This window comes from Capra hircus, chromosome 13 (genome assembly GCF_001704415.2).
Source record: "Capra hircus breed San Clemente chromosome 13, ASM170441v1, whole genome shotgun sequence".
Lineage (NCBI taxonomy): Eukaryota > Metazoa > Chordata > Mammalia > Artiodactyla > Bovidae > Capra > Capra hircus.
In genome coordinates this window covers 75,422,104-75,998,819 of record NC_030820.1, presented here as the reverse complement: position 1 = coordinate 75,998,819, position 576,716 = coordinate 75,422,104, and the positions used below count along the sequence as shown (strand labels likewise).

The following is a 576,716-nucleotide window of genomic DNA, read 5'->3' as shown; positions in this document are numbered from 1 at the left end:
TGAGTGCTGAAGAATTGATGCTTTTGAACTGTGGTGTTGGAGAAGACTCTTGAGAGTCCCTTGGACTGCAAAGAGATCCAACCAGTCTATTCTAAAGAAGATCAGCCCTGGGTGTTCTTTGGAAGGAATGATGCTAAAGCTGAAACTCCAGTACTTTGGCCACCTCATGCAAAGAGTTGACTCATTGGAAAAGACTCTGATGCTGGGAGGGATTGGGGGCAGGAGGAGAAGGGGACGACAGAGGATGAGATGGCTGGATGGCATCACTGACTCAATGCACATGAGTCTTGGTAAACTCCGGGAGTTGCTGATGGACAGAGAGACCTGGTGTGCTGCGATTCATGGGGTCACAAAGAGTCGGACACAGCTGAGAGACTGAACTGAACTGACTAGACAGACCTTTGTTGGCAAAGTAATGTCTCTGCTTTTGAATATACTATCTAGGTTGGTCATTACTTTCCTTCCAAGGAGCAAGTGTCTTTTAATTTCATGGCTGCAATCACCATCTGCAGTGATTTTGGAGCCCCCCAAAATAAAGTCTAACACTGTTTCCACTGTTTCCCCATCTATTTCCCACGAAGTGATGGGACCAGATGCCATGATCTTCATTTTCTGAATATTGAACTTTAAGCCAACTTTTTCATTTTCCTCTTTCACTTTCATCAAGAGGCTTTTTAGTTCCTCTTCACTTTCTGCCATAAGGGTGGTGTCATCTGCATATCTGAGGTGATTGATATTTCTCCTGGCAATCTTGATTCCAGCTTGTACTTCATCCAGCCCAGCGTTTCTCATGATGTACTCTGCTTATAAGTTAAATAAGCAGGGTGACAATATACAGCCTTGACGTACTCCTTTTTCTATTTGGAACCAGTCTGTTGTTCCATGTCCAGTTCTAACTGTTGCTTCCTGACCTGCATATAGGTTTCTCAAGAGGCAGGTCTGGTGGTCTGGTATTCCCATCTCTTTCAGAATTTTCCACAGTTTATTGTGATCCACACAGTCAAGGCTTTGGCATAGTCAATTAAGCAGAAATAGATGTTTTTCTGGAACTCTCTTGCTTTTTTGATGACCTAGCGGATGTTGGCGATTTGATCTCTGGTTCCTCTGCCTTTTCTAAAACCAGCTTGAACATCTGGAATTTCACAGTTCACGTATTTTTATACAAAATAGGTTATGAGAACAAAGATTCTATGTAGCCAATGGAAAAGAAGAAATGCCACAGTACGTTTGCTAAGTGAAGTGAAGCGAAGTCGCGAAGTCGTGTCTGACTCTTTGCGACCCCATGGACTGTAGCCTACCAGGTTCCACCATCCATGGGGTTTTCCAGGCAAGGATACCTGGAGTGGGTTGCCATTTCCTTCTCCAGGAGATCTTCCAGCCCCAGGAATTGAACCCGGGTCTCCCACATGGTAGGCATTGTAGGCAGACGCTTTACCATCTGAGCCACCTGGGAAGATCAACATTTGCTAAGTCAGACACAAATACTACTAGTATTTCTCTGGCAATAAACCTATAACTTTGGGGTTATCTTTAGTACTTTCAGAAAAGTATTGTACTTTACAATTTTTCTGCATGTTAATCTCTAACTTTCCAGGGTTGTCTGGGCCCTTCCTGATATTAACAGGAAGTCAGGCAAAGTCTCATCTCCTTGGAAAGTCAGCCGTCCTGTCCATGGGCTTTATACACTGTCCTCCACCCTGACCCTGCAAGGTCTCACAATCATCTTTATACTTTGCTTCCAAGTTTTGGATATTTTTTTCTTAAAGCATATGACGTTTTCTCCTGTATCTCAAAGATGATGGTTTGACCATGGGTTTTGCCCCTTGAACACACGTACCCAATCATTCATCCATTCCATGAACATTTGTTGGGCTTCCATTCTGTTCTGCTCAGCTGGCTATCAAGGAAACAAATAAATTAGACACCAATTTGACTTAAAGAAGCAGGAACATGAAATCAGCTCTAACAAAGTACTTTAATTGGATTAAGAGAAATAACCACCAGGTGCTGTGGGGTGGATGGGGAAAGGAGCAATTCTGCCTCTATGTTCAGTGGAGGGGGGCGGTTGGTGGCACAGGAAGTAAGTTGGGTAAGTTCCACACTTAGTGAAGACCTACTAAGCACCAGGCCCATCCCAGGCTGCAGAAATCTCAAGATGGGTAACCTGTGGAAACTGGCTGGGGTAGGCTTCCAGTACATGGGGCTTTTCTGCACCTGGGACCTCCGTTTCCCTTTAAGGATTCCATGCCCACTTTCTTGCCATCCTGGTGAATGGACGATCAAGGTGCTCTGGTCAGAGGGTGGCCATGAGGCTCAAGCTCAGACTTCTGGGGAATTCTCTCTTGAAATGAGTAACATAAGAAACAAAAATGATGGGTCATCACCCCAAAACATAAGCCCTAAAGAGGTTGTCCAGTAGTTCCTGGTCCCTAAGCCCCATAGCTGACCCTAGTCTTATCCTTCCAGAGCCTGGTCCCCCACCCTTCCTTTTGTCCCCAGAGTACACCCTACATCCTTCCACAGATTCCTGTTCCAAAGCAACCCAAGGATCCTAGCTGATGGTTACAGCCACCAATGGAATGTGCCAAGGAGGACATGTAGGAGGGTTTGCAGCAGATCCAAGCCTGGCAGCCCCAGCCGCAGCCCCTTTCCCGGTGCATTCACTGTCCTTACCCTGGGGATGGCACCATGGCATGGATCTTCTGAGAGATGGACCAATCCCAGCTAGAAGAACTCACCTTCTTAGACACAGAGCCACCTTTTCCAGCCCCTTCCGAAAGCCAGGAACCATGCTAGGAAGTGAATGATGCAATCCCCACCCTAGGAGAGCTTCTAGGAAATGAGTCAGCTAAACTCCCAGGGGAACTAGAGTCCATCAACATTAGCTCAATTGAGGAAATCCTCCCTTCATGCGCATTTCACACAGGAAGGGAGGAGATATCTGAAAAGTAACTCTATCCTGTGGAGGCTTGTGGGAGACCCGGCTTCCTCTAGGTGTTCTCATGCCCAGGACCCTGACTTCGCTGGGAGAAGAAACATCCCTCTTGTAAGGCAGGCATCAGAACTCCTATAAACACAACTTGACTGAGTCCAGCATTAGATTTCCTGTAAACATGGCTTGACTGGGTCCCGCACTGGAGATATTAGAAGCATTAATGTCATCAGTGTACGAGACATAGGCCACGGGTCAGTGACCTCAAATATGTCTTTCCAGCACCAAAGGATGATTATCTTGGGGGAGATCACTGTGCTTACCTTTATTGTGAGCATTCATGGAGCATTTGCTGCCATGAAGTGTATCATATTTCACATGAGAGACTGCAGCAAGAAAACCTACCATTTGTTTCTCAATATTTATTCATTCAACAGATACTTCAGTTCAGTTTAGTCACTCAGTCGTGTCCAACCCTTTGTGACCCCATGAATCGCAGCACACCAGGCCTCCCTGTCCATCACCAACTCCCGGAGTTCACTCGGACTCACGTCCATCAAGTCAGTGATGCCATCCAGCCATCTCATCCTCTGTCGTCCCCTTCTCCTCCTGCCCCCAATCCCTCCCAGCATCAGAGTCTTTTCCAATGAGTCAACTCTTCACATGAGGCGGCCAACATACTGGAGTTTCAGCTTTAGCATCATTTCTTCCAAAGAACACCCAGGGCTGATCTCCTTTAGAATGGACTGGTTGGATCTCCTTGCAGTCTTCTCCTTGCAAGAGTCTTCTCCAACACCACAGTACAAAAGCATCGATTCTTCGGCACTCAGCTTTCTTCACAGTCCAACTCTCACATCCATACATGACCACTGGAAAAACCATAGCCTTGACTAGACGGACCTTTGTTGGCAAAGTAATGTCTCTGCTTTTGAATATGCTATCTAGGTTGATCGTAACTTTCCTTCCAAGGAGTAAGCGTGTTTTAATTTCATGGCTGCGGTCACCATCTGCAGTGATTTTCGAGCCCCCCAAAATAAAGTCTGACACTGTTTCCACTGTTTCCCCATCTATTTCCCATGAAGTGATGGGACCAGATGCCCTGATCTTCGTTTTCTGAATGTTGAGCTTTAAGCCAACTTTTTCACTCTCCTCTTTCACTTTCATCAGGAGGCTTTTTAGTTCCTCTTCACTTTTGGAGCTCCTATTATGAACAGGTACTGTTCTTGATACTTGAAATACAGCATTGGACAAAATGGACAAAAATCTTCACCTCAAAAGGACTCATATGTGAGGGGCAATAATTTTAGAAAACTGTAGCTTCCCAGGTCCAATTGATATGATGTGCAGATGTTACTATACCAAACTTAGGTCTGCTTAACCATGTGCGGTAAAGTCAATCAACTGGCACTGGGGTGTGAAGGAAAGTACAGCATTTATTTTATTTTATTTTTAAATAAATTTATTTATTTTAATCAGAGGTTCATTATTGAAGGGCATGAAGCTAGGAGGCCAGGGCAACTATCACTCAAAACACCCAAACTCCCAAAAAGTATTTTTAAAGGCAAGGTGAAGTAGGGGCATCCCAGGGTAGGTGATAAGCTCACACACAATTCTCTGACTGGTTGATGGTGAGGTAGCAGGGCGGTGTCATGGGGTAACCTTATCAGTCCTTAGACCCCAGTGGGTCTGGGGGCTTCATACTCATGGTCATCAAGTAGTTAATTTCTTCCATTTTAGTGAGGGTTTTAGCATCTGTAAGACAACTCAGGAAGTGTACAGCAGATGCTATTATCTAGGTACTTCAGATAGGAGCTAGAACAGAGGGTATGGAAAGGGGTCTGTCCGCGGAAGGTCTTATAGGGTCCTGCTCCGTCACACAGGAGAGGCACCCCAGATTCAGGAGGCAGTAACTCTGATCCAAGTTAAACCTGAACAGCACTAGCATGGTTGCCCTGGCAACAGGAATTCATTTCCAGTAGGCACATGAACCAAACTGATCCAATCAGAGTTCATCTCAGCCTTTTGCAAAAGCTGCGGGAAGACTGGTGACCTTAGCCCAGTGTTTGAGGACCTCAGTAAAATGGGGCCATTTTACAACCATCTTGTCCCCAAGAGTTAAGCCAAGACCTACACATACTGATGATGACTGCATTTTATATCTGAATTTAGCTGGTCCTGCATGCATGCCTGCTAAGATTGCTCAGTCGTGTCCGACTCTTTGTGACCCTATGAACTGTAGCCCGCCAGGCTCCTCTTTCCATGGGATTCTCCAGGCAGGAATACTGGAGTGGGACACCAGGCCCTCCTCCAGGGGATCTTCCTGACTCAGGGATTGAACCCATGTCTCCTGTGCCTCCTGCATTGCAGGAAGATTCTTTACTGCTGAGCCCCCCGGGAAGCAAGTGGTCCTGACTTGGACCTAAGATGACCATGTAACTTACTGTCCAGCCCAGGACACGTGTGAGAGTGAAATCCCTCTTCACTATTACACCAGAACAACAGGCATAAATGAGGACCATACTGGTCAAACTGGACTTAGGGCCCCCCACCCCACCTACAAATGATTGGTTTATCACACAGGCAAGAAGTAACCTCTCCATAAAGGCACTCTATATCTTACAAGGAATTTCCCCTGCTTAAGTTATCTAGACAGCCTTTCTGAGGCTTAGAGAAAAGTAAGGTTGGAAGAGGCTGCTATTAATAAACAAAGGAGGCAAACAGAGCTCACGGAGACCACTCAGATCAGGACATATGCTCACTCCTCTCAGGACTGAGCATCCTGCATGCTGGCCCCAGGCTGGACACGGAGGATTCCAGGATGATCAGGCCAGGTGGCACAGGGCCACGCGCTCTGCCGTGGAGACAGAAGCACCTGATACCACAGTGGCAGCGGCCGATGCTGCGGGAGGGACCTCAGGCGAAACCTGTCAGCCCAGCTGCCCGCTTTGAATTGTGAGCACGTTTTCTGTGTTTGCTTTTGTTCAGTAAAACCTGGCGATGACGGATTGCTGAGCACAACTGACTTGACCTCTTCCCTTCCTCCGGCATTTCCTGAAAAATTCCAGCACTTCAAGGAAAAACAGCAGGCCATCTGTGGTTTGATATTTGAGCTACTCTCTGTCCCTCAATGATGAGAATTTCAGTCCAAGAGGCTTAGAGATGGAGAGCCCCCATCTTAGGGTCAAGAAGAGACAGCGGGGATGGAACAAAGAGAAGGCTCAGCCTCCCCCTCCACCCCTCCCACTGAAAGCTCCCAAGAGTGAGGGATGTGGAGAGGGGATGGTGGGGGAGACGGGGGTGGGAGCAGAAAATACAGGGAGAGGCTTCAGGCAATACCCACTCTTGATAAGACCTGCTCGTGATGTGGAGTGGATCACCAGGGTGCATTCTCAGCAACTTTCATCTTCAAACAGGAGCATCGTTTAGCAAAAAGGAGGAAGATACCATTTCTCTGCCCAGGAACATGTCCTAGTCCTGGGGGGAGGAGAGGCCCTGGGCACTGGAGCCCAGCAGCCTGGCACTGGCGACATTTCTCTGTCTTCTGTATTTGGGGAAATACAGACCATTACACTGAACGGCCACACATGCTGTGGTCAACACACCGACTGGCATCTCCTCTGTAACACACCACGAGGGAGAGCAGAGATACAATTTCTCTTGTTTTCCTGAGCTGTACAAGCCATGTGTCAAGTTAACGAGCGGATTTGATGAAGTGTAAGACAGCTTGTCATCCAACAGTTAAGTGGCCTTGTTTCCTTTCCCTGGGATAATATTGGATTTCATACCGATAACATCAACAAGAGAAAGGCGCATAGCTAACAGCTAATTTCTGAAGAACATATGTTTCTGCTCAATTTTTGCACCTTTATTGCTCCATGTGACACTGTAATACTTTCTGCTACAGAACAGCCTGATTCCCCTCATCTGTCTTCCATCTAATTCAAGTCAAAACCAGTAAAAGCAGGCCAATTCCTGCCGATTTGTAACTCCTCCACAAATTATTGTCACTGATTCCCCTGCGCTACAATTTTTTTTTTTTTTTTCAGGAACCAGTAACTGAAAAAAAAAAAAAAAACTGATAAAGTTGAAGAAGATCTCATTTTCCTATGTTGTTTTCTTGAAAGACAAAAATATGGAATCTCACAAAATGATACAAAGGAACTTATTTACAAACAGAAACAGACCCACAGACGTAGAAAACAAATTTATGGTTACCAAATGAGAAGAGGGTTGGGGAGGGATAAGTGAGGGGTTTGGGATTAGCAGATACACACTACTATGTATGAAATAGGTAAATGACAAGGTCCTGCTACACAGAACAGGGAACTAGATGCGTTATCATGTAATAAATCATCATGGAAAAGAATAGAAACGTGAATCACGTTGCTGTACACCAGAAACCAACACTGGAAACCAACTATACGTCAACAAAAAATAAAAATAAAAAGCAAAATATGCAAGTGGCAACATGGGACCCCGATGAGACAAGTTTCACCTGCATAGATAATTGTTGTTTTTATGAAGAAACCTCAAATCAGGACAATGTGTCTATGATTAATTCCGCAAACTCAAAATTACCTCTTTGGAAACCTGTGCATTACTTGATAAGCCATCCCAGCTCAAAATTCAAGTTGCTCTGACCAGCAAAGTCAGAGCCATCCTGGAGACCTGAGCCAAGGCTTTGTCTTTCACATTCAATCCATTTTACGAAAACATCCTGTTTTACAACCATTTCAACCAGCCTTCAGTCATTTCTGCTACCCCGCCCTCACCCCCGGCTCGCACCTTGGCCGAAGGCCTATTAAAACTGTGTCCTCTCTGCCCTCCTGGCGTCTGCTCTTGCCCTCTGCCCTAGCCCTTCCCCCAGGCTACTCTTAACACAACAGCAGAGTGATCCTTCACTACAAGTCAAACCATCACAGGCAGGCTTCCAGGATGGCCCCAAGATTCCTGCTCCCTGGTGTGTAATCCTTTCTGCTAGAGCATGGGCAGAAACTGGAAATACCATAGGATTTCACCTGCTTGATCTGGTGACTCATCAGTCTATTTTAAATGGATCAAAACTGAAGGTATGTGGATGGGCCTGACCTAATCAGGTGAATCCTCAAAGGGAACTAGGATCTTCCTAAAGGAGTCATGGAGGTAGCTGCATGGCCCAGGACCTGAGAGAGGCCTCTAGGAGCTAAGAACAGTGTCTAGCTGACAGCTAGCAAGACAACAAGGACCTCAGTCCTTCAGCCACAAGGAACTTAATTCTGTCAACAATCTAAAGGGGGTTGGAAATGGATCTTTTCCTAAGGCAGCCTCTGGATGGGCCTCAGGCAGCCAATATCTTGATTTCAGCCTATGAATCCTTGAGCAGAGTGCCCAGCTTAAATGGGCATGACTGCTGGCCCTCAGAAATTATGAGATAATGAATTTGTGTTGTTTTAAGCTGATAAGCTTGTGGTCATTTGTAACACAGTCATAGAAGATGAAAACCTTCTCCTCCTTTCAAAAGTCTCTTAAGTACTTCCACCTCATACAAATAAAGCCTAGATCATCACAATAGCTCCTTGAGGTCTGGTCTCCCCATCTCTCTGGCCTTTTCTCTCTGCCTGCTCACCTCCCTTCACTCTGCTCTGGCCACACTGTTCACACCCTGCTGATCAAGCATGAGAGGTAGGCTCCTGCCTCAGGGCCTATGCATTTGCTGTGTCCTCTGCTTAGAATACACTCTCCCGCCAGATATTAGCCTGTGTCCCTACTTCATGGATTTCAGGTCACTGTTTCATGTCAGTGTCCTCTGAGGAGCCCCCTTTCACCTCAACCCCACCATTCCCTGCCTCACTTTTCTTCTTAGCACTTGTTACCTCATGGTTCATTCCAGATACATTTTCTCTTGTTATTGATCATCCCTGACCAGAAGTGGGCCCCGTAGTGTCAGGAGTCTCATTGAGCCCCCGCTTCATACTTCACGCCCAGAACAGTACCTGGCATATCACTGACGCTCAGTAACTTCTTGAATGAATGAATGAATGAGGGATCCAGGATTTCACTGGAAAAAAACAGAGCAATCATGGAAGCCCCGAATGCCAAGTGAAATAGGCTGCATGAACTTTAAAAATGCCCATAAAACAGAAAAAGTCAAAACCGCAGAGTTCTATGAAACCCTTTTTTTTTTTTTTTCTTTTTAAGTACCTCCCAATCTTTATGTTTTGGGGAAGAAACCAAGTTAATACACTTTCCTCAGCCTTGAATTTTATTTTTTTTAAATAAGCATTTCTTTGCCTGACCAGCAGTCACTGGAGCTCCTAGGTCCCCCAGAGGCCTCTCTGGCTGTGGGGTCGTTTACAGTTTGGAGAAAATGAGGCTAGTGTGAGAAGTCACTGCCTTTGTCAGTCAAGGCCAAGATCCACAGCGCCAAATGTCAGCCAAAGTCGGACTCTGTAATAAGCGCTGCTCTGCTGGAACATTTTGCATAATTGGAAGGAGAGGTTAAGAGCAATAAGGAAAACTAAATGTGGACGTCCAGCAGTTTATGAAACAGATGCTGGAAAATAGAGCAGAGGGCTTCCAACCAGCTCGGCCTGATGCCGTTATTTACTTATTAATTTCAGAGCGAAAGATCAGCATGGGTGGGAGCGGGAAAGACTCGGGTTTGGGAAAATTCATGGCGGAGTCGGTCAGGCTCCGTCCAGCTGCTCTCTCTCCAGCTGTGTAACCTCTGACCTCTCCCCACACTGTAAAAGCAGAACAGCATTGATGAGAGCCTTGAGCTCCACCACCACCAGCCTGTCTGCTTCTATGGGAATTAGTCTTATCATAACTCTTATCATCAGTGGCTGAGGTCTGAGATGTGAGCTGTGGCCATTCCCTGAGCCTTGCATACAGGGCTGGAAAGGTTGTTGCCCCAGCAGCTCAGAGAGGCTAGGAAGACTGGTTAACCCGGACAGGCCCACCCAGAGGCAGGCCGGATGGAAACACTATGGGCCCAGCTCAGCCAAAGCACAGCCTCCACTGCTGAAGGACGGCCACAGCGAGGGGCCATTGTCCCAGCCTGAGTCAGGGACCAGGTCACATGACACAGACTACGTGTGATGGTGGAGAAGGAATTCTCCGCAAGTCCTGAGATGTGCACTTTTCCCAAGATCCCGAATGCTGGAGAGGAAGGGGGTGCGGCCAGGGGAGGAAGCACTTATTTCTTTTGAAAGAGGAAGACACCATTTCTATTTGTTGTTTCTCCAGAGTTATGAAATTATAGAAACTCTTAACAGTAAGCTTTTCTTAAAAGGATCTTACAAGGATACCAGAGCTTAACAGAGTTTGACATTTTCAATATTTCTTTTATTATTATTATTATGAACTGCTACTGCTAAGTCACTTCAGTCATGTCTGACTCTGTGCAGCCCCATAGAGGGCAGCCCACCAGGCTTCACCATCCCTGGGATTCTCCAGGCAAGAACACTGGAGTGGGTTGCCATTTCCTTCTCCAATGCATGAAAGTGAAAAGTGAAAGTGAAATCACTCAGTCATGTCCGACTCTTAGTGACCCCATGGACTGCAGCCTACCAGGCTCCTCCATCCATGGGATTTTCCAGGCAAGAGTACTGGAGTGGGGTGCCATTGCCTTCTCCATTATTATGAACTATAAAGTTTAAATCATACTTCAAGAATTTTACAAAGATAAATAGCAAATGACAAAAAAGAGAAAAATATTTGCAGAATAAATGGTTTTTAATAAAGAATATACTTATCACATATCCAACTCTTATAAATCAAAAGGCCAGTAAATATTACAATGCTAAAATTAAACCAAGAAATGCAGATTAAAATAGTAAGAAACTTTTGGTAATTCAGTTGGCAAATATTGAAAGAAAGGTAACACCAGTGTTTTCTGTGGTAAAGGGAACTCTTAGCCACTGCTAATAGGCATATTAATTTGTACACTATTTCTGAAGGCAATTTGGCAATAAATATCAATTTGGGTTTTTTTGGAGGAAACTTTTTTATTCATTTATTTTTAACTTTTAATTTTATATTGGAGTATAGCCAATTAACAATGTTGTGATAGTTTCAGGTGGACAGCAAAGCAACTCAGCCCCACATGTACAAGTATCCAGTCTCTCCCAAACTCCCCTCCCATCCAGGCTGCCATGTAACATTGAGCAGAGTCCCCTGCACTATACAATAGGTCCTTGTTGGTTATGCATTTTAAATATAGCAGTGTTCTTTCAGCATTTCTTAATCAGCCTGTTTTTGTTTAACTCTTTAACACATTGCTGAGTTTATTTTTATCTGTTCATATTGCAAAATTTTAAACATTTAAAAAAGGTAATGACTTAGGGACTATTCCTCCAAGTATTGTCTGCTCTTCCACTGTGGATTTTTGTTTACTGAGGTACAGTTGACATACAATGTTATGTTTCAGGTATATAACAGTGATTCACAATTTTCAAAGTTTATATCCTATTTAGAGTTAGTATAAAATATTGACTATATTCTTTGTGTTGTACAATATATTCCTGCAGGTTATTTATTTTCTGTAGCAGTTTGGACCTCTGAAATCCCTATGCTATCTTGCCCCTCCCCGCTTCCCTCACGCTGCTGGTGACCACTATAGTGTTTGTTCTCTTTATCTGCTGGGTTTTTTTTTGTTGTTGTTGTTATAGTCACTAATTCGTTTTATTTTTTAGGTTCCACATCTAAGTGCTATCATACAGTATTTGTCTTTCTGGGTCTGACTTATTTCATTTAGCATAATACTCTCCAAGTCTGTCCAAATCCCAGGGGCTTAAATGGTGAAGGCTGACTCCCTTACACTGCATGTCCCTCTCAGGCAGGCTGGGGGTCTGCTCTATATAATCTCTGCTCAGGGACGTGGGTGAGGGCGGCCCTTTCTCGTGCTCCGGTGATAGCTGGATTTGCTTGTTTCTGCAGCAGCATCTTGTCTCTCCTGACAGATGCAAATTCCTCTCTGCTCAACGGAACAGGCCCCCAGAGCTGTTCACCCCTAACCCCTGTAATACCCACAAATAATACAGTCCTAACCACTTAGGAATGTGCTACCTTACCTGGCAAAAGGCTCTTTGCAGACGTCATCATGTCAAGGTTTCTGAGACAGGAAGATTAATCTGGATTACTCAGATATTATTATATGGGCTCAGTATAATCTCAAGGGTTCTTCTAAATGGGAGGAAGGAGGGTCAGGGTCATAACCGGTGATGTGACCACAGAGGTCGATGGAGGTTAGAATAGGCTACACTTTCAGGTATGAAGATTGGGGGTAGGCTGTGAACCAAGGAAGGCAAGTGGTTTCTGGAAGCCAGAAAAGGCAAAGAAATAGATTCTCTCATCAAGCGAACCCATTTTAGATTTTAGACATCCGATCCCACAGTTGTAAGAGAATGAATTTGTATTTAAGACATTAAGTTTGGGGTAATTTCTTACAACAATAATAGGTAACTGATGCATCTCCTGATGCTTTTTGTAAAACAAACAAGGCTTCAACCAGCCTCTTTCTCCACATCTCTGATGTGTGTGGGTGGTTTTCAAATTTAGATTTTTAAACACAGGATGCCTCCTACAAGATCATTTTCTTTTTAAAGTAGTGAAAATGAACTGCTAAAGAAAATGTCATTGAAAAGTTCTGAAATGTCTTAAGATTAAATACACGATACCACTCACTAATCCATCCCTCCCAGTTTAATGCAAGAGCCCCAGGTAACTGCCATCCACTCTCCCCATGGAGAGAGTGGGCCACAGGCTGTGTTACAGACATTTTTGCTGAATCCAGCCCAGGATGGGGAGTCCTCAGACCTGGTCTGAAGGAGCTCACAGAGACAAGCCCTCCTTACTGAGAAGAGATAAGCCCGAGCTTCCCTCACCCCACCCCGTATTTGCCCAGATGGCAGACTTGCCTTCTCCCTTGCATCTAGATCTGCAGCCACAGGAAATGGCAGGACAGTCACCTTGCAGGTGTCAGAGCCCCAATGTCACTTTGCATTTTGCTCCCCTGCAATTAACCCAGGAGGGGGTTAGGGAAAGTCACAAACCACCGGCACAATGAACAGTGCCCAACCTTTGTCCAGCATGTCTGCACATTCCCTGCGTTGGTGACTAAATCCTTTCCCTCTCTATTTCCTCCCCAGGAACCCAAGACGGAGCAGGCCTGTGGACCAGGCAGGATTCTTATGGCTGCTTTGATTGGTCAGGTCTGAGCGGGTCTCTCATATCGGTCACAAAGGTTACCTACTTCCAGAAACAATCAATGGATCACTAATATATGCAGGCCTTAGTCCATGCATCACTCCTTCTCAGGCTACCGGATGTGTTATAGACAGACTGCCAAGTCACTTAAAAGCCATGAACATTCTAATCACTTACATAGCCAAGCTCATGCTGGAACATACTAATTTCAAGCCTTTGTGTCCCTCTGATTCTTCATAAGCTGCTAATAGGTATGTAGAGAGTGTAAACCAAGATTGGATGTCTTCCATTTAGGACCACAGAAATAGAATGTCCAATAGAAGATGAGATATCCTCACCTTCACAAGGACACCTACCTCTAGGGAGGCTCTGTGGGGACATGGGCTGGAAGTGAGATCTTTAAAGACACCTGTGGCTTTAGTGGGCATTCAGCTTAGCCAACAACGCTGGTCTAGACCTGAGCTCCCTGAATTCTCACCTAGAAGACAATCATTTCCAAAGGGGCAACTGGCACAGGTGGGAGGATTGAGAACAAGGGAAACACAGATGGAAAGGGAAAGAGCTCGTTATCAAGTCCTTTTCACCATTCATCTAGAGAGGATGAGAGGATGGAAAGTTTAGCCAAAGTTCAGCATTCACCAGAAATTCACTCTCAGAACTGATACCATACATGTTTATTACACATTATACAATGTTTACTATACATTTATGTAACTTCTCAGTGTAAATTTCCCATTTTGAGTTTCCAGCACACCCACTCCCATCTTCTAGTAACGGTACCCTGATATATAAACAATCATGTTCCACTCTCCATCCATGGGATTCAGAATGTGTACCGTGTCTGAGTGGAGCATGTGACCTGGCCTGGCCAATCAGATGGCAGACCCTCCACACCGGGAAGTGGTTCAGGATGAGCACAGGACAAGAGTTGGTCCAAGTAGAGTGACTCCTGTCCCTGGAAGGGGAGTGAGCAGCAGAGATGTTCTCTAGAGCAGGCACTGCTGGAAGTCCACCCAGTAGCTCCCCCACTCCTTATTCCAGCCAGCAAAGCCTAGCTTTTCTCTAGAGGCAGAGAATGTGTTACTTGCTTTCCCATCCTCCTGTGCAGCAAGTTGTGGGCACAGGACCCCCGGGTTGTGCAGTGATAGAGAAACTGTCTGCCAGCGCAGGAGATGCAAGGGATGCGGGGTCAATCCCTGCATCAGGAAGATCCCTGAAAGCAGGAAATGACCACCCACTACAGTGGCTCTTGTCTAGAAAATTCCATGGACAGAGGAGTCTGGTGAGTCCATGGTCCATGGAGTCACAAAGAGTGAGGCGTGAGTGAGTACACACATATGTACACAGACCAAGTCCTAGCCACTGATCCAAGGGAGCATCTATTGTGGGATGTTGGTGGGGAGGTAGAAAGGGTCCTGGAAAAGATTTGGCCCTTCTGGAAAAACAGAGATGTCCTTGACAACACATTGCCTTACCTGCTTTCATCGGCTGCTGCTCTTGAATAAACATACTTAGAGACAGCAGCTGTTGGGAGACTGTATCGGAAAGACAGAGAAAATCACACAAAAAATATACCCAGAACCTTCGATCCTGAGTTAGTCACTTGGAACTAACTTTAGTCTTCTTGTTCGGTATGTGGGTGGAGTTGGGTGGGGGGAGGGAACTAGTTAGTATTTAAGCCACTTTCTAGATAGGGGTTTTATTAGTCTAGTCAAATTATTTTAAGTGTATTAAAAGTATGAATGATTCCAGAGCTACCACCCCAGAGAGCCCAAGAATGACACTCTCACAAACAGAGCTGAAATAAATGAAATATCAATAACATTGCTTAAGCCCCTGAATGCATTCATACCTGAAGCTCTACCTGAGTTGTTCAGTTACATGAATCAAAACACTTTACTTTTGCTTAAATCCATTAGAGTTAAGTTTGTCTTGCCATTTACTACATTGTTTTAAAATTATTGCATAACAAAGATAACATTATAAATTTAAAGATATATGCTCTCTAAAGATAAATGTTCTCTACAGTGTTATGTATAGCAGCAAAAGTAAATGAATGAATCAATACACAAAGAAATGGGAAATATCCACATAACTACAATGCAGTCAAGTCAAATGTGGCCTATCCATTCTGTATACGATTACACCATCATTTAAAAGAAGAAGATAGGTCAGTATGTACTTGCAGAGAATTATATCCAAGACATCTATTTTGTGAAAAATTAAGTAAATAGTAACATTTATACGTATGCATGTCTTACATACACCCATGTATATATTTGCATGCAAATATTTATAGAGGAACATGCATAGGAATCAGTCTAGAAGAATTCATATGGAAATAATCATAGCGTTTCGTATGAGAAGGGGGGCAGGAATTGTGGGAAAGGAGAATATTTTTACCCTGTAAACTTCCAAACTGTTTCAAGTTCAATAAGAATGTGTTTTTGTATAACTTGTGAAATTAAAACTAAAACTTGAAAAAAAGAAGTCTAAAATATCCACATCGCTGGAAGTCGGCTTTCCTTAACACAAAACATTCCCTAACAAAGAAAGAAAACGGAAAGGCAGGAAGCATGTGGGGCCTTTGGACGTGCAGCCAGAAGCTGAAAAATTCTGCTTGGCTTTCTGTCTTCTGTCTGCAGTCTCCATGCCTGGAGCTTGAAACCCACTAAGAAGGCTGGTCCAGACAGCCTGTCGGGAGGCCCCCTGGTCCTCAGCCTCCCTGTCTCTGCTCCCTGCCAGCCGAGACCCCGCACCTAAAGCAGGCGAACCTGCCCGTCTGGGAGCATCGTCAAGGCCCTCTCAGCCGCACACCGCTCCATCCAGCCTAGACTGACTTCTCCAAGGCTGTCTTTAACGGAGTCGAGTCCACCCTCATTTCACCAGTCCGGTGACCAAGGGGAGTCATTTTGTGTTTCCCTACCCCTGGGGAGACAAGAAGTTATTGTAACCTGCTTCCTGGATATAAAGATGCCAGTCAAAACAGTATGATAATTCAGTATCAAACTCCAAACAAGCCAGGGACATCCCACCTGCTCCCTGTTGGAGAATACCAACGTTGGCAGTGACTGTGATAGCAGGGACTGCACGCCCCTGGTGGCTGAGAAGAATGTTCCGCTCTGAGCCTCAGCCGTTCTGTGTCTGAGGGGCAACTCCTCTCGTGTTCTGGTCGATAGAGTGTCTCTCTTTGTCTCTCTTCGTCACTAGCCTGGCACCGGACTCCAAGACAGGTAGAGAATGCGAGAGGAAGAATATTCTACAGGGCCTTGCAGCCCCCTGGCTTGTGGTCAGCTTGGGCTGCTGGGACAAAGCCCCAAGGGCAAATGGCTTACAAACAATAGACACTTCTTTCTCACAGTTCTGTCAGCTGGAAGTCCGAGGTCAGGGAAGCAGCTTGGGCGAGTTCTGCCGCGAGCCCTCTTCTGGGTGTCAGACTACTGACCTCTCTCTGTATCCTCACCTGGAGGGGGCCTGGGGGGACCCAAGCTCAGGACTCCAGGAGGACACAGCTCCCATTCGTGAGGGCCCTGCTCTCATCACCTCCCCTAAGCCTAATCGCCTCCCAGAGATGACATTTGTTAGGGATAGGGGTTCAACTTATGGACTTGGGGGCACACAAGCCTTCAGTCCATAACTGCTTGCAATATCGTAGCCTTTTACCCTGAGGAGATGGAAAGCCATTAGCCACTCTGAGCTAGGAGTGGAGAGAGATGACTCAGCTGTGGGGCCCAGTGAGGCACAGTCTGTAGGTAGCCAGGGAGGAATTAGGTGAGAAGGAAGGAATTAGGGAGAAGGCATCTACAAGAACACAGCGGAGGCAGGGATGGTCAGGACCACTGCGGTGCTGACAAGCAGACAGATTCTGGATCTTTCTGAAGGGGGAGGCTGTGCGATTTTCTGCCAGATTGGGGTTGGGGAGGGACCAAGAGAGAGCAGGGAGAGATGAGTGGCTCAGAGGCTCCCGGACGGAGCTTCTGGAAGGAAGACAGTTCAAGATGAAGATGTCCTGAGGAGAAGGCCAGCCGGTCACTGAGACGTGTGAGCCCACAGCTCTTCCTCTTTCCCCACGGCCCTCTCTGCCCTGTATTTTGAGCATCCCTTCATGCATCTCTTTCCCAGCTCTGGGCTCTCGAGACAGGGCTTGGACCCTCCGTCACCATGTGGTGTCACAGCCAGGGCCTGGAGAATCGAGCAGTCACTCCGTGTTTGTGGGAGAAATTGAGGGCACAGAGAGGCTGAGCAGACACATGGTGGATGCGATCAACCAGAAAATTCTCAGCTTAAAAAAACAAGGTAGAAAAGAAAAGAAAATCAACCTTGAGTCAGATACATTATTTTTTTTTTTTAAAACCTGCTGTTATTATGGCTGTTTTGGACTAGTGCTTGGCAATTTGGCATTATCCATTAAAACTAAGAAGCCATGGACTTCCATCGAGGTCCAGTGGCTGACTCCATGCTCCCAGTGCAGGGGGCAAGGTTCAATCCCTGGTCAAGGAACTAGATCGCGATGAAGATGGAAGGTCCCGAGTGCCGCAACTAACACCTGGCACAGCCAAATAAATAAATACTAAAAAACAAAACAAACTAAGAAGCTAATCCCTCTGACCCAGCAAAGGCAGTCTGAGGAATCTAACTTGGGGAACACACACAGGAAGATGCTTGTAGCAGACTCGCCCGTAGCAGGGAAAACTTGAGGACAACCCCCATGCCTATTATCAAACCAGGCAGCAGTAACATTACAAAGGAATACTGCGCAGCGAACAGAAGTTTAAAACTGTTTCTAACTTGAATCTCGACAACATATCATTGAGTAAGAAAGAAACGGGGAAAATGGTGACGCATTTCTTTATATGTGAAACTCAGGGTTCAGTCTGTTACACCTGCCTTCACTAAACAAGGTCATTTTAAACCTTGCTTGTCCTCCAAGCTGCCTGTAACCTAACTACGGTGTTTGCTCAAGATGTTTTCCAGGAACTTGGAGCCAGCTGTGCCTAGTCCGCACTGAGCTGGTTGAGGCTGGACGGGACCGCCGGCCTTCCAGCTGGGCAAGCGCTGGTGTCTGTGCCCCATGCCCTCTGGCCACGCAGAGGCCTCTGGCCTCGTTCCACCTGCGCAGAGCAGCGGTGGCTGCACCTTTTTCTCATTTTCAATCACCTCGCCCCACGCTCCCCGTGCTCAGCTCGCCCTGCTGCTTTATTCCTTATCCCATAAATACCCCAGCTCTTTGCCTCTGGGTGTCCTCGCTTGGCTGCCTTGCAAGAACCTTCCCTCTATTTATTTTATGCTATTTTGCTACTAGACCTTGATGACTCAGTGTTTTGGCTTGCTGCACGCCAAGTGAAATAAATGAACTTGGTTTGGTAACAGATGTAAAATCTACTCAAAAAATACCTTTTTTTTAAGTTATATTTTTTAAATCAAAGCTGTAGAGGGTTAGAGGCTGATAAAGAAAAACTGTAGATCCCTGCCCAGCCCCTCACCTGATTTCTACTCTCCAGGAACAACAGTTTTCAGCAATTTTAGTGTTTCTGTGAGTGTTTACCTCTATCTTTTAAAGTATAGTGCTTACCCTCTCACTTGTTCTTTGTTCATCACCTTCCTACTAGGAAACAAAATTATGAAGGGGCAAAAGCGGGGGTTGGGATTGACGTATAGACACTACTCTGTATAAAAGAGATAACTAATGAGAAGCTACTGTATAGCACTGGGAACTCAAGTGCTCTGCGGTGACCTAAGTGGGATATATATTTACATATAGCTGACTGACTCTGCTGTACAGCAGAAATTAACAACTCTGTAAAGCAACTGTACTCAAAAAAAATTTTAAACGCAAAAATCCTAAAGCGAAAAGAAAAATGTTCAGGATTTCATTCTTAGACCAGCCCTACTCACACTTCACTCTCTCCCATCAACCTGGTAGAATCATATCATAAACCTCATAGTACATTTTAAAAAATCCCAGATGAGCTGTGTGATGAGAAATTTAACTGCCTCTCTTCAAAATTTTTGGGTTTTTTTTTCCCACTCTATAATGAGTAATTACCTTGATCTTCTCCCGCTTCCTTAGCTTTCTATGTGCCAGTCACTAATCTATCCCTAAATTCTCTGCCCTGCCTAAACCCACCTCTCAGAATGGTCACACCATCATGCAGGGGGCGATTTATGGTTTTCTTGGCCACATCCCTCTGGGAACGGTTGCCCTCAAGACCTGCTTCAGAGCCATGACTCTGAATTTCCTCTGTGCCCCGAATCCATCCCGGGGCCTCTGCCCTCTCCCTTGGGAAGGATCTCACACATCCTGGTCGAGGTGTCCCATGGCATCCGCTTTCTTGCCCCACCCCTTGCTGGTGAAGCACATCCTCCTCCCATAACTTCCTGAGAAAGGGCTCAGATAAGAGGTCTGTGACCCTGCAGGTCCAAAAGGTCTTTATTCTGCCCTATGCCGTGTACCTGGAGAATCCCAGGGACGGGAGCCTGGTAGGCTGCCGTCTATGGGGTCGCACAGAGTTGGACACGACTGAAGCGACTTAGTAGCAGCAGCAGCATGCTGTGAACACTGCCTGTCATTCACCCTCCCTGTTGGGAGTAAGCCTCCCAAGCTTAAAGGTGCTCCTTCATTCCAGGGAGGTGCTCTGAGTCCCTGGTCTTGAGCTTGAGATCAGCTCCCTCCCTCTGGAGGCTTCTAGAGTTTTACTCTTTCTCCTGGACTTTTGTGAATTCACAATGACGTTCCCAGTGCCGCCAGTTTTTTGTTTTGTTTTTTAAAATTGTTCTAATTGCCTATCTCTAAAATTGTGAAAGCAGAAGTTGCTCAGTTTCATCCGACTCTTTGCAACCCAACGGGCTACGTAGCCTGCCAGGCTCCTCTGTCCATGGAATTCTCCAGGCCAGAGTACTGGAGTGGGTAGCTGTGCCTTTCTCCTGGGGATATTCCCAACCCAGGGATCAAGCCCAGGTCTTCCACACCGCAGGCAGATTCTTTACCATCTGAGCCACTAGGGAAGCCCTCTAAGCACTGTGGGGGTCTAGAAAGTACAATAGAGATTAATTTCAAAGTTCTGAAAAAGGCAAAAGATTTTGAAAAACATTTGGGTATAGTTTCTTACAAAACTAAACACACTCCCAACATACGATCCAGCAGTTGTACTCCTTGCATTTACCCAAAAAGAGCTGAAAACTTCAGTGCACATGAATGTTTATAGCTTTGTTCATAACTGGCAAACCTTGGAAGCAAGCAAAGATACCGTTTAATAGTGAATGGATAAAAACTGTGGTACAGTCAGACAATGGAATATTATCAAACCACGCAAAGCCATGGAGAAACATTAAAAAATAAGTGAAAAACAATCGGAAAAGACTACATACTGTATGATCCCAACTATATGACATCCTGGAAAAGATAAAAGCTGTGGAGAGTGTAGATCTGAAGATCAATGGCCGCCAGGGTTTGGGGAGAGGGAGTGATGAATAGGCAGAGCTCAGTGGATTTTTAGGGCAGTGAAACTATAATATTCTGTATGATACTGCAAGTGGATAATGCTATTTTATGACTGTGAAAACCCATAGAATATACAACACAAAAAATGAACCGAATGTCAGCTATGGACCTCAGTGAACAATAACGTGCCAATATTGGCCCATCAGCTGTAACACGTTCCACACTAATGTCATGGTTAATAGCAAGGAAAAGCAGAGGGAGGAGGGGATAAAGGGAGCTCTCTGTAATTTTTGCTCAATTTTTTTTATAAAGCTAAAACTGCTAAAAAAAAAAGTTAACGTAAAAATGGAAAAAGATAAAAGGGGAAAGTTACTACTTGTATCCTTTCTTTTTCTTTTATCTTTTCTGGTACAATAAGCAATGTTAGAGTGGCCAGACTCCCTGCCACCACCACCTCCTGGGCTCAGTTCTGGGACTCTGGGCCACAATGCTGATGGGGAACTCTGAAGCTGCCCCTCCAACACCACAGGGCTTGTCAGGAGACCCTCACAGCCATAGGCATGTCCCCCAGGCAGCCCAAGGCAGGATAGGTCTTCAATCACCCCCTGCGTGGCCTTCATGACCCCTTTCAGGTCCCCCTTTGTAACTCCAGAGAACACAGCCAGCACAGAACTGGCAGGACCCTTCCTGCTCCAGGAAAAACTCCCCATTTCACCTTCACTTGACCAGGGCCGGGACTCTTGGGGAGACCAGGAGTCAGTGAACAGGCCAGCTGCTGTTGGCCTTGAAACCACAGCGCCTCCCTCATCTGTGATCCGCGTCCAGGAGGGCCTTGGCCCAGCACACAGACAGCCCAGGGGAGCCGGTGTCCTGGACCAGATGCAGCCAGCCTGGTGTAACTCTCTTTACTAGAGCTAGGCCTGAAAGTAAATATCCGAGCATGTGAATGGACACTTGCTTGCTTTGGATCCTACCTGCAACTGGTCTGTGCAGAGCAGCTGAGACTGGAATGATTAAAATGAGGGCAGACCTCTGACTCTGGGCTATCTGCACGAGGGCAAAGGTCCTCACTGAGACGGTCACTTTGTAGGCGCTTCATCACGTGTACTGGGTGTGCTCCAAGAACTAAACTACGTGCTGTCAGTTTGTCCTCATTCGTGCATCACATTCTACACAACAGGTTATTTCTCTCAAAGACAAGTCTGCGAGCATGCTAAGTCACTCCACTCGTGTCTGACTCTTTGTGACCCTGTGGACAGTAGCCCATTGGGCTCCACTGTCCATTGGATTCTCCAGGCAAGAATACTGGCATGGGTTGCTGGTGCCCTCCTCCAGGGCATCTTCCTGACCCAGGGATCAAACCCTCATCTCTTACATCTCCTGCACTGGCATGCAGGTTCTTTGCCACTAGCACCACCTGGAAAGCCCCAAAGACAGTCTAGGGGCTTAATAAAAATGCACCTTCTCAAATCTCACCCCTAAATATTGATATCGGTCACAGGGCATCAGACATTTCCACAAGCTCCTCGAGTGACTTAAAAGCACATCTAACTAACTTTGACACAGTTCACAAAGCTGAGAATTATTCGTGTTTCTCTGCAGATGAGAATAAGACTGGTCCTTCTCTTTGGGAATGTAATTCATTTATTTAATGTAATCTTATGATTTAAATCTACTTTCTTACTATTTGTTTTCTATGTGTATCACTCTTTCTTCTCCTTTCCTGCCTCCTTTCATAATGTTACTATTCTGTTTAGTAAATTTCAATTCAGTCATTCATTTTGATGCCTTCACTATTGTTTTAATGCATATATTAGGGAATAGGACATAGATCCTTAACTCATGATAGTCTGATGTTAGAACCTTATCACTTCCCAAAGAATGAAGACCTTTAGAATACAGTAATTCCACTTAACATCCCTCTGGGTATTTATGTCATCACTGTCATGTAATTTGGGGGGCTTCCCAGGTGGCTCAGTGGTGAAGAATCCACCTACCAATGCAGGAGATGTGGGTTGGATCCCTGGGTCAGGAAGACCCCCTGGAGGAGGAAATGACAACCCACTCCAATACTATTGCCTGGAAAATCCCATGAACAGAGGAACCTGGTAGGCTACAATCCATGGGGTCCCAAAGAGGCAGACACAACTTGTCACATCATGTAATTTAATTCTGCATATATCATAAACCCAGCAGGACATTGTTATTATTACTCATTTGTGTACTCAATAAATCTGCCCACAGAGGACCATTTCTATTGCTCTTCATTCTTTCGTGCATTTCTGCTCTTTCATTTAGAATCATTTTCCCTCTGTCTAAACTCCCTTCAGGGTTTATTTTACAGCAGATTTGCTGGTAAAAGAATTCTGTTTTTGCTTCTCTGAAAATGCCTCTATATCAGTTTCACTTTCAAAGTATATTTTTGATGGTTATAAAACTGTGAATTGGTAGTTGATTTCTTTCTGCTCTTTATTGCATTGCCGTCTGACCCTATGGTTCTCCATAGAGAAGCAGTACTTACTGTTTCTCCTTTGAGGAGATGTGTGGTTGTCCTCTGGCTATGTTTAAGATTTCCCCTTTTGCTTTTAGCAAGTGGCAGTTTCATTACAATGTAATTAAGTGTATTATTTCCTTGTTTTTATTATGCTGGGAGTTCTTGAATCTGCATCTTGATGTATTTTATCATCTTTGGGGGAAAAAACTTCAGCATCTCTTCATATTCTGCAATATATTCCCTTTCCTCTCTTTTAAAAACGTTGATTATACATATTTTAGACCTTTTCACCATATTCCATATTTTCTATTTTTTCCCCCATATTATGAATTTTTCCCCCATGCTTCAGGATGAAGATTTTCAACAAATCTGTTTTCTTCCTTGTCTAAATTGCTGTCATACCAATCTCTGTTTTTAATCTTGCCTCTTATTTTTCAATTTTAGACTGTTCATCTGATTCTCTATATAAATTGTATTTCTCTGATAAACTTCAATTGTACATCTTTCTAATTAATATATTAATAATAATTATTTCAAAGTTTATCTCCAGTCACATCAAACCTAGTTTCTTCAGGTCTTTCCCTGTCATCTGTTTTTTCAGGGCTTGGTTTTTGGTCATTTCCTGTTTAGTCTGGCACCTTTGTATGAAAGTCAGATATCTAATTTGAAACTTTTACTGTCTCTTGTTGTTATCTTTGGCCACCTCATGCGAAGAGCTGACTCATTGGAAGAGACTGATGCTGGGAGGGATTGGGGGCAGGAGGAGAAGGGGACCACAGAGGATGAGATGGCTGGATGGCATCACGGACTCGATGGACGTGAGTCTGAGTGAACTCTGGGAGATGGTGATGGACAGGGAGGCCTGGCGTGCTGCGGTTCATGGGGTGGCAAAGAGTCGGACACTACTGACTGAACTGAACTTTGCCAGAAAGAAACGCTGGACTGGAAGAAACACAAGCTGGAATCAAGATTGCCAGGAGAAATATCAATAACCTCAGATATGCAGATGACACCACCCTTATGGCAGAAAGTGAAGAGGAACTAAAAAACCTCTTGATTAAAGTGAAAGAGGAGAGTGAAAAAGTTGGCTTAAAGCTCAACATTCAGAAAATGAAGATCATGGCATCTGGTCCCATCACTTCATGGGAAATAGATGGGGAAACAGTAGAAACAGTGTCAGACTTTATTTCTGGGGGCTCCAAAATCACTGCAGATGGTGACTGCAGCCATGAAATTAAAAGACGCTTACTCCTTGGAAGGAAAGTTATGACCAACCTAGATAGCATATTCAAAAGCAGAGACATTCCTTTGCTGACTAAGGTCCGTCTAGTCAGGGCTATGGTTTTTCCTGTGGTCATGTATGGATGTGAGAGTTGGACTGTGAAGAAGGCTGAGCACTGAAGAATTGATACTTTTGAACTGTGGTGTTGGAGAAGACTCTTGCAAGTCCCTTGGGCTGCAAGGAGATCCAAACAGTCCATTCTGAAGGAGATCAGCCCTGGGATTTCTTTGGAAGGAATGATGCTAAAGCTGAAACTCCAATACTTTGGCCACCTCATGCGAAGAGTTGACTCATTGGAAAAGACTCTGATGCTGGGAGAGATTGGGGGCAGGGGAGAAGGGGACGACAGAGGATGAGATGGCTGGATGGCATCACGGACTCAATGGACGTGAATCTGAGTGAACTCCGGGAGTTGGTGATGGACAGGGAGGCCTGGTGTGCTGCGATTCATGGGGTTGCAAAGAGTTAGACACGACTGAGTGACTGAACTGAACTGAACTGATGTTATCTTTTCCTAAAGAGTACATTCTTCCACCAGCCACTGTGGGAGGGCCAGATTTCTGTAATCAAATCCAGGATTAAGGTCATTTCCAGTCTTAATTAGGTCTGGCTTATTTTGGTTTGAACTTACTCCCAAAGTCATTTGAGAGTCTCAGCTGAAAGACTTGTACATTTTCCAGGATCCCTACTTTTTGAGCCTTGACCTCTAATATCTGCTGTTAATGACAACATGACGCTGGGGAACACTGCTTATTTAGCTTCTCTGCAGCCCACCTCCTGCTTGGTTTCTGAGCATCTCATTCAGTGCAGCTTAGGAATCGGCAAATACCTTAAGAGGAAAAAATACTTTATGTAAAAATACATAATTGTAAAATTCTGAAAATTACTTTAACGCTGTGCTTCCAAAAATGGCTTGGGCTTCCCAAATGGTACTAGTGATAAGGAACCTGCTTGCCAATTCAGGAGACATAAGAGACTTGGGTTCTATACCTGGGTCAGGAAGATCCCCTGGAGGAGGGCATAGCAACACACTCCAGTATTCTTGCCTGGAGAAACCCATGGACAGAGGAGCATGGTGGGCTACAGTGCAGAGTCTCAAAGAGTCAGACATGACTGAAATGATTTAGCACTTTCCAAAAATGATAATTATAACAATAGCAGTTTGGCACCGACGTATAGTGTTTAGAGATAAGCTCTACAGCCAGAACATCTGGGTTCAAATCCTGCCTTTGTCCTGAACAGTTGACCTCAGTTCAGTTCAGTCACTCAGTCATGTCCGACTCTCTGCGACCCCATGAACCGCAGCACGCCAGGCCTCCCTGTGCATCACCATCTCCTGGAGTTCACTCAGACTCTTCCATCGAGTCCGTGATGCCATCCAGCCATCTCATCCTCGGTCGTCCCCTTCTCCTCCTGCCCCCAATCCCTCCCAGAATCAGAGTCTTTTCCAATGAGTCAACTCTTCGCATGAGGTGGCCAAAGTATTGGAGTTTCAGCTTCAGCATCATTCCTTCCAAAGAAATCCCAGGGCTGATCTCCTTCAGAATGGACTGGTTGGATCTCCTTGCAGTCCAAGGGACTCTCAAGAGTCTTCTCCAACACCACAGTTCAAAAACATCAATTCTTTGGCACTCAGCCTTCTTCATAGTCCAACTCTCACATCCATACATGACCGCTGGAAAAACCATAGCCTTGACTAGATGGACCTTAGTCACCAAAGTAATGTCTCTGCTTTTGAATATGCTATCTAGGTTGGTCATAACTTTCCTTCCAAGGAGTAAGCGTCTTTTAATTTCATGGCTGCAGGCACCATCTGCAGTGATTTTGGAGCCCCCAGAAATAAAGATTGACACTGTTTCCACTGTTTCCCCATCTATTTCCCATGAAGTGATGGGACCGGATGCCGTGATCTTCGCTTTCTGAATATTGAGCTTTAGGCCAACTTTTTTACTCTCCTCTTTCACTTTCATCAAGAGGCTTTTGAGTTCCTCTTCACTTTCTGCCATAAGGGTGGTGTCATCTGCATATCTGAGGTGATTGATATTTCTCCCAGCAATCTTGATTCCAGCTTGTGTTTCTTCCAGTCCAGCGTTTCTCATGATGTACTCTGCATAGAGGTTAAATAAGCAGGGAGACAATATACAGCCTTGACGTACTCCTTTTCCTATTTGGAACCAGTCTGTTGTTCCATGTCCAGTTCTAAGTGTTGCTTCCTGACCTGCATACAGATTTCTCAAGAGGCAGGTTAGGTGGTCTGGTATTCCCATTTCTTTCAGAATTTTCCACAGTTTACTGTGATCCACACAGTCAAAGGCTTGGCATAGTCAATAAAGCAGAAATAATGTTTTTCTGGAACTCTCTTGCTTTCTCTATGATCCAGCGGATGTTGACAATTTGATCTCTGGTTCCTCTGCCTTTTCTAAAACCAACTTGAACATCAGGAAGTTCACAGTTCACGTATTGCTGGAGTCTGGCTTGGAGAATTTTGAGCATTACTTTACTAACATGTGGGATGAGTGCAATTGTGTGGTAGTTTGAGCATTCTTTGGCATTGCCTTTCTTTGGGATTGGAATGAAAACTGATCTTTTCCAGTCCAGTGGCCACTGCTGAGTTTTCCAAATTTGCTGGCATATTGAGTGCAGCACTTTCACAGCATCATCTTTCAGGATTTGAAAGAGCTCAACTGGAATTCCATCACCTCCACTAGCTTTGTTCGTAGTGATGCTTTCTAAGGCCCACTTGACTTCACATTCCAAGATGTTCAGATATTCCAAGATATTAAGAGGTGGCAAGAATACACAGAAGAACTGTACAAAAAAGATCTTCATAACCCAGATAATCATGATGATGTGAACAGTTGACCTAGGGTAAGTCATTTAACCCCTTGTTGTCAGAGTTGTCCTGTCTATAAAGTGAAATTGATAAGAGTATCAATCCCATGGCATGGAAGGGAGAATTAGACATATTAATAAACATGAAACACTTGGAACCCAAGATCATATGTCTAGGAAAGTGTTCATTAATCAAATAAACAAAACAGTGTGTTGGACAGATTGACTCTCTAAACTGATTTCAGCCTACAGGCACCATTTTGAAGCATCTGCCCTGGTCTAATCTTTCTCTGCAGATGGGGGCATTTTGGGCACAGAAAGTGAAGGGGCCCTGCAAACATAGAGCTGGTTACTCCTAAGACTGGGTCCAGGGCTGGAATTTCCTCTTGAGCATGTTATCGATTAAATCTGTGCCCTGGACGCCAAGCAGCTAATTTCCGTAGAAGGCAGAGGTGTCAAAGCCCTCTCAAACTGTGGATAAATCTCTAATTGCCACGTCTGCTCCGACTTGGTTGTGATCATTAGCAGAGCCCCTCGTGCTCTGGCTGAGAGAGGAGAGGGAGGCCAGACGTATCACCGCTCATCTAAATTTTTAATAATGCTCCAATCTTCAGATCATCGGGTAATCAAACCCAAATTAGCCTGATACTCAGAGCCAAGAATAACAAGGGGAGGGAAAAAGAAAAATGTTTCTTTAATGAAATTTTCATCAATGCAGATTCCTCATTGCATATTAAGGTCTTGGCTTGAAGACAGCATCAGAGCCGACTGCTGTGACATTGACCTTTGTCCCTTAGGGGAGACACAGGGCAGAGTCTCGCTGCACCAGCTCCCCGATGACACAGGTGGCCGTCCTTGCAGCTCAAACGGAGGAGGCTCTGGAGCCGGGGCCGGTCGGCCCAGGCCCCTCAGTCCTTTCCAGAAGGTTTCTCTGCACCTCAGCCCCTCCTGGACCCCACCCACCCCCCAAGACCCCCGCACCTGACTCAGCAGCACCTCTGTTCGCCCAGCTGCTGGGGACAGATCCTTGGAGGTGACCTCAGTTCATTTGTTTTCCTCTCACCTGCCCTGTCCCTCCAGCAGCACATCCGCCAGCCCGACCTTCACAGGTAAACCCCGAGGCTGGACCATGGTCACCCAGCCCCAGCGTGGCCTCCTCACGATCAAGCTGCCCTGCCCTTGGCCCGAGGATCTGTGTAAACCACACTCAGAACACAGCCCTCCTCCACTCAGACTCGCCAGTGTTCGGGTCACACACACAGTGAAGCCAGCGTCCCTTTAGGGGTCTGCAAGGCAAACACAGACCTGGCTCGTCTCCTCCCTGACCTCAGGCCCACCACCCCAACCCCGGTCACCTCCCCGCAGCCACCCTGGCCCCACTGCCCCTCACATCCGCAGGTCCTGCCCCGGCCGTGCCCCTACCCTGGAGGCCCCCTCCCCAGGATCTACGAGCCTGGGGCATGTCTCCAGTACCCCTGTCCCGTGTGATCGTCTCGGCAGGTCTCCCCTGCAGCCTTTCTGGCTCCTGTCCCTCCCACCCCCGCGGCTCATCCTGCTGCGCTCTCCTCTCTGCGGCGGTCACCCCCAGGCCGCACATCCCGGCCGTTCTCAGGCTCGGCGTCTCCCGGCTGATGGGGGAGCTCCGGGAACAGGGACCGGGCTTGCTGTCCTTCCCGCTGCCCAGGGGAGAGCTGAGCGCAGGGAGGCGTCCCGCACGACTGGCTGGGTGAATGCACACACGAAGGGCAGGGTCTGTCATGCTTTCTAGATCAAGTTCACAGTGTTAACGGAGCACCTGCCAAGCACGGGGCTGGGTCAGTCCCTGGGATGCCCCAGAGAACAAGAGAGAAAGGGCCCTGCTCTGCCCTCCAGCATCTGGACGGACACGGAACAAGCCAGCATGTGGGGACCAGGCAGGGCAACAGAGCCCCTGGGCACGTGCTTTCTTTGAAGGGCCATCTGAGCTGAGCTCCAGAAAAGGAGAAAAACCCTTCACAGGACAAACACTTCCTGGAGCCTCCAAAAGGAGCCAAGCCGCCCACACCTTGATTCCAGCCTTCTGGCTCCTGAACTGGGAGGAACCAGTTCCCCTTGTTAGAAGCCACCCAGTTTGTGGTAATTCATTAAGACCGCCCTGAGAAACCCTTCTCAGCAGGGAGCACCTGGTCTGATGAGCATGTTTAAAGGCTGCCTTCTGGCTGTGACAGGCAGGTAGTAAAGTTTCTGTCCCTGAGCTCAATTCCTGAGGGATCTGCCTCTCCCAGTTCCTGCTTCAGGTCCTGCCAAGAGGTGACGGCAAATTTGGGGCTCACCTGCTCTTTAGGTCAGGAAGCAACAGTTAGAACTGGACATGGAACAACAGACTGGTTCCAAATAGGAAAAGGAGTATGTCAAGGCTGTATATTGTCTCCCTGCTTATTTAACCTCTATGCAGAGTACATCATGAGAAACGCTGGACTGGAAGAAACACAAGCTGGAATCAAGATTGCAGGGAGAAATATCAATAACCTCAGATACGCAGATGACACCACCCTTATGGCAGAAAGTGAAGAGGAACTCAAAAGCCTCTTGATGAAAGTGAAAGAGGAGAGTGAAAAAGTTGGCTTAAAGCTCAACATTCAGAAAATGAAGATCATGGCATCTGGTCCCATCACTTCATGGGAAATAGATGGGGAAACAGTAGAAACAGTGTCAGACTTTATTTCTGGGGGCTCCAAAATCACTGCAGATGGTGACTGCAGCCATGAAATTAAAAGACGCTTACTCCTTGGAAGAAAAGTTATGATCAACCTAGATAGTATATTCAAAAGCAAAGACATTGCTTTGGCGACTAAGGTCTGTCTAGTCAAGGCTATGGTTTTTCCTGTGGTCATGTATGGATGTGAGAGTTGGACTATGAAGAAGGCTGAGTGCCAAAGAATTGATGCGTTTGAACTGTAGCGTTGGAGAAGACTCTTGAGAGTCCCTTGGACTGCAAGGAGATCCAACCAGTCCATTCTGAAGGAGATCAGCCCTGGGATTTCTTTGGAAGGAATGATGCTAAAGCTGAAGCTCCAGTACTTTGGCCACCTCATGCGAAGAGCTGACTCATTGGAAAAGACTCTGATGCTGGAAGAGATTGGGGGCAGGAGGAGAAGGGGACGACCGAGGATGAGATGGCTGGATGGTATCACAGACTTGATGGACGTGAGTCTGAGGGAACTCCGGGAGTTGGTGATGGACAGGGAGGCCTGGCGTGCTGCGATTCATGGGGTCGCAAAGAATCGGACATGACTGAGCGACTGAACTGAACTGCTCTTCACACCCAGACCTCCCCACCCTCAGGGGAGCCTTTCCAGGTCCCTGCTGGTTCCATCGCTATCTCTGTCCCCTCTCACTGCAACTCTGAGCCCCTTAGCCTCTGGTATATCCCTGCCTTCTGTCCCTGTTTTCCTCAGTGATGTCTCAAAGGGTGGGAGGAGTCCCCACAGCCACCCATCACCCCAAAACAGACCACACTGAGTTCCTCCTAACACAGCAGGAGCCTCTGCCTCAGATGGGAGCAAACTCCTCTTTCCTCCTGAGTCTCTGCTCACCAATCTGCAAAATAAACAGGTTTGACTCAGTAATCTCCAAGGTCTGACTCGAACATTCCCCGACTTAGATATTTAGCTTAGAACTCCTAAGATTCCATTCTTGGAGTCTTCCCACTTATCCAATTATGCACCAAATGTACTTCAAGCACTTACTGTGCGGTTGGCGCTGTTCTTGGAGCAGGAATCTAATAGCAAACAATGTCCCTTCTCTCCTGCAGGTGACATTCCTGTGGGTGCAAATGACTATAGAAGGTATAAAATGAGTAAATCAACTTCAGATGGTGACGAGTTCTGTGCAGGGCGAGGGATGGGCAGGGACGTATCACAGGGATGCGGAGCCTTCTTTAGAGGATGCTCAGGGTTGTTTCCTGAGCAGATGACATATAAGTCGAGAATGGAAGGTCATGGGCAGGAGCATGGGGGCAGAGCAGCATATGTGCAAAGGCCCTGAGGCAGGAGGGCTCCAGGTACTGGAGGAAGAGCCAGAGGCCAGTGGGGCTGGAATGGAGGGTGTGAAGGGGGTGGGAGGTTCGGGGGACCCTGCAGGAATCAGGCTGGGCCTGGTGGGATGCAGAGAGGGGTGGGGTTCCCTTTCTCCTAGGTGCAAATGGGAAGTCACTGCAACGTGTCCTCAGGGGTGACAGGGTCTTCTTTGTGTTTACTGAGCTCAAGCTCCCTCTGGGTGCCGGCAGAGGGTAGATTTCTGGGTGGGGAGAGGAAGGGGCAGGAGGACTGGGGGTGGCAGGGGGCAGCTGCAGTGACCGTAGTGGGAGGGAGCTGCCGACTCCGCTGAGGGCAGGGCAGGGCAGGGCAGGGCAGGGCAGGGCAGGGCGAGGGGCGGACAGGCTGGAGTGTGTTTGAATTTAGTGCATTTGCTATAGCTGGAAGAATACTGCAACCCCAGGACTCATGGGTGGGTCACGGGCCAGCGTGACTGGCTTTTGGAGGCAGCATTTACTGAGAAGGGGGCACTGAGTCATCTGAGCTTTGCTGAGAATTTGCCAGATCTGAGAGCCTCAGAGGCTCTTCCTCCCAAGAATCTGGGAGGCCCCTCAAGGCCATCTGGGGGCTGCAGGGTGATGAGTGCACAGGAACATGCATGCTGGTCATGCATGCAGTGACTTCAGCCTGAGGATGGGCCCGGCCTAGGTGTGGGGGCCGCAAGAAGCCTGACACCCAGGGCCACCTGGACAGAGCCCAGCCCAGACCAGACCAGACTCACAGAGGGAACTGCAAGGGGCCCTGAGATCCTTCTAAGAGCTTCACCTCCATCCCCTCCAAGACCCCCAACCACCACAGGAGGGATCCTCGTGGTCAGTCCTAACAGAATGCTTCATGGCTGCCACTGGACTTGCATGAGGTGTTTTTTCAGCCGGCCTCCTCCAGGGGCCTGGGCTACAAAAGGGGATCTTTAATGCAGGACGATGTCACGGTTTCAGATGCTCAGCTGCATCAAGCACACTCTTCCCGTTAGTCCAGCTGCTTTCTGCTCCGAAGAGGTAGGGTCTTCATTTCATACCATGAGGCTTGTTCTCAGGGCCTGAAAGAAAGGAAGAGAAAATGAGGGAGGGTGGGAGGAGAGAAGGAAGAAGAGAGGGAGGAGAGAAGCATGAGAAGGGAGGAAGAAGACCTTCAGCACGGGAATCAGAGCTCCTCAGGTCTGTTCAGATGCTCCGCTGACCGGACACTCACCATCCAGCTAGTTTTGCTTGTTACGTTTTTGAGACATTAGTGTTGGTGTCGGGTGTTAGGCACACAAACATCCTCCTATGAACCCAGCCTTCGCCAGCCTTTCCCTTTTTGACGCATTGGTAATGTTTTCAAATCAGCAGCAGAAACTCCCTTCCGGCTGTAATAATCGCCAGCATGACAACCCATCAGGCTGTGGCCCTGATCCATGGCGTCTGTGATGTTGCGTCCCCATCACTGGGGCAGCCCCTCCAGGACCCATGATGGAGATCCTGCCCTCGGCCCCGCTCCCAGGGAAGGAAAGTCCAGCCATGGGGGACTTTCCCGGGCGACAGTGGCCTGGGCGACGGGATGCAAGCCCAGCACCTCATTGTCTACCAGCCCCATTCTCCCTAAAGAGGCAGCCTGATGGATTGAGCTGTCTCATGATCTGGACAAATACACAATTCGTTCCAGGTTGGCCTTGGCCTTCAGATGACTTGACCTGGAAGTATTGATATAGAGGGTCTGCAAGGAGGGTGGGACTGACTTTCCTTGCTGAGTCCAGTTTCTGGACAGAGCTAGAGCAGGAACCTGGCCCACTGCACTCCACCTGGCCCTGCAGGTGAGACCTGCGCTGCCCACCGCCCCTCAGGCAGTTGCCCGCCCTGCAGCCTCGGGGTCAGAACTGCAGGGGATGGACCCGCTCACTCACGGTGGTGCCTCTTTCCTCACAGACACAGGCAGTTGGTCCTCAAGGTGCATCTCAACAGCATCCAGGAGCCAAAGCCAGCCTGTGTCTAAGAACCTCAGGCCTCCTTGCTGTGGAGTCATCGCACGTGTTCCCTGGCAAAAAAAAAAAAAAAAGGATTATGACCAAAAAAGTGCATTATGGACAGTGCTATAAGGTTTCCTTGATTATTACACAGACACTTATTCAAAGCTCTGAGCCATCATTGTTCACTTTGAGCAGAGCCCCAGCTTCAGCGAAGAAGTGATTTTGCATTCTCTGCCAAGATCCTGCCTTATCTTTCTCTCAAGACAATCCTAGTCCTTGTGACTTCAGCTTGTGAAAACCACAGGTTGGAAAGACATGGATGTTTGAAGTTCTTTTTTTCCCCCTAAGATGCACACATTGTGATAGGTATTGCAAAGGTTCATTTGTGTGCCTCTGGATAAAAGCAGGTTTCAGACACTAACAGCAGATACATCAGTGGATGGCAAAAACTTATTTAGGGGCCGTTGGGGAAGTGGATATGAATTATTCTTTCTTTTATGCAAAACTTTTGTGTTGTGACAGCAAATTCTGAGGCAAAAAAGAAAGGGCATGAGCATAGCTCAAAGAAGGAAAAATGACTGTTTTTTAAAGAAATATGTAAACAGAAAGTAAGAGAACGCATAAAAAATTGTGTTTATGGCTACCAAATCTTGCCAAAAGTAAAACGATTTTTAAGGAAATGCTTAAAACGTAACCAGTGACGTTGAGGGTATCCTGTTCAGATGTCTTTAGTGAGGAGTTCCGTGGCAGTCCAGGGGTTAAGACCACAGGCTTCCACTGCGGGGGGCGCAGGTTCAATACCTGGTCCAGGAACTAAGAGCCCACTGGCCACACAGTGAACCAAAACAAAGTTTTCAGTGGCTTCCACAATGAGACCACCCAGAAATTAAAGCAAGTATTTAAGAAGCAATTAAGAAGGAATGGAGAAAGAACTGCCAACCCACTCCAGTATTCTTGCCTGGAGAATCCCATCAACAGAGGAGCCTGGCGGGCTACAGTCCATGGGATCGCAAAGAGTAGGATGCAAATGAATCGACTTAACACACACTCACAGTGGCCAAGGCACTGTTCATAGCTTCAGCCTCAAAAAAAAAAAAAAAAGTTGGCTTATCGGATGTGATTAGGTTTAGCTAGAAATAAATTCTAAATTGGCCCACTTCAGTTGGAATTTGTGATGATCTCCGGGAGCAAAGGAAATTCACCCGAGGATATATTCCCATATAATCTCACACCCTGGACTGCTCTCTTTAGTAGGACTATTTGGGCCATCCAGTTTTATTTCTCTCTCTTGGCAGCTCTCTGCTTTCCCTGGATAGCATGATGCACCAGAGAGCTTTATAATAATTTTTAAATTCTCTATCTTATGAAGAGAAAGAACAGTGATGAACACACGGGTACTAACAGAGATGAAGAGCGTACTCACTTCTGAGTTGGCTTTATACACCCTGCAACAACATGCAGGATTTGAGTTGACTCAAAATGTGTGACATGTGAGTGGCCCCATTAAAAAAAAAAAAAACTTCCTCTGGGAATTTTTGTTTTCTCTGCAAGTGATTCACTTCATTACCTGAAAACTGGGTTCGCCTCTTGGTGTAGGCATCAAGCCAAAAGATACAATCAAGCCAAATAGTGGGAGAAGGAAGGGTTTATTACTTGGAGCAAGTAAGGAGAACACTGAGGATCTTTCTCAAAGTAGGGTCTCCCCAGCAGCAAAATTGGGGAAGCTTTAAGCTAAGGGTCCATGCATATTCCTGAAGGGGCAAGAGTGTGTGCATATTCATGGTGGGGCTTAAGCAGAGAAAAATTCTGCATAGACTCAGGGCAAAGGTGTACAGAGTCCAGGCTCTCACTGACTAGAGTAACGAGGGTCAGGAAAGATCACCATCATCACTCCTTAGGCCCCAGTTATCCACTGGTTGAGCACTCAGAGTGGGATTTGGATCCTGTAAAACAGCTCAAGAATGTGTTTCAGGCTTATCTTTACCTTCAAAACAGAACTGAGAGTCTCTATAACTGATAGTCTCCAATATGGTCAGGTTTTCTCCCTGGGCTGGTAAGAGAGGTTTGTTTTTACATTCTTTTGTCCCCTTAAAATCATTAACTACAGAGACCTGTTTTTCTTCAAGGGCAAACACAGTGGCCAAACTTAGATCACAAAACAGCTTAGGTCCAAGATGGCCTTACTTATGTCAAGAAAACCAAGCCTCATTCCCTTTCCCTGGGAATCCCCTACTCTACCCAGGTTAAACATAGTGCCAACTCATTTTAAAGTGTTTGCCATTAACTAGGGCCATTGCCAGACCTCATGTTCCTGTACTTTCCTTTAAGCAGCCGGTAGCATTTTTATAACAGAGAAATTACAGATCTTCACTAATTGAGAAACTATTTCTAAGAAATCCACTGGTTGATCTGTTACCAGGATTTTTTTTTTTCTCATTTGAAGACTGCTTTACAGAAGCATTCCCTACATCCTCCAACTCAGAGTAATAGTAGTTCGTTCAGACTGTGGCTGAAATGATGATGATGGTGGCAATGGTGGCGATGAATAAGATGGTGACTTTGATGATTGTGGTGGTGCCAGTTCCCCACACATTGGGAAACACTGGTTAAAGATGGAAGGCAGTTTTTAGCTATAGATGGTTTAATATAAAATATTCCTTTCACATTTTAACTCCCTGGTGCACCTGGTTACAATTTTAGCCTCATTAAGGTATTTATAGGTAATCATATAAGAACCTAATTTGAGAACCTTAATGAGTCAGAAACACATGAACCCAGATGGGTCCTACCGACCCATGAAAGTCAGGTTACTGAGTCAAGGTGGCTTGAATGGCATTCCGTAAGTGGCTGCCATGGAGGACATGTCATGTCTCAGAGAAGCATCACCTCAGCCCAAAAGGGATTATTAGGAATTTCTGAGTTGGGTCAACTGTGGAGCTTTCGGAGAGAGAAGTCTGCCTAAAGACACACCATGTAGGTGAATCCCCTTCTTTAAAAAATAAGCTCTTCTTTATCTGCTATCAGTGGAAATTAAATTCTACCGTGTTCATCACACCATGACTAGACATCAGCCTTCCCAGGAGCATCTCAAGATGGGCTCACCAGGTGGAGGCTTGCTCTTGCCTTCTGTGGCAGGGACCACACAGTCTCTTGGACTGTAAGACTTATATCATAAAGCTTGTCAACCAAGTTCACAAGCCATCTCAATGAGCCAGACCAGTATCCATTGACCTGTGTCTACATGGATGACCAGGAGGAAGACACAGAGGAAGAGTCAGCTAACCTGGGAGCCACTGAACCTTATTTCCCTTTTCTTTTTCTTCCAAAATATATAAATAACTCATGCAACATTTTCACCCATCATCTAAGACAAGAATGAGATGAGTAGAGAAATGAATATATTAATCAGGCCCCACTCACAGACCTGCTCCCTTCTTTCCTTAGTGACTGTAATTTGGGTGCTGCGATTTTCAAAGTCAGTAAAATACTAAATAGAGGCATGTCAGCTGGTATCAAATGGAGCCCCAAAATAACATTGCTGGGAATGGAGCACTTGATAAAATATTCCTAAAGAGTGTCAAGCTACATAATGAGGTTTTTTTTAACAACTTGGCAGAATTTCCTCCAGTTTTTAGCTTTCCAAGTATGATTTTTATTCCAAAAATGCTTTTATGGTTGCAAAGTGAGCTTACCACTTACCTTCCCCCTCTGCTGAATTGTCCCTTTTTACATTTTGCAGCTGATTTTAAATATGAGATTGATGACTTTTTTAGTGCTGAGTTACTAGAACAGTAGTGGTCAAATTTACAATTAATGTGGGCAAAACTCCCATGTAGGAGTCTGGATCTAGCAAACAGGCAAAATTCAGCATCTTCCTTAAGAGACTAGAAACAACAAATGCTGTTGAGCAAAAGAATGTCTGTCCTCCCCAGGAATAGTCATTCTCTTGTAGGTTTATTCTGGCAATGGGCAAAGGGAGTGGGGCCGGGTGTGGGGGGCGGTGGAGGCGGGGTGTTCAGTTCTCAGGTGGATCAAATGTGCTGTGAATCAGAATCAATATCTGGTTCTTAAGGTCTTAGCACCATCCATTATCCTTGAACCTGAGAACAAGTCTTCAATAGATTCTTTCTGAGAGGAGATTAATGACCCTAAGAATCAGGAGAGGACAGATCTGGGTGTAGGCTGGGATGGCTGAACAGGAAGGAAAGTGTTACTTTGGTGGAAAAAAAAAAATAGCTGTTACGGGCTGGACTGTGTCCCCTCAACTCCCTCAAAAGATCTTATGTTGAAATCCTAACCTCTAGTACCTCAAAATGCATGTGCGCTTAGTCCTCAGTCGTGTCTCTCTGTGACTCCACGGACTGTAGCCCACCAGGTTCCTCTGTCTGTGGGGTTCTCCAGGCAAGAATACTGGAGTGGGTCGCCATGCCCTCCTCCAGGGGATCTTCCCCACCCAGGGATCGAACCCAGGTCTCCTGCATTGCAGGTGGATTTTCTTTTTACTACTTGAGCCGCCAGAGAAGACTCAGTACCTCAGAATAGGACTGTATTTAAAGACAGCGTCTTTATAACTCATGTTAAGCGAGGCCATTTGGATGGGTCCTAACCTAACATGTGCTTCCCTGGTAGCTCAGCTGGTAAAGAATCCGCCACGCAGGAGACCCTGGTTCAATTCCTGGGTCGGGAAGATCCACTGAAGAAGGGAATGGCCACCCATCCCAGTATTCTGACCTGGAGAATCCTACGGACTGTATAGTCCATGGGGTCACAGAGTCGGACAGGACTGAGTCGGACACACTTTGCACTGAAACCCAGTGTGACTGTGTCCTTGTAAGAGATTAAGACACGCACAAAGGGAAGATCATGTAAATAAAGACGGGCAGTCTACAAGCCAAAAAAGAGGCCTTCGAAGAAACTTGCCTGCTGACACCTTGGTCTTGAACTTCTAGCCTCCAGGAATGTGAGACTATACATTTCTGCCATTTAAGCCCCCCAGTCTGTGCCACTTTGTTACGGCCTCCCAAGCAAATGAACATGATAGATACCTTGCCTTTAACTGGGGTTCTAGTCTCTGACAGCTGACATTCCTTATAGGTATGCAGCCCATGGGGGAAATATGACCTGGTTTTATGTCAAAGTCAAGAATAAGAGCCATTTGGATTTGAGTGTAAATGTTCCATTTGCACCTGGTCAGATAGTACTTCTGTAAAATGCATTGCCCCCAAAGAGTTCCAAATGATTCATAATCTTCAAGAATTGAAAACAAGAAAGTGACTGTCTTTTACTAGTATTTGAAATACCCCTACCCCAACTCCCACTCAAGGGGCAGAAGCCTAAGCGGGTTGTGATCACGCTCCAATGTTATCATCGAATCCTGTCAAAACTGAAAGTGATTGAAAATTTGGGGGCATCTGGGCAAATGCCTCAGCCAGTGGATATTTCCTCAAATCAGGGCTCCAGTCAGAGGGGAAACCACCGGCCACCTCTCTCTCCATCTTCTCCCTCTTGATTGGATTATGAAGAGATGACTGTGGGGAGGAGAGGAGTGGGCAGGGGCCCAGAAGTCAGCCTGTTCAAAAACACATTAGTCACTCAAGTCCTGGAGGTGATGGGTATTGATTTCTCCTCCGGCTGATGTGCTGGGACTCAGAGCTCTGACTCCAGAGGGCTTAACCCGAGCCACCCCGAGTTCCCTGGCGAGGCTCTGACTGCTCGCAACCTGCCTTCCCACAGTTTTTGTTCTAGAAGTAAATAGTGGAGGCTCAGTGGTAAAATCCGCCTGCCAGTGCAAGAGATGTGGGTTCCATTCCTGGTTTGGGAAGATCCCCTGGAGAAGGGAATGGCAAACCCACTCCAGTATTCTTGCCTGGGAAATCCCATGGACAGAGGAGTCTGGTGGGCTACAGTCGAAAAAGGGCCGACTTTGCGACTAAACAGCAACACAAGTAAAGAGAGGCATGGATGAGGAATAAACTAACTTTGAGAGTTTTGGTGTCTCTGTCCCTAAAGCCACTCTGTCTCTAAATTCAAACTTCCCTCTACGAAGAGAATTACTAAGCTCTGTAACTAAGGGCTTTTCCAGCTCCAACGCAGCTCACCCTCACAGCTGCCAGTGAACTTGAGGATGGTGTGAGAACACGGCCGATGCCAGGTGCAGAATGAGATGATGACAAAGACTGGCCTAAGATGACCGACGACCCCGGCACAGGGGTGAGACGGCAGAGGACGGACTTTCCCGGCTTGATGTTCAGTCCACTTCCAAGGCACTTCTCTGTGCTCCTGTGAAGTGATTTGCAGCCACAACTGCAGCTATTAATCCTCTCACTCCCTGCCTGGAGGGTGATGTGATGTATTTGCACTCCCAGCAGGAGAGGTGACCCCTTGCAAAGAAATCTCAGCTCCAGGGACTAAGCACTGGTCTGAGCTCTGAAAGTCACCGCAGGCTCTGCCATGAACAGCCTCCGTAGCGCCCCAGTGGGGAACGTGCCTGCAACTCTCCTGGCCCTAAACCTTCCTCTTCCTTCAGGCGCTGGGGGCAGATTCTTCCAGCATTTCCCCCTTGCCAGTCTCAGAGCCAGGAATTGATTCTACCCCTGGAGCCTGAGCGCAGCCATGGATGAGATCTGTGCCGTCAGGGAGACGGGTCAGTGAGCCCCTGCCTGCACAGAGCTGCTGACCTTCGACTCCTTTAGAGAGGCTCCCGGTCTGACCACTCCTGCCTCAAGGGCATGTTTCAGAATGCTTTCTCGAAAGTCTTTTGATCCCCCTATTAATACCACTCACGTCCACGTAATACTTCAAAAAGATCGTAGCTGCAAAGGTACTCTTTGGAGAGCCTGCCCAGCATGAAAGAATCTCCAGCTTCTCTTCACCCTGCCTCTCAGCTGCCGTCCCCTCTGGACCTGGCAGCCCTGTCGGGGGCGGGGGCCCCAGCTGAATACCCAAGGAGCACACCCTGATGAACCCCAAAGGGTATCTTAGAAGCAGGATCGTGCGGAAATCGGGAGGACTACTGTCTTACTCTCTGAGGGCTGAAGACAGTTTTCCTCCTTGTCCCACAACACCCGGGGAGCTAACAGAGCTGCCAGTTGTCAGGAAATACGTGGCCCCTCCGGACCGGGAACTCGGCACTCGCCAAGCTCAGCGCCATTCATCACGGCGAGAGTGTCTCTCGAGTGTCACAGCCAAGTCGGCCGCTCAGCTTGCCGCTCCTCGGTTATCTCCCAGAAACAAATTTCCTTAAATTGACTCTGCAGAATCTCATTCCACAACTTGCCATCATTTCTAATGAATGTAAATTTCCATACGAATTTTTTAAATTGGCCACCAGCATCACAGTTTTACAGCTTCCGTGGTATAAATTTTACAAGTTTTCCAACCTGCATATATCAAAACTGAAAAGACCTGAGCTTAAAAGCAGAAGAACTGAATCATCCTGTTCTCCAGCGCGCAGAAAAGCATTTAATTGGAGTAATCAACACATGGTCGTTAAAGTGCTTCTATCATCACTTTAGAATATTCACTCGGAAGGATGCTCAGTTGAAGACCTATTGATGGATCAAACATTTAACCACTTGACAAGTATTTTTTTGAACAACTACCCTGTGCAAAACACTGCTAGGTGTGATGAAGTGTGCAAAGAAGGATAATGAGATTCCATTAAATGAGGCAAATAATGACAAGTTCCTGACATGCATTGAGAATCCTGCTAGACTCTGAGATGCACATGGATCTGATCAATGCAGGGATGATGGAGCAAAGCACTCCATCCTCTAAGCAACCCTAATGTAATACAGGCTTCATGTAAAGGAGGAGACGAGGTCACGCTGGATGCAGGTGAAGGTGGGAAGTGCCTTCATTTCTGCAAGCTGGCTCAAGGGGACTGCGGTCAGGGTGTGAGCGTCGTGGGTGAGCACAGGCCTTGGTTCAGAGCCCTCGGGACAAAGCCAGCTCTGCCCACGTGAACAGGACATAGAAACGCTCTGTCCCTCGGGTGCCCAGTCTCCGAGAACTGGGCCCTCGGACCTCGCGCTGAGACAGTGCAAGTCCAGAGATGCTGAGAGCTGTGCCTGGAGCACAGAGGGGGGGTGTGGCTGTCACTCCTGCAGGGTCACAGCAGGTGTCCACCAAGCAGGACCCCCTCCTGGTGAGAGGGTCCTCCAGGAGGCCCGGTGTCTATGGCTGAGGCCCCATCTGTGACCAGGAGGTGGAAATCGAGGGCCGGGCTGGGAAGCGGGTCCTGGGCCCTGACAAGCCTGGGCTGCCCAGAGGGCCGCCAGGCCCCTCCTGCGTCCAAACCCCTGACCTGGGACCAGCAGCCCCTGGTCAGCACCGCTCCCGAGGCTGGGTCTTCATTTCCTGCCCCTGATGTCCCCGGCTCATCACTACTTGTCCCTCAGGTCTCAGCTCGGATGCCGCATCCTCAGGGACCCCTTCCGAGGTTCCTGAAGGTGAGGGACTCTGTCCTGGGGCCTTCTCACCATCACCCTGGGTCATGACAAGCCCAGGGGACAGGAAGGGGGGACCCCTTCCCCACTGTGTCCCCCATGCCCAGAACAAGGCAGGGCTCAGGGAGCCGGAGCTGGGGGAACAAGGATGGAGCAGGGACACAACGGGGCCAGGGCAGTGGTGACCGCGGCCCCACAGGACGCACCTGGGCTCCACCCTCGCCGCTATCCTCAGCCCCAGGCGGGTGGGGACTTGAATTCCGCTGCTTTTCCAAGTTTCTGCAACTAAAAAGGTCTAATCAGGCCCTTGTACCCTCTGTCCCTAGCCCACTTTCCTGCCTCCCAGAGCACCAGGCCTTCCGCCCGGAAAACACTTCCCACTTGAGAAGCCCTGAAAGAAGATCCCAGGACAAGCAAGTATGCAGCACCCACCTGATCATTTTCCATCCTTCTTCCAGGTGACCCCTGGCCCCTCCTGCAGTTCAGCCCTTACTGCCTCGATCTGCTGGGGGGAGACTAGAAACAGGGGTCCAGCACTACTTGGGTTTCTCAGGCCCTAGCAGGACTCTGGACCCACTGGTGGTGGTTGTTCAGTTGCTCAGTCGTGTCCCACTCTTTGCAACCCATGGGACTACAGCACTCCAGGCTTCTCAGTCGTGTCTGACTCTTTGCTCCTCCATGGATTGCAGAACACCAGGCCGCCCTGTCCATCACAACTCCTGGAGCTTGATCAAACTCATGTTTATTGAGTCGGTGATGCCATCCAACCATCTCATCCTCTGTCGTCCTCTTCTCCTCCTGCTTTCAATCTTTCCCAGCATCAGGGTCTTTTCCAATGAGTTGACTCTGCATCAGGCGGCCAAATTATTGGAGTTTCAGCTTCAGCATCAGTCCCTGCAATAAATATTCAGGATTGATTTCTTTTAGGACTGACTGGTTTGATCTCCTTTAAATCCAAGGGACTCTCAAGAGTCTTCTCCAACACCACAGTTCAAAAGCATTGATTCTTTGGTGCTCAGGCTTATTTATGGTCCAACTCTCACATCCATACATGACTACTGGAAAAACCATAGCTTTGACTATGTTCGACTGAGTTTTTAAAACTCAGATGCTAGACCCAGCTCAGAGGTTCTGATTGAGTGGGTCTGGGGTGACAGGTGAAAACTGACAATTCTAACAGGGTCCCAGGAGGCTGATGCTATTGACTTTGGAATGACACCCTGAGAACCATGCTCTCCACTAAGCCTGTCCACCTGAGATGATGACCATTGGGTCAAGACTCACCTTCTCTCTGTCTCACTTGGGACCCCTCCTGTTTGCAGGGCCCTGCAGGGTGGGGTAACTTGGTGCCCAGGCTCTGCCGCCCTCAGGCACCCCCCTTTACTCCTCCAGCTGCTCAGCCTCCTTGCTGCTCCTCACCAATCAGAGTCTCTCCTGCCTCAGGCCCTTTGCACCTGCTCTTCCTTCTGCTTGGGGTACTCTTCCCAGGGCTCGTTCACCTCCTCCGAGAGGCCATCCCTGCTCACTTATTTGAGCTTGTCCATCAGCTCTGTTTCCTGTCTAGCGGCTATCACCTCCCTACATGCCTTACAACAGTTGATTCAATGACTATTGCTTGTCCTTCAGAGTAGACAGTGATCTCCGTGAAAGTGGGGACTTTGCTCGTTTCCCTGCCCCGTCCCAGCACCCAGAGCAGTGCAGCAGGGATGGATGCTCAGTACACAGCCATTACTCAGTGACTCAGAGGAGGAGCCCTTCTCTTGTTGGTTTTGAATGGGGTTTCCTGTATCACCACTTTCCTTGTTGATTCTTAGATCATAAAGTCTCAGAGAACTGCTGGGCAAAGAAACACACGGTTTCATAAGGAAACTAGGAGGTGGCTTCCCTGTGTGGGAACGAGTAAGACCGACCCCTCCCCCTCCCGAGAAGGGGCGCCAACCCATGGGGTTCAGGCTCCATGCAGGGCCCTGCAGTGTCTGCTCTCGTTCATTTATTTTTCCCTTTTCTGGTTCTGCAAGGCGGCAGCTCTCTCCTGGCTCTCACTCCATCCATTTAGATGGAGAAAAATTAAAAAGAAATGAAACGCACTTAAGAGAATGCCTTGAGGAGTTGCCAGGCCATGTGGGTATAGTGAATGGGCTCCTTTTGGGGTCTTGGTGATTATCAATTATTTATTGAAGCCTGATTATGTTCCTGGCGCCACCAAGGCAAAAAAGAGACAAGGTCCCTTTCCTGGGAGCTTCCCAGGAGAGGAAAGGACAGTTTTGGCAGCTAAAAAAGGATTCCATCTGAAAATACAGTGACATGTCACAGCTCAGGGCTGCTCTATGCCTTTATTATATTTTTATTTTCAATGGTGTTCATTTATTTTCTTATCCAAAAGTAACAAAGTTTATAAAATATTCCTACAAGATAGAGAAAAAATAAAACTCAACTCCATATTTTACCACACATTTTAAAAGTCTACTTGGCTTATAAAATTATGATTCAATGGAAAGACGCAGCATTCAGAGCCTCCTTGACTGTTGCTTCACAGTATATTGTACATTTCTCAGTACCACAAAGTTGTCTTCAGAAACATAAATGCTAACAGCTATGAGATTTCCATCCTACAGATGTACAAATGTACAGATGTATAGATGTAACCCTAACCCTCTACTGTTGGACCATAAGACTGTCTTCTCATCTTTCTCCTTTGTCTTGGTTAGTACAAAAAATACTGCCATGAACATCCTTAATTAGAAATCTTTAGTCACTCTTGTGGTGATTTAAGTTCCAAATGGGGAAGAAGGAAAACCCAAGCCCACATTGGACATAAATTGCATGGAAGTGACAGTAAAGCTCTTTGAACAGAGCCAAGAAGGTGCTGGCACCTGCCGCCTGGAACGTGAGCCGACAGAAGACGACAGTCAGGGATGCGCATCCAATATGAAGATGCTCAGGGGCAGTGGGACGTGTGGTGTGTGGTGGGGGAAAGACGGGCTGTTTCTCTGGTGCTGAGAGCAGGTGGTGTGGATGCTCCAAGGGCTGCAGTGTGTTGGCTCACTGGGGTGTGTATCTGTTAGCTATTGTTCCAATCAAGCTGCGTAACAAACCAGTCCACAACTCAGTTTCAAAAAGCAATAAGCATTTTCTTTCTCCATCTCTTATCTACATGTCTGCTGGGGTTCACATCTAGGCTGGGCCTGACTTTGCTGGGCTTCAGGCTAAGGCGTGAGCCCAGGTCTGCTCTCGAATACCTCATCTTTCCAGGACTGATGGCCACCAGCGGCAGGTCCTTCTCATAGAGAAAGCAGGAGCACAAGAGGTCAGGGCCAGCTGTGTAGGCACCTTCAGGCCTCCGCCCACATCCCACCGGCCAAAGAAAATTGCATAACCGGATCCAACCTCGGGGAGACAAGAGGCTCCACACCTAGAGGAGAAAACTACCAAGTCAAGTGACAAAGGGCAAGGATGCAGGGGAGGAGGCTGAAGAATCAGGACAGTGATGCCCAACAGTGGGGCCTCCCACAGGTGTCAAAATCCCCACTCTGGGCATACTTCCTAGGAAAGAGACCCCTGACCCAGGGCGTGGGAGCAGGTGATTCCTTCGCTCCCTGATGAAGTCTCCCCGCCCGTGAAACAGGAGCAGTGATGTCATATCAAGTCATATCACGTACGTTTGTTTAAAGTTTAAACAGTGAATCCCAGAAACATGCTTAAAACAGAGCCGGGCACAGCGGGGCAGATGGTAGTATTAGCTATTAGCATTTCTGTTGATGCTCAAAGTGGTAGAAATCCCTTGAACATCTCATTAGAGAATCGCCCCCTTGACAATTTACATTTCCTCTTCTTGAATGTGAGGAATCACTAATTGTCACAGGCTGGATGCTCCCTCTGAGGAGTGTGTAGAAGGGGGCGGGGCCCTGTGGACCACACAGTCCTGGGTTGCAGTCCCATCCCTGCCCCGAGCAGCGAGGATCTTAAGCAGGTCATCAGCCCCTCAGAGCTCACTTCCTCATCTGTAGAATGGGTATAATCTCGGGCTCCTGTGTCTGGGTGAAGTGCGCTGAGGTTGACATGCTGAGGGCGGGCCTGGCCTGTGACGAGTGATGCCTGCGGCAGAGAGAGTGCTGAGGGAGGGGTTGGAGCTGGGACCTCATGCCCCGGCGCTGCGACCCATCCCATCGCCCAGGGTGGGGGGGCGCAGAGGAGGCCCTCTGCCCTCTGAGCCTCTCCTGCCCTACATACAAGGAGGTGCGCCAGTCGGATGACCCTGAATCTCTCCTGTGGCCTCTTATCCCATCATCTGGGCACCGCTTGCCGTGGTGTTCAGTGCAGGACAGATGCTGGAACGGGGCCAGGCTCCCCCTGTCACCCCCCCACCCCCACCCCCACCCCTAACCCGGGGCAGCTGCATTTAGCTCCGGTCGGGGTCACATTTCTGCAACAAAGGCTGAGATTCACAGACAAGATTTCCAGGGGTTTTCTTTCTTCACTGAGGCCTCCCTCTCTCTGCTGGAGGCCAGTGTTAAGACCTCTGCCTGCAGGGGCCTCTCAGAGAACAAAACAGGGGGATCAACGCTCAGCTGTGGTGAGGCCTCTGTCCTGCGGCCTGGGGCTGCCCTCCCTGAGGGACGTCCCCTCAGGGACCCTGCACCCCACCCAGGGGGAGAGAGGAGCCAGCCAGGCAGTAGCGGTGAGCTCGCCTGCCCCAGTGACAGCCCCGCTGCCCTGGGTCTCAGGCTCCCCAGTGAGGACTGCCTCCATAATACACCTCTGCTCCCAGACCCTCTAGCCACACTGTGAAAACCACTCACGCACTCATCCACACTCAAACTGATCACGCAAGCAACACTTGGAAGATGGAGCTAGGAATCACATTTAACTTTAAAATACGCGTGCCGGGGTCTGTGGCCGATAACGCATCCCGTGCTTCCCGCATTCCTGGCCCAGAACTTGGAGAGAGATGAGAGGGTTACCTGGGGGCACAAGGACCCAGGAGGCTGCTTTGCACAAGACAGCTTGACCTTGGGCCCCGATGGACTTCCTCCAGCGACCTCCAGGAACGAAATTCTCTCTGCAAAACCGGACAGAGGAGAATTTGAAAGGTGATCGACCAAGACTGTGGGCCTGGCTTTGAGCTCTAATCCACAGCAGAGAAAGAACTTTCTTGTCTCCCAGCCTCAAGTTTAGAGGTTTCGAGTTGAGAAGCACACAAATTTGGGCCTCGGCCTGCCCCACCGCCGACCCCCCTGCCAACACCTATGTGTGAACCCTCTCCCAGGGCACAACTCACTCCTGTGCAAGTGTGAACATGGAGACCTGAAGCGCCAGTGTTGCTCCTGCAGAACCGGCATCTAACTCAGGGCCTGGGGCCCCTGCCATCCCCGCTCCAGGCTCTGGAATTGCAGGATGAGTGTTTAAGCCATAATTATTGCAGGAACAAGTGATTTTAATTAAACGAACCACATGCCTGACACCTCATCCATTAATACCTCCCTCTAGGGCACATGACATTGAGACGCTCCAAAATCTGAAAGGGTTATCAAGTTGCTCTCTGAAAATGAACTTACAGACTTACAGAGCTGCTGCTGCCAAGTCGCTTCAGTTGTATCCGACTCTGTGCAACCCCATAGATGGAAGCCCACCAGGCTCCCCCGTCCCTGGGATTCTCCAGGCAAGAACACTGGAGTGGGTTGCCATTTCCTTCTCCAATGCATGAGCGTGGAAAGTGAGAATTGAAAGGGAAGTCATGGACGTCAGTCATGTCTGACTCTTAGCGACCCCATGGACTGCAGCCTACCAGGCTCCTCCATCCATGGGATTTTCCAGGCAAGAGGACTGGAGTGGGGTGCCATTGCCTTCTCTGAACTTAGAGACAGAGCAACAAATGAGGGACAATGCTGATGATGCCCGGATTTCATCCCCTCTCAGAGTTCCTCCTGTGCCCCGGGGCAGTCGGGTCTCGGGGGTGTTCCTGACCTGGGGAAGAGACTGGGGGAGCAGGATCCTGACACATGGAGGGGACCAAAGCTGGACTCCAGCCCAGGGACCCAGCCCCAGGCTGACAGAGGAAATGTGGCATCGCTGTTTGGGTCTGGCTGAGAGGCTGTTCTCAGGAGAAAACAAGCATCCCTGAGCCCCTGCTACCCTGCGTCCTGATATTTTTCCGCCACCCCCGCTTGTCTGCTCTGGATCAGCCCTCCTGCCGGCCTGTGATATTGAAATCCCAGTCATTAGAGCGGATGACTGGCCCCTCCGGCTGGAGTTTCCACGCAGACTCGCAGCCCGGTTTGAAGAGATGTGGCTGCCCGGCTGCTCTCCCCTCATCTGCTTGTTGGGGGGACCGACCTGCTCTGAACCCAGTGATGGTCAGCACCGCTCTAAGGCGCTCCCGCCTCCTTAGGAGGGAATTTCTAGGTCGACTTGAGACTCATAGCTGTGACTTTGATTTCAACTCAGTGAGAGACACATGTTGGCCCGTTAACCGTCTCAGTGGCATCTCTAGCCACCGTTTCCCACGGACCTCGTCTCTGGTGTTCATGCTGAAACAGTACAGCAATGTGTCCCCAAGTGATGGTAAATGGCCCATTTTAATAATAGCTTCATAAGCCCCAGATTATGTTTATTACAATTTGCTAGTGAGTCTATTAAGAGGTAGTCAGTTCTGGGGCATCAGTGATTTTGGTTTTTAATAACTTTATAATAACTCAGAGGAGGCAGAGATCAGTCCTCAGGAGTGTGAGTCAGAGGAGAGTTGGCCTGGAACAGGCTCTAACCAGCTGGTTTGCACGCGTCCCCGGGGCGTCCCCCACCAAGGTGGTAAATGACAGGCTTCTGCTCATGACACCTGCTACGGCTTCTGGAGGATGCGATGGACCAATTCAGGCTCCACCTGATGCATCGTCAGTAGGCAGTGATGCTCCCCGGAATCATGGGCACAGGTGGGGTCCAGACACTTGGAGCAAAGATTCCAGCCTGGGGTGAATTTGCCTCCAGAGCATGTTTGGTCATTTCTGGAAACATGCTTGGTTGTCACAACCAAAGGAGGGAGGGAGGCTACTGGTCTCTCATGGGTAGAGGTCAGGGGTGCTGCTAAACATCCCATAATGCTCAGGACAGTCCCCACAACAAAGACCAGTCCCGCCCAGAATGTCAAGCTTGCCCAGAGTGAGACACTTTGATTTACAGCCACAGTGAACATTTCATTCCATCGTCTGGATGTCGCCAGAAATGATACATGGCTGGAGGCCTGGCTTTTCATCTGGGTATTGCCGGCTTCGCGCAGAACCAAAACCATGCATAAATCAATTCTCCTATTTGCTCTCTGGCTTCTTCCTATTGTAATTTTCTCCTTCCCACATTTATTTTTCTGTTGCTAGAGAAAAGGTGAAAAAAAAATCAAATAGGCTGGAGAGTCACTAAAAATTTTCTTTTCCTCAGTTAAAAAGAAATAAATTGGAATTGACTCACGGAAAGCAAAGAACAAATGAAAAAGAACACATGGGGTTCATCAGTTAATCATTCCAGAAGAGGAGCAGAGGAAAATATCCAGATGAGAGCTATTCAGATACACGAGAGAGGAGCTGGGGGCCGGGTGGGGGTGGGGGTGGGGGTGGGGGCGGGGGAGGCTGCTGGGAAGACCAGGTCTGAGCCGGGCTAGTGCAGAGCTCCCAAAGGATAGGTCAAGCTACCTTAGTGAGGCCTGATATCAATTCTGTGAGTCTCAATCAGCATTTAAAAATGTGAAATAACAGAATTGAGTGGAAACTATCAAAAGGTATCAATGAAAATTTGTAAAAATTTTAGCTTCATGTTTTCTGGGTGTGTGTGTGTGTGTGTGTGTGTGTGTGTGCAAGCCAGGCCTTATTGTAAAATATATTTCTTATGATGAGTTGTGGTCAAAACAGCCTGGAAAACACTGGACTGGATGAAATGATGGCAGAATTACAGAGAATGATGTATCTGTAATCAATTTTGCAAGTAAAAAGAACAAGGAAACTATTAACTCTGAGAAAACAAAAGATGCCTAAGAAAGAAAATGCAACCATGTTGCAAAAATGGGCTCTGCATCGAATATCATGTACCTGGTCACGTGACATCCATGATGATTATGACATAATTATCATCCTGATTTGCCCTCAGAGGACAGTGCGAGGTGTGGTGCAGGTGGAGGAGGGGAGCTGACCCCTCATCAAGGGTGCAGACATTTGGAAGAAACCAGGCCAGCTTGAAAGCTCCATGACTAACTCAAATCTAGAAGAAACTTGCAGACACGGCTGAAGGAATAGAATAGATGTCTCTGGAAAGAGATGGGCAAGGGACAGATTCAGCAGTGTTTTATTTGGTGATCATGCATCTATTTATTTAAAAGAGGGACACACACACAGGGGAACAGGACCAGTGAAGACACAGTGGGGTCTCTGAAGAGAGACTGGGGACCCACGTGGCTTTTGGCGCCATCATTTACAGCTGTGTCTCCTCAAACATGTCCCCTCCCAGCTTTCTGACTCCTGGTGACCCATCTCTAAAACACAGGTGGGGCCAAATCATACTGACCTCTCGTTCAGCCCTGTGTCTGCAGCTTGCTGTGAAGAGTCCAGGACACCGAGCATGCCTCACCTGCTCTCTGGGTCAAGTAACGTGGGCACCATGAGCACGAGGCACAGGGCAGGCATCAGGAAATGTGTTGGGTTTCTGCCGGTGCTGGAGGAACCTCAGGCAGCCTCCACTCCCCAGGCTGAGGGAGGTCCCGGGGTTGCTCACCTCCACCCCCAGAGCAGCATCAGGAGGCTCTCCTCAAAGGCTCATTCTCGCCACCTGCGGGGTGCATGCCCTGGTGGAGAGGAGATGATCTCAGGGGCCCACAGAAGGGGCAGAGGCTGCTGGCTGTCCCCCGTGTCCACCACCTCCTTCCTGGAATGCTAGAATTCCCGTGTTCAGCTGAGCACGCGGCCTCCCGGGCTGTAGCTGAACCTCCCATCCCACCTTGCAGTGCATCTTCCCGGGGCCCCCGCAGATGATGGGTGCGCCCCGCCCTTCTCCCCTCCCCTCCTGCCTGATGGGACCTGCGCCCCCTTAAGTCAGGTGGATGACAAGAGCGTCCAAAGGTGAGGAAGCAGTGGGACAGAAGAAAGTCAAGGTCAACCCCGTGTAGCTGCTCGCCCAGCTCTGGGCCTCCACACTGAGGCCATGACTCCCATGAGAGGCAGACTTCTGCCTCGTTGAAGCCGCCGGGAAGCTCAGTGCATGTTGGTGAGCTAGCACACCAGTAGGTGAGGAAGTAGACTTTTACTCTAACAGTTACTTAATCACTTTAATGGGATTCACGGGGAAATTCCAGTTTGTTTCTCAAATCAGGGATTCCATTAAGATGGGGGATGTGGTTAAAGTAAGTGGCACCAAAATGAATGGATTCATTTAAGAAAGCTTGGAATCCATCTGACTGAAAGGTGAATGTTGAATAAGATAATAGCAAGGGCATTACAAGGCCAGTGACCATGCATGTGGCCCCCGAGGGACCCAAGCTCGGGAAATGCTGTGCCCGTCAGCTCCTGACTTCTGCTCAGTGGCTCCATGGATGGCCTCTCCCTGGGATCCACGTCCGCCTGGGAAAGGTGACGTGAGGGGCCTGGGAGCCGCAGGTCACCGGGTGAGGGGTCAGGGCACAGATGCCCTCTCAGGACCGCACGAGTGAACCTACAGCCCAGGAAACACTGAGGGCCTCATGTGCACCATCTCAGCTCCTGACACCTTCAGGGACGCGGGGGCTGTGGCACGAATGCCCCTGATGCCAGGCTGGCCCGACTCCTGGACCAGCACCGCTGGCCACCCACCACACTAGGGAGGTGCTGTTGCAGCGCCCGCTTTGCTGCACTGGGGCCCAGCCTCCCAGGGCCCCTCTCCGAACTGCTCTCAGGCCTTTGCTGCAGGCCCTGCAGGGAAGCCTTGTCATACACCTCCCACCCCGCTGGTCCTCCATTCACTGCATCCGCACAAAAGCTTCATTGTCCGCTAGCGCCTGACTCAGAGGCACACTGGCCTTTGGTTTCACAAATGCCCACCTCTGACCTTGGGTGAGAGGTCATCCTAAGCATCCACTGCGTCTGAGGTGGCGGGTGTGCTCCAACGATCCCAAACTGTGTGACCAGCAGCCCCAGGAAGCCCGGGCCCCATGGAACCGGAGAGAGCCCAGAAGTGGGCCAGAGGCTCCGCAGGTGGGGGACGGTGGGGCATCTCAGAACAGCGGTGGCGGGGGGGGGGAGGTGGGGGGGTGAGCTGGTCCTTTTCACTCCATCTCAGTCCCTCCCCAAGCCTCAGGGGACACGGGGCCTTTAGTGACTATGTCTGACACTCTCCCGGGGGCAAAGGAACACTCCCCAAGAACAGAGATCTCCACCCTCGCTCCGGCTGGAGATCTGAAACCCCTTCAGGCACGTCCTCGAATCCACAGGCGCCGAGGTGTGTGTCACACTGGGCTCCCCGTGACCTGGGCGGTCCCACGCTCACATCCATCACCTGTGAAGCAGGGGCAGCGGGAAGCCGGGAACCACTGCCCTGGGGGCCGGGCTGGATCCCCCTAAAGAGGCTGGTGTTCCAGCAGCAGCGTGGGGTGAGCTGATGGTGAGGAAGGGAAGCGAGTTCTCAGGGGCCCTGGGGAAGCCCCCCCTGGTGCCTAGAGTGCTCTCCTGGGGGCAGGGGCACAGCCCGCCCACCTTCCCGCCCCTGGTGAAAGCCCCGGTCACAGTCCACATCCAGTGAGTCCAGAGAGTGGATGTCCAGGAGCCCTGGCCTTTCTCCTGAAGCCCTGGGCACAGCTCCCTCCCCCAGTCTGCCTGCCCCTCGTCTCAGGGATGGACTGTGGGCTGGTTTCCATGGTTTCCTGGTGTCACAGGGAGAAACACGTTCACCGGGAGCCACACAGCTCGGGGTGAAGGGAGACGCCCCGAGTTCCCGCCTGTGAGGACGGCACAGCATGACTTCAGTGGATGAAATTAGCAGCCTCAGCGATGCGAACGCGCTTCTCCCAGGGACTGTGACGTTTGGTAAAAGGGATCATTAGATGTGTGCAAACACCCCACGTGCTGTGGAAGGGCTTCGGGCTCTGACAAGTGATAAATGAGAAAATTAGAGGCTTCAGGGAAATGCAAATATCATCCTTTGTAAATCTGTCCCTCGGCCGGAAAAAAAGCTGCTTCCCCAAAGCGCTGCGGCCCCCTTCTATTCTTTTCCCACCAGGGCAGTGCCGGGGCTGTTTCACATACTTGGGCACGTCTGGGTTTGTCTTCTGCGTTCCTATCAGGGTCTTGGCAAAATGTGGGAGGAAAAGGCTGCAGTGTCCACTGATTTTCCTCTAATTCAGTGTTTCTCAAACTCTATTTCATGATCACTCCCTAAGGAGTCATTTCAGACATTTCTTTTCTCAATTACCCCTCATGAAAATTTAATCCCACGGAAATACCAGACGATGGTTTATGTTCTGTAGATACTTCTGTGTTTTAAATAAAGAGAGTAATACCTTTCCAAGCCCCAAACCTGGGAACGGTATGGCCCCAGCGAGAATGCATGGTCTCATTCATTGATTCATTCTCTCTTCCATTCATTCACCCAAATAAACTATATATAAACACACACACACACACACATATGTACATGCTTATGTTTTAAAATCCACGTTTCTATGACCTATACACATCTAGGTAAAAACAGTTTCCAAAAGCTTTTAGCGTCCACCTGTCAGCCTAGAGCTCTACCTGGAACCTGGCCCCTCTCACTGCTCCCTAATCCCCCCAACACCTCTTACCTTCTCGTCCTCTGCTCCCGGAGAGGCAGCCTGTTCCAGCCCACGTCTCTGCTCCTGCCTTCCCCTCTGCTGAATCTGTCCTCCCCCAGGTACTCTCATGACCCCTCCCTCTGCTCAGATGCCACCTCCTCCCAGAGGCCTTTCGTGATCATCCCCCCTCCATTTCTTTATCCTTTCTCTTTATCCGTTTGTTCATTTTCTGCCTCATCCACGTACTCTCCGTGGATGTTGTACTTGGCACAGGGCAGAATAAGTGCCTTCAATAAGTGTTTGTTGAAGAAATGAATATTTACATATTTTATCTGGGTGTCCATATGGACAACTGCCTAGAAAAAGTCCCTGCAAGTGTGTTCATAACACTGACAATGGTGGCTAACATGTGAGTGGTTACATGCCAGAAAGTCAGTAGGGATTTTTGCTTTAATATTTTTATTTTCTTACAGAGGGCATATACTTGTATACTGGTTATGTAATGAAAATTAATTTTCATTATAAATCAGTTTCATGCAATATCAATTTTATAAGACAGAAACAGAATTTTCAGCATCCTTGACTGAGAGATCTGATATCAAGTGTTCTATCATCCTGAACCAGTTTCACAGTAAACAAACAAATTTTGGTGCATTAATAAAAGTAACAGTAATAACCAGGACGTATGCTCCTCCTACTAAGTTATACCGGGCTTTTCTGACTCCAAAGGACTTTCCTTCTGTGACCTCTTAGGATTATTTGACAACTTCAGTAGAAGATTGTCATTATCGTTATCCCTGTTCTGCTGAAGGAGGAACTCCTGTGACTTTGCCGTGGGCAACTGCCAAGCAATTACAGGCAACTTTTCACCATCCTCGTCCTCTTCTTCTTCTTCTTCTTTTTTTTTTTGAAGTGGACCATTCTTGAAGTCTTTATTGAATTTATTACAATTTTTCTTCTGTTTTATGTTTTGGGTTTTTTGGCCTCAAGGCATGTGGGATCGCAGCTTCTAACCAGGGATCGAACCGGCACCCCTTGCGTTAGAAGGCAAAGTCTTAAACACTGGACCACCAGGGAAGTCCCTGTGACCTACTTCTTCACATGAGCCTTAGTCACCCAACCCAATAGCCCTGTGGGCCCCAGATCTAGGAGTGGGCAGTGATTGGTCCAACCAGTAAGCGCATCACATTCCCCTACCTTGATTGGCTCAAAAGTAGGCACCTGACCAGGTGGGCAGTGGGCTGAGTCCATATTTGCCTGGACTCCTTGGCTCTTCTGAGGTTCTCTCTGGAACAAGAGGGATGTGGACACAGCTCTCAGAACCACAGCAGCCTTCCCTTGCTGGGGGATAGCAGTTTGAGATCAATGTTGACCCTCGAGAGAAGGAAGAACCAAGGGAACCTCAGGGAAACTGAATGATCCTGACCCAATCATTGTGGAATCTTTTTATCTCTGGGATTTTTTTAAGGCTTGAGCCCATAAATCCCTTTATTGTTCAAGCCTGTTTACATTGAATCTTCTGTTCCTTGCAGTCCCAAGCCATCTGTCTATTTGCTCAGAGTCATACAATAGTAAGCAGTAGATGATTAAACCAGGGCCTTCCCTTGCCAAGTCTAGGTGTGCAATGCACACCTCCTCAAAACCAGCCTGGTTCTTGAAGTTAAAATGTTGGAGTTAAGGTCTCTAAAGGCAACTCGAACAGCCTGGTGGGCAAAGGCAGGCCAGAAGACTTGACCTGTCCAGATTAGAAGGGAGGGCGTGATGGGGCTAGACCCTCTGCCACTGCTGCTTGTGTTCCTAGGTGAGCACAGTACAAAAGACCACCTGAGACCTGACAGCCTGGACTCCATCTATCAGGGTGAAATTCGTGTCTGCACTCCCAAAATGAAGTGGCAAATGTCTGCAATCCTGGCCCATTTAGCAAGAAACACTCCTCTGCTCCACCTACCTGACAGTCCCAATTATAAATTGCAGGGTGACTCTAGTGTTTGTCTACCCGGTATTTTTTCTTTTCTCTGATAAATCAGATGAGTTGATCTTTTTTTATTGGCTACAGTGGGTTACTTGGATGGAGATTTGCAAGGTCTTCCTAAGCGAGTGTTCTAACACACACATATGCAAATATTAAAAGGGGACATAAATAGAGAATAGGTTATTGACATGCATTTTATTCTCTCCTCACCCCCATTCAGACTCTGATTGAGGGTTTGTTTCTGTTGCTGTTCTCTATTTATCTTGGTAATCGCATCTCTCCTGATTTCTTCTAAGACAAGGCACATGGACTGTACTCTTTTAATGACTGTGAGAGGCTGACTCCAAATTGGATCCTGCTGGGTGTGGTCAGTGTGCAGCACTTGAGGGCGAAGAAGCCAGGAACCAAGGAAAGGCTGCTGCTTTGCTGAGGTCTGTGTCTCATCCCGGCGAGAATTCTCTCTCTCATTCAGGGTCTCACCTGGCTGAAAATGCGCATCACGGTAACAGCAGCCCCTTCAAGTTTGCGTGTCTCCGAAGTATAGACTCTATGTTGAACTTTTACGGTAAGAAATGGCTGCAGTTTAGGGTATTGTAAATGCCTTTTAGTTTCTGCTGAGCTATTGACAGGAAGAACTTAGGTGATAGATGTTCAGCATTTACCCTCCTTCCAAAGCCGCTTGGACCTTCCCCCACCTCTGAATCCAATCAGAACAGCTTAGATCAGTTCAGTCACTCAGTCCTGTCTGACTCTTTGCAATCCCATGGACTGCAGCAGACAAGGCCTCCCTGTCCATCACCAACTCCTGAAGTTACTCAAACTCATGTCCATTTTTTAAAAATATAAATTTATTTATTTTAATTGGAGGTTAATTACTTTACAATATTGTATTGGTTTTGCCACACATCAACATGAATCCACCATGGGTGTACACATATTCCCCATCCTGAGCCCCCATCCCACCTCCCTCCCCGTACCATCCCTCTGTGTCATCCCAGTGCACCAGCCCCAAGCATCCTGTATCTGCATCGAACCTGGACTGGCGATTCATTTCATATATGATATTATACATGTTTCAATGCCATTCTCCCAAATCATCCCACCCTCTCCCCCTCCCACAGAGTCCAACAGACTGTTCTATACATCTGTGTTTCTTTTGCTATCTTGCATACAGGGTTATCATTACCATATTTCTAAATTCCATATATGTGCGTTAATATACTGTATTGGTGGTTTTCTTTCTGGCTTACCTCACTCTGTATAATAGGCTCCAGTTTCATCCACCTCATTAGAACTGATTCAAATGTATTCTTTTTAATGGCTGAGTAATACTCCATTGTGTACATGTACCACAGCTTTCTTATCCATTCATCTGCTGATAGACATCTAGGTTGCTTCCATGTCCTGGCTATTATAAACAGTGCTGCGATGAACATTGGGGTACATGTGTCTCTTTCAATTCTGGCTTCCTCGGTGTGTATGCCCAGTAGTGGGATCGCTGAGTCCCACTTCTACTTCCAGTTCTTTAAGGAATCTGCACACTGTTCTCCATAGTGGCTGTACTAGTTTGCATTCCCACCAACAGTGTAGGAGGGTTCCCTTTCTCCATACCCTCTCAAGCATTTATTGCTTGTAGACTTTTGGATCGCAGCCATTCTGAGTGGCGTGAAATGGTACCTCATTGTGGTTTTGATTTTCATTTCTCTGATAATGAGTGATGTTGAGCATCTTTTCATGCGTTTGTTAGCTGTCTGTATGTCTTCTTTGGAGACATGTCTGTTTAGTTCTTTGGCCCATTTTTTAATTGGGTCATTTATTTTTCTGGAATTGAGCTGCAGGAGCTGCTTGTATATTTTTTAGATTAGTTGTTTGTCAGTTGCTTCATTTGCTATTATTTTCTCCCATTCAGAAGGCTGTCTTTTCACCTTGCTTAGAGTTTCCTTTGTTGTGCAGAAGCTTTTAATTTTAATTAGGTCCTATTCGTTTATTTTTGCTTTTATTTCCAATATTCTGGGAGGTGGGTCATAGAGGATCCTGCTATGATTTATGTCGGAGAGTGTTTTGCCTATGTTTGCCTCTAGGAGTTTTATATTTTCTGGTCTTATGTTTAGATCTTTAAGCCATTTTGAGTTTATTTTTGTGTATGGTGTTAGAAAGTGTTCTAGTTTCATTCTTTTACAAGTGGTTGACCAGTTTTCCCAGCACCATTTGTTCAAGAGATTGTCTTTAACCCATTGTATATTCTTGCCTCCTTTGTCAAAGATAAGGTGTCCATAGGTGCATGGATTTATATCTGGGCTTTCTATTTTGTTCCATTGATCTATATTTCTGTCTTTGTGCCAGTACCACACTGTCTTGATGACTGTGGCTTTGTAGTAGAGCCTGAAGTCAGGCAGGTTGATTCCTCCAGTTCCATTCTTCTTTCTCAAGATTGCTTTGGCTATTCCAGGTTTTTTTGTACTTCCATGCAAATTGTGAAATTATTTGTTCTAGCTCTGTGAAAAATACCGTTGGTAGCTTGATAGGGATTGCATTGAATCTATAGATTGCTTTGGGTACTATACTCATTTTCACTATATTGAGTCTTCCCATCCATGAACATTGTATATTTCTCCATCTATTAGCGTCCTCTTTGATTTCTTTCACCAGTGTTTTATAGTTTTCTATATATAGGTCTTTAGTTTCTTTAGGTAGATACATTCCTAAGTATTTTATTCTTTTCATTGCAATGGTGAATGGAATTGTTTCCTTAATTTCTCTTTCTATTTTCTCATTATTAGTGTATAGGAATGCAAGGGATTTCTGTGTGTTGATTTTATATCCTGCAACTTTTACTATATTCATTGATTAGCTCTAGTAATTTTCTGGTGAAATCTTTAGGGTATTCTATGTAGAGGATCATGTCATCTGCAAACAGTGAGAGTTTCACTTCTTTTCCAATTTGGATTCCGTTTATTTCTTTTTCTGCTCTGATTGCTGTGGCCAAAACTTCCAAAACTATGTTGAATAGTAGTGGTGAAAGTGGGAACCCTGTCTTGTTCCTGACATTAGGGGAAATGCTTTCAATTTTTCACCATTGAGGATAATGTTTGCTGTGGGTTTGTCATATATAATTTATTATATTGAGGTATGTTCCTTCTATTCCTGCTTTCTGGAGAGTTTTTATCATAAATGGATGCTGAATTTTGTCAAAGGTTTTCTCTACATCTATTGAGATAATCATATGGTTTTTATTTTTCAATTTGTTAATGTGGTGTATTACACTGATTGATTTGTGGATATTGAAGAATCCTTGCATCCCTGGGATAAAGCCCACTTGGTCATGGTGTATGATCTTTTTAATGTGTTTTTGGATTCTGATTGCTAGAATTTTGTTAGGGATTTTTGCATCTATGTTCATCAGTAATATTGGCCTGTAGTTTTCTTTTTCTGTGGCATCTTTGTCAGGTTTGGGTATTAGGGTGATGGTGGCCTCATAGCATGAGTTTGGAAGTTTACCTTCCTCTGCAATTTTCTGAAAGACAAACTCATGTCCATTGAGTCGGTGATGCCATCCAACCATCTCATCCTCTGTCGTCCCCTTCTCCTCCTGCCTTCAATCTTTCCCAGCATCAGGGTCTTTTCCAATGAGTCAGTTCTTCACATCAGGTAGCCAAAATATTGGAGCCACAGCATCAGTCCTTCCAATAAATATTAAAAGCTGATTTCCTTTAGGATTTACTGGTTTGATTTCCTTACAGTCCAAGGGACTCTCAAGAGTCTTCTCCAACACCACAGTTCAAAAGCATCAATTCTTTGCCACTCAGCTTTCTTTATAGTCCAATTCTCACATCCATACACGACTACTGGAAAAACCATAGCTTTGACTAGACAGACTTCGTTGGCAAAGTAATGTCTCTGCTTTTGAATATGCTGTCTAGTTTGGTCATAGCCTTTCTTCCAAGAAGCAAGTGTCTTAATCATGGCTATAGTCACCATCTGCAGTGATTTTAGAGCCCAAAAAAATAAAGTCTGCCACTGTTTCCATTGCTTTCCCATCTATTTGCCATGAAGTGATGGGACCAGATGCCATGATCTTCGTTTTCTGAGTGTTGAGTTTTAAGCCAACTTTTTCACTCTCCTCTTTCACTTTCATCAAGAGGCTCTCTAGTTCTTCTTCACCTTCTGCCATAAGGGTGGTGTCGTCTGCATATCTAAAGTTATTGATATTTCTCCCAGCAATCTTGATTCCAGCTGTGTTTCTTCCAGTCCAGCGTTTCTCATGATGTACTCTGCATATAAGTTAAATAAGCAGGGTGACAATATACAGCCTTGACGTACTCCTTTTCCTATTTGGAACCAGTCTGTTGTTCCATGTCCAGTTCTAACTGTTGCTTCTTGACCTACTTACAGATTTCTCAGGAGGTAGGTCAGATGGTCTGGTATTCCCATCTCTTGAAGACTTTTCCACAGTTTGTTGTGATCCACACAGTCAAAGGCTTTGGTGTACTCAATAAAGCAGAAGTAGATGTTTTTCTAGAACTCTCTTGCTTTTTTGATGATGCAATAGATGTTGGCAATTTGATCTCTAGCTCCTCTGCCTTTTCTAAATCCAGCTTGGACATCTGGTAGTTCACGGTTCACGTACTGTTAAAGCCTGGCTTGGAGAATTTTGAGCATTACTTTGTTAGCATGTGAGATTAATGCAATTGTATGGTAGTTTGAACATGCTTTGGCACTGCCTTTCTTTGGGATTGGAATGAAAACTGACCTTTTCGAGTCCCGTGGCCACTGCTGAGTTTTCCACATTTGCTGGCATATTGAGTACAACACTTTCACAGCAGCATCTTTTAGAATTTGAAATAACTCAACTGGAATTCCATCACCTCCACTAACTGTGTTTGTAGTGATGCTTGCTAAGCCCCACTTGACTTCACATTCCAGGATGTCTGGCTTTAGCTGAGTGATCACACCATTGTGATTATCTGGGTCATGAATAACTTTTTTGACCAGTTCTTCTGTGTATTCTTGCCACCTCTTCTTAATATCTTCTGCTTCTGTTAGGTCCATACCATTTCTGTCCTTTATTGTGCCCATCTTTGCATGAAATATTCCCTTGGTATCTCTAATTTTCTTGAAGAGATCTCTAGTCTTTCCCGTTCTATTGTTTTCCTCAATTTCTTTGCATTGATCACTGAGGAAGGCTTTCTTATCTCTCCTTGTTATTCTTTGGAACTCTGTATTCAAATGGGTACATCTCTCCTTTTCTCCTTTGTCTTTCACTTTTATTCTTTTCACAGCTATTTGTAAGGCCTCCTCAGACAACCATTTTGCCTTTTTGAATTTCTTTTTCTTGGGGATGGTCTTGATCCCTGCCTCCTGTACACTGTCATGAACCTCTATCCATAGCTCTTCAGGCACTCTGTCTATCAGATCTAGTCCCTTAAATCTATTTCTTACTTCCACTGTATAATCGTAAGGGATTTGATTTAGGTCATACCTGAATGGTCTAGTGGTTTTCCCTACTTTATTCAATTTAAGCCTGAATTTGGCAATAAGGATTTCATGACATGACCCACAGTCAGCTCCCAGTCTTGTTTTTGCTGACTGTATAGAGCTTCTCCACCTTTGCCTGCAAAGAATATGCTGCTGCTACGTCACTTCAGTCGTGTCCGACTCTGTGCGACCCCATAGATGGCAGCCCACTAGGCTCCCCCGTCCCTGGGATTCTCCAGGCAAGAGTACTGGAGTGGGTTGCCATTTCCTTCTCCAATGCATTAAAGTGAAAAGTGAAAGTGAAAGTGAAGTCGTGTCCAACTCTTAGCGACCCCATGGACTGCAGCCTGCCAGGCTCCTCCATCCATGGGATTTTCCAGGCAAGAATACTGGAGTGGGGTGCCATTGCCTTCTCCATGCAAAGAATATAATCAGTCTGATTTTGGTGTTGATCATCTGGTGAAGTCCATGCATAGAGTCTTCTCTTGTGTTGTTGGAAGAGCTTAAAATGGGAGCAATTTTCATAGTCAAGTCCTTGGGGGAGGGGAAGTCATCTTATAACCAATTTTTAATTAATAAGATAATGATGGAAAATAGATTTTAAGGAAAAATTAAAAATCATCCACATAGTTACAGTCACAAGACAGCAGCATTAAGACTGGGGGCTTTGGAATCAGGGAGATGGGTATTCAAATCCTGGCTCCATCACACACCTGCCTTGTGACCCTGGAGAGGACACTACATAAGGATGTCACTTACCTGACCATTTCATTCACCTGAGAGGTCACTTCCCTTCTTTGAGCCAGTTTCTCTCAGTTCAAGGATTGTTATGAAGGTTTGAAGTCAAAATGTATGGAGGTCTTGCTTCTCCAAGTGTGGCCTGCAGGCCAGCAGCATCTTTATCACATGGAAGCTAAAAATTCAGGCTTTCAGGTCCCATCCGAGCCCCACCGAGTCAGAGTCCAAATGCCACAGAGACTCCAGGTGGCATGTCCTAGAACTCAAACAAGTAAATGAGTAAGATACCAAGTGTGCACAGGGGTGAGCTTGGGGGTGAGGAGGGGGGCAGGGCTGCAGGTGGAGGGTCAGGGGTCAGGGGATAGGAAGGAGAAATGAAGGGGGGGCGGCCAGAAGGTTCGGGGGTGGGGTGGGGTGGGGAGGGGCAGGGGGCAGGGAGAGTGGGGGCATTGTCACTGGCCACTGGGGGCAGGTGAAGTCAGGATGAGGCCTTGGGCCCTGGGTTTCCTCTGAAGATTGACGGGAACAGGGACAAAGCGGGAATGAGAACAGCCTGCTGGTCTCCAAGGAGGTGACGACAGAGCAGCATTAGAGCTCAGGGAGGGAGCTGAGGGTCTTGTCCGGGGCTCCCTCCCTTCTGCCCATCTGGAGGCGGGCTGCTCTATGAAATATCCTGGGATGCTGCCACATCCGTGGAGTCTGAAGATGCCCCAGAGGCCAAAACATCTCCCTTAACCTCTTCCCTGACTCAGCGGGGGGAGGACCCGGTCCCACCCCCTTCTGGGACTTTCCCTCCAGACGCAGCTGCAGGTGGATTCTTGTTTCATCTGAGACAGCATCCCTCAGAGCTCCCAGAAAGGCCATTGATTAAACGCCACCAGGGGCAGCTTAGCCACAGCAGGGCCGGCAGGATTTATGGCCCCAAGTCTTTCACAAACACCGCGCAGCCTGGCTCCCTGACCTGGGGCAAGCCACTATGGAGCTTAAGAGTAATTAAGAGGAGTGTTCCCTTTTCAAAACCAGCTCCCCTTTCTCTCGGGTGCTGAGGTGGTTCTGCGATAAAAACATCATGAAAACGATGCAAGGTCACGAGACAAAGCAACGGGTGAATCCAGCTTCAGAGAAGGGACACCTGGCGTGAAGCAGGAAGAAAAGCCCGCCTTTGTCTGCCTCCAAATGCAGGGGCGGGAGGAAAAGGAACCACCTCCCAGGCCCCGGCTCCCCTGCAACTCCTTCTGAGTGATGAAAGCCACGGTCAGTGTCCCCAGGACTTAATGAGTCCCAAGCACGCACCTTCCGCGGGCAGGGGACAAGGAAGGTCCTGAGATGGAGAGTGGAAAAACAAGACAGCATTTCTCCATGGCCCCTTGGAATTTAACAGAGGAAAGAACAGGGACTTCCCTAGTGGTACAGTGGATAAGAATCCACCTGCCAATACAGGAGACACAGGATCAACCCCTGGTCTGGCAAGATCCCACATGCCTCGGAGCAACTACAGCCATGTGCCACAACTACTGAATCTGTGCTGTAAGGCCTGTGAACCACAACTACCAAAGCCCGCACGCCTAGGACCCACGCTCTGCAACAAGAGAAGCCACTGCAATGAGAAGCCTGGGCAACTAGACAGCAGCCCCCACTCGCTGCAACTAGAGAAAGACAGAGTGCAGCAACAAAGACCCAGCACAGCCAAAAATAAATAATTTACAAAACAAACAGCCAAGGGGCCAGGTGCCCCACCAGGGTCAGGAAGTGGACCATCATGCTCTCAACATGGGGGCAAGGTCCTGCCTCTTATAACACGGACCGCTGCCCCACCGAGCGGATCAGAACCAGAGACCATCTAGGAGATGACACTTTCCAGTTAAATCCTCACGTCCGATTCCCCTTTTCCATATAGAATGAAGTACCCATATACCCCAGCTTCCCGGGGGCAGACATCCTCTTTCCTGTCTTTTTTTTTTTTTTTTCCCTTAGTAATATGACTTCTTGAGAAAGATCATTTACACTTACTGTGAATTTTATTCATTTATTTGGACCTGTTTTATTCATTGATCCACTGTTTTCTGACTAAATATTTATTGATAACCTTCCCTGAGCAGTAGGAATGGAGAGAGAGAATGGCAGAGCTGACCTTTGCCCTCAGGAGGCTGCTTTCTAGTAAAGGAGACACACTCACAAGTAAGTAAAATAACAAGATTGACATAGGATGAAACTGCTATGGGCAATAAGCTGAGAGTTGGAGAAGAAGGGAATAGAGGCCAAACTACACAGGGAGGTTGGGGACAGCCACTCTGGAAAGGTGACGTCTGAGCTGAGAGGAACACGGAAGGTTCTGGCAAGCAGAAGCCATCAGGAGATCATTCCAGGTGAGGAGCGCAGCAGGAGGCAGGACTGGGCTGGACAGTGCAAGGAGCAGAGAAGAGGCCAAGGACTGGACTGAATACCGAGGGGCAATTGGAGGAGTTTACTTTGCCAGCAAAGGTCCATCTAGTCAAAGTTGTGGTTTTTCCAGTAGTCATGTATGGATGTGAGAGTCAGACCATAAAGAAGGATGAGTGCCAAAGAACTGATGCTTTTAAACTGTGGTGTTGGAGAAGACTCTTGAGAGTCCCTGGGACAACAAGGAGATCCAACCAGTCCATCCTAAAGGAAATCAGTCCTGAATATTCACTGGAAGGACTGATACTAAAGCTGAAACTCCAGTACTTTAGCCACCTGATGCAAAGAGCCAACTCATTAGAAAAGACCCTGATGCTGGGAAAGATTGAAGGCAGGAGGAGAAGGGGACGACAGAGGATGAGATTTTTGGATGGCATCACTGACTAGATGGACATGCATTTGAGCAAGTTCTGGGAGTTGGTGAAGGACAGGGAAGCCTGGCATGCTACAGTCCTTGGAGTCGCAGAGTCGTACACGACTGAGCGACCGAACAACCACATGGAGTGACATGTTACAGCTGATTTCATTACTGAACCGCCATTGACTGGCTGCTGGGTGGAAACCGTGGTGAGGCGATGGGGTCTCCAGAGTGATCGTCGGGTCTCTAAGACGCATGATCTTGAGCAAATTTATCTTCCCTGAGCCTCAGTATCTTCATCTATGGAATAAAATGATCAAAATCCAGGATTTTATAAGATGCGGCCCATGGTATAACCCAGACCAGAGCATCTGTGTCCTGTAACTATTTAACAAGTGGACTCGAACCTTCCCAGACTCATGCCCACGACCCAGGAGATGAGGCCGGATAACACGCCCTTGGGTGGGCCAAGTCCACAAGCTTGTGTTACACAGTCCCTTTCACCAGTTCTTCATTTCATCACAACTGATTGCAATACCTCCCAGGCATGCCTGAGCACAACGCCATGGCCCTAGGACTTGAGTGCTAATCCACGGCTCACCCAGGAAAGCCAGGCAGCTGATGCATGTGACTCACCTGGAAACAGAGCTGCTATCAAATGAGGCAGTGATGCTGGGAGCAAACACTTATTTTATTAGTTCAACAGTAATCCAGGAAATGTTCTTAAAGCACTCACATTCACTTTCTAAAGCAATTGCTGGAAGCTGGCTCCAATGGTCCCACACCCCAGACTGGGTTATTTGAAACCTGACCCCCCACCCCAAGCTTGCCCAGTGACAGCCATTTATCCTTCCAGGTGGAGGTGACCCATGAGTCAGTAGACAGACAAATCCAGGGAGGGGGGCACCCAGGGAGCCTCTGACCCCAGAACCAGCAACTCAGAGGCATGAAAAGTGAACTGAAGGGAGAGGTCATGTGAACCGAGAGACTTTATAGGCTTAACCACATGCCTGGCAGCCCTTGTTTGAATCCTGATTCTGGAAAGGCAATAAGAAAACAGCGTCTGTGAGACTTGAATTTTAGAAGTGATAAAGGTTGTTGCAGGTATGTTAGAAAACACCCACATGAGGTCTGGGATTTGCTTTAAATACCTTGGCAGAAAGAGGGAAGCGAGCTGGAGAGGGCGAGACAGGGCCTGGTAATTGTTGAATCTGGAGATGGGTAGACGGCGTTTCGTCATACTCTGGTTGAAATACTTGTAACTGTCTAATTGTACTCAGTTTACTATTTGATCACTGTTTACTTGGAAAAGAATTGCATGATATTGCAAAACCAGGAATCTCCTGGCTGCAGACCAGGAACCTCCATTGTCATTTTGGCTCATCCCCACGATAATCCAGGGGGAACAGGGCATTTCCTACGGACCTGAGCCCTGACTGTACATGTTCCCACTGCTTTTGCAGACAGAACTTTCAAATCATGGGCTAAGCCTCACATGCTATGATAGGATTTTATTTACCATCTGAAGCTAGCAGCTTGCTCATTACAGAAGTTCACTGGCTGCCAGCGATTTTATGCAGACCTGAGCACAACAGGCAGGGCCTGTCACCCTATCTCTCAAGTGAAGATCCAGGGGTATTTTCAAGCAGAAATAATGGACTGCAGAAATATGATTTATCTCTGGGATGGCATCCAGGCCAGAGCTACAGGCAGACAACCCCAGTCTCCGTGGCCAGCGGCCTGTCTTCAGAGGGGGGCCAGCGAGGCTTTGCCCGGAGTTGGGGCGACCTGTACCAGGCACAGAAACACACCTTCACGGAGAGTGCAGATATGGGAAATTCTGTTGAATTTGAACCACATGCTGGCGAACTGGGAGACTTAGTCCAGGTGGAATGTTTGCAGGATCATGTGGTTTGGGGTCCTTCATTACTCTAGGGCAGAAATCCGTGTTTGCAAAGATGCGAACCATGTACCTTTGATTGAAAACAGCTGCACAAAAATGCAAGCCTTTTTCGCCAGTTAATCGGACTGTGACAGGCACTCCCAGGTGTCCACCCAGGGCTCTTCTTTCTCGCTAACAGGACCCTGATGGTCCCATGCTCCCTCAGTCTTGTTCAGCCCTCACCCACTGTGCCTGTGACCCCCTTCTAGCTCCGAGGCGGAGGCAGGCGGCTGCAGGGAGAGAGCCTGGCTATTTCTTTTTCCACCTTTTCCTCCTCTTGCTGCCTCCTGCCCTCCTGGCTGGGGGCAGACAGCAGGCTGAGGCGCAATAGCGTCTGTAGCAGCAAAGGCACAAGCCAAGGATGGAGATGGATGTGAAAGGAGCCAGCCCTTGGTGTATCGTGCAGCCTTGCTCCAGCCCTGGACCACCTAAGCCCTGCCCAGTTACTCAGAAAGAGGCATAGCCACACAGGGCCAAGCCAGGACCAGTGTCTGTGGATTCAAGCTGAGTGCAGTCCTGGCTGTAAAGTGGCCACAGCCAGCCCTCAAGAACATGCCTTGAGGTCTGCTCCCTATGAACTGTGTTCACAGCAGTTGGAGGCAGGGTTGGGGTGGGGGTCCCCAAACTCCCTTGTCTCAGGATGGAGACAGCGTACAGCAGTCACCTGACACCCAGCAGCCACCTTCCCAGCCATGAATTCTCAGGTCGGCTGAAGGTTTCAGAAATAAACCCAGAATTACGGAAACTACTTCTGCGCCCACCATCTGAATCCTTCACGACTCTCTGGAAATGTGATCACGGTCCCTTCGTGGAGAGAACGTCTCCTGTGCATCCCTCAGCATCCACTTCCATTTCCTGAATGAACAGAACCTGATCATCATTTGAAAATTTGCTTTCCCACCTCCATCCCTGTGTTTGGGGTGGGCTGACACAGGAACCCAGGCCCACGAGCCAGGTCTGGCCAGCAATGGGCCAGGTGAAGGCACCTAAGCTGGCCGGGCAGTGACTTGGGGCTCTCATGACTCACCAGGGCACCCGATTTTGTCCCTGGATGTGACCCTGAGCCCGTGTGAGTCAGGAGCTGTGTTGGAGCTGTGCAGGGCAGGTGCAGCCCCCTGGCCCAAGTGGAGCCTGGGGGTTAGGCAGAGCCACGGTTGCGGGGGCAACACTCAGCCGAGTCCAGGGGGTGGCGTCTGACACGCAGACCCAGCTCTGCCTGAAGACCAAGCACCACATACCTGTCTATCGATGCCCTCAGCCTGAGCCACCCGTCAGGCCCCCAGCCCTTGTCACTGACAGCATCCTGCAGGAAAAGATTCTGTTGGGGGCAGAGACTTCCCTGGCCCTTTGGAAAGCCTCCAAACTGCCCAGAAACCAGGAGAAGACATTGACACCTGCTGAGTTTTGCAGGTAGGACTTGCTCACTGCCAACGTGGGGCCATCTGCTTGGCTGAATTATGTGAACTGTCAGGGAACTGTAACTGGAGTTGCCTATGCCCATTTCCTGCCAGGAGAACACACTTGGATTCATTTTCAAACCTAAATAATAATATGCCCTGTGTGTGTGCGAATGGAAGGTTTTTGCTTGCAGAGGGATTTGCAGGCACCTTGATTTCTGAGGCTTTGAAAAGGAAGCAAGCAAGTCTGCCCCAGAGCCCCTTGCCGGGAGGTCAGACTCTTATAGCAGCTGCTCCAGAGGCCCCTTCCCACCTCCCAGCATCCAGAGCCCACCCGCATCCCATCCCGGGCCTCTCAGCTCCACCGGTACCCCCACCGAACACTCTGTTCTGGGGATTAAAAAGGCAGCGATGACGGGGCAGCTGTGTTGGCAGAGCTCTGAGGAGTAGGGGTCTCAGGTGACTTTTTGCTAAACTGAAGCCGCAGCCTCCTTGCAGGGACGAAACAAGCTGAGAGCCAGAGACAGTCGCCGAGGCGCCAGCAGGAGAGACACAAACGCCCCCGGGACTCGCCTCAAGGACCAGCCAGCACCAACCGCAAGGGTCAGGTCCTGGAGAGTCTGGGGGGGGGAGTTGCTCCTAACAGCCCCGTTTCTGTTCACAGAATAACTTCCAGTGACAGTGCCAGGCCACTTCTACAGTTGCTGTTTCTCTGCTTTCTGGGGGCCCCTTGTCCACTTGATGCCTTGGTGTGAGGGCCACGTTCTAATTCTAGAACTCATGGCTTCACGGGCACCAGCGCTGCCAGGCTGGGAGAGCAAGACGCTCCCTAGAGCATCAAGCTCCTGCCCTTTGGGTGACCTCAACGTGTTCTGCCAGTCCACATTGCCCCCTTCACCTGCACCCGAAATCTCCGGATCCCTCATCCTCTCACACCCTCCCCTCCCCACTCTTTCCGGGCACTCTAGAAAAAGCCACCCTTTCTTTGGTTCTCTCTTCTTCCTCCCTGAAATGAGTTGGGTGGGACTTGAGAAATAATATTTAGAATAACTGTAATATGGGGGTGAAGGAATCAGGGTGGGGAGCATAAGACTGGTTGTGTGTGTTTCTGTACACGCGTGTATGTGCACCCACACACAGGGAAAGGGAGGAGTCTGATCTCGGTCAATGTGCTGTAATATTTTTTTCTTATCTTGTGTGAGACGATAACAGAAATGTCTTCAGCAATTACAATGTGGTCACGCATGGAGATTTCATTTGTGGCTTAGAAATAAAATGTAGAGAGAGTCTGTTTGCATCTTCCAGCGCCTAAATTCTCTGCTGGAGCCCAAAGAACAAAGGCCGCTAGCGGTGGGGCATCATCAACAAAGCTCAAAACATGATTTTACACTAGAGTCCAATTGTGGGAAGGGGGGCACCCTAACAAGGACACAGGCCTGGGTGACCCCTCCCTTGGAGTCTGGGATGCGAGCATCTATGGTGAGGAATCCATCTCCTTGAATTAGAATATTGTTCCAGCTGCAGCTTCCTTCTCTCTCACGGAATCTTCTGAGAGTAAGCAGCTCAGGACTGGCATGGCAGTTCTGCAGTGTGGAGGTCCTGGCTGTTCAGCATCCCATCCCCCTGGGAAGGACTTAGTCACATGACCACAGCCAGCTGCAAGGGAGCCTGGGAAATGTAGGCTTGATTCTGAATGACTCTGTCCCCAGTCCCCAAAGCCAGATTCTGTTCCTCTTAAAGAAGGGGGAATAGATATTGGGGAACAGCCAGCAGTCTTTGGAACAGAAGCTTCTGACGGGTTGAGCTACAGGAAGCCTGGCCTTGTCCGCATGAGGGGAAAATGAAGTAAATGTCACCCTGCGGAGGGGTTAGCCTTTCCCAGTGGAGTCCAGCTGGGCTCCCCTCCCATGCAGAACATCATTCTGGAACACTCCAAGTGTCCCGTTTCATAGGCAGTGACATCTTTCTCCATCATACCATTATTCACTGCAAAGTCAAAGGATTTCCCCCCGGAGCAATGACGTGGTTTTACAAAGACGACTTTCACAGATTTTATGGCAGGCCAGAGACACCCAGCATCTGTGGATGAACACGAGGGTGAAGTGTGTTCCTCCACCTGGTTTGCACGGAGGTGCAGTCTGCTCCACCCAGAGCCCTGTTGGGGGAGGAAGAACAACATGTAGAGAAGACACAGAATAGAAAGGGAGGAATGCGGCTCTGGGGCCAGGTACCTGGCTTCAGACCCCAGCCCCTCCACCTGCCTGCCTCCTGACATCAGGCGGGTCATCCAGCCTTCCTGTGTCTCACTTTCCTTCTCTGCCAACTGCTCCAGGTGGTAGCTGCCCTGGGCTCTGCCCAAGCCCGTGTCCTATCTCCTATCAGGTGTGAGCAGCCATCGTGACCTGTGGCTTCACTCTTGCAGCTCCCTGAGTCGTAAAGCACTTTGCACATCTCTCTGTCTCTGAGCCTCCCCACAAGTTGTGAGAGATGAGTATTCTGGCACGAGCCCCATCTCACAGAGGAGGGAACCCTGACCCAGAGAGCAGGCATCCCTGTCTCACAGTCAGATTGCCAGTAAACAGCCAGGATGGGATGTGAGCCCAGGACCTCGGATGTCAGGCTCCCCTGCTGGGTTGTCCCCAGTCACGTGTCAGGGGCAGCTAGAGAAGCTGGGCCTGTGGGGCTTAGGACAGGCAAGTCCCTGCCTCCTTGGAGCTCAAGTGGGGATGGAGAGAGAGATGAAACCCAGGAAACGTGTCCTCAAGGTTCTTTCAGATGGTGGTGGGTGGTACCCAGAAGAGAAAACACGGTACCGTGCTAGGAAATGCCTGGATGGAGGGGGAAGCTGTGGGCAGCACGGTCAGGAGGGGCTCTAGACGAGGTGATGCTGCCAAAACCCAGAAGGTGAAATGGGACAGCCGTGAAGAGCTGGGGGAGAGCATTCCAGCAGGATGAGTGGCCAGGACAAGGGCCCTGGGTGGGGATGAACCTGGTGTGTGTGCCCCTGAGGGAAGGTCAGTGAGTCCAGGAGGACGGGTGGACAGGCCCCTACTCGACCCCAGGGCCTGCACTTCGGGAAGCATCTCTGTGTCTCCAGGCATCTTTTCAGGGCAGGGAGCCCTCCCAAGTGGGGCAGGAAGGGCTCACTGTGTGACGGGGAGAGAGTGAGGAAGGTTGTGGACAATGCATCTCTGATGAACCTGGGGGAAGCCCAGGGCTGCCTAAGCCGCCTGCCTCAGCCCAGGCTGGTTTTCCTCACCAGGCCTCTGCTGTCTGGTTGGGGCATCTCAGAATGCAGAGCCAGAAGTGTGACTGTCACTTCAAACACCTGACCCAGGTGTCACTCAACCTGTGACGGGCTTCCCTGGACCAGGGCAGCAACATTGACGAGGGGATCCTCCCCTTCAGTCTCCTCTCAGTTCGGCCCTTGCGAAATGAGGCTGTCGGAGACTCCTGTTCTGTTTGGCTTTTATACTTTAAACAAGACACAACGTCAGAACATATACATATGCATAATTATGACACGTGGATTTGTTTAACTTTATCCCTGCAATTTCTCAAGTGTTCTTGCAATTAAAGAGCATCATTGTGTAATAAGACACACTTTGGGGAAAACAATATAACTACTCCTTACAAGAAGGAAAGGCATCTTTAACTCAGCTGTTCACGTGCCTGAGTGTCATGCTGCGTCTCTGCGTACTAATCATGTCTTTCTTTTCTGCATCCTGACGCCTTAATATCTTGGAACCTGGTTGTGCCAGTGGGTGGGGGGGAGGGCCTTTCTCTCTCAGAAGTAGCCAATTCAAAAGAAAAAAAAAAAAAAACCTCACCCATGTGTGTGTTTTCTCATGTAAACCAATCAATCCAACCACCCCCTTCATCAGGCTTTCTCACTCCAGGCCACTATCCACCTGCCCTAACCACCCCAAGGCCACCTACCAGACAGCTAGGAAGAGCCCGTCTGCCCCAGGGCCCACTGAAACTGTTAACACTTAACCAGCCCTAAGCCTGCTTCCCCCGCCTTGCCTGTTTCTTCCACAGGAACCGCAATACTCTGTCACGTTCTGCCCCCTCGCTCTGCCTCCTGACTGACCCTGGTGCTTCCCCACGGGGTCCTGCAGGGCAGGCCATGCCTGCTCTTTCTGCGGATCTGAGTCTTCTTTTGTGACAGTCATTTCTGTATCTACCTGATTAAAATAAATCCCAGCCACCTGGCAGTAAAGTCTCTGTACTTCCCATGGGTGGGCACACCCGTAACAGCACCGCCAGGCTCACTGGTCCCCTTGTATGTTTAGACAACATGTCACTTTGCATCACAAAGATGTCCAGTGATGTCAGAGGCGCCCAGATCACAGTGCAGGCACTGGGCCTGGTATCCAAGAGCCCTTGGCTGCTGCTAAGACACCACTCCCGCTGTGAGAACTGGTGGCCGTATTGGAGCCTCCAGCTGAAGGGAACTAAATTACATCTAGAATGACCCACATTGTGCTGCAGCCAATGACCCAGTTAACCTCTGGTTCATTTGCTGCTTCTCGGTGTCCTGGGAACGGGTGGTGTTTACTCGGGTCAAGACAAACCTTCATTACCCAGTGTTACCCGGCCAGCACGCTGGCTGTCCTGGGCCCAGGGCTTTAATAGAACCGGCGATGGGCCAGGGCCCCACGGAAGCTGCAGAATAAGAATGAGTCCTTTTCTTTACTCTCTCTCCTCTGCCCTGATTTACAAGACTAAGCTTTTTTGCCTTTTTTAAAAATGTGTTTATTTGTTTCTTGATTGCTGTTCTGTCTCCTATGAAAGAAAGAATTTGTTAACCAGGCGGTGCTGTAAATCTGGCACAAGCTCAGGTGTGCACCTCTCGCCAAGAAGAGCCAGGCAGCCCTGCCCTGATCAGTAGGTACCATGTCAGGAGTGTTTACATGGCCCAGGGATGTGGGGTAAAAATTACACTGGTCTCCAGAGAATTCATTTAAGAGTGGGTGTCGATCCTTGCAAAGGATGGGTAGATGAGAGAGAACCCCTTCATTATAAAATTTGACACAAGCTAACGAATAGCTCAAAACCATTTCTAATTGAGGCTGCAGTTTCCCTGGGGAAAGAGAAGACATTGTTGATTCTGTTCAGACGTGTGGTTCCCAACTGGATCAGAGCCACGGCCTGATTTTTAAAACAAATGTTTTATAATTTCCCCTTTTTCTCAACTCGGAATGAGATTCACAGATAATATAACCTACCTACATGCATATATTTTCATCAATGTTAGATCCCTACTATAATATAAAGGGAAAAGGAAAGAAATTCACAGTAAAATAAAACATTTTGGCATGTAAATGTTCTGGCATAACTCAGCTAGAAGATGTAATAAAGTCATCAGCTGCTTGGGCCTGGATATAGAATCCCAGTGAATGAAGCTACAAACACAGAGCCGGGACAGCTGGTCTGTTTGTGGCGATTCAGGTGCCAAGAGAGGCTTGGCCATGAGCATCTCGAGTTTCAAACCAGTGACCAACCCTCTGTGAGCCCTAAATGAAACAAATATTGAATGCCAGAGTCTTCCCTTACTTAACACCACGGCTTCATTCCTGAAAAACTCAGTATACTTCAAATTTTTAAAAAAATACTTTTCTGTGTCTATCAAATGGGATTTGATTCAGATCAGGTCCTTTGAAGGAGACTCTTAACCTACATGAACATTCAGTGGGGCTTCTAAAGTCAGTGCCAATGCATGAAGAACCAGTAGAGGTGGGCAGAGGGGATGGTCCCAGAATGAGTCCCTAAGGCAAGCATCTGTCTCTCACTTTCAGGCCAGGAAATGAATCCAGAAAGGAGGAAAAACTCATCCAAGTTCTCACAGCCAGAGAAGGGCAAGATGAGGCCTTAAATGGAATGCTATTAGAATAGATGGCTAATTCTACTACCTCCAGCGTAAGCTCCTGTCTTTTCAGTCACACCCCTTGCCCCAAACTGCAGCAGCCCAGCAAACCCTGCAACCCCCGGCAGGATACTGACAGACCCCCTCTCTGCCTCTTATCTGAATCTGAAGAGGGGGGCCGGACAGACTGCCTTTGCTGATCAGGGTTCTTGGCCTTCCCCAGTCAACCTGAAAATATCACAATCTGAAAATCTCATCTATCCATTTGTTATCTCTTGCCATCTTGTCCTCTTGCCATGAGGACAGGAGCCTCATCTGTCCCGTCCAGTGCTTTATCCCCACCAGCAAGCACAGTGCCTGGTATTGTTGGATCCTAGCAGATGTTTCTTGAACGACTAAGGGAAAGTGAGTGTGATCTGTTGCGGGCAGCCTGCCTTGTTTACCTGGTTTCCAGGTGCCCACTCCAAAGCACATCCCTTATTAACCATCTGCCTTTCTGGCCCTTGGGCACCTCTGTACCATGTATGAGTCAGGGCAGTTCATTGAAAAGAACTCACAACAGTACATTTAAGCTGAAAAGGAATTTACTAAAACTTAGTGGGTGACTAGAAGATTTCCTAGAAGGGACAGATAATCAGACTGAGAGGCTCCATGGAACATAGAACTTGGCCTAAAATCCTCCCTCAGAGCTCTTCACAGGAAGATACCTCTGGTACCCTAGGCACAGACTCCTTGGCTACCATTATTCAAAGCCCTAATATAAGCTCCTCCCACTCTGGGCCATCCCCAGAATTGCCTTCACAAGGTTTCGATTTCTTAAGGTGACATGACTCCAATTCAAAATGTACATAAATCTTTGAGATTAGTTGTTTGTCAGTTGCTTCATTTGCTATTATTTTCTCCCATTCAGAAGGCTGTCTTTTCACCTTGCTTATATTTTCCTTTGTTGTGCAGAAGCTTTTAATTTTAATTAGATCCCATTTGTTTATTTTTGCTTTTATTTCCAGAATTCTGGGAGGTGGATCATAGAGGATCCTGCTGTGATTTATGTCAGAGAGTGTTTTGCCTGTGTTCTCCTCTAGGAGTTTTATAGTTTCTGGTCTTAAGTTTAGATCTTTAATCCATGTTGAGTTTATTTTTGTGTGTGGTGTTAGAAAGTGATCTAGTTTCATTCTTTTACAAGTGGTTGACCAGTTTCCCAGCACCACTTGTTAAAGAGATTGTCTTTACTCCATTGTATATTCTTGCCTCCTTTGTCGAAGATAAGGTGTCCATATGTGTGTGGATTTATCTCTGGGCTTTCTATTTTGTTCCATTGATCTATATTTCTGTCTTTGTGCCAGTACCATACTGTCTTGATGACTGTGGCTTTGTAGTAGAGCCTAAAGTCAGGCAAGTTTGATTCCTCCAGTTCCATTCTTCTTTCTCAAGATTGCTTTGGCTATTCGAGGTTTTTTTGTATTTCCATACAAATCTTGAAAAATATACAAGCAACTTATGCAGCTCAAGTCCAGAAAAATAAACAACCCAATCAAAAAATGGGCCAAAGAACTAAACAGACATTTCTCCAAAGAAGACATACGGATGGCTAACAAACACATGAAAAGATGCTCAACATCACTCATTATTAGAGAAATGCAAATCAAGATCACAATGAGGTACCACTTCACACCAGTCAGAATGGCTGCAATCCAAAAGTCTACAAGCAATAAACGCTGGAGAGGGTGTGGAGAAAAGGGAACCCTCTTACACTGTTGGTGGAAATGCAAACTAGTACAGCCACTATGGAGAACAGTGTGGAGATTCCTTAAAAAATTGCAAATAGAACTGCCTTATGACCCAGCAATCCCACAGCTGGGCATACACACCGAGGAAACCAGAATAGAAAGAGACACATGTACCCCAATGTTCATTGCAGCACTGTTTATAATAGCCAGGAGATGGAAACAACCTAGATGTCTATCAGCAGATGAATGGATAAGAAAGCTGTGGTACATATACACAATGGAGTATTACTCAGCCATTACAAAGAATACATTTGAATCAGCTCTAATGAGATGGATGAAACTGGAGCCGATTATACAGAGTGAAGTAAGCCAGAAAGAAAAACACCAATACAGTATACTAACACATATATATGGAATTTAGAAAGATGGTAATGATGACCCTGTATGCGAGACAGCAAAAGAGACACAGATGTGTAGAGCAGACTTTCGGACTCTGAGGGAGAGGGTGAGATGATTTGGGAGAATGGCATTGAAACATGTGCACTATCATGTAAGAAACAAATCACCAGTCCATGTTTGATGCAGGATACAGGATGCTTGGGGCTGGTACACGGGGATGATCCAGAGAGATGATATGAGGTGGGAGATGGGAGGGGGGTTCATGTTTGGGAACTCATGTACACCTGTGATGGATTCATGTTAATGTATGGCAAAACCAATGCAGTATTGTAAAGTAAAATAAAGTAAAAATAAAAATTTTTAAAAACAAAATGTACATAAAGCAATGCAGATGACGAGTGCATCAGCATTGCCCTCACCCTAGCTGCAAGGGAGTCTGGATAGCTGTGTAATTGGAGTCACAATAAGAGGCAGCAATTTATAAGGGGTACAGTTTGTCAAACACAGGAAAGTTGCTCACAGGTTCTATGTGTCAGAACAAAGTACAAATACCCATTAAATTCCAGGCAGGTGGCCATGGCCGAGCCATTTTCCCCTTTAAGTGGCTGGCTCTTACCAAGCCAGAAGGTTGCAATAAATCATCCTCTGCTTATCTATCTCTTCTGCGGTGATAGACTGTGCTGTAACCACTTCCCCCAAAGCCCCGTGTCTCTTTAGCCTCTTTTCTTTGAGGTAATGAGGAGAAAGTCAAATTGCTGTCAGCATAGCTCTGATCACTCCTTAGGCTTGCTCAGCTGGAAGCCAACCTCAGGGTCAGTGTGGTTGTGCCTGAAAGTTTTATATGCTGAACATCAGGCATAGACACACAGCCTGGGATCATGGGGTCCACTCTAGTTCGTACATATAAAAGGGGAAAAACGGGCAGAGAAAGAGCTGCCCTAGTGTCTCCATGAAACTTTCAATCCCTTCCTTTCTTCCTTCTATAACAAATCATTTCTGAGTGTCTGTCATGTGCCCAGCATCTTGCTAGAAGTTGGACATACGCTGCTGAGGAAAAAAATAGCATGGTCCCTATTTGGGGCATGTCATCTGAGGTCGAGGTAGGGAGGGTGGATATTAACGAAGCAGCCATGCAAACAAGCATAACCTGTTTGCTTATGTTTAAGCTAAGACAAGCAAACCCTTTTAAAGTCAGGAAAATCATGTTACTCGCCTGCTTGGAGGAGCCTTCTGACATCTACCTATGTAGGGAGAGCCTAGGGGAGCATGGAACCTTGACTTTCGTAGTCCAGCACATCATCTGCTTTATTCTGCCAGTGCTGGGCTTCTCGCTTCCCGCATGGCTCAATGGTAAGCCATCCTTCCTTCACCTCCTCACAGTGCAGAAGACTCAAGAGACACAGGTCTGATCCCTGAGTCAGGAAGATCCCCTAGAGGAGGAAATGGCAGCCCACTCCAGTATTCTTGCCTGGGAAATCTCATGGACAGAAGAGCCTGGCAAGCTGCAGTCTGTGGGTCTCCGAGAGTCAGACACGACTCAGCTAGGAAGCACGTGCACTGGGCTTTCCAGCTTCAACATGTGCGGTAAACAGGCTGCAAGTAGATCCAGGCCCCTTCTCTTACCAGCTTGGTGACAAACAGCAGAACACTTCACCATTCTGGGCCTCAGTGTCCTCATCTGCAAAATGGGGCTGAAACCATCCTCCCCGCCAAGGGCTATTGTGAGAATTAAACGAGATGACACCTATGGGTGCCGAGAGCCAGACCTGGCACACAGTAGGTGCTCGACACCTGCCGGCTGATATAATGATTGCCCCAAGCCTAAGCAGACCCCTCCTGACTCCCCTGCTGCCCTCCTTGAAGGAGAGTCACGCTGGTGTCATTGTTTCACAGCATCCTGGCTCCAAGGGCCCTGTGAACCATCACAGCTGGAGACTTGCCAGCCTTGGTCTCACTGCTTTGGGCTGACGTGACCCAACATCTCAGGATTTGATTCTTTCCTTTGCCTGTTCCTTTCCTGTGAGGATCAACAGTAAGATAACAGCTGCACCTGGATCTTGTGTTTTCCTGATTTTAATAACGCACAGGATATTGGGTGGCTTAGGGACGCGGCATCAGAGGGCGAGCTGTCACCGTGTGGACAGACCAGGTGGAAGACAGAAGGTCAAGGGCAGGAAAGAGAAGAACCCTCCGGGATGGGAACAGGATAACTTGATAGGCTCCAAGGGCCCAAATTAAATTAAATTCTGCGAGTGCTTTCTCCTTGTCAGCAGTTCCTAGTAAGAGGAGGCACGGGCACCTCCCAGCAGTGATTTTTTTTTTTTAATTTTAAAATCTTTAATTCTTACATGCGTTCCCAAACATGAACCCCCCTCCCACCTCCCTCCCCACAACATCTCTCTGGGTCATCCCCATGCACCAGCCCCAAGCATGCTGCACCCTACTTCAGACATGGACTGGCGATTCAATTCTTACATGACAGTATACATGTTAGAATTCCCATTCTCCCAAATCATCCCACCCTCTCCCTCTCCCTCTGAGTCCAAAAGTCTGGTATACACATCTGTGTCTTTTTTCCTGTCTTGCATACAGGGTCTTCATTGCCATCTTCCTAAATTCCATATATATGTGTTAGTATACTGTATTGGTGTTTTTCTTTCTGGCTTACTTCACTCTGTATAATTGGCTCCAGTTTCACCCATCTCATCAGAACTGATTCAAATGAATTCTTTTTAACGGCTGAGTAATACTCCATTGTGTATATGTACCACAGCTTTCTTATCCATTCATCTGCTGATGGACATCTAGGTTGTTTCCATGTCCTGGCTATTATAAACAGTGCTGCGATGAACATTGGGGTACATGTGTCTCTTTCAATTCTGGTTTCCTCGGTGTGTATGCCCAGCTGTGGGATTGCTGGGTCATAAGGTAGTTCTATTTGCAATTTTTTAAGGAATCTCCACACTGTTCTCCATAGTGGCTGTACTAGTTTGCATTCCCACCAACAGTGTAAGAGGGTTCCCTTTTCTCCACACCCTCTCCAGCATTTATTGCTTGTAGACTTTTGGATTGCAGCCATTCTGACTGGTGTGAAGTGGTACCTCATTGTGGTTTTGATTTGCCTTTCTCTAATAATGAGTGATGTTGAGCATCTTTTCATGTGTTTGTTAGCCATCCGTATGTCTTCTTTGGAGAAATGTCTATTTAGTTCTTTGGCCCATTTTTTGATTGGGTCGTTTATTTTTCTGGAATTGAGCTGCAGAAGTTGCTTGTATATTTTTGAGATTAGTTGTTTGTCAGTTGTTTCATTTGCTATTATTTTCTCCCATTCAGAAGGCTGTCTTTTCACCTTGCTTATATTTTCCTTTGTTGTACAGAAGCTTTTAATTTTAATTAGATCCCATTTGTTTATTTTTGCTTTTATTTCCAGAATTCTGGGAGGTGGATCATAGAGGATCCCCAGCAGTGATTTAGAAACAAAGGATTCGGCCCCTTGTTTTCCCTTTGGGGACAGAGTGTCTCCCCATGGGGGCTGCGAGCCTGACCCGGCCCCACCGCCTCCCAGCCTGACTCTGCATCTATTCCTCGAGACGCACCCGGGGAACATCCCCTCCCCAGACTCTGTCCTTGCTACCCGCCCGGCCCCATCTCCACGTGCCAGCCTTTGCCTCCACTCCAGGCCTCAGCCGTCACAGTGGGTCAGAGGGACACAGTGTCCTCAGGGCCTCACATTGCTGCCCCCACCCTCTGCTGGTTCACCAACCTGTTGCCTTTCCTCGAAGCCCTGTCACCAGCTGGAAAGGTCTTACTCATCTGTTCACCATATTTGGGGTGAATATGCTATAAGTTCATGAAAGCAAGGACCTCATATTTCCTGTTCACCTCCCTCCCAGATAACTAAACTGTGCCAGGGACATAATGCAAGTGGTCAGCAGATCTTTGTTGGGTGGCTGAGTGAACGAATGAATGACCTGATCACTGTCTAAAGAGGTTTGGTCTTTCCTTAAGTGAGTCAGGCAAAAATCCACAGCCTGGGTGCTCAGTGATCATCTCGTGACCCCCTGAACACAAGTCAGACCTTTGGCTCTTGCCTCCTTTCCATGCCTGCCTCCCTTCCCGGCTAGACTTGGAGCTCCATAAGGGCTGGGGTGTGCTTTGTGCTTCTCTGCATCCTCCCCAATGCTTTGCACCTGGCCAGCTCTTGAAAGATGCCTCACAATTGGACTGAACTGGGTTGGAGAGGAACATGGGAAGTTGAGGCATCATTTAAAAAGCCTGGCCACCTTCCCAGATGTCATACTGGTTCATCAGTAGTGGCTCTGTGGTCTCCGTAGACATGGCATGGACTCTTTCCTCCGCCCAAATGCTGTTCCGTCTCAGCCCCGCCTCTCCTGGTGAATTCCTCCTCATCCCTCTGCGTTTGTCAGTTCTTCCGTGATGCCTTCTCGGATTTCTTCCTCCTTGTTCTTCAGCCCCAAAGTTAATGCCTCCACCTCTGTCATAGCACACATCCCAGTTTATTGCAATTTTCATTGCCGTGTCCACCTTCACCACTTCAGTACGCAGTATGCTGTTAGTCCATGAGTCCTTTAAAATTAATTCTGATCATCTGTCCATGTTTTTTTGGGGGGGGTGGGGTGGGGTGGCGGGGAGCTTCCCAGGTGGTGTAGTGGTAAAGAATCTGCCCATCGATACAGAAGACGCATGAGACATAGGTTCAATTCCTAGGTCAGGAAGATCCCCTGGAGTAAGAAATGGCGACCCTTTCCAGTATTTTTGCCTGGAAGATTCCACAGACAGAGGAGCCCATGGGGTTGCAAAGAGTCAGACATGACTGAGCACGCATGCGCACACACACACACATTCATTTCTTAGTGCCTAACTCCGTCTCTGTCAAATGGTGAGCCCCTCCCCGACAAAAATTGATTTTTTTTTAATCAAATAATTGAGGTAACCAGAAGATGTGGTAGGAGGACATCTAAGAACTAGACAGAGAGATACATGTACCATGTTTAATCCCCATGCCCCTTCTGGAAGATGGCAGCTCCATGACACAGGGCTTCTGTCGTCTTCCCTGATCTGGTCCCCTGGCTCAGTGTAAAACCTCATACCCAGAGGCTGAAAAAGCATGTGTGGGCTGCACGAAGGCAATGAGGCTGCTGGGGAAAGAGGGACTGACTCATGACCATCCCAAAAGGCTCAAAGAGGATATGAATCTAAGGCTGGTGATTTAAAGAAAAAAGTAGACTCGTGTTAAAATAAACACTAGCTGAGGACCATGTGCCAAGGTCTATCCTAGGCGCTGGAGCTACAGCAGTGAATAAGAGAAAATTCCTGCTCTTTGGACCTGACCTATGGGCAGGAAGAATGACAAGAACCAATTAAAAAAAAAGAAAGAAATAGAAATGCAATATAATGTCAAGAAGTGAAAAATGTTATGGGGGAAATAAAGTGGAATAAGAAGATGGAGAGGGATGGAGACATTGTTTTTCAATGGGTGGCCAGTCTCACAAGGGAGAGGATGTTAGAGAAGAGACCGAATGAATGAGGAGGCAGGGCATGTGGCTGAGGGGCGAGAAGGAGCAGGGAGGGGAAGCAGGTGAAGCCTGAGGTGTGTCAGGGGCAGAGACAGGCGCACATACACAATATATGGGAATTAACGCCTCGGTCACACACTCTTCTGCCTTCAGATTACACTTTGGGTTTTGGTATTTTTTAGTGTCTGAATCTTTGACAGCAATTATTACTATTCTAGTATCATAAAGCCCTCCAGAAAAGTGCTTTAGAGAGACACTATTCTCTGTATTGGAAGTAGGTCCCGCATTAATGAGGGCCTAAAGATTTTAAGGAGATCTCACCCTGACCTCCTGATCTGTTGGCACAACCCTAATTCATCAGGGTGGCGCTAGTGGTAAAGAACCTGCCTGCCCATGCAGGAGGCATAAGAGACCTAGCTTCGATCCCCCACTCAGGAAGATCCCCTGGAAGAGGGCATGGCAACCCACTCCAATATTCTTGCCTGGAGAATCCCACAGACAGAAGAGCCCGGTGGGCTATAGTCCACAGGGTCAACAAAGAGTCGGACACGACTAAAGCGAGTTAGCATGCATGCATGCAGTTTGTCAGGATGCTGATTTTAAAGAGCAGAGCACAGACGTGTCCATGCTGGGGACACAGTCCAGAAGTGTATCCTGGATGAACCTTCCCCTGTCCACTCTTCACCTTGGGTGATGATTTTCTGCCTCTTCCTCTTAAAAGGGCCAGGGCTATAAAAATGAGCACTGAGAACATCAAAGGGAGGGTTCCTTCCAATCCAAGTAACCCGACCAGATTACCTGGAAAATAGGAGACTCTCCTTGTCCCCTGCGGTCCACGTGGAAGGAATCAGGGTTACAAAGGGACCCGCAGAAGCACGCCAGTAAGACCATGGTCTTTTCTGCATATGAGCTTAACTCTGTCAGGCCCTGGCGGGTTTGGTTTTGTTTGAGGTTTAACAAGATTTCAGACTTTGGGGGTGGTCTCTTTGGATTTTCTCCTTCTTTTTCCTTTTGATGCTTAAAAATACCCCATGACACCAAAGAAACAACCGTGGCTGAGAAGATTGGAATTACACAGGATGTAATTCCCTTTCACATACATAGTGGCTCATCTCAGGAGTTGTGATTTTCTTCACATAAGAAGCAAAGAGCTGAGGGTTTGGCGTGCTGCGATTCATGGGGTCGCAAAGAGTCGGACACGACTGAGCGACTGAACGGAACTGAACTGAACTGAAAAATGGCTCTGAATATAGTGTGATCTCAAGGACACCACCTTGAGGTTGGGGTTTCAGATCCAAAACGCCCAAAGTGGGACATTCGTAAAGTGGGGCCCACATAGTGTTCAGACAACTAACACACCACAAGGCCGCAAGGGAGAGCTGAGAGAAAACGGGCTAAGACTCTTTAGGGGTGTGTGTGTGTGTGTGTGTGTGTGTGTGTGTGAGTGAGAATGTGAATGCAGTAACTCACAACGCATATAGTATGAGGAGTTTGAAAGTTAAGTTAATCTTTAGTTGCACAATGATTGGGATTGTTAAAGAATATTTTAAAAAAATAGGTAAAATCATAAATGTCCTACAACACGAAGTGAATATGTCAGAGTTTTCATTTAACTCCGGTAAAAGGGAACCAGAAATGTTTCAAAACCAGTTCAAAGGAAAAGCCAAAATGTAGACACATTTCTAGTCTATTGTTGTTACGAACGCTGAAATGAAGCTGATGAACGGATGCAAAGCTGGCTTCTTCCGTAACAGGGGACGGGAGTCTGTAAACCCCCACTGGACATAATGTGTGTTTCTATGGAATTGCTTGCATTATTATCAATTTGCTATAGGTTAACTAGTATCTTTACAGGATCATAAAACAGCCTAGTCAAAGCCAATGGAAGGCAAAAACAACATGGGCTGATGAGGTAGTCAAGAGAATCTCTAAATTTCAAAATCTTTTCCAACTTTTTCTTACAGAGGACACTGACATTTAATGAAAAGGAGTCCAGGGATGCTTCAAGACCTGACACAAGCAAGACAGTCCCACTGTGTCCCCCATGACTTTTAAATGTCCCTCTGGATATTTCTGCAAGTAAAAGCTCTGCAAATAATTATTGGTGACTCAAACCCAGCTCCATAGGACGCAAAGTATTTGTTGCCTCTGTTAACATACATTGAACAGTTTTGACTCCAGTGTCCACCCCACATCTGTTGTTTCATTTCCCTTACTTCTTGTACAGTTTGGCTTGTAATCATCTCATTGATTTTAAACCCAGACTTACTCTTCAACAGCAGAAACAAACATCCCACTGATTCGTAGGGGAGCTGTTCCTAAGCACGTATTTATTATCCTTGAATTTTGTGTAAGTCTATTTTGTTATTTTTACTGTAAGCAATATTCTACAAGTTAGTTTTCTTTTCTCCTTGATGTTACAGCTAGGACAATATTCTGATTTTTTTTAGATATGTGTGTGTTATTCATCAATTTCATTTCAGGAGTATAAGGCAACAGGCATGTGGCTCAGTCACTAAGACCTGTCCGTCTCTTTGAGACCCCATAGGCAGCAGTCCACCAGGCTCCTCTGTCCATGGGCTTATCCTGGCAAGAACACTGGAGTGGGTTGCCATTACCTTCTCCAGGGGATCTTCCGACTCAGGGATCAAACCTGTATCTCCTGTGACTTCTGCTTGACAAGCAGATTCTTTACCACTGAACCCCATATGTAAGGCAACATTAGACAATATTGGTCATAAAAGGAGGGTGCTGAGTTAGTTGGTTGGGTTGAGAACCACTGTTTTCCAGGGAATATTGCCATGGGATTTCCCTTTCTCAGATAGCAATTCTCTACAGGGGAACAAAGCCTTCTCCACTGTATAGAGTCTAGAGGACCAGCCCATCAGGGAGGGATAGGCACTGACCCCTGGACAATCTGCCATCTCTTCTCAGAAGCCATGTTTGGAAACCAAGTCTCAAGCAGTGTAACCACAACATCCAAAGCACTTGGAACAGGCTTACCCTGGCAATGAGAGTCGGTTCCTATTTTCTTGGGCTCCAAAATCACTACAGATAGTGACTGCAGCCATGAAATTAGAAGACGCTTGCTCCTTGGAAGAAAACCTGTGACCAACATAGACAGCATATTAAAAAGCAGAGACATTACTTTACCAACAAAGGCCCATCAAGTCAAAGCTATGGTTTTTCCAGTATCATGTGTGGATGTGAGGGCTGGACCATAAAGAAGGCTGAGCACCTGAAGAATTGGTGCTTTTGAACTGTGGCGTTGAAAACTCTTAAGAGTCCCTGGAACAGCAAGGAGATCAAACCAGTCAATCCTAAAGGAAATCAATCCTGAATATACTAGAAGGACTGATGTTGAAGCTGAAGCTCCAATACTTCGGCCACCTGATACAAAGAACGGACTCATTTGACCCTGATGCTGGGAAAGATTGAGGGCAGGAGGAGAAGGGGACGACAGAGGATGAGATGGCTGGAAGGCATCACCGACTTGATGGACATGAGTCTGAGTAGACTCCGGGGGTTGGTGATGGCCAGGGAGGCCTGCGTGCTGCAGTCATGGGGTTACAAAGGCTGATGGCAGCACCTTTCAAGGGGCACACATAACCTGTGGGTGTCAGGGGTGGCTTCATTCCCAAGGTAATTCTCCTGTGAGATGCCCCCAACTTGTCCCTCCCAGGAATGAGCATCTCCGTCAAGCCTCTCCTGGGACAGAGTCACCAAGTCCTGGTCACTTAGACGAGTAATGTCCTCGGTTTTAGACTGAGTTGTTCACATCTATATACTTGATCTCCATCTCCTCCAAACTGGACTCAAACTTTCCAAGCTGAACTTGAGTCAGCGGAGTTTTCGGTTCCTCAACCAAATTTTGACTGAGGGTTCATGGGCAGAGAGAGGAAAGAGACCCTTTAAATGTTAGTAAATTAAACTGTACATGATTTTTCAAATTACCAAAAGTACAACTGTCCTTGGAGCCACCTCCTGACTTTCAATCGGCATCCAGGATCAACCACTTTGGATGGTTTCTGAACTTCGATACTTCTGAAAGCAACACATCTCATTAACAATGTGGCCCTTATCCGCATTGTCCCATGCATCAGTAGTAGGTCGCTTTTTATACCTGAGCAGCATTTCATTGCAGGAATATTCTGCCCTTTGTTTACTCATTCACCTGCTAATGGACACTTGGGGTGTTTCCCTTGGGGGCTGTTATGAATCCAGCTGCCATGATCGTTCTTGTTCACGTCTTTCTGTGCTTTCATTTCCCTTGTACCATACGTGGGAGTGGAATTACTGTGTCAGGGAACAGATATATGTATAATTTTTTTTAAAACTTCCAAAGAGCTCATCAAAGGGGTTGTACCATTTTACACCCCTGCCAGCAGTGTCTGAGAGTGCCTTCTGCTTCACATCCTCGTTTTGTCAGCCTTGGACATCGATGCCAGCCTCCTGCTCAACATCGGAAGGACAGAGCACTCAGCACCCCCACCCCACCACCAGCAGCAGAGTTTTCTCTTCTTCTGTAGAAGTAGGAAAGATGGAGTTTGAGAGGAAACTGCATGGATTTGAAGCTCAGCTCTACTCCTTACTAGCTATGGGCACTTGGATAAGTTATTGCATTTCTCTGTGTCTCTGTTTCTGCTATAAATGGGATAATAAGAGTACTTATGCCATAACATTGTTGAGAGCACCAATTTCAAGAACGTCTTATACGCAGTAAACAATACATGTGAGCTATTGTTTTCCTGTTGGGGCTTATCTTTTTCATTTTTAGCAATACTTGAACATCTTTATTTCTTTGTCCAGCTGGGAAAAATGTCTCATGACTCCTCACTTTGTAAGACAGTGCTTGTAGAAAATACATAAATGCCTTCTATTTGCTGAGCAGTGTTTGGGAAGCACCATATACAAGCTGAGTCGATGATGGTGACGTCATCAACTCAATGGACATGAGTCGGAGCTAACTCTGTGAGATGGTGAAGGACAGGGAAGCCTGACGTGTTGCAGTCCATGGGGTTGCAAAGAGTCAGACACGACTGAGCAACAGCAATATAAAATTTATCACAATCTTCACATCAAATTTCTGAATCAGGTATTATTAACTATGCCCAGGTTGCTGCTGCTGCTGCTAAGTCACTTCAGTCGTGTCCGACTCTGTGCGACCCCATAGATGGCACCCCATCAGGCTCCTCCATCCCTGGGATTCTCCAGGCAAGAACACTGGAGTGGGTTGCCATTTCCTTCTCCAATGCATGAAAGTTTAAAGTGAAAGGGAAGTCGCTCTGTCGTGTCCAACTCTTAGCGACCCCATGGACTGCAGCCCGCAAGGCTCCTCCATCCGTGGGATTTTCCAGGCAAGAGGACTGGAGTGGGGTGCCAGTGCCTTCTTATGCTCAGGTTAGAGATGGGTAAACTGAGGAGCAGAGAAATAAGATAACCCACCCAAGGTCCACAGCCCAGGGGTGGCAGAGTCGGGGTTAGGACATGAGCATGTGGGTACCAGGTCCATGCGCCACTGACCCCCTCGCCCTGCCCCGGACCCTGCTCTTCCCACAGGCTCTCATTGCCCTCATGCACTCCCCAGAGCTTTGGCATCCATCCTTGTCTCAGAACACGAGGCACATACTGTCAACATTTAAGGGAAACTGAAATTATTTTGGAATTTAAGACACCATCCAGAGGGAAGAAGGGGTATTTGAAGGTGTTCTCCCTGGTTTGTTCAAACAGATATTCTTCGACCCCGGTTTCTGACACAGAGTTCCTAAATCCCTTGGAATTTCCTGATTCCAAGGTGATACAAGTGTCTTTTGTTCTAACAAGGTGATTCTTGGTGGCTGCTACAAAGTTCCTGAAGGGGGGACCTCAGTTCAGTTCAGTCACTCAGTCATGTCCGACTCTTTGCGACCCCATGAATCGCAGCACGCCGGGCCTCCCTGTCCATCACCATCTCCCGGAGTTCACTCAGACTCACGTCCATCAAGTCTGTGATGCCATCCAGCCATCTCATCCTCTGTCGTCCCCTCCTCCTCCTGCCCACAATCTCTCCCAGCATCAGAGTCTTTTCCAATGAGTCAATTCTTCGCATGAGGTGGCCAAAGTATTGGAGCTTCAGCTTTAGCATCATTCCTTCCAAAGAAATCCCAGGGTTGATCTCCTTCAGAATGGACTGGTTGGATCTCCTTGAAGTCCAAGGGACTCGCAAGAGTCTTCTCCAACACCACAGTTCAAAAGCATCAATTCTTCGGTGCTCAGCCTTCTTCACAGTCCAACTCTCACATCCATACATGACCACAAGAAAAACCATAGCCTTGACTAGACGGACCTTAGTTGGCAAAGTAATGTCTCTGTTTTGAATATACTATCTAGGTTGACCATAACTTTTCTTCCAGAGTAAGCATCTTTTCATTTCATGGCTGCAGTCACCATCTGCAGTGATTTTGGAGCCCCAAAAAATAAAGTCTAACACTGTTTCCACTGTTTCCCCATCTATCTCCCATGAAGTGATGGGACCGGATGCTGTGATCTTCGTTTTCTGAGTGTTGAGCTTTAAGCCAACTTTTTCACTCTCCTCTTTCACTTTCATCAAGAGGCTTTTTAGCTCCTCTTCACTTTCTGCCATAAGGGTGGTGTCATCTGCATATCTGAGGTGATTGATATTTCTCACAGCAATCTTAATTCCAGCTTGTGTTTCTTCCAGTCCAGCATTTCTCATGATGTATAGAAAACTCAGCAGTGGCCACAGGACTGGAAAAGGTCAGTTTTCATTCCAATTCCAAAGAAAGGCAATGCCAAAGAATGCTCAAACTACTGCACAATTGCACTCATCTTCTATGCTACTCTGCATAGAAGTTAAATAAGCAGGGTAACAATATACAGCCTTGATGTACTCCTTTTCCTATTTGGAACCAGTCTGTTGTTCCATGTCCAGTTCTAACTGTTGCTTCCTGACCTGCATACAGATTTCTCAAGAGGCAGGTTAGGTGGTCTGGTATTCCCATCTCTTTCAGAATTTTCCACAGTTTATTGTGATCCACACAGTCAAAGGCTTTGGCATAGTCAATAAAGCAGAAATAGATGTTTTTCTGGAACTTTCTTGCTTTCTCCATGATCCAGCGGATGTTGACAATTTGTTCTCTGGTTCCTCTGCCTTTTCTAAAACCAGCTTGAACATCAGGAAGTTCATGGTTCACGTATTGCTGAAGTCTGGCTTGGAGAATTTTGAGCATTACTTTACTAGCATGTGAGATGAGTGCAATTGTGCGGTAGTTTGAGCATTCTTTGGCATTGCCTTTCTTTGGGATTGGAATGAAAACTGACCTTTTCCAGTCCTGTGGCCACTGCTGAGTTTTCCACATTTGCTGGCATATTGAGAGCAGCACTTTGACAGCATCATCTCTCAGGATTTGAAACAGCTCAACTGGAATTCCATCACCTCCACTAGCTTTGTTCATAGTGATGCTTTCTAAGGCCCACTTGACTTCACATTCCAAGATGTCTGGCTCTAGATTAGTGATCACATCATCATGATTACCTGGGTCATGAAGATCTTTTCTATACAGTTCTTCTGTGTATTCTTGCCACCTCTTCTTAATATCTTCTGCTTCTGTTAGGTCCATACCATTTCTGTCGTTTATCAAGCCCATCTTTGCATGAAATGTTCCCTTGGCATCTCTAATTTTCTTGAAGAGATCTCTAGTCTTTCCCATTCTGTTGTTTTCCTCTATTTCTTTGCGCTGATTGCTGAAGAAAGCTTTCTTATCTCTCCTTGCTATTCTTTGGAACTCTGCATTCAGATGCTTCTATCTTTCCTTTCCTCCTTTGCTTTTCACCTCTCTTCTTTTCACAGCTATTTGTAAGGCCTCCCCAGACAGCCATTTTGCTTTTTTGCATTTCTTTTCCATGGGGATGGTCTTGATCCCTGTCTCCTGTGCAATGTCACGAACCTCATTCCATAGTTCATCAGGCACTCTATCTATCAGATCTAGGCCCTTAAATCTATTTCTCACTTCCACTGTATAATCATAAGGGATTTGATTTAGGTCATACCTGAATGGTCTAGCAGTTTTCCCTGTTTTCTTCAATTTGAGTCTGAATTTGGTAATAAGGAGTTCATGATCTGAGCCACAGTCAGCTCCTGGTCTTGTTTTTGTTGACTGTATAGAGCTTCTCCATCTTTGGCTGCAAAGGATATAATCAGTCTGATTTTGGTGTTGACCATCTGGTGATGTCCATGTGTAGAGTCTTCTCTTGTGTTGTTGGAAGAGGGTGTGTGCTATGACCAGTGCATTTTCCTGGCAAAACTCTATTAGTCTTTGCCCTGCTTCATTCCGCATTCCAAGGCCAAATTTGCCTGTTACTCCAGGTGTTTCTTGACTTCCTACTTTTGCATTCCAGTCCTCTATAATGAAAAGGACATCTTTTGGGGGTGTTAGTTCTAAAAGGTCTTGTAGGTCTTCATAAAACCGTTCAACTTCAGTTTCTTCAGCGTTACTGGTTGGGGCATAGACTTGGATAACTGTGATATTGAATGGTTTGCCTTGGAGATGAACACAGATCATTCTGTCATTTTTGAGATTGCATCCAAGTACTGCATTTCAGACTCTTTTGTTGACCATGATAGCTACTCCATTTCTTCTGAGGGATTCCTGCCCGCAGTAGTAGATATAATGGTCATCTGAGTTAAATTCACCCATTCCAGTCCATTTTAGTTCACTGATTCCTAGAATGTCAACATTCACCCTTGCCATCTCTTGTTTGACCACTTCCAATTTGCCTTGATTCATGGACCTGACATTCCAGGTTCCTATACAATATTGCTCTTTACAGCATCGGACCTTGCTTCTATCACCAGTCACATCCACAGCTGGGTGTTGTTTTTGCTCTGGCTCCATCCCTTCATTCTTTCTGGAGTTATTTCTCCACTGATCTGCAGTAGCATATTGGGCACCTAATCACCTGGGGAGTTCCTCTTTCAGTATCCTATCATTTTGCCTTTTCATACTGTTCATGGGGTTCTCAAGGCAAGAATACTGAAGTGGCTTGCCATTTCCTTCTCCAGTGGACCACATTCTGTCAGACCTCTCCACCATGACCCACCCGTCTTGGGTTGCCCCGCAGGCATGGCTTGGTTTCACTGAGTTAGACAAGGCTGTGGTCCTAGTGTGATTAGATTGACTAGTTTTTTGTGAGTATGGTTTCAGTGTGTCTGCCCTCTGATGGCCCTCTTGCAACACCTACCATCTTACTTGGGTTTCTCTTACCTTGAGCATGGGATATCTCTTCACGACTGCTCTAGCAAAGCACAGCCGCTGCTCCTTACCTTGGACAAGGGGTATCTCCTTACCACTGCTGTTCCTGACCTTCAACGTGGGATAGCTCCTCTAGGCCCTCCTGCTCAGCCACCTGAGAAGGGGACCTGGTTACCAGAAAGATCAAGTATGATTAGAAGTTTGGAACTTTCAGCACCATCCACCCCTCATCCTCGGGGAAAAGAAGAAAGATTGGAGATGGAGTTAACATTTGATCATACCTGCATAATGAAGCCTCAATAAAAATCCCTCAATGGTGGGGTCCAGAGAGCTTCTGGGTCAGTGAACACATCCATACACAGGGAGGGTAGTGTACCCCAACCCCACAACTCCGCAGGGACAAACTCCTGCACTCAGGACCCTTCTAGACCTCCCTTCCTGTATCTCTTCATCTGACTGTTCATCTGTGTCCTTTAGTGTGCCCTGTATGTGTTTGCAAAGTCCCTCGGTCATGTCTGACTCTTTGCAGCCCCATGGATTGCAGCCAGTCTGTAGCCAGGCTCCTCTGTCCACGGGATTCTCCAGGCAAGGATGCTGGAGTGGGTTGCCCATCTCCTCCTCCAGGGGATCTTCCCAACCCAGGGATCAAACTGCGTCTCTTGCAACGGCAGGCAGTTTCTTTAACCACTAGCGTCACCAGGGAAGCCCAGTGTATCCTTTATAATAAACCAGCAAACCAAAGTAGGAATCCCCCTGAATTCTGTGAGCCATGCTAGCCAGTTAGCAAACCTGAGGAAAGGATTGTAGGTAGGAGCCCCAAATTATAGCCTTTGGGCCAGAAGTACGGGTGGCAGCCTGGGACTTGGCGCCTGACACCTCAAGTGGGGGCAGTCATGGGCCTGAGTCCTTAACCTGTGGGTTCTGACCTTTATGCCAGACAGGTGGTACCAGAACTGAACTGAATTGTACAACAATCTGCTGGTGTCGAAACACTGGTCAGTGTGGGGAAAAGAGAGCACACATCTAGTTACAGAAGTGTCTATGAGTAGTGAGTGGGCGGGGGGAGCAGAGCTTTCCTTCAGTTCTTCCTAGACAGTAGTGGACATTGCGGACACCCACCAGCAAGTACAACCCAGACTCACAAGACAAGTGCCTTGATCTCAGGAACCCCGGGTCCCCTGCCAACCCATGGGATGCAGAGAAGCCAGCCCCGCCCCACCCCAGCTAGGTCTGAGGGTGACTCCACCCATTTCCCTTGACAACGCCTTGGTCAGGAGCAGACCTGTCGTATGACTGGGGGCAAGAAATTCAAGACGCTGGTACTTACTAGGAAAGGTCCTGCCTGCTCTTCTGAGAAACTTCCAAAGCTGTTTTTGACCTGATTTCTGGACACCAAAGGCCTCCCATACCCAGGAGGATTTCCAGCCTCAGGCTGAAGTCAACCCCAAAAACAGTGAAGAGAAGGAAAGGATCTGATCTTTTAAGACATCATCAGGATGTCCCTGGTGGTCCAGTGGTGAAGAATTTGCCTCCCAATACAGGGGACATGGGTTCGATCCCTAATCTGGGAAGATCCCACATGCCAAGGAACAACTCAGCCCGCATACAACTACTGAGCCTCTGCTCCCCAGAGCTTATACTCTGCAACAGGAGAAGCCGCTGCAACCAGAGAGTGTCAGTGCATAGCAACGGAGACCCAGCACAACCAAAAATAAATTAAAATTTTTTATTATAAAAAGACATCTTCAGGTGGCTGCTTAACCTTTCGACTGATGGGAAACACCATATTTTGTAATTGTTTAAGCCAGTTTGAGTGTAAGTTTCTGTTATTAATTTCAAAGGCATCCTGATCTATAGTTGATTTACAGTGTGTGAAGAGCTCTTATCTTATCTCAAATTTTCCATGTGTGGGCTAAGTTGTGTGCGCTAAGTCGCTTCAGTAGTCCAACTCTTTGCTACCCTATGGACTGTAGCCCACCAAGCTCTTCTGTCCATGGGATTTTCCAGGCAAGAATGCTGGACTGGGTTGCCATTTCCTTCTCCAGGGGAGCTTCCTGACCCAGGGGTCAAACCTGTGTCTCTTACATCTCCTGTGTTGGCATTGGCAGGCAGGTTCTTTACCAAACAGTGTGCAAAGTTCAAACCAGGTTTGGGAGACGCCAAACACTTACCATCCCCAAGAAGGCTGTGAAAGAGAGAATTTTTCATCTGAAAGGGAACTGATTTCTTAATAGCTGATGTTGGGTTTTATTTAGAAAATATAACATGCCCAAAAGTTAATAAAACAGTCCATGAAAGCAGCTCTTTGCAGGAAACCACCCTCAGCAAGAAGCATTTATCACTTTAACAAAACTATATTGTCACCAACTTTTAGGAGAAGAGGGCAGCAGAGGATGAGATGGTTAGATAGCATCATCAACATGTGAGTTTGAGAAAACTTCAGGAGATAGTGAAGGACAGGGAAGCCAGGTGCACTGCAGCTCACAGGTTTGAAAAGAGTGAGACATGACTTAGAGACTTGAATAAACACAGCAACAGCAAACTAACTTTTAAGCCAGGCACTCTTGTGTTCTACTCATCTCCAGCCCAAGCACACCTTTTGGATCTTTGAGTCTCACAATACTCTGCCTAACTTGTCGGTTCTCTCCGCAGATCAAAGCAGTAGAAATGAAGACTAGGTCATTTACACGTGAGCAGGCCTCTTCCCTGGCCTCCCCTTTAGTAATCTCCTGAACAAATTGTGTGAACAAGATAACACCCAGAGGAAGACCAAGAGGAGCTGACAAGACTGCACACAGTGGGGGATCAAAGCAGCTCTGCCCCCATCTCAGGGACTGAGATTACTTTCTGTTTCTCTTTAAAAGCTTTCATGGCCGAGCATAACCTTCAGAGGTGGTTTTGGAGGAGTGGGGTGGGGAGGGGGACTCTGATTGAGTCATCCGTTGTCTCAGACCTGAAACCCAGACTCAGAAGTCCTTGTTGCCCTGGGAGATATTTTAAGGTTTAACACTTTTTAACCACATTCCTATTTTCTATACATTTTCCCAACTTTTCTGCTGAATGAAATCTGTCTGGATGAGGTCTTTTTTTTCCTTTAAAAAAAAAACAACTTTTTATCTTGTATTGGGTGGTTGTTGTTCAGTCACTAAATTGTGTCTGACTCTTTGCAACCCCATGGACTGCAGCACGCCAGGCTTCCCTGTCCATTACCAACTCCCAGAGCTTACTCAAACTCATGTCCATTGAGTCAGTGATGCCATCCAACCATCTCATCCTCTGTCGTCCCCTTCTCCTCCTGCCTTCAATCTTTCCCAGCATCAGGGTCTTTTCAAATGAGTCAGTTCTTCACATCAGGTGGCCAAAGTATTGGAGCTTCACCTTCAGCATCAATCCTTCCAATGAATATTCAGGGTTGATTTTCTTCAGGATTGACTGGTTTGATCTCCTTGCTGTCCCAGGGACTCTCTAGCACCATGGTTCAGAAGCATCAATTCTTCAGGGCTCAGCCTTCTTTATGGCCCAACTCTCACGTTCATATATGACTACTGGAAAAACCATAGCTTTGACTATATAGATAGTTTCAGGGGAACAGTGAAGGGTCTCAGCCATATATATGCATGTATACATTCTCCCCCAAACTCCCCTCCCATCCAGGCTGCCACATAACATTGAGCAGAATTCCAACAGTAGGTCCTTGTTTGTTATCCACTTTAAATATAGCAGTGTGTACATATCCATCCCAAACTCCCTAACTGCCCTTTCCCCGCATTCCATCTCCACCCCACCTCGGCCCCTTGCATTCTCTAAGTCCATGAGTCTCTTTCTGATTTGTAAATTCATTTGTATCATTTCTTTTTAGATTCCCCCTCTAAGGGCTGTCATATGATATTTCTCCTTCTCTATCTGACTTACTTCATTCAGGATGACAGTCTCTAAGTCTGGATAGGTTTTTTCTTAATAGAGTGAATAGGAGTTCCGTGAGAATGCTGGTCCGGTAGGGGATCCCCACCACCCTCCACCCGCCTGCACTCAGCACTAGTCTTGCTCTGTAGGAAGGAGAGAGGCTGCGTTCAATATAAATGCAAAACACCCCAGACACTCAGGATTATCTGTGCTTTGCATGAATCACGACAGCAGCTTGCAAGTGGGCAGGACTTGGCGGAGCAGCCCCGTTGCAAATCCACCAACACACTCCTCGGAAGTGCCTGTGAAATCTGCCTTCAGTCGCTAATTTCACACTCCAGGGGCAGAGCTGCGAGCAGCCCCGGGCACAGAATTCCCGTTTTTCAGAACAATTTCCTTACCCTCAGACCCCCTTGGATGGCATCTCCTCCACCTTTTAAAAAATTTAAACGCTCGATTTTTTTTTAGGTCAAATTTCAGGGGTTTTGTTGTTTTGTTTTTTGGGTTTTTGGGGTTTTTTTCTTCATTGTCTATCTCTTTAGTGCCTTGACTTTGCTGACAGCAGAGATTTCATTTTGGCTTCAGATCTTTTGTGAAGCTCTCTCTGGCTGTGTTGCATTTTTGAAAAATCAAAATGAATCGCTCGGATATTCTGCATTTATTATTCCCCCTCCTGCAGCTTTCTAAATAATGTAGGAACTGTAGATGCTTCTGTGATGAACGTGAATGCATTTGAAATGCACTGTTAAGATATGCCTTTCACCTCCGTTCAGATCAGAAAATGAGTTTTCTTCCTGGGTTTCCGCAAACCTGAGAAGCACTCCTCACTTCTGAAATGTGTCAGAAGATACGGGGAGGGTCCTTTGGGCTGAAGGAAGTGAGGATCCTGAGTTGACTGCAAGAATTTTGGTGGTTAGATTTATAAACCATAAAAGATTGCAATTGGGATTAAGGTTTGATTATTTTGATTGTTCTTGTTGTCAACGAACTCTATTGGGCATTTTCATCAATTCAGACATAATATCTATTCAACTCATAAAATATTGTGAAAATCTGGTTCATTTTCTGGGAAAGAAATCACAGGTTTGTTTCTGATATAAATTGGATTCTGAAGATTTTTTGCTTGTTTGTTTAAGAAGCTACAGTTCTCATTCTAATACTTAAAAATAAGATTAGTTGAGCAACCAGGAAATTTAAGGCAGACATCTCAAATTTTAATGCCTAGTAAAACAACAGATCCAGTCTTTATTTTAAAATTTGATGTTTTGTTTCTTAAGGATTTGAGGGACATCGATTTTTATTTCTTAATATTGCATTAAAATCATATTTATCTTGACTACCCCAGCTTTTTGTGCTTCATCTGCTTTACCACCATCCCAGCCCTGAATTCATTTCAAGATCAAGGAAGCAGTGAGTGTAGGAGTTCCCGGCGAAGGACAGAAGTTTTGGGGTCTCAACCTTGCCCTCAGCAAAGATGGTGGCAAATTGGGGTCTCCCCTAGAAAAGAGGGAGATTTGAGTCTAAGGCGGGCCCTAGGCTCAGGTCTCCTGGTCCTTCCTAAACAGCAGAGATTAAATCTCGAAGGAACTGCTACCTCAGTGCCTCACCTGCCCACCTCTTGCATTTCTTGCCTTTTCTTCTCTCTGTCTCTTTGTTCTCTTGACCTGAGATGGGACCAGCATCACACTGCCAGCTTCTTTCCAATTTAAACCAATAGGGTGCCAGAATGGTCCTTGGGTTAGGGTCTCTCAGTTGAAACATTGGCCAGGGGGAGAAAGGGAAGGATTTCCAGGCAAGACAGGCCTCCAAAATGCCAAATGTTTAGATATTTGGAAGAATCTACTTGCATCAGTGACTTTCCCCCCATTTATTTCTACAGACAATTGAAGGGTCTGTACATGTTTGGGACTGGTTATTATAGTGGCAAAACAGTCTTTTAATCACCCAACAGACATTACCTTTCTGTAACAGCTGCAGGGGAGCTTGACACGATGGCACCCGGGGGGGCTCACATGCCTCAAAGTCAAGGCTGGAAGGGCAGTTCATCTCAGACTTGGCAGAGTGCCTTATGACACTCCTGGAACATGAGAGGCTGGGAGGCTGCGGGAGGTGCCCCTAGGTCTCCGGCCCCCACCGCCTCCTTCTCTCCCTGGGAGGCTGTCGTGGGACATTTTCTCGTCACCAGCAGGCTGAAGTCTGAGGCTCTCTCTCACCCCCTGGGAGTAGAGCTGCGGACTAGAACACTGCTCAGCTCAGTCTAGAACCGGCTTCTTGGCAACAGGTATCCCATCATTCATTGCCACCACCCAGCCCCTTTTATTAAATGTCCCCTTGCATCCTAGGGGTCAAGCTTTCCTTTGAGCTGAAAGCCCCTTGGAGACAAGCAGAAACACTGAAGGAATTAGCATAAAAGGACATTTATTGACCCACATAACTTACAGGCAATCGAAGGCAGTGATTCTTAACACAGGTAATCTGTCCCCTGCTCCGGGGATACTTGGCAATGTATGGAGACATTTTTGGCTGTCATTGGAGGGAGAGGAAGTGGGGTCCTATCGGCACCTGCTGTTAAACATCCCATAATGTACAGGAAAACCCCTCACAACAAGAAGTATCTAACCCCAAACTGTCTACAGTTCTGAGGTTGAGAAAACCTGCTCTAAGAGGAATGGCTTCAGACACGGCTGCAGCCAGGAGCTCAAGTCTTTAAGACTCCCTTTCTCTCCAAGGTTTGGCTGTTTCCCTCTGTACTGACCTCACACACAAGCAGGATCTCTCTGTCCTGTAGCCTGGTTCAGATTCTCATAGAAACCAATCCTGAGAAAAGAGAGGTGGTCTTTCCAGTAAATCAAACCAAGTCTGGCATGGAGATTCACTTGCCATCCAGGAGTCACTTTGACCAAAGGAAGCGGGGGTAGGGTAGGGGGGAGAAGGAGAATGCACCGCTTGTCGAGGCTGGCAGGTCAAGCTGGAGGCAAGCTGGAGGCTAGCAAGGCTAGCTGGAGGCTGGCACATGAATTGAAGAGAGGAAGGAGTGTTCACCCAAAATAAAATCAGCGCAGTGCCACCAGAAGAACAAAGGTCATGGACACCCGCCGCCACACTGATGAATGAAAGGTGCAGGAGAATCCATGGAGAGACTTAAACACACTATGGAGAAAGAAACAGATGAAACATGAGACAAGGAAAGAATAGAAATATGAGTTAAATTGTGCTTTCCAGAAAATATGCCCAACTGAGGATTGGCAGGCATTTTCTTTGTTGTTGTTGTTGCTGTTTTGATTAGGAAAAGAATTATCAACACGTGTGACATGTGCATACCTTCCACACATTTCAATGAGCTCACATAAACTTGTGCAGGAGAAAATATTTTTGCAAAGTGTAATGTATGATACAAACAAAAGGGAATGTGGAAATTATTGCCCCAGATGCTGGAGCTGTAAAACATGTATTTCCCTCGGGGTCCTGTTTCCATAGAGAAATCAAGTTCTATCTACTTGTTTTTAAAGATGAAAGTACGGTGCCTACATTCCTTAACAATGAGAAAGAATGCATATGTTAAGGTAATGATGATTAGTCAGCAGCCCCATTGGACTCAACACTCTGGTTCTTCGATCAAGAGAGGACGTATGTTAATAAACCTGCAATAGCCCATGATCAACAGAGAAGTCACAACCATACAGACAACTTGCTGAAGCTGATGGAGATTTAAGGGAGAAGGTGAGCCCTCCTGGAAAGCCGGGATTGTGTCTGGTGCACCAGGCTGGACTCAAAGGGGATAGAGAGTTAATAGAAAAAAACCCGCCTCTGTCATTGCAGTGGTAACAACTCTGTTCTTCTTGCTGTTGGTAAAGTCCTTCCATGTCCCCATCACCCACCACTCTCCCTCTTCCTTATGCCTCATACACACTGGCCTCATTTCTGGCCACTCAATGCTCCGGGCCTGTTCCCTCCTCTGGGCCTTCATACTTGCTGTCCCCTCTGCCTGGCACACTGGAGACCACGACCGTAGCCTCTCTCCCGGAGTCCTGGTGGATGAGTTTCATACTTAAAAGGGTTGTAACGTGGTGGCATATGGCACCCAGGATATATTCGTGATTATTATTACTATCCATTCACCCAATGGGATTCCCGGGTGACCCAGGGGTAAAGAATCCACCTGCCTGTGCACAAGACGTAGGAGATGCTGGTTCAGTCCTTGAGTCAGAAAGAGCCCCTGGAGGAGAAAATGACAACCCGCTCCAGTACTCTTGCCTCAAAACCCCATGGACAGAGGAGCCTGGTGGGCTGCAGTCCATGACGTTGCAAAGAGTTGGACGTGACTGAGCGACTGATCACATATTCACCAAATAGTGACTAAACCTGTTAATGCTGCAATTGTGAATGAGGCAGGCATGGTCTCTGTCTTCAGGGACTTGACATCCTATTGGGGTGACAGATGTGACAATGACAGGTAGTCGTCATGCTATGGAAACCGTGGGTAGTCATCACTTCAGTCCATCACATCCAGAACTTGTTTTCGATAATCAAGACCATTTTAATTGTTGCTACAGAAGACCACCATGTCCTCCAAGCTGCATGTAGCCGAAAGAATGAAGTATTTGCTCAAGGTGTTTGCCAGGAACTTGGAGTCAGCCGCATCTAGTTCTAGCTGAGCTAGGGAAGCCTGATCAGGATTCCTGACCCTCCAGCTGGGCACGCGTGAGTGTCCGCTTGGTGACCTTTTGACATCAGAGAGCTGGAAACTCCATCCTCAGATGGTGCTAAGTGCCTGTTCCTGAACACATGTCCCGTGAAGAGATCTGTAGCTTAGTTACGCCTGCGCAGAACTACAATGAACGTCTGTTTTTTTTAATGCCAATCACCTTTTCCCATGCTCCCCACACCTAGGACCTCCCAGCTCTATTATTGCATACATACCCTGAGCCCCAGCCTTTGGGGGTGGGTCTGACACTTGCTCTCCCATCTCCTTCCCGGGCAGCCTTATGAATAAACCCTTTCTGCGCCGCAAATCCCAGCATCTCAGCACTTTGGCTTCCCAGGCATCGTGCAAATGAACCTAGTTTGGTAACACTATGAGGAGAATAAGATGGGTGTGGTGGGCTGCACAATCGAGACGGAGATGGAGACCTCTGCAGATGAGGGAGTCAAAGAAGGCTTCATGGAGGAGGTGTATTTTTAGCTGAGACCCGAAAAATGAGTAGGAGCTTGAACCAGGGAAGTAGCATTTCAGATGGGGACAGCACAGCAAAAGCCCTGAGTCGGGAGGGGCTCGAGTGTCCAAGAAAGAATGAGGCCTTGTGTGGCCCGAGTAGAGAAATCTTCCAGAGGCACGGAGAGACCAGAGTGAATTTCTACATACATGTCAGAAGAGCAATTCGAGCAGCAGAAAAACATTGTGTGATTTGCTCTCTTCCAAGGCTTCCCTGGTGGCTCAATGGTAAAGAGTCCGCCTGCCAGGGCAGAAGAAGCAGGTCTAATCCCTGGGTGGAGAAGATCCCCTGGAGGAGGAAATGGCAACCCACTCCAGTATTCTTGCCTGGGAAATCCCATGGACAGAAGAGTCTGGTGGGCTACAGACCGTGGGGTCACAAAAGAGTCAGACACAACTTGGCGACTAAGCCACCACCCCCTGGCTACTGAGTGCCCCCAGAGTAGAAACAGGGATACCAGCAAGGCAGCCAAGAGGCAAGGGTGACTGGTGATGGGGAGAGGCCAGGAGATAAAGCAAAGTGAAGCCACGTGAGGTGCCTTCCAGAGGCCACGCCATGGAGATGGCCGAGCTGCTGGACTGGATGTGGGGAAAGAGGAGAAGGAGGGCGACCAAGGGGGCTGGCAGGAGCCACTGGGCGCATGATGTTCGATTGAGTGAGGACCCTTGGTGGCAAGCAGAAGGATGTTTTTCATCCCCGAGTTCCCAGGGAGATGCTCTCAGAAAGCCCTGAGCCCCAGCACATGTGTGTGGGGAGGCAGGACGTACTCCTTGTGGCCGGGGAGCAACTGGGAAGGCCTCTGGGGTTTGAACACAACAGGTTTACTCAAAGGAGCGTGGCTCCCTCTCCCTACAGTAATTAGAGCCCCCGGCGAGTTCCATCCACCAGAACTGGGAGCTTGGAGCTGTTGGGACTTTTGGCTCCTGCAGCCTCACCTGGCTATTCCAGGACTAGAGTCTTCTCTACAAGGTCCCCCACCTCCGCCCCCCACCCCGGGGACCAGCCTCCCTGTCTGTAAGGTTTATTGACTGATTATTTGGAAAGAAGGAAAGTTTATGGGGGATGAACACTAATCACGCTTCCTATTTCTAATCTGGTCTTGGTCAGAGTGTCTCAACAGGGGACGTTTTTGGCACTTTGTACAGGGCGATTCATTGTAAGGGACTGTCCCAGGCACGGAAGGATCTTGATCTCTACCCTACACATTGTAACAACTGAAAACTCCCAATTCATTTCCAATCACTGGGTTTGCATGCACACCTAGCTCTTAAAATGTCTTAGAATGTCTGAGAAGGGCAAGGGGGAACCACCGCACCTCCGTGGCACCATCTGACAAGCGTGGCAAACGGGTTAGTTCCGAGCTAGGCTGCCTGCAAATATTCCATTACTGATGGCGACATGTGCAAAGAAAGTGGAGGTTACTTAGTGAGCGTGCAACCCTGCAAAAATAGGCAGTTACAACTAAATGTGAGAATTGGAAAAAAGGGACCCACCATCAAGCCCCACATAGTTCTGGGCCCTGGGGAGGCAGCGTGACCCCAGACCTGCCCCTGCAGACCTTGCCCTCAAGACAGGAGACAGACAATGAGCAAGAAATCAAAGCAGCACTGGAGACAATTCCAGAGAACAGGATGTGTACTGGAAAGAAGTTTAACCAGCCGAAGTGACAGAGCGGCAGGCAGGGGGTGGACCTGAACAGGAACTCAGGGAAGGAGGAGGGGACACCGGACCTGAGTCCTGGAGGAGGAGAAGGAGCGGATTGTAGGAGGGACGGGGCCCGGGCAGAGACAGTCACAGCCCCCCGCCATCCCAGCGGGCCCAGTAGGACCCATGGAGACCCGGCCTCGACCTGCCCCCGCACAAAGTCCCTGCACTTGCAGCCTGGCGGTCGTCAGGAGCCCCTGGAACGAGTGATTGAGAGCATAGACTCTGGTGCCAGGCTGCCTGGGTCCAAATCCCAGCTCCGCCACTTCCTAGCTGGGTGAGATCTCTCTACGCCCGTCTCCTTATCTACAGGAGATTATCACGCACCCATCTCATGGGGCTGCTGTAAGGATGAAGTGGGTTTCCGCCCTCGGCACAGCGCCTGACCCCAAGTCCCTGCTATCCACCGTTACCGCTGCTGTAGGAAAGTCCAGCCTGTTCCATGAGATTCCAAAAAAGCAATGTTAACAGAGCGGGGTGTCCAACATGATGGGCCAAGGGCGGACATGAAAGACAAACACAGTCAGCACCAGGACATCTGTTTCCCTAGAACCTGTGCCTACATTTTTACAGCGAAGAACTGAACAGCAGCCCGGCAACACTTCACGGAAAATTAATTACCCCTGTGCTTGCCCCGCCCCTATTCTCCCCATTTAACCTGCACTCTGCCACCTCCGCCCAGCCCTACAGGGTCCCCAAACTGCAGATTACATGCAGAAAGGGGGTGGGGGTCCCTGGGGCTTCAGACACTGAGACGGGGCAAGGGGAAGCGGGCCGGGCAGAGTGCCCCACTGCGTGTCCTGCACACCCGAGCCCCCTTTGCGCCCATGTGCAGCCTCAGACAGGCACCCCTCGCCCCTCACCCCTCGCCCCTCGCCCCTCAGGATGGGGAGAGCCGGAACACCGCCTATGGAAATGGTGCTTGAATTGCTCCATCACACCTGACACCCGGGCTCTGGGAGACACAGGAAAAGAAGACGCCAAAGCCTCCTCCCGCCCAGAACCATCTTCCATCAGGGGACAAGAAGCAGAAAAGGAGGCGCCGGCAGATCCCAGCAGAGGCCACAGTTTCCAGAGCATCACCCCCTGCAGATGAGCACTCTGCCCTCGGGCGCCTGGAAGCAGCAGATAATAGACACCCCTGAACTTGCAGAGTCCTGCCCAGATTTCGGTCTGAAGGAGTAATTTGCAAGAAATAATTTGCTGGATTCAGCAGCTGCCAGGAATCTGGGCTGATTGGCATTCTCTCTTGGCCTCTGTTCTGGACTCTGGAGACAGGGCTGGGGCTGGGGGCTCCCCCTTGGCCTCGGTGGCGGGGGGGGGGTGGTGCCTCGCAGGCTGCAGTGAGCAACAGAGTGCACGGGCCGACTTAATGGACGTGTATGCACCCTGTAGGAGGCCACAGCTTAGCGTGTCCCCTCCTGATTAAAGCACAGGCGTCAGTTGTCCCCATCAGAGCTGACAAAAGAGGATAGTTTTGGTCCCAGGGAGCTTAGGGAGCTCCTCAGATGCCAAAACCTGGCACCTGCCCCCAGCGTTCTTAAGGTGACCCTTTCAGGAGAGGGGAGGTGGTTCCGTGGGGCCCGCATCCAGCCTCTGGGGAGAGGGCAGAAGGACAATGTCCTGAACCTGACCCTGCCCTGGCCTGAGGGGAAGGGTGGTGGTCTGCCTGGAGGCGGAGCTACAGAGGCAAGTGCCCACAGGCCTAGGGGTCCAGGGACTCCCGCAGAGGCTGGGGGAGGCATGGGGCCCACAGGATGACGTCTCCCCAGCACAGAGGCCACGTGGAAACACAGGCCCAGCCTGATCCGGCCTTCCAGACGCCAGGGCAACCCAGGGAAAGCGGATGTCCCGGCGTTTCTGTAACCCTGGGCCCCACCCATCCCCTGCAGAAAGCCCCCCTTGGCCACCCCCAGGGGGATGGAGCAGACGCCCCTCCGAGCAGCATCAGCTTGCTGGGCAGTGCCCCCTGAACACCACTCAGTCTTAGGGGAAAAGCCCTCATGTCACACCACCCAGCCCAGCACCAACAGGCCCTGATTCTCACAACTTTCCAGAATGATTTTCCGTGAGTCAGAGTTTACACCATGGACCAAAACCAGCCAGGAAGGTGTCTAGTTCATCCCTCCTGTGTTTTGGGGAAAAAGTGAATCTACTGTCAACATGCGAAAACCTTGAGATTTCCCCTGGGAATCTGATTCTCTTAAGGTCTCAGGAGAGGGGCCACCCGGGCCCAGACCCTCCCCTGGCAGCACGTAGCGGCCCCAAGTCCAGGCCCCAGACAGGCTCGTGCTCCGCAGCTTGCCCCAGTCCCCACCCCTCCCTCTCGCCCCCACATGGAGACCCGGGACCTGCCCCCTAGACCCCTGAGCTGCTCTGTCCACATGCCCCTTGCTGGCTGTGTGTCCTGCAGTCTCCTCCCTCCCTGGGTATCCCCCTCCACAGGGAAGCTGTAACAGCACCCACCCTGCAGGGCGGGGGGATTGGCTGAGTCAATATCCGCAACCTGTTTGGAACGTGTCTGGCAAGTGGGATCCCTTTGGAAGTGCTGGCTGCTGGCCGACTGGGTCAAGCCCTCATCACTCCTGTGTCACCTGCGGGACATCGGGTTGAGACCTGCTGTAGACAGAGGACCCACACGTGGCCATTTCTCTCCAGCTTTCTCCATCGCCACCACTTTCTCCCCAGCCCCACCTCCCACCCTGTCCCACACCCAGAGGGCGAGGACACAGACCTCGAGTTCCGCCACGTGGGTCCCAGGTTCTCCACCACCCTGATCCCCACCTGCACTGCCGACCTCTTTGGACTTGGTGGGATTTTCTCCCACATCTCATACCTGAATGTGAATCCCCCCACCAGTGATTTCAGGACCACAGGGGAGATCTGATCAGATTTGCAACGGTGTTCTTTCTTCTGACAGCCCACATTCTATCAGTGAGACCTTCCAGTAGTCACCAGATGTAATATTAATACACCACGGTAAGTACTTTGAAAGCAATCAACCACCATAATCCAATTACTACTGGCTGTATTTTTCATGGTATTTTGCCCTCAAACCCTCATCCTAACTGTGCACCAGACTCACCTCCCCTCACACACACACACACACACCTATACACACACACACCCGTACACACACACACAGCCTCACACACACACAGATGCCAATTCTGCGCCCTGCTGCCTCACTTAACAGTGGGAGCTCTGACTAGTGAAGAGCTGATCTGCATGAATTAACATGAGAGCGCCTGTAAGCCTGGAGCTTTTAAACTTGCAAACAGGTAGCTGGGTTGCCATGGAGAGCCGTGGCCGATGCCAGGGCTCACCCTCTGGACCCGCGGTCTCCTCTGATCGGCGGGGTCACACAGGCTCTGCGAGGAGGTGGAGGCAGGGCCTCGCATCTTAATGACCTGACTTGCTGTGTCTGAGTGGCCAGTGTGTGGAGGTGAGAGAAGGCATGTATGTACGAGTGTGCGGGCAGGTGTGTAAGTCTGCACGCACGTGTGCCCAGGCCCCACACAAATGGAATGAAAACTGAATGGCCCTGAGGATCTGCTGGCCGCCTGTCCTGTTCTAACAGAGACCGAGAGCCCAGAGGGGTCCCTGCATGGACGGCTCGTGTTTCTGAGCCAAGGCAGCTGCTGACCCACTGCTGAGGAAGCTGCCCCTCCCCTGTCATCCTCCCTGTCTCCCCACTCCCCTCCGTCCACCCTCCTCCCCTCCCGCTGCCCTCTTCATTTTGTCCTGCAGGCCCCCTTCCCCCGCCCCATTATGGATGATGAGATGAGAACCACATCCTTGCCGCCCGCCTTATAAATCCCTTGACACTGGTTTGTACCCACTTTTTTTGTCTTGTAAATCCACCTCAATTCAGGGAAGATATTCACATCCATATGTATACATATGCCATACCCTCAGAATGCAAACAGGCCAGAAGCAGGGCCTCCACCCTATGGGTCAGTTTTGGTTTCGCCAGCAGCCGACCCTGAGACAAGGCTTCGAGTCCAAGAGTTTTATCTGGGGGGCGACCACAAACAATACCGGTCAGGGGTGCGGGGCAGAGAGACTGGGAAGGATGGAGGCGATGCGTACTCTGCCTGTTTCTCTGGAAATAGCCGAGGGCCTGTCTGCACCCTTGGAGCCTGGCTCCAGAGCTCGGTCAGAAGGTGGGCTGAGATTCTCAGGACAGGGCACATGCCCACCTCCAGCAAGTCACCTGCCTGGACGAACAGAGCCCAGCCCAGAAGCACAAACAGGCAGGGCAGCTGGGAGGGTGGGGTGTGGTCCCATCAGGCCGGGGACCCCCAAGGCGTCAGCTCCCAGCACCTCTAGTTTCAGGGGCTCCCCCAGAGCCTAGCCTAGCTGCCGGGACCCTCAAGGGTGACACAAGGGCCACAGCAGGAACCCGGGCAGGGGGCACCCTGTGGGTGCAGCCAGGGGACTCAGGGACTTTCAGAAGAGGAGCCCATCCTGCTGGGAGGCTCTCTGGGGCTTACCCCTGCGCCACAGACCACCCCACCCTAGACATCTTCACGACAGGTAAGGGGATTCCCAGCCCTCAGAGCACCCCTACTGTGCACTGGGCTCACACTGGGGTGCATGGGGGAACCGGGACCCGACTCCAGGGCAGCCGACAGAAGAGAAACAAGAGCCGAAAACACCGCAGTGACATCTGACCTGACGGGTGTTGGGAAGAGCAGAAAGCGGGGACACGGGCTGTGGAGTAGTGACCACAGGGTGGGGCAGCTTAGCCTGGGAGGGAAGGGCAGGACTCACCGCTGCACCAGCCCTGGTGCCATCTCCATGGCCCATTCTTCACCACCTGCATCTCCCAAGCTTTATAGTCTCCTCCCAGATTCAACAGAGCCCAGACCCCCTGGGCCCCAGGGATGACTTACCTGTTATGTGACCCTAAGGCTGTGAGCGTTGGTCAGGCACATTTTAATAACAACTGACGGTGAGAAACACATTCCCACGGTGCCCCCCCAACACACCCCTGTCCATGTGACAAGAGAGTAGTTTCCCCTCAGCCTCCCCTCGCTGCAGACCACGCCCCCTGCTATCTCCGCATCTTGTCTGCTCCGCTCCACTGTGGACTTCAAGCCCGGGGCTCCACCCTCTGAACTGATCTCAAGACCCACTAATGCGTCACAACCTGCAGTTCGATCAGTTCAGCACCAGACACATCCGGTTGTGGGTGTGTTGGACCAGAAGCCATTTGTCCTACAGTGTGTGGGAAGGCGGGGCGGGGGGGGTGTTCAGCCTTTTTCTCCTTCTGCAGTCGGGCGCTGGGGCAGGAGGGCTGCGCCCACTGGACCCTGAGAGGTCACTGCTCCAGGGTTTGCTCAGCAGATGACAAGGTGGGGCCTGGGGTTAGGGGCACAGACCAGAAGGCAGAACCCCGGCCTGCCCTGAGCCCCCCAGGAGCAGCCCCAAGACAGAGATGGGGGACGGGCCCCCAAGGGAGGCCTGAGCTGGGCCCGGGCTCCTCTTCCCAAGAACCTGGGAACCATCCCCTGACCTACACTCAGGACCAGGCTCGCAGGAGCAGGCAGACAACCCCTCGCCCAGAGGAGCAGACAGTTACCGGCTGTGACGTCCTCAGCAAGAACCACTTTGACCCCGCCACACAGGTGCCATCAGCTGACTTTGCCGCGGCAGGTGCCCCGGGCCCCACGTGCGTGCCCTTGCTTCCTGCCCGCAATGGCCCTCGGAGGCAGAGGCAGTGGCTTCTCTCCCGGCACAGGTAGGCGGCAGGTGTGATGATCGCAGGCTGCTCCTGACATTCCCGAGCCCCTGCCCGCTCACCAGCCTGGTGCCAGGGGTGCGCTACATCCTCACTAGCCTGAGTCCAGGCACAGGTAGCATCTGTGTGACCCCAGGTAAATGACTTAACCCCTCTGTGCCTCTGTTTTCACTGCTGTAAATGAGGGTAATGAAGTCCTTGTCCCTTAAAGATGCATACCTAGGGCCTCCCACCATCAGGCAGTTGATATAAGTTAATATTAGCCCCACCTGACAGCTGGAGAAACTGAGGCTCGTGGTCACTGGCCTGGCAGGAAGTGGGACACACAGCCCAGTCTGTCCGATGCTGAGCTCTTTGGCTTCCCTCCCTTATGGCCACCTTCAGAGGGACAGGGCAGGGGCCCATCACCCCCTCAAAGGGGCTGAGCCTCTGAGGACCCCACCATCTGGCCAAGACTCCCCCACAGCTCCCAGGGACCATGAGTCACCCCCATGAGCCAGGCATTCCAGCCTCAAACCACACACTACCCTCCGTGGGGGCGTCTCCTCATCCCAGGCCGGTTCTCTATGGGATGACATGTCTGCTGGGGGCAGGCCTGTCCCCCTTCCATCCCCCATGACGGTCCCTCCTCTCATTCCTCTGGACAGACGCCATCTCTCTCTCCACCATTTCCACTCGGCTGACAGCGACAGCCTCCCTAACTGTGCTTGTGACACGGCCTTTTGGTTTCTGATAGGCTAATTTACAGCCAGATTTCACCTGATTCCAGCTACAAGGGCAGGTTTTCCTTCTTGAATGGTCTTGTGCTTGGAGGCCTTGGGACTGGGCTTCAGGCTTGGAGGACTGGGGGTGGGGAAGCAAAGAATACAGCCCCCAGCCCAGGGAGGGGGGTGACGGAGCTGGTTCCACCCTGGCCACCTGGGGACAGCCAGCACTCTAGGCCACCACAGGCCTCCCACCTGATCTGGGTGTTCTTGGCCCCGTGACCTCTGAGTCCTGCTCCATCCTCTTGCCTCGCAGAGAAACTTCTAAATTATTCCCAGGAAGACATTCTCAAGTCTTTTTGAGGCCTAGGAGGTGGCAGGGCAAACTAGGGGAAAACATGAGCTCTGGAGTCACCTCGCTGGTTCAAATCCCCCTCTGTCACTTCCTGCTGTGTGACCTTGGGTGAGTTGCTTACTCTCTCTGTGCCTCTGTTTGCTCATCTGAAGTGCATTCTAGTATTAGGACAGAGGATAAAAGTCTCTGCTCCCCTGCCAACAGATATTTAGACTGTTATACTTCTCTCCTCTTACAGAAATCTTTAGGGATCCAACTGTGCATATTTTTCTTATTATTTCATTGGGATAAATTCCTATAAATGGACCTTGGGGCCTAAAGTTATGCATTTTTTGTTGCAGTTGCTACGTGATGCCAAACTGCCCTCCAGAAAGATTGTACCAGTGAACTCACCCAAGAGGTGTGGTTCTATTTAATGAAAACTTTCTCCACCCCACATTTCCTATTATTAGGCTTACACATCTCTTCAAAATCCTTGTTTCCTTGATCATAATCTTAGAACTTAATACATGTTCTTCTTTCGGGTTATTATTAATAGAAGATTTATCAGACTGTGCAAGAGCTCAGCCAGAGCCTTAGGGAAAGAGGTGTTCCCTTCAGAGCTGCAGATAATAAAAATCACTAAACCACAGAGATTTGGAAACCAAAGTGATCAGGGAGGAGTAGAAAGAATTACCCTTGTTATGTTAAAAGCATGGCTGGAATTTTCGCTCTGCTCCTGGCATGTAGTGTTTAGAAGAGCAGCTCATACGTGAGACAGGCACCCAGTAATCCTTTCTGAGTGGAAGAAGTTGTGGAAAGCGTGTTCCAGGAAGCAGTAACAGCATATGCAAAGGCCCTGAGGCCTTTCGGGCCCGTTTGAGGAGAAGAAAGAAGCCGGTGAGGACAAGTTCTCTGGTTTCCTGTGAGTATCCCTGATTCAGCACTGCAAGTCCTGGGTCCAAGGAAACACTTCAGACATTTCAGTCCTGAGCAAAGCAGGACAGCTGGTCACCCCAGGCCGGAGCAACATGAGCCAACTGGGATACAGTCTCCCATGTCCACTGTCCCCGCCCAGTAACAGCCTTTTTCTGGGCACACAGCCAGGCAGAATGGAGACTGCACTTCCCAGCCTCCCTTGCAGTCAGGGGTGGTCATGTGACTGGCTTGTGGCCAATGGGGAAGAGAGCTGTGTGCCCAGGTGCTGGGCCCCACCCTTAAAGGAAAGCAAAGGCTTGTGCCCATCCATCCTCTCTTCCCCTCCCTGCTGGCTGGCCATGGGGACAGGATCCACCCTGTGCGAAAAGCCACACCCCGAGGATGACACAGCAGCAAGGTGGAAGGAGCCTGACCCTGAACACTACAGAGAAGAACCACCCTAAAGGCTTGGATTTCATGCAAAAAAGAAAGAAACTGATGGAAGCCACCATGATTTGGGGTCCCTGTCATGCTCACTGTGGCTGTAACCTACTTGGTAGAAAGCTGAGGTTGGAGAGGCAGGCAGGAGCCAAGAGGCCCAGTGAGGGAAGAAACAGGCAAGGAAGAATTCCAAGGCACACCTGCTCCAGGTGAGGGTCCTGGTGGGTGTCCTTCACCCTGTGGAGTAACAGCACTTTCCCCACTTTCCCTTTAGGACTTTGCAAGACACACAGCCCAGTCTCTGGTGCTTATCTCCTGAGATATCCTTTAAGATTATTTAGATCATCTTCCATTTTATGCACAGGGAAACTGAGGCTCATAGAGGAAATAGCCTGCCCCTGTCCTGAGGAAAGAGCCAGTTCTCTTGAATATTCTCCTTAGTCAAGTGGCCATAATTTGCTCCGCGTCTACTGAAAATCAGACCCGCTAGTCATTTATTCATTCACACATCTATTCGTGAAATACTTCTGGTAAAACGAGATGGTCACGTGAGCCTCAGTTGTAGAAAGAGGAAGGTCCTTCCTAGTCAATACCTTCAAACTCCAGGGGTTGGTGAACTACAGGGAAGGCTGGTGTGCGGCAGTCTGTGGGGTCAAAAAGAGTCCAACACGATTCAGTGACTGAACAACAACAACGCCCAGTGAGATATTTCTAACCCAGCGCCACAGCGGAGGAGGTGACAAGGCCGAGCATCCCTTAGGGCCCTGCCTGCCGCCCCCTCCCCACCTGCCCTTTCCCCACCCACCCCGCAGTGCTCCCTCCACCCCCTTGCTGAGTTGCCACGGTTCCTGACTTCACAGCCTCCGCCCTCTCCAGCCTCCGACTTGCCTTTCCCCTCCCGGTGGCCGGAAGAGCTGGGCACCAGCGCAATGAACCCCGAGACCAGCCCTTACCCTGCCCTCCCGGGGCTTCCGGGCCCGCTGGCGGAAGCCTCCAGAACCGCCTCTCCACACGCAGAGCTCCCCTGGGGGAGCGGGCGGAGGAGCGGGGTGGTCTGACCCCCCTCGCCTGGGAGCCGCCTCTGCGAAGCGCGTGCGGCTCACGCGGCCTGCGGGTTCCAGCCTCGAGACACCCCGCGGCCGCCTTGGCTGCCTGGTGCTCAGACCAGGTACCTGTGAGGAGACACGCCTCCCGTTTCCACTTAACTGAAAACTCCACATCATCACGGAGGCGGAGATGCGCAGCGGCCCTTTGTTCCCTCGCCAGTGACCATTAACCTTTCAAAAGATGCTTCCTGAGCCGTTGGCGGAGCCTCGTTCTCCGCGCGCGGTGTCATGAGGCCCTGACACCGGCCAGACTGGGGAGCGGACGGACGTGAGAAATGCCGCGAACGCGAGGCCGGGCAGAGGGGGCCCCGGGCCAGCAGCCCCCGGGCCTGGAGCGGGCGGCCAGCAGCCCGGCCTGGGACCCGGGACCGCGGAGGCCCGTCGTGTCCAAGACGCGCGTGCTGCTGAGGCTCCGGAGGAGAAACGCAGAGCCAGGCGCTGCCACCCTCTGCTCTAGACCCTCGGCCGCTCCACCCACAGAGGAGAAGCCACGTCCTGCCCTTGACGCGGGCCCTTCCGACCCGGCCCCTCCTCACGGCTCTGGTTCCCCGGACCCGGAGCCCGTCCTCTCTCCTCTCTGGTGACGCTGAAACCCAGCTCCACGCCCGCCCCGGGGTCTTCGCATGAAACTCCTCCCCAGAGAGTCTCGAGGCTGCTCCCTCTCTGTCGCTTTCTCAGAGGGCCTCCCTCACCTCACTTCAAAATAACACCCCTCCCACACACCCCCCCCCATCAGAAAACTAATATCATGGCATCCGGTCCCATCACTTCATGGCAAACAGATGGGGAAACAATGGAAACAGTGACAGACTTTATTTGGCGGGGGGGGGGGCTCCAAAATCACTGCAGATGGTGACTGCAGCCATGAAATTAAAAGACCTTTGCTCCTTGGAAGGAAAGTTATGACCAACCTAGACAGCATATTAAAAAGCAGAGACATTACTTTGCTGACAAAGGTCTGTCTAGTCAAAGCTATGGTTTTTCCAGTAGTCATGTATGGATGTGAGACTTGGATCATAAAGAAAGCTGAGCACAAAGAATTGATGCTTTTGAACTGTGGTGTTGGAGAAAACTCTTGAGAGTCCCTTGGACTGCAAGGAGATCCAACCAGTCAATCCTAAAGGGAATCAGTCCTGAATTTTCACTGGAGGGACTGATATTGAAGCTGAAACTCCAATACTTAGGCCACCTGATATGAAGAACCGAGTCATTGGAAAAGACCCTGATGCTGGGAAAGATTGAAGGCGAGAGGAGAAGGGGACAACAGAGGGATGAGATGGTTGGATGGCATCACTGACACAATGGACATGAGTTTGAGTAAACTCTGGGAGTTGGTGATGGACAGGGAGGCCTGGCGTGCTGCGGTTCATGGGGTCGCAAGGGGTCGGACACAACTGAGTGACTGAACTGAGCTGAACTGAACCACATCCCACACCTTCAGTCACCTCCCTGCTGTATTTCTCACCAAAGCACCAAGCAGCCCCCGTCACACTGTTTCTTTTACCGATTGACGTCAGCCTTCGTCTCTGTGTTACGGTGGATGCTCCTCCCGGAGGGACTTTTCTGTTTTGTTTATGGCTTTGTTCCCAGTGCTTAGAGCTGGTCATACATGCAGCAGACACTCCATCGACACCCGTGGAATGAATGAGTGAGTGAGCCAGCGAGTGAATGCACTCATGAATAAAAGCATACCTGAACGACAAAGCCCAGAGACCGGGAGGAATCTCTTGATTAAAGGGGTGAAGTTCTAGAATCAACATCCCTCCGTTTGCTGAAGGGAGAGACTGAGAAATTACTGAGTGGGATGGTCTTGTGCCCGGGGCCTGAGTTGGCAGCAGACTGGCCACCACAGTGATGCCTTCTGTGCACAGATGCATAGACATGGGCAGGAAAAGCGGGGACCTCTGAGTGGCTGCTGCTCTCCCACAATCACGTGCTGCTGGGTTAGAGATTTTGGGGGCATCTTACGTTTCCACTCTGCCTGAGTCCTCCCCCTTCTCCCAGGTTCTGCCCTTCCCAACAGCCTTTAGGTCCCTCAGTATTTTCTGGCAAGCTTTCTTCCGGTTGATCCTGGTGCATTCGAACCAATATTTTCCATACACACGTCACCAGGATTAATATCCAGAATATATGAAGAAGCACCTCAAAAATGAAAAAGACAAAAATTCCAACAACCCAATAGAAAATAGGCAAAGACTTGATCTAGCTCTTGGCTGAAGAGGAAATGGGAATGAATGGCCAAGGGAAGTATGGACAGATTCTCAGGACTTCCCTGGTGGCCCAATGGTTAAGACTCCAAGTTTCCAGTGCAGGGGGCCTGGGCTGATCCCTGGTTGGGGAACTAAGATCCCACATGCTGTGTGGCACAGCAAAGAAATACATTTGATGACAAGTTTTTTAAATAAATTTTTTAAAGTATGAAAAGATTCTCTACCTTCATGGTACTCGGAAATGTAAATTGAACCATAATGAGAGAGCATGTAAAACCCACCAGGTTGGCAAAACTCTCACAATCCAATGAATTCAAGTGTTGGGGAAATTATAGACCCAATAAGTTCAAGTGTTGGGAATATTGTAGAGAAAGGAGAACTGTCACCATGGCTGGTGGGAGAGATGTTGTCACAACTGTTTTCAGAGAAACATTGGCTTTTTCTAATTACGTTGGTGCTATGCACACCTAATGATCTGGCAATTCCAATCCTGAGTATATAACCAAGGGTGTGGTTTCCATCAGTGAATCTTGAGAATGCCAGCATTTCTAAGTGAAATAAAATAGATCACAGCACAGTCACACATTATAAAGGTAAAAATATTGTGAAATTTATTTGTCACACATGCATGTGAAAGTCTGGGTACATGTGTGTTGTAGGTTGTGATGCAAATTATATTTCTTATCAGTGGTGAAATACAAAAAATTGAAAACTTCTTGCTAGAAGAAAGTTGCACTTGTAGATGGAATAAATATATAAAAATGGTCATAATAGCAACATCTTTGATGGCCCCAAATGCTCATCAATAGGAGGACAGATACCCATATCCTCATATAATGAAAAACTAGACTGCAATGAAAATGAACAAACCACAGACAACTAGGTCAACATGGATGGGGCTCAGGAAGAGAACTGTGAGCCAAAATAGACATCCAGTAAATGTACATAGCAAGTATAAGCCCAGAAGCATCTCCAAAGTAGAATTCCTAACATCAAAGTTATAAAACTAACTTTTGTCTTCATCCATTGAAGCTGCTGTAAGAAATACTATAGAATAAGTGGCTTAATCAACAAACCCTTATTTCTCACAATTCTGGAAGCTGAATAGTCCATGAGCAAGGCACTGGTAGGTTAAGTATCTGGTGAAAACCCAGTTCCTGGTTCTTGTTGCTGTCCTTACCTGGCAGGAAGAGCCCTTTTTGAGGGCACTAATCCCATTCATGAGGGCTCCACCCTCACAACCTCATCCCCCAAAGGCCCCACCTCCTAATGCAATCACACTGGGGGTTAAGAGTTAGGATTTCAACTTATGAATTTCAGGGACACCTTTATAACAGCTGTGCTACATACCTATATGAGATATATACATCTATGTGATATATACATCTATGGTGATATATACATATATACACATGTATACACGTGTATATAGATATATACATAGATAAATACGTCTATGGTGAAACCATGAAGAAAAGCACAGGAATTACAAAGACAAAATCAGGGAAGTGGTCCCCTTAATAGGCAAAGAGAAGTGGCTGGGGTTCAAGGGTGGGCCCCCAGGAGCATCAAATCTATTTCATCAAATTCTTTGTCTTCAATGAGATGGAGATCACATATGTCCTATGAATTAGTGTTTCTACACCTTACCCATATGGTGGGCTTCCCCAGTGGTTCAGAGGTAAAGAACCCTCCTGCCAGTGCAAGAGATGTGGGTTCTACCACTAGGTTGGGAAGATGCCCTAGAGATCTGGTAGGGGATGGTAGGAAATGGTAACCCACTTCAGTATTCTTGCCTGGAAAATCCCATGGACAGAGTAGCCTGGCAAGCTATAATCCATAGGGTCACAAAAGAGTCAGACACAACTTAGTGACTAAACAACAACCCATGTTGTATAAAAGCTCTTTTTTTCCCAGTCAATATTCAGTACAACAATTACAAATACATGAAATAATATTTGGTTCACATGACATAGTGAACCTCAGGAAAGCCACAGATGTTCTTCCTGCGCAAGGACAGGCCTCCTCCAAGGTGCAATTGTTTCTCGGGACCCCCAACCAGTCACAGCAGAGGCAGGACCTGCCCTGACTTCACACCAGGCTGTGCACGATAGCTCGACCCCTGAGAAACCATTCCATAGCTCAACGGGGCAAGCAACCCAGTAAATTCTACATTTCCCCTCTAACGGCCATCCTTACATCCATCTCTGTCATCCATTTCTTCCTGTGAAATAACTTTCAATAGTTTTGCCTGGGTCTATTTTTCCATTTTTATTTTATTTTAGTATCAGAATGAAGAGATAATCATAATTACAGATAATTTTCTCTGTCAGTCATGCTAATCATGGTTTAGTTCCTATTATTACTATCATCTAGTTTTTTTAAACTTTCCAAATCCTAGGGATATGAATCAGGGTCTTTGGTTTCGGAAATCATGAGACAGAAGTCAAGTACGAATGATTTCAGAAAGGAAGAAACGCATCGGCCACCACAGCTGAGAAGTTCATAGGTTTATCTTGTGAGAACTGAAACCTCAAGTGGCTTCCTTGTGATTGCCTCTCCCCCTCTTTCTCAGCTCTGCCTTCCTCGATGTTGACTTCACTCTCAGGGAGCTCCGCACGTGAGGTGAAAAGATGGCACCAGCAGCTTTACAACTTGGTGTCCCAGCTCAGCGACTCCAGCAGAAAGGACGGCCCTCTGTCTTTTAACAGAAAAGTCCCAGCTCTCTCTCCCGTTGGCCATGGATGATGGAGCATCTCCAAGTTACATGGACCCTGAAGCCCTCCAGAAGCATCAAGAGCTTCAAGAGGGACCCCCAAGGGAGACCACCGTGGAGACCTCAGGGGCTGGGGGACAGGCCAGGCGGGGGCACTGCTCAGGGCTCAGCTTGTTGATCCAGGCCCTGGCTTCCGGTCCCCTCCCCAGAGTCTCGCACCAGGAGACCAGCCCCCCCCGCTCTCCCACTCACATCCTGCGTCACCTGTTTGACCTGAGGGTGGCCAGGCGTCCTCACCGCCCTCCACGAGGAGCAGGAGGATTCGGGAAGGAGCAGGGCCAGCGATCTGCATGTAAACATGGGTGTGAGCAAGGTCAGGAGCTTGAAGACGTCTGAGGCTAAAACTGCTCTGGAATAAGGGTCCCTCTGAACATTTAATTGGACATTTATTAGATGTGTTTCCACGGGGCCCCGCATTCAGGGGGACTGAACCCCGTCACTCACTGTGGGTGTCACTTCACACATCAGTCACAGGAAAGGATCAGACACCCTCTGCTCCCCTTCCCTTCCAGCCCCCGACCCCTGACCAGAGGTCCCCTTGGGCCCGGCCACTCAACTTCTGTTGGGGCCCAAGGCAGAGCTTTATGGAGTCTGGGTAGTTTCATCAGAATACAAATTAAAAATGACCCAGGAACCAGGCCACGCTGATGCCGTGGTGACCGAGTCCCTTGGGAATTAAATCATTTAACAGGTGAAATGGAAGCATCCTCCTCGTTTTCCTCTTGAATGAGCCGTGAAATAGGCTCTGGGACCAGCCTCCAGGGTGAAGCAGTCAGTGAGGCCTGGCGCCCAGGGGTGTTGAGAGATGGGGCACCAGTGGCACACGGTGCTCGGGAGACCCTGGCACCGTCCGCAGTCGATGAACCGGCGTCCAGGGCACCCCTGCCTCGAGAGGATGGAGGGCGAGTCTCGGGTTCCGAGGGGTGAACACTGACCACGTGCTAACCAGCGGCCCCTCCCTGGGTGACCAAGCCCCACAGCTGAACTCCTCGGCCTCCCACCAGGGAGCGGGTTTGGATTCAGGTCAGAGAAGCTCCGTCTGCACCCTGGGTCACTGACGCGGTCTCCTCCCAGTGCAGGGCTGCTGGGCACAGATGACTCTCGGTCGGGCGGGGACTTGGTTTCTTCATTGTCTCGAAGGTGGGTTCCTATCTGACCCTGAGAAGGTGGGACCCAGGACTAGCCGGTCCCTGCAGTGAATTCCCTGCAAATTAAAAGAACAACACAAGCACACTCTCGAATGGGACTTGCACAAACGCTTTGCAACACATGCTACACTGAGCCTTGAGGACCCTCTCCAGTGGGGACTCTCGGTGTCAGGGTCCCCCAAAACCATTTGGCAGCCATATCAAGTGCTTTTAAAAAAGCGCTGACTCCCATGCATTCATTGTACACAGAAGACTTTACCTTCAGGAGAGATTCATAAATGTGAACCAAAGTTATATAGTAAGATGTGTACTAAAACATAAATTTTAACAGCAAAAATTGGAACCAATACAAGCATCCAGCAATGTAAGAATGGAGAAGCTTGCACAAATTGTCTAAACAAGGGAATGTTGAAGGATAATATTATAATATGTTTACAAGAAGCTATTAATAGCATAGAAAATGCTCATGATATCATGCAAAGTGGGAAAAAAGCAGACTATATGAAACTACCTGTGTTAAGCTCTTGCCGTATACACCCATATTCAAAGAAAAAACTTAAGAGATAAACCAAGATGCTGAAAGTGGCAACATATGAGCAGTATAATTGTAATTGGTTTTCATTTTCTTCTTTAGAGTAATTTTCCAGATTTTCTAAAATGAGCAAATCTTTTAATATCAGAAGGAAAAAAATGTTATTTAATGTTGCCAACAGCCACAAGGTAAAAAAGCATAATATTACCAGTAGTTTCTGCAAAATATAAGACCTTTCATAAAATATACAGGTCTTTTAATAATTGATACTTCACTTTCAATTAAAATTCTGATATCAAAGCTTATAAAATGATTTGAAGGAAAAAATGTTCAAAGCATTCATTAACATTCTCTATTTCTGTTTGAGAAAGAAACCCAGCAGTCAAATTCCTATGGAAGGTATAAAAATTGGTGGTTTGGTTTCAAATTGGTACTTCTATCATATTCATGCCATTCGGTAAACTTTTCTGCTGTCTGTCAGCTTTAAAATGTATAATTATCATGAATTTGAGAAATAAATCTATCATTTTGAATAACCTTTATAAGATAGGGTTGAGTACTTTTTACACAATTTTAATCCCTCAGTTGTAAAACAGTCTGATTTGTCTCTGCAAATACAAATAACCCTTTTACTTAAATTTGCTAAGAGTCCCAGAATACACAGCATCCCCAAATGTTACTCCTGTCTGTAAAATCCTTTAACACTTTCCCGTTGACTCCGCACGTCCCCACTCCCGACTGGCTTACTGTGCCCAGGGTGACCCAGCCCCGCCTTCTCCTCCTGTGGTCCACTCGCCTTGTCACAACTCCTCAAACAGAACAGATTCATCCCAATTCAGGAACTTCGCATTTGCTGTGCTCTTCAAAGATCCCCATCATTCAGAAGGCAAGAAAATGAAATAAGAGGTATGCAAATTGGAAGGAAGAAATAAAACTGTTCTTGCTTGTGAAACAACATGACCATCTACTTAGATAATCGGAGAGAATCACCCCACAGCTCCGCATGTGCTGACTGGTCAGCCCCGCCATGGCACACAGACAGGAGTGTGAGCAGAACTGTCGTGACCGCTCTCAGCCTTGGGGGTGGGATTGGCCCAAAGAGAGTGTCTGAGATGCTCTGGAAGCTTGACAGGGACCTCACGGCACCTCCAACATCTTTTCACGCAGAACCCAGATCAACCCCTGACAGCTCAGACACGGAGTTCGCAGGTCCCGAGAAGGGGGTGCAGGGGGTGTGGGCGGGGGGAGGTACACACCTGGGTCCACAATGGTCGGTGTGGAGCTGCCGTCTCCAGCCCCAAGGCCAACCTATGCAGGCATCCCAAGATGCAGCGGTAAAGCAGCATCGCCAGCCCAACAGGGAAGTGGAGGGGAGGAAATTGAAATATTTTTTGAAACTTCTCATGTTATTGAGGGTTAGCCAGACACACTGCTTAGGCAAGGTCTTGCTCAAAACCATATAATTTGATAGGCTTCTGAAAGAGGAACTCTTCTGGAGCTTGTCCCACAAAAGCAAAATTAATGGTTTATGATGAATGTTACCAATCAGTCCTTAATCTCTAAGAGGAAGAGGCTTTTGCTATGAGAGCCAGAGATCATCTCTCTCTTAAACACTTTCCAAAGAGACCATTTACTAAAAAACAATTTTGTAGATTCTGCTGATGGGGGGAGGTTAATCCATTCAACCAATCGGCAAGGGAGGTCTGTGTGTTGATGACTCACATATCATCCCCAAGATCTCAGAGTTTCAAAGGCAGGGTCCTAGTAAGAGCTGGCACCAGGACCTTATCTTTTCTCCGGGCAGCAGCAGGGGGCGGGTGGCGAGGGTGATCTCACCTGAGTGGCCAGATGGACCACCAGGGTAATTAGGGTTCTTGGCTGCAAACTGAAAAGACCCACATGGGTGATGAGAGGACAGTGGGCTCTCCCTGCAGGATCTTGAGCCCCACAGAAAAAAAAAAAAAAAAACGGGGAGGACCAGGCAGGGACCACAAGACTCCATGGGGCCAAGAAAGAGCATCTCAGAGTGACACTGCCTGGGAGAAGGGACCTCCCTTTAATTCCTCTTCTTTCCTTCAGTTGCTCAAAACAAAGTCCCAGGAAAGAGTGTTGAGGGGTCAGGCTAAGTGCCCACCTTTCAGGAAAGACAGGTGGAGAGGGCGGGCCTCGCCCCTCAGCTTTCAGGAGGGATGTTGTCACCAATGTCACTGGGGCTTAGCCAGCACCCCTCCTATGTGGGGGAGGGGCGATTCCCTAAAGGACATCGGGCAGCTTCAGAGAGGGGAGTGGATCACAGGCAGCAGGAAATGATCCCTGTCGCCAGGCGTCACTTGGGGCCAGACCGCAGTGAGCCTGGGGTGCCGAACTAATGACTCCCAGCTCCCCTGTAGGAGGATCAGAGCAGGAAGCGCGGGATACATGGTGGATCTTTATGGAAAAGATGGCTCTCGGGACACTCCAACTGAAACGCTACAAAGCTGTTCTCTCAGGGTTAATTCTTTTTACAATAGATATTTATCACTTTCACAATAAAAATGATTTTTCATTTAGAAAATAAAAAAGCTACAGTTTCTGCGAGCCACAAACCAGAAGCTGAGGCTCATAGGCACAAATGCTTGCAATCAAGTCATCAGCACACTTGCAGTCCCCACCGTGGCTCCAGCCCTGCAGTCAGTCCCCGGGCGGGGTTGCGGGTGTCTGAACGGCGCGTCTCCTGGAGACACCTGCCTCCAGGAGCCCAGCTGGGCAGAGCCTCCCTTAAACTGCCCTAATGAGATTAGCTCAGGAACAAATTACTTGCTGCTTTTGCCTTGCGGAGACACGGCCAACACACACACGCGCGCGTGCACATGCATGCACTTACACGCTCACACACCACATGCACACACACACACACACACACATACACACACACACACACACACGCCCTCCTGATCTTCTCTGGGGGACAGTGTCCTTGTCAGATTTCCATTTGCTCTGCAGGGGCCTCTCTCCCTGAGGCCCCTCGGGCTGTGCGCCAAGCAGCATGTGCTCAGGGCCTCTCCCCCCACTCCCTGAAGAGCAGCATTGAGGCCGTGTGACAGGGGGCTTGTTCCCTGCATACCTCCAGGGGGCCCCGTTCCCCCCGTGGTGGGCGTGAGTGGTACCCTGGAGTGTGCAGTGCCAGCCTCTACCTCTGCCCTCTCCCCAAGTCCTCAGGGAGACCCTCACCCATCCTAGAATGTCAGAGATCTAGAAGGTCCCTCAGAGACATCTCATCCGGGGCTTTCATCTCCATTCATCCAGGAGAATTCTGCTCAAAGTGGCCAGGCCTGGCCTTGGGTTTGTTGAGACATCACCCTGCAGAGAAAATCTCACCATCCCAGGTCCACCATCCTCGATGAAAGAACGAGGAGCTTGAGGCTTGGAGAGGAGGCATGTCTGCCAAGGAAGCTCCTTAGGAGAGCTGAGCAGCATTTTATAATTTGCAAAGGCCTCTCCTCCCCACATTGTCACATTTGACCTTCATGAGAGCTGGTCAGTGTCAGATGACGCTGCATTTCACACATCGAAGACAGCATTGACCAGATGATGCCTCATTGTTTTACGTGTCCCTCAGAAGTAAAACGTTGACAAGTAGATCACGATGCAACAGTGAGACTCCATCAGTTACGTGACACCACCAGATTCAACAGATACGGACGAGGTGCACCTTAGAGTCAGTGCGATTCACTTCTTTCCATTTTACAGACTTTATTCTATGGAACCTGAAACTGACTCCAAGGTCTGGTCTGTTCACACACACACAGCTGGCCGGAGGGAAAGCCTGGGATACAACCTCAGCCCCTGGTGCCCGTCTCCAGTCTGGTCCAGGGCAAGGAGACACGCTGCCCCAATCTCCCTTCAAGTATGGATCTGCCGCCCAGTGTGGGAAGCAGGGTCAGCAGAGAGTCCCCCACTTCTTTAACATGGTCCCCCAAGCTCACTGCAGAACAGACAGATAAATTGTATTCTGTTAGTTGCTCAGTCGTGTCTGACTCTGCAACCCCATTGACTGTAGCCCTCCAGTCTCCTCTGTCCATGGGATTCTCCAGGCCTGAACACTGGAGTGGGTCGCCATTCCCTTCTCCAGGGGATCTTCCCGACCCAGGGATCAAATCTGGGTGTCCTGCATTGCAGGCAGATTCTTTACCATCTGAGCAACCAGGGAAGCCCAAAATAACAATTTAAGGCTCTGTGTCCTCATTCCTACTGTAAAGCAGTGGCCTGGGGTCGATGGAATAACTGGGATGTGCTGAAGTGAGTTATTTGAATAATTACATGTGTTGGCAGGGCTGAGACCTGAACATGAGCCCTTGGCTCAAGGAATTTCAATGGCTTCCTCATTTCCACTAAAATGCTGCCATGTCCTCTGAGGTTCTTTCACAAGAAGAAAGGATGGATAAACTGTGCTGCTGCTGCTGCTGCTGCTGCTGCTGCTGCTGCTGCTGCTGCTGCTGCTGCTGCTGCTGCTAAGTCGCTTCAGTCGTGTCCGACTCTGTGCGACCCCATAGACGGCAGCCCATCAGGCTCCCCCATCCCTGGGATTCTCCAGGCAAGAACACTGGAGTGGGTTGCCATTTCCTTCTCCAATGCATGAAAGTAAAGGTGAAAGTGAAGTCGCTCAGTCGTGTCCGACTCTTAGTGACCCCATGGACTGCAGCCCACCAGCCTCCTCCATCCATGGGATTTTCCAGGCAAGAGTGCTGGAGTGGGGTGCCATCGCCTTCTCCGGATAAACTGTGCAGAATCTACAAATTGTATGTGGATGACTATGATTCTTCTAACAGAAGTCTTTTTAACCTGAATTATCTGGAATATCTACCCTGCTTTCCCTTTCTTAGTCTATGCTGCTCTCATGAAGCCTTGGACATGAATTCACTTTTGCATTTAAACCTTCTGTTGTTTTCTTCTGCCTATTGGAAGGAAAGCAAAGTAGGGGACATTTAATATCCTGTTTCCACTCTCTGGCTCCATGATATTAATTTGACTACACAGGATCTTTAATGCTGCACCATCACAAAGACTCAATTTCATACATGAATGAGTCAGTGTCAAATGGGAGGAGGAGGGGGAGGGGGTGTGCCATGTTTTCTTGTCTCCTCTTAAATGGTTTCTTACTTCATATTGATACAGATCAGGGACCGTGGATTATGCTGACAAGCTCATAAATTATCTGCTACTCACCAACAATACCAAGGTCCTGTTTTCTTGATGGAGTAGTTGATTGCAGAGGATGTCCATGAACTTGAAATTGTTTCAATTGTTGTTTACCCGACAGGGACCTTGAACTTGAGACCTTCCTACCCCACACAGAGGTACAGATGACACACATGGTGGGAAGATTGTCAAAGGACATAAATTAGAGCAATTAGAGTGAGATGGAGAAAGGGAAGAATGCATTACTAATCGGGGCATCATTACAGAGCATCTGAGAAGCTGAGCGAGATACAGTGTCAACATCGAAGCCCCAGAAGTGATGGGCAGAAGGGACCACGTTTAGAGCCAGAGGTCATTAACACGGGCAATTGACAGGCTTAATGACTCTGAGGGGGAGGCAAAACCACTCCGACAAGTGACAATATGTTACAGTGGGCATTTTACTATTTTTCAGAAGCTGTAATTTTCAGATGATGACTTCGGGGATCCTTTAAGGAGGATAATTGATTACCTGACAAAGAACTTGTAGCATTTCCTCTCACAATAGAAGAGAGACAAGCAGACAGCCCGGCTCTGTCAAGCCGAATAGGAGCATTTTTCAGAGAAAACACTGCAAAGTTTATAACAATGAGAGCCAGAAGAAACACAAATACATCTCGCCTTCTTGACAAATAAGATTTAATTAAGAGACTCTTCATGCTCAAAAACGAAGTCGTGCCTGCCCCGTGATGGGGAAGGCAACAGGCGGAGGGGGAGGGCCTCACTGGTGAGCAGCCCTGCGTCGGCCCCCTAATTATCCATAAACGTCCCTGTGATGGAATTCCACTGCTTCCCCTCTTTTTAGCTAATTCTCTTTTTTTTTTTTTTACTGCAAATACTACTTGTGTTAATTAATGAAATAGGTAATTCAGCCCACAATAAGCACAGATGAGACAGGCAGGCAGGGGTTTATCCCCTCAAGGAATTGTAATAACTTCACATTTTTGTTGCTGTTCAGTTGCTAAGCTGTGTCTGACTCTTTGCGACCCCATGGACTGCAGGGATGTGAACCGAGGGCACCGAAGGTATTTGCACAAAGGTCACCTGTGTCTCCCGGGTCCCCGTGTGAACCTGCAGCCCTGGTGGGATCTGACCTTCCCAGCCGGTGCTCACCAGCCGACACTCCCAAAGCCAGAGACTTCCATCCGGACCCTTCACTGGTCCCTCCATGGCCCCTATGACTGCAGATGGTCCTGAGGCTTCTCCTCAAACCCAGCATCAGGCTGGTGGGTCCAGACAAGCCCTATTGCAGACTGACTCTCAGACCCCTGCTGGCCACGCCAGGGGTTCCTGCTGCGTATTTCCTGGCCTTCTCTCCAACTTTCTCCTGAGATGTGACCAAGGCCCTAAAACTGAGCTCTGCCATCCCACCCAGGTTCTGAGCTATGAACCACGCTATGATGGGGAATCGGGTGAAAAAGGATAGCCCTATACAAGAACTTCCTGTTATAACTGGAAACATCCGAAGGGCAAATCTGACCCCAGTCATCATACCCCTGCTTCAAACCTTCCAGAGGCTTCCACAGCCCTTAGGTTGGAGCCCTGACTCCCCAGGTCCCTGACCCTTGCCAGTCTCACCTTCAACCTCTGTGTGCTCTTGGTCCTGGCCTTGGACATACCAGGCTCCCAGCACCTCGGGGCCTTTGCACATGCTATCCACTCCCAACTCCTGGAATGTTCCCCTCCCCCACCCAAGTACTCACCTAGTCACCTGCAGCTCCCCTGTCCTGTCTCGGATGAAACACCACCTCCTTGGGGGATTCTTCTGTGTCTCTCATCATCCCCACATCCTGGCCCAGGGTCTAGATCAGGCCCCCAAAGCGGCTCTCATAACACCATGGTGACTTTCCTTCCCAGTAAAGACCACACATGTGACATGAGGTCTTTATTATCCCAGGATGATCCAAACAGATTTTTTTTTAAAGGTCGTATTTGAGGCAAATCCAATTAAACTGGGTACCAAAGCTTTACAGCAAAATTTTTGTGATTTAAGAAATCTGTGTCTTCCCTGGTGGCTCAGAGGTTAAAGTGTCTGCCTCCAATGTGGGAGACCCGGGTTCGATCCCTGGGTCGGGAAGATCCCTTGGAGAGGGAAATGGCAATCCACTCCAGTATTCTTGCCTGGAGAATCCCATGGACGGAGAAGCCTAGTAGGTTACAGCCCATGGGGTCGCAAAGAGTCGAACACGAATGAGCAACTTCACCTCACCTCACCTCAAGAAATGTGTACCTGGGATTTACTTTTGGCCAAGTGCTGTTCTCAGGACCCGACACACATTCTTCAAGATTCATTTTTTTATTTTTTACTTTTTAATTGGAAGATAATTGCTTTATAAGGTTGTGTTGGTTTCTGCCATACAGCAACTCAAATCAGTCATATATGTATATGTATATATATATGTATATCTCCCCTCCCTCTTGAGCCTCCTTCCCTCCCCACTCCCATCCCATCCCTCTAGGTCCTATTAAATCACTTGATCCTCTACCATGGATACTTGTACTATTATCCCCATTTTACAGGTAAGGACACGGGAAGGCTGCCCAGCTTGTAATTGGCACTATCAGAGTTCCTGCTCTCAACCACCTCTTCTGATCTAAAGGCTTTGTCTAAAAAAAATGAAAATGCATTGGATAAAAAGTAACTTTTTTACCTCCCATTTAACAACTTTTAGGTGATAGTGGCAAGGGTGCCCTAATTCTTAGTATAATCAAAGGATGAATCAAGCACTTTTTTGCATAATTTTTCTGATAAGATTGTAGCACAGTCGACATCCTTCCCTCCAGGCTTGACTTTTGCAGCCTAATCAAAGGAGCCTCATTTTCAAAAAGCCTCAAGGGCTTCTGGAGCCTCCCTGGGGCCTCTCCTAACCCTCTCACAGCCCTCATTCTCTCTTGGAGATCCTGCCTCATCCTGGTCCCTGCTGGTTCCTCTTCTTCAGTGTTAATTGGTCTGAATCACCTGGATCCTCATTGTCTCTGACTTTGTGGGTGATTCATTTAAGGAACACCCCTTGTTGTGCAGCAAGATGTGCACGCTCAGCCACAGCCCCACGCTGCCCCCACCCCTACCTCTGCCGTGAGACCCCTAATGGAGACCCACCTGATCCCTCACACCCAGTGATGAGCAGAAGACAGACAGCTCTGAGAGCCAACTGTGAAATGTTCAGGGATTTTACTAGCTGGTAGCTTGGAATCAGCCATGATGAGAGAATAGACACCATGGAAATCATCAAATAAGATATCCCCCACCCCCCGCCCCCGCAAAGGACCAGTTACTGACATACCATTGCAGTCACATCTCATGTACATCCCTGACTTTTGGGTGGAAATCCCTGTTATCAAATTTGTTCCCCACCTTGTAGGGGCTCCCATGTGCAGACCCTAGCTTTTTTCTTTCACCCACTTCACTACAAGGGGATCATGAACCCTGAAACCACTGAGCTAAGTAAGACCATTTCTGCTCCTCTCCTCAGCCTCCCTCCATCCACTAACAGCACCTTTGGTCTTGTTATAGAGCAAAAATTCTATTTTTATACTTTTTTTGGCCACATCATGTGGCATGTAGGATCTTAGTTCTCAGACCAGGGATCGAACATGTGCCCCCTACAATGGAAGTGAGGATTCCCAACCTCTGGACCACGGGGGTTGTCCCCAGAATTTCATTCCTTACTCGATGCAACTTGCAGGCTCACTACGTGCCAGGAGCTGTCCTGGGTGCTGAAATGATGTGCCTTGGGAGCAATCAAACACTGGGCGGTGCCAAGATTGATCTCAGGCCTCTGACTCTAGCTGAACCTGCCAGACAATGGAAGGTGTTACCATTTGTAATAGATAGGCCTATCCCTTGTGGGCCAAACACACACAAGAAGAAGACAAGAGTTCAGCTACCTGGACAGTTTACTGCACCTTGAAGCCCCACTGCTTCTGGTCCCCACTGCGGCCAGTGGTCAGTTAGTCCCCCAGGCCAGGACTGCAGTGGGGGTGGGGAGGGGAGGATAGGAGCCCCTTAGAATGACATGACCTCAGAAAGGAGCATCGAGAATAGTCAGATCTACCTTGTGAGGCTTCGACCGCCAGCAAACTGGCTCTGCCTGGCCTGTCTGTTTCACACGCATGTCTGTCTGTCTCCCCAGACTGTTGCCATCTGGATCCCGAGAGATGCCAAACCCCAGGAGGTGTGCACAGGGCGGTGAAATCTACCATGTCTGTTTGACCTTTTGATCAAGAGCCTCCTTGTTCTCCTTTCCCCAATTTTTCATGTCACATCTGATAGATCTTAGGACCTGAATGAATGTTTTCCTGAAAGAATGACAGAAACTTTGGTTTGGGAAGGTGCTACTGGCTCTTGACCTTGGAGTGAGAATCACCTTCAAGATCAAGATGTCTTCCATTTTAACTCTCTCGTCAAGGACATTTTTTTCTCTCTGAGCTGTTGACACGATCCCTCTCTCACGTTCTTTGTCGGTGTGAGAAGCACACAGAGAATTGCCTGAACATGGGAGTCATTCCCGGAGCTGCCATAATTAGCTAGCTTGCTTCTCTCTCTCCCAGAGCGGAAGCAGAGAGTGTCTTCAGAGGATGCTGGTAATGCCAGCAAGTGTGCCCTTTCCTCCCATTCTGCAGGTGGCCTGGAGCAGGAGTGGCGTGGGGGAAGGAGGGGAACACCCCCACATTCACCCCAAATTAAATATCCTAATTCTCACATACCAGCCACCACATTGCAACACAGCAGAAGGGGGAACCTGTGTGCCTAACAGTCTTAGGAGCTTTTCAAATGGAGGGAGAAACCCTTTAGTTTTCCTGGACTCACCCTCTAGGCCTGAGGAGTAGCCTAGATGAGAGGCTCAGGTGTCTTTACTAATGCTTTAGTCCCTAAAGGACGCAGCCCTTCCTGCTACAAAGCTTTCTTTTAAAAAACAATAATCCATGGTCAGGATTTTAGAAATCTCTATGTTCATAGAAATTTTAGCCATCTTTTCCTCCCCCTACCCCCTTTTTTTTTATTACTTATATAGTTTTATAGAAAGAACACATCTGAGTATCATTCTATTGGTGGTGGCAATTAAACAATACTCCTAAAACATGACTGTTCTTGCTGCTAAATCGCTTTAGTTGTGTCCGACTCTGTGTGACCCCATAGATGGCAGCCCACCAGGCTCCCCCGTCTCTGGGATTCTCCAGGCAAGAACACTGGAGTAGGTTGCCATTTCCTTCTCCAATGCATGAAAGTGAAAAAAGAAAGTGAAATTGCTCAGTCTTGTCTGACTCTTAGCAACCGCATGGACTGTAGCCCACCAGGCTCCTCCATCCATGGGATTTTCCAGGCAAGAGTACTGGAGTGGGGTGCCATTGCCTTCTCTGAACTGTTCTTGAGTAACTAATAATTATCAAAGATTATAACTGCTCAATATCGAGAAGCATAGAACAAAATACAGTTCAGTTTAGTCACTGTATTTTCATGTCCGACTCTTTGCTACCCCATGAACTGCAGCACACCAGGCCTCCCTGTCCATCACCAACTCCCGGAGTCAACCCAAACCCATGTCCACTGAGTCAGTGATGCCATCCAACCATCTCATCCTCTGTCGTCCCCTTCTCCTCCTGCCCTCAATCTTTCCCAGCATCAGGATCTTTTCAAATGAGTCAGCTCTTCCCATCAGGTGGCCGACATATTGGAGTTTCAGCTTCAACATCAGTCCTTCCAGTAAACACCCAGGACTGATCTCCCTTAGGATGGACTGGCTGGCTCTCCTTGCAGTCCTGGAGGACAATAGCTCTACAATATTGTGTTGGGCCTCTGCCATACATCAACACAAATCAGCCGCAGGTATACATATGTCCCCTCCCTCCCAAAGCCCCCTCCCATCTCCCACCCCCTCCCACTCCTCCAGGCTGTTACAGAGCACCGGGGTGAGCCCCCCGTGTCACACAGCAAATCCTCACTTGCTCTCGTTTTACATATGGTAACGGATCTGTTTCCATGCTATTCTCTCAATTCATCCCACTCTTTCCCTCCCCACTGTGTTCTCAAACCTGTTCTCTGTGTCTGCATCTCCACTGCTGCCCTGAAAATAGGTTCATCAGTACCATCTTTGTAGATTCCATATGCATGTATTAATATACAATATTTGTCTTTCTCTTTCTGACTTCCTTCACTCTTTATAATAGGCTCTAGGTTGATCTGCCTCATTAGGACTGGCTTGAATGCATCCATTTTTATAGCTGAGTCATATTCCATTGTATATATATACTGGCCGTCTCATGACTCATCGGTTTAATCTTATTTCTTTACTGGACATCATTATCTGAGATAAACAGTTTTTGTTTTATGGCCAAAGGACAGGTTTTTTACTTCTCTAAGCCTCAATTTTTTTGTCTTTTAAAGGTTGTTGTTAGAAACAGATGAATAATGTAGAAGAAAGACTCTAACGCAGTGCCTGCCCCAGATCAATAAATCCTTGCCTTCCATCTTTCCTGCCTTTCTTCCATCCCTCCACCCTTTTTGCATTGCTTCATTCTCTTCCTCTTTTTCTTATCCTTCTTCTGAATGACAGGGGAACGATTGCTCTCCAAACCTGTGTAGATGTATCCTTTGGTTGGTGAAAGCAAATGGTGTGTGATTCCTCATGTCACACAGAGGCAGCTGTGATCGGAGCTATTTTTACAGGGCAGGCAGAGGGCTTGTCCCCAACCACAGTTCCTGTTCTCTGTCTGATTTATTTTATTTTTACTTCCCCCAACTGATTATTTTGAAAGATCTCAAAGCTTCAGAAAAGTTTAAAGAATAACACAGTGAACACCCACATATCATCCCCCTCCCTTATCTCAGTCACCAGCTGGTAACACTGTGCTGTGCTTGCTTCAGTCTCTGTGTATATTATTTATGTGTCTGGATTTTTCCCTTTTTTTTTTTTTTACCTAAATCATTCGAGAGTATGGTACAAACATGATATTTAATGCCTCAACACTTCTGTGTATATGTCACTTAAGAAAATAATCTCCTGCACAGTGTCCATTCATTTTAACTCTCATGATAGTTAATGTTGGGGACTTTCCTGGTGATCTGGTTGGGACCTCACCTTCCAGTGCCTGGGGTGTGGGTTCAATCCCTGGTTAGGGAGCTGAGATCCCACATGGCTTGCAGCCAAAAAACCCAAACATGAAGCAGAAGCAATATTGTAACAAACTCAACAGACTTTAAAAATGATCCACATTTTAAAAAAAATCTTTTTAAAAAATAGTTAACATTGATGCAGAAATATAGTTTAATAGAGAGTTCAAATTTAGAGCATCCCCCCATTTTAATGCTGTAATTCTCTAAATGACTGTGGACCGCCTTTGGTTGTCAGGACGCATCTCCTCGGACAATGAACTCTTCTTTCTTGTCATTCATGATTTTGATTTTTTTTTTTTAATTTAAGATTTTGTCTTGTACCAGAAAGCTAGGAATTACTCGAAGGGTGAGGGGGAGGATAAATCAAGGAAACAGAAACTGGAATAAAGGAGTTCCTGAAACAGCACATAAAACATTGACCAGCTTAAACCGGTTTTGCCTCCTTAGGTAGGCTGATTGATTAACACAGCTGAGAGTTATTTTACAGAGACAGCACTAAGCATGTGCAAGACCGGAACCCATGTCTCCAGGATAACCCTGGAACCAAGAATCTTCAGTCTACGAAACTCAAACAACAGAAATGCTGCCACCTGAGCCCTTTATGGAGTAAGAAGTCCTTCAGTAAGAAAAATCTGGCTTCCAGCAGCACGCATGTTCAGTTGCTAAGTCAACTCTCTGCAACCCCATGGACTGTAGCCCTGCAGGCTCCTCTGACCATGGGATTTCCCAGGCAAGAATATTGGAATGGGTTGCCATTCCCTTCTCCAGGGGATCTTCCCGACCGAGGGCTCGAACCCGCATCTCCTGCGCTGGCAGGTGGATTCTTTATCCCTAAGCCGCCACCAGGGAAGCCCCTCCAGCAGCATGAATAGCTTACATAGATTGATTCAAGACTAGCCATTCAGCTTTTGAAATTCCCCTAACCCCTCACATTTCACCCTGAATCCTGGATTGCAGAAACATTTGAGAGCCTTGCTTTCTGTTTCCTTGCTGGTCGATTTCACACAAAAACTTTTTCTTTTCCTAATAGCTGGTACCATAGTATTGGCTTTTGCGTGTGTCGGGCAGCAGGCCCTCGCTTGGCAACAGTTTTGGCAATGTTTGGCAGGTCTCGTGACCGCCCACCCAAGCATGTAGCCCTCAGCAGAGTGTGAGCCCCTGTTGCCTCCCCTGAGTGGCCAAATAGACTGAATTTGTCTAGAGCATTGGCTGCTGGGTTCCTGCTGCCCCCACCTCCATGGTGCTCTAGGCTCCTTGGGGCTACTGTCGCTTTTGAGAGAAGAAACAGCTCCTGGGTCAGACATCTTTTGGGTGAGTAACCATGTTAAAATGCGCCTGTATCTAAGTTATTTAATAATCTCATCAGTAATGCAGGCTAGTGACCCACTTTGGGGAGATTTTGGTCGAGTTAGAGGCCAAAACTTTGGGTTGGACTCCCAACATTAGGATCATGGCTTGTTAGGTCCACCCCAAGAAAGACCAAGAAAGAAGCTAAAAGGTTTAGCTGCTGAGATATTCAAACCCTGGGTTAGCGTCCCAGGCCTTTGGGTTTCTTGTCTAAGCTATCTATGTCTGATCATTTTATTTGGTAGGAGTTGGCTAATTATACTGGAGAAGGAAATGGCAACCCACTCCAGTACCTCTGCCTGGAAAATCCCATGGGCGGAGGAGCCCAGTAGGCTATAGTCCATGGGGTCACAAAGAGTCGGACATGACTGAACAAATAGCTAACTATTGGATATTGGCAGCCAAAACCTTATTGAATCCACTTTCAGTCATTTTGTTCTGGTCATCCCGAGAAGAAAATGTTCCAAACTGGGGAATGTCAACTGCACACCTGCTACTTTAACATGAAGGGGGAAAAAGGAAGAAAAACACGATTGTACCAGTCAATCTAAGGAATAAAGTAAGCACATTAAAAATAAAGCGGGAAAAAGGGAAGGCACAATCTGTTTGCAGGACATATATTCAGTTCAGTTCAGCCGATCAGTCGTGTCCAACTCTCTGCAACCCCATGGACTGCAGCACGCCAAGCCTCCCTGTCCGTCACCAACTCCTGGAGCTTACTCAAACTCACGTCCATTGAGTCAGTGATGCCATCCAACCATCTCATCCTCTGTCACCCCCTTCTCCTCCTGCCTTCAATCTTTCCCAGCATCAGGGTCTTTTCCAATGAGTCAGTTCTTCGCATCAGGTGGCCAAAGTATTGGACCTTCAGCATCAGTCCTTCCAATGAATATTCAGGACTGATTTCCTTTAGGATGGACTGGTTGGATCTCCTTGCTGTTCAAGGGACTCTCAAGAGTCTTCTCTAATACCACAGTTCAAAAGTATCAATTCTTCAGTGCTCAGCTTTCTTTATAGTCCAACTCTCACATCTATACATGACTACTGGAAAAATCATAGCTTTAACTAGATGGACTTTGGTTGGCAAAGTAACGTCTCTGCTTTTTAATATGCTGTCTAGGTTGGTCATAACTTTTCTTCCAAGGAGCAAGCATCTTTTAATTTCATGGCTACAGTCACCATCTGCAGTGATTTTGGAGCCCAAAAAAATAGTCTGCCACTGTTTCCATTGTTTTTCCATCTGTTTGCCATGAAGCGATGGGACCAGATGCCATGATCTTAGTTTTCTGAATGTTGAGCTTAAGCCAGCTTCTCACTCACCTCTTTCACTTTCATCAAGAGGCTCCTTAGTTCTTCACTTTCTGCCATAAGGGTGGTGTCATCTGCATATCTGAGGTTATTGATATTTCTCCCGGCAATCTTGATTCCAGCTTGTGCTTCTTCCAGCCCAGCATTTTTCATGATGTACTCTGCATATAAGTTAAACAAGCAGGGTGATAATATACAGCCTTGACGTACTACTTTCCTGATTTGGAACCAGTCTGTTGTTCCATGTCCAGTTCTAACTGTTGCTTCTTGACCTGCATACAGATTTCTCAAGAAACAGGTCAGGTGGTCTGGTATTCCCCTCTCTTTCAGAATTTTCCACAGGATCCACACCAGTCAAAGGTTTTGGCATAGTCAATAAAGCAGAAGTAGATGTTTTTCTGGAACTCTCTTGCTTTTTCGATGATCCAACAGATGTTGGCAATTTGATATCTGATTCCTCTACCTTTTCTAAATCCAGCTTGAACATCTGGAAGTTCATAGTTCATGTACTGTTGAAGCCCGGCTTGGAGAATTTTGAGCATTACTGAAGTGACTTAGTAGCAGCAGCAGCAGCAGCGTGTGAGATGAGTGCAATTGTGCAGTAGTTTGAGCATCCTTTGGCATTGCCTTTCTTTGGCATTGGAATGAAAACTGATCTTTTCCAGTCCTGCAGCCAATGCTGAGTTTTCCAAATTTGCTGGCATATTGAGTGCAGCACTTTCACAGCATCATCTTTTAGGATTTGAAATAGCTCAACTGGAATTCCATCACCTCCACTAGCTTTGTTCGTAGTGATGCTTCCTAAGGCCCACTTGACTTCACATTCCAGGATATCTGGCTCTAGATGAGTGATCACACCATCATGATTATATTAATCATATATATTAAGTTAACCTTAAAATGCATTCTAATATAAAGTAGGTGCAGATAAATACTGTTTGATTCCACTTATAGGACGTACCTAGAATAGTCAAATCATTGAGTCGGAAGTATGTTGGTAGACGCCAGGAGAGGGAGGGTGGGGAGGGGAAATGGGGCTCAGCGTTTAATGAGGACAGAGTTTCAGTTCAGGAGAGTGAAAAATTCTGGAGATGGATGATGATGAGGGTTGTGCAACGATGTGGTACTTAGTGTCCCTCACTATATAGTTAAGTCTGGTTAAAACAGCATGTGTTATACTGTGTGACTTCTACCATGGTAAAAAAAAATTTAGTAAATAAATAGGAAATATGAGGACTAGAATCGGTGAAATGGGAGATGGGAAAAATCCTCTATTTCCACATGGGTGGTCAGCACAGATTGAAAAGCACAGCTGTGTGTCTTTAGAGCGATGTAACAAAAAGCAGAGATTAAAGAGAAACAAGACCGGTGGGGCAATGTTATTAGATGAATAGGTACTTAAGGAAGGATGAGCGTAAGGCAGTAACCAGACAGCTATGTAGATGAATTTTATATAATAGCTTGCAGTTTAAATAAGAAATATGGTCGTCAATATTTGGGCAACTTTAAAACAAAGTAAGAAGTCTTCCGAAACACAAACAGAACTTGGTAAGAATTTTAGTGGATTTTTGAAAATCGCCCTTAAGTGTTCAGTACCTCTAGAAAGCGGCCTGAGAAGGTTGAGGTATGTTGACGATAGAGATGATGTTTCTAATGAAGTAAATGTGTAAGAATCATTCGGATATAGAACTCGATCAGCAAACCCATGCTTCATCCTGTTTGTGCCCGTCCGGTTCTAGCTATATGCTTTTACTCTATCCGTCTTAACGTATTATGTTCTTGGTGTTTTCTATGACTTCCTGCTGTATATGGTGTAGCGGAGCTATGAAAAAGAAAATGGTTCTTTTGTAACACTGCCTAGTTCCAATATCAATGGAAGCTGGGGTGAATATGGCCTGAAAATGGGTCTTGGAGTTATGATACTATTTTCCAACTAAATTTCTTCTGCAAAAGAGGAGCAAAGGGACAGAATCATCTTTACCTCCATTTCTAGCAGGAGAAGAGCCTTTACACAATAGGGCACATTTTGATTTTTCCCTTACTGAGAATTTTAACCCTCTTCTATATGAGCCAAACTGGCAGGGAGTTAGCATTCAACTGCTTTCAAGTGTGCGTCTATATATTCAAGTCATAAAAAAAAAAGAAAAAAATTGGGTCATTTGTAGAAATGTGGATGGAGTAAGAGTCTGATATACAGAGTGAAATAAGTCAGAAAGAGAAAAACAAAGTTATATAAAGGTATGTGCGTGTAACCTAGAAAAATGGTACAGATGAAACTAGCTGCAGGGCAGGAAAGGTCCACAGACATATGGATGTGGTCGGGAAGGGGAGGGGGGTGAATTGGGAGACTGGAATTGACATATACCCACTACCATGTGTGAAATAGCTAGTGAGAAACAGCTGTACAGCCCAGGGAGCTCAGCTCGGTGCTCTGTGCTGATGTAGAGGGGTAGGAGGGAGGATCAGGCGGGAGGGGATGTGTGTATATGTACAGGTATATATACGTATGTGTACAACGGATTCACTTCATTCTACAGCAGAAACTAACACAACATCGTAAAGCAATTATAAGTGTGCTCCGTTGCTTCAGTCGTGTTCGACTCTTTGCGACCCCATGGATTGTAGCCCACCAGGCTTCTCTGTCCATGGGGGTTCTCCAGGCAAGAATACTGGAATGGGTTGCCATGCCCTCCTCCAGGGAATCTTCCCAACCCAGGGATTGAACCCATGTCTCTTATGTCTCCTACATTGGCAGGCGTGTTCTTTACTACTACTGCCACCTGGGAAGCCCATAAAGCAATTATACTCCAATTTAAAAAAACAAAAAGAGTAAAGTTTGCCAAGAAGGACAAACATTGGTGGTGAAGGCCATGGGGTCTAAGGAGGTTCTACCTGAAAACTGCCCAGACGTCTAGATCAGCTCGGCTGTGGCCTCTGTAGGGGAGGCACATGTTACGGTCCTCTACCAGGAAGGGTAAAGCCCAGCTTGCTCCAAAAGGAAGTGAGGGCTTGGGTATTTCAACCTGTATTCTCTTGAATTCCTCTCTCAAGCTCGACTGAGCCTGAGAGTCCTCACTTCATTTTTTAAGGGTGATACAGCCATTTCTTCCACCCTTCTCTGAGGGTAAGTTTTCCAAAGTGGTGAGTGAGACAGTCCTGACTCTCATAGTCTCCTCTGTAACAGGCAAGCCTGCCCTCAGCTCGTGGGGTAGACTACGGGGCACTTCTGACCATACTGGCTACAGTCTTGGAACTGCTGGGACAGATTTGTTGGCAGCCGGATAGCGTATGTGACTTTCAGGCCTTGGGTATCGACAGGCATCTCTAATGGAAAGCATCTCCGTGAATCTTTGAACCCACGCTGGTCTTCTCGGAGACTTTCCCTTCTCCTGGGGGCTTCTCCAGGGAATTCTTACAGCCAAGTCGTGAATGAATAGTCGCCACTACATCTGCTTGCTTCTTTCCAGACACACAACTAGGAGATGGAATTGGTTCCCAAATCCTCAGGTTCTTGCTCTCTCATGCCTGTTGCAGCTCTTCGATGGCCCTCTGCCTTTGGGGGAGCGAGGGAAGGCCATTTTCTAGAGACTTGCGATCCATAAACTGTTCTCAGCCCTTGAGTTTGAAACCTGGGATACAGACTAAACCTTTCACCTCGGAGTTGCTTGCTCATGTTTTCTCCAAACCTTCATTCCCAGAGGTGGCCATCTAACCCCTTAGGATCTCTTAGGAGAGCACTTGAGGGGGAAGCCTGGGGTGCTTCCTCTAAGGGAACAAAGCGTGCTCTGAGCCACAGATCGCCAAGCCCTGGGTCTTCCCTTCATCTCTCATGAACTGAAGGGTTTGCCAGGGGACACCAGCACGGCTGTATCCTGCTGACAGCAAGTTTCTGGCAAGTCTGCTGGTTACTGTCAGGCCCAGGCCATGCAGCTGGGCAGGGGCAGCAGGCACGGCCAAAGGCAGCTTTGAGGCTCCTCCCTGGTTTTGCCAGCCAGGAAGTAAACCATCACGAGCATTACAATTTAGGATACCCAGTCAGCCAACTGCAAAGCTCAGACCCCGCTAAGGGCATGCTTCCCTTCGAGGATGGACGTCCAAATGGAGCCCTCCTGGCTGTCCCACTGTCAGCCTTGCCTTGCACTGAGGTTACCGCTTTTCTTTAGATCAAGAGAAGCCAGGTGCAAGGAGTAGGCTTATAACATTGACCTCAACTTGCATAAGTTATCCTGTATGTTTTTCAGCAGCAAAATGAAACTGAGTCTTTATCAGAATAAGAATTTGTAGAAGAGGGGAGGAGGGGAAGGGGTAGACTGGGAGTTTGGGAGTTTGGTAGATGCAAGCTATTACTTTAGAATGGATAAACAACAAAGTCCTCCTGTAGAGCACAGGGAACTATATCCAATCTCTTGGAATAAACCATAATGGAAAAGAATGTGTGTGTGTGTATAACTGAGTCACTTTGCAGTCTGGCAGAAATGAGCACAACATTGAAAATCAACTATATTTCAGTTTAAAAAAATTGATCGCTTAAAAAATCTTTGCAGAAGACATGTAAAATGATGGTTCCAGGGGAAGACCCTCAGAAAAGGCCTGTCTTGCCTGAATCAGAGCCTAATGATCTCAACTCATTATCTGGCTCCTCCAGTACCTCCCGAGGTTCCCTCCATATGGAGGGACAATCCCTGCCAGTGCGGCTGAGGCTTCCAGCAGCCCTCCCAGGGCCACAGGGCCAGCCCTAGCCCTGAGCCTTTCCCTACCAGGCTGTCAGGAGGGATCTGTCTTCCCTCCTCAAACTGACCAGGGTGCTTAAGTCCACCCAGGAGGTCCTCTGTCTCAAGCAGGTCAGTATCTGCTGAGACAAAAGCCTGCAGGTCTAGGTGGTCAAGGTCGACCCAGGGGATTTGTATATGTGCACCCCTCCTTCTACCTTGGAATCTATACAACTGGAAAAAGAATGTTTAAAGCACAGCTTCCTAAATATGCCTGAATGCCCTCCTCTCTTGTTGGGGTGAGATCTCACAAAATTAAATGGCTATCTCACCAGAGAAAAATAGACATTAAAGCACTCCCAGATCAACCCTACACTAATCAACCCTAAGCTGCACTATTACAGCTAGGGATGAGCCTCAACCACAAGTCCCTAAAATTCTAGGAAAGGTAAGTGCGACATCCATAAAGAACCAAGACAGCTAACTGACCAAATAGTGATAAAACTCCATCCAAGCACCAAAGCTCCAAATTTAAAGCAATAGCCTTTAAAGAGGCATCTGAAGAGAGGTATACAGCCTCTGATAGCCACATTACTTAAATCCCAATTAATCCAACTTCATCAATCCCCATGTAACATTCCAGTTCTGCCAGTACAAAATTCCAGAATGGAGATAACCATTGTATGCAGGATTTGAGTACATTCATGGGAAATAGATGGGGAAACAGTGGAAACAGTGTTAGACTTTATTTTGGGGGGCTCCAAAATCACTGCAGATGGTGACTGCAGCCATGAAATTAAAAGACGCTTACTCCTTGGAAGAAAAGCTATGACCAACCTAGAAAGCATATTCAAAAGCAGAGACATTACTTTGCCGACTAAGGTCCGTCTGGTCAAGGCTACGATTTTTCCTGTCGTCGTGTATGGATGTGAAAGTTGGACTGCGAAGAAGGCTGAGCGCCGAAGAATTGATGCTTTTGAACCGTGGTGTTGGAGAAGACTCTTGAGAGTCCCTTGGACTGCAAGGAGATCCAACCAGTCCATTCTGAAGATCAGCCCTGGGATTTCTTTGGAAGGAATGATGCTAAAGCTGAAATTCCAGTACTTTGGCCACCTCATGCGAAGAGTTGACTCATTGGAAAAGACTCTGATGCTGGGAGGGATTGGCGGCAGGAGGAGAAGGGGAAGACAGAGGATGAGATGGCTGGATGGCATCACTGACTCAATGGACGTGAGTCTGAGTGAACTCCAGGAGTTGGTGATGGACAGAGAGGCCTGGCGTGCTGTGATTCATGGGGTCGCAGAGTCAGACACGACTGAGCAACTGAACTAAACTGAACTGATCTGAACCAATTGTAGAATATATAAACCCAGTGGTAGCAAATCTTTATTCTTCACTTAAAACTTTATTTGGAAACATTTTCTGATTTATACTTCTGGACTTAGAAGATACCTTATACTGTAAACCTTTAAGTCCTGAGTCTCAAGAACTATTTGCCTTTGAATGGAATGATTCAGAGACTAGTATAAAACCATCTCTTTGAATGGTACTCCCACAAGGATTTAAGAATGCCTCCACCATCTTTAGGGAAATCATTCAGTTCAGTTCAGTTCAGTCTCTCAGTCGTGTCCGACTCTTTGCGACCCCATGGACTGCAGCACGCCAGGCTTCCCTGTACTTCACCAACTCCCGGAGCTTGCTCGAACTCATGTCTATAGAGCTGGTGATGCCATCCAACCACCTCATCCTCTGTCATCCCCTTCTCCTCCTGCCTTCAATCTTTCCCAGCATCAGGGTCTTTTCAAATGAGTCAGTTCTTCGCATCAGGTGGCCAAAGTATTGAAGTTTCAGATTCAGCATCAGTCCTTCCAATGAATATTCAGGACTTAGTTGGATCTCCTTGCAGTCCAAGGGACTCTCAAGAGTCTTCTCCAACACCACAGTTCAAAAGTATCAATTCTTCGGCCCTCAGCTTTCTTTATAGTCCAACTCTCACACCCATACATGACTACTGGAAAAACCATAGCTTTGACTAGATGGACCTTCATTGGCAAAGTAATGTCTCTGCTTTTTAATATGCTGTCTAGGTTGGTCATAGCTTTTCTTCCAAGGAGCAACTGTCTTTTAATTTCATGGCTACAGTCACCATCTGCAGTGATTTGGAGCCCCAAAATATAAAGTCGGACACTGTTTCCACTGTTTCCCCATCTAGTTGCCATGAAGTGATGGGACTGGGTGCCATGATCTTAGTTTTCTGAATGTTGAGTTTAAAGGCAAGTTTTTCACTCTCCTCTTTCACTTTCATCAAGAGGCTCTTTAGTTCTTCACTTTCTGCCATAAGGGTGGTGTCATCTGCATATCTGCAGTTACTGATATTTCTCCCGGCAGTCTTGATTCTAGCTTGTGCTTCATCCAGCCCAGCATTTCTCACATAAGTTAAATAAGCAGGGTGACATTATATAGCCTTGACGTACTACTTTCCCAATTTGGAACCAGTCTGTTGTTCCATGTCCAGTTCTAACTGTTGCTTCTTGACCTGCATACAGATTTCTCAGGAGACAGGTCAGGTGGTCTGGGATTCCCATCTCTTTCAGAATTTTCCACAGTTTCTTGTGATCCACACAGTCAAAGGCTTTGGCATAGTCAATAAAGCAGAAGTAGATGTCTTTCTGAAACTCTTTTGCTTTATTGATGATCCAATGGATTCTGGCAATTTAATCTCTGGTTCCTCTCCCTTTTCTGAAACCAGTTTGAACATCTGGAAGTTCATAGTTCATGTACTGTTGAAGCCCAGCTTGGAGAATTTTGAGCATTACTTTGCTAGCGTGTGAGATGGATGCAATTGTGCGGTAATTTGAGCATTCTTTGGCATTGCCTTTCTTTGGGATTGGAATGAAAACTGACCTTTTCCAGTCCTGCGGCCACTGCTGAGTTTTCCAAATTTGCTGGCATATTGAGTGCAGCACTTTCACAGCATCATCTTTCAGGATTTGAAATCGCTCCACTGGAATTCCATCACCTCCACTAGCTTTGTTCATAATGATGCTTCCTAAGGCCCACTTGACTTCGCATTCCAGGATATTTGGCTCTAGATGAGTGATCACACCATCGTGGTTATCTGGGTCATGAAGATCTTTTTTGTATAGTTCTTCTGTGTATTCTTGCCACTTAATATCTTCTGCTTCTGATAGGTCCATACCATTTCTGTCCTTTATTGTACCCATCTTTGCATGAAATATTCCCTTGGTATCTCTAATTTTCTTGAAGAGATCTCTAGTCTTTCCTCTATTGTTTTCATCATTAGTCGAGGGCTAAAAGGATCTCCAGTTAAATGAGAATATCTCACTGTGATAAACTAGTTGCTAGTAAAACTAAGGAAGCTCAAACCAAGATACAATCCTCACTAAAGTTTCTGGCAGTCTGGGGGTATAAAGTCTCCAAGGGAAAAAGCACAAATTTTTCAACCAAATGTAAAATATCTAGGATTTGAGTTATCAAAAGGACAAACTTACTACTAGATCAAAAGGAAGCATTAGCTAGGGTGCTGTACCAGAAGGCACTTTTGAGGATTCATAGGAATGACCAGGTTTTATTGTATTTGGATTTCTAACTTTGGACTTAAGGCTCTTAAAGTACCAGGTACTCAAAGCCAACATCCCAATGACAGATGAAAGGACATGATGAGTCTCCCTGCCTGCAATAGACTGAGCAGAGCCTCCCTCTGCAGAAATCCTGGCCTTAATCCCTTGGGAAACAGTCACACTCACCCATCCTGTGGGACGTCCTACAGGCTCCTGTCTGACCTCACCTGGGCTGCCAACACACACTCCCTGCTTTGAGCTCCACCTCATGCCGGGCCCTGTGCTGGTGCTGGGGATGCAGAGATGGAACCCTGGCCTTCAAGGATGGAGACGATGCTCAGGAATCTGGGTCCTCAGGGTCTCCGGCATCTGGGTGACCATCAGATGACTTCTAGACAATTGCAATTTCTCCACCAAGAGGAAAAAAGAAAAGTACATAGATGTGCTGTTTTCTTCTCCAGATCAAACTAGGTGGGCTGGTTTCAGAATAATCTGTCACTAGAGAGGCATGCTCAGGAGCAATTTGTGGGCTCTTGGTCATTCCATCAAGCGAGACAGCCAGGGTAATTGGACTATTACCATCAGGGCTGCCATCAGCATCTGTGGCTGTAACAACATCAAAGGGCATCCTCCAAGCACCTGCTGGAACAGGAGCTTTTATCCATGGGGCAGAGTCGCTCTGCAGTGGAGCTGCTGTTGAGAAAGCAGACCCAGCCACAAATGGCAGCAGCTTCAGAACCAGCCAAGAAAGCGACGGGAGGAAGGCCTGCAAGATGGCAAAGTCAGATCGTTCTGCCTAGAGCTGGGGACTTCTAAGGATTCTAAATTTGGCCCTTGGCAGCCAAAGAGGTAGCTCTCTAAGCCCTCACTCATTCCTTCTGCATATGTTGGGAGGATCAACTATGTGCCAGGCACAACTGAGGTCCCTAAAGATGCTTCAGAAAAGAGAATAGAGACCCCAGCTTTGAGAGCACATGAGATCCCAGAAAGAAATAGATGGTGAGTGACAGCCCGTGGCTGTGTGTGTCTGCTTGTTCCTCACCATCTCCTTACGCTGTTCCCTTTAGCTAGGATGCCCTTCCAGCACTTCTGCATGTCCAAATCCAATTCTCAGTTCAAGGACCATTTAACCTGCTCTTCTTATCCCTGGGCTTTCCTGGTGGCTCAGATGGTAAAGCGTCTGCCTACAACGTGGGAGACTGGCTTCAATCCCTGCATTGGGGAAGATCTCCTGGAGAAGGAAATGGTAACCCACTCCAGTACTCTTGCCTGGAAAGTCCCATGGACGGAGGAGCCTATTAGGCTACAGTCTATGGGGCTGCAAAGTGTCGGACACGACTGAGTGACTTCACTTTCACTTTCCCACACCTAGGAGCATCCCCGCCCCCACATTGCCATTTCTCAGTGAGCTTCCCACCCAAAAATAAAATCTCCCATTTTCCAAATACCCAGAGTATTCCCCCACTATTTTTCTCTTCTGTTGTAGATTATAGTTGTTTCATGTAAAAGAATCCTCATTGTCCAAGTCTTTATGAACTGAGGCTCCCCAGAGTTATCACAAAGTTGTATAGAGCAACAAAGCCCTCACAGTCTATAAAACGCCCAGTGAACTGACCACTTACAAAATCCCAGCTCCACCCCTGCCAATTCACACCAGCACGTCTCCCCTGTGTCACCCACGGCCACGTCCTCCCAGACCAGTGTCCCTGAGGATGACACAGAAACATCTGCCTACATAACCTAAGTAAATGAGAACCAACTGCAAAGTGCAAAAGCAAATTTCACAAAGGCTACAGCCTTTCGTGAATTTCATGAGTGTTGCCGAGAACAGCTTGTAAATCCATGGATGCATGACGACCGGGCAGTTAGACCAGTTAACAATGGAGCCGCTGATGAGCACATGCAAAGGGTATTATTTGTGTTATGAAAGAATTAAGAGTCCTTTGGGGAAATCAATGAGCCCTGAAGTATTTCCCAAAACTGAACATCCTTTGTTCAAACGGACGTGAAATGTGATGTTCGGGAAGATTTTTGCACCCTCACCCCCCACCAAATCAGTACTTCATTCACTGTTCTAAGTGTCAGCGGATGGTTGCAGTCATAGCATCGATTTTGTTAAATGTACAAAACAATACTTTAAAACTTTTCACTTGACTTTTGACCTTCAAGTTTCAACCATACCCTTCTTCCCCTTCTTTATTTTGAACTTTGCCGTTCCTGTCTTCAGTAAATTCACTTGAAGGGACTATTTTTCCTGGTTGACGAGGACCTCCTGTGTTTGTCTCACGTGGGATTGCTAAGTCGCTTCAATCATGTCTGACTCTTTGTGACCCTATGGACTAGAGTCCTCCAGGCTCCTCTGTCCATGGGGATTCTCTAGGCAAAAATACTGAAGTGGGTTGCCATGCCCGCCTCCAGGGGATCTTCCTGACGCAGGGATCACACCCAAGTCTCTTATGTCTCCTGCACTAGCAGGTGGGTTCTTTACGACTAGCACCACCTGGGAAGTCCGTGCTTGTCTCACATTCAACCAAAAAAAAAAAAAGAAAACACGGAGGTACAATGGACATCGTTCTTCAACCTAGAACATGGTAGATGCCAACTAATGTGAAATGGATGAACAAACCAACCAGAGGCACTCAGGTTCACTCTTCTTACTCAAGCTGGTTAAAGAGAAAAAGTTCACACCCAAGATTTACCATCTTGTAGACAAAACAGAATGCCAGGCTCTGGCAGAGCTGCTTCTCTGGCTGAGCCTCCAAAAAGCTACCAGGAAACAAGAGGACAGTCTGAATCCCTTGGAGGAAGAGCTGTTTAATAAACAACGCCAGCACATCAGGTTTCCCCCACACAGAGTGTGTGTTAGTCCATCAGTCGTGTCCGACTCTTTGCGATCTCATGGACCGTAGCCCACCAGGCTTCTCTGTCCATGGGGATTCCCTAGGCAGGAATACCAGAGCAGGTTGCCACGCCCTCCTCCAGGGGATCTTCCCAACCCAGGGATCAAACCCAGGTCTCCCGCATTGCAGGTGGATTCTTTACCATCTAAGGCACGAGGGAATCCCTCCCATGTAAGAAAATTAAAGTTAAATGGATCCCATCTCGTGCTTATAGAAAGTTAAATTCTAGTGAATTAAAGACTTCCTTGTAAAAAGTAAAATAAAAATCTTACAAGAAAATCTAGGATACTACAAACTACAATATAACATCTATAAAGGAGAACTTATAAATCAAGAATAGGAATCCAGAAGATATAGAAGAAAAAGACATGTGCCAGTATGGTGCTGGCGCAAAGACAGAGATATAGATCAACAGGACAAAACAGAAAGCCCAGAGATAAATCCACACAGCTATGGACACCTTATCTTCAACAAAGGAGGCAAGAATATACAACGGATTAAAGACAATCTCTTTAACAAGTGGTGCTGGGGAAACTGGTCAACCGCTTGTAAAAGAATGAAACTAGAACACTTTCTAACACCATACACAAAAATAAACTCAACATGGATTAAAGATCTAAATGTAAGACCAGAAACTATAAAACTCCTAGAGGAGAACATAGGCAAAACACTCTCTGACATACATCACAGCAGGATCCTCTATGATCCACCTCCCAGAATACTGGAAATAAAAGCAAAAATAAACAAATGGGATCTAATTAAAATTAAAAGCTTCTGCACAACAAAGGAAACTCTAAGCAAGGTGAAAAGACAGCCTTCTGAATGGGAGAAAATAATAGCAAATGAAGCAACTGACAACTAATCTCAAAAATGTATAAGCAACCTATGCAGCTCAATTCCAGAAAAATAAACAACCCAATCAAAAAAATGGGCCAAAGAACTAAATAGACATTTCTCCAAAGAAGACATACGGATGGCTAACAAACACATGAAAAGATGCTCAACATCACTCATTATCAGAGAAATGCAAATCAAGACCACAATGAAGTACCATTTCATACCAGTCAGAATGGCTGCAATCCAAAAGTCTACAAGCAGTGTTAAAAAGTGATCTAGTTTCATTCTTTTACAAGTGGTTGACCAGTTTTCCCAGCACCACTTGTTAAAGAAATTGTCTTTATTCCATTGTATATTCTTGCCTCCTTTGTCAAAGATAAGGTGTCCATATGTGTGTGGATTTATCTCTGGGCTTTCTATTTTGTTCCATTGATCTATATTTCTGTCTTTGTGCCAGTACCATACTGTCTTGATGACTGTGGCTTTGTAGTAGAGCCTGAAGTCAGGCAAGTTGATTCCTCCAGTTCCATTCTTCTTTCTCAAGATTGTTTTGGCTATTTGAGGTTTTTTGTATTTCCATACAAATCTTGAAATTATTTGTTCTAGTTCTGTGAAAAATATGGCTGGTAGCTTGATAGGGATTGCATTGAATTTGTAAATTGCTTTGGGTAGTATACTCATTTTCACTATGTTGATTCTTCCAATCCATGAACATGGTATATTTCTCCATCTATTAGTGTCCTCTTTGATTTCTTTCATCAGTGTTTTATAGTTTTCTATATATAGGTCTTTAGTTTCTTTAGGTAGATATATTCCTAAGTATTTTATTCTTTTCGTTGCAATGGTGAATGGAATTGTTTCCTTAATTTCTTTTTCTACTTTCTCATTATTAGTGTATAGGAATGCAAGGGATTTCTGTGTGTTGATTTTATATCCTGCAACTTTACTATATTCATTGATTAGCTCTAGTAATTTTCTGGTGGAGTCTTTAGGGTTTTCTATGTAGAGGATCATGTCATCTGCAAACAGTGAAAGTTTTACTTCTTCTTTTCCAATTTGGATTCCTTTTATTTCTTTTTCTGCTCTGATTGCTGTGGCCAAAACTTCCAGAACTATGTTGAATAGTAGCGGTGAAAGTGGGCACCCTTGTCTTGTTCCTGACTTTAGGGGAAATGCTTTCAATTTTTCACCATTGAGGATAATGTTTGCTGTGGGTTTGTCATATGTAGCTTTTATTATGTTAACACTGCACACAAAAATAAACTCAAAATGGATTAAAGATCTAAATGTAAGACCAGAAACTATAAAACTCCTAGAGGAGAATATAGGCAAAACACTCTCAGACATAAATCACAGCAGGATCCTCTATGATCCACCTCCCAGAATACTGGAAATAAAAGCAAAAATAAATAAATGGGATCTAATCAAAATTAAAAGCTTCTGCACAACAAAGGAAACTCTAAGCAAGGTGAAAAGACAGCCTTCTGAATGGGAGAAAATAATAGCAAATGAAGCAACTGACAAACAACTAATCTCAAAAATATACAAGCAACTTATGCAGCTCAATTCCAGAAAAGTAAATGACCCAATCAAAAAATGGGCCAAAGAACTAAATAGACATTTCTCCAAAGAAGACATACGGATGGCTAACAAACACATGAAAAGATGCTCAACATCACTCATTATTAGAGAAATGCAAATCAAGATCACAATGAGGTACCACTTCACACCAGTCAGAATGTCTGTGATCCAAAAATCTGCAAGCAATAAATGCTGGAGAGGGTGTGGAGAAAAGGGAACCCTCCTACACTGTTGGTGGGAATGCAAACTAGTACAGCCACTTTGGAGAACAGTGTGGAGATTCCTTAAAAAATTGCAAACAGAACTACCTTATGACCCAGCAATCCCACTGCTGGGCATACACACCGAGGAAACCAGAATTAAAAGAGACACGTGTACCCCAATGTTCATCGCAGCACTGTTTATAATAGCCAGGACATGGAAACAACCTAGATGTCCATCAGCAGATGAATGGATAAGAAAGCTGTGATACATATACACAATGGAGTATTACTCAGCCGTTAAGAAGAATACATTTGAATCAGTTCTAATGAGATGGATGAAACTGGAGCCGATTATACAGAGTGAAGTAAGCCAGAAAGAAAAATACCAATGCAGTATACTAACACATATATATGGAATTTAGAAAGATGGCAATGACGACCCTGTATGCAAAACAGCAAAAAAGACACAGATGTGTATAACAGACTTTTGGACTCAGAGGGAGAGGGTGGGATGATTTGGGAGAATGGCATTGTAACATGTATACTATCATGTAAGAATCGAATCACCAGTCTATGTCCGACGCAGGATACAGCATGCTTGGGGCTGGTGCACGGGGATGACCCAGAGAGATGTTATGGGGAGGGAGGTGAGAGGGGGGTTCATGTTTGGGAATGCATGTACACCCATGGGGATTCATGTTAATGTATGGCAAAACCATACAGTATTGTAAAGTAAAAGTAAAAATAAAAGACAAAAAAAAAAGTCTACAAGCAATAAATGCTGGAGAGGGCGTGGAGAAAAGGGAACCCTCTTACACTGTTGGTGGGAATGCAAACTAGTACAGCCACTATGGAGAACAGTGTGCAGATTCCTTAAAAAACTGAAAATAGAACTGCCTTATGACCCAACAATCCCACTGCTGGGCATACACATGGAGGAAACCAGAACTGAAAGAGACACGTGTACCCCAATGTTCATCGCAGCACTGTTTATAATAGCCAGGAGATGGAAGCAACCTAGATGTCCATCAGCAGACAAATGGATAAGAAAGCTGTGGTACATATACACAATGGAGTATTACTCAGCCATTAAAAAGAATACATTTGACTCAGTTCTAATGAAGTGGATGAAATTGGAGCCTAGTATACAGAGTGAAGTAAGCCAGAAAGAAAAACACCAATATGGTATACTAACACATATATATGGAATTTAGGAAGATGGTAATGATGACCCTGTATGCGAGACAGCAAAAGAGACACAGATGTAAAGAACAGACTTTTGGACTCTGTGGGAGAGGGTGGGATGATTTGGGAGAATGGCATTGAAACATGTATACTATCATGTAAGAAATGAATCACTAGTCTAGGTTTGATACAGGATACAGGATGCTTGGGGCTGGTGCACGGGGATGACCCAGAGAGATGATATGGGGACGGTGGTGGGAAGGGGGTTCAGGGTTGGGAACTCATGTACACCTGTGGTGGATTCCTGTCAATGTATGGCAAAATCAATACAGTATTGTAAAGTAAAAAAATTTAAAAAAACAAAGTTATTGTCAACATCAGCACTAAAAAAAATAAAAATAGAATATAAGTTGAATTTTTTAAAAAAAGACATTTGAATAATAAATTTTGTACTTCGTAAGGTTACATAAAATATATAAATTATGAATCTAAAATTATGTGTAAAGCAGATAATAAAGGGTTAATTTCTGTAACATATGGAGCACTCTTAATCAGAAAAGGGGGCAAAGGTTATAAAGAAACCGTTTGCTCTTAGAAGAGCAAATCCCAACATTAAAAGAAGGCAGGAGAGAAGGAAAAAACAGCAATGAAGACCATGTAGAAGCACAGGAGAGAGGGTGAGGGGAGTCTCTAGAGGGAAGGGATAGGATGCGAGGGTGATCTGGTTGCAATCTGTCACCCCTTGATCGCCGGGGCTGATTCAGCTGATCTGGCTGGCTAGGCGGGTGTCCCCTTCCTCCCTCACTGCTCACCACGTGCATCCCTCCTGAAGCTCCAAGCTCGGTCAAAGAGGACAACCACCCCCAGTAGAGGAGGACCGGTCTTCCGTCAAGGGTAGGGGAGTAGCTGGGGTTCCCTGCTGCTCTCCAGAGGGAGGGGATATAATGATACACAGAGCTGATCCACTCCAGCCATTCTTGTCTGGAGAATCCCACGGACAGAGGAGCCTAGCTGGCTGCAGTCCATGGGGTCGCAGAGAGTCGGACACAACTGAGTGGCTGAGACTACCACTACCACAGAGCTGATAGACACTGTTGTACAGCAGAAACTGACACGGCATTATAAAGCAACTATACTCCAATTTAAAAAATAAACAGTGAAGAAAGAAAACTAAGGAAAAGAACAGATGTTTGAACTCACCGGTAGTCAGGATATTTCATAACCAATTCTGTGTTACGACTGTACCTAAAAGACTACCAGAAATTTTCAAGGGCTATAAATCTTACTGCTAGCTGGGCTATAGGGCTAAGTGCACTTTACTATACTCTTGTAGAAATGTGGAATATTCGTTTTTTTCTGAAGGTAATCTGGCAACATTTAGTAAAAAAAAAAAAACTTTTGAAGTACAAACACTTTATAAACTGAGCTCTTGAGCTGCTGGAAATCCATCCTGTTTGTACCCATATGTACAGAAACATTTACTGTGGCGTTATTCAAGTAGCACAGAACCAGAAGCAAACAAATTGCCATTTCTGGAGAAGTAGCTGTGCTATATACCAACAAGTCTTTGTTGGCTATCTGTTTATGCATAGGAGTGTGCGTGTTCACCCCAAGCTCCTGATTTACCCCTCCATCCCGCCACATTTCTCCTTTGCCAACTATAAGTTGTTTGCAATGACTGTTTCTCTATATTCCATAAGTACGTTAATTTGCATCATTTTTTAAAATTAGATTCCAGCTATTGGTGATATCATGTGATATTTGTCTTTCTCTGACCTCACGTGATATGCTAAAGCAGGCTGGCCCATGATGCTTCGGATGGCATTACGTCCTCTTTATCCACTCACCTATCTGCGGACGTTTAGGCTGTCTCCGTGTCTTGGCCATTGTAAACAGTGCTGCTGTGGACACTGGGGTTCATGCATCTTCTCGAGTTTTCTCTGGATAAATGTCCGGTAGTGGGATTGCAGGATCATATGGTAACTCTACTTTTTTAAGGAACCTCCATACTGTTCTCCACAGCGGCTGCGCCGACTGACATTCCCATCAACAGAGTAGGAGGTGTCCCTCCACTACACACCCTCTCCAGCATTTATTGTTTGAAGACTTTTTGATGATGGCCATTCTGACTGATAGAAGGCAATACCTCCTTGTAGTTCTGATTTGCATTTCTCTGAGAATTAGTCGTGTTGAGCATCTTTTCATGTAAAAGGGACTCTTTAGATGTACTTAAGGTTACTAGTCAGCTGACCTTAAAGGAGGGAGGTTGTCCTGGCTTATCCAGGTGGTTCCGACACAATCACACGAGCCCTGGAAAGCCGAAGACGAAGGCATGAAGAGTCAAATGACGGGAGGACTTGACCCACCATTGCCAGCGTGAGGGTGGGACAGGCCACACGGAAAGCGCGAGAAGGCTCTGGGTTCTGCCAGCAGCCCATGGATCTGGCAGGGGAGCCCGAGCCCCAGATGAGAACCGCAGCCTGCTGATGCCTAGATTATGGCTGGCAAGACCCTTCACAGAGACCTGAGCCACACCGTGCCTTCAGAACTGTGAGATAACACAGGTATCACAGTTACAAAGGGTATTGGGTTATGCCATTATATTAGTGGTAATTGATTAAAATACCATCTCTTTACTAAAAGCAAAAAAAAAACCCTCAAAAGTTAAATTAAGAGAGCCATATGTTCCAAGAAAACACATGAGTGTATTTGTGTGTGTGAGCGTGTGTGTGTGGAATTGAAGGATTTACCTTCAATTCCATGTATTTTCTATGCAAACACAATGTACTTGTGTGAAAAACTGCAGCCCACCCGCCATCTTCACATACACCTCCCACCAGGCCCAGAGGCTTGGGAATGTGTGACTCCGGACCCTAAACCCTCCTGGTCTCGGCTCTCTAACGAGACCAGGAGTCTCGAGACCCTTCCTTCAGGGAAACTTGCTCACAGTTTCCGGATGACGTCATCCTGGCAGGCGCCAAGTCTCTATTTGGAGGTGTTTTGTTTTCTTCCATTTCTTTGTTGCTTTCTTCCTTCTTGGACCCAGAAACCAATCCAAGCCAGGCTTGCTTCCCCAACTCATTAACACAAACAGCCTGCTTCCCAAACTCAAGAGGCACATGCTACCTTAATTACAGTGGGGGAGACTCGGTTGCTATTGAAACACTTGAGTGATAGACAAAACCCTTCATTTGGGAGGAAAATTAGTTGTACACAAACAAGAACACATTTCATCTTGAATTAAAATCTGCGACACTCCCTTGGCAGAGAACTCTGGCCATTTCTTTTCTTTTCTGTGTTCCGTCTCCTCCCTCCCGTGAGGGATTTTCTTGGCAATGAGGCCAGGCTTTGAGGCCTCTCAAGGGTCCCTCCTGCAACCTCTCTTCATTGGCCGTTCCCTGGCCTCTGTTGAAGTTTTGGTCGCACCAGCCCACCTGTCGTGGGGACACTCCCGCCTAGCTCTGCCCCTTTCTGTGCCTGGCCCCTCCCCACAGCCCCTGAAGAGTAAAAACTGTCAAGTCAGGGACAGCTGCCCTGCCCAGCACCCGGCTCCTGGAGGGAGACCAATGATTAAACGTGATGGATAACAGTGAGCGGGAGGGGAAGTGCTCACTTTAGCCCAAACTCCCAGATTGATTGCCGAGTGCCACAAATAATGAAATCGTCCATCTTCCACCCACTAAAGAGGAATCTGCTGCGGCTGATTGGAAAAGGGCAGTGAGGAAAGTCCTGCCTCCTTCTTGGAGTGATTCGCACTCTGCGAAGTTCCTTCTCCCACAGCCCAGCTAATGCCCGGACCCCTGGGGACTGTGCAGGTGCTCTGACCCCTGGAGGTCTTCCCCGAGGAGGAGAGGGGTTGCCATGACCCTCACCCACTACACGCAGGGGCCAGGTGGTCCCTGACCCCACAATCTGCAAACTCACTTATAGGAGGAAGGGAGCATCTCTGGTAGCTCTGACCACAGGAAGATGTGAACTTGTGACAAGATCCTCCCAACCAGGAGTGCTCCCGCTTGCCCAGCCTCCAAGCACAGCATTAGTGGATGCACAGGTCAAGGTGAAAATCTCAGCCTTCAAACTACGGTACCAGGACCCAAGTCACACTCTCCGCTTCCCTAGCTATGCTCTGGTCCAGACCACCGCCAGCTCCATCGTTTCTCTAGCCGCTGAGTTTCCCTGCTTCTGCCTTCTCATTCCTCTTCTCCGACTGCAGCCGGAGGGCTCCTGCCAGAACACCAGTCAGATCACACGCTTTCTTTATCAAAACCCTCCCACAGCCCCCAACTCCCCGGAAGGAAAAGCCCTTCCCATCTCAACACCCCCCACTTCTCTGACCTTGTCCTGGCATCTTCTCCTCACTCACCTGTTCCAGCCACTCTGGACTCAGGCTATTTGCTTTTCTTCAAACAAGTGAAGAACTCTTGTTGTTCAACAGCACAAATATTTTGTATCATCCTCCTGAGACAAAAGCACCCTAGTTATGGTGCAGGATTGCCCCAAATGTGGTGCATGACCCTCCAAGTGTTATTTGGATGTTTCTCAGATGAACATTACTTATTTTAATAGCATAAGAGTATTCGATGTGCATTAGACCAAACTAAAACGAGCCATGAGCCTCATGAATAGAAAGTTTAAGTAAATAGATATAAAGGTGAGTTGAATAATAGAAGAGATAGTATAGTGCAAACAATTAAAATCATGAAGGTAGCTTAGGGATGCCTGAAGCTTGAGAAACATTTTTGCAGGTGAAAATTCATAAACCTTGGAACCCATGGGCTTGGATACCCATGCCCCCATGCCGCTTGCTGGCCACACTGAACGACTTCCTGTGACCTCCAGCTTCTCGTCTGTAACATTGTGCTGTACCAAGTCATTTCAGTCGCGTCTGACTCTCTGCGATCCTATGGACTGTAGCCCAGGCTCCTCGGTATGGGATTCTCCAAGCATGAATACTGGAATGGGTTGCCATGCCCTCCTCCGGGGGATCTTCCTAACCCAGAGATCAAACTCACATCTCTTAACGTCTCCTGCATTGACAGGTGGGTTCTTTACCACTAGCGGCCCCTGGGAAGCCCTGTCTGTAACATTAAGAGGTTCCTTCTCCTTCCGGTCCCCAGACTGAGGATGATTGGGTCATGGATTCCAGAGAGAGTTGCCTGGACCAGGCTGCCCCACAGTTGCTGCTGCTGAAACCTCCTGGGGGAGCCCTGGAGGTGTCCTTCCCACACCTGTTTCCCAGCCCTCCCTGTGCCTGAGGACATCCCAGCTGTCCCCTGAATCTTTCTCTGTGTTGAGGTGGGCATCCGTCGCTTGCAGGCAAACGGCCTTCATGGGTTTAAACGTCTCCAGGCTCTCACATCTGCCTGGATCATCGTCCCTGCCAGCTGCACCTTTGCAGGTCTTCTCTCTCCTTGGGGGGTCCCCTCCCTCATTCTTCCACCTTCCCTGCCCAACCCACAAGTCAGCTCCTCTCTGAACACCTCCCTGGCCGCCCTTCTCTGAACCGCGTGGCGCCTGCTCAGGATGGACACACCTGAGCAACTCTGCCCATGAGGCTCTGCGTCCCACGGGACTGACCCACCACAACAGCAGCCTGGGTTCCACCACTGTGCCCAGCTGGGAGCTGGCGGGACCCAAAATTCCTTCCTCCATCGATGGGAACGGCTAGACAAACCGGCGTGGTTCACGCCTCCCAATCTGCTCTATCTGCCTGCGATACCATCCTATCTCCCTGCTGACGCGGACCGTCTTCAGGTTTGTAGCAAAGAGCCTGGCTGGTTCCCAGCACATAAATAGCCAGAGGACAACTTCGGTGATTCATGTTGGATGTGGAAGCACACATTTTATGGGTTGGAGGATGAACGTCAGATGGGCGTGGGTCACACTCGAAGCTTTGTTTCTCATCCTTAGAACATTCTAAAGAATGCCTGGAAGCCTAAAATATCTGCCAATATGCTCTTAATTGCAAATTGATCATTGTTAGTAAATTCTCTTGTTTTTGAGCACATCAGAACTGTGCAGGATGACCTTGGATTTGTTCTTGACTCCTCTCTCACATCATTGTCAATTGATCAGCAAATCTTGCTTGCTCTACTTTCAAAATATATCCTGAATCCACCCCCTTCTCCCACCTCAGCTGACCCTAGACAGATCCTCATGGGCTCTTCCTGAGCGGTTTCCGCACCTTCTCATTCATTGGTTCCCTTGTCTCCATTTCGCCCCCTACAGGCCATTTGGCACATGGCAGCCATAGGAACTTTCCTGTGTCAGTTCAGTTCAGTCGCTGAGTTCCGACTCTGGGATCCCAGGGACTGCAGTGCACCAGGCCTCCCTATCCATCACCAACTCCTGGAGTTTACTCAAACTCATGTCCATTGAGTCGGTGATGCCATCCAACCATCTCATCCTCTGTCGCCCCCTTCTCCTCCCTCCTTCAATCTTTCCCAGTATCTGGGTCTTTTCAAATGAGTCAGTTCTTCGCACCAGGTGGCCAAAGCATTGGAGTTTCAGCTTCAACATCAGTCCTTCCAGTGAATATTCAGGACTGATTTCCTTTAGGATGGACTGTTTAGGTTCCTCTGTCTGTGGGGTTCTCCAGGCCAGAATACTGGAGTGGGTTGCCATGCCCTCCTCCAGGGGATCTTCCCGACCCAGGGATCGAACCCAGGCCTCTTACGTCTCCTACACTGGCAGCCGGGTTCTTTACCACTAGCGCCACCTGGGAAGTCCAGCAGCCATAGGGATGCTATGAAAACCTTCTTTGGAGCAAGTGCCCCCTCTGCTCCAAACCCCCAAACCCTCCAGCTCCAGTCACCCCCAAGCTCTCCCCCAAGGCCCACAGGCCCTGCACTTGATCTAGACTTTTCCTAACTTTCTGAATCTATCAGTGGCCTCACTGCTCACGCTGAGCCTGCCCAGACTCACGCCAGCTCTTTTGTGACGTTCCTCCAGCTCAGGCTCAAACCCACTCGGGTCCTGTCCAGGCTGGGACACTCCCCCAGACGCCCCCACGACCAGCGTCTCAGCTGTGAGCTCACACAGTGGCCTTTCCTAACTGCCCTCCCGGGGCAGCCCCTCTGTCATTCTGTACCTGGTGCCGGTTCCATTCTCCCCCTCCATCCTCCTTTCCACCTGCTCTGGCCCCAGGAAACTGATCTCTAGGGACCACCTAGAGACCCAGGGAAACAAATCAGACCTTTAGATGACACAGAGGCTGTAGAGGTCTGAGATGCAATATGATGTCCAGGTGAAGTTTTTTATAGAGAATTCTTTTTTTCTCTTTGATGTGAGCAAACATAAACTCTTTCCTTCATGGGAGGGAGGTTCAAAAGGGAAGGGATATATGTATACCTGATGGCTAATTCATGTTGAGGTTTGGCAGAAAACAACAAAATCCTATAAAGCAATTATCCTTCAATAAAAAAAAAATTAAAAAAAAAACAAACTCTTTCCTTCACTTGAATTTTCCGGACTGTGAAGGGTGTCTGTGTAATTCTTGCTTCTTTCACATATAATCAGGGATCCCTATGAAGAAATGAAAGGTCCCTTGTGTGTCAGTGAATGAAGCGATTGCTTATCCATTATTCAACCTGCACCAGCCAAGGGGATGCCCGATGTCCCTTGGGGACTGCCTGTCCCATCTTGACAAATATAAACCAGCAAGCAATGACTTGAGAAGAACGTAAATCATCATCATTTCAGTTTTATAAAAAAGCATGGTGGGTATAGTCAGGCTTTTAGTAGGAGAAAAACATGGTAATGTCAGTGAGCAAGGGAACAGGCAAAGAATGAGAAACTAAGGCCAGGGACCCAGGGAGCTGGGGAGCCTCAAGCAGAGGCAAGGACGGGGGCAGGTTGGTGATGGGCCCTCAGACTCTGGGCAAAAGACAAGGAGACACAAAGCTGCGAGCAGATTTAAGATTGCCTGTGCTGGGAGACACATGAAGCATTTTTCAAGGGTATAGAGAACGCGAGATCATTAAACTAAGTTACCAGGGCTTCCAAGAGACAGTGGGAGTAATTTAATGAGAGAGGCCCCGACATTGCAAAAATCTAAATTAATTCTTCGCTCGGCTATTCATAGGGGAGGACGAGAAAGCTGTTACCTTCAGAAACCGTAATCCATTTTCTTACTGAGGCGGGAGAGAGAGAGGGAGATAGGGAGGGAGGGGAAAGATGGATCTGGGATGATGGTCCCAGGGTTCATCGTCCTCGATGTCACGGTGGAACTCTCTCTGACACAGTTAGACTTGAATGCCAGCTCAGACCAGTCCCTGTAGCCCTCGCAGGCCCATCCACAGGTCCCAGCCTGATCAGCCCTTCCAGGAAGCAGCTCCCAGGGCACAGTGGCTGTCTCGGGACCTGAGAGTCCTTTGCCCCCACTGCTGGCCAGTTGTCCCTGTCATCATGATAGCCAAGGTCCTGCTTCAGTCGCCCAATTCTCTGGGCAGCTTTTTGTCCAGTGGTTCAAACAAATATTTCAGTCTTTGATGTCCAGCTTCACATTCTGTGATTTGGAATATTGGTTGCCCAGCAGGGTGGAATCAAGGTGAAATTACACCCTGAAAATACCAGTAGGTCCCATTTCCAGAAGTCTGGTATGCAAAAATCTGTACTTCGGGTGCTCCTGTGAAACGGCTGGGAGAGACTGAGGCTCTTTGGGAGCCTGTCTCCTTACGCTGAAGATGACAATGCACCCCTCCCCCACAGGGGTGTATCCTGATGGCCTTGGTTTCCTGATGCTGCTGTCTCTGATCTGGGGGCTGGCCACAGGAGTGCCCCTCTCACCTCATGCTGAAGCATCAAGACTGCATCTGTGACCTGGGCACTTTTCTCATGTTGGTTACACTCCAATAAATATTTACACCCAGTGAGATTCTGGTTGGAAGACAAAGACATTTTTTAAAAGTGAGACACCAACCCTGAAGGAAATTTGAGCCAGTCACCCAGAAACTACTCTTGGCCTTCTCCCAGGGGAATTTGCTCCAGCCCCTACTGCTACAAAATTCCACTCTTGGCTCTCCTCCCACCTTCCTGCCTTGTCACGTCCCGTCAAGGGCAGCTAGACCGTCAGGGTGCTCCAGGGACCTGGCTGGTCTGGTCCTTCTCATCCCAGAGTTCTCTGCAGCCCTCCCTGTGCCCTCTGGGAAACTCCTTTCTCATCATGGAGAATCCAGACAGGCCTGTCCTGATCGCTCCACCTGCCTCCCCCTGACAGTGTACAAGTTCACAGACCCCACCAGATGGCTGATGTCTTCAGTTATGATGGGGCTTTAGGGAGATGGTCCACCCTCTCAGAACTTCATTTCTGTTTTATGTAACCAAGAAGCAGGGCAGGGCTAGCACCCAAACTCTCTGCAATGGCTCAGAAACGGAAAGAAGATGCTTGAGCCCAGGAGGAGGAGGAGGGAGGAGCCGCGCAGACTCCGACTTTCCCAGCTTCCAGACCCCCCACTCCCTTCCCTGCAAGAAGAGCCATCCTCCCCAACCCAGCTCCCCACATGTCACTCTCCTGCCGAAAACCCTTCCAGCTCCTGAAACGGAAAAATACACTTCCTAACTGGAGTTCACATCACCAGATCCTCTAAAAACCTCATCTTCTAGACACCAACCATATGCCTGTTTGACTTGGGTTCTTATCTGCGTTAATTCCCTCCCCCAGTTTGTCTTCATTTATTTTATTCTCCCTCCCCACCCTATTTTTCAAGAACTGTTCTTTCCTCTGGAAGAATGCAGGCTCTTAAGAACAGAAATTTTCTTCTAAGTCATCCCCACCCCCCCACCGCCCCACCCCCCCCACCGACTCAGCCATGCCCTCAGGCCTGGGTGTGAACTTGTCTCCCTTTCACCCTTTCCTACACATATTTTAGTTTTGATTTTTGCTTTGATCTGGGAGTTATTTGGGAGAGAATTCCTTCCAATAAAATGCACCCATTTTAAGTGTCCCACTCAGTGAGTTCTGACAAATGTGTCCACTGGGGTAAAAACAAAAATACCACAATCAAGACACAGAGATATTTCCATCTTTTATGATTAATGTTTTAATGTTATTTATGATCAGAATATAGCTTGTAAATGTCTTTATATTTTTAAATTGTGTTAAGGCTTCCTTTGTACCCAAAGAAGCAAAAAATAATAATAATAAAGCGATTTGGAAAAAATATTTAAACATCAAATATTCTGTCCCTGGCAATATTGCCTGAGATCATCTTTGCTCTGCTCCTAAAGCAGCCTGGTCCTCCTTACATTAAACCGTAATCATACTGCAGTGTTTTAAGGCCTTTCTCTGTCTTCCCGACACCCTTCACTAAACGGTGAGCCCTGTCATCACTGAGCCCCTAGGGCTACAATGGAACTCAGTGTGAGAAAGATACTCGATCAATATTCATACTTAGAGTTGAATTAAGTACATTTCACCTGTGTCCTGGAGGGCCACCTGGGTGGCAGGTGGTTTAGAGACCCCCAACCTCTACCCCAGGTCTTCTCTCTCCAGGCGCTTTAATTCATGTTAAAATATCTCTCCTGTTCTTTAGAGAGCCTGAATAATTAAAGGAACTCCTTCTAACACACACCTATTGACTTCTCTGTCATGACCTGTTGGCTCGAGATAAGTAAATCATTGAAACCATCACGCCCTGCCTGTTTCAGGGAAGGCGTTGATAGAAGGGGAGTCAATGGATTCGATCGTGGCGGCAGCGGGCAGGCAGGCAGAAGTCCCTGGCCCAGGCATCAGTGTGGTCCTTGGGGCTGGTGAGATCTCAGAAATCCAATCCAGGGCACTTCACAGGGGCTGCCACTGCCCCTCATCTGTCCTTCTCCTGAGCTGACAAAGGGGAGACGGACATGTGGGTTCAGGAAACGAGACTCAAAGTCTCCACCTGTCCTTCCACTCAGCCTCTTGGGGCTGCTGGGGGGACCTGCTAGGGAGGAGTGTCTGGGAGCTGGCGGGGGATAAATGACAACCTGGGGTTGACTCATGGATCTGATGGGGCCCCATCTGGCTGGATATCCCCATCCCCTGCCTCTCTTAGACTTCAGCAGCACCGGCCAGGGCCCTCCACACCTTGGCTCTGCGTCCTCGCGTGGCTCATCACGGCCTCCCTCAAAACTCAACTGTGTGGCCTCCAGGCCTCTCCCCTCCCCCTCTGCAGCCTCCTCTGCCCTCTGTCTGCTTCCCCTTTGGGCTCCTCACTTCTCAGGCCTGGGCAGTGCCATTCTCCCTGCCTTCTCTCACCCCTCCCAACCCCTCCTTCTGACTCAGGGTCTCCCAAGGGGCAAACATGAGGTGGTTGAGAGTCAGTGCAGGCGGCACCCAGGAGCACCGAATCCCACAGTGACCCTTCCTTACTTTTTCCAGTGACCTCGAAGACGACATCGCGATCTGGTGCTAATACGCCTGTAGCACATCTTGGAGCCTCTCTTATCACCCTCTGAGACAAAGAAAGAACAGACCCCAGGCTTGGTGCGGCACGCAGCCCCTGTGTTTAGGAGTATTGTGTTAATTTCTATGGTGACCATCCTCCTGCAGCAAGGCACGCTGGTTTTCGTTTACAGTCCTGATGGAGACCTCCTTTGAAATAAACGTTTCTTAGTCAAAGCAAAGATAGATCTAATTAAAGAAAAATATTAAAGGATCATCCTGGTGGTGTGTGGATGTGGGGAAATGAAGACAGTGGCCTGTGAAAGAACAAAACTGGGTAAGTGGAACTTCCCTGGGAGTCCAGCGGCTAAGACTCCATGCTCCCAAAATGCAGGGGGCCTGGTACCATCCCTGGTCAGGAAACTAGAACCCACACACCTCAGCTAAGAGGTCACATGCTGCAACTAAAGATTCCACGTGCCACAGTGAAGACCCAGCATGGCCCCAAATAAATAAACGTTCTTTTTTAAAGCTGGGTAAGTGGTTTGGCAGGTGAGCAAATGGGTGAAGGTGGCCTAAAGGTACAAACTTCTAGTGAACAGATATTAGTAAGTCCTGGAGATGTAACATACAGCATGGGGACTATAGTTAGCAGTCCTGTATTGTACATTTGAATGTTACTAAGAGTAGATCCTAAAACTTCTCATCACAAGAACAAAAACTTTGGTAACTACGCACGGGTGATGCTTGTTAACTAAATTTACCGTGGTGATCATTTCGCAATACATAGAGACATCAGCTCATTATGTTAAGTACCTAATACAATGTTATGTATCAATGACCTCTCAATAAAAAAATAGAAAGCAGTGAACAATGGTTGGGAGCCTGGCCTGGGTGAGACAGCACTGGGAAAATCCCAACTCCATCACTGGCCATCAAGGCCCTTCTCCTGAATCCTTCCTCAGCTTCCTCATCTGTAAAATGGGGAAACAGGCCCCACCTTACAGGGGCTCTTGTGCAGAATAATGAGAGAATATGGGAAAGGCAGAGACTCAATGCCTGGCATAGAGCAGACAGTCTGTAAATGGCCACGATAATTATTACCAGTGTTGACGGGGAGAAAACACATCTCTTACCAGCTGGAATGAGAGATGCTCAAAGGAGAGGAACTTCCACGGTGTGGGGACATAGTCTGAAGGCGTGAAGGCGTGAACTGAAGGCGTGAAGGCGTGGAGTCCTAAGGCTGGAAGGAGACCACAAAGCAATAACTGAGGAGCTACACAGGGACGTGAGTGGCACAGGAGCAGCGGGGTGCAGGAGCAGCCTCCAGAAGAAGCTGTAGAGGGGACTGCAGGGTTGCTAAGCAACACAACCTGATGCTGGAGTTGGCAGAAATGCAAAGCGACCGACATCGATAAAAACGAGCCTCTGCTGTTCAGCTCCAGAAGCATGAATACGGGGTGCCCATCACAGCTGCCATCGGAGATGGGATTTGAGGAGGTACAAAACAAGGAGGAGGCTGTGCCGCGTTGGTGATGGACCCTGCGGAAGTGGGAAGAGCACGGAGAGATGCAGGGTGGAGAAGAATTGAGCAGAGGCTGGAGATGAGAGCGGGCGGGGCCGGGGAGACATCAGCTCCGTGAATCACAGAAACCTTAAGGACAGCGGCCGCAGACTTCCCATAAATGCAAGATTTGAGCACATCCACCAGCCAACACATGGGTTACAATGAGATTTTATGGTCCTTTAAAAGCAGAATTGTTAAACTGCTCTTAACAAATTTGCTATGGGAACAACAAGCACAGATAAGGCATGTTTGAGTCCCCAGGCCAAGGGCAAACAGCCATGCCTCTTTCATAAAAAAAAAAAATTGTTTTCCGCTTACCAGACCCAACAAATCCCCCTTTGCCTTGGAGAGTTGGGAATGAATTTCCTCTCACTTAGCAGATGAAAGAATTCTAATTTATGGAAAACAGAGGTATAATTACTCTCCCGTTTTACAGAAGAGGAAACTGGGGCTCTACCTCCTTCTCAAGACTCTGATTTCTGAGGCTGCAGCCTTCATCCTTGTCCCAGACAGTCCTCCTCTGTTCTCTCCCAGCTAATGGAGAGAGAAAGAGATGATGCTTATACTCCAGAGGCTACTTTTGGTGACACAGGACTCTGGGAAATGTAGCCTTTCTAGGCAGCCAGTTTCTCTGCTTCTATGAGAAACAAGAGAGAGGGACACTGGAGGACTACCCCCACCCTGCTCCCCATCTGACTCTCCAGCCTGACACCAGGGTGACCTGGCACCTTGATCACGCTGGCCTGGCCATCACCCCTGCAGGAGGACGCCATTCAGACCTGGGCGGGATAGGCCTTCTGCCAACAGTGGGCCAGAAAGAGAAAGGAGGGAAGCACGCATGGGGAGCACCACCCACGAGAGCTTCATCCCCTTCCTGGGACTCCCGGGGATCCAGGCCTTCCCTCTGTGCAGCGGGCTCTGTCCCACATCACACACCAGAGACGGGTGCTGAGCTGAGGGCCCCCCCCCGGGGCAGTAACTCTCCCCATCGGGTTGGAAACTCCACCCTTTGCACGAGGTGCTAATTATAGCTCCATGTGTGCAGTCTGTCACTTGCTAAAAATAGACTGTCTTGTTTCTGTCTCCACAGGTGCAGCTGAGTTTGGGGAAATAACACTGTTTTTAGCTCTGACGCAAGTAGGTGACTGATCCTAGACTCTGGGAACCAGGTCAGTCTGCGGGGGACTTCTTCCCAGGAGTGTGACCCACGGCAGCGGGCCAATCGGAAGAGGTTCTGCGACCCCACGGGCTCAGCGGGGGGCGATGACGTGGGTGGACAGGGCAGCCTCGCATGTCGAGGTGGCTGCAGAGCTGGGGCATCAGCGCTTGGCCGCCGAGGCTGAGAGTCACCCGTCATCCAGGCAGGAGGGAGGTGGTCAGAGCAGGGCCCTGGGGTGTGGGACCCAAATCCAGCAAGAAGGCCAGGAAACAGGGGTGCTGGAGTGAGACAGGGAGGGGTGACTTAAAGACTAGAGGTGCAGGGGGAGAGAAGATAGAGAAGTTTCATTCATTCACTCATTCAACTGACAAATATTTATGGAGTCCTAATGAGTGCCAGGCTAATGGCAACCCACTCCAGTATTCTTGCCTGGAGAATCCCAGGGACAGAGGAGCCTGATGGGCTGCCGTCTGTGGGGTCGCACAGAGTTGGACATGACTGAAGCGACTTAGCAGCAACTGAGTGCCAGGTTTTCTGCCAGGCGCTGGATTGAAAGGAACAGACAGGATCCCTCATTCACTTACTAATTTAATATTCCAGCAGACACACGCTGAGCCAGACCCTGCCCTAGGGATGCAACGGTGAGCAGAGCCCCTTCCCTCCTGAGGGAATGGGATCATGGGGTGGGCGGTCCAATACCCTCCTCCCAAAAGCAAATGAACAAACATCATGACCCAGTGATTTGAGCAAAGGAAAAACCCACTTCCTAGGAGACCAGAGCCCACCAGGTGCCAAGAAAGGGGTGGGAACTGGAGAAACAGGCGTGGTCTCTACCATGAGGGACCTTCCTGATCCCCAGGGAATCCCGACGTTGGCTGCAGCCCAAGAGAAGGACCCAGGGCTCCGGGGCCCCGAGTTCCCCTCAGAGGAGCCCCTCCCAGCACCCGAGGGCGGCCCCAGACCACGAAAACTCCCGCACTGGCCCGTCCCATGTGCCGCGAACGCCGAAGCCAGAGGGGTCTCAGACAGGATGCGGGCTTAAGAGGGTCTGACTCAGGATGTGCGACTTTGTGAATGGAGGGGGGTTGGGGGGGCATAGTCATAAACTCCTCAGAATTCCAAGGAGGATACAGCTCTCCAGCCAGCTTAGACTTGGGGAGCAGCTGCTGGGCTCCGTGTGGTCAGAATGGTTTGCCGGGCTGTGTAGCCACACCGTGTAGACACGGCACCAGCAGCCTGAGTGTGCAGACGGCAGGGTTCCACACAGCTCAGACAGACTTCACCTGAGTATCCAACGGCCTGGACCCTGGAGATTGTTTCCGTCTTTACTGCTCCAGGACTGAACCTCTACCGAGCTCCTCCCCCCTCCAGCAGGCATTTCTGTGAGGGGGTCGGGGACCAGCCTCAGGAAGCTGCTTCAGCCCAGCGGGGGCAGGTGTCCCCCAGATACAGAGCAGGGCTCAGGTTCAGCTGCTCCCTGACCCCAGGGAGGGTCCATTATTGCCGCCCTCTCTGGTCTCGCATGAGAGCTGAGAAACCTCTCAATCCAGCAATCACCGCCCAAAGCCCCTCGTTTTCCCCACTGCAGGTGGATCCCAGCGTGTAGCATGAACTGGAGCACAGACCATCCAGGTCGTAAAGACCATCTGGGTCGTAAAACGACAGATCCTGCTCATTCTCACCTGGAGGTGGTGGCCCGGACCCCCTGACGATTCTGCAGCCCCGCTCCGCAGGCTCTGGGGGTCAGGGTTTGCCTGTTCTGAGCCAGGAGGAGAGAGTGGGAAGTCACAGGAGGGGAGGATGGAGTCTGGAAAGGAGGAGACACCTGGGGGAAGTGTCTCCATTTTGCCTTTTGGAGGTCAGGTGTTGGAATGCCAAGAAATGTGACCCAAGAAGGTCACAGAGTGAAACAGTTCCTGAGTCTTTTCTGTGCAGGAAGACAGCGCATCCCAACAGTCAGCGTGCTGAGAGCACGGCCTCTGCAGGCAGCTTCTCTGGGTCCAAATCCCAGCCCACCACTCACTAGCTGTGTGACCTCGGGCTTTATGTAACCTCTCTGTGCCTCAGTTTCCTCATCTGAAAAGCAAGGATAATGACAGCCCCTGTGGCACAGGACCATGGGACGGATGAGGGCAGGAAGGTGCAGTGAAGTGCTCAGCAGGGTCCACCCATAGGACACAGGGCTTCAAATGTCAGACGACCTCATCATCACCATCACCATCACCAACACAAATGCATTTGAGGACACTCTGGTGACCTTCATTCCTCACCTTATCAGCTCCATGTGGTATTTTTTTGCTGGGATCCCGTGGTTCAGACCTTTATCCTGCACAAATGCAGGCTGAAAAGGATGCTCTGAGGTCATCCCCCTTATCACCATCACCATCAGCATCTTCAGACGTCAGTGAGCCGACGTCAGTGAGCCCACGGCAGGCACTAGCCCATCATCCTGCAGATGGCAGCACTCAACAGTTTGCAGAGCACATGACTTCTCATCACTCTCCCAGCATCAGCTGATCCTGGATGTGCAGAAATCCCTTGACAAGCATTTATTGAATGAACTGGTCAAAGATGAGATTGAGGAACCAGCAGGTATAGGCTGCCAGGCTCCTGGTGATTCTTCTTTCTCTCTAAAGCTTTCTTCTCTGCCTGCCCATAACAGATCCTCATCTGGGACTTCCCAGATTTTCCAGTGGTTAAGAATCTGTCTGCCAATGCAGGTGACGCAAGTTTGAGCCCTGGTCCAGGAAGATTGCACATGGCACCAGGCAACTAAGCCTTTGCCCTACAACTCCTGAAGCCTGCATGCCCTAGAGCCCATGCTCTGCAACGAGAGAAGCCACTTCAATGAGAAGTCCACCCAGCGCAACTAGAGAAAGCCCGCCTGCCGCAATGAAGACCCAGTCCTGCCAAAAAATTAATTACTTTGTATAAAAAGATCTTCACCAAAGCAGGTCAATTCTGTCCTGTCCAGTAATTGTTCAGAGCAGCTGGAGTTGGTTATCTTTGAAGGAGTTCATCACAGTGACCAAGGACTGGGGCAGGCAAGGAGTGCGCCTTGATCATCATGGATATTCACAATAATAACTCCATCTCTTTACAACCTGCTTTACAGCCTTCGAGGAATTAAACATCCATCGCCCTTGAAAGAGAAAGATAAACACTTAGCTGAACACTTAGAGGGAGGAAGGCGAGATTTGAGTGTAGGATACATTTTCCAGCTTTGAGTGAGAACACATGTTTCTTCCTGGTCTCCAGATCAAAGAGGATACACAGAGGACAAAACCGCTTGAGAAAGATGATGCTTCACCCTGAAGATTAGCCCACAGCAGAGTGTCAAGGAATCCACAGTCATGGACGCTTTGGATATCATTTTTTAAAATTAAGAATCAGGATGAGAAAGAGCAGTGGGCCCTGAGCCCAGAGCTTAGGAAGGTCTGTCTGCGTCTGGTCACCTGACAGCAGCTCAGGGTGGGGGCATCCCAGGGAGCCAGGCCCCACAGCCTTTTCTGCTCTTGGCTTGAAGATAAGCAGCCTTGCATGGCTTGTCGCTCAAGAGCTATTGGAAGCAAAGCTGCCAATTACGGGCTAAATCTCCAAGTGTCCCTACAGAAGTCTCTCCTCCTAAACCCAAACACCTGTTTCCAGGGAGGCCTCTTGACCAGACTCACCTGTGACCCTGATTAGTGACCCGCTGACGACAATGGGCTGACCTCTCAGGGCACTTATCACTTGGCACCTGGGGTCCCGAGTGCTCCGGTGCATTAGCTCGTTTAATCCTCACCTGGACGCAGTCACACGGCCCCTTCAGGAGCCACAGGTCACAGTGGCAGAGTGGGGCTGGACAGGGAGGACACCCCCTGGGGCCCCAGCGCTGACCCCTGACTGCTCGCCAAGGACTGACTATGTCCTCAGCGCTGCAAGAGGAGCCTTGGAGACAGCACCAGACACCGGGATTGCTCCAGACGCCTCTTTCCAGGAAAAGGTCCCTCTCTCCTGAGACAGTAAATCCAGTGCACCTGGACATTGAAGGAGACTTGGCTCAAGCCCCAAAGTCAGAGACACCGGAACCCACTCATTCTAAAGAGGTGCTGGAAGCATCCATGCAAGCCAGTGACCACCACCCTCATGAACGAGGGACGTGTGGAAAGGCACTCCCAGGAGGGGATTCCCGGCAGAAGATTCTCGGATTGTTGTGAGATTGAATGGTACCAGGTCCTGGACTGGACTCTCTGGTTCTTAAAATATACACCTGTTCTTAGAGCGGAGAGAGGCTTCAGGATCCATGGGAAGAACCGTGGAGTCTTAGTGGGCTCAGGCTGCCATAATGAGTTATCAGAGACGGGGCAGCTAAACCACAAGCCTTTATTTATGGCAGTTCTGGAGACTGAGAAGCTCAAAATCAATGTACTGGCCAATTCAGCTCCTGGTGAGGACTGGGTTCCTGGCTCATAGACAAGCCACCTTCTCACGGTCTGCTCACATGGCAGAGAAGAGAGAGAAAGCTCTCTTGTCACAGGGGTCTCTTCCTATAAGGGCACTAAGCCCATCCTAAGGTCCCCATCCTCATGACCTCATTGCCTCCCAAAGGACCCACCTCCCAATACCCTCACATTGGGGTTAGGGCTTCAGCATACGAAGCAAGTGATGGATGCACACATGACGTCCATCACATGGCACACAGTCACAGCCACCAAGGGGAGCATGCGGTTCATTCATGAATTATTTCTGCTTCAAGACGACAACCTGGGAGTCCCAGGAAATCAGTCCTGGTCTCCTTAACACCTTCAGGTAAGAGAGACTGATGAAAGCCCCCAAGAAAATGGGGGTTCTCTCATGCGGTGAGTTACGATTGGTTTATTCACTAGTAACCAGGGCCCAGTGTCTAGGACCCCAGCAGTGTCAGGGGAAAGAGCGTGACCTTGGGCTGATGTCAGGTAACACAAGATGCAAGTCCCCTTGTTCCTTGATTCCCTGCCTGGAAGACACTCAGCACCTTGTTCTCCCTCCCTGAGCCTCAGAAACCCCCTTCTCGAAGGTGGGAGTCATCATATAAACCCTGATCTCCAGGGGTGACTGTGAAACCCAGGAGGCGCCCTCTTATCCAGAGCAATTGGGACCAGCAGGAGGTCCACTGTAAAACTAAACTGGCGAAAAAGGGCCAGTTAATCCTTACATGGGCTTCCCTGTGGCTCAGACAGTAAAGAATCTGCCTGCAACAAGGGAAACCCAGGTTCCATCGCTGGGTTGGGAAGATCCTCTGAAGAAGGGAATGGCTATCCACTCCAGTATTCTTGCCTGGAGAATCCCATGGACAGAGGAGCATGGCAAGCTACAGTCCACAGGGTCACAAACAGCTGGACACAACTGAGCACCTGAGCAACCTAGACAGCATATTAAAAAGCAGAGACATTACTTTGCCAACAAAGGTCCATCTAGTCAAACCTATGGTTTTTCCTGTAGTCATGTACGGATGTGAGAGTTGGACTATAAAGAAAGCTGAGCGCCAAAGAATTGATGCTTTTGAACTGTGGTGTTGGAGAAGACTCTTGAGAGTCCCTTGGACTGCAAGGAGATGTAACCAGTCCATCCTAAAGGAGATCAGTCCTGAGTGTTCGTTGGAAGGACTGATGTTGAAGCTGAAACTCCAATACTTTGGCCACCTGACGTGAAGAGCTGACTCACTGGAAAAGACCCTGATGCTGGGAAAGATTGAAGGCAGGAGGAGAAGGGGATGACAGAGGATGAGATGGTTGGATGGCATCACGGACATGATGGACATGAGTTTGAGTAGGCTCCAGGAGTTGGTGACGGACAGGGAGGCCTGGCGTGCTGCAGTCCATGGGGTTGCAAAGAGTCGGACACAGCTGAGCGACCGAACTGACCGAGCGACTAACACTTTCACTGCTTTCAACTCTTACATAACTTAACAGAAAACACACACAGGTTTATTAATTAGTGAAGATTTTCATGGCAGAGCCGATGAGTTTTTTTAATGTGAACCAGCTGTTGGATTCTCCCATTATCTCTCTTCTTTCGTCTAATCATACTATGCTCAGTTTTTATTTCTTGATGGCAGGATCATGACTTAAAGACACTTGCAAAGCAATCTGAGTGCAGAATCCTTGTAGACCATTGCAGTTCAATAGAAGTAGGTGAACCACGTGTGTAATTTTAAATTTTTTAGTAGCTACATTTGAAAAAAATGTTTTAAAAAAGACGTTAATTTTAATGATATATTTTCTTTAACCATACAAATCTGAACCATTATTATTTCACCGTACTGTATAATAAATATAAAAATGAAGATAGTTTACCCTTTTCATATAAATCTTCATAATCTGGTTGTATTTTATACTCAAATGCATCTCTGTTTATCAATTGATCTACATTTAGATTCAGAAAATTTAAAGTTGAAAAAGTAGATGCGAATGAAGAACTTGTCCCAAATAGATTGAAACATTGCTCAGTAACCGAATCGCATATTTGTCTTTAGTCGTGTGAATTGATTACAGTTAAAGAAAATAAAAAGCTGTTTCTCAGCCACGCCAGCCACATATCAAGTGCCCAGCAGCTACACGTACAAGTGATTCTGGTATTGGGCAGAGCACCGCTGGTGCTGGCATTTCTTATCTATTTTTCCAATTTCTTCTCAAACTTTTTGCCCTCATCAAATCTTCCTCAACAGTTCATCTTGGTCTGCAGAGAAGCTGCTTCTCCCTCTTCTTTTGCCCTCCCAGTTATCCATTTGTTACATCTAAGTAAGCTAGGCAATTGCCATCTCCAGTTCATCTGGACTAAACAGGTTTGGGAACAAAACCACTGAGTCTGAGCGAACAGACAAACCAGTGTGTGTTTCAGGCAGAAGCTAATGGCCCCAAGCTGCAGGCTTACCCATCTCTATGTTTACAGAGGAATTCGAGCTTCAGGTAAACAGGTGAGTCAGGTAAGGGAGGCTGGCTCGGAGAGGTCCTGCTTAGCCTTTAAAGCCCTACATACAATGAATGGATCACAGAAAGTATTCAAAACTGCCGCCCACTAATATCGCTGTTGCTGTTAAATGATGCTTGTTGTATCTCTGCTAGTGTAAAAACCAATCCACCAACCAATATCCTTTTCCACATTCTTTTCAAACACAAGTCCAACTTTGCCTTGTTTTTCTCTGGGTTTTTTTTTTTTTTAACTGCAGTGTGATTGAGATGTAATTCACAAACCATACAACTCATTATTTCAAGTGAGACATGCTGATGGTTGTCCCCCCTTGCACTGATGGCCACCTGTGCCTGTGCAACCTCAGGGGACACCGATCTGATCCTCTGCTCTAGGGTGACCTCATCAGTCAATGGTAAACAGCCATCCCTAGAGATTGTTAGTGGCCCAAGGAGGGCGCATGGCCTAAGATGGCCAGTTGTATCAGCAGAGTATATACCCCACACTTGAAGGAGAGGTTTCTCTCTCAGTGCCAGTGGACCCGGGCAAGCAGACACATGGTCCCAGTTGCTGATGGGGGTTATCTCATGACCAAGAGGGGAACTGACTTCAGAATGAAACCACAACAGTGGATGGCAAAGCAGAGAGGCTGGTGTGGTGTATAACGCTGAATCCCTGGATCCAGCCTCTGAACCCACCCTGAAGTCCTCCTGATGGGCAGGCTCTGTGACGGGAGATAAATCCTTCTGAGGTATAAATCAGATACATTAGGGGTTTTGGTTCCATGCCAACAAACGCAAGTAAATGGACACGTTGTCCTTTCCAAAAAGCCTTTTCTGACTCCCTGCCCCAGGCCCCAGCAATCCCTCCCCACTCTGAACCTCAGGACCTTCCTTACTGTGCTAATCCACTGCACCCTGGGTGCTCTTTATGTCTCCCATTAGCCATGAGCAGGCTTAGAAAAAGAGCTGATTCATCTCTCTCCCCTCCTGAGCCCGGGGCCTTGCACTTAGTAGGTGCTTTGTAAATTTCATTGCACAAATAAATGCATATTCTTGTTGCAGTTGCTTTAGAAAGCCAGATAGAGGGATGAAAACACTGTTTTGCTTTTTGTTTTTAAGAAACGCATCACCGAGATGTAAACTGCTATGTTAGACAACACTGCGGTACTTTGATGCCAGTGAAGGCGGGTTTTAAGATGTTTTATTTTATTGGGACAAACAGCACGTCCATAAAAACCTCATCCGTCTTTTTCCCAGTCGATGGCATTTGAAGACTCAGTAATTTCCTTCCTACAATTGATATCCCTCTTTAACATTCAAACTCCCTCTAACAGATGTAGCACTTTCCAACCAACCCATCTGGACAGGTGGCAGCCAGGCTTAATCGCCTCCATGGGCCTGGGGCATTCTGAGCGCTGCCGGAATGTTCATCAGTTTATTCTTTAACTGCAGGAGCTGCCTGTCCTTCGGGAAAATGAACCCAGCCATCAGAATAAACTGCAGGCTGAGTCTGTAAACGAGAAAGTCAAAAGGGCCCTGCAAACTTTAGAGATAGGATTTCAGGAAGGCAGTGTTGGTTCCCGCGTAAATTCAAGGTTACTATTCCAGGGCACTCTTGCAGATGGCCAGGGGCTGCAGAGCCTAGAAGTGAGGACCCCCCAGCGTCAGGGCCAAAGGTGCAGGTTTCCAGTGCCCCCATTTCCACCCAAGCTGGTCACTCTCATAGTAAAAGGTAACTCCATCCTTCCAGGCAATTGGGCCAAATCTTGAGGTTCGTCTAGATGCTTCTCTTCCTCTTATTCCCCCACATCCAATCTATCAACCAGTCCTGTTGGCTTTACCTTTAAACTTCAGCTGGAATTTGATCACCTCCCAGCTCCACCACAAATGGTCCAAGCATCCATCATCTCTCACTGGACTGTGGCAGTTGCCTGCTTACTGGTCTCCCTGCAATGACTCTCCCCTATACCCCCAGACCAGTTTATCCTCCACAGGCAGCCAGAGGAATCATTTTGAATGCCATGTCAAAACCTACACATATATTAATACACAATATTTGTGTTTCTCTTAATGACTTACTTCACTGTGTACAATAGGCTCTAGGCTCATCCACCTCATTAGGACTGACTTGAATGCATTCTTTTCTATAGCTGAGTAATATTCCATTGTGTAATAATTTCTGTATCCATTCATCTGTCAATGGACATCTAGGTTACTTCCATACAAAAACCATCATGATATTGTAAAGCAATTATCCTGCAATTAAATTTTTTTAAAAACTTACAAATTTCTTTGCCGTGGGCAAGAAAGCCCTTCCTCATCTCAGCTGTAGCTCCTCTCTCCCTTCCTCCCTTCACTCTCACCTTCCCGGGGCAGGCCAAGCATGTGCCCACCACAGGGCCTTTGCACATGCTATTCCCTCTGTCTGGAACATTTTTCCTCCAGATAGGCACGTGGAAGACACTCTTAATTTCTTCAGGCTTCTGCCCAAAGGGTGCACCTCAGAGAGGACTTCCAGGCCCCTCAATCCAAAGTAGCCCCCGCAGGAACTCTCTGTCTCAAAACCCTGCCTGATTTTTATAGCATCTATTACTACCTAGAATCAGTTCAGTTCAGTTCAGTCGCTCAGTCGTGTCCAACTCTTTGCAACCCCATGAATCGCAGCACGCCAGGCCTCTCTGTCCATCACCAACTCCCAAAGTCTACTCAAACTCATGTTCATCAAGTCGGTGATGCCATCCAACCATCTCATCCTCTGTCATCCCCTTCTCCTCCTGCCCCCAATCCCTCCCAGCATCAGGGTCTTTTCCAATGAGTCAACTCTTCGCATGAGGTGGCCAAAGTATTGGAGTTTCAGCCTCAGCATCAGTCCTTCCAATGAACACCCAGGACTGATCTCATTTAGGATGGACTAGTTGGACCTCCTTGCAGTCCAAGGGACTCTCAAGAGTCTTCTCCAACTCCACACTTCAAAAGCATCAATTCTTCGGCACTCAACTCTCTTCATAGTCCAACTCTCACATGACTACTGGAAAAACCATAGCCTTGACTAGACAGAACTTTGTTGGCAAAGTAATGTCTCTGCTTTTTAATATGCTATCTAGTTTGGTCATAACTTTCCTTCCAAGGAGTAGTTCAGTTCACCTCAGTCGCTCAGTCGTGTCCAACTCTTTGCGACCCCAATAATCACAGCATGCCAGGCCTCCCTGTCCATCACCAACTCCCGGAGTTCACTCAGACTTGCGTCCATCGAGTCAGTGATGCCTCCAGCCATCTCATCCTCGGTCGTCCCCTTCTCCTCCTGCCCCCAATCCCTCCCAGCATCAGAGTCTTTTCCAATGAGTCAGCTCTTCGCATGAGGTGGCCAAAGTACTGGAGTTTCAGCTTTAGCATCATTCTTTCCAAAGAAATCCCAGGGCTGATCTCCTTCAAAATGGACTGGTTGGATCTCCTTGCAGTCCAAGGGACTCCCTAGAGTCTTCTCCAACACCACAGTTCAAAAGCATCAATTCTTCGGTGCTCAGCCTTCTTCACAGTCCAACTCTCACATCCATACATGACCACAGGAAAAACCATAGCCTTGACTAGACGGACCTTAGTCGGCAAAGTAATGTCTCTGTTTTTAAATATGCTACCTAGGTTGGTCATAACTTTCCTTCCAAGGTGTAAGTGTCTTTTAATTTCATGGCTGCAGTCACCATCTGCAGTGATTTTGGAGCCCAAAAAAGTAAAGTCTGACACTGTTTCCACGTTTCCCCATCTATTTCCCATGAAGTGATGGGACCAGATGCCATGATCTTCGTTTTCTGAATGTTGAGCTTTAAGCCCACTTTTTCACTCTCCTCTTTCATTTTCATCAAGAGGCTTTTTAGTTCCTCTTCACTTTCTGCCATAAGGGAGGTGTCATATCTGCATATCTGAGGTTATTGATATTTCTCCTGGCAATCTTAATTCCAGCTTGTGTTTCTTCCAGTCCAGCATTTCTCATGATGTACTCTGCATATAAGTTAAACAAGCAGGGTGACAATATACAGCCTTAACGTACTCCTTTTCCTATTTGGAACCAGTCTGTTGTTCCATGTCCAGTTCTAACTGTTGCTTCCTGACCTGCATATAGGTTTCTCAAGAGGCAGGTCAGGTGGTCTGGTATTCCCATCTCTTTCAGAATTTTCCACAGTTTATTGTGATCCACACAGTCAAAGGCTTTGGCATAGTCAATAAAGCAGACATAGATGTTTCTCTGGAACTGTCTTGCTTTTTCCATGATCCAACAGATGTTGGCAATTTGATCTCTGGTTCCTCTCCCTTTTCTAAAACCAGCTTGAACATCAGGGAGTTCACAGTTCACGTATTGCTGAAGTCTGGCTTGGAGAATTTTGAGCATTACTTTACGAGCGTGTGAGATGAGTGCAATTGTGCGGTAGTTTAAGCATTCTTTGGCATTGCCTTTCTTTGGTATTGGAATGAAAACTGACCTTTTCCAGTCCTGTGGCCACTGCTGAGTTTTCCAAATTTGCTGGCATATTGAGTGCAGCCCTTTCACAGCATCATCTTTCAGGATTTGAAATCGCTCCACTGGAATTCCGTCACCTCCACTAGCTTTGTTCGTAGTGATGCTTTCTAAGGCCCACTTGACTTCACATTCCAAAATGTCTGGCTCTAGGTGAGTGATCACACCATTGTGATTATCTGGGTCATGAAGATCTTTTTGGTACAGTTCTTCTGTGTATTCTTGCCACCTCTTCTTAATATCTTCTGCTTCTGTTAGGTCCATACCATTTCTGTCCTTTATCAAGCCCATCTTTGCATGAAATGTTCCCTTGGCATCTCTAATTTTCTTGAAGAGATCTCTAGTCTTTCCCATTCTGTTGTTTTCCTCTATTTCTTTGCCTTGATCGCTGAGGAAGGCTTTCTTATCTCTCCTTGCTATTCTTTGGAACTCTGCATTCAAGAATAGCACACACTTAAATATGTATATCATTGATGCTTTTGAAGTGTGGTGTTGGAGAAGACTCTTGAGAGTCCCTTGGACTGCAAGGAGATCCAACTAGTCCATCCTAAAGGAGACCAGTCCTGGGTGTTCATTGAAGGACTGATGCTGAGGCTGAAACTCCAATACTTTGGCTACCTCATGCGAAGAATTGACTCATTGGAAAAGACTCTGATGCTGGGAGGGATTGGGGGCAGGAGGAGAAGGGAATGACCAAGGATGAGATGGCTGGATGGCAACACCAACTCAATGCACGTGAGTTTGGGTGAACTCCGGGAGTTGGTGATGGACAGGGAGGCCTGGCATGCTGCAAATCATGGGGTTGCAAAGAGTGGACACGACTGAGCGACTGAACTGAACTGAACTGAACTGAACATGTGCATAAGTGTGTGTATACACATATCTGCATGTGTATGTGCATACATATATGTCTGTACTTGGTTGGGTGGGAGTGCCTTACTGTTCCCTGCCCCCTCTCCCTGCTCCACTGGGCTGTCAGCTCCTGAGAACTGTACTTTGGTCTGTTTCATTCACAGCTGTCTTCCTGGTGCCTGGCACACAGGAGTCACTCAACAAAGAGTGGTCAAACGAATGGACTGGATGAGTGGATGACGCTGTTTTCTGAGAGCACTGCCTCCAAGGAGAACTCGGAGCAGATGTACAGGAGATGGCCTGGCCCAGGGCGTCTGACCCCAGGGCTGGACCCTTTGCCTGGCATCCCTCCAGGAGGAGCCTCTAAGGCGCCGCTGTGTTTGTGACTTCTCAGCGCAAAGGATCACTGAGCAACTATGTAGCCACAGGGATTATTGTGGAAGCCAGAGCCCGGCCTGGCCCTGCTGAATGCGCTTTCCCAGAACGAGTCTCAGATGGCCAGGTCTGCTCTGCAGAGATCAAATCCTAGAGAGTTCCCACTGGCAGCAGGACAGAGCTGCACCGTCAGAGACACTTGGAGAGCTTGATGAACCAGAGACCCCATCTCAGGCCACCAACAGTCCGGGAGAGGAAGCTGAAGGGCGACAGGGAGCTGTAACTGGATGTAGATTCGGGGTGCTGGGAGCATAGCCGCCTGAGACCAGCTTCCTCCCAGGCCAGGGCGCCTTCCTAAGGCAAGTTTCTCAGAGCCTTGGCCTTGATCCTTTCCCTCATCACTCCTGGTGAGTCAGTGGGGCAGGGTTACTAGAGCCCAACTTGGCAAGTGAGGAAACTGAGGCACGGCCAAGGTAAGTGACTCACCTTTCTTCAAAGGGCTCATTACCGAGGGGTGATTATAGGTGGTTACAGTGTGGGCCGGAGCCAGAAATCTGGGCTGGGTCCCGGCTCGGCCACTTTCAAGCTGAGAAATCGCTAACCTCCGTGTGCCTTGGTGTTTCCATCTGTAAAATGGGTAATGAGCATAATTGGCCCGTGGCTCTTCACAAGCATGAAGAAACCCAGGCATGACCATGAGGAGGAGCCGACTTTGGAACCGGATGGCCAGTCAAACTACCAGCCCCTCCACTCTCTTCCTCTAAGAACCCGGGGGGCGTCACCAACTGCCTTCTGCAGACAGAGACGATGGCGGCGCTTCTGCACAGGATTCTTATGAGGATTAATTAAGATTCGTGGGTTTTGTTTTTTTTTTATAAAATTTGCTTGTAGTGCCTCCACAGAGCAAGCACAATGTGGTAGGTTTTAAATAGAAGACATACTGTGCATGAGAAGTTCTCAGACTCGTGTCTGATGCCTGTGTACTCCATGAAGTTCAGCTGCTCTGATTTTGTTTTTAATTTTTATTTTGTATTGGAATATAGCCAATTAACAAGGTTGTGATAATTTTAGTTGTACAGCAAAAGGACTTAGCCATACATGTGCTGGCTCAAATGGTAAAGAATCCGCCTGCAATGCAGGAGACCCCAGTTCTTTCCCTGGGTCAGGAAGACCCCCTGGAGAAGGGAATGGCAACCCCCTCCTGTACTCTTGCCTGGAGAAACCCATGGACAGAGGAGCCTGGCAGGCCTCAGTCCCTGGGGTCACAAAGCGTCGGACACCACTGAGTGGCTTTCACTTTCACATACATGGAGCCATTCGCCCCCAAACTCCCTTCCCATCTAGGCTGCCAAATAGCACTGGTGCTGCTCTAATTTTTATTGACAGAGACCAGACCCCAGAGCCATGCTAACCCGTTGGCTCCGCCCCCATTCAGCCCACACCCCTAGGCCCACGTATCCAGCTTCCTCCATCCATCTGGACCATCTCTCCTGTGAGGCCACGTCTGTTCCCCCTGTTCCTGTCTCCTCTCTCCCGATCTCCTCCAGACCCTCTCCCTCCCCTACGTACACACACAAACACACTCCCACTCGTTCACACTGGGCCTCAAGCATGGGCAGGACACTGAAAAGTGGAAGGAGGAAGGGGTGGTGGCCAGAACAGCATGGACAATGACCGAGACGAGATCGCACTTGGCAGGAGCAAGCAGGGGGTTCCGGCGGACGGAGGGCCGGTGAGAAATGACTGGATCCAGAGAGGTGATGGACACCAGAAGGAACGGGCCTGAGCCGCCCGTGCAGAGGGGGCTTTATCCCTCAGGCCAGCGCCCTGCTTGCCCCAGCCCCCACCTGCCACCTGTCTGATGCAGCACAACCTGGGATGTGCTTAATGTTCTCTTAAACCAGATGTCTTAATTATGTAAATTTATTCCAACACCAAGCCTTATATACTTGACTTAATTGGAAAAATAAACTAGAAACTGTAGCAATGTTGTACATTGCTGCTGCTGCTGCTGCTGCTAAGTCGCTTCAGTCGTGCAGTGAGGTCCAACTGCACTGGAAGCCTTGAAGCCCAAGGCTGGATCTCTTTTAGTGCAAAAGGTAGATGCTCAAGTGTGAGAAAGGAGGTAAGAAAAGCGAGGCTTTTCTCCTTGAGGTAAAGGAGGACTTGAAAGGACTGATTTTCTAACCATCTGTCTCCATGTTACAGCAGGAGGGTCTGAGTTACTTGGGAAGTGTCACCTGTCACCACCTCCCTGGGGAGCAGGCACTGTCCCTGCATTTTGGCCCTGGAAACCTCCAATGGGCTCAGCTCACTTCCCAGCACTGCTGTTTGCTTCTCATTGCCTGAAGTCCACAACCTCAGCAGAGCGCTTTGCCCACACAGGGCAGATCGAAGGTGCCAGAGAACTGATACTCCCTGCAGCAACCCCCAAGAGTGGCATGTAGGTGTTGGGGCTCCCTCGATCCCGGGGTAGTTCGTCCACCTGGGAGACCCCCATCTCCCAGACTTCCTCCCTGCAGTGCCCCTGCAGCTGTCTCCTGAACCAGCAGGGCTAATCACTCGGCCCAAATCATCATCTTCCTTTCTCTCTCTCACTTCCTGCTCCCACCCAGTGTTTCCTGGAATCACCTCCCCAGTTAATGACTTGCTCTTGAATTCTTGTCTGAGTCTGCACCTGGGACATCCCAGACTAAGGCAGGGATCATCAGTGACATTCATCCCACCCTGCCCCTTGAAGTCAGGCCCCAAATATGAGAGACTCGGTCTCTCAAACTCTTCTCAAACTCTTGGAAGACAGGGTGTCTCTTACAACAGAATGTGAAATCAACTCAAGGAGAAACCTGCCCAGCAGTTGACTCTGGGAGGGGCTAGATTTTCCATGAAATACTGTCATATGGCATCGATTACTGAAAGTGAAACTAGAATGGGGTCAATCAGATCAGCAGCTGGAAAAACGCAGTCTGCCTCTGCCCTGGAGCTTGGGTTTGGGTGGTGCCAGGGCCCACAAGAGGAGCCCAGTCGGACCCCACTGCTATTGTCAAAGGCAATGCTGGAGGGGATCGCAAGGGCTTGCCACTCTCCCTGGACAGGCATTTAAGAAGGGCAATCACCAGGAACTCACAGCGGATTAGGCTGGGTGGGGAGGAGGTTGAGGAAGAGAATGATTTCTGACTTATAATGAATGGAAGTGTCAGTCACCCCAAAGACAAACACGGCAGGACAAGAAGGTTGGGGGAGAGCGGTCATGAGTTCAGACTCAGGCGTGTTGAACTTGAGCTGCCTTCCAAAGACCCAGGTGAAGATGTCAAGAAGTCTGTTGGATACACGGGACCAGAACCCAGAGACGAGGCAGGAAGGATGGAGACCATCTGTTAGCAGGTGTGAGTGAGGGAGGGTGGATTTGAAGAGGTGTGTGTGGGGGGGGTGATTTTTCTTTTTAATGCTGGTAACATACACACAACATAAAATTCCCCATCTTAACCATCGTTAGACACTTAGCTTACTTCTACCCTTTGGCTATTGTGACTGATGCTGCTATGAATACGGGTGTATAAACATCTCTTTGAGACCCGGGTTTCAATTCTTTGGAGCATGTACCCAGAAGCAGAATTGCTGAATCCTGTGATAATTCTGTTTGTAATTCTTTAAGGAATGCCTGTAATGTTTTCCCTGGTGCCTGCACCATTTTACATCTCTACCAACAGGGCACAGAAGTTCTAGTTTCTCCACCTCTTTACCAACACTTGCGATGATTATCTTCTGGGGTTTTTTTGACAGTTGCCATTCTAATGGGTACGAGGTGGTGGAGAGGTGTTATGTCACAGATGTGGAAAAGGCACAGAGGAAGAAAAGGACTCGAGCACCATTTCAGGAAGCCAAGGATACTTGGATTATCATCAGCCTTGTGACCCCAGAGGTCGCTCTAGGCTGCAAGGTGCAATGCCATGAGGTCATTATTGTCTTCCTCTCCATAGGAGGGCCTGAGTGGTTGGGCAGTTCAGACTCTTCCGCTCTATCATCCTGGGCCGGTCTGGGACACCGCCCTCTCCTGGCCATACGATGGCTTTGTCTCCAGCACCAGGCATCTGTAGACACACCACCACCTCTGGAACAGAAGCAGGCGTGAGGAAGGAGCTCCACCTTCTGAGACTCTGACCTTTTTAACAGGAAGAGAAGTGTCTCCTCAAAGCCCCCAGAAGATACCTCCTTACGTCTCATGGGCTAGAACTGACGATGCGCCACGCATATCATTGGTACTTGGGGTGTGGGATGGTTGTTGCTAAGTTGCTCAGTCGTATCTGACTCTTTGTGACTCAGTGGACTGTAGCCTGCCAGGCTCCTCCGTCCATGGGATTTTCCAGGCAAGAATACTGAAGTCAGTTGCCAAATTTCCTCTTCCAGGACCCAGGGATCAAACCCATGTCTCCTCTGTCTCCTGCCTTGCAGGTAGATTCTTTACCCGCTGAGCCATCGGGGAACACCTGCGCCATCAGGGAAGCCTAGGCTGTGGGAGGTGGATGTTACACCAGACTCCTGGCCCTGCCTCCAGAGCTTCGGATTCAGTGAGTCTGGGGTGGAGCCCAATAATTTGCATTTCTAACAAGTTTCTAACAAGTTTTGCTGATACTGATGTTGTGGGTCCAGGAACTACCCTTTGAGAAGCCCCAGCTTACAATCCTCAGCCACCCCTTGAGTTGGGCATATTGATTGCCACCACAAAAAAAAAAAAAAAATGTCTACTGGCAAGGGAGAAAAAGAAGCAGATGCAGGAAAGAACTAAAATGTTCTGCCACAAGCTCTCTGTCGAACCTGGTCTGGTGTCTTTTTCACCTACTGGACTCGAAGCCTCTGGGAGCTGGAGTCATGAAAGTCACCTTTGGGGTGCTGTGGTTTGAGACTTAGCTACTGAGTGTAGCAACTTTGAACAGATTTGTTAAATGAATGACTAAATGAGTGTCTCACCAAAGCCATGCAAGGAGGCTGTGTGCTGGGACAACCCTGATCCAAACACCTTCCTTTCACAGCAGTTCTAAGGCACAGGGCCAGCCCCACCCCCACCAGGTTAGCCATCCGGCTTCCCCCAAAACAGTTCACCTGGCTTCCCTCTCAGCATCCAGGCTGAGGCAGACAGCCTGTGGACTTCAGTCCCAAATAGTGTCAGTTAATGGCTCACAGGGGCATGGTCCCTGTTTGAGACACAGAACCAAGCCCTCAATGCTTCCTATATGAACAGGCAATATCAGCTTATGATTCCTTATGAGTCCAAGTGAATGCTGCTGTACCCAGGCCACACTGATTCCTTATCCATGGGTTCCTGATGGGAAGCAAGATCAAAGAGAACTGTCCTGCATAGAGTTTACCCTTTCATTTCAGCTCACATTCTCATTTGAACATTTGAATGATAGGCATGAAGGGAGTGAAGTGGAGGAGGGGGTGCAGGCAGGGGAGGTGGTATGAGATTTGGGTGCCCATTTAACAGATGAACAAACAGAGGCTTAAGGTCATGCAACAGGAAATCAGAATCAGAGCCCAAGTCTCCTGACCTCAGGCATCCATGATCTAGCTGCTCATGAATGGATAAAATGGAAGTGATTTTTCTGCTTCAATCAGAAGACTCAGTAAGCAAAGGCACAGAGCCACTGCTGCGACTGCCTTAGCCACATGAAATTGGTTAATTTGTTGGTGGAGGCCCCAGGGCATCCAGTTGACTGGGGTCTGGAGAATTCTGTGCCATTCCCCATCTAATCCTGCCTTTGAAAGGTTGGTGAAAATTCTGGAGTCTGAGCTCCCTGGGACCTTGGAGAAGTCGCTTCTCTTCTCAGAACCTTGGTTCCCTAGCTTTAAGGAGGATGGTTAAAGGAGAGACATTGAGTGCTCAGCCCACCTGTCGGCATGCTACAGGCGGAGGAGGTATTTGTCTTTTATGGCTACTCAATTCCTCCTCTCTCCATTTTCCTAATATCCCACAAAGGAATGGGCTTCCCAGGTGGCTCAGTTGTAAACAATCCACCTGCCAACGCAAGAGCTGCGGGAGATGCGGATTGATCCCTGGGCCAGGAAGATCCCCTTGAGGAAGAAATGGCAACCCACTCCAGTATTCTGGCCAGGACAATCCCATGGACAGAGGAGCCTGGTGGGCTACAGTCCATGGGGTCACAAAGAGTCGGATACAACTGAGCGACTGAGCACACACACACACACACACACACACACACACACGGATCCTGTCTTCCCAGGCCAATTCCAGAAACTCCAGTTCCTGCACCTCTTTGCAGCTGGGATACAGTCACACAGACCACTTCCCACCAATCAGATACATCAGTGGGAGACAGAAATTCAGAAGGCAGCTTTGTGCGGTGGCCACTGTGCCCAAGGGATCTGAGCATCTACAGAAAATACTCTGGCAAGGCTGTGGGCCCTTTCGAGGGCTCAGCAGCAGTGGGACCTCCGTGTCCAGGCTCAGTTTCATCAGGACAGACACGGCAGCCTTGGTGTGTTTCCAGAGCAGCCCCCAACCCACCACCCGCCCAAGTCTTCTCCTGATGCCTAGCTTGGAGCCTGCGTTCAGACACTCCGCCCAAACTACACAAGGATTTGGAAACACTTGATGTCTTTTAACAAATCCCTTTCTCGCTTTAACTAGCCGAGTAGATCTATTGTTTGCAGTCCAGCCCACATGCAGCAAGTGTTCTCTCAATGGCAGGCGCAGGGCTCCTGAGTCGCCCTCTCCAAGGTGAAGAGGACAGAGGACGAACGCAGCCCTGGACTGCGGCCTCTGCCTGCAGTCTTGGTCAGCAGCCCAGCCTGGGCGGCCACGAGTGCCTGCCAGAGACTCAGACGACCGACCGGATATTGGCACAAAGAGATGAGTCGCCGAGAGCGCACTCAGGATGGCGATAAAGCTGAGGGCCGGGGAACGGCACTGTGACGGCCAGGAGGCACCTCTCGGGGCAGAGCCAGGGCGCAAGGCCCTGCTGGGAGGAAGGTAAGGGGACACTTTGGGGGTCCCTGGACACCGAGCAAGGCAGAGCTCTGGCCCAGCCACTCTGCAGAGGCCTCCCAGGCTCAGGGAGCTGCCCCAAGCTGGAAAGAGCAGGGCCTCTGGGCCATTCCTCTCCGCTGTTTTCACACTGCTGTGTGTCCTTGGGGATGGTGCTCCACTCCTCTGGCAACAGTGACCCCTCCGTGGGCCTGGCTCCCCACACCTACCCCAGTTCCCAGCCACCACTCTCCCCTCCAAATTTACAGGGGAGGCAGGATGCGTGGACTGGGGAGTGGACACAGGCCTCTCCCTCCAGGAGGAACCGTGGGATGTTGCCCACCACCCACCCCACCGCCAGCGCTGGACGGCCCAGATGGACCTTTCTAGACCAAGGTCTGGGCTTCGGCCAAGCCGTCTCGGCGGCCCGACCTCCATCCCTCTCACCACCCACCTCACCCCCCCCAACCAAAACTTCTGTGTGTGCTCCTTTACATTCTTTCTAATTCTTATTTTATATTGGACTGTAGCCGACTTAAAATGTTGCGTTAGTCCCAGGTGTGCAACAAAGTGATTCGGTCACACATACTCCTATTTATTCGCACTCTTTCAAATTAAAAGTAGACTCATTTATTTCATTGTCAACCAGGAACCTCAGCGCCCTCTGGGCCACTTTATGGCTCTCTCCTCTGTTTTCCAAGGCACCCCCCCACACACACACCCCTCTGCCCAGCCATGGGTTACAATCACCTGGAGAGCTTTAAAACGACCCCTGCCCATGAGGGATCTTGTTATGAGAGGTAATGAGAAAGTTCTAGAACTGGATTATGGTAACAGTTGCACAACCCTGGAAATTTAAAAACATTTCGGTGGTACACTCAAAATGAATGAAGTTTATGGTGTCTGAATTATACCTTCAGAAAGTTTTTTTTTTTTTAATAATACTCATGTCTTTTCCTGATTTCCTAACTCATCTGTTATTGCAACCTTAGCTGAAAACCATGTATTTACCTGTGTGCCCCTGCATATCAGACACCCAGCACTGACTATCCTTTTCTAAAAACGTACAAGCCAGTGGTAAAGTAAAATTCATAACAGAGTCTGTCTACTTGAAGGGAGTTGGTGGAGGCGGGGAGCCTCATACCTAGCAAGGGCCTAGGTCAACTGGGTTCACGCTCCTCTGGACACAGACCGTGCTCTCCTGAAGCTACTGTGGGTTGGAGGTGGGGAGGAGGAATCAACCTCAGAACAAGCACATGGACACAATCACAGAATTTCATACAGCGACGTGTATGGAAGACAATAGGAAGACAACAAAATGGGCAGGGATGGTGAGGGAGATTGGGGAACACCTTTAGGTAAGACAGGAGAGATGTCCATCACCAACTCCTGGGAGCCTGCTCAAACTCATGTCCATCAGGTCAGTGATGCCATCCAACCATCTCATCCTCTGTCATCCCCTTCTCATCCCACCTTCAATCTTTCCCAGCATCAGGGTCTTTTCCAATGAGTCAGCTCTTCACATCAGGTAGCCAAAATATTGGAGCTACAGCATCAGTCCTTCCAATAAATATTCAGGACTGATTTCCTTTAGGATGGACTGGTTTGATCTCCTTGCAGTCCAAGGGACTCTCAAGAGTCTTCTCCAACACCACAGTTCAAAAGAACCAATTCTTCGGCGCTCGGCTTTCTTTATGGTCCAACTCTCACATCCATACATGACTACTGGAAAAACCATAGCTTTGACTAGATGGACCTTTGTTGGCAAAGTAATGTCTCTCCTTTTTAATATCTTGTCTAGGTTTGTCATAGTTTTTCTTGAGGTCCTCAACTTCCTTTCAAATGGTTCAGCAACATATCAGGACAAAATATTAACAACTGTTTATTTCAGGTATAGCATATTCACTGCGCTATTCTTTCCATTTTGGGTTTGAAATTTTCATAATAAGAGAATTATGAGAACAGAGAAAGATGTGGGGAGCCGGCCAGGATAAGCACCATGTAGATCTTGAGCTCAGGAATTTGGATTTTCACCTAAGCATTAGGGATTGTAAGCCTCGGAGTGGCATGATCTGCTTTGCCCTGGCATCAAAGCAATTGCCTTGGATGTCCACCATCAGGTTTTATAGATGATGGAGGAGTCTCTCTAGAGGCCCACAGGAGCACGTTTCTGATTCTGATTCAGTGAACATTCCCAGCCAGGCACCGTGTGTGCATTTACTCACCTTCATTAATCTCAGACCGCATGAAAACCTGCGATGTCCTCAATATTTATCCTCAACTCTTAAAAATGAGGAAACTGAGACCCGAGGTGATCAGCTAAGGAGTCACCAGCCAGTGGGGACAGAGTCCAGATCAGTTAGAACTTTAGCCCTGGGGCAGTGCTGAGTCATTTTTCCACTTCTCCTAAACCAACCTCCAACATTAATCATAACTGATAAATTAATTGATTCATTACAGTCAAAGTTCCAAAGTGATTTTTCTGGAAGGCGACTGTAAAATGAGGAATGCTGTCACAGAGTGAGGCTGAATTGAATTGCACTTATGGTCCAATGGACCCTGCTTGTCTCTATAAAGGAGATTGCCCACCGGAGCCCCACAAGCTCTGCCTTGCCCTCAGAGATCTGCAGCTGTGGCACCCAGGGTGGGAGCGGCAGTACAGGCACTGATTCTCAGTTACACAAGGGCTAGTGCTGCTTGTGTGGCTGTTTCAACCCATCACAAATTACATGAAATTCACATATTTAATCTTTCTTGCCCTCTTATTCAAGAGAGAACTATTGGTGTATTGTTAGGCCACGAGACAAATCGTCACTGTTATCCACGTTCTTAACTGGAGGCCGCCTGTCTTTCGTTAGCAAGAATTCCGAATAAACATCGTTGCTCTTTGAGATCACTCATAAGCAGCCCCCAGGAGACTGCAATTATACCCGTTTATAATTCTCCTACCTCCCAATCTAACCCTTGATTCATGAATGTGCACTTTTAGGCGTCAGGCGTTAGAATAAATTAGACTATACAATTACGCGTAATTAAGGAGGGAAATGGGTACCGCGCTGCAAAGATGAGCCCCATTTTGCTGAAGTAAAGCATGTCTATGTCAGCGTGCCAGCCCAGGGAGGCAGCGTGAAATACAATTAATGTTCTTTAGACTTAATGGGGGTTTATGGTGCTGTTTTTCATTATCACAATATCTCAAGAAATGTAAACAGTGTTCCTCTAACGCAATGGCACTTCTACAAACAAGACAGCTTGGGTTTCAGTGAAAACTCAGCAGAATCAACCGCAAATTCACAATGTTAGGGATGGTGCTGGGATTTGTATTTTAAAACCGGTGCAAAATGGTCCCCACTGAGGAGCTGAGACGTTCCATTCCCAGCCCCCTGGGGGTGACTCTGCAGCCTCTTCGGCTTTGTAGCAGTGAGGTTACAGCCAAACTCCTGTGGGTTATTGAAGCCACCTGTGCTTCACTTCTGAGGCTCGCTCACATTCCCAGGCCTCCCTTCTGTAGCCCTATTTCTACTCTTCTCCTTCACAGGCCAATTTGTTCGAGACATGTTAAAAGCCTGACTTTTACAACCCTCATAAAATCCCATCTACTCCCATCTAAATGCAGCCAGCAGTGCTCGGACAATCAGGCTGAGTTTCAGCCTCTTGATGGAGATAAACACACAGCAGGAATGATTTTTTTTTTTTTATTGTTACATAGGAATCCAAGGAAATGGAAGGGCCTTCTGGCCAAGCCAGGTAGATAGAACAAGATGGACATTCTGCAGAGAAGGCTGCCAAAGAAGCCGCCAGAGGAAGAAAGGAGGCTTGTGGGTGTCGAGAAAAAGGTCCCCCCAAGGTTAAACCAACTCGAGGGAGTGGTGTTAAGGAGTCTGAAAAGCCCGATTATCCAGCCAGGACCAAGGTGATCACAGCGAGAGATGACATCAGGGTGAGGAGGGACACAGAGGAGAAAGGTTGTCCCGGATGGTGGGGTTAAAGGTGGGAGAGGCCACAGACTCAGGAGGTGGGAGGTTCTGAGAACTATCCTGAGCCCCCGCCCAGGTCCCCGCCCAGCAGTGGCTGAGCGACTCCCCAGGCTGGGGGGCATCTGAACCCCTGAGGCCCCTCATGTTTCCCAGGAGGACCCTGCACTCCCGAATGGGGCCAGGAGTCCCTACCTGCCTGCAGGGAACCTGGGAAACTTAGGCCAAGGCCTTGGACCCAGACGACTGTGGGTTTGCTGAGAATTACGGGGAGAAGAACGTGGCCAGAGGGCACTTTGCAGACCCTCAGGCCCCGTGAGTGTCTGAGCTGGTGAGTTAAGCCCTGACCTGAAGCTGGATCCACAGCATCTGCCTACAGTAGACATATGCCTGATTGCATGCACACACACAGAGGCATGTGCACACACGCACACACAGAGGCATGTGCACACACACACACAGAGGCACTCACACACAAGATCCATCCCCTTCTTCCTCAAAAAGGATAAGAGGCGAGACGCAGACATCATGTTTGGTCTTTGAACAGCAACAGCTGAAAGAAGAACTATCCAAAACTATCCAAAACAGATAACCAAATGACACCATCTCAGCCCTGCCTACAGCCCCACGGAGGCAATCGTGAGCTGCCCCTCCACTGCTGGGGTTCCCTGATGAGTGGACAAGGAGGCAGGAGACTGTGGCACAGCCCACTTAGGGAAGGGGGAACCATGTTCATAAATGTGAGGCCTCAAGGAAGCCAACGTGGTTTTGAACTTTGGGGGCATGGGATTCCCCTTGACCTCTGAAATGCTCCCCAGAACCCAACACAAAAAGCAAGCAAAAGGCAGATCTCACCTCCCTCCTCCACCCCTCGCCCCTGAGACACCCCCATGGGGCTCTGAGGTCCCAGTGAGAAAACTGCTGCCACAGCGAAAACGTGTCCCAAAGTCAGGCACCACCTTGAGTGGGTCAGAATCCCGTTTGTCAACTTTGTGACCCTTGACCTTTCTGAGCATCAGTTTTCTTGAAAGATGAAGAGGATTACATGAGATAATCTGCTGTAAACACTCAGGCGTGAGCCATAGAACTGCCCTGTGCAGTATGGGATCCCCTAGCCCCACGGAGATGGTCCGAATTGAAAGCTGCTGTAAGTGTAAAACACACACCAGATTCCCCAGACTTAATTAGACAAAAATGTAAGATATTTCATTAATAATTGGCATATAGATTACATGTTGAATTGATACTATTTTGGATATACTAAGTTAAACTATATTATTAAAATTAATTTCACCTGTTTCTTTTTCTCACTGCAGCTAACAGAAAATGTTAAACTACATACATAGCCAGCTTTATGCTTTATGATTCTCCCAGACATCATGGCAATAGGCACTCTGCAGCAAATGTGTCCCTTTCGCGAAGACGAGGCCAAAAGGGTGGGGCGTCCTCACTATTTTTCGTCAGTGACAGTGAATAGGTAAGCCTCACATTTTGATCCAAAGCAAAAAGAGGGCAGAAGATCAGCAACTTCAGTGGTCCCAAAAGGTGGGCACCAGAATCTGATTTGGAAAAGCAAAGTGCCAGGTTTTTCTGATTTACTTGGACTGTCAGTTGATCTAGGGGTAGCTAAGGAAGATTATTGGAGAAGGCAATGGCACCCCGCTCCAGTACTCTTGCCTGGTAAATCCCATGGATGGAGGAGCCTGGCGGGCCGCAGTCCATGGGGTCGCTAAGAGTCGGACACGACTGAGCGACTTCCCTTTCACTTTTCGCTTTCATGCATTGGAGAAGGAAATGGCAACCCACTCCAGTGTTCTTGCCTGGAGAATCCCAGGGACAGGGGAGCCTGGTGGGCTGCCGTCTATGGGGTCACACAGAGTCGGACACGACTGAAGGGACTTAGCAGCAGCATCAGCAGCAGCAGCAGCAAGGAAGATTATGGTGAGAGGAGTCTTCAGCCCCAATCGGGTCAGGATGCTCAATTCGAATTTCAGATAAACAAGGAAGAATTTTTTTGTATAGGTACATCCTCATGGTCCTTCTGTATGTTTAATCACTAAACATGACAACCCCAGCTCGCACGAAAGACTGCAACAGAGAAAGGAGAAGCTGTGTTGGAAAGTAACAACAGCCTGTGATTTAAAAACATAACTCTGGAGCCAAATATCTTGGGTTCAAATCCTGAGTCCACTACTTACACCTGTGTGACGTTGGGCCTATTACTCAGCCTCTCTGTGACTTGGTCTGCACATCTGTAATATGGGTCTAATAATACTTCCCTTGCAAGAGGGCTACGTGGTTTACATCAGTTCACCACCTCCGGCAAGTATACTGATCTACAGCTGAGGCTTTTTTTGTCTTAGCAACTCAGCTGTGCTTTCTGCAGCTACTAGTTGCTTCTCTGGCTGCTCTTTGCCCACCTCTATCATCCCTGTCCTCTTTTGCGAGGCTGGGGACTGGGGAAAGCGCGGTAGACAGCACCACCTTGAGTCGAATTCCTCCGCTTTCAGAGAAGGCCACTTTCTCCTTTCTTTCCTATTCCCGGACCATTTCTGGGCAACTGGCAGCTATTTAAACGTGAGCTCAAGTTAACGTCTCGAGGAGCTCCCGGGGCGCGTGGGCAGTTCACCCTGCGATCTAGCCGCCGGCCCCGGCTCCAGCCCGCGTTTCCGAAGGCTAACGTGTGGTTAGAGGCAAGCGCGGGGCTTTCAGGGAAGGCGGTCGGGTGTTTGCAGACCAGGGCGAGCCCTTGTGAAAGCAGATAAAAGAAAACATTTATTAACGTGTCAATACGAGAGGAGCGCCCGGCCGGGGCTGTCGCAAGCCCCGTGGAACACCTGGCTCCTTCGAGCTCAGAGGGAGGAGAAAAAGAAAGCGGAAAGGAGGCGAGGATTCTTTCTCTTCGTTTCCAGCCAAGTAAACCTGATCGATGGCCCTCCTGACTTTATTGCGATATTTGATTTATTAGGGATGCCCCCCTCGTGCGTGTGTGTGTTAACACACACACACTCGCGCAAGCACGGTTCGGGCTCGCGTCCCTCCCTCATTTCCAGCTCCCGGGCGAATCCCACAGCTGTTTCAACTCTCTACCGAGGGCGAGCGGGAGCGAGTGTGTGCCGGGTGAGTGTGCGTCTGTGTCCCGGCGAGGGTGCGCGCTCGGCGCCGGGAGCGCGGCCAGCGGGGTCCCGAGGCATCGGGAGGCGGAGTGCCGCTCCGACCCCCGCTCTCCGCCACTGCCCCGTCCGGGGCCGGACTTCGGGGCCAGGGCCGGACTTCGGCGCAGCACAGCCCGCGCCAGCCGGGCCGCCTGTCCTTCCAGCCGGAGGTAAAGCGCTCGCGCGCGGTGGGGCGCCGGGAGGGCGCCGCGGCGGGGTCCCCGCGGCGGCCGGCCCGCCGCTCCCCGCCCCGCGCGGAGGCTGGGGGTGCAGGCGGGGTCCGGGCCGAGCGGTGCCCGGGGGCTGGCTCCCTCGCGCGGCGGGGCCGGACCAGGGCGATGCGAGAGCGGCCCGGGTGGGGCGCGGACCCGGACTTTGGCGAGGGCGGCGCGCCGGGGCGGGGGCCGAGGGGCGGCGGCGGCGGAGCCTGAGGGCGGAGAGGCGGGAGGAGGGGAGGAGGAGAGGCGGAGAGGCGGCACTCGCCGGAGATGCGGCGGCGGCAGCAGCGGCGCGGAGTCCCCTGCGCCCCGCTGCCCGGCCGGGCTGCGGCAGAGGCGGCGGCGCCCCGCGCCGGGTGAGGCCGCCGGGGCCGTGCGCGCTGGTGAGTGGGGCGCGGGGGCCAGGTGGGCAAGGCGGGGGCTCCCGGCGGCCCTCGCCGGCCCCGGAGCCAGTGCGGCCGCGAGCGCCGCCCAGGTGAGCCCGGGGCCGGTCCCGACCGCCCGGCGTCGGCCCCAGCGCGGAGCGCGGAGGTGGGACCCGGCGGGCAACGGGGTGGCGCCGGCGGGCCGCGGGAGGATGACCGGTTTGACCCCGCTGGCGGGCTGGGCGAGCGGGCAAGGACTTCCCACCGCGCCCCTGACCCGCCGACACGCCTCGCGGAGCCGTGGAGGCCTCGGGGGCCGCGCTCCTGGACTCGCCGGCCGCAGGGGGATGGCCTCCTCGACCCTTTTGAGTTTAGACCCAGCGGAGCGGCTAGTAGCCAAGACCACGTGGGGCTTGTCCGGGCAGGACAGGGGAAAGCGGTGGACCGGATCTTCAGAGTGGGAACTTGCAGATACCGAAAGGGCAAATAGGATTATAAAGACAAACTTCCTCCCCGGCTGGGTCAGAACCAGTTCTCATCTCCTTGTAGACAGAGGCCCCGGGCGCCCGAGGATTTCGGAAGTGTGACAGTGAAGCTGCGGCGATTTCTAGGAGTGTACTTTTTTTAAAAAAAAAAAAAAACAAACATTCTTTATAGTAGTTCATTCATTCCTCCTACAAGCGTTTATGAAGCACCTCCTGGTGCCTGGCACCACCGTTATGTTCCAGAGAGACGCGATGGACAGAAAACCTAGTTTCTGAGCAGTGGAAGCTCTTAGTTCACTTGGAGGGCAGCTGGGGAAAGAGATGCAGTCTAAGGGGGGAACCACAAGAAGACACACGCAGATCCTGATTTTGCCCAATGACCTCTATCTGCAACTTCTTGTCTAGAGACTGAAGACCACTCTGCCTGCACACAGTAGGACAGGTCCAGTTTGGCAACCCCCTTTCTCTTCCTCCACCTTCCTGAGAGTTCTGAATATTCCCTGCCCCCTCTCCTCTCTGGGCAGCCTTTCCTGCAGCTTGTTTTAATCACTTTTTGAGTTAAAAATCAATATTTAATTAACCAAGTCATTACATTCAGCTTCCGCTTGAATCTGGGTATTTGCACATCTGTGCATGTTGGGGCGCCCGCCCGCACACCCCTCCATCTGTCCCCTGCTTCTCCCCCGCAGGGCTGCCCTCACTGTCTTTGCGGCAGAGAAGGAAGGATGCTCTCAAGCGGGTTCTCTGGGGACCAGAGAAGCAGGGAGGATGGGCTTCCCCTGGAGGACAGCCTGTGCCTCTCCCCGGAGCAGGAAGAGTTACTCTCTTCTTGCAGTTTAATAGCAAAGGGGATTTCTTGCTGCATCTCCACTCCCCATTGCAGAGCCACTGGAGGGTTTTAATTAAATTGAAACCATTCATTCCATATAGAAAGAGGGTGGGAAGGAGACTAAAGATCACTTACCTGGTGAGAGAGGTTCTTCCAAGTTTGCTCGTACATGTGTGGAAGCTAGAGCTCATCACAACAGTCTGTCCAGGTGTGTAATTTAGTGTCCTCATTAGCAGCTCTACGGGGGTGGCGGGCTTGGCTGATGGCTGTTGGATATTTGCACGTGAAGGATCTTCCCTAGGCCAAGTTTATGGACATATATGCATGATGTTGGCATGGCTACAGTGGATGAGAGGCAGTGTGGCTTTGGGCTTTGTGTATATTTATTGGGTTTTAAAAATTTGAGTTTATGGCATTTTCTGAAACCTTAATTATATGTTAAGTTTTCAAACTTGACGGTTGAATGATGAGTTGATTGAAGAAAGCCTCAGCCTGGAGAAGGACCCTGTGGCTGTGTGTGTGTATGTGTGTGTTTGTGCACGCATATACACAGGCATGTGTGTGTCCCCTGCCCAACTCTTCCCTTGAACTGCCATCCTGAGGACCTAGCTGGTGTACACTCGCACACCCAGACACTTGAAGATCCTTTGGATTTGGGAATAACATTTCCCTCTTCCTTTCCCCGGATCTGTTTGGACCTGCCTCAAGGGGGCAGAGTCTGGTCTTTGGAGTTAGCCAGACGGAGAATCACGCCCAACTCCATCCAATCTGTTCTTAGACTTCCACCCCTCAGAAAGAGACTGAAAGCCTTGCCCTGCAAAAGAATAGCAACATTTCTGACCAGCTAGTAGTTAAGAGACAGCTTAGCTTAGACTTGAGATGACAGCTAACACTTAAGTAGCGGTTCATGGGCCAAGCACTCTTCTAAATCCTTGTGCATAATAACATTTAATTCACACAAAACTCCCAGGAGGTAGGTCCTCTGATTGTCATCGTGTTAAAGAAGAGGAAACTAAGTCACCGAGAGGATTGTGACTTTCCAACAGCCGGTCAGTTGTCAAGCCGGGATTGGTGAGACCCTGGGGTGCCAGGGTCCACTCTGACCCACCGTATTCTCCCCCCTCCTTGACCTTGGCCTCTTTTCCAAGTGTCATGCAGCAGAAGAGAACACGATTAGACAATCAGACCTGGAAAGTCAGAAGCCCCTCAAACCTCCAGTGTTGGGGAGCCTGGGCTGCATATTTTTAATCTCAGGGCTGGGGGTGCCTTGAGGAAAACGCACGACTGCCTGGCCACATTCCCTCCTCCCTACAAGTATACACACACTCCTCTAGTCAGGATGCAGAGGGACCCATCACACGGGGGCTGGCGTAAAAGAGCCATGAGATCTGAGCTGAGGGTTTGTGCCCCCTGAAGGTACAGTGGGTGAAACTTCGCCTAGAGGTGCGGCCCCTTGTGGTTGGTGGTGGGTCGCGTGAGCCTGTCCCTGGAGGGGTGGTCCGGGGGGCCCAGGGCCCTTTGTTTCAGGCCTGGGCCTGTGAGACCAGTGGATGTGGAAGGCGCGGCCACCTCTCAGGACTCACCTCCAGGCGAGGGAGGCCTCGCCCAGGTTCCGTGGGCCTCCTCGTGATGGGCCCTGGTGAGGAATCTGCAGGGCCCCTGATCTGGATTCAAGGCACTAGCTAATTGGAAGATCATTAAGATCATTATAATTAATTGGCACCCTGATAAATGGCGTGATTGCCTAATTGGGGTGGTTGCTAGGGAACGAGGCCTCACTCGGAGCCGAAAGGGGACATGGCGTGGGGCTGGCCGCAGGTGAGTGTCAGGGTTACCAGCTCAGCCGGTTAATGGGTGGGAAGCCAGAGCCATCGGCACTCGCACCAGCTGGTGTTTACTGGGCAACTGCTTGTGTAAATCACAAGTGGGTTATCAGTTAGGGGATATTTTCCTAGAAGGACTGGAAAGTAACCAGGATCTTTTTTCTTGTAAGCAACAGAAAGCTGGCGGGGGCGGGGGGGCGGGGGTGGGCAGGGGCAGGGAGGGATCACAAATCAGTGTTAGGAGAGAAGGGGACTTACTGGCTTCCATGACCGAAAATTGCTAAGGGAACAGCTTCGGGCTCAGCTGAGTCACCGCTCAGGTTCTGGCCTGAGAATCTGTTCCTCTCCATCTCTGCGCTTCCTTCCATGGGGATGGTTTCTCTCTCCAGCTCGGAGGGGCAGGCAGGCTCTGGCACCGCGGTCAGGAGAGCCAGCGCACGCCTGGCTACCAGCCCGGCTGTGTGATCCACGGAACATTACTTAGCCCTTCTCTGCCTTCGTGTTTTCATCCAGCCAGTAACGATGATCATAGCACCCCTCTCCTGGCTGGTAGGAAAGGGTGAAATGAGATCACCGGGGTCAAATGCTTAGCCTGGCATCTGACACAGGCAAGCCCTGGGGAAACACTGACTGTCCTCGTGACTAAGGTGTTGAGTTCAAGAGCTGTCCCCCTCATCCTCTCTGCTTTGAGCCCACCAGAAAAGAACAAGCTTCCTTCCTGGTAATGCCCACCCAAGCCCCAGGCATCTATCTGATTGGACTGTTTTATGTCATATGCTCTCTCCAAGCCGATCACTGGTCACAGAAATGAGTCGCTGACCATGGGCTTCAGGCCAGGCTCCCAGGCCCCGCCCTGTAGTCAAGGGTCGGGGCAAACCAACTGAAACCCCAAAGCCCCAGGGGACACCAGGGTAAGGAAGACTGCTTGCTGGGGAGGTGACAGCCAGTACCTGTGATGGGGGTGTGGGGGGGACATGACTGTGAGCGATCATGGCTAGGTGGACCTGCTTCCAATTCGGTTGAAGTGGGGACCGTAGAAACAGCTGCTGGGTGGGCAGCCTCCCCCGCCCCTTCACTGGGTCAACAGGAATTAGAAGCCGAACTTTTCCCCCTCAGTGTCTGACGTGTGCCACCTGGCCTCAATTCTGTGCTTTCTGGTGGCCGGCGGCAGCGTTTGCCCAACCTTCCACCACGAAAATCGCCTGGAGGCTTTTGTTAAAAAAAACATTCAAATTCTAGATCCTGCTGAATCAAACTCTCAGGGAAGGCTCTGGCTGTTGGAAGGGAACCAGAGTACTGTGTGTGTGTGTGTGTGTGTGTGTGTGTGTGTGTGTGTGTGTGTGTGTGTGTGTGTGTGTGTGTGTGTGTGTGTGTGTGTGTGTGTGTGTGTGTGTGTGTGTGTGTGTGTGTGTGTGTGTGTGTGTGTGTGTGTGTGTGTGTGTGTGTGTGTGTGTGTGTGTGTGTGTGTGTGTGTGTTCGTGTGTGTGTGTGTGTTCGTGTGTGTGTGTGTGTTCGTGTGTGTGTTCGTGTGTGTGTTCGTGTGTGTGTGTGTTCGTGTGTGTGTGTGTTCGTGTGTGTGTGTTCGTGTGTGTGTGTGTTCGTGTGTGTGTTCGTGTGTTCGTGTTCGTGTTCTATGTCAGCAGAGAGGTGGAAAGAGGGCCCTCACGTGTGTTCATCTTGTCCTCCTGTCTGTTGCAAGGGCTGCCAGAAGGCAGAGGAAATGCTCTAAGTGAGATTGGGCATATAAAGGTGTTCTGTATAGATTAAGAGGGCATTCCTCTCATTTGTCAGTGCACATGTGTTTACTGAGCAGCTACAGTGTGCCAGGCTCTGTGTTAGGCATTAGGATGGGCAAGAGAGAACCAACATGGCATTTTCATTCCAGAGGGTGAGAAGATAACACACAAACAAACAAGTCTGAGACTTTTTCAGAAAGTGACAGCCTCTATGCTAGAAACAAGTTGAAAGTGAAAAGTATTAATTTCTTGTCCGGCTCTTTGCGACCCCATGAACTGTAGCCTGCCAGGCTCCTCTGTCCATGGGATTCTCCAGGCAACAACGCTGGAGTGGGTTGCCATGCCCTCCTCCAGGAACAAGATAGTAACATGACGGAAATGATGGGGTGGTGGGGCACAGCTTTTGACAGGGGTCAGGGAGGCCTCTCTGAGGATGTGACTTTTAAGCTGTGACCTAAATTTTTTGAGATGAGCCCACAATCTAAGGAAGAGCATTCTGGGTAGAAGACACAGCCAGTGCAAAGGCCTGGAGATGGAGAGGGGTGGCCTGTTTGAGACACCGGTTTAAAACACGAGGTGAAGTTCAGTGGTGTGAAGGGCAGTGAGTAAGAAGTGAGGGAGTGGGGAAATGAGGTCAGTGGTAGAAATGGGGGCCAGGGTGAGAAATTCATTTTTTATTTCAAATGAAATGGAAAACCATTGGAGAGTTTTAAGTCCGGGAATGACAAGATCGGTATTTTAGAAAGATCTCAGTGGCTACCATGAGAAGGATGCTTTGTAAGAGGAAGCCGGGATACGAATTTGTGAGCTGATATTGGCCAGGATTTTGGTGGTAGCAGAGGAGGTGGAGTGAAAGGGGTGAATTGGAGATGTATCTTGAAGACGGAACCAGTGGAACTTTCTGATGGATTGGATGCTCAAAGTGAGGGAAGCCCTGTAGTTTCCAACCAAGGACAGCTCTGCGCCCCCAGGGGACATTTAGCAATGTCTGGAGATGTTTTGGGGGGCTTCCCAGGTGGTGTTAGTGGTAGAGAACCCTGCCTGTAAATGCAAGTGACTTAAGAGACATGGGTTCGATACCCAGATCAGGAAGATTCCCTGGAGGAGGGCATGACAACCCACTCCAGTATTCTTGCCTGGAGAATCCTCATGGACAGAGGAGCCTGTTTGGGGCTACAGTCCATTGGGTCGCAAGGTGTCAGACACGACTAAAGCTACTTAGCACAAAAACACGGAGACGTTTTTGATTGTCACACTAGGGAGGAGATGCTTCTGGTAACCAGTGGGTGGAGGCCAGGGATGCTGTTAAACATCCTTCAATGTGCAAAACACCCCCAACCCAGACAACGAAGAATGAGGCAGCCCCAATATCTCTAGGGCCAAGGAGTCAAAGATAACTGGGCAGCTTGGTATAGGGTGATTGGTGTAGAGAAGACGAGCAGAGAAGGTTTGGAAGAGGGAGGCTGATCCAGAATTTAGTTTGGAGATGTTGGGTGTGAGATGACACTCGTCCTGGGTGGCCAAAAGCTCACTGGGTGCTGGATACACAAGTCTGGAGCTGTATGGGGCTGGCAACTGAAATTAGAGAGTCATCAGTGCATGCGTGTTATTTTAAGCCTTGGGACTGGACATGATCAGTTAGGGAGAATGTGTTTTGTTCTCTTGTGGGGTTTCCGCCCTCTTCCCTCCCCACTGCAATGCCTGTCATGCATCTATTTGATGAATATTTTTAGCACGTCCCACACTCTCACCTCTTTATGACGGTCCTGAGAAACTCCCAAAGGCTCACGCTGAAACCACTGCCCTCCCCCCCACTCCCCCACCGCCATCCATCTCCTCATTGCTCCATGATTAGCAGACAGAGCTAAACAGCCATCACTCTGCAACAGATGCCCTTGGGAAATTGCTTAAGTTCATAAGGATCCTGGCCCTTAAACAGGCAGCACAATACCTCCTTGGTAGAACAGCTGTTAGCCTGGTCTCCAGAGCATCTCCTCCAGCCTAGACCCAGACTTCATGGAATTCTCTCTAACCAGCAGCCGCCACTGTTTTGAATTTTCCACGGTCTCTTATGATTCCAAAACACACGTTGTCCAGTGGCCCTGGCTTCTGATGCGTAGCTTCACCTTGCACAAGGCCGGGATCCATGGCTTTGCACACCTGGGCCTCACTTGAAACTTGGATGAGTTCTATCCCAAACTCTAGAGTCGTTATGAAGCGGGGCTTGTGTGTGTGAGTTGATGGGGAGGGCCATCCCCAGGGACCATGAGCGGTACCCAAGATGTGTTTGGCCAGGTGGAAGCCAGATGTGTTAGGGGAAGAATGCTGCCAATAGCCCTACTGCATCAAGACCAGGGCCCCAGTGGATGACTTGACCCACCTTGGCAGCCAGAGAAGGGGAGTGTTTTCTTAAAAAACAAAAGTCCAGGAGATGTTCATGCTCTAGCGAAAATTAGATCATCCAAAAGCAGCATTTCTGGCATGTTCTAGAGACAGGCAGTGTCCACAGACTTCTGATTGCAGGCCACTTACCTCAATATTTCAGAGAACAGGAAAACCTACTAGAGTCTTAGTGGTTTGGAGTCCTAATCACCTGAGTGTGAATCAAGATGTATTCACTACAAGTAACAGAATTCCTGGCTGAGGGTGGCTTATACAATAGAAAACACTTGAATCTCACCTAACAGGAGTCCAAAGCAGGGGAGCCCAGAGGCCAATTTGTTGGTAAAATAGTGTCATCAAGAACCCAGGATATTCCTAGCCTGTCTGTCTGTCCTCAGCCTGTCTTTGGTCTTTTTTGCTTCATGATTTTAGATGGCTGCCACAACTCCGGATATCACATCCCCATCAGTTCAGTTGCTCGGTCATGTCTGACTCTTTACAACCCCATGGACAGCAGCTTCCCTGTCCATCACCAACTCCCGGAGCTTGCTCACACTCATGTCCATTGAATCTGTGATGCCATCCAACCATCCCATCCTCTGCTATCCCCTTCTCCTGACTTCAATCTTTCCCAGCATCAGGGTCTTTTCCAGTGAGTCACTTCTTCACATCAGGTGGCCAAAGTATTGGAGTTTCAGCTTCAGCATCAGTCCTTCCAATGAACACTCAGGACTGATCTCCTTTAGGATGGAGATGGTTGGATCTCCTTGCTGTCCAAGGGACTCTCAAGAGTCTTCTCCAGCACCACAGTTCAAAAGCATCGATTCTTCGGTGCTCAGCTTTCTTTATGGTCCAACTCTCACATCCATACATGACTACTGGAAAAACTATAGCTTTGACCAGATGGACCTTTGTTGGCACAGTAATGTCTCTGCTTTTTAATATGCTATCTAGGTTGGTCATAACTTTTCTTCCAAGGAGCAAGCATCCTTTAATTCCATTTCTTTCCTTTATTGTGCCCATCTTTGTATGAAGTGTTCCCTTGGTACCTCTAATTTTCTTGACGAGATCTCTCGTCTTTCCCATTCTGTTGTTCTCCTCTATTTCTTTGCATTGACCACATCCCCATACAAAACGGGAATAGAGAGCAGGACTCCTTGCTATCTCTTTTACTTAGCAAAATTCTTCCAAGGACGCCCCCACACCAGCAGACTTAGCTTTATGCTTCACTGGCCCAGGGTTGGGTTTTATACTTACCTCTAAGCCAAACACTGACCAAGGGAAATAGGTTTTTTATGTTTGACTGAGCTCAGTGGTTCGCCAAATTAGCAGGCCAAACACCCTCTTCTTATAGCAAATGTATTTTGCCCAGTTTCCCTGAAGTAAATTCATAGATTATGTAATCTATCTGCACATATATTTTAATAATAAAGTATCCTGACAGTAATTTAAAGGAAAACTAAAAAGGAAATTGATATGAGCCTATGAACACTTAGCACAACTACCTTCGAGGGTGCCATGAAGCAGATGTTCACACTGGGGCAGAATCATGAAGATCTGCCAGCTCCAGATGCAGTGAGATACAAACAGATGTTTGGCTTTGACAGCTCGAAGGCCACCAGTGCCATGGCCATACGCAGTATGCTTTTCCAAAACAGAGAACGGCCTACCGAAATTACCGAGAGAAACAAGCTACCGTCTTCCCTCAAGTTCCCTAATGTTCATATTCCCAGAAGACTTGGTTTAGGATAGAACCACACGAAAGCATTTTTGGTGTTTATATGTGAAATGGAGTTCATGTCTAAGGTCAGGCAGTATAAAAAGCTATTTCACCTCCGTGGATGTCTGGCGGGATATTAGAAAGTCGTGCTGCAATTGGGGTGATTCTTCACTGTATGGAACATTGTGAATCATCCACCTTCCCTGCACCTCTGCTAGACAACAGAAGCATCCCCCAGTCACATGACAACCCAAAACCCACGAATTCCTGAGAAGCACCTCTTGGGGGGATGACTTCACCCCCCTGAGTCTGCTGGCCTAGACTAATGCTGGTTGTTGCCAGAGGGCAGCAAGTTCCACCCCCTGAAAAAATTGGATCCTGTAGACCAAAGAACGACCAGAGTAGGGGGCACGTGCAGCTTCTGCCTCAGAGTTCTTCCCAAGCTCCTTTCTGCCCCTCGCCCTCCTATTGACATATTCCTGAAATGTCCCGGTCAGTCCAGCCAGTGAAATAAACCCACGTGGTTGGCATGGGTTGGCCTCTGCAGGGAATGGGGTGATGAGTTCTTGGGCTAATCTAGGTATTGGTGGTTTCCACCTGGAGATGAAGATGGTACAGGTGACTGCACAGAAGAACTCACACCCATGTGTCATAGTGGGTAAGGACATGGACTCTAGAACCAGACTTCTGGTTTGAATCCCAGCTGGGCCACACAGAAGCTGGGTGGAGCTGGGCAAGTCACTTAACCTCTGTGAGCCTCAGATCCCTCTTCTGTAAAACGTAGGTAACCCCAGTGGCATCCTCCTAGAGTGACTGTGAAACGCCAGAGCACTGTGTGGGCGCGTGGGACATTGCCTCAAAAGGCAGATGTTACTATTGCTTACATTTGTGGATACTTTTTAGCTTTTTGGAGTTGAGATATAATTGATATGTAACACTTTATTCATTTTAAATGTATACACGTAACGATTCGATATATGTACACACTACAAAATGATGACCCCAGTAAGTTTTAACATCCATCCCACACATACGTAGTTTTGTTTTTTTTTTTCTATGATAAGAGCTTTTCAGATCTACTCTGGTAGCAACTTTCAAGCATACAATACAGCTTGTTAATTATAGTCACCACGCTGGAACTCACATGGACGAGACTTACTTATTTTATATCTGGAAGTCTGTGCCTTTGACCCCCTTCACCCATTTCGCTTATCCTCCACCCCTCACTTTTGCAGCCACCAATTCTATCTGTGAGTTCAGTGATGGGTTTGGTTTTTTAGATTTCGCTTATAAGTGAGATCATGCAGTATTTGCCTTTCTCTGACTTATTTCACTAAGTACAATGCCCTTAAGGTCCATCTGCATTGCCACAAATGGCAGACGTTCTTTATTTTTATGGCCGAATAATCCACTGTAGACGTATACCACATTTTCTTTGTCCACTCATCCATCGATGGACTGTCTGATTGTTTCCATATCTTGGCTGTTGTAAGTAATGCTTCACTGAACGTGGGGTGTACAGATAGGTTTTTGAGGGATTTCATTTCCTTAGGATAAATACCCAGAAGTGGAATTGCTGGATCATGTGGCAGTTCTATTTTTAATGTTCTGAGTAACCTCTACACTGTTTTCCATCATCCCTGCATCAGTTCTTTTTAGCTTTGAAGTGCTTTGACACCTAGCCTCCTGTGTGGTCCTTTCAGCCACTCTGCTTATGAGAAAGGCCATTGGTCTCCCTCCTCCTGCTGAGGAACATCCAGCTTAGAGAGGCGGCAGCAGGCTGAAGGCATAACTGGGCTCAGGGCTTGATTCTGTGACTTCTGAGCTGATGAGCTGTATCGTGTTCACCCCCCTGCCCTGCCCCAACATACAGCTGAAGCTGGAGGGCTCCTGAAGCAGGAGAGGAAGTGCCTTGATGGAGGGCATTTCTGCAAAGTCACAATAGGGCTTGTGGGGGCTGGCAGCTCCTCAAAACAACCCTCCTCCAGGGGCCTGCTGCCCCCACAGTAAAGTCTACTTGGCCCTGCACTGCCTGGCCTCCACTTCCATCTCACTCCACACCCCTCTAAGTGTATGACCCCCAGACACACTGGCCTCCTCTGCGTGCTGATGCCTCTGTCAAAAGTGCTGAAGTGAAAGCTGGAGAGAGAGAGAGACGTGGGCTCAGGTTTTCCTTACACCGGGCCCGCGTCGCTCAGCTCCATTGCCTCCTGGGCCCACATGGGCGTTGGCGTTTGTCTTTTGTTGCTACACTTTGTCCATACCAAATGGCCACCCTTCTAGGAGCAATACGTTGAACTTCATTTATTTTAATGATAATAAAATCTAGTATCTATGGTGTACTTGTTGCCAAGCGTTTAATCATCGGGAAAATGTTCGTTGCTCAATCAGTCTGACTCTTTTGCAACCCCGTAGACTGTAGCCCACCAGACTCCTCTGTCCATGGGATTCTCCAGGCAAGAATACTGGAGTGGGTTATCATTCCCTTCTCCAGGGGATCTTCCTGACCCAGGGATTGAACCTAGGTCTCCTGCATTGCAGGCAAATTCTTTACCGTCTGAGCCACCAGGGAAGCCGTTTAATCATCGTGACAATCCTTTTAACCAGGGCCTGTTATCTCCATTTCAAAGTTGAGGAAACTGAGGCAGAGGATGTGATGCCCCCACCGGAAAAAGGAGCTCAACTTGTCCATCTTTGTAGCAGCTTACCAGCTGTTTGAAACTGATTGAAAGAATGCATGAATGATGTTCTCCGCTAAGTGTTCTTCTGAGTAAAGCCACTGGCCCCAGGAGACCAAACGTCTCAACTCACCGTAGGAAACGTTCCAGTCGCAGGAACAGGCTCTCATCAGTGTCCTTCCAGGTCCTTTAGCTGTGTGTCTGCTGTGTAACAGATCACCCCCAGCTCAGCAGCTTAAAGCAACGATTATTTCTAACAAGATTATGGGTCGCCAGGTGGTTCTCGATTTGCGTAATGCCAGCTGGAAGGTCCAAAATGGCTCCACCCGAACGGCTGTCAGCGACTGTTGGTCCAGAAACGGTGCTCCCGTGGGGCCGGCAGCTGGAGGTCTCCATCCACCTCCACGTGGTCTTTCCCCACGGCTGCTTGTGCCTCCTCACAGTGTAGTGTCTGAGGATAGCCTGACATCTAAGAGCACACATATAAAAGCTGCCAGGCCTTCTTAAGGCTTCTGCTTCAGAAGGTCTAGGGGTCTAGGGGCAGGAGTGGCTGTCAGCCTCGTGGAGGAGGGGTTCCAATGAGATAAATGCCCCCCCTGCTTTTTCTGTTCTTAACGTTCCATTTGAGGGTCAGGGGCCCAGTGAGAGAGTCTGACTGCCAGCTTTCGTCATGTGATCACCCTTTGGTGACATGGCAGGAGAGGGTGGAGCATCTTAGCAGGAGAGAGAGAGAATCCTCTAAAGGAAATTGGGGTGCTGTTGTCAAGAGAAGGGGACCAGATGCTGGCCAGAAAGGAGGAATTAGAAACCTCTGCACAGCCCCTGAATAAGGGGCTCTGCCCCAGGACGAGCAGTTAGCATTGGAGAATGAACGGATGGAGGATGGATGGATGAATATTTTTCAAGTCTGGTATAAGTGTATGCCCAAGTCTGTGTGATGCTGTTCTAGGCAGGGGCACCATATTTCAGGCACTACTAGGGGTTTGGGAGCCCTGCCTTCATTATGTGGGCCAAAACTAGCTCCCGAATCCCGGCCATGCTCAGCATCCTCACCCCAAAGATGGGGCTGATTGAAGGTAGCCCTTGGAAAGGAGAGCGTGCTCGGTGGTGATGGACCAGCCAGCCCAGTGGGTGGGCTCTTGCCTCCCCACCGTGGACACCAGGAGCCCGGACCCCAGTCCCTTTCTTCCAGCCACTTGTGCGCCTGGACACCCAGTACACCTGGTGACACCCAGTGAGTCCCCCAAAGACCGATCCGAGCTCCAAGAACACCTCTGACCCAGGCGCTCCTCCCCTGTGGCAGGCTATTTCCAGCTGCTGCTAATTAGACAGCACAGCACGCCAGGGTTGGAAACAGATCTGTCATTCGACATTCTCCCTGACTTCCATCTCTAAATTTAGCGGGGTATTTGGTAAAAGTTGCTTCAGACGCCCTCCCCCGCCTGTGAGTACAAGCTTCTCAAATGATTGTAAGCTTCAGGCTGTTTCCAAGGTGAGCTAATGAGACACGCATCTGCTAATAGCAGGGCGTGATGAGTGAGCAGGGTACACACGGCTGCGGATTGGGTGAAAGGGGAGAAATAACTGGATTATAAATACCGGGCAGTCAAAATAGCCTTTCCCCCCTTTTATGTGTATGCGAGAGACTGCAATCTCTGAAAACCTAAATACAGGGTCTGTGGGGGTAAACGGTGCTGAGAATGGGTGGGGTTAACACATGGGAGGGGGTGGGACTGGAATCGCCAGCCCTGGCCACGGCTGCCTACACCGAGAACCAGCCCACAATTAGGCGTGAATAATGACTCTGTTGAGGTCCGACTTTATTGCTTTTGGCCAAAGGCCTTTTGCAGAAATAACTCTGTAGCTCGCTGCCAGGGAAGCTTTTGTCCATAGCCGAGACAAAAGAACAAAGAACAGAGGTGGGAAGAACTGTATCTGATTCCTGTTTCCCCTAAACGCCCAGGAAGGGTGGCAGGTGTGGCCTACCAGGAAAGTGTGGGCTGAGGGCAGGTGACGTGCAGCCTCGCCTATACCAGGCGGCCACTCCTGCTCCTGCCATGCTGGTCTTTACTCTGATCTTCACATGGACCCTGCTCGTTCCTACCACAGGGCCTTTTCATGTGCCTTTTCCCTTGCTTAGAAAGCACCGCGCCCACGACTGACTCTCCACCACCCCACTTCTGGTGTCAGCCCAGACACTACCTCCTAGAGATGTCCCCTGATTTACCCTATCTTGTCATCCTAACAGCTCCTTACAAGGCCCTTAAGATCATCTGGAATTCATCATCATTCATTAAACCTGTCTCCCTCACCAGAATGTCAGCTCCTTCAAGACAGAGGCCTGGCCTGCTGTTTCCCAGCATTCCACACAGCACTGGCCCGGAGTAGGTGCGCAGAAAAGACCACACAGCTTTGAAGGGTTGCAAATGGGCCCCCAGGCAAGCTCCAGGGGAGCTCTGTTCGGCTTGCTCAGTGTTTAAAATGTAGTGGCTGTTTTGATTTTGCAAACGGCTCCTCCAGCAGGGCACTCTCCACCCCTCCCTGTGACCCTAAACCCTTGTCACTCACTCCCGGCTCTTGCCTGGGCCCTGTAGGCATTTGAGTTTATGTCCTCACTTTAGACAAAGGCCACGGCTCATGGGTGAATCTCCACAGGTGACCATTACAACATTAGACTTCCTGTGAGCCAGCCCACCCACCTCCAGCCCACCTAGTCCCACTGAGTGGATTGAGTCTTGGTTCCTGGTGGGCGGGACCCAGGGGTCCTCGTCTTAGGAGTCCCTGCCCTGGCCACTAACCTCTGAGTCACCAAGGAGGCCTGCTCCACTTGCAAGAAAATGTCCAGTGTCCTTGGCAAGGAGGAACGTAACCGTAACGTCACTGTATTTGTTTCTCTGTGCTGCCGTCCGTCTATGGCTGAGGTTCTCACCTGGGGGTTTTGCCCCCCACCAGGGGACATTAGGCAATATCTGGAGACATGTTTGCCATCACCACTGGGGGTGGGTGCCTCTTGCGTCTAGCAGGTGGCGGCCAGGGACGCTGCTCAACGCCCTGCAGTGCGCAGCCGCTGCCGAGGACGACGCAGCCCCGAAGGCAGCAGTGCCCAAGTCGAAAGACCCCAGGTTAGGGCAGGTGGCGCTCATTCCCCGCGGAGGAAGAACACTGCCTCTGGAACTGCGTTTACTGAAATAAGAAAGGGGCCGAACAGAATGTCCGGCACAAACGCGAGTGCAGGCGACAAGCAGCGCTTCCGAGACCCTGACATGTGGGCTGCTGGGGTCAAGGTTAATCAGGTCGCCCTTTGGGGAGCTCAGCGGACCGTTAGCTCCACACCAGAAGCCCCTGCCCATCTTGCCAGAACATTCCTGGCAGCTGCCTATCAAACCCTAGCTGCCGATTCTGGGAGAAGCAACGTGCCCTCGGGCCGAGTTCTGGAAGGTGAGGTGTTTGCAGCTCTCCTGCCCAGCCAGGCTGTCTTAACATCCCTCTCAAACCCAGCCCAGCAGCCCCCAGCTGCAGTCTCCCACCGGGCAGACCAGCAGCCCACCCATGCGACCAGGGCTGACAGCTTCGTGGCCTGGGCAGCCTCCCAGTGGACGGTGACCCTGAGCAGAGGGTCACGGCTCACGCCAGCAGGAGGAAAGGACCTGAGGAAGTGAGAGCCAGTTCCCCCAAATCAGATCAGCCACTTCTGTTTGGGTTCCTGTACTGAGGAGGTGGCTTCCTTTCTACTTACAAAGAAGGGACTTTTTAAAAAGGGGGAATAAGTCAGTGTTTCCAATGCAGATCTAACTGGGGCACCTCTGTTCTCTGAAGTGGCACAGGAGAAGCAGTTACCGTGCGTTCATGCCTAGGGCAGCTCGCTTTCTGCCTCTTCTGCTCCTTTCAGAATTACCCGAGCACAGGCCCCATTGATCTAACCCCTTTGGGTCATTCACAAAAGAGGAGAGGGGTTGGGGGAGCCTTCCGGTCACCCCAGGACTTCCTGAGGCTCAGGGATCTTTGATATGGGTGTGGGCACAAACTCCAAAGCTTGGCAGGTGCAGACAGATGGAATCTGACTCAGACGCCGTTTCACTTCCTAGAAGGGTGACGTGTGCAGGGGGGAGGCTGCCACCCCCTGCCGTGCCCGGGCCTCCGTGACTTGGCAGGGCCTCCTGTGTTTCCTTGGGCCCATGTGTGCACCTCCAGTGTGGTCTTCTCATTCCTCTGTCTGGAGGTGGGGCATGCCCCGTGTCCCCTCCATGAATCTGGCCAGGCTCACGTATCACTGGTGACCAGTAAAATGGTGGGAGTAATGCTGGGGACAGCAGAAAAGGTGAGGTTCGGTCAGAAGAGATGAGGTCAGGACTTCCCTGGTGGTCCAGTGGTTCAGACTCCAAGCTCCCAAGGCAGGGGACCTGGGTTCAATCCTGGTTGGGGTACTAGATCCCGCATGCTGCAATTAAGACCCAGTACAGCCAAATACATTTTAAAGAGAAGTTCCACCTAGGCTGGTGGGACACTCACTTTTGGAGCCCTAAGCTGCAGAAGAAATCAGTCACCAGCCTGGGGCTGCCATGCTGTGAGGAAGCCCAGGCCACATAGAGAAGCCCCCTCCCACCCTCAGCCCCAGGCTCCAGCCCACTGCCACCAAGCTGAGGATTCAAGTCCCCAACTTGTGAGTCTTTCCAGCTGTGGCCTCAGGCACAATAAAGCAGAGACCAGCCCTTTCTGCTGTGTCCCGCTAGAATTCCTGAACCCAAGTCCCTGAGCATTAAAAAAAAGAAAAATATTTCCACTGCGATGTTTGGAGGTAAATTGTTGCACAGAAGTAGTCACTGGATCACTTGGCATGTGCTGGGCTTCGCTCTGTTCAGTCAGTCATTCACTCTTTCATTCAACAGTATTTAGAACCTCACTTCTCACCCTTTCGCTGCTCCTACCCCGGTCCAGACATGGCCCATGGCCATCGTCTCACTGGCCTTGGTGTATCCACCCTCACTCCTACAGTCTGCTCTCCACACGCAGCCAGAAGGACGCTGGTAAAACCTACATCCGAGCACAGCACTCCTGGGCTAGACTGTTCCAGGTCCCCCCTCACTCAGCTCCACCCCAACCATACTTGCCCTCATCATGTTCCTCAAACACCCCAGCCACATTCCTACCTCAGGACCCTTGCATTTGTCTCTGCGCTTGGAACACTGTTCTGAATATCCATAAGGCACTTTCCTTCACCTCTTGGAGGACTCTGCCCACGTGTCCTCTCTCAGGCCTTGCCACCCTCCTATCTAAAGATGTAAGCTTCCCACACCAGCACTTCCACGCCCTTCCCTTTGGACTCATCTCCTCATGTGCTTGTCTTTTATTTTGGTGTCTGATCCACGTCAGAGTATTCATTCCTGGGTCTTCAGCACACAGAACAGGGCCTGATGTATAGTTGTCCAGTCGCTCAGTTGTGTCCAACTCTTTGAGACCCCATGGACAGCAGCACTCTAGGCCTCCCTGTCCATCACCAACTCCCGGAGTTTGCCCAAGGTCATGGTCATTGATTCGGTGATGCCATCCAACCATCTCATCCTCTCTCGCCCCCTCTCCTCCCACCTTCAATCTTTCCCAGCATCAGGGTCTTTTCCAATGAGTCGGCTCTTTGCATCAGGTGGCCAGAGCTCTGGAGCTTCAGCATCAGTCTTTCCAGTGAACACATCAGTCCAGACCCAGGACTGATCTCCTTTAGGGTGGACTGGTTGGATCTCCTTGCAGTCCAAGGGACTCTCAAGAGTCTTCTCCAGCACCACAATTTGAAAGCAACAATTGTTCGGCTTTCAGCCTAACTTATGGTGCAGAGTAGGTTCTCAGTAAATATTTGTTAACCTGAAGAACTAGCGCCCAGGGGCTGAGCCAGGGGCTAAAGCTATGGAGTGAGAAAGAGACAGCCCCTACCCAAGCAGAGCTTCCGGTGGGGAAAACAACTCCCTGCAAGATACAAACTCGAGCAGAAGAGTGCGTCGAGGAATCAGACACGGAGAGGGGCGCTCTGAAGAGAACAGACCTTGAATGAGGCCAGGAGTCAGAGAGGGAGGCCTCCGCGGGGAGGGAGGGGAGGAGGACCTCCCTGTTTGCTTCAGGCTCCACCGGTCCGAGTCCCAGGCTGCGCCCGGGGAACAGTCTATTTTTCTCGGCAGGTGAGGAAACTGGGGCGGATCACAACCAGAATTCAGGACTCCCACGCTCACATTTCTTCCACTTTTCTGCACCACCTTCCTCTCATCAGCAAATAAGGAGAAGGGAGGTCTGCCCGTGATAAGGCAGAGCGGGGCCCAGGCCAGGGGCTAGCAGTCGTGTCGTCGGGCATAGGTACACGGGTGCAGATGGTGTCCGGGAAGCCGCCTGAGTCAACTCTCTGCCCCCAGCCTGCTCTACCAGTTAGGCTATTCGGTTGCAAGTGACTGTGAAAGCAATTCCGAGTGACCTAAGAGAACAAGAGACTTTGGTTTGTGTCCTCAGAGAGTCGAAGTGTGAGAAAGTGACCCTAAAAGAAAGGAGAGACCTCAAAGCCGTTGCAGGACGTAGAAGAATCCCTGGGTGCCTGAATCAAAGACCCCGGAGGTGGATCCTCCTCCTTCGGACTTAGCTGGATCCACGGTCTCGAATGTTGGCGGAACCCAAGAATGTTCTGTTTCGAAGCTGTTTTCTTCTGCGTGGTGGCTTCATCCCACTCTGCATGAGGCAAGATGGCATCATTTCCTTCATCCTCATGGTGGACCGACGTGGATCAAGGTAGCCAGCTGGAAAGAAGAGGCACCTCTTCATAGTCAGACTGAAGCACTTGGATTATTCTGCTGGGCCGGTCACTGAGGCAGGGGCTTCAGAAGGCTCAGATGGGCTCAGGTCTGATAAGGGCTCTGCTCCGATATTTGAGTGTGTGAATTATATGGTCCCTCACTTGGTATGCAAAACACTTTGACGCTCAGCTTCTCAAGTCTTCAAGTATATCGTTTTTAAACTTTCTTTGAGCTTGCTCTATAATCCATGATCCCATTCTAAGGTTTCACCTGTGGTTGATCATTACTTCCAATCATGTTTTCTGATACTTCTCACCATTCGCTGGATTATTTCAACTCCAGCTTCCCATATGTTGACTCCTTAGAATGTCAGCTCCGTGAGGGCAGATACTTTTTTTTCCCCACCATTTTATATGCAGTGCCAAGAACTATGCCTGGCACAGAGCAGGCGTTCAAGAATCTCTTGGCACCTGAATAGTTGTGCAGGCCCCTGGATTCTTGGGCTCTTCTCTTTATGCCCTAATTTCCTTTCCAGATCCTGAGCCCTTGTCTTGAAACCTGATCTTTCCCTCCATCCTCTAAGGACCTTCTATTTCCTGTCCTGCAGCCTTGGTTCTGTGCCTCCTGCTGAAATTCCAAGGATAGTTACAGAGAGCCACCTGACCCTTGGACTTGGGTGAGGGAGACAGAGAGTCTGTGGACTGTAGATTGCAGGAGCTCCTGTCCTTTCTTTGACAGCCCTGGAGAGGAGGAGAGAAGGACGGCCAAGCTTCCTCTCCCCAGAAAAGGGAGATACCGGAGGAGTGCAAGGTTTACCGGATGGGCGTGTCATCCTCTGTCTAGACAGTTTCTAGGCTTGCGAGGTTGGGACCACACATCCCACCCCTCCCACACTGCCTGCCACTTGCTGAAGCTATTTCCCCTGCCTGAGGCACTCTGTCCTCCATGCCTTCTTCAGAGTCCACCCAAATCCTGTGGATTTTTCAGAACTTTGTTCCTCTTAGGCTTCTCAAACATTTCTCTGTAAGGATTCCACGCAGCCATCCCTGCCTGCCCGCAGATCAGCAGTTCCCTCTTTTTCTTCCTGTTTCTACAACACACTTAACCTCAGCTTCTAGTATCATATGTCAGTTTCCAAGTAAACGGAGGAGTCAAGAGAGGACTCTGGGGTCAGGATATCTGGGTGTAAATCTCGGGCACGCTATCTGCTTGCTTTATCAGCACAGGTGCCCTGCAGGAAACAGATGGTGCCTCCCACAGAGATGTAAAATGAATAACACAGATCTCTGGGGCCAGGGGACAGTGGGGACCATTCGCTGGAACCTGGCAAGGGCCACCCCCAGGAGCCGTGGCCTTCAGTAGAGTAATAGAGGTATATGCTCCATTCATAGCAACTGGGCAGGGAAGATACCTGGAAATTGCCCAGGCCTTTCTCTCCTCCCATCCTCCTTTCCCTGGGCAGCGTTTCCTTTAGCACAGAGCTCACTGATGTGGTCCAGCCAAGTGAACCTCCTGGGGCACAGGGAAGAGAGGAGAGGAGAGGGGGAGGGGGTCAGTCAAGGGATAACATTCAGCATCCAGGCAGCACAACCTTAGGAAAGTTCTCGAACCTCTCCATGCCCTCGGCTTCCTCACCCACAATTGGAGCATCCTAGCATGTTGATGGAGAAGGCAGTGGCACCCCGCTCCAGTACATTTGCCTGGAAAATCCTGGAGAAGCCTGGTGGGCTGCAGTCCATGGGGTCGCTAAGAGTCACACACGACTGAGCGACTTCACTTTCACTTTTCACTTTCATGCATTGGAGAAGGAAATGGCAACCCACTCCAGTGTTCTTGCCTGGAGAATCCCAGGGACAAGGGAGCCTGGTGGGCTGCCGTCTCTGGGGTCGCACAGAGTTGAACATGACTGATGTGACTTAGCAGCAGCGTTGTTGAAAGGTGTCCTGAGTTAACACAGGAAGAGTGTTTAGTATTGGCCGAGTTCTGCAATAAGCAGAATTAAATAATTAAAATTTAATTGTAATTCTTCCTCATTATTCCTTATTATTCTTTTAGGGTATTTACTGTGTTGATCTGGGCATTTCCTGTTGCAGATGACAGCCCCAATTCAGATCAGCTTAAGCAACAAAGGGCACTTGTTTGAACCTGTAACTGGCTCCAAGGTGCAACCTGGTTCAGCCCACCAACCAGCATCCTCTCTCAGGCTCCAGTTGGTAGCTGGGCTGGGCTGACCCCTTTCCAGCTCTCGGTATCCACCCTGCTGTTTCTTACTTCTCTCTCATTGGCCAGGCTTGGATCACGTGTCTGTGTCTGGGCCAATCATTGGAACTAAAGAGATGGAATGTGCTGACTGGCTCCACTGGGGTCACATGTTCTAGCCTATGTTCAAACTGCACATAAGCAGAAAAAGGGAGTGGTCAGTGCCCCCATCTGAGTTTCCCTGGTGGTCAGATGGTAAAGAATCTGACTGCAAGGCAGGAGGCCTGAGTTCAATCCCTGGGTTGGGATAATTGCCTGGAGAAGGGAATGGCTAGCCACGCCAGTGTTTTTGCCTGGAGAATTCCATGGACAGAGGACCCTGGCAGGCTATAGTTCATGGGGCCGTAAAGAGTCAGACACGACTGAGTGACGATACAGATGTGAACAAAGCTGACAAGAATCCATACCATTGGAGAAGTGCCATTCTTGTGGGGGAGCCTGACAAAAAAAATAAGTAAGATATGTAGCTGTCAGAGGTGGTAGGTGCTCCTAGGGAGGGAAGAGCTTTCTGTTTTAACCTGCAGAGGTGAAATTTGAGCAAATACCTGAAGGAGGTGAGGAAAGGGCCATGAAGAGATCTGAGTGAAGGCTCTGGGCAACGAGAACAGTGCATTCAAAGGCCCTGGGGTGGGGACATGCCTGGCTTGGGCAAGGAGCAGCGCAGGTGCTATGTGGCCAGAGTCAAATGGGTAAGGGAGGCGGGGAGTGGAGGTGACGAGGTCAGAAGGGGGTGGACAGAAGGCATAGGGTCTTCCAGGCCTCTTGGAGGGCTTGGGAGTTTTATCTGGCATGAGATGGGAGCCCTGGAGGGCTCTGCTGTGGAGGAAGACAAACTTTTGTCTTTAACAGGATCCTTCTGCCTGCTTGATAGAAGGAGCTGATTGTGGAAGCAGGGAAACAGGCTGTCGTAACCCAGACAGGGTTACCCTGCCACGTAACCCTAAATACTTATTTGTAAAGTGAGTGCAGGGAGACCTACGTGCTCTGGCTCTCTGGAGCACGTAGGAGGTCCCCAGCCCTGGGACAGGGGCTCTGGGTATCTCCACATCCCAGTTCCCTTTCTTCTCACCTCCAGTCCGATCAACTCCTGCTCCTGCTTCTGCTTCCTCCTTTCCCGCTGCCTCTCCTTGGGCTGTCCGACTGCTCTGAACTCTTCTCAGCCATTGTTGAGTTTGGGGATCCTCAGAGGAAAGCAGCCATGTGGGTCTTCCCGGACAGGCCTGCGTGAGGGCCCAAAGGATGATACTGAGACCTGCTCCTCTCTGCAAATCAGATAAATCCAGAAGCAGGAGTGCTGTTTCTGAACACTCAGGGCATTCGGCTTTCCCAGTGATGTCTTCTTGGGCCGATTTGGCTTTGCCAAGGTCTGTGAGAAAGACACAGGATGAAGAGCAGGAAGGGAATCCAGCTGGTGGGAATAAGCAGAAGGGTCCGAGGGATGGACAGAGTGTCACTCAGCTAGGGTTGTGCAGATTCACCAGATATGCTCTCACTTCAGCTTCTCTGAATCTTTACTAAGAAGGAGAAAAATGGAGGCAGAATCCCTTGTGTCATTTTAATTGATTTCTCTAGCATCCAGAGAGATGCTGGCCCCAGGCCAGGGGAAGTGGGAGCTGGGGGAATTCATCAAAAATCGACCCACTGATGACTTGAGCTGATGAAGTAATTAGCTCCTGTTATTCTCTGATCCCTGGTCGTGGAGTTTTGACTCCCATCCAAAGGATCAGCCTCCTGGCTGGAAGGTTAGAGATGCCTGGGAGCAGAGAGGAACAGCCTGAGGGTCCCAGGAAGAGTCCAGTATCCGCCAGCTCCACCCACCATCTGGTCCAGGGCCCCTGTTCCTCCATATCACAGGCCCAGAGCCAAAAAAGACCCTCCAAGGGCACCTGGCCTCCTGCTGCTTCAGAGGCAAATGAGGAAACTGAGGTTGGGAGACCTTTAGAAAGTTACTCAGAAATCTTCCAGGAAGTTCTTGTTGAGCTGCTGACTCCATCCAGACTGGTTTTGAACCCCATCTCTGCCCCCTGTTTGGCCATATGATCTTGGGAGAGTGCTTTCATTATAATTCTCTGTGCCTCAGCCTCCTCATCCAGAAAATGGGTATAATATCGATGGGCATATATGCTTATTAAACAAGTTGATATGTTTAAAATGAGAGTTGCTGTTTGTAGGGTTTCCCTTAGAAATTCTCTCACTATTATCACTCAATGTCCATCTGAAGGAACATAAATGTGCTTTTTTTTTAAATTTAACTGTAGTTGATTTATACTATTGTGTTAATTTCAGGTGTACAGCTTCAGATTCTTTTCCACTATAGGTTGTAATAAGATACTGAATATAGTTCCCTGTTATGGAGAGTAAACCCTTGTTGTTTATTTCATGTATAGCGGTGAGTATCTGTTAATTCTACACCCCTAATGTGTCCCTGCTGCTAAGTCACTGCAGTCGTGTCCGACTCTGTGCGACCCCATAGATGGCAGCCCACTAGGCTCCTCTGTCCCTGGGATTCTCCAGGCAAGAACACTGGAGTGGGTTGCCATTTCCTTCTCCAATGTGTAAAAGTGAAAGTGAAGTTGCTCAGTCGTGTCCAACTCTTAGTGACTCCATGGACTGCAGCCTACCAGGCTCCTCCATCCATGGGATTCTCCAGGCAAGAGTACTGGAGTGGGGTGCCACTGCCTTCTCCATAAAGTGTCCCTAACCCCTCCCATTTCCCCTTGGGTAACCGTAAGTTTGTTTTCTATGTCTGTGAGTCTGCTTCTGTTTTGTGAATAAGGTCATTTATATCAGTTTTTTAGATTCCGCATTAAGTGATACCAAATGGTCACTGTCTTTCTCTGACTTGCTTCGCTTAGTACGACAATCTTCAGGTTCATCCTAGTTGCTCCAAGTGGATCGCTTCCTTCTTTTTTGTGACTGAGTGGTATTGCACGGTCAGAGAAGGCGATGGCACCCCACTCCAGTGTTCTTGCCTGGAAAATCCCATGGACGGAGGAGCCTGGTGGGCTGCCATCGATGGGGTCGCATAGAGTCGGACACAACTGAAGCGACTTAGCAGCAGTAGCAGTATTGCCCGTTATAATAAATCCCACATCTGTTTTATCCATTCATCTGTCGATGGACATTGAGGCTGTTCCCATGTCTTGGCTACTGTGAACAGTGATGCTACGAACATAGAATGCATCTTTTTAAATTATGGTTTTGTCCAAGTGTATGTCCAGGAGCAGGATTGCTGGATCATATGGTAACTCCTTTTTAAGGTTTTCAGGAATTTCCATACTGTTTCACACAGTGGTGCAGCAATTTACATCCCCACCCACAGTACAAGAGGGTTCCCTTTTCTCCATGCCCTCTCCAGCATTTATTTTTTTGCAGATTTTTGATGATGGCCATTCTGGAAAGTATGAAGCGATACCTCATTGTAGTTCTGATTTGCATTTCTCTAAGTTAGCGACACGAAGCGCCCTTTGATGTGCCTCTTGGCCATCTGTGTGTCTTCTTTGGAGAAATGTCTACTTAGGTCTTGTGCCCGTTTTGTGATTGGGCTGTTTGCCTTCGTTGTTCAGTCATCACGTCGCGTCTGACTCTTCGCGATCCCATGGACGCAGCACGCCAGGCTTCCCTGCTTGCTTTGTGAATGTCCATTTTAGCGGGCCAACTGGTATACCAGTTAAGCACACATTTCAAGTGCAAAGCACAGAGCAGTCTTCTTTCTTTCCCGAAGAGGGGTGGGACATGGACTGATAACATGATTCGAGGACCCCCTCCCATGACCTGGGGTAATTCGAGGACCCCCTCCCATGACCTGGGGTAATTCGAGGACCACTAGAATCTTCGGCATGTCTCCTGTGAACGCTCTCAAGCCTCCCATTACCTCCAACACAAGTCTCCCGGTGGTGCTAATGTGCTTTGTTGCCTTTCAACACCTGCTAATTTCCCACAGAGAGACAGTGCAGATGTGGGAGCCGCCAGCCCAGGGCTCAGCTTAGAGCATTAAATGTGAACCAGAAGCTGTCAGATGGGGCAGCCCGATTTCTGCTCTCTTTGACTTTGTGTGGTTAGTTCTACAGGGAAGGGACATGGCTGTTTTATTTATCCTTGGGTAGAAAGTTTTCTTTTTCAAAATACTGTGCTTATGCCTTTTTTAAAAAGGATTCTTTTGATGTGGACCATTTTTAAACTTACTGAATTTGTTACAAATATTGCTTCTGTTTTATGTTTTGATTTTTTGGCCGGGATGCATGTGGGATCTTAGCTCACAGACCAGCAATTGAAGCTGCAGCCCCCGCATTGGAAGGCAAAGTCTTGTCTAAGTTGCAGGAAAAAGCCATGCGTCTGAGAGCAATTGGGAGCATGGGGGAGAGGTGGGCAGGGACTGGACGCCCCCACCCCCCCACCTCATAAGGCTTGTTGGGAGTTTGCATTTTGTACCCTGAGCCCTGAGAAGCCAGGGGAGGGTCTGAACAGGTGAGTGACAGGGCTGGGACTAAGGTGAGCTGATCACCTTGCACCTGTCCACCTGGAATGAGAGCCCCTTCAGACCTGGAGCCTGAGAACCTCCCTGGTCTCGCCTTACCCAGGCCTTGTGAGTTGCATGTTTGGATCTGAATTTTAGGAAGACCCTGCTGGCTGCCTCTGAGAGGATGGAGGTGGGAACAGCGGGTTAGGGAGGAAGTGAGATTCCCCGTAGGCAGCTGGTGCCATCCCCGGGTGGGGTCACACAGGCCACACACCCCCCACTGTGGACCCTGGCATCCTCGATGAGTTCCCTGAGCCCTGGCTTGGGGCGAGGCAGGGTTCCCCGCGACAGCAGGGGCAGACGGAGTCCTTCAAGGTCGCGGGGACGGTGACTCAGGCCGACAAGCTTGGTTTCCTCCCAACTCGTCTGCTTGCCCGCTCTTTCTCTCGTTTTAAATAGATGAGACCAAAAGGTCTATATCTGGACAGGAGTTGAAGGCTCATTTCCTCAAGAAGTAAAAAAAAAAAAAAAAAAAAATGACTGCAGAGAGCAAAGAGCACAGCGAGATCTGAGACCTGCCTGAGACCAGTTTAGCCACCCTGTCTTCCTTCTCCCGCCCTTTGCTGGTGACCCCATCTGACCCGCAGTCAAGGGGCTGACCAGGATCACGGGGGACTGTGACACTTCTCCTCCCTCAGCTTTTGAGCTCTCAGTTTTCTCTGTTGTCATTTTGTTTTGCAACTTAAAACCAATATGGACATCTTACCCTATCACAGGACCTATTGACAGGGGACCTTTGTGAACACACTCCACCTTGGGTTGAGTTCTTCAACAGCCATATATCCACGTTTTATTCCTGGGGAAACTGAGGTTCCTCACTGGCTTATTGATGAGGAGACCCCAGCTGGTGAGTGATGGAGCCAAGACTGAGATACAGAGTCGCCTAGCCCACAACATCAGCCTGGCTGGTCCAGACCCATCCCCGAATCACATGCTACCTGAGAGCTAGGGATGCATCCGCTCATCTCTGCATCCTCCGTGGCGCTTGGCACTGGCAGAGAAGAGATGACCAGAAATGTCTGCTCTCCCAGGCTTTTTCCTTTCCTTTCACTGGGGGGTGATTTCTCTTGCATTGGTCGGAGGGTTGGCAGGCAGGCTGACTACCTGACTTGGGACCTGGGCTCACACAGACACATCCAGAGGACGGCTGAGTCCAGGGGAGGAATGCTGTCTGCAGAGTGGTATCCAGAGGCTTTCCTGCCAGCCTCTTCCCTGAGCCAGTTACAAATTTTTCTTGGAACTTTAACTGAATGGGGTGTTTGCTCCGCTGTAGCTATCGCTGATCAAAGAAGCTCTTGCTGCCCCTGCCAGAAGCCATCGAAGAAATCATGATACAACCTGGGGCCTAATCCGCTTCCTCTTCCTCTAGGTCCGTGAGTAGAGAGGGAAGAGAAACAAACCCACGGAGCACAGCTCCAGTCTCCTGCACCCCTCCAGAAGCAAGGGGATCCCCGGAAACGTAACATGGCTCCCGCCGGCGTCCTGCTTTGCTTGCTGTCTGCAGCGGTCTTCTCTCTACTGGACGGAAGTGCGGCCTTCCTGTCCCACCACCGCCTGAAAGGCAGGTTTCAGAGGGATCGCAGAAACATTCGTCCCAACATCATCCTGGTGCTGACGGACGACCAGGACGTGGAGCTCGGTAAGCGCCCAGCTGCTGGCAGGCGGCATTCCCCAGGCTCACTGTGCTGGGTCTCGGGCCCCTGATGCAGATGCTCGGGTTGACCCTGCAGAGTTCATGTCTAATGGACTGAACCAAGTCCCAGGGGTGGCCCCGCACATGGGGCTGCACAGCTAGGTCCTCAAGGTTAGGGGTCTCCAACCTTTTCCTAATGAGAACCATTCCTAGATTCCTCCAAAAGTCTAAGGAAAAGAGATGTTAAGACCAGTTGATGACTTGTTGTCCAGTTTCTACTGAGAACCTACCACATTCCAGGGCATATTCTAGGACCTGGAACTTCAGTAATGAGTGAGGCAGGCACCATCTCTAGTCTCATGGAATGTGGGAGAGAGAGAATCAAGGTCATTGCTAGTTCATATGGAAGATCATTTCAAGAAGGGAGAAACGTTCTGGGGTAACTGTAGAGGATCCAGGCTTGCAGTGATGGTTGGAGCTACTTTGGATTAGTAATCAGGGGGTGCCTCTCAGAGGAGATGATACTTGAGCTGATGCTGAACAAAAAGGGGAAGCCAGCCTGGAGAGTATGTGTGTGTACAAACACACCTGCAAATGTGCGCCCCTGTACCACCCATCTTAACAGGTGGCACCAGTCCTAACCCAGGGAAGGGTGGGCTCAGCCTTCCTTGGTGACATCTCGGGAAAGGGAGGGTGGCCGCTATAGCTAGTGACCTGACTCAGTTTACAGGGATGGTGGTTTAGGAGGGTGGAGATGGTTGCCTCTCATCCTGAACTGTTTCCCCTCTGGTCCTGTGGACTCCAGGTAGAGCAGGTGAGGAAACGGGCCGTTGCTGTGATTTATAGCAGGATGCCCTCCCTGATCCCTCACACAGCCCCCTGCTCCTGCGGTCGTGTCCTTGCTTCACTGGGTAAACCCTCCTGGCCTCCTCCCTCTCCCTCCTAAGGGAGTCCCTGGGCTCCTCCACCCAGCTGGACACCTTCTTCTTCACGAGGCACCTCTCACCACATTTTCACTCACGTGAGAAGTCTCCACCCACGAGCCCACCAGGAGTGAGGCCCCCAGAGTCAACCAGCTGGACCTTCTGCTCCTGGGCTCAAATTCCACGTACATTTCCAGCTCACCTTTGGGGGTCTCTCTCAGTGTCAGCCCTGTTTCTCCTTTACTTATGTCTTCTCTCCCTTCGAATTCACTGATTTTAGCATTTCCGTTTCTCCACATTAAACCCCACACAGCGCTACCCTTCAGATCTATCAAGTGAGGCACAAATGCAAATCACATAAGTAATTCTAAATTTCCTAGTGGCTACACTTTTTTTTTTTTTGAAGAAAAAAAGTAAAAAGCTGAGGAAGTTAATTTTTTTTAAAGACCCAATATATCTAATTTATTGTCATCTTAACATGTAATCAATATAAAAACATCATTAATGGCATAGTTTACATTTTTTTATTGCTTTTGAAATCTGGCATGTACACCTGAAGGACAGCTCAGGACCAGCCCCCTTTCCAGTGCTCAGTAGCCATGTGCGTCTGCCATACTAGACAGCATACAAGCCCCTGTGTGTTCTCCTCATCCTATAAATTGGATATCCCCCTCTTACTAACAGTGATGATGATAGACATGGTAGTCAATACCACCTTGTACTGTGAAAATCTGGGGCAAAGCCTTCCAAGCACAGAGTACATCATGTGCAAAGGCCCTGAGGCAGGACCAAGGGGATAGATGTGGCCAGAGCCTGGGGAAGGGTCATAACATGCCCCTGGAGAGAAGGAAGGGAGCCAGATTGTGGAGGCTCCCGTGGGTTGTGGTGAAGAGTGCCACAGTTGACCAGGTGAGGGGTAGGCTTTTAGCTTCTATCCACAGTCAAAGGAAAATTAAATATTGGCCGTGGCAACAGATTTAAAGGTTGACCAAAAAAGCCTTTGCAGTCAAACATAACATTGTGGTGATGACCCAAATGCAAACCTACACCGTTTTTGAAATCAGTCTTTTAAGCACCAAGAAAAGGTGATTTATATGCATCCAAGCCACTCCTTTTTAATGATTTGCATTAATGATCACAAGTATAGATGTTATTCAGGGAGCTGATTGGTACAAAAACAATTTGGAGCCAGAAGCAATCATAGCCTAGGGCTTTTATTGACAGTTTGACGCATAGGATACCTGTTTCTCAAACCAGTCAATCCTAAAGGAAATGAACCCTGACTATTCATTGGAAGGACTGATGCTGAAGCTCCACTGCTTTGGCCACCTGATGCAAAGAGCTGACTTACTGGAAAAGACCCTGATGTTGGGAAAGATGGAAGGCAAAAGGAGAAGGGGGCAGCAGAGGATGAGATGATTAGATAGCATCACTGACTCAATAGACATGAATCTGAGCAAACTCAGGGAGATAGTGGAGGACAGAGGAGCCTGGCATGCTGTAGTCCACTTGGTCTCAAAGAGCTGGACACGACTTAGTGACTGAACAACTCCCCAGCAGCATTTAGAATGAGCCAAATTTGATAACCGTGGGGAGCCTATAGAATGTGGCCATGGGGCTGTGAGTTTTGTTTCTGGCAGAATTCTGCGAAGAGCACTCACAGGCAGCACCTGACCTCAGCGCACCTTGGTCATGCCTCGTGGGGTCCCTCAAGCTGTTTCCATCAGAGTTATGTTGAGAATTCAAGACTCCCCGGACGCTTATTCATGCATCCAATAGATATTGATTAAGTGCACTGTGCTGGGAGGAGAGGGGCTGGGGGAGGATCCCTCCAGCTGAAGAGAACAGGAAAGGCAACGACAAAAATGAGCCCGGTGGGTCAGGACAGAAAGAAGGCCTGTGAGCTGGAGCAGTGAGAGCCGGGGTATAAATGGAGAGAGATGAGGCCAGGTTGCGTGGGACCTTGTCGTCATGGTGATGATTTTGAGGTTTATTTGTAGTGGAATAGACACGAGATGGGGCTGACCTGACTTAGGTTCCAGTAGGATCCCTCTGGCTGTTATGCTGAAATTAGGTGCCAGTAGAAGGACAGGACCGTAACAGGGCAGGCGAGGATGGGAGCTGGGACCAGGGCAGGAACACGGAATCCGGAAGATGTGTGTGAATGGGTGGATGGGTCGGGGACTGAGGACAAAAGGGGATCCTAGATTTTTGACCTGAACCAAGGTTAGTGATTGAACATCCACTCTTAGGAGCACTGAATTTTTGCTGCAGCTGCGTGATCTCAGTCTCCTGTCAGAATCTGATTGTAGGTTTGCACCTGTGACTCGAACAAAGCGTATACAGACATAAGGAAAGGAGCTTCGGGCATGATGAGGACGTGGAGAGAGGAAAGCAGAGAAAACCAGGGCGAACTTAAAATGCCTAGATCCCTCCTGTTCCTTTGAATGCAGAGACTGAAGCCTAGAGAAACAAAGTCACTAGTCCAAGGCCACACAGCTAGGATGTGGCCAAATAAGATTTGAACCCAGAGCCTATGGTCTTAACCACAACTCTACTTAACCCATCTCTTGGGATGGCTATTGAGTTGTTTCTGGATTGGGAGTGGGTTTGTTAGTAGCTTGCACTGTTACCAATACTGTTGTCAAAGAAAACTATTTTTTTTAATATTTGCTTATTTGCTGTGTCAGGTCTTAGTCGTGTCATGCGGGACTTTTGTGGTTCCCCACGGGCTTCTCTCGAGTTGGGGCGTGTGGGGGTCTAGAGCACACAGGCTCAGTAGTGGCGGCACTCAGGCTTACTTGCCCCCCAGCATGTGGGATCTTAGTTCACTGACCAGGGATCGAGCCCATGTCCTCTGCACTGGAAGCCAGATTCTTAACCACTGGACCGCCAGCGAAGTCCTCAAGAATGTCTTTATACGTGCATCTTTGCGTCGGCGAGCAAGGATTTCTGAAAGATGAATTCCAGGAAGTGGAATTTGCAGTGGGTTTGGAGCCCTCATGTTCAGTGACATCTGTCAGTTTCCTCCCTTGGCACCCACTTGCCCAGATCGGTCTTCCCTTCCATGAAGGAGCCAGTCCCTCCAGCAGCGTTTGGAGGAGGCTGTGCTGCTTTCAGGAGGTGAGGGTGGTTGGGGGGGGAGGGTGGGCTTTTTATAAACCACCAGACAGACCCAGATCAATAATGCATGCTCCCCAAAAGGCCAGCACATTATCTCACAGTCAGCAACAACTGGCACGCGGAGGGTGGTCCTAAAAAATTTATCATCTGCTATTTTCTGCTCATCCAGGCGGCAGTTCTGACAGTTCTCGGGGCTGGAGCCTTCTCGACTAAGATAATTCCAGGCTTTCTTCCAGTCCCGGGGCGGAGAAGAGCCGTCCATCCTAATTAGGGTCTGGATGAGAGACCTGGTATGGGACACAGCACAGAAGAGGGGCTCTTCCTGCCTCTGAATTGATTGTAAGGGGGGTGCTGGATCTTGATTTTTTTCTTTCCTTTTTCCCTACGTGCATTTGACGTGCCTCCCTGAGTGGTCACTCGGAAGTGTCCATTGCCAGGGGGCCAGGTTCTAGGACATATTGGTCAGAAAGTGGCCTCCACTATCAGTATATTTTGGGGGGCAATCCCTGTGTTTGGATGACTCTTGGAGATCGGTAGGGTCTTGGCTGCCATCTTCACCGGGAGGGTAGAACAAGGAGAAACGTACGGGAGCCAAGGTCTCATTTGCATGGTGTCCTTCAAATAGGCCTTGAAACCGGTGGAATCCGCCTGGGTTTCTGGTTTAATTCAATCCAGACAAACCCTTGGTGAGCCTCCAGGGCTGGGACAGGCTCTGAGACACCAAGATGAGTTGGACACGGTCCTTGCCTGGAGCAAGAGAATATTTGCAACATCCCAGAGCCGTCTGTTCTATTACTTGAACTGGACTTACTTTTTGAAGCTTAAGTATTATTTGAAAAGGAAGCTTTAATTATGACTGTACATGGAAAACTAGTATTCACTGCCTGCAGTAAAAGGTCACTGCAAAACCAAGTCTAATAAGAACAGGAGTGTTTTTCTATTTCGGCAAGATGCTGCCTCCCATGGGGCTGAGGCCAGGATGGCTTTGTTATAAAAGGTGATGGGCAGTTTTGAGAGAGGAGTTCAAGGGGAAGCAGCCCCTCCCTGAGACCTTCTCCTTGACCTAATCAGCAGGATGGTGACTGGAAAAGAGAAGAATTTTCTGGAGTCTGATCACAGGTTTTGAATGTTGGGGCCTGTCTTATATGGGTACCACCTGGCAGTAACTCTTGTGTCTGAGGGTTACAGAAATAGTCAGGCTGCAGATATCAGGCACTGATGCTTCACTGCCCATTCTCCTGGAGGTCCACACCAGGTAGGAACAAGTGCCTTTCAGAGACCTCCTCAGTTTGCTGGGTTTCAGGCGTGGCACTCATGACTACGTGAACTGGGGATCAGATGTTCACCTTCAAAAGAAGCCTTTGTCTCTCGGAATATCTTTCAGTGAAAATACTCCAATAGAGATGTAAAGATGAGAACTCTCTAGCGAAACAGCCGGGTTCAAACTCTCATTCTGCTGCTGACTGTGTGGCCTTGAGAAGGTTACTTGGCCTCTCTGTGCATCTGTTTACTCATCTGGAGGAAGATGATCTATGAACCTAACCTTCTTGGTGAGGACTTACTATCCTGGAGCCCCAGGGATGGGGCCAACCCTCACATGAACCACGAAGGCTGGGAGAGGGAGGGAGGAGTGATACCCTGAAATAAAGTGTCGAGAGCTGGCGCCAGAGGCGGGCAGGACGGCTGGAGTGCTGTCAAGTCCAGAAGATGCCCACGGCCCCCACATAGGGCTCCCTCTGAAGCCAGGTACCCAAAGGGCGGACCAGACTCATCCATTCAGGGAGATGTGTATTGAGTACCTAGAGGGTGCCAAGCGGGATCCAGCAGCCAATGAAATAGGCAGAACCTCTGCTCTCAGGGAGCTTACATTCTAGGGTAAGAGTTCATTTAAAAGATATGTAAAATATGTATTGGATTGGCAAAAAGTCATTTGGGTTTTTAAGAACACCATATGGACAAACCCAAATGAACTTTTTGGCCAACCCAATAATAGATAGTAAAAAGCTGTCAGAAGAAAACAAGGGAAGTCAGCAAGGAGGGGAGGGAAAAGGGAAAGCTGTGATTTTTATGTTGAGCAGCATCACTGAGAAGGGGGTATCTGGGCAAAGAAGGTTAGGGAATATGAGTCAAGGGAAGAGCTCTTTCCCCCAGGAAGAGCGTTCCAGGCAGAGAGCAGTGGGTGCAAAGGCCCTGAGGCAGAAGCAGTCCAGGCAGGCTCACAGAGCAGCAGATGGGAGGCCAGTGTGAGCGCAAGAGCCAGGGAGAGGCGAGGTCTGAGCAGCTATGGATGGTGGTGGCAGAGCGGCCAAGGCAGGGTCTTTGCACCAGGGGGAGGGCTGTGACTTTCCAAGTGACAGGGACACTAGGGAAGGACATTAACATCATGTGACCTCTGTGTTCATTTTAACCTTTCGGCTACTTTGTGGAGAAGAGACGGAAGGGGTGCAATCAGAGCAGTGAGGGGCCTGCTGCAATGGTCCAGGCAGGAGATGGACCCCGTCAGAAGGCTACTGCAGGGGTCCAAGCACAAGGTCGTGGCGGCTCAGACCAGAGCAGGCAGAGTGGTCAGACACCACCCAGAGTTAGAGGGTGGCGCTGACAAGATGTGCTAGGGATCTGATGTGGAGTGGGAGAGGAGTCCAGAATAACGCCAAGGTTTTGGCCTGAACATCTGGTGGGGCTTGGGGGTGGGGGATGGATTGTCTATTTACAGAGATGGGGAAAGCTATCTAGAGCGCAGTTCTAGAGTCCAAGGCTATCAACCTTTAGAGTCAGAAGTTCAAGTGCGGAGGCCCAGGCCTGGGTGGGCCAGGAATGGGGGTGGTGGGGGTGGGAATTACATGCAGATCATGTGCCAGTTCGTGCTTTCCTGGGTCAGAGACCCTCACCAGATGCTCAGAGGGGCCAGTGATCCTGCAAATGGCAAGCCTGCAGCCTGGAGGGCTGTCTTATGGGAGAGCTTGACTTGAGAAAGCAGCTCTGGAGGGCCTCTGGCCAGGCACTTGTTTGCCTCTTTCCATCTGTGAACACAAGGAAACCACACCCTGTGCTGCAGACTGATATTCAGAAATCAATTCTAAATTGCAGGCTTGGGTGCTCTGCAGGAGCCAAATGGCTGGAAGCTTAGGATAGTGTGCCCAGATTCCGGACACCAGATCGGTGGTAACTTCCAACACAGCCTCTCCGAGATACCAGCTCCTGACATTCCTGCCGCTGCTCACTGGTGTTAGAAAAACATGTGGATGCAGGTCATTGAGGAGGAAGAGAGACTTAGTTGGACCCACCCTGGTGTTCAACTTGCCAAGCACATTCCTGCAAGATCTTTTTTAAATTCAGCACCATTTAGGAGATCACTTAAATTTTGGAAGCTAAGTGTATCAGGATTAGGTTTGGCTGCCAGTGAAAGAAAATATAAAATAACAGTGGCTTAAACAAGACAGAATTTTGCTTCTTAATCACATAAAAATGTCTGGAAGTTGGCTGTTCAGGGCCAGCTGGGTGGCTTCAAGGATATAAGGGACCCAAGCTCCTTCTCTACTTTTGTATCCTATTCTTCTTACGGTGTGGCTTCCATCTTTAAGGTCACCTTCGTGACTCAGAATAGCTGCCGGATCTCCAGCCATCACAGCCATATTCCAGATAGCGAGGAGGAGGAGGCAGAAGGAAAGAGAATGGACCTTTAAGTCAAGTCAGCTCCCTTTACTCATCCCAGACATCACCTACAACACAGACAGAACTTATTTAATTAGTCACATGATCTCAGCAAGAAATACAGGACACATTCAAACCTAGATTTTTCAATGAGGGTTTAACTTTTTGCTAAGGGGTGAGCAAGTGTGGATAAATCACTAATGATAGGGTAGCACTCGAGGTTAGTTAGTAACAGTGGGGTCATCTCTACTCCAAGACCAAGGAGGTTAGGGCTGCAAATGGTTACTGGAATCCTTAAGACATAGGTCCACTCAATGGGAATTATCACCCTCTGTTGACACCAAGGGAGTGAGATGGAGGAATCTAGACCCTCATCTTAGCGCTTCCTTTTGCTGATCTCCTGCCAGGGCCCCCCATCAGCCAAACTCAGCCAAAGCCAGACTATAAAGCCACTAGTGGGTACAGCCCATCCAGGTCAGATCCCTGGGCTGGAAAACTAAGCCGAAGGTGGATCCAGAAGGTTAAAGGGAGAACCACTTCCGCTGCAAGAGAGTCTAGGAAATGCAGTTTCCTAGCGGGTGTGTTGAAGATTAAAATCAGGGTCTGTTAATAAGAAAGAAGGGGAAACAGATGTTGGCGGACAACCTGGGGTCTCAGCCACACCAGAGATCAGGAGCGGGGGTCCCAGGAAGGGGCAGCAACTCCAGCGGTGGATGTGGTTATGTGATGGGCACCCTGAGAAGGAGATGTTCGCTGGAAGCCTGGGGGAGAAACATCCCAGACCGGATGTTAAGCACTTCAAGGAGGGCAGCTGGACCTGGGGAGGGAGAGGGGAGAAGGATAGGGGTGAGGGCAGGGAAGAGATGAGGAAGGTCTGGATTTTATTCTCAGGCCAATGGAAAGTGACTGAAATGTTCTGAGCAGGTCAAGCACGCATGCTTCATGCTTTCAGTGGCTCTGGCTGCCGGTGGAGAAGTGGGGGGCAGGAACAGAATCTGATAGACCAGTTGTCCCAGTGGGAGGTGATTGGGGGTGCTGCTGAAGGGAAGGGAGTAAACGAGCAGGTTTTGTTTTGAAGGTCAGCACGCCTTGTTGATGGAGTACAAGTGGGAGGGGAGGGAAGGAGAATCAAGGATGACTGAGGTTTTTGGCTGAGCTCTGGGGCAGATGGTGGTGCCGTTTACCGAGATAGGAGACTGGGGGAGGAGGGATGGGTTTTCAGACTTGGGACAGACGTCAGCTGCTTTGCCAACATCACCCACCAGGACGGTGGCTGGGTGACTGACTCTAGCCCACCCTGAAAAATGCGCAGAACACCTTGGAGAGGCTGCCTCATTGAGGCAATGGCCTCTGGCAGGGGCAGCAAGTTGGAAAATTATTAGCAAGAGGGATGTTTCTGGGTGGAGCTCCTCAGAGCGGAAATTGCCAGTCATTGCTGAGCACCATTGTTATACCCATGACCTGCCCTGCCCCAGGGCACCTCCCCTCCATTGAGAAAGCCTGAGCTGGAATTTTTTCCCAGAAGCTTCTGCTGGCTCTGGTTTGCAGATTTTTCTGCAAATACTGCATGATTTTTCTCATTTTTTTCAGTCTAGTGTTCATTAACGAAATTCCAATTCTGCCTCTTCAACATCTGCTTCAGCGGATTTTGGGGTTAAGAACCAGTTTTAAGCCTTGGATTTTTATCGATGAAATCAAGAATAATATTTAATTTTATTTTGTAATTTCCAAGGGTTAGGAATGGTTCCTCCTCTGCCACCACCATGAGGAAACCTCGTCTGAGAAGCAGGTCCCAGGAATCCAGGGGATTTTTCTGGATTGAGTTGCAGGCACAGCAGTTGTTGCCAACTGACAGCAGTGAGAACTCTCCAACAGGAGGAGGGGGATCAAATGTAACTGCTCGGGAGGCAACGGGGTCCCTGGGCCGGAGGTGGCCTCTGATTGCTGCTGTCTGTTTCCCAGGCCTTCCCCTCACCCCGCTGCTGGGGACAGAGCACTTCTGGGGCCATTGATCTGATGGGGCCCAGCCTGATGTGGCCGTTCAGCAGGTGTTGCCACGAGCTGGCAGCTCACAATCTGAGCCAGTGACAGTGCGGTGATTCCAGGACACTCAAGGGCCAGCTGAGGGCCAGTCAAGGACTGTCGCTTAAATTCCAGCCTGGCAGGTGGCCACCAGCGGCTGGAGGCTGGTACAGGACGCACGTGCTTCCCCACCTGTGGCCTGAGCTCATAGCCCCCCAGCCCCTGCCTGTCCAGGGCAAGGCTCAGTTCCAGCTTTTACCCAAACCCACTACCCCCTATGCCCCCTTGAAGCCTGCTTTCTGTGGGTCTCCAGGCCACAGTGTTGCTTTGCAAGTTTACTTAGCCGATCATTTCAGCTGGAATAGAACCAGCTAACGGTTGCAAGGGCTTCCCTTGAGGGTCAGATCGTAAAGAATCCACCTGCGATGTGGGAGACCCAGGTTCGATCCCTGGGTCGGGAAGATCCCCTGGAGAAGGGCAAACCCAGTGCAGCAGGGCCAGGCCAGTACTGCGGGTGAGGGGAGTGGACCTGATGGGCGCCATGCAGACTAGAGAGGGGCCCTTCTAAAACCAGCCTTGGCTAGTCAGATCCACCCACCTGCGTGCCCATCAAGGCCACATCTGTGTATTTTCATGCTAAGCCTAAAATCCGGATTGATGTGAAATCTCCCGAATAAAACTTAAACGTTAGCAATTAATTCACATTTTTAACCACTTCCAAGCAGACCTAAATCCAACACGCAGTCAAGAGCCTGTTCTGCTGCTGCTGAGTCGCTTCAGTCGTGTCCGACTCTGGGTGACCCCCTAGGCGGCAGCCCCCTAGGCAGCAGCCCACCAGGCTCCGCCGTCCCTGGGATCCTCCAGGCAAGAACACTGGAGCGGGTTGCCGTTTCCTTCTCCAATTCAGGAAAGTGAAAGTGAAGTCGCTCAGTCGTGTCCGACTCTCAGCGACCCCATGGACTACAGTCTACAGGAGGCGCTCAATTTGTGAACTCTGTGTTACACTATATATAGTTGGGAGCTACTGTAATTTACATTTTTAAAAGCTAACATGTTTTGAGTCTTTTGTTTATGCCAGGCATTGAACTAAAGGCTTTGCATATATTTATCTCAATTAAAATTCTACAATAGTCTAGGTAAGAAATAGCAATGGTTAAACATTGATTTAAGTCAGGACCCTGGGTTGGCTAACCATGTCCCAACTCCCACAACTTTCCCAAGGAGGGTCTGACATCACAGACTGTGTTTACCTCTCATTTTAAGAAAACAAAGATCAGAAAGCGTATCTCTTAGTTATCCATCAAAACCGACACTTCCTCTATTATGCCACCCAAGTTGGGGGCTCCAGAATTTTGTCTTGGGGAGGGGCATATAGGCTGTGTCTCCTCTCAGCTGACGTAGACTTCTAGGACAGAAAATAGACGTGAGCCACGTAAGTCCCAGGAACGGCCAAAATCGGGTCATGTTTTGAAGCTTGAGAGCCCCCAGCACCTGCTGAGTCCCCAGAGATGGTGGTTGCCCTGACCCTGACCTCTAGAAGTGCACATTAAATCAGCGTTTCCCCACATGCCTTTCTATGTATGACACAGGTCATGCGCAAAATCATCTTATGTGACAGGTTGACAAACACTGATTTTTACTACTTACAAACCTCTTTTGATATGCTTCCAAAAAAAAAAAAATCTAAGTAGCACATCAAATCCAGAATTTTACATTGTCACTTGGGTTGAAAACAAAATTTTTAAAGCCACATTAAAGAAAAATTTCAAATCAAATAAATAATAGCCCTGGTGGTACACTGAAAGCCCCCCAATCCCCCTGCAGAAAAAAAAAAAAAAAGCAGTGAGAAAGGGAGCGGGCAGATGAGGGTGTGGGGGATACACCAGGCTTCTGGCAGGTGCATGGTTTGGGCACCAAAATTTAAGTCATCAGGGTGGGGAGGGGGCCTGCCCAGTCCACCGGAGTCACCGAGAAAGGTGTCAGCACCCTGGCAAGGGAGGAAGGTGTGATCACGGAAAGAAGCCGGCTGTGTTTTTGTCTGCGTGTCCGCAGGCGTGTGTTGGACCTCAGGAGTTTTGGTTGGCTGGCCTTTTTATTTCTGTGCGGCCTGGTCTTCCAGCCCCTTCCCTCCCCCTCGGAGCTGTCCATCTGCATGAGGGCTATGCCGGGCAAGGAGATGAGATCATATGCTTTCCCGTTCCAGATGTAGATTTATCGGGCCCCGTCACTGTGGCTGTTCTCATCAAGCAGGTTACGGTCCCCGAGGGGAGGCTTAACATGTCGCGCTGCTTACGCCCAGATGCGCTGTCATTTAGGGCATCGTTAGATTGTGCTCTAATAGCAGATTGACACGGCTTCCCTGCAGCCGGCTTATTTGGGCCGGGGCGGGCGCCCTGAGCAGACACGTGCAGGCAACTGTTGGAAAGAGCAGACCATTGCTCATGTGACTTGAGGGGCACGTGGCGACCCTGGTTTGGAGCCCATTACAAATAAGAAACAGTCCCGCAGGCTGTTTGCCTTTTGCCAAGGCAGCATCCAGGGCGGCTGACTGCAGGCGAATTACTCACCGGGTGGCAGACCCCTGCTTTCCAGGAGGGTCTGAGAGGCCGGGTGGGCGGCCAGCTTCGTCCTTTCCGCGGTCTCTAGAGCCCGAGCAAGGCCAAGTCCTCGTTACCGGGAACGTCCTTCTTTGCCTCGTGGTCTGGGAAGAGCAGGCAAAGGCTTCATTCTGCCTGGACTGCCCTAGATTCATGCCTTCGAGAAATATTTATTCAACACCTACTATGTGCCGGGCGCTGTCCTAGACCTCAGGGCATAGTCAGTGGTCCCAGCTCTCGTGGCGCTGACGTCTAGGGCTACAGAGAGCGTGACCAGCAAGATGAAGATGTAAATATGCCAGAGTAGTGAACTGACCGAAAAGTTCCTTCGGGTTTGCCAGCCGATGCTATGGGAAAACCCGAACAAATTTTTTGACCAACCTGAGATATAGTGTATTAGATCAACACGTGCAGAGTTGAAAACGTAAAACGTAAAAAGGAAGAGGATATGAAATACAGGCAAACAAGGGAGTAAAATTGTGGATGTGGTCAGCAGGGCAGGCCTCACGGGAAAAGAGAACAGTTTTTTTAATTAAAGTATAGTCGTTGTACAGTATTATAAGTTACAGGCAAAGTGTGTCGTGATTCACAATTTTTAAAGGTCATGCTCCGTTTATACTCATTACAAAATATTGGCTGTGTTCCCAGTGCCGTGCAGTACATCCTTGCAGTTTATCTTATGCCTAATAGTTTGTGCCTCTTAATCCCCTACCTGTACATCACCCCTCCCCCCAGGAAGAGAACTTTTGAGTAAAAACAAGGAGGGGTGAGGACCCAGGCCCTGGGATTGCTGGGGAAAGGCATCCCCAGCAGGAAGAACAGCCTGGGCAAAGGCTCTGGGGTGGGAGCAAGTTGGCAAGCGTGAGGAGAGGCAAGGACCACAGGGGGCGGGGAAGAATGGGGAGCCTAGGCCCGCAGGGGCTGCGCTCGACCTCACAGACTTTGTTCTCGGGGTGAGTGGGAGCCACGGATGATGCTGAGATGAGCCACTGCAGCTACTCCTTTGGGAATAAATGGCGAGAGTCCACGTAGGAAGCAGTGGACCTAATTCAGAGGAAACAGAATGACTGCCTGCTCAGGGAGGAGGCGACAAGACTCTTGACTGTGGGTGTCCTGTAAGAAAGGGCAGCAGGCTCTGCTGATGGGCTGGGTGTGGAAACAGAAAGATGGGACCAGAGAGAAGCCATGATTATTGCCTGAGTAACTGAAGGATGTGAGAGTTGGTCTGTAAAGAAAGCTGAGCCCCGAGGAATTGATGCTTTTGAACTGTGGTGTGGGAGAAGACTCTTGAGAGTCCCTTGGACTGCAAGGAGATCCAGCCAGTCCACCCTAAAGGAAATCTGTCCTGAATAGTCATTGGAAGGACTGTTGTTGAAGCTCCAATGCTTTGGCCACCTGATACAAAAAGCAGACTCATTGGAAAAGGCCCCAATACTGGGAAAGACTGAAGACAGGAGGAGAAGGGGCAACAGAGGATGAGATGGTTGGATAGCATCACCGACTCAATGGACGTGAGTTTGAGCAAACTCTGGAAGATAATGGAGGACAGAGGAGCCTGGTGTGCAGGAGTCCACAGGGTCGCAAAGAACCAGACATGACTTAGCAATGGAACAACAACAGACTAGGGGAGAGGGGCGGACCTCAGGGGACACCCAAGGTGTCTCTTAGCAATAACGTCACTGGGCAGACAACTGTGGGTTGTGCCAAACGCCAGCCGTTCCCTGACCCTTCCACAATTTTCACTGTGTCCGTGGGCCACTTATATTGCTATTTTTTGAAACAGTTGTCATTATTTTTTGAGAACAGGATTCTACTACCCTAAATGAGAAGCTAGCATCACTTGCCTTAAGTAGAAGGAAGGTTAAACCATGCAGTCAAGTTTAAGCTAATACGGCTGCCCACCCGGAGCTCCAAGGGCGTGGCCTCATCTCTTCCCTTTGAAATAGGAAGCGTGTGAGTGTTAAGGACATGACCACATCCCTGCACCCACCCGCGACTTTCTCCTGGAGTTGGTGTGTCCTGGAGAAGGAGTGAATGGGAATCAGTTTCCCACACTGGGGTCCCTGGCACTTGGTGACGTGACCGACCCCGAACCACTGTCCCTGCTGGTGCGTCAGCTAAAGTCACGTCCAGGATGACGTGGGGACCCAAACGACAGTCCCGGGGATGATTTGAGCCTCACTGAAGCTGAGAGTTACCAAGCGTGTAGGGACCTCCGCGCCCCTCCCGGGTTATCAGCGCCCCTGAGTGGTGTCCACTGGATGCTTCCTGGACGTGACAAGAAACCCCCACCTCCGCTGGCAAACATGCTGGGCTCAAGTCCTCCCACCCACTTCCCTGGCCCTGCAGTTCTCACCAGGCACCTAACTCCCCGCTCCTGGCTCCCTCTTCCGTTCAGTGGTTTGTGGGGAGGATTAAGTAACACGGTGCAAGCCGTGTGCCCAGCACAGTGCGTAAAGCAGAGTTAACTGTGATTGTTATGGACGTGCAGCACCACCCTCTACCCTAGGGCGGAGTTAGAGCTGTCTCAACAATCAGGTGATATTAGGAGCTGCCAAACCAGGGCCTTCAGGGACCGGCAAGTAATGTGACGGTGCAGAGCTGGTGTCAGACTCTAGAAGGTGCTGCGGAGTATGGCAGGCTCAGAGCACATCGTCTGTTAGCTGCTATTTGAAGTCAGATTTCTTTTTAAATCCACTACACACAACACATACACACAAATCATGAACATAGACCCACTTGGGCTCCTGAGTTACATGGAAACACAGAGAGTGAGATATATTTTTGTGTTAATTTAGCAGATGTTTGTTGAATGGCCACTTTGTGCCAGGCACTGTTCTGGGCTTGGGAAGATGACAGTAAAGAGAATAAGCCTAGATCCCTGCTCCCTTGGAGCTGTTCCAGTGTGGAGCAATGGGCAGCACGCAAATAAGTGAACTGTCCAAGGGCAGTAAGTGTTGGGGGGCAGGTGAGGCAGGGAGGGGTGGTGGGGGGTGCTGGAAGGAGGGGCAGCAGTTTCAGTGTGGAGCCAAGGATGGCCTCTCAGATATGGGAGGTTTGATGCATAACCTGGAGGAGGCTAGAAGGATGCACCCCAAGGCTGGTGAGGACCCTGATCCTGAGGCCTGCTCCCTCTGAAGGTTCCAGCAAGTTTGCACCAGCTGGTGGAGGGGAGCTTCGGAAAGCCCACCACCTCCATCCCCTCCAGAGGGCGACTTCACACCTGGTGTCAGTTGCTCAGTCGCGTCTGACTCTGTGATCCCATGGACTGCAGCACCGCAGCCTCCCCTGTCCTTCACTGTCTCCCGGAGTTTGCTCAGATTCGTGTCCACTGAGTCAGTGATGCTATCACACCTGGTAGAAACCCTCTAATTGCCACCAGTTACAGATGGGACCCATTGGGACTTCTCAGGAGGACATGTGACCTTGGCAACAGATGCTCACATAGCTCTAGGGCCTGATGATTCCTGGTCAGACACAAAGCCAGTTCTTTGCCCACCAGGGTGACCTTAGCCAAGAGGCTCAGGAAACACACCTGGTTCCAGGCGAGCATCTCATAAAACTGCTTCAGCGCTGGGCTCAAGAGGGCAGGCTCTGCTCTGTCCCCTTCAGTTGTTCAGTGAGATACTACAGGGCATCAATTATATGTTCCTGGGGGCATTGGGTGGACAGCACCCTGGATCACTCAGAACTCTGAGTCCAAAAGCAGAGGCTGATTACAAATAAGGGCACTTGTAAAGGAGGCCATTTCAGAAGGAGGAAAATGCTAAGAAGAAACCTACATGGGTGTGATAGCAAGTAAGCAGGGAGCTCCTCCAGATGGGGTACTCAGCCAGGACTTGTGGAGGAGGTGACCGCTGAGATCTGAATAATCGGACAGGCCAGCAAAGTCTCAGAGAGGCAGTCCCCAGCAGAAGGGAGAAAGCAAGTGTGAAGATCCTCGGGCAGGGGTGAGCCTGGAGCCCCTGAGAAACAAAGAGGAAGCTCACGTAGCCAAGTGAGCAAGGGACAGGGAAGTTCAGTTCAGTTCAGGCACTCAGTTGTCCGACTCTTTGCAACCCCATGGAGTGCAGCATGCCAGGCCTCCCTGTCCATCACCAACTCCCAAACTCATCATATCCACTGAGTCAGTGATGCCATCTAACCATCTGATCCTCTGTTGTCCCCTTCTCCTCCCACCTTCAATCGTACCCAGCATCAGGGTCTTTTCCAGTGAGTCAGTTCTTTGCATCAGGTAGCCAAAGTATTGGAGTTTCAGTTTCAGCAACAGTCCTTCCAATGAACATTCAGGACGGATTTCCTTTAGGATGGACTGCTTGGATTTCCTTGCAGTCCAAGAGTCTTCTCCAACACCACAGCTCAAAAGCTTCAGGTCTTCAGCGCTCAGCTTTCTTTATAGTCCAACTCACATCCATACATGACCACTGGAAAAACCATAGCTTTGACTAGACGGACCTTTGTTGGCAAAGTAATGTCTCTGCTTTTTAATATGCTGTCTAGGTTGGTCATAGCTTTTCTTCCAAGGAGCAACTGTCTTTTAATTTCATGGCTGCAGTCACCATCTGCAGTCATTTTAGAGTCCAAGAAAATAAAGTCTGTCACTGTTTCCATTGTTTCTCCATCTGTTTTCCATGAAGTGATGAGACCAGATGCATGATCTTAGTTTTCTAAATGTTGAGTTTTAAGCCAACTTTTTAACTCTCCTCTTTCACTTTCATTAAGAGGCTCTTTATTTCTTCTTCACTTTCTGCCATAAGGGTAGTGTCATCTGCATATCTGAGGTTATTGATATTAAGCGTTTCTCATGATGTGCTCTGCATATAAGTTAAATAAGCAGGGTGACAATTTACAGCCTTGACGTACTCCTTTTCCTATTTGGAACCAGTCTGTTGTTCCATGTCCAGATCTAACTGTTGCTTCCTGACCTGCATACAGGTTTCTCAAGAGGCAGGTCAGGTGGTCTGGTATTCCCATCTCTTTCAGAATTTTCCACAGTTTATTGTGATCCACACAGTCAAAGGCTTTGGCATAGTCAATAAAGCAGAAATAGATGTTTTTCTGGAACTCTCTTGCTTTTTTGATGATCCAGCGGATGTTGGCAATTTGATCTCTGGTTCCCCTGCCTTTTTTAAATCCAGCTTGAACATCAGGAAGTTCACGGTTCACATACTATTGAAGCCTGATTTGAAGAATTTTGAGCATTACTTTGCTACCGTATGAGATGAGGGCAATTGTGCGGTAGTTTGAGCATTCTTTGGTGTTGCCTTTCTTTGGCATTGGAATGAAAACTGACCTTTTCCAGTCCTATGGCCACTACTGAGTTTTCCAAATTTGCTGGCATATTGAGTGTAGCACTTTCACAGCATCATCTTTTAGGATTCGAAATAGCTCAACTGGAATTCCATCACCTCTACTAGCTTTGTTCGTAGTGATGCTTCCTAAGGCCCATCTGACCGCATTCCAGGATGTCTGGCTCTAGTTGAGTGATCACACCATTGTAGTTATCTCGGTCATTAAGATCTTTTTGTATAGTTCTTCTGTGTATTCTTGCCACCTCTTCTTAATATCTTCTGCTTCGGTTTGGTCCATACCATTTCTGTCCATTATTGTGCCCATCTTTGCATGAAATGTTCCCTTGATATCTAAGTTTCTTGAAGAGATCTCTCGTCTTTCCCATTCTGTTGTTTTCCTCTATTTCTTTGCATTGATCGCTGAGGAAGGCTTTCTTATCTCTCCTTGCTATTCTTTGGAACTCTGCATTCAAATGGGTATATCTTTTCTCCTTTGCCTTTAGCTTCTCTTCTTTTCTCAGCTATTTGTGAGACCTCCTCAGACAACCATTTAGAGTTTTTGCATTTCTTTTTCTTGGGGATAGTGTTGATCACTGCCTCCTGTACAATGTCATGAACCTTTGTTCATAATTCTTTGGGCACCCTCTATCAGATCTAATCCCTTGAATCTATTTCTCACTTCCACTGTATAATCATAAGGGATTTGATTTAGGTCATACCTGAATGGTCTAGTGGTTTTCTCTACTTTCTTCAATTTAAGTCTGAATTTGGCAATAAGGAGTTCATGGTCTGAGCCACAGTCGGCTCCTGGTCTTGTTTTTGCTGACTGTATAGAGCTTCTTCATCTCTGGCTGCAAAGAATATAGTCAATCTGATTTCGGTATTGACCATCTGGTGATGTCCATGTGTAGAGTCTTCTCTTGTGTTGTTGGAAGAGGGTGATTGCTATCACCAGTGCACTCTCTTTGCAAAACTCTGTTAGCCTTTGCCCTGCTTCATTCTGTACTCCAAGGCCAAATTTGCCTGTTACTCTGGGTGTCTCTTGACTTCCTACTTTTGGAAGTCAGTGGCAAGGATACACAGAAGAAGAGGTGGCAAGAATATACAGAAGAATAGATGAGGTCAAAGAAACGTGGAGGTGGGTTGGCAGGAAAGGCTGATCTAGAAGGGTCTTCAGTTCAGTTCAGTCGCTCAGTCGTGTCTGACTCTCTGCGACCCCATGAGTCGCAGCACACCAGGCCTCCCTGTCCATCACCAACTCCCGGAGTTCAGTGACTCACGTCCATCGAGTCAGTGATGCCATCCAGCCATCTCATCCTCTGTCGTCCCCTTCTCCTCCTGCCCCCAATCCCTCCCAGCATCAGAGTCTTTTCCAATGAGTCAACTCTTCACATGAGGTGGCCAAAGTACTGGAGTTTCAGCTTTAGCATCATTCCTTCCAAAGAAATCCCAGGGCTGATCTCCTTCAGAATGGACTGGTTGGATCTCCTTGCAGTCCAAGGGACTCTCAAGAGTCTTAGACCCCCAGTAAAGAACTGGCATTTTCTTCTGAGTGTGAAGGGAAGCTGCCGGATGATTTGAAGCAGTGAACAGACATGATCTGTGTTTTCCCTGGGAAAGCTTGAGCTGTCTCCTTACCTGTTTGGGTAGAGGAGCCACGTAAATCTCCTTTTCCCTCTTAGGGGACAGAGTGCCGAGGCGGGTCTGATGTGCTCTTCTCAAGTCTCTGGGGGTTGTGGCCCCAGCAAGACCCTCAGACCCCAGGTGGACCCTGGATTGGCTTCCTGCTGCTGTCCTAACAAACTGCACAAACTGGGTGGCTTAAAACAACAGAAATTTACTGCCTCATCGCTGTGGAGACAGAAGTCGGCAATCACAGTGTCAGCAGGGCTGTGATCCCTCCAGAGGCTCTAGGGGTGAATCCTCTGCTCACCCAGCTCCTGGAGGCCCGAGGAGTTCTTTGGAGGGATATCCATGCCTCCTTCCCATCTCTCCTCCATCTTCACATGGCCTTCCCCTCCATATCTGTGTGCCTTCTTCCTTCTGTCTCTTGGAAGGACACTTGTCCTTGGATTTAGGTCCCACATCCTAACCAATCTCAGCTCAATATGTTTTAGTACCTCTGCAGAGACCCTTTGTCTAAATTAGGTCCCATTCACAGGAGCCTGGACATAGGACAGGAACATATATATTTGGGGGGGGCATCATTCAACCCACCATAGACCTTAAGTACTACAAGGAAAAGAAAAAAACTGAGGATAGCCTTAGAAGGAAGAGAAAAAGGATTTCCATGAAACCGCCTATGTGTCTGGGTGCTGGCTGGGTTCTGCGATTACACATCCAATCTTCTTCACACGTGTGTTGAGTGCCCATTGTGTGTTACACGCTATGGGGCACTGAACAAGGCGCAGTCTGCACGCCTGGAGCCCTCGGTAGAGCGGACAGTGTGCAGGCACTGGCGCACAGTAGGGTTTTCACACAAACTCCTTTCCGTCCTGCACCTTACTCTGCTCACAGCTTCACTGAGAAACAAGAACAGGCCTGAGTGGGATCACCATTCCTAGTGGTTTATTGTACCTCATGTGTCGTAACAGCTCAAGGGAGTCAGAAGCCACAGCGATCCCAGGGAGGGGTGGCTGCAGTGATGAGTGAGATGTGCAGGGAGGTGGGGAGTGGGTTCCAAGCTGGAAGGACAAGGTGGACAAAGGCAGCCACCACGGGTCGTGACTGACACAGAGCATTTCAGCCGAGACGAGATGTATTTAGAGAGAAGGCGGGCGGGGGTTGCCAGGTTGGCATGATCAGATTTCATTAAGAGGGAACAGTTCTTGGGAAAGTTCCAAATGAAACAAGGTATAATCTTCTCTCTGTTTACACAGTGGTTGCTTTCCAAAAAAAAAAAAAAAAAAAAAATCAGTGTATATTAATACCCTGCAAAAAAAAAGATGTTCTGTTTATATGCAAGACAAAGTTCTTTACTAGGCTCAGATAACTTATGAACAGGTTTTTACCTACCTGCCCCTATGAATGCCAGTGGAACCAGGGGCTGGCAGAGTACTTCCTCATTGCACTGTGGTCTGAAAGTGAAAAAAAAGTGAAAGTGAAGTTGCTCAGTCGTATCCCACTCTTTGCGACCCCATGGATTTTAGCCTATGAGGCAGGCTCCTCCATCCATGAAATTCTCCAGGCAAGAGTTCCAGAGTGGGTTGCCATTTCCTTCTCCAGGGGATCTTCCTGACCAAGGGATCAAACCCGGGTCTCCCACATTGTAGGCAGACGCTTTACCGTCTGAGCCACCAGGGAAGTGTTGTGGGCAGCTGCCCACAAATGCCAAGAGTGCCCCCCAGCCTGCCCCTGGAGATTTCCAAAATGCATTCCCCTCCTAGGGGTGTGGGTGCCGCCCTGCTCAGGGCCTCTCAGTGCCCGTCTCTAATTGTTCGGTGCCCAAGTGGGGCACACTCGCTGGAGATCGGCCAGCCCGCGTCTCACCTCCTCTCTGGTTGCAGGTTCCATGCAGGTGATGAACAAGACGCGGCGCATCATGGAGCAGGGCGGGGCGCACTTCATCAATGCCTTCGTGACCACGCCCATGTGCTGCCCCTCGCGCTCCTCCATCCTCACCGGGAAGTACGTGCACAACCACAACACCTACACCAACAATGAAAACTGCTCCTCGCCCTCCTGGCAGGCACAGCATGAGAGCCGCACCTTTGCCGTGTATCTCAACAGCACGGGCTACCGGACAGGTGAGCCAGGCTGCCGCGGGTGGGCGCGTGCGCAGACGGAACCACCGACGTGGCACCCAGTGCCCTGTCTCGGATCGCTGCCTTTTCCGCTGTGGTCCCTGTGCTGCGGGGAGGGGGAGGTCCCAACAACTTTAATTTAAAAGCTACACCTTGCCTTCTAAATGCGTTAGAAAAATAGATTTATTTGCTTATAAAGGGGCTTGAAAGTGACCTTTTCAACGGAATTTGATGTGTTTTTTTTTAAGTGAGCCCCTTTAAAATTTGAAATACAGTAGAGAGGCCATGAAGTACCCGGGCGGGAGCGTGAGTTCTCTGTGAATTGCGTCATTTAAGCCGCTGGGGACTACTTCATTGAGTTAAGGCCATCAGCATGGGACAAGCTTCCAGAACACTGGGGTGAGGCAAGGGATTAAAATTGGCGTGGAAGATGGAGAGCCCAGTGCTCGGGGACTGGCTGCTCGGCAGATGACTGCGCGCTGTTCGTCTACACTTGACTGTCTGCACTGCCCAGGGTGCTCCATCTCCTCTGCCAGTGGGTGCCCACAGTGTTGCATCCTAGGTGGAGACTGAGTGAGACTTCAGTCTCTTTATCTTGCAGGAGGTACTTTGGTGGGTTCTGGAGACTCACCTGCCCGGCTGGTTGCCTAAGGCAAAGGCACAGTTACAGTTGCTTACCTCCAGCAACATTGCAAAATCCTCCAAACTCGATTTAATTTGCTTTAATTTAGAAAAATAAACAAACACTCCCCACCTAGAGTAAGGAGCCAAGGCAGTTGTGAAATCAGATATTGTGACTCGGGTGTCGTAACCCCAGGAAGTTGTGCTCAAGCTACAAGGGACTTGTTTGGGCGGGAGTGACAGAGAGGAACGGATGTCTCCATTTTGTTCATTCATATGTCCACTGAAGACACTTAGATTGTTTCTGTCTCTTGGCTGCTGTAAATAATGTTGCAATGAACATGGGATGCAGGTAGCTTTCAGGTTTGTGTTTTCCTTTTGTTCGAATAGATACTCAAGAGGTGGAATTGCCGGATCATGTGGCAGCTTTATTTTTAGTTTTTGAGGAGCTTCCAAACTGTTTTCCATAATAGCCATACCAATTTACATTCCCACAGTGAACAAGGGTTCCCTCTCCTCCAAATCCTCTCCGACACTTAGTATTCTTTGCCTTTTTGATAACTGGTATTCTAACAGGGAGCCTTCCCAGGTGGCGCTAGTGGTAAAGAACCCACCTGCCAATGCAGGAGACGTAAGAGGTGCAGATTCGATCCCTGGATCAGAAAGATTCCCTGGAGGAGGGCATGGCAACCCACTCCAGTATTCTTGCCTGGAGAATCCTCCTGAACAGAGGAGCCTGGTGGGCTACAGTCAGACTTACAAAGAGTTGGATGCAACTGAAGCAACTTGGCACACAGCACATTCTAACATATGTGAGGCAATATCTCATTGCGGTTTTGATTTATATCTCCCTGATGATTAATGATGTGGATTTAGATGTACCTGTTGACCATCTGCATGTCTTCCTTGGAAAAAAATGTCTGTTCAGATCTGTTGCCCCCTTTTTAATTGGATTGTTTTAGTTTTTTCTATTGAGTTGCATGAGTTTTTATGTATTTTGGATATTAACCCCTTATCAGATGTAATGATCTGCAAGTATTTTCTCTTATTTCGTAGACTGTCTTTTCATTCTGTCATGAAGAATGTTCCTCTGCTGTGTTTGGTGTTGTCCCACTTATTTCCTTCGGTTTTTATTGCCTTTAGTGTCAAATTAGAAAAAAAAGTCATCACCAAGACCCATATCAAATGATGATTTCACATCATATGTTCCAAGTCTTTAATCCATTTTGAGTCAACTTTGCCTGTGGTGAAAGATAGCAGTTCAGTTTAATTCTTTCACATGTGGCTGTCCAGTTTTCCCACTTCCATTTATTCAAGAGACTGTCCTTTCCCCCAACATCTATTCTGGGCTCCTTCAGCATAAATTAACCAACCATATATGCATGGATTTATTTATGGACTTTCTAATCTATTTCATTGATCAATGTCTGTTTTTATGCCAACACCATACTGTTTTGATTACTGTTGCTTTGTGATACGGTTTGAAATCAAGGAACATGATGCTCCAGCTGCATTCTTATTTCTCAAAATTGCTTTGACTATTTGAGGTCTTCTGTGGTTCCATATAAATTTTAAGATTATGTTTTCTGTCTCTGTGAAAAATGCCACTGGATGGTCTAGTGGTTAGGACTCCATACTTCCATTGCTGGGGGCACAGGTTTCATCCACATAGCACAACCAAAAATGAATAAGTAAACAAGATAAATAAAACTTGTAAATAATAATTTGTTTAATGCCATTGGAAATTTGATAGGGATTGCATTGAATCTGTAGATTGCTTTGAATAGTATTGACTTTTTTTTTTTTTTTTTTGGCTGCACAAGGTCTTCATTGCTTTTGCACAGGCTTTATCTGGTTGTAGTAAACAGGAGCTACTCTTCATTTCAGTACACAGGCTTCCCACTGCAGTAGCTTCTCATTGCAGAGTACAGGCTCTGGGCACATGGGCACAGCAGTTGTGACTCATGGGCTCTAGGGCATGTGGGGCTCAGTAACTGTGGCATGCAGACTTGGTGGCTGTGACTCGTGGGTGCTAGAGCGCAGGCTCAGTAATCGTGGTGCATGGGTTTAGTTGCTCCGCAGTATGTGGAATCTTCTTGAACCAGGGATCAAATCGTGTCTCCAGCATTGGCAGATGGTTTCTTATCCACTGTGCCACCAGCGAAGTCCTAATATCAACATTTTAACAACATTAATTCTCCCAACCCATGAGCATGGGATACCTTTCCATTTATCTGTGTCTTCTGTTTCTTTCCTTAACTAAAGTCTTAGAATTTAGTGCAGAAGTCTTTCATTACCTTGGTTAAATTTGTTCCCAGATATTTTATTCTTTTTTTATGCAATTGTAAATGGGATTGTTTTATTAATTTATCTTCCTGATAGCGTGTTATTAATGGATAGAAACTCAACAGACTTTTGTGTATTGATTTTGTATCCTGCAGCTTTACTGAATTAATTTATTAGTTCTAACAGTTTTGGTGGAGTCTTTAGGGTTTTCTGTGTGTAATGTCATGTCATCTACAAATAGTTTCACTTCTTCCTGTATGACTGGGATGATTTTCTTTCTTTTTTTGCCTCATTGCATTGACTAGGATTTCCAATACAATATGGAATAAAAGTGGTGGCAGTGAGTTCCCTTGTCTCGTTCCTGATCTTAGAGGAAAAGTTACCAGTTTTTCACTGTTGAATATGATGTAAGCTATGAGTTTTATTATGTTGATATATGTTCCTCTACAGTCACTTTTTTGAGAGTTTTCCTCATAAATCGTTGTTGAATTTTGTCCAGTCCTTTTTCTCAATCTGCTGAGATGATTTTTATCTTTCATTTTTTAATGTGGTGTGCGCATTGATTGATTGGGGGATGGCGAACTACCATTGAATTTCTGGAATAAATCCTGCCTGATCATGATATATAACACCTTTAATGTATTATTGAATTCAGTTTGCTAATATTTTGTTGGGGATTTTTGCATTCTATGTTCATCAGAGATATTGGCCTGTACTTTTCTTTACTTGTGGTGTCCTTGGCTGATTTTGATATTAGGGTAATGCATGCCTTATAAGATGAATGTGGAGTTATTCCTTCCTATTCTGTTTTTTTTTTTTTTTTTTTTTGGAAGAGTTTGAGAAAGGCTGGTATTAATTGTTCTTTGAATTTTTGGTAGAACTCACCTATAAAGCTGTCTGTTCCTGGACTTTTGTATTTTGGGAAGTGTTTGATTATTGATTCAACTTTCTTTCTAGCAATTGATCTGCTCAGATTTCCTATTTCTTCATCAGTCAGTGCTGGTAGGTTATATGTTTCTAGTTACAGTTCTCTAGCTTGTCAGACTTGTTGGCCTGTAATTGCTGGTGGTAGTCTTTCATGGTCCCTTGTATTTTTGTCAGTTGTAATGTCTCCCTTTTTATTTGAATTCTCTCTCTTTTTCTTCCTGGTGAGTCTAGCTAAAAGTTTTACCAATTTTGTTTATCTTTTCAAAGGACCGGTTTGTGTTTCCATTGATCTTTCCCATTGTCTTTTTTGTCTCTATATTTCATTGATTTTTGCCATAATCTCTGTTGTTTCTTTCCTTCTACTGACTTTGGTCTTTGTTCTTTTTCCGGCTCCTTGAATTGTAAAGTTTAGGCTATTTATTTGAGACTTTTTCTCGTTTCTTGATGTCGGCGTTTATCGCTTAGAACTTATTTTGCCGCGTCCTGTATGTTTCAGTGTGTTGTGTTTTCATTTTCATTGGCCTCAAGTTACTTTTTTTTCATTCTTTTGATTTAACTGATTTGTTGTGCAGTACCCTGTATTAGCATGTTGTTTAGTCTCCATGTATTTGTGAATTTTCCAATTTTCTTCTCGTAACTGATTTCTAGTTTCATACCATTCTATGTGACAAAGGTGCTGGATAAAATTTCCGTTTTCATAAGTCTATTAAGATTTGTTTTGTGGCCTAACATGTGATCTACCCTGGAGAATGCTTCCTGTTCACTCGAAAAGAACGTGTATTCTGTTGCTTTTGGAGGGACCGTTCTGTGCATGTGTGCCAAGCCTATCCGGTCGACGTATCATTTTAGGCCTATGTTTCCCTATTGACTCTCTCTCTGGATGATCTATCCGTTGATGAAAGTGGGGTATGAAAGTCCCCGCTATTATTCTGTTGCTGTCTGTTTCTCCCTTGGAGTCTATTAATACTTGTTTTATATGTTTAGTGAAAGTGAAGTCGCTCAGTCGTGTCCGACTCTTTGCGACCCTATGGACTGCAGCCTACCGGGCTTCTCCGTCCATGGGATTTTCCAGGCAAGAGTCCTGGAGTAGGGTGCCTTTTCCTTCTCCATTATATGTTTAGGTTTGTATGCTTAGGTGCTCTTAAATTGGTCAGAGACTCAGCTGCTTTCTGTTTCTCCTTATCTCCCACTGATGAGAAGCAAAGTCACATGGCGAAAGAGTCTGGGGAGTGTAGCCTTTGTTCTGGGTGGCCGTTTGGCCAGCTAAAAATTCTGTTACTATGGGAGAAAAAGAAAAAGAATACCAAGGGAAGGTTAAAGCTACAACCTCAATAATAGTTCTTAAGTCATTGGTATATGTAATACTGTTTTGAATAAAAGAGGTTAGCTGGAGTTGTAGAAGACCGAAACCAGAAAAAAACAGTTCAACTAAATAGAACTTTTAATGTATTTAGTTAAGTATTTTATCTTGAAAAAGTGAAAATACACAATTTTGAAAAATAACCTTATTCTGTGTTATAGTCTAACAGTATTTAACAAAAGTTATGCTATAATTGTGGTTAGGTTATGGGTTGATTCTTTAATTAGATGAATCGAAATGTCAATTTGAGGCAGGGAGGGGATAATTTGTTAAACAAATTTAAATGATAGCACCATTTGGTGTCCTTTATGTCACCTTCTATTTTCACAGCAAATCATACAGAGTCATTTTTGCAAATGTATTTGAGGATTTAATGAGTTCTCCCTTCCCTGGTGGCTCAGCTGGTAAAGAATTCGCCTACAATGCAGGAGACCTGGGTTCGATCCCTGGGTTGGGAAGATCCCCTGGAGAAGGAAATGGCTCCAGTACTCTGGCCTGGAGAATTCCATGGACTGGATATTCCATGGGATTGCAAGAGTCGGACACAACTGAGAGACTTTCACTTTCAGTTTTTTCTCTTAATCCCTTGACGTGTGAGTCTTCCCTCTGAAACATTGATTCCCTCATCACCATTTTCATGGTTTCTTCTTCAGCTATCTCGCAGACCAGATTGTTTGGCAATGGATTCACACACGCTTCCGGCTGTCCTCCAGCATCGCTTTAATTAATTTCTCAAAACCTTGCATCTTTCACAAGGTTTGCGATTTCATTTTACCATCATCTTGCTTTGTGTTTCCCTGTGTTTGCAGTAGAGATTGACAAAGGATGAAGCGAGAGGTGCTAAGTTTAAGCAGAACAGATATAAATTTGTTCATGGATATTTCTGTGTGCTGGCTTCCTCTCACTTTGGGGACTTGGATCTCAGATATAAACACACTTGAAAGGATGAATTGTATCTTCAGTTTTTTCAAAATGTACTTAGTCATCTATTTTAGCACACTTCAGCTACCCTGACTGTGCTCGCTTACATACGCACCAGCTAAAGTTATACTGTCCTTAGAATGAGACGCCTCCAGGTCTTTGCAGAGCAGTTGAGAGCAGGGACTCTGCCTGAGTTCAAATGTGGGCTCTACCGCTGACTAGCTGAATGAATTGGAATAAATTATTTAACTATGCCTTGGTTACTTCAAGGGATAATAATGTTACTTAGCTTATAGGGTTTTGTGAGGATTAAATGTGTTAGAATAGTGATACATAGTAAACACTGAAGAAACGTTGGTGGGACTTCCCCAGCAGTCCAATAGTTAGGACCCTGTGTTTCCACTACAGAGGGCATGGGTTTGATCCCTGGTCAGGGAACTAAGATCCTGCATGCCGCAGGATGGGACCAAAAAGAAAAAAAGGAACATTAACGATGATAAACACAGCCTCACAGAAGCCACCCCAGACCAATGTTCAGATGAATGTCACACAGCGTAAGATCGTGTAATAGAAATAAGTTATACCCGTGAATCAAAGGCAGCAGCACATGCTCAGCCTCTCTGGAAATCAGTGAAACACAGGTTTAGCCAGCAGTGCGTTATCACCACAGCAAACATCTCCAGGTCCTGTCACCCCAAAAGGTGGTGAGGAGGTGGGAAGATAGGAAGAGAGAGGTGGGAATGCGCATTAGCACCTACACTCTGAAGAGCAGTTTGGTGGGTTTTGGCAAAGTTGAAGAGGCCTCTCCTTCCTTTCTGGCTCTGCAGCCCTCAATTCTGAGGAGGAAGTATTTGAGTTCTGCTTGAGCAAGGAGAGGGTACTTCTTGGCAATGCTTGTGGCTGGTAAATGGCTATCAGATCCAAAGAACAGAAAGCCCCCAACTCCCAAATGATTTTGACACGATATTGACCTTTGTGCTCCCTAAACCAGAAAGGGGCTTCTCAGGTGGCTCAGGGGTGAAGAATCTGCCTGGCAATGCAGGAGACAAAACAGATGTGGGTTCAGTCCCTGGGTTGAGAAGATCCCCTGGGGGAGGCAATGGCAACCCACTCCAGTATCCTTGCCTGGAAGAGTCCCATGGACAGGGGAGCCTGGTGGGCTACAGTCCATGGGGTTGCAAAGAGTCAGACACGACTGAGCACAGCGTACAAACCAAAAAGATGCAGGAGAGCTTCCAACGAGGCAGATCCTGGGCTTTGACAGCGGCGTCATTTTATCATAAGGCCTGAGGTCTCAGGATGTGGTTGGCACTGGGCGGGGCCACCTACCTCTCCTTTGTACGAGACACTAGCGTTCAGCAGGATCTTCTCCCAGAATGCCCAAGCGGCGAGAGTCTTTCCGATTGGACCAGCTTGAGTCACATGCCAAGCCCCGAACCAGTCACCATGGAGAGCAGATGCGCTGCCAATCAGCTTAGCCCACATCAGCTGGTCCTGGAGCAGCAGATGGAGTCAGTGTCCCCCGGCACCTGTGTCCCCAAATAGAAATCAAGGGCCGTGGGGTAGGATAAAGGGGAAGCGCGCACGGCAGTGGCATTCATGAGTTTCCAGCCTGCCTTGGGCAGAACAGCAACAACCAACGGGGAGAAATAAACACCCCTTCTGGATCTTTCTGATGAATTAGATCAGAATGCCCATTTTCTTCTCGTTAGGGTACTGCTTTCTCATTCCCCGTTGCCATCTGAGCCTGGCAATTCGGAAGCCGTTCCCCCGCCCAGCTCCTGCCATCTGGTACAGACTTGTAGAGACGCGAGCGCTGGTGCTTGAGCCTCCCACCCCTCCCTCGTCATGTTCTAGAACATGCCGTGGGAGGAGGGGAACACCCCCCTCATGACCAGCCCCAGCTGTGCCGGGGCTCCTGGCGCACTCCAATTCTTTTCATTCTTCTCCTCCAACAAAACTGGATAGGGGAGGTCAGCTGGGGACCTAGACTGCTTGGCTGTCAGCCACTCTGCTTGGGCAGCCACCCTCACTTGGGGCAGGTGGGGGACTCAGTGCCATGATGCCCACTGTGGCAGGACACCTGGGGCGTTGGTGGAGGCTGGAGCATCCCCCAGACACAGGAGGTGGAAAGACAACTGCTGAGTATTTGGGCATCCCTGACAGAGACTCCTTGCTGGTGTGTAAAGGGGTGTGTGTGTGTGTGAGAGAGAGAGAGCAAGCTAGGGAAAGAAGAGAGACAAAGAGAGACTTCTTTTTTCCCCTGATGTGGTTTTAGGGCCATAAAGATGTGCGAGCTGGTGTTTTTCTGTGAAATAATCCTCTCCCCTCCCTCTTTCCATCACCCGGTTTTGATCTGCTTTTAGCCTCTTGCCCTGAAACCCACACGCCAGCCTCCAGCTGCCTGCCCGCCATCTGCCTGTGGATGTCACCCCGGCACGTCGAACCTGGCATGTCCAGACTGACTTCCTGACCCTGTGCCTCCCTCCCAGGCACCTCTCTCAGTCTTCCCCTTGGCGGTTCCAGTCGCTTGGGCCAAAACTTGAATGTCTTGTTTTCTTTCTTCCTTTCACACTCAGCAAATCCCATCAACTCTCCCTTCAAAATAGAGCAGAACCCCTCTGGTGCCATCACCCGTATCTAAGCCTCCTGGGTTCCATTCTCACCTGCCCCAGCTTTCTCCTCTCTGGCCTCCCTGCCTCCTATCTCGCCCCACGAGGGTCTATTCTCACAGCAACCAGAGACGTGCTATCGACCTTCATCAGCTCCTGACCCACCCCACTCACTCAGGGTGGGGGCTCCCACAGGCACCTCAGGGTCCTAATGGTCTGCCCCTATCTCCCTCACCTCCTGACCACCTCACCTCCTGTTCTCACCTTCAGTCACTTCCCTCCTTCCTGTTCCTCAAGTGAAAAGTGAAAGTGAAAGTCACTCAGTCATGTCCTGCTCTTTGCCACCCCCTGGACTGTACAGTCCATGGAATTCTCCAGGCCAGAATACTGGAGTGGGTAGCCTTTCCCTTCTCCAGGGGGTCTTCCTAACCCAGGGATCGAACCCAGTTCTCCCGCATTGCAGGCAGATTCTTTACCAGCTGAGCCACCAGGGAAGCCCAAGAACACGAGTGGGCAGCCTATCCCTTCTCCAGGGGATCTTCCTAACCCAGGGATCGAACCCAGGTCTCCCGCATTGCAGGCAGATTCTTTACCAGCTGAGCCACCAGGGAAGCCCTCTGTTCCTGAAACCATCCAGTAACTCCTGGCCCGTTCCCATCTCGGGGCCTCGGCACTTTTTCCTTCTCTGGAGACTTCCTCCCCTCACATCTGCATGGCTGCCACTCGCTTTCCTGAGACCATCATTCAGGTATCACCTCCTCAGGGAAGCCCTCCTTGATTACCCATCCAGCAGAGGTTCCCCTTCCTCCTTTATCCCCTCACCCTGCTTTTTTAAGTCAGAGTCCTTGTTGCCACTTCACATATATTGGAACGCTGACTGTCCAGTTTCCCTTGTGAAGTTCCATCCCCTGCCCGCTTCCAGTTCTCCTTGCCCTGGTTCCTGCTTTATCCGCCTCCCCGGTCCTTTCACTGCTGAGGATGCACTTTGCCACTGATGTGGGTGCTTGTGGCCCTTCGAAACCGTCAGCTCCCTGGAAGCAGAGCGTGTGGTCTGCTCTCCCTGCATGCCCATGCTGAACGCGGGCTGTTCTTAGCAGCTGCTCATTGAATACTGCAGGGCGAGTGGGTGAATCTATATTCCGTCCAGACCCGGCCACCCCGCTTCCGACCGTCTGGCCTATTGTCTATGCTCCGTTCTCCTCTCCCACATCTCTCCTCCCCCCCCACCGCTCCTGCCATCCCAGCCTCCCCTGCACAGAGGAGAAAGGACTTAGCTTCTTCCTGGGACGCCTGCGGCACCGGGTGCAGCTGTCAGGCCTTCACAATGGCCGCCTTCTCTTGGCTTGGCCTTCCTCCTGGGTTTGCTCTCTGCTCTCTTCCTCTCCCCCGAGTGCACACACAGCTCTCTTCTTCCCTCCGTCCAGATGCCCCCTCCACCCCCTTGCCCGCCCCTTCTCCAGCCTGTTGGGGGACAGCAGAGCATCTGCGTTTGGCCCGGGAAGGAGGCCCCCCCTTAAGAAGCAGGGCGGCCTTGCCTCAGGAGGCCCCATAACCCACCATCCCCACCATGAAAGCCGGGCATCAGTGGGGGTAGAGCAGCCTCGTCCTGCGGGTACAGATGCATCCCGGTCACATACACCTTCAAGCTGCCTCCATCCCTGGGAGATGGTGAAGGACTGGGAGGCCTGGCGTGCTTCAGACCATGGGGTTGCAAAGAGTCACACACGACTTAGCAATTGAACAACAACAGTCTTTTTTTTAAACTCCAGTGTAATAGACAGTCCCTTCCTCCAAGACCTTCAGACTTCAAAACAAGGAAAACATGGGTGCAGGAGTCCAGAGACTGAGGCTCTGCTTCTGACTCCTCTGTGACCTTGAGCTGAGACCCGCCCCCTTTGGATCTCAGTTTCCCCATCAGAGCAGGGGAGCTGCCACGTCCATGTGTAAATTACTTGGTCCCTTTGCTGTGATTCCACCCTCAGGGTCATGGGACCAGTGCCCACAGACTTGGGAGGAGAGCTGCCCCAGGCCACTGGAGGAAAGAGAGGCAGATGGCCACATTTCTCCTCGACTTTTCAGAAACTGGGTGTGAGGCAAGATTTCTACACTTGGAGCTCCCTGTGTCCTAGCCCATTAGCCCGAATATTCATTTCCTGTGGCTGCTGTAACAAAAGTGCCACAGCCTGGGTGGCTTCAAACCAGAAATGTATTCTCTCACAGTTCTGGTGGCCAGAAGTTCAGGCTCACATGTCAGCAGGGCTCGGCTCCCTCTAAAGCCTCCCCGGGAGGATCCTTCCTTGCCTCTTCCGGCTTCTGGTGGGTGCCAACGAGCCCTGGCATTCCTTGTCTTGTAGCAGCATCCTTCCCATGTCTGCCTCCCTGTTGGCATGGCCACCTCCATGTGGGCCCTCTCTTTATGTGGCCTTCTCCTCTCTCCGCATCTGCGCCCAAATTTCCCTCTTCTCTAAGGACCCCAGTCTCCAGATGAGAGCCCGCCCTAATCCACTGTGACCTCGTCTTAACTTGATGACATCTGCGGAGACCATATTTCAAGAGTCTCCTTCATGAGAACCCAGGGTTAGAACTCAAACATGTATTTTGGGGGACCACAGTCCAAACCACACCGGCTGGGTTCTTTCCCACAGACCGCTTTATTTAATCCTCAAGGATGCATTAACCTCCATTTGGGCTGCAGTCTTAACGTTCAGCTGGAGCAAACTCTGCAGGCCATCAGGGATGCTCAGAAGCCAGCTGCCTCCCCACGCCACGTGGGCTGCGGGCCTAAGCCCCAGGCCGTGTGTCACCCAGCCAGTCAGCAACACACGGAGGTCATTGAGTCAACCTCAGAAGTCAAAACAGAAAAGAAAGTGTTAGTCGCCAAGTCATGTCTGACTCTGTGACCCCATGGGCTGTAGCCCACCAGGCTTTTCTATCCATGGGATTTCCCGGGCAAGAATACTGGAGTGGGTTGCCATTTCCTTCTCCAGGGGATCTTCCCGACCCAGGGATCGAACCCTGGTCTCCCACAGTGCAGGCAGCTTCTTTACCGTCTGAGCCACCAGGTGAGAGGAAGGGTGACTGTGATAGGTGAATATATAACTCTGTCCACCTAGAGCCTCAAGGGGCCACAAGGGAGTTTGCAGGGTGTGACCTTTGCAGGCGCCTCCCCAGCCCTAACTGCCAGTCCCCTGGACGTTCTGGGGGGCTCAGACTAGAGCTGATATGGTAGCCACTCACCATCAGGAGCTACTTAACTTTCTATTAGTTAAAAATAAGCCAGACTTTAAATCCCGTTTCTCTATCGCGCTAGCCACGTTTGAAGTGCCTCTGTAGACACACAAAGGTGCCAGATGGGATGGTGCAGGTTACAGACTGTTTCCATCACTGCACAGTGCTCTATGGGTCTGCAGAGCCTCAGAATAGAGTGTAACTCAAGCAAAATCCCTCTGGGAGGAGGGCACAAGCCTTTGGGAATATGATCATTACAGCAACCAAAGTAGAAACAAAACCAAAAAGTGCAGGTGGTTACGATGCAGCGTTTACCACGCCCAGACCTTGTGGCGGGTGTTTGGCGTCAGTCCCCCACCCCATCCTCACACGAGCCTGTGGTATAGCTGTGCCCCCTCCTACTGCCGCAGTCCTCCCCTTGGACCCCGAGCCCGGGGCTCCAGTTTCTGTACCTGCCTCTCCAAGCCTTTGCAGCCATCTGTGGCTGTATCATAGGTCAGGGTCAGAACCAGCCACACAGGACACTCCATCCCGGAGCCGGTGGGTCCCACCTGTCCACAATAAGACAGGTTCTTATTTTCTCAGCATCTGGCACATCTGATTTGTTGGAAGTGGGGTATCCAGATTTTTACTGAAATTGCTGAGATTTCTAATGTCGGTTATTCATTCTACTTTCTAAAAAATTAAAAACAACAGGCAGGCCCACAGCAAACATAACGTGTGTGATAGATTCAACCCACAGGCCACTATGTTTGCAAACTTTTTTCTAACGTGGTGGTTCTCAAGGAGGCACACCTCCCAGCAGGGTTTAGCATCTGTGGAGGCATTTCCGGTGGTGGTAAAAGTGAGGGATGCTGCTGGCCTCTGAGACCAGGGATCGTTGACGTCCTGCTCTGCGCAGGAGAAACCCGCGCAGCCCCTGAATTGTCTTGCCTTCCACGTGGCTTCTCAGTCTTCCACCAAATCATTATGTGAGTGGACTCTTTGATATTTATTGTTCCTTGAGCCTTGTCTGGACGTTCATTTTATATAAAAGCACTGAAAGGGGTTTTGCACAGTTTTAATACCTTCTGAATTTTCCAGGAACGTGAGGATGAGTCAGTGGGGCATATATTATACATGAATGCAGAACTTTTTCCAGAGTTTCCCCCTTGCTGGCGGTCTCACCGATGGCAGGGCCGCGTCAAGCACGTGCCTTGCCGTCCCGCCCAGTTTGCAAGTGTGCCTGTCACACTCCCCTGAATCTAGGCTCACACGTCTGACTGCTCCATCCTGCCTCCTTGATGGAGGTGATCGAAAATTCATGCTGAAAAGTTTCTTTATTATAAACTGACCTCCTTTTTTTCTTGTGGATTGTGATTGGAACATTATATTGAATTTTTTTTTTAAATGATGTGTGTCTGTAGCTTTTGTTGCCTATAAGTTTCCCTGCAGGAAAATAAGGGAGCATTACAAAATATTTGCCACAGAAGCGGGGCATCAGTCTAATGGTGTGGCAAACAGCTCTTTGAAGGATCAGCTCAGTGTCAGATTCCTCCACGATGATAATTAAATATCCATTGATCGATAGTCTTCCCGGACCACCTTCTAAAGGTTTCTTATGAATTTCCTCCACCTCCTTTGTCCCATTCTTCTGGACAAAACCATAGTTTATGGCTGGCTCCTGTTGAGGTTTGACAGAAAACAACAAAATTCTGTAAAGCAATTATCCTTCAATAAAAAAATTAATTAAAAAACGTAGTTTTTTTTTTTTTTTATTGAAGGATAGTTGATTTACAATGTTGCATTAATGTCTTCTGCAAAGTGACTCGGTTACACATACATCTTCCTTTCTGTTCTGGTTTGTCACAGGGTATTGAATATAGTTCCCTGTGTCGTACCGTGGGACCTTGTTTATCCATGCTACATACGACAGTTTGCCTCTGTGGATCCCAAGCTCTCCTTCCTCCTCACCTGTGCCCCTTGGCAACCACAAGTCTCTTCTCTGTAGCTGAGAGTCTGTTTTTGTTTCGTAGTCCTGTAGATTTGTATCATGTTTAAGATTCCACGTGTAAGTGACACCGTGTGATATTTGTCTTTCTGACTTCACCTCGTATGATAGTCTGTAGGTCTGTCCATGTAGCTGCAAGTGGCATGATTTCATTCTTTCTTATGGCTGAGTAATATCCTGCTGTGTGTATGTTCCATGCCTTCTTTATCCATTCATCTGTCGACGGGCATTTAGGTTGCCTCCATATCTTGGCTGTTGTAAATAATGCTGCTGTGAAGGTAAGGTGTATGTATCTTTCTGAATTAGAGTTTCTTCTGGGTGTATGCCCGGGAGTGGGATTGCTGAATCATACGGCAACTCTACGTGTAGTTGTCTGAGAAACCTCCATGCTGTTCTCCATGGCGGCGGCTGTACCGATTCCCATTCCCACCAGCATTTAGGAGGGCTCCCTTTCCTCCACTCCCTCGGCAGCCTCTGTTACTGGTGGACTTCTTTTCCTGTTAATTCTGGCTGCACCGGGTCTTCCTGGTGGCTCTCCTCTAGTTGTGGCGCACGGGCTCTAGAGCTCGAGCACCCAGTAGTGGCGGCGTGACGGCTTAGTTGCCCCACGACGAATCTGCGTGCCCTGCACTGCAAGGCAGATTCTGAACCATTGGACCACCAAGAGGGTCCCATGTGTAGATTTCTTAATGATGGCCATTTTGACTGGTGTGAGGTGGTGGAGGAGAAGGGAACAACGGAGGATGACATGGTTGGATCGCATCACCGACTCTATGGACATGCGTTTGAGCAAGCTCCGGGAGTTGGTGATGGACAGGGAAGCCTGGCATGCTACATTGCGTGGGTCGCAAAGAGTCAGACATGACTGAGCAACTGAACTGAGGTGACACCTCATTGTAATTTTGGCTTGCATTTCTCTAATAATTAGTAATGTTGACTATCTTTTCATGTGCCAATTGGCCATCTATAAGCCTCCTTTGGAGAAATGGCAATTTAGGTCTTCAGCCCATTTTTCAACTGGGTTGTTGGTTTTTTGTTGTTGAGTTATATGAGCTGTCTGTATATTTTGGAGATTGAACTCTTGTTGGTCCCATCATTTGCACATATCTTCTTCCATTTCATAGGCTGTCTTTTCATTCTGCTTGTGGTTTCTCTTGCTGTGCAAAAGCTTGCAAGTTTGATTAGTCTCATTTGTTTATTTTGGTTTTTATTACAGTTGCCTTGGGAGACTGACTTAAGAAAACATCGGTATGATTTATGTCAGAGAATGAGGACAAAACCATGCTTTAAAAGGACCAGAAGGGAATTCCCTAGCGGTCCACTGGTTAGGACTCTGCTTCCACTGCAGGGGGCATAGGTTTGACCCCTGGTCAGGGAACCAATACCCTGCATGCCTTGGTGTATATGCATAAATAAATGCGTGCATGCATGTATGTGTTAGTCGCTCAGTCATGCCTGACTGACTCTGTGACCCCATGAACTGTAGCCCACCACACTCCTCTGTCCATGGAATTCTCCAGGCAAGAATACTGGAGTGGGTAGCCATTCCCTTCTCCAGGGGATCTTCCCAACCCAGGGATTGAACCTGGGTCCTGTGCATTGCAGGCAGATTCTTTGCCATCTGAGCCAGCAGGGAAGCCCAAATGCACACATACATACCTATTTGCAGATATAGCTCGTCCAAACGGCATTAAAACCTGGCCCCAGTGCTGGCTAGTGTGCACGTGGCCCAGGGGGCGGGGGACGGGCTCCATCCCAGACTAATGAAGTTTCCAGGGAACAGATGGCCCCGGTCCCCATTTGCTGAAGCTGCATGACTGTCCCAGGAAGTGGGTGGATGAGGTCAGCATTTAATTGGAGGCCCAAGCAGCCCGCCCTCCATGCCTCGGCCAGAGCCTTGGGGTCATCTGTAGCCCAGCCATGACCTCACCGAAAGCAGGCCAGCAGAACACAGGGGCTGGTGAAGAGGCATGTAAACAGCAGCCCCGGCCCTCCTTCCCTCCAGGTGTCTGCTTGTCCTGCTTCTCCTCAGCGATTTGCCATTCCTCCTCCCCACCTAGCAAGCTAGAGGAGGCTTTGAAAATGGACGTGTGATCATGTGCCTCCCTGCTCCCAACCCTCCACTGGCTGCCCGCACTGCTCACAGGTCCTTGGCCTCTACACCTCTCTGGACACTTCTTCTACCCCTCTCTCTTGCTTTCTCACCACAGTCAGGCCACCTGGGCCTTTCTGCTCTTCCTCAAACAGTCACGGGTCAGACCTGCCCCAAGGCCTTTGCACTTCCGGTGGCTGCTGCCTAGCCTGCTGCTCGCAAAACTCAACTCCCTGCCCTCCCTCTCTATTCCTTGCCGTCATCTCCAGCATTCCTGCTGCTTTCCTGACCTCCCTGTGTCGGTGAGTCCTCCCCACCCCCGTTACCCTCGACCCAGAGAGCCTGCTTCTGTTCTTCAAAGGACTTATCAGCCGCCTTTAAATTATCTCAGGTGCTGTTTTGGTGTTGCAATGGTTGTTTTCTCATGGAAAATCGAAACACTCATTTTCTTGACACATGGTTGTGTTTTGAACGATAATTCACAATGGGGATTATACACCACTTGTGACATGTGTTTTTCAAGAATAATTTACATGCTCAAACGTGCTTTAAGAGTCGTTGCTAAACGTTCATCAGCACTGTGCTGATGCCAGTGAAGCGTTTCTCAGGCTTTCATGGAGATCTGAGTCAAATGGAAAAATCAAAGAATCCCCTGTAGACTCTGCATGAGGTGGTTCTGTCTTACTACCGGAAGCCCTGTGGAAATGTGTGTAACGCCTTTGTGTGAAGCTGTGATATAATTTTCTGGTGCTTTATACAACAATATGGATAGTAAAAGTTTTACATTTGCTTAAAAGAGGGAAAAATTACTGATTTGTTTTCTCACATCAGAGTAGGATTTTGGTTGGTTTTGTTGGTGATGATGGCGGTGTGGTGGTGGTGGTTTTATAAAACAGAATAAATCTTTATTACCCAAGAGTCTTGAAAGCTAGATCACATAAAAAGGTACCTCTGTGGGTGTGTTCATGGTGAAATAAATCAGGTAAAATAATGTTATCCTTGAACTGACAATTGTGTAACCCATATCTCAGGTGTTTTGAACTTATTTCTCGCCTGTTTTGTTCATTGCTATATCTAAGAACAGTTTCTGGCAGGTGTTAGGTACCCAGTAAAAACTTGAGTGAATGGATGAGTCTTAGGCATTAGGCTTGAAGTAAGCAGAAAGTGAAAACGAAATGGAATTTTGATTACTCTCTGACTTTCCCAGCATTAAGAAATGTAATTGAAATTAGTTCAGGCAAATTTGGCTGAGTCTTGGTGCTCAAACATTGTCATCAGAACCCTGCCTTTTTGCTGCTTGGATTTACTTTCATTTAGGTTGGTTTTGTTCTTAGGAAGGTATGCCTTTGTGATGTCAAGAGCCCCCTCCCCCAACTCCCACCCCCTGCCCCCACGTCCCATCTTACCAGGGGAGTGACCCTGGCTGAAAGAGAAGACCTCTTTCTGATGCTCCAGCGGAAGTCTCAGGGGACGCTTTCATTGGCTCAGCTAGGGTCATATGTTCCTCCATCACCCAGTCACAGAGGCCAGGGGAGATGGGCTACCCTGATTGACCAGGCCCAGATCATGTGCTCAGCTCAGGAACTGGGAGCTAGAGAAAGCCTCACTTGGAACAGGTATCACTGAGAGAGGGAAAATGTTGGTTCCTTCAGAAGCACAGTCACCAAAAGACAGGAGAAGTGCTGGGCAGATAAATAAGACAGAGGTCTGCTCCAGAAACCCAAATCCAGGCTCTGCTTCAAGAGGCAAGTGGAAAGAAGGCCTTTCCCCCGGGCCCCAGTTCTCTGTGCTTCCAGCCCAGGATACCTCCTTCATGCATAATCAGGCCCCCACCTTCCTCATGAATTTTCCCATAGCTCTCAGCTCAGCACGATCCCATGTCTGGCATCCAGAACTTTTACCGCATCAATTTATCACTTCGTGCAGCAATCTACATTTGGTATCTTTTCAAAAGCAGAAGAAGGAGATTCATGTAACCTTGCAAGCAGCCCAAAGTTAAAAGGATCCAGTTACAGAAGATCAGAAATATCCCAGCCCTAAGAGCTTTGGAGCTCTGGGTTTATTTAATGTATTTCTTCCTGGCCCTGCTTCCTCAGCCAATTTGTCTGCCAAAAAAACAAAAGACTTAAGCCATGTGGCATTTTGCATCTAATATTTATAGCATTCTAGAGTTTGCAAAAGCTCTTCCTTCTCATTTATCACTTGTTCCTCAGCTGACCCCAGCTCTGCCCCCAGAAGGTAAGTGGGTTTGTTCTCCTCTGCCCCAAAAGCCAAATCACAAATGGCTCTGGTCTCACAACTCAGGGTCCTTCTCCTGATAGCGGGAATGGGATGGAAATGTGGCCAGGGCCAGCTCAGTCTCTATTCTGCACCCTTAGGACCAAATTTGGGTCTCGCGAAGTGGCAGCCAGCAGCCCGAGTCCACACTCTAACGCTAAAGTTATTGTGCGTGAGTTGCAAAATGTTTTTTTTTTAATGTGGGAATTTCACCCCAAAATCCAGATTTCCAAGCTTTTAAAAAAAAAAAAATTAACATGATGATCTTACCAATATTAGCAACATTCCTGAATGATAAGTGTCAGCAGCCCATAGCCCCCAGGGGTCTGTCGACTGTTTTTATAAATAAAATTTTATTCAAACACAGTCACTCCCATTCATTTATGTATCGCCTGTGGCTGCTTTCACTCCGCAGTAGCAGTGTTGATTCCGCAGCAGGGACCAGAGACCACGGAGCTGAGAAATATTTTCAGTCTGACTCATTGCAGAAATGGTTTGCTGATCCCTGGGGTGGCAGTAGCCAGCTGTGTTTGCATCACAGCTGTCCCCAGTATTTTAGAATACAGGTCCAGTGAGGGCAACCCACTCCAGTATTCTTGCCTGGGAAATCCCAGGGACAGAGGAGCCCAGTGGGCTACAGTCAATGGGGTCGCAGAGAGTCAGACACGACTCGGCAACTAAACGACAACTGATGTTGCTGTTTAGGGCACATCAGTCCCCAAGTAACAGTCATTTAGGAATAAGAAGTGCTGATTTCTTTCTCATTTGACGGTTTGGCATCACAGCCCCGGGGTGACATGGCACACAGGATTCTTACCCAGGCCCCTATCACCTTGCTGCACTGCCCTGGGGAACTAGCCTTGTCCAAAATGACTGCGCGCGTCCGCATCCAGCCAGCCAGCGGGAAGTAGAAGATACAGGGGAAGCGCGCCCACCTCCTGTAGGGCCTTCACGAGAACTCACACACCACGCCCGTCCACCAAAAGTTGGTCCTGGCCACATCTCCCCGCGAGTGAGGCTGAGCCTGTCGGCTCCGTCCTGGCAGCCTTGTGCCAGCTAGCAGTTGGGTTCATGCAGAAGGAGCACACGGACACTGGGCCACACAACAGATGCTGTGACATCTCATCGGCAGGGCCTGAGTCTCCATCCACAGCACACCTCTCCTCCTCTTACTCGGTCCGTCGCATTCATTCACGGAGCACCAGAATCTCGTTTGCACGTGTGCGCCCTGTTGTAAACGGTGTACATTCTCTCCCAGGGGAGAGGAAGAAAGGGAGCTGATGAACGCCCAGGGCAGAGGAAAGGCTGCAGCAAGGAGTTGCACACGGTGTGTCCCCTTTTTGCATACACTGAGTGCATGCTCAGTTGCGTCTGACTCTTGGCAGCCCCAGGGACTGTAGCCCACCGGGCTCCTCTGTCCATGGGATTTTTCAGGCAAGAATACTGGAGTGGGTTGCCATTTCCTCCTCCAGGGGTTCTCCCTGACCCAGGGATCGAACGAGAGTCTTCCACACTGGCAGGCAGATTCTTTACTAGTGATTGGAAAGTAATTGGGCTGAACCTGCTTGAAGGATCCCCTGCAAAGCGTCTCCCCACCCTATCAGGTGGGAGACGCCCCTATCTTCAGTGACTGGGGTCACGGCCCTGCCAAGATGCAGGACGAGGTAGTAGCCAAAAGCCGGGCTGGAGATGACCACCTAGGTTTCAGTCTCAGCTCTGCCACCTGGGGCAGCCGTAGGGGACTTCATCGCTTTGTGCCTCAGTTTCTCCAGCTGGTTTGCCAACAGTTTCTGTCCCCCAACTGCAAAATGGGGACAGAAATATTACGTGCCTTGTTGGGTTGTTGCAGAACGCCATCACTGTCCGACTCAATGGTTTTCAAAGTGTGCCCCAGGAACCCTGGGCGCCAAACCATTTTCATGATAATACCAAGACATCATTTGCCTTTTAACATGCATTTTCTTCATGTGTACAGTGAATGCGATGGGTACACAGCAGACCCGCCACCGTCTAAAAAGGGTATGAAAAGACTCCCCCTCCTTTCTGTGCGAGGTTGGGTTTTTCACAAAACAAAACCAGAACAACAAATTACAATACATCAACTGCAGAAGGAGCTGTGAGAACCCACGTGTCTTCTGTTAAACCAGACCCTCAAAGAACCCTTAAAGGGCTTCCCTGATGGCTCAGATGGTAAAGAATCCACCTGCAGTGTGGGAGACCTGGGTTTGATCCCTGGCTTGGGAAGATCCCCTGGAGAAGGGAAAGGCTACCCACTCCAGTATTCTGGCCTGGAGAATTCCATGGACTGTATAGTCCACGGGATCGCAAAAAGTCGGACATGACTGAGTGACTTTCACTTTCAAAGAGATTTGCAAAACTTTAAAAACAGTCCAGCTCTTCTCGCTAATATTATTTTGTTGGGGGAAAATATGTTTATTTGTAATTTTGAAATATATATACCAACAAGCAGAGAAGGCAATGGCACCCCACTCCAGTACTCTTGCCTGGAAAATCCCATGGGCGGAGGAGCCTGGTAGCCTGGAGTCCATGGGGTTGCAAAGAGTCGGACACAACTGAGCGACTTCCCTTTCACTTTTCACTTTCATGCATTAGAGAAGGAAATGGCAACCCACTCCAGTGTTCTTGCCTGGAGAATCCCAGGGACAAGGGAGCCTGGTGGGCTGCCATCTATGGGGTCGCACAGAATCGGACACGACTGAAGCGACTTAGCAGCAGCAGCAGCATACCAACAAGTAGGTTTATTATTACTATTTTTACATGAATGTGTGTGTTTTTAATTTCTCAGTGTTAATTTCTAGTATGAGTATGATAACTATCACCCAGTATAACCAATGTGAAAGAATTCTCATCCTCAGTAGCTCTTAAGACTCTGAAGGGACGCTGATGTGATCACTGTTGACAAACACAGGCCTGGGGACCTTCTTCAGTTTTGCAAAGCACCCCACAGGGAAGCCCTGCTCCATGCAGATGAAAGAGATCCCAGGTCAACCCATCAGATGCCACAAATCAAAAAGAAAGACAACGGTCTAACAACTCCATCTGCTGTTCTGCTCAAAGACAGTGCAACCTGGGCGCCGGGCGACAGGAATCCACTAGCCTCTCAGCCGGACAAGAACCCGGAGGCCTCCCCTCCCCCAGGCACTCATTGGTTCCATCAGTTCATCATTCACTCCACGAATGTTCACTGATGCCTTCGTGCTTGGCAGACTCAGTTCTCAATGTAGAGACACGGTGAGAACAAGGCAGGCAGAAACCCCTGCCCTCATGGAACAGGTGTTCTAGTTGGGCAAGCAGGTAGGAAAAGCCAGAGGACAAATTTGTCAGGTGGTGCTAAGTACCAGGGAGAGACAGAGTCAGGAGAAGGGGGAGAGCCGGAGTAGGGAGAGGCCATCTCAGTAGGATGTTTGGACACCTACCAGAAGGTAACCCGGGAGCAGTCGCCTGGGAAAGGGGAGGAAGTGGTCCATGCAGACATCTGAAAACGATGCTTCCTTCAAAGGGGACAGCAGGGGCAAAGTCCCTGAGGCAGAAATGAGCTTCCGGGGGCTGGGCGGACAGGAGGAGGCCTCCACAGTGGGAGCAGAATGGGCCAAGGCCAAGGGGAGAGGCAGGGTCAGGGAGGGGGCAGGAGGCATATCACGTGGGACCTTGTGGGCCATGACAAGGACTCTGAGTCTTAGTTCAAGGGTGACGCGGAGCTGTTGAAGGGTTTGGAGCAGAACTGGGGCCCGGTCTGTGATTTAACAGAACCCTTCTGGCGACAGCGGCGGTTGGATGGGAAGGTTGGAGCTTGGAGGTTAGATGGGAGAGGCATTGGGACCAGGGAGGAGGCCCCAGCGAGGTCCAGGCAAGAGAAGGTGGTGGCTAGGACCACGCTGGTCCCAGAGAGATGTGGGAGGCGCTCAGTGCTGAGTGTGTTTGGAATATGGAGCCTCTGTGATGTATCATCAGTGTGTGTATCAGTGAAGGGGAGAGGGCAGCTGGAGACCCCGGGGGTGTGGCCGCAGCGGCTGGCATTTACCAGAAGGTGGGATGAGAGGCGATTTTAGGGGAACCAACCAAAACTCCTGTTTGAGATGCCTGTTTGGCACCAAATGAACTGACCCGGAAGGAAAAAATTTTTAAGTTTTGTTAACCGTCCAAAGGATACATAAAAATGGCCAAACGTTATCATCTCATTGAGAGACGGATAAACACGTGAAGTACACTGGACCCAGATAAGTTTGTCTGTTTTGTTCACCGTTTCACCCTCAGACACAGAACAGTATAAAGGAGATGTTCAATAACTACTTATCTAATTTTTTTTTAATGGCAAAAACATGAAAGAGACACAGGCCAATTGGAATTTGGAAGAAGTCATGAAGGGTGAAGAACCATTTGCATTTTCCCAAACTCCTCGTGTGTGAAACGGGGTGGTTTGTCCTGGGAAAGATGGACTTTTCCAGGCTTCTACTTCATTTTTCACTGACCTTTCTGAATCGCTCTGGCAAACGTTGTTTGTTGTCATTGGCTCGGCTCTGCTCTCCCGCCCTTCTCTGCTATCATGTCATGCTCAGACGGTCTCTTTTTGCAGCATAAACATCCTTCCCCGAGCTCATCACTAGAGTCTCCAAGGAACCTTGTCATTTTCCAAGATGCTGTAGAATCTGCTTCCTAACAACTATTTTCGTTTCTCCAGGGACCTGAGTTCTCATCCTCCCGCCCCCATAAAGGAAAGTGAGCTATATTTTGGGAACTCACAGTTCCTTTTTTTGGAGTGTGCCCCCTCTGCCAGACATGAATTCATTGCTGCTGCTGCCCCCATTTTATACACGAGGTCACTGAGGCTCAGAGAGGAACACTCACTTGCCCGAGGAGGCAGGGCTCAAACTCTGGCCCTTAGGATTCTGGAGAAAAAAAAAAAAAAACAAGCTCTTCAAAGCCACACTGCACCCCAGTCTCCGCCACCAAGAGACCCACACAACCTCTGAAACTGTAGCCAGCACAGAGTTCCTCCATCTCAGCACCACTGATGCTTTGGAGGCAGATCGCTCTTTGTGGTGGGGCGGCCCTATGCACCGGGGGGTATTTAGCAGCATCCCTGGCTTCCACCCACTAGATGCCAGCTATGTGCCTCTCCTTAGAGGTGACAAACAGAAATGACTGCAGACATTGCCAGTGTCCTCCCTGGAGGAGGGCAGATCGCCCCAGCTGGTCTGATATGCATTCCCCACGCTCTGTACGTGGGATAACATCACCAGCCCCTCCGTGTAGCCTTTTTCCACCACGCAGCATTCTCTCCTAGCCAATGCTGTGATAGAAATCCCTTCTAATAAAACCTGTCAGTTCAGTTCAGTCGCTCAGTCGTGTCTGACTCTTTGCGACCCCATGAATCGCAGCACACCAGGCCTCCCTGTCCATCACCAACTCCCGGAGTTCACTCAGACTCATGTCCATCGAGTCAGTGATGCCATCCAGCCATCTCATCCTCTGTCGTCCCCTTCTCCTCCTGCCCCCAATCCCTCCCAGCATCAGAGTCTTTTCCAATCAGTCAACTCTTCACATGAGGTGGCCAAAGTACTGGAGTTTCAGCTTTAGCATCATTCCTTCCAAAGAAATCCCAGGGCTGATCTCCTTCAGAATGGACTGGTTGGATCTCCTTGCAGTCCAAGGGACTCTCAAGAGTCTTCTCCAACACCATGGTTCAAAAGCATCAATTCTTCGGTGCTCAGCCTTCTTCACAGTCCAACTCTCACATCCATACATGACCACTGGAAAAACCATAGCCTTGACTAGACGGACCTTAGTCAGCAAAGTAATGTAAAACCTGTAGCTGCTGCTTTTCCAGCCCTCCCAGGAAGGGTGTGAGGTTTAAGACACTGGATGGGGCAGCCTTACCCTGCATGACCTGTGGGCCCTCCCCAAGTCCACTGACCCAGACACCCTGTCAGAAGCTGTCACCGTGTGCCCATGCTTAGCCAGGTACCGGGCTGGGGCTGCAGCACCCAGAAACTGCGCCTGCCTTGTGGACCCAGCATGCCTGGGGAGATGATGATAAACAGGGCAACAAGCACACCTACAGGATAGTCTCAGCACCGAGTGCCGTGGAGAAGATAGAGAGTGTGGCGAGAGGGATGGGTGACCTTGCACAGCGATCAGAGACACCTTCTCCGGGTGAGGTGACATCTGATCTGAGATGTCACAGTGAGAAGGAGCCAGTCTGTGTGAGAAGGAAGAAGGCTAGGATCTGAGGCAGAAAAGAGCAGGTGCAAGTGTCCTGAGATGCAGTAAGTTCAAAGCGTTTTAAGGAGTGAAAGGTCGGGAGTGTTCAGAACAGAGTGGACAGTGGGGCGAGTGATGGGAGATGCAGAAGGTTGTAGGACAGGTGGGGGAGTCACTAGAGCAAAATGACTAGGATCTTGGGTTCAGAAGGGTCCTCTGGACACTTGGGGGCGTCTGGGTTAGAGGCACCAAGTCCAGGTGGAGGCTGCTTCCTCTGTGTGCAAAGAAATGAGGATGGAGGAGCAAGATGCGTTTCTCCTTTTGGACTAAATCACCCTGAAGGCCTTGCCTCTTTCATCTGGATTCCCAAGCACTGCATCTGAGGATTCAGATTGCAGCTCTTGAGCAACTGTCTCATGGAGGGTGTTACAGAAATCCAACCCTTTTTTCTACCTTTGAGTCTCCTAGCTCAAGATTCAAAATCCCAGGACAGAGTCAGATTGACCAACCTCAGCCATACCCCTGCCCTTTGAGTGGGAAGAAACATGTTGATGGACCCTTGGGATCTTTGTATTTAAGAGGAATCAGTGGCTGTGGCTTTTTAGGGGTCACCTAAAAGAAAAAAAGAGTGTGTGTGTGTGTATTCGTGCAAATGTATAGATATTGGTCCATTGGCTCCAAATTACGAGGGAAACTACCCAATCAAAATGAGTAAATATTTAATGAGATGTTTATATTCGAATGTAAATAATGAAGTGTAGCATGATCAACCAGTCCACTCCGGAATATTTTGATTCTTAGTTATGTATCGATTATCTCTAATGTAGGATGTGGGTGGAGATGGTGTGGGCTGAATGTGTGTTCAGAGGCTCCAATGCCCTTGAAATAGCCTCATCGACAGTTCCACCCTGATGGCCCACCGTGGGGGAGGCGAGGGCCCTGAAGGCGGGTCAGTCCCTCTTGCTGCCACTTGCCAGGTACTTAGGACATTCCAGGGACTATTTTCTGTTCCATGCACATGTTGGTTTTCCCCAACTCCACATGACAGCAGGCAGTGGCTTAACTGTTATCCTTGTCCACTGAGGCACAGTGGACACTTGCTGGAGGTGAGTGTTAGGAAGTAGCAGACCAGACAGTCTGGCTGCAGAGATGCCCCTGCAGACATGCTTGTCTGTATCACCCCCATGTCACCCCCAACAAGGGGGAATGGCCGCCTGGAGGCGCAGAACAGTGGTGCCCCCACTTTGGCTCAGTCTGACCCACTCTCCAGCACAGAGAATGACCCCGGATGCCTATTTCACTCCAGCTGCCCAAACCCTCCATCTCCCCCGAATCCAAAGTGATGCCTCCGTCTACACTCCTGCGCCAGACTCACCGCCAGCTCACTTCAGTCTCCGGTCGCCGCGAGACACAGCTTTTACAGACCACAAATGCGATCATTACGAGGCAATTTCAGTTAGATTCGGGGCTGGGAGAGATAACAGAAGGGCCTGGTTCTCCCATCAGACTCTGAATGGTTCCCCAGCAGCACTTAACTCAGACAAATGCAGAAAGCAGCAGCCAGCAGGGGAAACGGGCCCTCAGCTTTGCAACCAGAGCTGCCTGCCCGGGCCTGCAGGACAGGAGAGAGCGCTGGGGAAGGACGTGGGGGGTAAGAATCCCCTCTAAGCGGGGAGGAGGAGGGTCTGGCTTCTGACCTCTGTCTCTGCAGGGCCTCCCTTAGACACGGTATTAACAGAGCAAGAGGGGATGGGTGCATTGGCACTAATTCAACTGTAACATTTAGTGGGCACTTGTTTCTAGGCACTGTACACATATGAGTTCTCACCACCACCCACCAGGTAGATACTTGTTGTTGTCCCCGTTTTATAAATGGAAAGTCAGAGGGATGGAGAGAAACGACTTGCTCAAGATCACGCAGCTTTCAGTGTTGCAAAGTACCTCTGAGTCCCTTTAACATCCCTTCCTCTGAGACATCCTCGTCCTTGTCGTTTACATCCGGGTTACGTTTGCCTTCATCTGGCCGCCTATCTGGAGTTCCCCACACCGTGAGTGTCCACATCCCCACAGTCTGATCCACTTCTTCTGTGATTCCATTGACATTCAACTCAGGGTTTCAATTTCAGCGTTTTAACCCTTTGTTTATTGGCTGCACGCTGGCCTCTGGTGGCCAGCTTTCTCCTTTTGATAATCCACTTTTGTAAAATGTCTTACAGATGTGTCTCTGGGAGACACGGAGGCAACATGACCACATGCATCGCTATCTGTGCATGAACTCAGGGGTGGGCAGCGAGCAGTCACTGACAGACTTTGCAGGAAGTGATGTGACCGATCATGATGAGCATCTGTTATTTACACAGCGGTTTTTGGACAGAGGAGCTCGTGGTGAGGTTTGAAGTTCGTACTTCACGCAGTTACGGTTACTATGCTGCCGTAACTGCATTTGAACCACGCTGTGGGGCACTGTGTTTTTTGTTTTGCTTTTGGAGTATAGTTGCTTTACAATGGTGTGTTTCTGCTGGACAACAAAGTGAATCAGCTGTATGTGCACCTATATGCCCTCCCTCTGGAGCCTCCGTCCCACCCCGCTAGGTCATCACAGAGCACCAGGCTGAGCTCCCTGGGCTGTCCAGCAGCTTCCCACTACTTATCTAGTTTACACATGGTAGTGTATATATGTTGATCCTAATCTCCCAGCTCATCCCACCTTCCCGTTGGTGGACCCTTGTGTCCACGTGTTCACTCCCTATGTCTGCATCTCTCTTCCTGCCCTGGAAATAGGTTCTTCAGTACCGTTTTTCTAGATTCCACATAGATGCATTAATATATGGTATTGTTTCTCTCTTTCTGACTTACAACTGTATGACGTTAAGTCTAGGCCTAGGTCTAGTCTAGGTCTATCGACATCTCTACAGATGACACAGTGTTGTTCCTTTTCATGGCTTAGTAATGTTCCGTTGCATGTACGTACCGCATTTGTGCATATCAGGACCACGCATGCACACAGACAGCCTGTAACCAGCTGCTCCTGTCCGGCTGTCATGCCAGCCTCTTTGCTGTGTTCCTTCACACTGTGGGGCCTCCACCATCCTGGCCCAGTTCAGAGCCTGCTTCTGCTGAACTGGCATTCTTCTTCCAAGTCACCACAGCCCTGTTTCAAATCCCAGAGGGTCCTTCACCCCACACAGGGAATTTTGCTTTACACCAAGTGTTAGAAAACTTTTCTTGCAGGGCCAGATAGTAAATATTTAGGACTTGCAGCCACATGGTCTCCATTCAGCAGTCCCACTCTGCCATTGTAGTGTGCCAGCAGCCATAATAATACTAAACAAACGGGCACGGCTATGTTCCAACGAAACTATTTACAAGAACAGGTGGCAGGCCTGATGCGGTTTGCCAAAACCCTGCTCTGTACTAAGCATCTCATTGTCTTTTCCTTGGGCCTTTTAACTGCTGGGGAGAGACCTCAACCGGAAAGGAATTAAGCAAACAAAAAAACAACAAAAATGGAGTGGTAGGACTTATTAGTTGACCTAACTTGGGATTTCTCAACCTTGGCACTGCTGATGTGTTGGGCCAGATAATTCTTTTTCCTGGAGACATGTCCCATGAATTGTAGGATGTTTACCAGCATCCCTGACCTCTACCCACTTGATGCTGTTTGTGACAACTAATAAGGTACCCGCTGTCCAGTGTCCCCTAACGTTGGGAAACACGACATAACTGAAAATGCTAGCGTTAAAGGTGACTTCAGGTAAGCGTGGACACAGGTATTCGAACAAGGATATTCCTCTCTCCACCTCTCTCTCTTTCCATCTCTCACCTCTGATGCTTTCTTCCATGTTGCTTCACCTTCAAACAGACTCCCCCATTCTTAGTAGCAAGATGGCTGCTGGCAGTTTCAAGCTTATATCCCACCAGCTTCAAGCTCCATGAAAGAAAAACTTAGCTCCTTCCCGCTAGAGCCCTAAAATCCCAGGTCTGACTCTCATTGGCCGAACTTGGGTCACATGCGCATCCCTGAGCCAATGGCAATAGCCAGGGGAATGTAGCGCTCTGATTGGTCAGACTGAGATTATGCATGCAGCCGCTGTGTATTTACATAAGGAAGTGGTGGGACCCAAAGAATCACAGCGCAAAAATGAAGTCTCTGTTGCCAGGTGTAAATTTGTACCCAGTTTCTGGTACACAGGAGCCAGCAAATGCGCTGTCCTTTCTATTGATGCCAGCCCTACGTCCTAGAGGAAGCCCTCAGCCGGCACATGGTCAGTGATCTTTCCTGGCCTGGCGTTTAATCCTCATAATCTGCTTGCCAAGTTGTTCCACCCCTTCACCGGCTCCCAGTTTGGTCTTCCTTTTACACCATCCTAGCAGTGAAGGTTCAGCGACTTCAGACTCCAACCGTGACTCGGTCTGCATTTTTAATCTTGATGTTAATTCTAGCTCATTCTCCAGCCCATATCTCCCAGCCTCAGAGCCCCAGGGCCCACACTAATTCGCTTCTCCCACCTCAACTGGTGCTGGAATAGCCATTTAAAAAACTGCCTTGGGGAAATCTAATCAAATGAGAACAAAATCTAATTTGGCACTAAAAGCCTTTGACTGAAGCCATGTTTTCTAGGGCCTTGTGGAGGCTGAATAATAAAGTCTGGAGTTTTTAAAGGTTGGAGGTTAGAGAGAGATGTGAAAGAGGAGATTCTAACAGAGGAAATAGCCCTGGATGTGTTGACACCCATAGCATTGGACCATAATAGGCAGGGGTGGGCTTCCAAAGTCATCCCTCCTCCCACCACCCAAGAAATATTTATCCCACCAGCTGGGCCAAGAATTTAGGCTCTTTAGCATTCCAAGTTGCGCATTCATCAGAAAGACCTTGGCCTAGGTCTTCAGGGACAAACCAGTAGGATCATGAGCCGGGGACTGGGGAGATCTGGGAGGTACCATAGGTCCCCCAGCGGGGAGTCACTGAACCTCTTTTTCTGGACTTTCATTCACTCTTCTGCAAACCAAGAGAGTGAAGTTCAGTGCTTCTTAAATGACTTGTCCTGGGTTCCTTTCAAAATATGTCAAAAGCTGTGGACTGTTTCCAGAAAAATGCACACACAGTGTGAGATCTGGCATCTGATATCTCGGAGGATGCGTGCTCCCAAGCTTGTTCCTGCCTTAGGACCTTTGCACTTGCTGTGCTCTCGGCCTGGAGCGTTTTCCTTGTATTCCCGTCTTCTCTCTCATTCTCATCGTTCCTCCAAGAGCCCTCCCCTGAATACCCTGCCCAGGGGCATCTCCCATGGTCCGTCTCTGGCCATTCTGTTGCGTCATCGTCCTTTATTTTCCTCATCACTGTTGTCACCAACATCACTCTCTGCACTTGTCACAGTCACCCCACAGACTCACTGAATGTGAGCTCCGCGAGGCCAGGGAGCCTGTGGCTCTTCTTTGCTGCCGTGTTTCCAGTGGTGTGGACAGCTCCAGCTCCTTAGGTGTTTAATAAATAGTTGTTAAATGAATATATTGATTTTTACATGCCAGGACACTGATTCTATCATTCACTTAATATTTTCTCTCAATTGTTTTACTCTTTTTACTTCACTTTGTTTCAAAAGAAAACATTTACAGCACCACCAATATTGTTTGTCATGACAAAGTGTTGGTCTTATTAAAGTCCCCTTCTTCCTTGTTGAAATTTTGAACCAAATGAGGAATAAACTTAAGGAGTCAGCAGATGGATGTTAAAATAGCACTTGGAGGAATCTGATAAAGGCCAGGTTTGAGGACCTGGCTTCCCTCTGAGGGCAGCTGGGCTTCCTGATGCTAAACTCCAGAGTCAGACTTCTCACTGAGCCAAGCCCCCTGAGCTCACATTGCCTGAAGGTAACTCACTCCTTACAGAAGGCAAAGGAAGGATTGGGTTTTGCATATCCAGTTTGTCCCTTCAAACCCACCAGACATATGTGCTTAGGGTCAGCAAACTGCAGTCCATGAGCCAGATTCGGTCCTCTTTCTGCCTTTGTAAATAAGTTTTATTGAAACAGAGCCACACTCAATTGTCTATGACTGTTTCATGCAATAGCAGGGTTGAATAGCTGCAATACGGACTATCTGGCCCAGGAAGCCTAAAATATTTACTCTCTGGACTTTTACAGGAAGGTTTGCTGCCCCTAGGGACAGTCTTCCTGGAGGAGGAGGAACAGGAAAGCATGGAGAGAGGCCGGCCATGTTAGCAGAGTAGAGCTCCCCAATTATGGAAATAAAATCAGAAGTGGGGAGTAAGGTCATTGAGACTCTGCAGATCTTGTTTCCTGGGCTGTACCTGGTCTCCAGGTACTTTCTCAGCTCTCACAAATTGGTTCTTTTACTGGCGGGAAGGAGATGCTGAGAGTTGGGTGGAGTTATTTTAAATCAGGGTTTTCTTTCAACTCCAAGCTATTGACACTGGGTGCCAGGTGATTCTCTGTGGGAGGGGCCGTCCTGAGCTCTGTCAAATGCTTAGCAGCCTCCCTGGCCTCCAGCCACTAGAAGCCACCAGCACCCGCCTCCCGAGGTTGTGATAAACTTGAGATGCCTGCAGACCCTGCCGTGTCTAAGGGGCAAAGCTGCCCCAGCTCGGTCACTGCTTTACAGGGCGGATGCAGCGAACCTCTAGAAGGGAACGTTCTGGAGAAAGAGGCTCCAGCCTTCAGCTCACCTGATGCTTTCCAGCTGCCTCTTACCTCCAGCTGGCAGTTCAGTCTTTGATGCCCCAACACCCAGCCGGGACGTGCAGTCACTGTTAAATTGGGCACCTATCACCTGCTTACCTTTCCCTCTGTAAAGACTGGGTGTTACTTAGGACTCAGAGCTGGGGCAGCCGGTTTTCCAGCCCCCAGCAGCCCAGGGCTTCTTTCCGGTCATTTCTGCACCGTCTTCCCGTGTGAAGGGAGGCTCCACCTTACCCCCGGATCACTGGGGGTCCTCCCTTCGTGTTTCCACCGCCTCCTCACGCCAGCATCTTTCTAGGATGAACTCATCACTCCTCCCTCAGGAGCACTCCCTTCCTGGTTCTTTGTGCAGGGGTGGGGATCTAATGGAAACACTTCCCTTTGCCTTGTGCCCGGGGGGATGTGGGAATCTGGTGTTTGTGGATGAGCAGGAATCTTCCTACCTCTGGGCAGTGCCAGCCACCTGCCAGGCCTCCAGGGAAACCCCAGAGAGGGCTCTGCTGCATGGCAGCTTCTCCTGGCCCAGCCCCTCTCCTCTGAGCCAACAGGACTCAAGCGGGCCTCCATGCTCTCTGGAAGTTCTAAGTGGATGGCCACATCTTACCTCTGCTGGCATCATAGCCCAGCCCCTGCCCACTTCTCCCACCTGTTGTTCAGTCACTAAGTCATGTCTGAGTCTCTGTGACCCCACGGACTGCAGCACACCAGGTCTCCCTGTCCTTCACCATCTCCTGGAGCTTGCTCAAACTCATGTCCATTGAGTCAGTGATGCCATCCAACCATCTCATCCTCTGCTGCCCCCCTTCTTCTCCTGCCCTGTCTTTCCCAGCATCAGGGTCTTTTCCAGTGGTCGGTTCTTCACATCAGGTGGCCAAAGTATTGAAGCTTCAGCATCAGTCCTTCCCATGAATATTCAGGGTTGATTTCCTTTAGGATTGACTGGTTGGATCTTCTGACTGTCCAAGGGACTCTCAAGAGTCTCCTCTAGCACCACAGGTCAAAAGCATCAGTTCTTCAGCGCTCATCTCCATCTGTCTCTTCTCATCTTAGGCTCTGAACTGACAACCACTGGACACTCACTGTTTGCCAGGAACAGACTCAGCACCCAGCTTGCAGAATCTCTATAAATCCCTTCCACGACCCAAGCTCTTGGCAGTGGTTCTGAGTGTCTCGGAGCCCTGGTGTTCTCATCCGGAAGAGAGGGCTGGCCTGGCACCTCTGCCTCTGGAAAAACTCTCACAGATTTGTCCATTGCTGAAAAAAAAAATGGCCTTATAGGTCATAATTATTTAAAATTGTCCTTGCTTATTGAGGAAGATACAAAGAACCAAAAATATCTCAGAAACCTTGTGTCACCTCACTGCCCACAGGGAGTTTGGGGTACGTCCCAGTCTGGATGAATTAGGGTAAATTTTTTTTAAGTGAGCCCTGCTGGTGGTGGGGAGCAGGCATGCAGAGACACGCCGTGCTGTAAACACCCAGCCCCGTGGAGTTTCACCAGCTGAACCACCCGTGTCCCAGCAACAGAACAAGACCATCATTACCCAAGAAGTCCCTTTCCATCCACCTTTCCCCCACATCCAGCAATGACCACTGCTTTTCTTCCCAAAGCCATAGACTCCTTTTGCCTGGCTTTGAACTTGATGTAAAGGGGGTCATGCAGTAATACGATTATATCTGGTTTATTTCTCTTAACACTGTTTGGTTGTTGTGACTCATCCCTGTTAGTAAGCGTGGCATTAGTATTTTCCTTGTTTCTATACATACTCGGGTATATAAACATACATTGTGTTTCTCTATTCTTCTTTTTAATTGTAGTTATTTGTTTGTTTGTTGTTCATGGCAGCACAGGGTCCTCGTTGCTACGGGCTTTCTCTCGTTGCCATGAGTGGGGGCTACTCTCGCATCGCGCACGGGCTTCTCATTGCGTGGCTTCTGCTGCTGAGAAGCACAGGCTGTCAAGCACAAGGGCTTGGTTGCCCCATGGCATGTGGGGTCTTCCCGGACTGGGGATCGAGCGCGTGTCCCCTGCACTAGCAGGTGGATTCTTAACCAGCACCAGGGTGGTCCTGTTTCCCCACTCATGCACAGATGGATTTCTGTTTTGTTTCTAGTTATTTGCTATCATGAATAGTGCTGCTGTGAGCCTGTGACTTTGGGTGAACATATGAATGCGTTTCTGCTGAATGAACACCCAGGATTCAAATGGCTGGGGCAGAAGCTATGACTATGATCAAGTTTAACAGATACTAGCAAACAGTTTTCTTTCCATGCCGGGATTGCTCTGCACATCCACTGGCAGCGTGTGAGAACTCCAGATGCTCCACGCCCCCACCAACGACTGGCCTTGGTCCATTTTTTTTTTTTTATTGTTAGCCCTTCTAGTCACTGAGTCATAGATAAAATCCAAGGGGATCCGTAAACCTGAGTGGTAAAAATCTAGACTCTTGTTTTCACTGACCTACAACTGCCACTTGACATTTGCTTCAATTAGGAATGTAGGCCTCTAACTGTGGCATGTTGGCAGAATCTATAACTTGTCATCTGTAGAAATCACTGATATTTCAGTATTCTATTGCAGTTTCTGTAGATATTGCAAAGTAAAATATTCTCCCTCAGGACTTCCCTGGTAGTGCAGTGGCTGAGACTCCACACGGTTCAATCCCTGGTCAGGGAACTAGATCTCACATGCTGCAACTAAAGATTCCACGTGCTACAGCTAAGACCCAGTGCAGCCAAATAAAGAAATATTTTTACAAAACTGTTCTCACTCATCACTCCTTTGAAATGATCACTTTTTACAAGGCCTTGCATTTAGCATCTTCATTTTTTTTTAAGGACCCATTACTCTATGGCAAACTCTAATACTTTGATAACTGATTTTCCAAAACAATTGATTTTCTCTGCAATCCTGTGTATTTTACTTTCTGCATGTGAGAACATTGGAGAACGGGGTCACGGACTGCACTTGCTGGCGAGGGGCTCCGTGGTTCAGGGGGCAGTGCTGTCTCCATGTCCTGGCCTGGCATGGTTTGGAAATTTCTATTGAGTGGTGGCAAGAGAAGGCTTTTGCTCTCTGCAACCTCACGCGGCTTCCTGGTGCCTCTCCCCTCCAGCTTTCTTCGGGAAGTACCTTAATGAATACAACGGCTCCTACGTGCCGCCAGGCTGGAAGGAATGGGTCGGCCTCCTCAAAAACTCCCGCTTTTATAACTACACGCTGTGTCGGAATGGAGTGAAGGAGAAACACGGCTTTGACTACTCCAAGGTGAGTCCCCCTTCCTGGCTGGGGCGGCAGTGGGGCTCAGCCCTGGGGATCGGGACACGGAGGCCCAACTGCCTGGGTTCCGATCGTGATGCTTATACATGAGACTTCGACAGCTTGCTGACACCCTCTGCTTCAGTTCCTTCATTTCTCAAATAATAGTCTCTGTTCCTAAGAGTACTGTTTTATTTTTCTTTTTTTTTTAATCAAAGTATAGTTGATTTAAGACTTCCCAGATGGCTCCTGCCAAGCAGGAGACGCAGGTTCGATCCCTGGGTCAGGAAGATCCCCTGGAGAAGGAAATGGCAGCCCACTCCGGTATTCTTGTCTGGGAAATCCCATGGACAGAGGAGCCTGGTGGGCTAAGTCCAGGGGGTTGCACAGAGTTGGACACAACTTAGCGACTGAACAACAAGAGGGATAGTTGATTTACAATATTGCAATTAGTTTCAGTGATACAGCAAAGTGATGCAGTTACGTTTTCCAGATTATTTTTCATTATACATCATTTCAAAGTATTGACTATAATTCCCTGTGGCATACAGTAAATTTCTGTTGCTTACCTATTTTATGTGGCGTATTTATTAATCCCATACTCCTAATTTATCCTTCCCCCCCCCAATCCTTTCCCCTTTGATAACTATAGGTTTGTTTTCTATGTCTGTGGGTCTTTTTCTGTCTTCTGTATAGATTCATTTGTATTATTTTTTAGATTCCACATAAAATAGTATCATATAATATGAATATTTGTCTTCCTCTGACTTACTTCACTAAGTATAATACTAGGTCCATCTGTGTGGTTGCAAATGGCAATATTAGAGTGTTGGGTTTTTTCAACTGAAATATATTTGACATATAACACTGTGTGAATTTAACACGTACAACATGTTGGTTCAGTGCACTCAGTGTAATGCAGTGTGCGCGGTCATGTCAGCTAAGGCTTTATCATGTTGCAGAAGTATCTTTTCCTTTTGGGAGGGAAATAATTAAGACCTAGTCTCTTGGCAAGTCTAGTGTTTATAATACAATTGTTGCTATAGTACAGTTGTTCGTGTCTGACTCTTTGTGACCCGTGGACTGTAACACACCAGGCTCCTCTGTCCTCCACTATCTCCCAGGTTTTGCTCAAATTCACTATAATCCAGTACTGTTGCACGTAATCACTGTGCTGTGCATGAGATCTCCAGAACCTCCTCATTCACTAGCTGTAAGTGCGCACCCTTAAACAGCATCTCCCCAGTTCTCCCATCCCTCAGCCCCTGGGAGAGCCCATTCGACTTTCTGTTTTTATGAGTTCACCTCTTTCGGACTCCATGTATGTTTTGTGGTATCGCACAATATTTGTCTTGCTCAGATTGACTTCAGTCACTTAGCATAATTTCCATGTTGTTGCAGATAGCCAGGATTTCCTTCTTTCTCGTGATGGAATAATATTCCTCTGTGTGTGTGTGTGTGTGTGTGTGTGTGTGTGTGTGTGTGTATACACACCACATCGTCTCTATCCATTCATCATTGAGGACACTCGGCTTGTTTGCATACCCAGGCTGCTGGGACTAACGCTGCAATAAACAGGAGAGTGCAGCTATCCCTTCAAGATCCAGTTTTCACTTCCTTTGGATAAACACCCCGAAGTGGAATCCCCAGATCATGGAGCAGTTCTATTTTTAACTTTTTGAGGAACCTCCTTGCTGTCTTCTGTAGTAGCTGCATCAATTTACATTCCACCAGCAGTCCACAGAGCTTCCCTTTCCTCCACATCCCCACCGACACTTGTCATGTCTTGTCTTTCTGATGCTCACCATTCTAACAGGCACCAGGTGATATGAGAGCCTTATTTTACAACATTTTGCCAAGGCAGAAATTTGTTATAGAAAGCGTGCATAGAGAACATACAGTTTAATGACTTTTCACAAACTGAATGGATGCATGTAACCAGCATTCACGTAGGTCAAGCAGCGATGTTGCCACCAGCCCCAGAAGGCCCCCTCGTGTAACTCCTTCCATCAGCCACCCCTCCTACAAGGACTTCTATCACTCAGACTTCCAGCACTGTAGATTAGTTCTGTATCCAGCTTCTTTTGCTTAATACTTTGCTGAAATCCACCCATGTTCTTCCTTGTGAGTGTCGCTCCTCCATCCTTGTTGTATCGAGTTCTATAGCTTAACCTACTCCTTCCCCATATGTATCTGTGTTAGGCGCTCAGTCGTGTCTGACTTTTTGCAACCCCATGGACTATAGCCTGCCAGGCTCCTCTGTCCATGGGATTCTCCTGGCAAGAATACTGGAGTGGGTCGCCATTTCCTTCTCCAGGGGATCTTCCCAACCCAGGGATTAAACCCGTGTCTCCTGCATTGCAGGCAGATTCTTTCCCATCTGAGCCACCAGAGAAACCCCTAGGTCATTCCTAGGCCATACTTTTGCCAGTTCTGGTTTGTTGAACTGCCATCAGGTAAGGTTCATGGATCCTAGGTGGACAGCTCAGGAAATTTTCACACATGTGTGCATCTGTGTAACTGCCACTGAGGTCAAATTATAGAGCAGTGCCAACCCCCAGAAGGCTCCCTCATACACTGTTCCAGTCAGAAGTGTATAGTGTTATTTCATTGTAGTTTTTTTCCGCAAAGGCTTTTGAAGCTCACAGGAGTTAATAATACGTGTAGAGTAATAGAGGAGACCACTGCACATAGTAAACGCTCAGAATATATTAGTTCAGATCAAGACACAAAACTTCCTCTGCAAAGGGCCAAATACTAAATACTTTAGACTTCACAAGCTATAGTCGCCATTACAACTGCTCAAGTCCACCCTTGCAGTCCAAAAGCAGCTGTAGATGATACGTAAACAGATAAACCTAGCTGTGTTTCAATAAAACTTTATTTTTAAAAAAAACAGGCAAGAGGCCTGACTTAGCCAGTGGGCTGTAGCTTCCTGATCTCTGGCTTAAATAATGATGATGGTGGTGATGAGGACAGGAAGGAGGAGAGACTAATACTGATGGTTCATCCAAACTTATCATTAAAAAAAAAAAAAATCATCCTGTGACTAGCAAATATTCCTGCCATCTCAGCAGCCAAAATACACTCTATCCCCATTTCCCTTCTGGAGATACCAGCACATTTGGGGAGCCCTCCCAGCTTTGACAGGTAATCACCACCCACGTGTGCAAGCCTGACCAGGCCCTGAGTGGCAGAAACCACACATGGCATCACCTGGGCACTGCCTCTCCAGACCCTGTGTCTCACTCTGCACGTAGAAGGCCTGCTTCCATGACCTCCCCAGAGCAAATTCATCCTAAAGTCCTGGTTGGGGTGTTTAGCCAGTCTGCTGGACTCCTTGGAAATAAAGCATAGTCTCACAAGGCTGAACACACTTTTCTCTCCTCCCAGCCTCAGTGCAGGCAGATTCTTCAAATACCCAGAAAAGTCCACTCCCTCCTTGTTAACATTCCTTGCCATGTCCGCCCTGGCCTCAGCACAGCCTGATAATGAAGTTATCCAGGGGACCCCACCCCCTTGGTGCTGAGGACGGGATGCACAGCGGCTGCTTTCTCACCCGTCTCCTGCCATCCACGCATCTCAGCCTGAGAATGAGAGGCGACCCCCTGACAAAGGTGGGAGAGTTCCTGGGACTCCAGTTACCGGAGACCTGGAAACAGAGAGGGATGGGGGGCCCTCGGGGGTCAGAGCTGGCTCAGGTCCAGGGTTTGGCTCACAAGGGTAGCAGTGGGCGGCAGGAGCACCAGGAGGGAACAGGAGCGAGCGTGGAGTTTCCAGCCACAGCAGAGCTGGGGAGCGAGGACCCATGACTCTGGGAGGTCGGAACATCGTTGCCAAGGCTAACCCTGGGTGCCCTGGCAGAGACCCAGGGAAGGAAGAAACCAGCAGTCCTTCCCAAGTGCCCCTCAGAAGGCCCTCTGAGGACTCTGCCCTAATCCCTGATCCCGAAGGCGGGCAGATGCCACCAAAAGGGGTCCTCATAGCAGAGCGGAAAGAGAGAGGCAGCGTTGATGAGAAAAGAATGATGTATAAAGCAAGCCGAATGGTCAAAGAGGGCAGGAGAGTGCAGAACAGGTAGCGGAAGGGAGACGGGAGTGACCAGGTGGGGAGAGGGGAGGGTCCAGGCGGTGGGAGGCTCTGCAGAAACGGTGGTTGCCGTGAACTTGAGTGCAGCCACCATTTGTGCTTTCTCTCTGTTCCAAAGAAGCCTCCCTCCTATGCAGAGGAGCTTAGCCCAGCTGTTGGCTGCAAATGTGTCACTGAAAGAAATCAACCAAGAAAGCCCACTAATGCAGGAAATGACGAAATGACTGAGAGGGTGGGTGTCTAAAGCCATCAGAGAAGCTTAGGATGTAAGGACTGGTGGAAAAGCAAGCTGCAGGACTCTTCCGGGTCCCTAGTCCGATGTCACCTTCCTAGACCACCCTGTGTACTGGGCACCTCCCCACCCCAACCCCACCCCCATCTCCATGGGTGTGCCACACCTGTGTATATCACAGATTCATCTGTTAACTGTCCTCCTATTTGAACACAAGGCTCATGAAGGCAGGAGTGTTTGTCTTGTCCACTGCTGTATTTCTTGGATGAATGGAAGTACACAGTATGATAGGATTCACGTAAAAAGATGCATAAAGCGACTGTAACATACGTAAGAACACATCAGGAAAGATACTTCTTTCTCAGCAGGAGACTAAAGAGGCCAAGGTAGGAAGTGGAGATGAGAGCTTATCAAAGGGAACTTCAGCTTTGTTTGTACTGTTTCAATTTTCACAAGGAAAATGCTTGATTCCTGAGAAATAATGGCTAACCCTCCTTTAGAGGGTATCATGCACCAGATACCGCTGGAATCATTGTATATGAATTAACCCATGCATTTCTCACCAGAGCCTGTGAGCAATTTGCTGTTAATTTCCCTAATCACTAGATGAGAAAACTGAGGCCCAGAGAGGCGAAGAAACCAAGCCACACAGCTGGAAGGGGAATGCTCCCTGGTGGTTTAGACAATAAAGAATCTGCCTGCAATGCAGAGACCCAGTTCAGTCCCTGGGGTGGGCAGATCTCCTGAAGAAAGAAATAGCTACCCACTCCAGTATTCTTGCCTGGAGAATTTGATTCTTGTGGTCCATGGGTCTCAAAGAGTCAGACACGACTGAGTAACTAACATTTTCACTTTCAGGATTCAAACCCAGGCCATCAGGCTTCAAAATCCATTCTTAAAACTAGAGTTCTTGGGTCAAGCCCAGCCTGCCAACTGTTTTGCTACAACCCTGAGCTTAGAATGGTTTTTCCACGTCTACTTAGCTGGAAAAAAATAAATAAAAAAAAAAACAGCGATTTTCATGACCCATGAATATTACATGAAATTCAGATTTTAGTGTGCGTGGATAAAGTCTTACTGCAGCCTAGACATGCCCATTCATTTCTGCCATTGCTGCTTTTCAGCTGTAACAGCAGTGATGAGTGATTGTAACTGAGACTTCTGGCCTATGAAGCCTCAAATATTTATCATCTGGCCTTTTACAGAAAAGGTTTGTTAAGACCTGATATAAACCACCATCTACTCCTCCCAGTAATATTTTTGTTTGTCGGGGGACAAAAGATGGACCAGACCAAAAAACACAAAGCCCTGGGTTCTAACTCTGAATGAATTGCGTATTAGTTTTGTGGCCTTGGTTTTCCTATCTGTAAAATGGGCATGGTGTCCACTTCGCAAAGTTGCTATGAAGGTCAGTGGAACAAAGGTCTGATATCGATAAGAGCCAGTGTCCCTTGTGGGTTCCCCCGGTATCAGGCTCGTGGCTAAATGCAATATTTGCTTGTCAAGTTTATGTGAAGTCACCATCTGAAGGGACTGGTATTAGACCCATTTTTGAAATGCAGCTATAGCAGCAGCTTGTTGATTTATATCATATAAAGGAAATTATTTTTATGTAATGTTCTACATGGCCCCCTTTATAAGACCCTTTTTTACTCCCCAAAATGTTTCAAGGGAAAATGCATGAAGTAACGAGTGACTTTCTCCCCTCTCTCCCCTTATCTTGCTCCCCAATTAGCACTTAGGGATCTGTCCTTCTGAATTTTTCTCTTAGTGCTCAGAAGCATATGAAGGTAGGGGTTTGGTTTCTCCTCTCTGCCCTACTCCTCCCACAAAAAAATATAAATAAATAAACTTTTCTGAAGTTTGACTCTGTAGTTTGCTCTTTCCCTTCAGAGTATATCGGGGACGATGGTCCACCTCGGTCACTATAGGCCTCCTTCCCTTTTCGTGTCTGCCCAGCACTGCACAGTATGAAAGCGGCCCAGGGTCATTAGTCATCACCCCACTGCTGGTCACTGTGGTGCAGTGACCGTCCTACGCACAGAGACGTAGTGCACGAGCGTCCCTGGAGCTGTGTGTCTCTAGAGGCATAGGAACCCAAGGAGTATGCATGCATTTCGTACAGGGTACAATGGGAGAAGGGTAGAAACTGTAGCCATTTCTTCACCTTTTTTTTCCTGTAAAATAATGTCTCTTTTTGAAAGTTATCATTTTCGACAGAGCTGCTTCCTAGGAAGCAGAGGGTAAACGTTTAAGAATTCATTCCCTACCAAGGAAATCAGCAGCTAAGGATTTACCAAGTTCAGGAAGAACTTGAATCTCAACTTCTTTGCTGAGCTTTTAAAGCCCTCATTTCCTGTCCATGACGCTCCCACTCCTCCATCCTCCTGCCTGCTCATCTAAGTGGCTCTCACTGTTCTGGAGCCGCTAACATGCCTGTGTTTGTGGCACGATTTGCTTGCCCCTGCATTGTCCCTGCTGACTGTTCATCCTCTTTCTATTCCTTGAACGCAAGCCACGCTTGTTCCTGCCTCAGAGCCCTTGCATTTGCTGTCCCCTCTGCCTGAAACACTTCCTCCAGATCGGTGATTCTCACTCCTGGCTTCACATTGGAGTCCCCTGGGGAGATTAAAGTCCAGTGCCCAGCCTGAACCACAGAGCAGCTAAACCAGAAGAAGGCCCAGACATCGGTAAAGCTCCCCTAAGGATTCCAGCAAGCAGCTGAGAGTGAACTCCAATGATGGAGCTCTTCCCACGCCCAGTTCCTTCTTGCCGCTCAGGTCTCAGCTCGAGTGTCACCTCCTCAGAGAGGCCCTCCCTGATTGCCCCAGCTCCCAATTACTCTTTGCCACATCTTGTCTTATTTCCTCCTTCTGTCACTCCTCATCACTATCTTGACTCTTTGGTTATATGTTCGTCTGCTCCTGCCCCCAGGACAGACCCTTCAGCATTGCAGGCATGTATGCACCCTCCACAATGGGATCCCTGCTGCTGCTGCTGCTGCTAAGTCGCTTCAGTCCCTAGGGCCTTGAAAAGACTTCAGGCTTAGGGACCAAGACTCAGGAGGCCCGACTGCCAACATTTATCAGCTGTGTGACATTGGGCGATTCACTTAACTTCTCTGGGCCTTCATTTTCCTGTTCTGGAAAACAGGGCTGATCATCACACCTACTTTCTAGGACTATGTAAGAATTAACAAGCTAACACACGTAAACCCAAAAGAGTTCCTGGCACGCCGTAAGCACTCAGTAGTGTTATTATTTTAATACCTGTCATGAATGAATGACAAATTGCAATTCCTCTCCCATCCTCCCTAACCCCTCCTCAGGGTTTTTCCTCCACTGTGAGGTGTTATCATTTGACACTCCCTATTCTGCTTGCCTCCTTACTGTCTATTCCCTGTTTTACTTCATCACTCACTGCATGTCTGCCCCTAGACCAGCAGCTCCAGGAGGGCAAGGATTGTCTGTTTTGGTCACTTTTGCATGTTCAGCACAGATGCCCAGCTTCTCACACCTTCTCCTGTCTCTCCCCGGCCCCCAGGACTACCTGACGGACCTGATCACCAACGACAGCGTGAGCTTCTTCCGCACGTCCAAGAAGATGTACCCGCACAGGCCTGTGCTCATGGTCATCAGCCACGCAGCCCCCCACGGTCCTGAGGACTCAGCTCCCCAGTACTCAAGCCTCTTTCCTAATGCATCTCAGCACATGTAAGTGTCAGGGCACTGCCTCCCCTCCAGAGCTACTGGGTAGCACAAAGGCGGGAGGGTCAGGCTCGGTCACAATGATGTAATGATGGAGACAAGGCTGCCTCTTCTCTCTAATCCTCCTGGTTTAAAGAACCCAGGAGCACACAGCTGATCTCTGGAGAACTGGAATACAGATCCAGTAATAACAACCCAAAGCATGCAACAGGAGTGGTTAACGTGGGACCCGCATTCTCTCACCGAGATCTGTGGCTAGAACTGCCTTTCGGGTGTGTACGCATGTGTCGTAGGTTTCCTTCCAAGCCTGTGTGTTTCATTTTGCACATTTTTAAGCATTCTTTTGAGAAGGGGTCTGTAGCTTCATCAGGCTACTAATATGTCTACAGCCTGTATAAGCTATTGACTCCATGGCAGACTCTGTTCTAAGCCCTGTGCTGGTGGTTTAGTTGCTAAGTCGTGTACGATTCTTGGGACCCCCTGGACTGTCTGTCCATGGGATTTCCCAGGCAGTAATACTGGAGTGGGTCGCCATTTCCTTCTCCAGGGGATCTTCTGCACTGAATCCCTGAATATTCCCAGTGACCCTTGATGTATGAGTTATCTATTGCTGCATGACAAGTTATCTTGAAATTGAACCACTTAGAACACCAGTGTGTAGCATCTCACAGTATCTGTGAGTCAGGACTCTGGGGGCTACCTGTCTGGTTCTGGCTCAGGGTCTCCAGAGGATATAATCAAGATGTCAGCTGGGGTGCCACCACCTGAGGCTTGCCTGGGGCTCACACACAGGGCTGCCTCTGACCTAGGGCCAATGCAGTCTTTTATAACCTGATCTCAAAAGGACACACCACCTCTACCATACTCTACTCATCACACGGACCAGTGGGAGGGGGCTACTCACGGTAGAATTGGGGGCCGTTGAGGGCTGTCTTGGAGGCTGCCTGTCAGGGAGGTGAGGTAAGTTCCCTAAGGTCACACAGCTGGTAAATGGCAGAGCTCAGATTCATATCCGGCCCCCATTCCTGCCTGCCGTCTCTCTGCCCACCTCTCCAGTCCTCCTTCCAGCAGGCTAGAAAGTCTTTCTGGAATCTTCTGCATTCCTCTGCCTCAAACCACCTCCTGCTCAGCCATGATGCTCAGCAAACCTTCTCTCTGACTTTGGGGCGACAAGAGCAGGGCAGTTTGGAGCCCGCCTGAATATTCCGGGTGTTTAAGTTTCCTTATAATCAGAATGCATCGCCCTCCTCGCCCCGCTCGCTGTGATTCCTTTCTGACAGCACCCAGAGTGGCTCCTGGGGGGTGAGGCAGCGTGTCCGCCGACCCCCTGGTCTTTGGGAAGCAGGGTTGGACAGGTGAGGAAGAACCACATCCCACGACAGCAGCACCGCCTCTCCGCAAAGCTGGCCTGGGGGCCCCACCCGCGCACTCCTCCCGCCTGGGAGGCCAGCCTGCCGCCCCCAGCCTCTGCACAGGCAGTGTGAGACGGGAGGCGCCGTGGGGTGGGGTGGGGAGAAGGTTCGCTTGGCTTCTGCAGTGTCTCCTCTAAAAGGGGTGCTGGCCCCCCCCACCAGCAGCCCTGGAGTTTCGTGATGAGGTTGCTTGACATCGCCTGCTCATTTATTTTCCCTTTGAAATGAAAATTATAGATCTTGAACATGAGCACCGCCTGCTATTACTTACCCAGAGCGCCCCCCGCACCTTATTAGGAGTGTGTTTGGAAGGCTCTCTTATCTCTGGGGTATAATCATTTTCAAAACAAACCTCCAAACCAGAAAGTTCTGCAGCTGGGATGTTTAATTACAACAGTCAGGGGGCGGAGGAGGGGCCAGAGCCCTCAGGTCGGAGTTCCAGATCTTTTCGTCATGAGGCCCCTGTCAGAGACTCTCACCCTTTCAAGCCTGCGTCACATTCTCTGCTGGGCTTTGGGTTCTGGCAAATGCTGCTCGTTGCGATGCGGTCCCACTGCACCTGCCCAGGGCCCCATCCACCCTCCCCAGCTTCGTACATACAGAGACGCACACAGACACACACACACACACACACACAGATACAGACACAAATATACAAATAGATACACACAGATGTACACACAAACTGGTCTTCCCTGGTGGCTCAGATGGTAAAGAATCTGCCTGCAATGCAGGAGACCAGGTTCCATCCCTGGGTTGGGAAGATCCCCTGGAAAAGGGGATGGCCACCCACTGCAGTATTCTTACCTGGAGAATCCCATGGACAGGGGAGCCTGGTGGGCTAAAGTCCACAGACTTGCAGAGAGTCCGACACGACTGAGCGACTAACACATTCACATACACAAATACACCAATGCGCACACAAACACAGATACACAGAACACACAGATACAGACCCAAAGACACACAAATTACACAGATACACAGACATGTACACACAGGCCCATATACAGACACACACAGATACACAAATATACACAGAAACAGACACCCGAACACACAGACACAAAGATCTAAGCACATACCCACACACAGATACACAAAAACACACACACAGAGACGCACATAAACACAGATGCAAACGCAGACACACAAAACATGCAAATACACCACCATACAGCCATGCACATACAGAGACAGGCGCACACACAGACACACACACAGACACACACACACAGACACACACACACGCAGCCAGAGCTTCCTCGGAGTGTGGCATCTGACCGGGTCACGGGCCTCTCCTTCCATCACCCAAGGGAGCCAGGCCCAGGCTCGCTTCTTGGGGTGGGGGTGGGGCCAGGCTTCCAGACACAGAGCGAGGGGCCGGAAGGGGCGGCAGAAGAGGGGATGTTGTCCTTCAGGCTGGACAAGCAGACATTCCTCGGATTCTTTCAGAGGTGAGGGCTTTGCCTCTTTGTTCAGCAGTCGGCTGGGTTCCCGTGAAAATGTGACCCCGTCCCAGGAGAGCAGGGAGAGCCTGGCCCCAAGCAGGTCCCCAGATCCTGCTCCAAAAGCCGTCTCCAGAGAAGGGGCTTCAGAAAGCAGACTTTTGACAGACTCACCCCTCACTGTTCTCCAGGGCAGACACCAGCCCCTTAGAATCTAACAGATTCAAGGATGATTGCTCAGAATTGCATCCAGAATCCGGGCCCCTGGGGCCATGGGAACAATTTCCCCAAACCACCAACCAGCCCTGAGGGCGTCTCTCTGTGCTGCTCCTGCCGCCCACAGCCCCCCTTGGTGCGGGAGGTGGGCTCGCCCCTGGGAATGTTCTGCACATGGGTCAGGCCCTAAGCCGGCCGGTGGGGGAGAGCTGCGGTCCTCGCGGCAAGCGGCAATTGAAGGAGCCGGGGCAGATTTAGCGGCAGGAGACCAGCCAGTAACGCAAAGTCCAGGAGTCTTGTGACCACTCCATCTACATAGCAACCATCTCCATAACTATGGGCTCCCGTGAGCTGCAGGGTCTTTCCTTCCACCCCAGGAAAGTTCTCTGAAGTTGAGGGGGCTGAGGTCCCGAGGAAGGGAGGACATTTGGGACCCTTATCCCCTCCCTGACCCCCTCAGCCCTCCCCCCTTGATAGCCCTCTTGAAAAGCTTTTGTCTTCAAGGAGAGGAAGCTTAGCCCCTGTTTGCAGTTTTGCCTGGGGAAGGGGAGGGTGGTAAGATCCGAGTGGCCCCTGGCCTTCCAGTATCATCAGACCCCTTACGAGGGGCACCCATGCCTTGTGGGGTTTCCCACTCCTGAGCTCAGCCCCCAGCTCTACCTCTGGCAAGGTCATCCCCTCACTGGGCAGTGAGTCTCCATTTCTCACTCAGGGTGAATAAAAGTAGCCCCAGCGCCTAGGGCGGTTCTGAATATTAAATGAGATGATACAGGCAGAGCCTTCTGGGTGCACCCAGCACATGGCCAGTGCTCCTCTGAGGTCAGATTATCATGTGTTTATTCATTTATCATTGAGCATCACAGCTGACCCCACAGTAGAAGTCTCGGAGCTCAGTGGCTCCACCAGTCACTCAGTGAGACCGTGGGAAGGTCCCGGAACTCCTCTGACCCCCGTTTCCTCTTTTTTAAAATGGGAGATTAAACCACACAGGAAGAATAATTGTGACAAGTCGTAGACTCAGCCTGTCCCAAACGCACACATTCAGGCCATTCTCACAGTTTTGCCTGACTATTATCAACTGAATCTTTTAACCAATTTCCTTTTTAAAAACAAAACAAAACAAAAAAAATCTATTGCAAAAGGAAATTCCGTGTTGCACACCTTAATCAGCCACGGTAACTGGTGCCCACCATCTCCCCAGTGTAGCTGAATAATGAATGCAGTGCTGTGTCTGTGGGTGGTTCTCAACTTGAACTTCTCCCCTGCTGCACAGAGGGAGGTGGGCAAATCCGAGGGAGGAGAGAGCCCAGCACAGGCTGAGACTTCGGCCTTGATGCGCTGGGCATGCTGGCAGGGCTGAGATGGGAGGGACAGTCCTCCTGGGGGCCTCCAGGTCCCCTGTCGCTGTGTCCCCCCCAGTCTTCCCACGGGCATGCCCCACACACAGAGAGATGCTGACCTAACCTGGGGGCAGAGCCCCCGACATGCTGGCGTCCAGAGGGGCGGGGTTTCAGCCTGGGCTGCAGCCCTGGCGCAGAGCGGCTGCTTCCCCAGGCATATTGGGGCGGGGGGAGGGGGGGGCAGGGCCCAGCACCCCAACCCGCGGCCTGGTCTAACCTCTATGGGTGTCTTCCCACCAGCACCCCAAGTTACAACTACGCGCCCAACCCCGACAAGCACTGGATCATGCGTTACACGGGGCCCATGAAACCCATCCACATGCAGTTCACCAACATGCTGCAGCGGAAGCGCCTGCAGACCCTCCTGTCGGTGGACGACTCCATGGAGACGGTAGGCTGCCCTCCTACCGCCCCGCCCCGCCCCCAGCACCCTCGGCGGGAGAGGAATGGAACAGGGCGGAAGGGAGAGGCACCCCGAAACGGCTTTGAGTGATCCAGACGGAACCCCACCCTTGGGGAACTGTTCCAGCTCTGGTTGGTCCACTACAGCAACCACGTGTGGCCACGTACGCTTTTTAACAGCTTTCTGGAGAATACCGCACAGTTCAAATACCGCCCAGCTCACTCGATTCAAGCATACGTTTCTGTCGGTTTTCACTTATTCAGAGTTGTACCATCATCGCCACAGTTGGCCTTAGAACAGTTTCGTCACCCCGAGAGATAAACCCTGCAGCCCTTAACCGTCACCCCAAACCACCACTCCCAACCCCTCCACCTTAGGCAGTTCCTCATCTACTTTGTGTCTCTGTGAATTCAGCTATTCTGGACATTTCCTATAAAAGTAACCCTACAATATGTGGCTTTTTTGTATCTGGCTTCTTCCACTTTGTGCGATGATTTCAAGGGTCACTTGAAAGTACTTAATTTTTTTGCTGTTGCTGAAAAATATTCCATTGCCTGGATATGTATTTTTAAATTTATCCATGACTATTTAAGTTCAGTAAGGGCTTCCCTGGTGGCTCAGACAGTAAGGAACCTGCCAGCAAAGCAGGAGCCCTGGGTTCGATCTGTGGGTCAGGAAGATGCCCTGGAGAAGGGAAGGGCTACCCACTCCAGGATTCTTGCCTGGAGAATCCCATGGGCAGAGGAGCCTACCATGAGCTACAGTCCATGGGGCCACAAAGAATCAGACACCACTGAGCAACTAACATTGTCACTTCCCAATAAAATGTAAAATTTCGTTCCTCAGTTGCACTGGCCACAGTTGAAGTGCTGAATAGCCACATGTGGCTCATACCACAGGTGTTAAAATCGCCTGCATCACAGAGAGTTCTGCTGTGGGTCACAGACTCCTGCCTTGGGCGAGTCATCCATCCATCCATCCATCCATCCATCCATCCATCCATCCATCCATCCCACAGCATCTGTTGAGCGCCAGCAGACACAGCCCCCAGCAGGGAACAAAATGACAGAAGGCCCACCCGGATGGGACCTACATTCCAATGCACGGAGACACAGTCCACAAATAAGTGCCGAGAAGGCAAGCAAAGGGGGGCGGGAGGTGAGGAGGCCCTAGTGACCCCTGGGTCAGTCCCAGCGGCCCCACCGAGAGGTGACAGTTGAGCGAAGACCTGAAGCAGGGGAGGGACAGGTCCTGAGACCCCAGCACTCCGCCCCTTTAGGGGAGAGCAGGCCGCTGGCCACTGCCCGCTGGCCCTCCCCGCATCCTCACCACCCTGCCTGCATTTCAGATTTACAACATGCTGGTGGAGACGGGCGAGCTGGACAACACCTACATCGTATACACGGCCGACCATGGCTACCACATCGGCCAGTTCGGACTGGTGAAAGGGAAGTCGATGCCCTATGAGTTCGACATCAGGGTCCCGTTCTATGTGAGGGGCCCCAACGTGGAGGCCGGCTCCCTGTAAGTGTATCACCCCACCCCCAGCACCCCGCAGTCCCAGGGAGGCCTCCAGGCTCGTTAGCACCCACAAGGGCAAGCATCAGGCAACTCAGCGGGCAGCCCCCGGCCACTCCCCTGGGAGCACGGGATTTGGGCAGGTGGGCCTGGGTGCCGAGTGAAGGGGCGGTGATGTCACCCAGGGTGGGTTCTGATCGTCGCCTTCCCCTCTGTTGGGGAAGGGGAGGCCAGGACTGTTAGCACCCGAGAAAACAGACTGTTTGTGGCGGGCACTGTGCCAGAGAGTCAGGGAGCCGGACTGTGTGGCCCTGCCAGCACGTGGAGATGCCACCTCGACTTCTGTTTGTCCTAACTTGTGGTGGGCCTGGCGGTTGTCAGGGAGGGCCCCTGGGCTGAGGTCAGCAGGGCCGGCTCAGTGGCAGCACTAAGGGAACTAGCCTCCCCCCAATCCTTCCCCGAGGGCCACGTGGGCCCTCCGCCAGCCATCCCTGTGGGTTAACCTTTGAAACGACATGTCCTGGCAGCAAAAATGTCGTGTCTGGGGCAGGGAGGGGTAGAAAGGCCAGTAATCATAGCTGCAGCTTCCTCAGGTCAGCCAGGATGTTATGGAGACTGACTCGAAGGGTCTTTCGAAATGCACGTTGTCACTGCTCTGGCGCTTCTCGGGTCTGACTTCCGTCCGAGCCCTGAACGCACGCAGATACTGACTTGGCTACAGGTTTCCTCCTGAAAGGGCAACGTCTTGGGACCAAGATGTTCCTGCTCCACCCGGGAGGTTTGGTGGAGCTTCCAGGAGGCAGGCAGCGCGAGCTGTAGCCCAGCCTCATCTCACATCCTCTGCCGACCTCACTGGGTCCCTCCCTGTCTGGATCTCAGAGTCCCCACCTATAATCATAGCTATTATAATAATAGCCGTGTTGATACAGTGTGATTCTTCAGGCTTTGGTCTAAGCACCTTCTATCCAGGTAACTGAGTTAAGCATGATAACAAGCCTCTAAGGTAGACGTGAGTGTTATCTGTGTTTTAAACACAAGCAAACGGAGGCTCGGGTTAAATTGCCTGAGATTACATAGCACAGAAGAGAGGAGCTGGAATTTGTCTCAAAACCAGGTTTCTGATACTTGTAAATGTTTTTCCATATTTGAGAAGAATGTATGACCATTACAATCATTAGGATTACTTGCTTTCGGAAAGAGATGGACTGAACTGTAATCCAACAACTGTCATTATACTGGTCAGCCTCAGAGTCTGTGATCTGCTTCTTAGGACTCAAAACCCAGAGAGGCTCAGCTGGGGAAGGACCTGTCTCTCCACGCACAGGGTTGTTCAGGTGCGGACGGAGGACTTGAGCCCACACAGCCGGCCCCCCAGAGTGTTCACCAGGCATCCTTTCTGGGGGTGAACTTGTGGCAAGGAGCAAGGGAGGGACAGCTAACAGGACAGAGGCGTGGGTCATGCGACGTCCCCCTGGTCTGACATCCCACCCCCTTTGCCTGTCCTGTCGGCTGGGCCCACCCTCAAGGGGAAGGGATCACACAGGCTGTGAACCCCGGAGCTGGGGATCCCGGGGCCACTGAGTCTGTCATCCGCCTCTTTGGTAATCGTCGAGCGAAGAACCAGAGGTGGTTCGAGTGCTCACCGGGGCCATGGAGGAAGGATGTTTAGGCAGAGGGGGACCCCAGGGCGAAGGCCCAGAGGCTGGGCTGTGCTCAGCCTTCCAGGAGCAGCAAGGGGGCCAGTGTTCACATCAGAGGCTCAGAGAAGGGTCCGGGGGAAGGTCCAGGGTTTGGCATGCGTCTCAAAAGAAAGCGTTCTCCATTCAGGAGTTGGGGCAGGCAGGGCCTTCCTGGCAGAAGAAAGAGCCAAGCAGAAGCCAGCTGTGGGCCTGTGAACCGTAGCCCCCCGTGGTTGTGCAGAGGGTGGGAAGGTGAGCGCTGGGCTTCAGCTGAATCGAGTGTGCAGGGAGGAGCTTTGAGGGCCAGGGTGCAGGAGAGGGACATGATGGATGGCAGCTGTCCAGCCTGCCCGCCCCAGGGGAGGCCGGGTCACTACTGCCCTGGTGACCGAGTCCTTCTCGTCCCGCCTCCCTCAGGAATCCCCACATCGTCCTCAACATCGACCTGGCCCCCACCATCCTGGACATCGCTGGGCTGGACATCCCCTCGGATATGGACGGGAAATCCATCCTCAAGCTACTGGACACGGAGCGGCCGGCGAATCGGTGAGGGGATGGGGCGGGTGCTGGGGTGCCAAGCACCCCAAACTGTCTGAGCTCCTGGCCTAGCTGTGTGGGTCTGGGGGGCAGGGGTTTCTCCAGACTCAGAGCTGGGGTTCTAGGGCCTTGCATCCTGACCACTTACCTGTCGTGGTGCGGGGCGGGGGGCAGGAAAGGAAGCTCCCTCTCTGCGAGTCCACCTTTCCAGCTAGAATATAGCCACAGTGACCCGCTGAGGACCGGCCACAGCTCAAATTGGGTGAAACTTTGAAAAAATAACAGCTATCGGAGCTGGCATTAATTAAGCACTTACTGTATGCCAGCCTTGTTCTGAGTGCTTTGAAGCAGATTTTATCATTTTAATCTTCACAGTGACCCAGTGAGGTACTCATTATTATGATCCCAGCTTGGAAACTGAATCCCAGAGCAGACAAGTGACTTGTCAGAGTTCTCTTGGCGCAAGTCTGGATCCCACTCCAGGCATCCAGACTCTAGGCTAGAGGCTACACTCTTAATCGCCATGATCTGTGGCTCTAATGCCGGATAGTATTGGGAACATATTCCTGGGTATCCTGGAGGCAAAAAAAAGAACAGTGTTGTTCAGTCGTGTTCAACTCTCTGTGACCCCATGGACTGCAGCACACCAGGCCTCCCTGTCCATTACCAACTCCCAGAGCTTGCTCAGACTCATGTCCGTTGAGTCAGTGAGGCCATCCAACCATCTCATCCTCTGGCGTCCCTTTCTCCTCCCACCTTCAATCTTTCCCAGCATCATGGTCTTTTCCGGTGAATCAGTTCTTCGCATCAGGTGGCCAAAGCAGAGGAGCTTCAGCTTCAGCATCAGTCCTTCCAATGAATATTCAGGACTGATTTCCTTTAGGATGGACTGGTTGGATCTCCTTGCAGTCCAAGGGACTCTCAAGAGTTTTCTCCAACACCACGGTTCAAAAGCATCAATTCTTTGGTGCTCAGCTTTCTTTACGGTGCAACTCTCACATCCATATGTGACCACTGGGAAAACCATAGCTTTATCTGTACAGTGTTGTTTTAGTCGCTCGGTCATGTCCGACTCTTTGCACTCCCACGGACTGTAGCCCGCCAGGCTCCTCTGTCCATGGGATTCTCTAGGCAAGAATCCTGGAGTGGGTTGCCATTTCCTTCTCCCACTATACAGTGATGGTGAGCAAAAACTAGGTGGGAAGATGAGCTGAGTGCGGTCAAACAGGAAGGCGGAGGACGCAGTCACTGGCGTGACAGCAGCGGCATCTAGCGGCCATCAGTGTAACTGCCCACCGAGATAAGGGCCCCACAGCACTGACGGATGCAGCCTCCAGCTGGTACCTCCTGCTGCTCAGAGGGGCCGGCCGGGTGGGCACTGTCTGTCCAAGACTGAGTGTCCTGTAGAAGGAACCGCCTCTGCTGAGCCTCCTCCCTCTGACTAGGAGGTTTTATGAGCTGTAAGGGTACAAAATGGGCGTGTTTGGGGAGGGCAGGGGTGCTGTGTTGGGAGCCAGGACTCTGGGGAGTGCAGAATGGAAGCGTTCTCTCTCAGCCTGAGGCGCGAAACTCCACAAAATGCACACTTAAATCCAACGACAGAGGATCAAAGGGAAAAACATCCCCCCAAACACAATGTAATTAACCTGAAGTCAGGAGAAGCGTTTCATCTGGCGCTGAAGTAAAAGAGGAGCGATCTCTTCCAGCGCCCAGGGAGCTGCCAGGCTTCCTGGGAGTCACGGAGGGGCACACACATGACTATGCGTGACTCAGAGTGACTGACCTGGGTCGTTCTGCCCCATGTTCAGACCCAAGGCTCTAGGGAAATGCAGCTCTGCTGTGGGCGGGGAGGTGTGTGTGTCTGTGTGTCTGTGTGTGTCCATGTATGTTCATGTATGTGTTCATGTGTGTGTCCGTGTGTGTGTCCATGGGTATGTTTCCATGTGGGTGTGTGTCCATGTGGGTGTGTCTGTGTGTGTCCATGTATGTTCATGTATGTGTTCATGTGTGTGTCCGTGTGTGTGTCCATGGGTATGTTTCCATGTGGGTGTGTGTCCATGTGGGTGTGTCTGTGTGTGTTCGTGTGTCTATATGGGTGTGTGGGTGTGTATCCGTGTGTCTGTATGGGTGTGTGTCCGTGTGTCTGTGTGGGTGTGTGTCCGTGGGTGTGGGTGTGTCCATGGGTGTGTGTATGTCCATGTGGGTATGTGTCCATGTGGGTGTGTGTCCGTGGATGTGGGTGTGTCCGTGCGGGTGTGTGTCCGTGTGTGCATGTGTCCGTGTGTGCATGTGTCCGTGTGTCTGTATGGGTGTGTGTCCATGCGGGTGTGTCCGTGTGTGAGTGTGTGTCCGTGTGTCTGTGTGGGTGTGTGTCCGTGGGTGTGGGTGTGTCCATGGGTGTGTGTATGTCCATGTGGGTGTGTGTCCATGGGTGTGGGTGTGTCCGTGGGTGTGTGTATGTCCATGTGGGTGTGTGTCCGTGTGTCTGTATGGGTGTGTGTCCGTGTGGGTGTGTGTCTGTGTGTCTGTATGGGTGTGTGTATGTCCATGTGGGTGTGTGTCCGTGCAGGTGTGTGTCCATGTGTGGGTGTGTGTCCATGTGTGCGTGTGTCCGTGTGGGTGTGTGTCCGTGTGGGTGTGTGTCCGTGGGTGTGGGTGTGTCCGTGCGGGTGTGTGTCCACGTGTGCGTGTGTCCGTGTGGGTGTGTGTCCGTGTGGGTGTGTGTCCGTGGGTGTGGGTGTGTCCGTGTGGGTGTGTGTCCGTGTGGGTGTGTGTCCGTGGGTGTGGGTGTGTCCGTGCAGGTGTGTGTCCGTGTGCGGGTGTGTGTCCGTGTGGGTGTGTGTCCATGTGTGGGTGTGTGTCCGTGCGGGTGTGTCCGTGTGTGTGCGTGCGGGTGTGTGTCCGTGTGCGGGTGTGTGTCCGTGTGTGGGTGTGTCCGTGCGGGTGTGTCCGTGTGTGGGTGTGTGTCCGTGTGTGGGTGTGTCCGTGTGGGTGTGTGTCCATGTGGGTGTGTCCGTGTGCGGGTGTGTCCGTGTGTGGGTGTGTGTCCGTGTGTGGGTGTGTGTCCGTGCAGGTGTGTGTCCGTGTGTGCGTGTGTCCGTGTGGGTGTGTGTCCGTGTGTGCGTATGTCCGTGTGTGGGTGTGTGTCCGTGTGGGTGTGTCCGTGCGGGTGTGTGTCCGTGGGTGTGGGTGTGTGTCCGTGTGTGCGTATGTCTGTGTGTGGGTGTGTGTCCGTGTGGGTGTGTGTCTGTGTGGGTGTGTGTCCGTGTGTGCGTGTGTCCGTGTGGGTGTGTGTCTGTGTGGGTGTGTGTCCGTGTGTGTCCGTGTGGGTGTGTGTCCATGTGGGTGTGTGTCCGTGTGTGCGTGTCTGTGTGGGTGTGTGTCCGTGTGTGGGTGTGTGTGCGTGTGTCCGTGTGGGTGTGTGTCCGTGTGTGTGCGTGTGTCCGTGTGTGCGTGTGTCCGTGCGGGTGTGTGTGCGTGTGTCCGTGTGTGGGTGTCTGTGTGTGGGTGTGTGTCCGTGTGGGTGTGTGTCCGTGTGTGTGTGTCCGTGTGTGGGTGTGTGTCCATGTGTGCGTGTGTCCGTGTGTGTGCGTGTGTCCGTGTGTGCGTGTGTCCGTGTGGGTGTGTGTGTGGGTGTTTGTCCGTGTGTGCGTGTCCGTGTGTGCGTGTGTGTCCGTGTGTGCGTGTGTCCGTGTGTGCGTGTGTCCTGTGGGTGTGTCCGTGTGTGCGTGTGTCCGTGTGTGGGTGTGTGTCCGTGTGTGGGTGTGTGTCCGTGTGTGCGTGTGTGCGTGTGTCCGTGTGTGGGTGTGTGTCCATGTGTGCGTGTGTGCGTGTGTCCGTGTGGGTGTGTGTCCCTCACTTGCCCTGGCTGCCCCCGGGGTCTGCACTGCTTGTGTGTCAAGGCTGGCTCCGAGCGCCATCCCTGCTTCTGGAAGGATGGAGGGACGTGGGAGCCCCTGCACTGATGAGAAGATGGACATGTGCTTTCTCCCCCCAGGTTTCACTTGAAAAAGAAGCTGAGGGTCTGGCGGGACTCCTTCCTGGTGGAGAGAGGGTGAGTGCCAGGGCCTGGAAGAGCCGCCCCAGGGCAACACTGGGCAACCCCGACCCCTGCCTCCCAGGAAGCGTCCAGCAGCCCCACCTGCACCCGCGATACTACAAATGTCAAGGGCAGGAGGGAGGTTGATGCTGTTCCACCACCTTCCACCAGGGGCTGGGAGCCTGTGTCCTCGGACCCCTGGACACAGGAAGCCGTGCGCTGTCCCTGCGGTTGATACGGAACTTACGTCTGGACGCCCCCTGTACCCTTCAGACACGCTTTGTCCTGCCTGGACAGTGTTGTACATGCTTTTTCGTTTATTTGCCAACTCATGAAACTTGGGACGCGTCTTATAAAATCCCCACTTCCTAAGTCTCTTAACCATAGGAAGACGCGGCCCGGCTGGATACACGTGCTCCCTGGTGACGCTGCACCAGGGCTGAGTGGGGCCACGTGCCCCCCCAGAGCTGGGCCACCAGCTCCGCTTCTGCTCTCTGCCCCACAGCAAACTGCTGCACAAGAGGGATGGCGACAAGGTGGATGCCCAGGAGGAGAACTTCCTGCCCAAGTACCAGCGCGTCAAAGACCTGTGTCAGCGCGCCGAGTACCAGACGGCGTGCGAGCAGCTGGGGCAGGTGAGGATGCTCGGCGGGGCCCTGGGGCCGGGGACGGGGCCCCTCCTTCCTTCTCAGGGGCCCCCCAAAACCGCGGCCCAGGCCTGCTTCTCAGAGCAGCAGGCCAGTGTCCCTGATGAAGTGCGACACCCAGGGTGATGCCAGACAACGCTCAGAAAATCCTGCTCCCATCAGAGGAAAGCTCCCACCCCGGGTGCACATGCGTCTTTAGCTGCTCTGAGACTCTTGCCCGATCCCTCTTTAACAAAGACGCAGCCGGCCTCTGCACAGTATTTATAAAGTTAAATGACTATTTCCATTGTATTTACTCTCCCAGATCATCTTTGTGGCTGACTTTCCGCTTATATAGGAACAACAGGAAATTACCTTCTGACGTAAACAAGTTTAGGTTGTAAAAATGCGAGCTGATTTCAAGAGAAATGTTCAGGAAAATATAATCCAGACAGTACTTGGAGATAACAGCAACTGTGACGGTGGTTTGGGAGAGTCTGAACTCGATTTTCTGAGGCCTGGGAGGCCAACGTGGTCTCTGGAGAGGACGGGGAGTGAGGACGGAGATTTGTAGAGAGAGACGCCAGCCTGAGGCGAGGCTCAGGGGGAGAGAGGCGGGCAGATGAGCAGGGGGAGCAGGTGGGGGTGCCCTGGAAAGGCCCAGGTGCTTCCCTGCCTTGGTCTGCGAGCTGGGACTTTGAGCCATGCTGGCTCAGGCCTGGAGATGCAAGCCCGTTTCACCAGTAACAGGAAGTAAACCTGGGACCTCCACATTCTATTTCTCCTTAATAAACCCATGGGTTGCCAAGGCTGGGGCACCAGTTGGCTGCATGTCACAGGTTGCATCCAGGCAGCTCTGTCATCGCTGGACTCAAAATTGGCACCAACCTGTCCTCACAATCCCCCTGCCCCATCCAGCATTTGTTCACGACCCCCTCCCAGCCCCTCCCTCTGCCCTGGAGGGCATCAGGAACCTTCCCCGCGCCCCTGGAGCTCTTTGGGTCATGCTGGAGCAGCATTCAAGGCTGCCTCTGTTGCCAGGCACAGGAAGAAAGCCCTGGACAGAAAGCTCTGGCCTCCCAGAGCTGACCATCTGGGCAGACCCCAGAGGGGCTCAGATTTCAGTTCTGAGCTTCAGGGAATGAATCAATGAGGCCACGAGGGGCCTTTGTCCCCCTGGGACTGTAGTCAAATCCCCCTGCTGGCCCATCCCCACCCTCTCCCTGCAGATTGGGCGTCTGGCAGTCCCACACAGTGAGAGGGCTGCCTGATCGGTCTTTGAAACCAATTATCCAAGCGTACTGCTTAACCCAAAGGAAAGGAGCACATGGGGTGGGAGGAGCCAAGGCCAGCTGGGGAGGCCTCTGCCACGGCCCCTAGGATCCCAGCCCAGACACCCACCTCCCACCTCTGGCAGATGCAGTCACACCCTGCCGACCACTCCCCCCACCCCACCCCACCGCCACTGCCTGCCTCATGCTACACCTTCTGGAAGGGCCCTTCCCTGTGTACCAGCCACGCCCTCCAACCCAAGTGCTTTTCTCCTACGGGGCTTCCCCATGGCTGGGTTCCCGCTCAGCCACAGCGCATCACCCTGGGTACCATTTCTCTGCTCCCCCGACAGTGGACAGGTATTCACCCATCACAGAGCAGCTCATTCCAGGCACCAGCCTGTGTCCAGTCGGGGCCAAAAGAGGGACGCGTCTGGGGTGGCTGGGAGCAGGCAGCAGGGAAGCGGCGGGGCGGGTGAGCAGGCCCGGGAGGCTGAGGCCACGCGTGTCTTGCAGAAATGGCAGTGCGTGGAGGATGCATCGGGGAAGCTGAAGCTGCACAAGTGCAAGGGCCCTGCGCGGCCCGGGGGCAGGGCCCTCTCCAACCTGGTGCCCAAGTACTATGTGCCAGGCGGCGAGGGCTGCGTCTGCGACAGCGGGGACAGCCAGCTCACCCTGGCTGGACACCGGAAGAAGCTCTTCAAGAAGAGTAAGTGGGACGGGAGGGGCGGGGAGGGAACGCACCTGAGCAACCTTGCTTGTTCATTCAAACAGACTCACGTGCCCTGCACCATCAATCCACCCAGCCCCAGGTGGGGTGGGCAGGGAGCATAAAGGAGGAGATGAGCGTGTAGAGGGCGGAGAAGAGCAGGAGCATAAAGAGAAAGGGGGGGGGGGTCTGTCCCTGGGCCACGTGGTGGGGTCCTTCTGAGATCAGAAGACCCTGGAGGGCTTTGAGCAGAGGAGCCAGGATCAGATTTGTGCTTCCATAGCATTCCTCCAGCTGGACTGCAGGCACTGGACAGGTTCACCTGCAAAGCGCTAAAAGATGCTGAATCCTCTAGTGCCGGCTTCCAGACGAGGCCAAGCCAAGGCGACGCCCTTCAGCCTCCTGTCTACCTGCCTGCAGGCGCGCTAAGTCACTGCAGTCATGTCCGACTCTGTGACCCCATGGGCTGTATAGCCCGCCAGGCTCCTCTGTCCATGGGTTCTCCAGGCGAGGATACTGGAGTGGGGTGCCATGCCCTCCTCCAGGGCATCTTCCTGACCCATGGACTGAACCCACAGCTCTTACGTTTCCTGCGTTGGCAAGGGCGTTCTTTACCACTAGCACCACCATCTGCTTGGCATCGTGTCCCTGGCATCACATATCTTTCTGCAGTGACTTCACCATCTAAAGTGGCCCCAAGGTGGCACTGACATCTTGCGTTGGGTCCCCAAGCCCCAGCTGGCTGGGATGTGCTTTAAAGAGGGGAACATGTGGGTGAGATGAGCTTCAGGCTGCTACCTTGAGTTCAATGTCGGAGAATCACCACGTGCATGAAGTCGGGTGTCTTTACACAAAATGGAGACACAGTGTGCAATACGGTTCCATATTGATGGTTGACAGGTGTGCTGTGACCCAAGGCTGGCAGGAACCTCACCCCACGTTTGCCCCAGGAGCACTGGTTCCCAACTCGCTAGTTCAGCGTCAGGGTGATGCTATGGAACAAGACCACCTAGAGTAACAGGAACCTGCTGCACCGTTGGCCCTTGAACAACGACGGTCCCCCTGCACGCAGATGGTCCTCAGTAGTAAATACTACAGTTCTGCGTCATCTGTGGTTTGAATCTATGGATGTGGAGAAACCATGGATACCGGAGGGAGGGAGGTTAACTATGAGTTACATGCAGATGACCCCAGCCTTGTTCAAGGTCAGCTGTACTTTGGAGAGGGTAGAGCACCCCCATCCCAAGTGGAAAAGTTGCCTTAGCCTTCACACCTCCACACAGCAGGGGCCAAAGGACAGAAAGTTAGGAAGCCAGTGACCAGAGGAGGCGCCTAGGGAAGTCCTCTCAACCTGGCCGAACCCTCCCAGCAGGTGGTCACGGCCCCATTCAGAGGGTCACCTCCCCTGGAGAGCATGCCCCCTGCTAAACGTTCAAATGAGGGCGCGCCTGGGCTTTGAGGATGTTTGGCGGGCTCGAGTGCCAGGACATGGTCCCAGCAAGATGGGTCCCCTGGCTGGAGTGTCCCCCACTGGAGCTGGGCACTTGCCCAGGCCACCATTGCTCTAACCCCCTAACCCAAGGGGAGCCAAAGCCTGATCCGAGACTTTGGTTGTTTCTCTGTCTTCTTTCGCTGTGGTCCCATCAGCACTACCTGATGCTCAGCACTGTGACCGTTTCTGACTGTCGAGTTCAGTAGCTTTAAGGACCCGGACAGTGTTGGGCGGCCATCACCACCGTGCGTCCCCAGCTCTCTTCCTCTGGCAGAACTGAAGCTCGGCACCCGAGAAACACTGACGCCCCACCTCCCCTCCTCCCGCTCTTGGCAGCTACCCCACTGCTTTCTCCAAGTTTTACTCTTGTAGGTACTTCACAGAAGCAGGATCACACAGGATCTGTCCTTCCTGTCTGGCTTATTTCACCCGGCATCAGGGTTTATCCGCGTTGTAGCCTGCATCAGGATCCCCATCCTTTTTCAGGCTGAGTGAGACTCCCCTGTAGCCTAATTAGAGACTGGCTATCCAGCGGTGGGCTCAGAGGGCTCCTCCTGTCTTTGCAGAGGACACCTTCGTTACGAGAGCTGGTTTGTCTCCATAACGACCCAGCTTCTGCCTCGAACGGCACTTCCCCACTGATGGTCCCCCGTTATAACTCCTCACTAGCTGATTAGTAACTGCTAAGCTAATCTCTTTTCAGCTGAATAAAATGATTGGTTTCCAGATTGAATTACACAGTTAAGATCTCGCTTCAGCACGTGGCACACTGGCTAATCTTTAAATAATACAAGGACTTGTGATTTAGTTACGCTTCCCCCCATTAATGCTTAGAGGACAGAGACTGTATTGCGCTGTATTGCTCAGTCACTCAGTCGTCTCTGTTTGTGACCCCATGGACCGCAGCACGCCAGGCTTCCCTGTCCTTCACTATCTCCTGCAGTCTGCTCAAATTCATGTCCACTGTATCAGTGATGTCACCCAACCATCTTATTCTCTGTCACCCCCCCCCCCCCCCGCTTCCTGCCCTCAATCTTTCCCAGCATCAGGCTCTTTTCCAACGAGTCGGCTCTTCACAAGAGGTGGCCAAAGTATTGGAACTTCAGCTTCAGCATCAGTGCTTCCAGTCAATATCCAGAGTTGATTTCCTTTAGGATGGACTGGCTTGATCTCCTTGCAGTCCAAGGGACTCTCGGTTCGAAAGCATCACAGTTCAAAAGCATCAATTCTGTGGCACCCTGTCTTCTTTATGGTCCAGCTCTCACATCCATACATGACCACTGGAAAACCATAGACTAGACGGACCTTTGTCAGCAAAGTATTGTCTCTGCTTTTTAATATGCTGTCTAGGTTTGTCATAACTTTCCTTCCAAGGAGCCAGCGTCTTTTAATTTCATGGCTACAGTCACCATCTGTGGTGATTTTGGAGACCAAGAAAATAAAGTCAGCCACTGTTTCCCGTTTCCCCATCTATTTCCCACGAAGTGATGGGACTGGATGCCATGATCTTCGTTTTCTGAATGTTGAGCTTTAAGCCCACTTTTTCACTCTCCTCTTTCACTTTCATCAAGAGGCTCTTTAGTTCTTCTTCACTTTCTGCCATAAGGGTGGTGTCATCTGCATATCTGAGCTTATTGATATTTCTCCCAGCAGTCTTGATTCCAGTTTGTGCTTCATCCAGTCCGGCATTTCGCATGATGTACTCTGCACAGAAGTTAAATAAGCAGGGTGACAATATACAGCCTTGACGCACTCCTTTCCCAATTTGGAACCAGTCCATTGTTCCATGTCCGGTTCTAACTGTTGCTTCTTGACCTGCATACAGATTTCTCAGGAGGCAGCTAAGGTGGTCTTATATTATCTCTTTAAGAATTTTCCATAGTTTGTTGTGATCCACACAGTCAAAGGCTTTAGCATAACCAAGTAGATGTTTTTCTAGAATTCTCTTGCTTTTTCTATGATGCAGTGGATGTTGGCAGTTTGATTTCTGATTCCTCTGCCTTTTCTAAATCCAGCTTGTACCTCTGGAAGTTTTTGGTTCATATACTGTTGAAGCCTAGCTTAAAGGATTTTGAGCATTACCTTGCTAGCATGTGAAATGAGTGCAACTGTGCAATAGTTTGAACATTCTTTGGCGTTGCCCTTCATTGTGATTGGAATGAAAACTGACCTTTTCCAATCCTGTGGCCACTGCTGAGTTTTCCAGATTTGCTGGCATAATGAGTGTGGCACTCAATATGCATCTAAACAGCTGAGACTCAGCTGGACTCGGGCCCTCCTGTGAGGACGGTGTGACATCACAGCCCTGTCTTGTGTGTGCTCAGAGGATCCTGGGAGCAAGACGGGGGCGGTTCCTTACAGCCACCTAGGAAACTCCATCCCCATCACCAGGCCCAACATTCTTCTTCCTGCACATGCCTGCCAGCAAAATGCTCTCTTTCATTCCTTTCTGAGCAGCCAGCCTAGAGCAGGGGTTCTCAACAGGGAGCGATTTCACCTGCTTGGCTGTGTGCTGGTGTTTCTGGCTGCCATGTATGATGAGTGGGGAGGGATGCTCCTAGCATCCAGTGGTAGAAGCTGTGGAAGCTGCCTAACATCCTGTGAGGTACAGGTCAACCTCTCATAACAGCCGCAGAGCGTTGCCAGTTTTGAGGTTGAGGTGCCCTGACCCCAAGGAGCTCGGTCCCTGGCTCGCCCTCATGCACTGGGGTGAGGAAGGAGGCAGAGCAGCCGACCCAGGACCCAGAGGAGGAGACGAGGACTTGGGGGATGATGGGTCCAGGTGGCCAGTGTTGGTTCATCTCATCTCCCAACAAATCTGCAAGCCCTGCCACGCGCCAGCTGCTGAGGTTACAGCTGAGCGTAAGAGACACCATCAGACCTCAAGGGTGAGGCCAGGTGTCAGCCAGTTAACAAAGTGGGAAGCTCACTTCCCTGGGTAAAGATGGCATGGAGGAAATGAAACAGGGGTGTGGCCAGGTGGAGAGGGGCTGCAGCTGTAGGGTAGGTTATGAGTTGACATTTACATGAGAGCCAAGCGTGACCAGCAGAGCGGAAGTACTCTGAGCCAGGGCAAGAGGAAGCGAGATCCTGTGGGTCCCATGCCGGAGGGCAAGCCACACCGCCCTAGCATTCCCAGGCCTGGGGTGCTAGGAGGGCCCAGTTGTGACCTTGGGCGAGGATGTCAGCTGCAGGGTCCCTAACCAGCAGAGCAGCTGCTACATGTCAGCTTCCAGGAGCTGAAATATTTACCAGGTCTGTTTCACATCAAACTCCAAAGAGCCCTGGCAGGCAGGTCCAGCTGCTGGGAAATTAACTCAACTGCCCAAGGATTGGGCTCAGGATTTGCCACCGAGCCATCAGAGCCCAGACCATGAGTCCCCACTTCCTGATACAGGGGTTTCCCTGGTGGCTTAGTTTTTCTAAAGAATCTGCCTGCAAGTGCAGGAGACTCAGGTTCAATCTCTGGGTGGGGAAGACCCCCTGGAGAAGGAAATGGCAACCCACTCCAGTATTCTTGCCCAGGGACAGAGGAATCTGGTGAGCTAAGTCCATGGGGTCGCAGAGAGTCAGACATGACTTAGCGATCCAACAACCCACCCACCTTCCTGATATATGTGGTAGGAAGGGCACATATATTTCAGGACCCTGGAAACAAAGACACCTAGGGTGAGAAGGAGAGCGAGTGGTGTGGATGCAGTCCTGGAAAAAGTGTACACCAGGGTTGGCAGTCTTTTTCTCTAAGGAGCCAGAGAGTAAATGTTTGAAGCTTTGGGACCTAAACAGTCTTTGTCTCAAATGCTCCGTTCTGTCACTGTGGCGAGAAGACAGCCACAGACTCTGCAGATGGTTGAAAGTAGCTTCCAAAGAGAATCAGAGGCCGGGACTGGGACTGGGCCTGGTGGCCGGAGTTGGGGACCCCCAGGAGTAAGGCTGGGGGGTGGAGCACTCCAGAGCAACACAAAGGAGCAGAAAGACCCCGCTGGGTCTGCTTCCTGGCCCTCTTGGGCAGCTGTGACCTGCTCCCGTGAGGACATCAGCTCAGAAGTGTGTGCGTTTCTGGCCTAGCCACTGTGGCTTCACAGAGACTGAACTCAGGGAGGAAAAAAGGCAAGGAGAAAGCTGCCCGGGGTCAGAAAAGGCCAGGGCTTTGTCAAAGGAATGCCTCTTCCGGACCTGGACCCTCAGGTCTTCTGGCCCCTGAGACTGATACAAGGAGGAAAAGTACAGAGATCTGCCCCAAGAAGGGAGAGAGGGGCACCAGACATCCTGGGCCACGTGGGAGAGGGCCCCCCTCTTCCTGGGCCCCACCTGGTGGCCTCCAGCCAGGCCTTGACCTTTGGTCTCCACCTGGTGGTCACTCGGAGCCCAGCAGAAGCCTGCGTCAGGGCTGGCTCCAGGCCGGGCTCCCAGAACAGATGCGTGTTCAGGGCAGCAGGGTTACAGACTTGACACAGGCCAGGGTGGGACCCAACATGGAAGGAGTGGTGGGGGCCGTGGCCAGGGTGTCAGACAGACACCACCCTGTCTGAAGTGGCAGCAGGCCAGCTCCCTGCCCCACTGACCATGCCACCAGTGGACGGGGTGTAGACAGACACATTTCCTGTTCTGTCTTCAGAAGCCGGAAATGCGTGCTCCTGACACCCAGCCACCCCACCCCACCCCACCGTTTTTCTGAAATGTTAGCAACTTGGCCAAATTTGTCTTTTAATATGTAGAAGATACAAGAAATCTGGCTTCTGACTTTAACCTGTGTTAAGGAAGGGGAAATTCCACCCCACCCCCCTCCACCGGTTCCTCTTGAGTTCTTTTGGCTGGCTGAATAATTAAATCGACACAAGACTGATTAACAGGAGGGAAAAATATAATTCATGCACACAGAGGTCTCCTAGAAGTGGGGCCCCAAAGCGAGGAAAGCAGACTGTTTATACATCATTTTTTGATGAGGAAATAATTATTTGTGAATACTTAATAGGACAAAGAGACTGCTGCTTGGGGTAGCAGCCTAGTGAAGAAGTGGTCTGTTGAGTTTTCTTAGCCTTGAGTCCTCGGACTCTGGTGATAAGGATGCTGTGCCTCCTGGTGTAGAGAGGGTACCTTCACATGGGCTTCCCTAGTGGCTCAGAGGTTAAAGCATCTGCCGCAATGAGGGGGACTTGGGTTCGATCCCTGGGTCGGGAAGATCCCCTGGAGAAGGAAATGGCAACCCACTCCAGTATTCTTGCGTGGAGAATCCCATGGACGGAGGAGCCTGGTGGGCTACAGTCCACGGGGTCGCCAAGAGTCAACTGAGCAACTTCACATTTCTGGGGGAAGAGCAGAGAGAGAGAGAGAGAGAGAGAGAGAGTGTGTGTGTGTGTGTGTGCATTTGTCTTTCTTAGCCTGTGTGTGTGTGTGTCTTTTTCTGTCTTACCCTGTTGGGCATTTGCCTGATACTATCAGTCAGGAATAAAGGCAGGCTTAAAAACTGAGTGGAGAAAGGAAAAGGGGGCATTTTGAGTAGCAGTTTTCACAGCTCTGTCTGCCCTGTCTCCTGACAGTCAGGCCTCAGTCTCCCAAGCCTGGGCTGAGCTGGGGCAGTAAGCTTGGGGCGTGGGGGAGGAGCTGGTGCCGTAGAGTCTAACTGGCTTGAGAAATGTGGGCAGGACTTAACTGAGGCAACAGGCTGCCCTAGGATGCCTGCAGCAATCCTGCCATCTTCATTGCTGTGTAGGTGGTAACCCTTATCACATCAGGTAGCCAGGAGCTGCAAGTGTGGCCAAAACTTATTCATAGCATTTATTTTTATTTCTTTGGGTGTGCAGGATTTTTTTTTTTTAATTGCAGCCTGCAGGTCTAGTTCCCTGACCAGGGATCAGTCTGTGCCCCCTGCTTTGGCAGCATGGAGCCTCAACCACTGGACCACCAGGAAAGTTCCCGTGAACAGAACAAATTTAAAGCTTTGTAGTGGAGCAGAATTTGCCAGCCTAAAATATGTCTCTTTGACCTATTATTTTGAGCTGGTTATTTTCTAGGAAACAGTAGACACGGGGGAAACCTCTGCAAGTCAGGTGGGAGGAGGTTTTTTTGCAAGAAACATTGATGTTTGTAAGGGAGATCTCCATTTGTAATGATGTCGCCCTCTGTCCCTGGAAGAGGAGGCTGATCAAATCTCTAGAACCTTCTCTCCATGGAGATGGCCGGAGCTTAAATCTGTGTCACAGTGACCCTGTTTACTGCTGTTTTCCTGGTTACCTCTGACGACTGGCTCTCCCCACCCTCGATATCCTCATTGGCTGAGGGTGTATTTCAGGGGCAGCTTCCGGGTTTTTCTGGGTCTCTTGCCCACAGATACATGTTATTAAACCTTTGTTTGATTTTCTCCTATTACTCTGTCTCACGTCAGCTTAATTCTTAGACCAGCAAGAAGAACCTAGGAGGGGAGAGGAAAACTTCTTCCCCAAGGCTATGCCAGTCCCTGTGACGTGTCTTCCTTGAAAGGTTAATGCAAAGAGAAGCTGTGAATCAGGTGCGTGGGAGTGAAGAGGAAGCTGACCCAGAGCTCAGTTACCTCAAACCAGGCTGGGTCAGCAGGAGTTGAGCTGAGGGAAACAGCTGGCTTAAGGCTGCCAGGGTGCCTGGGAATCACAAGCATTTCTGGTTCTTAGGTCTTATACAAATCGAGAGATTCGGTTCCTATCTGAGCCAAACGTCCCTTCTTTCATGACTGGTAAGATTGGAGAATGACAAGGTGAGGAAGTCAAGACAAGCACAGCTGGGTCTAAGATTGGAGAGTCTGTCGCAGGGTTCAGCCCTCTGCATCTCTGCAGAGATCTGGGTCATGCATACAGTCTCAGCACTTCATAGTAACAGAAATCCAGCTTCATCAGCATGTGTGACCCAAGGACCAACTAGGCTATCTGGGAAAGACTCATCCTCTTCAGAGGAATCTAAATCAGCATGAGTTCCTATTAAGAAAAATGGGGGATTTGGGTCTTGGCATGAGGGCAAGTAAATAAAAAAACACCTTTCTCATGAGTGTCATTAAATAATAAATCTCTACCAAGAAGGTTTGCTGTTAAGCAGTTGGAAATTAGATGGGATGGGTATTAAGAGGCCCCGAAAGATACCAGGGTGGGCTGAGATGTGGGTAATGCAGTAAGTTGTGGGTAACGCTTGGATAAATCAGAAGTGACAGGTAGATAATTAAGTCCACAGTCGCCTCCAGGGTCCAGCTGAGGGCTGGCTGACCCCATCTGAGGGAGAGTTGTCTCTCAGAAGAAGAAGGAACCTTCCGGGCGTGCTGGGGCCCAGGGGGCTTGATCCTCCAACTTTCTCGAGCGTAGGACAAATGTCTCTTCCGTTGTCCTGATTGCTTTTTAGCATCTGCAGTTGTCTGGAGGCAAACTGGAAGAGCTCTGGGTGAGCCTGGAGTTGCTCTCAGGGCCATGCTTTTGTTTTCTAGCTTTTAAAGTGGCGTATAGATTATTTAGTGTTGCGTGTCGGGTGTACAACATAGTGATTCAGCTGTATGGATGTATTTCATATTCTTCCCTACTATGGTCTATTACAGGATATTGAATATAGTTCCCTGTGCTATACAGTAGGACTGTATCTGTTTTATATACAGCAGTTTATATCTGCTAATCTCAAACGTTTAATTTATCCATTCCCTCACTCCCTTTCCCCTTTGGTAACCTTAAGTTTGATTTCTGTGTCTGCGAGTCTGTTTCATAAACAAGTTCATCCGTGCCGTGTTGTAGATTCCACATATAAGTGATATCATATGGTATGTCTTCCCTTAACATGATGGTCTCTAGGTCCATCGTTGTTGCTGCAAATGACATTACTTCGTTCTTTGTTATAGCTGAGTAAAGTCTCACCTATTCTTCATTCACCTGTCCATGGACCTTTAGGTTGCTTCCATGTCTTGGCTATTGTAAACAGTGCTTATCAACATTGGGGCGTATGTATCTTTTCAAGTTTTTTCAAGATATACTTCTAGGCATAGGATTGCTGAATCGTACGGCAACTCTAGTTTTTTAAGGAACCCAAGTTTTCCATAGTGGCTGCACCAATTTACATTCCCACTAATGGTGTAGGAGGGTGCCCTTTCCCTGCACCCTCTCCAGCATTTGTTATCTGTAGACTTTTTAATGATGGCCATTCTGACTGGTGTGAGGTGATACCTCATGGTAGTTTTAATTTTCTCTAATTGATGTTGAGCATTTTTTCATGTGCATGAAAAAATCAGTTTTCTCTTTGGAAAAATGCCCATTTTTTGATGGGATGGTTTGGTTTCTTGTTATTGAGTTGTATGAGCTGCTTATGTACTTTGGAAATTAATCCCTTGTCATCGTTTCCAAATATTTTCTCCCAGTCACTAGGCTGTCTTTTTGTTTTATGGTTTTCTTTGCAGCACAAAAGCTTCTAACAAGTTTAATTAGGTCTCGTTTGCTTATTTCCATTTCTATTGCCTTAAGACTGACCTAAGATAGCCTGGTACCATTTATATCAGGGATGTTTTGCCAATGCTCTCTTCTCGAAGTTTTATGGTGTCCTGTCCTGTGTTTAAGTCTTTAAGCCATTTTGAGTTTATTTTCGTGTATGGTGTGAAGGTGTGCTCTAACTTCACTGATTTACGTGAGGCTGTGCAGCTTTCCCAACACCCCTTGCTAAAAGACTGTCTGTCTTCCTGCACTGTATATTCTTGCCTCCTCTGCTGAAGATTCACTGCCCATAGGTGTGATGCTTTTCTTTTTCTAAAGGTTCATATTGTTGGCCAAGAATTACTGCTTTCAACTCAGTTTTCCCCCCTGCATTCCTAAAACTATTCGCAAAGAACTGAGATCCAGCTTTCATTATTACACTAAGTGGTGGCCTAGACCAACCAACCACACTATTGTGAATTTGCTTTCTAGTGTCAGGGATGCGCTTTCCCACTAGAGCAGACTTGAAGAGCTTTCTATACACTGGAGCTTCTGAGCTAAGGGCAGCGTGCCTTTGAAAAATTTGCATGAAATGTTCAAAAAGGCTTTGGCATGCTTTCCTTCCAAGTACAGAATTCAACCTTAGACCAATTAACTTTAGGGAGAAAGGCCTAGCATATCACTCCTATCACACCTCAACTATCAGCCTCCAGCCAAGATTCCTCCTAGCCATTTGCAGGAGGCCTGGGAGGAGTTCTCACGTGTAGGGGCAAAGAGGTAGAGTCGGACCATTTTCTAATACCGTTCTTTTCACCCACCAACTGTGTTTCAAAGAACTTGCATTCAAAATAATCAGTATGTCATTGTGTTGTCTCGGGACAGCCTGCTCCGAGCCCCAGCACCTGTGTGTCCTCAGTTTCCCACAGGTGACTTAGAGCTTAGAAAAAAACATTTCTCAGCCCCACCTCACTGCCCTCCCCGAGGAAAGCATCCAAGACCAGAGACCTCCCCAATGCCCCCCTTTTTGATCTGGAAGAATGTGCTGCTTGGCTTTTTTTTTTTGTCCAGTTCAAATGAATGGTTTGGTTTTTTTGTTTGTTTTCTGAGGATTTATTGTGGTGTAAATTCACATATCACATTAGTTTCAGGTGTACAATGTCACAATTTGATGTCTGTACATACTGGGAAATGATCACCCCAGAAGTCCACTTTACAAAGTCACAACATATTTTTTTGAAGATCTATTCTTCCAGCAACTTTCAAAGATGCAGCACGGTATTATTGATTCTGGTTGCTGCACTGTCCACTTCATCCCTAGGACGGACTTGTAACTGCAAGTTTGTTAATACCCTTCTGACACTTTCACCCGCCCTCCCCTCTGCCCCGTTTTCTGTCTGTATCTGTGAGCTGGGTTGACTTGAGATGCCACAGGTAAATGAGATCACGCCCTGTCTTGTCTTTTTCTGACTTGTTTCACTTAGCACAGCCCCCTCAAGGCCCACCTCTGTTGTCACAAACAGCAAGGTTTCCTTCTCTTTTACGGCTGAGTCATATTCCATCTTGTATGCACCCATCAATGGGCACTTAGACTGTGTCCGCCTCTTGGCTCTTGTAAATAATGCTGCAATGAACATGGGGGTGTAGATACCTTTGAGTTTAGTGTTCAAATCCTCCACTGTGTGGCCATCCCAGATGGTTCATCTATGCACAGCTCTTCCTGGAGATTTTACCTCAGGCCAGTTCCTCCTCAGCTCTAGGACATCAGTTTCCCCAGCTGAATCACCTAGAGGTCCTTTCCAGTGGGATCTAAAGCCAGCTTCCCGAGGGGTAGGTTTCCTGAGCCCTCAGCTTGGGAGTGCAGCCCTGTGAATCAAGGGTCCGCTGCCCGGGGAGCCTGGCCTGCCTTCCCAGCCTCCCCTCTGATGTCCACAGAGTACAAGGCCAGCTACGCCCGGAATCGCTCCATCCGCTCGGTGGCCGTCAGGGGGTACCACATCAGCCCGGACGACACATCCCGGCCCCGCAACCTCACTAAGCGGCACTGGCCAGGAGCCCCTGAGGACCAAGACGACAGGGACGGCGGGGACTTCAGTGGCACTGGGGGCCTCCCGGACTACTCCCCTAACCCCATTAAAGTCACACATCGGTGAGAGTCCAGGCAGGGATCAAAGGCTGGGTCCTCAGCAGGGGCGTCCACACCCCCCCACCCAAGGGCACCACATGACCCCTTCTCTCAAACAGGTGCTACATCCTGGAGAATGGCACGGTCCGGTGCGACCTGGACCTGTACAAGTCCCTGCAGGCCTGGAAGGACCACAAGCTGCACATTGACCATGAGGTGAAGGGGGTCTGCGCCGGGAGGGTTCTTGCCACCTCGAGCTCAGCGGGGCCACTGGCCAGAGCAGGAAGCAGGGAGGCCAGGCCCAGGGGACAGAGGTCCCGCAGGATCCTCACTAGGGCCTCAGACAGACAGTTCCTGCTGGGGGACGAGGGGCAGAGAAGGACCACGCGGCTGTGACACACCCCTCTATGATGTACAAGATGCTTACTCCACACTCAGCCCTTCCTTCCAACAAGCCTGGGGGGAGGCCTTCAGGTCCCCCAAGGGCTCAGCTGGTTCTCAGGCAGGACAAGACAGGAGAATGACCTTTGGTTCCTTCAGCAGGTAGAACCAAGGGCCCACCTCAGAAACCACGGACACAGGCTGCGACTGGGGGCCCTGCCAGCCCGGCCCTTCTTACCCAGCCCCCAAGAGTTTCACCGCCTCCTCTCCTGCTTCCTCCTTCAGATCGAGACCCTGCAGAACAAAATCAAGAACCTAAGGGAAGTCCGAGGTCACCTGAAGAAAAAGCGGCCAGAAGAATGTGACTGTCACAAAATCAGGTGAGAGGCCCCTAGAGCCCCTGCAGGATCCCTCCTGGGACACAGCACCACTTCTTTCATTATTTTTATATTCTTAGAGTAAACAGTAGTAACCAGGAGTAATGCACACCCTGTCACCACCCGGATGTCCAGATTTCATGCCCTGCCCACAGGCAACCCCTGACCAGTTTCCCAGAAGGAAAATTGCCTCCGCAGACAGCCCTTCCAGGAGCAGCCCACGTGGCCTGGGACCCACTTTACCAGATCAGCGAATCCCCAGCCCAAGGGTCAGAACTCGAGAGCAGCGCTGTCCAATCACACCGCCGTGGTGACAGAAGGCACTGTACCTGTGCTGTCCAGTTTTGTGGCGGCCAACCTACCACCTGTGATTACAGAGCTCGGAATGGCAGCCACTGTAACTGAATCACTTGTTTAATTAAAACTGAAATAGCCCCAGGTGGCTAGTGGCTACCACAGTCCCTGCTGCCTTTCCAGAAAGGGCTTACCCACTATGGGTTTCCCCAGGGCTGGCCCTGATCAAGCAAAAGCTGGGCGGGCAGGGGAGCTGGAAGCAACCCACCTGGAGCCAGGCACAGCCTCCAGGCTTGGTTAACTTACACCTACCCTCACATTCTGTGTCTGGCCGAGGCCTTCAGCCAGGGTCTCCCAGCTCACGCATGGAATGAGCCAGGCAGGCAGGGGCCTGCCACCCTGGGGATAGTGTCTCCCTAGCATGGCCCAGGAGGAGAAACAGGGGTCCCAGAGAAGCACAGTTTGCAGCCACCCACTAGGGTGGCCCTGAGCACAGTGTCTGAAAGCTGGGCTGGCGGGGGTGGGGGCGGGGTGGTCTGTTGCAGTTACCACTCCCAGCACAAAGGCCGTCTCAAGCACAAAGGCTCCAGCCTGCATCCTTTCAGGTAAGGGCAGCTGCAGGCCCTCCTCAGAAGGGGGCTCTCCCCGAAGCTGAAACAAAGAAGGACAAGCCAAGTCCTGGCCTTTCCCTGGGAGGCGCAGCGAGCCCTGCAGAGCCCCAACTCCCAGATCAACCCTAAACCTGGTTCCAGGCGCTGCCTATGGGCAGAGCGGGTTACGGCAGGGCAGGGCAGGGCAGGACACAGGCCCGAGAGAGGAGGTGTGAGTAGGAGGCCCAGCAATCTCCTAGTACCATCCACCCCTGTGCTGCTTTGGGAGCTAATGCAGAATGACAGGAGCCTCATCTGGCCCCAGCCCTGCCCTGCACCAGCAGCAGGATTTGGAAGGCCCTTTGGGAAGTCTCCAGGGCTGTGCCCACAGCTCCTGGGGCAGGAAAAGGCTCCCACGTGGGGACGGGGGAGGTGTGAGGGGTGTGGCCCTGTGTGCCCCTAGGAAGGGTCTGCAAGAGAAGGACAAGGTGTGGCTGCTACGGGAACAGAAGCGCAAGAAGAAACTCCGCAAGCTGCTCAAGCGCCTGCAGAACAACGACACGTGCAGCATGCCCGGCCTCACCTGCTTCACCCACGACAACCAGCACTGGCAGACGGCGCCCCTCTGGACGTGTGAGCCAGCTGGGCCCGGGGCGGGGGGGCTCCTCCCGGGGGTCCCAGCATCCCCCCAGCTTGTTAGTGCTCCTGCCAGTCCCTGTGGGTCTTTCAGGAACAGGTCCCCCAGCAACCTCAGGTAGGACAGGAAGGGGCTGGTGGCCGGGCTTCCTCGGCTCAGGGCTCACACTCTTCCCTGGCAGTGGGGCCTTTCTGCGCCTGCACCAGCGCCAACAACAACACGTACTGGTGCATGAGGACCATCAACGAAACCCACAACTTCCTCTTCTGTGAATTTGCAACCGGCTTCCTGGAGTACTTCGATCTCAACACAGACCCCTACCAGGTAGACAACAGAGGCTGGAGAAAGGAGGGCGTGGGGTACTTACTACAGGCCCTGCCAGGTAGGCGGCCTGTGGAAATGACCAATAGGTTTTCAAGTCCCACGGAGTCCCTAAGACAGAAGTGAGAAGGCACCGGGAAGGCTGGGGCTCAGTGTGCCACCCTGCCTGCATCCTCCCGAATCCACTATCTACTGACTGATCACCCATAACCTCTCTATTCCAACTTACCCACCTGGGACTGTTGCAGCAGGCTTTGTGGGATCTTGAGGAACGCCTAGAACCTGGAACTTCAGGGGTTCTTAGGGTCAGGCCAAATCCCGTAGACCATAGGCCTAATGATCGATCGCGCAGCCCTTACTCTGCGCTTCCATGTATTAACCCATCTGAACATGCACGGGACTGAAGAATGGGACTCATCAGCCACAGAGCCTGGTGAGCGGAACTTGCCTGTCCCTTATAAAACATGGTCATGACCCAGCTTCAGCCTTAGAGCTTCTCAGCAGCATGGCCTTGGCACTGTCCAGTCTTCTACAGAAAAGCCTGACAGCAATTTTTTACACCCTTTTGTAAATGCCAGCAATTCGATTGTCTTGTTTTGCTATTAATTACCATATAGGCCACCGGGCATCCCCGTGTTTTACAAAAGGGGCTGACTGAGCTTGTTGGTTAGTGGGTCACAGCAGTACCTGGACACTCACCCAGACCTTTGCCAAATAGCTGCCTTCCCATCAAGAGGACCTGAGAGGCTGGGAAGGGCTTCTTCCCAGGCTTGGTACGTTTGCTGACCAGTGGTTCCCAGAGTTCAATGTGAAATACATAGTGGTTTTTGAGATTTTGTGCACATGAGGCTAGAGGCAACTGTTCCAAACCCCAGCTCTCGTGGAGGTAGATGTCACCACCCCTTACCAACCTCGTACTCCCCACCTGCCCAGATCAGGCCCCCTGGTTGGTAGAAGAGGGTGGGGGGCTCCCATCTGCATCTCGTTGATAACCTACCTTTTTGCCAACCAGTTGATGAACGCAGTGAACACCTTGGACAGAGACGTCCTCAATCAGCTACACGTGCAGCTCATGGAGCTGAGGAGCTGCAAAGGTTACAAGCAGTGTAACCCCCGGACCCGGAACATGGACCTGGGTGAGCAGGGGCCCCAGGGTAGAAAGGGGTGACCACAGGAGGGGACTGAGGAGGGCCCATCTGAAGAGTGAACTCAGAATCCCCAGGAGTTGGTGAATTCTCTAACATCCACCAGCCACGTGCTACTTTGACGGTGAATGCCGTCACTTAGATTTATCACTCTGTGCCCGCCAGAGTGCTGAGGGTTTTCCAGGCATTAACTGACAGGCGTTCTGACGACCCTCTGAGGTGAATCTGCATGTCCTCGTTTAGTGATGAGTAACGGGATTGGGTCCAGAGCCCACAGCTGGGATCTCCCCACCGTCTGTCCTCGGTAGCACAGGTGTTCACGCCCACCCATGGGTCCCCCACCATGAATGACCAAGGTTGGTGCTGAATGTCTGTGACAGGAGCCTGAACGTGATAAAGAGGCTCCCAGAGTATACGTCACCAACAGTGTCTTAGGGACTGCTGGGAATTCAGGCCCCTCTGTCTAGGGGTCACTCCAACATCATGGGCTTATGACCAAAACACTAAGTGTTTTAAAAAAAGAGAGACAATTATAAAGTTTGTCCTTGCTGGTGCCATTTTTGCCCTAAAATTGTGTTTCCATGTTGTATGTTTCTCTGTCCTTTAGGACTGAAAGATGGAGGAAGCTATGAGCAATACAGGTATTGCTTTTGCTTTTAAACCCTGAGAACTGCCCTGTACGGTGACCCGTCCTGTAGTCTAACCTCAGAGGTTGCACGTGTGAGGTTGGGGTGCTGCCCTATCTCTGACCTGCCAGGGCCTGGCTCACCCACCAGCAACAGCTGTCCCCTAAAAGGCCTTCTTCGTGTAGCTCTCTGGGGGTCACTTTTTCTTTCTTGGTGATGGTTAATACTCTTTCTCCTTTTGACACTTGAAAACTTAGGCAGTTTCAGCGTCGAAAGTGGCCAGAAATGAAGAGACCTTCTTCCAAATCACTGTGAGTTGAGGAACCAGTTTATCTCTAGAGAGCTGGTCTGACCCTGTTTGCTTTGCTGAGGCTGTTCCCCATGCATGCCCTTGTCTCATTCCTCTTGTCTGTTCCTGTAAGACAGGAAGCAGCCGTGTCAGTCTTTCCAGTAAAATAACCTACTTGGATGCACTGCATGTACTAGATCAATACTTGTTGTTCTCCACATCATCATCTCTGCTTTGGAAGCTCAAGGCCTCCCTGAGAGGCTCAGAAGTGTGTCAGTCGGCTGAGTACCAGGCATCTTGAAGGCTGTGGCTGCCGAGCTGCTCCCTGGTCCATAGTGTCAGCAGCAAGGTGACCTCATTAAATGGTTTCCAGAATACCCATGCTACGAGCTCACCCACGCTAGGGTCAGCAGAGGCTGTGAGGGGCCAGGAGGCCGTGGCAACCTGGAGAGGTCACTCTGCTTTAAAGAGAACAGAATGGGATGCAATTTGAATCCTCTGACTCATTGAGAAAATGCAGAAATGCAGATATATATGACAATTTGTTAATGGTGGCAACTAATCTGACGTGATGTTACCTTGCAGGCCAATCATCCCCATGGTAAGCTGCCATTTGTAACCTCCGGCCTCCTCATTTTCTATCATTATATGCATATAAGTCTGTGTGGCTTTAACAGGAAAATAATAATGGGCCAATTAAGCATTTCTCTGGTGCAATGAGAATCAATGTACTTCTCACATTCCTTAGCACCATCCTGTCCAGATCCTTACATGACACCTTTGCCAGTCACTATGTGTGAGCCAACAACTGACAATCTAGACAATGAGACAATAGCAAGCCCTGTCTGAGGGATCTGGAATTAATTCCTTCTCAGCAGCCACATCCTTGAAGCAAAGCTGACTCAGCTGTAGGGCCGATTAAGAAATCCTTAGGCAGCATGATACACTGTCTGCTTTGTTCTACAGGGGACAGCTGTGGGAAGGCTGGGAAGGTTAAGAAGCACGAGCTGGACCTCCAAAACCAGAGGCATCACCTGTACAATGAAAAACCCTGAATGATTTCCAGCAGACCTGTGCTGTTAGCCAGGAGGCCGAGACACACAGAACCCGCCCTCAGTCAGTGCGGCAGATTCTGGACGAGAACCAGCGGGAGCAGTGAGGCTTCTGGAAGTCCATGCTTGTCCTTGCTTTTGCTCTGGATTATACCTCACCGGCTGCACAAAATGCATTTTCATATCAAGAAGTCACCACTAACCCTCTCTGAGGGGCTCACAAGGGAAGAAGAACAGAGATTTTCTTGGAAATTTCCCCCAAGGGTGAAAGTCACTGGAATTTTTTAAAAACCACAGGGAAAGAACCACCCTGTTTTAAAGCCTCTTATTCTTTTGGTTCATCACAAAGAAGGAGCAGGACAGAGGGAGGAAATGGTGCACCAAGTTTGACAATGAGTCAGCAGCACAAAAGACATGAATTTCTATCTCGCCCTATAACCCTGGCTGCCTCTGAAGACAATGACTTCAATGTATATATATGTGACTATTTACATGTAACCAGCTCGGAAACTTCTAGGGGAATCTAATAAGAAAACCCAATTTTCAAGAGTGGTGGTGGTAATAAATGGTGTGGCCCGTGTAAAAGAAAACCCCGTGCAGTTGTGGACATTCCTCTTCCTGCCCAGATGCCATTTCTCCCAGGATTCCTTCGTTATCTGTCCCAGAACTGATGTTTTTTAAAGTCCTGCAAAGACAGGAAGTTGATGTATGTCCCAAGTCTTAACAAAATTGTATTTGTAAAGGAATTTTGTAGTCTACATATTGTCATACAATGTTGAAAACCCCAGCCAATGACCAGCACTTGGTATGAGGTAACCTTTGACATTTTTCTAAAAGGCCATTTCTTGGGAGTTCTTTTTTTTAGTGTGTTTGGTCTTTTGGTTTTGTTTTGTTAAAGCATTTGCGATACTACCAGTCAACATCTTTTTGGAAGGAAGACACCTTGGGTTTAGATGGTTTTTTAAAAACGGCTATATGTGGTTATAAACTGACTAGAATTTACCATACTTTGGGAACCTTATCTCATATCAACACCAGCTTTAGGATCACACTTTGTAAAAATAATGACCAACTGCAAAGCCACTCACCTTAGCCAGCCCTTTGTCATGTACCAGGCAGTCCGATCAGTAAAGGCAGCTGTGGGAACGCTAGACTGGGAGGAGGAGGAAGAGGAAATTCACCTGGCTCCGCACATTTCTCCCTAACACGTGACCCCCTAGGCACTTACCTTGTGTAAGAAGAGGGCCATGCTTCTCAAGATTTCTTTTAGCCTCACAGAAACCTTTATCCATTATCTGAAACACAATTTCTTATATTTTACCCTGCTTTTGACTGGGATTAAAAAAAAAAAAAAAGCGGCACACTCTTGGCCTTCAATTTTAAATAGGAAACCTTTATTTACAATGATGTCCAAAATGATCAAAGGAGTCATAGCTTACCACTCAACTGTCTCATAAGTTAGCCCATGTGGTTTGAATTCTCTGCAGTATAAAGCATGATTTTGATTTTTTTACAAACAACATTTAATGTAAACTTGTTTTAAAGTGAATTCATTCTCAATACTGTAAGTCAATTCCTAAGAATTTAAAACTTGCTCTCAGAATGACATTTCCATCTTCTTCAAAAGAGAGAGAAAGAAAACACCCTAATCGTGATTATACAGGCTGCCTTGGAGCTGAACAGCAGCTCCTGCTCTTCTGCAGAAGGGGACAGTTCATCTGTCCAAGCAGTTTTACTACTATGAATTTCCCACTTGCAAACAAATGCATGGCTTCTGCAAATAAAAAGGGAACTAACTGGACAGGCATATGGGTAACTGGCAACCCATTCTGTTTACTTTTCAGCTGCACTGGTCTATGGATCACGGAACTTACAGGACAGCAAGCCAACTATGTTCTGTAGTACCCACCCCTATACACCCCAATTCACCTCAGACATTAAATACTGATTAAGCATCCTGCTGATTGATATTTACACCTTTCCATCAAGATGCATGATTTAGAAAAGTGGCATCATAATATGAACATTAACAATGGATTTCTATTTGTTTTTTAAAAGGAAGAAATGTTATCTCCTTTATATCATTTTGATCTTTATAAAATATATATATTTATATTTATATATCTTTGGATTCAGCAAAAAAAGTAGGTACTGGAAATATCTCACATTCTAAAAGCAGATGAAAACGTTACTTATACTATTCACCCAACAGATACTAAGGTTTAAAAAGTGGTGGGAGGGGGTCGGAGGAGAGGTAGGCAGCAGAAGTACAAAGAATTATCCATAAAAAATAAAAGGGGAATTAAGGTAAAAACAACAAATTATCTCAAAGACTGCCATCTATTAAAAGAAAATCAAAATCTTAAATTTGCACCAATGAACAAGTAGAAAATATAAAAACTTATAATAAACTTCACTTTTCTTCCATATAAAAAGGGGGTGTTGCCTTCCACTTAGCCTGGATTCAGAACAGTGAGAAAAAAAATCCCAAAACTGAGTTTTTAATTAAAAGTCAAGAAAGGTAAGAGCACCATTCTATTTCTTCCCACATACATGCAACTTCAAGAAACGTTCAGCTACACCTGATGCAACTGTGTCTAAAAAGAGACTCTTACTCAGTTCTGCCTCTGTCTCCAGACTGGAGGATGCATTATCTGCAAAGTGCAGGCCCCTGGGATGGAAGCTAATGGATCTGTAGTCTTAGATTTATTTTTAACCAGGTGGGGGGAGTGCGAAACTCAAATTGACTCTAGTGGTGTTTCCGGAAATACAGGTTTCACTTAGTCATACACAAGTCAAAGAAATCAAATGATCTTACCTTCAGAGACACCCAGAAAGATTGGCTAAACGGGTGAAAAAATTTTTAACTGGCTCTCAGTTATTGCTAAGAATGACACCAAGGCTAACAGACATTTGAAATTCAGAGACAGTCTAAAAACCCCATTTCATTCAACTGCTTGAACCTGATAAAGGAAGCCAGGTAAAGGGAATCAAGCTTGGCTTTCTTCCCTATTCCCAACTGACAAGCAGCAGCAGCAGAAAGGGTGGTGGAGGGGGAGAGAGGGAATACAAAGCCGCCCGGTCAGACCCTGGCTCTCAATCACATGAAAATGGCTGCTCTGCAGACTGAACTCTTTAGGGAATAACCATGATGCTACTTCCTCCGATTCTCAGGACATCACAGTAGGAGAAGGATAGACAGCTGAGCAGAGGTGGTTTCAGCTGAGGAGAAACCACACATCAAGGATTCTACGCCTGAGATCTCAATGCAGGATTCAAGTCCTAGCAACCAAAACCTTAGAACACTCCTAAAATGGATGAGAAGATGACACATTCAACTTAGAAAAAAAAAAAAAAATACTGTGACTTGCTATTTAAGGGACTGCCTAAAAATCCAACATTCTTCTTTGGAATCAAATTGCTTGATCTTTTAAAATTCTTGATTTTTTCTTAAGTTTATTTCTCCTTATCTGTTCTCTCCCCCCAAATTAACGAAGTGCTTAGTTCTGGTAGAGAAATTGTTTTTAGAAAATGTAAATGTCTAAATGATCGCTTTAAAAAGCATTTAGATTAAGAGACTGAACAGGGGCAAGGAAAGCCTGCTGGCCACAGCCCCTCCCCCAGGCCACAAAATCCAGGGCACAACTTCTGGTGGTAACCTCACCACACTGAACTTACTGAAACTGACAATGTTAAATATTTAGCTTCACAAACTCTGTAAAAATGAGTTGTTGTGGCCTACAAAAAAAAAAGGTATATACATATGTTACATCATACAATAATCTTAAAGGTCATATTTACAAAAGAAAATCTATTCACAGAAACACTGCGAAATTCTGATTCAGAATGCAGTACCTGGCCTTGGGGTTTCTGCAGTTTATTTTCAAAAAGCATTATTGCTCTACCATATAGGCAAAGGGTGAAACCAGTACTTTTCACAACAACAAAAATCGTAGTTCTTGTCCAACAGGTAAGTTTAGACAACAACTAGGAATGTGGTTCACCATTCCTCAAGACCGAGAGAATATTGCATGTATCCATTAGTTTTTAAATAAAGTGCGCTCGGCTGCACATAAGCAAGTGAAAAACTGCCACTGCTGCAACTGAATACTGTCATCTGTTTTCCCTTCTGCAAGCCATCTGACACCAAGGACAATTCCTGGAGGTGAAGTATTACAGGACGTTAGGGGCAGATAAAAATCCTATTTAGGAAAAAGCCTAGGACAACCAAGAGGAGGCTAGGAGCTATCCTTAAAGGAGAACCTGGAAATGCCACCTTCACAAGCCAGCCTGCGACAAAAACCCTCAAATGTGGACCGCGCTCTTCACCCAGTACTGCAACTATCGAGAAGCCAGATGTTCTCATCTCTTGACTTCTCCAATGTTCTCTGGCCTCACCTCTATTTTTTCCAAAGACCCGACAGCCAAGCAGAAAAAAAGGGACACAGGACAGTTTGCGATCAGTAACACTCCGCACCTCCAGAATCATATCCCCAAAAAGCAGAATGTCAAAAATATTTGTTTTAAACACCATGATACATAAGAGGAGGGAATGAAAACAGGTAGATACCACACTTCAGGTTAAAATTCAGTCCTGCTCAAATGACATCACTTGAAATACCGTTGATGGAGATTGGAGCTGGTCCTTTCTTCAAAGCTGGGTGCCTAAAACAATGATTCACTACTCCCGGTAATCCTAGCGCAATGTCATTTGTACAGTGATTTCCTTGGAGGTCATGGCGTAGACATGTCAGCAATATTTCTGTTGGCAACCAGAAGAAACATGAGTAAAACACACGCTTTGTCCAACAGAAAAGAATCCCTATGTCTCCACAGATGGCTTGCCACATGGCTCTGGCTGACTAATTCAGTTCTTAGATACAGGTTTCTAAAAGTATCAAATGGCCCAATGCCTTCAAACCAAAAGTTTTTTCAAGGATTATATATTTCAAGTTAAACATCCAAGTTAGAAATCTACCTAGGACCTTTACATTATAGTTAAGGCTTTGGTTCTCTCCAGATAACAGGAAAAAAAGTGTTGAGAAAGGGAAAGAACAGAACCCTGTACCCTGTACCTGATCAGGACCCATGGGCATGCCAGCCATGGGCATGGCATTCATGTTCATCTGCCCCATGGGACCACTGCTGCCGTTCACGTGCACCATGCTGTACGCTGCAGGATTCCCCTGGTGGGCAAACTGCTGCTGGGGAAAGGTGCTGTAAAGAAAAGTGGGAGATTACCTCCTGGGTCATTTTCAAAACACAGGACAGGCACACCGAGACCACCATCTGTTGCTATACTTAAGCAGAGAACATGAGCAAGAAAACTCAGACAGCCTGTCTTCTCTCTTTCACAGTTGTCTGTGCTCATACCCTTGTGGATATGCACACAGTAGGAAGGTGTCTCAGAATGGATGAGCCAAATAACACTCTAGTATCAGCCCAGGCCTTTGGATCTCCCCATCCAAACAGGCTTGGCTGCAAAACAGAGACTAACTCCCTGAACTTGTGGCACATTCTGGTAGCTGACTTTCAAAGCCCCTGTTCTAGGAATTTCCCAGCAGTCCACTGGTTAGACTCTGCACTTTCACTGTATAGGCCCTGGGTTTGATCCCTGATCAGAGAACTGAGGTCCTGCAAGCCTGGTGACACAGCCAAAAAAGAAGGCCCTGCTCTTCACCTGCTCCTGGCCAGGGTTCCTGACGGCCAGCCCTTCATTTCTGAAGACTGATACATGGGTGCGGTCTGAGGATGCTGGATCATGGGATTCTGGGAAGGAACCATTCTTGATGACATCATCGCATTAGGAGGACTAGGCACTCGACCAAAGGCTGGATCTGGTTGTTGTCCCATCCCTTTAAAAAAGAAAGAAGAAAAAGAAATTATTACGCTCAAACACTACCTCCCTAGAATATCAGCTTTCTATAGAAACTTGAGGTTCCTTTTTTCTCTTTTTAAGGTGGGGGAATGTGGTTAAGTATAATGTATAAAGAAGCTGCCTATCAGTAATTCTTGCTTCTCCCCAAGGTGACAACCAGAGCAACAGGCTTCCCACACAGATAACCCCCATCTGGATCCCCCAAAGGGCAGCCACCCCTTGACACAAGGACACCAGGTCACGGCCCTCTGCCCTCCAGCCCTCTTTAGAGCACGGGGCTCCTGTCCCTGAGGGATGCACCCTCAAATGTCAGCTCCCGAAGAGATTCCTCGAGCCCCACTCCTTCATGTTTCTGGAACCTCACAGAGGCATGCCTTTAATTAACATGCCCAAGCCACCAAGGAAAGGAACTCGGAAAGCCTACAAAGCGCCTTCCTCTCACTGTTCAGCAATGGCAGAGTTCTACTACACTGGGACATACTGGGGCAGGGATGTCCTGGTATGGCTTTCTTCCAAATTAAGATGTGAGGAACTGAAAAAACAAGACCAAGGGGGAGAAACCTCAACTATTGAGCGATCATCTACCTCAATGACAATCACCTGTGCACTGAAGTAGACTTGTGCTATTTTTGGTTAATCTGTTTCTTTTATGAAATAATAGAGTGAATGGCATTTGTTTCTAATATACAACACATCTAGTGAACATTATGTCCTCAGGAATGTTACTTGGGGGTAGACACGATCACTGTCCAGTGTACCATAATTTGGTGGGTATGGAAACTGCTGGGGTGGAGCTTGCGGCATGGCAGGCCCAGCCAGGACCCCGTCCATGCTAGGGGACGCAGTCACGTTCGGGGGTGGACTGAAGGCCTGGGGCTGCTGCTGCTGCTGCTGCTGCTGCTGTTGCATCATCATCGCCACCCTCTGCTGCCGGAAGTGATGGCTCAGCAGCTCTCTGCTGCGCTGGGCGACCATCTGAGCATTAAGGAAACCCTGCTAACACCAGAGAAAACACAGTTACACACATATAGCAAGAGTCAGCCAGTTTCACATGTATGGTGCACCCATGACACATTAGGTATCAAAGAAAAAAACACGCAATGCTTTTCTTTATCATTAGAAAAAAGGAAATGCCCAATTCTCATTATGGTAACAGCTTTCTGACTCAGTATGGGGGTGGGTGCTGGGGGAGCAGAACAGGGACCTCTGTATTATTGGGGGCTAGGAGACAAAAGCAGCTTCCCAGGTGGCTCAGTGGTAAAGAATCCACCTGTCAAGCAGGAGAAGCAGGTTCAATCCCTGGGTGGGGAAGATCCCTTGGAGAAGGAAATGGCAACCCACTCCAGAATTTTTGCCTGAGAAATCCCATGGACAGAGCAGCTTGTCAGGCTACAGTCTGTGGGGATGCAAAAGAGTCAGACACAATTTAGCAACTAAACAGTAACAACAGGGGATGAAAGCAGTCAAGTCATCAGGCTTTAACGTAATTAGAAAACAGTCCTCAAAGTGAGAGAATATTTAGGAGTAGAATTTGAGGACAAACTTCTCAAAAACTGTGAAATAAAACAAAGGGACAGGAATGAGACTCTGTTTGGGGGAGAAACAAAAGAGAAGCCAACGATAAAGCAAAGCAGTGCAGTTACATGCGAAGAAGCGTGAATCCACTCCTGAAGGCCTTGCAGTCTCTCTCAGCCTCTGACGGGGGAGGGCAAGGAGGTGACGTCATCAAAGCACGGAACAAGGAAGCTGATCTGCCAGCTAGGAGATCAGCCTCCTTGTTCAGCATCTCCAAAAAGCAAAACTTAATCACCTTTTTAGAAATTATCCTAGCTCAGCTGATACAGGATGTCTGATTATCAAGAAAATATACAGGTACTGGTACTTCCAAGCACACCTAAGAGAGTGAAAACTAGGCATTTCACAGTTGTTTACCAGTATTTCAAACCACAATAAGGGATTTTCGTTTAGTCATTTGCCTTGTGCACACTACGGAAATGCCTTAATACAGTGTCCAGCTTGGGCTGGAGGCAGAGACCATTAAGAACATCCCTCCCACCATGGGAAATCAGTCATCTCAAAGACTGTCACTGAGAGTGGGATTATGAATTTTTTTTTTCCTGCTGCTTTAGACTTCTTATATCAAACTCTACCCAGTGAGAATGTAGTTTCACAATCCAGAAACAGAGAAAAGTTTACAGATTTATTATTTTCAATCCCTAAAAAGTAAGTGGTAGCAGTTTCACAACATAGCATGTCCTCACAAAGGGAATTAACTTTAAAAACACCAATCAGTGGTTTAAAATAAAAGAGAACCTCTTCCTCTGATTCTTCCTAGTAACCGACAGGAAAAGATGAAGGGAAGAAGCAAAGTGTGACAGGACCCTGGGCTGGTTTCTTACACAAGGAATTTGACACTGTGCACTGTCTTTGTTTAACAAATATTTCCTGAGAGCCAAGCAGGAGCCAAGCCCTGTGCAGAGTATTCGAGCCCTGAGCACGAAGAGACACAACCTCACCTGGGAGTTGACCTGCGGCTGCATCATGGGCCTCATCACCGCCGCCCCGCCAGCAGTGGGGTTTTCCATTTTCATTTCAAGTGCCTGACGGCTCTGATTCAAAAACTGGGGAGAGACAGGGTAGTTAGGATGCAAGTGGAGCTCATTAATGAGGCCAAAACAACTATCTACACCCTCAGCACCACCCAGCAAGATCGTGACAACACCTCTAAACCCATTAACCTGGCTAAGTTATGGCTAAGCTAAACCAGTACACGTTCACATTTCAAAAAGGTTGGTGCTAAAAAGCCCCTGGCTGACACAGGAGGCTTTCATGTTCAGTATCAGGAGGAAAAGTGGAAGTGCAATCCTACACCTTAAAGAGTATCTTCAACAGGAACCCAAAGGATTTATAAAGTCAATTTTCTCTGGCATAATTTAGGCCACTGGGGAAATAGCTTTAATTTTATAAAAGTAACAATGGAGAAAACTACTTCTGTTACCTCTTCCTAGGTAATTTTTATTGGAAAGAAACTGTAAGAAGAAAAGGGATACCGTGAGCGCATTAACACAGCTCTCCTAAGTAGCTACACTGACTTCAGGGAACATCAATGCAAGAGTCCTCAGCTCACTGGATTCTCAGCTCACTCATCTGCTTATGTGGTTCAGTTTCCCCACATTTAAGAACTCTGCACACTCAAGGTACAAAAAAATATAAACAATTAAATCCCTAAAACTTTGGTACGAACTAAGGAACAATGGGAAAAGATATTAAGAGAGCTCAAGTTTTATAACACATCTAGAAAGCAGAGGCTCCTTAAAGAGAGTGCTCACATCAGTAAGGTTTCATAGTGTACTGCAAGTCACTCAGTCGTGTCCGACTCTGTGACTCCATGGACTATACACAGTCACGGAATTCTCCAGGCCACAATACTGGAGTGGGTAGCCTTTCCCTTCTCCAGGGGATCTTCCCAACCCAGGAATTGAATCCAGGTCTCCCACACTGCAGGCAGATTTTTTTTACCAACTGAGCTCAGGGAAGCCAATAAGATTTCAATACCTGTCTATTAATAGCAAGGACATTTTAATAATAAAAACTGTCTATCTATATGGCTATGAAGCCATCAAGAAACACTATTCTCCCCAAACAGCAATCCTGACGCTTTTTATTTCTCAACCTGTACAGTAGAATATTCTTACAGAAAGGTATCCAATTCTAGTACAACCACTCCCTAGCAAGGAACTGTCCATACAAATACAATGGTACACAGCAATGAAAACAAAAGGAATTTCTTTAGTTGAGGAAGGACAGAGAGCCAGTGGCAGGAGCTGGAAGAACACAGTCTGAAAACAGAAGAGGAAGCGGGCAAAGCGAAATGGGCGTGACTGTTACCTGCTGGCCCTGCAGCCTCTGCTGAAGCTGCATTCTAAGTTGCTTGGGAGTGTTTGTTCGGGGTCTCATGATGTTGGCCCGAGGGTGCATTCCTTGGAGAGGAAAATTGCCTTGTTGGTTCATCTGATTCATCATCGAGTTAAAAGGTGGTGATTGTCCCTGAAGATTAAAGCTTCCTTGCATCGGAGGCCCCTGCCCCGGGTACGTCTGCCCATATAATGCTGCCTTCTGCTCCATCATTACTGCTGCTTCTTGGCCGGGGAAAGCATCCTGTTTGGGCTCCAACGCTTGTCCCTAAACATCAAACACATAAACGAATGGTGAAGTACACATGGGGAAGCAACAGAAACCACACCCACTAAGAGAGGTGAAAAATAAAGTCAATGTATGTGATGACGGTGCCGCGGGGTTTTAACACCAAAATCAAGCTTCCTATCTGAAGCTCCACGAGAGCGGAGACCATGCCGTCTTTAACGGCTGTGTCCTAACGCCCTTGATCTCACACAGAGAGATGCGCTCGAATATTTTCTGAGCCAAATATCAACAAAGTACTGAGGATTTGGAGGAATACTGTTTCTTCCAAACAAGATTTCTGTACCAACAAAGAATTCTCATGTACTCTGCCCAAGAATGTTCCTGAATGTGGTAAGAGGTAAATTTAGTAGAGACAGGTTAATCAGCAACAGTTCATGTCCCCCCAGGTGCAATCACCACATGAACAAAACCTAAAGGTGGTCAGCTGTCCACTACTATTTGTACCTGAGAAGAAAGAAACCTATTAATTCAACAAGTATTTATTGAGTGGTATGTGCCAGGTATCACTTCTCTGCATGCCAACCACACATACAAAGTAACATCCAGCAGAAAAACTAAACTCTCTGAAGGAGGGGACAGCCTGCAGTGTTAAGATAAGAAAAGTCAGGCAGTGCTGCAGTGGCCTTTATCTGCTCGTCCTCAGGCAGTGCCACGCGTGCAGTCAACACCCTCACCCACTCTGGGCCCAAAGCACACCTCGCCCCTCGAGACCGTGACCCCATTCCCAACGCTCTGCCCCTCTCGGGCCGTTCCCTGAAGGCCTGTTAAGAGTGCATCTGCGCCAGGCCCTCTTCTTTCCTCTCTCTCTCCCACTGGTGACAACTGTCAAGTGTCTGTCTCTAGCTCCAGGGCCTTGGACTCTTTAACTGTGCTCATGCAGAAGCCCATTCAACATCTCTACCCAGATGTGCCAGGCATCTCAAACTTAACATGTAGAGGATAAATTCCTACAGGAAAAAAAAAAAAAAAAAAGCCCAATTCTCCTTCAATCTTCACTACTCACCACAACACATGGCAACATCTTGTACCTGGAACTAAATGCCAGCACCTCGATTTCTCGCAGTCCCCTTCCCAAGTGTGCAAGTGCACACGTGTGCACACACAGCCCAAGTCCTATCAGCTTTTCCTTGGTGACGTATCGCAGAGGCTTCTCTTCCTATCAGTCCACTGCCATGACCCTTCCCAAGACACCTCTACTCTGTGCCTCTTCTAGACAGCAATCTGATGTTTCTGTTTACAAAGTAAATCATACTATTAATATAGCACACCTCTACTTCTCTTGCTAACCCTGCTAAAATGACAGCAAACAAGTTAAAAGGTAGTATTTATCAAAAAAAAAAAGAGAGAGAATATTGAAGGCAACAAGATAAAAAAAATTGAATAGGCATCTGGTAGACAGAAAGGAGAACCTGAGAACCATTTACCTGCAAAGAAAACCCCCTTGAGGCCTGAGTCCACGTCTCCCGTGGCGCTACGGCAGCACTCCACTGTGGACGGCAGAAGGCCAAGGAGTGCGCCCAGACATGGGGCTGACCAGGAGTCCGAGCAAGAGCAGGGGAGCCCCCCAGCTCCAAATGGCTGTATCTTCCACCTACTTCCACAAGGCCTTGCTTCAGGGACACCAAGCCCAGAAGAGGGCAGGACTGAAAACATGGAATCTTAGATCCTTATAATTTCTAGTAAATTTTTATATTTTAGAACTTTATATCTTAAGCACTACAGGATCATCAACTTGCCTCCCCATCTCAGCCCCCAAAATGCAACCACGTAATTTAAAAATTTCTAGGAAAGAGTCTTCTCTAGAAAATCTATATAAAATTCTGTATGGGGGATGGGGGCAATGACAACATGCTGCAATTTGGGGGGATCTGAAATAAAGGCCAGTCTCCCCACTCCCAGTTAGTCACTTTCAGTGAAGACAACTGATCCTGCATTCTTAAATATAAAAAGATAATCAAGGATCCCCAGATAACTTGATGATGAAAGCTTCCAATATCAAAGTGACTCAAACAGGAAGTAACTGAAAAGTACAGAAGATTAAAAAAAATAAAAAGCCACCACAGAACCCATGTAACACCCAACATGTCAAAAGACATCCCAGAAAGATCAGGAAAAAAAGATTTAAATCATTGAAGAAATATTTTTAAATGCCCCCAAATCAAAGGGAATATCTGCTTGTCTATTAGTAATACATAGCAGAATGAATGAAACAAGACCCATATCAAGACAAGGAATCATGAAATTTCAGAGGGAAAAGGTTCCTAAATAATTCCGAAGAGAATAAATGGGTAGCACACAAAAGTAGAGGAATCAGACTGGAATACGGCTCAAGAACAACACTGGATGCCAGAAACTATGGAACTATTTTTTCATAAGAGGAAATTATTTTCAACTTAGAATTTTTGACACAGTTACACTGAGGGTAGAGACTATATGTGCCCATGTGTATGCAGTGGGTACAGGCATGGGGTGCTTACTGAATGAACAGGATATAAATACAGACATACAATTTCTTATCTAAAATTCCAAAAAAAATTTTAAGCTCTAAAAAAAGAAGGCTAAAAATTTTTCATTAGTACCCAATGTATTTTGCAGCAAAACCTGGCCTGAACCTGTATGAAGCAATACATAAATCTCTATAATATCTCACTTAGTGTGATTATGTATTTTGCTGTAGAATTATTAGCTCGTTTGATCACAGGCTATTGCCCCCAAATTATAGTACTGCCCGAAATATAGAGTATTTTGTAATATATAGTGTACCAATGCACTATTCTAAACTTCTAAAATCCCCAAATTCCTCAATTTCAAAGCATATCTGATACCCAGGTTCAGATAAGGGACTATAAATGTACAGTCAACTTTCAAATCCAGGAATCAATAGACAGAATGAAGCTGGTAAGAGAAATAGCTGCATAAGCATATTTCTTATAAATATTATCAAAATAAAGAGGTGAGTTTCACTATCTTCCAGTGGGGCAAAGGACTGTGGTTCTTCCATAAGTATATTTTTCTATCATTTTATTTTTAATTTAAAAACAGATTACTTTGCTAAAAAATAAAAAGTACAACAAGAAAAGGAAGACCAGATTCAGCCGAGTAAGGACTCTGCTGACAATCCTTCCGTGGCTTCCTAATACACAGAGAAAGTACCTCCCCCAGCTCACACCACTCCCTCTTTGCTCTCACCAACCTCAGCCACTTCCTAGAACCCACAAGCTCTTTCCTAGCTAAGCACCTTTGAGTTAGCTGCTCCTCTTCTAGACCATCCTTCCCCTAAGCTGTTTGCCTAGCTGGCTCTTTCTCATCCTTCAGGTATCAACTTATATGTCATCTCTCCAGAAAAACCTTTCTTATTCAAACCAGTCCCCATTAATCGCTATCTCATCGACCTGGATTTGAAATCAGAAACATTTTTAAACTTAAGAATGAACTATAAACAAGCTCCCACTAAAAGAAACTTGGCAAACTATTTATAGTACATCGGACAAGTTAACCATCATCCTGTAAACATGCTTTTTAGAGACATTTTAACATCCCGCCCCACCCTAAGAAAAGGCTCCTTAAATAAAATGGTCTCGCAGCATCACATGCCTTTCCTCATAACTGCGCCTTCATCACGTCCACTTCCGTCAGTGCAGCTCCATGCCTGAGCTCTGGGAGCAGGAAATTAAGCTGTTCACTACTGCTCCTCAGTCTCCAAGAAAAGACTGAATGGCATACAGAAGACAAGTTATTTGTTAAACAAAGGAAAACGAAAAGTGAAAGTTGCTCAGCTGTGTCTGACTCTTTGCAACCTTTGGACTATATAGGAATTCTCAAGGCCATGGAATTCTCAAGGCCAGAATACTCGAGTGGGTAGCAGTTCCCTTCTCCAGGGGATCTTCCCAACCCAGGGATCAAACCCAGGTCTCCCGCATTGCAGGCGGATTCTTTATCAGCTGAGCCACCTGGGAATCAACAACCAAATCAATAGCTGAACAAAAAGCACCATTTGAGATCAACAAAATAAAAAGCCATCAGAACTATTAAATACATCTCAATCACCAAAAAATACAAAATATGTTCAATCTTGCTAAACAGATAAATATGATTTAAAACAAGAATCTGTGTTGGCCATTAGACTGGCAAGAACAGTCACATTCAGTACTTGTCCAGTCACTTGCTCATTCATACCATGGGTTCTCTCCTCTTCAGGGGCTGGGCCAGCAGTGCTGGTGAGGGTGACGGACTGTAGTCATCACACGCTGCTGTAGAAAAGCAGCTATGCAATCGTTCAGGAAAACCACCCGATAGGATGTAGATAAATCTCTAAAATAAACACTCTAACCCAATCATCCTTTCTCTTGGACTGTGGCTAAGAAAACAGCCTCCGTGAACAAGATGTACATAATTCACAGAATTATAACAATACTTAGGAGCAACTGATGCTTTTGAACTGTGGTGTTGGAGAAGACTCTTGAGAATCCCTTGGACTGCAAGGAGATCCAACCAGTCCATTCTGAAGGAGATCAGCCCTGGGATTTCTTTGGAAGGAATGATGCTAAAGCTGAAACTCCAGTACTTTGGCCACCTCATGCGAAGAGTTGACTCATTGGAAAAGACTCTGATGCTGGAAGGGATTGGGGGCAGGAGAAGGGGACGACAGAGGACAAGATGGCTGGATGGCATCACTGACTCGATGGACATGAGTCTGAGTGAACTCGGGAGTTGGTGATGGACAGGGAGGCCTGGCGTGCTGCGATTCATGGGGTCGCAAAGAGTCAGACACGACTGAGCGACTGAACTGAACTGAGGAACAATTAAATTTTCATCAGTGGTTAAATAGTGTTTAATAAAATGGATACTATTTGACCATTAAAGTATATATTAAACAAAAAAGATGACTGACGACTTTCTTAAGGTAAAACAGACTGCCAACGTATATTCAGTCCACTCTTTTTTTATATATACACTCAAAAGTTACTTATGATTCTTTGTGCCAAGATTATGGAGGATGTTCAACTTTTTTAAAACATATGGACTTTTGTGATTGTCAGAATTTTATATAAGCACCATTAACTATTTTATCATGAGGACAAAGAAAGCTATTTTCAACTTCAGTAAAATCCTAGCAGCAGTTAGTTTCTTGGTCCTCATGGGACCTTCACGTTCTCCCCAGCCAGTAAGACACCGCTCCTCCCCAGCAGGGCCACAGACGGCTGGTACCCCCAGGAGGACATCATCACCGCTCCGTGTTTCTCACCCAGCCTTTAAAAAGCTCTGTAGAGCGCTGCCACATTAGAGTACACACATTTTTATACCTGTTTCCCCAACAAAGCCTGAGAACCAAGGACCATTCCCCGCTTATCACTGAAGACACAGACTGAAGCAGTGCCCCCAAACATGCATCCTGTATGTGAAAAGATCCACTACAAAATTCATGCTTCAAAAGATAGATTCATAAATGGTGTATTTTCATACAGCTGAACAGATGACTGCAAATAGGAGATGGTGGTGTTGAGATGTTCACAGATTTCACTGTAAACAGGTTTTGTTTACCACAAAAAAAAAGTCTGCCTCCTCAGAGTATACACTTGTCTGCTAGGTAGTAAAGAGAAGTTAATTATAAAAATAAGGATTCAACGTTATAACATAAGCAAAAAGCAGCATTTTTAAAACCATAGAGTGGTTTTAAATGGATCACTTCTGTGGGTGCCTAAAATGTGACATCTTGATAAAACAGCAAGCTGCTGGATGTTCTATCACAATTAAAAAGTATTTTCTAAATTTAATGCTCATATCCATGAACACAGTACTTTATCATAAGGAAAAGGAAAGATCAGGTGCTGTCATACATGGCTTCTCTCTCACAGACACACACATACCCCCCTAGTTCCATGGTACACAAGTTCAGGAGTGCCCAGAGCTCTGTTGTACACACACACACACACCACACACATCACACACGCACCCACACACACCACACAAACCACACATACATACACACCCACCACACACACCCACACACCACACACACACGCACACACGCACACATGCACACACGCACTTCTACTTCCATGGTACTGCTACCTACCTGATTTACAAGCTCAGGAATGCCCAGAGCTCTGTCAATCTCTTCCAGGCCTGTGGCATCTGTGTTGCTCAAGAGTGTGTGCAACTGGTCCAACAATGCTCTTTCATCACTCTGGCCTTCTAGGTTAGAAGGTGGCCCAAGGAGATCATCCAGGGAATTCCTAAGAATTGGCCTAAAAAGAGACATGTAATCAACTAATGGTGCTTTTCCTCTGGAAAAAAAGCAAAGTAACCCCACACAGTATTTTTAACATGCAATAACTCAAATGATACAAGTATTAATTATAAACTAACAGAACAGCAGAACAGAACAAGTGGCATCAATTTACATTCAAGACCCATCATTCTAAACCTCACCACGTCATCTTCAACCACCACATCCTAGCTCACAACTTCCAACCCCACCACCAAAACGTAACTGCTAGATATTAGAGGACAGCAGAGATTTGGCAGGGGCAGGGAGAAGGATGGGAGGAATGAAGAGGGCAGTGTTTTTAAGATCCTACTAGAACAGAAGTGACAGTTAGGATACTTGCAGGTTGGAAAAATCAAAAAAAGAATGAGAAAAAAGGGAGACATGCTGAACTGAGTCTGGGGATCTACCAAAATAACTTGGTTTCATACATGGCCCGCAGAGCTCACGTACTGACAAACCCCACACACCCACAGCAATGCCACAGTTCTCTGACATTACAGGAGCATGGAGCTAGACAATATATCCAGCCTCAGAAAAATTCTGTGATGAAACTATTTGCTCTCTACTGAGCAGAGAAACAATCAAGCCAATAAACTCATGTAATTACACTTCCATCTTTTCAACAGATCAATTCACTTTCATTTGTTTAATTTATTGCAGAACTCAAGTTAGAGCTGACACTGACAGGTGTCCTCTTTCATGCAAACGAGTTACTGGCCAAGCTAAAAAGTGAAATACAGGCATAATCCACAAAAACAGAAGAGTGCTTTATTTTACTTCCACCTTCATCCCTGAAATGTTTTAAACAACTTTTTAAAAGAATTATCCAATCTTTAATAATGAACTTGGCAGAAAAGCAAGGCTCACCCTCCGAGCACCATTTAGCTTGTCAAACTAGCGCCAGCTTATCCCCTCCGCGTGGCAGAGGACTGTTACATTATGAGACAACTGTGGCATGTGGCAGCTCCAGGCACGACCACTCAGTCCTGGTGGCTGACAGTACAGCGCTGTCTCTTCTCTCTCCAGTCACCACCGCCGCCTGCTGGCTCGGCATTATTTTACACACAGGTGGCAATGAGTACCTCATTCATAGAGTTTTTCTCATTCTCTTCCAGGTTTGTTCCTATGCTCTAACCCTCTTCTGGATAATCCAATGTTTCCATTCTCTATAGAGCCACTTAATAAAGCCCCACCTATTTTGGGTCCCATGAGGGCCTTGTTCCATGGACAACATGCCATCTGGCCAGGAACCAGGTTGGTTTGATGGTGCTGCTTGGCCATAAGGACTGACCCCCATCCCCATGGGAATCTCACCAGGCCCTGGGGGAGCAAAAAAAAAAAAAAAGGTGGGTGGGGTAAATGTTCAAATAAGTCAATGGCAAAAGTTGGCCTAAAACATCCAGTTTTCTTTTCTTCTGAAGGGGCTACTTACGCATCTGAAGCATCTGTGGCGGCTGCTGCTGCTGCTGCTGCGTCACTGGTCTCGAACCTGGGACGCTATTGGACCGAAGTGGCATGGCGGGCATCGAGCCGCCCATGGCAGGTCTGGGTAAAGGAGCGTTATAATCAGTTCCTGGTCTCCCCATGGCATTTGAATTCACGGGTTCCATGCGGCTGGCCTTGGAGCTCGGTAAGCCCCAGTCTCCTGAGGAAGGCGCCTGATTCACAGTCACATTTCTGTTTGGCCCACCTGAAACAGAAATGATGAGGTATTTTCCATATTGGAAAGAAATTCTTATGTCATACAGGTACAATCATGAAGACACATGATCCTTGACAAAAAAGTGCTTTGTCACTCTCAGATTAGGGCTGGCCAACAATTTCTGACAGGCACCCCCAGGCATACCTTTGCTATATTGTGGCCTATACTGCCATTTTTACAAACTGAAGGTCTATAGCAACCCTGCGTTGTCAGATGATGGTTAGCATATTTTAGCAATAACATGTTTTTAAATTAAGTACATTCTTTTTTGATACGGTTCATGAGTTTCTAACAGCAAGTATACTGATGTGATTTGCCATTCTCTCCTCTAGTAGATCACGTTTTGTCAGAACTCTCTGCTACGACCTGTCCATATGGGGTGGCCCTACACAGCATGGCTCATAGCTTCATTTCAAAAAGACATGACACCAAAAGATGAGTCCCGCAGGTCTGAAGGTGTCCAGGATGCTCCTGGGGAAGAGTGGAGGACAACTACTAACAGCCCCAGAAAGAATGAAGCGGTTGGGCCAAAGTGAAAACAACACTCAGCTGTGGATGTGTCTGATGATGAAAGTAAAATCCGATGAACCTGGAATATTAGGGTACACGAATCAAGGTAAACTGGATGTAGTCGAGCAGGAGATGACAAGAATAAACATCGACATCTTAGGAAACAGTGAACTAAAGTGGACGGGAATGGCATATTTAGATGACCACTGTATCTACTGCTGTGGGCAAGAATCCCATAGAAGGAATGGAGTAGTCCTCATAATCAACGAAAGAGTCTAAAATGCAGTACTTGGGTGCAACCTCAAAAATGACAGAATGATCTCAGTTCGTTTCCAAGGCAAGCCATTCAACATCATAGCAATTCAAATATACGCCCCTACCACCAAGGTCGAAAAAGCTGAAATTGATCAGTTCTATGAAGACCTAGAAGACCTCATAGAACTAACACCAAAAAAAGATAGTCTATTCATCACTGGGTATTGGAATGCAAAAGTAGGAAGTCAAGAGATATCTGGAGTAACGGGCAAGTTTGGCCTTGGAGAACAAAATGAAGCAAGGCAAAGGCTAACTGAATTCTGCCAAGAGAATGCACTTGTCATAGCAAACATCCTTTTTCAACAACAAAAGAGATGACTTCACACATGGACATCACTAAATGGTCAATATCAAAATCAAGTTGATTACATTCTTTGCAGCCAAAGATGGAGAAGCTGTATACAGTCAGCAAAAACAAGACATGGAGCTGACAGTGGCTCAGATCATCAAACTTCTCATATCAAAATTCAGGCTTAAACTAAAGAAAGCGGGAATAACCACTAGGCCAGCCAGGTAGAACTTAAGTCAACTCCCTTATGAATATGCAGTGGAGTAATGAATAAGACTCCAGGCATTAGATCTAGCTAACGGCGTGCCTGGAGACCTATGGACGGAGGCCCATGATACTGTACAGGAGACAGCAAATAGAACCGTCCCAAAGAAAAGGAGAAGCAAGAAGGCAACGTGGTCATCTGAGGAGGCCTTACAAACCGCTGAAGAAAGAGGAGAAATGAAAAGCAAGGGAGAAAGGGAAAGGCACATCCAACTAAATGAAGAGTTCCAAAGAGTAGAGCAGAGAGACAAGATGGCCTTCTTCAATGAACAGTACATAAAACAAGAAGAAAACAAAAGGAGAAAGACTAGATACCTCTTCAGGAAAACTGGAAATATCAAGGGAACATTTTGCCCAAAGACAGGCACAATAAAGAACAGAAATGGTAGACACCTAGTAGACACGGAAGAGACAGAGATGAAAAGAATACAGAGAAGAACCATAAAAAGATCTTAATGAACCAGATTACTATGATGGTGTGGTCAGTTACCCAGTATCAGACATTCTCGAGACTGAACTCAAGTAGGCCTTAGGAATCTTGCTGTTAATAAAGCTAGCAGATGCAATGGAATTCCAGTAGAGCTATTCAAAACCCTGAAGGATCATGCCATCAAGGTGTTACATTCAATATGTCAGCAAATCTGGAAGACCCAGCAGCAGCCACAGGACTGGAAAAGGTCAATCCTCATCCCAACTCCCAAGAAGGGTAGTACTAAAGAATGTGCTAATCACCGGACAACTGCGCTCATCTCCCATGCTAGTAAGGTCAAGGTTAAAATTTTGCACGCTAGGCTTCTGCATTATGCTAACCAAGAACTTCTAGGAGTCCAAGCTGGGTAGAAAAGGAAGAGGAACCAGAGATCAGACTGCCAACATTTGCTGGACCATAGAGAAAGCTAGCGAATTCCAGAAAAACATCTATCTCTGTTTCAATGACTAAGCTAAAGCCTTTGTGTAGATCATAACAAACCATGGAAAGCTCTTAAAGAGATGGAAATACCAGACTATCTTATCTGTCTCCTGAGAAACCTGTATGCAGGTCAAGAAGCAACTGTAAGAACCCTGTATGGAACAAGTGATTGGCTCAAGATTAAGAAAGGAGCACAACAGCACTGTCTGCTGTCACCCTGTCTGTTTAACCTATATGCTGAGCAAATCATGGGAAACGCTGGGCTGGATAAGTTACAAGCTGGAATCAAGATAGGCGGGAAAAACATCAACAACCTCAGATATGCGGATGATACCACTCTGATGGCAGAAAGCGAAAAGACTCTTGATGATGGTAAAGGAGGAGAGTGAAAGAGCCAGCTTAGAACTAAATATTAAAAAGACTAAGATCATAGCATCTGGCCCCATTACCTCAAGGCAAACAGAAGAGGAAAAGGCGGAAGCAGTGACAGATTCCCTCTTCTTGAGATCCAAAAATCACTGCAGATGGTGACTGAAGTCATGAAATAAGAAGACAGCTGCTTCTTGGCAGGAAAGCTATGACAAACCAAGACAATGTGTTGAAAAGCAGAGACATTACTCTGCTGACAAAGGTCCATACAGTCAAGGCTATGGTCTTCCCAGTGGTCACGTACAGTTGTGAGAGCTGGACCATAAAGAAGGCAGAACGCCAAAGAACTGATGCCTTAGACTGTGTTGCTGGAGAAGACTCCTGAAAGTCCCTTGGAAAGCAAGGAGATCAAACCAGTCAATCTTAAGGGAAATCAACCCTGAACGCTCACTGGAAGGACTGATGCTGAAGCTGAAGCTCCAGTATTTTGGTCATCTGATGTGAATAGCCAACTCATTGGAAAAGTCCCTGACGCTGGGAAAGACTGAGGGCAGAAGGAGAAGAGGGCAGCATCAGAGGATGAGATGGCTGGATGGCATTACCAATGCAATAGACATGAACTTGGGCCAATCTGGGGAGATGGTGAAAGACAGGGAGGCCTGCCATGCTACAGTCTATGGGGTCGCAAAGAGTTAGACACAAACACCAACATTCTTTTTAGACGTAACACTTAAGAGACTGCAGTATAGGCTTCCCTGGTGACTCAATGGTAAAGAGTCCACCTGCCAATTCAGGAGGATCCCTGGTGTAATACCTGGTCCAGGAAGATCCCACATGCCTTGAAGCAGCTAAGTCCATAGGCCACAACTACTGAGTCTGTGCGCTAGAGCCTAGGAGCTGTTAAGCACTGAAGTCCATGTATCTAGAGTCTGTGCACCGCCACAGCTGAAGCCACCACCGTGAGAAGCCCACACACCACAATAGAGACTAGTGCCTGTTCACCAAAGCCAGAGATAAGTCCACACAGCAACGAAGACCCGGCACAGCCAAAACTATACAATTTTTTTTTTTTTTTTAAAGAGCGAGACTACAGTATAATGCAACCTAACTATTATACACTGGGAAATCAAAAAATTCACAACTCACTTTATTGTTAAGACTCCATGTCCCCAGTGCAGGGGACACAGGTTCAATACCTGGTTGTGGAACTAAAATTCCACATGCCACATGGCAAGGCCAAAAAAGAAAACAAACTGTCTTGGACAGAAAGCCTCCTCGAGAGTTTAAATCACCAAGACACAGAATAAGTGAAGGATGCTCATGAGAGAAACATGCTCCTGTTCTTCAAAAATCCATTTAAATCTATCTGAGTGGCTGTAAGTATTTTAAATTTGCTTTTCCCAAAAGAAATTTAAATTAGACCCTGATGCTGGGAAAGACTGAAGGCAGGAGGAGAAGGGGATGACAGAGGATGAGATGGTTGGATGGCATCACTGACGCAATGGACATGAGTTTGAGCAAGCTCTAGGAGTTGGTGATGGACAGGGAAGCCTGGTATGCTGCAGTCCATGGGGTCACAAGGAGTCAGACACAACTGAGCAACTGAACTGAGCTGATACTAATTAGAAATAACATACCCATATTTGAGCCATAATTTTCCTGATTATCCATCATTCTTGGATTGCCGCCCAGCATGGGTTGCTTTGCTAACATGGGGAAAGCACCAATATTCTTTACTGGAGGACTTGAGCCAACGGAAACAGGACTGTCTAGAGACACTGCCCGGTTATACGGAGGACGGAGAGACTGCACAGACTGCGGACTCCTCAAACCTGTTAGAAACACAGAAGCATGATGCGTAAGTATATTCTGATGGTGCAGTACATAATTAAGAACAGAACATAAATACCAATACCACCCACCCAAGAATATCTTTCTTCCCAAAATGAACACTGTCTTCTTTTACAAAATAAACACTTAGCACCAAAAGAAATTCAAAAGAATAAAGAAAATTGGCCTCCTATTTCAAATAAAGTTAAGAAAACAAGAGTCCTGGTGTTGGCTGAAGTATTGGGCACTTTTCTACAGCCTGACATGGTCATTCTCATTCAGCTTCACTTTATATTAAATAGTAAAGATTTTACCAATGTTTCAAGGTTCTGGAAGTTCCTCAGTATGCACACTTAAAGTTTAAAATTTTACATTTAAATGTAACCAGATAAGTTGCTTCTAGTCAAATAAGGACTATAATTCCAATCTATTAGATTGATCTAACTATCTATGCTTTACAGTTGAGGAAACAGTGCCATTAAAAATGAATAACCACCTTTCCAGATAATTGTGGGATTACTCTTTTTCAATTGATACATATAAGATATCCTTGTTACACTGATGAATCCAGAAGTACTCAGCTACAGGCGAAAAGTTAGGTGAAACCAGCAAACACCAAAGTAAATTAGTATCAAAGGACAGGTTTTGATTTGCTTTTTAATCTGATTCTCTGTGGCCAGGACAAACAAAGGTACTAGTAGGGACCTAGTACCTACAACTCACCTGTAGCAACCAAAGAATGTTTTCCTATAAGCTCCGTGATTGCTGGCCTCATATTAATTAGAAATAGGAAACTGTACAAAAAGCTTTTTAAAGCATCTATGTTATAAATTAGTAAAAAAAAAAACTAAGGCAGAGTATATGTTTTAAAGTTGGATCCTTGTCTTAATGTAAGAGTACACACAGGTGTGCAAGAAAGTTCAAATGGCAGCAAGAATAAAATCTACTTCTTTCTTACCCAGAGAATTAGCTCCTTGAAACATTTGTGGCTTAGTTCCCAGGTTACTACCACTTGTGGATATGGAATTATTGTAGAAGTCAGAATTAGTCAGATCACCAAGAATAGCATCTAGATTATCCAAGTCTCCGGATCCCTGAAAATATTTTTTTAATTAACCTGTGTTCATTACAAGATACATAGGTATAAACATATTCATCAGAAGAAATGAAATGCGAACTAGTAAAATACAAGTTACCCTAAATGGTAATACCCAACGTAGAGGCTGGCTGATTATGACTACCCCTACACGTCTACCTTAAAAGTAAAATACAGATTCAAATACTGAGATAAATCGATAGGTTTGGAAATGCTTTCAAAGGGGCATTTTAAAGTTTACTCTAGATATTTAATTCTCAAACTAAAGGATATTTTCCAACAAACATTAGTCAGAATCATGAGCTGACAGCAACGTCTGCTGCTACACATACTTCTGAAAACACAGATGATTAAGACAACATAAAGACAAACTGATGTTCAACAAATTCATGGCTATGCTTTTAAAAGGGTTTTTGATCAGTACATTTGGGAAACACTAAAAAAATTAAACAGACATCCTAACAGTAGAACTTCTCCAAGACATAATTTTCTCATATTAACGTCTGCATAAATTTCTGCATATTAACATCTCTGGGCAATGTTTGTACAGAATGTGATCATGTACATGAAACTTGATTTTAGGTAAAAATCAAAAATTATCTCCCTTAATTCAGAAGGATTTTTCCCCATTTCTTCTATACACTTAATGACCTAATGTGCTCATTCCAACAAAAACCTTCATGAAAAATTTCAAATTGGCAGCTAATGAGGTGAAGTCACATTTGAAAGCGTACACATCTGATATTTCTAAATTACATAATATACTTTACTGCTGCTCAGAAGAGTTACCAAAAAAATGACAGTTTCAGATTAACTTCCATTAAATAAACCTAAAAAACAAAGTAAGAATTTGTGTATAACCCACTGCCTTTAAAACACAGAAAAGATGAAATACAAGGATCAAGCTGGAACATACAGAAGACAAGTTACCTCTTCATTTGTTTCTGTCTTAATTTTAGCATCTTTCTCTTGACTCGAGCTCGGAATGGTGGAGCTGCTGCACTGACTCATTTTACTGTCCACACCTTCCACTTTGGGCTGGAGCTCTTTGGCGAGTGTGTCACTAGGATCGTCCCTGTCCAGCAGATACCTAAGCAGAGCGTTACTTTCCTTTTTCTTAGGACTGAGTTGCTCCTGCTTGACGTTTCCTTCTACACAAGACGTCGTACTGCTAGTGTCTTTCCCAGTGGCTTCGGCGGTAATCTTGGCTACTTCTGCTGGTGAATTTCCATTCTGGAGCAACTTGTGCAAAATCCGGTGCTTCTCTTGCAGCAGCGACCCGTGCATGTTGGATGTGGAGGATACACCTCCGGAGGTGGAAGAGGAGACGCCAGAGGGGCTGGTGACACTAATGGAAGAGTCCTTACAACCTGAGTCCAGGGGGGAGTTGGTCAAGGAGGCATGACCCCGGTCATCAGAAGAACAAGTGAGTAACTGCAGCAACTTTTTGTGACCTTTGCTTTCCAGAGGAGCCCGCTGATTCTCAGACCCTTCCACACTGCTCTCCTTACTTTCTTTGTCGTTAATGTGATCTCTGCTATTTGACTGACACATTGAACTCTCCACTGGATTCTGGTCACAATACAAGCCTATGGGACTCTTGGAATCCTGACTGTTCACTTTACTTGGTTGAGTTATATTCATATTGGGAGAATTATCCAATTTGGGACCTGGCGAAGACAGTGTAGATAAAAGAGAAGTCCCCACGCCCTCACTGATAGCTTGAAGGGCACTCAGAGAGCTGCTAGAAAAGCTGTGACTCACGGCATTGCCAGAAGATCCCATGGGAGAGTGCACACCTGGATTTGGAAAAAAAAAAAAGTCAGGAAAAGAAATAAACGATCATATGCTGTAACAAACACCACTTGCCAGTTGGAAGTTTCTATTTTAAAACAAATTAACAACAATTATAGCAGTATGGAAAGAAAAGAATTACTAAAAAATAAAACAAAATGCAACACAAATACCTGCGACAGGAGAAAACTGGTGTGAGGCCATCTTTGGACTCCCTCGATTACGAGGAGAAATCATGATATTCTGCTGGCTGGAGCTGAGACCAGGGCTCCCGTGTGGAGGGCTACTCATGTTGAGACCGTAGGTACTGTTCTGGTAGGAAGATGGTGACTGCATGCCTGGCCCAGGGTTCATAGAGCCTATGCTACCGGAAGCCCCATACCTGGCTCCACTCATCTGCCCCGCAGTGCCAGGATCAGTTACACCATAAGTCCTGCTGCTCAGCATCGGTAAGCCTGGGTTTGGTGACATACTCATGCCGCCTACTGAACTGTTGCATCCAGCTGCTGGAGGCCTAATGCCTTGTCCAACAGGATTCGGGTTTGGTCTATACCCATTCTGTTCCCTGCAAAGAAACAGAACATCAAAGTCCTACTAAAAAATCACCGGCATGGGGACTCCCCTGGTAGACCAACGAAGAAGGCTCTGCCTCCCAGTGCAGGCGGAGCCAGTCCAGCCTGCGGCTGGGGAACTAAGAGCCCCCACGGCATGGGGCTACCAAGCCTGTACGCAGCAACTACTGAGCCCACGAGCCACAACTGAGGCCCGAAACAGCCAAATGAATTGAAATGTTTTAATTACAGGCATGTGTTAAAAGCCTGAGTCTGATTTAAAAACAAAAAAAGATGAGGAGTCCTAGAAACTTAACTTCTTGAGTATCATTCCCATACCTAGTGACCATAACAATCTAAATATTGATCAGTCATTAATCTAATAACATACATTTTAATAAGCCACAGAATCTAAACAAGTGACACCATGAGAGCACCATAAAGGACCCAAAGTTACATTAGCTGGAATCTCGATGGGGCTTTTCCCTATGCAATTCTCTGCAATTCCCCTATACTGAGGGGTTAACCTGGAGGTGCCTACAAATTACTCAAAATAATTTATGGGTTAATATCCTCCTGCTTCTTCATGTGTTGCTCATTTAGTTAGCAATAGTAACAGTAACCATTTCTTCTTGAAGTCTACCTCCAAATTTTAAATTTCATTCTTAAAAGTAATGTAATGTATCATTAGAAATGAAAAGTAACACAGATAGTCAGATTTTATTCTTTTACCCATTAGCCTTCCTATCCTCCAGCTTTCCCAGGAATTAATTACTTAATGAACAAATCCTCACTCTCACATAGAAATGTAACCTTAAAAAAATAAACATCATACTACAGGAATCTAAGTGCACTTGAGCAAACCCAACAACCTATTTTCCTCATTAATTTTTCTCCCTTTTTACATTAATAATAGAGCATCTTGAGAATACTGCTGCATTTAACACGAGAACTCACAGTAATCAACCATTACCTCTGAAGAAAGTGGGTTGAGACAAAGCCATGACGGTCATTTGTTACAGGATTTCGGAAGAGTTTGCTTTTTGTTTGTGCAGTCACTATAGTGCCATCAGCCAAAGAGAATCGATACAGTGGGGTTTCTGCATGGCCATGGATATAAGCTGTTGGGGAAAATATCCTATTAGTCACAAATACAATTGGCAAAACACACACATACAGGGGACAAAAGAAAGTAAACATGTAAGTCCAACATCCTCAAAATCCAGCAAAAGGCTGAATCTCACCAAAATTAGGAACAGGCTAAAATAACAATGTTCAACAATCATTTTCCTCCCCTACACAGACGAAAACAACTACTGTCACACACACACACACACACACACACACACACACACTCTTAAGGCTCTACACACACACACACACACACACACACACTCTTAAGGCTCTACACACACACACACACACTCTTAAAGCTCTACACACACACACACACACTCTTAAGGCTCTACACACACATACACACACACACACACACACACACACACACTCTCACTCACTCACTCACTCTCTTAAGGCTCTACAGTACCCAACTGATACTGCTAAGTCACTTCAGTCATGTCCGACTCTGTGTGACCCCAGAGACGGCAGCCCACCAGGCTCCCTCGTCCCTGGGATTCTCCAGGCAAGAACACTGGAGTGGGTTGCCATTTCCTTCTCCAATGCATTAAAGTGAAAAGTGAAAGTGAAGTTGCTCAGTCGTGTCCGACTCCTAGCGACCCCATGGACTGCAGCCTACCAGGCTCCTCTGTCCATGGGATTTTCCAGGCAAGAGCACTGGAATGGGATGCCATTGCCACCCAAACATGATGACAAATGAGATCAAGAATCAACCTCCAAATTCCTTACCTTCTTGATAGTGACGTTTCTGGGACCATGACTGCCCATCATTAAGACTAAAAAATCTCTGGATACACCTTCGGATTATGTCTTCAAAGCCAGGTCTCATGGAGGATCTCAGTGAATTGGTGTCTATAGTAATAACTTTCCCTATTAAACAGAAAATTGCCACTGTGTTTAATTTCATCATTGTGCCTTATTTAACTACAATGGCTTTCATTCTTTACTCTCACAGGCAAAAGGGCAGACCAAAATTAAAATTCATGCTCAGGTCAAGAATTACTCCCAGTAATTCTCATTAAATTACCCAAATTTCTGAAAAGTGTTTATGAAAAATGAGTTTGAAGTTACAGAAAAGAAATACTGGCTTCTGATGTGAAATGCAATTTGGAGAGAAAGCCAGGTACCTCTACCTTGTTTTGTTGTTAATTTATTTGAGGGGTTTGAAATGTCAAACACACCCAACTCAAATGCCTACGGTTTTAGTGAATCTCTCTCAGGGTTGTATAACAAACACCAGAAATAATCCATGCAAAGTATTCATGACAGTGGGCGTGGGCACACACAACAGGCTGTAAAAAGTTAACTTATAAAAATTTCCAAAATGAACAAAATGTACACATGCACAGTTTCTACCTGAAAGATCGTGTCTAGTGATAAAGCTCTCAGGACTTGATGGAAATGCTCTTTCTCCAGTGGCAATGCGGCGTGCCACACAGATCATACAGGACTGCAAGTCTACAACAGAAAAGTTAACCTTTGATGCATCTATTTAATAGGCAAGTAAGAACGTGGGATTCAGTGGGAAGAATTAAACAAGTCTGGCTGCTACTGCCTGAGAAAACATCGTGGGCAAGTGATGGCTCTCACCTTCGCCTTCCTCCATCATAGCCCGCGGCTGGGACAGGGCAAAGCACTGCATCGTCTCGTATCTCTGGCGCATTTCAGGACTGGTGTTTATGTCTTCCAGAATGTCATGCGGTATTTTCATCAACATACGGCAGTTAAATGTATGGCTTTTTTGTCTCTGGGTCTCATTTGTCCAGGTAACTCCATTAACTTTAGGAAACAAATAGAAAGGAGTTTTGTGAAGGCTGGCAATTCAGTCTATGACTATTATCAAGAATTTAAGCTATAAATCAACTATTTGCCAATAAGAAAAAAGGAATTTGAGCTGTATATATTTTCTCATCATACATCTTCCACAGTACAATACATTTCAAAGAGACAATATGTAAAACACTGGAATAACTTCAATTTCAAATTCAACAGGTATCTCACATATTTTGTAACTCACTGTATATCTTAGACCCATGAAATGTAAACCACATTTTAAATTCATATTTGAAAATTTTGCTATTTACAGCTTTCCCTGTTCTATAGAGTCATCACTTGACTTTGAAAAGTATATTCAACTTTCTAAGAAATGATTAAGAAAAAAAAATTTTTTTAACTTACTTGGAAAATATACTTTAAAAACTTACCTGTAGATTTTGGTAAGTTTTTAAGAAAATCCTTTCTATCGTCTTCATGCAATATATTGTAGACACTTGTATTAACCAGGTCCTCTTGCTTATATTGCAGGTACTGGGTGACATTTTCTGACACAAATACAATGTTTCCTTCACGATTCACCACAAATAGGAAGCCGTCCAATGCCTGAAGTGGGATATGTTAACACTGGCTATTATGGACTGAACTGTATCCCCTCCCCAACCACAGTTCATATGTTGAAGCCCTAAAGCTCAATGTGACTCTATCTGGAGATAGGGCCTTTTAGGAGGTAATTAAAGTTTAGTGAGGTCATAAGAGTAGGGCTCTAATCCAACAGGACTAGTGTTCTAATGAGAAGAGAGACAGACACGAGAAACGCACACACCCAGAGAAAAGGCCACGTGAAGACACAAGGAGAAGGCAGCCATCTACAAGTCAAGGAGAGAGGTCTCAGGAGAAACCAAGACTGCCAACACCTTGATCTTGGGCTTCCAGCCTCCAGAACTGTAAAAAATAAATTTCTATTATTTAAGCCACTCAGCCTGTGGCATTTTGTTATGGCAGCCTTAGTACTAAAGAGAATTTGAAAAAAAACTGTTGATTTAACAACTATCAGCTATCATGTCTATTAACATTAGCAACATCAATAAAGGGTTGGCACCCCACTCCAGTATTCTTGCCTGGAGAATCCCATGGATGGAGGAGCCTGGTAGGCTGCAGTCCATGGGGTCGCTAAAAGTCAGACACTGAGCAATTTCACTTCACTTTTCACTTTCATGCACTGGAGAAGGAAATGGCAACCCACTGCAGTATTCTTGCCTAAAGAATCCCAGGGACAGAGGAGCCTGTTGGGCTGCCGTCTGTGGGGTCGCACAGAGTCAGACACGACTGACGTGACTTAGCAGCAGTAGCAGCAGCAGGAAAAATACAGATGATTTGAAAAGATGACAGCAAAGACGAAATTCGAATTAATTTATAATCTAATTTTTGAAGAACTACTTCTTCAAAGGAGTTTTTAAAAATTAAAAAAAAAAAAAAATCACCCTGAATGCTTCCCCCCTTTCCATTTGGTATCAAGTCAAACTATAGGAACTAGAGCACTCTGTAGTGAGAATTTACAAAGAGGAACTGAACTCATACACTAAAAAGTAGTTGGAACAAACCAACTGGAACAAAATTATCTGATAAGTGAGCTTTAACAAAGGGCTTCTAGCCATCACTTAAAGTAAGAGAAATCTTCTGTAAAGTACAACAGGTTAACTAGATCTATTAAAGACAACTACTTACAAAAAATATCTAAAGTCTTAAAAATTCCTCCAAAATATGAAATTATAGCACCATACTATCAGTTATGGAAAAATGCACCAAAAAAGTCAATTAAAAAAAATATGCCCAAATGCATAGCAGGGATGGGTACATAGGACCTCATGAGTTACATATATTTTAAACCTAAGAACATTTTATAATCATATTCAGAATACTGAGTTCTATCTCATGAAAAGAAACATTTTCTTGTTGCTCCCATATCCTACCCAAAATTTTATCTTTTTTTTTTAATTCAACACCACTTACTTTAGAACTAAAACCTTGTACTTGCCTGAAGTAAGAGTGGTCCTAAGGAGTCTTTATCAATAACTCCTTGTCCTGTGGAAGATACATCAGCTTTCTGAACATCATCATCACTGGAAATAGCTTTTCCTGAAAAGACATAAGGCAGTACTACAAATAGCATATGTATCAGTTACAGTCTAAATGCACGTTCACACTGTTCCCAGAACAAAGAGGCACACAGACCGATGCGCATGTGCGTGTAAACAATGTTTTCTGATAAGAAAATGATGCTACAATTTTTAAGGGTTAAAATTAAACTTCTGAGTTACCCAGGAGCACAGAAGATACTCTAGATTTTCTTTTCCTACTAAAAGCACTATTTCACTGCTTCCTGAAAGGGAACTAACAAATAACAGGGTGAGCAGCCTTGGCCTCCTTCCAGTTCTGGTGACTATGTCCTGAGGTGAGGTGAAGTCACTCAGTCGTGTCCGACTCTTTGCGACCCTATGGACTGTAGCCTACCAGGCTCCTCCCTCCATGGGATTCTCCAGGCAAGAGTACTGGAGTGGGTTGCCATTTCCTTCTCCAGGGGATCTTCCCGACCCAGGGATCGAACCCAGGCCTCCCGCATTCCAGGCTGGTCCACTGGTCAAACTAACCTAACTATCGAGCCCCACAGGGGATACTAGCCCTCAAGGAATAGCAGTTCCCATCTAAGCAACAACGAAGCAAAAGACAAATGTGAACCCAGTTAACAAGTTCCTGCTAAAAGACCTGAGTGTTTTCGTACTTTGTATTACCTTGCTCTTTTATTTGACGTATCTGTCTTACTGTTTCTTTTAAAATCGCACATTTATCTGGTTTGACATTGAAATTGTCAATATCACTAAGATTAGCAGATATTAGTTCAGCCAATTCTTCAATATATTTACTCTCCTGCTCCCGTCTCCACTTTTCACCACTGCAGGCAAGGCTGGAAATGGGGGGAAAACACCATAAATATATCAGTCACAAACGAGCTTTGAGCAGAATCAGTACCTACACAATACTATTACATCCATATTCTAGCAAAGTAAATTCAACCCACAGAGACTCCCAAAACAATGTCTTGGAGACCTAGTATAATACAGTTGAAATCTGTGCAAACCTAAATTCAAGTCCACCTGCTGTTAGCCTGGTGGGCTTAGTCAGTTAGCTTCACTTCATCCTCTGGAAAATGGGGATAGTCTTTACCACAAAGAGACAGTAAAATTAACAAATAATTAAACAGCAATAACTACTTATTAATAATAAGGTCTCATCAATTATATTGATAAGATTTTGTAGGTTTTTTTTTAATTTAAATTTAATTTTTTTACTTTACAATACTGTATTGGTTTTGCCATACATTGACATGAATCCACCACAGGTGTACATGAGTTCCCAACCCTGAACCCCTCTCCCAATAAGATTGTTTTTTATTTTGCAACCCTGAGAGTGAAATTTAAGTGATACTGACCTTGGCAAATACGAAAAAAGCTATGAAGTATCACTGGGTAAAATGCAGTATTTCATTTCTATTTTTAAAACTTCTAACTTCACTCAGGAAAAGAATGATAAAACCTCACAAATGCCAAAATATCAACTTATAACATGTTCTTAAAGGATACTAAAGATTCTTACTTGTAACAATCTTATCTTACTTGTAATAATCTTATCTATTTGTAACTCCTACATCCTCCATTGAGAAAAGCTTCTTACAGTGTCACAGTTAGTATATATTTAAACACATAAACAATAAAAAATCTAACCAGAGAAAGCAAATAACAGAAAGCTGAAATGTTATCTTCAACCCAAACAAATAAAGACAAGGGGAGGTGATCTTGGTGAAGTATCAGGAAATAAATTGCTTACCCTTGCCCTGGAGGATCACATGGCAACTTGCGTTTTCGTGAATCAGGGGCCAGTTGATCCAAAGCGTTTTCTCCTAACCCACTCATCGTGAATATACATTAGCAACTAAAAGAGAATAATAAGATAAAAACACTGTAAAATATCCATGACTCCAATAAAAGCATAACATGCTTGAATGGCTGCACTTTGTAATTCAGGACTACTTTCCTTAAATGGCTAAGTCTCAATATTCTTTACAGTACACAACTGTTCTAAAGACCTCAAGAGTTTATACTCCACTAATTAGACAGAATGTCCAACCCTGGGACAAACGTTTCTCAAGACCAAGTAATGTGTATACTGAATATCTCACAAGGAACAAGGCATCTTTTTCATATCTAATAAGAAAAAGAGACTGTCAACTCTCCAATTGATAAAATACTAAATTATACTTATATACAAATAAGATCTATCTGGCCAACTGGTAAAAAGTCTTTGAATGATAAATCTCAAAATTATTTTCAAGCTATTTTCAAAGTAGTGGTTTTTTTCCTGTAGAACATTTCTTTAGCATTCATCATCCAATGTGTTTTTCTTCCGCTACTTAAAAATAAGCTGAGACTCCGTAAATAATATGTAAGATCCAATACATTCTGCTTACAAAGTAGATGTGTAACAAGAAAAATCCAGGTGGGAGGATTTTTACAAGATCCACAGAGCAACAACTATTTTAATATTAACTGGTGGAAAGGAAATATGCCTTGATTAAAGTTGCATTGATAAAAACAATGTATTTTTTTAAATAAGGTATTTTTAAAATACCTTAAAAAATAGGTATTTCTAAAAAAATAAGGGTATTTCTTGTTGGAAAAAGAAATACTCAGTAGCTCATAATTTTAGCACATTTAACTTATATGCAGAGTACATCATAAGAAATGCTGGGCTGGATGAAGCACAAGCTGGAATCAAGATTTCCGGGAGAAATATCAATAACCTCAGATATGCAGATGACACCATCCTTATGGTAGAAAGGGAAGAAGAACTAAAGAGCCTCTTGATGGAAGTGAAATAGGAGTGAAAAAGTTGGCTTAAAACTAAACATTCAGAAAACTAAGATCATGGCATCCAGTGCCATCACTTCATGGTAAATAGATGGGGAAACCGTGGAAACAGTGGCAGACTTTATTTTTCTGGGCTCCAAAATAACTGCAGATGGTGATTGCAGCTATGAAATTAAAAACACTTACTCCTTGGAAGGAAAGTTATGATCAATCTAGACAGCAAATTAAAAAGCAGAGACATTACTTTGTCACCAAAGTCCATCTAGTCAAGGCTATGGTTTTTCCTGTGGTCATGTATGGATGTGAGAGTTGGACTATAAAGAAAGCTGAGCACAGAAGAATTAATGCTTTTGAACTGTGGTGTTGGAGAAGACTCTTGAGAGTCCCTTGGACTGCAAGAAGATCCAACCAGTACATCCTAAAGGAGATCAGTCCTGGGTGTTCATTGGAAGGACTGATGTTGAAGCTGAAACTCCAATATTTTGGCCACTTGATGCAAAGAGCTGATTCATTTGAAAAGAGCCTGATGTTGGGTAAGATTGAAGGCAGGAGGAGAAGGGGACGACAGTGGATGATATGGTTAGATGGCATCACCGACTCAATGGACATGAGTTTGGGTAAACTCCAGGAGTTGGTGATGGACAGGGAGGCCTGGCATGCTGCAGTTCATGGGGTCGCAAAGAGTCAGACACGACTGAGCGACTGAACTGAACTGAACTAAGCCTTCACTCAACAAGAAATTTATTTGTCCTAAACTCTTGTTTATGAAGACGCTGTTATAAAGAATTCCAAGACAACAGAGAAGCTCAAACATGCCAAGCTACTTTCTCTTAATTTGTTAAAACACATCTTGCAGTCTATCCACAGTTTGAGACCTACACAGAAGGACATAAACTTCCACTAGGTGGCACAATCCTGCCAGGAAGAGAGACAAATCAACAGGGAAGCAAAATTTCACACAAGAAACTTAACATATTCAGCTTCAGAAAAAACAAAATCAGAGTTTTAGATTACATTATCATCTTTACAGACGTCCTAGGTATGAATTAAACGCTAGCAAAAAATTTATTCTACCAATAATTTTGGTTAAAAAAACAATGGCTGAATAGCTGTTATGTTTCAAGAACTTGGTGTTTTTTCCTCACAACATAAGTTAAAATAAAGGAGAGAAAAGAACTTAAATAATGGCTCAACGTTATGATTTTACAGGGTAACCAGATCCCACAATGCCACGATACTATATTCTTCAAAAATGACAATGTCATAAAAGACAAAGTCTTTAAGTATTCTAGATTAAAGAAAGCTAAAGAGAAACAATAATTCAATGCAATATTTGATCCTATATTGAATCCTGCACTCTAGACAGGGAAAATGCTATACATTATTAGATCTACTGACAATTTAGAATATGGACAACAGATAACAGTATTTTACCAATGTTAAATTTACTGAAGTTGATTTCTGTCCTGTGGTTATTTAAGAAACTATCCCTATTCTTAGTATTTAGGACAAAAAGGCCATTATGTACACAAAGGACCCTCCAATGGTTGGAGGGAGGGTTTACATACTTATAAGTGAGTGAGTGACAGAGAAAGGAACAGGAGAAGAGGGAGAAAGGGAGGGGAAGAAGAGCCTAGAAAGGAGGCTAGCAAACTGTTGACACTGGGTGAATCTCAGCTGGGAAAAATTTTTTTAATTCTTTGTACTATTCTTTTTCTTGCAACTTTAAGTTTAAAATTATTTCATAATAAAGTTAAATGCATGTTCAGCTTTGACTTCCAATTTTCATATTTTAAGAAAGTGATTCCTTAAAGAACAGAAATAGAATAACTAGCTATGTCTCAATACAATTACCTTTATATTTTTGTTTCGTTCACAGGTTACTTTTAAACTGTGTGGCCAACCATCCAGTGAATAATAGCATTTATTTTAAAAATAGAATTTAAAAAATTATACTCCAAATTTTAGATATTATTTCCTTACTTTGATGTTAAACACAAGCTGAATCCTCAAAATTAACAAACTCTTTAGTGAATAACAGCATTTCTTTAACTTGAAAGACATAATTTATTCTATATTCTTTGTACTATTTCCTAACTTTGCTGTTACACATAAGCTGGATCTCCAGTAGAGCTTAAGGTGCCTAGCATGTAACAGGTGATCAATAAGTATGCCTCAAAAAGTACTGAGTAAATGGAACATTCAACACCTGCAGTCGTATTTTAGATTTTCCTCCATTCTGATCTACAAAAAAGTTTAAGATTAAACTTTCTAAATTGTTACTTGTTTGGCTGATATAGGATGTTACCAAAATGAATTTTTAGAGACAATAATTGTATCACTAGAGACTCAAAACCATGAAAATCTTAGTATGAAAGAAGTCAGTAACCACAACTATCATGTAAACTACACAGGTGCACATATCATTCATGTAAAGATAATGTTTATGTACATATAAAAGAAACCTAAATATTTCAACTGTATCCAAATATGGGCTTCCCTAGTGGCTCACAGTAAGGAATCTGCCTGCAATGCAGGAGACCAGGGTTTGATCCCTGGGTCAGGAAGATACCCTGGCGAAGCAAACTGCAACCCACTCCAGTACTCTTGCTTGAAGAATTCCATGGACAGAGGAGCCTGTCCATGGGGGTCGTGAAGAGTCCGACACGACTGAGGAACTATGTCCAAATACACACGTGGCTCTCCTTCTCTTGATCTAACAGAACAAGCTATAACATGTATATGACTGCAGTCTACCTATTACGGAGTTTACTCTTTCACAGAGTCCCATGATCTCTAGTAACATAGATAATTATCCAAAAATGTACCAGAGCACGATTTTAATTTAAAACCACAGTACTGGTGTTTATTCAAACATGAAGGTATAGCTATTTAAGATATAAAATAATTTTCAAATTTCATTTTTTAGAAACAAGACTGACAGATATTTTTTTCTAGCTCTTACTTAGAGATAAACCTTGGTACTACCTTCACTATACAGTGCCTAAAAGACCACATGATACACAAGTCTGAATGACAAAATACTGTATAACAAAAAAATTAAAGCAGAATAAATGTATCTTTAAATGTCACCCAACTAAAGAGAATGTTCAACATGAGAAGTAACAAACAGAAGTATTTCAGTCCCAGAAAACAAGTTTCCACATATTCAATAATACAATAATTCCTAAAAACAGATGACTACAACAAACCCTTCATGCACCATTTCCTATTCATTTGGTATTAATCTTATTTCTGAACACAAAAAACTATAAAAAGCATTTGTTTTACTTGCCAGGCCTGTTGTCTACCTCTCACTGGTGGAGCCACACTCAGACTATATTCACCTGGGGGGACAGAGTGTCTAGCTTTGTAAGTTACTCCTTTGTGGCATATGCAGCATATACACACTAGCTCTAGACCATCTTCAGTCTCTCATCAAGAATTAGGGTGGGAGGGGGAAATGGAACATGCACCAGGCCAACGAGTAGATTAATTTCCGCTCCCCAGAAAAGTTAAGAAACACAGATCAGTAACTGTACAGCCTACATTTTTACATCTTAAATTATAGCCCATCTAGTCTGAAGAATATACAGAGTTGGTAAAATCCATATTCAAAGGGGAAATAATTCAGCACAAGCGTTCCCCAGCACCTCTCACATCGGGACAGTCTATTGATACTGAAGGTGAAGTCGCTCAGCCGTGTCCGACTCTTTGCAACCCCGTGGACTGTAACCTACTAGACTTCTCCGTCCGTGGGATTCTCCAGGCAAGATACTGAGCTCCTTCTAAATTCTGATCCCCGACAGATAAGACTATCATCCACACAGCTGAGCTGAAAAGAAATCAGGACCACAAAACATACCTGCCCTACTCCCACACAACCTGCACTCTTATCCAACAGTGAGGTTCATAGTATGTTTTGAAGTTGTGAATGTAGATGTTCCCCAGCTGCCAGTTAAACTGGAGTAACACCTCAACCACACTTCCAGGTAGAATACAATCCAATCACAGAAGGCTTTTCACATCCCTGACCCTACAGTAATGAAAGACTAGAGCAAAACACTTTTCATTGAATCAGATTCAAAGGCCCAAAATGTATTCTATCTTTCAATGTAAACTCAACTGTCTAGATCCTTGAGTCATTTTTACAATTATTTTCCTTATATGAAATGTTTCTACTTAAAAGTTCTATGCTATACTACTTAAATACATTAATATGACAGTGTACACTTTAAAATGACATTTAAGCAAAATATTCTATGCAACTGTTTCAATACAGAATACTAGAAATTTATAATAACTTTCAATGTTCTCAAAATATAATGTTACCTATTTCTGTATTATTTGGAAAAGTCATAAGTAGATTCATGATAAATCAGATTTAAAACAAGCAAAAATCTTGCAGCAACTGGATAAAATTCCTCTATAAATACTACAGGCCTTTCTATACGATACAACCAAGCTGTGGTACAGGTTTAAGTTTATATACACAGAGTACAACAAACTGGTAGAAAAGGAATGTTCTTTAAAAGCAACAAAGAATTGTATCTGCCAGCTCAAAAGCCACGAAAAGGATGACATGTGGCTTAGTAGCATTACTATCTTTCCTTTTGGTTATTCACAGTTAAGACAGGAGGGAAAAACTTGATTATGTAGAACAAACTATCCAGACAGTCAAAGATACAGGAAGTACTCCATGTCCAAAAGGAAGCAGTGTCAATCAACAATGCTAGTATCCATTAGGTGAGCAAGAAGTTATTGGGGCGGGGGGCGGGCGGCACCTAAGAAAAGCCACAAGAAGCCAAAACGTAAGGAGGTAAAGTGAAACTGAGGTAAAGTCACCCAGTCGTGTCCAGCTCTTTGCGACCCCATGGACTACACAGTCCATGGAAATCTCCAGGTCACAATACTGGAGTGGGTAGCCTTTCCCTTCTCCAGGGGATCTTTGCAAACCAGGGATCGAACCCAGGTCTCCCACACTGCAGACGGATTCTTTACCAGCTGAGCCACCAGGGAGGCCCAAGGAGGTACGTTATCCAGTAAATCTCCAATGGGACAGAGACCAACTAAAATATTTCATTTTCCTAAATCAATAAGGGAGGAGGAAGGAAACAACTTTTGTGGCAGTACAATGCTAGGCATATCACATATTTGGTATAATTTCTCACAATTCTCCAAAGTATGTATTACTCCCATTTTATAGATAAAACAGCATCTAGATCACAGATACTAGATGGCAGAGCTGGGATTATAATATTTTTAGAATTTTATAATCAAAAAAATATGTATCAGATGGTCCTTGGGCATTTCATCCCTCACTCCAAAAAAAATTTAACCAATCACACTGTTGAATCACACCATCTCTGCTAACAAGTTAACTGGAGAATTTCTCAGCTCATCAGTAAGAACACTGAGAAGCTGTTACATGAGGGTTTAAGGACATGCAGTATTAGGGTCAGAGGCAATGAGGTGCTCCAGCTCAGCAGGTACTAATGCTGCTATTTCCCTCAAGCCTCTAAAAATCAACCACTATTCTTCAGTCACCAAATAAATGGCCCTCTACTACCCATGACCCTTATTTCTACTTGATACTAACAGTTAGTGGCTCACATGGCAAGGAAAAATGCTTAGTTCAGAAAAGCATTAACTATAACCAAAAGAAAGAAAAAGAAATAAAGTGAAGTCACTCAGTCATGTCTGACTCTTAGCAATCCCATGGACTGTAGCCTACCAGGCTCCTCCGTCCACTGAATTTTCCAGGCAAGGGTACTGGAGTGAGTTGTCATTTCTTTCTCCAGGGGATCTTCCCGATCCAGGGATTGAACCTAGGTCTCCCACACTGCAGGCAGATGCTTTACCGTCTGAGCCACCTGGGAAGCCCCAACTATAACCAAAATAACCTGTCAAGTATTTTCATTCTTGGGTTTCCCAAGATTAAACGCTAGGGCTAAGTACTTCTGACTATCCCACCAATAATCTGGTTTATTTATCAGGCTTGTCTGTCTGACATATTATACAAGGTATGATTAAATATGTCAATTAGGGAGTATTTCCGGGAGTCTCCTGAGAATCTCAGTAACTTAAGAAAATCTTCATACAACTGTGAATTTGAATTATTTATTGAAAACTGCTTGAAACATTATATAAAAATACAGACTGATTAAGCCAATTAGAAAAAAATTACCCTTGGGAAAGATTTATGAGACATCTGTACATAAACACGCTACACAAAATATAAGTTCCAAATTGACACTCTTACTCAAATATAGTATACAGACAGTCATCACCAGTTAGGCTTAATCCTACAAGAATATATTTTCTAAAATACAAAATTAGAGGTTTTATTTCAGTCTTTTGTGCAGCTCCAAGAGAAACAGCACCATGGAGCAAAGAAAGGAAACAAAATAAAATGCATGTGTTTAGGGGACAAGAAAAAGCAGAGGAGGAGGTAAGTCCATAAACATGGAGCCACTATGGACATTTCCTCACCAGTGATTATCTCCTACCTTTACGTTTTAACTGAATCTTGGTATAGAGGATAAGAGCTGAAAGTCGGGGGTTGGGGGCCCAAATAAAAACTAACTTGCAACATCCTTTTATTTTGTTGTTGAGAACCTGGTATGTTTAGTAGGATGCACTAAAAATCACCTAATGCAATCCATTTTTAAAATCTAATTCCATTTCTGTTCAAACATTTGCATGCCCAGACCATTCTGGTACAGGAAATAAGAGATAAACGACACCACCCACTATTAGAACAAGCTTCCCTGGTGGCTTAGAGGGTAAAGCGTCCACCTGCGATGCGGGAGACCCGGGTTCAATCCCTGAGTTGGGAAGATCCTCTGGAGAAGGAAATGGCAACCCCCTCCAGTACTCTTGCCTGGAAAATCCCACAGATGGAGGAGCCTGGTAAATCCCATAGATGGAGGAGCCTGCAGTCCATGGGGTCGCAAAGAGCCGGACTATTAGAACTCTCAGGCAACCAGAATAGGAAAACTTACAATTATAACAACATAATTTGGTAAGTATTAAAATGAAGGCACAACTGACAGGAAACCTACTAGCCTACAGTTTTCTAAAAACAGGGGAAAAGCATAAACTGTATCAACAATAAACTACCTTGGTGTGAACATCTGCCACAAAACAGTATAAATCTCAGGTCCTGGTCAATTCTCTTCCTTTATCTTTAGTTATTAATGCCTGCAGATTTGGAAAGGGGCCAGCAGAGAGCAATAAAATATCTTACTTTTAATATATAAGTTGAGGTGAGAAACATCCAAACATGAAGTAACAGCTATTTCACCCATGAGGTTTCATTCTCTCTTCTCTCGCTGTACTGCTTGCCTCTTCCTTGTCAATCAACAGCTGACCCCACAGCCCCTTTACACTGATGCTCTGGTTTAAGCCTGATGAAGCTGAACTCAAACACAAACTCCCCAGAGGTTCTAGTACCAGAACTGGGCATACCAATTAGCCAAGGCAGGTGCTAGATGCAACTGGAAGCTTGTTGCCAAGAGACTTCTCAACCTCTACATGAGCAACAGAGATGAAGTTCACACATATACACTGTGCAGAGGGAGTTAAGCAAGCCAATTCCACTGAAATCAAATTACCCTCTCCTGACAGCATACTAACTAGCTGGGTAATTCTTTAGTTGCTTTAAAGGTTAGAGTGACTCCAACAATTTAACATGCTGAATCACCCTCATTCACAGGAATGAGACATAAGCTTGAACTTCATAAACCTGATTCATTATTATATTATTATTAATAATAATAAATTATTCCATTTCTAAACAACATACTATCTAGTTGTATTTCTTCCTCACCACCACCTCCACCACCCAAGTGGCCTAAAAAGAAAAAGATTCTGACAAAAGATATTCATGAAAACAGCTACTATTTGTATTTAACCCTTAAGTAACTTATTTCTCCTTAGATGTCCCCCTCTATCCCTCTCTTATCTACAATACTGAAACACTTTTAGTCATCCTTCAGGATCAAATGACTATCACCTTTGGTGAAACCATTCCCAATTATCCAATTAGAAAAAGCTGTCCCGGGACTTCCCTGGTGGCACCATGGATAAGAGCCCCCCTGCCAATGCAGGGGGCACAGGCTGAACCCCTGGTCTGGGAAGATTCCACATGCTGCACCACTGCTGAGTCTGTGCTCTGGAGCCCATGAGCTGCAGGTACTGAAGCCCCCACCCAGAGCCTGGGCTCCACAGTAAGAGAAGCCATTGCAGGGAGAAGCCCAAGAACCAACAGAGGGCAGCCCCCACTCCCTGCAACGAGAGAAAGCCTGCCATCAACGAAGACCCAACACACCCAAAAGTAAATTAATTAAATAAATTTTAAAGCTATTCCCTCCTTTATTCTAACGCATTTTTCATACTTTATTTTCAATACTACACCTTAGCCACATTTGTCTCCACTTTCTATACTATCAGCTCTAAACCATTATAAAAACGTGTAGAGACTATCTTATCACAAACTCCCTCTCTTTTCACTTCTAATACCACCATTCCCTGTGTTCCTCTTTCCAACTTCAGTTCTCCTCTTTCTTTCCTTCCCATCAGCTATACTTCTGACCAACCACAATATTCCTAAAATGCAGAGAATACTAGGGGGACGGGGCTAAATACCTTGTAAAACAGTTTTGCTTTTTTCCGACATGTCATTTTTCACTTAGATATTTCCATTCCAAAAAAAATATGGTGGCTTCAAGATATCTATCAAAATAAAACTCAAGGGTTTGAATTCTTCAGCTGACGTACTGTGATACAATAAAAAGACAGGAGGGCTTTGCTGGACTCAGACTTTTGTCACCTATAAAAAAGCTGATCGCTTGTAAAAACTGGGAATAATCACATCTTCCATATTCTTATGTTTATTGTGAGAATGAAAACCAATACAAAGCAAGCAACTGGAATAGGGCAAAATGGTGAACCCTTCAAGGTACACCATACCAAGAACAAAGATGTACGTTCAGCAACGTCAATTTTGTTCTTATTTGAAAAACAAATCATTACAAATATCCATACAACAACAAATTAAAAAGCTTCAGACAAATGAATTAGCCAGAACTATTCAGGCTATCTTCAGTGTACAGATAACTGACTGGAATTCAAAATATTTTCCCACTGAAATAGTGTGGTGAATGGCAGTTATTTAGCTAACATAAAACCATAAAGATAGAATAAAACTACTGTCATAGATGTCTATGTCCTTAAGATAAATAAGTGTAATTAAAGAGTAAGCAGGCACCTTTAGAAGATTCTGAAGAGGTTATTCAAGTACCTTCAAAGGTTCCCGGTAAAGCAAAGATTGCTGGGGTTTTTTTTAAGGCCTCTCTGTATTTCTGGATTTGTGGTTTTATTTTTCCTTTGACAGACTTACATAGCTCGACATCAAAAGTATTATTTATACCTAAGGCTGTCCCCTGGCACATAATGAAAATATAAGCAGAAAAGAAAGGAAGGAAGGAAGAAGAAAGTGTTCAACCTCCTTGAGCTAAGCAGTAAAGCTCTGGATTAAGATAAGCAGTGGGGAGTTGGAGGGGTGTGTGCACAGAGCAGAAATAAAATCTGATATAAATTTAATTAATAAGCAATAAAGATATAAAGGAGAGATGATCACAGCATGTACCTCATTCTCTCCTATTCCAGGCTATCTATCTAAGAGAAGAAAAGCTATTTTAAGAAATGTTAAAACTAAGGGCTTCCCTGGTGGCTCAATGGCAAAGAATCCACCTGCCAACGCAGGAGACATGGGCTTGATCCCTGATGCAGGAAGATCCCACAGGCCATGGAGCAACTAACCCAGTGAGCCACAACTACTGAGCCTCCGTGCTCCAGAGCTCGGGAGCCACAGCTACCCAGCCCACAGGCCGCAACTACTGAGGTCTGTGTGCCCTGGAGTCTGAGCTCAGTAACAAGAGAAGCCACAAGTGAGAAGCCCGCCCAATGCAATGATGAGTAGCCCCTGCTCATGGCAACTAGAGAAAATCCTGCAAAGCAGGAAAAGACATAGCACAGCCAAAAATAATTTTAAAAAAAATTTTTTTTAAGAAATGCTAAAACTGAAGAAATGATGCCATTAGTCACCTGGCAACCAAACGACTGAGAGCAAAGCTGCTGTAGAAGCAGCACTAGTCAAGTAATGAATGAATGATACAGGGGACAATGACCATGGGTCAACTGCAAGGCAGACACTGATCAAATGGCAGTGCTTGCAGAGCCAAAAAGCTTGAAGTACCAAGACACCTCCCCCTGCGGTCCTGAAGTTAGCTCTGTCCACCAATATCAAGAATATAGAGAAGCTACACTGAGTTTCCCTATAAGACTAACATCTCAAAAATTAACAATAGGGAAATATAAGATGATGAAACACTTTGAATTAATTTTCCAAAAACAGATACTGAAGGTAGAAAAAGAGAAAATAAGGTATCACGGGAAAAACATCCTAGCCAGATTTCCTTCTCTAAAAGAAAAGACGTTGGGGCAGATGGTCTCTTACTTGAGCAACATGACATGGCAAGTCTGACTCATAAGACTTCCTGAATGGGCCATCATGCAGGCTACAGTTAGTCTGCACTCAGTCCTTGCTGTTTCCATTGTCTTTTTTCTTTTTCTGACTTCACAGCACAGTTACTCTTCAGTGATTATAATTCCACTCCTAGACTAAATAACCTTAAATTCAAAAGAATCCTATTTTTTTAATTAATGTTTCCTTATGCCTAGAAGTTGTATGTCTGATGACAGAAGTTCTCTCTTAAACAGTGAATGAGAGCATATGTACCAAAGTCCAAAAAGAAAATAAGAATGCACTCCTAATATCATTTACCTGTTGGAGAGTTGTGTAGTGGTAGCATGGCTGAAAAAAACCAAACTTCAACTGCCTTCTATTCTCCTCCGAAATATACCTACTATGCTATGTGAAGCTAAGAAGCTGCACCTCAAGGTCATGACTGTTCAAGGGAAGAAATCTGCAGCAAGCGAGACTATGAACTACTGAGGAACAGGATGAAAAGATCATCACTCAAATAATCTCACATGAAACATAGTGTGGGGTTTTTTTTTTCCTACTCAAAGGTCAGTTCTATGACGCATGACTTAAAGAGCCTGTGTGTGTACTTCACAAACCTGCCTATGCGTGTGGAATAAATGAAGGAGGGGGGGCGCTCATCTCATTATCGTGAGAGAACATTTGAGGCAAAATTTTAATTATGAACCCTTGTAAAACCATTCATAACAACTAAACTGGTAAAAGCACAACCCACTTCAGCAAGCATCCTCAGAGTGGTCACAAAGTAACAGGGACGTAACGTATAGCATGAGGACTACGCTAACTCTGCTGTATGAAACACAGAGAAGTTGTTAAGAGTAAATCCTAAAAAGTTCTCATCACAAGGAAGAAATTTTTTTCCTTCCTTCTTTCCTTTTGTTGTATCTATGTGAGATGATGGATGTAGCTGAACCCACAGCGGCAAGCATGCCACAATATGTGTAAATCACACCATCCTGCTGAACCCCTTAAACTTATTCAGTGACATATGTCAACAATTTTCTCAATAAAACTGGGGAAGAGGGAAAGTTTTTCTTGTTTTTTTTTTTTTAAGTGTGAAAGCGGAAGTGTTAGTCACTCAGTCGATTCGACTCTTTGGGACCCCATGGGCTGCAGCCCGCCAAGCTCCTCAGTCCCTGTAACTCCCCAGGCAAGAATACTGGAGTGGCTAGCCGTTCCCTTCTCCAGGGGATCTTAAAGAGCCTGAGTGTTAGCCACACAAAGGAAACTGCATTTCCTATACCAATATGCTTGGGATGAACTGTTGATCAAAATACACAAGTTTTTTGTTGTTATTGTTTGGGGGGGTTTTTTTGTTTTGTTTTGGCCTCCAACAAGCTGATGAGCCAGTACCAGGAAATCAACAAACTAGTACATGTAGAATCACAAATTGTATTTTGTGCTATAAAACATCTCCACTGAAAATTAATGGCTGATATGTAATTCAAAGGGCTTCCTCAGTGGCTCAGGTGGTAAAGAATCTGTCCGCAATGCAGGAGACCTGGGTTTGATCCCTGGGTCGGGAAGATCCCCTGAAGAAAAGAATGGCAACCCACTCCAGTATTCCAGCCTGGAGAATTCCATGGACTCAAGGAGCCTGGCGGGCTACAGTCCATGGGGTCGCAAAGAGTCAAACACAACTGAGCAACTAAGACTCTCTTGTAATTTAAAAGCAGGAACAACCGAGTACCAGACATAGCACACCATGTCACACACCATGTCACACAGCTATTCAAAGACACAATGAGGTGCGAGCTTTAAGCCAAAAGCTGGCACAGTTCTAACCAAACGCACCAGGTCAGCAGTTCTCCACCTTTTTAATATCAGGATTTCCTGAACTCTGAAAAGCTTTGGTTATGTGGGTTATTGTCTATCAATATTTACTACCTTAGAAATTAATACTGAGAAACACTTGAAATATTACATTTAAAAACAAGTCCATTATACATTACTGTACACAATTTTATGAAAAATAACATGAAACAAAACAATCGCATGAGAGATGGCACTGTTTCACGTTTTTACAAACCTTAATGTCAGACAACAAAAGACAGCTGAATCCTCTTATCCACTATACCACTCAACCTGCTGCGATACATCATATTGATCAAAATATATGAAGAAAATTCAGTCACACAGATACACGTACTTATAAAAGGAAGGACTATTTCAACAGCCTTTTATAATTCATTATAAATAATTTTCCTTGATATTATGCTAAAATGACAAGTGGTACTTTCAGTTTTCATTTGAAAACACTTCCAAACTTACAAAATATTTGAAAAAACACAACAAAACAAAATAACATGAGGCATACCCTGAATACATCTTACTCAGATTTGCTTACTGTATTAAGTTTCCTGTGACTACTGTAACGAATTACCACAAACAGGATATTCTCTTGAAGTTCTCCAGGCTCAATATCCAAAAAGGACATGGCATGACTGGGCCACACTCTTCCTGAAGGCTCCAAGGGAGACCTGCTCCACCCTCTCCTAACTTCTGGTGTTGCCAGCACTCCCTGGCATTAAAAAGGTGGTACTTTCTTAAAGGTCAGTTGCAAAGTGCCATCTGAAACCCTATCAGTGAATTTTCATACTGTTACAGTAAAATACTAACTTACACGCTGAAGAAACTTTTACCCACGCATGATTCTGCAACATCATACATTACCATTTGGATAATACTGGTTCACTGAATAAGCAGATTTTCAAATACTGATGCATTATACAACATCAAAAACTCCACATTAATATCACCACCCATCTCATTCATGAAGTCCTTGAGTACTGAGAAGCTGTCACAGTCACGGTGACAGATTCAAAATTAACAATTTCTACTTGAAAACTCCAGCTCTATCACTGTCAACAAATACACTCAAATGCTTTCATTAAAGCAGTAGGTTCACCTTGCTTAGCCTTAAGAAACTGTCTGCCAAAGCCCCAAATTTCAAAGCCATAGTCTGTTAGTCATTCTTTCAAGTAAAAATGGTATTTCATGAAAAAAAGTGGCCTGTTCAGTATAAAAGCCAACCACACAAGTGTTCTTCCCCAAGACAACCATCCTACTTTGGTAGGCAGGAGTGCTTTTTGTGTATTTTTCCATTCTCACTAAAAGAATGTTAAAAATACAGTACTCAACTGTCAAGATTTAATGAAATAAGCAAACTGTGTTCCTTCATCAAAGACAATCCCAAGTGATAAAGAAGTGGAGTTTTATGTGAGGTTTTTCTTTGTTTAAGCCTGAGCACAGAGGAGTGAAACATGTAACTACCAGCAGTCTGGGAGTGCCCCTGCCTTGATTCATGCTAAGACACCAGCAGTTTTATGCATCACTGCTTTTGCACCATCAGGGCATTAACAGGACGAAAATGGAAAATATATTACTATAAAACAATTTTAATACTGTGGACTCCACAAAAGGTTCTCAGGGACTCTCAAGGGTTCAGGAACCAACCTTTGAGAAGCACTGTTCTAGATTAAAGTAGGGATTGAGGGTTTGATATCAGTACAGCTTCTCCAAGATTCTCTACACACTCATTTAACAAATAGTCCAGTATCTACTATATGCAGGCCTATATAAATAAGCCATGTTGTGTGATCAAAAGAACAAAGGACTTCCTGATGAGATGATGTAGTAGAATCTGTTTTCAACCAACAACATTCTCCCCCCTTTCTCTTAATATAATAACGACAAAATACTTTTTTGAATCTTGAAAGATACAATCATAACAAACATAACAAACATGTCTGTGGACCAAGACATAGAACAAACATACAGCAGTAAGTTGATGACTCTATGAACCTACAAGCACTAGCACTACTACTGCTGCTGCTGCTGCTGCTGCTGCTGCTGCTGCTGCTACTACTAAGTCGCTTCAGTCGTGTCCTACTCTGTGCGACCCCATAGATGGCAGCCCACCAGGCTCCCCCGTCTCTGGGATCCTCCAGGCAGGAACACCGGAGTGGGTTGCCATTTCCTTCTCCAGTGCAGGAAAGTGAAAAGTGAAAGTGAAGTCGCTCAGTCGTGTCCAACTCTTAGAGACCCCATGGACTGCAGCCCACCAGGCTCCCCCGTCCATGGGATTTTCCAGACAAGAGTACTGGAGTCAGGTGCCATTGCCTTCTCTGAAGCTCTAGCACTAGGAACTAGCAAAGAAACCCAGGAAATTAAATCATGCACAAGGTAACAACATAAAACAAGGCTCATTAAGTAGAAATCAAACATAAAATTCCTGAAAGGTGAAAAAAAAAAAAGCTGTCAATAGCTACCTAGCTGATTATATCACACTGTTACCTACAGTTAAATAAGGGGAAAAAAAGGGCGGGGGGGGAGGTAATATAGTTGGTCCTCAACTTACAAAAGTTTAACTTACGGTTTTCCAACTTTACAACAGTGCAAAAGGGATATGCATTCAGTCAAGCCCTACATCAAATTCTGAATTTTTATTTTTTCCCAGCTGGCCAAAAGCAGTAGGATGCTCTCTCATGATACTGAGCAGTGGCACATTTCAACTTACAATGGGCTCATTGGGATGTAACCCCATTGTATATCAAAGAAAACATGTACATACAAAGCCCACATCGTGCATAGTTCTGATATTACAATGATACCTCAGAAGAGAATCTTGAAAACAGGCCAACGGTACAGTGGAAATTATTTCTGCTGCTGCTAAGTCACTTCAGTCGTGTCCGACTCTGTGTGACCCCACAGACGGCAGCACACCAGGCTCCGCCGTCCCTGGGATTCTCCAGGCAAGAACACTGGAGTGGGTTGCCATTTCCTTCTCCAATGCATGAAAGTGAAAAGTGAAAGGGAAGTCACTCAGTCGTGTCCAACCCTCAGCGACCCCATGGACTGCAGCCCACCAGGCTCCTCCACCCATGGGATTCTCCAGGCAAGAGGACTGCTGGAGCAGAGTGCCTCTGCCTTCTCTGAACGATGTCTGAATGCAACACAAATGAGCTATGAGTGCCAGAGACACGGAAAGGGGGACACACGAAGTGCATCAAAAAAGAGAAACTTCCCACTCGAGATACAAATTATAAACTAAACTTACCAAGTGGATTTAAAAACTGAACTAAGAAAGACGGCCAAGAAACTGCATTGATTCCAAAAGATGAATTAACTACCCAATAGAATCTTCAAATAAATGTAAAATAAATGATTACAATCCTTAATAAGATAATCAACAGCCATGAACATATAATACATATAGAGCAACAATGTTCTAAAAAGAATAAAATATAAGTATAAAAAAGATGATATTGCCCATTATCTGAGCACCAAATATCGGAACAGTGAACAGATGTGGTTAGCATGGGATGCTTAAGCCCACATTTTAAACAAAACTCAATAGATTAGGATTAACTCTTAGACCAGACACCACACACATAATCACTGAACTGGGGCGGGGTGCAGGGACTGATGAATCCAACCAGAAGGCAGCACAGCGAAGTGAAAAAGGGAAAGAACACAGATTTGATCTAAGCCCCAGTATGGTATTTGCCAAATTTAAATCTCTGCATCTTAATGTTCTTTTCTTAAGAGTGGATATACCATCATCTTTACAAGGTTGCTGAAAGAAGTTTTTAAAAAATCACATATTCCAAAAAAAAAAAAGCTCAGTGGTGGGCAAATGGTAGGCCTGAAAGATGGCTCCCACAAGAATCTTATGATTTACAGACAGAATCAAAATTATTTTAAAGAGAGAATAATTATAAAATAACTATCTCTACAACTTAAATAAATTCAAGAAACAATGTATTTGTGTGTTTTTCAACTCTGATATTAGCAAAACAGACTCAGGCAAATCTAAACCCTGGGGCCTAACAGGAGATTAGAGGTGTTATTTGAGAAGCACTAAATTCTCAAAGATGCTCAGATCTACAAATAGAGTTTTGGTAGTGGTCTTAAACTGTTCTTATGTAAACAGTTCAAATATTTTCCTTAAACTTCTCTAATACTGTACATTTCCATGTCAAAATAATTTGTTGAAACAGTATCTTTTATTAGAAAGGACACTTGGGTTGCAATTTAAGGACAATTTCTTCTTTGAAAAATCATGTTAAAATTCATAATTAATTTCACTGCAATTTTTTAAAAAATATAAAGACACTGGCAATTTAACTAGCCTAAATTTAAAATCCCATTCATTACTCATCATTCTTAATAAAATGGCTTACTTTTCAACTGCTGAAAGAAAAACAGAAAGGGACAAAACTCAGGCTTCTTATATTTCAAATGCAATTGGGAGTTACTTTAGTAATAAAATGCCTACAATTTACATGGTACCTTTACACCACATAACAGGCTTATCAAAAGCCAAAATATAAACTCTAATATGCACAAAAATTATATTTCAACTTACTTCCCAGGGCTTAGAAATCAAAGACCTCATACTACTAAATCAAGCCTAGAAATGAAAAGACAGTAGGATTACAGCTGTGCATGGCCAATTTATCTTCTGAAGTCAGAGCATGTCTCCTGTTACCTTGCAGCAAGTCAATGTGATCTGCATGTCAATATATCCAAGGGTTGCAGTATCTGAAACCTGCATCAACCATAAAGGTGTTATTTTCATTAACAAGCTTGCCAACACATTATGAACTCTGCAGTTCTAAAGTTCTTTTTAAATTATTATCACAATCTCATTTTAAAGAAAACTTTAAAAGGCTAATAACAAGATTAAGAATCATCCAATTCCAATTCTATTTATGGTCACCCTCCAATGAAACAACTAGCTCTATAAAAATCTTTTTAAACCAATAACAATATGCTAGTGTTCTTGCCTGGAGAATCCCAGGGACGGGGAAGCCTGGTGGGCTGCCGTCTATGGGGTTGCACAGAACTGGACACGACTGAAGTGACGCAGCAGCAGCAGCAGCAGTCGATGTAACAAATATAAAGATTCTGTAAGGCCGTTTCTACATGAGGGGCAAATTTTATAGTAGGGCAATGAAAGTAATGACAAATCACACATTATGTAACAGGAGTGCTATCTGGAAAACATTAGGTTCATTTTTACTTGGAATGATTTTTCAACTATGAAAGAAAATTTTATGGAGGTGGACTCACATAGTATGAGCTTAATATGTGAAGTTCATTAAAGATTGATACATGATGGAAAATATATTTAAATCTTAGGAACATATGCTGAGCATGTGTACACATGCAAAGCTTTCAAAGTTTTTAGAATGTGAAAATGAGCTCCTGTTATCCTTGATAAATGTCAGCTGTCATACACTCATGTCCAATACATACTATTTTTCACAAAGCGGAGTAGAAGAAAAGGCAATTTTGAATCCACCAGCTGCACGTAATGGTTATACACAGAAAATTCTACTCAAGGTCAGAAGTTTATAGGTTTTCAATATCAACTTCAAAATAATGCAGGCTTTACATGTTAAAAATTACAGATTCCAAACATATTCTTTTGAGAACAGAGTCATAAAAAAGTAACTAAGAGTTTGGCACATGAGAGACAGGGCCACTGGTAACTGTGATATAAACCGGATTATTTGTATTTCTGGATCATTGAGCTGATATTTAGGCCAATTATATTCTTAATTAAGCTACAAAATTAAGTACTACAAGATCTATATTATTACCAACCTGATGACTTTATGTCTATATTTTCCAAGTCTAATAAAACTGTCCCTTTAACAAACCCTGACTGTGAACAATTACTACAACCGTACCTCCATCCACTTTTACCAAGAGCAGAAAAATAGTGATTACACTAGTACAGCAATTTAGATAGTTTGTTATTTGTGCCAAAGATGGATATTATAACTTTAAGAGTTTTCTCTACATATTCAGAAAGCTTCATCCTTAAAAGCAAACCAGTTTAAGCAGTTTTTCACGTTAATAATAGAACAAAACTATTAACAGGAATTTTCTTTTTAAAGTTTTTCTGTATAGTACGTGACCTATGCTAAAAAAAAAAAATATTATCTTTGAAAAGTAAATTGCTCTTTCACCAACATTAAATTCAAACTAAGCTTTCAAAATTATAAATATTGATATTCTTCTATATATCATACAACTAGCGACGTCCACATTTTAAATACATCACTAGTCATCAGTCATCATTGCACAGAAAGAATCTCTTAAAAGCTTAAAACCTAAAAAAAATAAAAAAGGAGGGACCTAGTGTAGTCAGATTATCTCAAGTAAAATAACTTTCACTTTTCCACTTAAAACCACAGCACTTCATCAGCCCAAGAGAGCAGATCCACCAAATTACGGCTTTCTTAGTATCTTCTAATTGGCCTTATAAGCTTGAGAGCGAAACATTGATTTCTGGATGTATAACTGCAAAATGTCCATAAGTAACTTATAAGCATTTAACGAACATATAGAATAAAGTATAGATGGATTTAGGTATGATTTTGAATTCTTTTTTGAATAAAGTCTTTTTGACATAAACTTTCTTGACAAATGAAGATATATGGGGCTGGAATTAACATTAACCCTTTAATTTCAGGCCAACTAATAAAGACTAAGGTTTTTTTAAAATTGAGGTAAGTTTAATTAACAGGTTATTTCTGAATCTCAGAAAAGTTTGAGATACACAGCACACCTTCTGAAGTCGGTGCCATTAGAAAAGTACCCATATTTTCCCATAAAATTCCTTTATGGCATCATAGAACTCTTAGTATTCCTGAATACATCAGCTATATTCTCTAACAGCTTCATTAAGATACGATTCATTACGATATGATAAACCATTGTTAAGCCAATATCCTCCAATTAAAAATAAAAAATATTAACAGCAAGAATTTTAAAAAGATAAAATTCATATACCACATGCTTAAAATACACAATTCAATGGCTTAAAGTACAGAGCTGCACAGCTGTCACCACTGTCAAGTTCAGAACATTTTTATTACTGCAGAAAGAAACCCCTCAGCTGTCACTCCCCTAATGCTTCCATACCCCCCACCCCACACTTCTCTCACACCCTCACCCTAGGCAGCCACTAGCCTATTTTCTGTCTCTGGATCTGCCTATTCTGGACAGCTCCTACACGCAGAATCACACAGTATCTAGTCCTCTGCAACTGGCTTAGCCTGCAGGCCTACCCATGTGGTGGCATCTAACAGAGCTTCGTTATACAGATACAGACTCATCCAGTCATCAGTTGGGGGACATGAGGTTGTTTCCACTTTTTGACTGTGAACATTAAGCTTTTAATGTGGCCACCTATATAAGAATCTTCTGAAGACTGCTAGTAAACAGGAAAGAGGCAGAGTCTTTAAAATGTTTTAAGTGGAACCACTTGTGCAATTTTAAGTATGATTAATATGCTAAGGGCTCGAATGGTAAAAGTGGGCAACGTACAGGAACAGATGGGGAATGTAAGGAGAGAGATGGAAACTCTACAAAAGCAAATCAGAGTATTAAAATCAAAATCACTATCAAAAATGAAGAATGCTGTCCATGGACAGAGCTGCTTGGTGAGAGGAGTGGAACCAGTGAGGCTGAATACACACACATACACTTTTTTCTTTCTCTCCCTCACTCTTTTTCTCTCTCTTCCAAAATGAAAATACAAAGAGGAAAAAGGACAGAATATTCAGGAAAGGTGGAACAATTACAAAATAATACACACATAAGCGGATTACCATTTATATTAAATTCAAGAAAAGGAAAACTGTAGTGACTTAAAGCAGCCCAGCGGCCACCAGTTACCAGGAGAGAGGACAGACTGCAGAGGGGCACAAAGGAACTTCAGGGGGTGGCAGGAGTGTCTTCTGTCATAACTGAGATAATGGTTACACTTGCCAAAACTCAAACTGCAAATGTAAGGTTGGTGAATCTTATTGTCTGCAAATTATACTTTATAATAAAGTTGTTTAAAAGCATCACAGTATATACTGCCAATCCTGTGATAAATAATAAATGACTTGTATGAAACAAATTAGCTAACGAAACAGGGCTATTTCAGTAAGTAAATTTACTTTTTTCTAAAGAAATTCTCCATTAAAAGTAAATTTATGACATCAGCAGTTAAAAATCAAGTTTATCTTTTAAAACTTTAGAGTAATAACAGGTCTCTCTGCAACAAGTGACATGTATTAAAATGTTCATTGACATATCATTCATACATCAAGAACTAGAGAAAACTTATGTTCAATCCCAAATGTAAAAAATTCTAATAAAGCCATACGAAAGACTACAATAGAGTAGCAGAAAAAATAAATAGATTATATATAACATGGTGGAATCTTAAAAGCAATCAAAAGTTAAAAAAGCAAGTACACTATATTCCTTATATTTTGTAAAGCTAAAGATGAAACCGAACATTGTTCAGGAACACATATATGTGTGGCTTTTCAAACTTTTTTGAAAGCAACTGCAACTAAAGGAAACTGTTACTTCTGGGATCCAGGCAGGATGAGTGCAGGGAGAATCGCAGAGGGGATGGGTACACCTAACAACCTTCCGGCTCTTACATTCAAGTAGTGGGTTCACGGCTGTTCATCAAAGTATACTTCATAACTCACAAATAATATATACTCTTGTTCAGATAAAATACTGCATAATTTTAATGTTAAACTTTAAAAACTATGTGGACAAATACTTACTCCAACATTGGAGCTAGATCCTGTGTTGAGTGTATTTCATCTACTACTCAATCCCCACTGCAGTCGTCCTCTGATACAGAGAACAGATCAACTCACTCAGGGTCAAATATTTAGTAAGTGATGGAGCCAGAAATTAAACCCAGGTCTCGCCAATGCCAGAGCCCAAGCCCTTAAATATTTCCACTCATCCTCTTAAAAATCCCCCAAAACCTTAAAACTTATGACATCAAATTCTCTACTCCTTTTTTCACGGAATCTCTGAGTTTAACTGCACCATTTACAGCTGTTTCAACAATAGACTTTCAATAGAACTGGCCCATCTGAGGTCCTGAATAAGAAGTTACTGTTTCCCAGCCACATTCACTAGAATTTCCTACCAGTCTTTATAAACAGAAAATAGTGAGAAGTATGGCCTTTACCAGGTTGGTCATCACCAAGTACCACAGATTCTCAACCCACCCCTATGCACATCACTTTAAAAAACAATTTTAAATATCTTCATCTTACTGATAGTTTCATCTCCTAATCTAAACATCATTCATTTACACTGAGTAGGGGAGAAGCAGTTCACTTAAACTGTTTGGTTTTTAAATAATAGTTGCTTTACAGATTTCCATGATTAATTCATTTTAACTAAAAGGAATAAAAAACACAGTTTATAATTAAAACTGTTATCTTTAAACTCTAGCAATTCAATATCAAACTAAACTGAAGGACAGAGACAAATACAGTTCTCACAACTTAGAACATCATTCATACGCAATACCTTTTCTAAATATCAAGATTCTCAGGACTTCTGCCAGAACTTTAGAAACTACAATATTATTAATAAAATATGATATGAAAGCATGTCATAATTATCCTGGCCTTGGCAATATTTTCATTCCTCTATCCAACTATACAGTGTTTTAATTTTAACAAAGATGACATAAAAATCAGTTTCAGAAATCTACACGAAATACATCCATTAACTGAGGTTGTATTCAAAAGTTAATTTCCAAGACCATGAATAATATCATAGCCTAAACTCCAGAAAGTCATGATGTTAGAATTTCTATAGTTAAAGTTGAATTTTTCTGTTGAATAATCACAGGCTTACTTTCACTGCTGGAGTAATGTCATCTGTAAGTTTCTAAGGTATTACTGACTTCAGTGATACTTACATTTTTCTATTAAAAATCATTTTTAAACCACAAATAAGAACTTACCTTTAATTTTCTGCAACTGTATATAATGTTTAAGCAGTATCTTCTACCTCCTTAGCATGAATATTTAAAAAGACTGCAACTTACTACAATATAAAGTTCAGAAATTACAGAAAGAAAAGGTCTAAAGTTTGCAAAGAATCAAGATGTAAGTTCTAACTTCAGTTACATCACAAACTAGTTATACAACTTTGATAAATCCATTGGCTTAAGCCCTTTACAATGCTGGGTTGTAAGAACAAGGTTGAAACAGAAAAGTACTTTCTTACTGAATATCATTCAGACTAGAGAAGAAATTAACTGAATTTAAAGGGTTATCAAAACTATCCATCTGAAGAATAGAAGGAAAACAAATTGAAGACAAGTGGAAAGGACAAGTGAGAAACAGCAAATGGTCTATCAAATATGTTAACTAGACCCCAGAAGTGAGACTGAAGCAAAAACAAAAAACTTCAAGAAATAATGGCCAAAACTTCCCCAAACTTGATGAAAACATCAGTCTGCACACTGAAGTTCAGTTAATCCCAAGAAGAATACAAAGAAAACCAAACCTAAGTACATTATAATCCAACTATTTAAATTCAAACATCAAGAGAAAATCTTGAAAGTAGTCACAAGAAAAAAAAAGACCATAAGACCATATACACAGAGGAACAAAGATAAAAATTACCTTTTTAGAAGCAATCAGACAATGAGATCTTTAGAGTGCTGAAGCAGCTGACAACAGAATTTTATATACAGGGAATCCTTCAAAAATGAATGTGAAATAAACATTTTCACATAAGTAAAATCTGTGACAATTAGTCTCAAATACTTTAGGAACTAAAAGTACTCCTTCCGGCCAACGATTAAGAACATCAGATGAAAACTCCTGTCCATAACAATGAATGAAGGACATCCAAAATGTCTTCCTGCCAACTGGGTGGCTCAGCTTTCCTCTGCTGTTTGCCTTGAAGTCTAAGATTCTCATGGAAAAGATAACAAATCTAAATATTTTATGAAATAAATTCTAGGTGACAGACTACTGACCTAAGGTAACTCACACAATTTTACAACTGTACTGGAGGATGAACTAAGTCAAACTTTCTAGGTCCCTTTATACACCTAAGTGGGTGATGTCTTCAAAGCAGACTACAAAAAAAAAAAAAAAAAAAGATTAAGCGAAACAGATTTACACAGGACTGAATAAACTAGTGAAGATTTTAACTGCAGTTATTTGTTTTAGAATATTATTGTTTGGTATTATGTTTTCCAATGGGTTCTATAAAGAAGCCATTTTTCTTTCTCTTCTATATCTAGCCCTCAATTTAATAAATTACACTTATGTACTCTAAAAGCATTCTATGTGGCACCTGATTCGATGTCCTCAAATTGCAGGGGAAAAAACAGAAACATAAAAACTGAGTCTCTCTACTTTTCATGTCAATATTATTAATTGCATAGGTTTAATAAAAATCTGTCAACCCATTTATCAGGATAATTGGATAATCAAGTCGGCATCTTGAATGTCATAATTGAGAATAATTCTCATTTAGTCAGGCATGACAAGCCCATCATTAACAAATAATGACTTCACTTTATAAGTCAACACCTATAGGCCTGGTTCCTATTCTTTGCTTATAGGGACTAGCTTCAAAAGTAGGCCAGAGACTCAGTAAATCTGATGAACTGAAGGAGAGACAATTCATTCACATTTATAGGTCCTGCAAATGAAATCTAGTAGGGTTTGTTGAGACTGGTTTCCTAATCTCAAGATATGAGAATAAAAGAGACTTTAGAAATGCAAGTCTATATTCCTTAGGAAAACTTCCAGAGAAATTAATCCTCTGGTCTCAGAAGCTGTTCAATAAAATACCCTCAGGGAATTCCCTGGCAGTCCAATAGTTAAGACATCACATTTCCACGGCAGGAGACCCAGGTTCAATCCCTGCTCAGAGAGCTAAGACCCTGCATGCTGCACAGCAGAGCCCCAAAAATAAACAAATAAAATAGCAATCAAAGAAGCTTCTATGGTTAAAGATATCTTTCTGCTCCTTTTGGCACAGCATGAGAAGAGCCTTTTTTTTCTGCCTTTTTTTTTAAATTTTTAATTAACTTAAGAATCAACTGTGGGCTTACAATTTAGGTCAAGAGAGAATAATGAGACTCATCCCAACATAAACTGAACAAACTATATTCAAATTATCAGAGAACAAGCAGTGAGAAATTGTGGTCCCTGAGATTAAGAAACAACTGGGCATGAGGGGAGAAGGAACAACATGGTAACATGAGCCCTTCCTTCTAGGAGGCAGTTTTTCCAGATCACAACAGAAGGATGAAGAACTCAAACAGAGCCCAGCAATCTTGCAGAATGGACAAGATAATAACCAGAACTCAGAATGGTCAAGCTGGATAGATACTGCAGGGCAGTTTCTCAGAGAGACTGACAAGATTGCAGGGACTAACAAACATATCCTGAGATTTGTACCAAAATCCTGGCTCAGATGGTAAAGCATCTGCCTGCAATGCAGAAGACAAGGGTTCAATCCCTGGGTCGGGAAGATCCCCTGGAGAAGGAAATGGCAACCCACTCCAGTACTCCTGCCTCAAAAATTCCATGGACAGAGGAGCCTGATAGGCTACAGTCCATGAGGTTGCAAAGAGTCGGACATGACTGAGCAACTTCACTTTCAGAGAAATCATGACAAAGAAGAAAAAGTTGAAACACTCACACCACCTCTTTCAAGCCTTACTATAAAGCTGCACTGGATTGATGGGTATATGGACTGATGAATCAATGGAACAGAATAAAGACCAGAAATAGATTCTGACTATCTATCTATCTATCTATCTATCTATCTATCTATCTATCTATCTATCTAAATGGCTTCCCAGGTGGCTCACTGGTAAAGAATCCGCCTGCCAATGCAGAAGACAGAGGTTCAATCCCTGGTTCGGGAAGATCTGCTGCAGGAGAAAATGGCCACCTACTCATTATCCTTGCCTGGAAAATTCCTTGGACAGAAGAGCCTAGAGGGTTTCAGTCCATGAAGTAGCAGAGTCAGACACAACTGAACACGCACATGTACACACACACACAGAAAGGAGCAAAGAGTCGGACACAACTGAGCATGCACGTACACACACACATACGGAGCAGCAAAGGGTTGGGCACAACTGAGCTCGCGTGTACACACACACACACACACACACACACACACACACACACACACACACACACACATAATTAAAAAGCAACACAATGGAAAAAGGAGTCTTCAACAAATAGCCATGGAACAGAATGCCAACGTTTTTAAAAACTTATCCTCAATCCTTTCTTCATACCACATGCAAATATTAAATCAAAATGGATCACAGACCTAAAGATAAAATTACAGAACTTCTACAACAAAGGAGAAAAATCTTCATCAACTCATTAATAGGCAGAGATCTCTTCACACACTAAAAAATAATTACTCATAAGCAAAAAAAAAAAAAATTTTATTCAAAATGCCTATATTCCCAAAAAAAAAAAAATTTAAGAATATGAAAAGGGAGACCAAAGAAAGACCAGAAGAAAATACTCTCAAAATATATCTGAAAAGAATTTGTATTCAGAAAAATTTAAGTCATATAGTAAGAAAACAAACCACCCAATTTAAAAAATGCACACATTTGAACAGACGCTTCATAAAGAGATATAAGTGGAGCTTGAACTCTCAAACTGCAAGCAGAATATAAAATGGTACAGCCACTTTAGAAAACAGTTTCAATTTCTTATAACAATAAGCACACACTTAACATAAGACAATTCCACTCCTAGGTATTTACTCAAGAGGGAAAAAAATCTAAACAAAAACTTGCACTTAAATATTCCTAGAAGCTTTATTCATAGAAGCCAAAAATAGGAAGCCCAATGGAATACTACTCAGCAACAAAAATAAACTACTGATACACTCAAAAATGTGGATGCAGCTAAAAAAACACTAAGTAGAACTTATACAATATGACAGTGGGGAAACAGGCTCTCTCACACATTACTGGTGTGAATCAATATGGTGTAATGCTTATGGAGTGTAATTAGACAACATCTAACAAAACTACATATACATTTACCCTCCAACCTAGTAATCTTACTTCTAAGAATTTATCCTGAAGGTATATCCCCCTCCCAAGAATATGAAAATATATTTTCACAAGGTTATTCGTTGCAGCATCATTTTAACTGCAAAATACTGGAAACAACCTAGGTAACGCCCAGGTTGAGACTGACTGAAGAGCCTATGGTGTGCGCACATAACGAAAACGCTGCTGCTACCGCTTCTCAGTCCTGTCCAACTCTTTGCCACTCTGTGGACTGTAGCCAGGCTCCTCTATCCATGAGATTTTTCAGGCAAGAACACTGGAGTGAGTTGCCTTTTCCTCTTCCAACGGATCTTCCCAACCCAGTGACTGAACTTGCATCTCCTGCACTGCAGGCAGACTCTTTTACTGGTGAGCAATTGGGGAAGAAAAAAAAAATCTGCTTGTCATTACAAAAAGAAAATACAGGAAAACACTCTAAAAAACACTGAAGGTGGCTTCCTCTGAGAAATGGGGGAAATGAGGGTGGAAAAGATACAGAAGGGAATGTGTATCTTTTGTGTAATTTTGACCTTTGAAAACATATTCATATTCTACATAATCAACATAAAACCAGAATCAGAATGAGGAGGAGCATTTTAAAACAAACTGAAACTCAAGCACACAAATAAATAAACCTCATTTCGTGTCAAACAAATATCACAACTACATCATGCAGAAAGGGTGGGAAACAAAAATGGGGAGAGAAGGGAAGGTAGGATGAGGAAGGACTAATTCAAGTATTTTAAAAATATACCATTTTACACCCGAAAATCAACCACTAGCGAAACACTGTAAATCAACTACTAACCTCCAATAAAAATTTTTAAATGAAAAAATTTTAAATACAAATATGTAAGTCGGTGGGAAGGGGGTTCATGTTTGGGAACGCCTGTAAGAATTAAAGATTTTAAAATTAAAAAAATTAAAAAAATTAAAAAAATAAAAAACAAATATGTAAGTCAAAAAAATGAATACAGGATTTCCTCTCAGTCCTGGGCAAAACTATATACAAATTCCCCACTCACTTTGTTTACTGTAATTAAATGGGCAAAGCATATCTGAAATGATTTTAGATATATTATAGGACAGACCAAATGAGTAAACATACTATGCTGGGAACCAAGGCTCTTATGGTATAAAAATGGACATAAAAATATAAAGTGAGAGGTGCAAAGAAAAAACCCTGCAGATGTGGAGTGAAACTGGACATACTGACATAAACACATGATTTATAAACTACGTAAAGGCATGTTGCTATGTGTGTACATGAACAAGTATGTTTACGTATGCATATGTATAAACACGCATTTATTTCCTAGCTGTGTCCACTGAAGGGGTCAAGAAGAGAAGACAATCTAGGAGCAATAAGGACACCTACCAAGGATCTTGGTCTCTAATACTATTTCCCACAAGGACACAGGAGCATGATGAAAGAGCTCCACTGGGAACGGAATGAGAAAATGACCATTTTGGAAGCATGACAGTAAACAATTAGATCAGACACGAATCATCAATGAATGCTAAATCTAGGGCAAACTGTGATGAGAATCATGGTATTGGCATTGCCTCCCCCATCACCACTTAAAGAAGGGGGAGAAACTCTAACAGCAGAGAAATCAGGCAACACAGTGGCCAAATGATCACAATTAACATCCCAATGAGGGACAGAAGACATCCTGTGCCTCCAGAAGCTGTACATCTTTCTCGGGGTATCACATCACCTATGCAGTATCCCGGCCAAGAACGAATAGCCTCATTCTAATCCTGTTTCAAACAGAAAATGAAGAACATTCTAATAAGGGAGAGGAAGGGTTGCAGTCTTCAAAAATGTCAATGTCATATCAGACAAAAAAGAGGCTCGGGAAATATTCCAGGAAAAAGGAGGCCAAAGAAAAATAATAACTACATGTAGTACCTGAGCTTAGACTCGTTTCCGTTACAAGAAGCAAGGGAAACTGCTGGGAAAGACTTTATTAGGTCAACTGACAAAACTGGAAGATGGACAACAGGTCTATATTAACATCCATTTATGAAGCTGATAACCGTACAATGGTTATATGAGAGAACGACCCTATTTGTAGGAAATAAAGCATAAGTATTAGAGGAAAGAAGCACATTCTATGTAGCATAACCCTCAAATAATTCAAAAAAGAGAGAGGGAAGGGTAAGAGCCCAGATAAATGCAAATAATAAAACCAGAGAGTGAATCTGACTAAGGATATCTAGATAATTCTTTATTTTGTTAACTTTTGTAAACTGGAAATTTCCATATAAACTGGAAACTTTCCACATAAAGTTTTGTTTTTTAAGATAAATACTATGAAGATAATTCTCTACTATGTTCAGAATATTATGAACATAATATATGTTCATAATTAATTGAAGGATTTTATTGGGAAATAGCAAGAGTTGAAACTGGAGGCCTAGATAAAGTATCAGATAAAGGACTGTTTCAAATGTAAGCGAGAGAAGTTTGTATTTTTTTTCTGTAAGCCAGGGAACAGTCGTACAAGCTCATAACAGAAAAGAGGCTTGATTAAAGGGATATACAGAAGAAAAATCTCTAGCAAATTTTCAAGTGGGTTCAAACAGTATAGATAAGAAGCAGTAAAGGGACATTTCAAACACACGCATGAAGTTACGGGGTCTTGGCCTAGGAAGCTAAGATTGGTAACAGAAAGTTCACTGAACAGAGGAGACATGAAAATAGAAAACCAGATAAGGCTTGTTTACTAAAAATATCAGAGCGGGCAGGATTCAAAGATGACTCAGATTTCAAGCCCAGCCAACCAAGAGAATAAAATGTTACCAACAAAAAGAAATTTAACCACCTAAACAAGGCGTAAGTGGTTTCACCGCTATCAGATAGTTTTCTCATTCTCATTTTTCCTATCCTGATGCAATAACAAAAGTTAGGAGAGGAGTCAGTTGAAATGTTACACACCAGCACTAGCAATCTGAGGAAATTAGCCTCTGCAAGGTGAAATAGTCAAAATGGGTGGAGCTGATTCCGATTTTAAATATTCACACATAAGAAGAAGAGGGTTGATGGCAGCATCTCATGTTAAACTGTAACATACTCCTTCCCTCCAAATTTATATTTGTATATAGAATATACATATATACTTATTCCAAGACCCTTCATTCAACTAACAGTATCATTAAAGAGGACAACATAACATATAAAACAAGCTTAAAATGAAATCATAAAATCACAAAGTGCACGCATCTTCAGAGGGTGGAGTCAGAAAATTACAGAGGATCCAAAGTAAAGCTGGATTACCTGGCTAACCAGTCAAATGCTGTCCAGGTAGTTTATGTTTGTTTCTATTGGTCTCTGACTCCACTGTTCAGCAAGTATTTTGATCCTGAGGACAAAAACAAATAAAAAAAGGGTGTTGATTTTTATTGCCCTTTCTTAGTATAAATATTCTTATTAGTCACACACAAGTTAACTTTTCCCAAATTTCCTGTGCCTGGACATAAGAAACAAAACTAACAAAAAGTTATCAAGTATGAAGCCTGTTCCTAGGAATTTGAACTTGATGCCTTATTTTGCCATATATTACTACTCTGTTTAAAAAAAAAAAAAATTAGGCAGGGCATACACAATACAATCCGTCACAGTTTGTAAACATGGATAACGCAAAGTAGTGATGAAGGAGATCAGCTCCAAGTTCTGAAGAGTGATGAAACCCGATGGGTAATCTGAACCTGGTATGTTCCCAAGTCCAAAGGGAATGTTCAACAAATTAACAATTCAAAACAATATAAATATCCTGTAAGAAGCTAATTAAATCCTCAAGTCCAAAAAAAAATAAATACCCACCATATAGATAGATAAAGCAACCAAGAAAAAAAAGTACTGGATATTTTCTTCCCCTCTAGGAAAGGGTACATCATTTCATTCACCAAAAAAAAAAAAAATTATTTTAAACGGGAGACAGGTAAATGAAGGACAGTTCTTCAAAATAAACTTCAATAAATATGTGAGCACATAGAACTGCAGACTTCTGCACTTGAGGAAATGTGGAGCAGGCTCTAGCGCAACAAAAAAGTGAGCCAATGAAAACATTCACTCTCACCTTTCGATTTTCCAAATGTGACGAAGCACACTCTGACTACCACTAATTCTAGAGCTATCTGTGGATACAACAACCATAGCTAAGCCCTTAAGTTAATAGCATTCGTGCTGGAACTGGCAGGTTTGCTGAGAAAGGATGGAAGGAAAAATGATATACTCACAAGTTCCAAGTAACAAACACATCACAGTCATGGCCAATCCACACAGTAGATAGGAGACAACCAACCACAATCTAGGTGCATGATGTGAAGGATCTGTTGCACTTTTGAAGCTCAAATTAAAGGTGAGAAACGGGGGGATGAGGGTTGAGGGCAGAAGGATATCACATCATAACATTGTTGACGAAGGGAGAAGAGGAAAATCTAGGTAATATGTAAGTGGCATGCAATTAAAGTTACAGAAGGAACTGCTGTATCTAGTATCGTGTCTACTAATAATCCCAGTAGTCTCCAGCTTATCACTGAGGCAATGCCAAAAGTAAGCTAGTTCTTGGACTGCATCTTCCAATCCACAATAGTACATATAGGTTTTTAGCATAATGGCTAAAGAGCAGAAAGAGCGACTCCATAGACTGTAGCCTACAGGCTCCTCGGTCCATGGGATTTTCCAGGCATGAATACTGGAGTGGGTTGCCATTGCCTTCTCCAGCAGATCTTCCCGACCCAGGCATTGAACCCGGGTCTCCCGCATTGTAGGCAGACGCTTTAGACCTCCGATTAAGCTCTCTCCCAGGACTCAAGCTCGGCCAAAACTAATGAAACTCAGGCCCTGATGTCTCATTGCAAAAATTCATTGAGAGACAAAGCGATAAGAGGTGGATTTGTGAGGATCCAGAGAGAAGCCGATGGCACCCTACTCCAGTACTCCTGCCTGGAAAATCCCATGGACAGAGGAGCCTGGTAGGCTGCAGTCCATGGGGTCACTAAGAGTCGGACACGACTGAGCAACTTCACTTTTCACTTTCATGCATTGGAGAAGGAAACGGCAACCCACTCCAGTCTTCTTGCCTGGGGAATCCCAGGGACAGGGGAGCCTGGTCTATGGGGTCACACAGAGTTGGACATGACTGAAGTGACTTAGTTACTGTCTGAGCTACCAGGGTCATTGACCTTCTTAGCATAATGGCTAAAGAGCAGAAGCTTCAGAGCCCACCAGATCTAGAATCAACCAACTCCTAGCTCTTTCACTTACTGGTCTGGTAACCCTGGGTCAATGTAAGACATCTTTGAGCCTTAGATTTCTCATCTTAAAACAGGTATCACAACTCATAAGGTTCTTGTGACAATTAAGTGAAAATGCTTAAATTACTTACTAGTACCTAGTATATACAAGCTCAATAAATAAATAACAATTATTAGCCAAACAAGACTATCCAACACATAGTATAGCAAGAGTTTCTAACCACACAGAAATAAAAAACAGGAGAAAGCACAAACAACTTTGGTTTTTAAATGAGTTGAGCTTCCCTGGTAGCTCAGCTGGTAAAGAATCCTACTGCAATGCAGAAGACCCCAGTTCAATTCCTGGGTTGGGAAGATTTGCTGGAGAAGGGACAGGCTACCTACTCCAGTATTCCTGGGCTTCCATGATGGCTCAGCTGGGAAAGAATCCACCTGCAATGTAGGAGACCTAGGTTCGATCCCTGGGTTGGGAAGATCCCCTGGAGAAGGGAAAAGGCTACCTACTCCAGTACTCTGACCTGGAGAATTCCAAGGACTGAATGTATAGTCCATTCAGTCACAAAGAGTCAGACATGACTGAGCGACTTTAATTCATTAATTCACTCAATTCAGTGTTTTATAACTTGAATTTTTATATTCAATTTAACTAGAGGACAGTGGAGGGGGAAAAGATAGGCAAAAGTCTTGTAAAAAAAGTTCAAGGTTTCCTGGCCCTAGTTTTAAATCAAATTTCATCTCAGAAATGGTTCTTTTGTACTTCCCTGGCAGTCTAGTGACTAAGAATCCACCTGCTAATGGAAGGAACACGGGTTCAATCTCTGGTCTGGGAAGATTCCACATGCCTCAGAGCAACTCAGCCAGTACACAGCTACTGAGCCCAAGCTCTAGAGCCCGCGAGCCTCAGACACAAGAGAGGCCACAGGATTGAGAAGCTCGCACATCGCAGCCAAGCAGAGCCCCGCTGACCACAGCTAGCGAAAGCCTGCACACAGCAACGCATGCCGGTGCTGCCAAAAATAAACTAATAAATGTAGTTTTTAAAAAGAAATGGTTCTTTTGTTGTTGCTCCTTTTGAGAAGTAAGAGGGAGTTCATGGGGTGACATGAGTACCTAGAGAACAAGATGGGTGGGCAGGAAAAGGCATTTGAGTCAGAATGTACCTCATGACTGATCAGGGAACAAGCACTGCTGCCTAATGTGAAAAGCTGGTGAGAAAGCCTACTTCACACTCAAGCACTGCTGTACTGCCGATGAGAACTACCCAAAGGAGTACAGACACAGCCAATCGGTACCCCATAACCCCCAGAACATAAAGAGATACCATCTAAAAAGTTCTCCTCTCCCAAGAAGTGTGCAGCTGGATTAGAGAGGCCCCCAAATAATCAGGGCAACGACTGGCTTCCCTACCAGCAAACTGCAAGGAGTCTAAAAGTACTAGTCTAGTCTAAAAAGTACAATCTACCAAGATCCTGTCGAGCATGGAACCGCTGGGACACTGCAGTTGACTAGTCTAGAACCAAGATTCTGCAATGGCAACAGAGCAGATTTTCAAGGACTGTATTTGTTTGTTTGTTTGTTTAGTCGCTAAGTTGTGTCTGACTCTTTTTGTGAGCGCATGGTCTGTAGCCGAGCAGGTTCCTCTGTCTATGGGATTTCCCAGGCACTAATACTGGAATGGATTGTCACTTTCTTCTAGGGATCTTCCTGGCCTAGGGGTTGAACCCGTATATCCTGCATTGGCAGGTGGATTCTTTACCACTGAGCCACCAGGGAAGCCCCAATTTGTCTACTAGAATTAACATAAAGGTGACTGATGAGATCCACATTATCAAAACCTGCATCACTAGAAAGCTACTGGGGGCTTGGGGAGATCAAACTGAGCTTTGTTAATAAGAGCTAGTCTGAGAAGATGTGCCTCGAGGCCAGAACAAAGAATCAAACTGGGGGAGGGGAGCTGAGAGGAAAATCCAAACTACATAATGCTGATGCTGGGAAACACCAACTGGACAAAGAGAGGCCACTGAATATTATGAATGTGTTTTTCTTTTGCTATTGAGTACGGAAGGGGGCAGGGACTCTACTATTAATCATATTAAGCTCATTATTCTCTCCACGGTGCGGCAGGCAGGGCTCCCAAGGACACCCTCCTCAGTTTCCTAAAATCATAGATGGAGATGGGGAACCACCATCTTTGGGAAAAGCCAGCTGTTGCCCACTCATCTTAAAAGCTCTAAACAATCAGTTTGTGCACCAATTAAACATCCCGTTTTACTTAAAGATTATGTAATACTGGCACAAAGAACATTTCTTTTTTGCAGTTGAGATTATTTATCAAACAATAAATATATCCTTTGTCAAAACTGTAACACCAGATTTTACTTACAACAATCAACTACAACCAATCTAATGAAAGGGGAAAGAAAGTATGTAAGTTTAATACCAATAGGAAAGTTTTAAATTATATAAAAAGATGTTACTGTATTTAAAGTTATATAAACTTCACAGAAAAAAAGAATTTTTTCTTTAAAATTTATTAGTCCATTATTTCATGTTCAAGTAAATAAGGAAAAATGTATTTGGTACCCAAGAAAATACTGGCAATAAGTGATGACACTTTCAAAAATACCCGTCTTTCTGACAAGAGTAGTAGGAATTATTTCAAATTATAGCACATTCAGGCTTAGTAAAGTAAGAACAGGGTTAAAAAAAAAAAAAAAAACACTTGACATGTATTACCACCCAGCCTATGATGTACATTAGAAAAGACCAAATTGATTTATAATAACTTATTCCGAATAGTCATTTAATAAGTTTTAATAAATGTTTAGTTCTACGTAGAATCAATCTGAAAATTTAAAAGAGGCAGTTAAAAAAGAAGCTTTAGTTTCAGAAAACCTAGGTTTTGGAAGTTCAGATTCATAACCTTGCAGAAGGCATTTAATTCACTTAAATGTTTGCTCTACACCTATCAGATGCCAGGTGCTGCACAGGCCCTCAAAAGTGTAAGCAAAATTAGGACAGGAGTGGCAGGTACAAACAGCCACTATAGTTTCTGAAATGAAAACTATGTTCCCTCAGTAAGTATCTGCTGAGCATCAACCCGCTACACTCTGCCAGACACCAGGGATATAAGGAGGAACCAAAGACAAGGACAGAGTCTGACATCAGTGTCAAAGGAGAAGGGAAGAGGACAGTCCTGCCGTGTTCACCGGTTTCTGTGGTGACTGTAAAGCACTATTTACATGTGAATGGAAGACAAATCCAGAACCATTTACCTCATCCAAGAAAAAAAGAGGGGGGGATTAGTAACAAACTTTGAATGTACAGATAATTTCTGCAATTATTCTCCATAGTCAGAAATGAAATGCCAATTGAGTGTCTTTATAACAAAAGACAAAGGCAAAGAAGAAAAAAAGAAAACTTTTGTAAAACATTAGGCATTTACGTAAAAATCATAAGAGACATAGGAAACGTTAATGGGATATATAAAGGTTGCTGAATATGAAAGCTATTTTTAACTCAACACATTCAGGAAATCGTGCCATATATTTTGCTTACACGATACTATCCACTGATGAACGACAGTAAATACGACCATTCTGCATGTTTAAAATTACCTTGAGATTAAGGAGAAAACTGAAAAATCCAGTTGGCAGACCAGTTTATTAACAAGCTCCCTATCTCTGGCTGAGCTGTAGCTAGTAATGACATGGTTGCTAAAACAGGCATGAAGCCAGCCGCTTGCTGGTGCTTGTTCTGCTTCCCTCTCCCCCCTCTCCTGGAAAAACCGCATGCAGTGCTGCACGATCATACAAAATAAATACAGGAAAGGGGGTGGGAGGGGTTGGGTGGAGAGGTGAGCTGAAGCTCTGGGCTCCACCAGTGGAAGGCGTTCCACAAGAATTGCTACAGGGTCAAAAGTTTACAGTGGTTTCAATTTCACCTTTTAGCAGCCAATCAGGAAACAGGGACTGAACGCTGACCCTCAGGCTGCAAATGAACATTAACTCATTGGCTACCAGGATTGTATGTATTCCTTTTCTCGAAAGGCGTTCCTTTCTCCTTCTTAGGGAGGAATGGGGGGCATGGGAAGGTGGCAGCAGAGGAGGAGGCAAAGAACATTTTAAGTTCAAGGTGACAATTTTATTGAAGACCATGTATTTTAAACAGGTATTTGAGTGGAGAAAAATGATCAAGTCATTTTCCTTGAAATTCTCCTGTGCTGCTGCTACTGCTGCTAAGTTGCTTCAGTCGTGTCCGACTCTGTGCAACCCCATAGATGGCAGCACACCAGGCTCCCCCATCCCTGGGATTCTCCAGGCAAGAACACTGGAGTGGGTTGCCACTTCCTTCTCCAATGCATGAAAGTGAAAAGTGAAAGTGAAGTCGCTCAGTCACGTCCGACTCTTCGCGACCCCATGGACTGCAGCCTACCAGGCTCCTCCGGCCATGGGATTTTCCAGACAAGAGTACTGGAGTGGGGTGCCATTGCCTTCTCCAAAATTCTCCTGTAGTATCTAACAAACCAATTATTAATGTTGGTATCAAGACAAAGAGTGAACTTAGGCAGGTTACAGATAGATTTATCTCCACGAGGCTGCAATTCTAAGAACAAGTTACAATACAATCACAGATAATGCTGATTATGTTTCCAGTAAATAATAACTCTGATGTTGAAGCCATTATTTATCTAACCCCAATTTTTAATTTGCATAAGTTCTCTATCTCCTCTCCTAATCATTAATAAACACACAACATGCCTGTACTTTTCATACTGTACATCGACCAAAATGCAGGTACAGCTCCTAAGGTTTAAGCTTTCTTTCTCTGTATTTCTCTTCTAAAACAGTTCAGTACACACAAATGACTCCTATACAAATAAACTCAAAAGTGAACCCCTTGGCAATAGATGCGACTGAGCTCCAAGTTTAGGGGTTTTTTTTGTAAATTTCTCCCAAATGTAGAAAACATTAGCAAACTAATCCATGAAATACTCTTTTCTACATATAACACTGAGCAAGGTTAAAATAAAGATCTGTAAGACACAAACCTCAACTATCCTACATTTAAAAACTAGATTTCTTTGACTATATTAACTGCTCTATCATAATGATCAGCTAAATACTAAAGAAGCAACTGTGTGAATTTGTAGTTAGGATATTCTCATAAATACAATAGGTGGTTGAAATTTTAGCAGTCCTGCTGACTCAATCTTCTGTTATATGTAGAAGTCCCTGTAGTTACTGCCATTACATAAGAAAATTATTCCAAGCAGGATATTAGTTTTCTTATCCAAACCAACACAGTAAGATCACAGTCATTTCTGAACACCCAAAGATAAACTATATACAAAAGTATCTCTCTTAATACATGTTTCCTAAAGGGCCCCCAAATAAATTCATAGTGTATAAATTTTCCACAATAATTTAATGTAGCTATATATTAAATTTATAGCTTATTTTTTAAATATTTTGATATAAATATTAAAGATAATAAATTGTATTTAATGTAGCTAAATAGTAAATAAGTTTGATGCTAACATACAGGACTTTCTTTTTATTCAGCATTAAAACAAGTTAATTTTCTAGTAACAGCTCCCAAACCTTCATGATTTAAGTTTATGCACATTTGGCCATTAATAGTCTTTACTTTTAAAATCTAGGTTTTTTTAAAAAACAAACATGTCTTACAGAGCTTTTTTAATGTATTATATTGGAGGAGTCTTCTGTGTATCTTCTTTTTACAAGATGGCCTCATTCTGAAAGAAAATGGATGCGATAAAATTTTACATCAAGTCAGCATGTTAGCAAGAAGCTTTTTGTGTGTTCTGAATTTGATTAATACAAGCCAAGGTCACTTCCTGAAAGATGCCTACCATTGCAGCTGCAGGCAAACTAGGCTCCAGTGTAAAGCTGGGGGAAGGGAATGGGTGATGGCATTTATTAACATTGAGAAGGGCTTCCACCTCCACCAGCAGCAATTACAGGAGGGGAAACAAGGAAAGCCCAGAATTCTTGGCATGTAATGATTAAAATATCTGCACTCCTTAATATTTAAAAACAGAAATTTAATCAATATATAATACTATACTCATGTCAAAATTACAAAGATATCCTCAGTGCATATACTATACAAACCAAAAACGCCTGCAGAGGCAGATACAGCCCTGGAAGAAAATAGAATCAAGAGATTCAAATTCCTCTTATCTAAAACCAACGGTGGCCTAAACATCATAAAAGCAGAAACCCCAAATACAAAAGCCTGTATCGCAAAATGTTTACAAAAGTTTTGTACTGAAATCCAGTTCAATTTTCTTATCAACATGAACACAAATATTATGTCCATGCTCAAAAACATCAATATATACATCATTAGCAACCAGAACAAAACTTCTCCCTGAAGAATAACATCAAAATTTAATTGAGCCGTTACTATGAACAGCTGGGAAACTATACAAAGTACATCACCTGTCCTGAGTTCCATACACATTTCAACTGGATAAAATATAAGCAGAGTCAAGGAAAACTACACACCGCTTATTATTTTCTCTATATGTAACTGGAAAAATTACACTGACTTTGTGTGTCTAATTTTTCTTACCCACCAAATGGAAGACATGCCTGAACCAAGATACTCCAGGGAGATATACCCAGCAACATGCTTTTAATGGTTGTATAATAAACGTAAAACCTGGTCCTTTTTTTAATTGTCAACATGTTCAAAGCCATTATATTTCTATTTTCTACATAAATGAGAATATAATTTTTCCCTCCCTTATGCTCCCCATCCTTTCATTCTAACTTCAACAACAAAAATAAAATATTACTTGCACAAGTTCAAACAAATCGATGCTGTTTTAAGTCTTTTATCTTTCAATGACTGGCAAGAAAAACTATTAGTTAATTGGCACAGAGTATTCTGTATATGTAAAGGGCTTTTTAAAATCATCTTAGAAAAAGGAAGGCAACCAAGCAAAAAAATATTGTGAGTAGTCCTGAATCCAGATAATCTAGTAGCTGAGCCTGGCAAAGGAAAGCATTCAGAAGAATTCAATGAGACCTAATCACACGCCTTTGCGACAGAACAAACCCTAAAAATGAACATACAGTAAATTAGCTATTTATATACCTTCTCCCCAGGACAGGGGAATACATTTTTCCTCAATTTCTCCTATCCTCTATATTATTTCTTTCCATCACATAAGTTACTCCAAAAATAACTCAGAACAAAGCACAGAGTTAAACAGTAGGTAGCAAGCTTCTTGTCACAAACCAATCCGGGCATGGAAAGTGCAGTTTTCCTGGCATCTCCAACCAAATCATTCTTCTCCCCTGGTTTTATCCGAGTACCCGAAGCACTCTGCATTTGGAAAATAAGACTGACTAAGTGGGGTACAGCAGTCAGTGGTCTGGTTCTCCTCCCATACTAATGCAGCTTCTACGTCAAAAATGGAACCTAAAAAGAAACGCTGACCATCAAAACAAACAGGCGAGCAGCATGCACGTCTCCTTGCTCTGTCAAAGTGGCTCACAGACTTAAGTCTGAGAATCGCTCTAAGATTCACAGAACAAGTGTTTTCTGTTTTTGTTTTTTTAATTCAAACGTTTTCTATGGCTTCAAACTGGATGGACTGGCTCTCTGGTAATTGAAAATTTTGTTTAAAAAATACATATACCATACAAAATGATATTATTAATCAGTAATAATGTAGCTGGGCTGCCAATAGGAGACGGTTCGATCCCGGGGGTCAGAAAGATCCTCTGAAGACAGAAATGGCAACCCACTCCAGTATTCTTGCCTGGGATGGGCAAAGGAGCCTGACAGGCTACAGTTCATGGGGTCACAGAGTCGGATACGACTCAGCGACTGAACCACATCAAATAATATAGCTATGCCATACACTTATTCTCTGAAAAGCACATTAGACTATAAGCCTCAACCGTACCTTTCAAATGAAAAAGGTAGTATGTTGTCACAACATTCACTTCACAATGTTTGCTGAAATTATATTCTGCAAGACTGCTATTCCAGGTTCTGTGGATACAAAGGTAAACAAGAAAGGAGGCCCTCACAGAAGCCCTTAAATCCAAAGAGCCTCATTCCTTGGCACAGGAAGCTGCTTGGAGGAGTTCAAAAAGACTGAAGCACTTGCCTATGAGATAAAATAAGCCCTAAAGATGGACAAAGGATAAAAATCACAGAGTTAACATTTTACTGGATATTAACAATACACAAGATATTTCCAAAAGGCATTTCCAGAAAGTGATTAAGTGCCATAAAGGAAATAAACAGGGTGATACGATACAGAAGAGGAGAGACGTAGGAAGAGAGAAGTAATTTCAGGTCAGGAAAGGGCTCTGAAGATGCAACATTTAATCTGAAAGCTGAAAGGAACCAACCAAGCAGAGAGAGCTCCAGGCAGATAGCAGACAGAACTGTATATAATAGTCTAATAGATAATGAAATTTATTGGGGGGTGGGGGACCCACAGTGCACAGCAAGCAGGACCTTAGTTCCCTAACCAGTGATTAACCCAGGCCCTTAGCAGCGAATGCTCAGAATCCTAACCATTGGACCACCATGGAATTCCCATGAAATTAACAATTATTAACGATAATGAAACTGATTAAGTCCAATAGACTTAATCTTCCCACTTCTAGTCTGGAACCCACGCTATAGGCCAATGGGAACTTGAAAATTGTGTGCTAGTAACCTATTTCAATTTAAAATTTAGGTTTAAAAAAAATTCATGAGAGAACGGTACTTAAAGCCAGGACACAACATAACTTTCTAGAAAGTATTATTAGCAATAGACAGGACAAACAAGTATTACTAAAAACAATGCTTATTCAATAGATTTAGATGGAAAAAAACAGATTTAAATCCCAGCTCTCCTAATAACAACATTACCGCCACCACCCATTACTTCCTCTATAAATTAAGGATAACACCTCGCGGCCTACCTATCTCCAGGGGCAGTTATGAATGTCTGAGATCCTTACTGCCACCATCATTGTCAGGAAAAGCCATGTCTCTTGGTGGAAAAAACATACAGTCCATCCACTGATTAAGGGAGACTCCCATGGCCTCACACTTGAATTCATTTGTTATTTAGATCCAGCTTCTTAGAATACTGCATGTATCTGGCTTCCCAACTTCACAGCAAATTAGAGACTATTAGAAGCAATAAAGTATTTATTAACAGAAAGTACAGCTAACTGGCAAGCAAAAGATAGTGAAGGAAAATAGGAAAAAAATATTTTTTTATTTAAGAAAGGCAAACAAAACCTCTTAGGAGTGGCCTAGACTCATTCAATCTAATGAGAAACATTCCTGTTCAATTCAAGAGGTACAAAAGGTGTCACACATAGCCAAAAAAAAAAATTAATAATGTTCCTAACATCCTGAACCATTTAAGAAAAGATTAAATACACTTACCACACTGCTTGAAAGTGAGAAGTCTGAATACACATAAGGATTTCAATATCTGAGGGTTAAATTTTTTTTTTTAGACAAGCTTTGTGCCTTAACGGTTGTTGCTGGGGAGGGGCAAGGTTGTTATGTGGTGGCAGCAATAGAATAAAACAGTCACACACGTAGTTGTAGAAGTCCCAGTAGGAGATTATAGATAGAGAGGGGAGCCCAGGGAACTTTGGCAGACCACTCTAAAGTTAAAGATGGCTCAAGAAACATTGTGGAATGAAGCAGGCTTGCTTAACTATAAAGCAGGAGATACAGTCCCAGGTCATTTAATGAAAGAAAACTGTTACCACCCCTCTGCTGATTTGAATAAGCACTATGTCAGTCCTAGTTTGACCTCAGAAGGTCACTCTTCTGCCCAGTATGAAGGACGAGCTCTTGATGTAAGCCTAACATCTACTCAAAGAATGAGAAAGAAGGTGGTTTTTCCCCCCCTCTTTCCTTTGATTATAAACATGTAGCCCTCAGGGCAGAACCCCTCACCTGTCAGCTTGCATCTCTCACAAGCATCCTATGTTAATGAACACCTCTAGACCATCACTTTGCCTCTTGCCAAATTCCTTCTGCACTGAGACACAAAGAACCTGAGCCTCATCCAGACACCAGATGAATGATTCTAATCTAAAAATCATGGGTTCAAGTCCCAATCAGAGGTACACGGTTTCAGTGGGATCTTAGTTCCTGACTCGCACTTCAGTATGGAGTCCTAACCACTGGATCACCAAGGAATTCATGATACTATTTTTTTTTTAATGAAAGGAGAAAACAAATATACTAAAATGTTAACATTTGAAGAATGTGAGTGAAGGGCACCCAGGAAGTCTTAATCATGCAACTTCTAGGTTAAGTCCCAAATTAAGAGGAAATAAAAAATAAAACGTAAATAAGACTGGGAGAAAATATCTGCAGTGTATAAACAGACAAGGAATAAAAACCCACAATATACAGGAGCTCTCACAAATCAGTAAGAAAAGACAGCGTAAGAGGGAAAACGGGCAAAAAATCAAAATAGGCAGTTCACTGTCGTACAAATGGTCAACAAAACATAGTAAAACAAGCACAATTCTTCCAAGGATTAGGGAACTGTAAAATAAAAACAATAAAAGAAAATAACTTTTACCAGGTGGCAAAAATCAGCAGTTTTAAGCAAGTATCCTTTAGGTTCAGTAGGCCCATAACAAGAAACATAGCACAAGTGTATCAAGATATACAAGATCTGTATACAAGGATATTTAATATAACACTGTATAAAAGAGCAAAAAAAAGGAGAGATAAATAAAATGAATAGGGAACTCTAATTTGATGCAAGCTCTTTGAGGAGAGATTCTAGAATGTTTTGTCCCCAGTAACTGACACATGACAGGTACTGTATTTGTAGAATTAATGAATTAATGGCTACAGAAAGGACACTCAAAAATGGTAATTATATAGCCACCAAAACAAACACAGATCTGTGAAAATAATCACCTAGAAAGATGTCCATGAAACAACTTTAAAAAATTGCAGGCAACATATGATTGCTTTCAAGTATGAGAACATGTCTACCTAGATCTTTTTATTTAATACTTGGGGTAAGTTAGATATCAAGCCCCCTTTCAACTTTACCAATTTAAACAAAAAACTGAAGACAACTCACAGACGGAGAAAATATTTGCAAAACATTTATCAGATAAAGGACCTGTATTCAAAAATATACAAAGCACTCTTAAAATAACAGTAAGAAACAACTAATATATGGAAACAACACAATTTTAAAATGGCAAAAGATCTAAATACCTCACCAAAGAGTCCAGGTCTCCCACACTGCAGGCAGATTCTTTACTGTCTGAGACACCAGGGAAGCCCCAAGGAAGACATACAGATGGCAAATAAGCATATGAAAAGATGCAAAATGTCATATCTTTGAGGTATTACAAATTACAACAACAAGATATCACCACACATCTACTAAAATGACGAAAATCTAAAAAACTGACAGTAACAAATGCTGATGAGAATATGGAGCAAAAGGAACTCTCATTGCTAGGGGAATGCAAAATGGTGCAGCCACCTAAGAAAACAGTTGGCACTTTCTTACAAAGCTAAACAATGTCTTACGATATGATCCAACAATCACACTCCTAGGTATTTAAAAACCCAACAGACTCAAAAATATGTTCATACAAAACCCTACACAAAATATTTATAGCTGCTTCATTTATAACTGCCCCACACTGAAAGGAATCGAGATGTTATTCAATAGGTGAATGGAGAGACTGCAGTGTATGATGGAATATTATTCAGCAATAAAAAGAAATGAACAGTCAAGCCAAAAAAGACATGTAGGAACCATAAAAAACATGTAGGTAAGTAAAAGAAGCCAGTCTGAAAGGCTATATACTATATGATTCCAACTATATGACATTCTGCAAAAGCCAAAACTATAGCAACCACAGGTTGGAGAGAAGGTGAGGAAGATGAATAGGTGAAGCGCAGGTAACTTTCAGAGGAAAAACTATTCTGTATGATACAGTAATAGTGGATACATGACATTATGCCTTTCTCAGAACCTACAAAAAGAACTATAAACAAAGTAAATCTTATTATATAAACTATGGATTTTGGTTAATATAATATTGGTATATTAATTGTAACAAATGTACCATGTACCACACGGAAAGATGAACTCCCCAGGTCGGAAGGAGCCCAATCTGCTACTGGAGATCCGAGGAAAAATAACTCCAGAGAGAATGAAGAGATGGAGCTAAAGCAACACAAACCCAGCTGTGGATGTGACTGGTGATGGAAATAAAGTCCAATGCTGTAAAGAGCAATACTGCATAGGAACCTGAAATGTTAGGTCCATGAATCAAGGCAAATTGGAAGTGGTCAAACAGGAGATGGCAAGAGTGAACATGGACATTTTAGGAAGCAGTGAACTAAAATGGACTGGAATGAATGAATTTAACTCAGATGATCATTATATCTACTACGGTTGGCAAGAATCCCATAAAAGAAATGGAGTAGCCATCATAGTCAACAAGAGAGTCCAAAATGCAGTTCAGTGCAGTACTTGGATGCAATCTCAAAAATGAAAGACTGATCTCTCTTCGTTTCCAAAGCAAACCATTCAATATCACAGTAATCCAAGTCTATGCCCTGACCAGTAATGCCGAAGAAGCTGAAGTTGAATGGCTCTATGAAGACCTACAAGACCTTCTAGAACTAACACCCAAAAAACATGTCCTTTTCATTATAGGGGACTGCAATGCAAAAGTAGAAAGTCAAGAAATACCTAGAGCAACAGGCAAATTTGGTCTTGGAGTACAGAATGAAGCAGGGCAAAGGCTAATAGAGTTTTGCAAGAGAACACACTGGTCATACCAAACACCCTCTTCCAACAACACAAGGGAAGATTCTACATGTGGACATCACCAGATGGTCAATGCTGTAATCAGACTGATTATATTCTTTGCAGCTAAAGATGGAGAAGTTCTATACACTCAGCAAAAATATGACCAAGAGCTGACTGTCGCTCAGACCATGAACTCCTTATTGCCAAATTCAGACTTAAATTGAAGAAAGTAGAGAAAACCACTAGACTATATAGGTATGACCTAAGTAAAATCCCTTACGATTATACAGTGGAAGTGAAAAACAGATTCAAGGGATTAGAACTGATAGACAGTGTCTGAAGAACTATGGATGAAGGTTCATGACACTGTACAGGAGGCAGGGATCAAGATCAACCCCAAGGAAAAGAAAGGCAAAAAGGCCAAATGGTTGTCTGAGGAGGCCTTACAAATTGCTGTGAACAGAAGAGAAGCAAAAGGCAAAGGAAAAAAGGAAAGATATACCCATTTGAATGTAGAGTTCCAAAGAATAGCAAGGAGAGAAAAGAAAGCCTTCCTCAGTGATCAATGCAAAGAAACAGAGGGAAACAAAAGAATGGGAAAGACTAGAGATCTTTTCAAGAAAATCAGAGATACCAACGGGACATTTCTTACAAAGATGGGAACAATAAAGGACAGAAATGGTATGGACCTAACAGAAGCAGAAGATATTAAGAAGAGGTGGCAAGAATACACGGAAGAACTATATATACAAAAACGATCTTCACGACCCAGATAATCACAATGCTGTGATCACTCACCTAGACCCAGACATCCTGGAATGCTTAGGAAGCATCACTACAAATAAAGCTAGTGGAGGTGATGGAATTCCAGCTAAGCTATTTCAAATCCTAAAAGATGATGCTGTGAAAGCGCTGCACTCAATACGTCAGCAAATTTGGAAAACTCAGCAGTGGCCACAGGACTGGAAAAGGTCAGTTTTCATTCCAATCCCAAAGAATGCTCAAACTACTGCACAACTGCACTCATCTCTTGCTAGTAAAATAATGCTTAAAATTCTCCAAGCCAGGCTTCAACAGTATGTGAACCAAGAACTTCCAGATGTTCAAGCTGGCTTTAAAAAAGGCAGAGGAACCAGAGATCAAATGGCCAACATCTGCTGGATCATAGAAAAAGCAAGAGAGTTTCAGAAAAATCATCTACTTCTGCTTTATTGACTATGCCAAAGCCTTTGACTGTGTGGATCACAGTAAACTGTAGAAAATTCTGAAAGAGATGGGAATACCAGACCACCTGACCTGTCTCTTGAGAAACCTATATGCAGGTCAGGAAACAACAGTTAGAACTGGACATGGAACAACACATTGGTTCCAAATAGGAAAAGGAGTATGTCAAGGCTGTACATTGTCACCCTGCTTATTTAACTTCTATGCAGAGCACATCATGAGAAATGCTGGGCTGGATGAAGCACAAGCTGGAATCAAGATTGCCAGGAGAAATATCAATAACCTCAGGTATGCAGATGACACCACCCTTATGACAGAAAGTGAAGAACTAAAGAGCCTCTTGATGAAGGTGAAAGAGGAGAGTGAAAAAGTTGGCTTAAAACTCAACATTCAAAAAAGGAAGATCATGGCATCTGGTCCCATCACTTCATGGCAAATAGAAGGGGAAACAGTGGAAACAGTGACAGACTTTATTTTCTTGGGCTCCAAAATCACTGGCAGATGTTGACTGAAGCCATGAAATTAAAAGACACTTGCTCCTTGGAAAGAAAGTTATGACCAACCTAGACAGCATATTAAAAAGCAGAGACATTACTTTGCAGACAAATGTCCATCTAGTCAAAACTATGGTTTTTCCAGAGTCATGTACAGATATGAGAGTTGGACTGTGAAGAAAGCTGAGCACTGAAGATTTGATGTTTTTGGCTGTGCTGTTGGAAAAGACTCTTGAGAGTCCCTTGAACTGCAAGGAGAACCAACCAGTCCATCCTAAAGGAAATCAGTCCTGAATATTCACTGGAAGGGTTGAAACTCCAATACTCTGGGCCACCTGGTGTGAAGAACTGACTCACTTGAAAAGGCCCTGATGCTGGGAAAGACTGAAGGCAGAAGAAGGGGACGACAGAGATGAGATGATTGGGTGGCATCATCAAGTCAACGGGCATGAGTTTGAGTAAACTCTGGGAGTTGGTGATGGACAGGGAAGCCTGGCATGCTGCAGTCCATGGGGTCACAAAGAGTTGGACATGACTGAGTGACTGAACTGAACTGAACCATATACCACACTAATGCAAAATGCTAAAGGGAAACAAGCTGAAGCTCCAATCCTTTGGCCACCTGACACAAAGAGCCAACTCACTGAAAAGGCCCAGAAGCTGGGAAAGATTGAAGGCAGGAGGTAAAGGGGACAACAAAGATGAGATGGCTGGATGGCATCACTGACTCGATGGACATGGGTTTGGGTAAACTCCGGGAGTTGGTGATGGACAGGGAGGCCTGGCGTGCTGCAGTTCATGGGGTCGCAGAGGCGGACACGACTGAGCAACCGAACTGAATCTCATCCTCTGTTGTCCCCTTCTCCTCCTGCCCCCAATCCCTCCCAGCATCAGGGTCTTTTCAAATGAGTCAGCTCTTCGCATCAGGTAGCCAAAGTATTGGAGTTTCAGTTTCAATATCAGTCCTTCCAACGAACACCCAGGACTGATCTCCTTTAGGATGGACTGGTTGGATCTCCTTGCAGTCCAAGGGACTCAAGAGTCTTCTCCAACACCACAGTTCAAAAGCATCAATTTTTCAGCGCTCAGCTTTCTTTACAGTCCAACTCTCACACCCATTACACGACTACTGGAAAAACCATAGCCGTGACTAGACGGATCTTTGTTGACAAAGTAACGTCTCTGCTTTTTAATATGCTATCTAGGTTGGCCATAACTGTCATTTAATTTCATAGCTGCAATCACCATCTGCAGTGATTTTGGAGCCCAAAAAATTAAAGTCAGCCACTGTTTCCACTGTTTCCCCATCTATTTGCCATGAAGTGACAGGACCAGATGCCATGATCTTAGTTTTCTGAATGTTGAGCTTTAAATCAACTTTTTCACTCTCCTCTTTCACTTCCATCAAGGGGCTCCTTAGTTCTTCTTCACATAAGGGTGGTGTCATCTGCATATCTGAGGTTATTGGTATTTCTCCCAGAAATCTTGATTCCAGCTTGTGCTTCATCCAGCCCAGCATTTCTCATGATGTACTCTGCATATAAGTTAAATAAGCAGGGCGACAATGTACAGCCTTGATGTATTCCTTTTCCTACACACTGTTAATGATTCACACAAAAACTTCAGAGCTACTTTATCAAGAAGAAATTTAAGTTACTAAATACAAAATGCACAATCATGAAGCTAAAATGAAACGAAGAAGGGAATTCTCTAGCAGTCTGGTGGTTAGGACTCAGCGCTTTCACTGCTGCGGCCTGGATTCGATCCCTGGTTGGGAACGAAGAGCTCACAATCCACACAGTGTGACCAAAAGAAAGAAATCAGGAAAAAAAAATGTTTTAGACCATTTTCATAGGTGGCTCCTTACCCACGCTGATAATCACAGATTCTGAGCAGATTCACACAGAAGGAAAGCAAGAAAAAAGGAGAGCAATACTGACCTTGACAATTCCTAATCATTATTAGGAAGTACTTATCAAAGTCTGTAAGTACTAATGAGCACTTAAGGTTTTGCTATTTATTACACAAATATCTTTTCAGACATATATAAATAGGAAACCCCACTTTATCACAAGCCTTAGGGAATATAAAACTGTGCACATAGGCAATGCTTTCAAGCACCATAGTGGGAAAGTATGTTCAGGCTTTCAAAAGAAAGACATTAATTATTAATTAGTACTTAAAATTTCTATTACCAAAAGACTTGTAGAGTACCACCAGAAAATTCAGCAATAACACTTGTATCTTTACAATACTGTAAATTAATTAAAATAATATACATCAACTTATGAGAAAAGTATCTCATTTTACAGATGACTCAAGAAGCTATGATTTCTCCATCCTGTTGAAGCACACCCACAAGTATGCTAAGATTCTGTCTGTCACAAGTAGGAATTCCTAACACAATAAAAATATTCTAAGCAGATTTAAGGCAATCAGCTTAAGCCAATCTGCTAATATTTAGCTACATTTGTTCAGTTGCTAAGTTGTATCTGACTCTGTGTGATCCTATGGACTGCAGCATGACAGGCTCTCTGTCCTCCACTACCTCCCAGAGTTTGGTCAAATTCATGGCATTCAAACGCCAGTACTGACATTTTCAATAGAAAAATGGCCATAGGAGCTTCCCTGGAATCCAGTGGTTAAGACTCCTCACTTCCAATGCAGGGAGGGGGTGAAGGTTCGATCCCTGGTCAGGGAACTAAGATCCCGCAAATCTTGCTGCGTGGCCAAAAATAAAAATAAAAGGTTTGATTCATAGTGTTTGCCAAGTCCTGTGGTATAAATCAGCTCAGTTCAGTTGCTCAGTCATGTTCGACTCTTTGCGACCCCATGGACTGCAGCACATCAGGCTTCCCTATCCATAACCAACTCCCAGAGCTTGCTCAAACTCATGTCCGTCAAGTTGGTGATGCCATCCAACCATCTCTTCCTCTGTCCTACTCTCCTCCTGGCTTCAGTCTTTCCCAACATCAGGGTCTTTTCTCATGAGTCAGTTCTTCACACCAGGTAGCCAAAGTACTGGACCTTCAACTTCAGCATCAGTCTTTCTAAAGAATGTTCAGAACTGATGTCCTTCAGGATTGACTGATTTGATCTCCTTGCTGTCCAAAGGACTTTCAAGAGTTTCCTCCAACACCCAGTTCAAAAGCATGAATTCTTCAGGGTTCAGCTTTCTTTACAGTCCAACTCTCACATCCATACATGACTACTGAAAAAACCATAGGTCTGATTAGATGGACCTTTGTCGGCAAAGTAACGTCTCTGCTTTTTAATATGCTATCTAGGTTTGTCACAGCTTTTCTTCCAAGGAGCAAGCATCTTTTAATTTCATGGATGCAGTCACCATCTGCAGTGATTTTGGAGCCTGAGAAAATAAAACCTGTCACTGTTTCCCCTGTTTCCCCATCCATTTGCCATGAAGTGATGGGACCAGATGCCATGATCTTCACTTTATGAATGTTGAGGTTTAAGCCAGCTTTTTCACTTTTATCAAAAGGCTCTTTAGTTCCTCTTTGTTTCTGCCATAAGAGTGGTGTTATCTGCATATCTGAGGTTATTGACATTTCTCCCAGCAATCTTAATTCCAGGTTGTGCTTCATCCAGCCCGGCATTTCGCATGATGTACTCTGCATAGAAGTTAAAAAAGCAGAGTGACAATATACAGCTTTGATGTACTCCTTTCCCAATATGAAACCAGTCCATTGTTCCATGTCCAGTTCTAACTGTTGCTTCTTGGCCTGCACACAGATTTCTCAGGAGGCAGGTAAGGTGGAGGGTATTCCCATCTCTTTTCCACAGAATTTTCCAGTTTGCTGTGATCCACAAAATCAAAGGCTTTGGCGTAGTCAACGAAGCAGAAGTAGATGTTTTTCTGGAACTCTCTTGCTTTTTCGATGATCCAGCGGATGTTGGCAATTTGATCTCTGGTTCCTCTACCTTTTCTAAATCCAGCTTGAACATCTAGAAGTTCTCTGTTCACGTACTGTTGAAGCCTCACTTGGAGAACTGTGAGCATTACTTTGCTAGCGTGTGAGATGAGTGCAATTGTGCGGTAGTTTGAGCATTCTTTGGCATTGCCTTTCTTTGAGATTGGAATGAAAACTGGCCTATTCCAGTCCTGTGGCCACTGCTGAGTCTTCCAAATTTGCTGGCATATTGAGTGCAGCACTTTCACAGCATCATCTTTTAGGATTTGAAATAGCTCAGCTGGAATTCCATCAACTTCACTAGCTTTGCTCATAGTGATGTTTCCTAAGGCCCACTTGACTTCACATTCCAGGATGTCTGGCTCTAGGTAAGTGATCACACCATCGTGGTTACCTGGGTCATGAAGATATCTTTTTTGTATAGTTCTTGTCTGAAGGTGGGACCTGGCAATCTGTAATTTAAGCATTCAAGTGATTCTGATACACTCTGAAGTTTGAGAATCACTACTACAGAGCAAACCCAACTGTTTAAAACAGCATGCCCTAGGGCATAAGAGTCAGCACACAGGATTTAATAAATGCCTAAAAAGAAGGAACACACTGAGTTAATCCTCCCTTCCTACTGTCTAGAACAGTGCTTCTCAAACTTTAAGAAGCAGAATCACCTGTGGGAAGAGGCTCTGACAATTCCTGGGTGTCACACCCAGATATTACAGCTCAGCAGGCCTGGGATAGACAGGCCTTCTAAGATCACCCAGATGATACAAATACTGCAGAAAAGCAGAGTTCACTTTTGAGAAGCAGAAAACTAGAGCAAATCTCTTTTAGATCTCGTGAAGCCCAATGTGAAGAACACCTTCCATCCTTCTTTTCTCATCCTGCCTACTTGCCCTCTACAATTCTTAATCTGCTCCACAACTATTTTTGAAAGTCACAACTAATTTTTGTCAAATGAAATGGAATTCATTTCTCAAAATACACCAATAAGGTTAAGTTAAAGTTGAAATTTATTATCTTTCAAATAAAATAATACCCAAGTGGCTCAGTGGTAAAGAATCCTCCTGCCAGTGCAGGAGACGAGGGTTCCATCCCTGGATCAGGAAGATCCATGGAAAAGGAAATGTCAACCCACTCCAGTATTCATGCCTAGAAAACTCCCATGGACAGAAGAGCCTGGCTGGCTACAGTCCATGGGGTCACAAAAAGTCAGATACGACTGAGTGACTAAAACAACAAAATACCAAATAAAGCCTTCAAAAGGGCTTATGTGAAATTAGTATCATTCAATTAAATATGGTATGTTGCCTCAACAAAGTATCCTATGAGGTAACCACAAAAAGACACCCGAATTAATAAGATCTCAAAATTCTATCATGAGGTCTAAGGTCTCACCTTAGAAAGAAATATGAGGAAATAATCTGACACGTTGTCTTTTAACAGCTTTTTATACAGATTTATGTGAAAATTCCACTACTGTATCTCATAATGGCAATACTCAGATGGCCAAAAACACACCAAACTGAGAAAAGGAGTATGTCAGACTTATAAACTCTGATCACCAAAATTACCCATCTTATTTATTACTCAATAAATGGTTACTAAATGCCTACTGTGAGCAAACCAGAAACTCCAAGACTAAAGATGCTCTTATAAGTTCATGTCCTTTTCACCTCCTTCATTCCACGGTATCATTATAGTTTTTAGTATTGTGAAATCTATCCATTTCCTTCTAACCTCATTACTACTACCCTTTAGCAGTTCAAGTAGCACGTTTCCCCTGGATTACTCTAGAAGTCTACCTTTATTCTAAAGATTTCTCCTTGTATTATAGGATCTAGTCACTAAATAACTTACCGTTTCCCAGAGAATAACCCAACTACTCCAAGTCTTTTTGGCCAAGCTGCTCTCAGCTAAAGTGCTATTCTACTGACCCATCAGTTCAGTAGCTCAGTCGTATCGGACTGCGACCCCACGGACTACAGCACACCAAGCCTACTTGTCCCTCACCAACCCCCTGAGTTTACTCAAACTCATGTCCTTCGAGTTGGTGATGCCCTCCAATCATCTCATCTCTGTCATCCCCTTCTCCTCCTGCCTCCGATCTTCCCCAGCATCAGGGTCTTTTCCAGTGAGTCAGATCTTCTCATCAGGTGGTCAAAGTATTGGAGTTTCAGCTTCAACATCAGTCCTTCCAATGAATATTCAGGACTGATTTCCTTTAGGATGGACTGGTTGGATCTCCTTGCAGTCGAAGGAACTCTCAAGAGTCTTCTCCAACACCACAGTTCAAAAGTATCAATTCTTCAGCACTCAGCTTTCTTTATAGTTCAACTCTCACATCTTTACGTGACTACTGGAAAAACCCACAGCTTTGACTAGACAGATCTTTGTCTGCAAAGTAATGTCTCTGCTTTTTAATATGTTGTCTAGGTTGGTTATAGCTTTTCTTCCAAGGAGCAAGTGTTTTTTAATTTCATGACTACAGTCACCGTGTGCAGTCATTTTAGAGCCCCAAAAAATAAAGTCTCTCACTGTTTCCACTGTTTCCCCATCTATTTGCCATAAAGTGACGGGACCAGATGCCATGATCTTAGTTTTTTGAATGCTGAGTTTTAAGCCAACTTTTTCACTCTCCTCTTTCACTTTCATCAAGAGGCTCTTTAGTTCTTCTTTGCTTTCTGCCATAGGGTGGTGTCATCCGGATATCTGAGGTTATGGATATTTCTCCTGGCAATCTTGATTCTGTCACTCACCTTCAATTTACACTGTATAACAGCTCCTCCTGAAAGCTTACCCAGCTGCTTCAACTTTGTCTCTTTCAGCCTATGCTACCAATCCCATATTAGGTTATACACTCCCCTTCAGTAAGCTTGGTAACTAACAACTGGGAACATCCTTATTTTGCTTTTCACCTGGTAACTGCCTCTCTTATTGCCCTTCTTACCTTTTGAAGGCAGAGTCCATAGCTCTGCATTGTTTCAGCCAGTGCCTAACACATAGCAGACACACAAAATTTTGTTCATGAATGAGGGCAGAAATGATACATTCAAGTAAATACATACAGATGCTCAGAGATGTTAGAGGAATCATTCCCCAAAAAGAGGTCAAACACCTAGAAGTTGCTTACCAATATATAAGAAGGTTTTACAAGAGTTCCCTGGTGGCCTAGTGGTTAAGCTTCTGGGCTTTCACTTCCATGGCCTGGATTCAATCCCTGATCGGGGAATATCCACAAGCCACATGGCCTGGCCAAAAAATTTAAAAAGGTTTTACATAAAAGCTTTTAACATTTGAGAAACTATCTGAAGAAGATATTCTACTACTATACAGATGATTATCTTTTTGGTTATAAGCACAAGTGAAAATAAAGGAAAGCACTATTGAAAAATAAGAATAACTCTGCCATCAAATAATCTATGGTACTGATATAAATCCCTTGGACTCAAGAGGTTAAAATATAATTAAAAGATGCCAACACAGCTACTACAGTTTCTGGAATTTAAAACACACACACTTATGACTTAATATCATGCTATAAAACACCAAATGTCTTCAGTTTTCTGTTCCAGGAATGATGTTTGGAATTCTGCCAAACACAGAGAAGAACCTCTGGCTCCTACATATGAGGGGAACTAGCCTGCCCAGAAAGAATGAAATCATGTATAATATGGTAGAGAGCACTGGCATAAAATGACAAATTCCAAGTAAGCAGAAAACAAGAAGGTAGTAGAAATTAACTCTGGATATACACCAGCCTGGCCAGGTGAGGGTCTCACCCTAAAATGGACAAAAAGAATACCTTAAGGCATTGTGAGAATTATAAAAATTATATAAAACATTTAAAATACTCAGATTCTGATACATGTATCCAGTGTTCAATAAGTGGTAGCTATTGACATTATTATTGCTTTACGATACAAGAATTTTAGAAAGCAAAGATCCAGGTAGCAAAAGTTACATTCTAAGAGTTCAGGCTTTCTCCTATTACTTATCGTTTCTCATTACCTAAGCTTCTTTTTCTAACATGAATACTGTACTTCTTCTAAACTGCCTCCCCCCAACAATAATAATTTACTTATTACAAAAACTAGCTCTAATTATTACCCAAATAGACTGTATTTTCTGTTAGAAGAACAGAAAATTTTGTTATAAAGTATTTCAAATTCTCATAATACTAAATCAGTCATTTCAAATGTAGAAAAGGCACTTAAAATTACATGTTTAAATGTCAGAAACTTCCAAAATCCTTAAAATATGGAAGACAAAATATAATATGGTGTACAATAAACTGAATTGTATCCTCCCACATTCATAAGTGGCAATTCTAACTCCTACTCCCTCAGAATGTGACTATTTGGAGAAAAAGTTTTATACAGGCAAATAAAAATGAGATCATCAGGGCAGGAGAACTGACTAAACTAATCCAATATGACTACTGTCCTCATATGAGGAGGGAATCTGGACACAGACATGTACAGAGGAAGACCATGTGAAGATCCTGGGAGAAGACAGCCGTCTACAAGCACGGAAAGAGGCCTCAGAAGAAAATTCTGCAGATCCCTTGGTCTTGAACTTTTCTAGCCTTCAGAACTATGACAAAATCTCTGTTGTTTAAGCCACCTGCTCTGTGGTACTTTGTTATGGCAGCTCAAGCAAACTTATGCAACCTACTCTTCCTAAAACTAGACTGGGTTTACAGACTGGCGTTACATTTCTAATCACAAGCTAATCTCAATATTACCTAGAATTAGACAAATTTTCAAAGTTAAAAAAATCAAATACCTCAAGCTAGAATCTTTATACAGAATGATTTATACATTTTAAAGTTTTTTTTTTTAATAAAGTGCATTACCTATACTATTTGGGCTAAGTTGACCTAAAACACTGTATCACTTGTTTTGAAGGAAAAATGCATATTCCAAATTTTCATGTGGAGGTATTAAAGAGTCCTCTCCAACCTGAACAATTTTATCTTTTTTTAAATTACTTATCAAGCTTTATAGAAAGAATATATCTGAGTATCATTATATTGGTGATGGCAACCGAACAATACTCATAAAACATAACTGCTCTTGAGTAACTAATAATTATCAAAGATTATAACTGTATAATACTAAGTATAAAACAAAATACAATTACTAGAGGACAACTGCTCTACAATATTGTGTTGGCCTCTGCCACACACCAACACGAATCAGCCACAGGTGTAAAATATGTCCCCTCCCTCCTAAAGCCCCCTCCCACCTCCCTCCCCATCCCACTCCTCAGGTTGTCACAGAACACTGGCAACCTGAACAGTTTTAGAAACACTGGTTTTCAATAAAGAAAACACAGACCATGGATTCAAAGCAACAGCGATTAAAAGCCCAGTGTTGCCCTGTACTAGTTATGCGGCCTTAAGGAAGTTATTTCACCTCTCTGAAACTCAAATTCCTCAACTGTAAATGGGGATGAAAATATCATCTTACAGGATTATCAGGATTAGTGAGAGCTAAATTAAGCACTTGGCGCAATTCCTAAAACAAGGTAAGTACTCAATAAATGGTAGCTATAAGATCATCACCCAAATGTACACAAAAAGGTGTTACTGTTAGGAGAACTGTAAACTTGTAAACCTTTCTCGAAGGCAATTTTGAAATATCTACCCAAACATTAAGGATATCCCTCTGACCCAGAAATCTGACAGAGTTATATGGAAACACATGCAAAAGTGGGTAAAATGGAAGAAGAATGATCTTTGTAGCACTGTTTTACTAACCAGCCAATAGAGGTCTGGCTTAATACTAGACCATACTAGATTCATTACAGTCTAATGAATTTTTATTACTTTTTAAATGAAGTAGATCTCTGTTCTGACAAAAAGATGGCAATAACAGAATAAGCACAATGGGATCCAACAAAGTAAAAAAACTATGTGCTTACGTTTAATACTAAATCACAAACTGCTTTCTCTTTTTGCTAATATAGCCTACATCCTGTAACATTTTTAAACTCATTATCTTTATTTCTAATAGAAAAAGAAACACAGATGGGCACCATATTTTGAGACTAGTGCTTTCCTATGCTGTGGAAAGTGATATGTTAAGGGAACTTCGAAGAAAAACATACTGCATGCTAAACCTCCCTCCTCAGTGAAAACTTCTAGAATATAAAGTACACAATCAAGATACTCAAAATCAATTTCTATTCGATATTTTTCAGTTTCTACAGCCAATTCTAATTCTACGAGTTGGTCACGAAACATTTTTAAAACTGCTATTTATTATAAACCAGTCACACTCCCAAACTTTCTCCCTTCCTTTCAAAATAATCTACTTAAACATGCACCTAGAACACAAAATTACTAGAATGTGACCTAAGAAAGCATAAAATAAATCTATATCCAAAATTAATCAGAAAGATTCAACGTTTTAGACGAGAATGAACTGCAGTCTTCCTCCACTTAATATAATCCAAATGTAATACACAGAACAAGACCGGGACTGGAGTCACGGACATGGAAGACCACTGTGGAAATGGAAAAACTTTGCTTTAGAGTTGAGTAAGATGAAGCACAAAGTGTGACTGGACCAAATTCACAGAGTGAGAAAGATGGAGGATCAACGCTAGGCCCTGACCTCTCGGTCTAAAATTCTTTTTTCTAGAATCATACTGCCTCACATCATAGCTTACACAGTTTTAAATCAATTCCTTTTTCAAATAAATCAGCAAAAATAGCATCAAATAACATACTTGGTTTCATAAATATGTATAAGTGAAACAAACGTTAGCTGGCACATATTACCTGGCATATTTGTAATACTATCTATACAGCTCTGCATTCATTGAAATTTCAAGCATGTAAAATATCCTGATCAGACACTGTAAAGGTGTCTGCTCTGCAAAAGCAGAGATGAAAATGCTTTATGAGAACCAATCCATCCAACTACCCTGGAGGTAGAGCAATTAGCTAGATTCTAATTAGCTGTGAGACCAAAGTTTTTAGTCATATGTGTTTGAATAGTATTTTGTTTGTTTCGGTAGCACTTTCCTTTTTATAAATAATGTTTCTTATCTCTGATTTCAAAGTCACCTTTCAACCTAATGGAGGTACATGGCTGACTCTCCTCTCCTTAGAATAATATTCACAAAAAAATAAACATTAATGCAAAGAGGCATTTCTTTTCCTATTTTCCATCACTGAAAACCAGTTTTGACAGCAATATATGAAAATCTCTGATGATATAACATTTGTATTTTACCAGAAGATAAAAATCCAGAAAGTAAGGACAAGGAAAACTAACAGCAGTATAAGACAAAGACTACACGAAGTTGAAACCACGTAGGCAATAGATCTCCGAAATCTTGTTTGGGGAAAATAAAATGATCATCCTAATATGAGATGCAACTGGCAACTTCAAGTTAAGTTTACCAAAAAGAAAAGGGACTATTAAGAAATCATTGCCTTTGTCTCATATCAAAAATAAAATACTGAGGCAGGTCTGTTAAGACATACTCAAACATAAAGCAATAAAATTAAGTTGTTTCATCTAAAAAGGGGGGAGGGTTCACAAATGAAATATGATCAAATTATTACAATACAAGGCTATGGGTAATTTATAAATATACCATTAGCCTTCCAATATGACAGTTTAAAATGCAATATTCAAAGAAAATATAGCTTATCAATGCTGTCAACACAAAACATGGTTTAGTATAATTTTCCTAGGTTTGACTGAATAATGCAATGTGATAATTAACTTCATTTTTTATCCACTAAGTATTGATATTTTTTTCTTTAACAAAATCCAAGTATTCAGGACTATGAGTGATGAGTGACCTTGAGGCAGCACTTGGAAAGCAGTCACCATGGCAACACTACCACCAAAGTGCCTCATCCTCAGTGAAAGGACCAACCTGGAGCATGAGGATTTAAAACCTAGGGAAACAGAGCTTCCTTCAAGTCAAAAAATAAAAGGGGGGGAAGAAAAAAATCAGTGAAAGGACCAACCTGGAGCATGAGCATTTAAAACCTAGGGAAACAGAGCTTCCTTCAAGTCAAAAAAAAAAAGGAAGAAATCAGTTTAAAAAATGTTTATATATCAACCTTTCTTTTTTAGTCCTTCTATTTATTTATTCTTCATGAAGGGGGAACTATACACATTAAATTATCTTAATGATGAAATATAAAGCTATGTAAAATTTCTTCTTTCATGTTTCCTATACGGGCAAAATAAACTGCTGAGATACAAACAAATGATTTTTATTTTTTTAGTGCAGTTTAAATTTTTCAACAGAATCATCACTATTCTAATTTTCTTTTAATACAATCCTTTCTTTTCCTACCTGCACTTTGACAAGGAAAACACGGGGCAGGGTTGATTTAAAAACTCCAAATACAAAACAGAAAACTGTAATCCTACATATAAAACTAAAGAAGCCGCTGTTTGTCTGCTAAGAATGGGGTGGGGAGGAATGCAGGCTTCTTTGCATTTAGAGTTTTCATATATATAAAGTTATGTGTCTTTGCTTCAGACATAGATGCAGTTTTTCTAGAGAATCCACTCCTTAAAATGACCGAAGTGTTATTCTGGCTTTCATCACCAACACAGTAAGCACAGAGCCTGAGGTAAGTGGGTACCAAAGGACTTCAAACTTTCTGCTCATACACCTACCAAAGATATTTTGTAAAACTATGTAACCCAGAATATTTGTAAGTTGACATTTAAATTTTTCATTAGCTTAACTAGTTACAAATCAGTAATTTCCAAAGTAAGTATTAGCATTTTAATAAACTGTTAGATCACTCTTAAGTATTCAGAGGAATCTGAATTAATATCATCCCTCACAAACAAGAAATTTTATAACTGTCCCTTTCTCCTCAAATACAAATTCTCATTCCTCTTCTCTCACAGTATTTGATCATAATGGGATATTATTTTATGCCTGAAAGTATTTTATTGATCATTCCATCTCTGTAACAAAAGGATATATAAACTGAAAATTGAATTCCATCTGATCACAGGCTTTAAGTGCTGAAAACACATTTTATTTTGAATTATTACTACCATCATTATTAGGATGTTGATGTTCAAAACATAAGCGTATTACAAATTTTGATAAAATACATGTAAAAAGTACATTTTTCATTGTAAGTGAATCTGTTAAGATACAGAATCAGGGGTTCTTCTCCATACCCCACCCCATACATTCAGATATCACAATGAATAATATTTATAAATTGCAGCAGTATTTGTCAATTTATACATTTTGTTTGTAAAATTATAAATAAAACTTGCTGACATGAACAGATAATTAAGTGGAAGAAATTATGGGAAAGTAGTGTCATGCAATTCTTTCAATCCAATCTTAGTTACATGACAAAAATCTCAGTGAACTATCAAAAATTATTTGTTCATTATTTCCCAGAGAGCAGTTTGATTAACCTTCCCTTCTATTTTGATTCTGATGAAAATAGATTCAAAAGCACCTGACAGACCACTTGTTACCCAGCCATTGGAGTCCTTCACTTTTCTAAATCCTGACACCAATACATGTTGTTAACCGTGTGTTTCAAACCCCAGATTTTTCCTTTTTTTGGCTAACATCCAGTGTCAATGCAACACAGTAAAAAGTTATTCCTTTCTTCTGGCAGTTAGAAGAACAATCCTAAAAGGAGACAGCTGGAGCAAAAGACCCTACAAAATCATTCTCAAGCAGACCAACTTAAGAATTTAAGAGAACAAAAGTTTACAAACCTGCAAACTAAAGTCTTTAAAGCCTCACACGTTATAGAAAACACAGAGGACAGAAGAATGTACTAAATGACACCAATCAAATGCAAAATGGAAAGTTTTCCAAGACACAATCTCAGTTTTTCCAACAAATAAACTGCAAGGGAAAGAGAGAGGGAAACGGCAGGAGCGCTAAATTAGGAGAGACACGAAAGAGGGTGGAAGTTCCTGGCAGCCCAGTGGTTAGGACTCTGCGCTTTCACTGCTCAAGGCATGGGCTCTATCCCTGGCTGGGAAACGAAGATCCCACAAGCGACACAGTACAGCGCAAAATAAAAACGAAAAACAACAACAAACCGCAATATGTGCATCTGATCCAAATAAAGTATAAAACAGTTATTTTTCAAGCAACTGAATACCTGAACATCCCTAGATATCTGATATTTTAAAAAATTTTAAGGTGAGACTTTTTTTAATAGTCCTTATGTTTTAAGACATTTATAAAAATTTTTATGATAGACTAGTATGTTATTTAGGACTTGCTTCAACATAATATAGGAGAAAAAAGGAGTATGAATAAAAACTGGCCATGAGTTACTAACTGCTAAAGCCAGGAGATAGTTTCATGAGAACTCATTATAGTATTCTCCCTAGTTTTTTGTGTTTGAAATTTCATATTAAAAAGTTTCTTAAAATTATTTGTGCTCATATATCCCTTGGGAAGTCTTCATGGACCCTAGTAAAATCCAAACCCATATCAAAACACTATGCGCAAGTGAATTTTAACAGCTCCGACTGACCAACATAAATCAGGAGATCAACATGCAGAGAAGCACCTTGATACTCTGAATATTTATGAAATTTTGAAGCTCGAACCTCAAAAAGAGGACCAAATACTTTCTCTGGAATGTTATCATTTAATGTGCATTAGTGTATATTAGCAAGATACACACCGGTAAACACTCCTCTCTTATCTTTAACACAAAAACACATTTACTGAACTTCCCTGGCGGTCCAGTGGTTAAGAATCAGCCTGCCAATGCAAGGGACACAGGTTTGATCCCTGCTCCAGGAAGATTCCACACACCAGAGGGCAACTAAGTCCGTGCGCCACCACCAAAGCTGGCGAGCCTAGAGCCTGTGCTCAACAACCGAAGCCACTGCAATGAGAAGCCCGCACCACTACAAGGAAGAGTAGTCCCCGCTCGCCACAGCTACAGAACAGCTCCTGCGCAGCAAACAAAGACCCAGCGCAGCCAAAATAAACAAATAAGTAATAAAATGAACAATGAAAAGGAAAACACATTTATCAGCTCACAGGTAAAGTTTAAATGATCTAAAACTTGTCAGTAATCTTAAGTGAATTACGTACTTGTGCATACTTATATATGTGTGAATTAAATACATGTATATATACATATATACACTTACATTCATTTTTTAAAGTATACCCTCCCAACATGAGGCTAGCAACAGGACAAAAAAAAAATCAATACACCAAAATAACATGTCAAAGTGAGTATAAGACTTAGACTTTTATTAACTTCAGTTATGTTTATTCCTTGCCATATAACCTACCTCACAGCAGAAGCTAACACAACATCAAAACACTATAAACCTGGCTAAATATTCACTCAAAAACCTAGTTCCTATTGCATCTTTTCTTAAGAAGTAAAAGGGAGAAGGAGAACTAAGTATCTTATATATCAGTGCTCTGTTAATCCACATCAAGCAATTTTAAAGTCAAATTTCAAAAACAAGAAAACGGTTTTGTATGCACAGATAGACATCTAGATTAAAATTAAAATGCAGGATTTGAAAGTTCCCAAAATGGCAAGACTATTTCCAACTACAACTGCAATGTAAAGAAAAACTGTTCCATCACTTTAAATTGTCTCCTTACTGATTTAATACAAGATTTTTAAAGAGGAAAGGTACATTTCTCTCCTATACAAAACACCAAAAGAACTCAGACACAAGATACAGAATATTCACTTGGATAGGCTATATTCCACAATATATGACAAGAAAACCACTACCTGATTACCTCTATTTTAACATGGAAACACATTTATCAACTAACAGGTTAAATGTTTTAAAATTTAATCTTATTTTTAAAATACATTTAACTTTTTAAGAGAAACCTATCGAAAAATAATCTATTGGACATGCTCTGCCATCAGTTAGTAATCAATATACTGTATACCTTAACTAAAATGGCAGAAATATTTAAATCATTCATAGCCAAAGATAATTAATTCACTTTTCACTTTCTTCCCTGCTTTTTTTCTTTTTACTTCAAATGAACTCCCTAAGATATTTTCAATTAAAAAAAAAAGGTGAGGCCAAGAAGTATTTTTCCCCCCTTTTATGGCCACACCACAGGGCATGCGTGATCTTCCTTCCATGACCGGGGATTGAACTCTGCCCTCTGCAGTGGAAGCTCAGTATCCTAACCACTAGACCACCAGGGAAGTCCTGAGAGGGAGTAATTTTTAAACACAAAGCGAACTATAAGTCTTAGCTTTGTTTAGTTAAGAAATTAACAAAGTATTTGAAGCATAAACTTAGAAATAACCTAAAAAGTAATGCTCAAAATTCTCCATGCTAGGCTTCTCAGTGAACTGAGGACTTCCAGATGTTCAAGCTGGATTTAGAAAAGGTAGAGGAACCAGAGATCAAATTGTCAACAGCCACTGGATCACAGAAAATGCAAGAGAATTCCAGAAAAACACCTACTTTTGCTTCATTGACTACGTTAAAGCCTTTGATTGTGTGGATCACAACAAACTGTGGAAAATTCTTCAAAAGATGGGAATACAAGACCACCTCACCTGCCTCTTGAGAAATATGTATGCAGATCAAGAAGCAACAGTTAGAACTGAACATGGAACACCGGACTGGCTCCAAATTGGGAAAAGAGTACATCAAGGCTGTATATTGTCACTCTGATTATCTAACTACTATGCAGAGTACATCATGCAAAATGTTGGGCTGGCTGAACCACAGGCTGAAATCGAGATTGCCGGGAGAAATATCGATTACCTCAGATATGCAGATGACACCACTCCTTTGTAGAAAGTGAAGAGGAACAAAAGGGCCTCTTGATGAAAGAGGAGAGTGAAAAAGCTGGCTTAAAACTCAACACACAAAAAATGAAGATCATGGCATCTGGTCCCATCACTTCATGGCAAACAGATGGGGAAACAATGGAAACAGTGACAGACTTTATTTCCTTGGAGTTAAAAATCACAGCAGATGCTGACTGTAGCTATGAAATTAAAAGACACTTGCTCCTTGGAAGAAAAGCTATGACCAACCGAGACAGCATATTAAAAAGCAGAGACATTACTTTGCCAATAAAGGTCCATCTAGTCAAGGCTATGATTTTTCTAGTAGTCATGTATGGATGTGAGAGCTGGACTGTAAAGAAAGTTGAGCACCAAAGAATTGATGATTTTGAACTGTGGTATTAGAGAAGACTCTTGAGAGTCCCTTGGAATGCAAGAAGATCCAACTAGTCCATCCTAAAGGAGATCAGTCCTGGGTGTTCATTGGAAGGACTGATGTTGAAGCTGAAACTCCAATACGTTGGCCACCTGATGCAAAGAGCTGACTCATTGGAAAAGACCCTAATGCTGGGAAAGACTGAGAGCAGGAGAAGGGGACAACAGAGGATGAGATGGTTGGATGGCATCACCAACTCAATGGACACGAGTTTGGGTAAACTCCAGGAGTTGGTGATGGACAGGGAGGCCTGGCATGCTGCAGTTCATGGGCTCACAAAGAGTTGGACACAACTGAGTGACTGAACTGAATGTATTGATATGAGAGCTGGACCATAAAGAAAGCTGAATGCCAAAGAATTGATGCTTTCAAGCTGTGCTGTTGGAAAAGACTCTTGAGAGCCCCTTGGACTGCAAGGAGATCAAACCAGTCAATCCTAAAGGGAACCAGTCTTGAATACTCATTAGAAGGACTAATGCTGAACTGATGCTGAAACTCCAATACTTTGGCCACCTCATGTGAAGAGCTGACTCATTGGAAAAGACCCTGATGCTTGGAGGGACTGGGGGCAGGAGGAGAAGGGGACGACAGAGGATGAGATGGCTGGATGGCATCATCGACTCAATGGACATGAATCTGAGTGAACTCCGGGAGTTGGTTGATGGACAGGGAGGCCTGGCATGCTGTGATTCATGGGGTCGCAGAGAGTCGGATGCGACTGAACTGAACTGAACTGAATGCTGAAGGTCCAATACTTTGGCCACCCAATGTGAAGAACTGACTCACTGGAAAAGACCCTGATGCTGGGAAAGATTGACGGCAGGAGGAGAAGGGGATGACAGAGGAAGAGATGATTGGATGGCATTACCAACTCAAAGGACACTGAGTTTGAGCAAGCTCCAGGAGTTGGTGATGGACAGAGAAGCCTGGTGTGCTGCAGTCTATGGGTGTGCAGAGTTAGACATGACTGAACAACTGAAGTGAACTGAACATTTTATCAGCAAAGGATGGATATTTTAAAGGATGGTGCATATATGGAAAGAAGCGGGGGGAGATGTCAAATGCATAGAACAAGCCATAAAAATAATACTGATTTCAACTTATTAACCTGGAAAGATGTTCATCACAGTAGTGGGAATAATAAAAGATTACAGAACAGCATGCAAAAATCCCTTATTTCTAATATATATTAAAAGTCTACACAGGTATGTAGTAAGATACATATAAAACTGTTAGTGCTAGCTTCTACACATATACTTTTATATTGCTTAAATTTCTCTTAAATGTGCATCATTTTAAAAAACATACTACTTACAAAAAATCAGAAAATATTTTTCCTTAGTGTTAACAATATGCATAAAATAAACTTTAAATAAAATTGGAAACTTTTGAACCTTTGTCAAAGTCTATATTTTAAAACAAATATGTAAATACTTAATTTATTTAATTTACTTAAATTAAATATTTACATATTTTAAAACAAATAGTTAAGTTATTCATAGTACCATACAATTTTTGAAGACGTACATATAGGAGGCAGGAGCACACAGTACCAATTTTTGCCTAAATTAACAATGCATTAGGGGGGAAGTTATGGTGGGCTTCTTCTCTTACACTTCTTAATATAAATACCTATTTAAGCACTGTCTCAAGTACTTAAAAAAAAAAAAATCCCTGTAGTTGGTTGAAGGTACATTGGTTATTCACCTAAAGCATTTTTTTTTTGAGGGAGACATACGTGACTTTATTAGAAAAGTGAAAAACCAAACAAAACACAAACCTCACAAAACACTGTGAGGAGTTGGTCCTCAGCGGATGCCTTGGTGGATGAGGCTGCTTTTGGCTACACTGGCCTCCCGCTCCTGCTGCCGAGCAGGGTCCAGCTCAAAGCAGCGCCACAGTCGCAGGGTCTCATCTGCTGCTGCAGATGCCACTGTAGCCCCATCTGGGCTCATGGTCAGGAGCACCCGGGCTGTGTGACCTTTCAGCTCAGCCACCTTGGCCATGGTTGGGTACTTCCAAATAACCAGCTGGTTCTGGGCAAAGCTGTGGCCTGAGATGAGCTCCTTGTAGTGGGGAGACCAGAGGATGGAGCACACCTGGGAATGGGCATCCACGGCACTCAGGCCCCAGAGCGGACGCTCCAGATACGAATGTGTCCATCACTTGTGCCCCCGCCAGTTGCCAGGACGTTGGACTACCAGGGACACCAAGCTACAGCCTTGCAGCCCCTTGATGCTGGGTGAAGGTCTGCAGAAGAACCCAGCCGCCCTCTCCAGGAGCACTAGGCCACACGCTGACCAAGCTGTCATTGCCGCCACTGGCTAAATGCCGTCCATCCAGGGCCCAGCACAACCCACACAAGCCGTGGCCACGCACTGTGGCCACATGGTGTTCTGCTACCAGAACATCATGGTGGTGGATGTGGCCGAGCGTGACCCCTGGACAGGATACAGCCATTCCAACAGAGGGAGCCCACTCGGGCAGAATGACTGGTCATGTTTCGAGGCCGTTTCTGCTGCTTCACATCCCATAGCTGCACCTCGGCACTGCTGGTGCCACAGCCAGGCAGTTGCCCTCTTTGATCCGGCCCACAGAAGATATATAGTCTCCAGGCTGCTCCATCTGCAGCAGATGCAAAATGTCACCAGTCCTAGCACTCCACAAGGATACACTGTTGTCCAAAGCCACAGCCAGTACATTCCCAGGGCTCCAATCCACAAGGTTCAGGTAGTAGTCATTCCGGATTTCAGGGGCATCCAGGATGCGGTCTGGCAGGGAAGGAATGTAACGGCAGGTCTTCCTGCTGGACCCCGGAGTGGCCTTCTGGCTATAGAGTACTTTTAGTCTGTTCTGGTAACCCTCTGGGGCGTTTTGTGGTTTTCCACTGAGCCGAAGGATCTTGGCTTCCTCCATGTCAAAACCGTTCAGATTCAAAGCCCATGCTTTCTGATGTTCCTTCTTGGTGGGAGTCTCACTGTGTTGGGGTGGTTCTCCTTGCTCAGGAGGAAGCTAGCCACCTCCATCTGGGAAGCGCTGTGATGGGGGATATAGCGGTCACCGCCAGGTTTGCTGGGAGTGCTCTGAAGCTTGGAGCTGGATTTGCCGGGAGTTCGGCCTGGGGTCCTGCCGGCGCTGTGGGCGCTGTGGGATCGGTTTGCTCTGCCAGCGCGCGGGGCGGAGGCGGGTGCATTGGGGATGGGTGTACCCAGCTGCAGCAGCGAGTGCAAGTCAGTTTAGAGCAGGTTCCGATCCCAGACCGGCTTTAGCAGTGAGGACTTGGACGACTTAAACTCTCTGCTCCAAGCACTCATTGGTTCCTTCAAAATCCAACCGTCACAACCATCGCCCTAGCCCACTGGCCTCCACCGCACAGGGGGCGGGTCTTCGGAGGGGAAGCTCCAGATCTCCTAAAGCATACTTCATTCCAATGTTTTACTCACCAAAATGATGACCGTAATCAGAACTCATTACTGCAAATGGTAAATTACAGTTCTAAAGAATTTTATCTTAACTAGTATTTGTAACCTAAGTGACTGCCAAAAGTCTGTCCTCTTTTCATTAAGGTTACTGCAAAATTTTAATTTCACATACAATTTTTTTTAATTTCACATACAATTTTAAAATAATTTGAAAAAGATAAAAATTTCTTAAGGATAATTACTTAAACATCCATAAAGGTTTCACTTAAGCTGAATAAGGCAAGTAATGAGAAACTTTCACTGCAATGTAATTTTATAATAGAATATAAAGATAACCTAAGTGGGCAACATCAGAAAAGTGAATAAGTTATGTCCACATAATGAAACACTAAGCCTTTTTAAATGTTCACAATATATTGTAACATATAATATGACCTCATTTCCATTTCTTATGTACTGTGTATTCATAAAGACTGAAAAAGTATACACCAAAATGATCTTTCCTGGATTGTTTCTTTTTTTTAACATTTTAATTTACTATCACCTACAGAGAACAGGTATTAACTTCATAAGAAATGTTTTTATAATGTCACTGAATTTTTTATGCATTATATCCAATCCAAATTGAGAAAAGGAATATTTAACAAATGCTTTCAATAATAACTAATAATTTTTTAAAACCTCACCAAATTGCATTTTTTTGAGACCCTTTGTAACACTAGTTGATTTCATCATGCTCTACAATTAAAGACCTCATTGCTATATCCTATATATCCTACACTTTGTATCTGTACCTGATAGCAGAGTAGCCTTTCTTGGGGAGACCACTCAAGAAACTGTCATGATAACAGTATTTTCTGGACTACTGTAATTTTCTTAATTTGCTGAAACAAAATACAGAGACACTGGGAAGACATAATAATGCATATACACTTTTTAATAAAGCAATTTTCAACTGCATATTAACAAATGCCTATAGCTAGCTACCAACCCCTTCCTCAAACTGTCACTGAAAATTCAGTAAAAGATAGTGAATTATTAGGCTGGCTAAAAAAATAAAAAGAAATTCCCTTGTACATACAATAAATGGTTAACTACTGCTCAGGGATTCTTCATATTAACAGATCACCCTACCTTTAAACAAACTGAAAGTGAACGTCCATCCTGAATGGATTTCTAGAACCAGTTCTAGCCTAAACAGACCAAGAGCTAAAATGAAACCAACAGAGACCAGGGACTTCCCTAATATAGTCCCATGGAGTTTGAAGATGAAAGACAGACTATGCCCCAGAAAAACACCATGCCACAGACAGGGGCAGGAGAAGAGTTTGAGAAGGATATCCTCCTTTCAAGGAAATACAGAGCATATTTATTCACTCAACAAATGAATAATGAACATCTACCATATGCCACGCACTTTATCTAAGATCCCTGTCCTTGTGGAACTTATATTTTATCAGGGAAAGGCATATCACCTTTAAACACAATAAATAAGTAAATTACATGGTATGTTAAAAGATAAGTGCTATGAGGGGCAAGGTTCCAGTATTAAATAGGGTGGTGAGAATAGGCCTCACTAGGAGGGTGAGATTTGAGACATGCAGAGATAACAAAGTTAGTCAAACAGAGTGAAAAAGCATTCCCCAAAGACGGCACACCCAGAGGCAATACTAAGCCCCATTTGATGAAGAACAGTACTGAACCAAGAGTGAGGAAGAGAGAGAGGAAGGAAAGGTGAAAATTGAGATCTATCAGGAGCAAAGGGCAGAGGGCGTCATACACCAAGGAAGGACTTTCTTACTAAATGAAATTAGAAAACCTCTGCAGAATAAGGAGATAAATGCCAAATCACTTAGGATTTTAAAATATCTAACTGTTATGTTATTAACAGACAGAACCCCAGTGGCTCAGTGATAAAGAATTCACCTTCAGTGCAGGAGACAAAGGAGACTCGGGTTCAATCCCTGAGTCAGGAAGATCCCTGGAGTAGGAAATGGCAAACTGCTCCAGTATTCTTGCCTGGTCCACGGGGTCTCAAAGAGTCAGACACGACTCAGTGACTAAATATATGGAAGTGAGAGAAAAAGGAGCTCAGGTTTTTGTCCAGCCCAACTGAAAGAATCAAATTACCAACAAAGGAGACACGGAAGGCTTCTTAAAGGGAATTTAGAAGGGAAGGTCACAATAGTTCAATTTTAGACAGGTTGACTTTAAGGTTTTATTAGAAACCCAAATGGAAGATTTGAGAAGACAGGTGAATATACAAGTCTACAAAAAGAAGAAAGGCTTATTCACATAACAGTTGACAAAGACCCAACATATGTATAGTGTATACCTGAAAGAAGAAAGCCAAGGCAGCAGAACAACAGAAACAAAAGGAAAAAAAAAACCTGCAAGTCAAGAAATCTATCCTAATGCTGAGAGAAAAAGGAGAGTGGAGGGGGTTTAAAACTACGTACTGAAAGGATTTACTTACTGGAAAAAAAAAAATGAGTCAGAATAACCAATACCAATACATAACAGCACTATGAAAGAGAGCCTTTGGACATTCAGGCAAAGACAAAAAAAACTAAGTCACTTAGAAAGAAAACCAGACTCACCTCAGGCTGTAACAGCAATGCTCTACGCCAGAGGACAACGGAATGACACACACTCTAGAAAGTTGTTTACAATCAGCCAAACCAGCTTGCAAGAAGTGCTACCAGCAAACTTTTAAACATAGCAGAACTCAAATAATCCTGCTGCCATAGTTAACCCTGGGGAATTTATTTGAGAATGAAATGTCAGACAACTTTAATTACTGGAAAGTTCATATCAGCATAAAAATAGTGAAATTAGTGGAAATTAAATATATATTTACTTATAAAAGACTGATGTTACAAGGAACATGTTACAATAACTGTATGCTTTGACAATGCTTTTTCTATAATGCCAACCTCCATTAGATCATAGAAAGAGCTAGAGAATTCCAGAAAAACATCTACCTCTGCTTCACTGATCATGCTAAAGCCTATGACTGGGTGGATCACAACAAACTGTGGAAAATTCTGAAAGAGATGAGAATACCAGACCACCTTAACTGCCTCCTGAGAAATATGTATGGAGGTTAAGAAGCAACAGTTAGAACCAGACATGGAACAACGGACTGATTCCAATCCTGAAAGGAGTACGTCAAGGTTATATATTGTCACCCTGCTCATTTAACTTTTATGCAGAGTACATCATGAGAAACCCTGGGCTGGATGAAGCACAAGCTAGAATCAAGACTGCTGGGAGAACTATCAATAACCTCAGATATGAAGATGATACCACTCTTATGACAGAAAGCAAAGAGGAACTAAAGAGGCTCTTGATGAAAGTGAAAAAGGAGAGTGAAAAAGCTGACTTAAAGCTCAACATTCAGAAAACTAAGATCATGGCATCTGGTCCCATCACTTCATGGCAAATAGATGGGGAAACAGTGGCAGACTTTATTTTTGGGGGGGGCTCCAAAATCACTGCCAATGGTGGTTGCAGCCATGAAATTAAAGACGCTTACCCCTTGGAAGAAAAGTTATGACCAACCTAGATAGCATATTCAAAAGCAGAGACATTACTTTGTCAACAAAGGTCCGTCTAGTCAAGGCTACGGTTTTTCCAGTAGTCATGTATGGATGTGAGAGTTGGACTATAAGGAAAGCTGAGTGCCGAAGAATTGATGCTTTTGAACTTTTGAATTGATGCTTTTGGTGTTGCAGAAGACTCTTGAGAGTCCCTTGGACTACAAGGAGATCCAACCAGTCCATCCTAAAGGAGATCAGTCCTGGGTAGGTGTTCATTGGAAGGACTGATGTTGAAGCTGAAACTCCAATACTTTCGCCACCTGATGCGAAGAGCTGACTCACTTGAAAAGACTCTGATGCTGGGAAAGATTGAGGGCAGGAGGAGAAGGGGACAACAGAGAATGAGATGGTTGGATGACATCACTGACTCAATGTACATGAGTTTGGGTGGACTCCAGGAGTTGGTGATGGACAGGGAAGCCTGGAGTGCTGTGGTTCATGGGGTCGCCAAGAGTCGGACACGACTGAGTGACTTTACTGAACTGAAAGAAAAAGAGCCAAACATCCTGCCTTTCCTACATGAACTGTAAGAGTATGACAGTATTAGCATTTGCAATACCTAATAAATTAGCAGATGAAGGGTACTGATCAATAATATCAAGTATTACAAAGAGAGAAGTAAACATCGTGTGTGTCCTAATAAACCACACCACATAAATAGTCATCTCACTACAACAGCCAGTCTTCAAAATTTTCCCTGGTGATATCCATCTCCTAAAATTCATACCCTTAAGTAGCCCCTTCCCACATGGCATCAGGGCTGGTGTGCAGGACCAAAAGAATAGAGCAGAACTGACAGCACATCAATTCTGGGCTCATAAAGGGCACTGCAGCTTTTTTCCTCCCTATCTCCGTCTCTCCCTGATCACTTGCTCTGGCAGAGTGCCTTGAAAGTGAAAGAACATGAAGTCGCTCAGTCGTGCCCAACTCTCTGCAACCCCGTGGACAGTAGCCTGCACCAAGCTCCTCTCTCCACGGGATTTTCCAGGCAAGAGTACTGGAGTGAGTTGCCATTTCCTTCTCCAGGGAATCTTCCCGACCCAGGGATCAAACCCAGGTCTCCTGCATTGCAGACAGATGCTTTACCGTCTGAGCCACCAGGGAAGTCCTTGAGGAAGTCCAGAGTGCCTTGAGGATAGGCAAAAAACAGACCTCTGACAACAGCCATGGGAGTAAGCCATGCTGAAAGCAGATCTTCCAGCCCCAGTCAAACCTTCAGATGACTGCAGCCCTGGGTGACAGCTTCACTGCGACCCATGAGAGACTAGACGCTAGAACCACGCAGCTAAGCCACTCCCAGACTGCTCACCTTCAAAAACTATGTAAGATAATAAATGTTCTAAATCACTAAAACTGGCATTCTTTTGTTACACAGCAACAGATAACTAATGAACTTGCCCAAAATAACTGAATCTTAATCTGATCAAATCTTGACAGCCATCTACCAATTTATATTAAAAAAGAAAAATACAGAGAAACAATTTAAATAACATAAGGCAATGGCACCCTACTCCAGTACTCTTGCCTGGAAAATCCCATGGACGGGGGAGCCTGGTGGGCTGCAGTCCATGGGGTCGCAAAGAGTCGGGCATGACTGAGCGACTTCACTTTCACTTTTCACTTTCATGCATTGGAGAAGGAAATGGCAACCCACTCCAGCGTTCTTGCCTGGAGAATCCCAGGGACGGGGGAGCCTGGTGGGCTGTCGTCTATGGGGTCGCACAGAGGTGGACACGACTGAAGCGACTCAGCAGCATACTCAGGGCTTCCCTGGTGGCTGAGACAGTACAGAACCTGCCTGTAATGCCCGAGAAGAAGGCTCGATCCCTGGGTCAGGAAGACCCCCAGAAGAGGAAAAGGCAACCCACTCCAGAATTCTTGCCTGGAGAATTCCAAGGACAGAGGAGCCTAGCGGGCTACAGTGCATAATATCTCAGAGAGTCGATACAACTGAGCGACTAATACAACAAGAACAACAACAACAAGGATATACTCAGCAAAATCTAGGCAACAAGAAATTCTATAGGAAAAAAAAAATTCAAAAGAAGAGAGGTGAAGCAACCAATACTTTAAAAAGTACGTAAAATACATACCAACCACACTGCAATGTGTGAATCTTGCTTGGATCTGAGCCAGATATTTTTTTTAAAAGGAGAAGCAACAGGAAGAACTTTGAAAATTGAATAGTGACTGTGTATTTGGTGCTGCTAAAGGGATTACTTTAGTTTTTCTACATGGAACTGTGTTATGTGGGGTTGGGGGGGATGGGATTTGAAAGGGTTCTTATCTTTTACAGATTCTCAAGGAAATCGTATGATGCCTGGTATTTGCTTCAAAATAATGTGGAGGAACAATATCAGTAACTGGAGATATAAATGAAACAAGATGGGCCATAAACTGATAATTGGTAAACCTAAGTGATAAGTACATTGGAAATACTATACCATTCTACTTTTTTTTATGTTTGAAATTTTCCAAAATACAAAGCATTTTTTTTTTGAAGTCCTTTTTGTTTGTTTGTTTTATCTATTTTTAGCTGTGCCGGGTCTTCACTGCCGCGTGGGGTTTTTCTCCAGTTGCGGCCCACGGGCTTCTCACTGTGGTGGCTTCCTTGGTGCAGAGCATGGCTCTAGGCTGTGCGGGCTTCAGCAGTCGCAGGACACGGGCCCAGTGGCTGCAGCTTGAGGGCTCCAGAGCACAGGCTTAGGAGTTGTGGCAAACGGGCTTAGCTGCTCACGTGGGATCTTCCCAGACCAGGAATCTAACCTGCATCTCCTGCACTGGCAGGTGGGTTTTACTACTGAGCCACTAAGGAAGGCCCCAGAAAAGCAGTTTCACTAAAAGTGGATCAAGAAAATGATAACCTAACCTGGTGACTAGAATCAGAACAGAATCCTCAAAGCACAGGAGACTTTCTCCCAATTATAGCTGTGCCTCTTACTCAAAATCTCTCCTCCAAGCAAGGAAATAGAGTTCTGTGTCTCCAGGCTGAAAAGAGCACACATGTATCCTTTTAAATATGAGAGGCAGTTATTAAGTCATAAACTGAAATTACTACCTAAATATATATTAGATCTATTTGGGATGAAAAAGTTTTGGAAATGCATAGTGATAATGGTTGTACAAAACTGTCGAGGTACTTAATAGTATTCAATCGTACACTTAAAAGTGGTAAATTTTTTGTTATGTATACTTTACCACAGTAAAAGTAGGTATATTACATACAAAATGTATTAAAAAGCATAATTTCATTTTGTATAAAAATATACAAATTGACTATGAAGAATTTAATGAAAAATATTGGAAAAGAGGACATTTTAGTATAAAATGAAGCAAAAAGGACAATTACTATTTAAAAAGGCAGTGAAGTATTTGCAACAGGTATTTTTCAAAGGCAAATGCTTTTTATAATATATGAAATTTATTTTATTATATGAAAATAAAAACTTCAAATAACCTCAAGAAAAGCAGACAAGAGTTTATAGAATAAGAAAATACAAATGCCCTTTAAACATTTAGGAGGTGAGGCACAATGTTTAATCTCACCCCTAATATTCAAGATGCAGATATAAATTTTAATAAAATGTATACTAGAAAACTCACCATAGCACTCTGTTGTTATATGCAACATATCCATTAATGATAAACTGATTAATTATAAAAATGACAGTCTACTTTAACAAAACAACTAGATCTGCATGCGCTGATATGAAACCATTTTCAAAATGTAATGTTAAACATAACTAGGTACAAAACAATGTGGTTTTTTTTGTACTAGGTACAAAACAATGCTACTCCATGTGCTTATAGCAAATATGTAAATTCTAAAGATACACAGATATGTTTGTAAACATATACAAAAGGAAATGTACAGTGACTGCCTCTGAGAAAGCAATTAGGAAACAAAAGAAAGTGAAAGAAACCTTCATATGCTTTGGAAAAGTCTGAATTTTGTTAGCCATGTATATATATTACTAATTATACAAAAAGTAAGAAAAAAATGTTCTTAAAAAAATAGGGAAAGAACCTTACATGTGACCTAACGAGGAAGGTTAAATAAAATCGCCAAGACTACCAACAAGATCCAAAACAGAGTTCTCTTGCTTTCCAAGCCTTTACTGTTTTGCTTTTGACTAGTCTGTAAAACAAGTAATAACACACTCTACAATCTAATGTCGAGTTCCATGTCTGATTCAGGAATGTAACCAGAAACACTGCCAATCATATCCTCCAGAAACATAGTAGACTATTCTTTCTGTGCTGTGAGTCTTTAACTAAGAGCTCCTATTTCAAAACACAAGAGATATGAATAACCTAGAGAACGTCAACGCTCACTTCCAATATTCAGAAGTTCATCAGGACCTCTAAGAGCCACAGAAAGCACCTCCGTGATAGTTAAGAAAGTGTAACTGACTGCAAAAATGTGGTAAGAGGGGCATGGCACGCAAGGCATTCGGGAGTTCCTGCTTTTTCACCCAAAGGCCCTTCTTAAGTATTCTGCCTGTCTACTTGATACCACATGATGTCTTGTACTTTTCTATGGCAGGCAGTTCCTTTGCTCTCATATAGACAGAAAAAACTTAATGTACCAAAGTTCTTCATGTTCCATAGTCCAGAATTCCATTTGTAACAAACATTAATACAATTTTAAAGTAAATAAATAATCTCACTAACTGAAACTATCTCCCAGGAATTCATTTAAATTCTTCCCTGGATTACTCCAGCCTCAAGCCATCGCCCCTTCCTCTGAACTAAAAAAGCAATTATTTGTATAATTTATTTAGCAATTAATCCTGCATTGCCTTGTTAAACCTCTTATTTTCTGAAATGTTATTTAAATCTTCTCTGCTTATCTAACTTTCTTGTTTATTTTTCATCTCCCCAAATAGACTGTAAATAAATTCCTTGAGAGAAAGAGATAAGGCCTTATATCGTTTTGTATCCATATAAAAATACAAACAGGGCTTCCCTGATAACTCAGCTGGTAAAGAATCCTCCTGCAATGCAGAAGACCTGGGTTCAATCCCTGGGTCGGGATGATCCCCTGGAGAAGGGAAAGGCGACCCACTCCAGTATTCTGCCCTGGAGAATTCCATGGACTGTACAGTCTATGGGGTCGCAAAGAGTCGGACACAACTGAACGTCTTTCACTTTCAAAAATACAGAGTAGCTGGCACTTATTAAATACAAAGTTTTTATTTATTAAAAAAAAAAATCAGTCACATTAAGAAAGTATTTAAAGCCAGGCCAAGTAAGAACCTCCCAGCCAGAGCTGACAGGCCAATGCACTGTTCTGCTGCCCTGACTCCTGAAGCAATGTGGGGTGGTAAAAAGGCCATGGCCTCAATCTGGATCCTATAGCTTGAGAACCTATGAACATATCCCATAAATTTCAGCTTCTTCATCTCTAAAATAAGAATAATAATGCCTACCTAACTCTATGATCATTAAATGAGAGTTTATATAAAATCCAATGTTGAGTATTACAGCTGGTATGCCTTATTTTAAAGATTCTTAGATTTTTTTCACTTTTTTAAAGTCAGGTATAGTTGATTTACAATAGAAATTCTTAAGATTTTTTTTTTCCTGTTTTTACACCTTTGAAATTAGAGTGTGCTATTGACCACATCCCACAGTTGGCAGCTTTACCTTTTCTTATATACTGGTAGGTAAAATAATGCATTGTATATCATGGCAACCTAAACTTGATTAAATCTGGTAACAACTGGCATCTGTCCTTCCTCCGTCATAACTCATTCAAACACCAACATGTGGATCGGAAATTCATTCAGCAGTAAGATGTACATGCCCCCTAATCCATTCAAAGCACCTAGCACTTTGGTGTATAGTATATGCTCAATAAATAGGAACTGTTGCTACTGTTACTCTAAATTCATTCAATATTTGAATACCAACTACATGCCTGCCACCATTCTCAGCACTAATGATCTAGCAGTGAACAAAATAACTAACTACCAGCCCTCAGAGAGTTCATATTTTATTTTCCGTGACACAAGAAGGAAAAGCCAAAAGCACAAATGAGTTAACAGATTGTAAAGCTAAGCAAACCGAGACAGACACTAAAACACAATACTTCCTAGACAACACTACACTGCTTACATTTTCTTTAGAGAAAAATCTTAGCAGAAACACAAAATGAAGTCCTGGAAACAAAGCACGGCATCCAAACTTTTTCCCCCCCTTATTTAAGTAACAGCTTCCCTGGTGGCTCAGCTGGTAAAGAATCCACCTGCAATGTGTAGACCTGGGTTCAAGTCCTGGGTTGGGAAGATCCCTTGGAGAAGGGAATGGCTACCCACTCCAGTATCATGGCCTGGAGAATTCCATGAACTGTGTAGTCCGTGGGGTTGCAAAGAGTCAGACACAACTGAGGGACTTTCACACACATTATTCAAGTAAAGGTTTGGGAAAAAGGAGAAAAGCCAGAAAAGATGTTAGAAGTAAAAGGGAAAATAAAAAGGGGAGGGGGAGGGGTGGGGCAGATGCCCATATGCTACAGTACAGCTAAAGCAGGCACTTACTTTAAGGTGTTCCTCCTATCCTGCTCTCAAGCCTGAGGAGTCTACAATTAAACAACATTTACTGAACGCCCACAAAGTACTCAGAAAGTTATTAGTCTCGGAGCACACTGCATAAATTCAGCACAATCCAGTAAAAGGATGCTCACTACCTAGTTAGGAAGACTAGTTCTAATGAAACAATTTGTTATATATAGCATCTTGTGGTGTATTCCAAGTGCCAAGCTGGGCAGAGTAGACTAGAGGCTTGGTGAAAGAAGTAATCATGAGTTCAAATGAACAAGAAAAACACATAATAAAGAAGCCAGAACTGAACCTTGGATGGGCAGTTTGACAAGAAAGAAAAATGAAACCAAAGGTCCCTAGTAGCTTAAGCCAAAAACTTTTGAGTCACCCCTGCTTCTTCCCCTCCTCTCTCACCAGGCCCCACCCGACCCTGCCATGGCCCCACCCTGAATCCATTGCAAAATTCACTGGCTTTCTCTTTGAATATATGCAGAATTTGATCACTTCCTATCACCTCCTCTGCCACCACTGAAGTCCAAGCTACTTTTCCTGGGACCTGAACTACTAAAGGTCTCCCTACCTCTTGCTCTCTTATAGTTACTTTTCACAAAGCAGCTGGAGGCATCTCTCTAAAGCCTAACTCAGTTTATTTGCTCTCCACTAAAACCCCACAGTGCAGGAGGCATGGGTGCGTGGTGGCGGGGGGCGGGGGCGTGCATGCACCCACAAGCAAAGAAAAACAAGTGGGAAGAGACACACAAAACCTTCAATAATGGATGATGAGGTATACTGGTAATCTATATTTGTTCTTTGATAAAGCTTTCTCCTTTGTATTTTTCTGTATTTTCCACATAATATTACTTTTATAATTTAAAAAATGAAATGCTTTAAAAAAAAAAAAAGCAGTGGAAGGGGGTGAACAATGCTCACAAGATCTTTTTGGAATACCAAAAAATAGAACACCTGCAGCGGTTTCCCACTTTGCTCAAAGCGTTACCACTGCCTGCAAGGCCCACTGTTACCTCTCGATTGTCTCCGACTAGTACTCCTTTGCTCACAGTGCTCTGGCACGCCGGCCACCGCCCCTTCCTCAAGTACACCAAGAACACTCTCCTGCCAAAGGGCCTTCCCGCTAGCTGCTCCCTCCACACCTGTGCTCCCCACTCTACCAATACTCACAAGCTTACTTCCTGGACTCTGCTCAAACGTCACTTTCTCAGAGAAGGTTACCATGACTATCCATCTAAAATGCAAGCCCCATAACACAACATACACCCCAGCTTCCAGTCCCCTTATGCATCCTCTTTCCCCGCCAGACATTCTGATCACTAGTATATCCTGAACATCTAAGGAAAAGCCCAACACATGGCTAGCACTCAATAAATCTATGTAAAATAAATTGAAACATGAAGGCAGAAATAAGAGTTCAAGGATATGGGAAAGTGTGAGATGTGTATGTTTGATGGTTCAAAAACTAAAAGAAAATCAATCTGACAGAAGCAGAGAAGCTAGGAGCAAAGAAGCCTTCCAAAGATAAAGAAAAGACTTGGTTAACAGTGAGCAATTAGAAAAAGTGACAGACCTGAAGGATGGAAAGTTGACAAAGGAAAAAAAGGTATGGGCCAGAAGAAAATTTAGGCTGAGAGGAAAGGGATCGAATAGCCAGAGATGGAATGCGGGCTGAGAAGAGGAAGTGCATGAAGAGGACAGGAGAAGGGTTAGAGACACAGGAGAGGTCAGCAGGAAGGGAGAGACAGCATCAGGTAGAGCAGCAGGCCACAGGTCGGGGCGGGGGCCCCTGTTATGTCACAAAGTTGTTCCTGTTCAAACCTAAGAGCCAACAGTTCTGAAAAAGATACATGTCATATGTCTTTATTTCCAAAATGTGACTTACAAGTCTTAAAACATACAAAGATATGTATGTACATCTGTTGCATCACTTTGAATGCTCAAATTCCCCACTGGAGAAGTGAGTTTAAATTCACAAAATCTGAATTTTTCAATTTCACTCCTTAATACCACTATTAGGCATTTGCCATGAAAGAGGTGAAAACAAGGCAGAAATGGGCAATCACAGTGCATCTGCAATTTACTCCTCGTCATTCAGCTTTGCCAGTTTATAGAACTGGGCAACCTGGGCTTCCCTCACTAGGAAAAGAGTATAATGTAACTGTGAGCCTTTAAATTTGAAATACCAAAGTAAAAACACGATTACTAGTTTTAATGTAAGGCCTCCTTGGTTCTTTGAAAGATTAAAAGGAACCTGAAATAAAGACTAAAATCTTTCTTGAATCACACCAAATATTGAGCTCGAGAAAATTTTTTAAACTTTTAATTTTCTGAGCATTCTTCAACAGAGTATAAAATCCTCTAAAATAAAATTTTACAAGTATTGTGACTAAAAGAATTTTATAAATCTGTATTCTCAGAAGTGTAATATACCTACTGAACATTTAAAAATCAAAATTCGCCTAGAACAGACATTTTGAAATCAAGATTTTTAATAACTTTGCAAGTTCAGTGTTGTAGCCACACTACTCAGGCAGAGACGAAACAAACATACAGTATAGTGTGTGAATTTATGCACTGCTCTCTAAAAGCTGGCCAGACGCCATTCTATCATTGATAGAGTAGCTTCAAATTCCACTCACAGCGCAACGGCAGTGGCACTGAATCCAGCAGGATAAGCATGCCTGCATGTTATTATGGGAAATAGTGGAAAATTTCACAGGCTGACATCCAGAATGTCTGCGGTTCTGTTTCATATTTCTTTCTTCCTGCAAAGCAGTTATTAGACCAGTAGTTGGATTTTTTTTTTTAAGCTGGAAATTTCCACTGGCTTTTTAAAATAAGCCTTCTTAAATGTAAACTGCAAAACATTCCAAAGTTATAGCATGACAGAAAGAATAAATCAAAATCAGAAAAGATTTAAAATACTTATCTTCAAATCAGGGTAAGGGAACTGGTAAGTAAATTAGGGTGTCACTCTATCCTGGTAAGAAAAAAAAACTGTCCAGGAAGATACTGAGGTGATTTAAGGTTGCAATAATGTAATATAAATACTAAATGTGAAAAATAGCACATTGTGAAGCTGCTGATATTTGATCATAAGCTTAGAGAGGAGGCATTCAAAAGCTAACACCAGTAGAACAGTTAGGCACAGAAACCTAGCTTGGTGAAAAAGGAATATATTCCAAATTACGGTGAGCTATGAAGATTGGGTTTTTCAGTAAGGGTTAAAGACAGAACAATGACAAGCCTCACAGGTAAGATCAGAGTTCTTGGCACCTTCTCATTAGGATTATCCCAGACCAAAATATTTGATGCTTTCATCTTAATTTGTAAAAATAAATGAGAATATAAACAAGGACTTATTGTTTCATTTTTATTAAACAGGTAAAAAGATCTAGTTCCAAACTACCTAAAAATGAAAAATGACTTATAATAGTTAAATACAGTGGCAAATAATTTTCTATGTTTAAGAACTGATATGGCCCAGGTTAACAATTTGTTTCTTTGCATTTATATGAACTAAGAAATGGGATCTATACTACATGGCTGTGTAACTGTTACTCAAGCTTTGAAATGCTTGCTATACCCCAAAACATACATATGACCCAAAACTTGAGCATTAATACAAAGACATCACTAACAACTAATAAAGATCTGTATCACCAAAGACTAGAACACTGGGAGAAAGTATTAGGAAAACATCTGATAAAAAGATGTATATCCAGAATAAACATTAAAAACATCAAAAAACAAACCTCTTAAAATTCAACACAAGAATGGCGGAGAGAAGGGGAAGCTATATTGATATAAAACAGATCAGCACAACTAACATCTTTACTCCTGGATATTCATCTGGAGAAAACCATAATTCAGATACATGCACCCCGATGTTTACTGCAGCACTATTTACCATAGCCAGGATATGGAAGCAACATATTCATTAATGGATGAATGGATAAAGATATGGCACATATATTCCATGGGATATTTGTTGTTGGTTCAGTCACTAAATCATTTCCAACTTTTTTCCGACCCCATGGACTGCAGCACACCAGGCTCCACAGTCTTCCACTATCTCTCAGAGTTTGCTCCAATTCACATTCATTGAGTCGTTGATGTTATCTAACAATTTCATCCTGTGCCGCCCTCCATCTCCTTTTGCCTTAAGTATTTCCCAGCAGCTCTTCATATCCTAAATGGAATATTTCTCAGCCATGGGGAAAAAAAAAAAAAAAAAACCGAAATAATCCCATTTGCAGCAACACAGATGGACCTAGAGATTGTCACACTTTGTGGAGTCGTCAAAGACAAACACTGTATACTATTACACAGGGAATCTAAAAAAAAATGAAAAAAATAAAATAAAAATAAATGGACAAGCAAACTTATTTCATAGCAGTCACAGATGCAGAAAACAAACTTATGGTTACCAAGGGGAAAAGAATAGGGGAGGGATAAATTAGCAGACTGAAACTGATACACACACTTCTGTATGTAAAATAGAAAACTAATAAGAACCTACTGTATAGAACAGGGAACTCTACTCAATACTCTGTAATGACCTATGTGGGAAAAGAATCTAAAAAAGAGTGGATATATGTAAAACTGATTCACTGTGCTATACAGCAGAATCTAACACAACACTGTAAATCAACAAAAAAAAAACTAACATCTTACTTAACGGTGATAGAGTGACTACTTACCCACTAAGGCTGAGAACAACACAAAGTTATCTCCCCCAAATTAATCAAATTGGTCAAATGGTTCAATGCAATCAAAATCAAAATCCCTACATTCTACTGGAAGCACTAGCCATTACAGTAAAGAAACATGATCACTGATGTACAAAATCTTCCTAATCAAACTATCTAAAAGCTACCAAAACAAGTGAGTGTGGCAAGATACTAGCTGAATATACAAAACTCAATGATACTTATATACACCAATTATTCAAAGTTGAAATTTTAAAAATACTATTTACAATCACATTTAAAAAATATAAAATTTAGGGACCTCCCTTGCAGTTCAGTGGTGAAGGCGCCATGCTTCCACTGCAGGGGGCACAGATTCAATCCCTGGCAGTGGAACTAGGATCCCACGTGCCATGAGGTGTAGCAAAAACAAAAAAACTTAGGCACATGTATATGTTTCAGTGATAAAAGCTTTTATAAGATTGTACACTAATAGCTACAAAACACTGGTAAGAGAAATTAAAGAAGACCTAAATAAATGGAGAGATATATAACATGTTCACAGAACAGAAGGCAGTATTCTAAGAAATCAATTCTTCCCAGTTGATCAACTGACTCAATGCAATCACAATGAAAATCACAACAGACATTTTGCAGAAATCAACAAGAGTTTAACAATATAGAGAAATGCAAAGGACCCAGAATAGCCAAAATAATTTGGGGGGGAAAAAAAGCTGGAGGACTTCCCCTATGTGATTCCAAAGCTTGAGTAGAGACAGACTGAAATATGCATCAGCGGAACAGAAGAGATTCCAAAACTGACCTACACATATTTACTTGACTATCTGAATTTCAACAACAGTGCCAAGTCAATTCAATGGGGAATGTAAAATCTTTTCAACAAATGGTGCTGGAAAAGTTCAATACAATATACCAAAATATGACCCTCATCTCTATCTCACACCATATAAGACAATTAACTCGAACAGGTTACAGACCTAATTTAAGAGCTAAAGTTATAAAATTTCTAAGGGGGAAAATGAGAAAAATCTTTGGCAAATATTTTTCAAACACAACACAGAAATCAATACACTGAATGCCAGTAAGAGTAAAAACTTCTGCTCTTCCAAAGCAGACCACAGACTAAAAGTAAATATTTCTATAAGTACATATCTAAAAAAGGTTTTGGGTCTAGAATAAAAGAAGTCTTATATCTCAGTAAGATAAACCCAACTTAAAAATGGGCAGAAGATATGAACAGACACTTCACCAAAACAGATACACCAATGGCAAGTATGCACATGAAAATATTTTCAACATCACTAATCATTAACTCAAAGCCACAGATAAGCTACCACTATATACCCACTAGAACTGCTAACATTAAAAAGACTGGCCATACAAAGTGCTGGTGGGGATGTGAAACAACTTGAACTATCACAAACTGCTGGGAGTAATATATAATGGTACAATCATGTCGAGAGACAGGTGGCAGTTTCTTAAAATTTTTAAGTGTTACACAGTCCTAGGCTTGGCATCCCAGACTTTCATATACCTTCTCCCCGTCCCTGGGTTCAGTGAAATAAACAGTATTTGGAAGATGGGGGGTGGGGGGGGGGTGTGTGGAACACACATACACACACACATTTCATTCCTGGACATTTACTCAAAAGAAATAAAAGCATTTGTACACACACAAGGCCTTGTAACACAAATGTCATAAAAGCTCTATCTCTGATAACCAAAAACTGGACACAACGCAAATGTCCATCAATAGGTGAATGGATAGTGATATACCTATACAACACAACAGTACTAGACAATAAAAAGAAATGAAACTATTAATATATGCAACATGAATAAGCCTCAAAATCACTGTAAGTGAAAGAAGCCACTAAAGAAAAAGTACATATTGTACATATAACTCATTTACAAAAAGCTCTCAAAAATAAAGCTAATCTTCACTGACACAAGGCAGACGAATAATTGCCTGAAGATGGGGGAGGGAGGGATTACAAAGGAATACAGGAGAGATCAGAATTTGGACTTCAGAGGTAACAGATACTTCCACTAAATGTAATTATAATGGGTTTATGGGTAGACACATTTATTAATACATCAAGACCCAAATCGCACAATTTAAATATATGCAATTAATTGTCAATTACACCTCAAAATTGGAAGAAAAATGCAAGAAAAAAGGAAAATTATGACAAACTATAGTGATAGAAAGCAGAACAGTGGATGATTGAACACAAAACCCTAAAAAGGCCTGAATGCAAATGAGCAAGAACTTTCTGGGGTGATGGAAATCTTCTGTATTCTGATTGTAGTGATAGTAAAACTGTTTATACCCATCAAAACTCAAACTGCACACTTAAAATGATTGAATTTTATTATAAGAAAATTACACCTCACTAAAGCATCTAGTTAAGGCTATGGTTTTTCCAGTAGTCATGTATGGATGTGAGAGTTGGACTATAAAGAAAGTTGAGCACCGAAGAATTGATGCTTTTGAACTGTGGTGTTGGAGAAGACTCTTGAGAGTCCCTTGGACTGCAAGGAGGTCCAACCAGTCCATTCTGAAGGAGATCAGCCCTGGGTGTTCATTGGAAGGACTGATGTTGAAGCTGAAACTCCAATAATTTGGCCACCTGATGCAAAGAGCTGACTCACTGGAAAAGACCCTGATGCTCGGAAAGATTGAGGGCAGGAGGAAAAGGGGACGACAGAGGATGAGATGGCTGGATGGCATCATCGACTCAATAGGTTTGGGTAAACTCCGGGAGTTGGTGATGGACAGGGAGGCCTGGTGTGCTGCAGTCCTGAGGGTCGCAAAGAGTCGGACACGACCGAGCAATTGAATTGAACTGAACTGAAAGCAGATTTCTAAAATTTAAAAAAGCACATCCAAATGTTATCTAGACACCTTTTAAACATCTTCAAATATACTAAAAGGAACAAATATATGTAGTTACAACGTATTATAGTCTATCACCTCATTAATCTACGCTAACTCAAATGGTAAAGAATCTGTCTGCAATGCAGGAGACCCAGGTTAAATCCCTGGGTTGGGAAGATCCCCTGGAGAAGGAAATGGCAACCCACTCCAGTATTCTTTTTTTTTTTTCCCAATTATTTATGTATTATTTATGTACTTATTTTGGTTGTGCTGGGTCTTTGTTGCACAGGCTCTTTCTATTCCAGCGATCAGGGGCTGGCTACCCCCGAGTTGTGGTGTGAGGGCTTCTCACTGTGGTGGCTTCCCTGTGTCGCAGAGCACGGGCTGTAGGGCTCTCAAGCGTCAGGAGTTATGGCAAGGGGCCCTAGAGCACTTGGGCTTCAGCAGGTGTGGTGCACCGGCCCAGCTGCTCCTCAGCACGTGGATCTTCCCAGACCAGGAATTGAACCCATGTCCTCCTGCATCGGCAGGCAGATTCTCAACCACTGAACCACCAGGCAAGTTCCACTCCAGTATTCTTGCCTGGAGAATTCCATGGACAGAGGAGCCTAGAGGACCCCAGTCCATGGGGTCGCAGAGAGCCAGACACGACTGACTAACATACACACATACATACATACACACACATACACACACACAACAGTTTGATATCCTATTTTTAATTTTTATATTTTTATGTTAAAAGGGAAAAAAAGGCACTATAGTAAATACATGAAACATTTTAAGTTTCTCAAATTAAAAAATTTGATACCACAACATACTACTCAGAGATGAGGGAAACAGGCACTTCACTGGTAAATGGATACCCCTAAAGGAAGTAAGTTGCAGTATCTATAAAAAGTTTAATTCATAGTCTTTAAAGTAGCATTCTCCAACCACAAATTTTTACATACTTTATAACAAAACATGGGAAAAAAGAGGTATGTATGAATACACTTACAGTTGAAAGTTGGATAAATTATGATATATATCCATACAGCAGAATACTGTGTAACCTTTAGAAAGAAATCAGCAGCTATAAAGACAGATATGCAACCTCTTCAAGATCATTTAAAAAGTATACACAGTCCAGAATAGGGCTAAGTGCCAGTTACATAGGTGTGTTCATTTTACGAAAATTTATCAGACTGTACTGTACACTTTTCTGAGTGATGTTACACTTCAATATAAAGTTTACCCCCAAATATGGGAGAAATTCATTAAGCTTAAACCTTTTTAAGTACATGCATTTATATGCCTAGAGTAACAATGGCCACCTTTGGGCAGGGGACAGAGAAATGGCTGGCAGACGGCTGAGGAAGGTGCCTCACTTTCCACTGTATACCCTTTTGGTACCTTGCGAATCTGCCCCATATGCACCTGTTTTACAGTTTTTAAAATATTTCTGAACTGAGACCATCAGCAACTATGAGTTGGAATTTTTTTTAATACAGAAATGAACTCGAGGCAGAGATAAGATTTAGGCCCGTAATAGTTCTGCATAACCCGATTTCAAATTTTATACTCATCACAAGTTTCATTTTCACTGCCTTTATAACCAGTAAACAGTTTAAATTTCAACCTAGAAAATAAATGTTAAAAGACTCACCTTTTCTATTTTGAATAAGGCTTTGTGTAAGACTTCATTTGAAGAAGGAAAAAGGGCTCTAAATCGAAAAACCCAAACTATTCAATGAGATCATGTACATTAAGCACACAACAACGTGCAGGCACACAGGTCCCTGATAAACGGCAGTTTTTATCTTTTATATCTAATTTGTATCAGAACACAGGTAACAGAATTCTACTGGGGTAAAAGGGGGAAAGTAGAGCCAAAAAGGCATCCCACTCCAGTATTCTTGCCTGGAGAATCCCATGGACAGAAGAGCCTGACAATCTCCAAGCCACAGGGTTGCAAGAGTCAGACGTGACTTAGCAACTGAAGAGAGAGAGCAAAAAAGGACAACAGCAACTAAAGTGTAAGATATTCAGATATGGGAATTCCCTGGTGGTTAGGACTCCATCCTCTCACTGCCGAGGGCCTGGGTTCAATCCTCGGGATGGGGGTGGTATAGAAAAATAGAAACTAAAGAGACAGCTGTAAGCAAAAGTATAGAGTGTCGTCCAACAGTAGTAGCCTAAGGGAGATAGGGGGTAGCTATAATGTCCAAAGACCTAGAGTACCAGGAGCCTTACTTTTACTTTTTCACATACACTTTTTTAAATGAATTTTTTAAACATTATAATTTTATGTTAAGTAAGCACCACAGAATAAAAGAGGTGGGCAAGGGAGATTACAAGCAGTAATGAGTTCCCTTCAGATCTACTCCATCTCCTCCATGAAGTTTCCCTACCAATTCCAGCTGAAAATGGCCTTTTCTTCCTCTGAACTTCTGAACCACTTATTTATGTTGCTGCAGCTATGTTTTTTCAATTACACTCATTTCTCATCTAAATTACAAACTCCTAGATCACAAAGGGATATTAAAGCCCGCAATATTTAGCACAATTCTTTGAAGAACAGTGGTACTGGATGAAACCATCTAAGCAGCTTACAGGACTGTCCGCCCAGTCCACAAGCAAATGGCAAACAGGAGTGTGGCGTTTTAAAGCCCAGACAAGACTCATCTGGGCCAGCTCTACGAGGGAGACCTAAGTCCCAAGCAAAGCCCAAGGACGCTAATTTTATCTCAATTTCCAGGTAGAAAACCAGATTTAGAGTTGAACTCTGGAAACTTCCACATTCAAACACCAAACATTTGGGGGGACTTAAAGTGAATGTAACTGAAAAGAGGATTTTAAAAGCTTACAAAAAGGTACAGTCCCTATCTCAAAGCATAGACAAATGTGACTGAATTTGTCCTCCCAATCAATGAATACAGATTCCTATACATGGAAGGAGATAATTAAGATTCATATCAGGAACGAACAATCATATTTTCAGTTGTGGTAGCCTGGGAAATTTACTGAAATGAGACAGGCTCTAGGCTGGGCATTATGACCAGACTAGACAGCACAGGAGAAAGACAGAAAAAAAAAAAAAAAATAGCATGACTAAAACAAGCAGCAACAAAAGTGGAAAAGACAGCTTTTTTAAAAAAGGCTATGATAAGAACTGAGTATTAGGTTATGGAATTTGGGTTGTACTCTGCAGATTTTTTAGAAAAAAATGAGCTCAAAATGTTTAAAAAGTGTAAAATGGCAGAAAAATAGGATTAGGGAAAGGGTAGAGACTAACTGAAAAGTTATTATAGTAACCTAAGGCCTGGACTAGTTTTAGAAATTGGAATGAAAACATATATAAGAATAATACATCAAGAGGATTCTGCAAAACCAAAAGCATTTAGTCAACACCGAAACTGAATTTTAACATAATCAACTTTGCTGGCAGTCCGGTGGTTAAAACTTAGGGGGCAATGCAGAGGGCCGGGGCTGGTCAGGGAACGAAGATTTCGCACGCCACAGAACACGGCCAAATAAATAAATAATCAAGTCTTGAAATGTTTTACCTCTTCACGCTTGCTAACCATTTCCCACCAACAGGAACTGTGCTCGCTCCATAATAAAAATCATAGTCATTCTTCAAAACCCTGCCTCCTGATCACCTGGTCAGAGGTAGCCCCTTTCCTCCTCTGAACTTCTCCAAGATCTTTACAGGCAAAACAGATTACCTGGTTGTGAAGTGATGTGAATACCTGATTGATTGTGTGCACTTGGAGGTCAAAACCTTTTCAACTCTCAGGGTGCCTTAAATAGTACAAGCTTAATAAACAGTGTTTAAGTATGTCTGTTTATGGGGGAGTGGGCAGCAGCCAAGCAGTGGCCAATTAAAGATGACTGAAGCTTAAGGCCTCAGAGCTAAGAAAATGGTGCTATGAAAGCTAAGAAATGGTGCATGGGGATGACCCAGAGAGATGTTATGGGGAGGGAAGTGGGAGGGAGGTTCATGTTTGGGAACGCATGTAAGAATTAAAGATTTTAAAATTTAAAAAATAAAAAACCAAAAAAAAAAAAAGAAGAAGAAAAAAAAAATAAAAGTCACACATGGGAGCCATTTTGTATATGGTTTAAAAAGGGAGATGGAAGGTTACTGGGCAAGTTCATGATTTTAGGTTTGCCTAATTTGGGGCTCATACACCTAAGGCTTCCACCATTCTAGATGTGGTTATGCACTCTGAAAGCAGCCTCCTGAATTAATGTTACTGATTCCCAATGAAATTATTTTTAAAACTTAATACAGTAATAGTCCTGTCTCTTACGAAAAGATACCACTGACCCTCCCAAGAGATGCACCCTGTGTGGAGTTATTTCGCTCACTGGTGAAGTGAAGATTTTCCTAGATGCAGCCATGTACTTGCTCTGACAGCAAAGGAACCAACTCTCTTGGACGAACGTATTGTCATAAAACCACCACCACCAGGCAGGTTAAAAAAAAAAGAGCGAGAGATGAGTCTGGATGGAGCAGAGACTGCGTAGACTAAATTTAGACACAATCTGCTTCAGAGAAAACTGGGTGATCCTTAAAACCGTTCTGAATACAGTTGCCGAATTTCAGTCTAGAAACAAAACCAAGCTGATGTAGCTACGCTACAGTGACTTAAATTCAATAATCCATTTCACTGATGACAGCTTTACTGGGAGTAAAGAAAATATGACTTCATTTTCTTACACCAGAAGGAAGAGGTTGAAGAGTCTCTCCCTCCCTGCCCCACCCCATACACACACACACACACACACACACACACACACAAATTTTGCCCTTGTGGCACATATCACTAGGGTGAAGTCAAGATCTCAGAGTCTTCCTGTCCCCAAACTCTTGAGTCAGCAAAGAAACCTATATCTGCACATTATCTGGCACAAAGTGCTCGAACCATTTAATATTTGAAAAAGAAAAAATTAAGGCCATTCTCCATATTTATATGATTTATTAAGTTTATAAGATTTTCTAATACAAGGAACCCTGGAAGATCACAGACTCCATCTCTTTGCACCTGGAGAGGCCAATTTGCTCTCTCGGACTACAAACTTACAAATTATTCTCAAACTCTTCGCTGGTACTATTCTTTTCAAAGTAACAAGCTAACAAATGACACTGCTCAGGTAACAAAGCGGGAAATTTTTTAAAGGTTTTTCTTTCACCTGTAGGGTTTTTTCCCTAATTAAAATTGTTTTAAACCTAAGTATATGATCTCACAGCTCTTTCCACCAATATCAACTATCATTTATATCAGTGTTAGACCTTCAGATTTTGATAAACAAATATCTCCCCCCAAAGTAAAATTTGGTTTTAGATTTCACTTAAACAGAAGAGCAAAGAGTATTTACACTAATAGTCTCCCCCCTCCCCTTTTCTTGCGTGTTAAAACCTTTTCTTCCCCTTCCCCAAGCTTTCTCCTCTTTTGTACTCAAGTTCTCAAATGCACAAGATGGAGGAACAATACCACAATACAACTGCAGGCTTCCTGCCTACTAGTCAGTCATTATTCTTAAGACTTGAGAACTTTGAAAACACTGCTTGGGTTGCTTTGAAATTCCCTCTTTCAGATTTTTTCCCTCCTTCATGGGACACCTATTTAAAAGAATGACTTCAAAAACGTCTTGCTGCACCCAATCAAAAAGCTCTCAGCAAACTAAAAATGCTAGCTGAAAGGAGGATGTAAATGCCTGAAGTCTGACAAATACCAATCCAAAGAAAAAAAGTGTATTTCTGGCAAAGATTTAAGAATAGTATTTTTCTCATATGTGTATTAACCCTATTTCTGAAAGATTCCACATTTATATGGAAGCATCTTAAAGATTTGCTTACCAATGTGTTCTTTCAAACAATACCATATAGAAATCTAAAGATCTCAAACTACACTGCGCTGAACAGAAAAGGGTTACCTTAATTATTACTGACAAAGAAAAGGTCACACTAAAATGAAGTAATTTTCTTTTTTTTTAAGTTTTCAGAGGCAGAAAAAAATTACCAGCAGCAGTCACCTGGAAACCTGGGGGATTTCCCATTTCCTCCCACCACACTTTGATCATGGCAGTAGTAGTCACTAATAAACGTTTTTGGTTGTTGAGATAAACTAATGGAGTTACTCTAGACAGAGACATGGGGGGAGTATGGGGGACAGATTATCTGCTCAGCTCACCAAGGGTTCCTTCCTGTTTAAAGGCAAAAGCATTAAAAATGAAGGTGAAACACACACACACTGGCTCATGAGTAACAACTTTCCAACTGTTACAATAAACAGTGTGCCATAAACAAAACAAAAGTTTTTCCAGCATCTCTAACAAAAACATAAAGACCAATTTATTTCAATTTGTTTAGTCCATAAAGCGAGTCCCAGTACAACAAAATAATTTAGCCAGTCCCCTGGAGTTTGTTATAATGGGATTTAACCTGTACACTCAACATTCAATTAACCATGAGGCTTATCCTAATTGAGGATTATGCTGACTTCTGCAGTCCTTCCCCCATCTATCCGTCCACCACTCCTACTCAGCTGCCACAGCCACCAAAAGCAAAGCCCCAGGGAGCTCTAGATTACCTATTACTATGGGATACCCGGGCCAAAATCCTCTCTTCATCCTATTCATGAAGAGGTTAAACTTGGCAATCCAGTCAGCCTACTTTCCAAAAAGTGGAGTTTCAGAACCCTCACCTGTAGCTCTAACTAAATTAAAATTTCAGAAGAATTCCTTCATAGGTGAACACAAAGTCACACTCTCCGGTAGAACACATCAATTAAAAATATTAACAGAAGAGAAAAAATAGGACACAGACATTCCTAATGAAAAACAGGAAAAGGACAAACACGGAAACACTAGCTCACTATTCTTCGAAACAGGTAAAGCCTCTCTGCCAGTCAGGTCAGGCTTCTTTTCTCTGCCTCCAAGCCACAACATTTACCACACAGGCAGTTTTATTACTGCCCCCTGCCACCTGACCTAGGCCAAAGAAACTACCAAGCTGAGACAACCCTGACACAGTTGGGAACTGGCAGTATGTGGTCTAAGAAGATCATCCAGTTTGGGGCTAAATCAGCCTTCTAGACATTGCAGGCCTTCCATTCAACTCCTGCTGTGTATCTTCTGGCCATTTTCCTGTTCATTTAACAACTCTCCACCAGAAGGTAGGAAAGGGAAAGGCGATTAAACTCAAGTCAATTCCACCATTTGTTAGGGAGTTGAAAATAAGGTTAAGCTCTAGCTAAACTAGGGGCTTCCCTGGTGGCTCAGACGGTAAAGCGTCTGCCTGTAATGCAGGAGACCCAGGTTCGATTCCTGGGTCGGGAAGGTCCCCTGGAGAAGGAAAGGGCAATCCACTCCAGCACTCTTGCCCGGAAAATTCCATGGACGGAGGAGCCTGATAGGCTACAGTCCATGGGGTTGCAAAGAGTCGGACACGACTGAGCGACTCTGTCCTGTCCTAGCTAAACTGCATCTTTAACTCAAAATAATCTTTTCCCAGAAACTCTGTCAGAAAACCAATGGGCCAAATGAATTTACCTAGCATTAATAGAGTGAAAGACTAAACTTCATTACAACAGAGCCCCTCCTCCACCTTAAGTGAAATGTTCATCTTGTCATCCCCTCCCCCACCCCAAAAAGCGCTCATAAAATGAAAGATGCCCACATGTTACTGCAGCGCTCAACCTCAATACTATGTCTGAAAATCTAAAGACAGACCTATTTCTTTAATGTGTTGAATTATGAGGAAAAAGAAAAGCTACCAACATTTCCAATACTAATTTCCTGCTCCCAAAGCTTTAACCACTCAATAAAGCAAAAATAGGAATATTCCACACCACAGAGTACAGTGAATTCAAACCAAACTGGGATAGGTACTCCCTGGTTTAACCTTCAAGAAACTGCAGCTCCTCTTCAATCACGATCAGCAACTTTTTTTTAGTCCTGGTAGCATTTAAAGAGTAACAACTGTTAAACTGTGATCACTTGGCTGCCTATCATCATAAAGGCTATATTCATTCTAAACTTGCAACAAATTAAAAGTTTTCAAAAGTGTCCACATCCTCTGGCCAAGGCTCAAAATTATATAGCCTAAAAAAGAAATGCAGAAAGAAACCCTAAAGCCATTTATTTCAACACTGATAAGGCATAGGACAATAGTAGTTTGCATTTTTTATCCTACCCTATTGTCCAAACTAAAATGTTAAGTCATTCTTTTAAGAGACTTCTCAAAAACCTACTAGTCTCAAAAAAAAAAAAAACCTACTAGTCTCCAAATCAAAAGGAACTTTTCTAGAATCAAACTGCTAACGCTCAAAGGACCGAATTTAAAAGAAAAAAATAAACCTTTTTATCTTTAATATGTCCCTGACATACCTGACACAGAAAGTTTATTTCAAATGACCAATCAAGAAGGTACTGGTACGTAATCACTTCAAAAACTATTTTTTATTTGCATGTCTCCTAGAAAAAGGATCGAGGGTCCTATAGAACATTCACTCTGTAGTGAATGAATTCTAGCTTGTTTGTGGGGTGCGGGCTTCAACGTAGGGAAATAATTTCTACATGGCAAAAAAAGCACAGAATATTCACTTTCAAAATGTATATTTAATAGAGTCATTAATCCCCTAGTCTTTAATATCATTTTTCTAATGAACTGTTAGTGTTGGTAAATTTAAAACCACCATTCTAAAACTTTTTTTTAAATCTTGTTAATTATGCTAGGGTTGTTATGCATTTTCAACGCTTCTGGAGTGAAAGAATATTTTAAGGTGGACATATTTCCAATAACTGTTCTACAAATATTGCAGCTTCCCACTTAGTCCATAATCCTCATGTCCAAAATGTTCTTCTATATACCAGAAGCTGGCATATGCCTTTTTAAAAATGCTAATTGGACATTTAAGTCATTTCTATCGATACATAAAATTCCCCTATAATTTGGGATCGCTGGCAATCTAGATTACTGCTCATTTAAATGCAGAACCTGAAGGAACCTCCAGTGACAGAAGCTACTGTTCAGTATCATTTTACATGTTACAAACGGAGGCTTCATCTTACATACAAACAATGAGCCCTGGCAGGATTCTTCACCCTGAAGCCCCACAGATTGTTATTTCCTTAAGGGTGTTAGTAGATAAGGCAACACAACCAGTAAGTTTGGAAGAGCTTCTCTAGTCGCCATCAACAATTGTTGAAGACAGTAAAAAGGAAACTGTATTCCCACCCATTTTTCCCTTTCTTTGGTTCATTTTCTTTCCCTGCTTTTGCTATCCAACGGGAATGTGTTTCAAATGAAAATTCTTAAAATAATTATTCCAAACACCAAGAATACTCCAGAAACCAGTAAGAGTTGTTGCCTCCTGGAAATGCTAACTGGAGGGTTTAGAATAGGAGAGAGGTTCATTTTCAATGTTTTTGTACCCTCCCAGTAGTCCCGAGACCAGTTATATGGGGCATAACCTATACTAAACAAACAAGCAACAACTGAATATGTTTTCAAGAAAGCACATTTCACAAAACTTACAGATTTCTATTTAACATTTTGGTTTATGTGGCAATCACAAGACTTTGAAGTTTTTTTTGTTTTTTCCATCATCCTCTAAACAACCTGCTGCAACAAATACTGAAGTGTTTTTGCAGCCAGGGACCAGTACGGTGGATCTGAGCCCAGGCTTTTGAATCGAGGAGATGCCGCAATCTCACTCAATACTACTAGCACTCTCACTCATCTCATTCAACTCCATTTCAAACCACTGCAGCAAGACAGCTGGTACTCGCCTTCCTGTTTCTTTACGGTACAGGCTTAATAACAAAAACAGGTTGGCTTTGAAGCGCTGGTGCTCAAAACGATCAAGAAGGAAGTCTTCACATTCGGGAGGGGGGAAAAAAGTTTCTACTTCAAGAGAATTTCAGACCTTTCCCTGTCTTTCATTTGAGAAGCCCGAACTCCTCCTGCTTGTGAGATTTCGAGACGATGCTCTCTGCCTCTCACAACTGCTCTTTTGGTGAACTTTTCCACCCTGAGTGCCCTTAAACTGCCTAGGAAGCAACTAAGCCCTCCCAACTACTCGTGGATTGCTTTTCTAAAGCATGTGCAAAACCAACAGTTTCTCTAAACCATCACAAATTGAGTCAATGTACGTAGGAAGATCAGAGATGGAAAGGGGGGGAGGGGGAGAGTAACGATAAAGACAGCCCAACCCCAAATTTAATTCACTAACTTCCACTTGCCATTTCCCAGCCTTCACACCAGAGGTAGCAAAAATGCCTTTTTACTGAGAAAAACTGCTGAGAATCTCTCCGTGCCCAAAATGGAAATCCCACAGATAATCTGGGTTAAAAATACTTTAAAACGCCCCAAGTGCAGGAGGAAACACGGCAGCAAAATCCCAGCCGCTTCTCGGTACCACTCGGAGGCTGGGCTGGGGCTGAGTGGGGAGCAGTGCGCCTTCCCCCCGCCCTCTAGTTCTTCTGAAGAACCGAGAGACACCGAGGCGGCGGGAGGCGGGGGTCGTGGGGAGCTTTCAGAAGCAACCCGAGGGCTGCAGGAGGGTAAAACTTCAGGGACAGGAGGAAAAAGTGGACCCCCCGCGGTCTCCCCCAAACTCCTCGGAGTGACCCCCTCGGCGCGAGGACCCCCCTCGCACCCTCAAGCTAGCTGCCGCCCAGCTTCGACAGCCCTCCCGCGGCCGCGGGCCGCTCAGAGGCTGCGGGAGAGCGGCGCGGCCCCGACACCCCGAAAGTGTCCCCTCGCGCAGCGCGCCCCTCAGCGCCTCCGCGGAGCCGGAGCCGCGGGCTCGCCGCAGCCCGGGGGGACTCGCCCTCTTTCCTCCGCCTCGCCCTCCACCCGCTCGCCCGCCGCCACTCTTCCTTTATCTCCACTCACCGCCCGCCGCCATTTTCCTCGCAGCTCAGCTTTAAATCGGAAACTCGTCGCTCCTCAGCCAGCAGCAGCAGCCGCCGCCGCCGCCGCCGCCACCGACTCAGCCGCCGCGGCCGCCGCCGTCGCTGTGAAGGGGCTGAGGCGGCCGCCGCCGTGAGCCGCGGAGCGGAGGCCGACGGGACATGTAGTCCTGCGGCCACGCCCAGCACTACCGGTCCCAGGGGGCCTTGCGCGGCCCCGGGCGCTGGGTGGTCCCGCCCGGTCTGGCTTCCGCGGCGCGAGGGCGTGGCCGCGTGGACGTCAGGGCCTCTGTCACTGACTTACAGCCTGGGAGCTGCGGCGGTCCCCGGGGGTGCGGAGTGCAACCCTAGCCTGGCCCTTAATTTTTTTCATACTTGCTTTCGTCCAGTAATAACATTTATGGAGCGTTTATTGTATGCCAGGCACTGATCCTCAAAACAAGCATCCCTCAGGGAGCACTCAGCGTGTGTTCAAAGGAGCAGACAGGCGCAAGGTCGGAAAGCACAGGGCTGTTCATTAGATGCTAAAGTCACTGGATGAAAGATTATTGGGCAATAGCACATTTACTGTATATTCAGTCTCAAAGTATCATCCCACGGAGTACTCATCACCTACGAAACGGAAGAGCCTGCTTTGCACTGGGGCCATCTGGCAGACAGCACCTTAACCAAGCTATCAAATCAATCACTTAGCATCACCAATAATGGGCCAAATCGACGTATATGTTTTTTGATATGATGCAATAGGAAAAACATAACGCCCCCTCCGTAGTATTTTTGCCAAAAAATGCTAACCTGAATATAACTAAAAACAAAAAACAAGCAAACACAGAATGTGGGGCTTGCTACAAAATACCAAGCCTGGACTCTTAAAAATACCACAGCATGAAAGATAAAAACCAAAGGCAAACCAGTGGACCTTGACTGGATCCAGGTTTCGTTTATTGTGAAAAGGACCTTGGAGGAAATTTTAATACAGACTATATAATAGATAATAATATTGAATCAGTATTAAATAACTTGAGGGACTTCGCTGGCAGTCCAGCGGTTAAGGCTTTGCCCTCCAATCCAGGGGGTACATGTTCGATCCCTGGTCAGGGAGTTAAGATTCCACACACCTTGTAGCCAAAAACAACAAAACATAAACAGTGTTGAAACAAATTCAACAAAGACTTTTAAAATGGTCCACGTCAAAAAATAATAATAAAAATAAAACATGTTTTGAGCATGACTAGAATAAAAGGCAATGGCACCCCACTCCAGTACTCTTGCCTAGAAAGTCCCGTGGACAGAGGAGCCTGGTAGGCTGCAGTCCATCGGGTCACTAAGAGTCAGATAGGACTGAGCGACTTTACGACTTCACCTTCAGGCATTGGAGAAGGAAATGGCAACCCACTCCATATTCTTGCCTGGAGAATCCCAGGGACAGAAGAGCCTGGTGGGTTGCTGTCTATGGGGTCGCACAGAGTTGAACACGACTGAAGTGACTTAGCAGCAGCAGAATAAAATAAGTAACCACTTGCTAGCTCCACCCCCCCCCCCATTGCCACCTGGACTATTCCTGGAGCCTCCTCACTCTTCCGCCTGCTTCCATACACCACCGTCTGCGTCGTGCTCTATTGCAGGAGCCTTCTCATTGTTCTCCCTGCATCCATTCTACTCCTTCCCCAGAGTCTGTTCTCAATACAGCAGCCAGAGGGATCCCGGGAAAAAACTAAGTCCCTTGAGGTTTGTCTTCCAAACTCTTTGCAGTCACCTGCAAAGCCCCATAAAACCTGACTCTGCCCTTCCCAACCCTTTGTAAGCTCATCACCCACTTCTCATCCACTCATTACTGTATTTCAGGAATACTGGACTCTTTGGGGTCCATCCAACATTCCTAGCACACTCTGGCCTCAAAGGTCTTGCATTTGCTATTTTTGGGGCTTCTCTGGTCTCAGACGGTAAAGAATCCACTTGCAATGCAGGAGACCTGGGTTCAATCCCTGGGTCAGGAAGATCCCTTGGAGAAGGGGAGGTTACCCGCTCTAGTAGTCTTGCCTGGACAATTTCATGGACAGAGGATCCTGGCAGGCTATAGTCCATGAGGTCACAAAGAGTGAGACATGACTGAGCAAGTAACACTAACACTACCTTGTTCACTTTTTTCCAGAAAATCCAAATCACTCACTCTCTCGGTTCCCCCACAGTCATTGTTCAAATGTCACTGCTTCAGGGAGGCCTTCCCTGTTTTCTCTATTTTAAGTTCCCACCCACTCCAATCCCAGCTTCCCCTACTCCTCTTCCTTGCTTCATTTCTCTCTGCAACACTTTCTATCATCAGAAACACCATGGAATTTTGTTTGGTTTTAATGCTGAGTATCTCTTTTCCTCACTAGACTGAAAGCTCCATGAAGGTAGAGTTTTGGAGTCTTTTGTTCTCTGGCATACTCTCTTAGCACTCACAACAGAGCTTAGCAATAGTATAGCGTGCTGCAATCCATGGGGTCACAAAGAGTCAGACACGACTGAGCCACTGGACTGAGCTGAATACTTACTGTATAGATGAATTCACCCCCTCATCAAGCATCAGATACCAAGTACCATGTTACATGTTAAGATTCCAGAGATGAAATAAGACGACCCCAGGTGACCTTTCACCTGTACAACCACAGCTAGCTGCTCTCCTTGCCTGTCATTAGTCATCCTAAAAGCCACTCCTCAGGTTTCCCAGGTGGCTCAGCTGTAAAGAATCCACCTGCCCTTACAGGAGACACAGGAGATGCGGGGTTGAGTCCTGGATCAGGAAGATCCCCTGGAGGGGGAAATGCCAACCCATTTCAGTATTCTTGCTGGGATAATCCATGGAGAGAGGAGCCTGGTGGGCTACAGCCTATGAGGTTGCAAAGAGTCGGACATGACTGAGCAACTGAACACACACAAGCCATTCCCCACTCAGTCGCTAGAGGGGTCTTTGGAAAAACATATATTAAGTTATGTCACTTCCAACCTGAACGTGTTACAATGGTGAAACTGCACAACAGGCTGGGACTCAAACCCAGTCTGAACGCACCGTCTTTTCATTGAGATCACACACCTGGTCTCAGGATCTAATGAAGCACAGGTTGTTTTTGTTGTCCTTGTCTTTTTTTTTTTTTTTTTCAATTTAATTGGCTGCACTGGATCTTCTTAGTTGTGGCACCTCCATCTTCCCTAATGCATGTGGGATCTAGTTGCCTGACCAGGGTTCAAACTCAGGCCCCTTGCATCAGGAATCTGGAGTCTTAGCCACTGAATCACGTAGAAGTCCCAAAGCTCCGGTTCTTTATGTCTTGTCACAGAAAGAATACAGTGAGAGACAAAGTGATAGGTGAGAAGTGGATTTATTTAGAGAGAAATACACTCCACAGAGTATGGGCCATCTCACGAGATAAGAGACCGTGAAATATGGGCTGATTAGTTTTTATGGGCTGGGTAATTTCATAGACTAATGAGTGGGAGGATTAGTCCAACTATTTTAGGAAGGAGGTGGAGTCTTCAAGGAATTGGGCCACTGTCCACTTTTTAGGCCTTTTATGGTTAGCCTCAGAAATATCATTGTGCTGGTAGGTGTGTCATTTAGCATGCAAAAGTACTGCAATGAGCATATGATGAGGCTTAGTGTCTACTGGAAGTTGAATCTTCTGCCATCTTGGACCCAGTTGGTTCTAACCTTTTTTTTTTTGTCATGTTCTATGGTTGTCATTCTTTTGAAGGATATGCCCTGCCCTCTTCCCTCCTGTTTCACTCCCTCCCCTGCCCTCATACAAGGCAATGAGACCCTCAGCCCCAGCAGGGGTAAGTGTGACAGGTGCTACCAGAATATCTGCCTGCCTCAAGGAGATTGGCAACTTCCATTTCCTTCCTCTCAGAACCTAGCTGCCATGCTGTGGGAAGCCAAGCCACATATGGAAGCCACGGGAAAGAAAACTAAAGCACTCCAGTCAACAGCTCCAGCGAAGGACCCAGGCAAGAGCCACGTGAGTCAGCCTTCTTGCACATTCCAGTCTCTACAGCCCCCATCAACAAGATCTGGAAAAGAAAAATCACCCACTGAGCCCCATCAACCTGTGATATCATGCTGCTGCTAAGTTGCTTCAGTCGTGCCTGAGTCTGTGTGACCCCATAGACAGCAGCCCACCAGGCTCCCCCATCCCTGGGATTCTCCAAGCAAGAACACTGGAGTGGGTTGCCATTTCCTTCTCCAATGCATGAAAGTGAAAATGGAAAGTGAAGTCGCTCAGTCGTGTCCAACTCTTAGTGACCCCATGGACTGCAGCCCACCAGCCCTCCGTCCATGGGATTTTCCAGGCAGGAGTACTGGAGTGGGTGCCATTGCCTTCTCCGACAATATCATGAGAGATAATAAAATGATTGTTCTTTAAGCCACTAAAGTTTCCAGTGGTTTATTATACAACAATGATAACTCAAATAGTCTACATGTGTGGACTTTTGTTGACTCGTGCTTGAGAACTTTCACTAGGCAAGAAGAGTAGTCTCAAATTCTGAAATTACTCCAATAAAATTGTTTGGCCTGGTGACACAGAAGCATAAACTTGGTGCAAATGGGGTTAGAATGTCAAGTAGCTAAAGACCTCCAAAAATTAAGAGATTCTCCTTATGATGTGTCTGATTACACAAAGCCTCTCCTGCATGCTCCCAGGGTGGGGGCTCACTTCCTCAAGGGCAGCTATGCCAGGGTTCTTGGGCGGCCAGCAGCAACAACAGACTCTGCAAGGTAGTAAAATGATACACAAGAACTCACAGAATCAAAGCAACAACTGAAGCATCAGGCCCAGAAATGTCAAAAGCTAGGGGAAACAAAGATCCTGAACATCTTATCTGTGACCAGCAGTAAATCTAGAGAAGATCAATCATTTTATCTCATCTTCTTATCACCCTGTTCTGAGATTCAAATTCAAAAAGGAGAAAGTTGGACTTCTCTGGTGGTCCAGCAGTTAAGAATCGACCTGCCGATGCAGGAGACCCAGGTTTGATCCCGGGTGTCATTCCATATGCCCCAGGGTAGCTGAGCCCATGCGCCATAACTGCTGAGATGGCTTGTCACAACTACTGAAGCTTGTATGCCCAAGAGCCCACACTATGCCACAAAAGAGGCCACCGCAATGAGAAGCCTGCAAACCGCAACCAAGAGTTAGCCCCTGCCCACCACAACCAGAGAAAGTCCTTGAGCAGCAGTGAAGACCCAGTGTGGCCAAAAAAATAAATAATTATTTTTTAAAAAAGAGGAATTTGTTCAACTGGTCTACTTTCAATTGGGTCACATGTTGAATATGCAAGTAACACACCATCAAACTGATAATAGTGCTAAGTCGCCTCCTATAAGTTATTCTCAAATGATTCAGGTAGGGGAAACACACACACACACACACACACACACACACACACACACTGTGCACATAAGCAAATGCAACAAAATTTTATCAATTAGTAAATCTAGTTTCAGAGGTACATAGGTACTTATTCATTATTCTTGCAAGTTTTCTGTAGACTTGAAATTTTCCAAAATAAAAATAACAAGTTTGAATGTGGGGGCGGGGGGAGTGGTGAGGGGGAGTAAGTGGAACTTAGAGCAGAAAAATGGTTAGTACTAGCCAGCACTCATAGAAGCCCTATACTTACCAGGCACTATTCAAAGGTCTTTAAATATATTAGTTCATTTAACCCTCACAGTAACCCTAAGCAATGGGTCTTTCATTATTTCCATTTTACAGATGCGTTAAGGGGGGCATTGAACAAGGAAGCTAATTTGCCCAAGGGTATGGGGGCATTGAACAAGGAAGCTAATTTGCCCAAGGGTATGGGGGCATTGAACAAGGAAGCTAATTTGCCCAAGGGTATGGCACTCAGTGTTAGAGTGAGGATATAAACCAGGGCTTACAAGCTCATACTCTTAACTATTATGCTTTACTGCCTCGCCAGAGATGCAAAAACAATAAAGACATTTAATTGCCAAACAAAACTTGTCTAGAGGTAGACAGTTTCAGAGTGTGTTCATCAAGGACCAAGATCATCACCATTCTTCTGCTCCACCATCCTCGGTGTCTTGGCTTTCCGTCCTTAGCTTATAGCCTCACAGGTTCAAGATGGCTGCCACACCTGATGCAACACATCAGCTCACCATCGAGTCCAAATGCAGGAAGCAGAAGAGTGAATAAGTGTCGAAAGAAACATTATACCTTTTATTCTTTTCAGATATAAAACTGTTTCCCAAAATTACTCCCTTCCCTCTCAGTGCTCCCCACTTCCCAAACAAATGTCCCTTTCCCTCTCATTACAGTGGAGATATGGGTCACAGGGTCACCCTCACTGCAAGGAACTCTGGCAACCCAAGCATTTGCTCCTTCAGTCACAGTAAGTGGACCAGTGAATGCTTCTCAGGTGCCTGGTCCAGCCCAGAGTCTCTGCTTCTGTCCTTGCCTTTTCTCACAGTCCCTCTATCATTGTGTAACCATACAGCCTAGTGGTTAAGAGTGTGGGCTTTAGTACTCACTGCCTGAATTGCTCAGCTGGTTCTGCTACTTATAAATCTGTATGCTAATAACCGGTTCCTCAGACTGTCTGTGCCTCCACTTCCTAAAATGGGAACCACAATGATAATAATAATATCTATTTCACAGGGCTATTATGAGGATTAAATAAACCAATACAGTAAAAGCCCAAAGAACAGTGTCAAACACAGAGCACACCCTCAATAAATGTTACTAATGATTCTGGGTGGCAGTTCCAAAGTCGAGGCTTGCAGGGATTAATGTCCAAAGGTTAGGAACAATTTCCTCCTTTTCCCCCCATTTTGCCTCATTATAGTTATTACAGTCCGAAATTTCCCTGCAAGTGAAAATAGATTGCTCGGGTGGATACCTAACCCTGTACATGTCTAAAACTCAGTTTCGAAATACTTAATCTGAAAACGAGCTGGCATTGGCCCAGGCCCATGCCCAGACTGTACTCTGAACCATTCCACTATTCAGGTAGGACACACAGCTGAGGGGGAGCAGCAGAAAGACAGAAGAGATTAAGAGTCAGTGAACACTTTGTTTTGCTCAAAGTGGGGGAAACACCGCTGCAAAGAACCACATTTAAGGCAAATTTCTGGTAGTAAAGAGTTGCCCAACACTTTCAATCCAGAGGAAACATATTCATGCCTCTTGCTTTTCACCAAGATCAGTGTGGTGACCTGTGATATCTATGCCAGAGACGGCACATGAACCCACTTAAATTGGCACCGGGGCTGGCTGCAGCAGACTTTCCCTCCCCACAGCTAGCAAAAGACTTTCCACAGCTGGAAGAGTTTTAAGCCCAGCTCACTTCTGGCTTTTTTCCTTTCTGAGATTTATTTTTCTTTCTTTTTTTATTTTTTAGTTTGGCTGTTTGTTTTTAAATCTTTTTTGGCCTCATGTGGAACCGTGGTTCCCCAACCAGGGATTGAACCCTTACCCTCTGCATTGGAAGTGCAAAGCCTTAACCACCAGACCACCAGAGAAGACCCTGAAATTTACTTCTTAAATGCATTTGCTACCCGATGCTTAAAAAACATGTTTTAAGTGTTGGCAAGGATGAAAGGATAAAGAGAAATTGGAACTTGTATACACTGCTGGTGGGTCTATAAAATGGTGCAGCTATTTTGGAAAACAGTCTGGAGGCTCTTCAAAATGTGAAATGCAGAGTTGCTGCATGACCCAGGAATTCCATTCCTAGGTTTATATCCAAGAGGATTTCAAACATATGTCCACACAAAACACACAAAAATCTTCACAGCAACATTACTCATACTGGCCAAAACTGGAAACAACCCAAGTGACCATCAGCTGATAGATGGTTAAGCCAGAGAGGTCTATCCCACAGGGGAACAGTGAAAGTTGCTCAGTCGTGTCTGACTCTTTGCAACCCCATGGACTATACAGTCCATGGAATTCTCCAGGCCAGAATACTAGAGTGGGTAGCCTTTCCCTCCTCCAGGAGATTTTCCCAACCCAGGGATCGAACCCAGGTCTCCCTCATTACAGGCAGATTTGTTACCAGCTGAGCCACCAGGGAAGCACAAGAATACTGGAGTGGGTAGCCTATCCCTTCTCCAGGGGATCTTCCTGACCCAGAAATTGAACTGGGTCTCCTGCGTTGCAGGCGGATTCTTTACCAGCTGAGCTACTAGGGAAGCCCAATAGAAAAGAACAAAGTACTGATATTAATGGATGCTATAACGTGGATGAACCTCGAAAACATGGTGCTGAGTGAAAGCAGCCAGGTGCATGTTATATGAATCTTGTTATAGATGAAATGTTCAAAATAGGCAAACCTATAGAACAGAAAGTAGATAAATGGTTGCTAGGGATCAGAGAATGGGGATGCTGGTGGTTGGTTGCTGGGGGTGGGGTACTGGGTTTCTTTCTGGCCTGACGAAAGTATTTTGAAATCCCAAAGTGATGATGGTTGTGCGACTCTACGGATATGCTAAAAACACTTTATTTTTGGGTGGAATTTTTTTTTTTAAGTACCCATTGTGGTTAATGCAATTATGAAAAGTACCCATCTTGCTCATATCTTGTTTCATATCTTGTTCAGGGATATAAAAAAGAAGATATTTTAAATAATGGTAGAAACTCAAAAGATACAAAAAGGTAAACAGTGGAAAGTAAGTCTCTCCCACCTGCGTTTTGGGGACACCGCTGCCACCGTTTTCTCACTTGTCCTTCTTCAGACATTCTTTGCTTACACTGCCCTACATGTGTGCTGCATCTTGTACAAACAAGAGCCTACTGTTCACCACGTTTCAGCCTTTGTTGCATCACTTAAAAATGGATCATGGAAATTGCCCCGAAGGACCTCATGATAAGGTTCATAGAGAGCTGTCTGGTTTCTCTTTTTAACAAGTGTTGCAAGTAGGTGGCTGTTACTCATCAACGACATTCGGGTTTTCTACTTTCTTTTACCATTACAATGAATTTCCTTGTATCTCTCAGTTTACTTTTTTTTTTTTCCTAATTTGATTTATTTATTTATTTTTTAACACCTAAAACATTTTGTGTTGGGGTATAGCCAATTAACAATGTTGTGATAGTTTCAGGTGAACAGTGAAGGAACTCAGCCATACATACACATGTATCCATTCTCCCCCAAACTACTCTCCCATCCAGGCTGGCACTTAACATTGAGCAGAGTTCCCTGGGCTATACAAGAGGTCTGTTAGTTATCCATTTTAAATACACCAGTGTGTTGTACCTCTTACTTTAAAGCAACATTTTAGTAGCTACTACTTAAGTCATCACAGATTACAAAGAAGGAAGCAGAGATCTTACTAATACGCTCCTTCCACAGGAGTTCAGTGATATCAAACAGGATCTTCCCAGCATCAACAGAGGAATGGAACCAGAGCAAGTGGTGGGGAGGAGACAAGGCAGTCCTCCAGCAACGGCAGTGTTTTGGATCAAAGTGGTTCAGTGTCTCAAAATGAAAGAGTCACCAAGGCTGGAGGTTTGGGGATCAGCTGTGAAAGGACATCCTTGAAGATGCCAAAATCAGTATCTCCAAAAGGCAATACTGGAGTTGAATTCATGAGAATATATCACATTTTCTAGATAGTGGGTCAAACAAAACCCGGTCTTAGGTTTGGAAACCAACATGATGAGATTAGTCCACTAGTTTTAAAAACTGTCATAGAATTTTACCAAATGTCAGAAAGGATTTCACATGGTATGTATTATTTCTTAAAATGTTTGTCTCAAGTATATATAGAAATGTGAATACTGAATCACAATGCAAAATATATTTGTCACTGTGATTTACAGTCTATGCTTAAAGATGCCAAGCAAGGCAGGGTACATCTTTGACCTCCATGTCTTTTTCCATAAGCTCAAACCTTTTTGCCAGACTTAGTACACAAAACTGAGAATCAAATACCCTCTCCCCGTCAAGTATAAATTCAAGTGAGAGTGGGGCACGCTGCCGGTGGGAAGGCAATTGCTTATGAAGTGGCAGCTTTGAGGGACCAGCCTACTCCTCACCCCTTCTCTAGAGAGGGATAAATCTGAGGACCAGTTACTCTTTAGCAAAATCTCTCCACCTTGGCTTAAGGGCTTTTATTACATTTTCCCTCCCTTCCTCCTCTTTTCCTTCTTTCCTTCCTTTTTCCTTTCTTTTTAAATTCTACATAGGAGATGCAAGATCAACTTATTCAGCCATCCAATTCCTCTCCCAGAGGCAACCACTATTACCAATTTCTTTGATGTTATTAATATTTAAGAGATGCATTTACAAATAAATATGTCTACACACGCACACACACATATACATATATATGTTTTGGAACACAAAAAATGGCATACTATACACTGTTTTGCCTTTGACTTTTTTTACTTACTTTACTTGTATCTGGGAGAGCTTTCAGACTGCTACATGTTGAACATCTTTATTAGGTTTTCTTGGATGCATGGTGCCCTGTCATATGGAGTCTAGGGCTTTTAAAGGTTGGCTGACCCCATTCCTGGAATTATAGTTTCTTTTATTTTTATATAAAGTTGAGTATTAAAGTGATGACAGAGAGCTCATTTGAAAGGACTAAACCCTCTTCTAATTACTTAGTAATTATAGAGTAGGAACATTAGAGAAATGGATGTGTTGGGGCATATAAACAGTATCTATGCCAGGGCTGAATGAATAAGCCAATTTAAGATTCTAGCTTATATATATATATATATATATATATATATATATATATATATATATATATATATAAAACCTCTGGCTATTATTAATCAACTGGATTGCAGAGTCTATTAAAGATAAATGGCTGTACGTGTCAATCAGGATGCCTGCCCCACCCACAGGCCATTCTGAAGGAAGGACACAAGTCACCATCCTTGCTATTATGTGACTGGCCACTTCTGCTCACACTACAGCTGACTGGATCATATACGAGCAGCAGCACCAAGGGGAGCCAATGCATGAGCTGCTGAGTGATTTCTAAGGTAGCTGGGTACAAAAATATTTGACCAAACAGGAAACAGATTGACTTGTCAGATTTCCATCAAAAGTAACTTTAAACCAGACACTATAGAGTGAATCAGCTAGTCAAAAAAGGCCTCGAAGAAAAGACACTAAAAAAAAGAGTGAAGGCTGTTCTTTCCCAGCAATATAGCAGATTTAGATAACCTGAAACACCCTACCACCCATCTATAAAAACATCTGAAAATTCTGGGTAAAAGATAACAAATATTCTTTCAAATGAATAACTGAGTTCACGAGAAAATAAGGGAAATCCCCAGAGGTGCAAAAAAAAAAAGAAAAAAACCCAAAATAGAACCGAAAACCAAACCCGTGAAGTGCGAACTAATACTATGGCAGCCAAGAAAGAGAGGTGTCTCAAAGAGCAAGGGTCTCAGGTTGGAATGCAAATACGAGGACCGGAAATGAGGCACCGGCCCCTATCCTTCCTAAATTACAACCCACAGAAACAATCTTCAGGATCAGCACATCCAGCAAAGGTGGGATTAGACCCCTGGAACTTCAGTAGACAGGAGGCTAGGATCAGAACCATGGAAGAGACAGGATATCCTCATTATCAAAGACACAGAAGAGGCAGGGGAGGAGAAATCAGAAGATTGGGATTGACATATACACACTACCATCTATAAAATAGATAACTAATAAGGACTTACTATGGTTCAGTGGTACAGAAGCTGCCTGCCAATGCAAGAGACGCAGGTTCAATCCGTGGGTCAGGAAGATCCCCCAGAGAAGGGAATGGCATACCTACTCCAGTATACTTGCCTGGACAGTGGAGCCTGGCCGGCCACCTTCCATGGGGTCGCAGAGAGTCGGACACAACTGAGAACCTGAGCACGGTAACAACGGTACAGCACAGAGAACTCTACTCAGTGCTCTGAAACAGCCGGTATGGGGAAGGATCCCAAAAAGCTTCTTCTTAAGATTAGAATCTGTGTATAGCTGATTTACTTTGTTGTAAGCAGAAACCAATGCAACAATGTAAATTCACTATACTCCAACAAAAATTAATTTAAAATAAAATTTAAGAAATAAAAGACACACAGGGAATTCCCTGACAGGTTCGTGCTTAGGAATCCTCGCTTTCACTGTGGGGGGCACAGGTTTGATCTGTCCCTAGCCAGGGAACTAAGTTCCTTCCAGCTATGCGGCACGGCGAGAAATAAATAATTAAATAAAGACACAGAAGAAGGGGCCAAAATATGTGAATAGAACTACACCTATAGACTCATATATACGCATACATGTATGTATGTGTATATATATATATAAAGACCAAGCCAGTTTGACCAGGAACCAAGCAGAGTAGAGGGTAAGGGAAGCTGGTAGGAGGCAAGAAGGAAAAGAAGATGACCCTAGACACCCCAAAATAGAGAAAGAGACAGAGCTTGGTTAAGGGCAGAGCTCCAGCTTTGCTGGTGGTAAGTGGAGTCCTGGGACTGTTGCCCGGGCCAGCAGAACTCTCTGTTAGGACCTGAGTACCTGTGAGGTCTTCTCCAGTCATCCATTTTCTTGTCAGGTGCTTATTCAGTGCTTATTTCTTAATGCTTCCTACTGTGGCTCTAACAACTTGCCACAAGTATAGTGACTAAAAATACCAGAGGCTGGGACTTCCCTGGTGGTCCAGTGGCTAAGTAAGACTTTACACTTCCAATGCAGGGGGGCCCAGGTTCGATCCCTGGTCAGGGAACTATATTCCCCATGCCACAACTAAAGACCCATGTGCCACAACTAAAGATCTCACACACCACAATGAAGACGAAAGATCCCACATCCCAGAGCTAAGACCCGGCACAGCCAATAAATCATTTGTTTTAATAACACATATATTATCTGACAGTTTTGATTGTTTTGATTGAGTTTGGAATGGGACTTATGGGGTTAAAGTTGAAAAGTATCTTCCTTCTGGAGGCTCCAGGGAAGAATCGTTTCCTTGCCTTTCCAGCTTCCAGAAGCTGCTCACACTCCTTGGCTCGTGGCCTCCTTCTGTCTTCAAAGCCAGCACTCCCATCACTCCCACTTCTGTTTCTGCTATTACATCTCTGATTCTCACTCTCCAGCTTCCCTCTTACAGTGACCCTTGTGGTTACATTCAACCCACTGGGATAATTCCAGATGATCTCTCCATCTCCAAATCCTTGACTTAGTTACATCTGCCAACTTCCTTCTACCATGTAAGGGGGCATACTCACAGGCACTTATTGTAGGACAGGAGATGGAAGGCTGAACAGGACAGGTCTGTTCCCAGGGAGCTCAGGTTCTGCGGGTGAAGAAACTGGGCAGAGGGATGAATGATCTCGAAGCAAACAAAAATAAAATAAGAAGGTGTTCGATGCCATGAAAGAAATAATACAGGTGACTGAAGGGAGGCTAGAGGCTGGTGAAGCTACTTTAGGAAGTCAGGTCAGACTCCAGAAACGAGATGACTCTTGAGGTGACCCACGAGCAATGGCAAGACAGCAGCTCTCAAAATAGCTGAGGAAAGGGAATTGCTGAGAGAGGGAGCAAAGGCGGGGATTTTCTTGGGGGCATCCCAGGAGAAGCAGGAAGGCAGTGTGGCTGAGCAAGATAAGATGAGATGGTCTTGATCCTGTTTCTCCTGCGAGGCCTATTTACTCGGCTATTGCTGGCTTTCTATAAGAATGAAGCCACAGGTAAGATTCCTACAAATATCCTTACCATAAACCCACCCTTTCCTAAAGTCCATTGAGTGAATCTTCATACCTTGCAACCAACTGCTCCAAAGTAACATAAAACACAAAATGCTATGAAATATCATTTTTAAAGACTTTTTTTTAATGCAGAGCATTTTTTAAAGTCTTTATTGGATTTGTTACAAGAGAGCTTCTGTTTCGTGTTTTGTTGTGTTTTGTTTTATTTTTTATTTTTACTTTTTTTACTTTATATTACTTTACAATACTGTACTGATTTTGCCATACATTGACATGAATCCATCATGGGTGTACATGCGATCCCAAACATGAACCCCCCTCCCACCTCCCTCCCCACAACATCCCTCTGGGTCATCCCCGTGCACCAGCCCCAAGCATGCTGTATCCTGCATCGGACATAGACTGGTGATTCGATTCTTATACGATAGTATACATGTTTCAATGCCATTCTCCCAAATCATCCCACCCTCTCCCTCTCCCTCTGAGTCCAAAAGTCCACTATACACAACTGTGGTTTTTTTGCTGTCTTGCATACAGGGTCATCATTGCCATCTTTCTAAATTCCATATATATGTGTTAGTATACTGTATTGGTGTTTTTCTTTCTGGCTTACTTCACTCTGTAGAATCGGCTCCAGTTTCATCCATCTCAACAGAACTGATTCAAATGTGTTCTTTTTAACGGCTGAGTAATACTCCATTGTGTATATGTACCACAGCTTTTTTATCCATTCATCTGCTGATGGACATCTAGGTTGTTTCCATGTCCTGGCTATTATAAACAGTGCTGCGATGAACATTGGGGTACATGTGTCTCTTTCAATTCTGGTTTCCTCAGTGTGTATGCCCAGCAGTGGGATTGCTGGGTCATATGGCGGTTCTATTTGCAATTTTTTAAGGAATCTCCACACTGTTCTCCATAGTGGCTGTACTAGTTTGCATTCCCACCAACAGTGTAGGAGGGTTCCCTTTTCTCCACACCCTCTCCAGCATTTATTGCTTGCAGATTTTTGGATCACAGACATTCTGACTGGTGTGAAGTGGTACCTCATTGTGGTTTTGATTTGCATTTCTCTAATAATAAGTGATGTTGAGCATCTTCTCATGTGTTTGTTAGCCATCCATATGTCTTCTTTGGAGAAATGTCTATTTAGTTCTTTGGCCCATTTTTTGATTGGGTCGTTTATTTTTCTGGAACTGAGTTACATAAGCTGCTTATATATTTTTGAGATTAGTTGTTTGTCAGTTGTTTCATTTGCTATTATTTTCTCCCATTCAGAAGGCTGTCTTTTCACCTCACTTATTCTTTCCTTTGTTGTGCAGAAGCTTTTAATTTTAATTAGATCCCATTTGTTTATTTTTGCTTTTATTTCCAGAATTCTGGGAGGTGGATCATAGAGGATCCTTCTGTGATTTATGTCTGAGAGTGTTTTGCCTATGTTCTCCTCTAGAAGTTTTATAGTTTCTGGTCTTACATTTAGATCTTTAACCCATTTTGAGTTTATTTTCATGTGCGGTGTTAGAAAGTGATCTAGTTTCATTCTTTCACAAGTGGTTGACCAGTTTTCCCAGCACCGCTTGTTAAAGAGATTGTCTTTACTCCATCGTATATTCTTGCCTCCTTTGTCAAAGATAAGGTGTCCATATGTGTGTGGATTTATCTCTGGGCTTTCTATTTTGTTCCATTGATCTATATTTCTGTCTTTGTGCCAGTACCATACTGTCTTGATGACTGTGGCTTTGTAGTAGAGCCTGAAGTCAGGCAAGTTGATTCCTCCAGTTCCATTCTTCTTTCTCAAGATTGCTTTGGCTATTCGAGGTTTTTTGTATTTCCATACAAATCTTGAAATTATTTGTTCTAGTTCTGTGAAAAATATGGCTGGTAGCTTGATAGGGATTGCATTGAATTTGTAAATTGCTTTGGGTAGTATATTCTTCTTCACTATATTGATTCTTCTGATCCATGAACATGGTATATTTCTCCATCTATTAGTGTCCTCTTTGATTTCTTTCATCAGTGTTTTATAGTTTTCTATATATAGGTCTTTAGTTTCTTTAGGAAGATATATTCCTAAGTATTTTATTCTTTTCGTTGCAATGGTGAATGGAATTGTTTCCTTAATTTCTTTTTCTTCTTTCTCATTATTAGTGTATAGGAATGCAAGGGATTTCTGTGTGTTGATTTTATATCCTGCAACTTTACTATATTCATTGATTAGCTCTAGTAATTTTCTGGTGGAGTCTTTAGGGTTTTCTATGTAGAGGATCATGTCATCTGCAAACAATGAGAGTTTTACTTCTTCTTTTCCAATTTGGATTCCTTTTATTTCTTTTTCTGCTCTGATTGCTGTGGCCAAGACTTCCAGGACTATGTTGAATAGTAGCGGTGAAAGTGGGCACCCTTGTCTTATTCCTGACTTTAGGGGAAATGCTTTCAATTTTTCACCATTGAGGATAATGTTTGCTGTGGGTTTGTCATATATAGCTTTTATTATGTTGAGGTATGTTCCTTCTATTCCTGCTTTCTGGAGAGTTTTTATCATAAATGGATGTTGAATTTTGTCAAAGGCCTTCTCTGCATCTATTGAGATAATCATATGGCTTTTATTTTTCAATTTGTTAATGTGGTGAATTACATTGATTGATTTGTGGATATTGAAGAATCCTTGCATCCCTGGGATAAAGCCCACTTGGTCATGGTGTATGATCTTTTTAATGTGTTGTTGGATTCTGATTGCTAGAATTTTATTGAGGATTGTTGCATCTATGTTCATCAGTGATATTGGCCTGTAGTTTTCCTTTTTTGTAGTATCTTTGTCAGGTTTTGGTATTAGGGTGATGGTGGCCTCATAGAATGAGTTTGGAAGTTTACCTTCCTCTGCAATTTTCTGGGAGAGTTTGAGTAGAATAGGTGTTAGCTCTTCTCGAAATTTTTGGTAGAATTCAGCTGTGAAGCTGTCTGGACCTGGGCTTTTGTTTGCTGGAAGATTTCTGATTACAGTTTCAATTTCCGTGCTTGTGATGGGTCTGTTAAGATTTTCTGTTTCTTCCTGGTTCAGTTTTGGAATATTGTACTTTTCTAAGAATTTGTCCATCTCTTCCACATTGTCCATTTTATTGGCATATAATTGCTGATAGTAGTCTCTTATGATCCTTTGTATTTCTGTGTTGTCTGTTGTGATCTCTCCATTTTCATTTCTAATTTTATTGATTTGATTTTTCTCTCTTTGCTTCTTGATGAGTCTGACTAATGGTTTGTCAATTTTATTTATCCTTTCAAAGAACCAGCTTTTGGCTTTGTTGATTTTTGCTATGGTCTCTTTTGTTTCTTTTGCATTTATTTCTGCCCTAATTTTTAAGATTTCTTTCCTTCTACTAACTCTGGGGTTCTCCAATTCTTCCTTTTCTAGTTGCTTTAGGTATAGAGTTAGGTTATTCATTTGACTTTTTTCTTGTTTCTTGAGGTATGCCTATAGTGCTATGAACTTTCCTCTTAGCACTGCTTTTATAGTGTCCCACAGGTTTTGGGTTGTTGTCTTTTCATTTTCATTAGTTTCTATGCATATTTTGATTTCTTTTTTGATTTCTTCTGTGATTTGATGGTTATTCAGAAGTGTGTTGTTCAACCTCCATATGTTGGAATTTTTAATAGTTTTTCTTCTGTAATTGAGATCTAATCTTAATGCATTATGATCAGAAAAGATGGTTGGAATGATTTTGATTTTTTTAAATTTATCAAGGTTAGATTTATGGCCCAGGATGTGATCTATCCTGGAGAAGGTTCCATGAGCACTTGAGAAAAAGGTGAAATTCATTATTTTGGGGTGAAATGTCCTATAGATATCAATTAGGTCTAACTGGTCTAATGTGTCATTTAAAGTTTGTGTTTCTTTGTTAATTTTCTGTTTAGTTGATCTGTCCATAGGTGTGAGTGGGGTATTAAAGTTTCCCACTATTATTGTGTTATTGTTAATTTCCCCTTTCATACTTGTTAGCAGTTGTCTTACATATTGCGGTGCTCCTATATTGGGTGCATATATATTTATAATTGTTATATCTTCTTCTTGGATTGATCCTTTCATCATTATGTAGTGGCCTTCTTTATCTCTTTTCACAACCTTTGTTTTAAAGTCTATTTTATGGTGTTTTGTTTTAGAAGTTGAAGCCTTAATTACTGAATGGCCAGGGAAGCCCCTACAAGGTACCCTTTAAATAGTGCAGCTATTTGGAAAACAGTCTAGCTCCTAAAAAGGTTAAGCTTAGAGTTACCATGTGACTTGGCAATCTACTTCCAGATATCTACACAAGAGAACTGAAAACACATGTTCACACAAAATCTTGTCCATGAATATTTATAGCAGCATTCTTCATAGAAGCCCTAAAATGGAAACAACCCAAACGTCCATCAACCAATGAACAGATCAACAGAATGTGGTATATCCATCAATGAAATAATATCCTGTCATAAAACGGAATAAAGTACTGATACATGCTACATGGCAAACTTTGAAACATTATGCTAAGTAAAAGAAGCCAGTCCCAAAGGCCACATATTGTAGGATACCATTTATGTGAAACATCCAAATGAGCAAAAGCATAGTGACAGAAAGTAGGTTAGTCGTTAGCACAGCAAGAGGGAGGGAGAGACAGAGAGTGACTGCTAGTGGGTACAGGGATTCTTTAGAGGGCTACGAAATGGTACTAACATTGTAATGATAATTTCACAGCTCTGCAAATACACTACAAACCATTTTAATTTCATAAATATATTTTCCTTATTTGAATTGTATACTTCTGGACTTTCCTGGTGGTCTAGTGGTTGAGAACCCTCTTGCCAATGCAGGGGGCACTGGTTCGATCCCTGGTCCAGGATGATCCCACATGTGGAGAGATAACAAGCGTGTGGACCGCAACTCCTAAGCCCGTGTATTCCAGAGCCCCTGCTACAACCAAGGACGCCACCACGATGAGAAGCCCAAGCAGCTAGAGCGTAGCCCCCACTCACCGCAACTAGAGAAAGCCTGTGAGCAGCGACGAAGAGCCAGGACAGCCAAAACTCAACAAATGAACGAAGGCACTGTGCACTTTCAATGGATTAATTGAATGGTATATGAACTACATTCCAATATACAGTCTCTGCCCTCAAGGAACTGAAAGTTCAGTTAAGGACCAAAAAGATTCAACGTCAGTTGACCTAGAATTTTCATAGAGTGGATGATGACCATACTAGAGAAATGTTAGTAATCAGGGACACATTTCTTGAGTGACACTCTGTGCCAGCCCCTGGCCCAGGCACAAGTGGCTGCAGCCCCTATTATCAAAACTTACAGTCCAAAGCACTTGATAAATTCCCAATGAGTGTCCTGGAGAAATTCCATTCCCCATTATGGGCCTTGTTTTCCCCACTTTTGAAATGAGCTGCTTGAATTAGATGATTCCCTGCAGGCAGGTGAGATGGTTCTTGGTAAAATATCCAGATATCAAAAAATAGCACTGTGAGAAAATCATCCATGTTTAACATCATCTTCCAATTCTTCCACCTTTAGTAGAAAGTCTCAGTGGAGTGTAATTTCCTTTTTAACAAAGAAAAAACCATCTGAAATTCTAAAGCTTCCAGCTGGCCAAAATGTATTCACACTAGGTTGTTTCACTGTCTTTATTTTTATTCTACTTTCTGTTTATATCAAAGGATGCTTATACATTGATAGAATATTTCCTTTTAAAATAAAAATGCATATAACCAAAAAGAAATGTTGATCTTAAGAAAAATACTAAGATAATTATTGATGGTACAAGTATATGGCAAAAATCATAAAAACGTCTCAAGAAAGACTGAAAGCGTCAGATGCTCAGTTGTGTCCGACTCTTTGTGACGCCATGAACTGTAGCCCACCAGGCTCCTCTCTCCATGGACTTCTCCAGGCAAGAATACTGGAGTGGGTTGCCATTCCCTTCTCCAGGGCATCTTCCAGACCCAGGGATCAAGCCTGGGTCTCCTGCATTTTAGGCATATTCTTTACTGTCCGAGCCACCAGAAAGACTGAAGCTGACTTTAATTCACTCTGCCCATTTTGCAGGCAGAAAAGCTAAGTCCTGACCCAGCAAAACCAATTCTGGCATTATTTTGCTAACTCTGACATGTTCAAGCAGCCACAACCACTTGGCATGGGAGTTGGCAGAGGATGTCTGGGCATTCAAAGTGCATTACACAGTAATTAAGCCCGGAAGGCTCCGTCCCAACAGGTCTGGAGTCCAAGTATGCAGGTTCTAAGTCTCCAGGTGATTTCATTACACATTCCTCCCCACCTTGTCCCTGTTATACAAGGTCCATTCATTCCACAAATATTTGTGAAGATAACTGCCATCCACCAGGCACTCTGCTGAGCCCTGGGAATAGAAGGGTGAGCCCCAGTGGGGAGGGGAAGGTATGGAGGGAGGGAGGGAGGGGGCACACTCCCTGCTCTCAGGGAGTCTAATCTAGTGATGGGGCAGGGGCAGGAAAGAAAGGTTGAACACAGAAGCAAGATAATTACAGATTATAATCAGTGCCATAAAAAGAAATATTTCCCTGGCAGTCCAGTGGTTAGGACTCCAAACTTCCACTACAGGGGACACGAACTCGATCCCTGGTCAGGAAATCCTGTACACTGCGTGGTGTGGCAAAAATATATATATAAGAAAGGAAAAGAAATATATGGATTATTATGATAGGTTAGAGAGCAATCACAGAAGTACTTTTTTAAAAAATGTATATATATATTTATTTGGCTGTGCCAGGTCTCGGCTATGGCACGGGGGAGCTTCGGTCTTCCCTGTAGCTCACCAGGATCTTTAGTTGAAGCACGTGGGATCTACTTCCCAGGGCCAGAACCCGGGCCCCCTGCATTGGGAGTACAAAGCCTTAGCCAATGCACCACCAGGAAATTCCCCAGAACTACTTCTTTGGTTCATTTTTTTATTGTATTTACTTATTTCTTATATTAACGAGGTTCCCTCCCTAGAGGCAACCAGGGTTACCCATTTATTCAAGCAAATGGTTTGGTGTGTACAGAGCGTGGAGGACTCCAGTGCAGGAGAAGAAGGTGATAACTTCCAGCAGGGAGGCAGGGGGCTGGGACAGGCAGGTTCTGGTTTGTTGTAAAAGAAGTTTGCAGTTTATTCTAATAGCAATAGCCACTGATGTGTTTTCAGCAGGGTGACATGATTTGACTTGCAGGTTTCAAAGATCACTTGGGTGACAGGGGGGTAAGGGGGTGGGCAGCAGTTGGAGAAGACACCAGAGAGGAACTGGCTGCAGCATCAGGGTGAGAGGTGATGTGAACTTGGACTTGGATGATGTAGGAGAAAAGGATGGATATGGGGTCTCTACAGATGCTAGGAAACAACTTCAAGACGGATTAGTTTGAAGTGGGAAGAAGGGAAAGTAGAAGTTTTGAGCCGTTGGGAAGAGGGGATTATCAGGTATGTGGGTGTTATAATGTCTGTAATTTACTTCAATAGAAGCATTTGAGTATTACATAAATGCCAACTTATGGCAGTGATTTTTTTTTTTTTTTGGCACCACAAAGTTTGCAGGATCTTAGTTCCCCAACCAGGGATTGAACTCTGGGCCTGGCAGTGAAAGCACCAAGTCCTAAGCCCTGGACCACCAAGGAATTCCAAGCCAATGATTCTTAAAAGTGTAGGCTATAGCTGAGCAGCATCCTCTTCGCCTGGAACAGGTTAGCAATGCACATCCTCCCCTCCCGAGTGACTGAATCATAAATTCTGGATGTCGGGCCGGCAATAAGTGACTGAACAAGCCCTGCAGGTGGCTCCAATGTCTTTGCATGCATGCAGGTTCATTCTTCTGTTGTGCCCGACTCTTTGAGACACCCTGGACTGTAGCCCGCCAGGCTCCTCTGACCATGGGATTCTCCAGGCAAGAATACCGGAGTGGGTTGCCATTTCCTCTTCCAGGAGATCTTCCCAACCCAGGGATCGAACCTGGGTCTCCTGAGTCTTCCGCATTGGCAGGCGGAGTCTTTACCACTCAGTCACCTGGGAAGCCCCGATGCACTCTTTAAGTCTTATTTACTTTTTTTAATTTTTAATTTTTAATTTATTTGACTGTGTTTGGTCTTAGTTGCAGCACAGGGGGATGTGATCTTCATCACATCATGTGGGCTCAGTAGCTGTGGAGCCCGGGCTTAGTTGCTCCAAGGCATATGGGATCTCGGTTCGCCGACTAGGGATGGAAACTGCGTCCCCAGCATTGCAAGGTGGATTCTTAACCACCAGACCACCAAGGAAATCCTAACATTGTCCAGTGTCAGAACCTTTGGTTTAAACCCCGATTTGGGGGGATGGTTGCTAACTGGCTCTCAAGAATGCACAACACAGGAATGACTGACCCATCCTCACAGAAATGGCCATGCTACCAAACTAAGGGAAAGTGACTCTGAGTTGTTGTTCAGTTGCTAAGTCTTGTCTGTCTCTTTGCGACTCCATGAACTGCAGGCTTCATGAACACCATGAACAGGCTTCTCGGTCCTTCACTATCTCCCGGAGCTTGCTCAAACTCATGTCCATCAAGTTGGTGATGCCATCCAACCATTTCATCCTCTATCTCCCCCTTCTCCTTCTGCCTTCAATCTTTCCCAGCATCAGGGTCTTTTCCAGTGAGTCAGCTCTTTGCATCAGGTGGCCAGAGTATTGGAGTTTCAGCTTCAGCATCAGTCCCTCCAATTAATACTCATGGTTGATATCCTTAAAGATTGACTGGTTTGATCTCCTTGCAGTCCAAGAGACTCTCAAGAGTCCTCTCCAACACCACAGTTCAAAAGCATCGATTCTTCAGTGCTCAGCCTTCTTTATGATCCAACTCTCACATCCGTACATGACAACTGGAAAAACCATAGATTTCTTTGACTAGACAGACTTTTGTTGGCAAAGTGATGTCTCTGCTTTTTAATATGCTGTCTAGGTTTGTCATAGCTTTCCTTCCAGGAGCAAACGTCTTTTAATTTCATGGCTAAAGTCACCATTCGTAGTGATTTTGAAGCCCCCCAAAATAAAATGTCATTGTTTCCACTTTTTCCCCATTCATTTGCCATGAAGTGATGGGACTGGATGCCATGACCATAGTTTTTTGAATGCTGAGTTTTAAGTCAGCTTTCCACCCTCTTTAAGAGGCTCCTTAATACCTCTTTGCTTTCTCCCATTTCGCTTTCTGCCTCTTCCAGTATTCTTGCCTTCAGAACCCCAGGAACAGTATGACTCTCTAAGTGGAGACAGCTAAGAGACAAAGGAAGAGCTCTTAGCAAAGGCCCTTATCAGAGAAAGGGAAACAATGCTAGAGAGCCTGGAACAGCTCTTATAGGCGTGGTTCCCTAAACCCTGGGAAAAAAACAGGCCTTATCTTGAAAAGAGGAAGAATCGGATGCAAAGAAGTTTGCAGCAAACAATAGCAGTCCAGGCCTTGTTGTGCAAAGTGAAGTGGCTCAGTTGTGTCCGACTCTTTGCGACCCCATGGACTGCAGCCTCCCAGGATCCTCTGTCAATGGGATTTTCCAGGCAAGAGTACTGGAGCGGGTTGCCATTTCCTTCTCCAAAGTAATGAGGAAAAAAGGTTTTGTTTTTTCAAAAGCAGAGTTCTGACCAGAAAGAAAAAAAAAGTATACTGTAGAGGGAGGTAAAAAAAATCAGTTTCCAAGAACAGAGAAGACAGACCAAGAACGTAGATTCAGAGGGAAATGGGAGACCAGAATTAGATTCTGGGTTCACCAATAAAGGAGCAAATATGACCTTGACCAAGGTACTTCTCCTTTCAGTGATTTGAGTACTTTCCCTCTAAGGGGCTGGACTGTCAGCTGTCATAAATTTAAAAATTATTCCCAAGAAGGACACACTATCACCTTTGTAGTACAATATTTGGCCGAATGTTTAACCAGAATCTAAACCTGGAAAAACAATCAGACAAATCGCAAACTAAGGGACGTGGTGTAGAACTAGCCTAGATTCTGGAGAAAAAAAAAAAAAAAAAAAAATTATTGTCTTGAAAGGTAAAGGAAGGCCAGGGGGCTGGATTACATCTAGACTAAAAGAGACTCAAAGGGACTTCTCTGCAGGTCCAGTGGTTACTACACTGCACTTCTACTGCAGAGGGGGAAGGTTCAGTCCTTGGCTGGGGAAGTAAGATTGCACACATGGCCAGAAAATAGAGAGAGAGATTCAAAGGAGCTGTGTCAATTAAAAGCAATATTTGATTCTTGACTCCTGATTTTTTTTTTTTAAGCAGCTATAAAGAAGTTTACTAGGACAGCTGGGAAAATTTGAGCACAAGAGGGTAGAAAACAGTTTCATGTTCATGATGAATTTCCTTAACACGATGATGAATGTATTTCCATGAGGGAGGGCAGGGACCTTGTTCTCAGCAGATAGATGCTGGGTGACCTACAGGTGAAAAATGGGCTCTGTGTGCATGGAACTCTCAAACTGTGTAGGAGGAAAACGCAGACCAAAAGTATCTGAAAGAACAGAACTGTTGCTTCTTTTAATCTTTGTCTTTTGAAATCTCCCCTCCATCCTCCAAATTGGAGCTGAGTGTGGGGTGACCAACTCCTCCCTATTTGCCCAGGACCTTTCCTGGTTTTAGCACTTACATGCCAGAAACCACCTCAATCCTGGGAAAATTAGGATAGTTGATGACTCCGAGGGGAGACCTAGATATTCTCAGCTGGGCATGATACTTTCCTCTCAACTGACATGAGGATAAAGTTGCCCGGCATTCCAGTGATTAGACTTTCATTGCCTGAGTTCGCTCCCTGGTCAGGAAACTATCCTTATCTTCCCTGTAGCTCAGATGATAAAGAATCTGCCTGCAATGCAGGAGACCTGGGTGCAATCTCTAGATCAGGAAGATCCTCTGGAGAAGGGAACGGCAATCCACTCCAGTATTCTTGCCTGGAGAATCCCATGGATACAGGAGCCTGACAGGCTACAGTTTGTGGGGTCGGGGGTCGCAAAGAGACACAACTGAGTGACTAACACTGCTACTGCTACTGCTCCTGCTCCTGCAAGCAATCAAGTTCCCATAAGCCAGTGACATGGCCAAAAAAATTTTTAATGAAGGTATTTTGTTTTAAAGCCACCATTTAGCTTCCCCTGGGTCCAAAGCATTTTCTCTAGGATCAGGTCCCTACTTATCTGAAAATCCTTGAGAGATAAGCAAAAACAACAATGACTGTGCTAATGAGCTATGGAAACCAGGTGACCAGGACCTGGCATCTGAGCCTTTTAAATCCTGGGAAAATGTAAGAAGCCCTATATTGAATTGTTAAATTCAAATTAGTTAGAAGTTTCAATTGTGTTCCAAGCATTATTCTCCTAAGAAAGCAAATGCTCACAGACTAAATCCCTTCAGCCCTCAAACACCCTGCAGCTCCATGAGAACTCTGGTGTTGATGAAGGTACTCTGTATCTAGGATGAATCAGTGTCCACTTCCTGGTTGTGATATTGTACTATACGTTTGAAAGATGTTGCTATGGGAAACTTGGTGGAGGGTACACAGGACCAATGTAATTTCTTACAATTTCACATGAATCTTCAGATATCTCAAAATAAATGCTTAATTAGGGGAAAACTCAGCAGTTAAAGCAATCTGCCTCCAATGCGGGAGACCCGGGTTCGATCCCTGGGTTGGAAAGATCCCCTGGAGAAGGAAATGGTAACCCACTCCAGTGTTCTTGCCTGAAGAATACCATGGACAGAGAAGCCTAGTAGGCTACAGTCCATGGGGTCGCAAAGAGCTGGACACGACTGAGCGAGTTCACCTTCACCTTCAAGGCCAAGAAGAAGCAACAGTTAGAACTAGACATGGAACAACGGACTGGTTCCAAATTGGGAAAGGAGTATGTCAAGGCTGTATATTGTCACCCTGCTTATTTAACTTCTATGCAGAGTTCAGTTCAGTTCAGTCACGCAGTCATGTCTGACTCTTTGTGACCCCCTGGACTGCAGCACACCAGGCCTCCCTGTCCATCACCAACTCCTGGAGTTTACTCAAACTCATGTCCCTTGAGTTGGTGATGCCATCCAACCATCTCATCCTCTGTTGTCCCCTTCTCCTCCTGCCTTCAATCTTTCCCAGCATCAGGGTCTTTTCAAATGAGTGAGTTCTTCACATCAGGTGGCCAAAGTATTGGAGTTTCAGCATCAGTCCTTCCAATGAATATTCAGGACTGATTTCCTTTAGGATGGACTGGTCAGATCTCCTTGCAGTCCAAGGGACTCTCAACAGTCTTCTCCAACACCATAGTTCAAAAGCATTAATTCTTTGGGGCTCAGTTTTCTTTATAGTCCAACTCTCACATCCACACATGACTACTGGAAAAACCATAGCTTTGACTAGACAAACCTTTCTTGGCAAAGTAATGTCTCTGCTTTTTAACATGCTGTCTAGATTGGTCATAACTTTTCTTCCAAGGAGCAAGCGTCTTTTAATTTCATGGCTGCAGTGATTTTGGAGCCCAAAAAATAAAGTCTCACACTGTTTCCACTGTTTCCTTATCTATTTGCCATGATGGGACTGGATGTCATGATCTTCATTTTCTGAATGTTGAGTTTTAAGCCTCTCCTCTTTTACTTTCATCAAGAGTCTCTTCAGTTCTCTGCTTTCTGCCATAAGGGTGGTGTTATCTGCATATCTAAGGTTATTGATATTTCTCCTGGCAATCTTGATTCCAGCTTGTGCTTCTTCCAGCCCAGTGTTTCTCATGACGTACTCTGCATATAAATTAAATAAGCAGTGTGACAATACACAGCCTTGACATACTCCTTTCCCTATTTGGAACCAGTCTGTTGTTCCATGTCCAGTTCTAACTGTTGCTTCTTAACTTGCATACAGATTTCTCAAGAGACAGGTCAGGTGGTCTGGTATTCCCATCTCTTGAAGAATTTTCCACAGTTCGCTGTGATCCACAAAGTCAAAAGCTTTAGCACAGTCAATAAAGCAGAAGTACTCTATGCAGAGTACATCACTTGAAATGCCAAGCTGGATGAATCACAAGCAGGAATCAAGACTGCCAGAAGAAATATCAATAACCTCAGAAATGCAGATGACACCACCTTTATGGCAGAAAGCAAAAAAGAACTAAAGAGCCTCTTGATGAAGATGAAAGAGGAGAGTGAAAAAGCTGGCTTAAAACTCAACATTCAAAAAACTAAGATCAGGGCATCCAGTCCCATCACTTCATGGCAAACAGGTGGGGAAACAATGGAAACCGTAAGACTTTATTTTGTTGGGCTCCAAAATGTAGATGGTGACTATAGCCATGAAATTAAAAGATGTTTGCTCCTGGGAAGAAAAGCTATGACAAACCTAGAAGGCATATTAAAAAGCAGACACATTACTTTGCCGACAAACGTTCGTAACTAGATGCAAACTATTTATAACTTTTAGAATGGATAAACAACAAGGTTCTACTGTACAGTATGGGGAACTGTATCTGATCTCCTGGGATAAAACATAATGGAAAGAATATAAAACAAGGAAGTATATGTGTGTATAACTGAGTCACTTTACCATACAGTAGAAATTAACACAACATTGTAAACCAACTGTATTTCTATATAAATAAATAAATAAATACAAAGTTCAGTCCATGAAAATATAGGCCCTCACGCCCCAACTCAGATCTGCTGAATCCGAATCTGCATTTTAAAAATACCCCAGGGAATTCCCTGGTGGTCCAGTGGTGAAGACTCTGTACGTTCACTGCTGAGGGCCTGGGTTCAATCCCTGGTTGGAATACTAAGATCCCACAAACCACATGGCATAGCCAAAAAAATTTTTTTAATAAACAAAAAAATAATCCCCTATTATCCAGATTTAGAAGTATTTAACAGTGTTGTAGAATAAAGATGCACTTTTTAAAATCAGTTTGCACTTTTCACCAAAACAATCCAACTGAGGTGTGATTTTAGGGAGACAACTGGTGCAAACCGAGGTCAGAAAAAAACATGCTGAAACTTCCCCTCTGCGGTGCGTCGGCACTCTTTCTGCCACGTCAACCACCTCCAAAATAAATATGTGATGCTCCGGGGATAAATCCAAGCTGACATGAGCCATGGTTCCTTGAAATCAGGTGTTTATAATTGAATGAGTCAAAGAAGAGCAACCCAGGACAGACGCACACAATCTTTACAGCACTGAGTGGGGCTTAAATCTGCCTGGTCAGCAAAGGCAAACTTCCAGAAAATAAACCAGCTAGGGTCATTCCAGGCCTCAAATTCTGGACGCTACTCTGGGGTCTTGCCTGGGCTGCTAACTTTTATAAGTGTGTTTGGCAAGACTTCAAAAGCCAGATGCCTTGGCCGCTTGGTTCTTGCAACTGGCAGTTAGTATACAAAATGCCTTCTCCTCTCCCAAATATTAAGGTCTTATTTGGAGGGAAAAAAAAAAATTGCCCCCAGGTTTTAAAGAGGCTGTGAATAAAGGCTGTTTGGACTTTGAAGCCCCACCTGGAGGAAGCAGCAGCTGTCTGTCTTTGAAAGATTTCTCTAGCACCAGCTTTCATGCAACGAATCTTTGTCCAGCTTGGTTCAAAGTCCAAAAGAGAGCCTGGCTCTAGCAGAGTTCCGCAGATTTCAGTCGGTCATGTAATGCCTTTAGGAATCTTGCCGTGGCCACAAACCACTTTTTTATTCCTTAATAGTTTAAGTTGATTCACCTTTTAATTTACATTTCTTTAAAAAGGAAAGTTCATATGATCTGATGCTCTTCCTAAGCCAACTGTGGCTTGCTTCGGAAGGCTGAGAGCATATCTAGGAAGCACTGTAATCCTCTGCTACTCAAAGTGAGGTTCACGGAAACCTAGCATCTCGGGATCCAACTCAGAGATGCTGAATCAGAATCAGAATTTTAGAAAGACTCTCACCCCTCCTCCCTACCCCAGATGTAGGCTGTGGGAAGCAGTGGCCTAAGAGGCTAAGTACAGAGAAAGAGAGACCAAGTCTCAGTCTCAGGGAGGAATCCATGAAGGAACCCAAGAAAGTCTGAGGAGCTTCAGGATCCTCTGCCTTGGACAAAGCATGCTGGGACCGGGAGGTGCCCTCAGGGTCATCCAGTCACTCCAAGTCCAGTTTAGTAGCCTTCTGGCTTCTTTTCCCACATTATGAACCTGTTTTGAGATAGTGATGACCTCACGTTCAAGAGGTGAACACAGGATTTATGCTTGGCCAGTGAGACCGTGGGTACGGTGATTGGTTCAAGGACAGAGTAGTGATTCAAGCCAATTCTTAAACTTTTGTTAAAACAATTGCCTAAGAGTTGCTAAGTAAGGAGTAAGCTTGTTACTTCTGGGGCCATCTCTTAGTGAACTTTTGCCCAAGAATAAAGAGCAAACAGAACAAGAGATGAAAAGTAAGACCATGTATTCAGGACATCGTTTCCTGGATCCAGCCATACCTGAAGCTGAAGCCCTTGAACTTTTGAATTGTGCAAGCCCATCAATTTCTCCTTTTGTTCTTTTTTGAAAGTTCTTTGTTTTTTGGAATTGACCAATATGCGTGGCTGCTCAATCACTCAGATGTGTGAGACTCTTTGGGACCCCAGGGACTGTAGCCCACAAGGCTCCTCTGTCCTTGGAATTTTCCAGACAAGAATACTGGAGGGGGTTGCCATTCCCTTCTCCAGGGGATCTTCGTGACCCAGGAATCGAACCCAGGTCTCCTGCATTGCAGGCAGATTCTTTACCGTCTGAGCCACCAGGTTTCCCAAGCAGGGCTCAAACCCACATACTCTGCGTTAGAAGGTGGATTGTTAACCACTGGACCACTGGGGAAGTCCCCAGAGTTCTCTCTTGAAAGAGAAGGAATTGTTTCCATGCAGGACCCTCAGCTACAATCCTATATCATGTTGGCTCTGACTTGCTTATGTGGCCATCTGTGACCCAAAGACTGATGTTCAGTTCACTTCAGTTCAGTTCAGTTCAGTCGCTCAGTTGTGTCCGACTCTTTGCCACCCCATGAATCGCAGCACGCCAGGCCTCCCTGTCCATCACCAACTCCCGGAGTTCACTCAGACTCACATCCATCAAGTCCGTGATGCCATCCAGCCATCTCATCCTCTGTCGTCCCCTTCTCCTCCTGCCCCTAATCCCTCCCAGCATCAGAGTCTTTTCCAATGGGTCAACTCTCAAAAGTTGGCCAAAGTACTGGAGTTTCAGCTTTAGCATCATTCCTTCCAAAGAAATCCCAGGGCTGATCTCCTTCAGAATGGACTGGTTGGATCCCCTTGCAGTTCAAGGGACTCTCAACAGTCTTCTCCAACACCACAGTTCAAAAGCATCAATTCTTCGGCGCTCTGCCTTCTTCACAGTCCAACTCTCACATCCATACATGACCACTGGAAAAACCATAGCCTTGACTAGACAGACATTAGTTGGCAAAGTAATGCCTCTGCTTTTGAATATGCTATCTAGGCTGGTCATAACTTTTCTTCCAAGGAGTAAGCATCTTCTAATTTCATGGCTGCAGTCACCATCTGCAGTGATTTTGGAGCCCAAAAAAATAAAGTCTGCCACTGTTTCCACTGTTTCCCCATCTATTTCCCATGAAGTGAATGGACCAGATGCCATGATCTTCATTTTCTGAATGTTGAGCTTTAAGCCAACTTTTTCACTCTCCTTTTTCACTTTCATCAAGAGGCTTTTGAGTTCCTCTTCACTTTCTGCCATAAGGGTGGTGTCATCTGCATATCTGAAGTGATTGATATTTCTCCCAGCAATCTTGATTCCAGCCTGTGTTTCTTCCAGTCCAGCATTTCTCATGATGTACTCTGCATATAAGTTAAATAAGCAGGGTGACAATATACAGCCTTGACATACTCCTTTTCCTATTTGGAACCAGTCTGTTGTTCCATGTCCAGTTCTAACTGTTGCTTCCTGACCTGCATACAGATTTCTCAAGAGGCAGGTCAGGTGGTCTGGTATTCTCTTTCACAATTTTCCACAGTTTATTGTGATCCACACAGTCAAAGGCTTTGGCATAGTCAATAAAGCAAAAATAGATGTTTTTCTGGAACTCTCTTGCTTTTTCCATGATCCAGCGGATGTTGACAATTTGATCTCTGGTTCCTCTGCCTTTTCTAAAACCAGCTTGAACAGCTGGAAGTTCACGGTTCACGTATTGCTGAAGCCTGGCTTGGAGAATTTTGAGCATTACTTTACTAGCATGTGAGATGAGTGTAATTGTGCGGTAGTTTGAGCATTCTTTGGCATTGCCTTTCTTTGGAATTGGAATGAAAACTGACCTTTTCCAGTCCTGTGGCCACTGCTGAGTTTTCCACATTTGCTGGCATATTGAGTGCAGCACTTTCACAGCATCATCTTGGGATGAAAATACATTGATTGGCTTCAGTCAGTCTGAACTCAAGTCTAGAGCATCAGGTAAGGTAACTACCCCAGAAGACATGGGATGAGAGTGTGAGAGCTAGTGTTTTGTGGTCCAATAAATTTGTCTTGGAAAGTTTACAAAAGGATACTTAAAATCTCTTCCAATCCACTGAGCCATATGACTTCAGAAGAAAAAAGATGCATGGTGCTTAGCCTTACGGGGGATTAAGAAAATGTGTATCCTATGATCTCTGCTCTCAGAGAATTTACAAGTGAGATTAACTGTTCCTTAACAGATTAGCTTAGAAAATCTGCACTTTGGAGACTATATTTTTGGTTGAACACTCTATTCGAATTATATGAGCCACTGCAACAAATAAACCCCAACATTCCAGGGTTTGCATAACAGAATTTTATCTCCTGTTCATGGGGCCATCCTGTGCTGGGTTGCCAGTTGACTGACAGTTTTTCATCACTGCATCCAGAGGAGGCAGGGAAAAGAGTAGGGAAAGAGTACACGTTTCTTGACTGCCTCGCCTCGAGCTAACATACATTACTTTTGTTCCTTTTGTTTGCAAGAATGAATTGTCTGGCTGTGCCTACATGCAAAGGAGGGTGGGAAAAGTTCCTGGCTGAATAGCTTCTTGCAAGCAACAATCCTATCCCAAGGGTAACTACTCATCTCTGCTACTCAGATTTTGCCTATAAAAACGGCAAGTATCTATGAGAATGCAGAAATCCTTGGACATGCCTAAGCAACTTAAACCCTATACCAAAGTTTCTCATTGAAATATGGGGTCAGATAATTCTCTGTGGTGGGGACTGTCCTGAGCACTGGAGGATGTTTATAGCATCTCTGGCCTCTATCCAGCAGATGCTGGTAGTCTTTACTCTCACTGCTGGTTGTGACAACCAAAAATGGCTTCTGGAGCACAGAACATCTCCATCCTTTAGAAAGTTGCCTTCTCCCCTCCCCCAAACCAGTTAACCCCTATTCTGACCTCTATCACCATTAGTTTGGCCTGTTCTTGGACTTGATATAAATGGAATCATACAGAATGAACCCTTATGTATCTGGGTTCTTTCACCCAAATAATGTTTTTCAGATTCAATCATATTGACTGCTGGAGGTTTCAACAGTTTCTTTCTTTCTTTCTTTTTAAACTGTTTCTTTCTTTTTATTGTTGAGGATTCCATTTTCTGGTGGAAAGACGGTAAAAAATCTGCCTGTGATGCAGGAGACCTGGGTTTAATCCCTGGATCTGGAATCCCAGGAGAAGGGAATGGCTGTCCAAGTCCAGTATTTTTGACTGAAGAACCCCATGGACAGAGGAGCCTGGTGGGCTACACTCCATGGAGTCACAAAGAGTTGGACACAACTGAGCGACTAACACTTTCACTTTTTCATTCCAGTTTCTGACGGTACCACCATTTACTTATCTGTCCTCTTGTTGGTGGACATTTCCAGTTTGGTCTATGAGCAAAAGCTGTAATGAACGTTCCTGAACAAGTTTTTTTGTGGTCATGTGCACGTATTTCTCTTAACCCCAGAGTAGAATTACGGGGCAATGGCACCCCACTCCAGTACTCTTGCCTGGAAAATCCCATGGATAGGGGAGCCTGGCAGGTCCATGGGGTCGCTAAGAGTCAGACACAACTGAGTGACTTCCCTTTCACTTTTCACTTTCATGCACTGGAGAAGGAAATGGCAACCCACTCCAGTGTTCTTGCCTGGAGAACCCCAGGGACGGGGCAGCCTGGTGGGCTGACATCTGTAGCGTCGCACAGAGTCGGACACGACTGAAGCGACTTAGCAGCAAGGTAGGTATATGTCTAACTTTATTAGACACTGTATTGACCTTTTAAAAGAACTAGTCTATTATTTTTATTATTTTAAAAGTAATACATATTCATGGGAAAATATCAATGCTCAGAATAACAATAGTTAAAATTTGTTCGATGTTTACTATGTGACAGGGCACCATTCTAAGTGTTTTGTTGCTGTTGTAAATGTTTTAGGACTATCTTAAATCATTTAGGGACTTTCCTGGCAGTCCAGTAGTTAAGACTTTGAGCTTCCACTCCAGGGGGCATGGGTTCCATCCCTGGTCAGGAGACCTAAGATCCTGCAAGCCACACAGGGCAGACAAAAACAAACAAAAACTTTAACTCCTTTAGTTCTCAAGCAGCCCCAGGAAAGCAGACATTGGTCATTATCTCTGTGTGAATAGGGAAACACTGATTTGCAGAGGAAGACAGTCACTGGCTCAAGTCATTCGCCAGTCAAGTGGTCAAGCCCCATGTGGGTTCAGGTCACCTGGCTCTGAATCTGTGCTTTGATCTTAGCTACAACTCTGCTATTATCTCCTGTCTGGCCAAAGTAGTAGATGGACACCAAAAGCCTTCTTGCACCCTTCCCCTCACCCTTTCCCCCTGCCCAGGCTCCATCCCCTGAGGGAACCACCTTGAACTCAGTCTCTGCTGTCTTTCTAGAACATTCTTTGTATTTAGGCAGCTGAGAGTCCCTTGGACTGCAAGGAAATCCAACCAGTCCATTCTGAAGGAGATCAGCCCTGGGATTTCTTTGGAAGGAATGATGCTAAAGCTGAAACTCCAGTACTTTGGCCACCTCATGCAAAGAGTTGACTCATTGGAAAAGACTCTGATGGTGGGAGGGATGGGGGGCAGGAGGAGAAGGGGACGACAGAGGATGAGATGGCTGGATGGTATCACTGACTCAATGGCCGTGAGTCTGAGTGAACTCCGGGAGTTGGTGATGGACAGGGAGGACTGGCGTGCTGTGATTCATGGGGTTGCAAAGAGTCAGACACAACTGAGCGACTGAACTGAACTGAAAGAGACTGAGGTTCAAAGGCAGCCCACGCCTAGCAGTGTGACCTTGGGAACGTCTCTGAACTCTCTGCAGCTTCCTCATCCCTAAGCTGTGCAGAGGAACAGCACCCAACCCCCAGCGTGGTTGCAAACACAGGTTCAAGGCAAACCCTCCAAGATGTTAACTTCCAGTGTCTCGGGAGCCCCTAGGAGGCCAAACAGGGTTGGGGGAGGGGGGAGGCAGTGTTGATACACACCTCCTTCCCTCCCCATCTCAGTCCAGAATGATAGTACATGAAAGTGGAGCCCAGGGAAGCTCCCAACATTAACATGAGAAAGAGGTGTGTGTCTTACAAAAACACTCCCCTCTGAGAACTTCAGAAAGCCAAGTAGCCTCCTGCTAAAGCAAGTGAAATTGTTAGTGGCTCAGTCCTGTCCAGCTCTTTGGGATCCCATCGGCTGTAGCCTGCCAGGCTCCTCTACCCATGGGATTCTCTGTGGATGGGATTTCCCAGGCAAGAATATTGGAATGGGTTGCCATTCCAGGGGATCTTCCTGACCCAGAGATTGATCCCAGGTCTCCTGCATTGCAAGCAGATTCTTAACCAAAAAAGCCCCAGCCTCCTGCTAAGACAGCTCCAAATGCAATCCAGAGTGTTGCCATTTCAAACCACAACATCCCCAAGAACCCCAAGATTGCAAGCTCCATTCAGGCCTGAACTGGATTTGGGGATGGACAGAGAGAAGAGGAACCCAATCCCCTGATCCCAACCACCCCATGTGTGTGTGCGTTTGTGTGTGTGCATGTATGCATGTGGCTTGTGTAGCAGTAAATTTGCTTGGTAATCCCGCCCACTCTTTCAGGCTCTGTGGGAATAAATGACGATATTACAAATATGTGCCAATAAAACACATTGTTTTTATACCAAATGGAAATACAGTGTGTAGACTGTTTTGTAACTTTTTTCTTAATTTTCTTAGATATATTTTCCATAACAGAAGACTTTTTTTTCTTTTTAAAGCCTGCTGTACACCATTTTATAGACAGACTACCATATATTTGGCAAGGTGCTTCTCAAATCATCAGATAGATGATGGATACAGGGCTTGGTTATATTCTTTTCTCTCCTTTTGAACACATCTGAAATTTTCCATTATAACATAATAATACAATAAAGGAAAGCACCATGCTATAATATAATTTTTCTGTGTCAGCCTGTAAAGCTGACTTCTCTCTAAAAGTCATCCTCCTTCATATGGCTAGAAAACTACAGTTAAAAATCTAAGTACTATAAATGAAATTAGAAATTGGTGCATTAAAGCTGTCCAACTGTGAACTGGCGAAGGTTGCTTTCACACTTGTTCAGAGCTCACCTTGATGGCTTCCTGATTCTCTGAAGACTGTTGGATAAGGCAAAGAACAACAGCTCTCAAAAGATCATGTGGTATCTTAAGAAAGTGACTCATTGGAAACTTGAAGTCAGGCCCTGTAGGTTACTTACAATAACAGTTAACTCTTATATAATGCTCTGCTGTGCTTAGTTGTTCAGTCGCGTCCAACTCTTGTGACTCCACAGACTGTAGCCTGCCAGGCTCCTCTGGTTCATGGGATTCTCCAAGCAAGAATACTTGGGCTTCCCTGATAGCTCAGCTGGTACAGAATCCGCCTGCAATGCAGGAGACCCCGGTTCAACTCCTGGGTCGGGAAGGTCCCCTGGAGAAGGGAACAGCTACCCACTCCAGTATTCTGGCCTAGAGAACTCCATGGACTGTATAGTCTATGGGGTCGCAAAGAGTCAGACACGACTGAGCAACTTTCACTTATATAATAGCGACAGAATGCCAACCCTTCTTGCTGTATGCAAGTATTAACCCACTTGATTCTTCCGTCAATCTCCAGATGCATAGTCTAGTATTATGCCCATTTTACAGATGAGAAAACAAAAGCACGGAGAGCTTGGATGACTTGCTCAAGATCCCACAGCTAGTAAGAGGTAGGACCAGGATTTGAAATCCATGACCATAATTTTCATTCTTATTTTCCACTGCCCCTCTATTAATTTGGCAATGCATCGTTAGCAATTTACCAAGTATCAGATAACGGGGAACTGAGGGCAGGTTGGAAAGAACAGTGAAGATCATTCTGTGCCATTCGGTAGAAATCGGGTATCCTGATAGCAATAAAAATCATCGATATGACTTCTCTTCCCTGGGAAAGCTATAAAAGAATAACCACCAAAAAAAACAAAAACAAAAACAAAAAAAGAATAACCACCGTTTTAGGGAACTTCTAAGTTCTGCAGTGCTAGGAGAAAAATACATTGTGATCATCTTTTTATGTCAACAAATATTCTGTGTACCAGCTCTGTTCCAGGCACTGGGGAAACACTGTCACATGGTTTAAACCTATGTGAAGCTTATTGGAACCCGTTTCCATCAATATAATGAGTAGAAGGGATACAGTATGAGTTCTAGAGCCCAGACCTTGAAAGGCCTTGCAGCTTCTATTTTCACTCACTTGGAACTCTGCCCTAAGTTCACCATGTCAGCAAAAGCACTGAAGGAAAGACCTGAGGGGAAAAAAGAACCAGGCATCTGGCTGTCCCAGCAAACCCAGAAGAACCATACCCAAAGACTCATAAGAAAGAAAAAAATTGTTTTAAGCAATTGAGTTAAGCAAGATAGCTTCTCTGAGCCTCATCTGCAAAATGGAGATCATCAGACTTAGCTTGTTAAATGAATGGCAAACGAGATGACACAGAAGCTGTGACACAAAAAGTATGTATTCAATAAACGGTGGTCATTTCCTTTACACAACAAATCACAACACATCTTTCACAATCTACTTTGTGTGGGGTCAGGGGAACCAGGTCCATCTCAGATTATAGAGGCCCAAACAAGGATCAAAAAAGCTGGAGTTTTCTTGTCTTTTTTTTTTTTTTGGTTTTTGCTAATTTAGAGCTGGAGCCTCAGAAATTAATAGATGCATTAGAGTTTCAAAGCCAGCTTTGTTTTTCTTGGTGCATGAGGAAAGAAAACAGAGGGGGAAAAAAATTGCATTTCATCACTTGCTTGGTTTAAGAAGACCAAATAAGTCAATTAACTTGAAAGTGAGTGTCCAATCACTGGGCCCTCCTGCCAGGCACAAACACGTACAGGAGAGTGGATCAGCACTGGCAAAGTTTCACCTGATCACTGTCAAAATGTTTAAATACAGCACCACAGTGCACACACACACGACTTTATCTCTTTGTCACTTCTGGAAACCTCTGGTTTGATTCTAGCAGTTTAAGCTTCCAAAGAAATGTTGAGTGAAGGCCGTGAGGGAGGAGCTGATATCTACACCATCCCCCCAGGCAGGGCAGGCCCTCAGCTAGCAAGTTCCCTGGACTGGGTCCTATCTTCTTCCAACCCTGCGTGCAAAATCTCTAACACTCCCAGTATCACAAACAGCAGACTTATTTTGGGACCAGAGATGGATCCAGGTTTAGTGGGACCTGAAGATTTTGCTATCTGCGGAAGCCTTCCTTAAAAACTAGCAAATGAGACTTCCCTGGAGGTCCAGTGGTTAAGACTTCACACTTCCACTGCTGGGGGGCACAGGTGCAATCCCTGGTCAAGGAACTAAGAACCCACATCCCTTGAGGTATGAGCAAAAAGAAAATAATAAAACCAAACAAGTGAACAGAATGATGAACACAAAATTTAAGTGTAAAGGTGAATACTGACTTAAAATGAGAAATCACACACACACACACACACACACACACACACAAAAACTATGAGGGAGGGGTTAGTAGCCAAACCCCAAAATGGCCCCTAGTGATCCTTTGTTCCACTGGCTCTCACAGCTCTGTGTAGGCCTCCCCACTCCCACACACACACAGCAGTGGGCAGGTTTGTAAGACCAAGAGAATCAGGCAGAATGATGATACATTGTCGCTTCTGAGATAAACTTATAAAAGACACCAAGTTTGTCTTGGTTGCTTTCTCTCTGTTTTTTGTTGTTTTTATTTTTGGCCACTCCATGTGGCACGTGGGATCTCAGTTCTCCCACCAGGGATCAAACCAGTGGCCCCTGCACTTGGAAGCACAGACTGTTAACCACTGGCCCACCAGGGAAGTCCCCTCTTTCTCTTCCTTAAATCACTTGCTCAGCCAGCTGCTCTGCCAGCAGCTGGCTTATGAGGAGGCCCGTGAGGCGAGGGACCATACTTCCTGCCAACAACCACATAAAAGAGCTAAAGCCCCATCCTCCAGTCCTGCTGAACCTCAGGTGACTGCAGCCCCCAGTGGGAGACCCAGACCACTCAGCTAAACCCTCCTGGATTCCTGACCCCACCCCAGAAACTGGCAAGAAATGTTGACTGTTTTAAGCTCCTAAATTTCGAGGCAGTTTGTTCTATAGCAATAGGTAACTAATACAGTGGCCTTTGAGACTCGTGTTATTTCTTCTGAGGGTTCTGTAGGTAATTTACCGTAAATGCTCTTGTACAAAAGCCTCCTGTTTACTGCCTGGCTTCCATCTGCACCAAAATCCTTGTATAACTCGCAGGGTTATTGTGTGGCCCTACTTCCTAAAAGAGTATGGGGGCAGAGAACAGAAGCTCCATCTATGTTTGCCGAATAAATGAGTAAGTAAACCACCTGATGGTCCAATGGTTAGGAATCCACCTGCCAGTGCAGTGGACACAGGTTCAATCCCTGGTCAGGGAAGGCTCCACATGCTTTGGGGCAACTAAGCCCATGCTCCACAGCTCTTGAAGCCTTCACACCTAGAGCCTGTGCTACACAACGAGAGAAGCCACCACAATGAGAAGCCCTCAGACTGCAACTACAGAAAGTGCAGCAATGAAGGCCCGGCGTAGCCCTTAGTTAATCATTTTTAGAAAGACTCTGGCAGGCGTATAGTTCATCCTTAGTTTACATTCAGGAAACAGAAGCTCAGAGATGTTAAGTAACTAGCTGAAGATCACACAGCCTGTCACTGAGAGAGTCTTATTCCTCTATGGATGGTCTGTAGGGCCCATTTCTTTGATTTTTTTCATGTATCAAGCCCATACTAAGTGTTTAATAAACGCAGATGGACTCAAAGGGTTAATGATATGGCCCATCTTTCTCTCCTCTGGGTAAATGTCTCTTTAACGGAGAAACTGGAACAATCTGGGGTGGAGGAGGCAGAGGAATTGTTGTTGCCTTATCACAGACAGTAAGGGAACAAAGCAGGGCTTAGTGAAGCAGAACCTAAAAAACTAACAAAATCACTTCAAAAGTATCCACAGACTAAATCTCAGAATAAAAGGGGTTTGTGTTTTATTTCACTGCATTATAGTCAAAAGTTGGTTTTGTTGGCCTCAAAAGGCCTATGTAAAAACAGCTTTTTGAAGGCTACGTGAAAACAATTCATTACCGTCTGGTTTGAATTTCACTCTTTTGAACAATTACACAATTTCCAGATTGACGCACACAGTCAGGGGGCCGGGTCCTCAAGAGTAACCATGGGCGACGCTTGGCGAGCACTTTCTTTCCTTTAAGTGGTCATTATAAGTTAGTCAAGTTCAAAAGTTAGCTGTGTGTCCTGGGAGCCTGGGGGTGGGGGTGGGGATCGCGGTGAGTCATGGGACTGCTCTGGCTTCCTCTGAACCCTGGAATTCTCCGAAATTGTAATGATCTGGGAGGTTTATGGATATTCTAATTAGGCCATGGGTAATTTAATTTTGGAGTGGTGAAACTGTCTCCTACATGTTCACTGAATAAACACGAAAGCTTTTGAAAATTAATGGACTTGTCCACTGAGTTATTATTCACAAAAGTCTCTTCAACTTCAAGCATATTCTCTGACCCATATTTGGTGCTCAATAAATTAACAAAGTTGTCAACTTGAATAGGAGTTCATTAAATACCTAAAAGCTCTGTCTTTTTTTATTACCTCCAGGCCTCTGGACTTTCTGTTCTGCCTGATTATAGGATCGGATAGCTCCTCAATGCCAACGATAGTCAATAAGTCAATATCCACTGTTTTCAACTCCCAATATCCATTCTCCTCTTCTCAGGAAACAAGCCCTTATTTTCTTTCTAGGCATCTACCTCTCCCCATCCCTCTCCCATGTGGTTTTGAAGGACTGATTTCCCTCCAGAGACGGCCATGTACCTGGGCCTCCTCAACCTGCGGGCTCAGTTTCCCAGCCACACTCTGGATCAGAGAGACTTGTGAGCTAAGTTCATCCAGTCAGGCCCAAACCCTCTGTTTTGCTTTGTCTTTTTTAATAGATTTAATTTTTTTTTATAGCAGTTTCTGATTCACAAGGACTTCTGTACCAGTCCAGTGGCTAAGACTCCATGCTCCCTATGCAGGAGGCCCGGGTTTGATTTCTGATCCTCAAACTAGATCCCACATACCGCATCTAAGAGTCCTCATGCCGCAACTAAAGATCCTGCATGCTGCCACAAAGACTGAAGCTCCTGGGTGCCATGACTAAGACCTGGAGCAATCTAATAAATAAATAAAAATAAATATATATTTCTTAATTGAATAGAAAGTACAGGCCGTTCCCATATACCCTCCCTCCTAATACACACACACTTCTCTACCCTCAGCATTCCCCACCAGATGGTACGTTGGCTACAATCTGTGAACCCACACTGACGTATCATTGTCACCCAAAATCCACACTTAACCTCAGGGTTCAGTCTTGCTGGCGTATCATTCTATGCCCGTGCGTGCTCCGTCGCTCAGTCCTGTCCAGCTCTTTGCGACCCTATGGACTGTAACCTGCCAGACTCCACTGCCCGTGGACTTTTCCAGGCAAGATTATTGGATTGGTTTTGCCATTTCCTACTCCAGAAGATTTTCCCCAGCCCAGGATCAAACTCTTGTCGCTTGAGACTCCTGCACTGACAGGCAGATTCTTTACCGCTGGGCCACCTGAGACGTAGAATGGCATGGGTCCATGGCGCAGAACTGCCTCACTGCCCTAAAGATCCTCTACGCTCCACCTATTCATCCCTCAACCACCGATCGTTTCACTGTGTCCATAGTTTCACCATTTCCAGAATGTCTTATAATTGTAATCACAGGGTACGGAGCCTGTTCCTTTTCCCTTAGTGACATGCATTTACGTCTTTCCGTGACTTGGTAACTCATTTCATTTTAGCACTAAATAATTTTGCACTGTATGAAAGTAGCACAGGTTATTTATCTATTCACTTAACAAAGGACATCTTGCTTGCTTCCAAGCTTGGCACCTATAAACATTTATTGAACTTTCCCGGTGGTGCAGTGGTTAACAATCTGCCTTGCAATGCAGGGAACACGGGTTCAATCCTTGGTCTGGGAAGATCCCACGTGCCAAGGAGCAGCTAAGCTCCTGTGCTAGAACTACTGAAGCCCTCACTCTAGAGCCCGTGCCCCAAAACAGAAGCCACCACAAGGAGAAGCCTGTGCCCCACAACACACAGTAGCCCCTGCTTGCCGCAACTAGAGACAAGTCCGCATGTAGCAAGAGAGACCCAGGTTCCGTGCAGATGCAAGTTTTTAACTAATTTGGACTAAATACCAAAAAGTACAATTTCTGGATTATACAGTAAGAGCATCTTTAATATTATACAACTCTCTTCAAATGGCCATACCAGGACTTCCTGGTGGTCCAGTGGCTAAGACTCTATGCTCCCAATGCAGAGGGCCCGGGTTCAATCCCTGGACAGGGAACTAGAGCCCGCATGCTGCCACTAAAGATCCTGCCTGCTGCAACTAAGACCCAGAGCAGCCAAATAAGTAAATAAATAGAAATAAACATTGTTTTAAATGGCTGTACCATGTTTGCACTGCTACCAGCAGCAAACAAGAGTTCCTGTTGTTCCCCAGTCTTGCCAGCGCTTGGTGTTGCCAGTGTTTGGGATTTTAGCCATTCTGAATATCAATAACCTCAGATATGCAGATGACACCACCCTTATGGCAGAAAGTGAAGAGGAACTAAAACGCCTCTTGATGAAAGTAAAAGAGGAGAGTGAAAAAGTTGGCTTAAACCTCAACATTCAGAAAACGAAGTTCATGGCATCTGGTCTCATCACTTCATGGGAAATAGATGGGGAAACAGTGGAAACAGTGGCAGACTTTATTTTGGGGGGCTCCCAAATCACTGCAGGTGGTGATTGCAGCCATGAAATTAAAAGATGCTTACTCCTTGGAAGAAAAGTTATGACCAGCCTAGATAGCATATTCAAAAGCAGAGACATTACTTTGCCGACTAAGGTCCGTCTAGTCAAGGCTATGGTTTTCCCAGTGGTCATGTATGGATGTGAGAGTTGGACTGTGAAGAAGGCTGAGCATCAAAGAATTGATGCTTTTAAACTGTGGTGTTGGAGAAGACTGTTGAGAGTCCCTTGGACTGCAAGGGGATCCAACCAGTCCATTCTGAAGGAGATCAACCCTGGGATTTCTTTGGAAGAAATGATGCTAAAGCTGAAACTCCAGTACTTTGGCCACCTCATGAGAAGAGTTGACTCATTGGAAAAGACTCTGATGGTGGGAGGGATTGGGGGAAGGAGGAGAAGGGGACAACAGAGGATGAGATGGCTGGATGGCATCACTGACTCGATGGACGTGAGTCTGAGTGAACTCCAGGAGTTGGTGATGGACAGGGAGGACTGGCATGCTGCGATTCATGGGGTCGCAGAGTCGGACACGACTGAGCGACTGAACTGAACAGCTCTGTAATGATATTTACTTACAATTTGAGTTTGCATTTCCCTGATGACATTGCCATTTGAGTATCTTCTCTGATGAGGAATGTATTCAGATCCTTTGCCCATTCTGTAATTAGATTGTAGACTTTCTTAGTGGTGAGTTTTAAGGGTTCTTTGTCTATTTGGGAAAACAGTGTTTCATCAGGTACGTCATTTGCAAATGTTTTCTCCCATCTGTGCCTTCTCTTCTCATTCCCTTGACAATCACTAAAGTTTTGTTGGATCATCTAGCAAAGCGGTATCTCCCTGCTGAGGTTGCTGAGAGGATGAGACAGAAGCCAGGAGCAGCTGGTCACCCTTTTACAACCATAGGGAAGAGGCAGCCTGAGATTAGAGTCAAAAAAAAATGAAAACAGCTCACAGACAGATAAAGGGTAAACGGCTTATAAACATATAAAAATAAGATCATCTCTTCCAAGAAATGTATTTAAAGCTATAAAGTGGCATTGCTTTTCACCTACCAGATGGGTAAAATGAAAAACTTTTAATAATACTAATTTTAATTATTTTTTTATTGTATTTTGTGCCTGTGATGGGTCTTCGTCGCGGCTGGGGCTTTTCTCCACTTCTGGCGAGCCAGGGCTACTCTATAGCTGCGGCGGCTTCTCCTGTTGTGGAGCACAGGCTCTGGAACCCAGGCTCAGTGTAGTTGCCTCCCAGGCATGTGGGATCTTCTCGGATCAGGGATGAAACCCAAGCCTCCTGCGTGACAGGCAGATTCTTTACCACTGAGCCACTAGGGAAGCCCCAAGAGTTTAACAACTTAAATAATATTTTTATTTACTAATAATAATTTGTTATTTTTAATACTTTTACTGATTTTCAATTGGTAAAATGAAAACAATGTTTTTAACCTTTATTTTTTTTCAAATTTTTCGGCTGTGCAGCTTGTGGGATCTTAGTTTCCCAACCAGGGATTGAACCCACACTTCCTGCATTGGAAGTGCAGAGTCCTAACCACGAGACCAGGGAAGTCCCCAGAAATTTTTTTAAATTTGCTAAGGGTGTGGGGAAAATGGCACTGTCAATTGAACTGGGGTTTGGATACAAATAACTGAGGCATGACAAACTGGTGGCTTCAGTGAGACAGACATTCATTTCTTCTATCATGTAAAAGAATTCTGTAGGTCAGCTGTCCAGGGCTGGTATGTTAAGTCTGTTTCCCCAAGGGTCCTGGTTTCTTTCTGTTTGCCTGCTTCATCTAGCCTGCCACTCTTAAAGCCACAGGACTCAGGATAGCGGCTGGAACACCATCTGTCCTATCTGCATCCCTGCAGCAGGAGGCAAGGAGAGAGGGAGCCAGGTACACCCTTTCCTTTCTGGAAGCCTCCACTCACTTCCACTCACTGGCCAGAAGTGAGCCATGTGACTATACCAAACTGCAAGGGAAGTTGGGAATTTTCACCATTATCCTAGGTGACAATAAGCTATACTAGAAGTTGGCGTTCTGTTAATATAAAGAAGGAACAAAAAATGGATGTTGGGAAGTAACTACGCATTCTCATACATTATTCGGCAACAATAGAATTTATATTCGTCTCAGTTGCTTTTCAATAAATTGCTTCACTTCCCATTGTCAGTACTTTTTTTTCAGATAAGAAAACTAAGGCAACAACAGACGAAGTAACTCACCCAAGGACTGTATTAATCAGGATTCTTGACAGTAAGGAACAGAAATCCAAACGAAATTAGCTTATGAAAAGAGAAGTCACAGGTTCACTGGATTGCAATAACACTGACAGTTCCAGCTTCAGGCATGGACCGACCCAGAGGCTCAAAGAGTAAGATCACGATCCTCCCTTCATCTCTGGGTCATTTCCTTTGTGTTGGCTTCATTTTCAATAAGCTTTCCTCAGATGGTGGCCCATCAAAGCCCACAGTAGGTACAACCCTATATCCTATCATACTTTGATAGAAAAAGAGCACATTTTTCCAAGATTTCTAGTAAACATCCCAGAACTGACTCTCACTGGACTGCTTTGGGTCACATGCTCATCTCTGAGCCAATCACCGAGATCAGAGAAGAGCTATACTGGTTACCAGGCAGATCTGAGTGACTAGCTTATCCATGGAGCCCAAGGGTTGGAGTAGGGGGTGGGGGGCAGAGTCAGCCCCACCAGAACCAGTGACTAAATGGGGAGGGGAAATTCCCCTGAGGAACCCTGGAGTGAAGTTCCTACAAGAAGGAGGAAGAGTTGCTAGGTGGACTGAACTACAGACATCTACTATAGTCATGTGGTGAATCGGGGCAAGGTCACGCCAGGAGCCCAGTTTCCCAGTTCCTAATTCTCTGTGCACAACCAGGACCCCAGCTCTGCTGGTTGCCTAGGAACCCACTTTTAAGAAATCACAAAATGTAAACACAGCCTAAAGGAGAAGTAATCAGAGGAGAATCTTACACGAAGGGGAGAGATTGAGAAGGCTCCCGGAAAAGCGCTCAACTTTTGGACTCTTACCATATTCACCTTGTCAAAAAGTTTTTAAACTGATGAATTACATTCCAAAGGACTGAAATAATTTGCAGATGTGATCGAGGAAATGCTGTTAGTAATCTTTGAGAAACTGTAGCAAGTGGGAATGGCTAGAAGATTGTACTTGGGCAAATGTTTCTTGCTGTTTTCGTTGTTCAGTGGTTTCCAACTCTTTGCAACCACATAGATTGTAGCCCACCAGGCTCCTCTGTCCATTGGATTTTTTCAGGTAAGAGAAGTGGGTTGCCATTTCCTTCTCCAGGGGATCTTCCCAACCCAGGGACTGAACTCTGCTCTCCTGTGTCTCCTGCACTGGCACCACTCTTTACCACTGCACCACGTGGGAAGTGTCTCTCACCCACCTCCAGTTCTATAGATTGACTCCAGGAGAAGGAGCTGTGAGTCAAGCAAGGTCAGTAATTTCCTTTTTGCTGAAGCCAGGGGAAGTTGGAATATGAATGTGGGTGTTTGTTGTCATCTGCAACCAAAACAGTCCTACCTAATACTGTGCATTTTACAACCTGTTTTTTAAATACAAAAGTACATTTAGGGGATCCTTTCTGCATCAGGACATAGACTTTATCCACATTTATTTTAATGATTATATAATTACACTGTACACTTGTATCACATTTCACTTAAACAATTTCCCTGAAACGTTTTTTTTTTTTACCCCACATTGCCGGTGTGGGGGTTCTCAATTCACCCCCCAGGGATTGAACCGGGGTCACAGAAGTGGAAGTACCAAGTCCTAATCATTGGACAGCCAGGGAATTCCATACACCATTCTCCCTGACACTGTTCCTAAAGAGTAGAGACCAGACCAGTGTTTTTCAAGTCTCACATCTCAATCTATGAATTTCATATTGTATTAGTAGGTTCTGAAATTAATTTTCCAAGTTATGATTAATACTTCATTTTCAAGCAAACTGCTGCTGCTGCTGCTGCTAAGTCACTTCCTACTGTCATGTCCTACTCTGTACGACCCCATAGACGGCAGCCCACCAGGCTCCCCCGTCCCTGGGATTCTCCAGGCAAGAACACTGGAGTGGGTTGCCATTTCCTTCTCCAATGCATGAAAGTTAAAAGTGAAAGGGAAGTCTCTCAGTCGTGTCCGACTCTTCGCGACCCCATGGACTGCAGCCTACCAGGCTCCTCCGTCCACTAGACCAAAATGAAATAGGAAATAATGAAATGAAATAGAAGCTATCACAACACACTAAATGACACAGATTGAAACCATAACTTTTATTTCAGCATATGGGTACTTATGTGTATACTGGATCATAGTATAGAATTTATATTTTACAGGGGATCAGTGTCCAAAAGATTGAAACACACAGCTATTGACTGTTCTATTGTTACCTAACTTTTTATATGTGTTCATTTTCGCTTATAAACCAAGAACTAAACTTTCAGAGTGGGAAAACTTTTAGACTTGTTTTATTGGAGACAAAATACTCTTCCTACCATCAAACCAACAAAAACCAAAAGCTTTGATTCAGTCTTAACAAAGGTTAAAAGAAGTTCTAGGCCATCTGGGGCTTTTTGTTAACCTCAAATACTTCCAATTTTTGGTAAGATAAGGTTGGGGGTTGGGATACTTCTTCTGACTCTGATGACCTCCCCAAGCTTTGAGAACAAGGAGATCCAGACAGGTGGTAAAGGTCTTTTTTATTTAAGTTAATTTTTATTGGAGTATAGTTGATTTACAAAGTTGACGGGTAAAGGTCTTAAGTTTACAGAGGCCCTGGCTTTTCTAACATTCTGTAAGAAGAAGCCAGAAAATTCCCAGTTTCCTTTTGAGTTCTTCATGAGCCATTTAGTTTTTTTTTTTTTTTAAAGAAAATGACAGGTCACTCAATATGTATATTTTAATTTATTTGACTGCATCAGGTCTTATTTGCATCATACAGGATCTTTCGTCGTCGCAATGAAGAGTTGACTCTCTAGTTGCGACATGCGGACTTAGCTGCTCCAGGCATGTGGGATCTTAGTTCCCTGACCAGGGATTGAACCCCATCCCCTGCGATACAAGAATTCTTAGCCACTGTCCCACCAAGGAAGTCCCTAGTCATTTGATATTCAGTTAAAATATTCTGTTTCTAGAAGCCTGCCAAAGATTGTCTTGTTCTTTAATTTAGAACAGAGATCTACAAATTGTTTAGCTCAAGGGCCAGATAATAAATATTTTAGGCCTCTTCCTCAGTGATTCAACTCTGCCACTAGAGGCCCCAAACAGCCACAGACAAAACATAAATGAATGAATGTAGCTGACTTTCAATTCAGTTTATCAACATTGAAACCTGAATTTTATATCATTTTCATGTATTAAAAATTATTCTTCTTTTGCTTTAAAAGACATGAATCAATTTTATTTTTTATTAAAATTTTTTATTTTTAAAAATAAAAACCCTTCTAGCTCACTGGCTGTGAAGTGAATATCTTTGTGGTAGTAAAAGGAATCCATTAGCTTTTCAAATTTTAAATGTTTACTTAGCTTTCTGAATAGGTAATTCACCATGGGTCAGAATTCTAAAGGTACAAAGAAAAATATATCCCCCAACTGCATTCCTCAGCCACACAATTCCCTGTACCAGAAATGAGCACTGGGGTCAACTATCTTGTTGATCTTTATACTGTTCACGAATATACAAAGAAATTGTTTTTATGCAGGTATTTTTTTCGTACAAATCCATATTGTTCTGAACTTTCCTTTCTTCACTTATTCTTGCAAGTCATTGCATAACAAAACATAGAAAGCTGTCTCATTAATTTGCAGCTCATAATTACATTGCATAAGTCAGAGGCTGGCAAACTAAGGCCCATGGGCCAAATCTGACCATTGTCAGGTTTTTTTTTTTTTTCGTAAATAAAGTTTTATTGGAACATAGCCATGGCCATTTGTATAGTGTATGACTTCTTTTGAACTACAGCTGCAACAGAGACCGCATGATCTGCAACACCTGGAATATTTACTTTCCAGCCTTTTACAGAAAGAGTTTGCTGACTGCTAGTATAGGTGTTCTATAGTTCAAACATCACTTGACAAGGAACATTTAGTCTCCAATCTTTTGTGACTACAAATAATATTGCAATGCATAATCTGCCTACGTACAATTTTCCATGCACATTTCCCATACGTAGGATAAATCTTAGAAGTGGAATTGCTGGGTCAAAAGGTATGCGCATTTGTAACTGTGATAGAAATTGCCAGATTATCTCCAAAGAGATTATGGGTGGATCTTTATACGCATGCTCCCATCAGCAATACATGACAGCAATAAATTTCCCAACGCATCTGCCAACTAAGTGTGTTCTCAGACTTTTTGATCTTTATCAAACTGGCAGGTTAAAAATGGCATGTCAGTATGATTTTAATTTTCATTTCTCTCCATGTGAGTGTGCAATGACAAATTACTGCAACACTGATGGTTTTAAACAACAGAAATGCATTCTTTCACAGTTCTGGAGGCTAGAGGAGGAAAACCAAGGTGTTGGCAGGGCTGCACTCCCTTCAGAGAATCCTTTCTTGCCACTTCCAGCTTCTGGTTGGGCTGGCATTCTTGCTGTTTCCTGTCTTGTAGATACATCCCTCCAATCCTTGCCTCTGTCTTCACATGGCCTTCTCCCCTGTGTGTCTGTGCCTCTATGTCCAAATTTCTTTCTTCTTATAAGCACACCACTCATATTGTATTTAGGGCCCATCCTAGGGCTTCCCTGGTAGCTCAGCTAGTAAAGAATCCGCCTGCAATGCAGGAGACCCCTGTTCGATCCCTGGGTCGGGAAGATCCGCTGGAGAAGGGATAGGCTACCCACTCCAGTTTTCTGGCCTGCAGAAGTCCATGGACAGTACAGTCCATGGGGTTGCAAAGAGTCAGACGTGACTGAGTGACTTTCACTTTCACTAGTCCAGTATGACCTCCTTTAACTTGATGACATCTACAAAGACCTTATTTCCAAATAAGGTCTTGGTAGACATGAATTTTTTTACAATTTTTATTGAACTATCATTGATTTACAATGTTGTGCTAGTTTCAGGGATAGAGCAAAGTGATTCAGATATATATACTATATATATAATATGTATCTCTTTTAAATGCTTTGCTATTATAGGTTATTACAAGATATTGAGTATCAATCCCTGTGCTATACAGTAGGTCCTTGTTGGTTATCTGTTTTAAAAATAGCTGTGTGTATATTTTCATCCCAAGCCCCTAATTTATCCCTCCCCTACCTTTTTTCTTTGGTAGCCATAAGTTTGTTTTCTGACTGTGAGTTTATTTCTGTTTTGTAAATAAATTCATTTGTATTGGACATGAATTTCTTAAGGATGATATTCAATGCAGTAAAATTTGCAATCTGCTCATGTTTTACATCACAAGTGAACTGTGTTAACCAGACATCGCTATCAGATAGTTAGATATCTAATTCATTAGTTAGGAGTCTTTAGTCTCCAAGTCTACTTTCTTTCCTAGCCCAACACACAACTCAGATAAAGTTAAAACAGTGGCTCTGAGGGAGTTCCCTGGTGGTCTACTGGCTAGGAATCAGCACTTTCACTGTTGTGGCTCCACGTTCAATTCCTGGTCGAGGAACTGAGATCCCCACAATTCGTGTGGCGTAGCCAAAATTTAAAAAATAAAATCAAAATAAAATTTTAAAAATGGATGGTAGCTCCAGCAGATCTGATTTCAAGCACAAACTTTGGGCGTCTAGAAAGGACACAGTATTTGATGAATTAAATTGAACTGTGAAGGGAAAAAAGTTTCCTTCTAAAATAATAACAGCTGATATTATTATCACTTATTGTTATTATAATCATACAATTATTATATAATATTTGTGAGTGTTTGCTTAGAGCCAGGCACTTGTCTACATGTATTAATTCAGCTAACCTTTCAAAGATAAACTGAGGTACAAAGATTTCCAACTAGGAAGGGGTAGAAGCAGAATTTCAACCCAGGTGATCTGACTCCAAACCACTCAGCTAAGCTTTTTGAATAAGTCTCAGAAGGAAGGCAGAAGTTTTCAATCTTAGAATTAAGAAGCTTTGGGGGGGTTTTCCCCCATCCTCTGTTAGATTTTAACATATGAGACACAAATACAGTATATAGCTCAGCCTGTGATTTTGAACAGCTTCCTCCTCTGAAGGACATCTAGGATGGTGATCATTCTGACCTTTTCGTTTCTTTTTTTTCTTTCTTCTTCCTTTTTTTTTTTTTTTTTTAATCCTATGCACGACTTCCTCAACTCCCTTCCTTTACCCTAAGTTGCTAGTTCAGATCAGGAAGATTAAGAAGCCATAAATAACTTTTCTGTGAATTATTCTACAGGAAGTTCAGTCTGATCAGATCCTGTTTGCCAGTGGTGAAGCACAAACAGACCAATACATAACCCAAGTCAGAGTTTCTGAGTAAAAGATGAGCGACGCAGTCAGTCCCAGTTCTCACTACATTCCTCCCCCAGAGAGATCCAGTGCACAAAGTGCTTGAACTGCTGAGTAACTCATCAACTCCCCTGCTTTCTACATACAATGCACAACTGGAAAAAAAGGACACTTCAAGGATCGAAAGTTGAATAACATAATCACGCATTACATAAGACTTTTCAGTTCCAATGCTTAAAAATACACCACAAATCCATAATTATATTTTCCTTTCAACATATACTGACAGAGCCCCATTTTCAGCACATACACATGCTCCCTGATGGAAGCTTAAACATCCCTCTTTAACATAAAGACTATCTCATTTTTTTACGTTCAATTATTTTTTTGCTGGGAGGGACGAGGGATGGCAGGGAGGGAAACAGTTTTCCATCTCTTCCTAATAAATGTATTCAACTGTATAAACGTGCTCCAACTTGGAACCACAGATCCTGAAAACTACTAGCAGTCATGCAGGCTGGATGGGCTGTGCCTGTTACTAGCTGTGTGACTTTGAGGAAATTAGTTAACTTCTCTGTGCCACAGAGTCCTCATCAACAAGTGAGCAAAATAACAATACTTCTCTCACAGATACATGGTATGCAATATACTATACATATAAATAACTCGATGGACATGAGTTTGAGCAAGCTTCAGAAGTTGGTGATGGACAGGGAAGCCTGGAGTGCTGCAGTCTACGGGGTGGCAAAGAGTCAGATGCAACCGAGCGACTGAACTGAACTGACTGATGCTATCAATACATATAAAATACGTACTAATATAAGATACCATATGCTAATAATATATAATTCATAAATATAGGTAAAAAGCATGTAGCAATTGGCATAGAACAATGACTCTTGAGAAATCTGCATGCAGGTCAGGAACAACAGAACTGGACAGGGAACAACAGACTGGTTCCAAATAGGAAAAGGAGTACGTCAAGGCTGTATATTGTCACCCTGCTTATTTAACTTATATGCAGAGTACATAATGAGAAACGTTGGACTGGAAGAAGCACAAGCTGGAATCAAGATTGCCGGCAGAAATCAATAACCTCAGATATGCAGATGACACCACCCTTATGGCAGAAAGTGAAGAACTAAAGAGCCCTTGATGAAAGTGCAAAAGGAGAGTGAAAAAGTTGGCTTAAAACTCAACATTCAGAAAACGAAGATCATGGCATCTGATCCCATCACTTCATGGGAAATAGATGGGGAAACAGTGGAAACAGTGGCTGACTTTATTTTTCTGGGCTCCAAAATAACTGCAGATGGTGACGGCAGCCATGAAATTAAAAGACGCTTACTCCTTGGAAGGAAATTTATGACTGACCTAGACAGCATATTAAAAAGCAGAGACATTACTTTGTCAACAAAGGTCCATCTAGTCAAGGCTATGGTTTTTCCTGTGGTCACGTATGGATGCGAGAGTTGAACTATAAAGAAAGCTGAACACCGAAGAATTGATCGTTTTGAACTGCGGTGTTGGAGAAGACTCTTGAGAGTCCCTTGGACTGCAAGGAGATCCAACCAGTCCATCCTAAAGGAGATTAGTCTTGGGTGTTCACTGGAAGGACTGATGTTGAAGCTGAAACTCCAATACTTTCGCCACCTGATGCGAAGAGCTGACTCATTGGAAAAGACCCTAATGCTGGGAAAGACTGAGGGCAGGAGGAGAAGGGGACGACAGAGGATGAGATGGTTGGATGGCATCACCGACTCAATGGACATGGGTCTGGGTGGACTCCGGGAGTTGGTGATGGACAGGGAGGCCTGGCATGCTGCAGTTCATGGGGTCACACAGAGTTGGACAAGACTGAATGACTGAACTGAACTGAATGGCTCTCTTAGTGATTATTATTATTATATAATATTAATTATTATTATCATTGGTATAGTAAAAACTGTCATACCAGACCACTAAACTTCTGTCACTGAAAAAGGACCATCGCATGGGGAAATTACTTTTTCCCAATCATGGTCTTTATAGGCGCCTTTTGTCTCCATATTTTTATCTAAAGGCAAAAGTTTTCTGAACAGAAGATCTTTATTGCACTTGTCTGAAGTACTTGTTGTTGAAAAGTCTACATGTGTGGACTTGCTGCCTGTCAACTCGTCAAAAGAATTTGCAGACAGGCGTGTCTACAAGGTACACAGCTTAGGAACAAGAAAGAGAGGAACTGAATTCATGCCATTAGGTTTAACATTCTATGCATTTTTCTGCCCCTCTGGTGAGAGAAGAGGTAGGCGTGGGGGTGGAAGAGTCAGAGCTCACTGAGAGGTAGTATCAGCAGACCCCAGTGAGGAGATCTGGAAGTTTCACGCTGAGCACCGTTTTGGAAGTAAGGAGCCAGGTTCCTATCCTTGCTCCACCTCACATCTCAGCTCCTGCTGTGCCGTCTTCTGTAAATTACTCAACCCCTCTGAGACTTGATCTTGATCTCAGATGGACTGCCCCAGGGAACAGTCCCTGAGAGGGTGATTAGCAGGTGGAATGTTTACCAGGGAATGTTCCTGAAAAAACAGCTATGAAGGGGTGAGGGAAGCGGGATGGGGCAGAGGGAGAAATGAAGCCTCGAGACAATTACAGAGACCTCGGCCAACTCCATGAGGAGCTCTAATGCTGGAATAACCCTCAGTGATGTTCCAAATTGAGGCTCGGGGCCAGCCCTTTGACCCTTGCATCAAGCAGGCATTGGATACAGCTGTGGTTCATGATGCAGGGAGGGGAACAATCCCCCCACCCCAGGGAGAGTTGGCAATATCCGGAAAAATTTTTAATTATTACAAGTGGAGGGGAGACCTCTAGAGGGTAGAGAGAAGGGGTGCTGCTGCACAGCCTCTAACACTCAGGGCAACACTCCCACCACAAAGAAGTATCATCCCCAAGTGTCTGAAGCCACCGAGGCTTCTCAAAGATAAAGGCTGCCCTTGAAGAGTTCTCCTAAGCTTAGACAAGGCAGCTTCCTCCAGCTAAGGGCAATTTCTAAAGAGGGACACAAACGTGAGTCATCCTGGGTCCTGAACGGGAATGTGGACAGCAAATCACAGTATCCGCAACAACCTTTTATCAAAAAATCCGTTTTTAGCTATGCAAGGAATATTGAATCTTACTTCCTTATAAAAAGCAAAATGTTCTAAGTAGGGGCTTCCCTGGTAGGTCAGTGGGAAAGAATCCACCTGGCCATGCAGTAGACACGGGTTCGATCCCTGATCTGGGAAGATCGCACATGCTGCGGAGTAACCAAGCCTCTGCTCTAGAACCCGGGAGCCGCAACTGCTGGCGTCCCACGTGCCCCAGAGCCGGTGCTAAGCAACGAGAGAAGGACCGCTGGGAGGAGCCCCAGCACCGCAGCTAGAGAGTAGCCCACACATCAGCGAAGGCCCAGGACAGCCAAAAACAAATAAATGAAACTGCTTTTTAAAAAAGTAAAATGTTCTAGATCAGGGTTTGGCAACCTCAGTTCCAGCGGCATTTTAGGCTAATACCTCTAGCCCGCTGTGGGAACTGTCCTGCGCATCGCAGGATATTTAACAGCGGGTGACCCCCACCTACTAGATGCCAGAAGCACCCCTCCCCTGACTATGACAACCAAGAATATCTGGAGACACTGCCTAATGTCCCCTGGAGGGGCAGAATCACCTCGGATGAGGATCCGTCTTCTAGATTCAGTGTAAGAGACGCGGGTTCGATCCCTGGGTCAGGAAGATCCCCTGCAGAAGGAAATGGCAACCTACTCCAGTATTCTTGCCTGGGAAATCCCATGGACAGAGGAGCCTGGTGGGCTACAGTCCATGGGGTCATAAAGAGTCAGACACGACTTAGCGACTAAACCTCCTAGATAAATCCAAAATAGCCTTTGATTACTAATTTGCAGTCTGAGGCCTCTCCCCAGAAGTAACCACTAATATACGTTTGCAGTGGATCCTTCCAGTATTCTTCATACAGATTTGCATAGACATATATGCCACCACAGGAAATACATAGTATTTTTGACATAAATGTGAAATTTAATCATAGAAAATAGATCATACTGTCTTTGGAGAGTGCTTTAATTTTCAGTCCAATCACCACACTACCCCTGCACAGAGCATGTATCTTAAGGAAAACTGACTGCACACCCACTTTAGGGGCATATAGTATACATCCAAATTAATTCACTTAAGCCAATATCCTGGCCTAAATTCTCAGATCAAGGCTGGGCACACAGCTCAACTTAAGCCAATGAGAAGCTAGATTTTCTGGGGCATCTGGGAGAGGAACAGTCTCTCCCTCCATCCCTGCACATGACTGAGGAATCACGAAACGGATTGAGCTATGGCAGCCATCTTGTGATCCTAGGGTTGGAAGTCAGCTTTTACTACTAACTGCTACCATGGCACCCCACTCCGGTACTCTTGCTTGGAAAATCCCATGGACGGAGGAGCCTGGTGGGCTGCAGTCCATGGGGTCGCGAAGAGTCAAACATGACTGAGCAACTGCACTTTCGCTTTTCACTTTTATGCATTGGAGAAGGAAATGGCAACTCACTCCAGTGTTCTTGCCTGGAGAATCCCAGGGATGGGGGTGCCTGGTGGGCTGCCGTCTATGGGGTCGCACAGAGTCGGACACGACTGAAGCGACTTAGCAGCAGCAGCAGCTACCACAGGAGAAGATCAGATAAATGGGAAGAAACCTTGTCTTTGATAACACCATCAAGCCCACTCAACAAACTGAACCAAACCCACTCATGTTTCCATGTACTTTCAAGGTTTCAGTAATACTTTATGGAAAAACACAAATGAACTTTTTGACCAACCCAGCATCTTTCCTGATTTACATGCTACAGTCTAGCTTTCCCAGCATCACAGTACTGAAGATACTGTCTTTTCCCCAATAATGTACTTTTGAATTCAGACTTTTTTCTTTAAATTTCTTTGACTCTGGACGATAAACAGATCACTCATTCATTCCAAAGACATATTCAGTTCAGTTCAGTTCAGTTCAGTTGCTCAGTCGTGTCTGACTCTTTGCGACCCCATGAATCACAGCACGCCAGGCCTCCCTGTCCATCACCATCTCACGGAGTTCACTCAGACTCACGTCCATCGAGTCAGTGATGCCATCCAGCCATCTCATCCTCTGTCGTCCCCTTCTCCTCCTGCCCTCAATCCCTCCCAGCATCAGAGTCTTTTCCAACGAGTCAACTCTTCGCATGAGGTGGCCAAAGTACTGGAGCTTCAGCTTTAGCATCATTCCTTCCAAAGAAATCCCAGGGTTGATCTCCTTCAGAATGGACTGGTTGGATCTCCTTGCAGACATATTACGGATTCTTATCGTACACTCATCTAAGTACTGAGGTTACAGAGGTAAATGGTGACCAACCTCTGCCCTCAGGGAGTTTTGATTCTTGTGAGGCAGATAAACTAATAAATAAAATACAATATATACAGCATTACAAAATATACCATTATAAAATAATACAATGTAACATCACACAAGAGCACAGTACTTATTATACAGTAACACAGCTATGAAGTCAAAGGAACAGAGTGATTGGGTTTTGCTCACTGTGACTTGAAGCCTGGCTCTATTTTCTAGGAGGAATTCAGTAGAGAAATCTGAGTATATACGACCCTCTTTACATGAGGAAAATCAAACATTCAGTTGCTTAGAGCAAACTCCAGGGTAATATTTCAGGATGTGACTGAAGGTCAAAAGCCCCCAAGGAGGTGAACTCTCCAAGTCAAGCCATTAGCACTTGTTGGCACCCTTCGTTTTTATGAAAGCAGCCAGGGGATGGCTGACAAAGTCCCTCTTTAAGTCTGATCATCACCATTAATTAACACAGCCACTCTCAACATGTAATCGGAGCATTTTTTGAATCACATAGATTGAGACAAATTTTAGGAAAGGCTTTCAAATCAGAAGCCCCAAGGGCTAAGAAGGCTTAACCCTTGCTCAGTTCAAGATAAATGGAGAAGGTTAACTCCATGAAGCTACTGGTTGGAAGTGGGAAATGTTGAGCCAGGATTCTCCATGCTGTTACATTGAAAGGGTTGTATGTCTAGAGCTGTTGCTTATTGCTTATTTTATATTTTTCTCTCGGCTATTTAGCTCTTGACATTAAAAAACAGTTCAATTTGCCCTTTTGTCTGGAAAGCAATTGTGCAGTCACATCAATGGCCTTTAAAAGATTTTGGAAACTGTCCCTTCCTTCTCCCCATCAAAACCACCAGGGGCATTATTCAGGCCTTAATTGTTGCCGGGATTTGAGGGGGTCTTAAGAAGCAACATCCTCTTCTCTCACCGAAATTCAGAATGTTGGTGCGCTGTATTGTAATTTACAGAAAAAATATCCATTTGGTCATTCAGATCACCAAGATACCTCTGCAGTTCCTGGCTCACAGCCCCCGAAACCCTTGGAATTTTCTGAAAGATAAGAACAACGGGGGGGACTTCCCTGGTGGCCCAGTGGATAAGAATCCACCTGCCAATACAGGGGACACGGGTTTGATCCCTGGTCCAGGAAGACTCGACTTGCTGCAGAGCAACTAAGCCTGTTCGCCGATACCGAGCCAGCCAGCTGCAGCACCTCTAGCCTGTGCTCCAAAACAAGGGGAGCCACGGTGAAGAGAAGCTCGCTCGCCGCAGCGAGGAGTCGCCCTACTCGCCACAACTAGAGAAAGCCCTCGCACAGCAACAGAGACCCAGCGCAGCCATAAATAAATAAATAAAGTGGTTTTATGTTAATTGCGTTTAAAAAAAAAAAGAACAAAGGGATATGGAATCTAGCAGGATGGTACTGCTGAACCTATTTGCAGGGCAGCGTGGAGACGAAGACAAACCAGAACAGACTTGTGAACACAAAGGGGGAGGGAGAGGGTAGGACGGGCGGAAAGAGGAGCATGGAAACATAAACATCACCACGTGCAAAAAAGCCAGTGGGAATTTGCCGTCTGACCCAGGGAGGGTGGCTGATTCATGTTGATATATGACAGAGACCAACACAGTATTGTAAAGCAATTACTCTTTGATTAAAAATAAATAAAATTTTTTTAATTGAAAAAAGAACAATGGGATAATCTTTGGTCTTTTTGGTGGGGTGGGGGGAACAACGCCAGGCAGCATGTGGGGTCTTCGTCCCCAGCCCCGGGACTGAACCTGTGCCCCTGTGTCCCTGCACTGGAAACACCGAGTCTTAACCACTGGACCACCAGGGAAGTCCCCAAATCCGGTCTCTCGTCCTCAGTTCCTCACTCAAGGCCAGGGGGCTGGTTGCCGGGAGCAACTGTGATTAGAGGGTTGGAATTTTCAATCTCATCTGAGCACTGAAGAATTGATGCTTTCGAACTGTGGTTTCGGAAAAGACTCTTTGAGAGTCCCTTGGACTGCAAGATCAAACCAGTCAACCCTAAATGAAATCAACCACGAATATTCACTGGAGGGATTAATGCTGAAGCTGAAACCAATACTTTGGCCACCTGACGTGAAGAACTGACTAACTGGAAAAGGCCCTGATGCGGGGAAAGATTGAAGGCAGGAGGAGAAGGGGACGAGATGGTTGGATGGCATCACCGACTCGATGGACATGAGTTTGAGTGAACTCCGGGAGTTGGTGATGAACAAGGAGGCCTGGCGTGCTGCAGTCCATGGGGTTGCAAAGAATCAGACACAACCGAGGGACTTTAGTTTACAGCAACAGGAGGGACCTGAGGTTGATCCAGTCTCCATTGGCCAATGGCTTAGTCAATCATGACTATGGGATGAAGCCTCCATAAAGCCCCCAAAGGGCAACTGTGGGGTCCTTTCTCAGAGAGAATGCTTCCATGTGGCATTTTGCAGGGCCCGCACGCCACGAGGACAGAAGCGGCTTCGTTTGGGACCTTGCTCCCTGTATCTCTTCATCTGGTTGTTGATGGTGTGTACTGCGCTCACTCGTGTCTGACTGCAAACCCATGGACTGTAGCCCACTAAGCTCCCCGTCCATGGAGTTTTCCAGACAAGAATACTAGAGGGGGTTGCCATTTTCTCCTCTAGGGGATCTTCCCAACCCGGGGATCGAACCACCGTCTCCTGCATCTCCTGCACTGCAGGCAGATTCTTTACTGCTGAGCCGCGGGGGAAGCCCTGACTGCTGACTTATACCCTTTAATATTCTTTTTAATAAATCAGTAACTCGGTGAGTAAACAGGTTCTCCAGGCTACTTCATGACTGAGGGGTTCACGAGTGACTGCAATTTCCAGAGTCCTCCTAAACACTGGAGATGGACTTGGAACATTAGCCACTGAGTTTGGGGGTACCTACTGGACACACCTGTGAGTCTCCACCTGAGAATGTCCTCTGGCACACATGGGCCTTGCTGTGGGCAGGCAAGAGTACTGGGAAGCTGTCCCAGGAGCAGCCCTAAGTGACAGGGGTGGCACTCATCCCTCAGGTGGCATAAATCGGTGATACGGCCTATGTGCCTTGGAATCTTCCAGAAGTCCCTGTAGGATCTTGCCTTGCACTTGGTAATGGAGGCAACGTGTTCATCAACACACATGTGGTGGCTTTTTTCCCTCCCTTGCCTTATGTCCTCATTCCTTCACGGGACCTATTGGAACTACCTTCCATGATGACTATTTGCACTGCAGAGAGTAGCTTTGTATCTAGCAGAGAGGAACCTAGCCCAAGACACCATCTTTCCAAAGGTCCTACCTATGACCTCACCGGAGGGTTGACAACAGGAGCTAAAACATGGCCATGGAGAGGGAAGTAGGTGGGACCATCTCAGCTAAGAAACCAGGTTTCACAGGGCCTCTCAGAGGTTGAGAAGAGCCCAAGCCACTTCCATCTTCTGAGGCGCCCAAGTGATGAAAAACTGGTGTTTCTTTCTTGACCACGCCACATGGTTTGCAGGATCTTAGTTCCCCGACCAGGAATCAAGCCCAAGCCCCCTGCAGTAGAAGTACGGAGTCTTAACCACTGGACCACCAGAAAGTCCTCCACCAAAGTCTTTTAAAAAAACTTTTAATAAACACAAATTTTGAAAAAAGAACCGAGTTCACAATCACATGAGGCCAAACTGCCTCTTTAACCCCCACAAGTACAGTTATCAAAAACAGGGTGGGTGCGGGGCATTTTTTTCCCCCTCTTTCTGTATCTTTCCTTTCCTGGGGCACGAAATGCTGGATGTTCAGGCAATGCACGAACAAAGCACTCTGCACTGCAATGCTGCTCTGCCAGGGCCAAGAAGGACTTGATTTTTCCATGGAAAAGTGTTAACTATTATAGAAGAAATCATTGCGCGGCCATTTTCTAACATCACCTAATATTTCTGGGAGGCTAGTCATGCTTTTCCAAATATCTGCATCCATTTTCCTGTTTGATGCCTACCACAAACAGCACAGGAATCTCTGACCTTGTGTAATAATGGGGCTTCTCTCATAGCTCAGCTGGTAAAAAAAAAAAAAAAAATCTGTCTGCAACGCAGGAGACCCAGGTTCGATCCCTAGGACAGGAAGATCCCCTGAAGGAAATGGCAAGCCACTGCAGTATTCTTGCCTGGAGAATCCCATGGACAGGGGAGCCTGGCGGGTTACAGCCCATGGGGTCGCAAGAGTCAGACACGACTTAGTGACGAAACCACCCCCGCCAGTAATCTTTGACCTCAACTCTAAGCAATACCATTATCCTGGTCACCTGGGCATCTGAGAACTAAATCAAAATCTGTGAACACATATATGACTAAGAATCCCCACCCTTGTGGTGATCATTTTATAATATATAAAAGTATTCATCACTATATTGTACACTTGGAACTAACAGTGTTTTAGGTCAATTACACTTTAATTTTTTTTTTTTTTTTTAAAGGAGACTTCCCTGGTGGTGCAGTGGCTAAGACTGCATGCTTCTAATGCAGGAAGCCTATGTTTGATCCCTGGTCAGAAAACTAGAGCCCACAGCCTGCCTCTAAAGATTCTGCATGCCGCAATGAAGATGGAAAATCTTGCGGGCCGCACCTAAGACCTGGTGTAGCCAAATAAATAATAGATTAAAGAAAAAAGGAAAAGAATTTCCACCCCCTCATTACCCTAGTTTTACTTCAAGCGTCCGTAGCTTGGAATAAAAGTCAATCAGCTACCCAGACCTCAATTCCTCCCCTAACCAACAAGTATCTCCCTTCCGGCCAGAGCTTGTTCTGATTTCATGGTGCTAACTGGCTTTGCTCTCTGACTCCTGATCTTTGGAACTATTTAGAAAGCCTTTAGGAGAAGGCAATGTCATCCCACTCCAGTAGTCTTGCCTGGAAAATCCCATGGACAGAGGAGCCTGGTAGGCTGCAGTCCATGGGGTCGCTAAAAGTCTGACATGACTGAGCAACTTCACTTTCACTTTTCACTTTCATGCATTGGAGAAGGAAATGGCAACCCACTCCAGTGTTCTTGCCTGGAGAATCCCAGGGATAGGGGTGCCTGGTGGGCTGCCATCTATGGGGTCACACAGAGTAGGACACGACTGAAGCGACTTAGCAGCAGCAGCAGCAGAATGCCTTTTGGCAAGGGTGTACTGGTAAAAAGGCTTTCCAGGGCAAGGTGGTGGGGGACACTCTGATTTGTAGCATTTTCCAATTCCTGTGGTGTAAATATGCAATACTTTTGCCATTGCTGATTTCAAGCTACCTGGAGTTCAGCAACTGGCTCTTAAGATTCTTGAGTTTTGAACAACTGACTCTGGACAGGTACAGCCTATTTTGGCACACTATTGCCTATGTATAAAGCATGAGAGAAGATAATCACTACAGCACTGTTTGTAGTAGTAAAAAGTTGGATACAACCTAAAAGTCCATTAACAGAGGCATGCTGTAAGTCAGAGATCCAAAGGAATACCGTGCAGCCATTTAAAAGATGAAGCAAATTTACAGACAGAAAAATCTCTAAGAGACATGACTGAATGAAGACAGCAAGGTGTAGGATGGTAGAGCAGAGCTCACAAACCAAACACTTCATATGAGTTGTAAAGCGAATGAGTAAATCCAGCTAATGGGAAACAACAGGGCTTGGTGCGGACTGCGGAAAAATCAAGACCATACGCTCTGGCAGCAGCATTTTGTTGCCATGTAGAAGTGAGATGCTGTCATTTCCAGATCTTACTTTTAAAGAGGAACAGGAAATTTGGGTTTTTATGTAACAAATGTCTTTGCATCAAAATACTGCCTGGACCAAGCCAAATAACTAACTCCGCAGATGGGAACTTGTTCATAGACTACAATCCTTGGGAAGCTCCCACCTTGGGAAGAAAGTAAAGAAGGTTGACTTTATACATATTTTTACAGGCTGCCTCCCCCAGCCTAATGAGAAGGGACTTTTACGTAAGTTTTTAAAAGGTCCCCTCTGGGGCCTTCCCTGCTGGCTCAGTGGTAAAGAATCTGCCTGCCAATGCAGGAGACACAAGTTTAATCCCTGATCCAGGAAGCTCCCACATGCCAAGGAGCAACTAAAAAGTCCCCTGTGAAAGGCATTTTTTCCCTCCTAACAGAAGCAGAAGATATTATGAAGAGGTGGCAAGAATACACAGCGGAACTACACAAAAAAGATTTTCATGACCCAGGTAACCACGATAGTGTGATCACTCACCTAGAGCCAGACATCCTGGACCGTGAAGTCAAGTGGGCCTTAGGAAGCATCACTATGAACAAAGCTAGTGGAGGTGATAGAATTCCAGTTGAGCTATTTCAAATCCTGAAAGATGATGCTGTGAAAGTGCTGTACTCAATATGCCAGCAAATGTGGAAAACTCAGCAGTGGCCACAGGACTGGAAAAGGTCAGTTTTCATTCCAATCCCAAAGAAAGGCAATGCCAAAGAATTCTCAAACTATCACACAATTGCATGCATCTCACACGCTAGTAAAGTAATGCTCAAAATTCTCCAAGCCAGGCTTCAGCAATATGTGAACCGTGAACTTCCAGATGTTCAAGCTGATTTTAGAGAAGGCAGAGGAACCAGAGATCGAATTGCCAACATCTGCTGGGTCATGGAAAAAGCAAGAGAGTTCCAGAAAAACATCTATGTCTGCTTTATTGACTATGCCAAAGCCTTTGACTGTGTGCATCACAATAAACTGTCAAAAATTCTTCAAGAGATAGGAATACCTGATCACCTCACCTGCCTCATGAGAAATCTGTATGGAGCTCAAGAAGCAACAGTTAGAACCAGACATGGAACAATGGACTGGTTCCAAATTGGGAAAGAAGTATATCAAGGCTGTACATTGTCACCCTGCTTATTTAACTTATATGCAGAGCATATCATGTGAAACGCTGGGCTGGATGAAGCACGAACTGGAACCAAATTGCCAGAAGAAATATCAATAACCTCAGATACGCAGGTGACACCATCCTTATGGCAGAAAGTGACGAAGAACTAAAGAGCCTCTTGATGCAAGTAAAAGAGGAGAGTGGAAAAAGTTGGCTTAAAACTCAACATTCAAAAAGCGAAGATTATGGCATCAGGTCCCATCATTTCATGGCAAATAGATGAGGAAACAATGACAGACTTTACTTTCTTGGGCTCCAAAATCACTGCAGACTGTGACTGCAGCCATGAAATTAAAAGACGCTTGCTCCTTGGAAGAAAAGCTATGACCAAGCTAGACAGCATATTAAAAAGCAGAGACATCACATTGCTGACAAAGGTCCATCTGGTCAAAGCTATGGTTTTTCCAGGAGTCATGTATAGATGTGAGAGTTGCACCATAAAGAAAGCTGAGCACCGAAGAATTGATGCTTTTGAACTGTGGTGTTGGAGAAGACTCTTGAGAGTCCCTTGGACTGCAAGGAGATCCAACCAGTCCATCCTAAAGGAAATCAGTCCTGAATATTCATTAGAAGGACTGATGCTGAAGCTGAAACTCCAATACTCTGGCCACCTGATGTGAAGAACTGACTCATTTGAAAAGACCCTGGTGCTGGGAAAGATTGAAGACAGGAGGAGAAAGGGACAACAGAGGATGAGATGGTTGGATGGCATGACCAACTCGATGGACACAAGTTTGAGCAGGCTCCAGGAGGTGGTGATGGACAGGGAGGCCTGGAGTGCTGCGATTCATGGGGTTGCAAAGAGTCAGACACGACTGAGCGACTGAAATGAACTGAAGCTGACCAGTGCAAAGCCGAATTTTCCACCCCTTCAGACAGGTGCTTTTCTGCAGTTCTCATTCAGCACAGCTGTCTGTGTGGACCCTGCATATAAGCTGTGTCACCAAAGAACTTTTGATTAGAATCCCAGTTCTAATGACAAGTGGGCAGGAAAGGGTGTGGAGAAAAGGGGACCCTCCTACACTGTTAGTAGGAATGTAAATTTGTACAACCACTAAGGAGAACAGTGTGAAGTTTCCTTAAAAACTACTATATGATTCAGCAATCCCACTCCTAGGTGTATATCCAGAAAAAAAAACAAACAAACGGGATTTGTAAAGATACACACATCACAAAGTTCACTGCAACACTATGTACAACAGGCATGACAAGATGTGGTGCCCATATACAGCAGAATATTACTCAGCCATAAAAAATAATGAAATAATGCCATCTGCAGCAACATGGGTGGGCCTGGAGATGATCATACTGAGTGAAGAAAGTCAGAAAGACAAAGACAAGTATCATACGATATCGCTTTTATGTAGAATCTAAAAAACCTATACAAATGAACTTATTTACAAAATAGAAACAGACTCACGGACATAGACCACAAATTTATGATTACCAAAGGGAAAGGTGGGGGAGGGATAAATTAGGAGTTTGGGATTAACATATACACACTGCTATATATTTATAAAATAGATAATCATCAAGGACCTACTGTATAGAACAGGGCATCTTATGCAATATTCTGTGATAACCTGTATGGGAAACGAATCTGAAAAGGATAGATATATGAATATGTACAACTGTAAAACTTTGCTGTACCCCTGAAACTAACACAATATTGTAAATCAACTATACTCCAATATAAAATAAAAATTGTTAAAAAGAGAGAGAAGCTTGGCGGTCAAAGAAATAATGTTGGCCTCGTCTCATTCTTTATACCAGCGGTTGTGCTTCTGGCTACATACTAGAATCACCTGGGGATTTTGAGGACTTTGATACCAAGACTGCATGCCGCAGAAATGAAGTAAGAACCTCTGAGAAAGGGGTTCAGGCACAAGCATCTTGCTAAAGGCCCAGGAGATGCCATTTTCCAGCCCCGATTGAGAAATATGGTTTTTAACAGTTTACTTGGGCAATTCAGGCTTTCCTTGGAGAAGTCAAGTGAATACCCAGCCCTTTAGAACTGTTTCTTCCCACGCTTAGTCTTCTCCAACTGCTCTGACAAGATACCTTAGACTGGTGCTCAGACAAGACAATTATTTCCTACAGTTCTGGAGACTGGAAAAGTCCAAGATCAAGGTGCCAGCCAACTCCACTCCTGGTAAGAACCTTCACCCTGCTTTATCGATGGCTATTTATTTTTTTAGCTGTGTCCTCATGTTAGGGGAGGGCTTCCCCGGTAGCTCAGAGGTAAAGAAACCACCTGCCAATGCTCTTGTTTGATCCCTGGGTCAGGAAGATCCCCTGGAGGAGGAAATGGCAACCCACTCCAGTATTCTCTCCCGGAAAATCCCACAGGCAGAGAAGCCTGGAGGGCTACAGTCCACAGTTTCAAAGAGTCCAACATGACTTAGCTGCTGAGCACAGCGCAGCATGTGAGCAGGGCAGGGAGGGCAGGGGAGGGCAAGCTCTTTTCTTAAAATGGACACTGATTCCTTCCGAAGGACCCCACCCTCATGACCTCATCTAAGACTTACTACCTTCCAAAGGCCTCATCTCCAATGTTATCACATTCAGGGTTAGCGCTTTAGTGTATGAGTTAGTGGAAGAAGGAAGAGACATAACTCAGTCCATAGTACAACCCTTCTCTAAGATGTTCCAAAAAAGCATGATTTAGGGGTTGGGGCACCAGCAAAGGGGGTCTTTAGCTGGGGATGAGTAGGTATCTTCCAAGGAATGCTGGCTGGGTCCCATCACTGGGCTTTCTCCTGGCGTCTGCTGCCCCAGGCTAGACTGTGGGCTCAGTCCAGTGCTGGAGACCTTCCTAAGCTGCTACTATAACCTTCCCCCAGGCCCTGCTGAGGCTGCTTCCCAGGGCTTACTCGCAGGGTCACCTCCAGCCAAGCGATAATCTACCCCCTAGCAGATAGCATGCATGAATGTCTTGGGAGTGTCTGCCATCTGTCTGTCCGTGCCCCTGCACTGTCTTTCATCAGCAAAGGCAACTTTACAGAGCCCCCTCCGCGTGGAGTCCACCTCAGGCATGAGCGAAGGCCCTCCTCTCCTGTGTTCCCTGCATCTCACACCATCTCCGCTCCAGGCTTTCAGCTCCCTGGTTGTTCCCCCATCACGACCCACTAAGCCAGAAAACTTCAGGCTTTCTCTTCCCCTCTCTCAATCGTCTTCAAGCTTTCTGGTCACTTCTTTTCTGAAGGCATTCTCAAAAACGATGCAGGAGAACAGACTTCTGGTTGCCAAGGGGGTTGGGGGATGGGGAAGAGAAGGAATGGGAATTTGGGATTAGCAGAGGCAAACTAGCAAACTATCATATATAGGATGGATAGACAACCAGGTCCTACTGTATAGCACAGGGAACTATATGCAATAACCTGTAATAAACCAAAATGGAAAAGAATATGAAAATGAATATATATATATGTATAGCTGAATCACCTTGTTGTATAGAAAAAATTAATACAACACTGTAAATCAACTATACTTCAGTTGAAAAAAAAAAAAAAAACCACGCAGGGGACTTCCCTGCTGGTCCTATGGCTAAGACTCTGAGCCCAAGGCAGGCGGACCAGATTCGATCCCTGGTCAGGGAACTAGATCCCACGTGCCACAATTAAAGATTCTGCACGAAGCAACGAAGATCGAAGAACTCAAATGCCACAACTAAGACCTGGAGCAGCCAAATAAATAAAAATATTTCTTAAAAGAAAACTATGGCATATTTTTAAAAGTCAGTACACCTGAAAATAACATACTGTAAATCAACTACACTTCATTTTTAAAAAAATCAAATCGCTAGAACAGCTGAAAATGATGTAATATTTGCATACGGTAAGTATTGATATCTCAAAACAGTTTCACCACCCTGAAATTATCCCTAAAGCATATCAATACCATAATAATTTGATTTCCATCCATTAAAAAGAAGCCACGAACAACAGAATGGCAGTTTTACTTGACCCACTGTGGTTCTTTAATTTGCATACTGCTCCCCCAACAATATTTTATCCTAAGGTATTATAAGTCTGTGCTTTAGAGTCTTTTATTGATCACTCTTTTGCCTCCTTGGAAATAATATGTTTAAGGATTGAAATTAATTTTGTTTTAAACTTTCCTGTCACCAGGAAAGGACCTTCCCTGGAGGTCCAACGGTTAAGACTTCAACCTTCCACTGCAGAGGGTATGGGTTCAATCCCTGGGCAGGAAACTAAGATCCGGAAAGCCATGTAGGCCATAAGGAAATATACATGTATAGACATAATTTACTTTTCAAAAAGTTTCCTGTGACCAAAAGTGTTCTTATTAACAGTTTTAAAACTTTTGTTCTGGATCAATTAAAGGGGAATAATGGTTACCAATATCTCAAATTGCATTTTTGAGTGGTGCTATGAAAATTTTTACACCTTGGTACAATGAACCGTAATAAAAGTTGCTCAGGAATGGGGAGAAGTGTGACTTTCCTTTGAAAAGGGAGAGAACAGTTTTTATGCAGGGTCAGTAGGGGAAAAAAAATAGCTGGAGAGAAACGTGCAAAGGGAAGTTGAAGAGCTGTACACAGATTCCCTTAAACTCTCTTCGCAGCTCCCGAGGGGTACCTGCACCCTGGTTTGAAGCCCGTTGTTCTCAATCATGCCTGCCTTTTCCACGAGGGCTCCCAGTCCCAGGCAGGCGCCTACTATGAGAGGCAGAAGAAGAAGGCTTTGTACACTTTGTAAGGGACCCTATGACCTCACTCTCCAGGCCACGCCCTGGATCTTGGGCCTATAGAGTGTCTAGTCTTAGGACCCATGTATTTTTATACAGTGGTTTAATATCCTCCAAACACACATGCATAGAGTTACACCTGCACATGCATATTTCAAAAGAACACACACAAAAAACAGTCATTCCCGAGGGAAGACCATGGTCAGCAGGTCGAGGATTTTAATTATAGAAATTTGTGTTGCAGTTTGAATAGTTTCCATATATATGCATACCTTTTTCAGGGATAAATTAAAAGAAAAGCAAGGTTATAGGCACATCATGCAAAGCAACATGAGCTTCCTTTTCTGTTTTCCTTTCATTCTAATACAATACACTCAGTATGAGAGTTAATGTCATGTGTCAACTTGACCCGACCACAGGGGCTTCCAAGGTGGCGCTTGTGGTAAAGAACTTGCCTGCCAATGCAGGAGACACAACAGACTCGGGTTCAATCCTTGGGTCGGGAAGACCCCTGGAGGAGGGCACGGCAACCCACTCCAGTATTCTTGCCTGGAGAATCCCCATGGAGAGAGGAGCCTGGCAGGCTACAGTCCATGGGGTCACAAAAAGTCGGACGCGGCTGAAGCGACTTAGCAGAGTCCAGGCCGTGGTGTACCCAGATATTTCGTCAAACAGTATTCCAGCTACTGTTTGTGTTAGGGTGTTTTAAGATGAGATTAACATTTACATTGAATGGAAATCGCTCAGCCGTGTCCGACTCTTTGCAACCCCATGGACTATGCAGTCCATGGAATTCTCCAGGCCAGAACACTGGAGTGGGCGGCCTTCCCTTCTCCAGGGGATCTTCCCAACCCGGGGATTGAACTCAGGTCTCCCGCATTGCAGCAGATGGTCCTCCATAGAGTGGGTAGGCTTCATCTAATCCTGTAAAGGCCTGGGTAGGACACAAGACTGACTCTCCTCCAGGAGGAGAGAATTCTCCTGCCTGCCAGTCTTCAAACTGAGACATGAGCTTCGCCTGGTTCTATGCTGGCCTTTGGACTTGCACGGGGACATCAGCTCTGCCGATTTTGGCACACCAACCTTCATAATCAGGTGAGTCAATTTCTTATTTTTTACATAAAGATACACACACACACACACACATATATGTATATATATATTCCATTGGTCCTGTCTCTTGAAAAAATCCTGACTAAAACACAGTTGGGTTCTGGTTTTTTTTGTTGTTGTTGTTTTTTTTTGTTTTGCTTCACTGTGCAGTTTGTGGGATCTTAGTTCCTCGACCAGGGATCAAACCCATGCCTCCTGCAGTGGAAGCACAAAGTCTTAACCACTGGACCAGCAGAGAAGTGCCCAGGGACTTTTTCTTTACATTTAAAAGAAAAAAAATATCGGGCTTCCCTGGTAGCTCAGTGGTAAAGAATCTGAACTGCCAAAGCAGGAGACACAGGTTCGATTCTCGGTCCAGGAAGATCCCACCTGCCTCAGAGCACCTAAGCCCATGTGCCACACTACAGCCAGGGCTCGAGAGCCTGGGAGCTGCAACTACTGAAGCTCACGTGTCCTAGAGTCCAGGCTCTCCTACAAGAGAAGCCACCACAATGAGAAGCCCCTGCACCCCAACTAGAGAAAAGCCCGTGCAGGAACGAAGACCCAGCATAGCCAAAAATAAATAATGTAACATACCTATAGTGCTTTATTTCTTTCTTCTCCAACTTTGAGCTGAAATTTATATACAATAAAAATTTCAATGCACAGTTAGATGAGTTGGGGCACCAGTATCCAGATGTGTAGCCCCCACCATCAGTAAAATATTCTTTTCATACGTGTATGTTTAAGAAAAAAAAAATCACACCTAGCTATGTGTCAATTTTGACTCATTTTGGTGATGAGTGATACAAAAATCACAGTGACTTAAGTAACAGAGGAAGAAGTGAACTGATACTGGAGACAGTCACAGTGCTTACCCTAGAAGGTCGATGCTTCAAACAAAAAAGCTAGCCGTTCGGTCTACCTGCTCCTAAAGCTCATTTTAGGAGCTGGGATATTTAACTGGTTTAAGTATAATCAGTTTCACCAAATTCTAGAGAAGATGCCCTGAGTTGATTATGCAGCACAGTTACTGTGTGAGAGTGAGCACAGCTACTTTGCTTAAGATTTATTCATTTATTTGTTTTTGGCTGCGCGGGGTCTTCATTGCTTTGCCCAGGCTTCCTCCAGCTGTAGGGAGCAGGGTCTGCTCTCTAGCTGTGCTGCTCAGGCTTCTCATTGCAGTGGCTTCTCTTGACTCATAGCTTAGGCTCGACGGTTGTGGTACATGGGTTTAGTTGTTTCTTGACATGGGGATCTTCCTGGACCAGGGACCAAGCCCTCATCTCCTGTATTGGCAGGCAGATTCTTTACCACTGAGCCACCAAGGAAGCCCAAGCACAGCTATTTTAAGGACCTTTGAATTTGCAATGTCCCACTTACCAGTCTCGTAGCTCAGTTGGTAAAGAATCTGCCTGCAATGTAGGCAGACCTTGGTTGGATTCCTGGGTTGGGAAGATCCCCTGGAGAAGGAAATGGCAACCCACTCCAGTATTCTTGCCTGGAGAATTCCCTGGACAGAGGAGCCTGGCAGGTTACATACAGTCCATGGGATCACAAGAGTCGGACACGACTTAGCAACCAAACCACCATCACTACCTCATGCCTTATAAGAAATTTTCAAGTGTACCCACATTCGCATTATTTGTTTTGTTGGAGAAAATTCTGACATGATTTTTGTAATTTAAATGATTTGATTATTATTCATTGAATTTGCTGTGGGCTTGCAGCTTCTTGGCAGTTACCACACGTCGCTTTGCATTCTTGCAAAGTGAGATAATCTACCCGACAAACTGCTTTCCATATATAGAGGCATTTTTATGAAGACCGGCTTTCACAATTAATAATGCTGCTATGAAATTCTGTTTTATAGTCATATTCATTCCTATTTTATGTTTTTTCTCTTTCTTTTGTAGTTTAAAGTCAGTACACTTGCCCTTGGGGTTGTTTTTTTTTTGGGAGGGGGGCGGGGCGGGGCATACTGCAGTTTGTGCTTGTGAATATTTTAGTTCCCTGACCAGGGATTGAACCAGGACCCCAGCAGGTTTCCTTTTATACAGACACCCCTAGCTTCAAGGAGAGAAGGAGTTGGAAATGTCATTTTCAGCCTTCTGGCCTCTAGGTAAGGGAGAAGACTTGCTGTTTCTTTTTTTTTATTATTAATATATGTTTCATTTATTTTTAAAATTTTCTTTATCATTTATTTTTGGCTGCACTGGGTCTTCATTGCTGTGAGCAGGCTTTTAGTCATGGTACACAGGCTCAGGAGTTGTGGCACTCAGGTTTAGCTGCCCCACAGCATGTGAGATCTTAGTTCCCCGACCAAGGATTGAACTCGAGTCCCCTGCATTGGAACACAGATACTTAACCACTGGACTGCCATGGAGGTCCCAAGGAGAAGAGTTTGGAACTCAGAAGTTGAAAGTTACCTGTAATGGCTGCCATAGAAGCCAAGGGGACAAGGGCGCAAGACAGTCTGAACAACTAAAGTTCAGCGCCAGAAAAGTGATTGCAGCTTTTGTAACCAATGAGCAACTTGCTGTTATTCAAATTCTGAGTCTCTAAGGAAATGGTTTCTGAAACTGCGATGTCCAATAGCTTTCTATTTTATGATTCAGCATTAATATTCAAACTCGGTGGTTCTCAAATTTACATGCAGGTTTAAAACACAGACTGCAGGGCCCACTGAGTAAATGGAGGGTGGGGCCTGAGAACGTGCATTCCTAACAAATTTCCAGGTGCTGCTGCTGCTGCTGTTAAAATCATATTTTGAAAGCCACGATTACTGCCAGTCCTTTGTCTCGATAGACAGTGGTGCCATTTTCAATCTTTCGCCTTGCACCAAAGCTGCAGAGAAGAACCCTGTGGTCAAGGTGGAAGGTGGGGGAAGGGTGTTGTCAGCGGAGGGAGCAATATGTCTGAAGGGCGTTCTTTCTGCCTGCCAGCAGCCACTTTCCCGCTTCAGGTAGCAGCACCTTGGTTTCCGCTGGGCGAACTCCCTGGCTGTGGTGCTTGAGTTGCAAGTGAGGAGATTCCGCCTCAGGGCTGGTGGGAGATAAGACCTGGGGTTGGCTAATCAGTGTATCCTGATACCTAGCAACTGGTTCAGAGATAGTCACTCGATCCCAGCTGACTCAGTAAGTGTCATCCATAGGCGCTTCTCTAGAATGATTGGGAGGAAGCGAAAGTACCACTCTTTCCACTAGGGTAGCTCATTAGGATGCAAGCTGAGTCTTCACATCCCTTTGGGAAAGACTGAGAATAAAGATAATATGGTAGAGGGCAGAGATAACCCACGGGGATGAAGCGTTTGGTCTTTATTCTAACTTTCTCTCTGGGACTTTTCCGTCACACAAGTCAAGAAGCTCCTTTGGACTTCAGCCAGTCTGACCTGTGTTTCTGCCTCCTGTAACTGAAAGAATCCTGACCAACCCAGGGCAAACCCGGAAAGGGCCTGGTGCAACTTTGAGGAAGTGAAAGACGGCACAGACAATCAGGGCGAGAACAGCCCCAGAAGGGTGGCTGAGAGCTGGGTCACCGAGGGCCTCGCAGGCTACAATGCGCATTTCGCATTTTTAACTCACTGAACTGAGAAGCCACCAGATGACCTGAAGCACAAGAGTCATACGAATATGGCTTCTTCAGGGACAGAGAGCATTGAAACAGGTGGTCATTATCTTCTCAGAGCCAACAAATAGTCTAAGTTTCAACATGATGAATGGAAATTATACTTTTAAGGGCACTGGCTGCTAGGACTTTTGTGTCCAAACACCTGCAGTGATCTCTTCAGACAGGAGCCATTGGAAAGAGAGCAGAGTAATACAAAAATGTTTCAGGGATAATAGCTATAGGAACAAACTGATCTCATTCTTCTCTTCAAAAAAAAAAAAAAGAGAGGGAGGAGAGAAGGAAATAAGGAAATGTGTGTGTATGTCTGTGTGTCTGTGTGTATGTCTGTGTGTCTGTGTGTGTCTGTGTGTCTGCATTGATTTTGTTGATTGGAAATGCCATACCAAACTGATAACTCCAGCCGTGGAGGAGTGTGTTTTCTTCTTTATATACTTCTATATTTAATTATACCTTCCCTGGTGACGGTACATTTAATTATACCGTCATTACACTGTTATTACTTCTATATTTAATTATACCTTCCCTCAGACAGTAATGAGTCTGCCTGCAATGCAGGAGACCAGAGGGTTCAATCCCTGGGTTGGGCAGATTCCCTGGAGAAGGGAATGGCTACATACTCCAGTACTCTTGCCTAGAGAATTTCATAGACAGAGGAGCCTGGAGGGCTATAGTCCATGGGGTCACAGGGAATCGGACATGACTAAGTAACTAATACTTTCACTTACAACAGTGTGTATAACTTTAATAAAGAAAGAATATTCTTAAAAATATATGAAATAAAAAAGAACAAACAAAAAAAGGAATATCCTGGGACTTCCCTGGTGATTCAGTGGCTAATACTCCAAGCTCCTAATGCAGAGGGCACAGGTTCAGTCCCTGGTCACAGAACTAGATCCTGCATGCCACGAATAAGACCCAGCACAGGCAAATAAATAATTTTTCAAAAAAATAAAAGAAGGAATATTTTTACTGCTGGGAAATAATTATGTCAATATCTATTCAAAATTTTAAAACACATACTCTTTTCCTTTTAACCAGCATCTCCATAGTGGGAACTCTACCTTAAGAAACAGGGATTAGCAAACTTTCTCTGTAAAGAGTCAGAGAGTAAATACTTTAGGCTTTGTGACCCATCCAGTTTTTGCATCAATGACTCAGCCCTGCCGGGGTAGTGAGAAAGAGCAATTATAGAAATTAAGCAAGTGAATAAGTTTGGCTGTGTTCCAATAAAACTTCATTTACAAAAATAGGTGCTGGGCTGCATTTGATCTGTGGAACCTGTTTTCTGATCCCTGCTCTAGAAAAAGAATATATACAGGTATATGTACCAAGATATTTACTACAGAATGTTTGAAGCAAAAAAGAAAAAAAAAAACACCTGACAAGATAAACATGCATCAACAGTGGAATGGTGGATAAACTGTGGTGTGTTTATAGGAAGGAATTTGATTCAAATATTCAGAAGAACCAGTTAGATCTATACCTGCTGACCGGGAGGAACAATCATGAGGCCGTAAGTGAACAAAGAGACTTGCCGAATAACACAACACATACAGTAGATTTTCACTAACCTGTGAGCACCTGGTGACTTTGCAGGTCCTCCCACTGTGGGTGGAATGCACTGCTCAGTTCCAGAGCTGAGTTCGGCCACGTGACTTTGCTTCAGCCAATGGAATGTTAGCAGATGTCCTGTGGGAAGAGCCTTCCATGAGTTTGACTTGGCCTCAGGAGCTCCTATGTGTGCCTGATGAAGAACAGATCTCAAGGAGCCACTGGTTCACAAAGGATGAAGAACACGCTGGGCCGACTCAGCCCAGCATATCTGCAGCCTGAGGCAGAACTGGCCCACTGAGCCCAGCCACGATCTGTTGACCCAGGAGCATGAGAATAAGGGCTTACTAGTTTAAGGTTTTTGAGGACATGTCTTATTCAGCAGGAAGGCTGCAAATGTGACTTAATACAACATGATGGTTGGAAGGACTTCCTTGGTGGTCCAGTGGCTAGGACTCCAAGCTCCCAATACAGGGGGCCCTGAGTTCGATCCCTGGTCAGGGAACTAAGAACCCACATGCTGCAACTAAGAGATTATGCAGCTAACGCTCCCACGTGCCACGGCGAAGAATCGATGCAGCCAAATTCTTTTAAAAAAAATCTAATGGATGGTTATCCCTGGACACTAGATGGACCTGTATTGCTTTTGCCACTTCAGCATCTAATCACTCTTATGCCTATAGCCACACCCTGATTTTCCTCTAAGGACCACCCCTTTCCCACTCTCAGTCCACATGGAACGCATGGGGTGGCTTAGTTCCCTGGGCTAAAGGGTGGACTTGTGAGCAAGTGCTCTGTGTGAGCTGACTCAGACTCACAAGAGCTGCTGGTGAAATTATAGGAGCATTGTAAGGCAGTTGACATCACACTGGTAACTTGAATTGGTTGTGGTAGGAGTATTTACACCACAGAACTTGGCAAACTCTATGAATCAAACTTTTTGTTTTATTTTTCAGCCATGCAGCAAGGCTTGTGGGATCTTAGTTCACTGACCAGGGATGGAACCTGGACCCCAAGCAGTGGATGTGGAGTCCTAACCATTGGACCACCAGGGAATACCAAAATCAAACCTTTTTTTTTTTTTCCCCCAAAGAGCCATGTTAGACATTTATCAGCACTGTTGTGACTCGGTTGTCGTTAATCAGAGGGCAATACCTTCATGGCCACAGAGTCCAGCTGGGCAGGTAACTCAAGCCAGGCCAGGTGAGTCAGTTCAGGTGTTAGAAAAGAAGTGTTCTGTTCTGGGGTTCTGCAACAGGAGAAGAGGGGGCAGGGCACAACTTTCGAAAGAATGACACTGCCCAAGGATGCAGCCTAAACAGTTAGCATCAAATGGGGCCAAGACTCAACCTTGATCCTCAATCAGCACGCTAAATGACACACCCAGAGGCACCAGGATGGTTCCAAGGCACTGTCAAAAGACCAAGGAGTGGGTGGCAACCCAATTCCTGGAAATCTCCACCCCTTCCCCAAAATAGTTGGAAAAATCCTCCCAATCATTAGCATATGAAATTACCCAGCCCATAAAAACTAACCACATCACATTTCGCAATAAGACATCAAGAACCTGAGCTTCATTAGGTCCTGAAACCAGGTACCATGGGTTTTGGCTGAGACCCAGCCATGTGGGTGCTGGCCCACGTGGGTGAGTCACACACTGAGTTTTGGCCAGGTGTGAGTTCCAGAGGATGGTGTGAGTGTGAGTGAGTGAAGTTGCTTAGTCGTGTCCAACTCTTTGCGACCCCGTGGACTGTAGCCCACCAGGCTCCTCCATCCATGGGATTCTCCAGGCAAGAATACTGGAGTGGGTTGCCATTTCCTTCTCCAGGGGATCTTCCCTACCCACGGATCAAACCCAGGTCTCCCGCATTGCAGGCAGACGCTTTAACCTCTGGTCCCAATCTGAGGTAAACGGTTTCAGTTCCTGGACCAATAGGACTAAATCTGGAGCTGCTAGGAGCTCCCTGTGGGGCATAAAGCCAACAGAGAATTAGAACTAAAAGACAGAACCCAAGTTGGCATGATTTGAGGTCCTTGATCCAGCACTGCCTGAAACTGGAATTCCCCGCTGTATTCCCAGTTCTGCAAGCCAACACACGCATTCTCTTTATAACCGATGCCCTTGGTGCCCCATGCCAAAACCCCGTGACCCACCTCTGAGGTCAGCTACAATAGCTGGACAGCGTTGGCTCACTCTCAGCCTCCTAATTCACACACCTGGGTCTTCCAACCTAAGGGCTATCTCTAGCACAGGCTTCAGGGCAGCCCAGAAAAAGTGCCAGGGACCTGCTGCCTTTAGGAGTCATCTTCAACTAATAGGATACAAGAGTCAGTGGCTAAGTACCCCCAGCTTCTCAGTCTGCTAGAGACAGCTCTGAGAAGATTTGTGTGGTTTGTTGTTCTTTTTTCCCTACTTGCATCAAAAAAAGGAATCAGTAATACACTCATCTTGCCATACCTTCTGCAGTTCAGGGATTTTTTTTTTTTTTTTAATGACTGGATAAGATACCCTAACCCAGATATATCCCAGGTTTTAAGATTCAGATCTTAGTAGAACTAAGCTTTTGCATCCTACAAAACCCTGCAGCATCGTGCCAGAAGCATCCAACCTGGGGAGGATACTCTGACCGTGGCTGATTTGCCCAGGAACAAATTCAGACTGAAAATAGCAAACTAAAGTTAGCCAAGATGTTCTGCCTCCTTCAGGAACATCCTGTCCAGAGGAAAGGATATTTAAGGAGAGAGGAAGCGGCACAAGTTCAATTCAGCCAAGGGACCGAGGAAGAACGCCTCAAATGCCGTGTGATTTTGGTCTACGTTCCAAACAGAGGACGGGTGGGACATACCTACGGGAGGCTTGGGTTTCGGAAATCATTCTCTTTAACCTTCTCCTTGTATTTTTAATTTTCCTTTTGCTTATTTTTCTCTCCTTTCATTTTCATCTTGAAGCAGCCTCCTTCACTTAAGCCTCAGAGGCTTAAGCCATTTGATTAAGGAGTGGTAGAGCTTGGATTTGAACCTCAGCCCTGCTTTCTTGCAGGCTGACAGGCACATAGTGAGCGACTGATAAGTTCAGTATATAAACAAATGAAGAAAGGGATTCCCTGATGGCTCAGATAGTAAACAGACTGCCCACAATGCAGGAGGCCTGAGTTCGATCCCTGGGTCTGGGAAGATCCCCTGGAAAAGGAAATGGCAACCCACTCCAGTATTCTTGCCTGGAAAATCCCCTGGACGGAGGAGCCTGGCAGGCTACAGTCCATAGGATCGCAAAGAGTCGGACCTGACTTAACGACTACACTTTCACTTTCAAACAAATGAAGAAAACTCCAATGTATAGAAACGGAGTCTAAATCTACAAGGATTCTTGACCACATGGATTTCATGTCAACTCCTATCTACAGCAAAAAGGTAGTATAATAACATCTAACATAGCAACATTGAGAATTAGGTACTGTGTTTATATCCATTTTACAGATGAGGAAACTGAGATTCAGAAAAGTCAATTCCCCCTACTAGTCCACAGGCATGGCAATGTTTTGTCTTGCTCGTGACTCCATAACTTGAGCCAGGAGATACTCCATAAACAGTTCTGTATGCTTGATCAAAAGAGAGATATAATTTGAACCCAGGTCTTTGTGATTGCCCTGCACAGCATGGCTTTGTTTCATTGAGTTAGACAAGGCTGCAGTCCATGTGATCAGATGGGCTACTTTTCTGTGATTATGGGGCCACCATAACATGATATTAGTTTTCTGTGTGGGGCCACCCAAGATGGACGGGTCATGATGGAGAGGTCTGACAGAATGTGGTCCACTGGAGAAGGGAATGGCTAACCACTTCAGTATAATTTACCTTGAGAACCCCACGAACATTATGAAAAGGTAAAATGATAGGATACTGAAAGAGGAACTTCCGGAGTCGGTAGGTGCCCAATATGCTACTGGAGATCAGTGGCTAAATAACTCCAGAAAGAATGAAGGGATGGAGCCAAAGCAAGAACAATACCCAGTTGTGGATGTGACTGATGATAGAAGCAAAGTCTGATGCTGTTAACAGCAATATTGCATAGGAACCTGAAATGTTAGGTCCATGAATCAAGGCAAATTGGAAGTGGTCAAACAGGAGATGGCAAGAGTGAACGTTGACATTCTAGGAATCAGCAAACTAAAATGGACTGGAATGGGTGAATTTAACTCAGATGACCATTATATCTACTACTGAGGGCAGGAATCCCTCAGAAGAAATGGAATAGCCATCATGGTCAACAAAAGAGTCCGAAATGCAGTACTTGGATGCAATCTCAAAAACGACAGAATAATCTCTGTTCCTTTCCAAGGCAAACCATTCAATATCACAGTAATCCAAGCCTATGCCCCAACCAGTAACACTGAAGAAGCTGAAGTTGAACGGTTTTATGAAGACCTACAAGACCTTTTAGAACTAACACCTAAAAAAGATGTCTTTTCATTATAGGAGACTGGAATGCAAAAGTAGGAAGTCAGGAAACACCTGGAGTAGGCAAATTTGGCCTTGGAATACGGAATGAAGCAGGGCAAAGACTAATAGAGTTTTGCCAAGAGAATGCACTGGTCACAGCAAACACCCTCTTCCAACAACACAAGAGAAGACTCTACACATGGACATCACCAGATGGTCAACACCGAAATCAGATTGATTATATCCCTTGCAGCCAAAGATGGAGAAGCTCTATACAGTCAGCAAAAACAAGACCAGGAGCTGACTGTGGCTCAGATCATGAACTCCTTATTGCCAAATTCAGATTGAGATTGAAGAAAGTAGGGAAAACCAGTAGACCATTCAGGTATGACCTAAATCAAATCCCTTATGATTATACAGTGGAAGTGAGAAATAGATTTAAGGGACTAGATCTGATAGATAGAGTGCCTGATGAACTATGGATGAGGTTCGTCATTGTACAAGAGACAAGGATCAAGACCATCCCCATGGAAAAGAAATGCAAAAAAGCGAAATGGCTGTCTGAGGAGGCCTTACAAATAGCTGTGAAAAGAAGAGAAGCGAAAAGCAAAGGAGAAAAAGAAAGATATTCCCATCAGAATGCAGAGTTCCAAAGAATAGCAAGAAGATATAAGAAAGCCTTCCTCAGCGATCAGTGCAAAGAAATAGAGGAAAATAACAGAATGGAAAAGACTAGAGATCTCTTCAAGAAAATTAAAGATACCAAGGGAACATTTCATGCAAAGATGGGCTCGATAAAGGACAGGAATGGTATGGACCTAACAGAAGCAGAAGATATTAAGAAGAGGTGGCAAGAATACACAGAAGAACTGTACGAAAAAGATCTTCACAACCCAGATAATCACGATGGTGTGATCACTCACCTAGAGCCAGACATCTTGGAATGTGAAGTCAAGTGGGCCTTAGGAAGCATCACTATGAACAAAGCTAGTGGAGGTGATAGAAAGATGATGCTGTGAAAGTGCTGCACTCAATATGCCAGCAAATTTGGAAAACTCGGCAGTGGCCACAGGACTAGAAAAGGTCAGTTTTCATTCCAATCCCAAAGAAAGGCAATGCCAAAGAATGCTCAAACTACCGCACAATTGCACTCATCTCACATGCTAGTAAAGTAATGCTCAAAATTCTCCAAGCCAGGCTTTAGCAATACGTGAACCATGAACTTCCAGATGTTCAAGCTGGTTTTAGAAAAGGCACAGCAACCAGAGATCAAATTGCCAACATCCATTGGATCATTGAAAAAGCAAGAGAGTTCCAGAAAATTCATCTATTTCTGCTTTATTGACTATGCCAAAGCCTTTGACTGTGTGGATCACAATAAACAGATGGGAATACCAGACCACCTGACCTGCCTCTTGAGAAACCTATATGCAGGTCAGGAAGCAACAGTTAGAACTGGACATGGAACAACAGACTGGTTCCAAATAGGAAAAGGAGTATGTCAAGGCTGTATAGTGTCACCCTGCTTATTTAATGTATATGCAGAGTACATCATGAGAAACTCTGGGAGGAAAGAAGCACAAGCTAGAACCAAGATTGCCAGGAGAAATATCAATCACCTCAGATATGCAGATGACACCACCCTTATGACAGAAAGTGAAGAGGAACTAAAAAGCCTCTTGATGAAGGTGAAAGAGGAGAGTGAAAAAGTTGGCTTAAAGCTCAACATTCAGAAAACGAAGATCATGGCATCTGGTCCCATCACTTCATGGGAAATAGATGGGGAAACAGTGTCAGACTTTATTTTGGGGGGCTCCAAAATCACTGCAGGTGGTGATTGCAGCCATGAAATTAAAAGATGCTTACTCCTTGGAAGAAAAGTTATGACCAACCTAGATAGCATATTAAAAAGCAGAGATATTACTTTGCCAACAAAGGTCCGTCTAGTCAAGGATATGGTTTTTCCAGTGGTCATGTATGGATGTGAGAGTTGGACTGTGAAGAAAGATGAGCGCTGAAGAATTGATGTTTTTGAACTGTGGTGTTGGAGAAGACTCTTTCAAGTCCCTTGGACTGCAAGGAGATCCAACCAGTCCATCCTAAAGGAGTTCATTGGAAGGACTGATGCTGATTCTGAAACTCCAATACTTTGGCCACCTCATGCGAAGAGTTGACTCATTGGAAAAGACCCTGATGCTGGGAGGGATTAGGGGCAGGAGGAGAAGGGGACGACAGAGGATGAGATAGCTGGATGGCATCACCGACTCGATGGACATGGGTTTGGGAGACCCATGTAGACTCCGGGAGTTGGTGATGGACAGGGAGTCCTGGAGTGCTGAGATTCATGGGGTCGCAAAGAGTCAGACACGACTGAGCGACTGAACTGAACTCAGTATAAGTGCCATATTTAGGCAGTAGTGTATCATTAAGATGAAGTCATAGTGATTAGAATGGGCCCAAACCCAATGAGTGGTTTCCTAAGCAGAGAGACACAGACCTACAGAGAAGGCATGAGATGAGGGAGGCAGAGTCAGGAGTGATACAGCTACAAGCCAAGGGAAGCCAAGGATGGCACATAACTACCAAAACCCCGGAAAGAGGCACGGAATAGATCCTCCTTCAGAATCTCCAGAAGGAACCAAACGTGCAACACCTTACTTTTGGACTTCTAGCCTCCAGAAGCGTGAGAGGCTAAACCTCTATTGCTTTAAACTACCAAGCCTGGGGTAGGTCTTTGTCACAGCAGCCTTGAGACAGGACACACACTTGTTACAATTTCTAAAGAGGGAGCAAGGAGTTCAGTCCCATCTTTGAGTTCATGAAAATGTATTTTCTTCTGAAAGTCTCACTGGTTTTTGGACTATCGATTCAAATTAAACTTGAGTCAAGATCAGTCACATTTTCATTTTGTTTTCGGCTGCGTGGCTTGCAGGGTTGAACTCGTGGCCCCTGCAGTGAAAGTGAGAAGTCTCAACCATTGAATTGCCGGGGAATTCCCGTCACATTTTGTAATGTCTACCTTGAAAGTATCTTCGGAGAAGGCAATGGCACCCCACTCCAGTACTCTTGCCTGGAAAATTCCATGGACAGAGGAGCCTGGTGGGCTGCAGTTCATGGAGTTGCTAAGAGTCAGGCACGACTGAGCGATTTCACTTTCACTTTTTACTTTCATGCATTGGAGAAGGACATGGCAACCCACTCCAGTGTTCTTGCCTGGAGAATCCCAGAGACGGGGGAGCCTGGTGGGCTGCCGTCTCTGAGGTCGCACAGAGTCGGACACGAAGTGCAGTTGATGGGAGTTGATGGAAAGTAGTCAGCCACAGGTTAAGAGCAAAGACCTAGAATCAGACATACCATGTTCAAATCAGAGAGTTACAGTGTAACTTACTTGAGCATCAGTCTCCACCTCTGAGAAGTTGGGTTTTATTCCTGCTTCTCAGCGTGAGTTTTAAATGAGATTCTACATGAAATATTCTCAGCATAGAAATTGCATGTAATAAGTGATTGACATATTCTGGCTTTACATTCTTTCCATTTAATTTTTATTTAAATAATCTATTAATTTTTATTTTATTTAAATAATCTATCTTTTAAAAAAATATTTATTTGGCTGTGCCAGGTCTTGGTGGCAGCACGTGGGATTTTCAATCGTCATTCCGGCATGCAGTATCTTTAGTTGCAGCATGTGAGCTCCTAATTGCACCAAATGGGATCTAGTTCCCTGACTAGGGATTAGTCACACCTCCTGTATTGGGAGCACAGAGTCTTAGCAACCGGATCACCAGGGAAGTCCTCCACTTAATTTTTAAATAGAAATTACATTCATAAGGTTAAAAAAGCAAGATGATACAGAAAAGAATATACAGAAAAAACTGACTTCCACTCGTCTCTGTCCACTGAGTTCCTCCCTCTATCTCCCGTTACCACTGGTAAACACTTTCGTTAGTTTCTTGTGAACACTTCCTGTCCACAAATAAAATTATTGAGCCCCCTTGTACAAAAGAGGTGGCATCCTGTATAAATTTTTTCTGTACCCTGCTTTTTTCTCTTAATAATACAACCTGAAGATACATATTTTGCTGTTTTCAGTCACTCAGTCATGTCTGACTCTTTGTGACCCCATGGACTGCAGCACACCAGGCTTCCCTGGCCTTCACTATCTCCTGAAGGTTATTCAATAGCAATAAAAAAGAGAGCTTCCTCATTTCTTTCCTTTATTATTACATATTATTCCACGTGTGATCATGTCCCTCCCTACAGATGGAAAGTTTGGTTGTTTCCACTCCTGCAATGACTAACAACACTGCAATGCGAACTTTACGCTCACTTTCTTCTCTGTGTGTACAGGTGTGTCTGAAATGCAAATACCTGACAGTGGAGTTGCTAGGGCAAAGGGAAAATGCCAGTGTGCGTTCAACTCAGGTTGTAAAGTGTCCGCAGAGAAGTGGTATCGTTTTGTACTATCAGCATGTGCCGGTGCCTTTTTCCTTACGGCCTCATCACCAGAGTATGTGTGAACGTCTTATTTTGATCTTTGCTGTTCAATGCTTTTTGTGCAAAAAACTTTTTTTTTTCCATATTTTGTCTATACAACCCCAGTCATCTCCAACTTTATTCCAAGATGGCACCTCAGAACAAGAATATGGATATTGAAAAAAAAAAAATTTTCTATCTGTGTATATGCTGCAAAATAGAAAAGGACCAAATCAGTGTTTAGAAATATTAGGGCAAGGAAATCCTTCAGAATATGGAGCTCAAGTTTTAAAGCAGATAGTGCTTTAGGCCTATGTTTCCATATTCAACTTTTTCATATCCAACATATACCTGCTTTTTTTTTTTAATAATTCAAGACGTACCCCAGAAAATTAAAAGTGGAAGTGAAAACAAGCAGAAGACACATTGTGTGAGAGATGGTGGAATTAACCTGAGAATGCACGAACATGGGCAGCAAGTCTGAGAAGGCTTAAGAACAAGACAGAACATAAAGTCAACAGGCTCTATGAAAAAAAAAATTAAAAATAATAAAAATAAAATAAAGTCAATAGGCTCTATGAAAAATGCCATCAAGAAGTAGATTTGTTTCATTGAAGATGTTCTAAAAGCAAAAGGTGAAGAAATTCATCTCTTCTTTCAACAAGTTTAGTGTCTCGTTAGTGAAGGCAGAAATACAGGAGGAATTTGTGGGCAACTGTCACACAGGTGATGGAAGATCTGAGGAGCTGAAAGGAAACCAAGAGGCAGCCAGGGTCAGGGACAGGACTAAGCAGTGATGTGCTGGTGTGTGGTTCACAACTGGCTCTAGGAAAAAGCTCTGATGTCTTGTTTTCCAATTCGGAGATGTAAATACTCCTACTATGGCCAGTTTCAAGCTGCCAACATGAGGTAACTGAACGTGGAGGTGGGAAGAGATGTGTGCAATCGGTTTCTGTGAGCTGGTATGTAACAGCTCCAGCTCACCATTGGTAAAAAGGCACCAACACACTTCACGACAATGGGATGTTACTGGTGACCTAGGACCAGGGCCACGTAGCAGAAGACAGTATCACAGAGGAAGTTCTGTTTCCCTTTATGTCAGGCCAGTGACATCGTTGTTCTGTGGTGGAAAATATTTACATAGTCTTATTCATATAGATGCTATTTATTCAGATTTTAGAATCTACAATCATCACAACATCATCTTATTAAGCATCCTAGTATATGCCAGGCAGGCAAGTATTCTAGGCATTGAGGAGACAGAAATGAACAAGATCACGTTCCTATATTAATATACCAACGTTTGTTTATTCACTCACCGATTTGATGGACATTTGGGTTGTTTCCTATTTGGGGCTATAATGGAAAGAATTCCTTTGACTATTGGTGGCCAAGCCTGTGTGGACATAAGCATTCATATATCTTGGGTACAAACTTAGAGGAGTGGAATTGCTCTAAGTTAGGTGTGTGTTTCCCTGGTGGCTCAGACAATAAAGAATCTGCCTGCAATGCAGGAGACCTGGGTTCGATCCCTGGGTCAGGAAGATCCCCTGGAGAAGGAAACAGCAACCCACTCCAGGATTCTTATCTGGGAAATCCCATGGACATAGGAGCATGGCAGTCTACAGCTCATGGGGTCACAAAGAGTTGGACACAACTGACCAACTCACAGTTTTCAGTTTCAGGTGTGTGTGTAACTTCATAAGAAATCCCCAAAGAGTTTTCCAAAGTGGTTGTACCATCTATACCCCCATCAATGAATGTAGGAGGCTTCTAGTCACTCTACGTCCTATTACTTGCTATTGTGAATCATATTCTGTCTGTTTGTTTTAAAGTCATCACGTTTCAGTTCAGTTCAGTTGCTCAGTCATGTCAGACTCTGTGATCCCATAGACTGCAGCACGCCAGGCCTCCCTGTCCATCACCAACTCCCAGAGTTTACTCAAACTCATGTCCATTGAGTCGGTATTGCCATCCAACCATCTCATCCTCTGTTGTCCCCTTCTCCTTCCACTTTCAATCTTTCCCATCATCAGGGTCTTTTCCAATGAGTTAGTTCTTCGCATCAGGTGGTGAAAGTATTGGAATTTCAGCTTTAACATCAGTCCTTCCAATGAACACTCAGGACTGATCTCCCTTAGGATGGACTGGTTGGATCTCCCTGCAGTCCAAGGGACTCTCAAGAGTCTTTTCCAACACCACAGTTCAAGAGCATCAATTCTTTGGCACTCAGCCTTCTTTATAGTTCAACTCTCACATCCACACATGACCACTGGAAAAACCATAGCCTTGACTAGATGGACCTTTGTTGGCAAAGTAATATCTCTGCTTTTTAATATGCATCTAGGTTAGTCATAACTTTCCTTCCAAGGAGTAAGTGTCTTTTAATTTCATGGCTTCAGTCACCATCTGCAGTGATTTTGGAGCCAAAAAAAAATAAAGTCTGACACTGTTTCCCCATCTATTTCCTATGAAGTGATGGGACCAGATGCCATGATCTTTGTTTTCTGAATGTTGAGCTTTAACCCAACTTTTTCACTCTTCTCTTTCACTTTCAAGAGGCTCTTTAGCTCTTCTTCACTTTCTGTCATAAGGGTGGTGTCAACTGCATATCTGAGGTTATTGATATTTCTCCCGGAAATCTTGATTCCAGCTTGTGCTTCATCCAGCCCAGTGTTTCTTATGATGTACTCATCATGTTTATTGAGGTCCAGTTTACATACAGTAAAACTTATCAGTTATAGTTTCAAGAGGTTTGACAAATGTTTATGGTTACGTAACCACCATCACAATCGAGACACAGACTATCTAGATAGGATAGCTAAGTCATATAGTATCTGTGTGTTTAAATTTATTTTAAAAATGCCAGACTGACTGCACCAGTTTCCATTCTCACCAGCAATGAACAGGAGTTCCGGCTGCTCCATATTCTTAACACCACTTAGTACTGTCTGCTTTTTTCTTAAGTCATTCTAACAGGTATGTAATGGTATTTATTTATGGTTTTAGTTGCATTTCCCTGATGATTAACGATGTTGAGCAATATTTCATGTACTTATTGAACATTCATATATCTTTTCCTGTGACGCAACTGCTTGCTTTTTATCCATTTGTGTTTTTGTTTTGGGCCACATCAGGATCTTATTTTCCCATCAGTGATTGAATTTGGGCCACAGCAGAAATAGTGCTAAGTTCTAACTGCTGGAACATCAGGGAATTACCATGGTAGTTTTTTTGTTGGGTCATCCTCATATTACTCAATTGTAAGAGTTCTTTATATATTCTAGATAGAATTCTCTTGTCAAATCTACGTATTACACATATTTTCTCTAAGTCTGTGCCTTTCATTTTCATTCTTCTTTCCTTGAAGTGATTTAATTTTGTTCCCTAGTCATCTTGACAATTTAATATTCTGTGTACTTGAGAATCCTAAACTTTGGCAATCAAGCAATATGATACTTATTTTTTTAATTGACATTCACATTACATAAAGTTCACCATGTTAACCATTTTAAAGTATACAATTCAGTGGGCTTTTTGTTTCCTAAACTGTGAATTATAAACAGCAGAATTTTCTTAATTTCAATGAAGTCCAATGTATAACTTTTTCTTTTTATGGTTAGTGCTTATGATATCCTGTCTAAGAAATCTTTGTCCATTCCAAGTGGGTCCTACATTTTCCTCTAGGAGCTTATTTTTCCTCTTGTGTTTAGGCCTATGATCTAACTCAAACATTTTTCATGTATAGTGTGAGGTAGGAATCAAGTTGTTGTTGTTGTTTCTTTTTTAATTTTTTTTATTATTTTAGTTTTTAGTATGCATTTATTTGGCTGCATCCGTTTTCCGCTGTGGCCCACGGGCTACAGAACACTCAGACTCAGTAGCTGAGGCTTAGTTGCCTCAAACAACATGGGCTCTTATTTCCCCAATCAGGGATGAAACCTGAGCCCCCCACGCTGGAATGTGGATTCCTAACCACTGGACCACTAGAGAATTCTCCTTGAGTTCATTTCTTCTCAGTTATGAAATTGTTCCAGCAATATTTATTTTAAAAAACAAAACAAAATTCTTTTGCCCACTGAGTTACCTTGGTACTTTTATTGAAAATGTTTGCCATGTATGTGTCCATTTAAACTGGCCTCTCTGATCTCTTCCATTGACCTATCCGTCTATCTTGACATCTTTTACCTTCTGAAACATACACATGGGCTCAGTGGTCTCTGTCATGCAAACAAATAAGGCTTGTTCTGGCAACAGATATTTTCTGAGCCTCATCTGTGCCACTCCCTGGGACTATAACGTTGCTCCAGATCCAATGCCTTCTTTTTCGTCACGACGCCTGGGATAGTGAGCATCTGCTGGGCCTGCCTGCTCAGAACCCTCTCCTCTAAGCGACAGCTCCCCAGTCCTTCACGGGAGAGCCGATCCCATGCAGTTCACGTGAGTCAGATCTCAACATCCCCTTCCTAAGGTGAGCGTACAGACTTGGCCAATAAGCATCAGCACCGGGATATTTTGCCAGAGTTTTCTTTCCTCTGTGGGTTGTTTGTTTTTTTGTGTGTGTTCTTGTTTTGTTTTTTGGGGCTGCAGTTTGTGGCATGGGGATTCTTAGTTTCCCGGCCAGGGATCAAACCCCGCCCCTTGCAGTGGAAGCAGACTCTCAGACCACTAGGGAAGTCCCTCCTCTGTGGGTTTTAAAGCTGAGCTGCTGAAGGGGGCCACTCTTGCCTGAAATTGAGGCTAACCTGGAGAGCATCCAAGTTTATAGGTGGAGTACCTGATTCCAGCTATGCCTGATGTTCAAGAAATTCCTGGGCTTCCCAATTGTAGGTCAAAAAATTTTTTCTAATTATTATTCTTTTTTTTAACTTGAGACTGAGTTGAGCCTACTTCCTCCTAATAAACATAAAGGAATTACTACAGGTCACTAGGGAAAAGGCAGGGTCAACCTAGGCTTCTCAGGAAATTTTTCTGGTCAGTTTTGAGACAGTTCGTATTAAATTCCCTCCTCTTAGATTCCTTGACCCAGCCCCTCTATCCAATCAACTAACAAGTCCCTAGAGAGCAGTATTCTTCACACTGAAGATTATGACCCATGAGAGAGAGTGAGTCATGAGATGAATTAATGAGTTACGGCTATCACTCAAAAAAAAAAAAAAAGGAAAAGAAAATATCAGGGCACTGCATGTTGTAAGGCTAAGTATCATTTTACAAACCTTTTCTTCCTGTTGTATGTATGTGCGTAATATATATAAAGTATTATCTCTCCCTATGGACACAGTCAAATAACCTTGAAAACCACTAGTACACAGCGGTTTGCGGCAAACACTGTGGGTTGCTTGCCCAACAGTCACTCTCCTTTCTCCTTGCTAAAAGAACTGTGTGATCTTCAAGAATGACAGCAGCCATGTGTTCACAGGGAGCTTGAGCTGTGTGGCATCAAGGTGGGCGCTGAGCGTCTTCAGAGCCCAGGGAGTGAGCTGTTTCATTTTTCTCTTTGGCTTTTTTTTTTGATTGGGGTATAGCTGCTTTACAGCGTTGTGCAGTTTCCGCCGTACACTGAAGCGAATCAGCCGTATGTATACGTGTGCCTCTTCCCTCTCCCATCATCCCATCCATCCAGGCCACCACAGCACTGAGCTGAGCTCCCTGCACCATGCCGCAGGTTCCCACTCGCTGCTTTACACAGGGCAGTGCAGAAGCGCCAACCGCAGCCTCCCAATCCATCCCCCCCCCACCCCCGCCCCGTCTGCCTGTCCACTCTGTACGTCTGCATCTCTATTCCTGCTCAGCCATAAAAAGAACGATATTGGGTCACTTGTACAAACACGGATGGCCCTAGAGTCTGTCATACAGAGTGAAGGAAGTCAGAATGAGAAAAACAAAATATCACACGTTAATACATACATGTGGAATCCAGAAAAAATGGTACAGATGCTAATAGGGGACTAAGTTTTTATTGATCTAAACCAGTGGGTTTCAGTGTGTGATCCAAGAACCCTTGAGGGTCCCTGAGACCCTCCCGAGGGTCGGCAAGGCCCTGCTTTTTGCAACAACATATCTGTGTGAGGCCAAAATTTCTTCATATATCTCAAACAGAAAAACTTATCACAATGAATTGAAGGCCAAAACAGAAATTACAATACAGCTTTTTCTATGAAGCCAGAAATTAAAGCAATATAGAAAAATCTAAAATGCCGCTTTTTCACTAAGTTTTTTTGTTTGAGAAAATATACTCTTTATTATTTTTAAAAAGCGTGTTTCTATTAACATGCAAAGGGTAACTTTAAATGAACTAATGAACACATAAATTTTTCGTTTTAACTTTGAATACAGCAAATATCCCTTGATATAATCACACAAAAGTAGGCTCTCTGAGGTCATTAATAATTTTTAAGAGTTGGTGATCTCTGATTAAGCCACTCATGATTGTTTCCTTCCCTGTGCCAGTGATTTTATCAGGAATGTGATACAGTCCTAGAAAATGAGACTTGAAATCTGCTGAGGGCTTCTGAGAAGGTTTCCTTCTAGATAATAAAAGAATAGCTGCATTGGAGGAAAACAGTGTCTTTTCTACTCCACTGGGTTAACAAGTATGCAGTGTGATGCCTGGAACACTGGCAGCCACCTTGCACTCATGAGCTTATAAGGCTGAGGACAAAATTTACACACTGAGTCCAGCAGAGTAAAGAAATGGAAGGAATATGGGTCCTTGAAGACAGTGTTGAACCTCCATATCTACCAGCCCAAGATCACCTATCTATGGATGGTGTTGTTTTGTGAGATAATAAATCTCCCCCAACTAGATCATAAGATCTACGGGGACAGAGTTATGTTTTAATTTGGGAAGTTTTGTCTGTTTTAGTCATTGCCAATCACCAGGACCTAAACAGTGCCAGGAACATAACAGGTGATAGACAAAAGTTTGCTAAATAAATGAATTATCCCTTAAATATAGTCCTTGTTGGATTTTGTTGCTGTTACTTAAAATCAAAGAATCTTCATTGAGTCAAGTGCCCAACCCTACTGCAGTTTCCATCTGTGGGGATCCTTTTCAGGGATCCTCCTCAATTAGCCTTTATCAATGGACATCCCAGCCTATGCTGAACATATCCAAGTTTTGGGTTTTTTTTTTTTTTTTTTTTTTGCCACATGGCATGTGGGATCTTAGTTCCCCAACTAGGAATTGAACCCAAGCCCCTTGGAATGAATGTATGAAGTCTTAACCACTGGACACCCAGGTAAGTCTGAGCATGCCCTGGTTTAGAGCCCCACAACACCATAGGGTTATCTTTATTTCAGTACTTGTGACACTTTTTTGGTAACTACTTCTTTTGTCTCTTTCACTACGGGAGATGATCAGAGACTTATTAGTCTAGGTGCAATCTAGGCTGCCACTGGCTCGAACAAAATCAAGTTGATTTCTCTCTCAACTACTTCAGACTTAGGTGGTTCTAGGGTGGAAACACTGGCAACTTCAAGGCACCGTTTGAACCTCAGGGCCCAAGGTTGCTGCTCTAGTTCCTGCCAATAGGCCATCATCTCAGCCAGTTATAAGGGCAGGAGGAAGAGCAAACAGAGAACATATCCATTATTTTATTTTGGCCAAGGCTTGTAGGATCTTAGTTCTCTGACCAGGGAGCTAATCCAGGCCCTTGGCAATGACAGTGCAGCATCCTGACCACTGGGCCACCAGGAGATTCTCTCTCCATTGTTTTAAATAGACCCAGATGGAGCATGCATCCTTTCTGCTCACATCTCAACATAAATTCACATGAACATCTTAGAACTTGGTCACATGAACACTTAGCTTCAAAAGAAGCTCAGAAATGCAATTATCAACTGAACAAGCATGTGCCAGGGAAAATTCATGAGGTCTATTGTTCACGAATGAAGGAGAGGCGAGTTGCCTAGCAGGGCAGTGGTTAGGACCCCACGCTTCCACTGCAGGGGGCACAGGTTAGATTCCTGGTTGGGGAACTAAGATCCTGACCGCTGTGCTGCATGGCCAGAAATTTTTTTTTTTTTTAGTTTTTAAAGGAGGTGCAGGGGGAATGAGGATATTGGTGGTCAACCAGCCATCTCTGTCATTATTACTTGGTTTGATCTATATTTGCAGAGCCTCAGACAAAGCTTGGCAGGTAGAAAATGTGGAGGAAATGTTTAATGAAAGAAAGAACAGGAGAAGGAAATGGCAACCCACTCCAGTATTCTTGCCTGGAAAAGTCCATGGACAGAGGAACCTGGTGGGCTGCAGTCCATGGGGTTACATGATTGAGCACATGATTGAGGCATGAGGGTGGAGGGAGATGGGTTGGTAGCCATAAGCTGGCAGAACTAAAGAAAACAAGGAAAGAAGGCACGAAGGGGAAACAAGCAGAACCGGAGTCCTGTCCGTGATGGGTGTGCGTTCATCTGGAGAGACAAAGGGAGCCCAGATGAGCGGCTGATGTACTGCAAACAAGGATACCTGCCAGATGTTAAGCCGCGGACTCATTTCCACAGGAGCTAACTCTCTAGACTATGATCCACTCTAGAGGCCAAAATCTCCATGGCCTATCCTTGACCTGTGATCACTTTCTACTGGACAAAAAAATTAGTGACAACAATGGAGGGTAACCAGATAGTGTAACCCTCACGAACTTGAGAGATCCATGTAGGTTTATCCTTGGAGAAGTCACATGGGAGACACAGTTCAGCAGCTGAAAGTAATTACACAGGAACCGCATTTCCCACCCCACCCCCATCTCTCAGGAACAGAAAACGAAATTCACAGCAATACTAATTACAGGTTCTTGTCCCCCATGCCCCTCAGCAGCTCTAGTGCCTGACTTGCCAAGCCCCTCATTCCCCTCTCAGCCTTTGCTCTTCTCTTCCCCCTTCCCCTCAGCCCTCTAGATGAGAAGTTCTTAAAAGTGTCATCCATGGACCAGCAGCATCCACATTATCTGAGGCTTTGTTTGAAGTGTAAATTCTTTGGCTCACCCAGACCTACTCAATGGGAATGTTGAAAGTGGGGCCTCAGTGTTCCCTATGTACACTAAAGTTTAAGGAGCACCTTAGCTGGGTCAGTAATTCTCAACTTCGGCTGCACATCTTAGGAGTTCAAAAAATCCGTCCTAAAGGATATCAGTCCTGAATATTCATTGGCAGGACTGAAGCTGAAACTCCAATACTTTGGCCATCTGATGCGAAGAATTGACTCATTGGAAAAGACCCTGATGCTGGGAAAGACTGAGGGCAGGAGGAGACGGGGATGACAGAGGATGAGATGGTTGGATGGCGTCACCGACTCAATGGACATGAGTTTGGGTAAACTCCAGGAGATGGTGATGGACAGGGAGGACGTCCAGTCTATCAGTTCACTTCAGTCACTCAGTCGTGTCCGACTCCTTGTGACTCCATGAACCTCAGTACGCCAGGCCTCCCTGGCGTAAGTAAGCCATGTGCCACAACTACTGAGCTGTGCTCTAGAGCCCAGGAGCCCCAGCTACTGAGCTCACACGCTGAAACTACTGCAGCTTAGGTGCCCGGGAGCCCGTCCTCTGCAGTAAGAGAAGCCACTGCCGTGAGCAGCCACACGCTGCCACTAAGGAGTAGCCCCCAGCCGCATAACTGAACCAAAGCCCACCCAGAAGCGAAAACCCAGCACAGCCAAAAATGAGTCAACAAGTAAACATCATTTAAAACAAAACAGAATCACATGGAAAGCCCTCCAGGTGAGAATGGCAGAGAGCATGTTAATGGTTGTGTAGTATTCTGTGGTGTGACTATACCATGACGTATTCACTATCCTTTCAATAGGTATTTACTTTGTTTCCCATTTTTGCCACTATGAACAATACTGCATAAATTTTTCCTGTATATCCTTCAGTTCAGTTCAGTCGCTCAGTCGTGTCCGACTCTTTGCGACCCCATGGACTGCAGCACGCCAGGCCTCCCTGTCCATCACCAACTCCTGGAGTTCACTCAAACTCATGTCCATCAAGTCAGTGATCCCATCCAACCCATCTGATCCTCTGTCGTCCCCTTCTCCTCCTCCTTCAATCTTTCCCAGCGTCAGGGTCTTTTCCAATGAGTCAGCTCGTCACATCAGGTGGCCTAAGTATTGGAGTTTCAGCTTCAACATCAGTCCTTCCAATGAACATTAAGGACTGGTTTTCTTTAGGATGGACTGGTTGGACCTCCCTGCAGTCCTAAGGACTCTCAAGAGTCTTCTCCAACACAATTCAAAGGCATCAATTCTTTGGCACTCAGCTTTCTTTATAGTTCATATACAATATGTATATCCTTACATATTGGTTCCTAAGAGTGGAACCTATCCCACAGAAGTGTTAAAATAAGATATCGACCAAAGGCCACTGTAACAATATGCAAATGTATATGGACTTTTTCCATATGGCCACCAGCAATAAATGTTATGACTCTTTTTCTTTCTTTCCTTTTCTGCCCCCTCTTCCTCCTTCTCTTTCTAAATTGAGGTGAAATTCACATAACACAAAATTAACCATCACTGGAGGTTACACAGAAGTGAAGTTGCTCAGTCGTGTCCGACTCTTTGCGACCCTATGGACTGTAGCCTACCAGGCTCCTCTGTCCATGGGATTTTCCAGGCAATAGTCCTGGAGTGGATTGCCATTTCCTTCTCCAGGGGATCTTCCCAACCCAGGGATCGAACCCAGGTCTCCCGCATTGTAGACAGACGCTATGGGAATACCAGACCACCTGACCTGCCTCTTGAGAAATCTGTATGCAGGTCAGGAAGCAACAGTTAGAACTGGACATGGAACAACAGACTGGTTCCAAATAGGAAAAGGAGTGCGTCAAGGCTGTATAGTGTCACCCTGCTTATTTAATTTATATGCAGAGTAAATCAAGAGAAATGCTAGACTGGAAGAAACACAAGCTGGAATCAAGATTGCCGGGAGAAATATCGATAACCTCAGATATGCAGATGACACCACCCTTATGGCAGAAAGTGAAGAGGAACTAAAAAGCCTCTTGATGAAAGTGAAAGAGGAGAATGAAAAAGTTGGCTTAAAGCTCAACATTCAGAAAACGAAGATCATGGCATCTGGTCCCATCACTTCATGGGAAATAGATGGGGAAACAGTGGAAACAGTGGCAGACTTTATTTTGGGGGGGCTCCAAAATCACTGCAGGTGGTGATTGTAGCCATGAAATTAAAAGACGCTTACTCCTTGGAAGAAAAGCTATGACCAGCCTAGATAGCATATTCAAAAGCAGAGACATTACTTTGCTGACTAAGGTCCGTCTAGTCAAGGCTATGGTTTTTCCAGTGGTCATGTATGGATGTGAGAGTTGGACTGTGAAGAAGGCTGAGCGCCAAAGAATTGATGTTTTTGAACTGTGGTTTTGGAAAAGACTCTTTCAAGTCCCTTGGACTGCAAGGAGATCCACCCAGTCCATTCTGAAGGAGATCAGCCCTGGGATTTCTTTGGAAGGAATGATGCTAAAGCTGAAGCTCCAGTACTTTGGCCACCTCATGCGAAGAGTTAACTCATTGGAAAAGACTCTGATGCTGGGAGGGATTGGGGGCAGGAGGAGAAGGGGACGACAGAGAATGAGGTGGCTGGATGGCATCACTGACTCGACGGACGTGAGTCTGAGTGAACTCCGGGAGTTGGTGATGGACAGGGAGGCCTGGCATGCTGCGATTCATGAGGTCGCAAAGAATCGGACATGACTGAGCGACTGAACTGAACTGACCTGGAGGTTACACCGTCACAGCGTTGTATAACCACCACCTCTGTCTAGTTCTGAAACATTTTCATCATCCTAAAATTTAGGAAACTCCATACCCATTAGCACCATTCCTCATTCTTCCCTCCCTCCCTTCAGCCCCCAGCAGTTGTTGACCTGCTTTCTCTCTATATGGTTTTACCTGTTCCAGTCATTTCACATAAATGGAATCATGCAGTAAGAGGCCTTTTTTGCATCTGATTTCTCCCACTGAGCATGTTTTCAAGGTTCATCCATGCGTGTTGTAGCCTGGATCAGTACTTCAGTCCTTTTTTTTTTCTTGGCTGTGCCATTCAGCTTGCAGGATCTTAGTTCCACAATCGAGGATTGAGCTCGTGCCCCCTGCAGTGGAAGCACAGGGTCCTAACCACAAGACCTCCAAGGAATTCCCCTTCATTCCTTTTTGTGAGTGGATAGCAGTCTGTTGTACCAATATAATATATTGTGTTTATTTGTTCATCAGTTGATGGACATTTGGGTTATTTCTGCTTTTTATTTTTTGGCTTGTGTGAATAGTCCTGCTATGAACATTCGTGTCTTTGTTTGAAAATTTGTTTTCAATTACCTTGGGTAGATAATCAACCAATCAATTGACTGGTTCCAGGACCACCATCATCCCGCCAGCCCCTTCGATATGAAAATCTGAAGATGTTAAAGTCACCTACAGTCAGCCCTCCATATCCAAGGATGGAGGTGTCACTGATACGGAGAGCCAACTGTATACCCAGGAGCACAATTCCGTGGTCAGAGGTCCTTTTATGTTTAACATTTTGAGGAGGTGCCACACTATTTCCCACAGTGGCTGCGCCATTTTTCATTCCCATAAACAGTGCACAAAGGTCTGTTTTCTCTTTTTATAAAGATTCTAATCATTGGCTTAGGACCCACCCTAGCCCAGAATGATCTCATCTTTATTTAATTACATCGCAATGCCCCTATTTCCAAATATGGTCACACCAGGAGGAGGGTTAGGACTTGAACATACCTTCTTGGAAGCCACGATTCAATCACAAGAAGGTATAATATCTTTGTGTATACAGGAAATAGAAGCAGCTCCTGAGAACCATAACTAATTTAAGATAACTCCAATAACAAAGTGTCTTTTCCTTAAATTGTAGGAATTTCAGCTATTTGTGCAAAGGCAAGGCCATCAAGCATTGAGTGGCAGCCAGGCTGACTTGGCAGAACACTGGCGGGGATAAATTGGCTAATTTTAGTTCACAAATACAGTGTTTTAATAAACCTTAATAACTCACATAGTGACTTACTATTAAGTCTCCTGTAGATGTACACAGGCATGAAAAATTATGGCAGTGCCCGTCAGGTGCAAAAACTGAAGGAAAGACAAGAGCTTTCAATATTCCAAAACACTGTGGCTTTTTTATGTTTCTCAGGACAGATATAGCCAGTTGGCTGATCCAGCTACTGTTTCCAACCTCTGATTCTCCTCTTCCTCCTATTTTAGAAGTTGGAAAGATCCTCTGCAGCCGTGGCTGCCAACTATGCTATTGGATTTCCAGGAATACGTTTGCTTTCCTGATAAAAGGGGCAGATGAAACTTGGCTCCAGCCCTTCCCCGACCTCTTCCTGCCTTGAACACTGACATGATGCAAGGAGCTGCAGCAGCCATTTTGTTGCACCGTGAAAGAAAGGCCAAGATGATCACAGAGTCGCTGGCTGGCTCTGATGTATCCTTCACCCAGCAACAGCAGCTACCTACTTCCAGATTCCTTGTTTTGGAAGAAAATCACTCAACTGAGTCATTTCTTATGCTACTTAGACACAGCAGTACCATGCCACCATTACATTTATGATTTTGTTTTGCTTGGCAATTCAAAAGCCCATTCCCCGAAGTCAACTCTTAACGGGCCCCTTGAGAGTTGGTACTCCCAGGATTTCTCCTCTAATGAGTTCGAAATTCAAGGCTTAACGATAGAGATAAAAACAAATCCGACCCTGCCCCCCCATCACAGGCTGATTGTCAAAGGGATCCCCTAAGTGCCACGGGGGGCCAATTACACCTCTGTTATCCAGGTGACTTTTTTTCTCTTCTTATGCAGGACCAGGCTAGAATCTCTGAATTCTGTTGGGCTTTGGACCAACAACTGTCAGATGTTTTTAATCTTTCTCACAATGTGTAGAGTATTCAGTCATCCACTGTTGGTTCAAAATCCTACTCTTTATGCTCTCCTGGCATCTTTGGGGCAAGATAAATTCTTCTGGACTGCTGTTAGAAACAGAGACTGAAACACTCTCTTGGAAAGAAATTTAGCCAGATTTCTCAAAATTACAAATAAAGAGAATTTCTCTCTCCCACCTGACCATGGGGGCAAATAACCTGGGCAATTAGACGTTCCTGCCCAGGAGTTTCAGTTCTTGACTCAAAAATGCTGAAATCAATGTACAGTGAGTTCGGATCTACTCTGCTGGTCAGGAATCAGCAACTTAGTGCTCAGGCAGGGATATGATCTGGCTCTCCACGTGTCCAGTGGTGGCAGCAACACTGACCTGGGCAGAATTTTCCACGCTTTGAGGTTGTTCAGTCGCTCAGTTGTGTCCGACTCTTTGCGACCCCATGGACTCCAGCATGCGAGTTTCCCCTGTCCTTCATTCACCATCTCCCGGAGTTTGCTCAGATGCATGTCCATTGAGTCAGTGATACTATCTAACCATCTCATCCTCTGTTGCCCCTTCTCCTTTATCCTTCCATTTTTCCCAGCATCAGGGTCTTTTCCAAGGAGTTGGCTCTTTCTGTGCTCCCTCATTTCCCGTCAGTTTTTATCCTGCTTACTGACTCCGTAAGCTCCTCATAGTCTTCCAATAAACCCCTTTGCAGTGTAAGCTAGTATCTCTGTTGCTTGCAGTCAAGAGCCTTGGCTAATAGAACTTATACAGGCTGAGAATCTCTAGAAAGTGACAAGAGAACCTGGCGATGTGGCTGCCGCTGGAGAAGGCAACTGGGGCCCCAGTCAGAGGTGGAAAGGATCCTGCCCTTCTGTTCTTCTGGACCTTTGGTAATTTAAAAATCAAATGCAGGGAATCCCCTCACTGTCTGGTGGCTAGGGCCTTGTACTTTCACTGCCGGGGGCTGCAAGTCATATGGAGCAGCCAAAAAAAATTTTGTTTTAATCAATATACATATTACTTTCTTTTTGGCCACACCAGGTCTCAGCTGCAACTCATGGGACCTATTTTAGTTGCAACATGTGAGATCTAGTTCCCTGACCAGGGATCAAACCTGGCCCCCTGCAACGGGAGCATGGAGTCTTAGCCTCTGGACCACCAGGGAAGTCCCGTATTACTTTTTTTATGAATAAAAAAATTCGAAGACAAAAACATTCAAATTTTATGTTTAGTTCAAATCATTGTCAGCTGAGTGGCACTCTTGGGATTTCTCAGCACCTATGTCAACTCACTTTTCATAAAAATGAGTGCAAAGGAAAACATCCCTGGAAAGTCGTGGAAAAGAAAGTCTTGCACATGTTTGTCTGGTCTCCATCCCTCTAGGGGGCGTGTGGCTAGGTTTTAAGTTACCCTCCTAGTTTAACGAGGATGACTTGATGGTCTAAAAGCAAAAAGAACAAAACTGAACGGCAGTGCCTGAGCTTTCCTATGTCTTGTTTGCTGCTGCTGCTGCTAAGTCGCTTCAGTCGTGTCCGACTCTGTGTGACCCCATAGACGGCAGCCCACCAGGCTCCTCCACCCATGGGATTTTCTAGGCAAGAGTACTGGAGTGGGGTGCCATCGCCTTCTCCGATGTCTTGTTTAGCTTTAGAATCTAAATTTAGCAAAAGGAATTTCTTTAAAGCCCATTCTCTTGTTTATGGGCCTTCCCAGGAGTACTACCTCTTCGTCTAACTCTGAACTCTACGAGAGCTCACGGGGCTTGTTTCTCAAGTCTTGTTTATTCCCACACATGGAGTCACCCACTCAATCAACAAACGTTTGTTCTCTGACCCACGTGTGCCTGGCAGCAGGGTAGATGAGGCATGGGCTGCCAGTAAATATTTCTCACTGTTAGTAACCCAAGCTCAACTCAAATTAGCTTCAGCAAAGAAAGAATTTATGGACTTCTGTAAGTTTCAATGCAAATCAGCTTCAGGCATGGTTGGCTCCAGGGGCACAAGCAATGACATCCATATATAATCTTCATCTCTCAGCTAGGCTTTCTTCTGTGAAGGCTGCAGCCCCTCAAGCAGCTTCTCCCCGGAGATGGTAACAGTGATGGCCTCCAACAACTCCAGAATTACCAGCCTAGCCACCACAGGAGTCTTTCCCCAAAATTCCCGTGAAAGTGCTAAATTAGCTCTAACTTGGCCCATCTTGAGCCTCATGCTTTCACTTGGCTGAGAGATGCAACATGCTGATGGGCCAGTGCAGTCAAGGAGAGAGCAAGGTCAGTGCCAGTGAATCACAAGGATTAAGATGAGAGGTAGTTTGGGACTTCCCTGGCGGTCCATCTAGTCAAAGCCATGGTTTTTCCAGTAGTCATGTATGGATGTAAGAGTTGGACTATAAAGAAAGCTGAGTGCCGAAGATGATGCTTTTGAACTGTGGTGTTGTAGAAGACTCTTGAGAGTCCATTGGACTGCAAAAAGATCCAACCCCAGTTAGTCCTGAAAAAAAGCAGTCCTGAATATTCATTGGAAGGACTGATGCTAAAGTTGAAACTCCAATACTTTGGCCACCTGATTCGAAGAACTGACTCCTTTGAAAAGACCCTGATGCTGGGAAAGATTGAAGGCAGGAGAAGGGGACAACAGAGGATGAGATGGTTGGATGGCATCACCGACTTGATGATGAGTTTGAGCAAGCTCTGGGAGTTGGAGATGGACAGAGTAGCCTGGTGAGCTGCAGTCCATGGGGTCGCAGAGTTGGACATGACTGAGCGACTGAATTGAACTGAACTGGAGGTCCAGTTGTTAAGACTCAACACTTCTACTGCAGGGGGCAATACTTAGTCATTCAGTTGTGTCCGACTCTTTGCAACCCCATGGACTGTAGCCCGCCAGGCTCCTCTGGCCATGGGGATTCTCCAGGCAAGAATACTGGAGTGGGTTGCCATGCCCTCCTCCAGGGGATCTTCCCACCCCAGGGATCGAACCCAGGTCTCCTGCATTGCAAGCAGATTCTTTACTGTCTGAGCCACCAGGAAAGCTTCACAGGGGGCATAGGTTCCCCTAGTCGGCTGTTAGTAGGAGTAAAGACTGGGAGCAGCGCTGCTGGGAGCAACCTGCCCAGACTTGCTACCCACATACCTTAGGACATGGCCGTCACCTCTCCTGAGTATAACTCCCACAGGGGACAGGCACAAAAATGCCCACTGTGATGACACGCGTGAAGGTAGAGGCAGGGATGAGGAGCATCGCTAGGAGAGTTCATTGGTAAAATGTGGCGAATTCACAAATAGATTCAAGGGATTAGAGCCAATAGACAGAGTGAGGATTAGTCTCCTATTCTCTTTTGGTCTCTGTACAGCTATAGAACCCACATTCTAATCTGGTGCTCAATAAGGGTATGAATTTCATATTATTGTTATTCGTCCATGCTCAGTCCCTTCAGTCATGTCTGACTCTGTGACCCCATGGACTGCAGCCCATCAGGCTTCTCTGTCTATGGGATTTTCCCAGCAGGAAGACTGGAGTGGGTTGCCATGCCCTCCTCCAGGGGATCTTCCTGACCCAGGAATCGAACCCACATTTCCTGAACCTCCTGCATTGCAGGCAGATACTTTACCTCTCTCAATTATCATCATCATCATTATTTCATTGACCTAAAGCATTTCTTAGGTGCAGTTCAGTGAATTCTCTTTGAACCGTAAGGATTATGGCCTATAATGGAAGCTATAATCCTTAGGGCTCTTTAGTTACAAATCACAGAAAACTAAATTAAGCCCCCGCCCCCAAAAAAAAGCCTAAATTAAGCAAAACAAGATGGAATATATTGGTAGGCTGTGGAGGGATTTATTGACTTAAAAGAAAAGCTGAAGAACCAGGCTTCTTGAAAAACCAGGACCTGGGGCTAGGAAACCAGCTGGTAGGAACTAATGAGCACTAGAATAGGTGATTAATTGTGGTTTACAGAGCAGGGAGGCTACGTTTACACAAAAGCCACCACTGGGGAAGCCACTTTAGAATGGGCACCAGGGCAGGCCTCTCAAGGAAGTGACATTTCAGCTGAGAATGGACGACAAGGAGCTGGCAATGCGAAGACCTTGGAGGAGAGTATCTCAAGGGAAATTCCCTGAAAAGAGAATCTTTGAGAAACACAAAGTGGGGCTGGACAGGTTGGAGTATAATGGAAGAGGCAGAGAATGTATGAAATGAAATCAGAGACGGTGCCATTATGCAGGTTCTTAGAGGCCATGGTAGAGAGGTTTTCTCCTGTTACGGAAAACCAGTGGAGAATTTTAAGCGAGGGTCTGGTATGGTTTACTTTTTCAGATCCACCTGACTGCTGGGTAGGAAATTGGTTACAGTGGGCACGGTTGAAGGCAAGGACAGCGAGAGATGGGGAGTTGGCACCCACAGGGCTGACCAATCCCAGACATGGGGTATGAGGGAAGAGAGGGCAAAACCCAGTCCTCACTTCCGTGCTTATCAAAGCCAAATGAAAGGGGGTGGGTTTCGATGGAGCAGTCAAGCTTCTGTTTTAGACAGTGTGACAATGGCTGGAGGCACATGCTTAGGAAACATAAATGAGCAGGCATAAGTGGGGAAGTCGTCATCATCAAGACGCCAATTAAAATCTTGGCACCAAACAAAATCATCTAGAAGGGCAGAATCCGGCACCCAAATCCAGGGGTCATCCAAGGTCCACAGACAGGTGAAAGTGAAAGTCGCTCAGTCGTGTCCGACTCTTTGTGACCCCATGGACTATTCAGTCCATGGAACTCTCCAGGCCAGAATACTGGAGTGGGTAGCCTTTCCCTTCTCCAGGGGATCTTCCCAACCCAGGGATCAAACCCAGGTCTCCTGCATTGTAAGGGGATTCTTTACCAGCTGAGCCTCAAGGAGTCTTCCCTGGATCCACCTGGATCTTTTCCACCTGGATCCTATCCTAGATGTCATTCCCAGGGACTGCACCATTTCTCTGCTCCTTATTTTAGTAAAATTTCTTGAAGGTGTATTTATAGCTCCCGACTCCCCCTTTTACACCTCCCTCTCTCTTCTCAACCCACCCCGATCAGGCTAAAGTATTTATGTTTTAGAATTTAGTGAAACCATTCCATTTATAACAGGGGGAGTGGTTCCTGGATATGAAAAAATATATCCTAATTTCCCATCAAGAACTTACTCTAAGCCCTCAAATATACGTGTTTGCCCTGCCCCAGGGCCTTTTCTCTTACCATTCTCTCTTTCTGGAACATTCTTTCCCCCAGATAATGGCCTCTTTCTCTCTCTCTCTCCCTTATGTTTTTGCTTAAATGTCATCTTCTCAGTGAGGTCTCCGTTCCCCCTTTCAATTTTTCTCCATGTGTCCTATTCATTCATTGCTTCACTGATCATCCTAGGGGTTTTTGTCCTGCATATTTCTGTATTCCCAGCACCTTGAACAGTGCTGGCACAGAGTGGGCACTCAAAAAATATCTGTTGAATGATTAACGGAATGAACAAATGGACCAGATCAGGAAAGGGACACTGGCCTTCAGGGAACACACCCCGGACTTTGATAACGACTCCAGGAGATTTCATCCTGGACATTCCTCAGTAGGAGTCTTGGGGAAGGTCAAAAGGTGAAAGTCCCGATTGTTCTCAGCTGCGCTTTTACCAGCTTCACCATTTTACCCCAGCCCCTTGAAGTCCCCAGGGCCCGGTCCACCGCCCTTCCTTGACATTCCTCAGCTCTGAAGTCCCCACCCCCTTTCAACACCCGGAGTTCTTTCTGCAGATGGAATGAACTGAATCATATTTTCCATGTTACTAACAGGGCCCAAGAATGCTGATGACTCAGAAGACCAAGAGCGCCCCGCTAGGGCCGCGCGAAGCGGCTCTCCAAACAGCCACCAGGGGGCGCCGTTCCTCCACGGAGTCGGGCGCTGGCCGCTCTCCAAGCCGCTGAATAAAGCGAGCAGCCAGGAGGCTTTTGCCTGTTGTAGCCTTGGGCGTGCCACGCGGATGTCTAGGCGAGCTCTGGCAGCTGGTGGGAGAGCTTGCTCTGCTGCCTGAAAAGAAGTTGATGGCACAGGCCCTCTCTTGCCTTTAATTATAGACAAGCGTTCAGACCCAGACTTAGGCAGTTTTCTGGCTGTATGACCCTAACCATGCCACTTCACGTTTGGGAACCTGGGTTGCCTCCTCCCTAAAGTACTGATAACCATGGAATCCCATGGCTGCGAGGATACAGGGTGATACACTTTACAGGTGTCAAGGATTGAATCTGAAACGGGAGATGGTGACCTGATCAGAGCTTATTACCATGGCAATTGACCCAGCAATGATTCTCAAAGCCTGTTCCAGGGACCAGCGGCACCTGGGAAGTTGCAGCCCCCACCCAGACCTTTTGATGAAATTATGGGGTGGGCCTTTGAGTGTTCAATAAAGCTTCTCGGTGATTCTGATGGTGCTCAAATTGGTTCAGAGACGTAAAGAGATTTCCCCTAAACCGCATTTGTTTGAAAAATGGAGCTGAAATTTAATTTCAGCTATATATATATATATTGCCTTACTGACTGCAAAGCTTGTGGTGTGTACGTGTGTATGCATCTATGCATCGCATGAGATGCTGAAATTCACAACAACCCCTTGGAGTTCCCTTCCAGGATAGTTTAAAGCTTTTTATTCTCAAAGCTGACTGTACATTAGAATCAGCTGGAGTGTTTTTTTTCCTTTTTTTTTTTTTGGCTGCCCACTGTGGCATGTGGGATCCTAGTAGTCAACTAGAGATCACCCAGTGCCCCCTGCCTTTGAAGCACAGAATCCTGACCACCAGGGAAGTCCCTGGAGATCTTTAAAAACTGTCTCAATGTCTGGTCCTCTCCCAGACCAATTAATCCAGAATTTCCTGAAGCATCTGTGCTTTTACAAACTCCTCAGGTAATAATGACACCCAGTGAGGATTGAAACCCCCAGCCAAGAAGCACCTGACTTGCTATTTATTAATAAAGCCTCCATAGGATAGGAAAGTGCTGGAGTCAGGAGGAGACCAGGGGTCAGAGCCTGGTTCCTTCATCTGTAGAATCAGAATTGAGATGCCGGCTTCTCCTGGGTTGTGTGAGGAAGAAACTAGAGAAACTCCAGAAAGCTCCTGGTCTGGGTCTTGGCTGGGGGAAGAACTGATAAAAGGCAGCAAATAGTTAAGTGTTGGAGGCATGCAAAGCACTCTACACACCCCCTTAAAGCCTCCGTCTCGCCTAATCCTCACCAAGACCCCCATTTCACAGCTGAAGACCCGATCTCTGGGTCTGGCCACCTCCGGGTCTGTCACAGAGCCAGGACTCCCCAGCTCTGGACTGAAAAGCAGGCTGGGACTGGGGTGGGGCAAGGAGGCATCCAGAAGGCAGCATTTAAGGAGGCGCTGACACTCAGGGTCATGCGAGCCTTGAACGGGTGCCTGAGAGCAAGTGCCTCCTTAAATGTGGGGCCCTGGGCCTCGCCGGACTCCCTGGGGTCCCAGCCCGGCTCCAGAGGCTGCCTTCTGAAGTCGCTAGGGTGGATCTCACTCAGAATGAAGGACAGGGGAGGAGGAGGGGTGGCCCGGCCAGGCCAGGCAAAGGGAGCCTTGTTAAATAAAAAGCCTATGTTTTGTTACCATAACAGAATTTTCCTCCCCTTAAGCAGAAAACAAATTAATATATAAAAGGCAGAAGGCACATCAGGAAGGTACTTTAATAATTAATAAGTGATGCATGGTGGGCTCCACAGTATCGCACTGTTAGAAATTTAAATTTGGGGCCCGTAAGGCAGACTTTTCAAAGTCTACATTATACTGTCCTTAGAATGAATGAACACAGGAGCAAATAAAGGAACAGTTTGCTATGTACCTAGCAGTGAGCTTCAGGGGACACGGAGAGCAAAGGGATTCCACAGCTGATGTCTGTACTCAAGTAACCAAGAGCCTCTGGTGGGGCTAGGGTGGGGCATCCACCCCATCATAAAAGCGCGGTAATTCAGACTCACGTGCAGGTTGTGTAGCTGGAGAGACAAGGTAGAGGATCCTCACTCTAAAGCTGTTTACTTTTTAAAGATTGATTTATTTATCGGCTGTGCTGGGTCTTCCTTGCTGAGGTCAAACCAGTCACCATTGGCCAATGACTTAGTCAGTCATGTCTGTGTGATCAAGACTCCATAAAACCCCCAGAGGACAACTCTGCAGTCCTTTCTCAGACAGCTTCCATGTAGGGAACCAGAAGGCTTTCAACGTGCCATCATGCCAGGCCCCGCACCCCACAAGGACAGGGGCTCCTGTCTCTCTCCATGTGGCTGATGAGGCATCGGTGCTCAATGGTGTCTGACTCTGCGACTTCATGGACGGTAGCCAGCCAGACTCTTCTGTCCATGGGATTCTCCGGGCAAGAATACTGGAGTGGGGTGCCATGCCCTCCTCCAGGAGATGTCTCTTATGTGTCCTGCATTAGCAGGCGGGTTTGGGTTCTTATCACTAGCGCAAAAAAAAAAAGAAAAAGAAAAAGAAAGGTAGGTATATGTCAGAGGTGACAGCCTGGTACAGGGAGGCTGGATTCTACAATGAATGGATTCTTTCCAGTGTGGTAAGCACTACAGAGGAACGGAACAGGAGTCAAGGGAGGCTCAAACTGGAAAAGGGGGACTAGCTTAGCGGGAGGTGGCCACAGCGGGCCTTTGGGGGAAAATTCTGTGGAAGTGGAGAAGCAAGTAAGTCCGTGCTGATCAGGCTCAGAGGAAGGCAAAGCAGGGCCTCGTGCAGAGGAAAGTGCCAGAAGGCCATGGGGAAGGAAGCAGCAGGAGCTCAGTTTTAGGAACTAAACGTAGTAAGTAAACATTTACGTAGCCACACTGAGACGCAAGGAAAGAGTGCGAGAGGACAGCGCAGCTCGCAGCAGCGGCCTGAGGTTCATGAGCCTGAGTCGGCCATGGCGTGGCCGTGTGAATTTTGGGCTGTTCCGTGTTCCTTTTTTTCATTAGTTATATATTTATTTTTGTAATAATTGAAATTTTTGTATGATTTTTATTTTTTCTCTTTTTTTCCTATTTATTTTACTTTACAATATTGTATTGGTTTTGCCATACATTGACTTGAATCCGCCACGGGTGTACATGTGTTCCCCATCCTGAACCCCCTGCCCACCTCCCTCCCCCATGTTTTTTAAAAGTGGACTAAGTTGTGGGGTGTTTTAAAAGTGTTCTCCAGAAAAATCTAGATTTCAGATTTTTAAAAAAAAATCTGGCCCTACTGGGCTCACGTTTCTGAGTAGTAGCTAACAGCTGGAGCTGAAGAGCGCCGGAGGTGGAGTTTTAACTTCTGAGGTTGAAACTGAGCTCCTTGTTGGCCTTAAAATGTTATGTGTTGTGTTCACTCGCTCAGTCATGTCCAACTCTTTGGGACCCTGGCCCACCAGGCTCCTCTGTCCGTGGAATTTTCCAGGCAAGGGTACTGGAGTGGGTTGCCATTTCCTACTCCAAGGCATCTTCCCGATCAAACCTGTGTCTCCTGGGGCCCCTGTATTGGCAGGCGGATGTTCGTGCTTTCTTCTAGTGTTTCTATGGTCTGTTTGTTTTTAACCATTCCATCTTTGATAGCCAAGGGATAAGGCATGAGTCCAGCACCGTTCTTTTCCAAATAGCTACACTGTGTTGAGGATGATTTACTGAATTAGACATATTTTCCCCCTGATTTAATGCATCACTTCTGTTATGAGAATTCTGTACATACTTGGATCTATTCGTGGCTCAACTCTTCCATACTTTCTTCTATGTCCTTTGTAGGCTCAGCGGTAAAGAATCCGCCTGCCAGTACAGGAGACTTATGTTCAATCCCTGGCCTGGGAAACCCCATGGACAGAGACGCCCGATGGGCTACAGTCTAGGGGGCAAAGAGTCGGACATGACGTAATGGCTAAACAACAAGCCAGTTTTCATAGTTTTCTTCTTAAATGTTAGGTGCCTATCGGCTTAATTGGTTTTGTTGTTATTGTTAATTAGATTTTTAAATTTATACATATGTTTATTTTTTGTTGTTTAAGAATATGAGTAATAGAGAAGAGTATGTTCATCGTTTATACTGCTAGTTTTTAAAAAAATTTTATTTCCTTCTAATAATTTTTCGGTTTAGTGTTTTGGCTTTTATGTTTGCTTTTTATATTTTACAAGTAACATGATACCATTACTAAAGAATCAAACCATGTCGTCAACAACAATAACAAAGAAAATTAGGTTCTGGACTCCTAGGCTGGTTCTTGTAGGTGGTGTCAAGAATTTTGGAAGAGGAACTTCCTTGGTGGTCCAGTGGTCAAGACTCCATACTCCCAGTGCCAGGAGCCAGGTTCCATCTCTGGTCAGGGAACTGGATCTCACATACGGTAACGAAGAATTCATATGTTGAAACTAGAGATCCCAGGTGCCATAACAAAGATCAAAGATCTTGCATGCTGTGACTAAGACCCAGCACAGGAAATAATTTTTTTTTTTTTAAGAATTTTGGTTCTCATTTCAGCAGCACATATACTAAACTTGGAATGATACAGAGGAGATTGACACAGCACCTGCACAAGGATGACGCACAAATTCGTGAAGTGTTCCATATTTTTATGGAAGCTGCCTAGATGTCCATCAACAGATGCATGGATAAAGAACTTGTGGTACACACACACAATGGAATATTACTCAGGCATAAAAAGGAACACATTTGAGTCAGTCCTAATGAGGTGGATGAACCTAGAACCTATTATACAGAGTGAAGTAAGTCCAAAAGAGAAAGATAAATATCGTATTCTAACGCATGTATACAGAATCTAGAAAAATGGTACTGAAGAATTTACTTACAGGGCAGCAGAGAAACAGACATGGAGAATAGACTTATGGACATGGGGGGAGGGGAGGAGAGGTGAGATGGATGGAGAGAGTAACATGGAAACTCACATCACTATATGTAAAATAGATAGCCAACGGGAATTTGCTGTATGGCTCAGGAAACTCAAACAGGGGCTCTGGATCAACCTAGAGGAGTGGGATGGGGAGGGAGATGGGAGGGGGGTTCTAGAGGGAGGGGATACATGTATACCTATGGCTGATTCATGTTGAGGTTTGACAGAAAACAACAAAATTCTGTAAAGCAATTATCCTTCAATAAAAAATAAACAAATTTAAAAAAATGTTGCAAGAGATCCAAAGTGCAGTGAAAAGGCAGGATTTAGACATGGGGAGAAACACAACCCTCAGGTCACGCTAGCTATGGAGAAGGTACAGGACTGTGATGCGGGGGAAAGTGTAACTGTGAGGGGACCAGGAAGGGAGCCATACGTGAAAGTCCAGGGATAAGATGATGGTGTTCCGTCCAGGGTTGGGGCAGTGGGACGGGGTAGAGGCTCATGGAGTGTCTTATACACCTGGACTTATACAGAATTAGGCAGCTTTTGCTTTTGTTCTGCTCAAAACAACAGAAATTTATCATCCCACAGTTCTGGAGTTCAGAATTCCAGAATCAGTGTAACTGGGTCAAAATCAAGGTGTCGCAGAGCTGGAGGCTCTTGCCCCTTCCAGCTTCCGAGGCAGCTGGCTTTCCTTGGCTTGCAGCCATATCACTCCAGTCTCAGCGTCCGTGGTCACATGATCTCCTCTCCGTCTTCAAGTCTCCCACTGCCTTTCTGTTAGAGGGATGCATACGTGAGGTTGCAGTCAGGACCCACCTGGAAAACCCAGGATAATCTCCGCATCTCGAAATCCTCCATTTAATCACATCCGGACTGACCCCCTTTTCCAAATAAGGTAACATTTACAGGTTCTGATATCTTTGGGGGCCATCAATCAACCTACTACATTTCCCCCTCTCTGACCTTTGATTTTTCTCATCTGTAACCTTTCACACAGGCTTTGATGTATTTGGAGAACAGTGTCCAGACAGGACAAGACAGCATGTTATTCTTATTCTTACCCACCCCTCGGTTATAGGTAACTCACAGCTCTCCTACGCACCTCTTCAGCCCAACACACTCCCTGCTTAGGAATGGAGCCCACACATGCCTTCTTTTATTTCTTCCGGAAATGTACCGACCCTCTGCAATCTGCCAGATTGTAGCTCCCAGGGCATACAGCAGTGATAAGAGCAGACAGAAATCAGGACTTCCCTAGTGGCCCAGTGAGTAGCTAAGACTCCACGCTCCTAATGCAGGTGGCCCGGTTTCCATCCCTGGTCGGGGAGTTAGACCCCACACACTGCAGCTAGGAGTTTACAAGGCACAACCGAAGATCCTTCCTGCTGCCGCAAAGGTGGAAGATCCTGTGTGCTGCAATTAAGAGCTGGTGTAGCCAAATACATAAATAAAAACAAATGTTAAAAAAAAAAACAGCAGTGGGAGGTGGGAGGGAGGCTAAGGAGGGAGGAGACACGTGTGTATCTATGGCTGACTCATCTTGATGGATGGCGGAGGCTTAACACCATGCTGTGAAGCCGTTTTCCTTCAATGAAAAATAAATAGGTTTGGAAAAAATCGAAACATAAATCCCTGGTGCTCGTGGAGCCGACCTTCTACTGGTGGAGCAGGTAAGGCGCCAGACGCTCGCTTGGGCTGCCACAGCGAAGTCCCGCAGACCGTGGGGCTTAAACCACAGACAAGTATTGTCTCACGGTTCTGGAGACGACAAGCCCCAAATCAGTGTGTGGGCAAGGAGGGAGAAGGACTTTTTTCTGGGTCTTTTCCCCTGGTTGGTAGAAGGCCATCTTTCCCTTGCCTCTGTTTAACCTCAGCTTCCCCACTGTGCGTGTCTGTCTGTGTCTAAATTTCCTTTCTGGGCCTTCCCCTGGAAATCCAGTGGTTAAGACTCCACACTTCCAAAGCAGGAGGTGTGGGTTCGATCCTTGGAGGGGAAACAAAGATCCCACATCCCTGTGAGGTGTGGCCAAAAGATTAAAAAAAAAAAAAGAGGGGGGTACCACTGCTGGGGAAGATGCCTGTGTACTTTCTGTCATCTGGCGCTAGTCATTGCCTCTGGGGAGGGCATCAAATGATCAGAGAAACTTAATTTTTCCCTGGATACCTTTCTATATTTTAATTCTTTACCCTGTGTATTCATTTCCTATTCAAAATCATGCAGATTAACATAATATATGCGTTATATCTTTGTCAGTCAGCGTGAAGGTTTCCAACCTCACATTAACAGTACATACTGTCCTTGAAAGGTTGAGAATTCTCAGTCTGTTCTCTGCTGAATGATGTCAGCAGAAGCTGGGTGACCTTGAATGTTGATTTCAGCTGTGGCGTCTTTACAGATACCAGCGACCGTCACTGCCCCCTACAAGGCGTTTCTGGGTTTATGAGGCTGAGAACCTCTTTACTTATCATGATCTCATCTACTCAGACAGTGTTGAGGGTAACTGGGGCATCGAGGCGGGCAAGAACATGTCCAAGGTCACACAATTAGAAAATGCCCAAGCCAGGCTTGAACGCACATGTCTTTCTCTGCTGCTTTCCCACGGCTTGAAGTGACCATCTTTTGAGGACGTCTGAGGCTGTCCATCAACAAAGGTTTAGGTTTGTCAAGCGCTTCTGTGGCCACCGTGTTGCTAAGTCCAGTCAATGGTCTGTTCTCAGGCCGCAGCCAACTTGACGGATCGGGAGCATTTGGTGAGGTGGCTGACTCCTCCTTCAGACACATTCTCGGGTCCTAGGAAGCGCCTCTAGACTGGGTCTCCTCCCAGCTCACCGGACACTTCTTGGCATCTTTAGGAGTTCACTGTCAGGGCCAAATGTTCCGACTGTGGAGAGCCTCAGGGATTGGCCCTTGGACCTGTGCCTTGTCCCTAGAACCTCCAGTTCTAGGAAATCTCATCCCCTATCATGCCTTTCAGTTGAGTTGCTCAGTCCTGTCTGACTCTTTGAGACCCCATGGACTGCAGCACGCCAGGCTTCCCTGTCCATCACCAACTCCCGGAGCTTGCTCAGACTCATGTCCATCGAGTTGCTGATGCCATCCAACCATCTACTCTCTATACACTGATGCCCCTTCCCTCCAGCTCAAACTCCCCCCTCCCCCTACACACCGCTGGCTACTCAACTGCTTCCTTGCCATCTACCGGTATGACTAAGAGTCGCTCATCCCCTCTCCTGTCCTCCCCCAACCCACTCCCCCCTTTACATCCACATCTCTGCCACACCAACTGCATCTTCTCAGCAACTCAGGCCCCCAAACCTTGGAGTCATCCACTCCTCTCCCACCCCACACAAACTCTATCAGCTGGACTTTCCAAGCAGATCTAGAACCTTAACCCCTTCTCTCCACCTCCTCAGTCTCCACTCTGATCTGGGCCACCTTCGCCTGGGCCTGAAATAGCCCAATAGCCTCTCCACTGGACTCCCTCCTCTTGCCCTCGCCCCTGTCATTGGTCTACTTGCAGCCTCAAAGGAGAGGCTTACTCCTTCAGAGTAAGCCAGCCTGGGTCTCTCCTCTGCTGAAAACCTGCCAGTGGTTCCCTGTCTCATTGAGGATAACGACAGAGCTCCTGGGACTTCCCTAGTGGTCCGGGGGTTAGGAATCCACCTTGCAATGCCGGGGACACGAGTTCGATCCCTGTTGGGGGATCTAAGATCCCACGTGCCACGGAGCCACTATGCCCGCACGCTGCAGTTAGAGTCCATGAACCAGAACTAAAGATCTCGCCTGATGCAACTAAGACCCAAAGCAGCCAAACTAGGAAACAAACTGAGCTCCTTAAAATGGTCCCAATGGCCGTCTTGTTCCTCCCTCCCTCGGCGACCTCTGACCTCCTCTGCTGCTGTTTCCTGCCCTGGTGTAAATCTTTCCAGCACTCCTCCAACACCCAGCACCCAGCACCCACACTTGCAGGAAGCTCTCAGGGTGAGCCTTCCTCCTCCCCATACCTTTGTGCTTCTTAACTTCATGCTACGGATGTTTGGGGCTGGTTAGTTAGCTTTGTTGTGGAGTGGGGGGTGGGGAGGTGCATTTCAGGATGGTCACCAGCATTCCTGGCCTCTCTGTACTAGCTGTCCACAGAATCTCCATATCTCCAGAAATTGCCACATGTCCTCTGGTGGGGGCAAAATCTCTAGGCGGGGAACTGCGGCCCTTCCTGTAATGTATTCCCCAGACAAACTTGTGCCTCCTCCCTCATCTCCTTGGGGCCTCCACTCAGCTGCCACCTCCTTCTGGAGGTCTCTGTCCACCCCAATTATCACTGCCACCCACCACAAACTCCCTGCGTCCCTTCCTGCTATATTTGTCCCCATAGCACTTATCACCATTTCCTGTTTATTTTCTGTCTCTTCTCCCTAGACTGTCAGCTTCAAAGGATATTTGCCAAATTCACTGCTGTATCCTCAGCACTTACAGAAAAACCTGGCACGCAGTAGGCACTCAGTAGATCCTTCTTGAAGGAACAAATCCATGTCAGGCTTTGTAACAGATGCATGAGCATTAGACCTTGACCCTGAGAGACTGACACTCCAGGCTGGGTGCGGGGAGTAAAGAGACAAAATGTATCAGTGCGGTGGCAGGTGGTGGTAAGTGCCAGAAAGAAAAACAAGCAGGTGTCTTGGTTTCCTAGGCTGTGAACAAAGTTCCACAAACCGGGAGGCTTAAAGCAATAGAGCCTTGTTGTCTTGCCCTCCTAGAGGCCAGAGGTCTGAATCCAAGGTGTCAGTGGGGACCTGTGGGGGCGGGGAATCCTTCCTTGTCTCCTCCTCACTTCTGCTGGTTTCCCAGCTCTCTTGGGCATTCCGAGACTTGTAAATCCTGCAGACCAATCCTCTTCTACCCGAGGCCTTCACCCTGTGCGTCTCCACAGCATCTTCTCTCTGTGCATGTCTGTCCAAAGGTCCCTTTTGAATAAGAGCACCGCGCTTCTTAGATGAGGGCGCACCCCCATGACCCCATTTCATTTTGATCTCTGTACAGATCCTACTTCCCCAGAGGCCACATTCTCCGCTGGGGGCGGTGGGTGGGGTGGTCCATTATGCTTCTTGGCAGAGACAACGCAGTTCAGCCCCTAACGGTGGGGCATGGGATGAGGGGGTGCTGGCAAGGCTTCTGAGTTGCTGGCATTTGAGCGGAGTCCTGAATGAAGGCAGGGGGTGAGTCCTGTAGCTTTTTGAGGGAAGAACATTCCAGACACAGGGGTACAGCCACTGCAAAGCGGCAGCCAGGGTACCTACCTCAAAATGCTGGGAGGATTGAGTGGCTTAAAATATGAAAAACGTTGATTCGCGCCTCACCTGGAGACCAAAAAATAGTCAGCAGGCAGTTAACATGAGTTATTATTACTATTACTCTTATTTATCCTTTTAACAGGCTCTAACGTGACGTCTGCCCTGGACTTGGCAGGCTCCTAGGGCTGGGGATACACAATGAACTAGCCAGACAGCACCCTGTCTTTTTGGGGCTGAACATCTAGCTGGGGGAGACCAAGAATCCAGTAAGTTAGCAGAGAACAGCCTGTGGTGTGACTGCTGACAGCCCCAGGGCTCAGTGCAACAGGGTGATGTCATACAGGGTGACTGCTGGGCGGGGCTGGGGCGCCCTTGAGGGTTAAAGCCCTCAAGGAAGGCCTCTGGGAGGAGGTGACCTTGAAGCTGAAGGCTCTTTCCTCCAGGAGACATTCATGGAGAAAGGTCCACTGGTCAGGTCAAGAGCCATGACCAGGCTGTCACTGGCCATGGCAGGGGTGCCCCAAAGGTGAGAATTTAATGAACCTATAACACTGGCAAGTCAATTCTGGCTAACTGCAAAGAGCACGACGTCTGATCAAACTGGCCTTAGAATTCCAGACTTCTTTTATCACAGCCCAGGACCATTTGATTTCTGTCTCCAAACGAAGAAAACATTGGTGAGAAAGAGAATAATTCCCTAAGTCAGACCCCAGTGTTTCTGTCTGACTTTAGGTCCAGGTGGGAGCAGTTAAGAACAGGTACCATGGTTGCCCCTGTAAACCCACTGGTGACTCTCAAAGCGGGTTAATCCATGTGACCACGTCGTGGTTCCACATTCTCAGTGGGCTTTCTGGGCTGGATTCAATACAGCTCCTCAGATACCCTCAAAATCCTATTCTCCTTAAAATCCCCTTATCTCCTAACTATTTCAGGACAACTTGCCAGCAGATGGGAAAACATGGGGTGTCTAACGAATGCAGAATGGAACTGCGTTGAATTCAGGTTCTCAGAGGTCTCTCCTGCCCAGATGGACAGCAACCCAGGTGGCTGTTTTGACAGCCCCCAGGTCATGGTTCTTTCCTTTTGAATCTGCATTTTGTCACTTTGCTTCATTTTAGAAAAAGAGAAAACAAACAAACAGAAATCTGCCTTAAGCTTAACCCTCCACTGCTCCCCTCACCAACCCAGTGTATTTGGGGCGATGGAGCAAGCACAGAAAGGCAGACATGGGCTCGACACCCAAGGCATGCAGAGAGAGAACACGCAAGAGCAAGCACTCTTGCAAAACGGGGACTCTGATGGACCTGTGTCCACCTATCCCATGGACCTCTCTTTGAATATTTATTCATTTGGCTGCACCAGGTCTTAGTTGCAGCATGTGGGATCTTTAGTTGTGTCATGGGAACTCAGCTGTGGCGTGTGGGATTCAGCTCCCTGACCAGGGATTGAACCTGGTCCCCCTGCATTGGGAGCTTGGAGTCTTACCACTGGACCACCAGGGAAGTCCCCAGTACCATAGATATTTATGCCACACCTCCCGAGAGCCAGGCAGTGTGCTGGCTTCTGGGAGTCCATCATCAAAACCCAAGACAAGTCCCTGCCTTCCTGTTGCTTATAGTTTACTGTATATTCGCATCTGATAGTCGAGAAGAGCTGTAGCATGAGAGTCCCAAAGACGGGGGAATTCACTTCTTAGTCCTCCTCTGATTGGCTGTCCTCAGTTTTCCTCCTCTGTAAACTGGGTTCAGCAATTCGTATTGAAGGCTTCATGGTGAGACCCCAGGAGATGACATCAGGAGAAGGGAGTAGAAGAATGGCCTTACTGGTTGCTCTTTATGGTGCTAAGACCCAGGTAGCTCATTTTCTCAGAGGTCTAACTCCACCCTGGGTGGCTGACACTCTTATCTCTCTTACCCAGAGGCAGAAGCAAGTCAGAGGGGTTGAGTGACTCTTCCAAGGAGGCTCAGGACTCCAAAACAGAAAGGTAATTAAGAGAAGACCCAAAAAATAAATAAATAAATAAATAAATAAATAAAAGAGAAGACCCTACTGGGTTGAGTTTGATGCGACCAGAGAGTTAAGAGTTAGTGGTGCTGGAACTTTTCAATTTTAGATTGGGTGTCCTCTATTTTTATTTGCTAAACCTGGCCACCCTTTACAGGTTCTGATGTTAGGCCGGTTGAGGCCTGGGGTATAGCTAGGACAAGAGGAACTGGGGCTGGTAAGCCAGGGAGGTGGGGAAGTGGGGGTGGCGGTGGGGTTAAGAGCAAGGAGAAAGGGCTGCTGCTGCTGCTGCTGCTAAGTCACTTCAGTCCTGTCTGACTCTATGCGGCCCACTAGCCCAGATCCCAGGCAGATTCCTGCCCCAGGGTAACACTTGAGTTGCTCTCCTGGGAATTCTCGGGAATTCTCAGGAGTCAGTTTAGGTTGACCCCTCTCTGCATGCAGCCCCTCCCACTGTTGCTTTACATACCAAATCACTGTAGCTTCCTATTTGTAACCTAATTACCCCTCCCCTCCTAAACCCCCTCAGTCTGGCTCCAGTTTTCTATAATTCTCATTAAAATTCAACTTTCCTAATTCTTCTTCAACTGCAGATTCAGGCATCCCTAGGGTTGATCCATTCAGCCAGTCTTTGTTCAACACTCACCAGATGACTTCTGAGCTCCTACTGTGTGTGAGGGAGATACAGAATTGAACAAAATAAAGAATAAGGAATCAATGATGACTTTATATCCAGTTATTAAATGTATTAAGGATTCATTTATGATTGTCATAGCAGCATGAAGGCAGCGAATAGCAGGGGGCAGTCTTCAACACTGAAATCAGATTGGTTATATTCTTTACAGCCAAAGATGGAGAAGCTCCATACAGTCAGCAAAAACAAGACCAGGAGCTGACTGTGGCTCAGATCATGAACTCCTTATTACCAAATTCAGACTCAAATTGAAGAAAGTAGGGAAAACCGCTAGACCATTCAGGTATGACCTAAATCAAATCACTTATGATTATACAGTGGAAGTGAGAAATAGAATTAAGGGCCTAGATCTTATAGGTAGAGTGCCTGATGAACTATGGAATGAGGTTCATGACATAGTACAGGAGACAGGGATCAAGACCATCCCCATGGAAAAGAAATGCAAAAAAGCAAAACGGCTGTCTGGGGAGGCCTTACTAATAGCTGGGAAAAGAAGAGAGGCGAAAAGCAAAGGAGAAAAGGAAAGATATAAGCATCTGAATGCAGAGTTCCAAAGAATAGCAAGAAGATATAAGAAAGCCTTCTTCAGCGATCAATGCAAAGAAATAGAGGAAAAGAACAGAATGGGAAAGTCTAGAGATCTCTTCAAGAAAATTAGAGATACCAACGGAACATTTCATGCAAAGATGGGCTTGATAAAGGACAGAAATGGCATGGACGTAACAGAAGTAGAAGATATTAAGAAGACGTGGCAAGAATACACAGAAGAACTGTACGAAAAAGAGCTTCACAAACCAGATAATCACGATGGTGTGATCACTCACCTAGAGCCAGACATCCTGGAATGTGAAGTCAAGTGGGCATTAGAAAGCATCACTATGAACAAAGCTAGTGGAGGTGATGGAATTCCAGTGGAGCTATTTCAAATCCTGAAAGATGATGCTGTGAAAGTGCTGTACTCAATATGCCAGCAAATATGGAAAACTCAGCAGTGGCCACAGGGCTGGAAAAGGTCAGTTTTCATTCTAGTTCCAAAGAAAGGCAATGCCAAAGAATGCTCAAACTACCGCACAATTGCACTCATCTCACACACTAGTAAAGTAATGCTCAAAATTCTCCAAGCCAGGCTTCAGCAATATGTGAACCGTGAACTTCCAGATGTCCAAGCTTGTTTTAGAAAAGACAGAGGAACCAGAGATCAAATTGTCAACATCCGCTGGATCATGGAAAAAGCAAGAGAATTCCAGAAAAACATCTATTTCTGCTTTATTAACTATGCCAAAGCCTTTGACTGTGTGGATCACAATAAACTGTGGCAAATTCTGAAAGAGATGGGAATCCCAGACCACATGACCTGCCTCTTGAGAAATCTGTATGCAGGTCAGGAAGCAACAGTTAGAACTGGACATGGAACAACAGACTGGTTCCAAATAGGAAAAGGAGTGCGTCAAGGCTGAATACTGTCACCTTGCTTATTTAACTTCTGTGCAGAGTACATCATGAGAAACGCTGGACTGGAAGAAGCACAAGCTGGAGTCAAGATTGCCAGGAGAAATATCGATAACCTCAGATATGCAGATGACACCACCCTTATGGCAGAAAGTGAAGAGGAGCTAAAAAGCCTCTTGATGAAAGTGAAAGAGGAGAGTGAAAAAGTTGGCTTAAAGCTCAACATTCAGAAAACGAAGATCATGGCATCTGGTCCCATCACTTCATGGGAAATAGATGGGGAAACAGTGGAAACAGTGGCAGACTTTATTTTGGGGGCTCCAAAATCATTGCAGATGGTGACTGTAGCCATGTATTAAAAGACACTTACTCCTTGGAAGAAAGTTATGACCAACCTAGAAAGGGTATTCAAAAGCAGAGACGTTACTCTGCCAACTAAGGTCTGTCTAGTCAAGGCTATGGTTTTTCCAGTGGTCATGTATGGATGTGAGAGTTGGACTGTGAAGAAGGCTGAGTGCCGAAGAGTTGATGCTTTTGAACTGTGGTGTTGGAGAAGACTCTTTCAAGTCCCTGGGACTGCAAGGAGATCCACCCAGTCCATTCTGAAGGAGATCAGCCCTGGGATTTCTTTGGGAAGAATGATGCTAAAGCTGAAACTCCAGTACTTTGGCCACCTCATGCAAAGAGTTGACTCATTGGAAAAGACTCTGATGCTGAGAGGGATTGGGGGCAGGAGGAGAAGGGGATGACAGAAGATGAGATGGCTGGATGGTGTCACTGACTTGATGGACATGAGTCTGAGTGAACTCCGGGAGTTGGTGATGGACAGGGAGGCCTGGCGTGCTGCAATTCATGGGGTCGCAAATAGTCAGACACGACTGAGCGACTGAACTGAACTGAACTGAGTCTAAATAATTGGAAAGTGACTCCAGGAAGGGTGCCCTGAAGAAATGAATTTTGTGTTGGGTTTTGAAGGATGAGTAGGAGATTTCTGCTAACAATAGTGACAGCTAAGTAGTGCCAGACACTGTGCCAAGTAAACACTATTACTAAAGGAAACATTCAGGTATGACTTAAATCAAATCCCTTATGATTATTCAGTGGGAGTGACAAGTAGATTCAAGGGATTAGATCTGATAGAGTGTCTGAAGGACTATGGATGGAGGTTTGTGACATTGGATCAGACCATTCCCAAGAAAAAGAAATGCAAGAAGTCTAAATGGTTGTCTGAGGAGGCCTTATAAACAGCTGAGAAAAGAAGACAAGCTAAAGGAAAGGAGAAAAGGAAAGATATTCCCATTTGAATGCAGAGTTCCAAAGAACAGCAAGGAGAGATAAGAAAGCCTTCCTAAGTGATCAATGCAAAGAAATAGAGGAAAACAACAGAATGGGAAACACTAGAGTTCTCTTCAGAAAAATTAGAGATACCAAGGGAACATTTCATGCAAAGATGGGCTCGATAAAGGATAGAAATGGTATGGACCTAACAGAAGTAGAAGATATTAAGAATACGTGGCAAGAATACACAGAAGAACTATACAAAAAAGATCTTCATGACCCAGATAACCACAATGGTGTGATCCCTCACCTGGAGCCAGGCATCCTGGAATGTGAAGTCAAGTGGGCATTAGAAAGCATCACTACAAACAAAGCTAGTGGAGGTGATGGAATTCCAGTGGAGCTATTTCAAATCCTGAAAGATGATGCTGTGAAAGTGCTGCACTCAATATGCCAGCAAATATGGAAAACTCAGCAGTGGCCACAGGACTAGAAAAGGTCAGTTTTCATTCCAATCCCAAAGAAAGGCAATGCCAAAGAATGCTCAAACTACCGCACAATTGCACTCATCTCACACACTAGTAAAGTAATGCTCAAAATTCTCCAAGCCAGGCAATACGTGAACCATGAACCTCCAGATGTTCAAGCTGGTTTTAGAAAAGGCAGAGGAACCAGAGATCAAATTGCCAACATCTGCTGGATCATCAAAAATGCAAGACAGTTCCAGAAAAACATCTATTTCTGCTTTATCGACTATGCCAAAGCCTTTGACTGTGTGGATCACAACAAACTGTGGGAAATTCTTCGATGTGGGAATATCAGACCACCTTACCTGCCTCCTGAGAAATCTGTATGCAGGTCAAGAAGCAAGTGAGATCTGGACATGGAACAACAGACTGGTTCCAAATTGGGAAAGGAGTATATCAAGGCTTTATATTGTCACCCTGCTTATTTAACTTAAATGCAGAGTACATCATGAGAAATGCCAGGCTGGATGAAGCACAAGCTAGAATCAAGATTGGTGGGAGAAATATCAATAAACTCAAACACACAGATGACACCACCCTTATGGCAGAAAGCGAAGAACTAAAAAGCCTCTTAATGAAAGTGAAAGAGGAGAGTGAAAAAGTTGGTTTAAAACTCAACATTCAGAAAACGAAGATCATGGCATCTGGTCCCATCACTCACGGCAAGTAGACAGGAAAACAATAGAAACAGTGAGAGACTTTATTGTTTGGGTTCCAAAATCACTGCAGATAGTGACTGCATCCACGAAATTAAGATGCTTGCCCTTTGGAAGAAAAGCTATGACCAACCTAGACAGCATATTAAAAAGCAGAGATATTACTTTGCCAACAAAGGTCTGTCTAGTCAAAGCTATGGTTTTTCCAGTAGTCATGTGTGGATGTGAGAGTTGGACTCTAAAGAAAGCTGAGTTCTGTGCTCGCTTCGGCAGCACATATACTAAAATTGGAACGATACAGAGAAGATTAGCATGGCCCCTGCGCAAGGATGACACGCAAATTCGTGAAGCGTTCCATATTTGTTTTGAAGACAATCTAGGTTAAGCAAGAGCAAAGTGCCATTGTTTGCCTTTGATTGGGGGTGGGTGGGAAAGGGGCATTCTCTACACATATTCTTTTTTAACTTTGCACTTTCTTTATATAATAGTTTGCATTTTGGTTATTTGCTGCCCTGGATACATTCAGGAAGAATGAATTAAATATTCAGGGTGAATGAGTCCAGTTTAAGATCTGAAGTTTTCAGCTATAAAAATACAAAAAATATATAACATTTTAACTTGACTGTGGAAGATGATGGTTGCATGTTTCTAATTTGTATGTGTTTCCATCTTTGAGATACGATGCTTTAATAAATCTCTTAAATATTAAAAAAAAAAAAAAGAAAGCTGAGTTCTGAAGAATTGATGCTTTTGAACTGCGGTGTTAGAGAAGACTCTTGAGAATCTCTTGGACTGCAAAGGAGATCAATCCTAAAGGAAATCAGTCCTGAATATTCATTGAAAGGACTGATGCTGAAGCTGAAACTCCTTGGCCACTTGATGTGAAGAACTGACTCATTTGAAAAGACCCTGATGCTGGGTAAGATTGAAGGTGGGAGAAGGGGACGACAGAAATGAGATGGTTGGATGGCATCCCCAACTCGATGGACATGAGTCTGAGGAAGCTCCAGGAGTTGGTGATGGACAGGGAGGCCTGGTGTGCTGTAGTCCATTGGGTCGCAAAGAGGCGGACACGACTGAGCGACTGAACTGAACTGAAAGGAACCAGTTGACTCTTGTCAACACTATGGACTACGTTACAATTTGCATTTGCCCAGAGAGGTTAAGTTACTTGCACAAGGTCACACAGAGAATGAATAGCAGGGTCAGAATTTGAACCGGGTCAGAAGTCTTGTTGGTATCAGAGCCTCCCAAGATGGCTGGGGTCTGGTTGGAGTTGAGACCTAAGCTGAAGTTGGGGAAAGGAATCCTGCAGACCCCAGAAGGCTTGGTTAAGAAAGAATGACTTTGACTTGAGAACAATGGGAAATCTTTGAAAGGTTTTTGGAGATAGGGGGCGGGAAATGGGGGTGTGTCCTGATCCAAATTGAAATTTCAAAAGATCCCTCTGGCTGCTGAGAGTGGGGGATGGGAGCAGACTGGGGCCTGGGGCTGGTGGGAGGCTGTTCCCTTCCTGCCCGGATAACAGCTAATGGTGGATCTGGAGCAGGCCACCACCTCCGTAGAATGGAGTTACGTGGCCGCAGTCGACAGTGTAAGACGCTCAGAAGGTAAATCCTACGGAGCTCCCGGACGGGAAGTGGGAGAGGAGAGGGAGAGGGGAGAGGTCAAGGGTGAAGACCAGGTTTGGGACTTGCAGTACTGGCTGGGAAATAGGAGCTTTGGTGGCCTGAGATCATGTGAGAATTGAGTTTTGACCAAATCGCCCAAGTCTGGGGTTTCTTTGGGAGCTTTACTGTCCTCTGTTTCGTTGCTGTGAAGCTGATTTCGGATCGTGTTTGAGTGTTTCCTCTCTGCCTTGATTCCTTTTCCACAGTATTTGTTTCTTGAAATTTGAGGTTGGGAGTTCATTTTTCTTATGAATGTCTTCCTTTTTCAGACAAGTGCGTTAGTTTCTCTGCCTCGGTTTCTTGACCTGTAAGATGAAGGTAATAATAGAACCTGATGCATAGAGTTATTGGGAGGATTAATTAAATTGATATAAAGGTTGTATCAGTACCTGGAGCTAGTAAACTCAGTGGGTGTTTCGGCTCAAAGTGGTAAGGTAAATATGATGCTGCCAGACACTGCTGATATCTTCTTGCAAGAGCTGGAGGTGGGAGTGGCTTTAAAAGGAGGTGAAAGCTCCTAGAAGTCACTCTAGTTACTTAGCAAGTACATATTAACACATTATTGACCAGAGCCGTATCAATATCACTTACATAACAAATCACCATCCACAAGCTTTAGTTTCTGCAAAAATCCCCCCCATCAATAAAGGGTTAAGCGTCTTTTTATACCCAGTAACAAACTATTTTAAAAATGTGTACAGGGGGGAAAAAAAATGTGTACAGAAACTCAAGGGATTTTAGTCACGCAAACAAACACTGAGAGAGTCTTGAATTCTAGACCTGCTCTGGACTCTGTGGTGGTAACTGTATAATATATGAAAACAACACGTTTCCTGCCTTGAAAGGAAATACGACACTTAATTTTAGAATATGGTAAGCGTTGGGAAGGCAAATCACTGTTGGGATGTGGCGTGATCCCAGAGAGCTTCCTGGAGGAGGTAACCTTTGGTCCTGGCTCTGAAGAAGAAGGACCAGGTGCAAAGGTCCTGAAAGGGTGGGGACTAGTTTGACTAGATGCAAGCGGCACATGTCCAGGACCCCAAAGTAGGTCAGATGACTGGAGTCAATAAACAGTTGAAGGGGAAAGCTGTTTTGTTTATATTTCTCTATATTGCCATAGATAAAATGACTGCTGGTCAACTTTCTCTATTTGTATATAAATTATGACATTATATGTTGCAAGGAGGTATAAAATCCAAATCAGGGCCATGGCTGATCTACTGAAGATGTTGCAGAGAAACTCCTTTATGTAAGAAAAAAGTGTGATTCATTGGCTAAATATTTATTGAGTAGCTACTGTGGTACCCAGGTCTATGGTAGCCTGGGGAATATTAGTGAACAGATTCACAGAGTTCCTTCCTTTGTACACAAGCAAAAAGTAACTAAGCGAAGAATTAAGGTGCTTATGTGTTGTGCTGTGTCCTAGGAAGGAAATAACAGGCGATGTCCCAGAAGGGTAAGGGAGCCAGCTCAGATGGGTGCTGAGCAAAGACCTCGAGCTCAGAGATTTAGGGACCAGGCCTGAGGGGGCTCTGCAGGCCAGATACAGGATTTTCATCTGACTGGGAATTTGCAGAGATTTTTTGTAAATGTGCGTGCATACTCAGTCACACAGTCGTGTACGACTTTTTACGACCCCACGGACTGTAATTGCCAGGCTCCTCTGGAATTTTCCAGGCAAAAATACTGGAGCAGGTTGCTCTTTCCTTCTTCCAGGGGATCTTCCCCACACAGGCGTCTCCTGCATTAGCCAGCAGATTCTTTATCACTCAGCCACCTGGGAAAGTAAAGGACCAGGTAGTAATTATATTAAGCTCTGAGGACTATCCCCTGCGGCTCAGCTGGTAAAGAATCCGCCTGCAATATGGGAGACCTGGGTTCGATCCCTGGGTTGGGAAGATCCCCTGGACGAGGGAAAGGCTACTGACTGCAGTATTCTGGCCTGGAGAATTCCACAGACTGTATAGGCCAAGGGGTCACAAAGAGTCGGACACAACTGAGCGACTTTCACTTTGAGGACCATGTATGATCTCGATTGCAACTATGAGACCCTATTATTGTAGCATAAAAGCAGGCCTGGATAACAAGTGTGTGCCTGAGGCTGTGTTTCAATAAAACATTACTTATAGACACTGAAACTTGAATTTCCTATGCTAAGTTGCTTCAGTTGTGTCTGACTTTGTGCAACCCTACGGATTACAGCCAGCCAGGCTCCTCTGTGTATGGGATTCTCTAGGCAAGAATACTGGAGTGGGTTGCATTTCCTTCTCCAAAATTTCGTATAATTCATGCATTCTCCAAATTGCTTTCATTTTTGATTTTTTTCCCAACCATTTAAAAATGTAACGAAACTTTTTTAGCTCATGGGCCAGACAAAAACAGGTGGTGGGCTGGATTTGGTCTGTGGGTTGTACTTTGCAGACTCCTGTTCTCAGCTCATGGGAACCCATGGAGGGTTTTGAGCCAGGGAATGAAAAGGTGTGATTTAAGAGGGGAAGGTATGAAGACAGGGTGTGATGCCAGGAAGTGGATGTAAAGAATCCACTCCAATCAAGCAAGCAGTTCGTCACTGAACAAACTCTGACTTCCCGCAATAGCCGTGGTGCCACTGGAGGGGGACCCAGGACGTAAATGGCAGTTTTACGCTTGTAAACTTTGTAACAGCAGGAGAGATTCAAGAGCAAGACCGAAATACTGACAAACTTTAAGGTCAAAAGAGAGATTGGTGGCAGTGTTTAGTCACTCCGTTGTGTCCTACTCTTCTGCGACCCCGTGGACTGTAGCCCCCCAGGCTCCTCCGTCCATGGGATTTCCCACACAAGAATACTGGAGTGGGTTGCCATTTCCTTCTCCAGGGGATCTTCCCGACCCAGGAGTTGAACCCGAGTCTCCTGCATTGGCAGGCAGAGTCTTTACCACTGAGCCCCAAATGAGGGGTAGGAAAAAGCAAAGGGTGCTTTGAAAAACAGCAGGGTGGCAGATAGGTGGCTGGAGTGCAGTGAGCCAGTGGCAAGTCGGTGGGAGTAGAGGGGAGGGCTGTGGAGAAGTTGGGATTTTTATCCAAGGTGACATAAAAAGCTGTGGAAGGTTTCTTTAAGTTGTTGTATTTATAATGCAAAATTTACCACTTCACCCATTTTATTTAATGTTTAATCATTTACCTGTTCGGCTGCGTGGCATGAGGGATCTAGTTCCCTGACCAGGGATCGAACCCAGTCCCCAGGCACTGGGAGCATGGAGTCTTAGCCACTGGACAGCCAGGGATGTCCCGTCACCCATTTCAGCATGTGCAATCCATTGGCATTAAGTACCTTCATAATGCTGTACAACCACCGCTGTCTAGTTCCAGAGCTTTTTCATCACCCCAAAAGGGAAAGCGCCAATACCCATTAAGCAGTCCCTCCTCATATTTCCCCCCAGCCCTCTCTGGCCCCCGGCAACCATCAGTGTTCTTTCTGTCTCTGGGTTTGCCTCTTCTGGATCTTTCATTTAAATATGGCTTTTTTTATCTGGCTTCTTTCACTTAGCATAAGGCTTTCCAGGTTCACTCCTGTTGTACACATCAGTATTTCATTTCTTTTTGTAGCTGAATAATCCACTCTGTACATACACTGAATTTGTTCATCCGTTCATTTGTCAGTGGACAGTTGAGCTGTTTCTACCTTTTGTCTGTTGCGACCAGTGCTGTCCACGGAAAGTTTTGAGCAGGCAAGTGATATTTGTTAATAGGCTCCCTCTAGATGCTGTGAGGGGAAGCGCCCAGAGAGGGCAGGATGGGAGACTGGAGACCAGTCAGAACAGGATTCCTAGTCTCGACTGCACAGGGTGAACCTCTGAGAGGTGAAGCAAGGCCTCTAGAACTGAATCCTCAGGTGATTCAGCAGGAAGATGACGGATTGGGAGAAGGCTGTAGTGGTCCCCTGGGTGCGCAGAGGCCATGGTGCTGATTCAGGGTGTTAGTTGACAAACGAGAGCCAGGTTCAGAACACTCTTGGGGGAAGCATGCCCAGGCTTGCTGATGGTTTGGAGGAGGGTATGTGTGGAAGTGGGAGTCAAGGGTTGGGGTTTGAAACAAACCCGTCAAAGGGTGTAATTCTGTTGACTGGGATAGAGGAGCCTTTTGGAGGAGCTGGTTTGGGAGAGTCTGGAAGTTGAGGGGCCATGAGGAGTTCGGGGGCCCAGAAATCGCCCAGGTGAGAAATCAGGAAAGACCTCCTGAACGTGAGGTGGCAACTAGAAGAGTGGGTGCTAGGCCAGCAAGCAAGGGAAACAGGAGGAGGAGCCCCAGGGGGACAGACTCGGGACGTGCTTCCCAGCTTCACTGAAAAACAGGGTGATGGGGTGGGAAAGTCAGGTATGGGGTTAGACGAAGGGGTGCTGATGGGGCGAGTCAGGGCTGCATTTAATTAGTAAAGAATCACTCAGAAAGCAGCAGTGAGACAGGTCATTGTGAATGTTTTATTTAATGGCGGGTGCTTTCATACCCTTTATTTGTTTTAATCAAGGTTTTAAAGTTGAAGAATGGTTGATTCGCAGTGTTGTGTTTCTGGTGTACAGCAAAGCGATTCAGTTATACATATACATTTATCATTTTTCATATTCTTTTTCATCATAAGTTATCACATGGTTCCCTATGCTATCCAGTAGCATCTTGTTTATCTATCTATCTATCTATCTATCTATCTATCTATCTATCTATCTATCTATGTATGTATGTAGTAGCTTGAATCTGGCAATTCCAAACTCCTGATTTATCCCTTCATACCTTTTAATTCTTTGGCTCCTCAGTCCAACTCGATGACATTGGGAGTACTGTTTGTAGGTAGAGAGCCAGGTGTAGGGCGTTATGGAAATTAGTTGGGGTTTTGTCACCTGACGGCGGTAGGTCCTGATTGTACATGTTCCAGGAGCCTCTCATTTGGGGTAGACTTGGAGGTGGGGTAGACTACATGTGTGTGGGGGGGGTGTGTATGTGGAAGGATAAAGAATATTCTGGAAGAGTTCTGAGTCTGAGTAACGGAAGGATGGCAGGAAGTAGTGAGCTTGTTTCTCGCTTCTCCGTGCTCAAGTATAGCAGTCACACTTGGACTCTTTTTGTTCCTCTGAAACGCCAAGCTGCCAAGTCAGGCCTGCCTCAGGACCTTTGTCCTGCTGCTTCCTCCACCTGGGAGGCTCCATCCCCTTCATCCTTCCGCTCCTATGTCACCACCGCATTCCCTACCAGTGTACAGCAGGCCTCCCCCCACCATCTTGTGACTTGTCTATATCCTCACCCTGCTTTTTCTTCACAGGATTAGTCTCAATTTGTTATTAGTATATTTGTTTAATAGCTCCCTACCTCCTCTGCCCAGCTGTCAGCTCCTTGAAGGCAAGAGGAACAGACAATAAATCTCAGAGCTAGAGGTAGGGCCCCCTGCATATTTGCAGACAGCCTGGATCTACAGCAAGAAAATGCTTGCTGCCCAGGGAAGAGGTTGGACCTGGGTAGTTACGTTTGGTATCTGCTGTGGCAATGGATGAAATGACTACGTGAAAAGTTTCGAGGGAAGAAAAAAAACATCTAAGGTCTCTTGAGCTTGCAGTCTGTGCCTGTTGTTAAACTAATTCTCACAATGTCTCTGCAGCCAGGACCATAACCCCCATTTCACAGACTTGGAAACTGAGGCGCAAAAAGGGCAGTCACCTGCTTAAGTTCCCTAGGTACGAAGTGAGGGAGCTTGGAATGGACCCCTTTCCCCCCATAAGCTGGCTCCAGAGCCCAGATGAGAAGCGCTGTTGGCCAGGAAGACGGAGCAGAGTCTGGAGTTAGAGGTGCAAATGGAGAGTTGGAGTCTGTGGACAGAGCACTGGTTGGAGACTCAGAAATGCCCAGCATCAAACCTGGACCCGACACTAACTAGCCTGTTGAAGTAGAGTCTTGGAGGTCAGTGATGACTTTCTTTTAAAATCACTGCTCAAAAATAATATAAATATAAAATGAACACATTAGAGATTTTATCTAACTCATTTAAATAATGATGCTTCTAAGGTGTTAAGACCAAATTCAAATGAGGATTCCAAGTACTCCACGGCTAAGGAAGGGATGCTGAATTTACAAATAGATGCAAAAACCAGCAGTTCAGTATCCACATAATCAATTGCATTCCAGGGGATTCCATTTGCATTTCTATGGACAAGCATCATTTGCATAACTATTCGTCTTCTACAAGTTGTAAAATAGAGTTGTAAAATAGTGCCAAAGCAATGAAAGGTACAGGTAACCCAATGGGGAAGCTAGACAGGCTTTTCCAGTCTTTAACAACTTTCCTCATATTACATTTATTAATTTATTTTTGAAGAAGTAATACATTCACATGGTTGAAATTCAAAAGATATAGTGGTGAACACAACCTTGTAAATCAACTATCCTTCAATTAAAAAAATAAAAAGATAACAATGGTAAAGTCTCCTCCCTACTCCTGACCCCCAGCCACCCAGGACCCCTTGGAGGCAACCATTGCTAGCAATTTCTTAAGTATGCTACCAAGAAATTCTATGCATAATAAGTAAACATGTTAAAGAGAGACACAGGTTTGCTTATTAAAAAAAAAAAAATGACTACATTCCATGTTCTGTTCTTCTGTTTCTTAAACTCAGCAATATGTCTTAGAGTTTGTTCCATAAAAGGGTTCCCAGATTATTATTTTTTTTAAGATTAAAAACATTGGGAATTTCCTGACAGTCGATAGTCCACTGGTTAGGACTCGGCACTTCCACTGTGGCGGCCTGGGTTCAAGCCCTTGTTGGGAAACTAAGATCCAGCAAGCCATGTGGTGTGGCCAAAACACAAACTGCAAAAAACCCCACACCATTCTTATTTTTATTGCAATATAGTTGATACAATATTTTATTAGTTTCAGGTATACAACATTTATATGCATTATGAATTGATCATAAGTCTAGATATTGTCACCATACAAAGTTATTGCAAAATTGACTTCCCTATGCTGTACGCTATATCTCTGTTATTTATAAGTGGGAGTCAGTTCAGTTCAGTTGCTCAGTCGTGTCCAACTTTTTGCGACCACATGGCTATAGCATGCCCGCCAGGCTTTCCTGTCCATCACCTGAGTGTGTACATTCTGAGTACATAGCATTCTGAGTGTGTACCTCTTATTCCCCTTCCCCTGTTTTGTCCAAACTCTCCCATCCCACTCCCCTCTGGCAACCACCAGTTTCTTCTCTATTTATTCGTCGGTTTCTGTTTCTTTTTAGACCCAGATTCTTTCTTCACAGCTGCATAGTATTCTGTTGTGTGTCAGGACCATGTTTATTTAACCACTCCCTTATTGATAGCATGGTGTCTTCTGAGTAAATGGCTAATTGAAAGGCATTAAGAAGTGGGTGAGTAGTGAGGCAGAAGAAACTGGAAGTTTTCTTCAGTTCAGTTCAGTCGCTCAGTCATGTCCGACTCTTTGCGACCCCATGAATTGCAGCACGCCAGGCCTCCCTGTCCATCACCAACTCCCGGAGTTCACTCAGACTCACGTCCATCGAGCTGGTGATGCCATCCAGCCATCTCATCCCCTGTCGTCCCCTTCTCCTCCTGCCCCCAATCCCTCCCAGCATCAGAGTCTTTTCCAATGAGTCAACTCTTTGCATGAGGTGGCCAAAGTACTGGAGTTTCAGCTTTAGCATCATTCCTTCCAAAGAAATCCCAGGGCTGATCTCCTTTAGAATAGACTGGTTGGATCTCCTTGCAGTCCAAGGGACTCTCAAGAGTCTTCTCCAACACCACAGTTCAAAAGCATCAATTCTTCAGCACTCAGCTTTCTTCACAGTCCAACTCTCACATCCATACATGACCACTGGAAAAACCATAGCCTTGACTAGATGGACCTTTGTTGGCAGAGTAATGTCTCTGCTTTTGAATATGCCATCTAGGTTGGTCATAAATTTCTTCCAAGGAGTAAGCGTCTTTTAATTTCATGGCTGCAGTCACCATCTGCAATGATTTGCGAGCCCCCCAAAGTAAAGTCTGACACTGTTTCCACTGTTTCCCCATCTATTTCCCATGAAGTGATGGGACCAGATGCCATGATCTTCGTTTTCTGAATGTTGAGCTTTAAGCCAACTTTTTCACTCTCCTCTTTTACTTTCATCAAGAGGCTTTTTAGTTCCTCTTCACTTTCTGCCATAAGGGTGGTGTCATCGGCATATCTGAAGTTATTGATATTTCTCTCAGCAATCTTGATTCTAGCTTGTGCTTCTTCCAGTCCAGCGTTTCTCATGATGTACTCTGCACAGGAGTTAAATAAGCAGGGTGACATTATTCAGCCTTGACGCACTCCTTTTCCTATTTGGAACCAGTTGGTTGTTCCACGTCCAGATCTAACTGTTGCTTCCTGACCTGCATACAGGTTTCTCAAGAGGCAGGTCATGTGGTCTGGTATTCCCATCTCTTTCAGAATTTGCCACAGTTTATTGTGATCCACACAGTCAAAGGCTTTGGCATAGTTAATAAAGCAGAAATAGATGTTTTTCTGGAACTGTCTTGCTTTTTCCATGAGCCAGCAGATGTTGGCAATTTGATCTTTGGTTCCTCTGCCTTTTCTAAAACCAGCTTGAACATCTGGAAGTTCACGATTCACGTATTGCTGAAGCCTGGCTTGGAGAATTTTGAGCATTAATTTTTACTAGCGTGTGAGATGAGTGCAATTGTGCAGTAGTTTGAGCATTTTTTGGCATTGCCTTTCTTTGGGATTGGAATGAAAACTGACCTTTTCCAGCCCTGTGGCCACTGCTGAGTTTTCCATATTTGCTGGCATATTGAGTGCAGCACTTTCACAGCTTCATCTTTCAGGATTTGAAATAGCTCCACTGGAATTCCATCACCTCCACTAGCTTTGTTCATAGTGATGCTTTCTAAGGCCCACTTGACTTCACATTCCAGGATGTCTGGCTCTAGGTTGAGTGATCACACCATCGTGATTATCTGGGTCGTGAAGATCTTTTTTGTAGAGTTCTTCTGTGTATTCTTGCCACCTCTTCTTAATATCTTCTGCTTCTGTTAGGTCCATACCATTTCTGTCCTTTATCGAGCCCATCTTTGCATGAAATGTTCCCTTGGTATCTCTAATTTTCTTGAAGAGATCTCTAGTCTTTCACATTCTGCTGTTTTCCTCTATTTCTTTGCATTGATCGCTGAGGAAGGCTTTCTTATCTCTTCTTGCTATTCTTTGGAACTCTGCATTCTGATGGGAATATCTTTCCTTTTCTCCTTTGCTTTTTGCTTCTTTCCTTTTCCCAGCTATTAGTAAGGCCTCCTCAGACAGCCATTTTGCTTTTTTGCATTTCTTTTCCATGGGGATGGTCTTGATCCCTGTCTCCTGTACAATGTCATGAACCTCCGTCCATAGTACATCAGGTACTCTATCTATCAGATCTAGTCCCTTAAATCTATTTCTCACTTCCACTGTATAATCATAAGGGATTTGATTTAGGTCATACCTGAATGGTCTACTGGTTTTCCCTACTTTCTTCAATTTCACTCTGAATTTGGCAATAAGGAGTTCATGATCTGAGCCACAGTCAGCTCCCGGTCTTGTTTTTGCTGACTGTATAGAGCTTCTCCATCTTTGGCTGAAAAGGATATAATCAATCTGATTTTGGTATTGACCATTTGGTGATGTCCATGTGTAGAGTGTTCTCTTGTTTTGTTGGAAGAGAGTGTTTGCTATGACCAGTGCGTTCTCTTGGCAAAACTCTATTAGCCTTTGCCCTGCTTCATTCCGTATTCCAAGGCCAAATTTGCCTGTTACTTCAGGTATTTCTTGACTTCCTCCTTTTGCATTCTAGTCCCCTATAATGAAAAGGACATCTTTTTTTGTTGAAAAGGCAAAATGATAGGATAGTGAAAGAGGAACTCCCCAGGTCGGTAGGTGCCCAATATGCTACTGGAGATGAGTGGAGAAATAACTCCAGAAAGAATGAAGGGATGGAGCCAAAGCAAAAACAATACCCAGCTGTGGATGTGACTGATGATAGAAGCAAGGTCCGATGCTGTAAAGAGCAATATTGCATAGGAACCTGGAATGTTAGGTCCATGAATCAAGGCAAATTGGATGTGGTCAAACAGGAGATATCAAGAGTGAAGGTTGACATTCTAGGAATCAGCGAACTAAAATGGACTGGAATGGGTGAATTAACTCAGATGACCATTATATCTACTACTGTGGGCAGGAATCCCTCAGAAGAAATGAAGTAGCCATCTTGGTCAACAAAAGAGTCCGAAATGCAGTACTTGGATGCAATCTCAAAAACGACAGAATAATCTCTGTTTCCAAGGCAAACCATTTAGTACCACAGTAATCCAAGCCTATGCCCCAACCAGTAACGGTGAAGAAGCTGAAGTTCTATGAAGACCTACAAGACCTTTTAGAACTAACACCCAAAAAAGATGTCCTTTTGATTATAGGGGACTGGAATGCAAAAGTAGGAAGTCAAGAAACACAGAAGTTTTCTTAGAATCGGACTCTTGATGGTTCATACCTCAGTTTCATCATTTAGAAAGTGGGTTGATGATTCTAACACTACCTTACAGAGTTGTATAGGTAAATGGATTAGTTCATGTAAATTGCTTAGAACAGTACCTGACATAGTACTTGGAACATGGTAGGTTTCAGAATTCATCACTTTCCTCCTTTGGAAAATTTGATGGTGAAAGAAGAAAGAAAACTGAGTGGGAATTATCCAGGAAATATCCTTTTAAGAGTGAGTAGAGAGGGAAAGGAATAGCAAACAAGTGAGTGCTGTGTTGCTGCAAGTCTTGATGGGATGGGTCCCTTCAACGTCTCTAGGTAGGCATTACAGTTGTGCCCCTTGTACAGTTGAGGAAATCAAGGCACACAGAATTTTGTTGCTCAGGCAAGACTGTCCAGCTGGCAAGTAGGGCAGGTGTATTCACACCCAGACAGCCTGATGCCAGCAGCCACACTCTCAACCACTGCACCATTCTCCTTCTTGATGTGGGAAAGAAAGGAAAAAGGTTAAAGACGTAAGAGAAAGGCTGTGGAGCCAGGGCTCAGATCAGAAGCATCTGATAGAAGGAGCAGGGCTGGCGGAGATGCGGTGATGGCTGTGGGAATGGAACCTCCTTTCTGAAACTGACAAGAAGGCAGGAAGGAAGAGGCAGCCACATGCAGGCAGAGGAGGGGAATGGCTGCTTTGGGTGCTTTGGGGAAGTTGGGAGGTCCATTGATTGGGAGCTTGGGAAGATCAAGTGCAAAGGCCCAGAGGAGGGAGGTTCGGAGTCAGGCCCTGGAAAGAACAGATGGACAAAAAAGCTAGAGCAGAGTGAGCCAAGGGATCAGAGAAGGAGATGCATGCAGTCAGGGATGCCAAGGGCACTGATGTTCCCGGGAGGCCCGTGGGCCATATTTAGTCTTTGGGCTTTTACTGTGAGTTGGGAGCTATTGATGGATTTTGAGCAGAGGAAGGATGAGATCTGACTTGTTTTTAAAGGATCTGTGTGTGTGTGGGGGGGTGGGTGTACAAGCATTTGCAAGGGCAGAAGCAGGGGCTCAGGTAGGAGACAAGTGCCACTGCCCAGACAGGAGATGATGTTTAATTGAGCTCTAACACATATTGATCACAGTGTTAGACAGTGTTAGACTCTAAGGGGACAATGGTGAAGGATTCAGACCAGATCTTTGCCTTGCAGAAGCTCTCAGGCTAATGGAGGGTTTCTCAGCGTCAGCCCTGGAGACTAAGGGGCTGGCTAGCTCTCTGCTGTGGGGGCCTGCCCTGGGCACGCTAGGACATCTAGCAGCATCCCTGACCCTTCCCCTCTTGATGCAGTAGCGTCGCCCCGCTTCCTCCAGGTGTAACAACTTAAGTCGTTTTCAGACACTGGCACTGGTCTAGTGGGAGATGGAAACAAACAGAGCATATAAATACATGCTCTTCTTTCCATACTGGTAATCGCTAGGAAATAAAAAGAGCAGGTCAGGGGAGGTCCTGAATCTTCCTGATTTTGATTTTGTGTTCTCTTGCTTCCATTACATCTCTGCCCACCCACACTGCCACCATCTGCCTGATGGTCAAGTACCATCCCCTCCCCCCCTCCACCTGCCCTTCCTTCCCCCCTCCCTCCATTAGCGTAATCCTGCCAATCCCTCCTAGAAAGAAGACGAAAACAAAACAAAACGAAGGAAGCCTCCTCGAGGACCCCTCTTCTCCGAGGTAGGGGACCGAATCCTAATTGCCCCTTTTCCGCTGTAATATGACTCGGTCAGCTTCATGCTCTGAAGGTGAGCTTTTCTGCTTCCGTGCCCAAAGTTGGCCTTGGTTTCAATTGGCCAAAAGGGAACAAAACAAAACAAGATATTTAAGACATTTCCCGCCCTCGGTCCTGGCCGTTTCACCTAACGGACAGGGAGGCCTGCTGCTCGCTGGAGGCAGATAACTCCAAGGGTGCTTATTTTCATAGTCAGCCCAGCAGACTATCTTGGGATGCAGCTTGCGGAGGCGGCCGCTCCTGCTGCTGGCCTGGCTGTGGGCCATTTCAGTGGGGCCAGGCCTGGGCCAGTGAGAAGCCCAGGGAAGGGGGCTGAGGTCAACCGTTTGCTCTCCTTGGAGGCCCTCAGCTTTGTCACTGAGGAGACACTCTGGCTTCCTTCAGCCAGATTTTATCCCCAGATTCTCTGTCTCCTAGAAATATTAAAAGAGACATGATTTCATCTATTCTTACTAGCTCATGGCTTATTCATATCACCACGAAACCTGCTTGTTTAGGCCTGTGCTGGCTTTGCTATCCAGAGGCACAATGATTGGATTTTTCTTCCTTTCCTTTAAGCCAAGGTTTCCCACCTTGGTGCAGTGGACGGTTAGATCACATAAGTTCTTTCTGGGAGCTGTCCTGCACACGGTAGAATATTTAGCCACATCCCAGGTCTCTACCTACTGGATGCCAAGAGCACTTCTCTTCCCACACTGTGATCGCCCCAAAGTCTCCAGACATTGCTACCTATCCCCTGGGGGTCAAAACCACCCTTTTGAGAAAAGCTGATTTCCAGGGATTTTTATATTTCTGATTTTAGAGTTTGCAAAGGGTCACCTTGGACATCTAGCTGGAGGTTTGTAGGGAGAGAGGAGCTTTCTCTGAGCCTTTGCATGATTCTGACCTAAAGGTCTCCCAATTTCATTATTCAGTCCTTAAAACATTCTCAAAGAAGTCAAACTCCTAAAAGGAAACACAGAGCATGCAGTCACTGTTGGTAGATTTCAGCCTCGTTTCTGCTCTGCTTGGTTCGGCTTTTTTCCTTTCTTTAGAGGCAGGCAAAAGTACAGGCTTTAGGGATATGACGTCTTCACTGGGTTGGAAATCTGACCTCTAGCACTGGCTTGCTGTGTGACCTCGGGCAGTTCACTTCACCTCTCTGGGCTCAGTTCCAGCTCTCAATGTTCCCCACTTCGTGGAGTCAGTCTGTGTAAAATGCTGATTTAGCCAGTGCCAGGCCCAGGGCGAGCATGCAGAAGCTGCTGAGATTACTCTGTGCAGTGGGGGGTTTGAGAGGGGCCCACTGGGTAATCTCTTGATTGAAGCCAGCGGCATTTGGTTTTCTTTATTCCCTGCTTATCAGCCACATTCCATCAAACCCTGGGAACTGGCCCTTAGTAGGCCTGCCCTGGGCTTCCTTTTTCAATCCGCGTCCCTCCCAGGATTCCATCTGCCACCATACCTTTGTCTCTGTCCCCAGCCGAATTGCTGTTTTCCAGATAACCTCAGACCTACTCGAATGCCAGCAGCATTCCTCAAACAGAGCGGAGCTGCCAGAATAAGCCGGCAGCTTCCTGCTCTTTGCCCCAGAAAACATTTCAAGTGATCAAGTGATGGGGTGGGGGTGGGGGTGGGGGGAGGATGCTGCAGCTGCTTATGCAACCAGCTTTAATCCGGGGTTAAAATCCACCATGCCAACCAGCGCTATATT

At 45.8% G+C, this 576,716-nt stretch overlaps 2 protein-coding genes, 1 long non-coding RNA gene, 1 other non-coding gene and 1 pseudogene across 13 annotated transcripts; 2 read left to right on the top strand and 3 right to left on the bottom strand.

The window, feature by feature from the left end:
• On the bottom strand, positions 157,406-190,381 carry LOC106502789. 2 transcript variants are annotated; one of them, XR_001919080.1, is made up of 4 exons: positions 190,111-190,381; positions 159,709-159,815; positions 158,561-158,642; positions 157,406-158,035 (listed from the first exon to the last, which is right to left on the bottom strand). It is a non-coding gene; the product is annotated as an uncharacterized LOC106502789 (long non-coding RNA). The 2 variants fall into 2 exon arrangements; XR_001919081.1 differs by having other exon boundaries at positions 157,406-158,030.
• Positions 187,788-313,692, top strand: SULF2 (sulfatase 2). 6 transcript variants are annotated; one of them, XM_018057993.1, is made up of 21 exons: positions 187,788-188,043; positions 215,226-215,495; positions 236,603-236,842; positions 271,190-271,341; positions 279,197-279,366; positions 284,077-284,227; positions 285,588-285,763; positions 287,854-287,982; positions 291,971-292,027; positions 292,518-292,647; positions 294,426-294,618; positions 306,451-306,664; positions 306,760-306,856; positions 307,307-307,401; positions 308,238-308,297; positions 308,746-308,915; positions 309,101-309,243; positions 310,253-310,376; positions 310,993-311,026; positions 311,269-311,322; positions 312,267-313,692. In XM_018057993.1, the coding sequence occupies exons 2-21, from the start codon at positions 215,321-215,323 to the stop codon at positions 312,295-312,297; spliced, it is 2,595 nt and encodes an 864-aa protein (XP_017913482.1). In that variant the 5' UTR covers positions 187,788-188,043; positions 215,226-215,320; the 3' UTR covers positions 312,298-313,692. The 6 variants fall into 6 exon arrangements, with proteins under 6 accessions (XP_017913482.1, XP_017913481.1, XP_017913480.1 ...); XM_018057992.1 differs by lacking the exon at positions 187,788-188,043 and adding an exon at positions 188,121-188,248; XM_018057991.1 differs by lacking the exon at positions 187,788-188,043 and adding an exon at positions 188,614-188,679.
• NCOA3 (nuclear receptor coactivator 3) lies at positions 313,725-441,795 on the bottom strand. Of its 3 annotated transcripts, none has more exons than XM_018057987.1 (23): positions 441,652-441,795; positions 375,924-376,008; positions 345,130-345,234; positions 344,037-344,209; positions 343,283-343,383; positions 341,676-341,850; positions 341,062-341,250; positions 340,828-340,929; positions 340,201-340,341; positions 339,308-339,455; positions 337,957-338,348; positions 336,920-337,788; positions 335,852-335,987; positions 334,701-334,895; positions 330,137-330,394; positions 329,898-330,024; positions 328,510-328,681; positions 322,119-322,412; positions 320,747-320,851; positions 318,989-319,226; positions 318,033-318,207; positions 317,428-317,569; positions 313,725-317,114 (listed from the first exon to the last, which is right to left on the bottom strand). In XM_018057987.1, exons 3-23 carry the CDS (start codon positions 345,213-345,215, stop codon positions 317,103-317,105), a joined length of 4,230 nt encoding a protein of 1,409 aa, XP_017913476.1. In that variant the 5' UTR covers positions 345,216-345,234; positions 375,924-376,008; positions 441,652-441,795; the 3' UTR covers positions 313,725-317,102. The 3 variants fall into 3 exon arrangements, with proteins under 3 accessions (XP_017913476.1, XP_017913478.1, XP_017913477.1); XM_018057989.1 differs by having other exon boundaries at positions 318,989-319,223; positions 441,652-441,794; XM_018057988.1 differs by lacking the exon at positions 375,924-376,008.
• LOC102170441 lies at positions 411,278-412,822 on the bottom strand (annotated as a pseudogene). The gene has a single exon (XR_001918966.1). The product of XR_001918966.1 is annotated as a cell division cycle protein 20 homolog pseudogene (transcript).
• TRNAY-GUA lies at positions 438,018-438,089 on the top strand. Its single transcript has one exon. It is a non-coding gene; the product is annotated as a tRNA-Tyr (tRNA).

Excerpts from the sequence above, each read along its gene's own strand:
- SULF2 (XM_018057993.1), top strand. The coding sequence starts at position 215,321 with ATGGCTCCCGCCGGCGTCCTGCTTTGCTTGCTGTCTGCAGCGGTCTTC. Across the intron at positions 215,496-236,602 it reads CGACCAGGACGTGGAGCTCG|GTTCCATGCAGGTGATGAAC; the intron begins GTAAGCGCCCAG and ends CTCTGGTTGCAG. Across the intron at positions 307,402-308,237 it reads TGTGACTGTCACAAAATCAG|TTACCACTCCCAGCACAAAG; the intron begins GTGAGAGGCCCC and ends GGTCTGTTGCAG.
- NCOA3 (XM_018057987.1), bottom strand. The coding sequence starts at position 345,215 with ATGAGTGGGTTAGGAGAAAACGCTTTGGATCAACTGGCCCCTGATTCA. Across the intron at positions 340,930-341,061 it reads TATGATGGAGGAAGGCGAAG|ACTTGCAGTCCTGTATGATC; the intron begins GTGAGAGCCATC and ends TTTCTGTTGTAG. Across the intron at positions 330,395-334,700 it reads AAATTATGGCTCAAATATGG|GTGGGCCAAACAGAAATGTG; the intron begins GTATGTTATTTC and ends TTTCTGTTTCAG.